Raw genomic sequence first — 576,716 nt, 5'->3', positions numbered from 1 at the left:
ATTCTGAATAAAATGGGTATAGAAGGAAAATATCTCAACATAATAAAGTCCATGTATAAGAAACCTACAGCTAATATCATTCTCAATGGAGAAATACTGAAAGCTATCCCTCTAAGAACAGGAACCAGACAAGGATGCCCACTGTCACCACTCTTATTTAACATAGTACTGGAAGTCCTAGCCAGAGCATTCAGGCAAGAGAAAGAAATAAAATGATCCAAATTGGAAAGGAAGAAGTGAAACTGTCACTATTTGCAGATGACATGATTTTATATATATAAAACCCTAAAGAATCCACCAAAAATCTTTTAGAAATAATAAATGAATACAGTAAAGTTGCAGGATACAAAATCAACATACAAAAATCAGTTGTGTTTCTATACACTAACAATGAAGTAGCAGAAAGAGAAATTAAGAATACAATCCCATTTACAATCGCAACAAAAAGAATAAAATACTTAGGAATAAACTTAACCAAAGAGGTGAAAGACCTGTACACTGAAAACTATAAAATATTGTTGAAAGAAATAGAAGAAGACACAGAGAAATGGCAAGATATTCCACGCTCTTGGATTAGAATTAACATAGTTAAAACATCCATACTTCCTAAACCAATCTACAGATTCAGTGCCATCCCTATCAAAGTTCCAATGACTTTTTCACAGAAATAGAACAAAGAATCCTAAAATGGATATGGAACAACAGAAGACCCCAAATAGCCAAAGGAATCCTGAGAAAAAAGAACAAAGCTGGAGGTATCACACTCCCTAATTTCAAACTATACTACAAAGCTATAGTAACCAAAACAGCATGGTACTGGCACAAAAACAGACACACAAATCTATGGAACAGAATCAAGAGGCCAGAAATAAACCCACACATCTATGGATAGCTAATTTTAGACAAGGGAGCCAAGAACATACAATGGAGAAAGGAAAGTCTCTTTAATAAATGGTGTTGGGAAAACTGGACAGCCACATGCAAAAGAATGAAAGTAGACCATTATCTTAGACCATACACAAAAATTAACTCAAAATGGATTAAAGACTTGAATGTAAGACCTGAAACCATGAAATTTCTAAAAGAAAACACAGGCACTAGGCTCTTCAACATCTGTGTTAGCAGCATATTTTCAAGTACTATGTCTGACTGGACAAGGGAAACAATAGAAAAAGTAAACAAATGGGACTACATCAAACTGAAATGCTTCTGCACAGAAAGAAAACCGTCAATGAAACAAAAAGAAAACCTAACAATTAGGAGAAGATATTTGCAAACCATATATCTGATAAGGGGTTAATATCCAAAATATATGAAGAACACATACATCTCAACAACAAAAAGTCTAACAACCCAATTAAAAAATGGGCAAAAGATCTGAACAGACATTTCTCCAAAGAAGATATACAGATGGCCAACAAGCACATGGAAAGATGTTCAACATCATTAACTATCAGGGAAATGCAAATCAAAACTACAATGAGATATCACCCCATGCCCATCAGAATGGCTATAATTAACAACACAGTAAATAACAAATGTTGGAGAGGGTGTGGAGAAAAGGGAACTCTCATACACTGCTGGTGGGAGTGTAAACTGGTGCAGCCACTATGGAAAATAGTATGCAGATTCCTCGAAAAACTAAGAATACAACTACCATTCGATCCAGCTATTCTACTGCTGGGTATTTACCCAAAGAACATGAAAACACCAATGTGTAAAGATACATGCACCCCTATGTTCATTGCAGCATTATTCACAATAGCCAAGACTTGGAAGCAACCAAGCTGCCCATCAAGGGGCGGATGGATAAAGAAGATGTTGTATATGTATACACAATGGAATGCTATTCAGCCATAAAAAGGGTGAAATCTGGCCATTTTTGACAACATGGATGGACCTTGAGGGTATTATGCTAAGCTAAATAAGTCAGAGGGAGAAAGTCAAATACCATACGATCTCACTCATAAATAAAAGATAAAAACAACAACAAACAAACATATAAAGACAGAGATTGGATTGGTGCTTACCAGAGGGGAAGGAGGGCAGGAGGAGGGTGAAAGGGGTGATTAGGCACCTGTGTATGGTGATGGATTATAATTAGTCTTTGGGTGGTGAACATGATGTAATCTACACAGAAATGGAAATATAATGATGTACACCTGAAATTTATGTAATGTTATAAAACAATGTTACCACAATGAAAAAAACACATAAAGTAGTTTCATAATTGCTAAGCCATACCTCTGTTTATTGAGAAGAGTGTGTTCCAAAATTACTTAGATTCATTCTTCTATCCTCACCTCTTCCGTATGTTTATGTTATTCATTGGGAAAACATTAACCTCATTCATTTCATTCTGTTGTATTCCTTTCGGGTTTTTTTTCCTTCTTCTTCCATACTTGTCTATTTTTTTTTTTTTTTTTTTTTAGAATTGGAAACATTAAGATTGTCCTCAACTTCAGAACTATAAAAAGGCACCATCAGGGAAGTGTCACCCTGCTCCCCCTTCTATGCACAACCCCCTCGAGGAAACCAGTCTCAGTTGCTCCTGGTTTATCGTTCCTGTGTTTCCTTTTGTAAAAATGAACAGACACATGTACAGTTTTTGTTTCCCTTTCTTACACAAAAATTATAGATGATCTTTCTTTATTTGCTTTTTCAAGTAACAGTATCACTTGGAAATAACTTCGTATCAGTTTATAGAGATCTTCAAGGCTAAGGCTTGCCATATTGCACTCCCAGAAGACTCCATCGTGGCAAGCAGCTTTGAGACCACAGTGCTGTAGGACCCCACGCTGGCCCAGTGGAGTGCCGGAGAGAGGAGAACAAAGCAGGCAGCCAGCAGCCTCCGCTGACCCACCCGCTGAATGTACCTACACGGATGTCCCACGCAAACCAGCAGAATGACCACTCAGAACAGGAGTAGTAATGAATCTTTTTTCTCCAAAAAGAAAAAAAAGGCTCTGTATCTATTACACTGAGCTATGTCTCTGCATGACACCCTTTCTATTTTGCAACTGAATGAATCTCTTTGCATTTCCATGTTCTGATAATATTTTTTTCTTCTATTCCTTTATCATTTATTCCAGACTGCTTAGCGGTTTAATTATTTGTTAACATATTAGAATTCCTCATAAAATTTGTATATCTCCTACTCATATTTGTATGCATCATCACAGAGTCGTATATTTTCGTATGTCTCAAACGCACTTCCCCTAAGGGAACTACCCATCTTTGCCTCCACTACAGGAAGAATCTTTCTAATATCCAAGCCTGGTTAGGTTATTCTGATTTAAAACATATCCATGATTTCCTGTTGAGTACGAGATAGAACTCAAATTACTTAGCAGGGCATATAAATCCTTTTGTAATATGATCCCCGACTGGCTCTTATTCTCATCCCCCATAGCTTTCCCATGGATCCTGGTTCCAGCCTCACCACTATACTTATACTCCCTGAATTTACCATGCTGTTTCATGTCTCCCCGTAGAAAATGTTCCTCTGCTTATGCTCCTTCCCCTCCCTTTACAAATGTGAAAACTTATCCATCCCTTTATTAGTCATACCAAGCAAATCACTGCTAGGACACCAAGAACACTCAATATCAGGGTGCCTGTCCTAAAATCTGTCTTGACTTCTCTTCAAATAAGCACCTACCTGAGTTGTAACATTACTAGACTACTCTAAATTTACTACATTCTCTCTCTCTCTCTTGTTATTTACCCTTCCTTTAGATCAGGGAAGCAATGTTATGTTTGTATCTCCAGAGCCAAGCACCCAGTGGATAAATAAAAAAATGACTCAATCAATTAACGATTCAAGGGCAGAGATTAGTGTGTTTTCTTTAATTGAATTGAGCTGAAGTAAAATGAACAGACAGATGTTCTTCCAGGAAGTTAAACTTCATTCCTCTGTGTCAATTATCAAAATTATCCTGGAGTTTTTCTCTATAGTTTATTTGGTAATCCAATTTAAAATTTAGAGTCAAATATTTTAAAATTTAAAAGTTTATCAGAAAAATATGCTTGGAATGACAAAGTCAAATCCAGGGTAGACTGAAAACCCTCAGTTAAATCTACTGTTGGATTGTTTTAGAGGTTATATCATCAAATCAGAATATTTTATTAAGACAAGCAAAGCTTCTCTTATTATTTCTAAGGTCATAATCTCATAAACTCAAGTTTAAAGACTAACTTCAAAATCAAAATTGGATTTATCTTTTGGAAAAATTGAGAACATTTCCCATTCCTTTTATGAGGCTAGTATAATCCTAAAAGCAAAACCTAAATATGACTTAAAAAAAATTCTGGGGGCCGGCCCCAGTGGCCTAGTGGTTAAGTTCAGTGCACTCTGCTTTGGGGGCCCAGGTGTGGTTCCCAGGCATGGACCTACACCACTTGTTGGTGGCCATGCTGTGGTGTCGAGCCACGTATAAAATAGAGGAAGATTGGCACAGATGTTAGCTCAGGGCAAATGTTCCTCAGCAAAAAAAAAAAAAAAAAAAAAAACAAGAGAGAATTCTGAAGCTCTGCATGTCAACAGCTTGTAAGTCATCACTCCCATCCCTACAATGAGAAAAAACTGGACCAGCTGAAAACCAAGGTCAGGAACAATCACACCCAGGAATCTGCAGAGACGATTCCATCTAGAGTCACAGCTGGGATGTGCTGGCCTGGAGCCGAAGCCACTGGAGCATCAACTGGTGGGAACATAAAGTGGTCATTTTGATGAATTGCTGGAGGTGACAGTGGGCTGGGATGAGAATAAGAAATCCCTAGGGTCTGCAGACATAGGGGCCCCACACTGTCGTGGTTTTGTACCCAGAACGCCACTAGCTTTTCACAGTAAATATCTCCTCCTGGCTCCAGCAGTGGGAGGGAAGAGGAATCATGCTGAAATATACCCAGAACTTCCCCACAGCCAGAGCCCACCCCACAGGGGAAACACAGTCAGAGCCTTGTACCAGCAGGGGTAGGGCAATGCTCCCACTGCAGAGTCCTCTAGTCTGCCCATCTCGCCTACTGGAGAGAATAAGTTTCCTATATCACAGTCAACATGCTGAGGGATGCAAGGAAATAGACCAGGAAGACTGCAGCCAGGGAAGCGCACGGGGCACAGGAGGAGAAAAAGCTGTGCCACTGTAGAAACCTTGTGAAAGACACACACCCAGAAACAGGCCTGTGGCATGAGATGTGAGTGGGAGACCACAGAATACCCTCCCACACCCTCCCTCCCACCAGCAGGGCTTCCATGTCCCAACAGTGGATTCCAGCTGAAAGACCGCCAGGACACTGACCCTCTCTGTGGGAGAGGGCTTGGGGAAGCCAAAGTCGAGAGGGCAGGCAAAGAGGGACCCCAGGGGAATCTGAGGTGCCTGGAGCGACAGCAAACGTTAAATGCACAGAACTCGAAGCCAGATTAACATACCTCCTCACACTACGGCCTATTTACCTCGGTTCTTATTACGTGACACAACACGTTTGCCTTTTAGCAAAAAATACATTCAAGAGATGAGTAATCATCTGAACCAGACTCAGACATGCCACAGATGTTGGAATTATCATACAGGGGAATTGATAGAACTGTAGATAAGGTGTCAAGGGCTGTACTGGAAAAGGTAGACAGCACACAGGAGCAGACGGGTACTGTCAGCAGCGAGGGGGAGTTCCGAGGGAATCAAAATAAATGTGAGAAACCGAACAGCGAGAGAAAGGAAGAGAGCTCTTGGGGGCTCATGAGTAGACTGGACACAGTGGAGCTCAAGTCAGTGGGATCGCAGGTAGGTCAGCAGACACTTCCCACACTGAATCACAGAGAAAAAAGAATGAAAACCACAGGACAGCACATCCAAGCCCCTGGGACACAGTCCAAGGTGTAAGATGCATGTAGTTGGAAATCCAGAAGGACACGAAAGAGAACCAAGCACAGAAGCATTTGAATTAATAATGGCCAAGATCTTTCCAAAATTAATAGCAGACACCAAGCCACAGATCCAGGAAGCTCAGAGAATACAAGGTAAGAAAAAAAAATCACATACAGGCCTATTGTATTCAAACTGTAGAAAACCAAAGACAATGAGAAAATCCAGACACAATCAGAGAGAAAACATCTTAACTATAGAGGAAGTAAGGTAAGAATCACACAGGACTTCTCATTAGAAACCATGTAAGTCAAGAGAAAGCGTGGTGAACTACGTAAAGCACTGAAAGAAAAAAAGAAACACAAACTTACAATTCTACATGGACTAAAATTATCCCTCAAAATGAAGGGAAAAAAAAGACTTTCTCTGTCCAGAAACACAAAAAATAAGGAAATTATCACCTGCAGACCTGCCCCCCAAGAAGTGAGAGTTCTTGAGACAGGAGAAAAATATTTTCAGTGAGAAACGTGCATCCGCATAAAGGAAAGAGCAGCAGAGAAGAAACAGAAAAAACAAGACTAGACTTGCTGTTTACGAGAAGACACGTTAAACAGAAAGACTCAAACTAGTGCAAAGTAACACAGCAGCTTGGTCCTGTGGAAAGAACAGGACTGTGTCACAAATGTATGAAACAGCCTCCCTGAAGGCGGTCAGGGAAAGGCGCTGACCTCAGTAATTCTGGAAACGAGTGGAGTCTGTGAGACTGCAGACCAGTGTCCGGCACCCAGGCGCTGCACTCTGGTGGACCGCTGGTTCCCATGGGGATGCACGTCAGCAACGGAACAATGAAGTAAATGGATGGCAGGTGCTGGGAGCCAGGCTTCTCACAGCTGGAGGGGAAAGTCACAGACAAGCAAGGGGGCGAGGCTGGAATGATCCATGGGTGATGGGTTAGAGCTGGAGACATTAATAAGCACTCACATTGACCTTAATATAGACTCAGATGTGTGCCAACAGAAATATAGATATGTGTGTACACTGGTTAGTGTGCTTACAAATATCCCCCTGGTCTGCCAGCTGAGAAGGACTAGAAGCAACAGCTCCTCTGTACCAATGAGCACCCCTGGCACCCAGATCTTGGTTTCTAATACCATTGTTCAACAAAAGGAACCAGAGTTTCTGGGAGAAATGACAGACTTTGGACTGGGGCAGGAAATATAACTAGATAAGCCACTAGTGTCTCATAGTGCCAGGAAGTAGGGACGAGCTAAAACAAAACGAACAAACAAAACCAAAAAACCCCACATACAATGAAGATGTGTCAAAGGCACACAGGACATAACGGAAGGAGCTCCCGGTGGCCAGAGCAGGAACAACTTGAGCAATAAATATATAAAATAGTGCCGGCATATAACCAACTGGAATATAAATCAAAGGGTAACATAATATCCATGTGTCCATAGTGATATAAACAAACTATCAAATAAATAGAGACACGGGAGAGAACAGGCAAGTTGTGTGTGCAGAAGATTTACGTAGGTTCTCCTCCCTCGAGGAGTTGGAGCATAGCTGTCCATTCTGCACACAGTGACTCCCTCTCAAAGAGCACCACATGGAATAGCTTTATGCAGGTGACCAACCATATCTGCTACAGAGAACCTGAATTGGTACAGTTCATCAGACTTTGCAATCACAATTAGAAAGAGTTGAGAATGGTGAACATGGGCCCTGACAGAAATGGGTCTTCCTCACTGAAGCGTTGACTTAGGCAGGACTACACATTTTATAATAGATGTAGACACAGTGAGAGAGAATCATTTGCAAAGTGTTTCAGACATTTCCCCTTTTGACCAGACAATCAGACAGCCCCTAAGCTGGTCAGCAGAACGGTCTGGGCCTTTGACCTGTCTGGACTGCCCTGGGCCTTCCTTCATCATCTTGCAAGCCCCCGGGTCCTGTGCCAGCCTACAATGGAAGAGAATGTTCCTTCTGTCAGGATCCAGAGACAAGTGGCAGAACATTTCAGTCTCTGTCTGAATTCAAAGTTTGGAGTCTTGGTCATCGTCACATATTCCTTTATGGGTCTCTTCTTAATGTTTCTTAAGTTTATGCCTTATTTCCCTGAATATACTACAAGATCCTCGAGTAAAAGACCCCCTTCTTGGGTTCCTGTACGTGCCTGCAGTGTGGGGCCTTAAAATCAGCCCCAGATAGAAGCTATCGAACAGAGTGGATATTCAGGAAATTAACTTAACTTCTCCACTTCATAGAATTTAAAGGATTTAGAACCTTGTGACACCAGGACTTCTGCAAAAACAGTGTAAACTATGATCGTCTGAATCTTTGGAATAAATTCATATTCAGAGACACTTAGAACCTCTACTGACCTTGAAGATGATTTTTCTAACATCAGTCAGGAGCCGAGGCTGGCCATAGCTGTTAAACATACGCTGTAAGTGAGCACACTTTACTCTTCTTTACACGCTGATTAGAGACGTTACAGACATGCAATTATTCAAACACATCAGGACAAGTGGTTTCCCGGGGTGCTGGCAGTCTGACGAGAAGGTGACCTTCTTCTGGCAGTGAGCGAGTCTTTTCAGGGCTGTGCCTCCGCCTGCTGTTCTCGTTTACGTGTTCACTGCAAAGACATGTCAGAATCTCGTGCCTAAAAATATATGGACACGTGGAAAGTAATGAAATACAGAAAGTAAACATCAATTTTCTGTTGTTCCCATAGCAGGAACAAAAAGTGATGATAATTTGAAAATCAAGTCATGCATATTTTCATGCAGCAATACCCATACTAGAAGTGGACTCAGTTACAAGAAGTCAGGTTAGAACCAAACATGTCAGTCAGTATTAGTATGTACAGGCATCACTATGACTTAAGGGTCCAGAAGTCGTCCTCACCATGCTGGGCTGCTGGCCATCCACATTCCACTGTGAGAATCTCTGTGGATTTAAGGTGTTGTCCCCAAAGTTCCCCATTTGTCTGCAGATATACGTCCTAGGGCCTTGAATCATGAAGCCCATTTTCCTATTAGCAAGGGCTGAAGCCTTGGAGGAGTGAGGCCAGCCACCCTGCAGTGTGGTGTGAGAGCACCAGAAGGTGGAAGAAAGCAGGAAACAGGAGCCATCAAAACACTACACTTTGTTGTCAAAATTGTGCCTAAAGCAAACTCTGCACGAAGACCAGTTATTCATAAATGTAACTATTATCAACATAAACACGTTAACCTTACGTGAGCCTCCTAAGGGAAGGTAGACATTGCTAAATATTTTTCATTTGCTTTCAAACCTGGATCAACCCTAATTTTCTTGGATCCTGAAAACAGATTAAAAACCCAATTAAAACAGATTAAAAATAAGAGTATTGTTCTTAAAGATGACAATATTATACAAAATGCATACACATGTTAGTTTGCAAACGTAAGTAATAGGGCAAGTTATTCTCTCTCTCTCAATAAGTGTGAGATAGTCATGCACGTAGACGTGTATGTACTGACATATAGAGAGAGCCCCGTGAACTTCCCCAGGAGGATGCAAAATGCTTCAGCCAGCTTGCATTACTGCTATAACTTACATCTTAAAACTTGCATTATTTTTTATTAGGTTGTAAAAGTCACCTCTTTATCGTTTTAAGACAACTATTAAAAAACATTGATTATCTTAACTTTTTTAGTGTGTTCTTTGATTCTTCATGTTTGAAAAGTTTGGATTAGTCGAAAGCATTACAATTACAAAATGACTACAATCCTATGAGTCCAAAAAAAGTTTGTATTTTTTTACAATTTTATTAAAAAACATTTTAATTTTAGAGTCATTCAATCAAAAGTTTTGTTTTTTTTTTCATTAACAATATTATTTAATTTACATTGGAGTTTGTGAACTCTATTTACTAATTTTTCATCAAAAAGAGAAGGCAAACCGTGGGATACATTCCATTAAAGGTTCAGACTCTTCATTACCCCTACTGCCCATAGAGATTTGAGTGTTTTTTTTAATCGTAATTTCAGACTTTTTAAAAGTTCCAAGAATAGTACAAAGAAGTCCCAAGACCCTTTACCCATATTTCCCAGTGTTAATATTTCACCACACTAGCTTTATCACTTTCTCTTTCTCTCTGAATACTCAACTGTTCAATGGGTATATCTGACAAACAATTGTTCATAATCACAGTGCCATCATAAAAATTACGAAATTAACAGTGAAACAGTTTTACAGGCTTTTTTCAGATTTTCTCAACTGTCCCCAAACGTCCTTCATGGCAAAATAAACTCCAAGGTCATGAGTTGCATCCAGCTGTCATGTCTCTAGTCTCCTTTAATTTAGGACAGTTTTTTCGTCTTTGTGTTCACGACATGACATCCTCAGAGCACGGGTGGTCGTGTCCGATGCCTCCTTGAAGTTCCATCCAAGTCAGTGCCATCATGTCGTCTCCTTCTCAGTGTAGCTTTCAAGAGGCACATGATCCATCATGGGTAGCATTAACTTGGATCGTCTCCTTAAGATGCTGTCTTCCAGGTCTCTCTACTGCAAAGTTCCATTTTTTCCCCATTGTAATTTATCAGTATCTTATAGGAGATAGTTTGAGACGATGTTTATATCCTATTACTCTTCAAATGCTCCCCCACTAGTTTGGTATCCATTGATGATTCTTGTCTGAAACACTCATTACTATGATGACTGCGGAGTGTTACCTTAAGCTTTTCTGTTGTTACATATTGTCTTTTTCTCAAGCACCTTATCATGCAGCTGTTGTTAAGGTACTTTAGTGGCAGTAGCAAAATATGAATTTCGTCAGGGAACAGCCCTTACCTGAATCTTGCTGTATTGCACAAGGGTGTATAGATTCTCGTAAACCTCAGAGTCATCCCAGCGTTCATGGCAGCTTGCCAACTGCTCGACCTGGGAGGTGCAGGTCACCCGCTCCGGCTTTTCTTATCTCCATCCACAATAGCTGCTAGGGGGTCCTGCTTCCATGTGTGCTGCTACAGCATTAAAATCACATAAAGTCGAGGTGAAAATCAGACAAAACAGTCAAACACCAGGTTATATGGTCAAAGGGAAGGTCTGAAAGGATACACAGTAAAATGTAGTGAAAAGCACAAGAATGTGGGCCAATTGTTTCCTCTCTGACTTTCAAATTCATCCTCTATTAAATGACGATATGAGTTACCTCATTGGCTCACTCTGAGGATTAAATGAGATTATATATATGGGCTCAATTAGGAAACAGAAACTACATTTTCTGGGTCTCTAGTCATTGCCAGGCATAGCTATCATCACTTAACCGACATAATCCCAATTAATCCTCAGGACAGCCTTATCCATTATGTTTTATTTGTCTCATTTACAGACGCAGAAACTGAAACACAAAGTAAGACGAAACTGCTCAGAGATAGACAATAGCAGATTTGGGTCTGAGCCTCGTCCACTTGACTCGAGTGAAGGATGGCATTCTCCAGTGCCTGCTGAAGGAGACAGAGCCTCGGTCTTCCTGAAGATGGAAATTCCAATCGAGACAGCGGGAGTTATGTAATCAGTTGCCAAATTAATCCTTCCAGAATCTCTTATGGAATTTATCCTCAGATCGTTCGCACTGTTTAAATTGGTGCACGAACAACAATGATAAATATGTTTCTCCAGCCATTGATATAATTGAGTATTTGTTAATGAAGAAAGTAAGCTGAGCATCTTTCCGTACCTCAAATATGGATACTGGTTTTAGAATAGCCCAGATTTCGGTAGTCAGTAAACTGAAGACTTAGAAATTTGAAAAAAAAAATGAGTTTTTACTTTTCATCTGGTTGTTCTGATCTCCTCTACTCCTACCAGGAAATGGGGAAATTCTCAATATATTTCCTAGCATTTGGGTCTTGACCTCTAAAATGGAAATAACACTCTAGTTTTTGTCTGTCTCAGAGATATATCAGAGAAGCTGATGCTTGCAATGTGCTCTTTGGTTTCCAGAGCAAGTTGGCATGTAAAAGCTGTCTATTAGCATTAACAGGGTCTTTCTTAGAAGTACTAGCACAAGTGGAAACATAAGAAACTATGCGATGGAGAAAAGTTGCCATTAAGACGTTTAAGGTTTGGGGCCAGCCGGATGGCGCAAGTGGTTGGGTGCGCGCGCTCCGCTGCAGCGGCCTGGGGTTCGCAGGTTTGGATCCGGGTGCACCCCGACGCACCGCTTGTCAAGCCATGCTGTGGCGGTGTCCTATATAAAGTGGAGGAAGATGGGCATGGCTGTTAGCCCACGGCCAGTCTTCCTCAGCAAAAAAGAGGAGGATTGGCAGATGTTAGCTCAGGGCCGATCTTCCTCACAAAAAAAAAAAAAGACATTTAGGGTATAATAGTCACAGCAAGACCACACACCCATCACAGCATTCAACATTTCAAATTGCTGTGAAAGTTTCTAAACTTGTTTGACCAAATAGCCTTCCTAAGTTTAAGAATTATTATTTTTCCACCTAATTATCTAATTACAATAATTTGCATGAGCCAAAGTGTTTATGTAGAAGTCTAATTTATTAAAATGAGTCTTACTATTTATTTTATATTTTAATTGAAGAAAACAGTGGATATGTACATTCTAGTATTTTATCCTTATTTTACTTTAAGGCAATATACGTGTACTTCAGTTAGACAATTTTTTTTTTTTTTGTGAGGAAGATCAGCCCTGAGCTAACATCCACGCTAATCCTCCTCCTCTTTTTGCTGAGGAAGACTGGCCCTGGGCTAATATCCATACCCATCTTCCTCCACTTTATATGGGATGCTGCCACAGCATGGCTCGACAAGCGGTGCGTCAGCAAGTGCCTGGGATCCGAACCGGCAAACCCTGGGCCACCACAGTGGAGCACGTGCACCCAACTGCCTGTGCCACCAAGCCGGCCCCTAGACAAATTTAATTAATACATGAAAAAAAATTAAACTCTATAGTTGGTTGGCACAAGGGATTGTGAAGCCTATAATAGAAATCTGAGCAGGTATTGTCTAGAAACAGATAAAATCTTCAAAGGAGAAGTTCTCATCTTTATCATCATCATCATCATCAACAACATCATCAAAGCAAATATTTACATAGGGCTTACCAGGTGCCAGCCATTATTTTAAGCACTTTCGTATATTAACTTATTTAATGATGCCATGACATGGGTACTATTAATATCTCCATTTTACAGATGGGGAAACTGAGGCACAGAAAGATTAAATTACTTGCCCCTGGACACACAGTTGATAATTGGAAAAATCTGGATTCAAACCCAGGTACTCTGGCTCTAGTCAGGGACTCTCAATCCCCATATGATATTTTCCCTCAACCATGAAAATAAATCATCATTTTTAAATATTATTGTTACATAATTTTGCAGCTCAGTATATTAAATGTAAAGGAAGGAAATACACACTTAATTTACTAGGTGGCCGTCATGATGTCCACACTTTGATTGGGAATACCATGAATCAAATATGCAATTTTAACCTTTAACATTTGTCAAAGGCACCATTGGATATTATCATGAAAACAATTCTGTAGAACATCTGCTCTTTGATATGAGGATTTATCAAAAAGAATTTCACACTGACTTTTTTTAAGGAAGTGTTTGTTCTTCTAATAAAATATTTCTTCAAGCTGAGGAAAGACAACTTCCTCCACAGCACAGTATTTTTAAAACATAAAAATATGATGTTTAGTAATTTAAAATCGCATGCTTGCAATGATTTGGTAAATAAATAGCTTTATTTTCGTTTTATTTTTTAAATTATATCCCTAAATGCTGCTTGAATTAGTGTCCTATAGGGAAAGCATATTTTAAAATTATATAAATAGAACTAAAATCTTTTAAGAAAGAAATGTCTTAGTTAAATACTTCCCCCAAATACATTTTTTTCCATTAGACAGTAGTTATTTAAACATTTGCCACAGATTTATGAACGTAATATATGTAACTGTCATATCAAATGTCAGAAGTAGAGGTAACTATCTGGAAAAGACTAATATATTTCATCAAGATCATTAACCAACATATTAACTCATTTTCGTTATCCCACAATATATATAGAAAACTCGCAGAAGAACAATACCATTACTTACAGCAACAATATGATTGATGAACATATTTGAGAAGTTTTTGTTCTTGAGGCATATCCTACTAACCTACAATCTAGTTACTGTGACTTATAGCTCCTTGAAATAATGTCTATCTAATTTATGCCACCAAGATACACCATTAGATTGAATTGTTTCACTTTCCTTTTGATTTTTAGGGTTTTATTATTTAAAATTAATTTTTTCAAAACATTGTAATCTTTTTTTAAGTGTCTTTTGCAATATGTATATGTACGTGATGCCAAGACAAAGCCACACAGCGCCTCTCCAGGGAACTCTTCACATTACTGCTGTCCCCTGCCCCTTCCCCTCCTCACTCTGCAAGTGATGGATTCCAGGTTCAGGTTTCCTCTCAGTTCTTTAAGGTAAATGATAGTGGTAGTACTATACTGCACATGCCTTTCTCCACATTGCTTTTTTCAGTTACCAGTATATCCTGAACCACGCAGAGACAGATATGTGTCCCTGCAGAGTAGAAGCCATGCTGCAACTAACAGTCTCCTGCACGTGCACAGGAGGGTGAAAGAGGAAACACACGTGAACTTTGTGAGAGGATGTCAGATTCCCTCGGGGTTGAGCCATTTTGCATTCCATAAGCAATATCTGAGAGTGCTTGTACACAGTTTTGCCAAAAAAGTAGACTGAATGTTTTGCAATCAGATAGGTGAAGTTTTATTTGCATTTCTCTAATTGTAAGCAAGATTCAGCAGCTTTTCATATATTTAAGAGTAGTTCTGACTTTTTTCCTGTGAATTCTTCACATCTCTGGCCATTTCAATAAGATTGTTGTTCATAGACTGTAACCATTACTCACAATACTGTCTTAATCCCTTCACTGTGTCTTAATTCTACAGACAAGTAAATGTAAAGATACGTATTTAATGATCACCTTCAGTCCTATGCCAACGTTTCTCCAGTTACTTTGGGTGTCTGAAGCTGGTTATCAGGTAGAATCCTCAGTAGGGATTCATGGGAACAAGATTCTACAGGTTCTTTCATACTCAGATTTATTTCCATGTTGCCTTTATACCTGAAAGCCAATTCAGCTGAACATAGAATTGTTATCTCACATTTTCTTTCCTCCAGGAACTTAAGTATGTTACTCCATTGTCTTTTGACAGAAAGCATTACTGTCGAAAGTCTGATGTCAATCTGATGGGGGTTTTTCCGCCGTTTTGCCTAGATGTCCATTGGATTCTTGTTTTCTTTTTATTTAAAGTCCAATCATTTTATGAGATTGTATGTTAGTGTTGTTGATTTTGTGTTGATTTTCCTAAGTACGTGGCATGCCCTTTTACTATGTAGGTTCCAGTCTTCTTTTATTCCAAGACAGTTTTCATAAAATACATTTGCTCTTGCCCACTGCTTGGGTATTGTTTTCAGAGATTCCTATTATATATATATATATCTGATATTCCTTGCCTATATTCTATATCTCATTAAATCCTCCCAATAACCTTGCCAGATGATTCCTATCATGACAGAGGAGGAAGCCAAGGCCTAGGGAAGGTACATAATTTAGTTGTGTCAAAAGATAAGAGAATGATATGCATAACATAGTACAATTATGTGAGCTTAAAACATATGCCCGTGAGATGACAACATGAGTTCTCCGCACAGCTCTTGCACATGTACAGCTCGGTAGTTGCCACTGAGGCTGGTGGGAGTCATAATCCACATGAAGAAGCACCAGCAACGCTCATGATGCAACACCCTCCACTCATAACAAATCTATCAACAGCAGAAGAATCCTTCAGGATCTTATTCTGCCAGTTTGGGTGGAGCATTTGGTAATATCCCTAAATCTACTTTCAAAATTAGCTTTTAAAACATCCCCAGTGTCTTTTCAGTGTCTTTTGATAATTTCACCAGTCTCTAAACTCCTCACTATTATGATAATTCAGTATAAATCCTCTCTGCTCGTCTTTTAATAGCAGTGCATGGAGGGAGAATGACAATTCCCAGGGATGTGTTTAGAGTCCAGTGAAGCTCTGTTAGAGAATAAATATTATCTCATGTGTTGCTGAGTTCCAGCTGCTCCGCAGATGTTCTTTGTAAAGCAGAACCTTCAGATCAGTGCTGCGAATGGGCCACAGGTGTGAAGGAGGCATCTAGCCCTCCTTGGCCTCCTGCAGGCAGCTGGGGCCTGGAGCCACCAGAGCCCCTGGACAAGCTGCTTCTGACTCTAGGAAGACTTTCCATGCCTCACTGGAGATGACCAGCACAGAGCAGGGTCTGATGGCTTGCCTGGTGGGTCATGCCGGTGGCAAGCAGAATGAGCACTGAAGAGCACTTGGCTTTGCTCTGACATGCTCACAAGGCAAGGAGTTATTCTACCAGAAGTCACGTTGCCTTCAGCATCCATCTGCTGAGCAGACCACACTCATCATGAAAGGAATTTCTGTCCCGGATTTCCAAATCTGGAGGGAGAGCTAGGAGAGACCAGGCACGCATCCTTGGCAGGGGCCATCCAAGTGGTGACACTAAATCCATCCTCATATTTGTCAGGTACTTCTGTCTATTAGCTAATGCAGATCTCAGTGCAGCTGCTATCATTATAGATAATGATAATATGTTCTGAAAATTAGAGCTTCATCATTAGGTTGAGATACTTTATACACAAAAGTTCCATTGGACTTGAAATCTATCCTCATTATCACAAAACTGTCAACATGACATTTTCCAGTGAGAGATTTTTTAAATATCACGTCAATTTTGTAAATTTTGTAAATCCTTTCATGGTTGTAAATGTGTCTCAAACATAGTTTTACTGTTGAGAAGAAACTTTGATTCTCCTTCTCCTTCACTCACAGAGTCCATTTACTGCCCAAGCTCACAGATGCTTCCCTTAACTGTCTCTGAAATTCAGTGACTTCTCTACATCCTCAAAGGATTATTATCACCACGTAGCATTGCCATCTATTTGGGATTCCTGCACAATAATTGTTACTCCTGAAAGATATCTTAATTGTTATTTTTCTTTCTCGTCTTGTGTATTAGTTTCCCAGGGCCGTACAACAAATCGAGTGGCTTAAAAGAACAGAAATTTATTCTCTCGCAGTTCTGAAGGCTATAAGTCTGAGATCAAGGTGTTGGCAGGGCCTCAATCCCTCCATGGACTCTGGAGGAGGGTCCTTCCTGCCTCTTCCTAACTTCAGGTCATGGCCAGCCATCCCTGGTGTTCCTTGTCTTGCAGATGCATCACTCCAATCTCTGTCTCCGTCATCACAGGACAGTCCTCTCTATGTGACTGTGTTTCTAACTCTCCCTCTCTCTCTTTAGAGGGACAACAGTCGTTAGGTTAGGACCCACCCTAATGACTTCATCTCAACTTGATTACATCTGCAAGACCCCTTTTCCGAATAAGGCCACATTCACAGGTACCAGAGAGTAGGACATGGACATATCTTTTTGGGACACATAATTCAACCTAGAACCTGTGCTTTGTCGTAATCTTAAATGCATCAAATCCATGGATAAAGAAAAATCTAGCAAGAAAGCCGAAATATTTGTTAAATGAGAAAGAGCTTAGTAGGCTTAAAACATGATTCAAACCTCATAAAATACGATTTTTCAGAATTAAATATGAAATTTATATCCGAAAAGTTTGCATTCAAACTTAAGTTGCACAAACTCTTAGAGGAGTTAGCCTGGGAGTACTCTACATTATCGCCGCGTCGTAATAAGTGAAAATTGGTGCGCATTTTGATGAAGGCAAATAAAACATGTCATGGTCAGAACATATCTGGAAGCCTGTGTTTAGTTCTAGCACTACACTTCAAAATTAAAGTTCAAAACTTTGGTTCATCATGCTAGAAGGTGTCTGAAAAGTGGGTCCATAACAAATAACTGGAGAAGCAGAGGGAAGACTAGGGCCTCATAGAGGTAGCTCATCTCAACTACTTGAAGATTTAACCAACAGAAGTGGGTTTAGAAGTACTGTGATGTAACAGATGCAGTAACAAGGAAAGATGAGTGAAAGCTTCAGGAAGACAGGTTTAGGATCAGCATATGTAATAACTGTCTAAACCTTAGAGCAGTCCAGTAGAATTAGCTGCCTTTGACAGCAGTGAACTCTCCATCACTGGAAATCTTCTATCAGAGAATAGATGAGTTCTCAGGAATGTTGGAGATGATGCTCCTTTATCAGCTGGACTCTTGTGCTAGAGGACCTCTTAGGTCCCTTTCAGAAATATCAGATTATTAGATCATTTAATGTCAGACGAGCATACGAGTGCATGATTCCAATTTCACAGCTATGTCACAGTTAAGTATTATTTCAAGGTTACTGAGAAGTGTTTTATTATTATGAAGCATTAATTAAGTTTGACCTTTCATTTCAAATTATTGCACCTGTTTTAATACAAAATGTATATCTTATTATATAAATGGTATTTCTTCAAAAACAAAAAGTTTTAAAATACTTTGTATGAATAAAAGTCATATCATCTAAAAGGTCAACATGTAGTACTCTACAAATGATGACTCTTTATGCTTATATATATTCAGGTCTTTTGTCCACTTTCTCTTATTTATCAAATTTGTTGTCTAGGGCAGCTTCAGCACTCAGGAGAAATGAGCATTCATTCTTTCCACCACCCCTTATAACATGGAGCATGACTTACAATAGAAAGGCTTCCTCATAGTATTGAATATAGACTGAAATAAAACTAATATAATGTGAGTAGCCAAAATAAAGAAATCGGTAAATTTTCTGGAAAAATAAATAAAGCTATCTTGATTTTGTTAGAAACACTGGAATTTGCCAAATATGCACATTGTGGACCTTTTTTGTCCTATTACTAGGACTACCATGTTATAAAGTTAGGAAAGTGACAATGAATGAAAATTTTCCTTCACATTTTATATAATTACTTTTTTGTACTGCCAAAAAAAAAGAAGAAAAAGAAAAGAATAAGAAATACCACCTTCTCTTGTTCATCTCTGCCATCCTAAGTTCTATTCATAACACAGTTTGAATCTTGATGAATCTAACACAAAAACTGTACAGATAAACAACTCCAATTGAGTAGCATGGAGATGAAAATGTTCCCTTCCCTTCTAATGAGACCGGTTATGAGGACAATATTCTGAGTCCTGTTGAATGACATATTGGTAATGACAGATCCGCTTGACAATGGTTCCCTACATGTACAGCCAGGAATCGATAACGAGAGGGGGTCATTACAGCTTTGATGGGGATTACTAAGCTTGTATTTAAATTTAGCCTACACTGCACATTGCCACTTAGCGTGTGCGATGTGTACGCAGCACTGCACTATCCATGGGAACTGTAGAATTACAGGACCTCAATTCTTAGTCATTTGTAAGAAAAATACAGCTTACGTGTTTACATAGCCAAGAGAAATGCCAAACCTCTTTCAAATTATACAAAAGTAGATATTTGAGCCATGAATACTTGAGAAGTTATTTCTTTAAAAAAAAATCAGAGTAGGAAATTGGTGGGTTTCATGAAATGGCATGAGCTAGGAAAGGAGAGTCTAGGAAAAGTGTCGGGGGAGGCAGAGGGTGAGCAGATTTGATATGGGAGCGTGGCTGATGAAGAAGAGTAAGCACAAGTTCTCTAATTTTAATCCAGAAGAGAGCTGAGCACATGAGGGAGACCTGTTTGTGGATCTATCTGATCAGAAAAGGAGCCAGACACACCTTGTGCCCCTCTGCCTGCAGCGGCCCAGACCCAGCCCCTCTGATTGACTGGTGGGGAAGGAAGAAGCCCCCTAGCCTCTCCCGCGGGTTCACAGAGCTCAGACAGCATCCTTGAAGCCCTCCCGCCAGCCTCCACTCACCCTGTGACAGCAGCGCTCAACACAGACATCCCAGAGTGGTCTCCCTGGAAACGCTGTCTCAGTGGCACGTTTCCACTGGAAACATGCGGGAGGCATCATTCGGAAGGTGCTCACTTCTCCAACCACACAGACAGCAAGGAGAGCAAGAAGGGAAAAAACCCACCAACCCAATTTTCATGAAACTTAAAAGACATAAAATCTGTAAACTCTAAATTATGGGAAAGTGCTGCCAAAAACAGAGCCCAGCACGTGCTCTTGAGTTCCCAAGGGAGGCCGTGACAGTCTAACTCTAATGGGGGGAAAAGGGAGCAGGGATTTCAGAAATGGTCAAGGCCAGGTGCGCCCAGGAGAGCCACAGGCAAGGGAGCCTCTAAGGACAGAATCTCTCAATGCGGTAAGATCCACAGAGAAGAGGGGACGGAAGGTATCAGACAGCAGCAGTAAAATGCACCTTCTGAAAATTAGGGCCTCCTCAGGGAGGGCAGAGGCCACTGGAACTGGGTTGGGTCCCAAAGACACATGAGACTGGCTGCACCCTATTCTGAGGCAACAGGGAAAGGAGCCCTCAAAGCTGAAGCTGTGGTGCTGCCTGGCCCACTTCCATGTCTTCAGGAACCTCCTGTCCTATCAGCCAGCAGAATCCATGCCACTAAAGAAACTATGTCATGATCAGAGAAAGTCTATGCTAGAGATGCAGGAGAGTTCCACAAAACCTGCAGTATCATTCATACTAGACCTAAGAACAAAAACTATAGGATTATCTCCACAGAGGTTGAAAAGGCTTTGGACAAAACACAACCCTTCTTGAGTAAAAAAATTAAACATCACAGAAACTATTGAATTTCACTTTTATATGTATACCACAACCTAAAAGCCAGATACTTCCTGTGAAATCAAAAGAAAATATTTCCACTCAACCCAGGAAAAAGGCGATGACAGCTACAGTCACCATTACCGTGCACTGCAAGTATTCACTAAAGCACTTAGGCAAAGAAAGAACCTGGATGTACAAAAATCAGAAAAGAAGAGCAAATATGTCCCTATTTGCAGATGATAATTATATAGATATGATCCAAAAGAATCCACTGAAAAACAACTACAAAGACTAAGAGAATCAATAGGCAGCAGGACAGAAGGAAAAGGCTGAAATCGATACCCTTCATTTACCCGTTGGAACATAACCAATTAGAGCCAGAACAGCCAGTTAGAAGGTATAATGGCAGAGAAGATGCTTCTAACAAAAATAGCAAGAAGGAAGATGGAAAAAATACCCTGGAGTAATCCTAACAAAAAATTAGGAGAAAAAAACACATAAATAGAAGTTTAGAAAAACCTCAAAGACATGAAAGTAAATTTAAACTCAAAGAAGGACAAATCCTGTCCTCAAATGTGAAGACTCTATGTCATCTAAACGTTGTCTTCTTGAGTGAACTGACAAATTTAACAAGATCCTAATAAATGCACCTGGAGGTTTTTATCTTAATCTCTGATTCTAAGATTTATGTGGAAAAATGAACAAGCAAACATTGGAGTACTCTGGGGGCACAAAGGTGGGGCTGCTCCTACTAGACCTTAAAATACAGTATAAAAAGCCTTGACAATGAAAACGTGATGGCGCAGGTACACAAACAGCTGACTGAAGGACCAGAGTAGAAAACCTGAAATAGACCAGACATTGGGAAACACATTCACAAATGTAGTGTATGAGAAAGGTTGTGTCTGGGGTTGCCAGATAAAATATAAGGTACCGAGTTAAATTTGAATTCCAGGAAAATCACCAGTAATTTTTAGTAAAATTTTTTAGAATGCTATTCTGACCTAGGAGACACATAAATGTGTTACTAATGTATTATCTATTTAAAAAAATTAATAAATATTTTCAAACTCATTTTGCCACTCAAAAGATTGGTAGCAATGAAAATGGGGAGAAATGTGGAGAAACCAGAGCTCATTTCTGGTGGGGATGCAAATTTGTAAAACCAGTGTGGATGTTAATGGGTTATTGCAGCAAAGTTGCAGTCTGTGACATGGGCACTCTACCACCAGGGACAAAACACAGATACTCTTGCTCATGTGCACTGGAGGCGGCATGGCCAAATCCACAAGGGCAGAACGTGGGGACCATAGGTACAAGGGCAAGATGGAACGGTGGTAAATCCACAGGATGGAATACTACACAGAAAATGGACAAACCACAGTCACATTAACAATTAGCTTTTTCTTTTCTCTTGTTGAAAAAATTACATACATATACCATAAAAAAAGCCGAAGAAAGATAAGTTAGGATTTTGGTTGTATAGGAATGGGGAGTGTAAGAGGACTTCAAAATTAACGATAATCTCCTTAAAATGAGTGATGTATGCGTGTGCCTGATGTATTTTTATTCTTATTTCTTACTCACAGTCTGTAAATGTTCTATTCATTCAACACTTTCGAGTTTAAAATAAGTAAATAATAACTTTGAAAACATGCTTTCTTAATCGTCTCTCGAACTCCCGGTGTCACGCCTGTTGAGGGTGAAACATTACGAATCGTCTACGAGGTCCTCAGCCACCCGGTTTTGTTCAGCCTGCAGGGTGGTGGTTTAGACTTTCTCTCCAAGTCTCCTTGGTGTCTGGCACCTCTTATTTCAGGGTCTCAACCAAAACCTCCATTTATAATCTTTTCAAAATATTCTGAGCCTTGGAAATTATGGCTGTGTTTGAGAGATACTTTTAATATCAGTCTCTCCAGTGACGGAAGAGGAACAATCTGAAAGTCTCCCTTTCTCACTGGAGCTCCTGAGAAACCAGGTGGTCCTTCTCCCTGACACTTTCGCGCTTAAATACACACTTAGCATCAGTAAGTGTTGTTGCTTTCTAAACAATAAAGGTCCAAAATTTCTGAAGTTCACCTCAGAACTTCTAATCAGTGGTTTGGTACATTTTATATAATTTAAACTCATTCTGAAAAATTAAATATATCATTGATTAGTCTGTATTTAAATGGCTGAAAATTAAAGACTGAGTATTCTTATTAGGATATATGCTGTCCTAGTAACTCCGTTATTAAATACCAAGCATACCTAAAAGGATGAGTGGCTTTCAAATAAATTAAAAACAGTTTATGAAGACAGCACATTTCTGAATTAATCCATGTATAGTCCCTATTCTGTCCTAATGCTACTATTCCACTTTGTCACTCAAATTCATCAAGTTAGTCCTTTCCAGTAAGCAGAAATCTTACTAAATCAAATTGAAAGAAAGGGAGCTGGTTTCAAGATGTTCAATAAAGGGATTGGTGTTTAATGTGAGGGACACTACTTGTTATACCAAAGCTTAAAACAATGCAAACTAGGACTAGAACTCTTGCCAGCAAACCATGATGTGGGGTCACCACTAAGACTGAAGACACTTTGCACGCACTCCCTGCACATCTCCCTTGGCCAGGCGGGTGACAGGAGGAAGCGGGGGAGCAAAGATCCCCAGCCCCCTCCTTGCTCCTTTGCGGATGGTTGGGCTTCCTGACCCAAGGCAGATGCATAAGGAACTTGTGGAAATCGCCTGAGAAATTTAGAAGCAGAGGACTTCGGAACTTCCCCTTTCTCTCTGTGTCCCCACAAACCCAATCTTGGTCCTTTCCTCCCAGGCTGAGCCATGACATCCCAGGGTGCCTCTGGGTGGCTTTTGGGGGGTAGAGAACAAAACATGAAAGCTAGAGAGAGTGCAGGAAACCAGATCCTTCACTGGGAATCTGGAAACTCAGCCAACAACAAAGCTAAGAAGCCATTAAGGTTCTCACTAGACTTTTTTAAATGTCAGGAAGAAAAATAACAAATAAATATATTCACAGGAGGGTAAGAACTATGAGATCACAGAAATGATGAAGCGACGTGAGGACTTCAGAACAGGAAAGCCGCCAGAAGAACAGTGCTCTGGAAGGAAGGAAGAGGAGAAAAGAGAACTAAAGGAATCTGATTTTTAAATATTTGTGGGAAATTGGTTGGTGATTCATTTCAAGCCTGTAGGATTTGGTGTGGGAGTGGTGAATCGCAAGCCACGAAGGAGACAGCATGATGTTAAAGAAAACAAGGTAATCGGGACTCAAACCTTTTAGAAAAAATGGGAGATCATCACTTCTCTGTTTTTCCCCCGAGCAGCAATTTGGTTTCTGTGCACTCACGGTGAGCGTTTCACGATGGGGTCTGTGGGTTGCATTACTGACTTTGCGGCTGTGGGTCCACTTTGCCGCTCGGACCTGCTCTGGTTGCGCCCTCCGCTCTGGTCTGCCCCACGCTGCCCGCCCAGCGCCCCGGTGACAGAACCACAGCGGCATCTCTCCAGCAGCCTCCTGTCAGAAACAGGGCCCCTCTTACTGATCTCTAAACCTCTTTCCCACCAAAGGAAAATTATGGGCCATTTCAATCTTAACATTTCCTCCAGAGTTAGATTAAACTTAAAACACTCACCCAGCACAGTTTTTACAAAGGGAGTCAGGGAGAAGTTTGGGGTACAGTTGACTTGGTAATTCCCGCCAACATCGTCGTCTTTCAGTTTGAAGCCTGTGGCTCAGAGAAAAACCGCTCTGCACAGTCATGGATCAGCAACCCGAAAGACCCCATCTGCACTTTCCATTCAAGTGCCCTATCGTTGGTCTGATGTTGACGGATTTTTCCATTCTAACTGATGTCTAGAGAATATTCTCTGAAAAATAGGACCCCATATGCTACCTGTTAGCTTAGACTGGAAAAAGAATGACTGAATTTGGCGTTATCAGGCAGAGTTGCAAATCAGGAAGAGAACTTCACAAGGTTGTCAGGTCAGAGGCCTCGGCCCTCGGGAACCCGAGGTTATAAGTAACCTCATCGTCTTATCATCGGGAAATCATCATGATGTACTGACAGTCCCAGAATAAGTCTTCTTTCAAATAAATATTTTCCGAAATGTAAACTACCTTTCTGGGGAAAAAAGGAAAATTATTTCCTCATTGCTTGGAATTCACACTTTTCTCCTTGTGCCCTGTCATTGTTATCATCCTATCATTTATTCATTTTCACTTTTGCCCCAGGGTGAAGGGGGGTCTCTCCTCTTGTGGAGCTCCTCTGTGGCCCAATGCCTGTTTCAAATCCCAGCTCTGCTGCTCACCAGCAACATGACCTTCCTCGACTTACCGGACTTCCCTATTCTCGGAGCTTTTCTCAGTAAAATCAGGATTGTGATACAGCACATAGCACGTAGAAATGTTACAAGGATGAAATAAGGGATGTAAACCCCTTTCAAAAAGTGTCTGGCACCAGCAAACCTCACCGGCTACAAGTATGTTATAACTAACTGGTTTGAGTCCTTCTGCTGTCCCCAAGCTGTGGAAATTGCTTGTCACCTCCATGTTCAGTCTCCTCCAGCAGAAACCTCGACTAGAAACAGGGCTTCCCAAGCCTCTCCATCTTCACATGTGGAACCGGGCAAGCTCTCCCCTTGGAGAAGCTGCTTAGACAGTGCCCCAGGCCTGTAGTGGCCAAGGTGTCCCCACCCGGTTTGCAAGGAGGGCTCCGCTCGCTGCCCACGGTTGTGCACATTGCCTATTTGGGATTCCTAGCCACCATCCTCAGTTTAACTCTTGGTACATCTGGTCACCTTCTTTTGCACCCCTTGTTGCCTGCTATCGCCAGTCTCCGCAGAACATCAAGTTTTATCCGGCAGGGTGGACCATCCATGCTAGAATCTCTGTCCACAGCAATAGCTCCTCTGGAACCCCGCCTGACTCAGAACGTCTGATTCCTGACCATGGTGCTTTCGTACACATTTTGTCCCATTGAAAATAGCTAGTCAAGTCCAGCCCCGTCGCAGTGTGTGATGCTGCAGAGCCGAGAGCCCCATGAGGCCACTACAGGAAGATGGCAGAAAGCTCCAGCTGTTCCGGGATTCCAGCGAGGTCACTGACACCAACCTCAGTGATACTTCTGAACGTGAGTCAGATTTCCACATATCACCAAAGATGTACAGTGCCTTCTTCTGAAGATGTGAATAGCAACCAGAAACACTTAATTCTAATGAGCAATAGAATTATTTTCTGAGGAAAAACTGTCTTTTTTTGATGCTGGAAAAACTCTTCCAGTTCAGTGAAATAGACCCAGCTCCAGCCTTCCCTAACTCAGGACCCGACACTGCGGTGCTGGAAGACATACTCTAATCCTTCCCAATTCTCTCTTAACCCCAACGAGGCCTTGACCCAAAGCTGCTCACTGAGCGCCCTCTCTACATGCCGTACCCTTGAGCGCTCAGAATCTATTAGAAGAAACAAACACATACAATGAACATTTCCAGATAATTTAGTAAGAGAAAAGAAAGGTATGCACAAGGTTGTCAGAGAATCACAGAGTAGGGCGCAATCTCAACACAAAAGAGCCAAGTCATCAAGGACAACCCGGAAACTAAAGGCTTCCGGAGATGAAATGGAATGAACCCAGACATAGACGAATGAAGAGAATGTGCACACACAGCTAAGTGGGGACACAGAGAGGAGATGTTGACAGGGACCAGGCTTCTCAGAGAGAAAGTCTTTATTTCTCAGGCAACAGAGAAGGCCTGAGGGATTCAAGCAAGGGAAGCACATGGACAGACCTGAATTTTGAGTCGATCCTCTGGCCGTGATACAGAGGATGATTCTATTGTGGGCAGGGTCGGAAGGAGGGAATCAAATTGAAAGACTCTTTATCCGTTCATTAGACAGATAATTATTGATTGTCTAGTTTGTGATAGGAGCGACAGAGGGTGCTTCGGATGGAGCAGGAAGCAGCACAGACTCTCTCCCATGGGCCCTGTTTCCATGGATTGTCATAAATTTCACAAAGGAGAAGGGCAAGTTTACATGACTGTAAAACAGAGGGACGCTGCTTAGGAAACATCAGGAAAGCATGCCCTGCAGAAATTATATTTGACCTGCGACCCGCAGCTGTGTGGTCAGTCCATGGGTGAGGGCGGGTGGGGTGGGGTCAGTCCAAGGAGAAGAAGAAGGGGACAGGATTCTAGGCAGAATGAATAGTGTGTGCAAAGACACCAGGGCACATGCTGGTGCAAAGGATGAAGGAGTGGGAGTCAGGGAATAATAAAGCAGCAAAGGAACAAAGACAGTCCAGGGAGTGCTGTTGAGCTGATCGCCTCTGCAAGGAACAAGGCTCCATCATGTAGGGAGCCTCTGAGGAGCCGTGAGCATGCGTCTCAGGCTGGCCCCCCAGGCAGTTCTCCACAGGCTTCTGGTCTCCACTGGTCCAAGGCTGCCGCAGGAGTTGGTTCCCTAGCAGTTCCAGATTTATGCACCCACCAGAAGGACTGTGAGGACCCTAAGGCGTCCCAGCACTGACATACCTGGGTGGAAAGCAGGAACCGAGGGTGCAGCTGAGATAAGGCGCTGTCAGGTGACACCTCTGAGCATGTGATGGTCCCAGCAGCTGGAGCAAAGAGATGGGTGAAGGGAGTCCATGAGCTGTCTGATTTAGCAATCTGACAAAAGTGTGCAGTATGCAGATACATTAATGTTTCAGCTTGGGAGGGAAGCATGACATCCAACTATTCTTTTCTCATTTATTTTGCCTTTTTACCTTACTCTGGTCCACAAAGTGGCAGTGTTCCTCAGAAACAGGCAGAGCATGGGCTCCATGAAATCAGAAAGCGCTAAAACGAGTGTTTCTGTTTCAAAGGCTTTGGATTGACCTTTTCAAAACACCAACTTCAACAACATAAAAAATTAAAAGGTACGACCTAATTGAGTTTCCTCGGTTACACTGGAAATCTCCAATAATGCTTTTTATGTTCAAACAGATGGAGAACTTTACAATGGAAAATATAACACTATTATTTTATCATTACAATTCAAAATCAGGAGGAATCACGTATACCCTAACAATAACCCACCTCCATAAAGATTAAAAACAATAAGCACATTTAAACCATTAGGTTGAGAATACAGAAGATCACCATTCTAGGATGTCCTTATTAATGCTGGAAACTACAAATCTATAGAAGGTACTGTACATTGGTTGGCTCTGCTAGTTTTCAAGTTTTTAATATTTTTTGCAAAGAATTTGATATAAGATACCTTGATGATTAAAAGGTAAAGAATACCTTCAGTTTCACAGACTAAGTTTGACTTTATGTCAAATTATAACTTCCACAAATGTATGATGTACTACTATACATCACTTAATCTAACATTGACGATTATTCTTATTTCAAAAACAGCAGCATTTTGTTATATTTTAAAACAAACATTTTTTAAAAAGATTTCAGTTTTCAATGAGTTATTATATTTATAACTTTGCTTTGGATACTTATATACATTTGCTTTTTGAGCACCTGAAATTGTCTCACAGTTTGTTTCTGTGAAGCACCTTAACAACTTGTGAATCCAGAAGAATAACAGCTCAGCATCACTAGTCATTGAGGGAACCTCCCTCCATCTCAGGAACCCGGGCTCTTTGCTGCCAGGTTTGAGCAGGAGGTAAGATGCTATGTCATTGGTTTTTGGAAGGTCTGGAATTACTTCATTTTAAAGTTTATTTTTGAATACACACCATTAAACTTAATTTAACCCACCACGGTGTAAAAAAGCTTTTAGTAGCACTATCTATTGTGTGTATAGTAAATGAAAGAATATATGTAATGGCCTGAAAATTCTCCATCCCAAAGTACTGTTTTAGAATTGGCCTTAGATTGAAAACATTAAAGTCCAGATCCAAGATCACTGGTTTATCTCTCCATCATTATATATTACTATATTATATTATATTATATTATATTATATGAAACACACAGTACCACTTTTGGGTAATGCATTTCCACAAGATATATTTGTTTTTTTTGTTCTAATATTTTGTTCTACTGGATTACGCTACTTAATATTTCTTTTGTGATATGTTAGAATACAAAGAAAATACTAGATGTAAAGTGAGCATCTTCAATGTCTGTGCTAACAGTAGCCACACACTCAATAGGTTCTTCCCACTAGAGTAGCTCCTTCTTGCCCATTCCTCTACGTGCGTTAACTACTTGGATCCACATGACTTACCCATCTTTTTTTTTGTAATCATAGATAAAACTCCAAATGTCAATAAAAATTATGTTTTTGTTCATTTTTTTGTTTGTTTTCTGGTAAATTATTGCACTGATGATGTCACTATAAAAACTAAAAACAAAATTTCCTCTCTTCTTACACTTAATACATTTCATAAGTTTTCCTTAGAAGTGAGGCAGCATTAAAGATTCAGAAACAATATTCAATGTTTCATTGATTTAGATTTGTGAAATAATCCTAACTTGCTAAACAATATTTTTAAAATAAAGGATTCAGGTTTCTGGTCCCACCCAAGACAGAGGAAGCCCAGTACAGACCATCACTACCACAAACTACAACTAAAAACCATGGACAAAATACAGGAAGCGACTGTATTTTTATGAAAAAACGACAGCAAGCAGACTCAGGACATAGGCAACTTGCGAAGGATGACCAGTGCAGCAGGGCTGTGGGTCTCGGTTCTCGTGTTTTTGTCTTTTTCTCTTTCATCTCCAGTTTTGACCCAAGTGTAGGCTGCCTGAAGCAGGGAGCTGCATGGCAAGGATTGATGACAAAAACTCCAAGAAAGGCCCAGACAAATCAGGAACAGAGTTCTGAAAACTAAAGATTAAAAAAAAAAACCTAGAAACCATCCAGAGAGGAACAGTATATTACGTACACGGGAACAACAGGTCCAAAGGCTGCAGATTCCCTATCATACAGTCAGAAGACAGCACAGAGAGAACGGAACAGCTAACCCAGAATCCCACCTCCAGAACACACACCCTCCAGAAATGAAGGCTAAATAAAGACATTCTGGGATGAAGAAAACTGAGAGGAGCTGTCACTGGCAGACCTGCCCTAAAGTAACGCTGAAGGAGATTCTTCGATCAGTTGTGAAATGGTCCTTAAGGGAAATTGAGAACTTTGGGAATAAAGGAAGAACACTAGAAATGATAAATATCTGGGTAAATGTAACAGATGATATTTTTCTTAAATATTCTTTAAAATAGATTTGAAAGTTGAAATAAAAAATAGAACATTGGCTAGAGTGGGAGTTTTTGTGGATGTATATGTAATGCACGTGACAACTCTAGATTATGGGGAGAATGAAAATGACACTAATGTGGCTGTAAGGCTTCTATGTGTTATATGAAATGGGAAAGTATTAACACTAAGCATACTTAACAAAAGTTAGATATGTGTAAGTATAATCCATAAAGCAACCATAAAAAATACAAAGAGATACAACAAAAAATCCAGTAGATAAACAAAAATGAATTTTTAAAAATATTCAAAAAAGAAAGCATGAAAGTAGGTCATATAGATTACCTCTAAGGCTCTCAAATAACTGATACAGAAAAACACCATATAAATAAAAAGTTATATTTAGTAAAAAATTTTTTAGGAAACTGGACCAAATAAAATGTACCCTCAAAAGATTTTTTCTAATCAAAATTGGTTAAGTAAGTGTGTGATGTTTAAAAGGATAACATATGCAAAACTGATTTTGCATGTGTGTGTGCGCATGAGTGTAAGAGAAAGATGCTTCCAGGTCTACAAGTAGCTTACATTGGTGTATTTTTTCTTTTTAATATAACTTACATAAAACTCATCATTATCATGCTTTGAAACACTGAAAGATTTGAATAAGCAGTTGTAAAAATGTAACAATGATAAACGTGTATGCAGCAATATACATTAAGCTAATATTAGAATCATAGGAGAAATTTGACAGGGATACGAATTTTGTAGGGGACTTTAATTTTCTTGTTTTAACATCTAATACTTCCAAAGATGCAAAATAATGGAAAGAATTTGTGCACATTTATTAAGGAGGAATAAATAGTAAGGCTGGAGTGGAAGTGTTACCCAGGACATGCATGGTCACATCGTTCAACATCTGCTAATTTAACAAGGATTGACTGGATGTCTGTACAGAGTGGCAGGAACATGAGGAATGCACACGATCTAAAGATAACACAGAACAGCAAACAAAACAGAGAACAGAAAACTGTGAGCAGACACCCTTGTCATGCGTTAATTTATTTCTAATTTATTTCACTTATATTTCTAGAGTCAGAACCAGGTGGCAAATCAAAGATACTTTTATGTAACAACAAGAGCAAGAGATCAAACAGGGAACACCAGGGATGACCCTCAGAGACAGCACCCTACCCTCCCATCCCCATCACCTCCCCTGGGTCACGGTCAGCCTCTGAACAACATGATGTATAGTCAAAGGTTAATTAGAAACAATCTAATCATTAAGGATCATAAAATATAAAATTAATTTAAAAGAATCGAATCTCTTGAATTATAAAATATAAAAATAAACAAATTGAAAATGTAGAGTAATAGCATAGCAAGAAATCGAGAAAATTATGAAAAAGTTACCAAAAGCTATAAAAGATCAGACCCAATGTAGTCATTCATGAACTGAATCATACTTTTAAATAATTCTGGTGTTACATAAACTATTATTCAGTATCCAAAAAAAAAAGTCAGTCATATTGCACATTTTATGAGTTAAATAATGGCCATTATCAAAAACTCAATACAGAGAAAAGTCAATAAATGGCAACAATTATGAGTCATTACAAATTATTATAATAGAGAGAATGTATCATCTAGATACTTTCCTGCAAACTTAATTCAAAGCAGTGTTAGGATCTCCTGGTTTAGTTTCCAGAGTCACTTTCCCTGTCAGTATCATAGGATTTATTATTTGAAGATTAAACATTACAAATTCAAGTAATTACTATTATTGAATGTATTTCAAGAGATTTTTCAAAATGAATACCACGTACCAAATGTTCTAGAATCCCTGCGCAAACATGAATATAAAATTATATTTATTAGTAATGGTGAAATCAAAGATTTATATTGTAATCTAAAGACAAGAAAGGAAACACTGAGAATCAGGACTGTAGGCTCTCTTGAAAATTGTCATTTTCTACTCAGTCGTTGCTTTGTATTATCCAGTTGGCATGACTTAGTACAAATCCTGCTGAACCCTTGTTTCCCGACCCTTTGTTATTTATCCTGTGACTGGCATTCTGCCTTGCTCATGATGCATATAATGGGCAACAGACACTCAGATTCAGGCTCTGATTCCTAAGTGGTTCTGACGGTCAGCGTCCTGAAGAAGACGATGATGGTGGGGAAATAAGCTTGTGCCCACTCTGTACTCAGCTCTGTGGTTCAGACGTGCAAGCTTGGGGGATTCTACAGGATAATTCAAGTGGCCGCCACAACAGAGCTTGGACATACATGGCTGAATAAAGTGAGTCAATAGGCTAGCCCAACAGAAGTTGCCTTGAGAAAGGCTGGTGAGCTTCCTGAGGGAGGCGATAGTTTGTAGGGGAGGGAGGATCAGCTGAGGCACGTAACGGATCAGTGGCCGTGGCAGCTCTCAGCAAGAGAGGTCCTGCTTCTGAGCCCAAAGTCCTGCATGGTGGGGTGTGCGGCTGGAGGTTCTAGAGTGCCAGATGCTCTAAGAGATGACAGCGTGGTAGACATTCCTATGGCTCTGGCCTCATCTCCCCTAAGGCTGGTGAACTCCAAGGAAACTCAGGTTATACTTCTGGACGTTCTTCTGGGAGTGTTTCAAGTCATGGAGCAGCACACAGTAAAAGAGCTACTCCTGGAATAGTGCCAAGACGGCATCCTTGACGTACCTTTAACTCTGTATCACCTCACAGATGTCAATGTATTTCTCTATACTTCTTCTCAAGAAAATTATGCGTCCAGAGTTTTCTGTGCTCATTCTCTCCAGTTCTCTTCCCATCCCCTCTCAACTGTATGGATGTCATAGAGTTTACAAACAATCTTTCTAAATCCAGCGACACATTCTACCTCGGGTCTCTTTGTCATTCTGTGGCCTTTATAGAGTGGATCACCTCCTGCTTCTGGAAACGCTTCTTCACTTAGTTTCCGGGATGTGACAGTCTCCTTGTTTTTCTCTTACCTCACTGATTCCTAGTTCTCAATTATTTTTGCTAGTTTTTCTTTATATCTCCAAATTCTAAAGGTCACAGTGCCCCAGGGCACATATTTTGAATGTATCATTTTCTCTCAATACACTCACTCTCTTGCAGAAAGCATCCAGTTCCTCAGCTTAAAATATATCCATAGACTACCAACTCACAACCTCGCCAGGCCTCTGTCTGGACTCCAGTCTAACACATCCATCTACCTACTCAAAATATTTCATTAGATATCTAATAGGCATCTCTAAATGAACACTTTCAAATCCAAACTTATTTTTCCTATAATTTCCCCCATATAAGTAAATGACAACTATATCTTCAGGCCAATAATCTCAGACTCCATCTTGATTTCTCTTTTCTCAAGTTCTGTATCCTAACTTTCATGAAGTCCTATGTTAGGTCTCCCTTCAAAATACATGTTTAACTAATTTATTTGTTATCGCCTGTCTCCAGCTGCTGCAAAGTGAGCTCCGTGGAGGGCGGAAATTTTTGTCTATTTTGTTCATTGAGTATATGCAGCTGTAGCTTTTCAATAAATATTTGCTGAATTAACAGATGAATGAATTAATGAATGAAAGTTCAGTTGACTTCCTGTGGGCCACTGCTGCTACTTGTTTCAAAACTGAAAGGCATCATGTCAAGGACCTACTCTCAAGAATGACTGCAGGCATAATTCTTCCTTCTTCGGGGAAACAGGAGGGATAATATTGTTAGTGTCTCAGAGGATGAAGATGAGACAGGTGGTACATGATCCTTACATGCTGGTCTTTAATTTGTCTTGTACGCATTTTCAGTCCTCAAGTACCCATTGCCACGAAGGGAAGGGATTAATAGAATAGAAGATTCTCATCCCAGGAAGAACATATTGGTAATGCAATAATTCCTACAGCTATTCTATAAGCTGTATACATTACTTAGAGAAATTCTATATGCATATGCCTTATGTCTAACATTCTCACACTTCTGTATACACCTCGGAATAAATCTTGCTCAATTTTATAAAAGAGATGTCAAGACTTATTATAAAGCTCTGGTAATTAAAAGACAGTGATGTTGGTAAAAATTTAGACAATGTTTCCAGTTAAACAAAAAAGAGAGTTCAGAAATAGTACTACATATATGTCATAACAAAGATGCTACTTCAATTCATGAGAAACATACCATTTCAATAACTTATGATGAATCAATTGGGTACCCAAATGAAAATAAAATTGTATCTTGACCCCTACCTAACACCATACACAAAAATTCATTTCAGGTAGATTAAAGATCTAAATGTAAAAAGTGAAGAAGAAACTCTTTCAAGAGAAAAGGTAGGAGAATGTCTTCTTTGCCTTCATGTAGTAAGTAAAGTTTTCTTAAACAAGTTAGAAAAAGTGCTACTTTATCAGGAATTTGATAAATTAGACTCTATTAATATTGAGAACCTGTATTCAATAACAACAAAAACATGAAAAAGTGAGTGGAAATGCAACCAAGAGCAGGAAACTATAATTGCAATGCATATATCCATAAAAGGACTCCTACCACAAATGTGAAAGTCAGCCCCAACTGAGTAAGAAAAAATAGATGACTCATAAAAATGACCAAAAGACTGAACTGACTTCAAAAAACACTACCAAGATGGTCAATAAAAATATGAAAAGGTATTCAGCTTTATTAGTCATCAGGGAAATGTAAATTAAATCCATAAAGTGACACTACTATTCACCCACAAGAATGGCCACAATGAAAAAGATAAATAACTTCAAGTGCTGGTGAGCATATGGAGAAAGTGAAACTCTCATGCACTGCTGGTGAGAGTTTAAGTTGATACAAAACTGTCTGACCACAGAGACTAAAGTTGAACATACGCATACTCTATGACCCAGCATTACACTCCACATCCAATACGTATCCAATGGGCATGCCTACATTTGTTAACCATAAGTCATGTACAAAAATGTTCATAGTAGTGCTCTTTTGTGATAGCCCAAAATTGGAACTAGAACTACCTAAATGCCCATCACCCATAGAGTAAATAAATAAATTATGGTTATTTGATAGTAAAATTCTACACAGCAGTTTAAAAAGAAAAAATAATAAGCGTATACACAAGAACACAGATGAAACTCACAGAAATAATGTTGAATGAAAAAAGCCAGACACTAAGGAGCACATACTGCATGATTCCATTTATATGACAAATAAAAGCCCAGAAACCTCATCTGTGCAGTGAGCACAGCAGTTACCCTTGAGCTGGGAGAATTCTAGACGGGCCTGTGAAGAGGGCATCTGTTCTGTGAATAATGTTAGTTTCCTTGATCTGGGTTCTGATTACACAGGTATGGTCCATTTTTGAAAATTCATTGAGCTGTACGCTTATGATATGTACTTTTTGGTGATATATAATGTATCAGTAAAAAGTAAAAATGAAATGTGTTTAAGTATCCATGCTCATTTCTTCTACACACATGAAATTTTATTAAAATGCCATGGAATCTCAACATTTATTTTAAAATAAAACATAGAAGTTTCTGACATTAAGAAAACAGCTCGTGAAGCATGCAGAAACAGTGTGAAAGAACATTTTCAAATAGATTTTTTAATTACTCATCAGTATAGTACGTTCTTCTCTAATGCTAGTGTTCTCTAAGATACTCACTGCTCTCAAATCAGTTATAAAAGTGTGTTACAGTGGGTGTTTTTTCATCCAAAATATTTCTGTCACAATAATAAATTTCTTTTTTCCTGCAAGAATGTCAGCAGTAAAGGGGCTTTCTATTTTCTTAGGTAGGGTACCAAATATGCCCCCAAATTCAAAACTTTCCATAATAAAAAGGTTAAAAATAAAAGCTAATAATGCTAGAGAAATTCTTAATAGTTATGCTAAAAAGAGAACATAGCAGGCCTGATAACTATCTATCCCTAGAAAGGCCTGCTTTCAAGGTTGACATCCAGGAATGTCGATAAATGGTTTCCTACACTGATGTAAGAATTTCCTAAGTGATAAGAGTGGTTCGCTGTGTCTAAACTGTTTATGAAACAACAGGATGAGGCCATTCTTACTGTAGTCCTTGGTCTAGGGAACTTACCCAACGAGTGTTCAGGTCCTAGAATCTAGAACCTGCAAGATGGGCCGTGTTGTAACACATAAGTATCCGGCTCTGGTACCTGAACCCAAAGTCAAGGAAATTGTGCCCTTTCACAGACAGGATATATTAAGTGGTGGGGGTGAGAGTACTGTTCGGAGGAGCTAGGACAGAACTAAAATATTCTGAAAAAGAGAGTGGAGATGTAGACAGGTCACAGAGAAGATCTGGAAGTAGGAAAACAGAGTCAAAGAGATCTGGAAGCTTCATGAGGGGACGTTAAGAGACAGAGTAGCTGGTGGCCGCCCAGCTTTTAGGAGTGGGGAAGGGCATGTCTAACCGGGATTTCTGTGAGTGAAATGCTCTCAATTATGTCCTGTCTTTCCCACAGCACCCCTGATAAGATTTAATCATAGTGCATTTGTGCAAGTAACCTTGTACTCTGGGGAAACCCAAAGAGGATAGGGACAACTACATTTGAGTAAACACGTTAGACATTCAGTTAAATTAATTCTCTTCTTTGTTTTTTTCCTGTTTCGGAGCTCATCAAGAAGTTTTCTGAATAGGATTTGAATCCCTGACAGGGTTTTCCTGCAACAAACGAATGCACTAATCTGTGGACTCTGAGGGCTCCTCGTCACTGTGGCAGTGAATCTTCACTCTGAGAAACTGAAGTGGCTTCAAATTAGGATGAGAAGTGGCTTTCCTTTTAGGTCGATGATATTGAAAGACTGGCTGATCGTGTGAGCTCGTGGCAAACAAATATATTAAATTTTGGGTTTCTGTCAGTATTGCTAGCCTGATTAAATTGTGTCTACCACTGAGAAGTGGATATGCTCTTGTGTGTTAACCAAGCCAGAGCCCAGATAAGGGTGAATTCGGGAAGATAATGAACGCCACCCCATGAGCCCTTTTGAAAGGCACCCTAAAAGCTTTTCCCTGACTTGCCATTAAGCTGCATACCTAGCTCCCTGATTGCCTACATTTATGATTCTCTTTCTATAGACTTAGGGTGTGTTCTAAAGAGGCCACTTAGCGCTTCCCAGGAGTATTTTCCTTCCTGCTACATGCTAAGCTCCTGTTGCCTTGCAGCATACCCCAGTGTTAATAGCATAGCGAGGAACAGCTTGATCACATTAGCCTTTACACAGGAAAAATAAGACCCTTTGCAAATTACACTCATCAGTGATTTTAAAAATAGTGATATTTGTATATTGGCAACCAGGTATTGAGCCGGTTCCCTTTACCCACCAAAGAGCAATTATAGAAAATATCAGAACTCTGCTCAGCGGTCTTTAAGTTACTGAATTTATCATGATCACACGGCTGAAATACAAAAAATAGCACTTTGTTACTTATTAAATAGGAAATGATGCCATAGAAGAAGGGGGTTTACTAGTCAGAATCTGATTCTACAACTTACTGGCAAAATGACTTTAGCAAGTTGTCCGCTAGGACTGAGCTTAGCTTGCTCATCCATTAAATGTGACACTAATGTTTCTTGCGCAAGGTCGCTGTGAGGCCTGGTATACCGTTGTTGTCTCCTTGCCCCTCTGCCAAAAGCAGCGATGACAGATTCAGCTCTGTTGATCTCATTTATCCTTTCCTCTTTCCCACTCCCACCTGGGGCAACCAAGTCATCCTGTTGGAGTCTCCATTTCAAAACAGTTTTGCTTTCTAGTTTTTGCAGAAAAATCCGGTTTTCCCCAATTCCTCTGAGAATCAATAGAAGCCTGTGTCGCAAGTTGGCCCGTTGGAAGCTGCCCCTAAGGTGAAGATCAGCATGCAGGGGTTAACTGGCCAGCACGCTGGGTAGTCCCCCTCACGGGAAGGAAGGGCATAAAGCAGTGTTGGGCAACTGGAGTGAGAGGCGGCCTCTTGAAAGACCTTCCCCATCCCCGCAGGGAGCGGAATGGTGTTCAGAGTCTGAAGAGGGTGAGGAGGTTATACAGCCCCGCCGGTGGGTGGAGGCTGCCCCAGAAAGGGGCATGACCTTGGGCAAGGCAGCTCTCTTCAGCGAGGAAATGTGGAAGCTGAGGTCCGTGGCGAATGCCTGTGTGATGGATTCCCTTACCTGTCCACTTGACCCGCCACAGGAGCCCAGATAGACCGCGGTTTCTGGCTGTGTCTGTGGGGAGGTTCCCGAATGAGATCAACATTTGAATAGGTGGACTGAGTAAGCAGATGGCCCTCCCCAATGTGGGGGGGCATCATCCAATCCATTGAGAGCCTGAATAGAACAAAAAGCAGAGAAAAGAGGGATTCATACCTTTTTTCCAGCCTCACTGCTACACTGGGACATCTCATCTCATCTCATCTTCGCTTACATCACCAGCTCCCCTGGTTCTTAAACTTTCAGACTGGGACTGGAATTACAGCACCAGGTTTCCTGGGTCTCCAGATTGCAGATGGCAAATTGCGGGACTTCTCAGTCTCCATAATCATGTGAGCCAATTCTTACAATAAATCTCTCTGTCTCTCTATCATCTATCTATCTATCTATCATCTATCTACCTACCTATCTATCTATCTATCTATCTATCTATCTATCTATCAATCTATCTATCTGTCTGTCTATCATCTATATATCATCTACCTATCCTGTTGGTCTGTTTCTCTAGAGAACCTGACTAATACAGCATCCTTCAGTCTTGCAGGGGGAGCTGCTGACCCTTCACAGTGCCCACTGGAGCCCATGATGCCGGGTGTCAGCCCACACTGTGTTTAATTCATGAGCAGTAGTCTAGGGTAGGAGTCAAGGCCCAAAGGCTGGAACTGGCGTGAATTAAAACTCCAACACTTAGCAGTTGTCGAGTCTCAATTTCTCCACTGACAAAATGAGAAAAATAATAGCACTTCTCTCACATGGATTGTTGTGAGGATTCAATGCGTTAATATACCTAAAACGTTTGGAACTGTATTTGGCATGCATAAACGGTTGTTATTATTTTTTACTTATGTAGCAAACAGTTCTTCCATGCCTATTTTATGCCAAGCTTTCTTATGAGGATAGAACCATAAGGAATGTGACTGGCTTATTTCACTCAGCATAATGTCCCCCAGGTTCATCCAAATACTGCATGATTCCACTTGTATGAAGTGTCTAAAATAACCAAATTCGTAGAAACAGAGAGTAAAATGGTGGTTGCAGGGGCTGGAGGGAGAGGGAAAATGGGAGTTGTTGTTCAAGTGGATATAAAGGTTTAGTCATTCAAGAAGAATAAGTTCTAGAGATCTGTTGTACAACATAGTAACTATAGTTAACTAATATTATATTGTGCACTGAAAAAATGCTGAGTGTTCTTACTACAAAAGAGGAAATTTTTGGAGGTGATTGATACGTTTGTTACCTTGATCATGGTGATGGTTTCACAAGTATATGCATATGTCCAAATTCATCAGATTGTACATTAAATATGTGAAGTTTTTGTATATGAATCATATGTCAATAAAGCTGCTAAAAAAGAACGAATGGCTTATTAAAGCTCATAATGCAGAGGAAAGACAAGTATGTTTACTACATAAACGTTTATTGATCCTGAAATATGAGCTAAGATCTGTTCTAGGTGCTGAAGATAAAGCATTAAAAGTTGCAATGGGCGTAGGCGGACAAATAAACTAATTATGTAGTATATCAGAAGGTAATAAGTGCTTTACAGAAAGGAGGAAAGGGGATAGATAGCTTAGGCATACATATTTAAAGGGACTAGTAAGTCCATGTTGAAAGGGTAATATTTGAGCAAGGCACATGGAAGCTGAGGGAGCAGTTCCCATGGGGCTCAGGGGAAGGAAGATTCCAGCTGGAGTGTACCCCAAGTGGTGCTCATGGATTAGCAAGGAGGCCAGTGGGGCTGGAGCAGCAGGAGCCGGGAGGACCACAGAGTTTGCCGTAGGGAGGCTGAAGTGAAGCCCCAGGGAAGGACGCTGGATTAAGCAGACCCTTACAGCTCATGGCAAGGACATTTGTTTTTACCCAGAGTGAGATTAGAGACCAATGGAAGGTTTGAGCAGAAGATACTCTGGCTGCTGTGTTAAAAATAGATCATTGTGAGCTTAGGGGCAAGGTGGAAGTAGGACGACAGGAGACTACGGCAATAACCCAGGTGAGAAGCATTCATAACCAGCTCAGGGGTCAGGGGGGCAGTGGTGACCGTGGAGAGAAGTCATCAGGTTCTGGAACACGTTGGAGCTGAAGTTACTGGATTGGCTGTGATGTGATGTGGATGCTGCAGTGTGAGTCATGAGAAAATGAGGGATCCAGGATGAGTCCACATCATCAGTGCAACGTCTGGTGATGAATGAGATCATAAAGTGCTTAAATGTCAAGGAGCAGGGAGGGCTGCTGCTAACTTATCGGGGTTGATGCAAATGGATTCACTGAGGTGATGGCATTTAGTTTGGTTTTGAAAGATTGACTTGGACTCCCCGGGTAGAAAAGGGAGAACAATTCATGCTGGGCAGAAGAAAGGATACCACAAAACATAAAGGTCTGACATTGCCTGCCTGGTTAAGGGAATTTGAACAGGTTTTTATTGTATTGTAAAGTGTGGGTCCTTGAGTGATGGGGGTAGGATTTTTCGGATTGGTTATTGATGAATCATGGAAAGCACTTCATGTCAAACTACAGAGTTTGAACTGTAGCTAAAGTTAATATAACAGGCTTTATACAGGGAATGGCTGGGAGCATATTTCCCCTTTAGAAAGATAACTCCACTGGCGTATAAAAGATGAATCGAAGGAAGAAGAGTTGCATCCAGAGGACTAGTTAGAGCCCTATCGTAACCATCAAGGTGAGTTATGACAAGAATCAGAGTTTCAGCACCAACAATGGGAAAAGCAAATACAAAACACAATGCTGAGTAAGAAAAATGTAGAATTAGTATAAATCTAACAAAATATGTTCATGACTTGTATAAGGAAAATTATAAAATGCTAACAAAAGAAATAAAAGAGTATTCAAATAAATGAAGAGACATTTCATGATCATGGAGAGGAAAATTCAATAGTGTTAAGATATCACATGTAACACAGTGGATCTATAGATTGAACTCATCCTAATCAACAAATTATTTTGTAGATATCAACAAATGGATCTAAAATTTATATGTAGAAGCAAAAGACCCAGAATAGCCAACACAACATTGCAGGAGAAGAACAAAGTTGGAGGACTCAAACTACTTGACTTTAAGACTTACGATAATGCTACTTGGCAGTGATGACAACAGTGTAGTATTGGCGAAAGAACAAATAGCTCAATAGAACAGAATAGAGAGCCCAGAAATATACCCAAATGAATATAGTGAACTGATCTTTGACGAAGGAGAAAGGACAGTCTTTTCAACGAAAGGGTCTGGAATGACTGGACATGTATATGCAAATACAAAAAAAAAAGAATCTAGACACAGACCTTACATCCTTCACAAAGTTAACTCAAAATGGATCATAGATCTAAACATAAAAATCAAAACTATAAAATTCCTAGAAGACAACATAAGAGAAAATCCAGGTGACCTTGGGTTTGGCAATGACTTTTTAGATATAAAACCAAAAGCACCATCAATGAAAGAAGAAATTGGTGAGTTGAACTTTATTGAAATTAAAAACATCTGCTCTGCAAAAGACATTGTTAAGAGAATGAAAAGAGAAGACATAGACTAGGTGAAAATCTTTGCAAAATATACATCCGATAAAGGAATGGTATCAAAAATATACAAGGAATTCTTAAAACTCAACAATAGGAAATCATACAACCCAATTAAAAATTGAGCCAAAGATCTTAACAGATGCAGTCACCTCACCAAAGAAGATATACAGAAGGCAAATAAGCATGTGAAAGAATGCTCTTCATCATATATCATCAGGAAAATGCAAATTAAAACAATAATGAGATTCCATTACAAATTTATTAAAATGGCTAAAATCCAGAACACTGATAACAGCAAATGCTGGTGAGGATGTGGAGCAACAGAAATGCACATTCATTGCTGTTGGGAATGCAAAATAGTGCAGCCCTTCTGGAAGACATTTTGACAGTTTCTTACAAAACTAAACATACTCTTACCATATGATCCAGCAATCACACTCCTTGGTATCTATCCAAATGAGTTGAAAACTTATGTTCACACAAAAACTTTCACACAGATGTTTATATTAGTTTTATTCATAATTGCAAAAAATTGAAAGCAACCAAGATGCCCTTCAGTAGGTGAATGGATAAATTGGTAAATCCAGGTGATGTAATATTGTGCAGCAATAAAAAAAAAAAGAGCTATCAAGCCACAGAAAGACATAGAGCAAACTTGAATGCATATTACTAAGAGAAAGATGCCAATCTGAAAAGGCTACATACTGTATGGTTCCAATTATATGACATCCTGGAAAAGGTAAAACTATGGAGACGGTAAGAAAATCAGGGGTTGCCAGGAGTTGCGGAGAAGGGAGTATAAACAGATGGAGCACAGGGCATTTTTAGAGCAGTGAAACTGTCCTTTAATGATACTGCAATGGTAGATACATGTTATTATATATTTGCCAAAACCCATAGAACTGTACACACCAAGAGTGAACCCTAATATGCACCATGCACTTTAATCAATAATGACCTATCATCATTGTAACAAATGTACCACGCTAATGCAAAACAGTAATAAGAAGGAAACCGTGGGAAGGAGGAAAGGAAGCATATGGGAACTCGCTGTACTTTCTGCATAATTTTCCTGTGAACCTAAAACTGCTCTAAAAAATAAAGTCTATTAAATTTGTTTAAATTTTAAAATGTAGAGTTAAAGATAAGAGAAAAAAGACAAAATTTTTGAGAGTGCATGTCAGCTTCTAGCCTGGGAATTTTGACTTGTATTTTGATACCTCCCATCTGAATCAGGACACAGTGGAGGAAACAGTTGGGATGTGAGAATGAGAGAAAATAAATTTTGTTTGGGGCACGTGAAGTTTAGTTTCTATCAGCCCATGCAAAGCCAGCTACAATAATGCTTTAATTACCATTTGCCTGTCACACTTCCAGCAATGTTCTCTGATCAAGGCCCCAGTGTGACTCAGCAAAACGATATGTTGTAGCAGAACCACACTATTTCATTATATGGAAAAAGCCAATAAATTCTAAACAAAGTTAATATTTTTATCACTAAATTATAAATTACATAGGAACCAGATTTCATGGTATGTGTTATAACTGAGATAGATAACTTACAAAAGCCCCTGGATATTTTTAAAATAAGATCTACTGGACTGGCATTTAAAATTGTCCTAGAGTCACTGAACTATTATGCAAACATCACTTCACCTTGGCAATGCGGATAGCCAGATTTATGGATTAATCCTTGCAGAGTTTTGAATTTTCACCGAATAATTGGATGAAGCTGAACCATTACCAAAATTGAATCAGCATATTTAAGGAAATATTTAAACATAGAATGCCTATAAAAGAGGAAAAGTGGTTCTTTTTTTAAGAGCTATGCTATTCTGCATAGATGGCACAGTTGACTCTAGCAGAAATGAAAAAACGTTGTGTGCCTGTCTCCATTGTCCGCATGCACAGAAACACACTATCTAGTTAGTGCAGGTACAAATTAAGACTCAATGACTTTTCTGGTCATAAATATTGTTTAGATGATTTACAGTATTTGGGTATTATAGAATTCCACGAAGACTCAATACACACTAAATTACCAACCCATCTTGCTGCCGCTGTTACAACTCACTGCTCATTTTGATTAATTTTAGTTGGAGACATCCTAATCAATTGGTCTGTAAAGGCAATTATTTCTCAGATTAATTATTTTTTCAGTGAAAAGCTAAACCTAATAAAATAGAACATTTTATGAAATAAGACTTTGCTTGGATATGAGTAAAACCTGATTGGCTACGAGTTGCAACTTTTCTTATACTCCCTCTCTTTTGCCAGTTCATGGTGCCTGACCTGGCATTTGGTGTTTTCAAAGATAGGTGGTGATTTGAGAAGCTGGTTATTGAAATAGTGACCACACCACTGTCCTGGGGGTGCTTTTCTCCTAGGACCCTTGTCTGGATTTTGAAGTCACATGTGATGCTGCAGGAAATGTGTCTTCTGCTTTTGTCAGTTGTTCAAGGGATTAATCGGTGCTGTGGGTTGAGTAATGGATAGCGTAGTGAGTTAAAATGATATGCCCATGTCCTAACTCCCAAAACTCATGAATGTGACTTTATGTGGAAAAAGGGTCTTTGCTGATATAATTAAGGATCTCAAGGTGAGATGATCTTGGATTATCTAGGGGGACCTGAAATCCAATGACAAGTGTCTTACTATAAGAGACACACATGGATAAGAGGAGAACACCATGTGAAGACCAAGACGGAGATGGGAGTGATGTGGTCACACGCCAAGGAACATCTGGGATCATTGGAAGCTGAAAGAGGCAGGAAGGATCCTCCCCTGGAGCCTTTGGAGGGAAAGCAGCCCTGCTGATCCCTTGCTTTCAGACTCCAGGCCTCCATAACTACGAGAGAATAAATTGGTGTTGTTTTAAGGCCCCAGTTTGTGGTACTCGGTTACAGCAGCCATAGAAAACTAACACACCCTGAAACCATGTGTTATAGTAACCAAACCTCAGACCAACATGAAGAGAAGAAAGTCAACTGGCAGATGAGGTCTGGATAAATGAATTCTTAATTTTATAATAGGTTGTCACTGCCCCATTTATAGGAGTAGAATTCTTAGCAAAGTCTAAAAGAGAAAAACACATACTCCGTGAAGTTCTCATATTTACTGTAAGATCCAACCCTCCATGATGCCTAACAGCATTTTTACCTTGACCACAATCCACTCATCTACCATTTTTTGTAATATTTTTGGAGCCCCTGAATATTATTTATTACATTATGTGCTTCCCTTGTCCACAAGAAATCTTTTCATACTACTTAATTTTCATAGGTTATGACCATACAAACATCAGTGAGATCAACCAAGAATATGTTTTGCAGAGATTGTCCCATTTAGAGGAAGGTATCTTTGTCCCTTACAGAAAGCTGCACGACTTTATCTTCGGCATGCATTTATCACCACAAACACAAGTTAACCCGTATAGATTCGTGGTATCCTTGGCCCCACTGGAGTCTTCCGTGATGGAGGCACATGAATGCATTGCTGGCTATCTCAACTAACAGTGGTGCTTAGCCATATACCAATGCTGCCGTGAGACAATTGTGGTTGGTGGGTTAACATAGTGGCCACACTAAGGGAAATTTGACCTGCCTTGTAAATTGTCTATTCTCATTCTGATATTAATGATAATTACCCTCACTCCTGTCACAATTGTAATTTCTTACTCCAAAGAAATTTGTAGTTGCAAAATATAAGGGCTCTATTATTTTGTCCTTTTCTAATGTGCAGAATTATTTTAAATTTAATCTGTGAAAATTAAAAATTTGTTTCTGTAATTACCACAAATAAAGTATTATTGTATGACAAAAGGAAAAATTAAGAAGAAAAATGCTGAAAATTTCAGACACTAGTCACTAGATCAACCTTTCTAGCCCAGTTGGATCACAAAGAAACAAAAGAAGAATAAATAAAGTATTCTAAATGGCCACGGTAACTTGAACTTGTAAAACATGACCAAATATTGCCAAAAATATTTTTCTAATTTGTTCACTTTTTCAGTAAGTATTTCTATAACTCAGGATGAAACGTGTATCTAGAGCCAAAAGAATGGCATAGTAAAAAGAACAAAAAACTAGAACCACAGAATTTATCTATACCTAATTCCTAAACTCTGTCTTGTTTTGAGTTTTGATGTTTCAATCACAACTACGAGTATTCGTTTTTTACATACCTAAAAGTTCCAGCGAGTCTTATGACAAGGAAATCCTACACACTTACTCCATTTGGTCCACAGATTTACCTTTTAGGTTTCTCAATGTCTATGTATTTCACAGAACCCATAACATAAAACAAACCATTTGCTCAGAGGAGTCCAGCTATTCCCAGCACCAAAACCACAGAGAGCAGGTGCCTGGAATGGAGTCAGGCGAGGAACCTACCACGGTGGGAGGAACCAGATGCCAGACCACTGTGTACGCCGTGAGTGTGGACGATTGTCGTTAAAGCAGTTCTGAGAGGTGAAGAAAGGACAGGACACAGCCATGAAATCTGCCTCTGTCAACAGTGTAAAGAAAGGACTGGGAGGTTTGAGAAGGAAGCGGGGGAGAGCAATTGCAATATTACCCCACGCCGTTATTTAAATCACCTCCGTTCCTCTGTCAGTCCATAGTGAATCATTCATCTCTCAGGGTGTATCTGTGCCTAGAGAATAGTGAGATTTTAGAAAATTTTGTAAGATATGTCATAACTCAAAATGTTTTCAGAAACTGTCATCATATCACCATTATCATAAATGATAATAATATTTATTCATCATCTATCATGTGTAGGGTGCTAAATTATGAAGGGCTGAACAAGAGAAGATTTAATATCAATTATTAGTTCAAAAGATCAATAAGTATATTCACTGATTAACTCAGAGTTTATTAGACAAGCATATATTCAGTGCTATCATTTCCAAAATATGTGATTTTTGTTACAAGTGTTTCTCATTCTTAACCACTTGTAGGAGGCAAATTTTATAGTCTCTTTTATCTATTGCCTTTATCTCTGTTTTGACTCTGCCAGTTGATCATGAGACAGTGACCTTTGATGCAATTCCAATCCTTTTTACTAAAATGCCTCCGTGGAACACATCGGATTCCTGCAAGGCAAGTGACATCAACTTGGTGCCTTTACTAAATAAGAATATAGTGCATTGTCTTTAAAATAATAATAATAGAGTGAGCATTGATAACACTTCAGGTGGGTCAGAATATATCAATTCATCTAGGGCTTTATTGTTTATATAATAATTGACATACCAATTATAAAATAAAAATTAGAGTGATTATAGAAATTTTATAATAAATGGTAATAAAGTAATAAGCATTTAAAATATAATTCTAAAGATGGGAAGTATTTATTTTTAATAAATTCATAAAATAAATACTTATGCAAGAGGATAGCAGTTATTTAAACTGTACCAATCCTCAAGGTGTTTTATAGAATTTCAGCGTCGTTATGGAATTTTACATTACCCTAGTGTGTCAAGCTGATTCTACCAATAGACCAACCAGTGTTGCCCTTTCCCAGTAAACACATATTAAATCCCTAATCATGGACAATCATCTTTAAAATGGATGATGTGCACTACAGAGAATGGGAGAAGAGTTTCAGTGGATCAAAACTTATCTGTCCCCTTGGAAAATCAACTAAAAATCTCATGCTTAACCAAACACACTTTGAGTGTTTAGATGAAGAAATCTGCACTAATTATTATCTCCAAAGAGTAGGTCTTAGTTCATCTTGACTGAGCAAAAGCTGTTCAATTTTATTTTTAAGATCAAAGAACACAGGGACTGGAGAGAAAGAAAACACAATATCTAGACTTGGCAGAAAACCATCCCCGACAAATCTGTTTTGCTAAGAGAAGAAAATTGATTTTCAACTTCTTGCTAAACAAAATTTAGTCCTTAATCTACTAAATCTCAAGACCTAGGGCAAGTGACCCATGAAGGCCTGTTGATACACTGAGTCCAGAAAGACCAGGAAGAAGCTTTACTTGGGACCAAAATCATGCCCAGATTTTGCAAGTAGGAGAGGGCTACGACATGAAGGCTTAGAGAAAACCATCCCAAATGCACAAGAGGAGAGAAACTAGTGGGAGGCTTGATCAGCTCTAGGCCACAAGAACAAACAGTTAAGTCCTCCATCCCTTCCCGGTTCTCTCTGGCCTAGGAAAATGTCCCCTTGCCCCTGAGCTGTGTGGTTATGAGTAAACTTACATAATGAGAACTAATGGAGGTGGCAGAAGTGAAAATGGTGGATTAAGAACCTCTGGAAAGTGCTTTCCTTTATAAAAGAAAAATGGCAAAAATAGTAAGAATCAACCTTTTCAAAACTCTGGAAATTAGCCAAAGGCTTACAGAAAACTGGGTAGAGTTTATTCAAGAAAAACAGCTGACGGCATGTGTGTGTGGTGATGGGTTTTAATGAGTATTTGGGTGGTGAACATGATATAATCTATGCAGAAATAGAAGTATAATGATGTACACCTGAAATTTATACAATGTTATAAACCAATGTTACTGCAATAAACAAAAATTAAAAAAAAAAAAGAAAAGAAAAACAGCTGAGTCTCTGCAAAATAGCAAGCTCTATGGCATTTTAACTTTCCCATTTCCCAAACCCCCTCAAACTCCAAGAAAAACCAATGGCCCACAATCATGGAGAAACCAGCATCCTAGCCACCAGTGGACAGGACAGAATAGAGTAAGAGCTACTTCAAAGCCTCAGTCAGAGAACTGTCATTATTTGGTCTGGTGTTTCCCTGGAAGATCCATTTACAAAGTTGTCTTTGTTTAAGTTCCTGACTTGGAACTCACCCATACAAAAGCCTTTTCCCCAGGGGCATTTGTCAAAAGCAATCAGATAATTGTGGATACATGTCATTATACATTTGTCAAAACCCATAGATTGTGCAACACCAAGAGCAAACCCTAATGCAAACTGTGGACTTTAGGTAATGATGATGCGGGTTCATCAATGGTGGGGACGGCTGTGCACATGGAGGGGAGGGGATACATGGGAACTCTCTGTCCTCTCAATAAAACTGCTCTAAAAAATAAAATCTAAAAAAAACCCATAAACAATTAGAGACAGTTGATTAATTTCATGGTTGCCTAAGGTGATGCATAAGAGTTGAGGCAAACAATAAGCTAACCTAAAAGCTCAAAAGGAAAAGCTGGAGAATATTATGTCCATAAGGGCTTTGAAAAGCTCTGACAGATTCTGAGAATCTAGAAGGCCGTGTGCGTGCATAGGACAGTGCACATACTTAGAAAATACATTGGAGGCCTTATGTCCTCACTTCTGGCTGAACTGGTTGGACAACATGTAAGACGCAAAATTTGTATCGTTGAAGTCTCATAAAGAGAGAAGATAATGGGACTAAAAGAGTATTTGAAGAAACAATGGCTGTAACTTCCCAAGTTTGGAAAAAGATATAAACCTGTAGATTCAAAGAGCTGAGCGAACCCCAACCTGATAAAACCTAAATAAAGCCATGCCAGGGCACAGGTGATAGTCAAAATTCTGAAAAGTAAAGTCAAAGAAAAAAACCTTGAAAACAGCCACAGAGAAAACACCATTGACCAACAGGAAAACACCAACTCAAATGGCAGCAGATTTCTCATCTCAAACAATGGAGACCAGAAGGAAGAGACACACCTTTTTTAATGGCTGAAAATAAACTATCAGTTGTGAATCCTACATCAAGTGAATCTATATTTCAAGAATGAAGGAAAATTAAAGACATTTTCAGAAAAGGGAAAACTAAAAGAATTTGTGGCTAGGATAATGATAAAGGGATCAATACATCAGGAAGTCATGTGATCCTGAATGGAAACACAATAAACAACAGAGCCTCGAAACAGGTGAGGAAGGAACCTGATGGAGCCAAAAGGAAATAAACAAATCCACAATTATAGTCGGGGCTTCAACACTATAGAACTACCAGACAAAAATTCAACAAGAGTCTAAAAAGTGTGAACAATGCAATCAACCAACAGGACCTAATTGACATGCACAGACACTCCTGCCAACAACAGCAGAAGTGCCCCTGAAGCGTTCGCAAAGACAGAGCACATCCTAGGACATAAAACAAACTCAAACAAGAAGAAAAGAATTTAAATTCTGCAGAGTACGTTCTCTAACCATAATGGAATCAAACTAGAAAGTAGAAGGACAACAAGAAATTCTCCAAGCCCTGGAAATTAAACACGACACTTCTGAATAAGCCATGTGTCAAAGAAGAATTCTCCAAGGAAATAAAAAATGAAGATACCTGAAAGAAGACGAAAATACAACATGTATTTTCATGTTTCAAATACAAAATATGTGGCAGACACCTAACCCAGTGATGAGGGTGTATTTATAGCACTACGCGGTTACATTAGAAAAGAGAAAGGTCTCAAGTCAACAAAGTTCTTATGTCAGGAAACTGGAAAAAATGAGCAAAATGAATGAGAGCAAGCATAAAGAAGGAAATAATAGATGTATATAATTAATGAAATAATAGATAATAAATATTAAAGATCAGAAATCTATGAAACTGCAAAAAGGAAAATAATAGAGAAAACCAATGAATTAAAAAGCTTGTCTTCAAAAAAATTGATAAACCTCTACCAAGAGTGATAAAAACAAAGAGAAGAAAGAAATTATCAACCTCAGGAAGGAAGTGGGATATTACTACAGATCTTGTAGTTACTAAAAGCATAATAAGGGAATACTAGGATCAAATTCATGCTAATAAATTCAACAATTTAGAAGAAATGAACCAATTCTTCAAAATGTATTTCTTTGTTTTGTATGGCTGCTGCGACAAATAGCCATAAACTTAGTGGCATAAAGCAAACAAGTTTATTATCTTACAGTTCTCGGAGTCAGAAGTATGAAATGGTTCTCGCTGGGTTAGAATCAAGTGTCGACAGGCTGGGTTCCTTCTGGAGCTTCTAGGAGAGAATCCAATTGCTTGCCTTTTCCAGCTTCTGGAGGCCCCACCTCCAGGTAATCTGCCTATTTTAAGATCTATTAACATCTGAATTCCATCTGTCACCTTAATTTCGCTTTGACTTATAACCTGGAGATAACTTTGTGGGACTATAATTCTGTGTACCATACCCACAAATAACCAAAAGTCACCAAGATTAAGTAGATAATCTGCGTAGTCCTATAACCATTAAAGAAATTAAATTTATAGATATTGAACTCTCAAAAGAAAATCTCCAGGCTTAGATGGTTTCTCAGGGGAACCTGACCAAATCTTTAAAGAATTAACACCAATTTTACACAATATATTCCAGAAAATAGAACAAAAGCGAATACTTTCCAACACATTTGATGAGGCCAGTATTATCCTAACTTCAAAGCCAGACGAACACGTCACACAATGAAGAAAACTACAGACAAATATTTCTCACGAACTTAGACACAATTATTCTCGGATTATTAGCAAATTGAATCAAACAATGAATAAAAGAATTATACAATGACTAAGTGCAATGCTAGTTCAACATTCACAAATCAATCAATGAAATTGACCATATCAACAATCTGAAAAAGAAAAATTATATGATCATGACAATTGATGCAGAAAAAGCATTTGACAAATCTAACACCCATTCATGATAAAAACTCGCAATAAACTAGGAATACAGGGGAATTACATCAACTTCATAAAGATTATCTACAAAGAACCTACAGCTAACATACTTAAGTGTGAAATCTTTCCACGAAAACTAAGAAAAAATAAATATGTCTCCTCTCACCACTTTTATTCAAAAAGGCACTGGGAGTTCTAGCCAGTGTAAAAAGCAAAAAAAAAGAAAGAAAAGACATACAGATAGGAAAGGGGGAAATAAAACTGTGACTATTTGTAGATGACATGATTGTGTATGTAGAAAACTCCAAGGAATCTACAAAAATCTCCTATAACTAAAAGTGGGGTCAGCAAAGCCAGAGGATACAAGATAACACACAAAAATTACTTGCATTTCTATTACTAACAATGAACAGGTAGGAAATGATTTCTTTTTTTTTTTTTTTTTTTGGTAAGGAAGCTTGGTCCTGAGCGAACATCTGTTGCCAATCTTCCTCTTTTTGCTTGACGAAGATTGTCCCTGAGCTAACATCTGTTCCAATCTTCCTCTATTTTTTATGTCGGACTCTGCCATAGCATGGCTTGGTGGGAGTTGTCTACGTCTGCACCCGGGATCTGAACCCGTGAACCCTGGGCTGCCAAAGCAGAGCGTGCAGACTTAATAACTACACCATCAGGCCTGCCCGAGAAATGATTTTAAAAGCACAATGTCGTCTGTATCTACGTGTTTGTTTATCCTCCACATATATGTGGAATCATACGGTATTTGTCTTTCTCAGTCTGACTTATTTTGCTTAGCATAATATCCTCAAGCTCCACCCATATTGTCGCAAATGCACAATTTCATTCTTTTAATGGCTGAGTAGTATTCCATTGTACATATATACCACGTCTTCTTCATCTATTCGTTCACTGATGGGCTCTGAGGTTGCTTCCAAGTCTTGACTATTGTGAATAATGCTGCACTGAACATAGGAGTGCATAGATGCATAAATGTAGTGTATATTCACTCCAAAGAACATGAAGTCCTTAGGTAAACACTTCACAAAACAGATAGAGGATTACATACTGAAATTACAAAATGCTAATACTGATAATTTTGGAGAAAGGATAATTCAGCCCTTGTCTAGATTTGACCAAAATGGCATGGACTCTTCAACATGCTTCCTGATGCATAACATTGGAAAACACATCTTACACTTCAGAATGTTAATGGAAGAAATTTAACTTCACATAGATTTTTAAAAAATTATCTCTGAGAAGCCAGCTGGGCGGTGTAGTGCTTAAGTTCGTGCGCTGCACTTTGGCAACACAGGATTAGCGGGTTCAGATCCCAGGTATGGACCTACACACTGCTCATCAAGCCATGCTATGGCGGCATCCCACATACAAAATAGAGGAGGATTGGCACAGGTGTTAGCTCAGGGCCAATCTTCCCCAGCAAAAAAAAAAAAAAATACCCCTGAGTAAATTTTCTTCATTTTTTCCCCAATTATTTTATTGAGGTCATAATCGTTTATAATATTGTGTAATTTCAGGTGTACATTATTATTTATCAGTTTCTGTATAGACTGCAGCATGCTCACCACCAATAGTCTAATTTTTATCTGGCAGCATACATATGTGCCCCTTTACCCCTTTCGTTCCCCCCCTCCCCCTCTGGTAAAAAACTAATCTGTTCTCTTACGGCTAGGATATACAACTATGTACTGGGGGATTTGGGGAGAAAAAAGAAAAAAAAATGAGAAAGATTGGCCACAGATGTTAGTTCAGGGGCAATCTTCCTCAAAATAAAAAAACTAATCTATTCTCTTTATCCATGTGTTTGTTTATCTCCCACATGTAAGTGAAATCATGCAGTGTTTGTCTTTCTCTGTCTGACTCATTTTGCCTAACATCACACCCTCAAGGTCCATCCATGTTGTTGCAAATGGGACGATTTTGTCTTTTTTTATGGCTGAGTAGTATTCCATTGTACATATAGACCACATCTTCTTTATCCAGTCATCTGTCGATGGACACTTGGGTTGCTTCCACGTCTTGGCTATAGTGAAGAATGCTGCAATGAACATAGGGGTGCCTATGCCTCTTTGGGTTGTTGATTTCAAGTTCTTTGGATAAATACCCAGAAGTGGGATAGCTGGATCATAAGATATTTTTATTTTTAATTTTTTGAGGAACCTCTGTACTGTTTTCCCTAAAGGCTGCACCAGTCTGCATTCCCACCAGCAGTGAATAAGTGTTCCCTTTTCTCTACATCCTCTCCAACATTTGTTATTTTTTGTCTTGGTGATTATAGCCATTCTCACTGGTGTGAGGTGATATCTTAGTGTAGTCTTAATTTGCATTATCCTTATGATTAGTGATGTTGAACATCTTTTCATGTGCCTATTGGCCATCTGTATATCTTCCTGGAAAAATGTCTGTTCATATCCTCTGCCCATTTTTTGATCAGGTTATTTGTTTTTTTTGTTGTTCAGTTCTGTGAGTTCTTTATATATTATGGAGATTAACCACTTGTCGGATGTATGATTTGCAAATATTTTCTCGCAGCTGGTGGGTTGTCTTTTCATTTTGATCCTTGTTTCATTTCCCTTGCAGAAGCTCTTTAGTCTGACGAAGTCCCACTTGTTTATCTTTTCTTTTGTTTCCCTTGTAGACATGGAATTCCGAGGAGACATGGGATTCGAAAAGATCCCTCTAAGACCAATGTCAAAGAGTGTTCTGCCTATATTTTCTTCTAGGAGTTTTATAGTTTCAGGTCTTATCTTCAAGTGATTGATCCATTTAGAGTTAATTTTTGTGTATGGCAAAAGATAATGGTCTACTGTCATTCTTTTGCATGTGGCTGTCCAGTTTTCCCAGCACCGTGTATTGAAGAGACTTTCCTTTCTCCATTGTATGTTCTTAGCTCCTTTGTCGATGATTAGCTGTCCATAGATGTGTGGTTTTATTTCTGGGCTTTCAATTCTGTTCCATTGATCTGTGTGTCTGTTTTTTGTACCAGTACCATGCTGTTTTTATTATTGTAGTTTTGCAGTATATTTTGAAGTCAGGTATTGTGATGCCTCCAGCTTTGTTCTTTTTTCTCAGGATTGCTTTAGCTATTTGGGGTCTTTTGTTGTCCCATATGAATTTTAGGATTCTTTGTTCTAGTTCTGTGAAGAATGTCACTGGGATTCTGATTGGGATTGCACTGAATCTGTATATTGCTTTAGGTAGTATGGACATTTTAACTATGTTTATTCTTCCAATCCATGTTCATGGGATATCTTTCCATTTCTTTATGTCATCATAGATTTCCTTCAATAATCTCTTATAGTTTTCATTGTATAGGTCTTTCACTTCCTTGGTTAAAGTTATTCCTAGATATTTTATTCTTTTTGTTGTGATTGTAAATGGGATTGTATTCTTGAGTTCTCTTTCCATTAGTTCATTATTAGAGTGCAGAAATGCAACTGATTTTTGTAAGTTGATTTTGTACCCTGCAACTTTGCTGTAGTTGTTGATTATTTCTAACAGTTTTCTGATGGATTCTTTAGGGTTTTCTATGTATGGAATCATGTCATCCACAAACGGCAGGAGTTTCACTTCTTCCTTTCCAATTTGAATACCTTTTATTCCTTTTTCTTGCCTAATTGCTCTCGCCAAAACCTCCAGTAGTATGTTGAATAGGAATGGCAAGAGTGGGCATCCTTGTCTTGTTCCTGTTCTCAGAGGGATGGCTTTCAGTTTTTCCCCATTGAATACGATGTTGGCTGTGGGTTTGTCATATATGACTTTTATTATGTTGAGGTATTTTCCTTCTATACCCATTTTATTGAGAGTTTTTATCATAAATGCATGTTGGATCTTGTCAAATGCTTTCTCTGTATCTATTGAGATGGTCATATGGGTTTTATTCCTCATTTTGTTAATGTGGCGTATCACATTGATTGATTTGCAGATGTTGACCCATTCCTGTTTGCTGGTATAAATCCCACTTGATCATGGTGTGTGATCCTTTTAATGTATTGCTGTATTTGATTTTCCAACATTTTTTTGAGGACTTTTGCATCTATGTTCATCAGCTATATTGGCCTGTAATTTTCCTTCTTTGTGTTGTCCTTGTCTGGTTTTGGTATCAGGGTAATGTTGGCCTCATAGAAAGAGTTAGGAAGCATTCCATTTCTTCAATTTTTTGGAATAGTATGAGAAGGATAGGTATTAAATCTTCTTTGAATGCTTGGTAGAATTCTCCAGAGAAACCACCTGGTCCTGGACTTTTGTTTTTGGGGAGGTTTTCGATTGCTGTTTCAATCCCTTTACTTGTTATTGGTCTATTCAGAGTTTCTACTTCTTCTTGATTCAGCTTGGGGAGGTTGTATGAGTCTAAGAATGTATCCATTCCTTCTAGGTTATCCAGTTTGTTGGCATATAGTTTTTCATAGTATTCTCTCATAATCCTTTGTATTTCCATGATATCTGTTGTAATTTCTCCTCTTTCATTTCTAAGTTTATTTATTTGAGCCTTCTCTCTTTTTTTCTTAGTGAGTCTAAGGGTTTGTCTATTTTGTTTGTCTTCTCAAAGAACCAGCTCTTTGTTTCATTGATCCTTTCTACTGTTTTTTTTAGGCTCTATTTCATTTATTTCTGCTCTAATTTTTATTATTTCCCTCCTTCTGATGACATTGGGCTTTGTTTGTTCTTCTTTTTCTAGTTCTGTTAGGTGTAGTTTAAGATTACTTATTTGAGATTTTTCTTGTTTGTCGAAGCAGGCCTGTATTGCTATGAATTTCCCTCCTAGAACCTCTTTTGCTGTATCCCATAAGAGTTGGTATGTCATATTTTCATTTTCATTTGTCTCCAGATATTTTTTAATTTTTCCTTTGATTTCTTCGTTGATCCAATGGTTGTTCGTAGCATGTTGTTTAGTCTCCACATATTTGTGACTCTCCCAGCTTTTTTCTTGTAGTTGATTCTTAGTTTCATAGCATTATGGTTGGAAAAGATGCTTGATATAATTTCAGTCTTCTTAAATTTATTGAGGCTTTCCTTGTTTACCAACATATGGTCTGTCTTTGATAATGTTTCATGTGCACTACAGAAGAATGTGTATTCTGCTCTTTGGGGATGGAATGCTCTCTCTATATATATTAAGTTTATCTGATCAAGTTTTTTATTTAAATCCACTGTTTCCTTGTTGACTTTCTGTCTGGTTGATCTATCCATTGATGTAAGTGGGGTATTGAGGTCCCCTACTATTATTGTGCTGCTGTTAATTTCTCCCCTTAGGTCTGTTAAAAGTTGCTTTATATACTTTGGTGCTCCTGTGTTAGGTTGTTATCTATTCATAAGTGTTATGTCCTCTTGGTGGAAAGTCCCTTTTATCATTATATACTGCCCCTCTTTGTCTCTCATTATCTTTTTTATCTTGAAGTCTGCTTTGTCTGATATAAGTATTGCAACATCTTATTTCTTTTGTTTGCCATTTGCTTGGAGTATCATCTTCCATCTCTTCACTCTGAGTCTATGATTGTCTTTAGAGCTGAGATATGTTTCCTGGAGGCAGCATATTGTTGGGTCTTGTTTTTAATCCATCCAGCTACCCTGTATCTTTTCATTGGAGAATTCAATCCATTTACATTTAGAGTGATTATTGATATATGAAGGCTTAATATTGCCATTTTATCTCTTGTTTTCCAGTTGTTTTATATTCCCATTGTTTCTCTTCCCTTGTATTTCTGACTGCCATTTCAGTTTGGTGGTTTTCTGTGGTGGTTTACTCAGTTTTCTCTTTATTTATGAATTGTGGCTTTGCTATGATATTTTGTTTAGTGGTTACCATGAGGTTTGTATAAAAGATCTCAGAGATGAGGTAGTCCATTTTCTGATAGCCTTTTATCTTCATTAGCCTAAGCAGGTTCCATCCCTCTCCTCTTCCCCTTATGAGTTATTGTCATCAAAAATTATTCTATTTTGTATTGTGAGTTTGTGACTAAATTGAAGTGTTTATAGTCCTTTTTGATGCTTTCCTTCTGTTTATCTTTTATGTTGTAATTAAGTGTTTGCTAACCTGTTCTGATAGAGAGCTGCAGTTTTCTAAGTTTGTCTGTCTGTTTATCTCCTTGCTCAAAACTTTGTAGACCTTTGCTTTATTGTTTCAGGTGTGAGGGCTTTGTTTATCATTTCTTGTAGGGGAGGTCTAGTGACAATAAACTCCCTCAGCTTTTGTTTATCTTGGAAAGGATTTGTTTCTCCATCGTATCTGAAGGATAGTTTTGCTGGATAGAGTATTCTTGGATGAAAGTTTTGTCTTTCAGTATTTTTAATGTACCATTTCATTATCTCCTAGCCTGTAAGTTTTCTGCCAAGTAATCCACAGAAAGCCTGATAGGGGTTCCTTTGTAGATTATTTTCTTCTGCCTTGCTGCCCTTAATATTTTTTCTTTGTCATTGACTTTTGCCAGTTTTATTACTTTATGCCTTAGAGAAGGTCTTTTTTCATGATGTAATTAGGAGTTCTATTGGCTTCATGTATTTGTAAGTCCAGTTCCTTCCCAAATTTGGGAAGTTCTCAGCTACAATTTCTTTGAACATCTCTCTGCTCCTTTGTCCTACTCTTCTCCCTCTGTAATACCTATAATCCTTATGTTGATTTTCCTAATTGAGTCGGATATTTCTCAAAGAATCCCTTCATTTTTTTTAAATCTTAGTTCTCGTTCCTCCTCCACCTGAAGCATTTCTATATTCCTCTAAATCACAAATTCTGTCCTCTATAACATCAGCTCTATTTTTTAAGGATTCTAGATTTTTTTATCTCATTAATTGTGTGCTTCATGTTCAATTTTTCTGTTTGGTTTTTTTTTTATAGTTTCAATCTCTTTGGTGAAGTATTCCTTCTGCTCATTAATTTTCTTCCTAAGCTCATTGAACTGTCTTTCTGAGTTTTCTTATAACTTATTGAGTTTCTTTATGACAGCTAGTTTGAATTCTCTGTCATTTAGAGTGTAAATTTCTATCACTTCAAGATTGGTTTCTGGAGACTTGTCATTTTCATTCAGCTCTGAATAGTTACTGTAGTTTTTCATGGTGTTTGATGGACTAACCCTTTGCCAGTGCATTTGTGGTAGTATCAGGTCACAGATTCCACCTGCTACCACTGGGGGGAAGCAGGAGCTGTGTTTCTGATCCCAGCCCACCTGCTGGAAGTTTTGCAGGTACAGTGGGTGCTTCTGAAGGCTGAGATAGCATTCACGTGTGTGCGGGGCTGCAGCCATCTCCACTTATAGTCACACCAGCTACTGTGCTTTGTGGGCAGCGCTTCCTAGCAAGGTCCAAGCCAGAACACTCATTCGGGCCACAGCAGCTTGGTGGGTGTTCCTGCAAGCTGGGATAGCATTCGCTCACATTGCCTCCTCTTACAGTCATGCCGGGGTAAGTTCCCACTGGTGGGGCTGCAGCAGCATGGTGGTTGCCCCCATAGGCCAGAAAAGCATTTGCCTTCAGCCTGGGCTATCCCCACCTCCTCTTAGAGTAGCACCAGCTGCTATGAGAGGACTTGAGACTTGGCTCACTGCTGCTGGGGGTGGAGTAGGGGAGTACTCACCTGTCTCCACTGCTTCCTAGGGTCCCAATCCATCCACCTTCAGATGTATAGCTGCGTGAGTCTCTCAGGCACCCTGCTGTGCTGTGTGGGTATCCTCTGTTGGTCAATGAATGTCCATTTAGTTGTAATTCAGAGGAGGAGAGACAAAGGGAACAGCTCACCCTGCCATGTTTCTGACAACCTAAGGTTTTCTTTATATAGAAAATTCATTCATTTACTCATTTTTGTATTCAATCTATATTTATTCAATATTGGTCATACAATATGTGCTATGGGAAAATGGCAAAGATGAATAAAGAAGCTCATTCTTTGAACAAGCTTCACAACTGAATATGATACACAGATATTAACAAAACTAGCCATAAGCAAACTGTCCTTCCCTAAGAGTTTACTTGTACATTCAGAAGGTTGATCTGCATATGAATAGATATCATCCCAAGGTACTTTAATGTAAGCAGAAGTGGTGAATATTATATGTTTGTAATCTATTTTGTCATTATCAATCAAAACCGTAATAATTGACTAAGTTACCGTCACATAGATATGTGTATATATATTAATGTAATTATCTTTGATCACTGTTTTCCAATATCCTGATAAAGAGACAAATTCTTTCTTTTATTCACTAAACATTTTTTGGAATGAATACCGTGTACAATAGGCACCAAGGATAGAAATAAATAACTCCTTGTCTGTGTAGGAGCGTCTGGTTATGCTGTCCTCTTCTCTCAGATATCTTTATAGAATATTTAAAAATACTCTAGATAAATCTAAAATAATTTATTAAACATGAATTTACACCCAATGTGATCTGATTAGACTTGAATTAGTAAGTGTCCAGTTTGGGGCATTTGTAGTCTAACACTAATGATGATTTCATGGAAAAACATAAAGAACTGAGAAAACCTGAAAAAATAATGAATAGGAAACATAATTAAGGAATAATTTCAGTTCATAAATAAGCAAATGCATATCATGGAACTAGAGAAAAAGCATGTAAATTCAAAGTTTACGCAGAAAAAAGGTATTATCTTTCATCAGAAGGCCTTGCAGAGGAGACAAGGTATCAGAAGCTGCCCGGATGGAAGAAATCTAAAAGTCTTGTGAAACTGATGATACTCAGTTCCCTTCTGAAGTACCCAAAGATTACAACTGTAATAAAGCACAGTATGGATGATTAATTACTGAACATCTCTCTTCCCTTCCTTCTATACGTAAGCTTAATGAATGCAATGATCTTATTCCTCTCATTTTTTTCTGAATCCCCAGAAGGCAACCCAACATGAAGTGCAGAGTGTGCATTCGGGAAGAAATGGAAAGGATGGAACACGCAATAGATGCAACATAGAGGGCTTCAGGTGTGATGAGCTGGGGTCCACCTTGGAGAAAGTTTGCACAGCTTCTCTGCAACGTCACGGCACATATTCTTTCCCTCCCATCAAACCGGGGCTCTGGCTGGCACCTACTGAACTGACTCTTTTCGTTCATTTATTCAGCAAACGTGTCCAGCTCCAGCCATGTTCCAGGCAGTGCTTGCCAACACTCTGCATGCCAATGTCCTCATATCCACTGGACCAGAGCCATGCTGCCATCCCCAAAACATCCTGACTGCTTCCTCCACCAGGACCCTCCCGTCCCTTTGCTAATTTGGGGAGAAGTCCTCACACCCTCACTGAAATCACACTTCCTGGCACTTTCCATTTGATTGTACCCACGCAACCCCTCTGCCAAATGTAAGAGATTGGGAGCTCTTTGTATCTAACCGTACCTCATGCCTCTACTTCTGTGTCAGTGAATATTGGGAACCCTCTACCCTTAAATTGTCCCTCAGCCTCATATCCATCTCTGGATCTCTGCTTTCTCATCCCTGGTCCTTCTAAATACCAACACACACACACCCCAGTTATACCTCCCAGGATCATCATTACATTGTAAACAAATTCCACTTCACCCTATAATTTTTTCAGAAAAAGCTCTCCATTTTCTTGCCTTGACTGAAACTTGGTACTTCTCTGTGGCTTTGCTTCCTTACAGCCCTCAGAGATGGAAGCTCCTAATCCTCCCACACCCTGCAACCCCTGAGATTAGAGAGGGCTATGGGACAGGGAGTGGAGCCCCGGTTTCATGAATCATTGCCCTGCTCCCATCTCAGGCTTGATTCATTCACCTCGAGTGTCCTCTAACGTGGCCAACTGATCACCTCTTGACCTCACAGTCAGTCTCCCCCAGCCACTAGAGACAGAAACCGTCTTCTGTACCCAAACCCTGTAATGATCTGGGGCACGTCAGTGGTCGTGTGGAGCCTCACTATTCCCAGATCACATTAACTTTAAAGACCTTCAACGCTAGCTAACTTTACTCAGTCACAATGCCAAACCCTAGATCACCCATCCCCTGGAGATACTCTCAAGAAATGCTAAGCCCCAATACTTACCTCAGAGACAACTCTGCTTTCTCATAACCCTCTCTAATCCTCATTACTTACCAAGTCCCAGCACCTTGATCCTTGTTTTTCTTCCCAAGCTATCAGCCCATGGCTCTCACTCAACCTCCCCTACTCAGCCTCTGTAGTCATCTGAACTACTCTTAAACGTGCTAGAATAACACCATTTCTCCTGCCACATCTGCTCAAGAAAAAAACAATCCCAGATTAATACTAAAATTTACCTTTTATGGATTCTACAACTAGATATTTAATAAAAAACACACACAACTGCATCAAAATGTTGTCCATAAACACAGAGAGAGAGAACCCACAGCATTCCAGGCACTGTTGGGTAGCATGAAAAAGGTAGTGACAAAAGACATAACTTATAGTTCCATGTGGAAGATATATAAAGCAAACAATTATAAAATACTAATTCAGTGATTATAAGTCAAAGTGCTACAAAAGAGAACTTCATAGTATGTTGGAATTACACAACCTTGTTTCAAACAACTTCAGGGTCAGGGAAGGTTTTCTTTACAAGTAACTCTTTTTTAACTTGAGACCTGAAGATGTATTAAAAGTTAACAAGGCAAAAAGTAGACAGAATAGCTTTTTAGACAGAAAGAAGAGCCTGCATGAAGATCCAGGGTGGTAAGAAGCAGGAACTGAGGGCAGAGGGATGCGGGGAAGGTGGGACAAGGTGAGCCCAGCAGGGTACACAGGTGGTCAGGCCAGGGTAGGTCCAACAATGCTCACACGAGGGGCGGGGTGAATGGTGGAGTTAGTGACTGAGATTGGGCCCTCTACAGAGGCTTGGGTGTGGGAGAGATTACAAGAGAAGCAATGATCATGTCCATTTTCAGAAGCCAATGAACTACCCCAATATAGACGTCAAGAAGGCAGGTGGAGTAAGGGGCTCAGAGAGACGTGGGATTCATGGACACATGGACACTAACTAAAGCGAAATGAATGGATAGGAAACTGCAGAGTGAGCAGAGAAGTGGACCTACCTGGGGAGGAGATCCCACAAAGATGAGGAGTAACAAAGGAGACGAAGCAGCTGGAGAGACAGAGAACAACCCACAGTGGTCTCCTGCTGTCTGAAGCCATGGAGGAGAAGGATGTAAAGGAAGTGGGAGAAGAGAACATTTCAGGAAGCCAAGGGAATTGCTGAAGTGATAACTCAAGCACATTTCTACTTAAAATATTAGAACTACTGAACATCCGGATGTTTCCGTAAAGGGATGAAGGAAAAAGAGATTGGAGCAAGTGGAGTAGTGACGGAGAGAAAGAGAGAGAGGGAGGAGGGAGAGGAAGAGAAAGGGAGAGAGACAGAGGAGGAAATGAGATAGATTACAGACAGTATTTTGGTTTGAAGAGATGGAAAAAGATGGAAGATAACAAGAATGATGGCCAAGGAGATGAGAAAGGAAAAAGGAGGATTTTGTTTTGGAAGGAAGCACTTCAATGCAGATGAGGAGCTAATACAAAAGGAAAGGAGACACAAGGGGGCAATTGAAGGTGAAGTGCCCTGAGTGGAGGAGAGATCACTCCCCACCATGAAAAAAACAGAAGAGATGCAGGTACTCTCATAGACTTGCTGGAAAGAGGCTGAGGTTGTCTAATACTTTTAATTTATTCAGTGAAATAGGAGATGAAGTCCTCTGCTGAGAGTGAGGGGAAGAGAGAAGAGCAGGGAAGGTTTGAGTAATGATTTTGGAGCCTGGAGACTGGACCCAGGAGAGATACAAGTCTAGGTCTGTAAGAAAAGCCAAGCTTCCCTTGGCTCTGGGTGAATTCAATTACAGAAACAGACAATCTGGAGGATATGAGGAGAAAAGAACTCTTTAACTCTGGAAACTGCATGTACGTGGGAAAACAGAGAGCATCTTGGCCTTGTAGGAATGCCCTCGGTTTGCATTATTCATAGGAAATGACATGCTTCTAAGAAACTTTCGTCTCTCTCCGAGAGCGCTATCATGTTAAATTGGCCCATTTGTGTCAGAACACTGGATATCCACGTTCTTGTTCACCTGTCTCGGGCCCTCAGCTGCGCTGTCTAGAGATGTCATCTGTCATCTTAGCATAGCTTTTCAAACAATGTGAGTCACTTTTATGGCATGCTCAAGACCATCACAAAGGAAGAGAATTTGATCTCAAAACTCCCTTGCTTCGCCTCTCAATAAGAGGAGAAATGGAATTTCTTTTACAGACAAGGGGACTTTGTGTTCCGTTAATAATGTGCTGGAGTGACTGTGGAAAACGTTGTGCTCCATTGAGTGTTTGAGGTTGACATCCAAGAACATTAATCACAAACCTCTTTGATCCACACTCATGGCGCCCACTAATTGTCATTTATCAGATGAGAGCCACTCGTTCTTTTAACCAATTCTGAGAAATGTGGCACCACATGAGGTCTGTTGCCGGGCGCCATCTGCTCATGTGCTCCTCCTGGAGCTATGATTTCCTAGACCTTGACAGCACCTCAGTGCACCCACCCTAATGAGGAGAATCAGGCTTCTAATCCATCCTGATTGTGCCTGGAGGCTGTCCTTACCTGGCATCTCACCGTGAAAGCTGTGTTAAGTCATTAGGGTTCTAAATGGTCATGTTATCGTGGTGGTATTTGCAACTGTCAGGGGGGTAACAGGAGACACGCCAAATATGTCACAGATCACAACACAAAATCTATGAATGAATAAAAGTCTCTCTCTTTTTTTTTGTTAAGAGGAAGACAAGAGAAGTAAATTTTCTGCACCTGTTTAGATTTTGCTCCTGCAAACAAGGGTCTGGTCCGTTCACTTGGAGGTGTGGCTTATGCATACCTGCATAACAGGCTGCCTGCAACAGCCTCACTTTTGCTCATGGTGTGTATGAGCTTACAGCCAAAGCCGTTTATTGAGCTAGGCTCTGTGCTGAGAGGAATTCTATATACTTTGTTATTTAGTCCTCAGAATATTGCTATAAAGTTGTGATCCTTAGCCCAAATTTACAGACGAAGAATGGAGGCTTTCAGAGTTGAGGTATCTTGTGGAGATCAAAATGCTCGTATGCGGTACGCCAGAGATTTGAGCGTGTACCACTATTTCTGACATCTCTGACTTCTAACTGCAATATGTTACTGCCCCCGCCCCATTTTCCAAAAAAGCTTTAATGTGTAAGAAAATGTGTGCTTAGAGCATACAGCAGAGTTTCTCAGCCTCAGCTCTCTAGACATTGGACTGGATTACTGTGCGTTGTTGGGAACCGTTCTGATCATTGTGGGATGTTGACCAGCATCTGTAGTCTCCACCCACTCCACGTCAGTAGCACCCCTTTCCCAGTCACAACAACCAAAATAGTCTCCAGATCTTGCCAGACATCTCCTCTGTGGTAAAATCCTCCATGGTTGAGAACCACGGCTGGGAGGGAATTCAGAGGTCGTGTTTGCTCCAAGGTTTTCTTATATCTAAATATTATGAGCATGTGGCTATTAGTAAGAGGATATTTGCATAGTTAAATGTTATAGGATAATGAGAAACGTAAATTTTATATTAATAATATTTTACTATTTTATTTCTATTATAAATTTTTATTATATAGCAAACTCTAAGGAGATTGGTTGAATAAAATAGCTGAGCATAATTTGAAATTCAAAATATAACAGTGGTTCACTTATTAGCTTGGTATACAATAACATTTCAGAATACAAATTAAAGTGATGTCCTAAGATATTTCAGAGACTTCTTGAGATAAAACCAAATATACATTTATGTTTTTGTGTCCTGTAATGTTGGAGTCACTTTTATAGAACTACCCTCTTGCTGATAACAATTATAAACTCTGGGAAATATTTTTAAAACACAATTGCTTGAAGATACTGGAGAGTTACAAAATGCAGGGATGAAGTAAGGATGCTCCACGCATGAAATTGGGAGACCACGCTACATGCAACCCACATGCACGCCCTCAGGCTGTGCAGAACAGGGCACACAAAGTCAGAAATGTGGGAGGGATTTGTTAGAAAGGGGACCAATAAAACCTTCTAAGGTGATGGAAATGTTTTATATATTTGGGGGTGGTAGTTACCCATATTTGTAAATTTGTCAAAATTTTTTAAAATGTAATGATTAAAATCACTAATTTTATTGTTTTTTAATTTTACCCCAATAAGAAAATAAAAGCACATAAGTGCCTTGTGAGAGAGAGCAGTAGCTCTAGAAAAGGCAAGTCATAAAAGCCTGAGAAGTTTAACAGCCAATGGCTTGTGTTCTGCCACAGAAGGATGCACGGTGGGGCTTGGAAAAACAGCCTCACAAAGGTCAAGACAGAACCTGGGTTTTTAAAACAGCTTTATTGGGATATAATTCACACAGTAACAATTTACCCATTTAAAGTGTACAATTCAGTGGTTTCTAGTATATTCACAGATATGTACAACCAGCACCACAATTTTAGAATATTTTATCACCTCCAAAAGAGACCCCATACTCCTTCATGCTCTATTGGTATCCTCCTCAGAGAATGACAGGGACACCGCTCAGCTCATTCCTGCATGTTCACCGTGAGAATGGATAACACGAGACAGAACACTGGGCTCTAAGAGAAACTGAACTTTGTATCCTCTCTCCCTCGGGCTCTCCCTCGCTCTCAGGAGGCTGATGTGGATGAGACGAATGATGTCGTCTGGCCCAGGCAGTAAGAAGCTGACCATCACACCAGTCCAGGGAAAACGATGAAGCTTTAGCGTCTGCGTTGCATGTCGTGTTTTTTAATTTTCTCTTTTTCCACTAAGTTTTTCTTAGTACATTCTAAGTATGATCAACAGGTGTGATGAGCTAGCATTCAGAGGACCCCCTCCTGCTTAGAGGGCAGTGTTGACTTCCTCTTCCTAGAAAGCCCAGTAATAGCCATGTGCATGTGACGGGGACAGGAGTTCTAGTGAAAACGGCATTAGTCTCACTGCTTTAGGTCTTAGGGAGAAATAGTCTACCTTTCCCAGGGCAACCTTTCCACGGGATCTAAAGGTGTTTCAATATAAAAAGAATTAAAAGTACCTTCTATTAAATAAAATGCGTGCTCTCTAATAATGTGCCATATTTTTCCTGTGGAACACTGCTGACTTCCCCCAGAAGAACTCATTCTCACATTTGAGAAGCAACTGTCTTCTCAGGAAAAGGTCCAAAACATCCACACGTAACGCTCTTAGGCGCTAAAAGAAGGCTTAACATTGCCATGATCCAACCAGCCCACCAGTGCTAAGAATTGAACCAAACTTACAGATCAAAAGGGCCAACCAGCAAAGAAAAATACAGCATTTTATCTGTGTCTTGTCTTTGGCGCATAGATCTCATTCAAGAATCAATGGTAGTGACAGTTGTGAAGATGGTAAACAATTCATTGAAAATTTAGAGGTTTTGTGGTCCAGCCATTTCTCTAAGAAGCTCTATTCTAGATATGATTAACAAATATCCAAATACACTTTTAACTTAAACACCACAGTATACGAATGATTAAATTCTGGAGTACAAGTTTATAATCATGCCACACATCAGACGCATAATGAGTATAAAAGGATGTTATTGGCATAGATTAACCATCATATGATATTGTTTCTATAAGAGAATACAGCCAAACTCACACAACTCACTCACTTAGAGACTTTTGGAGCCCAACTCACTTGTAGATCACATGCTGCCAGTAATTATCTGGAAATTGTAAACTAAAAAGTGCTTCAGATTTGGCCCAAATTATGTGCAGATAATTGTAATAATTGGAAAGATAATGCAGCTTAGAAAATATGCATGTAAAAGTGCAATAAAATAATCTAAGTATTGAGTGACAAGGGCATAGACACAGTTCAAATATAATTCTAGTTTTCAAAAGCTGTTTGGAAAGAGGGGAACATCATTAAATTCACTATCTGCTTTACTCTGATAGCAAGACTTTGTGTGTGTGTATATATATATATATGCATATATACTGTGTGAAGGCAAAGTGTTATTTCTGGAAAGACAATTTGGGATAACAGTTAAGTCATTTTACCCATTTATGACAAATTTATTGAACCCATGTGGCTGTTTTTCCTTTAAACTACTCTATCAAACCATTATTAAGAACTACTCTATCATTTACTTACTGAATAACCACAAAGTGAGCTGACATTTTCATTAAAGGAGCAAGAGCAGATTATTGTGCCTGTGACTTTCATCTGATAAATCTATTTTACTGACCTTTCATATGTGAAAGTCCATGACATTTTTTTATTTTTGCTCATTTGGGAATCTCAGAAAAGGAAAGATAATGAAAAGAGAATTTTAAGCTCCAAAATTAAAACTACTTACTGAGAAATTGGGGTGTCAGAGACCTAGGATATAAAGTGCTCGAGTACTTTTAAATACCGTATGCATACACACAATTTCCAAATCTTGAAATACAGTTCTTTTACACTCCTAATCCTGGTGCTAATGATTCGCTTAGGAGACATGTTATACTGTAGGAGTTTTGCTTCTGCTTAGGATGTGGAAAGCCAGTGGGCTGATGTTACCTTTGCTTAGAGTGGGGCTGAATCCTGGAGAGTTTTCCACAGTGTTCCTCCTCCCCCTACAGCTTGCAGCAGGCCCCAGACACCTGCAGCACAGATGAGATCTCTCTCCAGGGTCCTGTTCCTCCCGTCAGCAGCAGGCTACAGTTACACGTCCCCCGGTGCTAAGACCATGGTGAAGGCAGGATCAGGGAGTTCTTCCGTTCTTCTGGATCAGCCTCAGTAACAGGCAAGCAGTGCGCCTGAGCTGTGGGGCCGGGCTGTCTCAGTGTTCCTGTCGTCTTCCCCAAGGCGGACTAATTGTCTTATAATTCTGGTGGGTGGAGGAGGAAAAAGGTTTCCTGTTCCCCTTCCAACTGGAGGAAAATAATGAACGAGTTTGAAGCTAGGTTAATAAAAGTTATATGAACTAAAATACAAAGATAAACAAGAGTGGGAAAGGGAAAAAAAATCCAAACCAAGGGGATATTACAAAATATCTAACATGTGTGTAATAGGTATCATAAAGGGAAAAGTAATAACAAACAGGACAGAAGAAATATTTTCCAAAATTAAAAAAAACACAGATCCAAGAAGTTCAGAATATACTAAGAAAGATAAAAAAACAAACAAAAATACTCTCTGTCAAATGCTGGGAAAGAAAAAAAAAATAAAGAGAATATCTTGAAAGCAGCTGAAAAAAGAAACATTACGTATTGCATACAGAAGAATAAAGATAAGAACTTTAACTGACTTCTCCTCAGAAGTGAGGTAAACCAGAAGACAACAGAGGGATATATTTAAAATAATGAAAGAGGAAATAATTGTCAGAGAGAATTCTAAACTCAGAGAAAATTTCTTTCAAAGAAAAGGTGAAATAAATTACCAGAGAGAGCAGAGGCTATTCTCACAGCCACCCAAGCAAGGGCCATATCCAGTGCAGCTGAGAAGAAACAGAAAAGATATCAGAACTGACTGTATGTAACATATAATTCAATTTATGTGAGCATATAGAACTAAGGTTACAGGGTTCTTATTGCAGAATATAGATTCACCTTTCTCAGCAAATTATTTTCTCATTGATATAAGGTCCCAATTGAATTAGCCCTCCCAGTTATTCACATGCATGCCTGTGGTGGGTGCACCCTCGCTGACCTTCCTCACGATGATTCTGCAGCCTAGAAGATGAGGTATTCTTTTGTGATGGCCTCCAAGCGGATCACTGGTTACAAGCTCATCCCACCCTGGAAGATGACTTTGATGGTGCACACACAACTGCTCCCACGTAAAGGGAGAGTTTGTACTTTACAAGTTGTCTCTACAACAATACCTTAATCATTCCATTGATATTGTTCACATTTGGTAATCAGCCACCTTTGAAATCTAGCCACTAGGCAGTCACGAAGGGCAGCCACATAAGTCAGCCTATTGGGAACATTCTTTCACAAGGGGAAAAATACCTTTCAACTATGCATACTTTGTACTCAAAATATTAAATTAATCTCTTGTGGAATATGTGTAAATATAACCTAAGTTTTAACCAGTGTGTTTTGCAGAATTAAAATTTAAATAAACGCGTAATAGTTTGGTCTTCCACCTCGACCTCTGAATGGGTGTATAAATACCATTGCCATTCAATTTCAATAACTTTGACACAGTTAAACTCAATTTAATGTAAATCATGCTGAAATGCATTAACGAGAAATAAAAGTTTTTAAGGGAAAAAGTTGACCAAAAATTTAGCAAAAAATTTTTTTTTCTTGTCTTTGTTTTTCTTTATTAAACATATTTAAAGTGTTTTTCTATAGAACTGTCTTCGGAATTTAATATTGCTTACTTATTGTTTAGAGAGACTCTAAAATCCACTATTATAGGATTTCTAAATATAATAAAATCATAGGGCTTGAAAGAAATCCAAACTAGTTAATCTAAATATCTCCCAGGAGATATTGCTCAGAGAAATGAATGTCCAATTTCTTTAGAAAATGAAACTCTTCTTTAATCCAGTCACAGTGATTAGGAACTATAGCAAACTCATAGGATCAGCCCAGGATATAAAATTTTAGCAGTCCACAACCATCAGGTCCAAGAGAGAGGGCAGTTGTGGATGGGGATAGCACCAACCTTAAACGGAGACAAAGTAAAGGGCAGCCGTGGTGATATTTTAGGGATTCTGGGATGGGCCAGAAGCTTCCATATCTTCTCTACTCTCCCACCCCAGTGTCCAAGAGTCCATCATTAAATAGTAATTTTCTTTTTGATTAAAGCATTACTTTCTCCTGGAGTGTTATTTAAAATGCAAAATTCACTAAATATTCTGACATTAACACAGAGACTGAATTATTTAATTTTTGGTCACTTTCTTCCATAAATGAAAGGGGACTGCCTAAGGAATTCCTTGGAATTAGCAGCCTTGAAGGAAACTGAAAGTTGGAATAAAATACGTAGGTGCTAGGGTCATGGGAGTGGGGCATCCACCAGGTACTCACGATGCAAAGAACAAAGCATGGTCCTTGTCATCGGAGGCCTTACAGTCTAGCTGAGAATACCAGACATGCACATAAGGATAACTAAACCCAAAAACTTATCATGCATTTGTCCATGATTGGCATGAACAAGACAATCCATAGATGTTTAGAGAAGGGAAAAATAAAGTAGCAACAAGAAAATCTGCAAGGAATTTGGGTGATTCAGAAGAGCACAAAGGGGAGTCTTTCAACTGTCACAGAGGTGTGGCACGGCCGCTCTGCAATCATAGATTCGCAGAGTCTGAAAGGACCTTTAAGGGGAATGTATTACAGCTGCCTATCCTGGAAGGCAGCAACCCTACCTGGACTCATCCATGTGTCTGCGCACCTCCAGTCAGGAGACTTACTTCTTGAAACAGCTGATTCCATCTCCACGGTTAGAAAGGTCTTGTTACATTGATTCAGAATTTACCTCCTTTTACATTTCACCCACAGGTCTCAGGTACCCTGGGGAGCTACAAAGATTTCAACAGTCTTGCTCCCACTTGATACCTTACAAACAAAGAAAAGTGTATTGTCCTTTAGAATCTTCCCTTTCCAAGCTAAACTTACTGAATGTCTTCCACCATTTTTTTTTCCCCTTGGGATGATTCTGAGACTTATCATCCCAAAGGTGATCCAAAACATGGTACAAAAAAATGTGGGACCTGGTCTTCTGTTTAGAGGATATGACTTATGCAGGGCAGGGTTTGGAGAAAGTTTGCAAAGGGTAGTAAAAACAGAGCATGGAGGCTCTTGAATGGTTGGCTAAGAAGTTTGTACTTTATCCCTGGGCAAAGGAAAGCACTAAATCCTTCCTACTGGAGGATGGACAGGTGGAAAGGGACTTTTCAAATGTGTGCCAGAGGTCGACCTAGATATCCCACTTTTTGAGTTTGAAATGAGACTGGCTTCAATGCTATTCCTCATATGAAGACTAATCTCCAGTTACTAAGAAGAAGCAGGGGTTGGCTGGCATCCTTCCTCAGTGTCTCTGAGCTGAGTTCACTTAATTCGTGCATCTCACTGTTTAACATTTTCTTTCCTTGCTCTGCAGCACTTCACGTCCGATGGGAATAAGGATCTCTTTCCACGCCTTCCTCACAAAGCTCCTATCACGCCAGGCATTGTGGGCATAGGCAACTTTATTGAATGTTTGTGACAACAAAGGGCTCTTCACCACTATGTTGCACTGTCCGCTCAACCGCTTCCCAAACTCTCTGTTTCCAATATGATCTCCCTCTCCTTTAGGCTTTCTCAACAAACTAATTACCCCCAATTTATGATCCAAAGGATTTAAGGTTCCCACCTCCTACAGGGCTCTGGACTTTCCCCTGAGTATTCAACCTCTAATCACGGTGCCCTGCCACACAGAGGGGCATACACTCCAGACCACACCCATTAGCTGTCAGATGCTTTAAAACATTCTTATTTCCCTTCTCCCTCCCCAGTTAGCTGCTGGGAGGGGAAGGGAACAGTACAAGAACTTACTTCCCTACTGATAGATTTCCTCCACTCAAAAGGAAACAGCTATAACTAGTTTTGATTTACACATGACATTTTTCTCTATCTCTTTTACAGAAAGATTAATTCCGTAGTGTTTTATAAGAAGAATCAGTAGAAAGACAAGCTGAAAAATTCAGGGCACTTTGTGGGGTATTAAACAGTCCAGCTGTAAGTGACAGAGAATTATACCAGGGATACTTCAGCAGAAGAGGTGAATGATTCAAGATAGTTTAGAAAAGGAAAGACAAATGAATAAATCTAAATGAAAAGAAAATGTGAGTCAAGGTTGACTCAGGGTTTTTCTACCTGGGTAACCGGGAGCACGCCTTACTTATCTGATAGACAGTGCATGCTGACCAGGACTCCAGGCGGGCCCTGGGACATAGGATGAGCAGAATACAAGCCCCCACTTACCTTCTCATGGGAGAAACAGATGATCAGAACGCAAATAAATGGACAAAATAACTTCAGACAGTAACATGTTCTGTGAGGACTGTAGAACAGGGTGAGGGGCCACGGCTGAGGTGGGGGAGGCAGGCACTGCTGTATTAGGCAATGAAGTTAGGCCTCCTCCTGGAGGGGAGAATGAAACAGAAATGCAGATAGTAGGAAGGAGGGGGCTGTGCAGATGCTGACGGCAGATGATTCCAGGGAGAGGACCGAAAAGAAAACGACTTAAGAACAGACTGAGCATAACTGAGGGGGACTCACGTGTATAGTGTGAGGATACGCGTGGAAGACGCAGGTGAGACTGGACAGTTTGCCTGGCAGAGGTCACGTAGGGATGAGGTGACCGTGGCGATCGCTGGATACAATGCTTGCTCCCTTGTAAATACTCAATGAGTGACAACTGTCATCACTCATCTTATTATCCTTGCTGTTGCCCCATAGCTCCTCAGGGAGGGCTTTCTGGAGGCTGTGGGCCTTCCTCTGGCTCACAGCATACCGCTATACTGCTGGGGAAATACAGCACAGACAGTAAGAATCAAAAAATAATGAAGCCTCATGGGTAGTCAGACAAATGCAAAGTAAAAAAAAATTAAAATTGTTGATATGATTGGACAAAGATGGAGAAAAACTCTTTATTATGGAGATGAAAAAAATCAGTACTTGCACATCTTGCTGGTGAGAATGTAAATTTGCATAATATTCTAGAAGGTAAGTTGACAAAATCTATCAAAAGCATTAAACATGTGTATGCCTTTTGACTGAAATTCCATTTTTTGAAAATATTTAAGCATGTTAATGGTTAATTCAATGTATATGCAAATATTTTATTAAAAAGATATTCACATGATATTGATTGTCTTAAAGGAAATTGAAAATGCTCTAAATGTCCATCAATAAGGAATGGTTAAATTGTTAAACATCCACACATCTGACTACAGTTCAGTCATTAAGACTGGTTTTGCTTAAACTATATTTATTTACATGGAAAAATGTTCCTGATGTCTTGTTGATGAGAGAAGCAGTGTAAAAAATATTCTATGGCATGATTGCTGAGCTGGACCTTTTTTTTGGTCTGCCCAGCATTTCTTTGGGGAATATTCCTCCCTCTTTTCTTGGTTTATGGGGTTGGTTGGGATTGAGGAAGGCACATGACCTTATGGGGTATCCCCCAGCCATAGTGACTGTGTCATGAGTGGGTTTGGGATCCTGCTGGACCAATGAGATTCATCTGCATTCTTCTTCTTGGAGAGCACAGAAAAGCAGCACTCACTCTGTGCAGGAACAGCCTCAACTGGCCATCTTTGCCCCCCAACATACATGTCGTGTGTCTACCTGATTTGAGTCCCTGGATTTGGCAGCATCACCCACCAGCTTTTCAGTTGTATGAGCTGGCAAATTCATTTTTGGCTCAGACTAGTGTTAATTGATTTGCTATTTCTTGAAATTGAAAGAAGCATAACTAACAAAATCCCATTTGTGCAAAAGGGCATGGAAAAGCATCTGAAAGGACCTATACCAAGGTGTTGATCTGGGTGGTCTGTGGATTTGTGTCTTGTTTTGTTCTTTCTTGTTTATGTTTTCCATATTAAGTATATAATGTTTTTAAATTTTATTTTAGTGAATACAACTCACACAACATCAAACAAAAAGGTGGAAAGATAGGGATGACAAAAAGAGAAAGTTTGGGTCAAAGATTTAGAGAAATTAAGAGTTCTGTTTTGATCATATTAGTTTTGAAATGAACGTTACACTTCCAAGTGGAGACGCTGAGTTAGATGTTGTACATGAATTCACAGCTCCATGAGAGAAGTTGGAGTTGAAGATGAAAAATGGGGTTAATCATTCTGTAGATTGTGTTTAAGTAAGTAGAGTGTAGACAAGTGTCCATATGTCATCACCGTAGGCTATAAAAACCAGCAGTTTGGACTGAAAAGAAAGTAGTGGTGCTCCGACTGCACAGTGTTGTTTATCTACTTTTGAAGTAGGGGGAAGCTTCACTGCAGTGGAATTGTCCTGACTACAGACCGGTGAAACTATGTGGAGAGTCGTCAAGGGGACAGTTAGGGAAGCTGTAAATGGAGGCTCCATAAGCCACTTAGAGCCAAGAAATAATGAGGAACTGCAAAAAAGTGAAACAAGCTGGTCTCTGAAGACAGCTAAGGGATTATTAAAGCAGACAGCTTCTGGCTCTGGAATCCTTTCTCCTTTGCTTTATAAACATCAGCATTGTGCCTCATATTATGTTAGATATCGCCACCGTACTCTATGACAGGTAATGGAAAATTCCTACAAATGTAAATTGGAATATTAGCAAACATCAAGGAAAAGCCAGACAGTGCAAGGATTCTAGGTTGAGGTGTTTTTATACAAAAAGAAATACAAGAGAAGAAACTCATGTTCTTTACATTCAATATTCAAAATAGGTATATTTAGAGAAAAGCGTGCTTCATAGTGTATCTAATTATAATAAGCTGAGTCAGTATGACTACTGAAGCTCTAAGAGTTGACCTTTGGACTCAAGGCCTATAAGTACACAGTTTATTATTCCTTAAGCAATTATCTGTCCTTGACTGGATAGAGACATAGCTGGCCTACTGTAAAATTATCCCTAACCGTGAGTTCTAATGTAATGTATATTGCAGACCAATTTCTTATCATTGAAGTTAAATATATTCACAATGAAGTCACATTTTCTGGAGTTTTTCCAATTTGGTCTATAAACACATCCATTTGAACAACATGCAGGAACAAAATGGATATTTTTTTTTTATCTAAAAAGAAAAAATAAAAACAAAAAATTACCCAGCTGCCTGGATTTCTTGGAATGAATTTAAAATCCTCAAAGGAAAATACCGGAAATCCTCAATGGAACTATAACAAGGAGGATATATAACTAGTTATAGCTATTGATTAAGTAAAAAGAAATGCAGTGAAGGTCGGAGACCAATTCACAAAATGAACAGGTAGTTTTGCTTGCAGGCTGGGGCCAGAGCAGAACTGTAGCTCTAGGGAGTCAGGTCATCTGAGAGAAGGTGAGTTGGGCCCATCACACCTTCAGAACAGGAACCTGAAGGGGGATACAAGCAAACAGACAGAGAGGAAGCACGTGCTGCCTCAGTTTTCACAGACAGAGGCAGTGAATGAATTGAAAGGACAGAAGCAAATCAAAGCAGGTTCATCTTTGAGCTCTCTCTCTTTCTTTGCTTCCTCTTCTCTACCTCCTTCCCCCACCACACCCAACCCAGTGGATACTAATTCACCAAGCCTCATAATATATTGGGATGGCTCCCACAGATTTGAGGGACTTATTAACACCCAAGCCACACAAAATTTAACAATACCTTCCCCAACTGACACCCATGAGTCAACAGTGGAGATTCAGAGAACTCAATTTAGAGTTTCTCCTTGGTTATACAATTTTAATTTCAAGGAAGCTTGAAAAGCCCATGTTCGTGTTACATGAGGCAATGATGTCAAAGATTATCTGTTCCTCTTGAAACCTTAGGATCAAGGAAACAATGGCAAGATTCAGTCAAAAACTTTTTCAAAAGAGTCACTGAATCCATAAAATGGCTATTAAACAAAAGTGTCAAAATGCTTTCAAATCAGTACTTCTAGTATGCAAAAAAGAGATTGAAATCTTCTCAATAATTTGGACTAGCTTATTCCAGAGGACAAGTTAACTTGTGTTAGGATATCAGATTCCAAAACTTTTATTATATTGACTTCTTGGTAAATCCCAATGCTAGCTTCCACTCTCCCCAACATCAGGCCATGAGTGGGAACATCAAAGAACATGAAAGTTTTTCATTTTCACTCAAGGAAAAGGTGTAAGAGCCATAAAACCATAGAATGTTAGAGCCTTAAAAAAATTACTGACCCACAGTAACCAACTGGCTAATTTTTCCCTAGAATCTACTAAATCCTAGGGCAGAGAAGCGGCTAGTCTAAAGCACCCAGCAAGTTAAACACCAAATTTGAACAAGAGCCTAAGGCCCAAGATTCCAATTTCTTATTTTCCATCCAGACATTTCTTGTATAATAAAAAATATCTCACCACTAATTTCAAGGTGTTTAGATTCAAACTACCCTTATTCTCATTGCCTAAATTTAACAGAAATATTTATGGTGATAGTTCACAGATAGGACAGTCTCTTTTCAAATATCTCTTTTAGGCTATTTTTATAACATTAAAATCTTGGATAATTACAACAGAGAAACAATCGATACATCTGGGTTCACTGATTGAGCTTTTCTGGCACAAACATGGTAGAAATTTGAATCCCTCTGCCTTTAGTGCATCGAGAGTATTTCTCACCTGGGCGTTTCCTCATTTTTGAAAAACCGGCAAGAAGAAATGCATAATGCACTAGAACTATGGTCAGAAGCTGAGGGTTCCCTCTCGCAGTGGATAGTAAGGGGTGCAGGCGCCCCGTTCACTGTCCATCTCCCTCTGCAGAGCAGCTGCAGTCCCAGCGGGTCACACCTGTGCCCTGGGGTACAGCATCCTGGCCAACACAGCTGATAATCCAAACGGGGTCAATCAGATTTCCTCTTCCAGCAAATTAGAATTTAGGATAGGGTGACTCAGAGACTGAGAATCATTGGGGGTGTGTTACATTAGTGGCCACATCTTAGAGATCAGTTATAAATGGATTAAAGAATTCAATGAAACAGAAGCAAAACAAACTATAAAAGCACTGGGGGAAAATTACGCGGAAAAGACTGACAGATTCACCTATGTGAAAATGTAAAACTTCCATGCTACAAAGTAGCACTAAAAAATCACAATGTAAGTGACAGAATGGGTGGAAATAGTTACTATATGCATATCAGATAACAGATCAACATATAAACATAAAAAGACAACCCACAAATCACACCAAAATATATGCTGAAAATGGTCAAAAGATGTGACTGGTCATTTTCACAACATGAATTACAAATGGGCAGAAATAGATGGAGGCGGGCCGTAGTCTAGACTAGAGGGCACGGACCAGGCAGAGAACGAGGGAGGTAGAATGAATGGACGGTTGGAGAAATGTGTTGGAGGATGAGCAACAGGAGTTGAGGGCAGACTATCTCAGGGTGGGGAGGAAAGAGGCCTTACCAAGGACAACACCCAGGTGAAGGCAGCAATTCCTGAGAAGACCGCGGGCAGGAAGGCAATAGGGGAGGGGCTGTATTGCTGGGTTTATTGTTAATACTCAAAAAGAGACGATATGATAAATACATGTGTGAGGCTTCACTTTAGTCTGCATACTCTAGAAGTGTTAGTAAATATTCGAATTATTCTAATCCAGAATACACATTCCAAAAACCACACAGGAGAGCCTGCCAACTCTAGTTTGTTTTACCTAGGATCAGCACCAGGCTTTGTTCATGAGCATAATAAACGTCAGAAGTAATGAGGGGTGTTCAAGATCTCAGAACTGGACAGACATACCGCGTGAACACTCTGCCCTCTCAGGAACAGGGCAAGACAATCTGGCAGCTGCGGGAGGCTGTATACTGGGAACTGCTCCCTGGGCTCAGCACTCCTTGCAGTCGATATTTGCCACTATGGGGGATGAGAATTTACCACCAAAATGTGTCTCTTTGGCTTGATTACTTTTAAAAACAAAAGAAAGACTCAGAAAGAAACTTTGACCTTTCCCCTAACTGCCTAAAAGAATTTAAGATAGAAGGCCTGTCCCAGGAAGGAGCTATCACCATAGATAACTCTAGGTGTGGAAGAGAGGAAGGCACCTAGCAAGGCCCATTTTATCAAAATTCTCTCTCTCTGGGTCCCTTTGTCTTTAGATAGTCCAGCAAACGTTTGTTTACCAAACATTTGCATTTCCATTTCTATGTGGATTGCCTTCCTCTCCTTTGAAACTACAAACCACTACCCCTAACATCCTCCTTTGTCTTTAACTGAAGATGGTATTTAAGGTGGTGGCTTCTGCCATGTTAGTGAGTTATTCAGTTCTCCTGGGTTTCTCTCACGTATACATATTATTAAATTTCTTTGATTTTCTCCTGTTATTGTCGCATGTCAATTTAATTCTTAGACCAGTCAGGAGAACCTAGAGGGTAAAGGAATAGTTCTCCCTCCCCTAAACGACTCACAGAAAATTTATTCATCTAGCCCTGATTAGAAGATTCACTAAATTCTGTCCCTAATATTGCTACATCTATCTCAAGCAAACCTTTCATGTAAGGCCCTGTCAAAGAGAAAAAAAGATGGCAGAAAATCTGGATTTCGTCAGTGCAGGTTGGATAACACTTTGTGACTTGCTGTAATAATATATTTCTACATGTGGCAGAACTGGGTTTGATTCTTACTTCCATGATAACATGCCACGTGGTACTAGGTTGTGGAGAAGAAATTTATAGCCTCCATCTACTTCTGTCAGAAGCTACCAACTTTTGTGATAGAAAGGTAATAAAAGTGAGCAAAAGACACATTAAGTTTGAGATGCTCTTAAGACATCCCTGTGGCAGTTACAAATAGGCAATTGGATACTAGGATCTCAAGTTCAGGAAGGAACACATAAGTTAAGGTCCTAAGAACACAGTTGATATGTAAAACCATAGCATTGGTGAGTTCACAAAAGGAACAAGCGAAGAGAGAGGAGGGTCAACAGAGCCAAGTCCTGAGGAGTGCAAATATTTAAAGATGTTACAGAAGGAAGAATCAGAGGAACAATGGAAGGTGTCACCAGAGAATTAGTAAAAACTCAGGAAAACCTAACATTCTGGAAGCCAAAGGAAGAGAAAATTTCCAAAAGAAAAGCAGTGGTCAACCAGCCCCCACTAGCTTTTGGTTTTGTATAAGGTCTGACTCAGGAGACAGAACATTTTCTGCAATCCATAGTGTTCTTGACACCATATCTTATCCTTTATTCCATCAGCTACCTTATTGTCTGTTGCATAGTAGTGATCAGTAAATTGTAATTGAACTGTAGCAACATTTTACAATCATAGAAATCGACTTTCAAATAAATATCCTTAGTTTTACGTATGAAAATATCCTGACATATTTGTTATTAGCTGAGTGAAGGAATAAAAGTTTTCACAATTAAAGACCAAGCTTCCCATGTCGAAAAGAAAAGATAAAATAAACTGAGCTACATGTCATGGCATGAAAATATCTCCAAGATATTTGTAAAAACTAGATGTAAGATATAGTATGACACCAATCACGTTAAAAAATAACCAAAACTATGGTTGTTTCTTTTTGTTTTTAATGTGCGTAGTTCACAGAAAAATATCAAGAGTGAGTATACACACTTAGCTGCAAAAGTAATGACTTCTGGGAAGAAGATGGGATTTGAAGGTTACGTGATTAAAGAATATGTGTAATTTTTTAATATAAGCTTTATGTATATTCATTGAAGAAAATGTGTAAATAAGTATAAATAAGAGATTAAATTCATCCATAATCTCACAACCTAGAGATGACTGTTTGTGACATTTCTACATGTTTTACTTCAGCCTTTTTAAAATGAATATTTGTTTCTACACATAATTGAATCATACTATATGTGCAAGTATTTTTCCTTTTTGAACTTAATTTTTTCACAAGATTTTTTTTTTATTCTTTTTGCTGGTTATAGATATTCCTTTGTAAGAATTTCCCAAAATGGATTTAACTAGTCCCTACTATGAGCTATGTTGTTTACAATTTTTCAATATAATTAATATCATTGGAATAAAAATCTTCATGCATAAATTATCTGCATCTCAAATCATTTCCTTAAGATATTTTTTTGCAGTGCAATTATTGAATTAAAAGATATGAATATCTCTATGTGTCTTGGCAATATTGTAAAATAGCTTTCCAAAACAATTGCACCAATTTCTTCTTCCACCAGCAATGAAAGGAATAATTGTACCTCTGCACCCAGATTAATACTGAATATTATCTTGGTTTTTCATCTCTGTCAATTTAGAGTTGACCAATATTTTTCGTGGTACTATCAAAAAAAAAATCTTGTTCATTATTACACATTTCCATTTCCTATGAGGCTTTGATGTAGAGGCTTTCCTGCCAAGTTATACAGCCTCTTGTAGTTTAGGGGTGCAAACCCCACAGCTTACATTTCTGGCAATTTTCTCTAGTTTGTTTGGCTTTTAGTTTTGTTTGTAAAACATTTTTACAAAATTGTTTTTTTTATGTCATCAAAGAAGCAAAAGAAGCAATGAAAAATATCACAACCAATGCCTATGCCAGGCATGGTCCTTGACCCGTTTGCTCATAAGCTACTGAGGGGAGGCAGTCCATTGGGAAGGGGGAGGCAGTCCATGGCGATGGGGGAGGCAGTCCATGGCGATGCAGAGGCAGTCCATGGTGAAGGGGGAGGCAGTCCATGGTGATAGGGAGGCAGTCCGTGGTGATGGGGAGGGCAGTCCACGGCGATGGAGGAGACAGGCCACTGTGACGGGGGAGGCAGTCCATGGTGATGGGGAGACAGTCCACTGTGATGGGGAGGCAGTCCATGGTGATGGGGAGACAGTCCACTGTGATGGGGAGGCAGTCCATGGTGATGGGGAGGCAGTCCACAGCGATGGGGGAGGCAGTCCACTGTGATGGGGGAGGCAGTCCATGGCAATGGGGAAGGCAGTCCACTGTGATGGGGAGGCAGTCCATGGCGATAAGGGAGGCAGTCTACTGTGATGGGGGAGGCAGTCCATGGTGATGGGGAGGCAGTCCACTGTGATGGGGAGGCAGTCCATGGCGATAGGGAGACAGTCCACGGTGATGGGGGAGACAGTCTTAAGAGAGGCCAGAGAAGTAAGCACCAGCCAGGCAAGAAGATAATTTCTTGAGATACGAATTTATCTTGTTTCTCTCCTTTTGCCTCTTTCTCAACTCAAATAATTTGTGGGTCCTGTGCTTCCTTGCCTGGGGAAATTATTTTCTAAAACCTTACAACACTCAGGAAGAAGAACTTACATCTGGAATAGATACCAGAGAAACTCGTCAAGAGACTTCCTGGATAAAGCGTTGAGAACCCTCTGCTGGTCCCGGGAGTACTGGGAACTGAATCAGCTTCTTCGATGGTCCTGCACAGATGACAGAACTTGGAGAGTAAAGCAACGCAGCATCTCAGGAAGGCTAGACCCAGGCTCTAAACTACAGTGTCTCTAGTTAACCAGCTCACACCTCAAGGGAGAGGATCACAAGGCTGGGAACACTGGCACATTCTCAGTGGGCATCCGTGTCATCAGACGACCAAGGACATATTGACACTGCATGACACTTGGCACTCAACCTCTTTCAGCGAGAGCCCTGACAACCAGCAAGTGGCTCTTTCTGCCTGCTTCCAGGGGTCAGATGGGAGAAGGGAGGGAGTTGGCATCAGTTAAGTTGACATTAAAAAATAGGTCTTACATATCTTGGGCTCTTAACTCTGTAGACCAGAGTTTATCTCTCCTACAGCCAGACCACAAGGAGCCATTGAAAACCATATTAAGGCATCAGTACTTTATCACCATCCAGAGCAATCAGGCAGCGCTAGTCTCTTGGAAGCTCAAACTGGGGCCAGGTGGCATGATAGGAGTAAGGCTGGCTTTGCAGAGTTTGTGTCAAAATCATCTAGACAATATCCAGGGGAAAAAACTGAAGTCAACATCAGTCAGATTGTGCAACTAATAATCAATTCAAAGGGGCTAAGCAGAATTCAGCTTCCAGCACAATTTAGTAAACCAAGGATTCCAGACCAGAGGAAAGAGTCTGAAGTGGAGGAGGACGCAGAGCTCAGAGACTTGCTAAGGGAAGCAGGGCAGATACAGCTGTCTGTATACACATGTGTGCCTGCACAGACACCTGCACAGGCAGGTATGCGCAGTGTGCTGCTTCTTTCACCAAATTGATCCTCTAGGGCAGAGAAAGGGAGTGACTTTCCAGTTTCCCATTGAAAGGTCTGACCCACTGGATCATGTTCCAACCTAGGAGGCAGGTTTCCCTCATGGCTCAGAGTTCTGACCTTTCTGAAGGTCAGCAGTGCTGCAGGGGGCCTGGCTCTTCCTTCGCTATTTATTGGAACTGAAGCACCCAGGGAGGAAAATCGACTGGAAATGACAAAAATGGGCTGCAGAAGAAGTGAAGAATGTGCTATGAAGCAGAAAAATGACTAAGCAAGTCATTTGAAAGAGCTCAGGGTGTGCTCCTTCCGTCACCAAGGGGCATATGCTCCAAAGTGAGGCAAACCGCCTGGCCTCCTCTGGAACCTGGCCCAGGTAAGTGTCCATCTCCACTGGCTGGAGGCCATACCTGAAGCTCCTCTGTGGCCCAACCACCAGAATCAGGGGGCCCCTTGGAGCAGCCATGCCACCTGAAAGCAGGTATTCATAGCAGAATGGTGCCCCACTTTGCTGTCTGAGCATCAGACTTTACCAGCATCAGAATCCCCTGGAGGGCTTGTTGAAACCCAGGTCCCCAGAGTCTCTGAATCAGCATCTCTGGGGTGAGGCCCAAGAATGTGCATTTCTATCAGGTTCCCTGGTGAAGTTGATCCTGCTGGCTCAGGGACCTCCCTTTGAGAACCTCCGGGTGGGGGAAGCTGAGCAGCTTGCCTCACAAGGAGGACCGGGATGTGCAGGCATAACAGGAGCGCACAGCGAGGAAGGACACGTTCTCTAGCTCCTCGGCACCGCAGAATGCGCATCACTGGAGCTTTTGCGGCAGACCCTCAGCCCCACCTCAGATCTGCCAAAACGAATCCATAAGCTCACGAGATCCCAGGGGCCCGCGGGAACACTGGAGTGTGCTGTGTGCTGTTGTGGGGTGGAGAGTATTGTAAAGAGGGTCCTTTGCTGGGTCTTGCCCGTTGTAAATGCTTCCCTGCAGAATGGGGTGGCTGGCTGAGGATGCGAATTGGGTATCATCGAATTCCTTGGCCAATACCACCCCCACTCTCCCACCACTTGGGCAAGGAGGTGTCCAGCCGATGAGGAGAAACGGGTCTTCCCTGAGCCTCCCTGCACACCCCAGCCGCGTTTGTGCCTGGTGGAGGAGCGACACCCTTGATGACCGTGAGCCATAGTGTGTCCTGTGCCCCATCCCTCGTCACTGGGCTTCCTCACCCACAGGACTCCACCACCAGCTTCAGGCAGAGGGCAGATGAGGAGGGCTGGGCAGTGTCACATCAACAGATTCAGTGGCGTCCGGTGCACACCCACCGCCCCCTGACAGCCGGCTGGCCTCCACTCTGGCTACAGTACCTGGACCCCCACCCCGCCGGCATTGGTTCTGTGTGAGGCCTCCAGGGATGGACTGCAGCACCTTCGCCACGAGCTCCCTGAGCACCCACAAGGCACCACACGGCTTTCCTCGGGCTGTTGCCCCCCTCCTGTGCCTGCCTGGGTTTTGGTGCCAGAGCTCACTGACCTGTTCCCCACAAGACACCTGTCTAGGACCAAGGCTTGCCTGGAACCTGCTGGACATCAATGGAGTCCCCACCACTAAGGACTCCCCTGGGTGTCCGCTCCAGGGAGTCCATCCAGTCTATGGCAAACAATCAGAGGGCTGGTCCCCTGACTACCCGTCAGCCTCCTGTTCTGTAGAAACACGTCCCAGAGAGCTAAAATGATGTCAGCTTATAAAACACGTGATGGCATGAGCACCAGGATATAAGCCCTCACCACAAACTAAATGCCACCACCACATGTATTGTCTAATATAATATAGGAATTCAGGCACTGAAAAAAAATATTCTATTGAAGAAAATTTTGTAAGAACCGCTTTTCTTGAAATGGTTTTATAGGGCCCTGCCAAGAACCGTGCAGCTCTCAGCAGTCACTTAGTCTGTGAAGCGCCTCCACCATCACACAAGCAGTCTTCAGTGTGTGCTCTGCATCTCCTTCAGGCTGACTTGCAAATAGACCGTTTGGTTCCATTACCTCAATTAGGAACGCCTGCAAAGTCAACACTAGGCTTTTCCTTTTTCTGCAAGGAAACATTACTATGATTAATAAATGAACTTCCAAAACCCCTTCATATTAAACCTTATTCGACCTGTTTTCCTTCTTCCAACTAACACAATACAGCTTCTCAGTAGATAAAACTTCAGGTGCTGCCGGTGTATTTTTCATCTTGAGACACTTTCATTTGCTCTTTATTACCACTTCCAAACCACTTGGTGTGTAGGCTACATCCAAGAAAGAATATATTTTGAAAACTTTGGTTTTTCATTATGTGCTTTACCTGAGGGCCCAGCAACAAATAAGAGTTCAACAGGAAGAATTTCTCAAAATTAGTTGGCTCGTTTTTCTTCATATCGCTATATACCAAAAGCTTTTAGCTCCACTACCTCTGCCATACTTAAAACGTTGCCCCTAGACAAACAATATGTCTAATAAAAGTTTGATCTTTAAACTTACCTTTTACCAAAATGAAATCCTTTCCCTATGCATGTTTTGTGACATGACCAATATGTGTTTACAATTTCATATGAATTTTTCTGATCTTATTTTACTGTAAAGTCATCAGAGATTAAAAAAACATTCCTACTCGGCTGCTTGTCCCTGGAGAGGTCGAGTGAAAATTGCATAGTCTTGGGGAAGGCAGACCTGTATTTAAATCTCAGCTCTGTAATTTACCTGCTAGGAGACTTAGGGCAAATTATCGTACAAAGGGGCTCAAAATGCCTGCCTTGTAGAAATGTCGTCAAATGATACAAGGTTTGTCAAGTGCTCATCCTGCACTCAGCAAGCACGGGATAAATTACTGTCTTGGATATAGCCCCACTCCCAGGCCATATGTGAAAGGTTTGTCCTCACTCATCGCCCAGAGGCCTTCAGAAGATATCCGTGGCCCCTGTGCCAGGTCCTCCCCAGTCACAGCGTTTTAGGGCTTTGGGCTCATGTAGAGCAGAGACATCTCTGGCTGATGAGATCGGAGGAATTGTCTTAATCCTCACAATGAAGAGGGAGCAATGGAACAATGTGATGACTCAGAACAATGAGATGACTCAGTTTTCAACAAGAGCGTGAGTCAGTCTCCTCCCCATTCCACCCAGTGCCATCACCAAAGCAAGGCACATCCCAGCCGTATCTACACAGCAGGCCCAGAGACAGTCTTCTGGGAGGCATCTTTTGGGGAAATTTAGCTCTTTTTCTGACATCATAGTCCATATCAAACCCAATCAATGAGAGGTCTCCGGTAATGGCAGGCTTTTCTGCATGCACCTGTAATAATGTAAGTGGTGGTCAGTCCTCTTAATGTCCAGAATATACTTAGAAAAAACTAAGTACAGTGCAATGAGAAGGATTTTCCAGACCAACCCTGGAAGCATACTCTAATTAATGGGTACACAGCCCTCGCTCCCCAGCAGGAGCCGGTTAGCTTCCCACAGCCAAGGCTCCCTCCCCACCACGTGAGGGGCTGTCAGAGCCACAGAACCCAAGATCTGCAAAGACTGACCTTCCAAACACCTGTCAGCAGCTGGTGCCCCAAATCCAGACAGCCTGGCGCCACAGCCTGTAGGTTCCCCCCAAACAAGTCTGCTTTCTCACCTAGATGGGTGGTCCTTCTCCTAGAATCAGACTCTCCCTTGTTGCCTGCCCATCCTTGCAAGTCTCCCTGAAGGGGATGGAGGACAGGGACCCGAGCCCTCTCTCGATGGCTCTTGGCCTAATTAAACTTCCCCCAGAAGACCTATTCCTCAACCCTCACCATGTGATTTTGGAGAATTCATCCCACAGCCTGTGCAGTTTAGGGGCAACCCTATAGCTGACCATGGCAGAGGAGTGTCGACCAAAAGGGTCTCACCTGACATGATTGTTACAGGACCAAAGAGACACAGACCCTTTGCCAGATGCCCTGCAAATGCAGAATGTGGCAGGGGACATGTGGAAAACCATCCCTGGACACGTGTGGAGTGCTGCTGGGCACAGAGCAAGGTAGAGAAGGAAAAGCCACTGTGGGTCCCGTTCTCGTTAACCCTCTGAATTTCTTTCTGCTCTAAACACTGTCCTTTCTAAGCCCCTAACTATATTGACCAGGGAAACAACACAATCATTCACTCCTGATTTCCTGAGGGGCCATGGAACTGAAGCCCCCAGTGGTTAAGGATGAGGCTTAGAACAACATCTCTCCAGGTAACTGGAGTTGCATACAGGGAAAGAGCTAGAAGGGACCAAGAGCTAGAAGACACGTTTCAGGGATTTTTTTTCTTTTTTGCTTTGTTTTGTTTTCATGGTTAAGTCATTTAATCTCTCTGAATCTCAGCCACCTGATCTAAAAGACAAATATAATATCCTATCTTTTCCCACTACAGTGTATCGAGAAATTCAAATTCCATCAAAACCAGTAATGCAGAGGGGATCAGAGGACTCAGGAAATCCTAAAGCGGGTACGTATGGGAAGGCTGGATGGGGTGTCACCTGATGCCTCTGCTGGACCTGGCCAAGGCCCACCCTACTGGGCCCTGGATGCCGGATATGCAAAACACAGCCTTGGGAATAGGTGTCTCTTTGAGTCCTGTCCAGCTCCATAATTCATTTAACTCTGTTCCATCAAAATTAAGTATCTGAGAGGCAATAAAAGATTTAGATTGTTATTATTGCTGTTACGGCTGACGAGCCAGCCACTGAGCAGGCGATCTAAACTTCGGAGGTGTGATACAGATTTTCCCCGCACGGTCCCCCGGCAGTATCCTGCGATGAGCTGGAGATGCGAACACTGTTAGCACTTTAATAGGAAACCTGTGAAATCCCGAGACCTGAGGACCCAGGCAGGGGTCTTCCGCACTGTTCTCAGGGCGCGTGGGAGGTTGTCCGGGGGGGGGGGGGGGGCTCCGGACCGACCCCACCTGTTCCCAGGGGGTGCTGTAACTGAGGTCAAGGTGGGCCAGACCAGGGTGCCCCTCCCCTGTGGAGGCAGCGGTTACTCTGTGCCCTGGGGTGGCCGGCTGCCCCTCGCTGGCGACCTGGGGTCCCCCACCTCAGCTCCTCACTCCGTCTGAGCCCTCTGGCTTCCTGCAGGCCCTGCTCCCCTCCAGCAGGAGTCTGCCCAGGGCTTCCGCTCAGGGAAGGGCATGGGCGCCCTGGGTGGAGGAAACCTCGGAGCGCTCCGATGCAGCGTGGGCGCGGCAGGCCGAGCGTTCTGTCTGGGCAATTTTTAAAGTTCAAGCTGTGAAGTCAGATGACGTTGACTTGACGTCAAATCCTGACTTAGGCTCTTGTCTGCACGCGGGCAGGGCGGAGCAGTGGGTAGAACCCGGCGTGCTGGACAGGACAGACTCCAGGCTCGAAGACTGATCAACCGGCTCTTCCCTGCCGCCGCCCACATGCGTCTGCCCTCCACGACCTGTGCCCCTCTCAGCGCATTGCCCCGCTGCTTCCAGAAGCTTCCTCTACGGCTGTGCCCTAGGAAGAATCCCTCACCCTCTCTGCCCAGGTCCCACCCGCCCCTGCACCCTGAGAGCACTCAGCCGTGGGAAGAGCTGGCAGGTGTCCCCGCCGGCCTCGCAGCCTCCACAAGGCCCGCCTGGTGACGCTGAAGTCTCTGTGAGTCGGTTTCCTCATTGAGAAACTGGGGAAAATCAACCTCCTCTGCGCTGTGAGTCTGAGTGTGAGAATTCAGTTAGGGCAGATGTGAGAAGGGTCCGGAGCACATCTTGCCCTCTGCCTGCTCGTCCTCAGGCTTGGCCTTCTGGCGAGTCCATGACCTTGAGCCAGAGTGCAGACTGGCTGGGGGGACCCCGCCATCCGCTGCCCTGCAGCTGCAGCTTTCCCATCCCCCCTCCCTGCCCCCCACCCCAGATCCGCCCCCCCCCCCACTCCAGCAGTCTCCGTCCTCCCCACCCTGCGGGGTCGCCCGCCCTGCCGGCGTCTGCAGGACCCGAGCCTCCACTGCACACCTGCCCTCCCACTCTCCGCCGGTTCTCCGGGAACCCCTGCAGCCGCCGTCACTTCCCGGGACCCGGCCACGTGGCCAGGCAGTTCTCTGTTTCTGAGCAAATCAAGGTGCAAAAGCCCTAAGCGTCTGAGTTACCTCATTCTCACACGGAGGGCACTGCTCATTAGGTGGAACGCCAGTCTCTTATTTCCTTCAAGAGTGGAAACTGAAAATGCAGAGTAATGTTACATGCATGGCATTCTGTTACGTCCCTGGCATTATTTAAAAATAAACAAGACCTTGTTTCTAAGTTTCTAAGCATTTCGCATACTTTCCACAGTCTGTGGCTTATTTCCTCTTGTTCTTCCTCTGCCTCTTTCATGAGAATAAAGCTCCCATCCCAGCCTTTCACAGGGATTTTGTGTGTGCGCTGGGACGCACTTACAGCCGGCCAGCGAGTCTGTGGTCAGCCAGAGTGTTTACCAACGGGTTTACTTCAACACATTTGTTGGTGAAGGATAGACACTCCCACTGAGCAGGTAAAACTGTTTAATCACGTCTTGTCAAACACTCAGACTTCACCCAATACATGACCGTGTTGGAGCTATGCTGTCTCACATGGTTAAGGGACCCGGGTGCCAGCACAGAGTAATGGATGGCCTATTGTTTAAAGTCGGTGAAATACCTGTACGTTTCCTCTTCAGAAATCAGAATGTAGCATAAAGGAGGCAGGCAGCATTGTGCTGGGCTTAGTAGTGTAACAAATATGTGTTGGTTGATAGAGTCAAGCTGGAGGAAATTCAGGATTTCTTAAGCATTAAGTGCTGAATAGTCCTACGCACCTTCCAGCGGAGCACCTTGTGAATAAAGGCTGTGGCCTTTCCTTCCGAGGCTTTATCTACGCCCCGCAGAAAGACGCGATGTGCCACAGGCACCCTCTGGAAACACAAAGGACTGTGCATTTCAGTGATCACAGAGGAAGTCAGAGCCACCTTTTCTAGGTTGAGCATTTAGTCTGTCGGTAACTCACTGACGAGGTCACTCTGTTCTGTGATGAACAGTCACCTCCAAACCAATAAAGAGAAGAAGAATCCACCCTGCGCAGCTCACGAGATGAGGACGCAAGTGCCTGCCTGTCTGTGCTGTCGGTCAGAGAACAGGAGAGACACAAGGGCCAAGCGTCGTTCTGCTGTCGTGTGGCCTGTTTCAAAGTGAACACCTTCCTCAGAACGCACGGCATCTTATGAGGATCGATTACTGTCCACTCAGAGTGATTAAGAAGGTTTCCTTGCCTAGTGATGTTGTCAAGTTCCTTTTACAGAAAACTCTGCTAGTCTTTTCTCCGAATTTGTGGCCATGTTTACTCCACAGTGCAGGAGTGTTGTGATTGTGTGGTCGAGTTTACCTCCCCCAAATTTTATATCTCCAGCCTCCGGAAAATCTTCAGAAGAAAGCTACCTCAGATTAACTGACACACAAAGGCACTCAAGAAATGGTAATGATGATGGCATGTGGCATTAATTCCCTAATTAGTGAACGTGGCAGTGTCCTTGATATTGTTCACACTGCACAAAGAACTGCTTTGCTACAGGATGGTTTCCTTAAAGATGTCAGGGGCTTGGAGCTCAGGGACAGATGACATCTAAGCTTATATGAAGCCAGTGGCCCAAAGGAGCATGTATGAGTCATCTATGGCTGTGGTAACGAATTACCCGAAGCATGATGCTTTAAACAGCACAAGTTTACTCGCTTACAGTGGTGAAGGCCTGAAGTCTAAAATCAGTTTCACTGAGCTGAAGCCAAGGTGTCAGCACTCCGGTTCCTTTTGGAGGCTCCAGAATAGACTCTGTTTCCTGGCCTTTCCAGTGTCCAGCGGTGGCCTGCATCTGTGGTCTGTGGCCTCTTCCTCCGTCTTCAGAGCCAGCAGTGTCGCATCTTCATGACTCTTTTCTTTCTCTTTATCTGCTTACATCATCACATCTCCTTCTCCGACTCTGACCCTCCTGTATCCCTCTTATAAAGGCCACCTTATAAGAGGGCACACCACAATTATCTGGGATAATACGCCTATTTTCAGATATTTAATGTAATCACAAATACAAGAAACTTTTGCCAGATAAAGAATCATATTCACAGGCTCCAGAGATCAGGACATGGATGTATTTGGGGGACATTGTTTTGTCTCTCTCAGACCATTGAGGCAGAGAGTAAAATGACTGAAATTGGCAAAAAATAGTAGTTCAGGCAGAGAGAGGGTAAGAGAGGTTCAAGGAATGGTTGCCTGGAAAGAAATCTTGACACCCAGAGTAGACATAAGAGGGAGGAAGGCACCAGAGGAAGATGGGAATGCTGGTCCAGCGGGAATGACAATGAGTCCAGTGATGGGAAGTTAGGAATAGGTGTGAAGTCGTTGACCTAAGGAGGCTTCTTAAAGTCTTGATCCAAATGTTGGGCCTTAAGGCCTAGAGCCTTATTGGTCAATGAGTCACAGGAATGTAAGCAGTTGTGGAGTGACAAGGAGCACAAGGGACAATCCAGGAAGCTGTTGACTTGGCATCCCATTGGGGGTGTAACAATTCTTGAAGAGCTCATGGCATCCAGCCCCACTTGAGATCGTTCAAAGCATCCTGTAGATATCTTGGCAATGACGTTGAGTGGCCAGATTTGAGCAGAGAGCAATAGCGTGAAGGGCATTTGCTCAGCATGTGGGCCGCGCCTTGGGTCGGGTGACTCCCTTATGAATTAAATTGCCAACAAGGGCTGCTCCAGGCATTGCACGGAATTTTTCCCCCTGGTGCGTTATGGTTTGATACTCCCAGAGATGTCAAGATGTCGAGATGGCCAAATTGTTGAAGAGCCCAAGGAAATGTGAGTGACACTGTAGGCAAAAAAATAGCCCAACAGATGTCACATTGCACAGTGGGCTCTGCCCCAGTGGACACAGTGTCCCAGGCCCAGACTCTTCCCCAGAGTAGACAGAACCAGGCTACGAAGAGCCAGAGGCCAAGGTGACATGTGTACAGTGTGGTTGCTGGGGAACACCACCAGCACAGGCACAGTGTGGATGGTCGATGTCCTGTCCCAGGTTTGGGTGGTTGAGGAGCTCGTGCTACAACCTGGGAACTGGGGAACACCATCAGTATGGGCACAGTGTTCCAGGTCTGTGTGGTTGGGGAAGGCTGGTTCTATGGGGCAGGTGCTTTTGAAGGAAACCAATTTTAACTCTTGGCCTCTTTCTGCTATCTGCACAGTTGTGGATATGAGTCCTGAAACCACGCTGTCTACTTTCTGAGTAAGATCAGTATTGGTATTGTTAATTAAAGAGCCTCTGCAACTGGGAATTTGGTAAAGCTTACAGCTTAGACAGAGGGCCATCCCCAGGGGGTCAGAAAGGCTCCAGTGGGCAACCTGAAGAACATTCAGTAGTGAGGGCATCACAACCAAGCACCCTGCTCTGCAATGTGGTGGCCCCCTTACGGGACATCTACACGGCTGCCAAAACTCACATCTGCGTCGATTCCTCTCCCTCAGCACCACTGCACACGTTTCCTCCATGTCAGAATGTCTTCTACCCCCTTCAGCATCAAAGCAGGGGCCTGAGTACATTTTTCTAATCTGGAACCCAAATCATAACATGCTGATTGAAGTATGGCCTCAAGTTTTCCTTTTGTTTTCATTTTAGTTGTACTTTTTTTAGTTACAAAATTTACATATTCTTGTAGTTCAAAAAAAAAAGTACAAGCACTTTAGAATAATAATAAAAGCCTCCATTTACCTCCTTTTCATTTCCATGACTCTACCCTGGAAATAATCACTGTTTTCTGTTTGATAATCTATCTTTCTATATCTTTTCTACAAATTTCCAACTCGAATATGGTTCCAACATGCATTTCCAAATATGTCACTATGTTTATATGTGTGTAGATTTATATACAGAAAATCTGATATTCAGAGTTTTCCGTTCAAGCTGTTTCCAATGCTTTGCTATCACAAATAATGTTGCGGTGAAGGTCAGCTTGCACGCATCTCGCTGGGCACGTGGCTACTTCTGCAGGAGAGCTTCCTGAAAGTACAGCTGATGGGTTGAAGGATGTAGATGTTGCAGATTTTATAGATATGGTTAAATTAGTCTTCCAAGAGACCGTACCAATCTCTACTCCCACCAATTATGTGAGTGTGTGTATTTTCTTACAGGCTTACCCATCTGATGGAAGAAAAATGCCTTCCCTCTGTGTGTAAAATTTGCTTGATTGCTGGAGAGGTTGTGCATCTTTTCATATGTTTAATGTCCAGAAGATTTCATCTTCTACAAGAGAGCAAGTGGTGAAGGAAGGCTGGAAAGCGATATTATTAGGTACCGAGGACCAGCCACTATGATATGTGCTCTATACGTGGATGGTTGGTGCCAGTTTGATTCCTTTAAACAGTGGTGCTCAGCTTAAGCTGCATCAGCACCACCTGGAGGGCAGGTTAAAGCACAGATGGCTAGACCCACCCCAGAGATTCTGACTCAGCTAGCGGGGTGAGGTCTGGCCAGGGCCCAGGTGACGCTGACAACCTTGCTCCCGGGACTACATTTTGAGAACAGTTGATCTAAAACATATGAGATTCAAAATAACTCCCATATCCAGCGTGTGTGTTTTTTCTGGGTACCTCTTTGACAATAAAACCCAGTGATACCTAACTCAGAAAGAAATCACGTTTGGAAGGTGAGAAGACCCGTGGTGTGTAAGACGAAGCAAGTGACTTGTCTCACAGCACATTCACTTGGGCATTTTCCACACACAATAAGTACTGTGCAAGAAAGTAAGAAAACTCATTGTCATTTATGTGTAAATCATGGGAAGAAATGCAACGTAAAGTCAGCTCTGAAGAGAGGGTTGGGATGCCAGCGATCTTTCCAGATCTTTTGGGGAGAAGTCATATTTGGCTCGGAGTTACCCAGATCAGTTGCAGGTGTGCTGTACAGTTCTCTGATATTTCCTCTCCTTTACAGTCCTAAAGCAACCAAGGATTAGATCATAGTTTTTGCCTCTCTATAGTGTGTGTGTGTTTCTGTCTTTTCCACATAGCCATCCAGCATATAGTTGGAAAGGCTAATTAATTGTTTCTGAAAAAATCATTTCTGCTTTTAAAAATCATCTGAATGATTTTCAGTTTCTCTTTAAAATACTTAAAGTCTTAATAATAAGAATCCTTTACTGAGAATATAAGACATGATGACCTAAAAGTTTATGAAAGGGGGATTCTTTTCCCAAAATCGTGCAGTGTACAGAATTAGGAGGGAGGTTTGTTTTATTTTTACCAATTAATAACCAGCATTTACTGAGATTATGTAAAATGAACAATGTACTGAGTCCTATAAAGAAACACAAAAAAATATATAAATACTAAAATATTTAAAAGAGGTGTAGAAACAAATAAGAGCATAACTTTTGATGGCTAGATTTTCTTTTTTCTGTTTCATTCTATTTCATAGTAACAAAAACAAATGGTGATTTGACACTGGTAACCAAATCAAATTACCTTTAGCATATGTGCCTATAAATCACATTTTTTCAAGAACTTTGACCTGTTTGATTTCCAAAACACTGCTTGGCTGTCTATTAAAAAGCTAGGTTTTCCAATAATGAACGAAACCGTATCTCAGAAAAGACTCTGCCTCCAGTCTTTCTGTTTTAGACTCAGTCTTGATGAGAATAAGAGACATAGGCGTTTATATCTATAAAACGGGATCACACAATTTAGTGAGTTAACCACTGTGGTCCTTTCTCGATCCTTGATTACAAAGGGTAGAGTCTGTCAGTTATATCATGAATTTTAAATCCCACCCAAAGGGAACAAAATTCTGCTATTCTCTTGAGATTCCTAATTGTGAATCTGTATATGAGAGTTTGAAATATTTACTTCCCTGTACATATTTACGGCTGTCAGATCTTATTACAGCTGTAATAAGTCACCATTTTTGTTTTGTTTTTAACAGGGAGATACGTCTGTCAGATACAATGCCAAAGCTTATTTCTTTTGTAGCTGTGACATTTTTCATCTCATAATTTAAAGCATTTCACATAATAATAATTTACTTTCTAGAGCTCCACTGACTGCAAAAGATATGTGGGTGTCTGTCACATGCTGGGGATTCTGTGGGTATATTGTGTCCACATCAAGTCACAGGTCGACGGGCAGGGCTGTAACTAAGCCCCCTCTGCTGGATACCCATGTTAGTGCTGTTTTGCATGACAATCCACTCTCCACACTGTGGGCACTGCACTGCCGCCTGAGGTCTGGGATCCATCATGGTGGAGTGTATGCTAGTGTCCATTGTTCCTGGGTTGTTTGGGTTCACTTACATTTCCGTATTCTCCTATAAGAGGAAATCACAGGGAAGGTAGCTTGAAATGAGAGTTTCCTCACATATTTGATGAATCTGCATTTTAATATTTCATATCTCATCTCCTCAAAATCTCTCACTCATAAGATAATCGGTGACTGAGTTGACTCCATGTTAGTAAGGCAATTGTTGTCTCAGCAATAAGCTTTAATCTCAAGAAATCTAAAGTGAAGGAGTCACACGGAAAGAATACATTTTCATTATTCCCTGAGGAATTTAAGTAAAATACAGCAGCTTCTGTTGGAGTGGAAGCTATCTCCCCTCCCCCTTTTAGCCATTTGTACTTTGTCTGGGAAGTCTCCTATGATGGACAAGGGTTGGTTGTATCCTACAAAGAACGGGATGTTGTCTTCTCCACATGGAAGGTTCCGGTGTGAGATGGCAGCAGTCAGACTGACTTTCCACTGACATGCTTAATCAATAACTCCGTGAGCTGTGTCACCTGAAACACTGCCAGCCCTCAAAAATCTGGAATACCAAATACTTGTGAATTTTGAAGTCTGTTCACGTTCAGGTTTTCTTTTGAGTCTCACAACCACCTTTAAAGATAAGGCGCACATTGTTCACTTCCGTTGGACTAATGAGAAAATGAAGTCTTTAAAGGTTCAGTGACCCGTGTCATCGCCAAAACGATAACCCATGTCTCCAACTCCAAACGCAAAAGTCTTTCCACTATCACATCATTGAGAAACTAAAGGAAACTGACATACGGGTATGTAATAATATTTAAGCAAATTGAATTGCTACTGACCTATAGAAATGACCCAGGCAAAATATAAATGCATTGGTGGGTGTGAGCTTAGAGCAAAATAATTATTGCTAAGAATCCATGAGTTTCATGGTTTAGAAATTGTTATATCTTCTTTATTTAGAAATGAGTAATATTCTCCCTTGCATGTTCTCAAAATCTTCATTTTTTCACTAGAATTTTTCAGAACTTGCAATGAGTGGTTAGAGTATACTCTTTAGAAGTTAGCATTCCAGAGTCACATTTCACAAGAAAACTTACCTTGGAACACGATTCCACCAAAAAAATTAATAAATGTTATATAAAAAAAGAAGCTTCTACAAACAAATATGGTTGGAAATTGCCGAGTTAATCAACTTGAAATGAGATTCTTAATGATAAGATTATTCAGGATTATTGATATTCTAAGTGACATTACAAATTGTTAAGTAGAAAATATAATTGGCACTATTTTCAAAATTTATTGAACACCGAATACTTCTTTGTTAAATGTGTTAGGGTTTAGGGTTCAAGTAAACACCTGAGAAGCAAGAACTTAGATGACAAGAAAAATTAACACCCCAGAAAGGAGGGGCCCAGACGGAAAAGAGTCTCCGGCCTGCAGACCAGCGGAGACTTCTGAGGTGAAGTGAAAACTCTAAATCTCAACACATGGACTTGTTGGTTTCTCTGTTCTGTGGGTATCTGAGATGGAGATGTGCATGTGGGAGTCCTGCTGGGCAGTGCTCGGAACAAACTTGAAGGGAGCAGGTCAGGTGGGATTGGGCATCGCAGCAGGGTCTTGACTGATCCCACAGGCAGCTCTGCAGCTGGTGGCCTGCGGAGCTGCTCCGAGTCAGGCAAGGAGGGGCAGCCATGGGAGAGGCAGCCTCCTTCAGCTGTGAGTCACCAGGAGCCACACTCCAGGAAGTGGAGGATGAAGGCCCAGTCCCTAAAAGGAAAGTATGAATGTCACAGCCTAGGATCCGCTGCAGTGGGGCTTCTCAATGAGCTATGCTGACAAACACTCACCCAAATGGGGAGATACCCAAAACTGAGGAAGATGTGCCGCTCCCCCGACACACACACACACACACACACACACAGCAAAAACATATGGGAACTTGATTAAAGAAGGTTCTGAAACATGCCCAAAGAAAGCTCCCTGCTACACAGCTCATAACCCATGCCTCCTTACTTAAGCAAATCGCGATTTCAAGTAGAACAAGGCCCATTCAAATATGAAAATAGATAGAAAAATCAGTCATGGAACAAACACATACACGTCACCAGCAACAGCAAGCACACCAACCCACACACACAGGAAAGGAACTGGCCCAAGAAAAAATAAACAGCAACAACAAAATTAATCCAGAAAACAAAACAAATGTTCAAGCAAATACTTCTCAATATCTTCAAAGAAATTAAAGGTAACATGCACTCCAAGGAAATGTGCCCAGGGAACAGAGATGAAGACCAAGAAAGAAATATAAACAAAAGCACACGCTTGTGCAAACCACATTAGAAGTATGACTCAAAATAACAACTTAAAGACTGCTTCTGGAGATAGAGGGGAAAGTGTCACAAAGTCACACAAAACAAAAGAGAAAAGAAGAACACCCTAAAAGGGATTAGAGAAAGAATTATTCATAGTGAAGAGTCAGCAGAGATTCAACATAGGCATGATCAGTGTCCCTAAGTAAGAGAATAAGTAAATGAGGCCAAAAGAAATACTCAAAATTATTAAGGGGAAATTCCTTTCTGAAATAAGAGCAGATCTGAATATCTAAATCAAAGGGCATACAGCATGTCAGGAAAACAAGGAGACTGATCAACCCCTGAATTTGTCCTTGTGCAGTTGATGAACTTCAGGGATAAAGAAAGTTTTCATGAGCAAGTTAACTAAAAGGATGGAACACGAAGGCTGGCCTCAGACTCCAGAGACGGCTGTGCTGGGCCGTAAATGGATGTCTGCGGTGTTCTCAGAGAAAGAAAACACACACCTGACAGACTGATATGGAAACAGAAGGTCACACACACAGAAGACATCTTCAAATATAGAAAGATTAGACAACAGAGCACCCATGAACGGTCCCTGTTACATCTTGTTCTAGGAGATGAAGTTACAGTAAAGACTCGGGAATGGAGAAGCTACAGGAAGACAGGACAACCAACAGGCATTGAATCCATTTCATAAAAAGAACCAAGGCCAAAAACCTGTAGGAATCCTTATTTCAGACAAAATATAAATGTTAACAATGTAAAAACTGTAACTTTGTAATAATTACCTGGTGGGAAGGGGGAGAAATCCCTATTTTAATAATGGGCAGTCAAAAGATACTCTCTAAAGATGATAAAGAGAAAAATAGAGAGAAAATATTATTGGAAGTTATAAAGAAAAATATTATAACTAAAAATAAATTAAAATCCTTCAAGTGTATATAATCTCTAAAGCAAAGACATACACACACAACGCATACATACAAATATCAAAAGATTGAAAACAAAACAAGCAATAAAAATCAGATAATAGCAAATATGTTTAAATTATAGAGTTAAAAATAACTCACCCAGAATACTTTTAAAATCTCAAATTTTACTTTTTTTATAAAAGAGTAAGCTTTGTTTAGGTAACAAATTTATAGCACAGTGACTCTGAGTGTTTGAAAGTACAATTTCACATAAAATCACACTTTGAAATTGAAAAAAAATAAGCAATGCCAGAAATACCAATAATAAGATCAGTCAAGGCAGAATAAATGGCATTTAATTAGACATAGAAGAACATTTTCTTATACAATATGACAAACAACACAGATCAAACTGCCATCAGTCTTCTGGTACAAATAATGATCCAAAACCAAATACTTCAGTGATGGGAAAAAATAGAAATGCAATTAACCAACTTCTTCCAGAACAAGAATTATCAAGTAGACAAAAATAAATAGAGACATAAAGAGCTAAATAATATAATTAATAAGATACATCTAAGTTACATGTGTGATGTAAATATATATATATATATATATATATATATATATATATATATATGTCTCCTACATCCTGAAAATTAGAATTATACATTTTCTTCAGGTAACCATGGAAAATTCATAAATGAAGCTAAAAGATGACTGGATGTTTTTGGTCCAGAGGGAAAAAAATTTTAACCCAAAATTATACTGTAATACTATCATGAAAAGGCACAAGAGATAATAGTCTATATTTAAAGTGAATAATTATGTACCAAGGCCAAGCTCAATAAAATGAGATCATAAATGGGTCTTCAAAATTAAAACGTATTGCTCTTCTAAAGACACTCTTAAGAAAATGAAATGATAAGAGCCAGCTGAGATAAAATCTTTACAAATCAAATATCTGAAAAGAACCTGTTTCCAGAATATATACAGAACTCTGAAAATCAACAATATGATAAAAGCAATCCAATATTTAAAAATGGGCAAAAGATTAGAACAGACATTTCACCAAAGAGTATATATGAATGACAAAAAAGATAAAATGAAAAGATGCCAACATCATTAATTCATAGGAAAATGTGGATTAAAACCACAAGACATCACTATACAGCTGCTATGATAGAAAAATAAAGACCTGACAATAGCAAGTTCTGGAGAGGATGCTGAGCACCTAGACCTCTCATATATTGCTGGGGAGAAGGTAAAGTGGTCCAGCCTCTATAATACACAGCTGGCGATTCCTTAAATGTTAAACACACACTCACTATACACTGTAGCAATCCCTTTTTCAGGTATTTACCCAAGTGAAATAAAAACCTGTGCTCATACAAACACCTAGACATCAATGTTTATAATTTCATAATTTCCCAAAACTGGAAAGATCCAAACGTTCCTCAACTGTAGAATAGATAAACAAATTGGGATGTGGTTTGTCCAAGCAATGGAACCCTCCTCATGAATAGGAATAACCCCCCACAACATGGATAAGCCTCACTCCCATCACACCAGGTGACAGGAGCCTTGAAAGGCTGCCTGTTCTATGATCCCATTTCTGCGACATTCCAAAAGAGGCCAACTGTGGGACAAAGAAGGATCAGTGGTTACCAAGGTTCAAGGGAGAAGGTAAGAGTTTATGCCCCGTGTTTCCTCACCCCCAACTGTGTCTGATAAGGTTGCAACTGCTTCCAAGTTTCTTAGTTAAAATTCCTAATACAAGTACATGAAAGGGAAAGTCTGCTTTGCTCGGCCGATCTTTCAGGCCACCAGGGTCAGCCCCACTGGGGTAACTGGCCAGCCTAGTTAACACAGAGGATCCACTACCCTAAAACTTGCCAGACAGCAGACACGAGCAGAGCAGGCACCCTACTTACTCTGAGATATCCAGAATATGTGTCTTTCAAATTGCTGAAGAAAAATAATTTTAAAAAAACACAATTCACGCTGCAAAAGAAATAGAAAAATAAAGCCAAAGAAACTATCATTAGATATAAGCAAAACAAAACAAAAAGAGCATGATCTATCAATTATGAATCAATGCAAATTAGTTTATTACATTCTGAACTGAAAAAAAAATGTTATATTGAGAAAAACTATCTCCATGCAAAGCAAGCACACAAAAATTCCACAACATCCACTCACCCAAGGCCCACAAAACACAAAACTAAAATAAAAGTTACAGGGAGTTTAAAACTTAAAGAATAGGCAAGTTAAACCAATAAATGCGAATCAATAGGAAGGAAGTTTGCAATATTAATATCAGAAAAAGTAGAATTCAAGATTCAATGCATTCATCAATATTTTAAAAGGTCATTGTTTTATGGATAAAATATGCTATGTCCAAGTTAAAATATAACTAAAGACATGAGTCATGATTTACTCTCTCAATCTCTCCGATTGAAGAAAAAAAAAAAGAAACCCAATAGCAGTAAAACACATTAACACATCTCTCAATCAAGTAGACCAAATGAAAATGAGGATTTAGAACAGATATCAGTACCCTCCAGCCCACAGGCCAAACCCACCTGCCCATGTTGGTGTGAGGGGAGAGCAGAAGCCAAACCCGCCTGCCCATGCTGATGTGAGGGGAGAGCAGAGGCACATGGTCGTGTGTGGCCGTCTCTGGCTGCTCTCTCACTACAACAGCAGAGTTGAGTAGCTGAGGTCTGGCCCCGTACATAAACAGTTCAATGACCCTGATTTATGGTTAATGTCTGATTCAATAGATGTACAGAAAGCATTTCACCTCCCTTACCAGAAACTACCTATCAGGCCACATGGAAAATCTCAACAAATTACAAAAAAGAGAAATTATACAGGATATGTTTTCTTAGCCACATAGAACAAGACTATAAATTTGTAAGAAAAGCATAAAGGGAAAATTCTCAACAATTGGAAATTCTAAAAACTTTTCTGAAAACACCAGTTAAAAATATAGTTAGATTGCTGTCCTGATATTATCATAATTAACATCAACAAATAAAGAAGTAAACATAAAAATAAAAAGAGAACAAGAAAAAATGCATTAAAATTTTAAATATGCATAAATACGGGCCCATTACTTCTATATGTATCATAAGGAAAAGAATAAAAATTTGATCAAAGATTCAGTTTTCGTGCACCTCATGAAACAATGACAGTGTGATCACAGGTAGTTTTTAATTTTTCTATTTAAGTGTCCCTACCTATAATCATCTTCTATAATTACATGAAAGCCATCCATATATTTTACTAAGTCACCAGAAATAATCACAGGAGAAAATAATATAATTCTCAGCACAAAGAATAGAATGAACTCTATTTGAATAGCATATTTTCTTATTAGTAGTACAAATTGAACACTGTTTTAATGTAATATGACTTACATTCCCAAATATAGTCTCAGTGCTAAAAATAGTCCCAGCTACAAAGAAAGCAATGTTGCATCTGATAGGAACATGATGCTTTTCTTTAGACGTTGAAGAATCGTTTACTCTCAGGGATAAGCTGAGCTCAGTCCAAAGCATCGGTTACCAAAGGCCTCGCTAGGGGCTAGTTCCCCCAAATGGTAAGACCTGTGTGTGGTGGGGGTGTGGGTGGGAGGAGAGTTCTGTGGTGAAATCTTGCTGGGAGATGCTGAGTCTAACTCGGTTTCTTTGCTGCAGTGTCTCAGATAAAACAGACTAATAACATACCCTGTGCGTCTCCAGGAGAGACCATAGATTTCAGGTGTACTCAAAGCTTTTGGGTTTTGCTTGACTTTTGTTTCTGCTTTTGTTTTTAATCCCGGAATTGGTTTTTATGAAGCGACTCTCATAATTAGTATCCTGGCAGACCTACTTTGGCAAACCCAGCACCGAAAAAACACTTCAGGCTTCTAAAAATGCACAAGGATGCCTGGCAAGTCAACAGCAAAAAATGCCTCTCTGGGTTTCATAAGCCCCAGGTCCCCAGCCTGCGCCGTTACAGCTATGGGCCTGATGTGAGTGACAGAAGAGCACCCAGAGCAACCCAGGGCTGTGGAACGTCCTCACAGGGACCAGAGCTGAGGAGCTCTGTGAGGACGCCAGAGTGACGCCTCCACGCACACCTGGACAGGTCACTTCACATCTGCATCCAGACCTTTCCTTAGTGAAGACCCGGCACTTAAGCTTTTGTGGAGAACAATGCACACCAGGGGTCAGCAAACTTTTTCTGTAAAGAGCCAAATAGTAAATATTTTCAGCTTTGCAGGCCCTATGCTCTTTGTCACAGCTGCTCGACTCCGCCTCGTAGCACCTAGGAACCAACAAACGGGTGTGGCTGTGCTCTAGTGACATTTATTTAGGGACAGTAAAATTCGAGTTTCATAGCCTTTTCATGTGTCACAAAATAGTCTTCTTTTGGCTAAGTGTTTTTGGCAGGAGATTAGAAAAAAGACATCTCTCCTGAGTGCCGTGGACGTAGCAAAATTCTTTCTGAGATCACAGCCGTTGCCCACCAATTGATCTTAACTTCGAGTGAGACGTGAGCCATTACCTGCTCTATGTAATTAGTGGAACTCCAAACACATAAGACATTCCCAGCTGAATCCAGAGTAGATATGTTTTTCACTTTACTTCACATACGCGTGCTCAGTTGTGGACACAGCCCGCGAATTCGCCTGTTGGCAAGCACTGCAGCAACGCACTCCACTATGAGGACACACTTCTTGAAATGTGCCCTTTGGCTGGGTATCTGGGGAAGTTTCCAAGCTCTGCCTCTTACAGTGTTACCATGAATATATTTGATCAACTTCATAAGGAGTTATTTCCTTGAGATTTATTCCCTGAAGTTGAGCTTCAAATCAGAAAGTACTAGCAGTGTTATTTCTTATATATTGCCACATATTTTTAAAAAGTGGATCCAGTGGATAGCTCATGTGATAGTACAAAGTGTTTCAAAACAGTCTCGACAATCTTGGGTTTAACCTCTGAATTTACTCCTGCTCCATGGATGGGTATGGCACATCAACATGCTCTTACTCTGCACTTTGTAATTTAGCTGTACTTTTCTTCTGGTGATGACTTTCTGTTTATTTACTTAAATTGTCTGTGATATTTTCAAAGTCCCCTCAGCAATTGGCAGAATTGCAGAAAATACATGGAAACACTTCTGACAGAGTTTTTGTTGGGAAAATTTAACTTCCAGTGCCCAGGATTTGGGAACTGATGTGCTCCTTTCCTGCTGCCGGAGATAAACTCAATTCCAGATTTGAGATTTCCATTTAAATAGCCCATTGCTCGACCTCCACCCAACCTGCCTCGGATGCCAGCTGTCCTTGTGCTCAGCCAGCTTTGTCTTTCTGCCCTGATCACACACTGTTCTCCGTCTCTAACAGTGCACCAAACAAGACATAGCTTATCTACTGGTGACACCCTGTGCCTGTCCCCTCAGCGAGCGTTTGCTAAGTGCCCACTGCCAGCTCTTGTGTTGTCTGGGGTGTAACAAAGGAGGCCTGGTTCCCGCTCCCCTGAAGCTTCTCTTCTACTGGGGCAGGGTCTTAATAGGCAAATACTACACATGTAAACGTTTTAGTCACCTTAGCAGACACGGCAGTGGCGGAGTACAGAATGCTCGCACACTCTGCGAAGTTGAGGTTTGACCTGGCTGTGAGGGACCCTGGTCGCCTTTTGGCCCTGGCCCCCTCGGCCTCCTGCCAGCTCTGGCCAGTGAACCACAGCTCTCTTCTTGCAGCGCCTTCTTTTTTTATTTATTTATTTTTTTGTGAGGAAGATCGGCCCTGAGCTAACATCCATGCCCATCTTCCTCCACTTTATATGGGACGCCACCACAGCATGGCTTGACCAGCGGTGTGTAGGTGCGCGCCGGGGATCTGCACCTGCGAACCCGGGATGGCGGAAGCGGAGTGTGCGGACTCAACCGATGCGCCACCGGGCTGGCCCCTGGCGGCACTTTCTTCACTTGGCTCTGGGGCTCCACACTCTCCTGGTTTAAATCCCACAACAGGGCTGTGCACGGCCAGTCTCCCCGTTCAACCCTGCAACACTGGAGTGTCCTGGGGCTCAGTCTTCAGCCCTCGAATGCGTCTACACTCACTTCCTGGATGACCCGTGATTTTAAATGCATTTACTGCTGACTTGATGACACTGCATTTGCAGCTCCAGTCCCAACTCTTCCTCTGAACTTCAGATGCATTTATTTCAGCTGTCTACTTGTCTAGCAAGTACCTCAAATTTATTTATTTATTTTTTTTTGTGAAGAAGATCAGCCCTGAGCTAACATCTGTGCTAATCCTCCTCTTTTTGCTGAGGAAGACCAGCTCTGAGCTAACATCTATTGCCAATCCTCCTCCTTCTCCCCCCACAAAGCCCCAGTAGATAGTTGTATGTCATAGTTGCACATCCTTCTAGTTGCTGTATGTGGGACCCGGCCTCAGCATGGTCCGTCAAGCGGTGCGTCAGTGCACGCGCCCCGGGATCTAAACCCGGGCCTCCAGCAGTGGAGTGCGCGCACTTAACCGATAAGCCACGGGGCTAGCCTGTACCTCAAATTTAAAAACGTCCAAATTGTAGCCTTGGGTCCCCACCTCCAGCCTCCACCTGCATAACTCTATCCCCTACAGTGCCTCAGATAAAAATGCAGGGGCCATCGTGTGTTCCTCTTCCTCCTACCTCCCACAGCCAATCCTGCTGGCTCTAACTTCAACTCACATCCCAAATAAACCACTTCTCCCTGCACCAATCTCCACCACCAACGTCCACGCCATATCCCTTTAAATTTGCCTAAAACAAAAGTTTTCTAACAGGGTTCTATTCTCTACACAGCACATAGAGCCATCTTCTGAGAGTTCAAATCTGATTACCACCCCGCTGCTCCCAGCCCTCCCATGGCAGACCCTCAGAGCACGCCCTCGGGGTAAAATCAGATTCCATGGGACAGCCTGCGCCTGTGAGCCCTGCCCCACTCCACTGGACCCATTGGCCCTCCCGCAGCATCCAGACTGGTCACGTCATTCCTGCCTGCAGTGTCTGCCCCATCCCCCCTCCGCCGGTCAATGAGGGAGACACTGCAGGTTTGCTTCAGGAAGAGCCGGGTCCCATCCACCAGCCCTTTCCTGGACATCTCTAGGTGTTTGCACGCCGCTCTCTTTTCTCTGTACTAAAGGCAGCTCTCCTCTGCAGATAAAGGCTGTGTCGCTTTGCAGGACTAACCCTTCTGCAGACTACATTTATGAACTCAGAATGAAACAGGATACTACTATTTGAAGGCACTGGAGTGATGAAAGGCAGATAGAAACTGGAGGTGAGTCACCCCTGAAAAATGAGTTCTACAGGGTAGGGTTACATTTATGTGGCTTTTCATCTTCAGGCACTCCCGGAGCAGGTGTGGGGGGCAGCCAGGACTCAATGCAGACTTTATACACAGGTGTATATCTTTGTGCATGTGTATACATCTACTTATACATCTACATATACATCCATATAATTTATGCATGTATAGAAATATATGTGCATATGCACATTAAATATATTCAATAGATTTGTTATTAAGTGTTAATAATTGATAATATTTAATACATTGGATCATTCATATACCAAATACATTTAATATCTTATATTAATATATAATAACTTGATATCTTAGATAATTAATGCTTATGTTTTAGACATTAAATATATGTTTAAACATTAAAATATACATTAAATATACATTATTAATAATGTATATTTGATATGTAAAACATACTTAATATATTAAATATATCTGTAAACATGTACTAAATATAAATACATTGTTTTTAATGTTCAGAATTGGACAATTGCGTTTTCATAAGGTTCTCTTCAAGATCACTCCCCTATCATTCTACGGAAGTTGAAGACATTTCTGCTGAAATGATGTCGTGCTGTGCCAGTCTTTGTAAGTTTCCTTCAGCACCACCTTGTTCACAGATTATAGTTTCTTCTAGGACTTTCTAGAGGTGAGTTAACAGCGATGGAAACATAAGTGTATGTGTGTTTTGTGGAGTCTTAGAAACCAGGCAGCCAAAGTGGAGCGGAGTTCCAGCCCTGGAGCTGCAGACACCAGGCGTCCTGGGGGTAGCAGGGCCCATCAGCCCCTTCAGTAGTGCAAGAGTCCTGCGGCAGTCACAGGCACTCTGACTGTGCTCTGAGCTGCACAGGGCCCCCAACGCTCATTTTCTGGCTGATGGTTGAATCTATCCAGTCAGGCTGCTGCACATATTACTCTCGTATTGACCAGAATCTCTGTGGTTTAGTACTCTGCAGTGCACGGGAGGCAAAATGTTCCAAAACACAAGTTCATTGTCTTGTTTGTGTTAGCGTATTTGAGGTGGCGGCTGGGACTAGCAGAAAGAGGCATCTTCCAACAGGAGTCTCCTTTTCCCATCTTCCCAGAAATTCACAACCCTGATGCCTTTGGAAGTTTAAATTGGCTTTTTAACTAAATACTCTCTGAATAAGCATGTATATCCTCACCTTTCTCTATCTCATACTGAGAAATGAAATTCCTTACACGACTAAGTGACAGACACACATTTAAGGAAACACATTTTTGGTTAAATTCACTACAATAATACAAAGGAGGAGGAAGACAAGGAGGGGGAGAAACAGAAAGAAGAGAAGTGAATAAACATACTCCTAATCTTTCGTTTTACTTCTTTTCTTTTCTAGAGGGCCACAAATTTCCACAACTAGAAAACACGGTCCTGGCTCTGCTGGGAAGACAGCAGCTCCCTCCCAAACAGGGGAAACCTGAGAGGGTCCCAACAGACAAGGAGAGTCATGGAGGAAAAGACTTAAAGTAATGATACCAATGATGAAAAAAAAAAAAGAACACAGAAAATTGAAACATTCTAGAAATCTGCTGGGCACAAGTTGATACTTTATTCACAAATACTTTTGTAATTGAGTTTCACCTGGTTTATTGTATTACTGTCCACAAATAGAGCTAATGTGTTACAATATGCAAAATCCCAAGGAATATTAGACCCAGACCAGTAATATTCACCCAAGCAACTGTGAAAACTTAAAATGTGAAAAAGAATTGGTAAAATATATTAGAACTTCACAGTTATGCAGAGTAACATATCCAAGGGGGGGTGGCCACAGTTTATTTGCATTTTAACTTAGCTTTTATTCATAAAGTAATCAGGGAGGTATATGCCTTATGGGTACAGGGAAGAAGTTCTTAGATGAATAAGGATATCATAAAAAATATAGATACTCCACAGGGTTGCTATCAAATTTTTTAGAAGTCTAATAATGCTGAGTGCCACCGGAAGGCAACGTAGAAACTCAGCTCTGGCTCGTGGTCCTGGTAGAAACCAAGTCTTTGTGTCTTGGGCCATCAAGTAGTGATGACACATTACTAAAGCAAAGCGAAATGTTAAAGTGCATTTGTAAAAAAATGAGCAACATAATAAAGCAATATTTAGGGTACCTCTCTTCTGAGAATTGTATTTTTATTCCAGTAAATAAACCATAAAGCCTCCGAACATCAAAGCTGGAGAGAATCTTCGGAATATCCTCCTTATTTTTCAAGTGATGTGAAGCCCAGAGATGCTGTGTGACTGGCCCATGCCACATGGGAGTTGATGGCATGGAGGGACTGCACTGCACTCCTGTCTCCAGACACGCTCCTTCCCAACACGCCTGCCTTGTCACCCAGATCCCCAGGAAGGGCCCAGCAGAGTATGGTGAAGAGGGCGTGACTTTCCTGGTCCTCCCTGACAGAGCAGGATCTCTGGACTTCCCGGAACTCCATCGCAGGGCAATTGTGTATTGCCCATTATGAGGCTTCAAACACGGGCAGTTCTTACGGAAACGTCCATCCTTCTGTCCATGTCACAGCAGCGCGCATTGCTAAAGGAAAAGAATCCTATTAAATTCGCCTTGGAAATAAACCTAAGGTAGAAGCTGCTTTGTTAAATTGGTGGAATTGAAACTATATTTTAAAGGATGGCCCTAAAATAATTCTCGGCTTCTCAATACTCTATGTTCCCATTCTCCACCCAGCAGCCTACATTTTGGAATCTGCCTGACACTAGACATGCCTGGTGCCTGAGGTGAGCTAGAAAACTGAGCTAGGTTCCAGGTCCCTGTCCCGAGGAACCATTCATTCCACCTCTGGGCGTTATGAGCAGGACTCTCCGTGCACACACTCTGGGTGAGTCATGGACTGGAGAGAAGGAGCCGAGGGCCTGGCTGGGTGGGTGGTCTGGTTAAAGACAGAAGAAGACATCCGGTGTCCATCAGCTGCCTGAGATGATGCACTGTAAGAGGAGCAGACCTGTGGAGCATTTAAGATTATCTTCAGAAAATTCCAGAACTAGTTGGCAGAGGAAATTTAGTTAGAAAGAGAGAAAAAGAGGGAAGATAGGGAGAAGGAAGGGAAGAAAGAAGCAAGGAAGCAAGGAAGGAAGGAAGGAAGGAAGGAAGGGGAGAAGGAAGGACGGACCAGCGCATCCTAGGATCTGGCAGGAAAGAGTTCAATCTATTATTATTTGCACATTAAAGGGTCGCATAATATCTTTATGCTGAAGAAGCCTGGTGCATCTAGGTTACACATCAATGTATATTATTTTTCCGCTTTTTTCTATTTCAGTTGTAGGCAAAGTATTTGCAGATAAATAAATAGAAATGTAAACTAACACCATGCAGCAACGTGAAATTCTGCTTCCAAATTAGCTTTCTGTTTTTAAAAAGGAACAGATATGATACTTTGCTGATTATAAAATTGTTACTTATTAACATAATTAATTTGGAAAATGCATTAAAACACAAAGAGGAACATAAAAATAATCCATAATTCTTTGCCAACTGATCTTTTAAAAATATGTATATATGATAGATGTATAATAAATGTGTTTCTAGTAAGTGTTTGTGTGCATATTCATGCACACACAATGAAAGAGATGTACATTTTTTTTAACTTTCTATTTTGTTTTTGTTTTTTTGTTTTTTTTGGTTTTTTGGTAAGGAAGGTTGGCCCTGAGCTAACATCTGTTGCCAATCTTCCTCTTCTTGCTTGAAGAAGATTGGACTTAAGCTAATGTCTGTGCCCATCTTCCTCCATGTTGTATGTTGGAGGCTGCCATAGCATGGCTTGATGAGTGGTGCATAAGTCTACGCCCAGAATCCAAACCTGCGAACCCCAGGCTGCAGAAGCGGAGCGTGCAAACTTAACCACTATGCCACCGGGCCAGCCCCTTAACTTTGTAATTTTTTTGTGTGTGTGTGAGGAGGACTAGCTCTGAGCTAACATCCGATGCCAATCCTCCCCTTTTTTTTTGAGGAAGGCTGGCCCTGGGCTAACATCCGTGCCCATCTTCCTCTACTTTATATGAGACACCGCCACAACATGGCTTAACAAGCAGTGCGCCGGTGCGAGCCTGGGATCCGAACCCACGAACCCCAGGCCGCTGCAGCAGAGCTCGCGCACCCAACCGTCACGGGGAGGCCCCTTAACTTTGTATTTTGTGTAAATAGCTGTTATTGTCTGTGCAACCCCTACAAGCTAGGGTCCATGAGGGCTGTGCCCTGTCTGCCCTCTTCACAGGCCTGTGCACAACACTTAAGGGCAGCAGGACGTAAGTACTATTGTAGTCAGCAATTTTCTATGACTAAATATACTTTTGCAACAGAATATTTGAAAAGCATTTCATCTTATAGTTGTATCATAATTAATGTTCTTATTCCCACGATGCGGGATGCTTCAGTGGTTTCCAAGTTTTGCTCTAAATAGATACACAAGAGCTGGAGGGCTTGTCCACGTCCATGGTTCTACCCTTACGGGAAAGGATGAGTCAAAAAGTGAGCATGAATGACACTTCTGATGCACACATTACATTGCTTTCTAGAAAGGTTGCTCCCTGTTAATACAGCTCTCTTTATGGTAATGTACATTTCACTGAACCAACTAAACAATTTATAATGTTTTCCATTTGACAGATGAAAAAACTTATTTTAATTTTATTTTGAAAGTCTTAGATTATAAGTGAAATTAAACATTTTTCTATATTTACTGATCACTTTCATCCCCTTTCTTGTATATCCACCTTGCTCCGAAATCTTTTAGTGTCACTTTTCTCTTATTGATTGACGTGAGCTTGTCACATATAAAGACACGGAGACATTGTCAGATGGTTTTTGGTTTTTCAAGGTCACCACCTGACTTTTCATGTGTGGTTTTGTGGTCCCAGATGTCTTTAATTTTCATGTGATCAAATCCATTACTCTTTTTCCTTATGTATTCTGATGTTCGTATGCTTTCTTTAAAAAGTTCCTTTATCTTAGCGTCAGATACTTCTCCATATTGTGCTTCTACCTCGTCATGTAAGTCTTGCCTCCGTCCAGGATTAATTTTGTTTTATGATGTGAACTAGGGATTTATCGTTGTCTGATGTCTCAAATGTTAAGCCAGTTTTACCAGTAACAGTTACTGAGACATGGATCATTTTTCTAACTAATTTGAAATTCTCCTTTATCTAGTACTAAATTATTAGCAAAATCACAGTGTTATTTGTAGTATTCTTATTTCGTCATTTTCTTAATCAGCTGTTATTTCTTCAGGGAGCACAGAGTTTGTTTATAACCAAGTTTTATATATAGATTTTTATGAATTTTTGAAAATTATCTTAGATTTAAAAGAAAAAGATGAACAACCCAATTTAAAAATGAGCAAAGGACTTAAATAGACCTTTCTGCAAAGAAGATATACAAATGGTCAGTAAGCACATGAAAATATGCTGAATATCATTAGTCATTAGGGAAATGAAATAAAAACCTCAGTGAGATACCACTTGATAGATAGATAAATAGATAGATAGAGAGATAGAGAGATAGATAGATAGATGATAAAGAGATAGAGAGATAGATAGATGATAGAAAATATCAAGTGTTTTAGTGAAGATGTGGAGAGCCTTGATGCATTGTTAGTGGAAATGTAAAATGGTTCAGCCTCTATGGAAAACATTTTGGTGGTTCCTCAAAAAGTTAAGCAGAGAATAATCAAATGACTGAGCAATTCCTCTCCAAAGTATACACTCAAAAGAATTGAAACAGGGATTCAAAAAAATATTTATACACAAATGTTCATAGCAGATCTGTTCACCAGAGCCAACAGAAACACCCATACAGCCAACAACTGATGCATGGATAAACACACAATGGAATACTATTCAGTCATAAAAAGGAATGAAGTACTGATACATGCTATAACATGGATGAACTTTTTTTTCTTTTTTTGTGAGAATGATTAGCCCTGAGCTAACATCTGTTGCCAATCCTCCACTTTTTGCTGAGGAAGATTGGCCCTGGGCTAATATCCATGCCCATCTTCCTCCACTTTATACGTGGGATGCCTGCCACAGCATGGCTTGATAAGTGGTGTGTAAGTCCATGCCCGGGATCCGAACCCGCGAACGCCAGGCCGCTGAAGCAGAGCACATGAACTCACCCATTACATCACCAGGCCAGCCCCTGGATGAACTTTGAAAATAATATGCTAAATGAAAGAAGCTGGTCACAGAGGTCACATATTCTATAATTCCATTTATATGAAATATCTGAAAGAGGTAAATGTATCCAGACAGAAAGCAGATGGTGGGGGCTTGCGGAGAGCGAGGAATAGGAGTGACCACTTAATGGGTTCATGGATACAAAGTTTCCTCTTGGAGACTGAAAATAGCTTGGAACTAGATAAAGGTGATAGTTGCGTAACACTGTCAGCTCACTGAATACCACTGGATTGTGCGCTCTTAAATGATTAATGGTTGATTTTATGTTGCGTGGATTTTACCGCAACAAAAATATAATAATAATCTTCCATCTATGCTACTTACAACAATTATTTAGACTTGCTGAAACTGAGGCTCACTGCCAGTCTGTTTCTATCATGACTTCCTCATTCCTGACTTCTGTCTCTTTTGCGGGCAGCTGAAGCAAATTTTCAAGCAACTTTTTTCAGGAAAAGTGTATGTGTGTAGTGTTTTCGAGCTCATGTACATTTCAAAAATGCCCTTATGCAGGCCTCATGCACACTCAGAATAACGTGGACAGGTGCAAAGACAATGGCCCGCTGACTCTCCCTGGCATGGGCCTGTCAGATGCTCTACTCCATCCCGGGAGTCAGTGTCAAAGAGGTAATAGGCTGAAGCTGGATGATTTTTGTTCCTTGGAGAGGAACCCATTTTCTAACCTTGAAGTTTATATAAATTCTCCTTATTTTGTAATTCAAAAACATTTGCAGTTTGTCTAGATGTCAGTTTCTTTGTATTGATATTTCCTGGAATATACAAAACCCATTTAATTCCTAGGGGGTTTTTGGTCAGAAGACTTTTCTTCTATTATTTCTCAGATAATAGTTTCTATTTGTTCTAGTTTCTCCTGGGAGAGCACTCTGTTAGATTTCTACACTCTGATTTCCACTTCTATCATCTTGTTCTCGTGGTTTTTAACCCTTTCTTATGTTGTGTGTTTCTCAAATTTCTTTTCCACATTCAATTTCCAGAGCATTCCATACATGTAATAACATTTTTATTCCCATAACAATATTTTAGTTTTCTTCCAGTCCTTCATCATATCTATCTCCCTCTTTAGCTTATAGTACTGTCTTTTGAGTTCACCTATTTCTGATGCTTTTCTCCTATAGTTGAGATCTTCTTACACACTATTAAGGATTCTAGTTACTCAAAATTCTTGAGAAAAAGACTTGAGATTTCCTCCTTTTGTCCTGTCCAATTGTTTTCTTGGATTTATTATCTCTGAAAGAGTATAGATGATTGCATAATTTAGGGTGAGGAGAGAAGAACATCCTGCTAACTAAGTTTATTCATCTTCCCAGTTGATGAAAATGCTGGGTCTCTATAGCAATCATGGCAGAGGGGTGAAATATCTTCATCCCTTTTATTTGACAGTCTCTGCTTCACGGGGCAAAGTCAGGACAATGCAATGCATGAAAACCTCTGTGCATTTCCTATCAATCTAGCTGTTTTTAGGTAGTAGTGGTTACTCCTGGATCTGGACACTAGGATACCTATTAGCTTTTAGTTGCATTTCAATTTTCCAGTTTTTCCTCTGAAGCAATAGTTATTTTACAGGGAAAATGATAGAAATCACAATCAGAATCGACTCTCAAACCTGTAATTCCACTTTCTAAGTTGTCCAGTTTACCTGATTTAGTGCAATATGTGATACTGCAGAAAATTTAAAATATTTAAATAATTCATCTAAAAATTAAGAATACTCAGGTGAAGAAGGATTTAACAACCCTCTAATTCTATTAATGTTTTTGGTCACATTAGAGAAGCCAATGTTGTAATAATGAATAAATTAATCGAGGGTGAATCTGACATCAATTAAGAATGTAATTTTTCCTCCCACTAGTAGACTTTGGTAAGCTGACTTTTACCCAAAGAATTCTGTGGAGAAACAGTGTAGAACAGAGCAATCCAGCTCTGTGAATGAGCTATGAGCCTGTGTGGCCCTAGACAGCTTTCTCAACCTCTGTGAGTCCTATTTCCTTCATCTAAAAACATGAAAAGCTTTAACTGTGTGATCTCTAAAGTCTTACTTGGCTAACTTTCCTTGATTTTTCCCCACATTTTTCTCATTATTTTATTTCTTCAAATGAATTAAATATCTGTAACGAGCAGCATCTGCTGTAAAAATTGGAAATGGTCTTATTTCTATTCTGTTTTAATGCAAAACCACAGAAGAGAACATTTTTATTTTTCAGGAAAACAGCTTTTGATTGAAAGGTTTTGATGGCACCTTTCAGTTTTATCAGAAGCAATGCTGTTTGGATATAGCTGGAGCAATTTCAAAGGAAATTGCTTCCTGGTGCCAGCTATCTCTCCAGGCTCCTTCCCCGGGTTGGGGACCTGAAGAGCCTCTGCTCGGGGTCCCTGATGCTGATGCGCCGGCTCACCACATCCACGAGCCTGGACCGCGGGGCTATTACCACATGCGGCTGATGCTGAAGGAAGAGTGGTGACAATTTTTCCTTATTTTCCTGGAAATATATCTAATACTCAACCTTCCTCACATTGCATAATTAATGAGATGACATTAGTGCTGTACATGGCATTGAATGAGTCCTACAACACTTTAGAGTCTTCAAAAACTTTTTTTCCATTTCACTCTGGAGGAGAGAAATTCACACGAGAGAAATAGCAAAAATTTGCCAATATAATAAAAAATATCTTTCCAAACATTCCACTTGAAATGATAAAATTTAATTCTAACCTCATGAAAAACCACCCTTGAGATCCAAAGTAGAGTATACAAGAAGCAAAAGACCTCATTTCAACCAATTCTTAACAACCTACAGGGAACATCGTCAGATTGCGCTAATGCTTCTGGTCCCACAGCACCGAGTACCTATGTCTCAAAAGAGCTGGGTATCTTTTTGTTCACATATCTGTCTCTTTATTGAGGGCGTAAATCCTGGAGTCCTACTGACCCTCATCCCTTCAATGCCCATCACTGCTCCTGGCACACAGTAAGTGTCAAAAAAAACTGTTGAATAGATAAAAGAACGCAAAGTATTGGAAAAGGCTACTTAGAAAATAACGTGGAGCTTGCGCCAAGACTATTTCTCATATTTCCAAAGGAACAGGGTTACAGCTGCAATATTTTCTTGAGTGCCCAATTACACCAGAGGAGTCCCGTGAACATAACAGTGAAAAAGATATTAGCCAACTTAAGAGGTGCATGTTAGACTGGAATTTTCCAATTATGTTAAAGTTACAGCAAATTGACGAAGTTCCAGTGACTGTAGTCTTGTTCCTGCACATTTCTGTCTGTTCTTGATGATTCCTTCTATAAGACTCCTTAACTACAGGAGGCCTACGAGAGGAAAGATACAAATGATTAAATATTTGGAAAGTCGGTGAAGTGGAACAAACACATAGGAAAAGTTAACTAGAAATTCATAATGATTTACAAATGCCAAACGTGTGATCCAGACAATGAGGAAAGTTCCAAAGGGAGGTGATGGAAGAGACAGGAGCTGAGTAACTAGGCTTATCTCGCACTCTGACTAACTGGAGCTATATAATATTTTTGTCTTAATTTAAAGCTCTCGTCCAAATGTCCTTTCTCCAAATAGTATGATCTGACTATATATGCAGAATATGTCTATCTTTTTAAGCGAGCTCCTTAAATTGCAGAAAACTAGGAAATTTTAAGTGAAGGTTTCACTACAAATCGCTAGAGGTAGATTGTTCAATAAACAATGTTAGGACAATAATTCAAAAAAAATATTGTTATATTACTATATCTTATTATAAGCAAAATGAATTTAAGAATGCTAAAATTGTAAATGTAAATCAACTAAAAATATACAAGTACTGGAGCAGAACGCAGGTGAATTTTGGTTAAGCTTTAGTGGGGAAAGGCCTTTTGAAGCATCATATTAAAGACAGCAGACCCTAAAGGAAAATATTAATAAATTCAACTGCATAAAAATAACAACTTTTTATCAAAATAGCCTGCAATCAAATTAAAAGCCATGCAATAAACCATTCAATAACAATAATAGGAAAAACAGGAAGAAGGGAAGGAGACAGAAGAGCTCTCTCTCCCCACAAGCACTCCAGGGAAAGTCCACCACGTGAGGACACATCTGCAAGCCAAGGAGGGAGGCCTCACCAGAAACCAAGCCTGCTGACACCTGGATCTTGGACTTCCAGTCTCCAGACCTGTGAAAGAATACATCTCTGTTGTTTAAGCCACGGGGTATTTTGTTATAGCAGTCGAGCTAATACACCAAATGGCTCTCTGAAATATGTCTGTTTCAGTTGTGCAATCAGCAGAGTAGGTACAGAAAAATTTCGTGACTGATAGAGACCCCTTTTGGCAGTGATGGCCCACATACTTCAGTTAGAGAGCTTCTGGGTTAAATCTGGGCCAGAGCACAGCTGGATGCTGCAAGGGAGGACTGGAGAGCGTTGGCGTCCCCAGACCCTCGCCATGTGTCTCCACAACACAGGGATTACCTGTTTCCTTGAAATTCTTGAGTGATAATCCTACATTCCTAAGGGGTCCACTTATCTGATTTGTCATGTGTCCATTAGGCACCTGAACTCTGTCCCAGGCATCTCTGGTTATTTAAACATGGCTTAAATGACAGCAACTAACCCAGATTGAGCCTGTGGTATGCGCCAAGCACTGCGTTAGGAACTATATAAAAATTATAACAACCTTCCACTAGCTTTAATATGGTCATCTGGCTGTTACATAGGAGGAAAATGACATGCAGAGAGGTCAAGGAACAAAGCCACACAATTGTAAGTGGCAAAGCCACAAGTGAGACCCAGGAAGTGGGACTTAGAGCCACGCCTTAGCCACTTCACAATACCAGAAAAGAACCAAGGATGTGCTCCAAGTGCTCACGTCCTCTCATTCTGTGTTCTCCACTTTCATCTCCATGGGATCTGTGTCGTCTCTGGGAGCTCCATGAGATTCGCCTCTTACAGTGTAGACTGGAGAAACCTCTCTGCAGTGCCCAGAGTGTGCTCACCGTGAGGTTCTCCTGTGCAGCACGACTAGACATCCTTACCCAACAGGGACCCAGGATCATCACTTTGTAGTCACCATAATGTTAATTTCATATAGGACACACACACATACACACACACACGCACACACACAATTTGAGGGAAAAAAAATCCAGTGCAAGTTTCCATTAGTTTCTTTGGTATCATTCCTAAATGGTTTATTAAAAAGAAACACTTTTTTTCCAGAAATTAATTTAGGCTCATCCACACGGGTACCTAAGTCTTCCCTTTGTGGTTCTCATGTGGCACGGAGTAGCTCATCCTTCTAAACCTCACCCGAGCCCAGAGTCGGTCTGTACGTGCCTTTTGCTCGTAATCCACGTGCTCAGGGAACCGATTTTTTAAAATATTATGTAATGTAGATAATTATAATCACTTAATATGTGGAGAACACCTGCTAAAGAAGCTGGAGAAATATACTTCCCTTCAGATCTTTTAAAAAGGGCATATATCAACTTTACTCTCTCAAGGTCCCTTTAAATCTTACAATTTTAATGATGATCCATGGTAGTTTCAATTTTTGGTGCATATTCACGCAATTAGACTTCTAAGGAGTATTTTTTTTAATGCAATGTAGTGAAAGATACTATCAAGTGCCCACTGCAGGAGCACAGGAGGGGATTCACGCTAGAAGGAAAATTCCGAAAGCCAGGGACATTCTTTCCTTATTGTTCTCTGCAAGACATCCAGCTCCCAGCACAGGGCTGCACACAGAGCCACTCCCTCCGTGTAGATAGAAAGGGAAGGAGTGCTACTTTTGAGCAAAAGAAATTTAAACAGCATGAGATAGTTTTGTTTTGGGTTGTTTTTATTTTTTTGAAGAAATGCAAAATTAATTAAGGTTTGAATAAAACAAAAAATAACGTACAAAGGAACTCCCATCAGGCTCTCAGCGGATTTCTCAACAGAAACTTTTCAGGCTAGAAGAGACTGGAATGATATATTCAAAATACTAAAAGACAAAAACTTTCAGCCAAGAATACTCTATCCAGCAAAAATATCCTTCAAATATGATGGAGAAATAGTAACTCTCCCAGATAAACAAAAGCTAAGGGAGTTCATGGCCACGAGACCGCCACTACAAGAAATACTCAAGAAGGCCCTCAGGCCTGAAAACAAGAAGAGAAAGGGAACACAAAGCTTGGAGTAAGGAGAAAAGTAGGTAGACAAAATCAGAGAAAAAGTAGATCTTTACCGGAATTGGTTAGCAACCACTTAAATACTAAACTCAAAGATCAAAGGAAGAAATGCACCAAAAATAAATTTAACCTCATCACTGTAAACACACAGCCACAACACAAGATAGAATAAGGTATAACAAGAGCAACTTAGAAGGGGAAGAGGAAAGTGACTGAATTGACTTAGTATAAGGAAATAGGAGGCTATCAGATAATGGACTATCTCATACAGAAGATTTTTCGCCCAAACCTCAAGGTAACCACTAAACAAATAATCAAATTAAAACCACATATGATAAACAAAGAGAAAACTAGAAGAATCATAAGACAGAACAACCAAACTGAATTGGCAGTCCAAAACAAATGGGACAAGAAACAAAGGAAATGCAAAAGAACCAGAAAATAAGTGACAAAACAGCAACATTCAACCCTCATATTTCAATAATTACCCTAAATGTAAATGGATTGAACTCTCCAATCAAAAGATACAGAGTGGCAGGATGGATTAAAAAGCAAGACCCAACAATATGCTGCCTTCAGGAAACACATCTTAGCACTAAAGACAAGCACAGGCTCAGAGTGAAAGGATGGAAGACAATACTCCAAGCTAATGGCAAACAAAAGAAAGCAGGTGTTGCCATACTCATATCAGACAAAGTAGACTTCAAGATAAAACAGGTTAAGAAAGACAAAGAAGGGAAATATATAATGATAAAAGGGACACTCCATCAAGAAGACATATCACTTATAAATATATATGCACCCAACATAGGAGCACCAATGTACATAAAACAACTATTAACAAACCTAAAAGGAGAAATCAACAACAACACAATAATAGTAGGGGATCTTAACACCCCACTTACAGCAATGGATAGATCATCCAGACAAAAAGTTAATAAAGAAATATTAGACTTAAATGAAAAACTGGACGAGATGGACCTAGTAGACATATACAGAGCACTCCACCCAAAAACAGCTGACTACACATTCTTCTCAAGCGCGCATGGAACATTCTCTAGGATAGACCATATGTTGGGAAACAAAGCAAGCCTCAATAAATTTAAGAAGATTGAAATCATAACAAGCATCTTTTCAGACCATAAGGCTATGAAACTGGAAATGAACCAGGAAAAAAAAAATGGGAAAGTGACAAAAATGTGGAGATTAAACAACATGCTACTGAACAACCAATGGATCATTGATGAAATTAAAGGAGAAATCAAAAACTATCTGGAAACAAACGAAAATGATAACATGCCATATCAAACCATATGGGACGCAGCAAAAGCGGTCCTGAGAGGGAAACTCATAGCGATACAAGCCCACCTTAACAAACAAGAAAAAGCCCTAATAGGCAGCCTTAAATTACACCTAACAGAACTAGAAAAAGAAGAACAAACAAAGCCCAAAGCCAGCAGAAGGAGAGAAATAATAAAAATCAGAGCAGAAATAAATGATATTGAGACCAAAAAAACAGTAGAAAGGATTAATGAAACAAAGAGTTGATTCTTCGAGAAGATAAACAAAATAGACAAACCCTTAGCCAGGCTAACTAAGAAAAAAAGAGAAAAGGCTCAAGTAAATAAAATTAGAAATGAAAGAGGAGAAATTACAACGGATACCATGGAAATACAGAGGATTATAAGAGAATACTATGAGAAATTATATGCCAACAAATTGGACAATCTAGAAGAAATGGATAAATTCTTAGACTTATACAACCTCCCAAAATTGAACCAAGAAGAAATGGAGAATCTGAATAGACCAATCACGAGTAAAGAGATTGAAATAGTAATCAAAAACCTCCCAAAAAATAAAAGTCCAGGACCAGATGGCTTCTCCAGTGAATTTTACCAAACATTCAAAGAAGATTTAATACCCATCCTCCTCAAACTATTCCAAAAAATAGAGGAAGATGGAACACTTCCTGAATCATTCTATGAGGCCAACATCACCCTGATACCAAAACCAGACAAAGACAATACAAAGAAAGAAAATTACAGGCCAATATCGCTGATGAACATTGATGCAAAAATCCTCAACAAAATATTGGCAAACCGAATACAACAATATATTAAAAAGATCATACACCATGATCAAGTGGGATTTATACCAGAGACGCAGGGATGGTTCAACATCCACAAATCAATCAACGTGATACATCACATCAACAAAACAAAGAATAAAAACCAGATGATCGTCTCAATACACGCAGAGAAGGCATTTGACAAGATACAACATCCATTTATGATAAAAACTCTCAATAAAATGGGAATAGAAGGAAAGTACCTCAACATAATAAAGGCCATATATGACAAACCCACAGCTAACATCATACTCAACGGGGAAAGACTGAAAGCCATTCCTCTGAGAACAGGAACGAGGCAGGGCTGCCCACTCTCACCACTCCTGTTCAACATAGTACTGGAGGTTTTGGCCAGAGCAATTAGGCAAGAAAAAGGAATAAAAGGAATCCAAATAGGTAACGAAGAAGTGAAACTCTCACTATTTGCAGATGACATGATTGTATATATAGAAAACCCTAAAGAATCTGTTGGAAAACTGTTAGAAACAATCAACAACTACAGCAAAGTTGCAGGGTACAAAATCAATCTACAAAAATCAGTTGCATTTCTGGGGCCGGCCCGGTGGCGCAAGCGGTTAAGTGCGCGCGCTCCGCTGCGGCGGCCCGGGGTTCGCTGGTTCGGATCCCGGGCGCGCATGGACGCACTGCTTGGTAAGCCATGCTGTGGCGGCGTCCCATATAAAGTGGAGGAAGATGGGCACCGATGTTAGCCCAGGGCTGTCTTCCTCAGCAAAAAAAAAAGAGGAGGATTGGCGGATGTTAGCTCAGGGCTGATCTCCTCACAAAAAAAAAAAAAAAAATCAGTTGCATTTCTATATGCTAATAATGAACTAACAGAAAGAGAGCTCAAAAAGATAATACCATTTACAATTGCATCAAAAAGAATAAAATACCTAGGAATAAATCTTACCAAGGAGGTGAAGGACCTATACAATGAGAACTACAAGACATTATTGAGGGAAATCTACGATGACATAAAGAAATGGAAAGATATCGCATGCACGTGGATTGGAAGAATAAACATAGTTAAAATGTCTATATTACCTAAAGCAATCTACAGATTCAATGCAATCCCAATCAGAATCCCAATGACATTCTTCACAGAAATAGAAAAAAGAATACTAAAATTTATATGGGGCAACAAAAGACCCCGAATAGCTAAAGAAATCCTAAAGAAAAAGAACAAAGCAGGAGGCATCACAATTCCTGACTTCAAAACATACTACAAAGCAATAGTAATCAAAACAGCATGGTACTGGTACAAAAACAGACACACAGATCAATGGAACAGAATTGAAAGCCCAGAAATAAAACCACACATATACGGACAGCTAATTTTCGACAAAGGTGCTAAGGACATGCAATGGAGAAAGGAAAGTCTCTTCAATAAATGGTGTTGGGAAAACTGGACATCCACATGCAAAAGAATGAAAGTGGACCATGTGCTATCGCCATTCACAAAAATTAACTCAAAATGGATCAAAGACCTGAAGGTGAGACCTGAAACTATAAAACTCATAGAAGAAAATATAGGCAACACACTATTTGACATTGGGTTTAAAGGAATCTTTTCGGATGACATGCCTACCCAGACTAGGGAAACTAAAGAAAAAATAAACAAGTGGGACTTTATCAGACTAAAGAGCTTTTATAAGACAAATGAAACCAGAATCAAGATGAACAAACAACCAACCAGCTGGGAGAGAATATTTGCAAAACATACATCTGACAAGGGGTTGATCTCCATAATATATAAAGAACTCACACAATTGAACAACAAAAAAACAAACAACCCGATCAAAAAATGGGCAGAGGAAATGAACAGACACTTCTCCAAGGAAGATATACAGATGGCCAATAGGCACATGAAAAGATGCTCAACATCACTAATCATCAGGGAAATGCAAATCAAAACAACACTAAGATACCACCTCACGCCCGTTAGAATGGCTATAATCACCAAGACAAAAAACAACAAATGTTGGAGAGGATGTGGAGAAACAGGAACCCTCATACACAGCTGGTGGGAATGCAAATTGGTGCAGCCTCTATGGAAAACGGTATGGAGATTCCTCAAAGAATTAAAAATAGAGATGCCCTATGATCCAGCCATCCCACTACTGGGAATCTATCCAACGCACCTGAAATCAACACTCCAAAGAGGCTTATGCACCCCTATGTTCATTGCAGCATTATTCACCATAGCCAAGAAGTGGAAGCAACCTAAGTGTCCCTCGACTGACGATTGGATTAAGAAAATGTGGTATATATATACAATGGAATACTACTCAGCCATAAAAAAAGACAAAATCGTCCCATTTGCAACAACATGGATGGGCCTGGAGCGTATTATGTTAAGTGAAATAAGCCAGAAAGAGAAAGACAAACACTGTATGATCTCACTCATATGTGGAATATAAACCAACACATGGACAGAGAAAACTGGACTGTGGTTACCTGGGAAGTGGGGGGGGGGGGTGGGCACAAGGGGTGAAGGGAGTCATATATGGGGTGATGGACAAACAAAAATGTACAACCCAAAATTTCACAATGTTAGAAACCATTAAAATATCAATAAAAATCAAAAAAAAAAATTTCAAAATTTTTTTAAAATTGTGCTTAATGTTCTAGCAATCTGAAAACATATTTTATTGTCATTTTAAAATTCCAACAGTGTCAAGCATATTTTAAAATATAATTTATTTCCCTCAAACCAATGAAAATCACCAAAAAACAGTAAATTTCCACAAGTCAGTGTAAAGTGAGACTGGGGAGGATATCCATATTAAACGTTTACTTTGAATCCATTTCCTAATGTGTATTCTCCTGCCTGCTGTAATGCCTTTCGCAGAAATACTTTTCATGAAAATAAACATGAAAACGCAGAGCAATTCATTCTTGACCTTCTTACTGGGAACACTAGAATTGTGAAAATAACAATCTATCCTTTCATGTACTTCCTAGTAGATGGAAACAAAAATAGCAAGACAGTGTTTGTGAGTGACCGTAAATACATGTTACCAAATGTCCATCAACAGTGCAGTGGACAAGCAAATAGTGATGTGTTCATACAGTGCAATTTTAGAGCAATAAAGAAAGGAACTCCCGATGCACATTTTAACAGCTTCCAGAAGAAATCTAGTCACACAGACCATATTGGAATTTTTGAAGTTTTAGTGAATACTTTGTCATTTGCTCGGTGTGCTCCAAATCACTGGAAATGTCCGCATTACATAAATCATGTCTCCATGTCACTCCTGCCACCTCCCACTGGATATCCTCTCGTCCAGTCCTCCCTGGTTAAGCTTTTGTGGGGAACGGCCTTTTGAAGCATCATCTCTGCTCTTCCTCTCTATCATCTTCATTAAGCAGAGAGTCTTCCTTTCTGTGCATAAAACTCGGGCACATCCAAAGATTTCTTCTGCTCTGCAGTAGATTTAACGGCAACATCTTCTCAATAAGGCATTTTTCCTTCAGATAATTCCAATACCATTGTGCATCAGCCGGGAGAAGCCGCAGCAAACCCCCCAGCGTTTCGGTGACGTGACACATCGAACCCTCATTCTTCCTCCTGCTCCATGCCCCTTCTTTTAGGCAATGCTGTCGTTTCAGATTTTGAACACACAAATATTCCAGTTCTGGCTTGTGCTGTCTTAGGCAGTGCAGCCACTTACAAACTTTGTAGATTTCTCATTAATTTTATTCAAGTCAATTCCATATGCCAGTAACCACATCACAGTTCTCAGATCTGCTGTATAGACTTCCTTGCTTTTAGCCTTTATAGCTCTCCTCTTTGGACTAGAAGGAGACAAGGCTCTCCGGCTTCTGTAGGAAGCCTTATTCTGACCCTTTGAGTCATTTTATTTAGTTAACAGATTTCCTGGGTATGACATCCTTAGCCTCATCTTTGCCCTGAGACAACTTAAACAGTTGGGAGATTTTCTTGGATGTATCCCTCAAAATCTTTCTCAATCTAATCTATATCCTTTGGGAACCAGAAGCAGCTGGTTCTCCCAAACTTGAAAGGCACAGAATTACCAGAGTTTCTCTATATCCTTTTCTTTCTGCTTGCAAACTGGAAAATGCTTTCTCTTTCACCTAATGTCTTCACAAACAGCCAAAAACAAGAGATTTCTTGCCTGGAGCCATATGTTTGCCCGATGCACAAGCTTCCTCTCACGTTATCCTCGGCCTCAGTCCACAGAGGCTTTGGGTAGCACGCATGGCTGTCCTTCCAGCCACTGAGGACAGTTTATCAGCTCTGCCACTAGAGCTCAACCAGTGCCCTGTGTGTTAGGTTTCTGTTAAAATTGCTCTGTCCATCAAGTTTCAGGATGAGTGGGAGTAAAGCTTACTGGCAAACAATCTCTGCATCTCAGTGGTTTACCACAATCAAGCTTCTTCTCATTCAACAGACACATCCCACAGGGGTCAGGAGGGGTCTCTGCCCTACCGTCCTCAGGGGAATCCAGTCACCCAGGCCAGGAAAGACTCCAGGTTCTCGCAGCCACACCACCTGGGCACACGGCCTCCTCGCAGAAGGCCACCTGCTGGCCCTTCTAAGCTGCAGCCACAGCCCAGTGACAAGGTTCGTCATGTGGCCCACCCATCAGCAAGGGGACATGTGCCCCACCACCTCTGCCAGCATGAGAAGATGAAGTGGTCTGTTACCTCCGCATCTACTGCAGCCATTTCCTCACCTCCCACCCCCTCCTCAATCCGCTCCTTTCTGGACTCTTCCCACCCCATCCCACCTCTACCAGCTCTCATTTAGTTTTGTGTGCATGTGTGTGTGTGGCATCCAGCAGTGCCAGTGCCTGCCTGGCTCTCCTGAGTCACACTCCTGGTTCTGTATGAGAAGGGTATGGAAAGCGAAGTGAGACATTATCTCTCATTTTGTTTTAAATTGCACACTAATGTTAATTGTTCCCAGACATGGACTTTTTCTTCAAAATTAACACAGTTTTTTCCTTTTGGATTCAATGAAGTGTTGGCTGCTGAAGCCAATCTGATGTGGTGAGACAGAGGTCAGTCTGATGAGAGCTGTGCAGCATGATTTAAAACCCAGCTTTAACTCTGAAAGAACAAACACACACATTTTACATGCCAAAAAAACTCCAGAAAGCAAAAACAGAGAAAGATAAAGTCCAAAGCGCTCATCCTGGCGGACAAATCCTGCCCGAGCTGGTCTGCGTCCTCAGCTGGTCCACTTCTCGCCGTGCCGCCTCTTGTTGTCAGTGTTCTAGCCACACTGTCCTGACCCGGCGATCGTGTGCTGCTTCAGGAAGCATCGGTTGACCACCTGCTGGTCTCTGCACAAGCCTTTCTCTCACCTGTGAAGGCTCTTCTCACCTTCCCACACTGGGCGCCTGCTCCCTCTCAGTAGGAAGGGCTCCCTGTCTCTCCAGACCAGGCTGCATCACACTATCCCTGACCCTGCAGGCCCCCACATCCTCCATGAGATGCTCGCTGCACTGCACCTGCTTGATCCAGATGTGGCGTTCCTGCCGGGCTGTTAGCTCAGGAGGGCGGAAATCATGCACGTTCATTCCTCACTCCAACCATAGCAACCAGCATTTTGCCTGATCCTTCACAAACAGCCAGAAGGAATTAGCTGAATGTCTTTGAGCAAAATAGTTGATACTTCAGGGTTTCAATATCCTAACTCTAAGACGTAAGGAAACCTGACCAGATGATCCTAATGTCCAACCCTGAGGTTTTGCAGTTGGTTATTGGAGTTTATATTGAGATAAAATTGTATCTGCCTTACACTGTCTATATATGCAAGTAGGAACTAGAATAAAATATTTCCCAAGGCTTCTCTCAGCCACTTACTTTCGTTTAGCAAGACAGCATATGTCTGCTAATAGACTGGGGCCTATTTGGGTTCCAAATCTGCTTTATTGGTTTCAAGAACATATCTCAGTGGGACGTTGAAAAAGATGGTGCTACTGCTATTTTTAAGGCCATTTATTCAGTAAGGGGGGAAAACACCGTAGCAAAACGCCTTAAATCAGAATCTTCCTAATTCTCTTCTTATACTACCATCCGATTTTCCCCTGGGGCAGTGCCCTCCCCCTTCCTGTGGTTCCAATGGGGAAACCGATCCTGTTGTCCCTGGGCTGCAGGGTCCTTGGAGTAACCCATCCCTCCAAACACGTGTTGAAACAGAGCCACTGTGTGTCCCCTCTGGGGCGTCTCTGACATGGCTGTTAGAAAACACAAGTCTAGGACTGACGGCAACCGTCTTGCTCATCACAGAGACAAAGACTTATCTTGAGAAGGAAGCAAAGCAGAGATACGTAGCGTGAAGAAAGAGGGACAGAGCCAGACGACATCATTCTTAATCCTCTACATACAGCCACTCTCACCCCCCACTTCCAGGCGCCTGATGGTGAAAATGCTGCGTTTTAGTATTTTATTTTATTACTATCATCATCATCATCCTCTACTTAAGGAAGTTGAGTTTCTACGGCTTGAAACCTAAACAATTCTCTAATATAATGTTGTGGGTTTGGCCGTGTGGCAATCACTTTTTTCTCTCTCTCATTTGCCTTCGATTCCTCCTGTTGCCCCGTGGGCATCCCCTCTGTCGATGCACACACAGTGCGTCAGCATTGCTTGTTAAAAAGTGGCCTTGTGCCATAATTCAGAGACCTGCACTACTGCTCTGGGCCTCCAGTATCTTCACACGTCCTTCATTGAATCATTTACATTTTGATCTCTAAAATAAAGGAGGAGCCCACAGGGCAGCCCAGACCGTGCAAACGACCATCCTTACAGAACTAAGTCCTACGTGATCCTCTATGTCAACCCACTCCCTAACACTTACGCGTCAACATTCCAAATATTCCACCTGATCTCCAAAGGGCGAAGGAAACTGCTTTGAGGTGGGGATGTTGAAGAGGGGACGGGTGGGGTCTGGGTGAGGGAAAGTGTTACAGTAAGCTTCTGTTGCTCATGACGTGGCTAGCAGGATTCAGAGATCTCTACCTCTCAGACAGGCTCGCTCACACCTGACACTGTGGAATAGCTCTGCTTGGGCCTTTCATGAAGTCCCCACAACAGCCCTATAACACAGGAATCAATATCCCCACATTATCCCCACATTACAAACAAGGAAAGCTAAGCTCACCGAGGCCACTGGGCAGGGGAAGAAGAGGAGGATCTGAGTCCCCATCCTGCCCTCCAGCCGAGCACTCCAGGGCTCCGGTTCTCACTTGTGGACCAAGCACGACCTCGGCTCCACAGAGCAGTTGTGAGTGAAATAACGCTCTGGGCACCACACCCTCCACTGAGGAGCCACCAGTTCACACGCCTGCCACGCCAGATAAAACACAGCTTAAGACGGAGAGAGCTGCCTGCCACAGGCTTGAAGAACGACCCCGGGAGTTTGCACCTAGAAACAAATTCCTGGAATTTCAACCATTCTCTCCCAACTTCTCTGAATGATGTAATTTCTTAAGAGACACTCATCAGAAATTATGTCTAGACAAGAGTCTATAATACACATCCTGTAATTGTGTTAGACTTTGGAGGGTAGAATGGCATTTATATGTATCAATACCTTTATTTCAAGTGTCTACAAGCATTTTCTCCTCCCACAGTTAGCCCCGTAAAGACAAACATGCTCAAATCGCATTTTACATAATAGCATAAAAGACAATGAACAGCTTTAAGTGCACCAATTTAAGTTTTTTAAATGAGAACTTTAAAACTTAATAATATACTCCTCAGCAGAGCTTTATGCATCAAAAAAGATAATCACCTACACAAGATTATCTTATGAACACGACATCTCTGGCCTGGCCCTCAAGAAGGTAGAGTCACAGAATTTTAGAGTTGGAAGTAACATCCCTGCTGGAGAAGAATGTCCCTGGACCAAAGATGCTTGCAGAGCAGAGGACTTACCACCCTCAGAAACAGCCCGTCTCCCTTCGCTGCCTTTGGGAGCCCCAGTGTCATAATTACTACTGGGTTAGGAACAAAGCAAGGAGCATTAGCTCCCTGCATCCATCCCAAATCTACCAATTCTATAAACGAGGCTGTAGATATCAAGTGTGGGGAGGTAGAGGAAAGATTCTCTTCTCTCTCGTCCCATCAGCATCTTAGATGAGCGTCTTAGATGAGCATAGTGAGGGTTATGAATTCACCCAGATGTTGTGCTGGGCCTCGAGCCTGGGGATGCAGGACAGAGGAGCAGGCAAATCGCATCTGGGCAACTTCAAGGGGGTGAGTGCAAAACCGTGATAGGACAGGCTCCATGATAAAGGAGGGTGCTACAGACTGCATATCTGTGTCCCCCCAGATTAATTTCTTGAAACCTAAGCCCCAATGTGATCGTATGTGGAGGTGAGGCCTTTGGGAAGTGAATAGATCATGAAGGCTGAGTCCTTATAAATGGGATTAGTGCCCTTACAAAAGAGGCCCCAGAGAGCTCCCTCATCCCTTCTATCATGTCACAACACAGCGAGAAGACCAGGAAGTTGTCCCTCATTAGACGCCGAATCTGTCAACACCTTGATCCAGCCTCCAGAACCAAGAGAAAAAAGCGTCTATTGTTTATAAGCCCCCGGTCTATGGTGTTCTGTTATGGCAGCCTGAATGGACTAAGACAGAGGACAACTGACCAAAAGAACCCAGTGAGGTCCTGGGAGACGCAGCTGACACAGGCCAGTGGGGTAAAAGGGTGCGATACCAGAAGAATAGAATAGAGAAGACACACCATGTTGGAACACCATCTCATCAACGAATGCTCCTAAATATACTATTTAACTCCTTATAGTCCCATGTTTAAGTATTTACAGGATTTCATTAGCACTGGAATTTTTTTTCTAGTTTTTTTATTGCGGTAATGTTGGTATATAATTTATATGTTTTAGATGTACAACATTATAATTCAGTTTTTGTATACACTACAAAGTGATCACCACCATAAGTCTACTCACCATCCATCACTATACAATTTACCCCCTTCATCCATTTCACCCTCCCCAAAACCCCCTTCCCCTCTGGTAACCATCAATCTGTTCTGTGTATCTATGAGTTTGCTTTTGTTTCGTTTTGTTTGGTTTATTTGTTTTGTTTTTTTTAGATTCCACATATGAGTGAAATCATACAGTATTTGTCTTTCTCAGTCTGACTGATTTCACTTACCATAATACCCTCCAGGTCCATCTACACTGTGGCAAATGTTGGCAATTTTCATCTTTTTTTATGGCTGAGTAGTATTCCATTGTGTGTGTGTGTGTGTGTGTGTGTGTGTGTGTGTATACCATACAACTTCTTTACCCATTTATCCATTGATGGACACTTAGGTTGCTTCCATATCTTAGGTATTGTGAATAATGCTGCAATGAACATAGGGGTGCAAATATCTTTTCAATTTAATGTTGCTGTGTTCTTTGGATAAATACTCAGAAGTGGAATAGCTGGATCATATAGTAGTTCTATTCTTAATTTTTTGAGGAATCTCCATACTGTTTTCCACAGTGGTTGTTCTAGCTTACATTCCCAGCAGCAGTGAATGAGTGTTCCCTTTTCTCCGAATTCTCTCCAACATTTGTTATTTCTTATCATTTTGATGTTAGCCATTCTAACAGGTATGAGGTGATATCTCATAGTGGTTTTGATTTGCATGTCCCTAATCATTAGTGATGTTGAACATCTTTTCATGTGCCTGTTGGCCATCTGTATATCTTCTTTGGAAAATTATCTATTCATATCTTCTGCCCATTTTTTAATCAAGTTGTTTGTATTTTTGTTGTTGAGTTGTATGAGTTCTTTATATATCTTGGACATTAACCTCTTGTCAGATACGTAATTTCAACTATCTTCTCTCATTCGGTAGGTTGCCTTTTCATTGTGATGATGGTTATGTTTTTTCCATTTTTAAATGATATTTTACTATGTCATTGAATAGTATCTGTACTAGAGAAAATGATATTAGAATATGCATTTTAAAATGGCTTTTTGTGTGTGTGTGTGAGGAAGATCAGCCCTGAGCTAACATCCATGCCAATCCTCCTCTTTTTGCTGAGGAAGACTGGCCCTGGGCTAACATCTGTGCCCATCTTCCTCTACTTTATGTGGGACGCCCCCACAGCATGGCCCTACAAGCCGTGCATTGGTGCGTGCCTGGGATCCAAACCCGGGCCTCCAGCAGTGGAGCGCGTGCACTTAACCGCTACAAAACTGGCTTTTATTAAAGATATAATTTTCTCTTAACTACCAAATCTATTAATTTTTTCGATATTTTTTGCTGAAAGGAAGTGTAATGAACTACTGTTATATACATCATACATCATCATTATAGTAATTTCTGTGTTTATTTTAAAAATTATCTTGACAATAAAATGACAACTCCTACAGATCAAGATCTTTTCTCTTATATGTATAAGGAAAATCATATCAAATGTGTGTATTTATACCAAAAGAAAGTATGGAGCTTCCTCTTACTAAATAAAATAATAAACAGGTCAGAAAGTGGAAAGGAATATTGAGGTATTGTGCAACCCTCTGCGGCACCTCAGATTTGGGCACAAGGATTTACTATACAGCAGACAATGTTAAAAAGCATTATTGGACTCGAGATAGATTTCACCTCAGTGTCCCTCAAAATTATGATCATGACAAGAAACTGAAAAAGAAACATGAAAGAAAGGGGAGACTAGACTGGATGAATCTGGGGTCCAGGCTCTGACATTCCAAAGTCCTGTCACCACGGCCAAGACTCTTATTTTAGGGGTATGGACAAGCCCCATAATTTGATGTGGGGTGCTCTGAAGCCTCTTCAATGATCAAGTTCAATTTGAAATAGCATTGTGTGTAGACTGAACAAATTACACGTCTCGCTTTGTGTATTACCAGTTTTAATGCATGTAAATTGTGCTGTGATTAATAAAATACAAATCATTTAAATGTGTAACTGATTCACTGTTACATTTTTTCATTTCATATTTTGTGTATTGATCTTGTTTGCTATGATCTTGCTAAAATCTCTTATTAGTTCAAGGAGTTTTTTGTAGATTCCTTGGGATTTTCTATATAGACAATCATATCAGCTGCATATATGGTTTTATCCTCCCTTTCTGATCTTATGCTTTTTATTTCTTTTTCTTGCTTTGTTGCAGTGGCTAGGACTTGCATACTGTGTTGAATAAGAGCAGACATCCTTGCCTTTTTCCTGATCTAAGGGGAAAAGCATTCCTCTTTCACTATTAAGCATGATGTTAGCTGTAGGGATTTTTGTAGATGCTATTTATCAAGTTGAGGAAGTTTCTTTTTATTCCTAGTTTGCTGCGAGTTTTTAATCATGAATGGGTTTTGGATTTTGCCAAATGATTCTTCTACGTCAATTATGATCCTATGATATCTTTTTACTAGCCTGTTAATATGGTAGATTACATTGATTGATTTTTGAATGCTGATCCAGTCATGTATTTTGGGAATAAACCCTACTTGGTCATGGTGCATAACTCTTTTTAAACATTGCTGTATGTTATTTGCCAGTATTGTATTCAGGATTTTTGTTTCTATGTTCATGAGAGATATTAGTTTCTGGTTTTCTCTTTTTCTCCTTTTGCATTTTCTCTGTCAATATAAAAGTACACTTACTCTCATATGAAAATCTAGTAATTATTTGTATTTATGTTTAGAAAGAATCCTGAAATAAATAAATAAATTATAAAAAAAAGAATCTTTATACTCCAAAAGGGTAGACATCGCCAGGCTAGATAGGTATGAATATCCTTTTCACTTTTGTAGAGTCACAATCGAATTTTTGAAGAATACTCTTGCATTAGAGAGCAATGAAAATACGCATCCTGGTGAAAACACCAGCATCAATAATTTTAAAAAGCAAGTGGGCATCCAACTGGGGGGGGTGGGGGAGGAAGCTCATTACCTAAAATGGGGGAAATCAGTTTACCCTCAGGCTCCTGTCCACTAACATTCAAAATTCTGAGCAGGGTCTAAAGATATATAATGAAAATAAAGTGCAATGAAATAATTTCACATTTGACATTTTTTTCAATTATAAAGGAATATATGAATCTTCTAAAACATGTAATAACTGAGGAATACAGCTCCTTTGTGAACTTCTGGGGAACAAAAAATAACTTGGTGAGATAAACCCAAATAAAGAGCTCATAAAAAAGGAGAAATGTTTTTTTAAAAAAAAAACCTATTGGCAAGCAATGTATCAGTTGAAATACAGAATTAAGATTTTTGAAAGATAGTTTTCCACGAGAAAGAAAAATAGATACTGTCTAAAGCTAAAATATGTTTATAGTTATCAACATAATGACTCCAATTCCTTTCAACCTCTCATAATCTTTGTTTTTAATTTATAATGATCAATGATTTAAAATTTAGCAATTTTTCTTATTTCACACTACTTTTGCTTTTTTGCCAATTAAATTCAAGTAATTTTAAAGTTAATAATTTTATCTGTACATAATACGCATAGTATGATCCAATTTTTCTAAAACTCCTTCCTCTCTCCACCCCTTCCTTCCATCCTTTGTTACTATTTACATTCACTGGAGAGATGTCTAGAATGATATTTAGAAGATGCTAGTGATGGCTATTCTTGATAACGAAATTTTGGAAGAATGTTTACTTTCTGCATTATAATTTCTTATAGTAGTTTTGTGTCACTTTTACAAAACAAGAAACATTTATTCTTTTTCAAAATAGAGAGAAGAAAAGAAAAAAGTAAGAAGAAGAAAAAGAAAAAGAGGAGGAGGAGGAGGAAGAGAAAATATTTACAAACATAGGTGTTAATTTTCCACCAACATGATTCAGCCCTGTTTTCCACGATGGCTCCCAGTAAGAGTGAAACTATTTTAACTCAACAACTTTATATTGTGTTCCTATACTTAGAGAAATACCTTACAAAACAGTGCAATTGGCTTTGTTTGAAAATAGCATTCTTGTAAATAAGCACACTTTGAGGAACAAATTTTATTTTCACTTCAAGAATATTGGTCCAAATCACAAATTCCAGCTAGATTTCATGCAGAACACAGAGGCAAGGTGATCTAGAATGACTACATTTGGTACTAAGTGGATTAATAAAAGCTTCTAATTTTTGGTTTTTGGCTTTGTAAGTTTACTGGTATTCATGCTAAATTTATACACAATATTCATGCTAAGTTTATACATGATGAGACAAATTTGGAGAAACAAACTTTAGAGAATAATTGTAACAGCATCTGGCTAAGGAAGATCCATGCTCAGCCTTATTTATACAGCAGTGCTTAAGCAATCACATTAGTAAAATAAAAATACAATACACATAGATTTTCTTCCTTATCCATACTACTATGTTATCAGGGATATCTGATTGAAAAACTTTAACCACAGAGTAAGTTACATTTATCTCTTAGAGATAGTAGTGTAGTTAAAAATTAGCAGCCACACAGAAAGACATGCAAATATTTAATTTAAGCATTGAGTCAAAAAAATCACATGTAACACTTTTGAATAATACTATATTTACCCCTCCATATTTGGGGGGAACAGAGTGAATGTATAGATGCTCTTTTCAACCAAGCTATTTTATTTTATTCTTTTGAAGGGAAAGTTATGATAATCTCTGAAATCCTTACATATAAGTTATCAAATTCTTTCACGCTCTTGAAAACTTACACATTTCTGTAGCTAGGGTAATGAAATAGCTGAACAGACATTTTATGAATCTGATCAATTAAACAATAAAAATCCGAATGATTTAGATCCCATATAAGCACATTTTTTTCACAGAACCATAGAAGTTCAGACTTAAAAAGGGCCATCTACTCGACTGGAGTGGTTCTCAGCTCTGGCAGTGCACCCGGAGGCCTTAAAGAAAATGCCTGGGCCCCACATTCAAACCAATTAAATCAAGTAGTATTTCTGAAAATGCAGTCCGTAGTTCTCAAAATGTGGTGCCTGGACCAGCATCAACATCACCAAAGAGTTGCTAGAAATGTAAATTTGGGGGCTCCACCCCAAATCTCCTGAATCAGAAATTCTGGAGGTGACGCCCAGCAATCTGAGTTTTAACAACCTATTCAGGTGATTCCGATGCTTGGTAGATTGACAACCACGGCTCTAAGGAGAGGCTAGAGCATCAGTGCCTTCTGTAAAACTCCCAGCTCCTGGTGTGCAGTCAGGTTTGAGACTCATCCATCCTTTCCAAACTCTTCCCTTACAAATGAGAAAACCAAAGACAGCATTTCCCACAGCAACGACCCACAGAATTAAACCACACCTCCAGTATCCTAATGTCCACCACTCTTTCTACAATGCATCACTACTCTCCTCCTTACTCAGGCAGATATAATTTGAGAAATTAAAAGATTTGTCCAATAATATTCAAGAAAACTTTGGATTTCTATACTTCATTGTCAAATCTTCAGTCTCTATGAAATATATGGCAGTAAAACCTGATTCTTAGAAAATCAACATATGGAAAGCAGCATTCACGTATCCATCTCTGGTTTGAAAATATTCCTAAATTATAATCTGATATAATTTCAAGAGAATTATTAAGTTTAATTCCTTGACCATTCTAGCCCTATTTTGCAAATACCACAAATCTGAGAATCTGTTCATTCACTCAGTAGGTATCTTCTATGTAAACTTCCTCTGTGGGGCCAGAGAGGCTATGGAAATAATGGGACACAAATGTCTGAACATACTCAGATCCTGAGCTGAGTCATTGAAATCTGTTTCCTTAGCTATATCTACATAGCCCTAACAGACTCTTTAGAAGGAAAAGGACATGCTTTCATTTTTAAACAATATATTCTCACAGTCAAAGCTAGGTGGCCTTGACAAAATGTGCCAAAATAGCATGCTTACTCTGATTTTTTTCTCTCTAACAACATGAGAAGATTTCCACTGAAAATCAACGTGATCTCCACCCACTTCTGCTTTCTTGGATCTTGGCTGTGTCTAAGTGGAGCCCTTGTCTAAGCGGCGATACCTACGACAGCAAGTTAAACGACAAGACACCTGTTTATCATTCTCATTTTGATTCTACCACTTACAGTGTTCTCTTCCCAAAGTCCCCACCTACATTTCATCCTCACTCCTGACGGTTGAGACAGAACCCTAGCCCAGGGATCATGGAAAGCCGGTTCCTCTGCTCAGATGGCAGTCGAGGAGGAGATGCAGTTAGCGGCGGGGGTAGGTCAGAGGAGGATCACTCCGCACAACCAGGTGGAGCATGCCCACGAGACCCGCTGCGGCTGCGTTCGGAGTCCAGCCTCGGGGTCCCTCTCGCCATCCACCCAGCCATAACTTTTCAGAAGCAGCGAGGCGGGCTGGCGGTTCACAGAAAAAAAGCTCTAGTAGGTGCAGCACCGTCAGAATCAGCACCCCGAAAAGGGTTCTCAGGATGAACGTGCTATGGACCTGCTCTACTGCCTTCCGATTCTATGAAGAAATTGGTCATCTGGGATCCCTTATAAGAGCAATTTGCTCTTAAAGCTTGCATTTCTGACACTTCGCTGTTAAAGGGAGAAGTATTGATAGGCTAACCAGTAAGACGTCATTAATCCAGCAGAAAAAACAGAGATGTGGGAGCTTTAGGGCTCAGGCCATTCATGAACCCCTCAACAATGACAAAATTTGGAAGATCTCAAGCATAGAAATATGATTGACATAGAAAGGAGCAAGGGAGAATGGAAAAGCACATGTATACGAGTAACAGAAACAGTGATCAGGAAAATTTAACATAAATAATGGATAATATATTCCCTAGATTAGTTGTTTTTAACTAATTTTGAATGAAATATTACATGGAAATCCAAAGGCAGATGGAAGCAGAAGGCCTCTGGTTGACTAGGAGAGGAGGAACCTGGAGCTGCTCCCCCATCAGCCCCCTTTTCCAACTCTCCCTCCTCTGTCAATGACCCTGAGGGAGATCCATGGAAGTCCTAGGGCTCCAAGGAGCAGGCTCTGTGAACCAGCACTTCAGTGATGCTCTGTGATTGTCTGAACAATTCAATGATGCTTTAGATACCTGACGTAGCCGATGACGTCCTGAAGGTCTTCCATCTCATCTCTGGTATCCCAATTCAGAAGCAGGGACACCACGTATTTTCTCCTAGGGACTGACACTTATTTCCAGTCATGACAAAACCTCTTACTTCATCTGCTACGTCAGCGATGCAGCCACGCGAGTGTGAACCTTGTACACAAATAAATCACACCCCTCAAATTTTGTGCTCACTACCTTGACAGTGCCCAGAGGTCTGCCCTGCACTTGCTCTGATGTTACCGCACTGTCAAGTGCTACCAGACACTTCCACGTTGGGTACAGTTCATTCTCCACCAGCACCAGACCCAGGACCATCACATGTCTGCCCACTGCATGGCATGTTAGCTTGATGGCCCAAAACAAGCTCATCAAAGGGAAAAAAAAGAGCTTAATGATTCACAACCGTCTTTAGAACGACACATAAATAGTTCCAGTTTAATTGTCAATATCTAATCTTTTGAAATAAGGTACTGTAGTGCATGGTGTCCCATAGAAAACCTACAGCCAACCACAAAACGCATCTCAGTTTATGGGTTACCTCATTGATCACCACTACCACAGAGTCTGATGGATCTGAATGGTGGATTCAGTTCCCATCTATCCCAGCAGCTGGTGAGCTTTCCTTTGACTTCTCTAACTGCTGAAAATATGGAGTCACACAATATACCTTGAGATGCCCAGAAACCTGTTCATCGGCAAAAAAGATGAGGCTTTCCACCCCAAAAGTGACATCTAAACCTTTAGCTACAGAATCAGCTCTTCATACAATTGTCTGAATATGGCAAATAGCCAATGTTAAAACAGACATAGACAGAAAGTCCAGCAGAGGTTATTTCTGAATATATACAAAAGTAAGAAGCTTACCACCATCTTCCCTTCCCACTCACTGCTCCCCGTGGTGACCTCTCCCACTCCTGCTGCACCCAGGACAGAAGCATGTCCATGAGGACTGCTGGAGAGGCGCAGCGAGCCAGTGCTCAGGAGGCGGCAGTGGTGAATGTGAGTGAAGCAGCCAAGCTAAGAAAGGAAACCACCATCTAGAGTCTGTGGCGCTTTCGCAAGTAAACGAAACATCCGACTGATGCATTACAATGTACGATCCACTCTCCTTAGATACACTCGCCTGATGTAGACATGGCTCACATCAACAACGGTTTAAGCATTTTAAATTGTTCTTCAGGCTCAACTTTTCCACTTCTAAAAGAGAAAATATTAAAATACTGTAGAGGGCCAGCCCTGATGGCTTAGTGGTTAAGTTCGGCAAGCTCTGCTTCAGCATCCCGGGTTCAGTTCCCAGGCGTGGACCTACGCCACTCATCTGTCAGTGGCCATGTCGTGACGGTGGCTCACATACAAAAAGAGGAAGATTGGCAAGGGATGTTAGCTCAGGGCAAGTCTTTCTCAGCAAAAAATAAAAATACAGTGCAAATTAAAATCAGGTATAATTACCATTTTGTAATTTACTCTTTCCAACACAATAAGTAACTATCAGCATTTTAAGCCACATATTCATACTATATATAGTTTTTTTAAATAAACAAGTCATTAAATAAACAAGTCATTAACATCACTTGACAAATAACCTAATACGCAACATTTTTTTTAGAGGCCAAAGAAGATGATTACCTTAGAAAGAAAGTCACTTACAAATTTAAAACCTGGGAGATATTTGTAACCAGACTTGATCAAAATTCATAAATTTTAGATGATAAGTTTCCAGAGAAAGTAGCCACATTGATATATTTACCCAGTTTACTTGACTATGTAGTTTATATACATGTATTTCATAAATCCTTTTACGCAAGAACATGGTGAAGCTATATGATACGTTATTTTACTTGATGTGCTGCTGCTTCGACACAAGCAGCTGGGAGTTCCAGGCGTCTAGGGCCATCTGTGGAAAGGAAACAGATGCTTGGATAAGTTATCCTCTCCTGCCCAGAAGAAGCTGGACCTTGGGTTTCAGTTAACATATTGAAATGATTACTGCGCTGTCTCAGTACATCTGGGACAACAAGCAAATGCAGTCATCTGCAAAGTCCCAATTTAAAGCTGAGTCACAGAAGCTCTTAGCCTTGCGTGACTCATGCAGTTCAGCCAGCATCCCTCCTCTCCACTCTAACTCATTACATCTGAGGGGAAGGAGGAATTCTACTCCGGTAAACAGGAGAGTGAGGACTTCTGGATACAAGCAAGTTACGATAGAAGCGCTAGAGGTTGGGGGCAGGGGAGAAGGAAATGAAGGTTTACTCCTGATGTGTGCAGTAGAACAATTTCATTAAAAGCAAAAATATTTACCTAAAATATTCAGAAAACGGCCTCAGGCCCCCAAACTGCTGAGCACATACGTGGTCAGTATAGCAGAGAGAGAATCGATTAAAGGTATCTTCTGGGAATACAGGACAAGAAAGTCTTTCCAACCACTCACTATACTCATCAGTAAGAAACTGAAATTGTCGCTTATCCCTATGAAGGAGCAAACATTTCGACTATTTAAACGTTCCAGAGCCTGTCTCCCTATCCGAAAGCAAAAAGCCCAGAAAAAGCGCACCTGCCTTGGAGCCCTGAGGCAGCCAAATCTGAGGAGAAGGCATCAATTTTCTTTGAAGTTCACTGAAACACATGGTTTTCAAGCAGCCCAACTTCAAAGGCACACACGGTATTTTCCGTTAGCCTGGCTGCTGGGAGAAAAAGCATGTGTTTGGGAGGCCTTCTTTATTTAATGAAGGAAGAGAAGGTGCTTCTGAATTCGTCACGTTAATTACGCACTAGGAAAAGCAGCCCCTAGGCAGCGGATGCTGGGCCAACGCACAGCACTCCTCTGGCACTTCTCGGGGCAACTAGAGTCTGTTACAAGTTCTGCTGGAACTCCTCATTCAGAAAACTGCATATAGGCTTCCATCTTGGCAGGACATAACTTATCATCAGTATCAAAATTGGTACAGAAGTGGATAATCTAAACTCTGAATGAGAGGAATTGATTAAAAGACAATGGGCTGGAGTCCCATCCTATGCAACTATACAACGTAGCAATTTGCATCTACACTCAGCACATTCGGGGCTTTGCAGGTTCCAGTTATTACTTTAGTGCTGTGCTTCCATCATGCCAACCGCATTTGGGGGGAACTGGAGGAATAACGTGGGTAATGCATCATGCTTTCGTTTTTGACACGCTTCTTAGAAAACAGCAGCATTAGCTACTGTATTTTTCTAATACAGTAATACAGTAATTTCCATGTATGTGCATGGGAATCAGAAGAGGAAAACAAGGGGTCATTTACGGTGCAGGAAATCGTTCTCATCCATGCAAGTCCAGGAGGCACCTCTTTGAACCCCCTTGTGAGTCCAGACACACAGAAGTTGTTCTGGCGTTGGCAATGGTGACTTCATGTTCCACAAAGCACACGAGGTATCATTGACAGGAGAAAACGTTCCTGCTGCTCTATTTGAATAAAGTGCAAAAAATTTTCTGTGCAAAGGACTTTTGCTGTTCTTTAAAATACTCACATATACATATACACCAATTCTTTCCTCAGCCATGAAACATGAAAGCTCATGACTTCCCATCCTCTCGAACAATTTTCTCCTATTCTGTCCAGAGAACTATTCATACCATTGCAAATGTAAACACTGTTTGCTAGGGGAATATAATTAGTGAAAATAAGTGATGAGCTAGAGAAGTTAACATGCAAAGACTTACATTGAGTTTGTTTTTGATCTAAAATCTGATATTTCATATGGAGTCCTGATTTGACACAGCTGTATGTTACACAAAATCCTTTTTTTCAAAATTTTCTTGCTTTTGTATCCTTCTAAAATGTATCAAAGTCTTGCAGTCTGAAAATTATTTCCCAATATAGGATAATTTAATCTTTTCACACCATTTTCTCATTGTAAACATGAATAAATATGAAATTATCATGAAAACTACATTTGAAACTCAAGTTGTGATGATTTCAACCCCAAATTAACATTTCCAGAGGGAATACTATCTGGGGTAAATGTGCATTACACATCATCACAGACTTGATGAAAAAGCGTTTGTTTGTACAAGATGAGATATCTCTAGGTACATCCATTCACAAGATTTGTTTTCTTCAAACCTTATCTGAACCAAAGGTTTAGTGCTGTCCTCATGTGGCATATGACTTACTGAATTCTGACTAGTCTTTGGCCCCATAGAAATTATCATCTACACGTTGACCATTTACACATCTACCTTCATTGACGTTTTTTTTTTTAATTCTCTCTTTTGGGTAGGTTCCATTCAAGGCATAGCCTTGAATACCTTGACCAAGTAGATATGTAATTTTAATGCCCAGTTTCATTCTCAAACCCTCACTCATAGCTTCTGCTATTAGAAGAGATGCACTTGGCACTGTTTGCTGATTTTTTTTAGTCAACTCTACGAAGCCTGAGTTCACGGGACAGTCTCTAATTGACAGAGCCAACAACCAATGCTGGGGGGTCACTGCAACATGGCACGGACCTCCTGAGATAAACTTGACGGACCTCACGCCCGCAGATGTACAGCACACCTGCAGAAGCCTGTACACTCTTCACAACCGGGAGCAGTGTGCCCTGTGCAAATAAACTAGCAAAGTCATATTTCCACTTAACAGATCTGTCTCTGTATAAATGGCCACAAAAATAAAATTCAGGGAAACTTTGTGGGTCCATGATCATATTCTAAAACACCTAGCTTATACTATTACTCCTTTTCTTAAAATTGAAGAACTAAAGCATAAATGCTTTTTGTAAATAAATTTGCTCCAAAATGTAGATCACAGGTATTTCTGACAGTATTTATAAATCGTTTTTTCTTATTGTATGAAGAATTGAACATACTTATGGAATTCTATGAAACTTTCATTTCCGTTGAGGTATAAAACTATAAAGTATTTTATTTTGTTTTTGAAATATAATTTAGAAATAAAATAAAATTTAGAAGTAATCTTCACTAGAGCTAGGGATTTCCTAAATGGATCAAAGCACTTTTAAACACAAGTGAAGTTTAATTAAAATAACATGAATTGTTGTTAGGCTAACATGTTGCAGCCTTGCTTACTACTTCTTTGTATTTGTTATGTGTCTGGTCCACATACATGGGAACTCCACAGTAAAGTGCTCTAATATATCTTTCTCACACGTGAGTACAGTTGGTTGATGGTGGGGTGTCTATTCGACTTTTATTTTCCTTAGTATCATTGAGAGATGATTCATGGCGAATGTGGCACTTGAACACCTGCTTATAGGCCTTCCTGAAATTTTCAGAGAGAAATGCGTATATGATAGGATTCACCGAGGAATTGCTGTACGCCAGGCAGTGGGCGGTGATTCTGAAGAAGAAGGAGGCAGGAGTCAGCGGGAAAACACCAAACTCAGCCCAGAGATGAATGACATGGTGTGGCAGCCAGGATATCCCAAAAACCACGACCACCACCAGAACCGTCTGCGCGGTCTAGAAGAAGCAAAGAAAGGAAAGGCATCAACTACCACTGAGAAAGAATACAGCATTTTAAAACAAGCCCTACCATAATTTTATGTATATTTTCATGGGACCAAATAGATACTAAATCTGCTTTACGTGTTAGCGTTCACTTTGTATAATAATTTTGTTCAAAACTACTTCAGGACCTGTCACCACCTTCTGTAGGAATAATTTTATCATGCACGTGTAATGCATGTGGATGACGGGAGTGTGCTTTGAATCATGGAAGTAGAAATGTACGGAGATTAAACACTGTAACTTCAACACCTACGAAGCTCTGAAGCACGGCGCACAGTGAGACTGTGTCACCCACGAGGCCATTCAGATGAGCACGAACCTGCTGCGAAGTGGCCTCAGCAGACAGGTGGGGAAGTTTATTTCTCCTTGTTAAACTTTGGCCAATTAGAGACCACCACGCATTGATTCACAAACGCACCGGAGAGCCATTTCAGTCTCTGTCGAAGGACCAATTAGTCCTGTTTGTTTGTCTGCATCTTAACCTTCCCTTGCTGTTCCTAAAGCAGAAACACTTGGAAATCAGACGCAGCATCCATGTGTTTCCTTTGAGATTTCTGCTGAGCAGATGATGGAAGAAAGTCTTCCCACAACACAACAGGAACCTTACCTCCTGTGTGCCACGCTGCATGCCCTGTGCGACCTCCTACTTCCCTGTCCGTACCCTGCTTTGCGTGCATGCAACTACCTTCTCAACGGGCTACAGACCCGAAGGGCTGGGATGAAGGGCCACTTGTCCTGTGTTTCATCGCCGCCGGTTCAGTACTTGTTGAAAGGCAACAACCAGGAAGCTAACGTTGTTATTAATTGAAAACTCTATCTCCATGGATTCAAACAAAAGACCATGGTCTATTTTATTAAAATCCTTAATTAAGGGAGTCTAATATTTTTTAAATAATAAAATACAAAGCAATCAGTGATTGCTTCCTTAAAAGGATGCCCTCCTCCAGTAAGTACAGCTCAGGAAGCCACGCAGGGCCTTGACTGCCTGAGGGCAACAGCAGAACCAGGGCAGCGGTGGTTGGCACTGAGCACCGACATTGATGACCGCTGGCTGTGTGCAGTTTTCATTCAGTCCTGCCAACAACCTCGTGAAGCAGGCCCTGTAATGACCCGTGGGTTGTGGATGAGGGAACCGAGACTTAGAACAGTTAAGACAAGTGCCTAGTGTCCCCCAGCTGAATGCAAAGTCAGAGCCGGGAGCCAAGTCTGTGTGATCCCAAACCCATGCTCTGCCCAGCTCACACATGGCTCAGGGAAAGAAGAGCTTACAAAATCCACCCAGTTACCATCAACTGCATCCCCCACTCTGCCACCCGCCCAGGGCTGCCTGTAAAGCACAGCGTCATGGTGCTTACGTGGGCAGTACAAGCCCCCAGAAGACGACAGTCATCCCAGTTCTCTAACCGAACCATACAAGGACGTTGCCCAGCCCCCGTCTACGACTGCCTCAGCTCCCCAGGTCACCCCACCAGGGAGTTTACTCCTGGGAAGAAAAAGGAATATTGAGAACACGAGAGGTACATGTTTCTAGCCCCTGGCCTGTAGGTTAGGAATCAAGTAACCTCTGTTTTTTCTCCGATTTAGTCCAAGTAGTAATGTTTTCAAAAAGTGCTTGAATTTACCGAGCAGAAACATGAAAGTTGGAACCACTGGGCATCACCGAACATCTCAGACCAGGAAAGAGCAAGGCACACGTCTTCCCCGATCTCCCAGTCACCACACTCAAGTGGAGGGTAAGCTCTACCTGGTGGCTGCCACGCTATTCTCCCTTCTACTAGGAAATAACCCCAACTAACATCGATGAATACGGAGAAGGAGACATGGGAGGAGAGAAGAGGAGGAAGAAGATGAAACAACACATTAAGTTTCTTATGACCTGACACTGATGGAGAATGACTAAGAAATCACTGTTGCACCAGTGAGTGGAAGTCTCTCGCAGAGGTGGGTTGGAAGCCAGGAAGTCTGTAACCAGGTGGAGGTAGAGATGGTAGAGACAGATTTCAGGGCAAAGCCAGGGCAAACACAGCGCTCAGGACGGGCAGGAGATGAGAGGTAAGCTCACCATCAAAAGGCACCGTGGATTGTGCAAAAGCCCAAGACTGACATTAGCCATAAACTGGTTGGACCGCCTTTGAAAATGAGGTAACCTCCCTGGGCCTGGACTCCCTCTCCTGCAAAGAGGATGACTCAACAAAATGATTCCCTGACTGCCTCGTCCATTTAAACCCTTAAAACAACTCAGGTATAAACCTGAGGACACATTTTTGTAGGGCCCAGGATTACACATTACAGCTGCTCCCACTGCACTACACGCAGAACAAACACGGGATTTGCTCACACATATTAAGGGATTGTCTGCTAGCAACCCAGTCATGCATTAGTGTACGAGAGATTCCATTCCCCGATGATCTAATCAGAACAATTGAGACATGATGACACCTACAAATAGAACAGAAAACATCATCTTTTCTTTCTAAGACAATAAGAACATCTCTCTTCTTCACACAATGAATGCCCTCTGGATATTCTGTGTCATTGCTCCGTTTAGGAGGTTTTTCTAAGTACCAAGCTCAGGGCAGAAAGAGGCCCCAGCAGCTTATTGCTAAGATCCAGACCGTATCAGCATCCATAGGGCCAATGACAGCGTGCATGAATATGGTATGTTTTCTATAGAGTTAGCTGTGTGTGTTTGCAGTTCATTCAAAATTTACCTTTTATTTTTAGTAATCCCACTGGTCTTTTCAGAACCATGAACAAGATTCTTTTTCTTGCTCTACCTGTGCCTTTGAAATGTGACTGGGTTACAATTTACGATATGACTATCAGGAAAGAATACTTAATGGGTACCTACATAAACTATATCATTTATCTAAGGCTGTTCCCAAGAGAGTTTAATAGAATGCTTGTCTGCCCTGACTGTGCTCCCAGCCAGTACCTTCAGGGATTCACAATTTTCTCCCTCTTTCATCCAGCATCTCAGCCCATCAGCCATCAGAGCTGAGGTTCTCTCAGCTGGTGCATGGTCAGCGCTCTGCACACAGGGCTCTGGCACCTGGTCCTGCCGTACTCGGGCTGACGCCAAGCCAGCCACAGTGACACCAAGTTAGATGAATGCGTCCACGTGCAGAGTTGGAAACAGTAGAGGATTTTCTTCTTCTGTCTCCCTTGCACAGATGCTTGTAGGCCTCCAGGCCCAGGGAACTGAGACGATGGGGGAGGTGAGGAAAGAAGTCCATATGGGCAGAACAGTGTCCTCCTTCATCCACCACTGCTTCCAACGCCCAACTCAGAAAACCATGTGCCCAGAATACACTGGCTAGAAGTTAAAGAGCTGGTCAAAATAACGCATTGCACTAATCCCAAACCTGGGATTTAAGCAGACCGTTGTGCTCATGATTACCATTACCCAGGGCGTGTCTTTTTTCAAATTTCAGATGTCTAGGCCTCACTCCCCCCATGGCTGCATTCAGCTGGCAATGGTTATTAGGTATGTACCCAGGAATCTGCCTTTCTAAAAATAAAAGGCTCAGTCAGGTGTTTGAAGAACCACTGATGAATTACATAAAACCTACAACAAAAGCAAATTATCTCAGCCATCTAACGTTAAAGGAAAAGGTGTCACCTCCGTATTGATGGACCCTAAGGCTGATCTACACCTTCTCCTCAGAAAGACTCAGAAAAGCTGCTTCCTCTCTTTCCCTTTGAAATGTCAGAATGTAAAACTCCCCTCTGTGGAGAGTGAGGCTGATTCTGCTTCATTTCTTACGGTATCATCTGCCTCAATTAGAGATGGAGTTATACCCAGTAGATCTACTCCTTACCTCCTTTGTCCATGTAGCCTACAGAATCACGATGTATCTTCTGACAGAGAAAAAGTCATCATCTAAAGTTATGTCCTAAACCTCTATACTAATTCTTATGATACTTGAGATTGGGTCCTTTATTAGCATGGTTTCTTTTTGCTCCTTATGCTGAAAGTGTCTGAAAAATATTAATGTCTCTTCTTCCTGTGAGATGCTCTTTTTCAAGTCATCTAAGACATCTGCTTTTTCTTCAAAATTTTTACTCACAATATGTCTAATGGAACTTGGCTGGGAAGAAAAAAGTGACTAAAAGATGAGAATGATGAAAAACATTTTGTAAATTGTATAAATGACAGCCGAAAAGCTTGCTGAATTACTTCAAGCCAGAGAGGGAGAAAAAAGAAGCAACTGTTAAAAGAACCCAGCAGTTGAGAGGGTATCCAGAGGTCCTGTAATCTAACTTCCTCCTGGAAGTGACCTCCAACACGGGCGTCTACTCCCTTCTCAAGTTTTCCCGAGATTATTTAAGAATCTTGTTTCAGTGTCCAATCAACCTTGTGCCAGAAAACACGTCTTTGTATCTAACAGAGCTCAAGCAAAGCATTTAATCAATCATAGAGCCTTATACTATTACTACTATTTTTCCACAGTGAAAATCACATTCTTCTTTTGCATTTTCCTCCAAGCATGCAGAGGAACTGTTCAGCATCTTTATCGTGAAAGGCCTCACTCTCTGCTCCAGGATTATTCTAAACCTTAACAAGAACTCCCTGTGTGGATGGATACAGCACAGAGAAAGGGAACTCTGCTTTGCCATTGAGAGGAGGAGCTGGAGACAAGTGAAATTTAAGTGAGCAAACTATCAGAATCTACATCACGTCAATCCATTATCCACCAGAAATGGAGTAGGACACCCAGCAGCCACACTTCCTGTGCCAAGACCTGGGGGACACCGCAATGAGCCGTCCATTCTCTGCCTTCAGGAATCTACAACGTGTTCTCACCCTCTGTTCTAGATTTCCCTCCTCTCTCTCCGCTAGCCCCCATCTCTTTGCCATCTTCTCTCCACTGTTTCTCCTCCCTCTTCCCACTCCCTCTTCTTACCCCCACCCCCTGCAACACTCTGCTCTCTCTTTCTCAGACACACACACACACACACACACACACACACACACACACAAACCACCAGCACCACACTCTCTTTGTTCCATGCAAACAAGGAGGCAATTAAATATATCAAAAGAGATCTGCCATCTGTTTCGTGGCTATTAAGCGTCAGAGGCTCTAAGAATGGAAGACGAAATCTTCTTCCCTCCTCCAAATGCTAAAACTTTCTCCCATGGTAAGAATTACATTTACACACACATACACACACATATATATATACACACACACATCATACATATATACACACATATCTATACATATACACACATGCTTATGTATATATACAGGTATGTACATACCTACACACACATAAAACTAAACAAAGTAATTGTTAAACTAATCACTAATCTTTGGATCTTTTTATTGTAAAATAAACCAGAAGCTTTTCTAATCGTTTCTTATAAGACCTATTTTCATTCTTTCAATCACTTTATTCTCTGGAACTTTCACAATTATTCTGCAACACCTTTCAAATATAGAGACTAAAATTAGCCATTGCATGCAAATAAAATCCAGCCAATGTTAAAGAAATGTTTTATTTTATTCCTTTTGGTTAACATAAAATCTTTTGCATCAATAAGCGTGTCTCGTATATCAAGGGCATCACCTCTGTGGATGTCCAGCAAGCTCTCTCCCTCCCCAAGGACATTACTCTCCTTCCTCCCCTGACTCCAAATGCTCGTCACAGTGAAGAACACTTATTTGTCTCTTCCACTGCAGTGTTGGCTCCTGTGAGGAGCCAGCTCCTCTTAGAATCCCCTGGGTCAGCCTGTCCTGTGCTGGGCAGGTGTTCTCTAAATAACCGTCCAGGGGAACATTATAAACAATCCTTAATTGTTTTTAATGAATCATTTTCTTAGAGATGAGAAGTGTGGCTCAAAAGACAAACTAAGTGTTAGACTAAAAAGTTGGAAAAACTCCAGCATAACAACACATCATGGAAAACAGGAGCTTTCCGGGCTTACTCCATTCATACAGCCTAACACTGTCAGCTGTTGTAAGGGAGGAGCCAGGAGCTGAAAATGAAATCGACATCATAAGTGCGCAGACGTGAGGACGATCAGTGAAAGGCAGCTGTGAGACAGTCTTGTTGCTTACGTTGCACCGTTTATTCCTAGGTGGTTGTCCTAAGAACTCAATGATTGTTTTATCTAATAAAAGCTAAATTTTGTGCTTTTTAACCAAGTGTCTACCGTTGCTTTTCATTGATTCTGGGAACAGATATGTTTTTCACCACATTATTGTTTATAAATAAGGAAAGTCAGGATGATCTGTGCTTTAAGTAGGATTTTTTAAATAAGCATGATTATCTAAACTATAACTTCTGCAAATTATGTCATTGATTACAATAAAATACTTAGAAGGAAAAACAAGGTATTTTAAGATGTTCTGACTAATACTTATGGTAAAATGTCTGGTTATAATCGCCTCCTCCCTAATCATATGGTCTAATCATCTCGGTTACTTCCACTCTGCTTTCTCTTTTTTTTTTTTTTTTTGTGAGGAACATCAGCCCTGAGCTAACATCTGCCAATCCTCCTCTTTTTGCTGAGGAAGACTGGACCTGGGCTAACATCCGTGCCCATCTTTCCTCCACTTTATATGGGACGCTGCCACAGCATGGCTCAACAAGCAGTGCGTCGGTGCGCGCCCAGGATCCGAATCGGCGAACCCCGGGCCGCCGCAGCGGAGCGCACGCACTTAACAGCTTGCGCCACCAGGCCGGCCCCCCACTCTGCTTTCTAAAATCATAAATTATATAGGTATTATCCAAGTAAGAGTTAAATTAATCCTGACTTGTAAAACAGTTTTTCCTCACAATGTGAAATGTAATATATAGCAGGAGGTTAGATGCTTTAATATTACTCAGGAGAAGCTTGTTTAAATCAGGAATCACGTGGCGAGAAAGAATTAAAAACGGGTAGAATTCCCCTAGAGGCTTCCTCCCATCTTTAGTTCTCTCCCCTCCAGGTGACGTGAGCACAAGTCCAGGTGGAGGGGGGACTGCCTGTCTGCTGCAGGGGCTTTAGGGAGAGATTACAACGATGTTCTCTAGAAGGAGAATTAAACCAGGCTTCTGGAGTCAAGTCACAGGTGATAAATATGCAATAAAATGACTATCATTTCATGCAAATTATGGATGTCAGCAACTCCACACTGTCCCAATCAACCTAGAACACACCTCCCAAGAGGCTCAGAATCCAAAAAACATGTTTCCTGGCCTCCCTAAACCCCAGCTACGCTTTCCTGCAGCATATAGTTGTTGGTGATGCTCTCACCAAGAGATGATCTCCACTCCCCCTACGCCTAGGGGAGAGGTTCATTCAAATATCTGCACCAAAGAACCTAAGGTTTACAGGCACAGGGTGAATGTGAGGATAATTAAGAATAAAAATAAACTAAGCTCTGCAAAGTGGCTTATATAATGTATATTTGTGCACATTACCTTTTTCTTCGATGCTTCTGACTTCTTTGACATGTTCTTCAACTTTTTATGCAAATGATTAAGGACCTGAAAAACACAGACTAATAAAATCAGTTTGTCTCATACCCACAATTCACTGTCTATTTTGCATTGACAATTCTTGACATCTTGAAATGGTAATACCATTATTTATAAAGTCACTCGAATTGAAATACACATAAGGTGATAAAGTAACAATGAACACGAAGTGCCAACTACATCTGTTTTTCTAACATTTAGGAGTACCGGCTGCAGTTGCTGGTCTCTGTGTGCTTCCGTGTGCAGAGAGTTCTGGTGCATGTAGCTCTGGGGTTTTGTCCAGAAAGCCTCACCGCTACCCATATTTGCATCGTGTCTGTCTACCTTCCATCTTGGTTTCCCCTAAGAGTCTACATTTTAACAATTACCAGGTCCCTCTGTATGTGGGACATGATCTTAATTCCTAGATATGTGGGAAAACTAGAGACTTCCCTGCACCATCCAATGGGGAAAGTGGGCAAGTGAGAAATAAAGATGATATAACCAGATGGTTCTCCTGTGTAGCCAGTGTTTGCACCAACATACTCCTGTGTTCTCTTCTAGGGTTGCCTTGCTGCAAGTCTCCTTCAAGCAAATCTCCACCGGTCAGGCCTCCTTCCATTCTTTATTCTAACCCTACCCACTGGGCTGCACTTTAAGATGACTTACATTTGGGGATTCCGCATCACTGATGATTTACAGACCATTTAGCAAGGTTTTACAATTAATGTCCCTGTCAGGGAGTCTCCTTGACAGACAGTGGCTTCGTTCATCAGAAAAACTGTTTTTGTCTTCTCTTGCCAGTGTCCTACTCAAAAGAAATGATGTGAAACATCTGGGTTACACATAGATATTTACAACGCAAGCTTGGTCTCATACCACAGGGCCAACCCTACAGACTGGCACCTGAGTTCACTTTTATATCCCATCTGAGGATGAGAAAGGATAAGGAATATTGGCCTCTGGATGACTAAGGGCTTTGAGTAGTCTATAGCTTGCCCAGCGAGTATCTCCGAAAACTGGAAGCCACGCTGCAGACACTTCCTTGTTTCCCACTAGCACTGCAGCATGGAAATAATGTAATCGAATTGGACTTTGCAAAAGCCTGCTCCATTCAGCTAGACACAGCCCTTCTGGAGCAATCAGTCACACCCTAATGGAGAAACCACAGGATTTATTTATCGACCTTACAGGATCTATGCAGCTTAAGCAGCCATCATTGGGGTATGAATTTCTGGCTCCTAATTCCCAGCCCTACTAAAATACTTCTCACTTCCTACAGAGGCTTAGCATCATCTACAAGACAAGACTTACACTCACTACAGTGAATTTAGGATCACTCTCAATACATTGACAATGGGTTAGTTTACTGTTACCAACAGAAATTGGGGTACCAAAAATGGAATCTAAGGCAAAGATAGAAGAGGAGCTTTTGCAGGAGCAAATGAGAAATTCTTTCAAGGGGGAAGGAAAGAGCTGGAAGCAGGACCCTGCCTGGAGAGGACAGGCCTGGCGAGGTTCCTTTGTGGCAGCCTTCCTAGCAGGAGACCACTCAGGTCACTGAGGACAAGGGACAAGAGGAGAGAACAGAAGAGAGGCTGCAAAACAAAATCAGAGAGGGACACCTGGCAAGGAGGTCAGAACAGAAAAGTCAAACGTTAACTGTTTCATAATGCTGCCCAGGGGTCTATTCATTCCTTCAACAAACCCTGATTTGTCACAGCTCAGAAACTTCAAAATGCCTAAGGGACATTGTTGAGTTGTCAGTGGAGGAAATAGCCCAATATGCTTTTCTTAGCTCTGTTTCGCTTCAACAGCCTATACTATGAGCACATATTGACGTATTATGATGCATCTCCGTGAAGATCTTGTCATCAAAGGAGAAAGAATGTGGGTATCATGAAGAATTATAATTACATTTCTTTAGAAGATGATGATGGCATGGTGGCATTTCTCCATCCTTCTGGGCTTTTAGGATTGGGCGTAGGAAGGCACACATTCAAACCTGAGCCAAGGTCATCCTAGGCATCAGATATCTCTGGCAATGTGGAGGAACTTGGTGGGTGGGCAGGTCAAGAGTGGTGGTAGTTCTGAACCTCACATTCAAGTAGCAAAATCCTTAACTGGATAGCATACACTTAATGACTGAACCAAAGGAAAGCAACTTGAAACAACTTGTTATCTTCACCTATTCAAGCCTGGAATGAATTTACAAATATTACCTTGAATTCAAAGGAAATTTCCAATTATGCTTAGAAGCAAACTATTTCCATATAAAAAAAATCCCAGTGATCATATATTTATTGAATTTTAAAAAACATTTTTAGGGGCCACCCTGGTGGCGTAGTGGTTAAGTTTGCTCTCTCCCTTTCGGTGGCCCGGGATTCGCAGGTTTAGATCCCAGGTGTATACCTACACACTGCCTATCAAGCCATGCTGTGGCAGCACCCCACATACAAAATACAGGAAGACTGGCACAGATGTTAGCTCACGGACCATCTTCCTCAAGCAAAAAGAGGAAGATTGGCAACAGATATTACCTCAGGGCCAGTCTTTCTCACCAAAAAAAAAGAAAACATTGTCTTTAAACTTTGCCTTATGTGTGACTTTTATAAACTCTTAAATGACAGAAATGTTGCCTAATTTATTCTTTTCTTTTTTGTGTGTGTGAGGAAGATCAGCCCTGAGCTAACATTTGATGCCAATCCTCCTCTTTTCTTTTACTGAGGAAGATTGGCCCTGGGCTAACATCTGTGCTCATCTTCCTCTACTTTATATAGGACACTGCCACAGCATGGCTTGACAAGTGGTGCATGGGTCATGCTGGGATGAGAAACTGCGAACCCCAGGCGCAGTTAACCGCTGTGCCACTGGCCAGCCCCGCCTAATTTATCCTTAAAAGTTTATCTTGTCTTTTTCATTAAAACCTAAATTATTTTCTCTAAGATTTGGGGGAAATGAAGGAAGAGTACGCTTCAGTTCTAATTCAACTAATTATGAATTGAGCCAAATATTTTAAGAATCCCTCCAGCCCCATGCTTCATGTCCTCAAGGCCTTCACCAACCGTCCCTTCCCTCAGGGGACTGGGAATTCCTGCATTAAATTCCTTCCTGAACCACTTGCCAGCTTCACACTCTGGGTCAGCTGCTTCACTCCTCTAAAACCCTTTTTCCTTATCAATAAAATAGGGACAATAGCCCCAAGCACAGGTTGTTTGAAGATTAAACGAGATGGTACACACAAGAGATCCCCGTGCTGCACAGAACCAGACTTTTTTTGCATTTGCAGAAAACAAAGTGGATAAACCAGCCATTTACCAAAGAGCTAAGGCAGAGTTCTTTTCCAAATTCCCTGTCTCTATCTCTTTATCTATAACCCTTTGACGCAGGCCATTCTTTCAGTTAATCTCCAAAACTGTCGCCATTCAAAACAGACATGACTCTACACAGATGATATGGGGGAGGGGAAAAACAAAACCCAGGTGGCTTATATGAAACATTTTTGCTGGGAAAAGTATTTTATGAATTGAATATAGGAAATTGTTCTGTCTCATCTGGTTATTCATGGTCCAATAGCCACAGCTTTATGACAAATAGAAGGAGAGACAGAGCGAGACACGAAGATAGAACGCTGGGAATTTCAGAATTCGGTTACAGAGGTGTTTTTCTAATGAAGTTACTCTGAGGAGTGTTGGGGACAGTGGACTTGATCCCCTGAGTCACTATCCCATGATTATTAAGTATATACTCTTACCCAAACATACGAATTGTTTCAAAAGGTTTAAGACTTTGATCAGTATAAAAATCGTCAAAACCTTGCATTATTAATAAAAGAGAGTGTGAGTTTACTGAGCTCTGTTGGGCTACCCAAAGGAGGATAAGAACAATTTCCCCATAAGCAGGTGCGGAGTAGCTGGACCAGCTGTGTGTCAACACTGCCTCTCTCTAGAGTCAGAGGCGTAGACCCAACATCTGAAGCCCTCAACTTTGTTCACACAACCTCTCCGTGTAACGTTGTTTACATAATCCTTTCTTAAAAGGATTGAACCTTGAACGGGGGAAAAATAACGGCTGAAAACCCAGCCATCCAAAATTCTCTGGAGACTCAGGTCAAGACTGAAGAAATACTGTTTTACCACTTGGGTTTATACAGTCAAACTTGTGTATGAAATAAAATTCGAAGCTCTGTCGCCAAGAGCAGCGTCCTCACAGATCCAGGTCCCCACAGAGCCGCCCCATGCGCCCCGCGGGAAGGAGCCGCACGGGAGTCACCCCCTTACGACCCAGGTGAGCGCTGGGCAGTGGGGACCCGACCGCCACCCCCGCAAAAGGCCGGCGCGCTCGGACTGCCCAGGCGCTCCTGCGATTCACGCCAAGCCCGCCGGGGGCTGAGTTGCTAAAACGGAGCGAGTTTTCCTCCACTGAGAAGTGGGCATTGAGCGCGGGCCCCACTGCCGGGACAACCACAGAGCTATTGGCTGCGGGAGCCAGGAAGGAGAGGGGAGGTGGGACGTCCGTGAAGTGAACTGCAAACTTTCCCAAGCGTCTACCAAACTCCAAGTAACTTTCTCGCTAAACATCCGACGGACAAGCCCACGCAGAGGCGAGGGCAAACTGCAGTGGAGACGGTGCCCCACACCAATCCGCCCAGAAAACTGCAGGGGTGAGGGCAAAAGGGCGCGGGCACGCAAGGGGCCACCACAGGGCTCTCGGGGCCCGCCGCCCTCCCCCGTGCGTCCCAGCCCCGCGCCCCGCCGCGCCCCACCTTGGCATAGCAGAAGCAAATGAGCAGGAGCGGCAGCAGGTAGCCAAAGACGAAGGTGCACACCACGTAGGCCTTCTTGTGGCGCTGGTTGGGCCACTGCTCCCAGCAGAAGGTCTGGTTGCTGATGTCCCGGTGGAAGAGGCGCTGGTGGTACGCCACGGGCGAGGCCATGGCGATGGACAGCGCCCAGATGAAGCCCAGGCCCAGCAGCGCGTTGCGGGACACCCGCAGGGAAGAGGAGCGCCGCGAGTGCACGATGGCCACGTAGCGGTCCACCGACATCGCGGCCAGGGTGAAGATGCTGACCAGCATGGAGACGGTGAAGAAGTAGTGGATGAACTTGCAGATGAAGGCGCCCAGCACCCAGGTGGGCAGTGCGTACACGGTGGCCTGGAAGGGGATGCAGAAGAGCAGGTAGGCCAGGTCGGCGATGCTCAGGTTGAGAATGAACAGGTTGGTGGTGCTGCGCGGCTTGCCCGGCCTGCTGCGCGCCAGCACGGTGATCACCAGGCTGTTGCCCAGCACGCCGAGCGCGAAGATCAGGCCGAACACCACCAGCGTGATGAAGTTCTCGACGCCGATGCCGAAGAGGGGCCTCGGCTCTGGGGTGGGGGACTCGGGCTCGCTCGCGTTCCCCTCGCTGAGGTTCGCGGCCGCCAGCTCCATCGCAAGGGGTGCTTGCCAGGGAAAGAGGGCGCGGTGAGGAGGTGGAGAGTGCCAGGGATCCCAGTGCCGAGCACGCAGAGCGCGAGTTTCCGAGCCTGAGCCTCCCCGATGGGCACGCGCCCCCGGGCGGCCTTGCCTAGTGGCACCGTCTGTGTGCGGGGCCGTCTGAGAACGGACACGGGCGGGAGCCCGGAGCTGGACCTTCCCGGGCGGGGACGGCAGTCCTGAGGGGCTCCCCCTGCCCGGGCGCCCCTGCCCACCGCGTGGCCACCGAGCCGGGGAGGAGGGAGCCGGCGGTGCAGCCGTGGAGGCGGAGAGAGCCCTCGCTGCGCCTTACCGTCTCCAGATCCTTGCTGGCCGTTTGCCTCGCTCCAGGAGTGGCTTTGGGCTGCACCTGTTGCTCTGAGCCGCTCCCTTCCCGCGGCGCTCACCCGGCTCTGCCCGGCGCAGCAGCGCACGAAGCGGTTCGTGGAGAGGGCTCCCCGCGCCTCCCAACCGGCAGGCGCCTCCGTCTCCTCTCCCAGTTTTTGCAGGGATTCCAAGTCGTCAACAGGGCGAGCGCTCTTTCTGTGTTTTCCCGTGGTTGGCAGGGGGGTGCTCGGGGCCTCTCTGTTAAAACTGAGACGTAGGGAGGACTAAGCTTGGCTAAAATCTGCGTCCCCTGGGAGCCCCTCCTTGTCCCCCCGGAAGTCACAGCGTGCGCAGAGACTGGACGAATCCTAATGGGATGGGTCGCCGCCCACCTCCTTGCTAGAATCAGCCGCGCTCTCTGCAAGGTGCGGATCTGCCTGCGTCCAGCGAAGGCGGCAGCTACCGGATGCAGCAGCGGCCCAGCGGGCGAGGGAAGCTGAGCGCACCAGTGCGCGCTGGGCGGGGAGGCGAGGGGTGCGCAGGCCTCCTTAGCCGTCAGACCGTTAATCTTGCTGCCTCCTGCAGTGGCTGTCAGTGAGAGTGCTCCCTGCCCCAAGAATAAACTCCAGGAAATCAGTGACTGGCACTACCACCTGGAGTTTTGTAAAATCGCTAATCGCCACCCCCAAGCTGCCCACCTCTAGGGAGGAAATGAGCAGGAAAGAAAAATGAATAGCGTGTCTGAGTTTTCTTTATAAACGTGTATAAAATTAAAAGAGAAGGCTTCATGTTTACATCACCCAACTTTAGATCAGTTTTGTGTTACATTACTCATCTGAGTGACGTGAACAGAAGTACTGACATGAAATATTTGTAAAGTGAAAAGAACATGTTTAATATATTATCATTGTTGTAAAATGTGGATACGCCAACAAGAAATTGAGCTAAGTATAGTAGTATTAGTAAATCTTATCCTTTATAGACTTGCTAGTTCCCAACTAGAGAGCCGAAATGGATTCATTTATTTGCAATGTGTCTATGACTTGTCTATATTCACTTTCAAAAACAGCAGTATGTTTCCAGCATTCTCCAGATGATGACTGAGGGTCCATTTTGCACCAGACACAGTGCTTGAGGGGACGCATAATGCAAAGATGAATAGGGTACAGCATTCCCTGTGTGTGGGAGACAGGAATTTATGTATAGAACAGAGCAAGTGCTGTAATAACAGTATGCACAAGGATGAGGCAGAGCCCTCCTTGCTCTGGGGAGTTTGGGAAGTAAATCGTATCTCATTTCTCTTTCATTCTATCTCCCTAGTTCTATTCTGCCTCATTTCCAGAAAGATTTTGATGCAGTTCATGGAACACCTACTATGTAGCAAGTACTTTACCCAGACTCATTGTTTCATTTAATACTCACAATACCCTTGCAAGAAACTCGCAACTCCCTTGCAACGGAGTTGTTACATCCACACACGTTTCCAAGAGGATGAAATGGAGTTTAAGAAACTTGCTTATCTGAATGTCTTGCTAAATCAAGAATGCTCTTACCTTCCCTGTGCCTCAAAACCACATTAAATTGTCCTGCCGATCACTATTGCTTTTCTTCCCAAGGGGCTCTCTGACCAACACCTTCATGATATCCTGTCTTGGGCAGCTCTGTTGCTTTGAAAGTTATTTGTAATAAGATTTGGGAGAGAGTTTTTTTTTTTATTGATATGAACTATTTTCAACATGGAACATATATGATGAAATTATATCAAGTAACCATGTACCCACTACCCAGCTTAGAATAATAAAAAAATTATCAAAGAAGTAAAGCCACTTTTATCTACTTCCCCAATCACAACCTCCACCCCCACCACCACTATCTCCAGATAATCTAAAGATGTTGTCTATTAGTGATTTTTCATACATTTATGGCATATGCATATGTTCTTAAATAATAAACTGTGGGGGTTTTGCTTTATTTTAATATGAAATTGTTGGTCTTATAATACTTTTTTTTTCCTTAGAGTATAATTTGTCTGGTATTACTATAGATATACCAATATTCTTTGCTTTTTATTGGCCTGCTGTGTCACTTGCAATCTTCCTATGCCCTGTGATTTAAGGGTATCTCTTGGAAACAGCACATACCTGAACTACAGGCATACCTCATTTTATTGCACTTCGCTTTATTGTGCTTTGCAGATATTGCATTTTTTACAAGACCCTCCACCAGGGAAAAGATTACAACTTCCTGAAGGCTCAGATGATGGTTAGCATTTTTTAGCAATAAAGTTTTTTTTTTAATTTTTTGTTTATTTATTTATTTTTCCCCCAAAGCCCCAGTAGATAGTTGTATGTCATAGGTGCACATCCTTCTAGTTGCTATATGTGGGACGCGGCCTCAGCATGGCCGGAGAAGCGGCGCATCGGTGCGTGCCCGGGATCCGAACCTGGACCACCAGCAGCGGAGTGCGCGCACCTAACCGCTAAGCCACGGGGCCGGCCCCAATAAGGTATTTTTTAATTAAGGTATGTACATTGTTTTCTTAGACATAATGCTATTGCACACTTAATAGACTACAGTATAGTGCAAACATAACTTTAATATGCACCAGGAAACCAAAAACTTGTGTGAATCACTTTATTGCGGTGATCTGGAACCAAACCTGCAATATTTCTGAGGTATACCTGTTTTTTAAAATCCAATTTCACGATCTCTAATTTTTTAACTGGTAAATTTAGTCTGTTTACATTTATTGTTGTTACTGATCTATGTGGGCTTAATTGTAACATTTCATTTTATACTTTCTATTTGTTTTCTATTTCCTTGTTTCTTTTTTGTCCTCTTGTTTTGACATCCTTTGGATTGCTTTTTTTTTTTTTTCGTGAGGAAGATCAACCCTGAGCTAACCTCTGATGCCAATCCTCCTCTTTTTGCTGAGGAAGACTGGCCCTGAGCTAACATCCATGTCCATCTTCCTCTACTTTATATGGGACGCCACCACAGCATGGCTTGACAAGCAGTGCGTCGGTGCACGCCCAGGATCCGAACATGCAAACCCCGGGCCGTCACAGCGGAGCGCACACACCTAACTGCTTACGCCACTGGGCCGGCCCCTGGATTGCTTTTTAAGGTGGTTTTTTCCCACCTTAAAATGAGAGAAAGAAATGTGGTCCATTTTTATTTTTTGCTGGTTACTCTTGAGTGTCTGCTATGTGCCAGGAACTATGTAGGTTCTGGAGATAAAGCAATGAACAAAACAATGTCTCCTCTTTCATAGATCTTATGTTTTATTATGGAGACAATGCTAAAATAGAGATAAAACTATAATATGCCATACGGTAAATACTATGAAGGAGAAGACAGCAGGATAAGAGATAAAGAGTAGTTGGGGAGTGCAACTATATAGAAAGTAATCAGAAAATAAGTCTGTGAGAAGTTAATATTTCGACTAGAACCTGAAGGAAGGGAAGCAGAAAGCCTTTTATCTTAGTCCATTTGGGCTGCTATAACAAAACACTAAAGACTCGTGGCTTATAAACAACAGAAATTTGTTTCTCACAGTTCTGGTGGCTGGAAGTTCAAGATCAAGGCGCCAGCAGATTCAGCATCTGGCAAGGGCTTGCTTTCTGGTTCATGGATGGTACCTTCTCACTGTTTCCTCACGTAGCGGAAGGGATGAGGGTGCTCTCTGGGGTCTCTTTTATAAGGGCACTAATCCCATTCATGAGGGCTCCATCCTCAAGACCTAATCACCTCCCAAGGGCCCCATCTCCTAATATCATCACCTTGGGGATTAGGCTTCAACATGTGAATTTTGAGGGGACACAAACATTCAGACAGCACCACCTTTTGAATATTGAGTGTAGACCATCCCAGTGAGAGAGAATAGCCTCCAGGCAGGGACCTGCATTTTATAATGATTACTGTGCTGTCTAGAACAGACCATAAGAAGAACAAAGGAAAAAGAAGGAAGACCAGCAAGGAAGTTTGAAGTAATCTAGACAACAGAGAATACCAGGCGGGCGGGAAGAGTTCACATTTAGGAGATTTGCAAGGTTGAGCCAGTGAGGTTTGTTGGTGGGTAGATCTAAGGTGGAGGAGAAAAAGCGAGTGAAGGATGACTCCCAGGGTTGCAGCCTGGCAGCCTGGATGGGGGAGTCACCTTTTACTGACAGGCAAAGAGTGGGAGGAGTGGGTTTGGAGGTGGAGGGAGATCATGTTAAATTTAGATGTTTATTAGGCATGGGATTGTTTAGTCTTGAGTTAATGAAGAGATCAGAGCTGGAACGTGGGTTTAGAAGTTACTGAAACATTAATAATTAATAGAATTTAAAAGCAATTGCTATTCTTACCAAACAATACGAAGTCCTAGGTTATCTTTTTAACCCTGGTCACCCCTTCTCATTCTACCTGGTTTTGTTGTCCAGGATTTTAGTTATTTTCATTCTCTCTAATTAGGCATCATTATCACCATTGCATTTTACCACTGTGTTCATGTCACTAATCCACGTGCTTACCGATTGCTTTGTTCACCCTCCTTTGTGCATCTTACTCCTTTTTTGGGAGATCATTTTCCTTCTCCTTAAAGAATATATGGAAAATTTTCCTTTAGTGAGAGGCAATGATAAAAATTGCCCATTTGTTTCCTAAAACTGTGTTTAGTTGGCCTTAGTCACTGACTGGTAGTTAGCTAGATGGACAGTTCTTTTCTCTCAGCGCATTGAAGATATTACTCCACCTCTGTCTGGCTTTTATTTTTGCTCTTGAGAAGTCAGCTGCCATGCTATTTGTCATTCCTTTGTAGATAATTTGACTTTTACCTCAATACTTAATATCTCTTCTTTATCACTGGTATTTTATAATTTCACTTCACTATTTGTGATAGTTTTCATTTTCTGTCCTTCTTTGGATTTGTTGAGCTTCTGAGGCTGACGATTAATATTTTTCATCAATTTTGGAAAATTCTCAGCCATTATTTCTTTAAATATTGACTCTCCCAATTCTGGGCATTCTCTTCTCCTGGAATTCTGAGGTATATCTGTTAGGCCTTTTCCGTCTCTTCCTCTATATCTCTTAATCGCTTCTTCATAATTTTTACCTCTTAATCTGTGCCAATTTATTAGTGTTTCTTCAGCTATGCACTCTCCATTTCACTATTCTCTCTTGAGTTCTAATAATTTTTTTTTCAAATTCACAAGGACTGTTTTTTTTTATTTTCTTTCTCCATGCTGATGTTTCTAATTACCTCTCTTATTTATTCAAATATTTCAAATGTGCTTATTTTCTATTCTGACAGCTCTACCATCTGAACTCCTTGCAGCCTGATTATGCGGTTGACTGTCTCCACTGAGCTCTCTTCTTCTTTCCAGTTGTTGTTGCTGTTGTTTACTTTCGTCCTTTAGATTTCTATTTGGCCAGAATGTCTCTAGGGGAATTTTACGAGTCGAGTCCTGAGTTGAGTCCATTCTTACAGTAGTATTTTCATTTGCTTCTGCCATTTGCCCCCAGGGCTCCATCAACTCAGGAACTTTTAAAGTCAATTTTCACCTTGATATGTCTCAGAACACACAAATGCAAATTCAACTCTATGTGAGGGAGGCGATATGGGCACAAATTCTCAGAGAAGCCTTTTCCTTCTGCCTGGTTCTGAGGCTGGAACAGTGTTTTCTAGATGTTTTCTTTTGGCAGATCATTTTATTGCTTCCAGTTGTTTGCTGTGCCCCCTGTGGGTGATGGCACCTCCCACCTTTACTGTCTGACTGTTATGCTTCTCTCAGCACAGAAATGAGTCCCACCCATTTCCCTCAGGCCTTGGTCAATGAAATATGAGTGCACTTGCCATGAGGTCATGCACAGCTAAGGGTTTCAGAGACACCACGGGATTCCATTACTTCAGCACAAGGACTGCACGGCCCAGACGGTTGTCTTCTTCAGGTTGTGCTCTGGATGAACTCACATGGAGCAGAATTTCAGCTGACTCCAGCCAAACGTAACATAAGAAAGAAATAAACCTTTGTGCCTGTAAGCTACTTGTTACAGCAGCTTAACCTAGCAAAAGCTGACGGATGCATTCCTTTGGCAGGAGAGTATATAGTGGACTCACTGATGGTGTAGCCCTTCAAGGATCCTGGCATTTTACAAGGGTCTCAGTTCCGTTTCTTCATCTTGTTTGAATCCAAGACCTTGTCTCTCCTACTGGAAGTTAAATAATAAGTAGCAGATATTATGAGTAGTCACCAAATATTCAGTTCTCCTTTCAGGCTCATGTAAGACTGCACTTCTCAGCCCCACCACTCTGAGGCAAGACTATGTGATTAGTTATGTCCAATTAAATAGGAAAGGAAGAGACGTGTCACTTCCAGGCCCCTACAGTGAGAAGTCCACTCATCATGGGACAGTGTTTTCTAGAAGTTCTAGGTTCTCCCTCTCTGAGGTGATGAAGCCATGGGGGAAAATGGCAGAAGCAAATGAAAATACTAATGTAAGAGTGTACTCAACTCAGGCCTCGTAAAATTCCCACAGATACATTCTGGTCAAATCACCATTCTGGGTGATTGTGGAGTATTCCTGTTGCTTGATGTGCAGCCACTGATGGAAGCAGGCTGCATCCCCAGTCACTGATGGGAAAAGCCACCCAGAGCAGCAATGCCATTTATGGAACTGAAAAATCAACCTTCCATGTGTCAAGCCCCTATGATTTTTGAAATTGCTTTTTTTTAATTGAGGTATAATTGACATATAACATTATATTAATTTTAGGTGTACAACATAATGATTAAATATTTGTAATGGAATTGCTTTTTTATTGCAGCAAAGTGTAGCCTTATCCTTAGCAGTTCCGCAAAGATTTTGGTTATGAATTTGAAAAGTCCTCCTGGCTCCCATGGCTTCAGTATCTGTTTGCCATTACGATATTTTGCTTCTTTTTTATTTTTCAATCCTAGAAATGTCCCTGTTTCCTTGAAAGCTGATTTATGGACTCAAGTTGCTTTTTTTTTTTAAACGTAAGAAAGCTTTTCAGGATAGGGTCCATAACATTTGATAGAAAATTATATGTGAAAAGTGATTTTTAAGAGCAGACTTTCATGCTATATAATAAACGTATTGGGGGAGAGAACATTAGAAAAACGCCCCTAAAGAAAGCGTGTGAAAAGCTTCATGGGAACACGAAGAAAAAAATTAAAAAAAAAAAAAAAGATCCCATATCCAGATACTTATTGTTATATATTCCCTTATTACAGGGCACCTTAGAATTCAGTGTTTATTTCCATGGGTTTTCACTGTGTTTGTCCCATGTAATCAAGGGCCACTCTGAAAAGTATAGGAGGCTTGGATTTATGAGAAATTGACAGAATTATTATCCTGGGTTTTTAAAGCAGGACAGGAAGGTAGGCATGCAAATTTGGTTCTCTGTTCTGCATAGTGCCTAAAATAGAGCTCCACCACGCCAGCCCCTGCTCTCAGACCTCCTTGGTTCCCTACCCTAACTCTGCCTCGTGGCACAGGGCCCTCCACGTGGAGCCCCCTTGCTCTCAGCACTCCCTGTCCACCCATCAGCACTCTGCTCCAGCCCCGGTAACTGACTTGCCCCAGCACCCCGAGTTCTGTCAGAATTGTTTGCCTTTGTACATGGCATTCCACCTGTCTGAATGGCATTTCTCCTTTTGTCGCACTGTGAAACGTTTGCTCATTGTTCACGCCCAGCTCCCACGCTCCCTCCTTTCTGGAGTCTCTCTGGCTTTCCCCCTTAGGGCAAGTCGCTCCTTCCTCCATAACTGCATAAACTCTGTTCTCTCTTCTCAAGGCACTCATCACCATGCCTCAGAATTTTGTGTGTCAAGGGCATGCACTTCCCGGTCTTAAAACTCCAGAGTCTCTTCTGGATAAATATTCAGGGCAGTTCCAGATTATTCCCTCTCTCTTCTCCGTGGAGTTACTTTCAGCTTCTGGAGTGGTTCCTATTTCAGCTCTGCATCTGGTGAGGGAAGGACTTCCCCTCCCTCTGCTGAGAGGCGGCTGCTGCCCCCCCGCAGTCACTGCTGAAGCCCCCGTGGGCCTCCTCAGGGTGGCTGGCTGTTCACTTCCATCATCTCCGTGGGCAGGGGTGCAAGTGGCCTGGGAAACCTCCTGCTCTCCTCTCACCTCCTGCAGCCCGGAGGCCGTGCACTGCTCTCCCTGCACTGCAGCTGCCTCTCCGGGCTGCAAGAGGCAGCAAGACTCTCCTCTCGGGTTTTGAGATGACAGTGGCTGGACGCCAGTCCCCTCTGCTCCTGAGCCCCAGATCCAGCCACCTGGGGCTCTCAGTTGGACCTATTCACCCCACATGTGGTATTCTTAATTTTTATACTATTACCCCATATTTGGGATGTGCCTGTTCTAGTAGAGGTAGAGTGGGGGCAGTATCCTCTGGAGTAAATGCACTGGGTTCCCATCAGGTGGAAAACCCCCGTGTGAGTACGTGTTTCATCTGCCCAGCATCCCTGGCAGGTGCTGGGAACGCTGCCCTCACCATTCTGTAGTAATCCTGATCAATCTTTCAACCTCCTCACCCTGCTCCAGAACGAGCATCTGTCCACATTGGGCCGGTCAGAAGACTCCAGAGGCTGTGCTTCTGTGGCATTCCAGGCTGTGCGCTCTATATAAGGTGAGAACTGCCTTTCTTTCCGTGCAAAGTGAGCCCCTGGAGACCACAGAAAATACGGAGGAAAGCAAAGTGCAGTGATAGAGAGAGAGGAGCTTGGACCACATCTCTATAGCTGCTGGATCCAGCCACATCTGAAGAATTACCAGTCACATCAGACAATAAACTCCTGTTTTTTCCCAAGTGAATTTTGGTTCAGTTTCTACAAATGAAAAGGGCGTGATAGAGCACTGCTTCATGGAAAATGTATATAACACATCCCAGCTATTTAGATATTTATGCTCAATTTGAGAAATAAGATACATATGAAAGAGAAGAGAATGTAAAAGATGATGTAAATTAAATGGATATGTACTTGAAACCAGTTATTTTTGGTCTGTTCTGCAGATTAAAAATTTCCAAAATTTAAATTTTTTATCTTTTTATTTCTCTTTATTAAAATTTAAGGTAATCATTATGTTTACCCTTAACATCTCTAAGAAAATAAGATTCAAAGAATGGTGAGGGGCCACACAACATTCAATTTAAAAAATCATCTCTTTGTAAAGAATTTTTCTTCTTCTAATGCATTTATTCATTCCATTCCATTCATTCATTCACTGAAGGAAATCATTTAAATCATCACATAATTCCTTTCTCTAGGAATGAAATGTAATAAATTTACATCAAGAAAGGATTACTCTCTGGGCACGTTTTTCTAAAGAAAGATTTCTTACTGAATTACAATAAATACACAAAAAAGTGTGCAAATCCTAAGTTTACTGATAGACAAATTTTTAAAAGTCTTTTAATGCTTAATTAAAGCTGCATTTTTATGTCTCCTGTAAAATGCAAGTCTCTGTGCCAGATGCTGCAGGAAAATCACAGATGAGAAGAGCATGAGCCTTGAAATTAAAGTCATTTGTGCTCGTAGAAAGAAGATGGTGTCCTGTGCCGTGAAAACGCCCTGTGGGGCAGAAAACACAACATCCTTGAGTCATGACGACCTCGGCCCTGATCCTCCCCACCAATCTCGTCAGAACTAAGCAAATACTCTCGCGAGAACTCTGACAACTGTGAGGGTCCTTAGGGAGCTGGGTGCAACTCCTGACTGGGAACAGATCCAAGGGGCGAGGGCCATGAGATCTTCCCAGCATCACCCACACGCTGCGCGGCCCGTCGCCTGCCGTAACTCAGAGGGGTTGTCTGGCTAGTTACGCAGGCGACATGGCTCATCTTCACTGACATGATGGATATTTTATCTTTATAATATTTGACCTTGTTCTTTCTGAACTACGTGTTTGACTTTTCCTTTTTCAAAGTCAACTTGAATCCCATTTTTAAAAGGTGTTAGTGATGTCGTCTATCCAATTTTATTCATAAATGTACTTCCTATCCCCTCTACTCCATTCTAAGCTTTGCATTAAAACAATCGGGGGGAAATGCTGTCCTCCATATCAGGAAAAGTGTGACACCCAAGCCCTGAGGAGAAACACCCTCTCCTGGCCTGGGTTTTCCTCCATTTCTCAGTCTGACAGCCGGACACTTACTTATCCCTGGCGTCTGTGATACCAGGCCCTCCTCTCCGTGCAATCACTGCCGACTGACACACCACAGGCGACGCACTGCTTGTCTGTTTGGGACTGTGTACAAGAGTATAGTATAGTGTAGTACAGCATAGTGTATCATTATATAGTATTGTGCAGTAGAGTATAGTGGAGTGGAGTGTTATATAGTATAGTGTAGCATAGTATAGTGTAGTGTAGTGTAGCATTATGTAGTATAGTGTAGTGTAGTGTAGCATAGCATTATATAGCACAGTGTAGTGTAGGATAGAATACTGTAGCATAACATTATACAGTATAGTGTAGTGTAGTGCAGTATATGTAGTGTAGCATCATATAGTATATTATAGTTTACTGTAGTGTAGAGTAATATAACGTAGTATAGTATAGCATAACATAGTACATCAGAGAAGAGAAGAGCATAGGAAAGTATAATGTAGTGCAGTATAGTGTATTATAGTGTAGTATAGCATATCATTGTATAGTATAGTATAGCATAGTATAGCATTATATAGTATAGTGTAGTGTAGTGCAGTATAGTGTAGTATAGTACAGTGCAGTGTACCATAGCATTATATAGCATAGTGTAGTACAGTATAGTATAGCATAGTGTAGTATAGTATAGTGTAGTGTAGTGCAGTACAGTGTAGTGAAGTATAGTATAGCATAGCATTATATAGTATAGTGTAGTGTAGGATAGAATACTGTAGCATAACATTATACAGTATAGTGTAGTGTAGTGCAGTATATGTAGTGTAGCATCATATAGTATATTATAGTTTACTGTAGTGTAGAGTAATATAACGTAGTATAGTATAGCATAACATAGTATATCAGAGAAGAGAAGAGCATAGTACAGTATTGTGCCTGAACTAGACATGGTGGAGAGAACGGAGTGAGAAGACAGCTGTAAACTGAGGCACAAGGTCACCCCCACCACTAACTGTGCCATCCTGGGTAAATTATTTACCATGAGCCATGATTTCCTCACCCGAGTAACAAGAATGATGATTTTAGGGGTGAGTTTCCTTGAAATTGCCTTTTTGTCTCTAATCACATTACCTAACCTACCTGAATATTTAATGCATGTTTAAAATGATGTATAAATAGTAAAATGTATGGACTCCATGACAGTGTCCATATTTTCACATTTGTTTTCCATGAGGAGAAACAAATGTTATTTATAGAAAGTAATATGTAATATGAAATAAATAGGAAAATAAAATAAATAGCAAAACTATTTTTGAATTTTAGAACATGACAGAGTAAGAGCTGGCAAATCTAATCCATTTCTCCTTCCGTGCTCTCTCTCGCCTGCCCTCCTGCTCACTCAATGCACACACGTGTGCACACTCACTGTTGGGTGAGTGAGGAAATGGTCCAGAGCAGGCTGTTATCTGCTCATGTCCGAATGTGCAGGGAGAAGGCTGGTCATCCTGCATCAGTGTCAAAGTAACGAAGTTCTACCATTTCACCATATTTTATTTCCTATTTTTGTCTGCAATTTGAAATAAGAACAGCTGTCTAACTTATCAAGGTTGCTTCTAAATGGGCTTTGGAGAGTCAGGACGCTTTTTCCATCTCGTATTCTGCAACTGGGAAAAGCAGTTCCAGACTAAAAGTCTCATAAACCCTTTTAGGAAAGTTTAAGCCCTAAAGTAAATCAACCCACTTCTGTAATAAAATGAAAATCACTGAAAATTGTGGGTAATAATATAAAGGCTGACTTGTCCTCAATGTAAAGTCATAAATGTTGGGGCTTTTCCCCATTTGGTGACTAAGTAGATGAGGCACGAGGGCAGCTCTGTGCAGAAAGAGGTCAGAGGTCAGGGGTCAGAGACCGTCCATGCCTCAGGAGGTGGCTCTGCTGAGAACAGTCATGACACTCCGACTGAGGCGGATTCCGCCCCCCATGAGACAGCACAGGGCAATGATTTCTGGAAGCACTAAGCTTCAGTACTTCACCAAATGCATAAAGCATAGTTGTTGCCATTGGCAACTCCAAAGTGTAAAGAGGCGAAGAGTCTGCAAAGGCTTAATATTCTTTTAATCATAATCGGGTAATATTTCACGTACGAAAGCACTTGCTTATTTGTGTTCTCATTGTCTGTTGAGTGGAGAAGAAAATTTTCACTCAGCCCAGGTTGGATCCATATGTCATGATTTTATTTTCTTAAAGGACAGAATGGTGTAAAGAATTCTGAGTTACAGGGATTACCATGAAATGGTTTTCTGGCAAGAAGTTTTAGTTGAGAACTTTATGGACAGCCATCTGCTTAGTTAAGGAAAATTGTTCCCATCTGTTGTTCTGCTGTATAAACATCTACTTACCACAGGTTAGTATTGCTAATAAAACCAACTTGGGCCTCACAGAATGTTTATGTGCGGTACGTGAGACCCAGCGACCCTTTTCACAGGTGAAGGCCAGCGAGGTGCAGAGGGTGGCCCAGAAATCCTGGGGGTGCTAGCTGACAGGAGCGAGGAGGTGGGGGCCCCAGCGTGGAGGGGCAAAGACAGAGGATGTGCAAGTCCCTCTTGCGTCCAGACCTACAGAGCAAGAAGGCTGCCACAGGCTTCCTCCTCACTGCTTCCTGCATCCTTGGTCAGGCCCTTGCCCAGGCCCGGGGCAGTGGGGAGAGGGTTACGAGGGAAGGCTGGTGCACTGAGGCCTGGTTTAAGCCCCAGCTCAGCTAACTCACTGGTTCCATAGCCTCCACTAGCTGCCTCCTTTCTCAGTAAAACAGAAAGGGTAATAGGCCATCTCATGGAGTTGCTCTGAAGATTGAATAAACTAATACATGCAGAGTACCAAGAACAGGGCTAGCATGTCGTAAGTATGGAATAAATGCTAGTTTTAAGTTATCCATCAATTCATTCTGTAAATGTTTCCATTTTAAGCTACTTGCATCCATCATCAGACTATTTATTGCATCTCATCATATTTATGATAAAATCAACTTTCTATTGATGTAATAGGCCAATAGTAGATATAATGCCAAATCACAGATAATTCTTAATTCTTAAAAAATAATAATTCTTAAAAAATTCTCACACAGTTGTCTCCAGAATGCATGAATTTTTACCTTAATGTCAGTCCAAATTTATTTACCTAAATTTACATTAAAGTGGATTTCTATTCTCTAAACTTGTACCATCTTAATAGGAGAAATAGCCTAGGAATACACAAGGCTGCCAGGAGAAGGTGGCCTGTGTTAAAAAAAACACAAAAATAGGCCCAGTTAGTCCATAAAATCTGTGTCCAAGCGAAGAACACTCACAGTGGTTGGGGGTTGGCTGACTTTCATAGAGGTGGCAGGTGGCGTAGCCAGGTCACAGTCCCCTCAGTTCTGTTAGAGGAAGCTCATGGTTGTAAAGGGACACAGCTGCAAAAATGGCCCAGACCATTGATGGAAATGCTTCAGAACTCGATTGAGGAGGTGGCTCACAACGTTCTGGAGGTACTAAATGCCACTGAATTGTGCATGTTAAAATGGTTGATTTTCTGAGCTGGCCCCATGGTGTAGTAGTTGAGTTCATCACACTCTGCTTCAGCAGCCCAGGTTTGCAGGTTCAGATCCTGGGCATAGATCTACACCATTCGTCAGCCATGCTGTGGCGGTGACCCAGATACAAAATAGAGGAATACGGACAAAGATGTTAGCTCAAGGCAAATCTTCCTCAGCACAAAAAAAAAAAAAAGGTTGATTTTATCTTATGTGAACTTCAGCTCAATTATTTTAAAAAGGCAATGAATCCACAGTAAAAATAAATAAATAAATACAAGATCACCTGTCTCTGTCTTTAACCCAGCCTGGGTTATTGCGACACACCTCAGTTTCTTCTCACTGAGAAGAAAGCAGCCTGATTTGGAGACTATGGCTAGAATCTGTGCACATCAATGTATCCTCTGTTCTGCTCTGGGGGTATGTTACTTCTCAAGTCACATTTTTTCTTTGAATGTGTTTTATCTGTTTATCTGAATGGGGTAGTTTTGTGTTAAATACTTGATGGTGACATCTGAGGACAGTAGCTCTCTATTGATATGCTTCACTCTCTTCATTGTCCAGGAGCATCCCCTGGGGGGAGGAAGTGGGGGAGGGCCTGTGCTGGGGCTGCCCCCGCTGCCACGAGGTGTCCTCAGGAGCACGGTTACGCTTCATGTACACGTGTGGCTGTACACCCGGCTTTCCCTCAAGGTATTTTGAACTTGTCTCATCTTTCCTGCCCAATTCCGTTGTCAATGTGGTTTATAAACTCACAGCCCTATTGTTCTCATGAGTTTCAACACCATCATCTAACACATGGAGACAAGCTTGTGTGAGTGGACCCCCATCACTGCTCTCCCTGTGCCTCATGAAAGCACCTGGCCTCAGATGGGGCTGGGAGCATCCCAGAGGGACCACACCAGGCGGGAGTCCCCACCTCTGGCTGCTTTCCAATATAAGAAAAATGAAGATCCACCATGTTCATGCCAGTATTCACACTCAACCTCACACATACGTGTGACTAGCTCTGTCACGGCCTATCCATCCAGCATGAAATACCTTTTATTTTATTTTTGTGTGTGTGTGTGTGAGGAAGATTTGCCCTGAGCTAACATCTGCCAATCCTCCTCTTTTTGCTGAGGAAGACTGGCCCTGGGCTAACATCTATGCCCATCTTCCTCCACTTTATATGGGACGCCGCCATAGCATGGCTCGACAAGCGATGCATCTGTGCAGGCCCAGGTTCCGAACCAGCAAACCCTGCGCGCCGCAGCGGAGCGCGCGCACTTAACTGCTTGGGCCACCGGGCCGGCCCCTGAAATACCTTTTAAAACACATTGTCAAGCTTTCTTATCTTTTACAATTAATTTTTGCAGTTTCATTCCTTAATATACTGTTACAAGTTTTAGGTCTGTGGTTTATTTAAGTTCCAGTCTCGATAAAAAATCTAATGGCAGTTAGTGAGCCCTAAATATTCACATCTTAATGAGAGTGTTATTTGAAGGAAGTTTGTTGAATAATAAATTTCTACTGGGTAAAATATATGCTAAGGACCTATTACAAGGTTGAATATTTATTTCACTGAAAGGATGCCTTCTTGAGTCTAATTGAACCATAATTAAGAATTCATGGAAATTCAAAATCACATATTTAGGAGTTTCATAAAACACTGTAGCTTAGTAAAAAAATTATGAATTATGGATCAGAAAAGTCTGGTTTAGAATTGATTTGGTCACATTGTAGACCTATAACTGAGCAAGTACATTTATAGAAACAGTAAATGATAGGTACTATAAATGGTAGATTTGAATCCTTACATACGTTACCTACATTATCCTATTAATCTTCAAAACTATTTTATGAGGTCATTTGAACCCCCATTTTAGATGGTGGAAATCTCCCTCAGCCTTATTTCTCCATCTGTAAAGGAGATAGTGACACTAGAAATTACAAACCTATAACTAGGAGACTTACCATAGGTGTGGCTAGAGCACATATGTAATAATACATAAAATAATTTAGCAGGGAATTTTTCTGATGAAATGTGGGTAGATCAGCTGTGAATGCGGTGATGTCGTCGACATAAGAACATCAAGCCACTGCATGGAACTTGGTGCCAATACGCTCATTTACTTCACGCCCATCCATAAGAGATTCAAAACCCAAAACTTAGCAATAGTTACTGATTCATTATCAACAAATGTTCAGGATGTCAAGTTTAGACCTACGGTCTTTAACTTTCTTGATGCTTTTTCCAAAACGTCATCTTTCTGTAAATCCCACCAAGTAATTCACACAGTGTAGACCTGGATCTTTCAGGGGAGAGTGACAGCAGCACCATTCAGGTCTGAAGTGGCCAAAGTTTCCTTAACAATGGACACTTATGCCCATGACCCTGAAACCAGAACTATCCAACAGCCAACATGAATTCTGGGCTGATGTTATCATCAAGGGTGCTAAGTAGGAGCTGCCAGCCTGTGAAGACGGGCTTTGTGCATCTTGAGAAAGGACTAGTCATTACATGTTTTCCACCTAGGAGAACTTAGGTGCAATGTCTGGCAACGAAAAAACATCTGCATGGGTGGTAAGTGTTGGGATTGATGGTGACAAAAGAGCTGCCAAGTGATCCCTTCTCGTTTTGTCTTAAATCGTGGAAGTTCAGCCAATATTCCAGCCCTGCCCGTGCATCCTTTAGGCAGCTCCAGTGATGAGGGTCAAAATATAAATGTTTCCGAAACCCATCAATCTTTGAAAGACCCATGACCCGCTCCATAATGTCAGCAGCTGTTAGCACCTCACTCCTTTTCTGCTGGAAAGTCAGAACTCTGACCTTCAGCATCTTCCTGCTCTCAGACCTGCCTGTCCAGTTCAGGGCTCTCAGTAACGAGAAAGCAGTTCCTCCCCGCTCCCCCAACAGAAGATTACGACCCCCGACCCAAACCCAACACTCCCACAGTCTGGTTAGGATTGAAACCCACCCTGGCTCACAACGGGCTTCCAGGAGCTATTATTTCTCCTCCTAGCCACTGACCAACTGGGACTTAAAGCAGCAAATGCAGGAAGAGGAGAAGCGGGCGCTCCGAGTCCACTGATGCCGTGCCTTCTCCTTCTCGCCTCTTTACTCGTGAGTGCTGAGGATGGCAGCCCAACAGCTCCCCAGCTGCAGACAACTTGCCAGCCTTGCTTGCAAGGTGTGTTGATTTCTTTGTGTGCAGTATTTTGTCAGCACTATTGACCTCGTCCCCAGCCAGCTTTTCGCGGCAGTGATACTATATAACACAAAATACCAAAACTCAGAGGCTTTCCACAAGAAGCGCACATCTCTCTCTCACAAGCTGGCTTGCTCCCATGGGCCTGGCTCTCCACGTCCTCAGCCTAGGACCCAGCTGAGAACACTCAGGGCCTGCTGTCCTCAGCGGGGGAGGAGAGGAAGAGGCCAACCCCAAAAGCACAGGTAACTCATGCGGATGTGATGTGTATTCGTCCTGCTCACAGCCCATTGGCTGAAGCAGTCACATCAACAAGCCACAGGGAGGAGAGCTCCGCAGGAAGGATGAGGGTGCGAGGGTGGGCCAAGGACAGCGAGTGCCTGCTGTACAGCTGTGCAATCCCCCACAGGCCTTGCTAGCTGTGAAATGTGGAGCCTGGAAACGACAGACAACAAAATAAAGGCATCTGGGTGAGAATTACTGTTTTCCTGAATATATTGTCAATGAATATGACAAGCCCCATGAGACAGAATTCTAACTCCGTCACTTGACATCACGACTTATCGTCTCAGTGGGGATTCACTCTTTCTCTGGTTCGGGGTATCATTAAGCTCCTGTGGTACCCGTGGCAGCGTGCTTAGGGGTGGGAGAGGCAGGATACAAAGACCAAAGCCACGTGCACACCACCCTCCTGGAACATCGTGGAATCTGCTCATGCCTGTGTAACCCACTGTCTTTTGTAAGCAACCCACGCTTGCTTACGCAAACGACTGTTACCATTGTGTGTACATAGTACATTAACCTACAAGAGCAATTGTGCAGACATTAATAGCATAATGACAGCACAAAAGCATGCAAGTAAAGAGTGTGAACTTTGCGCTGGGCAGACCTAGCTTACTTGCTGTGTGGCCTCGGGCAACCTACTCAATTTTTCTAGGCCTCAGTTCATTAATCTGTAAAATAAGTTTGTTTTAATTATTATAATACCTATAAAACTCTTTGCCCGTGTCACATAGTAATACTCAGAAATTAATCAGAAGCAAGAGCCACGGGAGCAACTGCTGCAACATTCCTCCAGAAGGTAGCTGCATCCCAGACCGTGCTGACAGGACAGGTGAGTGTTGGTGCCAGCCCTGGGGGGGCACCAAGGGAGCTCCGGGGCCAATGGAGTGAGCAGGACACAGAACTTGCCTCTCACGTGTCTCCTAGTAGAGGATGCGCACGTGGAAACACCAGTTCAATATCCTGACTTGTAAATGTAAGATCTTGTTTCCAAAGAGAGGGACTAAAACCAGAATCTGCAAGTAAATTAAAAAGTCATAATTTTGTATAAGATTCCAGGATAGCAGAATTAATAGGCACACCCCGCTTATTAAGATCAGACAGATCCTGGCCTGCCAGAGGTCACTTGATGAAATTAATTACCCAGAAAATAAGTATACACGGACCTCTGGGCCAGTTCTTGGACCTCTGTGCACAGGATTTGCAGAAAGTTGACTTCACCAAGGTAATCCTTAAACCTTAAATTTAAATCCTTAAATCAGATATGTCCTGTTTTTTTGTTCTCAGCTGGTCACTCAGAATAAAACCTGGTAAATATTAAACAGAAAGAGAGTCTGTTTACTGTTACTAAAACTTTTGGCAATAAACCTGTTGGAAACTAAACTTCAGCCCAACAAAGCGTGCCTTATGCACGAACACATAGTAACCACCAGGGTGGCACAAATTTCTGTCAAACCAGATAGGTTTTTTCACCCGTAAAACTTGCCCACCATTCAATGTTGCTTGAAACGTAACTAGCCACTTCATTCTTTTGATCTCAGGTTTTGATCCATTTTATAACACAGCTTTTCTGGGAGAGGGAGAGAGAGAAGAAGGAGGAGGAGGAGGAGATAATTTCTTGAGAGTAAACATTGATAGGTAAAGAGCATGAAGACTGCCTCTGACTGAGAAACAGGGGCAGGAGGAGGGAGCAGGTAGAGAAGCAGCATCAGTGAAGGTAACACCAAAGAGAGAAGCTGAAAAGTCAGGGAGGGAGTGATTTCAGCAGAAATGACGGAGTGAGGAACTCCAAAACCGTGTTCATCCACAGAAACTGTGAATAAGCTGGCAAAAAAACTGTCAGAATCAACTTATTCAGAACTCTGGACTCTAATCAAAATTTAAAACAACCAGGATATGCTTAATGACAGAAGAACTGCTGAGTTTCGGTAAGAGAGCTCTGCGGTGTTTTAACTGCCCTGTTACCATCCCACTCCCCAGTTTGGGGGTGGGCCTTAAGACGACAGGTCACAGCTCACAGCCCACCAGGCGCAGGGCGCTGGTACCAGACAAAGCAATCTCCACCTTATTCTCAAAGACCGTGGTTGTGCGTCTTGAACTGTCACTGGCTCCCTGAAGTATCCACTCCAGGGCTTGACTTTGTCTCACCTGCCTTGGAGTCCTCATGGCAAAGGTGGCCTCCTGGGTGGTGTTTGTGGGAAGCCTTTAAAGGTAAATACATTAGCCAATGCCTCATGAGGAAGGGAGAACAATTGGGACAAGCAATAGACATACTGAAAACTCTGAAAAAGAAGAGCTGGGGAAGGAGACCTGGGAAGGAATAGGGGCTTTGAAAAGTTCCCCTGTATACCAGGGCGTCCAGAAGGCCATCTAGAAGGCATGCCCAGGGTGGACATATGCTCAGAGAAGAGCTGAGAAGACCGAGTTCTACTCCTGGCTGACCTCAGGCCCTGTGCTGCAGGGGGGAAGACTAAAGCAAAGTCATAGACGGCCCGGCTGGGCGCTGAAGGAGTGCGCAACACAGAGCTACTGCAAGGCCTGGGAGTGTTTGGGTTTTGGTGCCAAGTGTTTAAGGAAGTCACCATCAAATCACTAACCATCCACTAATAACGGAACAGAGACTTCGGTGACCAGACACAACCAAGAACACAGAGTTTACTAAGTAGTTCAGAAGTCACTAAACAAACAAAAAACACAACAAGCAGCAACAATAAACCCTGTGTGTGGGGGTGGGGGGAGACTCTTACTTCCACACTTGCTTCCTTATAATAGTCAAAATGTCCACTTTTCAACAAAAAATTTCAAGACATGCGAAGAAACAAGGAAGTATGGTTCATTCACAGGAAAAAAAGAATTAATAGGAATTACCCTTAAGAAAGCCCAGACATTAGAATTACTAGAAAAAGACTTTAAATCACTTCTTAAATATACTCAGATATACTTAAATCAACTCTTAAATATACAGGCCGGCCCGGTGGCATAGTGGTTAAGTTCATGCACTCTGCTTCGGTGGCCCAGGGTTCAAGGGTTCGGATCACATGCACGAACCTACACACCTCTTATCAAGCCATGCTGTGGCAGCATGCCACATAAAATAGAGGAAGATGGGCACAGATGTTAGCTCAGGGCCAATCTTCTTCAACAAAAAGAGGAAGATTGGCAACAGATGTTAGCTGAGGGCTAATTTTCCTCACCAAAAAAAAAAAAATATATATATATATATATACTCAAAGAGCTACAGGAAACCAAGAGGACAACATCTCCTCAAATATCAATAATGAGATAGAAATTATAAAAAGGAACCAACTAGAAAATATAGAGTTGAAAAGTACAATAACTGGAATGAAAAATTCATTAGAGGTATACAAAGATATGCAGATTGGAAAGGAAAAAATAAAACTAATTTTATTCACAGACGACATGATTATCTATGTAGAAACAGCCCCTCCCAAGGACTCCACAGAAAAACTCCAGAGATAACAGTGTGTTTAGCAAAGCCATAAGATACAAGGTAAATATACAAAAGGTACAAGGTAAATATACAAAAGCCAATCACTTTCCTATATATCAGAAATGAACAATTAAGATGTTAAATTGAAAAAATAAATTAACAACACCATTTTTATCCACACCCAAAAAGCGAAGTTCTTCAGTATAAAACTAACAAAATATGTAAAGGATCTATAATCTGAAAACTGTAAATATTGAGAGAAATCAAAGAAGATTCAAGTAAATGGAAAGATATTTCATGTTCATGCATACAAGACTCAATATTGTTAAGATGTTAAATCTTACCAATTTGAACCATAGATTCAATGCAATCCCAATGAAAATCTCAGCAAGCTTTTTTGTAGATATCAACAGACTAATTTAAAAATTTATATGGAAAGGCACAGGTATTAGACTAGCCATCACAGTTTTGGAGGGAGAGAAGCCAAAAAATTTGGAGGACTCTCATTACCAGGTATCATGACTTACTATAAAACGACAGTAATCAGAACAGTGTGGTATTGATGAAAGAATACACAGGTAGATCAATAGAACAGAACAGAGAGCTCAGAAATAGACACACACAAGTATATGCAACCTTTATTTGACAAGGTGCAAGGACAATTTGAAGGTGAAAGGATAATCTTTTCAACAAAAAGTGCTGGGGGGGCCGCCCTGGTGGTGTAGTGGTTAAGTTTGCACGCTCCACTTCAGCAGCGCGGGATGCTCAGGTTTGCATCCTGGGTGCAGACCTACACACTGCTCATCAAGCCATGCTGTGGCAGTGTCCCATATACAAAAGAATAGAGGAAGATTGGCACAGATGTTAGCTCAGGGCCAATATTCCTCACCCCCCCCACACAAAAAAAGTGCTGGGGAAATTAGATGTCCATATTCAAAAAAATGAATGTCAACACAAACATGACTCCTTACACAAATATTAACTCAAAATGGATCATAGACCTAAATATAAAAGACAAACTATAAAACTTCCAGAAGAAAATCTGTATGAGATTAGGATTAGAACAAAAGCATGATCCATGAAAGAAAAAGCTTGATAAATTAGACTTTATTAAAATTGAAAATCTTAACTCTGCAAAACATGCTGTTACGAGAATAAAGAACAAGACACAACTCCTAGAACATAACATGGAGAAAAACGTAGGTGACCTTGGGTATGGTGATGCCTTTTTAAATATCACATCACAGACATAATCCATGTAAGAAATAACTGATAAACTGGACTTCATTAAAATTAAAAACTTCTGCTCTGCACAAAAACAATATCAAGAGAATGAGAAGACAAGCCATAGACTGGGAGAAAATATTTGTAAAAGACACATCTGATTAAGGACTGTTATCCAAAATATACAAAGAACCCTTCAAACTCAACAATAAGAAAACAAACAACCTGATTAAAAAATGGGCCAAAGACCTCAGCAGACACCTCACCAAAGAAGATATACAGATGGCAAATAAGCACATGAAAAGATGCTCCGAGTCATATGTTATAAGGGAAATGCAAATTAAAACAATGAGATACCACTAGACTCCTATTAGAGTGTCCAAAATCCAGAGCACTGACAACACCACATGCTGGTGAGGATGTGCAGCAATGGGAACTCTCATTTATTGCTGGTGGGAATGCAAAATGGTGCAGCCACTTTGGAAGACAGCTTGGCGATTTCTTACAAAACTAAACATACTCTTATGTACAACCCAGCAATCGTGCTCCTTTGTAGTTACCCAAAGTTGTTGAAAACTTATGTGCACATAAAACTTGCACAGGGGTGGTTATAGCAACTTGATTCATAATTGCCAAAACTTGGAAGTAGCCAAGACGTCCTCTGGTAGGTGAATGGATAAATAAACTGTGGTATATCCAGACAATGGAATATTATTAAACACTAAAAAGAAATGAGCTATCAAGCCATGAAAAGACATGGAGGAACCTTAAGTGCATGTTACTAAGTGAAAGAAGCCAATCTGAGGACACTACGTGCCCTATGATTCCAACCACATGACATTCTTGAAAAGGCAGAACTATGGAGATGGAAACTGATCAGTGGCTACCAGGGTTAGAGCTGGCTAGGTAAAGCACAGGGGAATTTTTAGGACTGTGAAACTGTCCTACATGGCGTTATAGTAGTGGATGCATAATACCATGCATTTGTGGGAGCGAGAGTTCTTACTGTTGAGAAGATTCATATGTAGAAGGGAGGAAGGCCAAAATGAACCTTGCGGAATTGGAACAGAGTCAGAAACATCAGTATAAACTCATTTTTGCTTAACATAGGTCTGATGGATAGAATTAGAAATAATTATAGATATATGTGTATGCACAGATAAGTTTACATGCGTCTATTTCCTAGCTCTGTCTGCTGAGAGAGCCTAGAAGCAATTACACCCCAGTAGCAATCCAGATCTGAGTCTCTAATACCATCTCCAATAGAAGGAAACAAGGTTCCTTAAAGAAGTGGCTGATTCTAGGGCTGAGGCAAAGAATAGAGAGGAGCCTGGAGGAGCTTGTAGTGCCAGAATGTGAGGAAGTGCTTACAAGCCCAAATGTGGGGCAACGTAAAAGGGAGCAGAACTCAACTGAATGAGCTACCAGTGGCCAAAGCTAGAACAATTTGAGCAACAAAATAAATGGCACCATGGTATTGGATTGCAACCCAAAGTATAAAATAAATATCCATGAGTCCATACTGATATAAATAAACGGGGAAGAAGAGAGAAATTTCCCATACAGAAGATTCCAATTTAAGTAGATTATCCCCCTAAGGAGACAGAGTATAACTCCTCTCCCCTTAAATGTGGGTCTGACTTCCTTCCTCCTTCCAATGACTACAGCAAGGAAAGGGGGGAAGAGGGGAAACCTGAAAGACACACCCCAGCCAGGCGATCAAGGCCAACACCCACAGTGATAGGTCACACTGACAGCATGTGCCCTTAGCTGCATATGATGAAAATGGCTCTTCACCTCTCTGCGGTCCTCCCAAAAACCCGTAACCCCAGTCTAACCAGGAAAAAAATCAGACAAACTCAAACTGAGGGACGTTTTTTAAAATGTCTGTCCAGTATTCCTCAAAACTCCCAAGGTCATCAAAAACAAGGAAAGTCTAAGAAACTGACACTGTCCAGAGAAGCCTAAAATGAGGATTTAATGTGATTGGTGTCCTGGATGGAGTCCTGGACAGAAAAAAGACACAAGGGGAGAACTAATGAAATCTAAATTAAATATAGAATAGAGTTACTGATAACCTCTCGATACTAGTTCATTAGATGTGATAAGTATACACGGCAACGTAAGAAATTAGCATGCAGGGAAACCGGGTGTAAGATACACAGGAGCTCGCTGTACCATCTGTGCAATCGTTTTGTAAACCAAAAACTTCTCTGAAATAAAATTCTTATTTTTTAAACTGTGGGGAAGTTGTATGGCTCAGGAAGCAGATCTGACCACTTCTACTCAGTCCTCAAGCTCTGAGCAGCGAGCACATGCCCATCCAGGGCTGAGGGCTGCAGGAGACGAAACGATTGATAACGTGTGTGATGCTAAGGAACACACAGTCTCATGAAAAAAAAAACATAAAATCCATTATTTACAATATGACAAATTCCATTATGGAGGTAGAGGCTCCAACGGAGAGCAGATTGAGGAGAGATTTACGTTTGTACTGACATTTGATGCCGTGGGTGTTTTCATTTTTCCTATATTCATCACTTCAAACCCAGACTCTCAAATATTCATAAGAGAAGTAAGCATATACTTTCTAGTCTAAAAGAAATTTTCCAGGGATCTTTCTCGGAAAAGTGTCATTGTTTCGTCTTATAGGGCTCATAAAGTGAGTAGAGGTGGACGTTCCTCTTTTACAAGAACATCAGTCAAAATCATCCAAGTGAAAAGTCGTTTAAAATGTCATCAAACCGAAACTCCAGGTTCAGCACTAAAGAGTGGAACCCTGCTTATGGGCAAGGTGGGCTTGGAAGCTGCCGTGAGCCGCTGACCCCCAATACACACACCTCTCCTTTACCCCCAGCTCAGGACACAAAAAACAGAAATTTGGGGCAAAAACTTGACTCAAGCTTGGGGACAAATGATGCTTTCATCTGCCCTCCGCTTCACTTCTAAGTGCACGTCCCTGTCCTCTGTCAGAGAGATCAGCTATCACCCTCCTGCAGGCTAACCTGATGCATTGGTTCCTGGACGCTGCTACCTCCTCCAGAAGCAGCTATGTCATCAGTTACGCCAACTCGTCTTGGAGTTTTCAGCCTCTACCATAGCTCCTTTTCCTTAGTCTACAAATATGCTAAGACCAACTCTTCCTAAAACAAACTCCTTTAATTCTGCCTCCTTCGAGCTACTATCCTCCTTCTCTTTCTCTCTCTTGTCTGACTTCTCAGAGTAATGTGAGCTACACACCCTGTTTTATTCAACTGTTACCCAATAGAATTGTCTTGCTCCTCCACGGAAATGGACATCTGGGTCCCTGATGACCCCAAGGAGAAAACCGCCCCACTGCCTCAAACAAAGACTCAGAATACTGTATAAGCAATCAACAAAGCTTTATCTTATAGAGCCATTGAAATATCAGGGTCTATTTATGACTGCAGCCAGCCCTCCCTAATTAACACCCCCTGGGAGAGTATAGACCACACAGCGTGTGTAGAGTGACAAGAAATGATGATTAATGAGACAACCTTGAGCAATACTAAGATTTAAGGAATAAAAATATAAGAAACCAAAAAGTGACTCTAGAAGGGATAGTCCTAGATGAGAAAGGAAGGAGAGAGAAGCCACAGACCCTGAGAGAGGAGAGAACTTCAACATGCATACAGTTGACAATATTGTTAATGTTTTCAACAGGCACCAAAGATGAGGGTTGAAATTAGATTATTGAAGCAGGCAATTAAGTAACTGTCTATTAAGTAAATGTCACTTTCAGTGGATTTTTTTTGAATAATTACAACATAGCATCCATAAAATTATACGCCCTGCTTCTATTTGCTCTATCCTAAAGAATTTCTGACATTGCTATATGTTCTTGTTAGCTATCATTTTTAATCCATTGATTAATTATCCATTGATCCATTAATCCATTTAAATCTATTTAATTCAATTAATCCATTGAGTGGATATACAATAATTTACTTAATCATCTTCCTATTGTTAAATATTTAGATTTCTTATAATAATGAAGTATTGAAAGCAAGGTCACAATGAACATTTGTGCTTACAGAAATTATTTCCTGTGATGCCTTATCTCCTTAGGATAAATACCAGGAAGAACGGTAATTTTATACATGGTGCTTAGAACGAGTAGCAATTATGCCATCAACATTAAACTAGATCTATTATTTTCTGCTAATTTAATATATCAAATTCTTTTATTTATTAAGGTAATTTAACAATTTCATCAAAAGCTGTGAAATAAGTCTCTCATGTTTCATGACCTAATGTTCTAATCAGTTCGTTACAATGAAGTTCACCTTAATTAATCATTGCATATTAATGCAATAATAACCCTTGCCATGATGTGGCCAGTAAACTGCCTAATAAAGTAACAGTATCATTGGGAATCAGACAAAAATGAGTGTCTTCCTGTACTTTGAAAGAAATGGTACATCGCTTCGTTCTCTGACCCAGGTATACTCAATCACCTTGTTCTCCATGAGATCATGTAAAAGAACATTTATCGGGATGATTTTAAAACAAAAAAGGGTAAGGAGGTAATGAAAATGCCCCATAATCCTTTTGCCCTGATACCCCTGTTAGCATTTTGTAACAAATGAAAGTAACTCATGCCCATGGTTAAAAAATTCAAGCAATAATGAAAAGGCACAAGATTGCACGTACCTGGAACGCACAAGTCTGTAGAGACAGAAAGTAGGTTAGAGGTTACCAGGGGCTGTGGAGAGAGGGCTGGGAGGTATTCTTTGATGGGGCCAGACTTCCCGTGTGGGATGGTGAAAAAGTTCTGGAAATGGATACTGGTGACGGCTGCACAGCATTGCCAATGTGCTGAATGCCACTAAACTGTACACTTAAAAATGGTTAGAACAGTAAATTGTATATGTATATTTAACCAAAATACAATAAATTCAAAAAATTGGCAACACATAAAAAAAAACCAAAAAGATGAATGTAAGAGACTCCTTCCTCTTAGTCTTTGCCTTTCCCCCAAAAAACAATCACTGAAATGATTTAACATGTATCCTTTGAGAAAAAAATTATATGCATATAGCCCTTTATATATAAATATATATAAATAAATAAATATAAAATCTAAATATATAACATAAACTTCATGTAAATATTTTTATTTACATGAATGGGGAGACAGCATATACAAAGATCTGGATTTTGCTTCTCTTTCATTCAATATTTTTTGGGAATCTTTCACCTTCCCCAAATGAAGATCTACCTTACTCTTTGTATTGCCTGTGTCATTGCCCATTATATGAATTACAATTTATTTAACTAGGCTACACTAGTCTACTGCTGATGGATATTTAGTTCGGTTCCTTGTGCAGATATCCATAGGATCTAGGACAAATGACAGATATTTCCAAGTTGCACTTTTCAGGATTTGTAAATAATAACAATGCCAAGATAGAGGTACCATTTCCATCTTAACAATGTTGACAGTCAATTGCTGCTGTTTATGACGGTGAAGATGTTATCTCAATAAGTGGCTATTTAGTTTCTCATATAGCCTTGTACTGAGAAGCAATTAGCACATTCAAGGCTCCCTCTGGTTCTGTCTCAGTTGATCAAACAAGAAACATTTATTGAGTGTTCCAATTATTGGAACTACAGTATTTAAAATGATAAAGCCCCTGCCCGGAAGGGTCTGTATTCTGAAGGGAGAAGACAGACAATAAGCATATAAACAGTGATCACAGATGGTGATAAGTGGGTTGAGAAGATTCTATTTCTGGTAGGAAACTGGGAAAGCCTCTCTGAGGAGATGATGGGTAAGCTGAGACCTGCATGAGGAGAAGACAACAGCCATACAAAGATCTGGGAAGAACGTGTCCAGCGCAAGACAGCTGGGCAGAGGCCATGACCCACAGCTGGCATATCCAAGACTCAGCATGTCTGTCCTGGAAGTGAACCAAAGCAAGGGCGCGTGAAGGGAGATAGAGCTGGTGAGGTGAGCCCGGGACAGTTCTTGTGGGGCTCTGAGGCCGTGGTGAGGCTTCAGACGTTACTCTAGTTGCAAAGGGATGCCTTTGTCAATTTTTAAGTAAGGGAGTAATGGGAAGTGATTTATACTTTTAAAAGCATATTCTAGTGATTCTCTGGACAATGGGCTGTAGGGGACAGGAGCGGGGCGGGGTCGCCAGGTAGGATATTATGTTCTGTGGACCAGGAGACAGGTCTGGGAATCGGTGTTGGGGTCGTCATCACAGAGACGGTCAAGATCACCTTGGAGAAGGTGTAGGAGATGAGGGCTGGAATGGAGGAATCAGCAAAGGACACAGAGGAGAAGAGGTTGATGAGATGGGAGGAGAGGTCGGCGAGGTTTCACAGAATCTAGAGAAGAGGGTGATTCAGCAGGAGGGCTGGTCAACTGCCCCACTTCCTCAGATTCTTCTTACTCTGTTTTTCACTCACATGATGATTGTGGCTATTCTCTTAATTAAATTAGACCAACCTTATCTAATTTATTGTTCTATTCTGCCTAAATCATCATAGCTGAGTTATTCAAGATGATTCTACCGTGTTACAAAAGATAACAGCCAAGTTCACTGGGTCAGATAACTTGTGCTTTTCTGACGAAGTCTTTTAAAAAGTGCTGTTGAAATCTCCGTCTTGGTTAACATGTGGCTTTCGTCCTTGTGCTGGGACGCCTTCGAGTATAGCTTGTTTTTTGCACGCCCTGCCACAATTCTGCCTCCTTAATCTGAATGACATCCTGTCTGCCATTCTTATTCCCTCAGAGTCATTGAGAAGCACATCTAGTCCCATCAGAAACTTGAGCCCTTTGTGTTTCTACAAGGACAGTATCTGCAGGGTCATAATGAACAAGGCAGGTAACAGCAATAATGGGGACTGATCAAACCTTCAGATTCACATTGTTAAAATTACTTACATCAGAATTGGTTAGATGTGAACTGACAAGAAGATTAATTTTGGATGCTTGCTGAAACTGTTTGGTAAAATCATTGATCAATCATTAAATGTTTACTTAATTCTTACTGTTTATTAACAATGTGATACATGTTTTATGTAATCTATTCTGCCTTAAGTTAGATATACGGATCTACTCTAAGAGAATCTACCCATTTTGGTTTTTTGTGTGTGTGTGTGAGGAAGACTGGCTCTGAGCTAACATCTAATGCCAATCCTCCTCTTTTTCCTGAGGAAGATTGGCCCTGAGCTAACATCTGTGCCCATCTTCGTCTATTTTGTATGTGGGTCGCCACCACAACACGGCTTGATGAGTGGTGCATAGGTCTGCGCTGGAGATCAGAACCTGTGAACCCCGGGCTGCTGAAGCGGAGCACTCGAACTTAATCACTACGCCACCAGGACGGCCCCTATACATTTTGTTTTTAATGTTCTTCATAATAGTTATATTTAACCATTTAATATCTTGACCTTTATTTTTATCAATCAAAAAGATAAGACACTTTGCTTCTTTCTATTGGCCTTTGTTTTTCAGTTTGAATTCTTTTTATTTATTTCTAGAAAAATTTCTAAGATCTATTTAGATGCTAACTACTGTTTTGTGGCTTTCTTGTTTTTATGAAATTATTATTCAAGTTGATATTTTTAAAAATACTGATATATTTATTGATAAGCACAGACATAAAAACCTAACTACATTTAAAAATTTTTTAATTAGGATGTTAAAAATATATATGTAAATATAAAAATGTTACCCAGAAGATAGTAAAAGTTATATATACTTACATGATTTTTTAATAAACAAATATTGCACACTCATATAATATCCTAAATTTTAAATCGTATAGTACTGAAAATTACCAGATAGGATTGAACTTGATAACTACAAAAGGAGTGGTTCTTTTAATGAATGCTAGCCTTTTCCTTTTATTTAATTGAATCAAAGTGGGGATAGAGGAAGTTCAATGCAATTCAAATGGGAAGAAGAATTCAGGAAGTCAGGAGACAGGAGAGATGAGTGCCAGTAATTCAACATCTATTTATAGAAAAAATAAAATGCTAGCTATAAATAATCATTACAGAAAGATTTGAGAACGAGAGAGATTAGTCTGAAATAAAGGATGTTTTAGTGAAGAGAGGACCACTTGCATCTTCTCAGGTAGCTCAGATAGAGATGCATGCAATGGAGAGAATGACAACAGAGAGAAAGTCCTCAGGAAAGCCATCAAGTCAGAAATGCGCCGGGCGGTGGAGAGACAGGCTGAGGGAGCGGTGATGTAAAACACAGGGCGAGCCTTAGTCGATGAGAACAAAGGGCTTGTGTTGGGAAAACAATTTGACTAAGTAGTTCAAGGTGAGTATAGATTCTCAAGAAGTAAAATAACACGAAAATAGTGGTATACTAAGAAATGATCCCTGCTGTAATCTGTGGGGGGCACTAAAGAAGACTAGAGGCAGAGTGACCCACTGTTGGGGTCTCAAACCACCTCTGGAGTTAGGGTTCCACCCACTACCTCGCTCCTGTTCTCTCACAGGGCAATGACATAAAGTCATTCATGGGTAACGACGTCAGTTCAGAACCTCCGTCCAACTGTCCCTGAAATATGTGGGGACTCCCCTTTCCCTGGTGTACAGTTACTGAGGAGACGGCAGTTGGTGCTTTCAGGAAGCCCTGGGAGAACGGTTACCCCATGTTCTTGCCATGGGCGCAAATTGCTGCCCCTGGGCCCCAGGCCATCTCTCCAGGTAGGGGTTCCCAGTTGGAAACTGGTCAGGGTTCCTAAGCTCTCATTGGGTGTCGCCCCCAGCCTCCCAGTCATCCATCCTTGAATTTTTCTTGTGGCACAAGCTGAGTGGTACCTCTGTCAGCTGTCTAACTCTGTTTTGCACTAGAGATGCTGTGTTTTTGTCATCAGCTCCATAACTCCCTGAGGGCCCCTGGCTGCCATTCCAGCTTTGCTGGTCATTAGGAAAATCATTCCCTTTAGCGTCTGATGGGAAACTGCTATTGTCCGGCCTCTTCTCTGGTGGGGTTCTGTTGTCCCTCTGCCATCGCCCAGCCAAGTTCTATAACAGCCTTTCATACCTTCATCCCAGGCCTACAGGGGAGGCCACCACTCATGTCCTTGACTCTCTCACCAGCGCATTTTTTTTGGCTTAATAACTGGTGTGTCCTCTGGATCTTCTCGGGAAAACAACCGCCTGATGGGTCTTTTGGCTACACAGAGGTATCCATTCAGCACGCCCCCTTCCCTGAGTATGTTCATCTCTTCTTCTACCATGCTAATTCTGCCATTTCAGCTTTGCAGAGGGGGCCACTGCTTCCTCCATGCCTCGGATCCTTTCCATGGTATTAAATCCTGTATCTTGGGATAGTGCTCCCAAGTCAATTTCTTCCCTATCCAGTCTTATGTTCTGGCCCTCTTGGTCAGGCAGCTTCAGAATCCCATCCCACATGTACATCCCCAGCTCTCCCCAGGACATTCTGTGCGGGTCATGCAGCTCCTTTGGGCTGTAATGTCTTTCCTTCCGTATCAGGACCAGCGTGTCCTCAGATGGGTTAGCCCCTAGCACTTAGCCCCTAGCAGGAGGAGAGCTGGGGTGAGTCCCCAGGGTGTTGCCTATGGCATAAAGACCTCTGCGTTTTCCTCCAGAAATGCAGGGGGTGCGGTGGGGCTCTAGCACTTACTAGGGTCTCCACACTTGCAGGCTCAGAAGGGGGTCAAAGACTTCTGGGAACATCCACTCAGATATTCCCATCCCATATGTCAGCATCCCAGGACTTCCCAGCCAGGGCCCTGATCTTGGCATAACAGACCTGCCTTGGGCAGGCATTTAACCATCTTCGAAGGTCATCCACTCTGACTTTTACGTCTTGGGCTTCATCCCTGGTTTTCTCTCCCCTCCAGCTGCTAGAGATGAGAGCTCCTTTTGATGCAACCAAAGAGGCCTTCTGAATTCCACACTTGGCCTTCAATTGCTTATTACTCACCCTCAGCTGTTCTCTCTGAAGCCTAGCAATGGTGCTGAGCAGTAGCCATCCAATACCATTATCGTTATAACTAGTACTCTCTCATACACTCAAATGCTGAAACACCGAACCACCGGTGCATTCCTTTCCACAGCACAACATCCCAATCTATCTCCAGGAAAGGTTTTGACATCTGGACCACCGTGCTCCTGGAGCTGTCTGTGCTCCATCTGCCATCTGAGATGCTTCCTTATTACTAGCCAGATAGTGAGCGACCCTGTTCCAGCACCCATCTTATTTCCCACTCTCTGAACACTCTTAGTACCCATTAATTGTCTGGAACCAGGTGCTGAGACAGAGTTTGGGGTGCAAAGGGTTACTTAGGACCAACATGTCTGACAGGTAGGGAATGAGGCAGAACTGGCAGAGGCAGAAGTAAACTACAAGCCTGGCAAAGCCCCGGCCAACCTGGCAAGAGCCCTGGGGTGGGTGTTGGCTGTCAGAGGCCTCCTAGGGGCCACAGCAGCCTCCTTGCTCGGTTCCCAGGAGTGGACTGCCTCAGGAAGGCTGGTATCTGGGGCAAGATGGCCATAGGCAGTGGAGGCCAACCAGGAAGAAGCTGTCTGCTGACCACACTCTCAGCCATTGGGCAGTACCTGCTCCCTTGAGAGGATTCAGAGGTGCTTCTCCACCAGCCACGTCCTCACTACTAGGGTTCTGAGTACAAATCGAGTTGTGCCAATTAGATGCCCTCGCAGGTGTTTTGGAAAGCAGGAGGGAGGCAGAGGATACTCTTGCTCCTCTCTTGGCTCTCTGGGCTGGCAAACCCAGGAGTGGAAGCACAAGGTGTCCTTGCACAGTGATGCAGCATCCAGCCTGCAGCATTTTGATCATGCGGGTTGGATATGGCGGCAGCATGCGGTGACATCCTGATCTGCATCAGTAATCCTGGATCTCAGCTGTGGGCTTGCTTCCACTTGCTTCCTGGTGCCCAGAGGCAGGTGCAGCACCAGCAGCAGTGGGAGGTGACAGACTCCTGCATAGCCAAGACCGGTGTTGGCCTCGAAGGAGGGCCAGGTCTGCACCTTAGGAAATCTGCTAGACTCAGTGGTTCTTAAACTTCCTAGTCATTGACATCTTTGAGAATCTGTTGAGCGCTGGGACTGTCACTGGCACATGAATTTTGAATAAGATTTCAGGAAGTTCATGGATACAAGATGCCCATCCATGGATCCTTCCCAGAACCCACAGAACAAGTTGTCTCAGCAAGGTGGTATTCACACTTTTCTGTACAGTGTATAGGCAAAAGAGTGAAAACAAGTAGGACTTAATTAAGACAGGACTTACGCAACTCTAGGCTCTCTTTGGGTCAATCAAAAATGAAATTCTCTGCGTTTTTAATCTTGTTAATTTTATAAATGAATGCATTTATTATATTTATAATTTTATAAATGAATATATTATTGACTTTAAATATTGGCTTGGAGTTTAGATAAGCAAAACAAAAAAAAGTTTGGATAGACTTTATCAAAGTTTTATGATGCATCACTTATATCTATATCTATCTATATATCTGTAGTGTTAACTTTTCATTCCTTTAGGAATAATTAAGACCTCCAACACTCATGTCCACTCTATATTTATGACTTTAACAGCAAAAAGTTCCGATATTTGTTTGAATGGTTCCTATTCAGTTGCAGATGTTCAGAAATACATTCCATGAGTCTTACTCTATGATCAAGAATTGCTTCATGATCAAGAATGATGATAAGAACAATTTTCACCAATCTGTTCTCTGTGTCTATGTGTTTTGTTTGTTGTTGTTGTTGTTTTTGTCTTCCACATTTTAGTGAAGTCGTGAAGTAATTGTCTTTCTCTGCCTGACTTTTTTCACTTAGCATAACACCCTGAAGGTCCAATCACATTGTCGCAAACGGCAAGATTTTGTCTTTTTTACGGCTGAGTCATATTCCATTGTGTATATATACCACATCTTCTTTTTTTTTTGTGAGGAAGATCAGCCCTGAGCTAACATCCATGCTAATCCTCCTCTTTTTGCTGAGGAAGACCGGCTCTGAGCTAACATCTATTGCCAATCCTCCTCCTTTTTTTCCCCAAAGCCCCGGTAGATAGTTGTATGTCATAGTTGCACATCTTCTGGTTGCTGTATGAGGGACGTGGCCTCAGCATGGCCGGAGAAGCGGTGCGTCGGTGCTAAGCCGCTGAGCCACGGGGCCGGCCCCACCACATCTTCTTTACCCATTAATTTTTCGATGCACATACAGAAGTTGAAATATAATGATGTACATCTGAAATCTATCTAATGTTATAAACCAATATTACCTCAATAAAAAAAGAACCATTTTTCTAAAAAATATCCTAAATTTCTAACATCTGAATAAAGAACAGCTTTTACATATGTGGGAAATAAATTTACTTCAATTATCATTGTAAATTTTTCACTATCAAAACCTTATTTGAAGGTTTTAAGGTATTTAATACAAGAAAATACTGCTGTTGTATAATTTTCCCAAGTTCTCATTTCCTAAGGGAAGAAAGCAGGCAGATTAAGTAAATCATGTCTTTGTCTCATTTCCATTTTATGAGCATCTTCATCTAAGATGTAGTATCCATGCCACAGTAATTTCATTTTGATGCAGTAAAAATTCCATTTTAAATGCATTGTGAGAATTTGTACTAACGCAACTTTACAAGATGAGTTAAAAACTAAGTCTCAAAGCTGGAATCTTTCTAATGCATATGCTGAGTCCAATTTTAAGTTAACAAAGCTGAGGGAGTGGCAGAGAAAGGGGACAGCCATCAGCAGGCCTGACCTGAAATCCTGTTTCCGATATTTTGTATGCTCTGAGGTCTTGGGCAGAACTTCCAGGTTCAAAATGCTCTCATCTGTAAAATGTCTCCAATTTTTTGTCTTGAGAACTTTTTTTTTTTTACTTTGAATAAAACAAAAACCTGCCACTTTGCAATACTCCATAATTTTTAGCAAATAATGCTGTAAAAAAACCACCACACAGCCCCTGTAATAAATCCTACAGCAGCAATCTCCACAGTGTGAAACAGGTGAGCATTCACAAACGTTTATAAAAATGCTTACAAACATTTATAAGTATTCAAGTCTTCGATTGCCCTCTTTCCCACTGCCAATCCTGTCAGCCAAGCCACCACCATCTGTCACCCAGACCCTGTGACAGCCTCCAAACTAGTCTGCCTGCTCTGGCTTGGTCCCTAACGCCCGTTCTTCCTAGAGCAGCCAGAGTGCCTTTATCAAAATATGTCAGATCCCGTCACTCGCCTCTCAGAGCACTAAGAACATGCCCCCATCTCCCTTCCACCCAGTTCGCAGACCTCAAGCACAAGCTCAGCTCTTCCAACCACGTGACCTTTGCTCTGGCCACACCGGCCTTCTTCCTACCCTTCAAACCAAACCCGCTTATTCCTGCCTCATCCACCTTCCCACTGAGTGTCTCATCTTCTGGAAAAGATCCACCCAGCCCTTGACCTGGGGAGATACTCCTTGTCACTCAAGTCTCAGCTCACCTGTCCTCAGACACCTGCCAGGACTGTCACATCCCTTACTCTTCACCTCTCTTCATCATGTTCACTAACACACACTCAGTGTAGATTGGCACCTGACACAACTAGAGCTCACAGTTCTCAGCAGGCACAGGTGAAAGGGACAAAGGAGAGCCTTTGTGTGTGAGATGGATGTAGCCTTTTTTAGATACAGTGTTTTTTTGTGTGTGTGTGAGGAAGATCAGCCCTGAGCTAACGTCCAATGCCACTCCTCCTCTTTTTGCCAAGGAAGATTGGCCCTGGGCTAATATCCATGCTCATCTTCCTCTACTTTATATGCCACCACAGCATGGCTTGACAGGCGGTGCGTCAATGCGCGCCCGAGATCTGAACCTGCAAACCCCAGGCCGCCGCAGCAGAGCACGTGCACTTAAGCGCCATGCCACTGGGCTGGCCCTAGATACAGTGTTTTCTAACCATTCATGCCCAAAATATTGATTGAGTGCTTATTTTACAATTGTGCGAGGCACAGTTGTAAGTGCTAAAAATGTAGAAGTTAACAAACAAACTTCTTATAGGACTTGCATGCTAAGTAAGTGCACACTATAATTGATGGTTGGAAGGGCTGTGCAGAAAAGGAAAGTGTACTAGAGGTGCTGAGGGAGGAGAGGGTTGCCATTCTATCCAGTGGTCAGGGAAAGTCTCCCTGGGGGGCGGCGTTTGAGCGGAGCCCTGAAGACGGCGAGGGCGTGACCCCCTGGCTGCGGCAGGCGGCCCACCAAGGGCGCAGCTGGACGTGCTTGAGCCCTAAAGACAATGACTCCAGACTGCGTTAGATTCTCACCCTTCCGTTTGTCTGATCTGCTCCCTAAATCTGCCTCCTTCATTCCTCCTTCACAGGTTTTAACTAGCCATGGTGGATAGCAGCAACAGGGGCATCTTTATTTCAGAACAAATTCTCGTGTAACAATTTAAATAAAGAACGTGATTAATCTTGACATTCAAGATTTCGTGCTTTTGGCAAAGAGCTAATGTTTTCTAAAGTATTAAGGAATATGCACCTCACTTGCAGCCTCTAATCAAGTCTCTCCCAGACTGCTACAGAATGGGAAACTTTGAACACCAAAAATGAAGATTGGCAGTCTAATTAATATCAAAATCTTGACAGTAATGAAAATAAACAAAGATGAGCCTAAGCATTTCATGAAACACCCTCAAAAAATTGAAACTACCTGAAAAATTAAGTTGAGTTGGCAGAGTCCGTATAAATCTCAACCCTCTGCTCCAGACATAAAGACGTAGAGGTGACACAAACTGGAAATTTGCACGGGCATCCCCTGTCCCTTAAGTACTGAGCAGTACCTTACCCAAAATACCCACTCTGGCCACTGTTTCCACCCTTTAAACTCCATCTTTCTATATTCAGATACAGCAGATCCCAGACTTTAAAAATCTGGAGAAGAAATGGGGTAAAAAGTGAGGAAGACAGAGAATGATGTGGTGTGTGGCAAGGGGACACGTGCCGCCTTCAGAGGAGAGGTGGTAGGTAGGCACCAGGCTCTGAAATAAATTGTAGACAAGCAACTTGGGGTTTTTAATTGTCACAATCTTCATACACTCAGAGTACGAAAGACACAGAAATTAGGGTTTGAAAATAGTGCATCTCACAGAGGGAGGAACTAAGATAAATTCAGAACCGGATCGGCAGCTATGGGGCTATACCCAGAAGGAGATTTTATCACACGGGGATGGAGAGCACGAACACAAAGCCTTCCCATACGCCGGCTGAGCCTGTCTCAACCTGTCTGAGTAAAGGAAAAAGGTACAATGAGACTGAGACGTGGGCACTTCTCCACAATGTCAGAGGGAAATAATCTAGAATAATCAGTCCAGTATAAATGGGTCATCAAAGATCATCAGACGGGAAAGAAAAGGGGCAACCTGGAAGAGAGACTCAGTACAAACTCAGGGAGCGGAAAAAATTAACTAATTAACATTCCAAGAGAGTCAAGAAGATACTACATCCACAAAATAAGTCAGAGTGCTATTACATGGAACATCAGAGAACAAAAAGGCTTTGAGAGATAAAATATGCGTATCACTCTTTAAAAATATAGCAGGATTGCAAAATAGAGTCAGGGAGATATTCCAGAATGAAAAAGAAGAAGAAGGAGGAGGAGGAGGAGGAGAAGGGAAATGTGAGAGCAAAGCTAAAATGTGTGTCATGCAATGTCTGATTAACGGCTGTCCTCAGAAGAGAAAATAGAAGCGAAGTTGACAAAGAAATAACACAAGACTTTTCCAGCATATCTGAAGAAGAGCACAGACTCTCAGATTGAAAGGATCCCCTTAAAGACAAGACGAACCTTTAAAGACTCGTCTTTGGAAACATCCTAGAGAATTTTGAGACAACAAGAGAAAATGGCAGCTTCTAAAGAGGAAAAAAAGGCCAAGAAAGGGGCTGGCGTCGACCGTTTCATCAGCGCACACTGGGTTGGTTTGAACCTACCCTGTGCCCAGCTAAATTTCCATCACAGGTAAGGCGAAAATAAAGACAAATTTGATATGGAATAATTCAGAAATTGCAGCCTTTTTTACAAAACTACTTGGAGATGTTATAAAGGGATGTTATTCAGGAATAAAAGATACAGTGCAATGCATGGTATAAATAAGATACTGGATACATTTGAGGGGATGTTGAAGGCTCATATTTCTCTTATCAATGAGAAAGAAAAAGGCAACTAGAAATTCACAGGAAAAAATTAAAATTCTACCATGGCGTAATTTTAAGTAATCGATGGAAAAAAATTTCTTAAGGGAAAGAATCCATGTGATGTTGCCACTTTGCACATCATCTTTTAGTAGCACAGTTGTCCTAACCGTAGCCTACAGAGCGAGGAATGTCCTCTCCACGGACTGTGTGAGCTGTGGTGACACTGCCCAGGAGAAAGCATAGAATCTGGGATCCACCCCTTCAGCTTCAAACCCAGCTCTGCCCTTGACTATCTGAGAGACCCTGAGGAAATTACTTAAACTTTTTTTTTAACATTCAAAAATAAAATTTTACTTCAAATATACAGTTTTAATATTTTTAAAAAAGACTTTTCTTTCTTGGAATAAAAATCTTGTTTTTTTTAAAGGATGGATTTGTCCACATTATTTTTTAATTCCTTATTGTAATTTTTAAAAATTAAAGGATATAATTTTCTCTCTCCCTCTCTTATCGTCTTTCATATTTTCTAGACTTTTGCCCATTTTCCTTAACTAGATTATATAGGACTAAAATAATTTATGAAACACTGTACTTACTGATACTTAAATGTTAATTTTAAAAGGATATTGAGTAGAAATTTATATGCCATTCTATGTTAATTTAATAAATTCAATAAATTGGCACAGGCCAGTGATGAGGAGGAGAAAACCAAATAGTCTAAGTCCATGTGCCATACAACATGGAGGCATTAGGTGCAGTCTATCAAGATCCCAAGGACCTCATCTCTATTTCTTTTCCTTTTTTTTTTTGTAATTTAAACCTTTCAGAACAAAGAGAAAAACAAAACTTTCTGAACTATTTCTACTGGACAAAGTTAGGGAAAAATGGTATCTGGACAAAAAAAAATATAAAACAATCTCATTGTCATTAATGGAATATGCCACTAACGGAATATGGCAAGAAAGTAAATAAAAATCTAAAAAGCATTGGAAAGGAGAACAAAACTGTCATTTTTTGCTTAAGGGTGTTTGTCTAAATATCTAGAGGAAACAACTAAAAATTTATTAAAACCAAAGTGGTCAATAAAGTAGCTCAACATAAGATTAACATAGAAAAGCAATAGTTTTCCTATGAAGTAATCAAAGAAGATACATTTCTTCGTATATACAAAGTATACAGACACATGTGTAACTAAACAATGGATAACAATGGAGTCTCAATATTTTAAATAATCTGTAGTAATTCTCCCAAACTAGTCCACAACCTCAATGCACTTTCCATCAAAACTTCATTGCAATCAGGGGAGGGTGGTGGGGAACTTGACAAAAACAATTCTAAACTCCATCTGGAGGAATAAATTGTAAGGAAGGCTGTGACGTTTTCTGAAATAAACCACATGAGTAATCAGTGACTGCAAAGATTAAAGTGGGCTGCCCCTTAAGGAACCATTCCTCACAGAAATAAGTAAATTCATATAAGTAAATTCTAATGGCTCACTGCTGTATTTTATAACAGTAAGAAAATTGGAGATTATCTAAATGCCTATCCACACTGCACTAGATAAATTAATTATGATACATACGTTCTATGGCCTTCCGTCCATCCACTGAAAAGACTAACATCTGTGAGGTGCCTGAAAAATACCCAGATGGCAGATCTAAGGCAATGCTAACAGGGAAGAACAGCCAGAGACATACTTAGGAGTGAAAAAAATCCAGCTACAAGAAAATGTATAGCCTGACCACATTTTAAAAAACATTTTATCTGTGAACATAAGTATTTCTATTTGTATATAGTTATGTTTGCAATGTGAATAGCATAACGGATAAGAACCCACACCAACCTCCGGGGAGTGAAACAGAGTGAGAAGGGGGATCTTTCCCTTTTAACTAAATACATTTTGCATTGTTTGATTTTACTAATTCAGTGAGTGTTTTGTAACTTTTGAATAATAAAAAAGGAAATTTTGATTATTCAATAATTTTTAAATATTTTTCTACGTGCAGATATAATCACTTGCTGTTCATGGGAGCATTTGTAACTGGGTGACTTCTGCCTGGTCTGACAAGCAACTCAACAACTCAGCAGATAAAATCCCTGCGTCTGTAGTTGGTCATAGCAAAGCCAGCAGAGGATAATTCTGATTTTCCTAACTACGCCTCTGTTACACACACACAAGCACACAAACCAGCCCAGAGCTTGCAGTTTTGGATCGTGGTTCTATAACGCCCCCTGGAGTCCTTTCTGAAGGAATCTCTAGAGATACCCAAACAACTCACAGAAACAGCTCCATTAGTGATGGCGTGGACATTTCCAAAAGCCAAAGTCGACAGGAAGAACTCTGTCTGTCAAAAATATTCTTTGAATAATCAAGAAACAGTTGTTCAAATAATATTAAAATTACTTGAGAAGTTTATCTTGTGACAAAAAATTGGACTTATTTGACTTATTAATGTAATAGTAGAAATTAAACCACAACTGACTGTTCATCTACCAGGAAATTATATTATATTTGAGCTCTTCTGATTACAAAGAGAGATTTCCTATAAATTTATTTTCCGTGATCGCTAAACGAGATCACAAAGACTGAGGAACACCGTCACCCTCCTGGGAGAAAGTGTTGAGAACGAATAAATAAAAGTATTTTTACTTTACTCTTTTAGGTCATCCTTGGTTTTTAACTGTTAAAAATCCTTTTGTTTGTTTTCGGGAACAGAAGAAAGACTAGGACGCTGGAGAAAGATGGCAGATATTGAATAAATATAAACTAAAGATTATTGTTTACTAAAATATTTCTTGTTAAATATTATAAACACTTTGAAGGTGGGTGATCTGGTAATGCCGTTTTGCCAGCCATCAAAAAGACATTAAGGGAAATAATAAGTTGTTTGCTTGCTCCCTAAAGCTATGACAGTGATGCCAGATTCTCCTGGAAGTAGCTCTTTCTGATAGTCCCACTCCACAGCCTCATTTCCTCAGGCTTGCGTTTTTCCTACAGTATCCTGCTGTGTTGACACGAGTCATCTTTCTGCCAGAAGACCCAGAATGTTTCTACCTGTATCTGGCGGGTAGCACCATGGTAAGTTTCCATGTATTTATTTTCTAAAATTCCAGTGATCTATTAGCCTTCGTCTCAGATCCTGGTCCCTCAAAACACTCAAACCCCATGAATGACCCACATCAGTGAAACAGGTCTCAGATTTTGCAATTCTGTCATTTTGGGCCTAATCCTACTGGAATCCACTTCTATACATATCCGAGTTCCTGTTGATAAAGATTGGTGAGGCATGCCTTAGGTGGATAAGTTACCTTCTCCGTGAGCAAGACTCTCACTTCTCCAAGTAAATCACGTTTGTGTGTCCAGAGGAAGTAAAGATTGTTGGGAGGTAGGCCCTGCGAATCAGAATCAGTGATGGGAAACCACTGCAGGTACAGTCATGGAAAGCTTTCATGCAGGGAAGATGGGTCCTCCAGATGGGAGAGGGGGCTGCCTCCGAATGCAGGAGGAGGGTCAGGGGCTTTGGGAGGTTCACAGATCTCGGTATCACCAAAGTCTGTGCAAATGTCACCACCCCATAACTCAGCGTCCCCCTCCATGACCACTGGTTCCTCACCTGAGCATGGGAAACCCAGCAAGGTGGAGCACCGTGCTGCAATCGCACAACTTATGCTCAGGCAGTGGGCTCCAGCCCTAGTGCTTAGTCCCCTGTAACTGGAGGCAAGGGACTCCTTCAGAGCTGCCAGTGAGGTTTCCCGATTGTCTTCCATTCTCACTTGGTCATTCCTAGCTTTGAATTTCCTCCATCTGTGCCCTGAGAGCAATCATGAAAAGCCATTGCTCCACAATCTGTGTGATCACTGCTGTCATCATAGCAATTGCTGTTGTCACAGCAATCTACCCAAGACTTGGCTAGTGATAGGTTGCCATAGGGGCAAGCCGTAGCACGAAGCAGCTTACAGATTTCTCTATGGGTCAGGCCCCCAATAGCTGCCATCCCAGTCTCGCTTCTCCTTAAGATAATTGTGCTCACCTGGCTTCTGATGCATACGCACACCACCTGGCTTCTAGTATGTCAGGATCCTCATCACAACCAGAGAACCAGGTCTACATCGGGGTTGACAGTGAGCACCACTGTGCTTTATAGTGATGCTTGTGCCCTCTCAGCGGTGCATTCCTCACTGGTATGTGGAGCGTCCTCTGGGTCCTTCCACAAAAGGCAGAGGCCTACATAAGTTCCTTTATGTGTGGGATCAGAGCTTCAGAGTGGGATGGCCAAGTGGAAACCTCTGAAACACTTCCCTCGATATGGAAGGATATGGAAAATCAAAGACAATACAGGAAGTCCTTGCTATGCATGGTTCTGATGTGCACAAGTTTCAGGTACCACATTTTAGTTAAACATACCAGTGTCCTAATGTATTAATCAGGGTTCTCCAGAGAAACAGAACCCACAGGATGTGAACATATATGTGTGTGTGGATAGATATAAAGATAGATAGAGATAGAGATGAGAGATGAGAGAGAGAGAGAGCATGCTTTATTTTAAGGAATTGGCTCATGTGATTGTGGGGGCTGACAAATCCGAAATCTGCAGGGCAGACTGGCAGGCTGGAGACTCAGGGAAGAGCTGATGTTGCAGCTCAAGTCCGAGGACATCTTGAGGCAGAATTTCTTCTTCTCCAGGAAATCACAGTCTTTGCTTTTAAAGCCTTCAACTGGTTGGATGAGGCCCACCCACATTATGGAGGGCAATCTGCTTTACTCAAAAGTCTACTGATTTAAAGTTAATCTCATCTAAAAAATACATTCACAACAATGTATAGACTGGTGTTTGACCAAATACCTGGGTACCATGGCCTAACCAAATTAACAGATAAAATCAACCATCAAACCCAACAACACAGCTCAATTCTCAGTTACCACAGAATATTAACTGTGAGTAATTGTTCAAAGGGCAAACACTGCTACTAGCTCTTTAGTCCACAAATCACAACACAGATAAGAGATGTGCATCATGGTCAGTGATCAATCACATCACTTCTTTCAAACCCTTTTGGTGAATGGTCACCGTGCATCTGTTACGCAGTTCGTGCACAGACAGCAAAGTGTGCAGGAAAAGCATTTGACAAAATTCAACATCCCTTAATGACTAAAAATAACACTCATCAAACTAGGAGTAGAAGGGAACTTCCTCCACCTGGTAAAGGACATCGAGGAAAAGCCCACAGCTGCATCACAGGTAATGGTGGAAGACCAAAGGATTTCCCTCCAAGATCAGGAATGAGGTAAGGATTCTATGCCCACCACTTCTATTCAACATTGTACTGGAGGTTCCAGCCAGGGCAACTAGGCAAGAAAAAGAAATTAAAATCTTTCCTATCAGAAAGGATCTGGATAGACATTTCTCCAAAGAAGAGATACATGTGGCCAATAAGCACATGAAAAGAGGCTCAACATCATTAGCCGCCACAGAAAGCAAACCCAAACCACAATGAGATACCACTTCACACCAGCTAGAGTGGCTAGAATCAAAAAGACATAGAGCAACAAGTGCTGGTGAGGATGTGGAAGGATCTGAATCCTCATACACTGCTGATGGAAATGTAATACGGTGCGGCTGCTTTGGGAAACAGCCTAGTGGTTCCTCAAAAGATTAAACATAAAGTTCCCATATGACTCTGTAATTCTACTCCTGGGTATGTACCCAATTAAAATAAAACCCCCACACAAAAGCTCGTACACAAATGTTCATAACAGCATTATTCATCACAGCCAAAAAGTGGAAAAACCCAATGCCGATCAATGGATGAATGGATAAACAAAATGTATTCTGTCCATACAGTGGAATATTATCCAGCCATAAAAACAAGGAAGTACTGATACGTGCTACAAAATTGATGATCCTTGAAAACACTATGCTAAGTAAAAGAAGCCAGACACAAAATGCCATATATTGTATGATCTCATTTTACATGAAACACCCAAAATATGAAAATCATAAAGGCAGAAAGTAGATTGGTGGTTGCCTAGGGCTGGGGGCAGGAGGGTGGGGAGAAGTGAGCAGTGGCTACTAATGGGCACATGAGTTCTTTTGAGAGTGATGAAAATATTCTCAAGTTAGCTTATGGTGATGGTTGCACAACTCGTGAATGTACTAAAGACCATTGAACTGTATACTTTAAAATGATGAATTCTGTGGTTTGTGAAATATATCTCAATAAGGCTGTTATTTAAAAAAAGATTCAGGAACCCACTACATCAGTGAAGTTTGTGGTCCAATAGACTGAGCATCCCAGGACATCCCTGTACCCATCACCAAACCTGGCAGGAAGCTAAGAGCAAACGCACCCACTATGTAGTCCACACAGGTGAGCCTGGCGTACAGGGCACAGAGCAGTGGGGAGAAGGATGAGGGTCGGACCTGGAAAGGCAAATGGAAGTATCTAGCACAATAATCCATTTGAGGTTTTGAAACCAATTTAATGCGTTGTGATCAATAGCTGTTAAGTGACAGAACAGCCTAGAATTGATTACAATGGAGTAGACTGAATCACAAGTTGTAAGGTTAAGTATTATGCCATGAAATTCTGTTTAGTTGCGGTGGTGTGTGTGTGTGCACGTGTGTGTGTGTTGCAATGCAAAACATATTTCTTATTGTGGGTCATGGTCAAACAACTCTTGGAACTACTGTTCTATACATTTTTTGAAGATATTTATTTATGGACATACCTAGCTGTCTAAGCACCAAAAAAGATCTAACAAATCAGTGAATATCCACAGAAAGTTATTATTAAGATTACATTTAAAGAGTCACTTTTTTATTAATTTCAATCACAAATAGGCTGGAATAAGTTGAAATGTGAAAACAATTACTTTATAAAGTTTTTAAGGCCCTTTTAAATGACCGTTCTAGTGTAAGCGAGTACACGAATCGTTCCTGGATCATGTTTTTATCAATCTAACGAAGCTTCCGTGAGATCCTGTGGCCTATCTTACAAACGATACTGACTTAGACATCAGATCACCACTTTCTTTTCTGGGAATCATTCTCTAGCAAAATAAAGCTGAAGCAATGAGCTCAGGTGAATACAAGGTCATCTTGAATGTACTCTTAATAAATAATAGATTTTCTGCAATTCTACTTACTAATGACCTAAGCCTCTACTCTAGGTCATTCAGATTTAACTAACACACAATCTTTGCTTTAAGTAGCTCGCAGTCCTCCATTAACAGTGAACAAGGACCTTTGGTTCTTAGTGGCCTTGGGAAAATAATTGTTGGCAATTGAAAGATCAAGTTTGCCAAAGAACGTGAAATTGCGAAACACAGAGCGATGCTTCCCAAACTTGAGTGTGCACCAGAATTTCCCGGAGGGCTTGTGCTCGCGCAGACTGCTGGGCCCACCCCAGAGGTCCTGATTCAGCAGCTTGCAGGTGGGGCCAAGATCTGCGTTTCTATCCTGTTTCTAAGCAGACAGGACAGACGCTGCTGGTCCAGGGACCATACTTAGAGATCCGCTGATCTAGTGGACTATTCTGTCTCATTACTTTTTTAAGAAAGTTAGTCTCTTGTCATCCCTTTCTACTTTACACTGTCTGACCACAACTTACACAATTGAACAGGTTTGTTAAACTTAACTACCACAAAAGAATTCTTAAGGATCACTGACCTATTAATTATTGATTCTAAGTTATAAATATGTAAGTATGACTCTGAGACGCTAAGATTTCCTCAAGTGTGATATTTTTAAGACAAAATTTCAACTGTTGCACTGGGATAAGTCAAAATGTATAATACGATTAAATTTTTAATTTTAAGGACCTTCTAAATCTATTTCCACTATGAAATACATTTGATTCCTGACTCAAGTTCCTCCGGTGTCACAATGCCGCTGCTCATGCCAGGTGAGGGGCTCGTGGCTACATCTAGACGCTGCCATCCATCCACTGTGCTTGTGACACGCCTGCTAATTAAAGAACCAAGCTTCTGCAGTAGCTCTGAGAAAAACTGCCACTGAACGGGAATTTTCAATCTTTTCTCTTCCAAGGTGAGTATACAAATAATCTGAAGTTAGTTCTACCTCTGACAAATTGAGATTTGTCTCTTCAGATTTTGCTCGTGATTAATTTTTGTCTAAAATTAGAAAATTGTGGTGTTGGCCTTATCTACAGATAATTGCAAGGTGATGCAGAATTTCCAGCCGAGAAGTAGCTCTCAACAACACGGATCATCATGGGGTGACTGAAAATCCAGCTTCACAGTTGGGTCCAGTAAGATCTTCCCATTTGGCTTCACCAATACACAGATTGAAATTTCATCTAAGATTCCATTATCAATTATATAGATATAAGATTTTGTGTGGTCCATGGTAAATTTTCACAATTGATGAATACAGTGTGAATTAGTGAAAATATGACATGAAATTCATTTTCAAGGAAATTCAGTTTCATTACTTCCAAATATGCTTTAAGCTTCTCTTGCTTCAAGCTTTATCCCTTTTCTTATCTAATTGCTCCCCTGAAGTAAGAGTGATTTTCCTGAAAGAAAATATAAAACATTCTTTTGCATTTAACCATCTGGTCCTCAGAATTAAGTTCAAACTCCCTAACAAGGGTCACTTGTCTCTATAATCTTCATCTTGTCTCTCAACTTGTCTCCATCAGCTTTAACCCCAGCACAGCACTGAGGCAGCATCCTTAATATTATTCCTCCAGTGTTTCCATCTCTCTAACTTTCAATTGCTTGCTCACTGATAGTGATCCTTCAAATCCAGTTTATAAAACATGGCTCCAGAGCCGGCCCTGATGGCCTAGTGGTTCAAGTTCAGCACTCTCATGGCTTTGGCAGCCCAGGTTCGTGTCCCGGTCACAGAACCACACCACCTGTCTGTCAGTTGCCATGCTGTCGCATTGGCTCACATAGGAGAACTAGGAGGACTTACAATTAGGATATACAACCGTGCACTGGGGCTTTGGGGAGGGAACGAAAAAAAGAGGAAGATTGGCAACAGATGATAGCTCAGGGCAAATCCTTTCCAACAACAACAACAAAAAAAAACATGACTCCAGGGTGCACTCTCCTAGCCTGGTCTGGGATAAGTGCTCAAATCATATTCTCCTGAGCCATTGGAGGGGAGGAAGAAGTTTCCCTAAATCTTCTTAGGGTTCCTGGCTGCTTTTGAAAATTAAACTCACAAAGACAGATTAACAGAAGAGCATACACATTTATTTAAGAAGTTTTACGTGACACTGGAGCCTTCACAAAGATGTGAAGACCTGAAGAAACAGTGAGACCTGAGTATTTTCTGCTAGGTTTGATGAAGAGTGGGCAGTTGTGGAGGAACAGAACAGGTAGGGAGTCTGAGGGAATGTGGTGAACCAAGGGAGCTTAGCCAGGCCTGTGTGTTAGGATTCTTCTTCTAGTGTCCCTTTGTCTTCAGGGACAAGGATGCTCCTGTCATCTGGGTGTAGGGAGGGCACCTCTCACATGAGGGTTCTATGACCTGCTTCAGGGAAGAAGGTTGATAGGGGGAGGTGGTCAGAGTAACCTTCCTACTTCTGCCGTTTTTCCCAAACTCCTTCAGCTTAAAATATTCAGTATGCTAAGGCACCTCATTTTGAGGTAGCGGGTCCAGAGCCCTGTATCCCTCCCCACTTCTTCTATCAAAGAACCTGTCACACTGGATTTCCTACATGTTTGTTAGAATGTTTCTCCAGAATCGGAAGGGATCATTTCTAACTTATTTACCACTGTACCTCCAGTGCCTAACAGAGTGTCTGGCCCTCGTTAAGTATATGCTGAATGAATGAATTCAAGTACATGAAGACTCTCTAAATGTTAACAGTAACCCACAAAGGTCATACTAGGTCTATTAAATGACTATGAAAAGTTCTTTTCTTTTTTTAATTTACTGAATTCTTTTGTTTTTTTGAATGGGAAAGAGTTGCCCTGAGCTAACATCTGTTGCCAATCTTCCTCTTTTTTTTTTTCTTTCCTCCCCAAAGCCCAGTACATAGTTGTAATTCTAGTTGTAAGTCCTTCTAGTTCTTCTGTGTGAGCCCCGCCACAGCACGGCTACTAACAGACGAGTGGTGTGGTTCCTCACCCAGGAACTGAACCTGGGCCACTGAAGCAGAGCACGCCAAACTTTAACCACTAGGCCATCAGTGCTGGCTCGAAAAGTTCACTTTTTAATCACTATCTTGACTGCCAATGAATATCTTTCTGAAAATTTGTTGCTTATCTGGAAAACCTATATGTTCCCCTTCGTGGTCATATTATTTTGAGTAGACTCCTCAGTATCAGAGAAGGAGGAGATAAAACTTCAATGCTCTCTGAGTTAAATTTTGCAGAGTTTCTGAAATTTCTAAAGTAGTGGGATCTCGAACGAGAAAGAATTGAGTGTATCTATTTATGTACTTAGTTTTAGCAAGAGAAATTATCAACAATTTCTGAGACAGAGCCAATCACCTTGAAACCAATCTTTGTTTCATGGGCAGTGCTTCCTAACCTCCTTCGTGTCCTGGCTCACACAAAATTGCGATCACCTTTGTAAGACACCTGGGAAAAGACCGCACTGCTCTGGGCTGGAGGGAACTGACCTGTGGCCCTGAACGGTCCCTTGGGTGCCAGACTGCCCCAAGTGCTTCAGTTATTACTCGTGCACAGGCTCTGTGGTTGGGAAGCTGTGCTCTGGGAAACACTTAATGGTTCCTCTGACTCCTACGAATATAAAAAGAGGCGAGTCAGTAACCACTGGCTTGAGGGAAGGGAATAACAGGTCTCCTGGGGCCCTCCCAACATCACTTACTGTGCAAAGCCAACAGCTGGGGAAAGGTGGGTGAGTTTGTTTAGAAGAGAAGAAAGAAATCAAGAAATAGATCCTTTCCCTTTTTTCTAACTGTTTCTGTTTTTTAAATATCAGTTTTAATGAGAATAATTACATATAGTAAAATTCACCCTTTTTAAGTGTACAGTTCTAGGAGATTTGATAAAAGAAATACAGCTGTGAAACCACTACCATAATAAAGATATAGACAATGTCCATCACCCTAAAACATTCCCTTCTATCTCAGTATAGTCAATCACTCCTGCCACGTGCAGCTCCTGACAAGCACTGATCTGATTCCCCGTGTGTAGTTTTGTCTTTTCAGACTGTCATATAAATGGAATCACTCATCACACAGTCTTTGAGTCTAGCTTTTTTCACCTTTCATTATGACTCTGAGATTCATCATGTTGTTGAGTGTATCAGTAGTTCATTCATTTTATTGCTGGGGAGTATCCCATTGTGTAAATGAACCACACTTTGTTTATCTATTCACAGGTTGATGGTCAGTTGGGGTATTCCAGTCCAGGTCTATTGTGAATAAAGCTACTATAGACCTTTACATATGGGTCTTGGTGTGGACCCATTTGTAAATGTACATTTTCAATTATCTTAGGTAAATACCTAGGAGCTGTGTTGTTGGTTGAATGGTGAGCATATGTTTAACTTTACAAGAAACTGCCAGAATGCGTTCCACAGTGGCTGCACAATTTTGCACCCCCACCAGCAGTGGTCGAGGGTTCCAGTTGCTCCACATCCTCACCAGCACTTTGTACTACTAGTTTATGTTTTTTAAATGTTTAAGCCATTCTAATTTATGTGTCACATTATCTCCTTTTGGTTTTAATTTTAATTTCTCTTATGACTAATGACTTTGAGCATCTTTTCATGTGCTTATTTGCCATCCATATTTTCTCTTTGATCAAGTGTCCAAATATATCCCCCTGCTCTGCTTTTTGTCTGTTTTCATATTATTGAGTTTCAAGAGTTCTTTATATATTCTGATTACTAGATTGTTGTGTTTTTTTATTGTGTATGTTTTTTACAAATGTTTCCCTCCAGTCTATTGCTTGTCTTTTTATAGTAACAGTGTCTTTTGAAGAGCAGAAGTTTTTAATTTTGATGAAGTTTATTCAATTTATCAATTTTCTTCTATTATGCTTTGTGTTTATTGCATCTTATCTAAGAATTATTTGCTTGTCAAAAGGTCACAAAGATTTTCTCCTATGTTTTCTTCTAGAACTTTTTTTAGTTTTAGGTTTCACATTAGGTTTATGATCCACCTCAAGTTAATTTTTGTATATGGTGCAAGATATATGCTAAGGTTCGTTGTTTTATATATGGATGCCCAATTGATCCAGCACCACTTGTTGAAAAGTCTATCTTTGCTTTATTGAATTACTTCCATACCATTGTCAAAAATCCACTGACAATATATGGTCTCCTTCCGAACTTGGTTCTGTTCCACAGATCTGCATGACTGTCCTTCACCAACATCCAAGGGTCTTGATTACTATCTTGAGACTGGGTATTATGAGTCCTCCTATCCCTTCATGTTTGAAATTCAGCATTCACAGATCTTCTTAACGAGACCTGTTAATAGGAATGTACAGCAAGGGCTGCAAATAGGACCTCATCGCAATGACCAGGACACCACTCAGAAGGAAGGCGTCATGGGGGAGGGTTAGTAGTGGCAGACATGTGGCCGAGAACAGAAGGATCTCCAGATGGGCACAGGACAGGGCTGGTGTGTGGTGGGAAGATGGTTAAGCGTCCATGTAAACTAAAGAGCTTTAGCCGTGGAAGTCCAGCAGGGAGCACCACTGTGGCCTGTGCAGGTGTCAGAGCAGCAATGTACAGATGACCACACCGCAGTACCTGTGGTCACCACACAGGCACGGCTGTCCACACCAGGGCCACCACTGGGCAGATCGTACAACTTCTGACTTTGGAAGAAGCCTTTGGAAGCATAACTGACTCCTTTGGACAGTGGAGCACTTGGGCTTCAGATTTCAGAGTTAAACCAAGCTTCAAGTCCAAAAATACTTTGACATTATGATCATCTGGGTTGTAGGTGTTCAACAAACTACTATTTTTAATGTGGCTATTTTTGTACCAGACTCTAATGAAGTGTTAGATCAAAGCATATAAAATTGCAATTTTTAAGTTAAAAATATGGTTGAATATTGGCAATTTCATATATTCTGACTTAATAGATTATATCAGTTTCATTCATACACTTTCAAATTATCGATTTTGCCATAAATCTGGAGTATGTTATCATACACAATTCCTGCCTTGGAAGATTTCTCTCTCTTCTTTCCCAAGTAATGTTGCTGTCTGTTTCCTTCACACTGCTTTAAGAAGGCTATATTAATATTTCAGAAACTTTGTACATTAAATTTTCAAACAAATTCTTTACTAATTCCGTTTTTGATAGCAGCATCTCATTTTCTTCTGATCAGATCCACTCCTGCTCCCCCAGCTCGTTGTTCTGTTCTGTGCAGTGACTTGAGCCATATTGTTCCTTTTGGTATCTTTATCAAAAGGGTCCTTTGAAAACATCACTACATGATTCCTAACATTTGTATCCCTAAGAAAGAAATTTTTTTTAGCTTTCTTTAATCCCTTTAAAAACTTTACCACATTTGAGCAAGAGCTAAGAAGACACTAAGATTTATTAGAGTTGACTTCTCTTCCTTTATGAGAGCAAATTGCTGGGGTAGGCTTTAAGCTATTGAACTAAAACAATGAGCAAGAGGAAGGAAAACTGCACCAAGCATGCAGCTAATTCACACACTGCAGAAAGAGCTGCCTGTACCTCCGTGAACTTACAGATTTCACTGAGCAGCTCTTGCAAATACGTTTGAGCTGACCTGAATTTTTTATATCTATCTCAAGAGAAATTGATTTAATTTGCAAAATTGCCATAACTTCTACTTTAATCAGGGAAAAGAGAAACGTAAGTGAATTGAGCTATGGAGGCAGCACATTGAATGGCCCGGAGCAGGGGTGACCTGGGCTGACCTGATCCCTGGGAGTCCAAAACCAGAAGAGCAGATGCAGAGCAGCTGTAAGCCTGGCATTAGAGCAGTAAAACATTTGCACTCTGGAATCAGACAAACCAGATCTGCTTGTTTACTTTTTCGACACATATTGAACCTCACCAAGCTTTGGTTTCCTCATCTGTATACTGGCGATGAGAATAGCACCCAAATCGTAGGATGGTTATGAGAACTAAATAAGAAAAACATGTCAAATGCTCAGCATATTGGGAGGAGAGAGGAAAAATGGTGACAGTAGATGGTCAATTGCAAGGAGCGGGCACCAATGAGAACTTGCAGGTGAAGAGTTAAACCCTGGAGGAGAATGCTGGGAGTTGCAATCTGTCTGTTACTCCACTAATTCATTTGTGGGGAAAGAAAGAAAATTATATTACTAGAAAAGGACTTATTTCAGTCCATAACAGAAGCCCAATGTAAAAGTCCAACATCAACTTGGAACTGGACAGATCACTGTAATACAACCTCCTCCACTGTGGGAAAGGTGAATAGGGACAGAAGAAAATCTTATTTACTTTCTGAAAAGGTCTCACTTTGTTTGAGCATGAGTAAGGGAAAAAACGTATTTTATTCATCTGCTCATTTGGAGACTAATTCACACAATGGCATATGGGTCCATCTCAGCTCTCTAGAAAACTCAACCAAATCCATTTTGTTCACTTAGTTGGATAAGCAAGTCTACTTAAGAGAATTTTATCTTAGAGATATATGGGCAGTTAAAAGGTTCATGTCACCAAAAAATAATAATTGTAAACAATTCATTGTCAATGAAAAATGAACTGAGTTAAAATTACAAACATTCAATAAAGTTCAATTCATGCTGTGCAGCAACAGAAGAGAATGAAGAAGCTCTTTATGTCCTGATACATGAATGTCTCCAATATATATTGTTAAGTGGAAATAGCATAAAAATAGACATATAGATCAATGGAATAGAATTGAGATCTGGAAATAAACCCTTACACTTATGGTCCATTGATTTTCAACAGGGGTGCCAGGACAATTCAGTGGGCTAAGAATGATCTTTTCAACAAATGGTGCTGGGACAACTACAAAAGAACAAAGTTGGACCCTTACCTCACACCATATACAAAAGTTAACTCAAATGGAGCTAAGACCTAAATGTAACAGCCAAAACTATACAACTCTTAGAAGAAAGCATAGGCATAAATCTGCATGACCTTATATTAGTCAGTGGTTTCTTAGATATAATAGCAAAAGCACAAGCAATCAAAAAAAATAGATAAATTAGACTTCATCAAAATTAAAAACTCTGTTCTTTAAAAGACACCACCAGGAAAGTTAGAAGACAACTCATAGAATGGGAGAAAATATTTGCAAATCATATATCTGATGAAGGCCACATATCTGTAATATATAAAGAACACTTACAACTCAACAGTGAAAAGACAACTCAATTAAAAAGTGGGCAAAGGATCTAAATAGATATTTCTCCAAAGAAAATATACTCATCGCCAATAATGACATGAAAAGAAACTCATGTCATTAGCTATCAGAGAAAGGCCAATCAAAACCACAATGAGATACCACTTCACACACTAGGATGGCTACAACCAAAGACAGACAATAACAAGTGCTAATGGGGATGTGGAAGAACTGGGACCCTCGTACATGGCTGGTGGGAATGAAAACGATGCAGCCAATTTGCAAAAGTCTAGCACTTTTCCAAATTGTTTTCACAATTTCAGTTTAACTCAAAAAGTTAAATATACTGTTTTCGTTACTATAGCTTTGTAGTATATTTTGAAATCAGGGAGTGTGATACCTCCAGCTTTGTTCTTTTTTCTCAGGATTCCTTTACCTATTCGGGGTCTTTTGTTGTTCCATATAAATTTTAGGATTCTTTGTTCTATTTCTGTGAAAAATGTTGTTGGAACTTTGATAGGGATTGCATTGAATCTATAGAAGGCTTTAGGAAGTATGGACATCTTAACTATGTTAATTCTTCCAATCCAAGAGCACGGAATATCTTTCCAACAATAAACAAACACATAGAGACAGAGATTGGATTGGTGGTTACCAGAGGGGAAGAGGGGAGGGAGGAGGGCGAAAGGGATAATTCGGCACATGTGCGTGGTGATGGGTTGTAATTAGTATTTGGGTGGTGAACATGATGTAATCTATGCAGAAATAGAAGTATAATGATGTACACCTGAAATTTATACAATGTTATAAACCAATGTTACTGCAATAAACAAAAAATTTAAGTTAAAAAAAAAAGTTAAATATAGAGTTTCCATATGAGCCAGCACTTCTCCTTCTAGGTAAACACCCAAAGATTTGAAAACATACGTTCTCAAAAAAACTTGTCCATGAACATTCACACCAGCCTTATTCAAAATACCCAAAGTGGAAGAAAAAAAAAAAAAGTGTCACCTGATGAATGCATAAACAAAATGGAATATTATTTGGCCACAAGAAAGAATGGAGTGCTGATTCAGGCTACAACATGGACGAACCTTGAAAGCATTATGCTGTGCAAGCAGCCAGTCACAAAGACCACACATTATGTGATTTAATTTATATAAAATGTGCAGAATAAGCAAATCCATAGAGACAGACAGCAGATGAGTGGTTGCCAGAGGTAGGGTGAGGGGGTACAGAGCTTCTTTCTGGAGTAACGAAAAGGTTCTGGAACCGGATAGCGGTGATGGTTACACAATTCTGTTAATAAACTACTGAACTGTAATCTCTAAATGGTGATTTTATGGTATGTCAGTTACACCTCAGTACAGCTGTTGTTAAGACAATGATGGGACATGAAATAACAGTTTTTAAATATTTTACGTTAAAATCTTAATTAATGAAGAAACGTAATCAAATATCAGGATACAAAGCGTGTAAGTGAGCCAAATATTCATCTTTCATATCAGGGAGTTAATAAAAATTGTCTGATGCTGCAAAGAAAAAATAGAATTAACATGTTGTCTAGGGTTATGGCAGTGCCTTCCAATGGAAGTAAAAATGGGAATAGTTCAAAGCAGTGGCCTTGGATAAGAGCAGGGTCCTGGGAGGTATGTGGTAGGACTGTGGCTCGTTGCCTTAAGCCTTTTTGTACTATTTTATTTGGTACCAAGTACATATTTATTTTAACCAAATATTTTTAATTATGATAGAGTGAAGTAGAATTATAGTAAGAGCTTGCAAAGTTTTCCAAGAAATATGTTAAGAAACCAAATTGCAGAAGAGAACACATAATATGATGCCTTGGATTAAGGGGAAGAAAGGAGGAAGAATAAATTACTGCGTGAATATCTCTGTGTATGACTGGGACACGTCTAGCAATATACACAGAACCACTGCCAGTGAGGAACCCGCAGCGGTCCTCCCAGGAGAGGGGTCTCACCGAGGCACAGAACTTGCACTTCCACTTTGAAGCTTCTGGACTTTTCTCCACAATGACTGCGCTTACTTTTATACTCAAATATTTAAGTAGACAATGGAAACAGTTCAAGTATATTTTAAAATTCAGTCTGCTTTTCTCTTGACTTCCTAATACTAGTCTTCCAATTGGTTTGAAGGTCAACTTGAAAATAACTAGAAGGCAGATAACTGAGTCTTTAAGGTAAGTCGGACATGAGGAGAGAAAGGAAGGCGACAGGATTGTTTTTTCAAGAAGAAGGAAGAAACAGAACCACCTCCTTGTCTTTAACCTAAATTAAACTTGAGATTTTGGAAACTTTCCTCATGGTTTTCCCTCCAAAAAAAATGTACCAAGAAGTTGAGTAAAACAAGCACTGAAGACAGGGCACGTCTCCTCCAAGCTGGAGAAAATACTTAGCCAGAGGGTTACCGAACTGGGTTCAACCAAACAGCCAGAGTAGAGGAAAATACAGTCCTGAGGGAAACAACGCAGACCAAGCAAATCCGCCATAAAATGAAGTCAAAGAAAGATTCACCTTTTGCTAGATTTCCATACAGATTTTAGAGGCTTGAAAAAGGGACCATTTATCTTCACATTTTATTTCTGATACATGAAAGATGTGACACACCCAGTTAGAGTTCAAATTTTAAATAAACACGAATTGCTTAACAAAGAGCTTCAAAATTTATAACAATTTCTAGTGCCCAACTCAACTAAGTAGTTCAGATCGATTAACTATGTCTTTTTGTCGCCACTTGACAGCAACATAGCTAACCTGCAGGGGCAGTTACAAAACAGGCAGCATCGAAACTGTTGTACAGACGTTACAGAGGTGACGACTTCACGGATCAAGATGGATCCACAGGAGTTCACAAAAACAGGAAAGTTATTTCAGACTCTCCAAAATGATTACATGTAACAGCCTTTGCTTTCTAAAAGATCAAGCAGCATTCTTTGGCATTCTCAGGAAGGAAGGAGAAAAGATTGCTGTATCCAGAAAAATTTTAATTTGTCTCGCTCCAGTAATTGGATTTTTATTCACAAGCAGTATGTAGAGAATCACAATAGAATGCACTTAAATTAGGTTAAGAAGATATCTTTGAAATGTCATTCGCAAAATTAGCTTGTAATACACAATATTCCCCTGGCCTAATGTTAAGTAGATTTGGGATGATATGTTTCAAAGCAATTTTCCATTCGAAGTTTTTAACTCTTGTCTTCCCTTTAGGTTCTCCATCTGGGCGTGTTGTCCAGGACATTTACCTCTTCTCTTTAGATTTAATGTGGAGTCTTCAACAAAGAACAGAACCTAGGAGGTACAGCTATGGCAAAGCAAACAGCGATTCCTGACCACAACGTGCAGACTGGAGGTTCACCTTTAATGAAGAGGCCTCCATTCCGAGGATAAAACTTTTTTTTTTAACCATTGTATTAGGGTTTTCCAAAGAAACAACAAATAGGAGATAAATGTGTGTGTGTGTGTATTTATAAAGAGATTTATTATAAGATTAATTATATAAGATTTATTATAATTTTATAATATAATGTTATTAATTTTTAAATTTATAAAAAAATATAAATTTAAGATTATAAGATTTATTATATTGGTCCACACCATCCATTACAGAAGCTGAGATCTGCCATCTGTAAGCTGGAAGCCCAGGAAGCTGGTGGCAGAGTCTGACGGCCTGAGAGCCAGAGACGCGAGGGAGCAAGATTGACGTCCAGCTCAACCAGTCAGGCAGAGTGAGTTCAACATTCCTCTGCCTTTTTGTTCTATTTCAATCTGTTGGATGAAGCCTGCCTACATTGGGGAGGGCCATCTGCTTTACCCAGCCCACTATTTTGAATGTTAACCTTTTCCAGAAACACCCTCACAGACACACCCAGAAATAATGTTTAAGCAGATGTCTGGGCATCCCTCGGCCCAGCCAAGGTGACATGTAAAATTAATCATCACACCCATTTTCTACTCCTTAGATTGTAAGACAAAGTACAAGCAAGGAAATTGCGCAGCATTGTTCAAAATTACCCAAATGAGTACTTTCGTGTGTTATTTGAGGATTGAAACTGATGGAGTTTGCAAGAGTGATTATTAAATGTATTTCACAGTAACCCACACGTACAGCAAAGGGAGACCAACTTCCAACTAATACCACAGGCAGGGACAGACTAGGGCAACCCTAAGCTCAGAATAGTTTTAAGTGCTCTTTTGTACTAATGTAAATAGTTATGGAGCCAGACACCAAGGACCGCAAGCCTCAGAAGTAGAGACAGGACAAGCTACGGAATGACAAGGCCCCCAGCGAGTAAGGGAGCACACTTTCTCGTCAACTCGGTGACGAGGAATGCTGAGAAGTCCTGCTACCTGGGAGAGCGTCTCCTCATTGCCTTAGAGAGACACCGCTGCTGGAACAGAGGTCACTCCAGGGGCCAGTGAATGCAGATTCAAATTACCCCCACCATATTCAAAACAAACTCGGGGAGAGGCTGAGTAGGGAGCCCCCACCCCTCAGGGCATCAACAGGGCAGAGGAGGTGGTGGGCACCCTGCTTCCCTCCTCTCATGTCAGCAGGGCCCCGGGGAGCTGAGCTTACGCTCTGGCTCAGAGGCAAGGAGGGGTCAAAGCCCTTACTGGGAAGGCATCAGAAGGGTCAAGGGAAGACGAACATCCTCCCCACTGGTCTGCAGCCCATCTGTGTGAGGCCGTGCTCCCCACTGCAGCCGGGCAGTGCTAACAGGCCAGCAGGAAGCCCCAGCTCATGCTGCACCCCAATAGGGGACTACCTGCTTAAAAGGAGATTAAATAGGACCCAAAGTCTCCTAATATAGTACCCAAAATGTCCAAGCTTCACTCCACAATCACTCATCATACAAAGAGCCAGAGTAATCACAATTTGCATGATAAAAGACAATCAATGGATAACAATACCAAGAGGAACCAGAGGCTGGGCTTATCTGGGAAGGATTTTAATGTAACTACCATAAACATGTTTCAGCAAGTGTAGAGTTTCTTCCACTTAGCGCTTGGAGCAAGTGTCAGGAGTTCACACTGACTCCACTTTCCTGAGAAAGCCCTTGGTTCTGGAGAGGTGAGGAGGAGTCCAGGCTCTTAACCCCGTGCGCAGGAGAACAGGAGTGACCCACGCAGAACTGTGTCCCACCCCTAGGCCACGGGGCTGAAAGGAAGAGGAGGGTCAACTGCTGTCCACATAGAACCCGATCAAATTATCTGCTCCAGAGGAAATCCCCATCTGTCTCCACACCTTAGGTTCAAGGACGCTACCACCTACTGCCCCTACTTCTTCACCCCAAGGAAGCAACAGGGAACACGAAGAAAAGAACAGGAATGCTGGCTGCAATACTCTTTTAAAACATTAAATTTTCCCTGAAAGAAACGATAAATTTGCAAAGACAAAAAAAAAACCATTGTCAAACAAGAAGCAAAGGCCACTGCTTCCTTTTTCTACACATATTTTCAGTTCTCATCTTTACCTTTCCTCAGAGGTTTTATAGTATTTATTTAAGCTTGAAATGAACCCTCACTTATAGAAATGGCAAAAAGGAGACCTTCTCTGAGGATCAGTCAGCTTGGAGAGGCTGCTGAATCATCTCTAATTACTGCTGTTTATTTTTCTACTTAGCACACCAGGGAAACAGGGTGTGTGGTAAATAATCATTGAGACAGGCTTGTTGAATATGCGTATGTCATTCACACGCACATGAAGTACTAGGATGAATTCTCTATATATGTTTGTGCTTGACAACATGCTAGTGTCGACCTTATAGGAAAATCGTTTATTAATTAAGTTCTTCCACGAATACTTGGGGAGGGTCTACCCCAGGCAGGCCCTATCAGACATGACACCTAGTGGACCATCTACCAGAGAGGACACTCCGTGGAGGCCAGACTTTGTGTTGTTCCTATGGGTTCATCAGAATCTAGACCAACGTTATCTAACAGAACTTTCCGCAGGGACAGAAACGTTCCATAACTCAGCATTATCCGATATGGTAACAACCAGCCCCAGATGGCTGTGGGCACTTGAACTGTGGCTAGTGTGAGAACTGGACTTTTAGTTTTATTTAATTTTCATTGAATTTAAATAACCAACTATGGCTGGTGGCTACCCTACTGAACAATGCAGACAAGCCTGATACACAACAGAAGCTCAATAAATATTTGTTGTTAGAACAAAAGAGGGAGGTTCCCCTGACCTATGGAGCTTATAATATGGGAGAGATAGATGTTAGTCCAATGATGACAAAAAATATCTGTAATTTCACATTATAATCCTGCCTTTGAAAAGCACAGGGTGCCATGAAGGACTGTGATGGAGGGACTTGAAGCCCGGGGAGGCTGTCTCTGAGGAAGTGATGTTTGGGCCAAACATCAGGGCAGCAGTGAGCTAAGCAAAGGGACAGAGAGAAGGACAGAGGGACAGGGAGGTGGTAAGAATCAGCACAAGGCAGGAGGCAGCATGGGCCTTCAGGAAGGACACGCATCATACAAAGGGGAACAAAATGGGGTTGGAGAGGGAGGGATGGGCAGGCCAGGCAGGACTCACAGGCCTCGGTGGGGTTGTACTCCTTATCCTAAGAGTAACAGGAACCCACTGGAGGATGCTGAATGGAGGAGGGGCCTACAAGGTGTGCATTTATAAAAATCTTCTGTCTGCCTTATAGAAAATCAGTTAGAAAAAAAGAGTGGATTGGAGAGAAAAGTTAGGAGGCCAGTGCAGTTGTCCAGCCACAGATAACGGTGGCTTACAGCAGGGTAAGGATGGAAAGAAGTGTCATCACTGATGACGTGTGAGGCCATGCCCAGGACTGGAATAACAAGCATTCTGTTTCTCCTGGCTCCATGAAGCTATTGAGATGTTACTGCACGAGGCATGCCCTGATTCATCCAAGAATCAGCTCACAAAATCAATGTCTGTGTCACAGACGGGTGATACTCTGTGTCACTTCCATCATTCGTTCGTTCATTCACCCATGTTGACTGAGTGCATAGCAGAAGCCAGGCACTGCATCCATCACCAGGCAGAGCCGTGAGCTGGGTGGACGCAGGCTCGCCCTGTTTGCACATGTGCGTGAGTGAGTGAGTTCTATGAAGCAGAAGGGAAAGAAAATTGTAGGCTCAGGGACACGCATGTTAACATACCAGCTCTTGTGGTCACAGCATCTTCCCACCTATTGATTTGCTTCTTTTTCATTTCAAAACAGGTCACAGGTATGATTCGGCTTCAGAAGTATAAACTGCAGTCCCAGTACACCACTGTGCTCATATTTTTCTTAAAGAGCAGAGAAGTACCGGTGTTACAAAATGCACTTTACGTGTGTCGCCTCTCTTTCCAGTTGGAGAGGCGGTGTGTGTCAGCTGCAGGTGGTTCCCACCACTTGGCAGGGTAAGCTCTTTAGGGACAAGAGACCTCCGAGCGGCTGGGGGAACACTGCTGTGAACGGCCAGTGGGATCACTGCCACCCCCACCCAGGGAAGCAACATGAGCAGTCTTGTTACCCGCCCATCTTCCCTTCCAAATGAGGCAGGTCAAGAATTAACGGGAAAATTACAGATCAGAAGATCTGGTTAATAGTCACCCACTAAGTAAATGTCACATTTGATGAAGCTGACGTGTAATAAATGTCAGAGCGTGACCCAACGTTCCCTCTGTGTCTCCACTCCTGGTCATCACAGCTTTATGGCCGGCCCGCAGTGTGATGGGCAGGCAGAGCCAGTCTGTACCACGAGGGCCTTGCCAAAGCCAAGAAGTTCCCAGGCTCCTGGACGCTGAAAGGTTTTATTCTGCGATTTCCCCTCTGATAAGATACAGAAAGTAGAACAAATCATTAGTGAGAACTCAATCCAGACTCCTGCCAGGTCTCAGGGTGAACAAGGGAGGGATGGGGTTTGCTGGAGAAAGCAGGCCTTCCTGGTGGCCTCTGCAGCTTGACTAACCAAGCAGTGCACTAACCCTGGCTCCAGACCCTGAGGACTGAGGACTGGGCACGCTCGGTCCCACTGCGCAAGCTGAGCAGCAGCTTCCCCGCGGCATCCACAGCCAGCTGCAGCCAGACAGAGGCCCTGCTCCAGAAACTCCCCGTGTCAGCCCCGTGCTGTAGACTGAGCTCTGCGGAGGGCTCCCTCGAGGGCAGCCGCTCTTGGGAAGGATCTCTACCGTGTTTCTTCCAGAATCAGTCGCTCACTGTATTCTGAGGAAGACATTATACAGGTGCCCACGTTCAAGACACCTCACTGGGCTGAGAGCACGTCATTCACCGCAGAAGGGGTAGACCACAGGGAGAGGAGGGGTCCTGGTGAACAGGTCCTCCTAAAAGGCAGGAGACTTTTACTGGGAGAACAGGAATGAGAGGAAGAGGTCCAGGAAAGAGAAGGAGGCCAGAAGCATCCAGAAGGGTCTGTTTTCCTCAGGACAAAATCAGCCCTGGAGTGGCAGGTGGCAGGCCTGTGGTGAGGCCTCTGCACATGGAGGGCTCTGTGCCCAGTGGGCCGCCCCCTGCCCCTGCCCCATCCCGGCAGGAGAGGAGAGAGAAAGGAGGTTCCCTTGAGGTCAGCTCTGCAGCCACACCTGCTGCTGCTTCTCCTCACTGGAGACACTCACCTCCGGTTCATTTCTGAGGTGACAGTCAGGGACGAGGCCCAGTTATAGATAGAAGTTTGTCCTGACTCATTTGAGACTCAGCAAGGCGGGTCCTCTGTCTCAGACAGACATCACAATATAGCAAGCCCGAGAAAATCCTGACTTTGTTGTGATGGAATCTGTGGAACCTCACACTTTCCTCCCAAACTTTGTCCTGAGAGACTTCCCAAACCTGGGCTCCTCCTTCTCCCAGCGTTGGTTCATCATCTCCATCTTTTCTCCAATGAAGGACTGTCACATCCAATAAGGCAAGATGGTCATAAAGCCCCTCCCACGAGGAGGAGGGGAAGGTGGGAAAGGAAGCAGTTCCAGGGCCTGCTTTAGGAAGAGAGAAAGAGACCCATGCCTTTGAGCAACGCCTTACAGCTGTGGGTAATTGGTACCCATGATGAATACACCTCCATGTTGAATAGCACTGCTTCAAAGCATGGGCAATCAACTTGCCTCACTCGCAGGTGTAAATAAAAAACTCATCAACCAGCCACTAAATCATTTCTTCGAGATTTAATAAACTCTGACTTTGTGATTCTGTGATTCAAACAGTATTAAGAAACAATATTTACAGGTTTAAGAGTTTCAATAAATGATGTCCATTTGGGAAAGACACTTTCTGAACAAGTAAACAAAAATTAAGTTTAACTCATTAAAAACAGAGATTTCCATTTAGAAATTATAAGCAATTCCTCTGGAAGCGTGCACGCATGTACCTCGCTGAGAGGAGCTCTGGGTTTGAGTGATCATGACTCGTGATGCTCGCTGTTTCTCCTTTCATACGTGTTGGCTCTCTGAGTTCATCAGTGGAAATGGACCAGGCCCTTCCAGGATTTGCTTGGCAGAATAACCACATTTCTGCCTTTTCTTTTCAGGAATTATTCCAATATAATAAAAGCAAGAAAATAAACCCTAACTCCACCTTTAACAAAAGTAAAGACATCTGTACTTGCAAATCACAAAATATGAAGACAGAAAATGGTGCAGAAATGGTAAAAGACTTGGGAGACAGAGAAGGAGAAGATGCAAGTGTCCGCAGAGAGGTGAACATGGGAGGCTCAGAATTTGGAGTGCGGTTGGTTGCTGGGTAGGGTTGACAGAGGTCCCCACCCACTCCCAACATACCCACATAACTATCCCTCTCCCACTTCCCAAATGATGGAAAGTGGATGCTCAGATTAACAAGAGAAGAGATTTCACCAGGGCAGAAATGGCACCAACAGTAAGGTAACACACAAAACAGGTTCACGTTACAGGGACTCTCTGCGCCATGTTTCAGGATCTCAGGAAACACCTGGTTGGGAAGAGTTGATGGTTATTTTTTCTTTTCAAACATCTGGGAAGATCATTTAGACCAGTGTTCTCAACTGGGGGTGATTTTGTCCTCTTGGGGGACATTTGGGCGGGAAGTGTCGCTCCTGGCATCTAGTGTGTAGAGGCCAAGGGTGCTGCTAAACACCCCACACTGCACAACAGCCCCCTGCCCAACAAGAAGTGTCCAGCCCAAAATATCAACAATGCTGCTGTTGAGAAGCGCTGGTTTAAACCCATAAGATTTCCAACCAATTCTATGATACACAGGCTAAAAAGCAAGAAGTAGAAAAGGAACAAAAAGAAAAAAGAAGCCTCAGTACCCTGTTCCCATGGACACTCTGTATTTTTGTCTGTTTCTGAGTCATATTGAAGACAAAGGTGAAATAGCATGATAATCACCAAGAACTCCTTTCTTTTATGCATGAGTAATATCTAAACCCCTGAACAACCTCATGAGCTGAACACATGGTTTGACGTGCCAATATACACGTAGAGCTTAAAAACACTCAATTTGGTAGAACGTGCCAAGAGAGAGGAAGGATTGGAGAATCTGTGATATTGAAACATGCATGTGAGGGGGGACCGTCAACCTAAGCTGATGACTCTGAGAGGCGCCGTCATTCTGTAGCCACGCAGTTCCAGCATCCGCTGAGGTCCCCATGTCCCCAGCCTGTCCATGCAAAGCCTGCACCATTCATCAGTAAACCAGGAAGGGAGGCCCTCTCAGGTCACACGGGGCTTGCAGAATCTCATTAGGTCAAATTTTTGAATTCTATTGTTAATTTCTTTAAAAGTTAAAAGCTAATAGCTCTAACACTGCCTTTAGAATGAAATAAAATTTACTCTAGAAAAAATTCTAGAAACTTTAGTTCTAGGAACTAGAAAGATTCTAGAATGTATAATTTAAAATGAAAACAATGACCAGATATTGATTCAAAGAGATAGTATAAAAATACAGAAAGTTATTCTTGTGAATTAATTGTGCTGCTTAGAGTTAGTAATATCTCAATTCTGTAAGGGGTGCTATTTCTGCCTATTAATTATTCATGTGTACATAACCCTACTCCAAAATTTTGTTTTATATTTTTATAATTTCCTTTTGGGAATTGGAAGACTTGGTTTAGTCCAAGTTTCACCCATTGCTCTCTATATTCTTGGAAGAAAGTTCCATTATTTGGCTGAACCTTAATTCCTTCAAGTGTAAACTTGAAAGTAACTGCTAAGGCAATCAGAATGAGAGTCCTCTGTAAATTGCTATATAAGTGGGTATTTACAGCACCTTCATCCATACTATCCAGAACTGGGAAGCAACCAAGATGTCCCTCTGTAGGTGAATGGATACATCCATACAATGGGACTTTATTCAGGGCTAAGAAGAAGTGAGCCATCAAGCCACGACTAGATGTGGAGAAATCTTAAGTGCATATTTCTAAGTGAAAGAAGCCAATCTGAAAGGCTACATACTGTATGATTTCAACTGTATGACATTCTAGAAAAGACAAAATATGGAGACAGTAAGATGATCAGTGGTTGTCAGGGGTTGGGAAGGAGGAATGAATAAGCAGAGCACAGAGAATTTTTAGGGCAATGAAAATACTCTATATGACACTACAATGGTGGATATATGTCGTTCTACATTTGCCCAAACCCTTAGAATGTACAACACTGAGAGAGACCCCTAATGGATACTATGGACTCTGGGTGACAATGATGTGTCAATGTAGCTTCATCGATTGTAACAAATGTACTGCTCTGGTGGAGATGTTGTTAATGGGGGAGGATATGCATGTGTGGGGGCAGGGGGAAGAAGGGAAATCTCTGTACCATCCCCTCAATTTTGTTGTAAACTTAAAACTGCTCTAAAAAAATGTCTTAATAACAACAACCAAAAAAAAACATTTTTTACACACTCAGAGCATCCGCCTCAACAAAGGCACACTCTCCAGGGGAAAGACCTTACCAGAGCCTCGTCCACCCTGGGAAGAACACCTGCCCCACTCCAGCCCCTCTGCCCTTCCTGTCTTACCTCAAGTGGGGCCGGGGAAGCTGAGAATCCCTGGTGAAGGCCACAGCCCAGGGCTCAAGCCCCTAAATACTGAGACTGAATCATGAGATTACAGAACACTCCCCTCCCCACATCTTACCTCCACAGCAGCCGGGCTCCAGGGTAACCACAGTGGGCTCCAGCTGAAAGAGCTGCAAGGTCTTCCTTCCTCTCTGAGGAGGAGGAAGCTGGAAGTCAGAGGATGCAGAAACACAAGACCCTACAGGATTGAGTCTCTGGCACCTATAGCTGCAGGAAACACGAACACCACCAAGCTCCTGCCAGATCAGCACAAGACCTCACACTAAAGCTTACTGACCTCAGTTCCCACGACCCAGCACATCATGTTCAGCTTTAACAAAAAACTGCAAGGCCTCCTGAAGGGAAGAAAACACAGTCTGAAGAGACAGGGAAGCATCAGAACCAGACACAGACATGGCAGAGATGTTGGAATTTTCATACAGGAAATTTAAAATCACTATGACTAATACGTTAAGGGCTCTAAAGGAAAAAGTCCACAATGTGTAAGAACATGTGGGTAATGCAAATGGAGAAATGGAAATTCTAAGAAGAATTAAAAGGGAATGCTAGGGATCAAAGACACTGTAACAGACATAACGAACATCTTCCACGGGTTCATCGTAGACTGGACACAGCCAAGAAAAGAAGCAGAGCTTGAAAATAGGTCAACAGGAATGTCCCAAACTGAAATACAAAGAGAAAAAAGGAATGAAGAAACATAGAAGAACGTCCAAGAACTGCTGCACGATTTTAAAAGGTGCAAATACATGTAATTACAAACGGGAAAGACAAGTAAGAGAGAACAGAGTAGAAGAAATATTTGAAGTAATATTTTTCGTGTCCTTAGACTAGACTTTCTGATCCTGATGGAAGGCATATTTTAAGCTCTTTGATATTTATTTCTAGAAAAGTTCAGGGTGTGCTGCAGCCAGCTTGAGCCAGCTCATGAGCCAGGATTTTCTGTATGTCTTACCAACTCCACGTTCATGAACTTTCAAAATTAATTACAGACACCAAATCACAGATCCAGGAAGCAAAAGAACACCAAGCAGGACAGACACAAAAACTAAACACATAAAATGAAATAAAAACTACACTTAGGCATATCACATTCAAGCAAGAAAATCGTGAAAAAAAAACAGAGAAAAAAAGGTCTTACTTATAAAGGAACAAAGATAAGAATTACAGCAAAATTTTTGTCAGAAACAAGTAAGCAGAGGATAGTGGAATGAAGTACTTAAAGTGTTGAAAGAAAAAACCTAACAACCTAGAATTCCATACCCGGAAAAACTGACCTCCAAAAATGAAGGAGAAATAAAGGTTTTCTCAGACAAATAAAAACTGAAGGAATTCATTTCTATCAGACCTGCCCTGCAAAAAATATTAAAAGATCTTCAGGCAGAAGGAAAACGATAGAGGTCAGAATTCAGATCCACAGAAAAACACACGGTAGAGCATCAGAGGAAGAATAAATAAAGACAAAATCTTTTATTTTTCTTATTCTTAATTGATTTAAAAGACAAATACTATTTAAAGTAATAAAAGCAACACTGTGTTGGGTGATTAACAATGTAGATTAGTGAAATAAATGACAGCAGTGTCACAGGGAAGGGAAGGAGGAACCAAGAATACTCTGTGACGAGGCGCCTGCACTACACATGTTATTTGAAAGTGGACTTAGATCAGTTAAAAATGTATATTGGAAATTTTAGGACAGTAACTGAAAAAGAAAAATTCTTAGAGGAATATATTTGATATGCTAAGAAAGAAGAGAAAATGGACTCATATAATATGCTCACTTAAAACAAGAGAAGGCAGGGGCCAGCCCGGTGGCATAGCGGTTAAGTTCACACGTTCTGCCTCAGTGGCCTGGGGTTCGCCGGTTCAGATCCTGGGCGTGGACCTACTCACCACTCATCAAGCCATGCTGATGCAGCATCCCACATAGAAGAGCTACAACTCTACAACTATAATACACAACTATGTACTGGGGCTTTGGGGAGAAAAAAGAAAAAAAGAGGAAGATTGGCAACAGATGTTAGCGCAGGGTCAATCTTCCTTAAAAAAAAAAAAGATTTTTTAAAATTTATAACGAGAGAAGGCAGAAAAATAGACTGGGAAAAAGAAACAAAGAATAAATGCAATGAATAAAAAAACAGTTACAGACATGGTAGATATTAATCCAATTTATGTCAACAATCACTTTCAATGTGGATTATCTGAATGTACCAATTAAAAGATGGAGATTGTCAAAGTGGATTAAAAAAACAAGACCTAATTATATGTTGTCTATAAAAGAAAATAAATTATGCTGTCAAAGAAATTCATAGATTTCTAAGGAACTCAAAAACATACCACAAGTTCATCCAAAATGGGATTCGGGAAGTAGTGTGTTAATTTACTTAACATGTACTCATTGCTCACTATGTGTTACTCTTTGCTAAGGACACAAAGCGAGCAAAGAAAAGGTCGTTACCCTCAGTTCAGTAGAAGGAGACGGATGTGTCAATGGATGTGTGTATTTAAGGTTTACAGGTTTTACAGCAGGAGGGCACAGGACACAGGACTCAGAAGGAATGCAAAGACAACCTAGGCCACTTGGGGGCCACGGAGCTGTGATCTTGCACGTCCCAAACCCCCTTCCTCTGCAAGCACAGGGCCAGCTACACCAGATAAGAAACCCTGACAGTTCCCTTTCCTGCAGCCTCCTCACCTGGTTTCTCATTTTGCTTTGTCCATTCTCCTCCATTCCCATTTCTCAAATTTTCCCGCTCCCCTCTACCTTCATGGCTGTGCCATTGTTGGGGCTCACATCAGCTCTTTAATACACCCACATGTTATAATAAAATTCAGCACGTTATAATAATCTCCTAACTTCGTCACCCTGCCTCCAGTCCCACCCAGCTATATGTAGCAGCCAAAGAGATTTTTCTAGAACCTCAAATCTATTTCATGGCTTAAACCCTCCATCAGTTCCCCGGTGCCTAGGTGTACATTTCCAGTCCCCTCAAGGCGTATAATCACCATCTTTCCTGACATAATCACAGTGATGTCTCTGACCAGGGTTTCTCCCACACACATCCCATCTAGACGGTGATGTCAGAGCTTGCATATACTTTTGCTGCCCCTGTTGCATCCCCAGCATTTAACAGAGGTTTTTGCACAGGCAGGCCGTCAGTAACTATCTGTTGACTGAGTAAATGAAGGGGCAGATGAGTGAATGCACTCTTCTCCAGGATTTATCTGCTGCCAGGCTCTGCAGGTTCTCTCGCCCACTGCGCACCAGCCTGACCAAGTAACTCACAGTTCCCCGGCCCTGCACTTCCTCCCCAGGAGCGCTTGGTTAAGCTGTTGTCGGTCTAGAATGCCTCACACCCAAGCCCCCTTCTCTGGACAGACCCACACTGGCTCTGCTTCAAACAGAACTTTTCTCTGGAACTTTTCCTCACCCATCCTAGGATATAAAATAGCTAAGATTCAGAGGTTTTTATTCAATTGTTTGTTCAATCCTTTATGGCCATTGATCCCTTTAAAGACATTTTGTTGTGTTTTCCCTTTAATATCAGGCTTTGTTTTTCAAAGACAGAGTGAATCAAGCTTTTCAGATTCTCTGGCTTATTTCATCTGTAATTTCACAGAGAGAGGTTGACACCATCCACAGAATGCAAAATCTGTTCTTCCTGATTTTGGATTGCTGTTATGGCAGAGAACTCAAGTAGATTTTTCTTTTATTTACTTTCAAATCTTGAAGGTCACTTTAGAAATGGCCATCTAAAATAATTGCAAAAACTTTGACCCAAGATGACAGTAAATGGCAGAAGTGAGAGCCACAGTACATTTTTCATTTCTAAAGTCTAAAAAAGCAGAATCAGACTGCGTTGCCTGACTTCTCTGCTTCACAGGAACCGAGCTTCACAAATGAGTATGAAACTTTTATAAGTCAGTTGAAATTAATGCTTTGTGACGGAGGCTGAAAGGTCAGATCATGCATTTACTTCCTTAGCTCTGCCAACATGAAACAAAGCTGATTAGCACCCACAGCTAGTCTATTCCCAGGCTCCAGAGGAAAGAAGGATTAAGAGATCAAACAAAAGCAAGATGAGAGAGACATGTTTTTGCCATCAGAGAAGGAACTTTGTGTTCTCGCTGGGCCGTCCCATACCTGGGTAGTCCTGAGGATTCTCAATGCAGCAAACAAAGGCATTTTTGCTAAGGTCAGAAGGAGGAAAATTAGCAAGGGAGAGGTCAGCAAAACGTTTCAGATTCTGATTTCAGAAAACTCCTATTTTGGAAAAGGTTACTCTCAGATATGGTAGTGATGCTTAAAAATCACCGTTTAATAAAATGACCAAATATTTATATTCACACCAGACCGTGAGCAGGGCCTGGAGTCCATGTGGTTGAAGATGTGAGTGGAACTGAATATGCCACCTGCCTTGGGAGGACACAGAGGTCACCATGAGGGTCCACTTGGACAGGAGGGAAGATAACACAAGGCCCTCAGGGAACCTGAGTTGGTCCCACTTACCTGGGTGGCACAGGGTGAACTCCCCACATCCAAAGGGAAGGTGAGCTGGCATCTTCCCTGTTTCCCACCGCAGAGACCCAGTACGGAGAGAGCCCTTGTGTGGAAGTGAGAGTTACAGGCTCCCCTGTCACACGCACGGTCAATGTCCTCAGGGGAGCCAGTCTGTTTCGGGGTGGCTCAGTGAGAGATAAGTAACCACTGGGACAAGGACCCCTGTCCGCTCTTGCAGGCTTCCCTGCATCATCACATACAACCTCACGTCTAGGTGCACAGACGTGTTCACAATCCACAGGCCCAGTCCTGAACCCATCCAGACCCAGAAGGAAATAGAACCGCAGCACCAGCACCAGCATCTCACCAGCCTGGCCCCAGTCAGGTGGCCCAGACATTTTTCCCCCAAGTTTCCAAATCCAACTCCCATGCTAACTGGCTTTGAGACTGAGGGGGAATTTACCATCCTCCTCCTCCTGGGTAAAACGGGTTGGTTGTGAAGATTAAACGAAACCTCATATCATCTCTGACACAGAGACAAGCACCTGGATATTAGCTTTGCCAAAACTTGTCTTAAAACAACCAGATGGCATGAACTGTTCTTCCTTAGCATAGAAAACTGAAAATTGGCTGTATCTTGTATCAAGATGGAACTCACATGGCCATGTCTGTAAAGGGATTAATAATACATTTTTTAGGTTTGCAGATGGTTAGAGTGGTGATCTGTGGGAGTTATTGTCCATTTACTGGTTTCTGAAACACACAGCAGACCCTGAATGAGACTGACATTCTTTGGAAAATTATGTGTAATATATCTGTTAAATATATTGAGCATGAAGATAATTTAATTTTTAAACTAAGCACCACACATTAAAAATATATATTTTCTGATTTCTATTAAGGTGAAATGTAACCCATCACCATTTTTACATTTGCTCACATCTTACCTTCTTTTTCACTCTATTAAATGTAATAATGGAATGATAATTAGAAAACACCAAGAACTCTGGAGTTTTTCCTCCTTTTGTTGTCTCTACTGCCAAGTTTCACCTCAGTGAGGTCTTGGTAGAAAAAAATTGAATGTAGTAAGCCAAAATGTGGACAGAGTTTATGACAATTATTTACATGTTTGCTTTGAATTTTAAGCTCTTTCCTTAAATCTGAAGAGACTGCCCAAGTGCCGTCACTGCTCTGGGGTGACGTGTGTTTATTGCCCAATGAGCTTGACCACTTTATGAAAATGACCCTGCAGCGTTTCCTACACGGTGCTCAGTTGGTGAACGGCGGTTCACAGTTGAAGAAAAAGCATCGTTGTCTTCTTTCTTTGGTAATTGGCTATTTGGAGAAAGGATGGATTTGGATGCTTATGATTGTAGAACATTTAATTCTATTTTTAACTGTCTTTCATTGCCAGATGAGATTTGCAGGGGTGGGGAGCAAAATTATTGAGGTCTTCTAGAAAAACGTGGACTTAGAGCTGCTTACCTTCTGCTTAGTAAGATGCTCCGTCCATGAAAAGTGGTTCTCAAGATAAGGGAAGCAGGAACTACGGCTTCTCTGGAGACTTGTCCTCATCTGCACACGAGGCAGAAGCTAAAGCATAGAATTCTATTGCCTCCGTTTGTCATTTGACATCCCAGTTGGTAATGGAATTAATAAGAGAAGTCGAGAAAGCAGAAAAGTAACTGCCTTGTCCAGACAGCAGGCTGGATGTGAGTAACAACCTACATGAGGGCAGCATGCGTGGAGCCAGTGTCCGCTGAGGCATTTCAAGGCTGTTTTAACACTCTCATGCTACAAAGTCATGATTTAAATGCTCTCCTGAAAGACTCAGCTTCCCAAAAGACCTGACGTCATGAAAGAAACTTCCACATTGGTGCTTGTGATATGTTGTTCACTATTATCTCAGGGAAAATTCTCACCTGTCCTATAGAAAGAAAGGAGACAATGGATTATACATTGAAAAATACACATGTACTTTAGGAAAGAAGTCATGATTTGATTTTCAATAATCATAGTTATTTCTAGTACTAATTTTTCTTTTATGAATAAGAACTATTGGTTCCTTGCTATTGCCGCAAGTTATAATCCAGTCAATAATAAAATGTGCCAAAATATTCAGCAGAAAGTGATTATTTCAACACAGATTTTTTTCAAACTTAATATAATTGCAGACCCGCTGCCAATCATTATGAGGAATTTCAAGTGACACCAATGAATGACACTAGTAGCTACAAATGTGCGTCCCCTAAGCAATTAATTTACAAAAATTACTAAAATTAAGGTTGCAAAAAGTGAGATATCCTCCATTCCAGACTTTCTTGGCGTGAAGCTGCACCAGTCCAAGCTTCTTCCTGTGGAGGCGTGAGTTCTGGATGCCTGCCTCTCAGGTCACATTGAATGGAGCGGGGGAGCTCTGTTCTGTCCAGACTGAGAGTTTAATGTTGAGCCAAGATGCTTGGAGGCCCCCCCAGGTTTGAGCTGCAGGTTTTCATTACATGGGAGAGCTCATGTCTCTGCCCACATCACCATGGGGAGAGGAAAAAACTCGTTTCCATTACTAGGGTTTAAGTAGTTAAAATGAAAATGTTACTAAATCATAATCCTGTACCATTCCCAGCATAAAGCAGCTCAATTAATGTAACAATTTCTACTCTGAATGAGAAATAGACCACTCATCTAGGGGACATGCAAATTAAGGAAAACGCTGTGATATCATTATCTTTTTAATGTCACAGAGCTTTTAAAAGTGAGATTGATTGTCAATATAATGTTGGCAAAGCTCAGCAATCTCAAGATATCTGGGTTTAATTTGTTAAATGATGAGAGTAAAAACTTCAGACTTTCTAATTAAGAAGTATTTACATTAGATTCCTGACTTTTAGTTTCAAGGGATACTCTTTAAGACTCTTGAATTCCCCAATTCATAAATATGAATTGTTGATCTAAGAGCAAAGGTGCATTGGGATACAGATGCCAAGTGATGGGCAAGGTTCTGTCATTAGTTTAGGGACTTGCTTCTGTGCACATTCATGGTATATGGCATTTAAACACTTATCTAAGCAAAATTCAAATTACTATGTGTCTTGAACCTTTAGAATGTTCACAAATAATTAAAACTACGAATAATAAACGTGAATGCCAAGGGCATATTGAAACTTGACACTCAATAGTCAAAATAATTTATCTGGTCTCTTTTGATGAGAAAGAAATAAGTAAACAGGCTTATAGCTCAAAATTTTTAACACTCCGTAATGCTATCAATGTAGACAAACCTCCTATGTCTACGGCTACAGCCAATGTTCATATAGAATATCCTGAGGCACCGATTAAATCTAAAGATTCAACTTTTTTCCCATTTACTTAACATGAATATCCTGGCAGTAAAAAGGATTTGAAGTTTCTAAGATTTTGTGTCAATTCAGATATATAGGTAGTCCCAAATGTGGAAACGTTTTATCTTTTTGTGTGTGTGTGAGGAAGATCAGCCCTGAGCTAACATCTGATGCCGATCCTCCTCTTTTTCTGAGGAAGACTGGCCCTGGACTAACATTCGTGCCCATCCTCCTCCACTTTATATGGGACGCCGCCACAGCATGGCTTGACAAGCAGTGCGTCGGTGCACACCCGGGATCTGAACCGGCGAACCCCGGGCCACCGCAGCAGAGCGTGCGCACTTAACTGCTTGCGCCACTGGGCCGGCCCCCGTTTTATCTTTTTTTAATAAGTTGGCAACGTGACTGCTTGGATTTTGGAATATTTTTCCTAAGCAAATTCATCAAGGTTCCCCAGCTTGTTTCATCTTGCAGGACCCACTCACCCACTAGCTGTGGGCCCTTAGTTCTGAGGTGGCCTAAGAGAGCCCAGGAGGGGCAAAGACCAATTTGATGGCAAAATTTTCAGAAATTAAGACATCCTGACAATACAATTCTCAATAAGCCATGGGAGTAGGATGAAGTCCCAGTTATATATAAGCTCCCAAAATACGATAACTTCCCCAAACCGTTGGCATGCCCTTGGGAGCCTGTCGCCACGGCGATCCACTTAGCACAAAGGAAGAAGCATTGCTGGTCCAGGGGCCTCGTGTTTGAAAAGTTCAGCCTCCGTGGCAGACAGAGGACTCCTCCACTTTCTTACCCTTTCTAGATTTATACATTTGTTCACAGATGCTAGAATTGGCCTGAAGCAGAGATGAGAAGCCTCCAGAAACTCACAGTAGCTGCAGTGACCGTGGTGGGGAACACACCTTCAGATCTAGTCCCTGGAGCTGTTCTGACTTAAGAGAATATCAAATAATGCAGGAAGGGGCACCTGGGAGTTTTCTGCTTATTCTCTGTGAATGCCAGACCACTGCTTGATTACTAGTATTATTTCTCTGGAAGCCCACCTGATAAAGTCCCAACTGACAAATACCATAGCTGATCTCTTATTCTGGTTGCACTGTAGAACTAACAACTGTGTATGTTACAGCTTTGATGGAAAATTATGCACCAGGGTCCGACGGGAGTGCCAGGTACAAACCTTCCTTGCCCATCTACAGTGTGAATTCTTCCTTTGTCTCCCTCTCACCTGATGGGGCTCCACAGGGGTGTCAAGGGTGTGAGATTTGGGGTGCTGGGGAAAGGCAGGTCCTTGTTTGCCATTCTCAGAGTGGTGCACTCAGCTGTCAATTCATCCCAATAATCTAACCTCTGAGAATTCCAGGTTAATTAGTAAACATTGACGGTGTGGCTCCTTTCCAGGGAACTTGGATTTTACTGAAAACTCCCAAAGAATCCCAAGGGAAGACTCTGAGGATGAGATGATAAACTATGAGGGTTTATATTTTTATACAGGAGCTTCAGCCACCATCTCCCCAAGTCATGCATTCAGGTGACTGCCCATGCAGACGACTCAAATTTTCATTCTACCAGATTTTCAAGATAATTCAGAGTACACTACATTATTGTATATTCTATCATACACTGTCATTCTACTGCATATTATTTACTAAAATATTATATATTTTATGGTTGGTAATTTCGTAAGCCATTGTTTATTATTTATTGCCCTGACTATTGTACATCATGGCTCAGAAAAAACAAGCCTTAATACAACTGGGTAGATTGAGCAGCATCACAGCAGCAAGAGATGGGGGTCTTCATTGAATCTTAGAAGCTAAGCTGAAGCGTGGTCAACACAAATTAAAAAGCTAGCACCAAAAAAAAAAACACTCAAAACTTATTCAAGGGGTAAAAAGATACTTTGAGGGTAGAGATAAAAGAATGTCTACAAGGCACAGTTTCACTTCATTTTTACAGTCGTAGACTAAGGTACTGTGGTCATGAAGGGTGCATGGAAAGCAACCATTCAGAAAATAAGAGCAGCGCATGTGAACCAATATCCCAGCCCTGTGTTCCCTCAGCCCTCCCCTCCTCTGGTCCTGGGAGTGTGACCTCTGAACCAATGGGGGAAGTGCCCTGCTGGAGGGAGCTGGCAGTGGCTCTCCCCTGCTCTCTTTGCCTGTTCTACCCATTGGAGCTGGGGTTCTGAGCCTCTTGCCAACCTCATTTCACATAGACATGTGGGTCTACGGAATCAGGCAAATTTCTTAACTAAATTAGTGCAATACAATCAAATCTCAGTCAAAACAGGAGAGGCACATTCTTTATCATCAAACTACTGTCTTTTACTAGATGTAATTAGGTTGATGAATTAACGTCTATAGAGTGCTTGGACTTCTCCAGAAGTATTTGAAAAATAGCACTAGAGCAAATAGTTTCTAAGACCTCTCTCAATAATCTTTTATGATTAGAAGTCAAGTAGAGAATTATAATTCTAAAAGAGCAATCACATCTTATATTCCAAAGAAGAAAATGTTAAGGATTCAAAAGAGATTGGAAACAGGGAACATTAGATGGTAATTTCGTATAAGTAGCATTAATGTCACTAATTGAACAATGCAACTAACAAGTGTTTTCCTTGAACCCGATTGATCAGCTAATCAATCAGCAAGTACATGGAAGTATCATATGCTCACAGTGTTAGAGCTGGAGGGGGCCTTAGTGAGCACCTGATTTGACCTCCTGCTCTTTCAAATGAGGAAACTGAGTCACAGAGGACCTGTGTCATTTGCCCACGATCATGAGAATTCCACTCAGTGCTGAAGGATAAGAAAGAGAGGTCACCACCTCCAGACAGAATGTTGACTATACTTTTTAAAGAAAATACTCATTGATCACGATTATTTTTAGCTTGTAAAAGTCTATTCATTTAGATGAAGCATTTAATGCCACAGATTATTATAAGAAATATTTTTAATAGGAGTTGCAACAATATATATACTTATATATATTATACATAATATGCAATAATACATATATTTTATATATATTTATTGTGTATATATATTTAAGAGCTCTCCTCCAAAGAGTTTATACAGGAGTCAAAAAACCACTATCAAATAATATATAACAACTTCAAAAAATATATGCAATATTGTCTTCACAAGATAGTCTTTTATCAGTGAGACACTATTAGTTCCTCTAGCTTCAAAACAAATTTTATAGGAAGCACTTGTAGAAACTCAAAACAATGGAAAGAAGATTAATATTAAGCTATCGTCCCCACCCTTCAACTCACAGAGCACCCAGACTTCTCTAGTGCCTCTCAGGGTTAAAATATTCCCTTCGTTATGCTATGATGGCGCCAAACCAGGTGACTCCACTCCAGCAGGCACACAGGCCAGAACAGAATGATTATCTTCCTCGCTGTGAGATCTTTCCAGGGTTCCACGAAATGTCGAGGGGCCTTGGAGGAAAGCTGCTAAAAGCATCATCGTTCTTCGCAAATATGTGTGTCTATGATATAAATGAGCCAAGATGGGACATAAAAAGAGAAACATCTGAAATTCATTTAGTTTGCCTCATAAATCATCCTTTGGTCTTGATTGAGACAATGGAATATTATCTCATTAATGGAACCTTATCTTATTAATAGAACAACAAGACTAGATTTTAATATTGGGCATGAAATGACATATTGAGAAATGAAAAACTTGTTGGTGGTCTTTTATAATAATAATTATTGTTGTTTAATTATTAATGGTGCTGTTATTTTATTTCTATCACTATTATTTTCTGGAACTATCTATTTCAGGTTACCCTAATAGCCTTCAAGTTCAGCTTAATGACTTTTTGCAATTAATGAGATTTGATCATGACTGCATAATGGCTGTAGGGGGAAGAGGGAGAATCTCCCTCTGCCCTTTTCCTTAAGGTTCTTATGGCTGGCCAAATAATCAACAAGACAGGTTAGCAAGAGAAAATAATACCAAGTTTAATAACATGTATACATGGGAGAAAGCAGGGACACTGCGTTTCTCAACACAATAGCAGAAATTCTCGTCTTAAATACCATGTTCAGCCAATGACAAAGGAGGATTTTGGGGGTTGGGGGAGTCAGCTACAGGAGATTACCACTAAAGCACAGTAAACAAGAGTAAGGTTTATTATGCAGCCCCAAGGCCTCACCTTCCACATTGATAAGTCTCTAGAAATGAGCTCATCCCTCCTCTTCCCAATACAGAGAGGGAGATACCTTTACAAATGGAGACTTCCCTTGTAAATGATTGTCTGGCAACTCCTCACAGGGCCATCCAAAGAATGTGGCCAGAGAGACAGAACTCCCGATGAGATGGGCTTGTTGGTGCCTTTTCTATTGTAACCTCTATCCTACATTATCTTTATAGCAGTCATGATAATAACTCCTTCCTGAAACAGATCTTTTGTTTTAAATTCTTTAGGCAGTTTGTGGGGGAGGTCAAATGTCCCTCAGAGAAAACAATCAAGGTAAAGAGATATATTTCAGGGTGGCCAAATCTTGATCTCCCACAGGCTTTGCTTATAGATTTCTCAAATTAACTTAGAGTAATTTAGTCCCATGTCAGACACAATACCATATAAGGATTTATCTTTTGCAGATAATTGAAAAAGAACCAGTGATGGCTAAGTTTGTGATGGAATTAGATGAACTAAGAACTATTTTGATGTATACTCTATTATCAAGAAGTTTGGAATGGATTTCTGTCCCTGCCAATGAGAAGAGGGCCTTGGTGTGTTATACCAAGCAGCTTGGTGTGTAAGATACTCTTTGTAATCTTTTTAACGCTGCAACGGATTCCATGTTACTAGAGATAATCGATTACTAGTCTAGGCCTTTAAGACAATAATTTCCAGATGTGCTTTCTATACGTGGGCAGGATAAATGATGATTACCTTCTGGACTTTTACATGCACATAGTTATTGTTCTCTAGTTACAAATGTAACTGTGAATGATTAATGTAACGCTTGAATTCTCTCGCATTTTTTCTACTGGCTACCTTTATCCACACTAATACGATGGGCCGACTAGAATCCTGTGTAGTTCATTGAGCAAGTGAGATATCACAATATTCTGCAGAAGTAATTCATCATAATTTGGTATCTGTGGTGAGAGACAGTTCAGAGTACTAAGACTTTCATTTTCACGCTGGTGGACATACAGACATGAACAATGAGGTAAAGATTCTAAATTTATACACAATGGCACCATTAAGGAGGTAGGATTTTTAATAGAAAAATGTCCCCCAAAAAACTTATCATCAATAGTCTACATGTTGTAAAGTTATGACCACAGGTGTAGTTGAAGAATATCTAGATTCCTGGGAAATCAGAAGAGATTACTATTTGCATACACCTTGTTTTGTAGATGGCATCATTCTTGTAATTGATACCTGAGTGTCATACGACATTTTATCATGTGCAGAGCTCGGATGGTGTTTGTTCAATCCTAATATATTCATACAGATTCAAAAGCCAGGAATTTCCTAACATGGCCATCTGTTAAGCATCTCCCTTTTGGTACATTTAGCTCCAAATAGACAATGAATTACCTTAGCAATTATTGCCTTTTGTGCAAGTAATTAATGACAAACAATAACTAGACTCATACCAGATTTTTTTTTACTTTGAAAGTATTTAGCTTGGATTTCCAGTCTTAGCACTTTACCTTAGGATGATTTGAGTATCTCTAGGTCCCTCATGGACCAGGCTTCACCGAGGCCAAGCCCGGGGCCAAGCCCCATCATCCCTGCTCTGGTTTATTGTAATAACTTCCTAGCTGGCCCATCAGCTTGCATGTTTAGCTCCCTACAGATGACTCAGGAGCGTTTTGCAAATTTTGAATTTCATTTAACGGAGCCCTCCTCTATGGTGTCTAGCCAAACCTGGAACTGATAGTAGACATTAGGATGATCACTGGCTGACGCCTGCTAGTGAAGGAAGCGAAGCTGGAAGCCTTGTCAGAGGCTGAAAAGCTTGTTGTTCCTTTTATGTCCCATTGCTTTAATGCTGAAAACACGGATTTTTTTTAAAACCACACATAGGACACTACAATTAAAATAAATAGACTAATAAATGATAGACTGCATAGATTTAGTGTAATTAATTCCTGTTGCTGATTTCCACTGTAAATGCAACCAGCAGAGATTTTAAGTGAACTAAAGTACTTTAGCAATCAAGAGTGCAATCACTTAGCTGTGATACTTGTGCAAAGTACCCTCGGCCTAAGCAGTTGTCATGGTTTCATAGAAACCAGCTGTCACAGGAAGAGATATTACAAGAATCTAATATGTTGCCCAGAGACAATGGCCTATTCAAAGATGGCTTAAATGAAAGATAATTAGACAATTATACCCAAAATCCTTAACAAGGGGCTTCTTCAAAGTGGGCTTGAAGCTAACATCTTCATGCTTCATAGTTGGAGTACTCTACTGAAAGCTCGCATCTTGGGATTCCTATTATGAAGATATGCAAAACTTGAAGAGAATTAGAGAAATATTCTGTTTTAATTAGATCAAAAATTATTTGGAAATATATGCAATTATCTCTTTCCCTCACCTCCACATCCATCAGCAAGTCCTATGGATTCCTAAACACATCCAGAATCATCTAAAAATTCCACTCCAGAGTCAAGTAATTGGGAAAGGCAAATTGTTGACAAGCAGAAGATATAAAAATGAGAAGAAGTAGAGAGAAAAGCCCCGGTAGGAAGGACGGTGGGCATCTGTGCCCTATCGAGTGGGGTGGAGTAGAGGGCTTGGTTCCACATTTCAAACGCCAGTCTGAGACACCAGGCTGCTGCATAAGAATCATGGCGGGCAGGCGGGGAGTGCTGACAACACAGAAGCCAGGTCACATCCCCGGAGGCTCTCACACCAGGTCTGGAGGGGGCTGAGAAACGTCAATTCTTAACAAGCATCCGGGATTCCCCAGTTAGGGAACCACTGTTCTGATTTGCTGGTACGAGCATTCCTTTGTCTCAAGTTCAGAGTGGTGCTGCAGAAAGAACCTTGAGCTTAGAATCAGAAGACATGGGTTCAAATCCACACGGTGACTATTCAGGTGAACTTGAGCAAAACATTTTACTCTCTGAGTCTCAGTTTCCCCATTGTAAACAGACATACTTTTACACACCTGCCTAATTTATAGGAGGATATCATTACTGATACTATTATTAATAATATAGTATTAATCATTAATTATATCCATTATTGATATTAATTATATTAATAAAGTTGGTATTTATTGAGAGTTTACCATGTGTATTATCTCATTAAATCCTCATCACAACCATATGAACTAAATACAATTATGTCCAATTCACAGGCTAAAAGAGGTTAAGTGGACCATTTTCAATGTAATTATGGTGAATTTACCACTAAAGTTGAACATGTTGACTCTAAAGATAAAAGCTGACCTGATTTGATAATATTTTCCCTTAAAACCTCTGACTGCCTTGGTTCTGGTTGACCATTCAACAAGCAACTTTCTCTTCTAATTAGAACCAGGCTTCCTCTGGGAGCAGCCAGCCCTCACCAACTGGCACAAGAACGTTGTTCCCTCAGTAGCAAGAGTTCTCACTTTCTGTCCAAAAGACTCTTGAGCAGAACTGCTATGGCAACAACACATAGCTACGCTTGGAAGATCCGAATCGAGACGTCTGATCCTAATGCCACAGATGGCAGCTTTGTCCTCTTTGGTTTCTGGGCTTTGCACTTGGTGAAGCAATAGACTGAGTTTCTCAGTGACAGACCAATCCCTTGTGAGTTACAGGTCATTCACCAGGACTGGGTCACTTCTTTCTCAATCTAGAAAGTCCCTTCCTCAAAGCTACGAGACTGAGAAGAAAGCTCCAGATTCTGCAGGAAACAATGACATAGCACAGCAACATGTCCAGGGTTGTTTTCAGACAGGAGTACTCAACTGGGGGCAACTTGGCCCCCAAGGGACATTTTGCAATGTCTGGAGACATTTGTGGTTGTCACAACCGGTGTGTGTGCCACTGACATCTAGCAGGTGGAGGCCAGGGATGCTGCTAAACATCCTGCAATGTACAGGACAGCCCCACAACAGAGAATGACCGGCCCCGAATGTCAACAGAGGGGGGTGAGACACCCTGTTTTAGGGTCACCCTGTATCCACACACACCCTCTGTCTGCAGCCATCCCTCTGAGGTGTGACATCCACCTCAGGTGTCCACTCACTGGGTCCCAAGGGGTCTTTGGGGTACACATCTTTGCCTTTTTGGAACCCTATGTAATTTCTGGTCCATGCTAATCCAGCATATAGCACAGTACCTTGTCCAGAATAGGGGTTCAATATAAACGTAAAGTATGTTAATAAATACTGTTACAGTATGTGTACCTCTAATGCCAATAATACTGTATTATTAAGAAATTGATCCAATGATAAGTTAACATGCTCATTCCAGGTATAAATCAGAAGTAGTACTAGGATAAAGATGTCAATATTCCTACCCCAAATATAAGAGTTTGAACACCTATGAGAGGCATTTGTTTTTTAATTTTAAGAAAAAAAGTAACCTAAAGGATTATCACTAAAATGATAAAAATGAACCTTAGAAAAAGGAAACAGAATGAACACTGCCAAGGATTTGATCAATTGCGTTAAAGGAAAACTTTGCATTTACCTCTACAGAGAGCATAGGAACTGGTGGTCCTCATTTGCCTCTATACATCCTACAGTGACTGTTCGTGAATTCACCCACACACAACTATGCTCTCCACACCTGCTGAAGCCAGGGACTTAAACATGAAACACAGTCCCTGCTGCCCTCAGGGAGCGCACAGTCAGACAGGGAAATATGGAGATGATCATCAGACGACAGATACGTGCCACAGCAGAGGTGGTAAGGGGGCTGCAAAGCACGCAGATGACGCGTCCGACCCCAGCGTGGGGTCACCTGACCTGACCTCATTTCCTTTTTAAGGAGGAGGCAAGGCAGAAGCAGGAGGCCGGGTAGGAGACTGCTGCCACAATCCAGGCAGGAAGGGCCGGTGCTGGACCAGATGGTGGCAGAGGTGGGCCTGGTGAGAAGGGCTCAGAGCCTGGCCCTATTTTGAAGTCACAGTTGTCATGGGTTTAGCTAGTCTGATACAGAACCCTTGAGAGGGGGCCTCCCTCCTGGTGAAACCAGGTCCTCCCTGGGGTGTGAGGCCAAACCCCAGGGCAACGACTGTCCACTCTGGCATCACAGAAGAAGGCCAGCTGCCTACCTCAGGACTCACAACTTCTCACCACTCACCTTCCCAAGGACAACAAGAAGCAAATGCAACCCTCATCAGCCCCCACTGTGGCCCTGACACCTGCCGTCTGGTTTGGGGTGAGAATAAGTAGCACAGCCTCAGGCTCCAAGCCCCTGTCGTTAGTGGTGGGAACGTGGGCCAGAGGCTGAACTTCTTGGAGCCTCAGTTTCCTCATCTGTGGGACAGTCTGACACATAAGCAACATATAAATACAGAGTGTGTGATAAGTGCTCAAAAACAGTAGCTTATTTCCCTTCCCCAGTGTTAGCACCATGGCAAGAAAACACAGCTTCAGCTGAAACAGGCAGAGTCCAGCGCTCTGCCACCTACAACCATTTAACTTTGGTCTCCAGAGCCTCGGGTGTCCTATAACCATCCCCAAATGGACACCATGCTGGCCTCCGTCACAGGAACTAAATGAGGCATGTGTACAGCCCTGGCACATAATATAGGATTCAGCAGTAACGGCTATTAATACCTTAGGGACAGGACAGGTCTACTCACATTGTCACCAAGCAAGCTCACATACATGCGTCCAATCAATACTTATCACCCTCAAGGCCGTGGGGTCACGTGGTGATGTAAATAAGGGTGAATGAGAAGAGTAAGCACTGATTGAAGGGGACGCATCAGAGGAGAAAAAAACTCAGGATTGGACGTCACACTGGGCCTTGGGGCCATCTGCTTGTTTGGGCTGTGGTCTTGGGTAGCTTATCTGACGCCATTTTTCTCATCTGCAAAGCTCATTTTGAAAATTAAATGAAACCACACTTGCAAACCACCAAGCACAGTGCCTGGTACGCAGCGAGCCCTCCATACCATCAGCTGCTGCTACAGCATCCCCACAGTTATTACTATCATCATAATTATTATTGTTGTTGTTGAGAAATAAAGCTACTGTACTAGTTAGGATCCTTCCAACTGTGAATTATGAACATCGATCTGGTAGATTAACCCATAGAGGGAATGTTCTGGCTTCACGTAAGCCCGTGGTAGGGTGGACTCGGTACAGCTGAATCCAGGCACCAAAACGATGCCTCGGGATTCTCACTCTCGTTCTATTCTTGCCTTTGTCTCTGGGTCTCCGCGTGAAGCAATGCTTTTATGCTTAGATATCCTCTCTCTATTTTAAAAGGAAAATGGCTTCTAAGAACCTCAAAATTTTGCCTTTCAATTACCATGACACACACACAAAAGTAAGGCTTCTCCCTTCTTCTAAAGCCCCAAATAGAAAGGCCCAGAAAGCACCCTGCCAGGCCTGGGCTGGGTTCCACACCCACGCTAGGCTAATCCCTGGGCTCAGGGAAATGGTACATCACCTGCTCCGAGGCCTCCAGGGGACAGAATGCCACTATTGACAGCCCCTTTAGAACCAACGGACTGGGGGAAGAATTGACCCCAAAGGGCTGGGGTTGACAGAGCAGTGATAGTCAGAAAAAGAGCCCATATTAGTGAAGGAGGCAAATAAGCATAAAAATGGAAAATTGTACAGTGAGGAGCCAAAGCAGAGGGTGCCACAGTCCCTGGGGGTCTCCTGGAAGAATGATGAAACATTCACCTCATTACCACCCATCAGAGCATCTGCCTCCTGACGTTCACAGTTTAATTTGAAAATGACTAGAGCTCTGGTGCATTGCTAATTCTATTCCCAAGAAGCTTACGAAGCCCTGAAATCGTAGACATCTGAGCGGCAAGCTTCTGTGGTCCGTCTCCTGCAGGACGCTTCATAAACGCTTGGCCAAAACAGTCAATTGAATTCTTCATATTTGAGTTAAAGTCGTTTTCTGTTTCTTCAGTTTAAAATATTCTACTAAATACTATGCGAATTTGGGAACTGTCTGTATTTTTACTTAAGTAGTCTTCCCAACTGCCTGCCAGTTGATCTGATTCTGCAATCAAATACATCCATCCAACACTTCACCTTTTTATCATCACTAGACGAGTTAGATAAGCAGGGAAGATCAATAAAAATACATTTTTATGTAGTCTCTTGTCTTCCAATCTCTTCCCAACATGGATTTTAAGGCTTTTGCCAATAAATATGAAACATACTGCACCAACTTTCTATGAAAGCACAAAAGTCCCCAATGCAACTTAATGATTGCAATAAAATTTGGCACCCTATTTAGTGTCACGGGGCTAGTGGTTGAGGATTTTATACTTTGGAGTGGAAATAGGAGTTTATTTTCAAAATAGATCTCCCCATTACGCCAGTTAACAGACTGCTGAGCGCAGAGGCTTGCTCTGATACAGAGATCTAGCAACAAAGTCCCAAATCTCTCGTTGATTCCCGACTGTGGTGCCCAGCACAGTGCTGGGCTGTCTCTATCCGTGGATCCCGGGGCACCCCAAACTTGGCATGTCTGAACACCTACGGACTCAGGGGCAGGGGAGGAGAGGCCACCATCTTCATCGTCTGAACGAGATCGGGGGAGCCAGCGCCATCCGTTTCCCAGGGCAGAGCTCTGACATGGCCCCACCACCTCTGGAACGCTGACCCCAACCCTCCACCACTAGGTGCTCTAAACTCCACCCCCTCGGTCACCCCTTTAGCTGAAAACCTCATGATTTCTACCTGGATTACAACGTTTTACTCTTTATCCTTAGGGCTGGTCACACAAGTCTCATTCCTGTGGCAAGACGGCCTCCACGCTGGCTCACCTTGACTAACCCTCAGACAGCCTCTTCCCAACTCCAGGCCCTGACCTTCGCCTAGAGCGTTTACTTCAGAAGAACTGTCACTGCACTTTCTTTCTCCGCCCCTTTGAGATGTAAATCTTTCTGAAAGCCTCTTGCCAGTCGTACAACCCAGGGAACATCTCTCTCAAGGACCCCGGAGCCATCCCTGTGACACGTCATCTTCAAGGAATGGAGACCCCCATCTCCCAGGCTCTGTGGGAGGGAAGGAGCCTGAATGTGGGGGCACCTTGCTCCAAGTTGTAAAACTACCTCCTGTAATGAAGATACAAGAAAATTTACCTTTCCTCTGGGGAAGGCCAGGTGGTAAATGCAGATGGCCTACAACCCCCAGCCCTGCCACCCTTGGATTCCGCAGAGTTGAGCTCAGACTGCATTCTGGCCTCCCTCCTCTGTTGCAGTAGCCTTGGAGAAAGTCTTCCTTGCCTGTTGAACTTTGTCTGGTACACTTTTTGCTTTGACACCTGGATGAACTCATGAATCTCCTGGGGAGCTGTAGACCGTGGGATGCCCTGGCCCAATCTGGAACTTTCAGTGAGACTCCCAGAGGTTGGGGCTCAGGCATCCTGACTTTCAAGGCTCCCTCGTGATTGCGTGAGGCAATGAAGGTTCAGAAACATGGCCCTCATCTCGCTTCTCTGCAGTCTATCCTTTCGGGCCTTCTGTCTGCAGACTCTGGAGTAAGCGGGGTATGGGGGAAAGGGAGTTGCCCAAGATCCTTTCTCAGGAAAAAGAGAGCTAGGCACGCCCACCTGAAGCATCTTTTTATAAATTGTGACCTGTGCCTTCCTGTGGCATTATGTTTCCATCCTGCTGAGACACTGGATACAAGGTAGCTTTTTGTCCCTTAAATCCTGTTAAAAAAACATCATGCTGACAACTCAGGCCGCGCCCAGAACTATGCCCTCGTGGACACAGGGAACCTTTGCTGCACACTCCTACTCCGGCTCTAGTGCTTTTCCTCGGCACCAAGACAGCCGTGTTCACTGGTGGACTGCTGGAAGGATGCGCTGTGTGCGCAGGCCCGCACGGAAGTCCTCCTTCAACACAGCGGGTCGTACCACGTGTGAGGGAGCATAATCAGCCAGCACAGGAACATAGCCTCATTGCACGTGGCGCTCGATGGTGTGCTGGCATGTGAGCTGAGGCTGTCGGTGAATGCACTGAGACATCCCCAGCCCTCCCCACCAGTCTGCCCGTCCCCCCCGGGGGTGTGCTTCCTCTGATGGGCTGGATGAGGGCACCTCAGTTCCCCAGCCGGCAAGAACACTTTTTTTGTATAAAAGCCAACTTGACAAGCGTGTTTGACCAGAGAGACCAGGCTCTCCAGGCACAAGCAGCCCAGGTGAACAGGGAATGGACGAAGAGGGACTTTCAAGGCCCAGCCAGGGGCTCACTGGTGGGGAATGGGGTGGGAGCTGCCAGAGAGCATGGAGGTGGGGCAACTAGAGAAAGACAGACAGCCAAGTGACAGTGCTGGTGTCCCTAAGAAGGAAAGCCCGTGAGAGAAAAACCTCCTCTGCAAGGGACTTCGAATATTCCACTCTCCTATGTGGGGATTCATGCATTCTTTTTCTAGCATTGGTTAAAATTATGCAGGGGCACATCATCCCATTCTCTCTGTACCATGACTGTCCAGGGTGCCAGGAGCTGGTGCCCATGGCGGGAGAGGTGACTCACCCCATCTCTCACCTGTCTCCACAGCCAGTGACCCACTGACTTTCATCATTTTCCCCCTGGCATTCTGTAAAAGTGCCCCAAGTCATTTTTCTGCCTCTAGTCTCAGCCCCCTCAAATCTACCCTCAACAATATTTCCTTTTTTCAAACACAAACTCCTTTGTGTCACTTCCCTAGGGCTTCCCAAGGCTCCATCACCACCTGCAGGCTAAAGTGTCGCCTCCTTAGCCTGGTGGAGGATGACCACAGTCTGGCCCAGGCAACCTCCTCATCTGCACCTATTCCCAGAGCCCTCCAGTGAGCCCCCATCACCACCACCCCTCCCCCGCCCAGACACACTCGGGTAGCTCACTCCAGACTGGGGCATGTGAACGTCTCCCCGACTTGAGTGCTCAAGATGCATCTGAGTTTCCAAAGCCCTGCTCAGGTCTGTCGTTCCCTCAGAAGCCGTTCTTGATGCCCCAGGCAAATTTAACCAGGCTCCCATTTCTGCTGCCTGAACCACTTGCGCACACTTTAGGTGGATATTTCCAAAATGGCACCTCTAACAACCACTATTCAGAAATAGGATCCATTTTGACAAGGAAATGGCAGAAAGCATAGACTTTCTCATTTCTCTGTGGTTAAATTAGATGTTTGATTTTCTCTTCTTATTATTAGAACCTTCCATAAAATTAATGAATAGAACGGCACATGCGTCATCGTATTTGAAATCAATTACAAAGGTGGGTGGATTTTGACCCGAGCATCCAGGCACGGTCTGACTATGAGAAAAGGCAGGGCTGGTGGTGACTGGGGAAGACAGAGGTCTGTGCTCCACACTTCCCAAATCCCACCCCAGAGCCCTCTGTCCCATATCCAGGCAAAAGCCCTCATCTTTGCCTTAATCAAGAGCCCCCAAAGATGCCCTCATTCCAATCCCCAAAACCTGGGATTGTGCTACATTATACAGCAAAAGAGACTTTGCAGATGTGATGAAGTTAAGGGTCTGGATGGGGGAAGATTATCCTAGGTTGCCAGGCACCCTCACTCCTGGGTGATGGCAGCAAAAACAAACAAGCAGCAAGGGAGGATGGCATGCCCGGTCCTGTGCCACCATCCAAGTTCCCGACATGCTTTGTAAGCATCCATTATATTCTCTAGTGGATGCAAAGGGGACATGTGCACAAATCTTGCCCCAAGAAATTTACAATCTAGTAACAACAATAATGCCTACCTCGAGGTACACTACATTTTACAGAGTTCTTTTTCATATTTTCTCATATTTGTTTCTTAGAGGAACCCGGGGAACAAGGGGGCAGCTGGGATTAGTATCACCCCTATTTAGACATGAAATTTGCTACTAAATAGTAAAGCTACACATTAAACCCAACCCTCCTATGGCAGGTCCCGTGCACTTGCCATTATCACAGCTGCCTAAGTGACTATAAGACGAGATTGGGGAGTGCGGATGTTTGATGAGAAGTGGTAGGTCACGGTTATAATGATGTTGGCCTTAGATAAGATATACAATGACCTAGTTGTGAGAGTAGGCTTTTTGATAGATCTGGGTTCTCTTTGGCTCAGGGATTGGCGGGGCCAGAACCTAAGAAGTTGTCAGTGCTTGCAAGTCAGGATACTAAAGTAAATGTGTGATGTTCTACAGAATGCAACATGGACTCCAACGGAGGCTAATACAATATGGAAATTAATAAAAGAAACCTCGACCAAATTGGAGTCAGGAGGGCCTGCAGGGGGAGCTCTCATGCCCTACCACACATTGTCAATTACACCAAACAGGAAGAGATGTACCCTTGCATCTCTGGCAGGAAGTACAGGCACTTTACTACTGAAGGAAGATTTCTCTCCCTACCCAGCGATAGCCCAGCCAATCAGAAACGCCGCAGCTCAGCCAATGAGAAGCTGTTGCCACCCTGAACTGTTACTCTCCCCCAATGGACTTTCATTTAGAACAGCCCCATCCTCTCCCCATTTTTCCTCTATAAAAGAAAGCCCCTTCCTTTTTCTCTCTGGATTTGCCTATGGTTTGCCATAGCATGCACTTCTCAAATTGCAATTCTTCTGGTTATTCCTAAATAAACTTGTTTTTCAAGTAAAATAACTGACCAATTTATTTTTTAAGTTGACAACAACAATCCCAAGCAGAAGTCAAGGCCCTTCTGAAATGACATGACATAAGTTTGTAGCAGGTGCATCAGTATGGTTTGTGACATTCTCTGGAAATGCTGAACCCCTGAAGCAGGAGTGAAAAGAGGTGATTGGGGGGGATCTAGGGACAAGGGCTGGTGGGAGATGAAAGGAGTAGAGGCTTTAAAACAGAAGCCAGCAAATGTCTTTGAAGTTTCTTGCTGAGGGTCCAGACAGGAGAGAGAGATGAGCAAATCCTGAATTGGAGACATTAAAAGAAATGGGTGAGATTGAAGGACTGAGCGATGGTTGGGCAAAGGGCAGAGTCAGGGAGCAATGAAAGGAGAGACAGTTAAAAGCAACCTCAATCAGAAGAGGAACCTTCACAGTTCAAGGTCCCAGAGACAAGTAACATTTTTATTTTATACTATGTTAAGAACACTTAGGTGAGATCTACCCTCATAACAGACTTTTAAGTGTACAATATACTACTGACTATAGGCACAATGTTGTACAGTAGATCTCTGAACTTATTCATCCTGATTAACTAAGACTTTATGCCCTATGATAAGTAACCCCCCATTTCCCTCTCCCTCAGCCCCAGAAAACCACCAGTCCACTCTTTGATTCTATGAATTTGACTATTTTAGATAACTCATATAAGTGGAATCACACAGTATTTGTCTTTCTGTGACTGGCTTTTTTCACTTAGCATAGTGTCCTCAAGGTTCATCCGTGCTGTTGCATATTGTAGAATTTCCTTATTTTCAAGGCTGAATAATATTCCGTTGTATATATATATCACATTTTCTTTATCCATTCATCTGTTGGTGGACACTTAGGTTGTTTCCATATCTTAGCTATTGTGTAATGCTTCAATGAACATGGGAGTGCAGATATCTCTTCAAGATCCTGTTTTCAACTTTTTTGGATAAATATACAGACACGGGATTGCTGGATCATATGGTAGTTCTATTTTTAATTTATTGAAGAACCTCCATACTGTTTTCCATGATGGTTGCATCATTTTACATTTCTACTGTGTGCAAGGGTTCCAATTTCTCTACATCCTCGATCTGACCCTAAGGTAAAGCTTACAGGGATGATGAAATCTCAGGTACAACTAAATGGAAAGGAGACCGTCACTAGAACTGAGACAGGTAACATTGTGGATGAAGGCAGACCTGGGAGACCCAGCTGGGCTGTTTATCAGTGCATAAACTTAGGGGAATAGATAGAGCTCTCTGCACATTTCCCTTCATTTGTAAAATGCTCATAACAACATCTAGCTCATAAAGTTTTCCTGAGGAACTAAATGAGATGACGTGTCCAGATCCAGGATGAATTCTGCTGTCACAGACTTAGGTTTGCAAAAATGAAAGCTTTTTCTCTGAAATTGAATTTAGGTCTCAAAGCCCTTTGAAGCTGAAATGTGACCTTCCCCATTAAAGGGCCTCATTCATTCTTAAGCTGAAAAGCTTTTTTGAGTACTTAGGCAAGTCAAGATTCCCCTCCCACCTTCCTCTTCTCCTCCAAGTTTGGGGGAGACACGGCCCTCCAGGGGAGGAATGTGTCTAGTCCACGGTTACCCACATGTGTCCGTGTCAGCTGCACAAATGCATGGTCACAAGACTCCTTAGACACCCGCTGTCATCATCAGGCACCGCCCCTGGCCATGTCCCACCGCTGCCACAGGCCTGGAGAGGCACCCCTGGACTGCGAAGCCCCTCAGGGTCCAGAGGAATCGCGTTGCTTCTCCCCCTGCTCTGTGGCACAGAAGAGTCTGGGAGGCCCCTGGGGTCCCTCCTCCAGACACCCCAACACACGAGGCCTTTCACCCTGACACCAGGCACCACCTGCACTCAGTGCTTCACCGTGGGGCTTGTGGTCTCCCTGGGGCTTTCCCTGAGAAGCCGGGGAATCACCATCTGTGTCTTGGGTTGCCCCTCAAAATGGGGGGGTTTCCGCTGAGGTTTCTACCATCACCCACTCCAGGACTTTGCCTGAAAAGGCAGCAAACAATCAGACCTTGCTTTCCCCCCTCCACATGGACCATAGGCGGCATCTGAATGGTCCCCCCGCTCTGCTCATTCTCCTGCCAGCCGGCCAAAGAAACATTTACTTCCTTCCCGGTGACAGGAACCCTGCTCTGCGGTCACCATGCCTTCATCCCATTGTTATTGATGGTAGAAACTCGTGCTCTGAATCCTCACCACTCACAGCCTCTTAATGCTCAAAAAGTCCATCTCCTCTCTCAGAAGGCCTGCAGGGGCACATCAAAAGCTCTTTAGCTCTCAAGTCGATTGTTTCCACTATCAATTTCAGGAGTCTATTTTTGGACTCAAATCCACGTTTGCCTCTTTGTTCTGAGCTGTAGTTAAGCCGAGGCAGGAAGGGGAGTGAGCACAGAACATGGCCACATGGCCTGAATGGTGAGGGAGGCCGGGGGTAGGAAGGCATCTGGGGAAGAAGCCCATGACCCTGGCAGAGAATTCCCCACCATGCTCAGAGGTGGGCTGGGGGCTGAGTGAGGGGGTGCTGGCCTCCAGCCCCGCCAGGCTGGCTGAGCCCAGGCTAGTGTAGACACCGGTTGTGTGGTTGGGGCAGACCCACAGACTGTGAGACCTGAAGCTTAAAAAGTGGGACCTTTTTGAGAAAAAGAATACAACATTATGAATAATACCAAATCAGGTACAAGGCCTAGGAATGGGTTCATAAATGGACAGGCCCTAAAACTTCATGTGCTTTCCAGTAAATCCACCTAGGCCCATGATGTTGGGGAAAAGTCACACGAGCCTCAGTGTTTCATCTGTAAAGTGGGGATGATAACATCTTCTTCACAGGTGTTCAAATTATTAAATGTGGTAACACCCAGTGTTTGACAGAGTAAGTACTGAAAAGGGAAAGTTCCCATTGCAAGTACCAAGGAAATGTAAGCTAGGTTATCCCAACTTAACATGGGCTCACATGGAGAAGAAAAACATGAAATGGGGGTTGGATAAGTGTTGGAGAAAACAAAACAACAATAGCAAGAAAAACGAGCATCTAAGCCCATAATGGAAGACCAAGGATTGGGGAGTAGAGTCAGTTGAAAATTCTCTATAGTTTCAGATATTGGATGACCAAAAAGGTGATTAGTGAGTCGGCCAAAACAATGACAGGACAATTTATTCTACCACTTGTGACTCAAGTTTCCAAGATTTCACCAAACATGGATGTGATTAGTTCCCACAGGAAGCAACGAACTGAAATGACATCATTGAAAGGCCATCAGTAAACCTTGGATATAGAACCAAACTACGGACAAAGATTCAAAACAGCACGTGGAAGAGGTTGCACACTGGTTAGGAAGTTAAGCTGAAGAGAGAGTAGTTGATGGTCCAGCGGAGAGAGCACTAATACCTACTGGGCAGATGCCTGGTGATGAGAACAGCGTGAGACAGTCCCAGCACCTCCCCTCCCCAGGGGCCCAGGCTCTGTAAACTCAAGGAGAGACTCTTTTGTGTTCAGGTGAGGGACTAGCGCCCAAATTTGGTTCTTTGCCACCGCTAATATACATCTATAATCGGATAGAATTGGGAAAGAGAAGTCTTGGGATCTTCAAAGTGTCACGGAGGTTATGATTATTTAGGATACACATGGGGAGGAAGTAACTGTGTAAAAAAATTAAACTTTCATTAAAAATGGAAATTTGAACTATGAAATCATGATATATAAAATTATAATTTCCTATCCTATAATTTCCCATTGCCTTAGCAATATGAAAATTCAACACTTTTAATATCATTTTTAAAATTTCTCTTGCATTTAAAACTTCTATTCACATTCACAGTCTTATAAAAGTTAAATGAACAGTGCAGGAGGAAAATAAATTTTAAATAGCGTAATTACTATAGATTCCCAATCATAACATCACAAGGACCTCATGTTTCTGGAGAATGTTTTTATTTGTTCTTACTATGCATGAAAAATATAGATAGACACTACTTTGGAAATTCTATTAGTAGGCTTCAGCTAAGCAAAAATATTAGATGTAACTACATATATTTGAGAAAATTCTTCTTTATAAAGATATTGCTTGTTAAGGTCCTTGAATGGCCCAAGAAAATACATAACAATCTTATTACTATGCACAGAATGAGAAATTGTAAATGGGCATTCCTGCATAAACGCCCATTTGTGCCTCTGCCTCTCCATGTAACGAAGTTAAGGGAAAACTGTGTGGAAGCAATTAAGTCAGCATATTTTAAAATTATTTCTCCCAGACATTTACAGGGAGAATCTACATTCTGTCTGAGAAAAATTATTACACAACCCTAGCAATTAGCCCACAGATGAATGAAGTTCATAGAAAAGCATTAAATTGTATAAGTTTGCTTTAGAAATGCAAACATTTTTTACAAACACATCTAAAGTTTTGATGCTTATATATTGGCACAAAACACGCTTGAAGCAAAATCTATTCTATTCTCTAAACCAGGGCACAGCACAGAAAAGGTGACTCCCCATTTAAAAAATGCTTTACTTATTTACGTACCTCCTCTTTCAAGAGAGAGATGTTGAGATGACTCACAATAAAACAAATAGATAATAAGATAGCAACATAAAAATTTTAAAGCAGAAACAATGATAAAATAAAATCATCACATTTTCCCTCTTCTCTCTGAGTTTATTGTTAGTGCTCCAGAGGCGAGATAACATTAAAAGAAAACTTAACAGAATGCTTTTGAAGGTAAATCTAAATTAGGTCAAACTGTAAAACAACTCTCCACTAAGAAAGCAGTAACTTGTTTTGAGATAAATGCCATTTTATTAAAAAATAAAACTAATTAATCAATTCAAAAAAGGCAGTTAAACTAATAACCCAGAGGTCCATCAACTGATGGGTGTACGAACAAAGGTGATGTATCCATGCAAGGGAATCCTACCGGGCAATAAAAAAGAACGCAGTACCGATCTACCGGGCAATAAAAAAGAACGCAGTACCGATTCACGCTACACCATGAGTGAGCCTCAGGCTACACCATGAGTGAGCCTCAAAAACATCACGCTCAGTGAAGGAAACCAGTCACAAAAGACCACATATTGGATAGTTCCATTTATATGAGATGTCCAGAATAAGCAAAGCTGTAGAGACAGAAAGTAGATCAGCAGTTGCCTGGGGCTGAGAGTGGGGAGGGGACCCAGGGAGTCACTGCTATTGGGTATGCTTTTATTTTCCTCGTCCTAGGATGATGGAAATGTTCTAAAATTAGATTACAGTGATGGTAAATAAACTGCAAATAATTGAACTGTACACTTCAAACAAGAGAATTTTATGGCATGTAAATTATGACTCAATAAAACTTTTTTTAAATATAGTTAAGCTATAAAGGTAGGTCAAAGGGGTATCTGCAAGCACAGATAGGTTTCCCTCAGGCTCCACCCAGATGCTTGAACAAAGGCTTGTTGAGTCCCCTATGCTGTCATCTGCCCACAGAACATGGCGGGATGCGTTTGGGCTAGAAAGACTTTCCAACCAGCTGTCACCCATGTCTCATCCAGAGGAGGAAAAACCCAGTAGAGTTCCCAAAGCACATCCTGTTCTGGGCAACGTGATTTCTCCTTGTGCCCACCAAGAAGAGTACTCCCTGATTTCTAAAGAAGAGAGTGCCTCGTGAAATTATCTCCCCTTTTCCGGTAGCATCTTTGGGAAGACTTCCCTGTGATTTACATGCATTGTGTTGTCTTCCCAGCACCCCGAGTTCTGGGAACAGCACCCTTATTTCCAGGAAACTATGTCCAGTCACACTCTATCCATATGACTCCTATGAAAGCCGTTGCTCTGCTGCTTAACTTTGCCCCCAGGACTGCTGGGCGAGGAGAACGGGGACCTGACTCTAGACCAGGTAATTATAGTGCTTAGCCGGGTTGGTAAAAGTGGACTCCCTTCCCTGGAATGTCTAGACTTGAGGCTGTGAAGTAAGAGGAGCCTGCTTTTTTTGTTGACTGTAGGTATACAGTACAAATCTAGGGAGCTCAGAAGCCAGGGAAGGGGGAGCCAGTATGGCAGAGAAGAGGGAGAGAGATTCCAAGAGCGCTCAAATTCCTGATCCGGGTGAGCCAGAGGCCCATCTGCAGCCCTGTCCTTCTTACAGCTGCATTGGGTTCCACAGCAAAGACAAATCCTTGTATTATTTCATTAAATTTCACTATTTCCTTAAATCTCCTTTTTATTTATCTTGTTCCAATTAGGTTTTTCCACTTGCTAATAAAAACCCCAGCAGACAGACTATCAAAAATGATTATTTTTTAAGTTGTTCTGACGTTAATTCATTCCATTATTTGCTAAGTGACTGCTATGTGCTAGATGCTGTTCCAGGTACAGGTACATAATCCAGAAACAAGCCAGAAGAAGCCCTTGCCCCGTGGAGTTTAAGGCATTACTGGCTTGTGTCATCAGCCACAGAAGTTGTTCATTCTACCATTCATTCACAGACACTGAGCTCCTAATAAACAAAATCCTCATTCATTCCACAGCACTCAGTGAGTCTCTTGACACTAGAATTTCGATGCTTTTGGTGGTGTTGTCCAAGTCTTGGTCACCTCTCGTATTGAGGGCATTCATGACCTGAGCATCTCACCGAACTACCTTAGTGACAGACAGCAGCTTGTCCAGGGAGAATTCTGGCCTGTGATGGTCAGCAGTGGAGATGAGTCCCTTGAAGTTTATGTCAACACCCAGGGCCTCTTAGCATCCTGGGGAGACAGGCCAGCTGAAAGGCGACATAGAAACCCGACCCGGCAGGGAGCTGGCAGTCAAGTTTTAGTCCTCAGTGACCTCAAATCAGGAGAAAGTGAGAAAAAATGGAAAAGATATTTGGGGATTGTAAAAACGGTTCAAAGGCAATGAACAAGGGTAGAATCCAATAACTCAGAAGGGTGTGCCATAGATGATGCACAATTTTCCACGGAAACACAAAATTTCTCCCTACAGCCTTTTGATCAAAAGTAATCTCAAAGATGGGCTGGCCCCGTGGCTTAGCAGTTGAGTGCGCGCGCTCCACTGCTGGCGGCACGGGTTCGGATCCTGGGCGCACACTGATGCACCGCTTCTCTGGCCATGCTGCAGCTGCGTCCCACATACAGCAACTAGAAGGATGTGCAGCTATGACAGACAACTATCTACTGGGGCTTTGGGGGAAAAAAATAAAATAAATTTAAAAAATTTTAAAAAAAGTAATCTCAAAGAAAGTTTATGCTTGTTTGTAAAATAAGACTGATCTCATTAGACTTGGCTTAATGTTTTACATAGGTGCTACAAGAATGGTAATTTACGTTCTCAAGTTTGCTTTGCTGGAAGGTTTCATAAGGAATCTCAGATTGGATTAGAAAATTCTTGAGGCTAGGAAGCTAAGCCAAGAACTTGGCATCAGATTCCACCTGCAGGACCTGTAGATTGAGATGAATTCCTCTCTTTCTGTATCTATATACATCCCTTAAGGTAAAATTTTTCAAAATGGCAAAATGAACACATTTACTAACACGCCCAAATATGTAGCCTCTCTGTAGCATATAAAAATAAGAAGTAAAAGTATATAGATTTAAATTATGGTTAATAACCAACATTTCAGTATTCTATTTTACTTATAAATAATCTATGTATCTAAAGATTATCTGTTAATTAACTCAATTTAATATCAGTCCAAGGTTTTTAAGTTACCTAAAAATCTAGGAAATTATCTTCAAGTTGACATAATTACTGTTGAAATAAAGTTTGTCAGAATAATGATTCAATTTTGGTTGAATGCAATTTTGCATTTTTAATAATCTTAACCATTTAGTAGAAGTAATGCTAGCTTATTCAATAAGTCCTATATAGGTATAGGAAGAATACACTCAAGTAGAATCAAAATGTACACTTGAATTATACTTAACACTGGTAATTCATAAAATACTTAGTTTGTTTTTATTAAAACAATATTAAACTAGTCTTGTTTGCCAGAGATTTGTCTAAATTGTGTAAACTTGAACTCTTAAAACATTTTCGAGTTGATTTCTAAAAAAATAACTTATTTCACATTGGAAGTATTACAGGTTCAATTTCTCAAATTTCTAGGAATTCTAGGAATTGAACTGAATTTATATAAGCACTTATTTATCTGTAAACCCATGAGAATAGAGCTTCATTAAGAGACTATCGTCTAATTTGGTAACACCATCAGGAGGAAGGAAAATACTAACACTACAAAGTGAGAAATAAAGGCCTTTCTGAATTAGAGGCATACATCTATAAACACAGAGGGAAAGCTGAGAGCTTTAATTCTAAAATTTCAGCCATGGGTCAGGCATCAACACAGAAACACGGAACTTACCACTTCCCAGTGGGCATGAAATTTTTAACTGATTTGAGCACAAAATAGACAAAGACAAAAGAGGAACAAAGCAGATTCTCTGGCTTCACTTAACAGAGACAAGCTCTCCATACCACTAATCTGTTCACAGAGATGACCAAATAGTCAGACCATGAAAACAAAAGAATTCAGGATCTGTAATCAGGCGGGTATGCAAAAGACTCAAACTCACATCCATGCCAGGCTACCAGTGGACAAGGTTTGGAGCACAAGACCAGGAGTAAAACTCACCATTGCGTGCTGGGACCACCCGTCAGGAACAGAGCGCAGAGGCCCCGAGGGCCTCGCCCATCACCTGGGTGGAGAAAACGGGGATCTGAAGGCAAGGTTCAACCCACGCAGTCACCACGCCAACTGTGAAAGGCAGAATCTGCACCAGACAATTAAGGAGATGATTCTATTCAGGCTCTTGCAGTAGAGACAAGTGCCTTAAGGAGGAACGTCTCAACCAAGAGGGAGAAAACCTGGAGTTTCCCGAAAGGAGAGAATTGTTGAGGAAGGTGGAGGTTGGTCTTATCAGAATATGTCCTTCACCATTTCCCAGAATGCAAAAAGTAGGGAGATTTCTTAACCATCACTACCACCTGGGAGAACAGGGCTCGGGTAAAGTTCTACATTGTCAAGGTGAATGAAACATGCAGTAAGGGCACAGCAATTAAATCTGTCAACTGCTAATGACAGTTCAGGGAAGATGAAGACTGAGAACTGAATGCCAGACATAGAACCGGGGAGGTCTTGGCTGATTTCAACAAGCACAGTGCTGGTGCAGAGGTGGGAATGAAATCCCCTGTAGTTATCAACAGTACCTGATTCTTGCTGAATCAGCTTTTCCCTCAGCCTTTTCAATTCTGGAATCTGAGATGCTATACCATCCTTAGGTATTTCCAATATTCACAATGCTAAGGAATTTAACATGTTTTTAACCAATAACCAATATTTATAAATAAAATTCACATTCAGTCTAATCTCATATAAATAAAAATTAGTGGGGCCAGCCCGGTGGCGCAGCGGTTAAGTGCCCGCACTCTGCTTCAACCATCCAGGGTTCGCAGGTTCGGATCCCGGGCACTCACCGACGCACCACTCATCCAGCCATGCTGCGGCGACGTCCCATATAAAATAGAGGAAGATGGGCATGGATGTTAGCCCAGGGCCAATCTTCCTCAGCAAAAAAGAGGAGGATTGGCATCTGATGTTAGCTCAGGGCTAGTCCTCCTCCCGAAAAAAAAAATTAGACTTGTGTCATGAGTTTCATAATTGTTCAAGTTTGTTCCATATAAATTTCTCAAGTTTTAATCACTTCTTCTGGCCAAAATGCTGAGGAACGGGCAACAATCCACACAATGTATTATTTGGATGCATTATTTTCTCTCCTGTTTGGATGGGCCTTACTTCCTATTATTAGTCTATTATTTCTAAGTGACGAACATACTAAAAATGCACTCAAAAATCCACAACGTGATTTAGAATCCTCTTGGTTTCTTAATTTATAAGAAGTCATAGGATTAAAGAAATATTACCTTGTAAGATTTAAATTTGCATTTTAGAAAGGCCTGTCTGAAAAGAGGAAGCAGTTTTCTCACACAACCATAATTACACAACAAAAAAAGAAAGTGGTAATCACAATGCCTTGCATCTAAACACTGCCTTCTTCAGAATCGTCAAGTCAGGGGAATGTGGAGCTGAAAAGGACCTTGCAGAGAGAAAATCAAGTTCAAACATCATTTAAATGCTAAAAAGGTAAAAAGAAAAAATAAATGAGTAAATATGGTGCATTACTGAGCAACAACAATAAATAAAAAATAAATGATGAGAAATTGAGGCCTAGAAAAAAATTAAGTGACTTACAGGTTAACTTTCCGGATAATGACTGCAAATGCCTAAAATAAGTGAACTTCCAAAAGTCTTTGCATGAGGATTGATAAAATTGTGTTGTGCATATTAACTTAATTCTGGGTGACAGGGGACATAAGCTAGAAATAGGTGAATAATGTACCAAGTTAAATTTTAGCAAAATCAGAGCTCAGAACTCTCTCGTCTTGTCTACTTGCTGTGGCTCATCCCAGCCTGCATGGCTGAGTTGCATTTATTAGTCTCATTCAAATTCACCATTAAATTTTTTAAAGCCCCACTCTTAAAATCATTCTTCTAGTCACCTCAGCATGTGAACGTGTGAGACTAAGACAGTTAGTATGTCTTTATTACTCACAGTTTGGGAGTGTATAAATACAGAATAAAAGAGTACCCACAGATATCTCAATGTCACAGGATTCCTTAAAAAATTCAGAACTCCTTGGAGCACATTAGTAAACCCAGCTTCCAGAGAATGCTTGTTCAATATAGGGCGAACCTGCAGAAGCATCATCTATCGATCTATATTTTCAAACTCCTTGCCCTCTAATTCCATTTTGAGAGCCTTGGACAGCAGATAATAACCATGTGATGTGTGTTTCCCAGGTAGCCTTAGCTTTAGTAATTTCAAAAATCAGAAAGAAGGTCATTATGGAGGTTATTCTGCAGGAGCAAACACTATAGATACGCCTGAGCATTCAGGAAGCAAACTTACAAAAAGGCCTGAGTTCTGACTATACAGGAGTCCTGCTGAGCCTCAAATGTTACTAAATTTAGAAAGGAGATGGGGAAATTAGGAAATTAGTTTCTAGACTATATAGAGAACTCTCAAAACTCAACAATAAAAAGCAAACAATCCAAGGAGAATATGAGCAGAGGACGTGAGCAGACATTTTATCCAAGAAGATGTGGAGCTGACAAAGAAGCACGTGGAAAGTTCAACGTCAGTAGCCATTAGGGAAGTGCAATTAAAACCACAATGAGAAATCAATTCACACCAACAGAACTGCTAAAATAAAAATAGTGACAACAGCAAATGCTGACGAGAGTGCAGAGGAACTGATCTCTCATCATTGCTGGTGGGAACGTAAATGGTGCAGCCACTCTGGAAAACAGTTTGGCAGGTTCTTAAAACACTAAACAAGCAACTACTATATAGTATATACTATATACTATATAACGTAGTAACTGAACTCTTAGGCATTTAACCCAGAGAAATGAAGAATTATGTTCACTCAAAACCTGTACACAAGTGTTAATAGCAGTTTTATTAATAATAATAATAATTAAAACCAACCCTAAGGTCCTTCAATGGTTGAATAGTTAAACAAACTGTGGTGCATCGACACTGTGGAACAGTACACATCAATAGAAAGGAACAAACTATTCATGCACACAACAACTGGACAGACCTCCAGAGAATTATACTGAGTGAAAAAAACCAGTCCCAAAAGGTTACATACCATATGATTTCATCTGTATAACATTCCAGAAATGACAAAATTATAGAGATGGAGCACAGAGGAGTGGTTCCCAAGGGTTAGGCAGGGGTGGGAGGGCGGGAAGTAGGCGTGGCTACAAAAGGACAATGTGAGGGGTCCTTGGGGTGACAGACATGTTCTGCATCTGGACTGTATCAATGACAATTCCTGGTTGTGGTCTTGTACTGTAGTTTTGCAAGATATTACCATTGGGGGAAACTGGGTGAAGGGTTTCTCTGTATTATTTCTTATAACTGCATTTCAAAATGGAAAGTTTCATTTTAAAAAACTGTTATGGGGCCATCCCTTGTGGCACAGTGTTTAAGTTATATGAGCTGCTATTATGTTATTATTATTAATAGCAATAAATTAAAGATTAGGAGGGTTGCTGCCTAATAATAAAGGGCATAATTCATCATAAAGATGTAACAATTCTCAAGATAGATAAAATTATAAATATTATATATTAAATAAATCATAACCTAAGATATACAACATAAATACTGACAAATTTTTGGGAAACGTTTACCATCATAATACATTTTTAACCACTTCTGTCATAGAATAGATCAATCAATGAAAAACATTAGTATATTCTTATAAAAAGTAAATAATCTCAATATAATCATGAGAAAACATAATATAAACCCAAATTTAGGGACTGTATTAATTTCTAAGGGCTATTGTAATAAAGTATCACAAAGTCATGTCTTAAAACAACAGAAATTTATTCTTTCATAGCTTTGGATGCCAGAAGAGGCCAAAATCAAGGTGTTGGCAGGACCATGCTCCCTCTGAAGGCTCTAGGGAAAAGCCCCTCCTTGCTTCCTCCAGCTCCTGGTGGTTCCCAGCAGTCCTTGACGTCTCCAGTCTCTGCCTCTGTCAGCACATGGTCTTCTGCCCTCTGTGTCTGTCTGTGTCTGTGTCCAAATTTCCCGCTTCTTATAAGGACACCAGTCATTCCATTAAGGCCCATTCTAACCCAGGATGACCTCATCTTAACTAATTACATCTGCAAAGACCCTATTTCCAAATAAAATGATATTCGGAAGTTCTGGGTGGGTGTAAATTTTTGGAAAACACTATTTAACAAGTACAATGACAACCTACAAAATCACTGGCCAGTACTCTTCAAATGCCTCAAGATCACAAATGAAAAAGAAAAACTCTGGCTCTCCCACAGGTTAGAGAAGAGAAAGGAGACATGGCAACTAATTCAATGTGGAATCCCCGGCTGGATATCGGCCCACTAAAGGACATCAGTGGACAACTGGGGAAATCTGAACAAGGTCTGTAGAGTACCTAATGACATGAGTCTCTTGGTTTCCATCTTTGTACTCTGGTCATGTGAGGCCTCACACCAGGGGGAGCTGGACAATGGGTATACAAGAACTCTCTGAATGTTTTTACAACTTTCCTGTAGAGCTAAATGTATTTCAAATAAAAAGTTTAAAAAAATGGTATGGTTGTAGAAGATTGAAATAGCATGACTAAGAAGCTTTAATATAATAGACATATAAAGAACCCTGCACCCAACAATTAGGAAATGAACAATCTTTTCATGTGCACTAAAAACAGGCAGATCACCCACGTACCAGATCACAAAGCAATTCCCAACAAATACCCAAGACTTGGTATCAAACTGAGCATATCTACCACAAGTCTATAGAACTGGAAATCAATGACAGCACAGTGAGCACAACCCACCCCATACATTTGGAAAATAAACACATACTTTCACATACACACACAGAATACAGGTTAGAGAACAAATCATAAAGGAAATTTTAGAATATTTTAAATGAACAAAAATGAAAGCCCTTGTGGGATAATACTAGGCAGAAAGAGACCTACAATCTCCATACGTATATTAGAAGAAAAGACCAGGAAGGATGAAGCTGTGTCCAGTCAAGAAGACAGGTAAAGAAGAAAGAAAAATCAAAGAACAAAGAAGGTATCTGAGAATGTTGGCTGCAGCACACTCTTTAACATTAAAGAGCAGAAACAACCCTCCAACCCTCAGCAAGGGAAGAGAGAGCCTGGGATTTGTTCCCAAAGTAGCATACATGGTAGTGGTTAAAATGGATGAACTGGAGTGACACGTACATTGCAGATAAATCTCAGAAACGAAGTGTGAAATGGAAAAGCAAGCTGCATAAAGATGCATATAGTTTCATACTATTTATGTGTTTTAAACACACAAAATATCTGACAAATGTAAAATATATGATATTCATATACATGTGTCATAAAAGCACAAAAGCTTGCATGGGAACGATATACATGAACCTCAGGAGACTGATTATTCCTGAGAGGAAAGAATGGGAGAAGAAATGAAGGGACTTGAACTTTACCTATGTTGTTACATTTTTCAAAAAAGAATAGAGAGACTTGAAGCAAATACACAAAACTGCTCACATCTGTTTCATCTTCGTGGGGGACACATAGATATATATTATATTATTTTGTCTCCTTTTCTGTAGGCTCAAAATCTTTCATGATTAAGACAAAGTAAACTACTGGTCAATATTTGTGGTTATCATTTTAAATCTCTTTCAATCACCAGAGCACTATTTTATACTTCTGAAAATGGAACATATATCTTTATACGTTAGCTTTGAGTCAAGTTCCTAGAATCAAACTGATCTTCAAAGTGACTTATTTGGACAATGGTTAGGTTTTCGAAAGCTCCCTCACCTCGTCTGACATAGGTGGGTAGGCTGGGATTACACCAATCAACCATCACTTCCCATTGAATTCATCTTCTCAAAATAGACCTGAAGTCCAACCCCTCCTCTTCATGCCCACTGCTATTGTCCTCAGTGGCACATCCCCACTTCAAGTGAGTGACACTTAAAAAAACATCTCCTTCTAGTCCTGCTTCTAACTTGCCTCTAGCCAGTCCCCAAGGGGCAGCCAGAGAATCTTTACAAAACACAAGATTCCTCTTGGAGTGGATGCTGAAGCTCTGGCCACTTCAGGCTACCTTCCCTTCTATCACTTGCAATAAATTCCCTCTCTAATTTTTTTATTTTGTGTTGCTCTTTTTGGCTTGAGCTAACTAGAATCCATTTTTGTTGCTTGTTGCACCTATTACTTTCCTACTGTTGCCGTAACAAAGTACCACAACCTGGGTGACTTAAAACAACGGAAATTTATCGTCTCACAGTCCTGGAGGCCAGGAGTCTCAAATCAAAGAGTCAGCACTGTGGTTCCTTCTTAGAGGTTCTGAAGGAGAACCTGGTACCTCTCCATCTCCCAGTTTTTGGTGATTCCCAGCAATCTTTGGCATTCCTTGGCTTGTGAGGCTGTATCACTCCAATCTCTGCCTCCGCCTTCACATGGCCCTCTCTCTGTATCTCTATGTCCAAAGTCCCTCCTCTTATAAGAACACCAGTCATTGGATTAGCACCCACCCTAATCCAGCATGACCTCATCTTAACTGGATTACATCTGCAAAGACCCTATTTCCAAATAAGGTCACATTCACAGAGATACAGGTTGGGACTTGAACATATCTTTTCGGAGGGGACACTATTCAACCCACAACATTGCCAAAATGATCTCAACTAATAAAAAATAAAATTTAGTATTTAATAAATAAATAAAATTAAAAACGGATCCTGTCACTCCCAGGTTAAGTTATTCAGAGGCTCCATGGCCCTGGGGTGGAATTAACACCTCTCAGTATGGCGTGTGGGGCTTTGTGTGACTTGACCCCAGTTATTCCTCCTGCCACCTGGCTCTTCCCAGAGCTCACTCCCCCAACCTAAGATTCTCATCCTCCTTTCCATCCCCTGTCCTCTGAGGTGAACCACTCCTACTCATCTTTTGGGTGACACTAAAATCAGGAGAATATTTTTTTAACAGATATGATGGAGTTTACCCCTACAAAAATGTGTCATCACCGCTCACCTTGTCACCTTGAGAAGTTACACACATGAACCTTTTGAAGTTACATGCTTAAAACATTGCTCAAAACATTTTTGAGCTCTTCTTTTAGAATCGTCTTCAAAAACAGCTAAAGATGAAGTCACATCATTTTTAACTCAAAATAGCATCAATGCTTTCTCAGTCTTACCTGTCCCTCAAGAGACAAAGATCTGCCAAGAACCATCAAAAGATTCGATATCACAACTAATAATGTTATTAAAAAGAATAAAATCCCCCACAAACCAAGTAAAAAGACAAACAGAACCATTTTTTCCAACTCATATCACATGTGGCTGATTTCCCAAATGTAGAATCTTTACAAAGCATTAAGAAAAAGGCCAATAAACTCAGAAGAAAAAAAAATAGTTAAAGGCCATGAACAGATAATTCATGTAAAAGGAACAGTGTGAGAGAAGCTCAACTCACAACAGTAAAACTACACTAAGAGAACTCGTCTTTACCTCCCAGATCAGCATGTCAGAAAAGTTTAACACACTGCGGGACAGATTAAGAAGGCAATATGGCAATATTTGTCAATATAATGTACACGCTATTGGTTCACAAACTGGCCCCCATACACGGAAGACAAGGAGACACTGAAGGAAGAGGCAGACCACTCCAGGTTGGTGGGGGCAGTTTAATGAGCAAGGGAGCTTACACGTAAGGCTTGCCTTGGGTGCCACAAGACGAACAGATCTGTGCAGTCACCCACCAGAATCTTCAAAGTTTATATAGAGGCCTTAACGGGGTTCAATCACATATACTGTCCGGGTGGTCTCACCACCATTGATTGCTCTCTCATGGCTGCGTCCTCAAAACGTCTCCCGGTGTGGGAACTGTGGGCAGGATGTACACCCCAAGGACGGGGAGAGTGTGGGGAGCCTCCAATTGCCTGAATCAAGCTCAAGGGTCAACCAGCGGTCATGTCCTCTCAATGATCTCCTCCAAAACAAACATTTGACCCAGCAACTACCCTTAAAAATGTATTTATGTGTGAGTAAAATGACATAGGTGCAAGATATTTCTTTGCTGCATTATTTGTTGTAAAAGATTGGAAATAACCTAAATGCCTCTCACTATGAGACTGGGTAAATTAACTATGCCACACTCATAAAATAAAATTCTGTTTAGACATTGAGAAATGAATATATTCCTCAAGTTCTAATATCTTGCTAAGTGTAAAAATACAATGTGTGGAACAGCTTATAAACTATATTACATATATAAACTTTGTGTAACGTAATGCCACAAGAGTTAAGAAGGGGGAGAGAATGTATACACACACACATACATATATATATGTATGTATATATGTATATATATATGTATATATATATATATACACACACACACACATACATACATACATATATATGTATGTATGGCAATGGCATGGCAATGGGTTTGCTTCTGTATGCATAATATGTCTCTGGAAGGATACACCAGAAACTGATAATATGGTTGTCCTGGGGGGACTTAAGTCTAGGAATGGATAATGAGGGATTGTGCTTCAGGATCTAGGGGCCCACGGACGCTAAGCTACCACTACTGGCAGACACACTCTTTGCCAGTGTCATATTCGGAGCCTTACATTCTATGACTCAGACCATATTTTAGGCAGGCTTCTCAAATGATGAGTTACAAAAACATTTTAAACAATTTCACAACTTTTTGAATATTTAAATAATCTTGCTGAGTGACTATAAAGATGATATCTATAATTTTTACATTAATTTTTTAAAAAATTACTCATGTTACTTGAATCTCCCCCTGTATAAATATACAAATCGTTGACGTGAAGGAAGTCTTAGCTCTCCCATTGTTTATTTGACTTCCAATTGTCAATAACACAAAATGGATGTGGTAATATCTTTCAGTTTACTTCCCACAATGATAGAATAAATCTTAAAAAGATTAAAAAATATAACCACTAAGCACGACATCATGCTTTTAAATTTATATCCAAAGATTCAGAAATATTTTACAATATGCTATTTTTTTGTGTGATTCCAACTTTCCATGATTTTCTGTTTATATTCTAAATTCAGTACTGTAGGAAACACATTCTTACAAGTCATTTTCCAAATCATTAACTCAAATACACTCTATTATTTCATTCAACAAATATTTATGGGATGTTTGCAACATGCTACACAAAATGAACACTCTCTTAGACCTGCTCTCTTAAAAATCACAACAAACAAAGAGACATATAAACAAAGAAATAAGACTAACAAAAAAATTCTAAATAGGAGCTGGCCTGGTGGCATGGTGGTTAAGTTCGTGTGCTCTGCTTTGGTGGCCCAGGGTTCACAGGCTCAGATCCTGGATGTGGAACTATTCACCGCTCATCGGGCCACGCTGTGGTGGCATCCCATATATATAAAAAATAGAGGAAAATTGGCACAGATGTTGGCTCAGGGACAATCTTCCTCAAGCAAAAAGAGGCAGATTGCCAATAGATGTTAGGTTAGGGCCAGTCTTCCTTGTCAAAAAAAAAAAAAGAATAAAAATAAGAATAAATAAAAATTCTAAGTAATAATGCAACCTCACAGTGGTCCTGGTTATGGAAAACACTTTCTCATTCTTCATTTTTTTAAAAATTGCTCTATTTCATGTGTGATGGGTCTCCAGGGATTTTCCAACTGATTAAGGATTACCAGGGTGCAAGAATTAGAAAGCCACTCAAATTAAACTAGGTTTTCTGAACAGACACAGAGAAATTACCTAGAAGCAAAATCTGTAGTACAGCTGGACCCCACAGGAAGTGGACATTTCTTGATTGTGTGTCTCTCTTTTCTTTCAGTCTGCATCAGGAAGCCACTCCTGTCCTTTCCAAGACTTTTTGTATGTGTGTGTGTGTGAAAACACTAGTTTATAACATTATATAAATATCAGGCGTACATCATTATATTTCGATTTCTGTATAGATTACATCATGTTCACCACCCAAAGACTAATTACAATCCATCACCACACGCATATGCCTAATCATCCCTTTCACCCTCCTCCCTACCCCCTTTCCCTCTAGGAACCACCAATCAATCTCTGTCTTTATGTGTTTTTTTGTTGTTGTTATTATCTACTACTTAATAAGTGAGATCATAGGGTATTTGACCTTCTCCCTCTGACTTATTTCACTTAGCATAATACCCTCAAGGTACATGCATGTTGTCACAAATGGCTGGATTTCATCGTTTCTTATGGCTGAGTAGTATTCCATTGTGTATATATACCACAGCTTCTTTATCCATTCGCCACTTCATGGGCATCTAGGTTGCTTCCAAGTCTTGGCTATTGTGCATAATGCTACAAGGAACATAGGGGTGCATGTATCTTTATGCACTGGTGTTTTCATGTTCTTTGGATAAATACCCAGCAGTGGAATAGCTGGATCATATGGTAGTTCTATCCTTGATTTTTTGAGGAATCTCCATACTATTTTCCATAGTGGCTGCAACAGTTTGCACTCCCACCAGCAGTGTATGAGAGTTCCCTTTTCTCCACATCCTCTCCAACACATGTTGTTTCCTGTCTTGTTAATTATAGCCATTCCGACGGGCGTGAGGTGATATCTCATTGTAGTTTTGATTTGCATTTCCCTGATAGTTAATGATTTTGAACATCTTTTCACGTGCCTGTGGCCCATCTGTATATCTTCTTTGGAGAAATGTCTGTTCAGATCTTTCACCCATTTTTTAATTGGGTTGTTAGTATTTTTGTTGTTGAGATGTATGAGCTCTTTATATATTTGGGTTATTAACCCCTTATCAGATGTATGGTTTGCAAATATCTTCTCCCAATTGTTAGGTTGTCTTTTCATTTTGTCATTGGTTTCCTTTGCTTTGCAGAAGCGTTTTAGTTTGATGTAGTCCCATTTGTTTATTTTTTCTATTGTTTCCCTTGCCCGGTCAGACATAGTACTTGAAAATATGCTGCTAAGACCGATGTCGAAGAGCATACTACCTATGTTTTCTTCTGGAGGTTTCATGGTTTCAGGTCTAACATTCAAGTCTTTAATCCATTTTGAGTTAATTTTTGTGTATGGTGTAAGGTTAAGGGTCTACTTTCATTCTTTTTCATATGGCTGTCCAGTTTCCCAACACCGTTTATTGAAGAGACTTTTTTTTCTCCATTGTATGTTCTTGACTCCTTTGTCGAAAATTAGCTGTCTGTAGATGTGTGGGTTTATTTCTGGGCTCTCGATTCTGTTCCATCGACTTGTGTGTCTGTTTTTGTGCCCGTACCATGCTGTTTTGATTACTATAGCTTGGAAGTATATTTTGAAATCAGGGAGGGTGATACCTCCAGCTTTGTTCTTTTTTCTCAGGATTCCTTTGGCTATTTGGAGTCTTTTGTTGTTCCATATAAATTTTAAGATTCTTTGTTCTCTTTCTGTGAAAAATGTTGTTGGAACTTTGATAGATATTGCATTGAATCTGTAGATTGCCTTTGGAAATATGGACATTTTAACTATGATCATTCTTCCAATCCAAGAGCATGGAATATCTTTCCATTTCTTTGTGTCTTCAATTTCTTTCAACAATGTTTTATAGTTTTCAGTGTAGAGATCTTTCACCTCTTTGGTTAAGTTTGTTTCTAGGTATTTTATTCTTTTTGTTGCTATTGTAAATGAGATTGTATTCTTAATTTCTCTTTCTGCTACTTCATTGTTAGTGTATAGAAAGGCAACTGATTTTTGTATGTTGATTTTGTAACCTGCAACTTTACAGTATTCATTTATTATTTCTAAAAGTTTTTTAGTGGATTCTTTAGGGTTTTCTATATATAAAATCATGTCATTTGCAAGTAGTGACAGTTTTCACTTCTTCCTTTCCAATTTGGATCCCTTTTATTTCTTTTTCTTGCCTGATTGCTCTGGCTAGGACTTCCAATACTATGTTAAATAAGAGCAGTGAAAATGGGTATCCTTGTCTGGTGCCTGTTCTTAGAGGGATAGCTTTCAGTTTTTCACCTGAGAATGATATTAGCTGTGGGTTTGTCATATATGGCCTTTATTATGTTGAGGTACTTTCCTTCTATCCCCATTTTATTCAGAGTTTTTATCATAAATGGATGCTGTATCTTGTCAAATGCTTTCTTTGCATCTATTGAGATTATCTTATGATTTTTATTCTTCATTTTGTCAATGTGGTGTATCACGTTGATAGATTTGCGGATGTTGAACTATCCCTCCATGCCTGGAATAAATCCCACTTGACCATGATGTATGATCTTTTTAATGTATTGTTGTATTTTGATTTGCTAGTGTCTTGTTGAGGATTTTTGCATCGATGTTCATCTGTGATATTGGCCTGTAATTTACTTTTTTGTGTTGTCCTTGTCTGGTTTTGGTATCAGGGTAATGTTGGCTTTGTAGAATGAGTTAGGAAGCTTCCCCTCCTATTCAGTTTTTTGGAAGAGTTTGAGAAGGATAGGTATTAAGTCTTCTTTGAATGATTGGTAGAATTCACCAGGGAAGCTGTCTGGTCCTGGACTTTTATTTTTGGGGAGGTTTTTGATTACTGTTTCACTCTCCTTATTGGTGATTGCTAGATTCAAATTCTCGATTTCTTCTTGATTCACTTTTGGAAGGTTGTATGATTCTAAGAATTTATCCATTTCTTTAGATTATCCAATTTGTTGGTGTATAGCTTTTCGTAGTATTCTTATAATCTAATATATTCTCTTATAATACTGAGGTGTCTGTTGTAATTTCTCATCTTTCATTTCTGATTTTATTTATTTGAGCTTTCTCTCTTTTTTTCTTGGTGAGTTTAGCCTTTAGCTAAAGGTTTGTCAATTTTGTTTATCTTTTCAAAGAACCAGCCCTTGGTTTCATTGATTTTTTTTATATTGTTTTTTTAGTCTTTATTTCATTTATTTCTGCTCTGATTTTTATTATTTCCTTCATTCTACTGATTTGGGGCTTTGTTTGTTCTTCTTTTTCCAGTTCCTTTAGGTGCACTGTTAGATTGTTTATTTGTGATTTTTCTTGTTTGTTGAGGTAGGCCTGTATTGCTATAAACTTCCCTCTTAGAACCGCTTTTGCTGTATCCCATAAATTCTGGCATGTTGTATTTTCATTTTAATTTGTCTCCATGTATTTTTTGATTTCTTCATTGACCCAGTCGTTGTTCAGTAGCATTTTGTTTAATCTCCACATATCTGTGGCTTTTCTGATTTTCTTCCTGTAGTTGATTTCTAGTTTCATGCTGTTGTACTCAGACAAGATGCTTGGTATTATTTCAATCTTCTTAAATTTATTGAGACTTGTTTTTTGGCCTTATATGTGATCAATCCTGGAGAATGTTCCATGTGCATTTGAAAAGAATGTGTATTCTGTGATTTTTGGATGGAATGTTCTGTATATATCTACTAAGTTCATCTGGTCTAATGTGTCATTTAAGGCCAATGTTTCCATATTGATCTTCTGTTTGGATGATCTATCCATTGGTGTAAATGGAGTGTTAAAGTCCTCTACTGTTATTGTGTTGCTGTCTATTTCTCTTTTTATGTCTGTTGATAATTGCTTGATATATTTAGATGCTCCTAAGTTGGGTGCATAGATATTTACAAGTGTTATATCCTCTTGTTGGACTGTTACCTTGATCATTATGTAGTGCCCTTCTTTGTCTCTTGTTACAGTTTTTGTTTTAAAGCCTATTTTGTCTGATATAAATATTGCTAGTACAGCTTTGTTTTCATTGCTCTTTGCATGGAGTATCTTTTTTTCCATCCCTTCACTTTTAGTTGGTGAGGATCTTTAGGTCTGAAGTGTGTCTGCTGTATGCAGCATATATATGGGTCCTGTTTTTTAATCCAATCAGCCACCCTATGCCTTTTGATTGGAAGATTTAGTACATTGACATTTAAAGTAGCTATTGATAAGTATGTACTTATTGTCAATTTGTTACTTTTTTTCTGGGTGTTTTAGTAGTTCTTCTCTGTTTCTTTCTTCTCTTGCTCTCTTCCCTTGTGGTTTTATGGCTTTCTTTACTATTATGTTTGGGTTCCTTTCTCTTAGTTTTTTGTGTATTTATTATAGGTTTCTGGTTTGTGATTACCACAAGGTTCATATAGAATAGCCTACATATACAGCAATCTATATTAAGTTGATGGTCACTTTAGTTTGACCTCTTTCTAAAAACTCTACTCTTTTTCTCCCTCCAAGACTTCTTAGTCTCTCATCTCTACTCCTCTTCTCTGTGAAGACTGGCTTTCTCTACCAGTTCTTAATTTCGTCATTTGCCATCTCTTCACTATGGTGCCATCTCTATATAGCACCTCTCCTCACCAGCGTCCTTCATCATATCACTACAGTCAAATGAGATAGACCAAGAGGGAATTTGGCTCCGCCTAGGCCAGGGATGAGCTACACCTGGGAGAAGTGCCCCTCCTACCCCCACGCTCTCAGACAAGGTCAGTGAGCTGAGGAACCTGGTGTATTTCAGGTGCTATGAATGGTGAGGCAATTGAGAAGGGAAATTGGGCATAGCATACAAATCAATGGATATATCTTCTACAAAACTCAAGGTATCCAGAAGGATTATTCCAGAAACTGATATTTGCTTCAATAGTTTATGTAGATATTTAAGATATTACATACTTCCCTCAAATATGATCTCATATTGCCCCACTTATAACTTTTTAATGGCTAGCAGTATAGTCAGTGTAAGTCTCAGAGTTCTAAACTTTGATGATCTTCCTTTCCAATCTATCCATCCTAAGAATACCCCTCTCCCCCTCCATACTATCCCTCACTTCCGGACCTTTCTACATCCTGTAGTCATTCTTTGAATCATTGGCACTTTATGTTATATAAATAACACCAAAACATTTATTTCTGATTTTATATTTTTAAAAACATTTTAAGTTAGGTTTATTTTGGATAAAACTTGGAGGTAGAAAAAAAGATGGCAGCAGTGCGCTGGCTCTCACATTAAGCCTGCCTCCACGCCAACATGCCCACCAGAGCTTGGTTCACTCATGGTCTTTCCTCCATCCTCATGAAATTGGATCAGGGAAGATCTGAAATGCATTCATCCAAAATGAAAACGGTTAATAGCTTCCATTCCAGTTACCTCTCCAGTGGCATTTGCGTTTCATCATGAATCAAAGCTTTAAAATAGAATGATAATGTTATAATGTTAAAATTTCCTTCATCAACCAGTAGAAAATTGATATTAATGGGAAGGCAGGAAAGGACCCTAGTTCAAACCATATTCTGCCTTTGTGTAAGGCTGACCTTGGCTGCACTCTCGTTGTCATGAAAGTATATATTGCATAGGAGGACAAACTGAATTTTTCATAAAACTGGATATTATTGCATCTGCCAAGGCAGGACCGCAGAGCTACACATCAACACACATCTCATATGAATTCCCACAATGGGCCAGAGATGATTAAATAACTTTTGTAGAACAGCATTTGAAATTTTGCTTTTGTCTATATTTTTTATAATAGTCAGCAGAGAACTGATTGCAGCCTTCCAAGAAAAGAATAATTTGGCATTTTAAAGACATTCAGAGGCACACATTAGCACAAAAAAACCATCTCACTCCAGTGTGCCGGGCATCCACATCTTAGAAGACTTTTCAAGTACTTTATCTTTCAGCTCTTCCAAATGCTATTTTTTAAAAGCATCCAGATGTCTATCCTAAAGGCAATTATTTCTTTAAAATTCATAAAGAGTTGCATAAAAATGAAAACTACATTTTAATGTTTGTCTGCTTGTCCCCGGGGAAATATAACTTAAACATTAAATTGCACTACGACTCTAAAAGTTGTAAGGAAAAAAGGACTATATATAATTTTAGCCAGTAACATTAGGAAATTCATGTCAGTCAAGGAAGTCTGCACAAATTCCAAAATTTTCTTATGAAACATAGTCAATGCCTTCTGTGGTGGGTAAATTTTATGTCTGCTTGGCTAGGCTAGAGTAGCCAGTTGTTCAATCAAATACTAATCTAGATGTTGCTGTAAAGGTATTTTGTAGATATGGTTAATATCTTCAATGAGTTGACTTTAAGGAGATTACTCTTGATAATATGGGAAGACCTCATCCAATCAGTTGGAGGCCTTTGGAGCAAAAATTGATGTTTCTTGGAGAAGAAAGAATTCTGCCTCAAGACTGAACACCAGCTCCTGCCTGAATTTCCAGCCTGCTGGCCTGCCCTACAAATTTCAGACTCATCAGCCCCCACAATCACGTGATCCAATTCCTTGAAATAAATCTCTTTATAGACGACAGGTAGCTAGATGTATAGATAGGTAGATATCTCCATCTCCTATTGGTTCTGTTTCTCTAGAGAACTCTGACCGACACACCTTCCCATACTATAACAGCAATGAATTTACATGCCACATCTGATAGTTTTTGAAAGGATAAAAGCCCTATAGATACATTTAGATGTATTGTCTTAGTGAATAGATTTTTTGTGGCATTAAATCGGCTTTTTCAAGCCATAATCCTAATGCCCTAAATAAATTGTCTGAGTGACTCAAGCAGCCAGAAGAACCAGGACAGCTTCCAAATTGTCCTTTTTTATTTCTAGAATATAAATTTAAAGATCTGATTTGTTGTTGTTATTGGCACTATGTGCTTTAATTGGAAAAGTTAGAACCATGCAAATGGAATTTACACATTACAAATGCAACATGAAGGCACAAGATTCATCTTTAGATGCTTTCCTGGATGTTCCTGAGGTGCAGCAGGAGAACGCACCTAATGCTTAAGCAGCTTTAACTGCACTTTTCTGCCAACTTGATTGTTGCATATTTGTCTCATTTCCCAATTTAGATCATTGCAAAGTCAGAGGCACCAATGAAAGAGCCTCATTTACTCTTCAGAAGAGCTCTGCTTAAAAGCTCCCAAGAGTTTCTCTCCAGCTAATCCCTATAAACGTTCTAAATGAAGGTGGAAATTGTGGATCATCTCCAAGGGGATTAACCATCCATTTCCTAGAAGATGGAGGCACCAGATATTCTCACCTAAAGGTAAACTGACACATGTGACAAGGGGCTTCTCCATCAACCCCTACTTCTGGAGCTCTCACATCCATTACTTCATACAGTGCACGTTACAAGATACGGTGACTTCTGGGTCTAAATCCATGGAACCCATGATTTTATAAAGGCAGGTTGGAATTATGGAAGGAATTATAAATAATTCACTTAAAATGAATAAGGGGACCTTTCATTTCTAAAGCATCTTATTGTTTTTTTAATTCTCTTTGTAAATCTGGACTTCTGTTGGCTTTGCTCAAAGCAGGGGGAATGTCTATCCTAATAGAATATGAACATAAGCTTACTCTATGAGACCACTGATATCCAATTCAGGTTAACTGATCATTCTAGTAATATTTATTCCATAATTATTGCTAAAATTACCATGAGTGCATTTACCTATTTTTAGAGTATGCGTTTCATCTTGGACTCTTGGAAAGGTAAGAGGCACAACTACAGACTTTTCATTATTATTATGTAACAATAACAATGCCATAGTTCTATTTGGTTCTTCCAATTTTTCATTGTGCTTTCACATTTTCTTATTTAATACCGGCAACAGTCTATAATTTTACTTTATAGATGGGGAAATTGTGCCACAGGATATGGGACTCCTGTGTAAGGATGTCTCATGTTCTGAGAACTCTTTCTTCCCCACGGACAGCAGAGAATGGGTCTGCACGTACGTGTCTTTATTCTGTTGTCTTTTAAGGTGTAATTCTAGTAACCAGCTCTGCTCTAGTCTACTCTAGCAACATCTTGAAAACCAGACAGAAGAAAGAAGGATTGATCATGTGAAAGACTAGGGGACTTTCGATCATAGACTCACTATAAGAAATTGACTCCACAGCAAGGCCACCAGCCAGGCCACAAGTAACCCAGGAGGCAGTGAGGATATCTATTCATTGGCATGGAAAGACAAGCTGTTATACTCTCCTAAGTGGAAAAAGGAGGTTACAAAATAATAATTATAGCACAGTGACAGTTCTATAAATAGAGAGAAGGTGAAAATTATTAATCAGTAGTATGATCTGGAGCTTTTTATTTAAAAAAAAATGGCCTTTTGCATTTTCTAACTTTCAACAATAAATAGGTCGTGCTTGAGTAACATAATGTTTAAGAGACAGTCCAAAATTAATTTATAGTCAATTGTGGGTAGATGCTCACTTTACCAACCACTCTCACCCCAAAGGCCTCCTCCCTCCCACCTGCCAGCACTTTCTGCCCACTCCTCCAGGGGTCAGGGCAGTTTGGGGGCGGGTCCGCAGAGGACACCTCAGCATGAGCACAGATGAGGGTGTGCCTGGGATTCTCTCTTGGAGGCTATCAAGCTTCTTCTCTTCTCCACTTATAAAGCTGCTCCTAATTTGAAAGGTAATCATCTTATGAACACTTCAGGACCCAGAGTGCACCTTCGACTAAGCTGAGGAACTACATGTTACCGACAATCAGCAGCCTAGAGTGACATTGCCACTGCCAAAGAACGGGCCAACAATTCCTACTCCGTGAGCACAGCACGCAGGCCATTTGTAAGACGGCATTTATCAATACATAGGTAGGTAGATAGACATAAAACAGGACCAGAAAGTATTTGGAAAGGGAGGATTGAGCCAGCTAAATTCCCCCATTAAGTGTTAAAAATGTAGCCCTTTTTTAACAACAAAAAAATGAACAACCCGTTCGAAAAATGGGCAGAGGATATGAACAGACATTTTTCCAAAGAAGATATACAGATGGCCAATAGGCACATGAAAGGATGTTCAACATCACTAATTATTAGGGAAATGCAAATCAAAACTACAATGAGATATCACCTCACACCCATCAGAATGTCTATAATTAACAAGACAAGAAATAAAAAATGTTGGAGAGGATGTGGAGAAAAGGGAACCCTCATGCACTGCTGGTGGAAGTGTAAACTGGTGCAGCCTCTATGGAAAACCATATGGAGATTCCTCAAAAAACTAAAAATAGAAATTCTACATGATCCAGCTATCCAAGGTATAGCTACTGGGTATTGATCCAAAGAACATGAAATCACTAATTCAAAAAGATATATGCACCTTTATGTTCATCGAAGCATTATTTACAGTAGCTAAGATGTGAAAGCAACCCAAGTGCCCATCAAAGGGTGAGTGGATAAAGAAGATGTGGTATATATATATACACACACACACACAATGGAACACTACTCAGCCATAAAAAAGACAAAATCATGCCATTTGTGACAACACGGATAGACCTTGAGGGTAATATGCTAAGCGAAACAAGTCAGACAGAGAAAGACAAATACTGTATGATTCCACTCATATGTGGAAGATAAACAAATGCATAGATAAGGAGAACAGATCAGTGGTTACTAGAGGAAAAGGGGGTGGGGGAGAGCGAAAGAGATAAAGGGGCACATATATATGGTGACAGATAAAACTAGACTGTCAGTGGTGAACAGTCTACACAGAAACTGAAATATAATCATGTACCCCTGAAATTTACACGATGTTAAAAGCCAATAGGACCTCAATAAAATAAATTTTTTAAAAAAATAATTAGCTTCTTTTCAACCAGTGAGTGGCCTTGTCCAATCGGCCTTCGATGTTGTACAACCTCGGAGCAAGTCTGTGCAGGAAAAGGGAAGAAGTGCTGGGCGCTCCTTCTCTTGCTCCATCTGGAGTTAACGTTGATCCACTGGCCCTGGCCCCGCTAAGGTGCCGTCAGCGCAGCAGAGGCTGGGCTCAGCTAGGGAGGAATTTGTCCTCACTGAGTGGCTCTGCCTTAGAGAGCAAGTTCCTGGCTCCCTGGAGACAGCGTCTGCTTTTCTCCTTCCCTTGAAAACCATGTAATTTCAAACGTCATCAACTCTGAATTCATGAGCAAATAGTATGCAATGCTTCAGGGAGACCGTTCAACCTTCTTAAAAAAATAAACTTTTTAAACAGCGTCCAGTGCTCATTTAACATGTACACTAGGTAATAAGAAGTCGGCATTGTCTTCATTACTCATGTTTAATGGTAATGAGGCCTTTCTATTAAGGCCTCTATTCCACCCTCATTTGCTAGCCTGGTTGTGATTATTCTATGCTTTTTAAACTAATAGTCTACTTTCTTTTACACATAAAGAATACCTGGACACATAGCACTCTGTACCAGGCCCTGTTGAGCATCCGATGCACTCTCTCATTCAATCCTCAGGACAGCCCTAGGGATAAGGACCAAACTATCACTGTCACCGCTTTACAAGGGAAGACACCGAGGCAGGTAGAGCTTAAATAACTCGCCCAAGGTCGCAGAGCCAGTAAGTTGCAGAGCAAAGGTTGACCCCAGGCTGTCTGGCTCCCACGTGCATGTTTCTATCCACCATGATAAACCTCGACTCTCTATGTCACAGTGACAACATCACTCCACATACATGAGTGTCTGCTGTAAACGTGGGCCCCACCTTCCCAGGACGCCGCCACTGCTCCTGGTGGGCTCACAGCTCCGTTCCAAACTGATCAGAGTAATTCGATCCCTTCTGATCCTGTCATTGTCTCAGAGATGATCGCACAACCTCAGCTGGCCCCACCAGACTGAAGCCCCAGGCTCTTTTTTGAAGACTGAATCTAGGACCGGCACGTGGCTTAGCGGTTAAGTGCGCAAGCTCCGCTACTGGCGGCCCGGGTTCGGATCCCAGGCGCGCACCGATGCACCGCTTCTCTGGCCATGCTGAGGCCGCGTCCCACATGCAGCAACTAGAAGGATGTGCAGCTATGACATACAACTATCTACTGGGGCTTTGGGGAAAAAAATAAAAGGAGGAGGATTGGCAATAGATGTTAGCTCAGAGCCAGTCGTCCTCAGCAAAAAGAGGAGGATTAGCACGGATGTTAGCTCAGGGCTGATCTTCCCCACAAAAAAAAAAAAAAAGATTGAATCTAAATGAGGGAGAGTGAGCTGCCAGCAGAGACACCTGCCAAGAACGAAACTGCCCTGAGGGAGCAGGGCTGCAAAGCGAGAGTGACGGTGACCCACCTCTTGTCATTTGAGCTGCCAAATCAAGCCACACCTGAAGGCAGCTTGCTTCTGAAGTTCCAAGTGACATGAGGCAATGCAGTCCTTTTATTGCTTAAGTCGCTGTTTATGTTGGTTTTCTTCTACTTGCATCCAGTAAATAATTTGGTCCGGGAGCGGGGTGTTACTATGAATTAACATAGTAACTTTTAAAAATGGAGTGGCTGGGTTACAGACGGAGCAGTGACTGGCCATTCTTGACATTTTAAAGATAAACATGTGGCTAAATTGTATGCTGGCACTTGGATGATGTTTGGCTGCAGGACCAGCGGATGGCAGGAAAATTCCAAATGTGGGAGAGTGGGAAGCACTTCAGGAAAGAGATAAGCTTACTTGGAAACCGGCCTCCTTCTGGGGGCAGAGAAGAAATAAACTATGGCTTGGTGAACAGAAGACCTTTCTCCCTACAGCATGCGATCAAGTTTATGGGACAGCCTGGGGACTAGGAGCCTTGCAGGAGTCTCCCCCAGGCTCAGCCCATTATCAGTGGGTGCAGGGAAGCAGGGGTTTAGTACAAGGGAAGATGGAGGCAGAGACAGGCTGACCTTCAAGCCATTTCCAGGCAGCTCCTCTCCTACAAGTCCTTCTCTTCTGTGGAGGTCCAGCTGTGTCACCCCAGGCGGCTCAGGACAAGCTCCTCCGCAGTTCACCAGAGCCGCCCTGAGGCAAAGCTGTTAAATGGAAAGGACCAGGGGGAGAAGGCCTGTGGGTAGGAGATGGAAAACTCCCGTCTGGGTTCCTGAACAACAGAAAGGAAACAGGTGGGCAGAAGCCGGACTATCAAGGACACTGTATTACCAGACTTTAAAACTGACCGTAAGGGCCCCCTCACCCCAAGCAAGCACCCAGGCCCTCCAAGCTCTCCCACCAGCAGTGCTTCACGTCGTGGTGCCGGGAAGGCATCCCCAGTGCCAACTCCGCGGTGGCGGCATGGGCCTAGCCTGTGGGACGTCCTCCCGGACAGACGACCGGTCAGGAGCCCAGGCCGTTCTGTCCACCAGCGACAGACCAGTGCTGTGGACCACGGAGCCTCACATGGCTTTCCTTCTCCTCTTTTCCACGGGAGTTTTCATTACAATTATTCCATGCTTCCATGTGCCATGGGGACCCAAACCCCGAGGAGCTACACCCCGATGTCACTGAGGCACGGAGATGCAGGGAGGTGGAAAGTCTGGGGAGAGATAAGACCTGAGGACGAGTTAGATCCAAAGGACATAAAGATTCCAGGGTGCCCCCGAGGTCGTGCGTGGGCCCCGGCTCATCAGTGAAATCGCCCATGAGGTTGGGAGCTCCCCGCGGGCAGTGAGAGAGGCAGGGCGGGACAGGCAGATCTCTGTTCTGCCTCTGGCTCCGAGGGCTAACTAGTCATGTCAGACCTGAGGACACAGGATCTGAGGGACATTTAACGTTTTTCCAAATCTGGAGTAGAATAGACTGCTTTTCTTTATGCAAACCTGACCATGTCTCTTGCTACCATAGAGATCAAGTCCCTGGCGGTACCCTGTAACCCATGCCCATTCCCATTCATTTTAAGAGCCTGTGGTCTGTATCCTTCTGCAAACACAGAGGCAAATTCTATCTTCCCTACGAAATTGAACCTCTGAAACTGTTGTTTTTGGTTGCCATAAGAACAGTTACATATAAATGTTCAATCTCAGAAGCAGTAATACAGATATGCAGATTAATTGAACGACAGTCTGGCTACCCCACTTTCACTAGTTCGTACCAGAGACTTGCAGAGGCAGCGTCGTCAAAGCCAGACAGAGCACCACTTCAGGAACAACTCCTGGGTTCCATTTACCTTGCATGACGTAGCGAGAAGCTTCAAATACAAAATAATTTTCCATAACTGCTGGTGGTGAGTGTATTATAAACATACTCGGAGGTGGTGGTGTACACTGAAGGCTAATGGGATTTGTAGAGTGTCAGATAATCCCGAGGCCCATTTCACTCGGACCGTGAAGAAATGAAGTCTCAGAAACACTGAACACTTGGTCCCAGAAGAGACTCATAAACCTGTGGCAGAGAGAGACCAGCAGGAGGGGCTCAGGTCCTCATTTTTTAATGAGGCTTTTCCCTGCTGAGACCACGGAGCCATGCAGAGGTGGGTTGCCGGGAGCTGACAGAGTGTAAGCATCAAGGCCCCTTCCCATATCCTGTACCTCACTGCACACTCATACTCTTGGGTTCTGTGTCTTAAGAAGGGCTCCCAAATTTTATGAGCTTTGGGCCCCCCAAACTTGTGCCCTTAAGTATAAAAGAAGGTGAAAGGAGGGAAGTTAATTTTAGACATTTACAGTCCTTCCGGAAGCCCTTTCAAAATGTGAAACACAGGACCCTTCTGTCTAGAAGATTCCCATCAGTGTTCAGATATTCTGTCCTTTCTCTCATCCTAAGAAATAACCATTCCTTGACTCCTCTAGCTGCTCCCCTGTGTCTTCATTGCCTTTACTGTCTCCCATCGCTCCCCCGAATCCACTCCAGCCAGGCTGTCGCCCGCCCGCGGTACTGGTGAGGGTGACCAGGACCTCCGTGCCACCAAGCCCAGTCGCCCACTCTCAGCCCCCAGGCGTCTCTCCCCCCGAGTCCCCTCCCAACCTCTTTCTCAGCCTCGTCTTCAGTCTGGGGTTGATCATGGGGGCTCTTCTGTTCTCTACCTGTATTCACTCCCTGACGATCACCCAGGCTCAAGGCTCAGATACCAGCTGTAGAGCAGACCACTCCCCCAAACTGTATCTCCCACCCAGACCTCCCCTCTGAATGAAACGCACGACCCCATCTCCACTTGGACACCTAACAGGCACATCCAATAGCGCTCCTGACCTGCCCCTTGTGGGCGGCAAGGTCATCCTTCCAGTTGCTCAGACCAAACCCCTGCAGGCCTCCTGGCCCTCCTCCTCTGCCCTCACCCCGCCTGTAACCTGTCAGCCTTCCCAGCTCTACCTGTATGAACATCTGCACCTGGCATCGCTCACATGCACACCACCAGCACCACTCACCCTGGACCACAGCAGTTGCTCCTAACTGGTTTCCTGTTTCTACTTCTCCTGACTCCAGTCTATTCCCAAATTCATCAAAGCCAGAACCAAAGTGGCCACGGTGGATACAAGGCCTCTGCAGTCCCCCTGCCCTGAATCTCTCTACAGTGCACACAAGGCCTTTGTGGTCCCCTGGGCCCGAATCTCTCCTCTCTTTTCCTGACACACTCCCTGTAGTTCTCTCTCCTCCAGCCACAGGGGGCTCCTAGGATTCTTTGAATATCCAGGCGTGCCCACCACCCCAGGACCTTTGCACTCACCATTCACATTTTCTGGAATGCACTCCCCCATCCCCACCGAGATACCCATGGGCCTGCTCCCACCCTTCCTTCTACGTTAAACTGCAAGCCTTCCTCCCCCTGTCAGCATGGCTATCCTTCTCCCTATTTTATTTTTCTTATTTTTCATGTCCCACTGGGTGTCACTAATCGACATAGGGCCAGGTCCTTATTTTCAGGCAGCCTCCACCTGTGATCTTTCTGTTTGGTGTGCTCCTGGTGAGCAGAGCCCCCGGTTACCCACCCCGGGACAATGGGGATGCCAAAGACACGTGTCCTTGCCCATCAGGGACCCACCATTGTGGAGGGAATCCTTGGTGCTCAGCACAGAGTCACCCCAGCAGCTCCCAACTCTTGGGAGGGAAGGATGCAAGAAGGAGGAAGCTGCCCCGGCAGAAGCTGTTGATAATGTAACACCCCTCGTGCCCGAGGAACACGACTGCCACTGTGCACGTGTTTCTGAGCGGTCCAGATCCTGCATCCAGCCTGCAGTAAAGACCCATCCTCTCTCCCTCCCTCCATCAGACGTGCGCCTCACCCCATGTTCTCTATCTCAGCTAACATCCACCAGCTCTCCTGGCGGAAGCCTGGGAGTCAGTGAGGCTCCATCCTCTTCCTCCAGCCCCTTCCTTGTCCTCCCTGGTCCTCCCTGTCCCAGGGGGCCCTGCCTTCCACTGCCCTCAGCAAAAAGGGAAGAGTGTGGGGTCTGCAGCCAGCCTGCCTGCCACCGAACTCTGACTCTCGCCCTTTCAACAAACACAGCAAGTACGTGTCACGGGCCTGCTATGCCGGGCGCCCTCCGAGAGCTTGAAAGGCAGTAGTGGTAGCAGATGCCGGGCCCTGAGGAGGCGCTCCAGCTGGTGCCCTTGGGCAGCCCTGGACCCTGGAAACATGGGAACGAGATGACCTCAGGGCTGCCGTGAGGATCCAGGGCTAATGCACAAGGTAGTGCTGGCACGAGGTGAAGGCTCCAGATAATTATTGTTATCACTGTTTTCTCCCAACGGTCCTTCCTGCTATAACCTCCTGTTAATCCCTTTCCTCAGGGCTGGGGAAATGACCACCCTAAAGCTTCCTCTGCCTCAGCCCCTCTGTTCGCTCTGTGGAGGGCTCGCAGCCCCTCGGCAGGAGTGCCATCTGCGGGGTCCGCAATCCTCACTGCCCCTCTGTGCCCCTCTGCCATGATGTCACACTCCAGGAACCCCATCTTTCCTCAGCATCTCCTCCTCCGAGCCCGCTTGGGCCGGTGCCCCCGGCCCCTTCCCCCTTTGGCCGTGCACCCCGAGGAGCACATGGGGGGACACTTGGATCTCTGAGACCTCAGGAGGGCTCACTGCCCACCCGCCCACTGGGTTTTCCAGGCACCCAGATGGACGTGACCGGACCAGCCTAGCAGTGGGGGCCTGCGACTGCACATGGGGCTGTGGGACCCGGGAGGGCTCTGGGGACACAGGTGCCTGGAACCACCGGGACGGCCGAGGGGACACCGCAGTTGTGGATGGAGGCCAGGGTGTTGGCAGGGCTGTCAGGCCCTGGTGGCTGGGGGCACGGATGTGCACAGGTCTGAGACGCTGGCCTGCTCCCCCCATCAGGCCCCGCAGGGTCCCCTCTGGTCCTTCTCTGTCTTTCCTCTTCCCTCCTTCGTCCCAGCCCTACATGTCTTCTGTCACTGAATTGTCAATTTCCTCCTCATGTTAAAGGTTTTGTCGGTGACTAGATGGTCCTCTGTCTTTCTTTCTGTGACTGCATTGGTTTGTTTCCTGGGGTTGCAATGACAAAGAGCCTCAAACTGAGTGGCTCAAAACAATGGAAATATTCTCTCACAGCCCTGGAGGTTAGCGCCTGGAATCGAGGTGTCGGCAGGGCCATGCTCCCTCCTAAGTCTCCAGGGGAGAGTCCTTCCCGTCTCTCCCAGCTGCTGGTGGCCCAGCTGCTCCTTGGCCTGTGACTGCATCTCTCCTGTCCCTGCCTCCACCCTCGCACAGCCTCCTCTTCTTCTTATGGGAAGACCAGTGATATTGGATCAGGGCCCCCCAGTGACCTCAGCTTAATGTGGTCTCATCTGCAAAGACCCTATTTCCAAACGAGGCCCCACTCACAGGGACCTGGCAGGACGAGGACGTAGCTTTCTGGGGACACAACTCAACCCATAACAGTGAGTTGTTCTCAACAGAAACGAAGTTTCTTCACCACTTCAGGTAAACTGCAGAAAACGTACGCCTGGTGGAGGAAGGCAGATCGGGTGTGTGGGCAGGAAGGAGAGAGGACCATGTAGAGAACAGAGGTGCAGACACACAAGCCGCCTCGCCTCACAACAGGCGCCCCGTGGTGGGCAAACCTTGGATTTGATGGTCACTTTGTGTTTTCCCTCCATAGGACTTGGCGGTGGCTCTCACCTGCGGCCCCACCTGTCTCCTCTCACACAAGCACCTCCTTCGCACGTGTCGTCCTGTTTGCTGGCTACTCTTCCCTTACCCCCTTCATCTGGCTAACTCCTACCCATCCATCAAAACCCTCCCTTCAGAAAGCCTTCCCAGACCCATGTCTCACCACCGCCCCCTCACGTGGCTGCCCTTCCACGGTGCTCAGCTGGCTCACCACTCTCCTTCTTCATCTGGCTCTAAGGATGCACCTTATTTAATTGCTGAATAAATAGTTCTGAATAAATAAATGAGTGAATGAATGAACGAAATGCTTGATACATGAAATCGTCAGTTAATAAAATACTTTCTTCTCTGGAAGTGGAATCATGGTTATTTACAAAGAGTGTAATAAATTGGGGCCTGGGCTGTGGCGTCCACACTCTCGACATTTCCTGATCCCCATCCTTCCATTTATCATTCTAACCGACCTTCCAGCTACCACTGAGGCATAACAAAGCATCCCAAACCTAGTGGAGTAAAGCAACAGCCATTTTGTTATGCTCCTGGATTCTGGGGATCAGGAATTTGGAAAGTGCACGGAGCGGATGCGCCTTCCTGCTCCGTGAGGCTGGGAGCTCAGCTGGGAAGACTCAGGGGCCGAGGGGGACGGGGACAGAAGTGTGTCTGAAGATTTGTCAGCGTGCGCCTCCCCTGGGCTGTCAGCAAGAGCACACGCAGGTGGTCGCTCCAGGTGGCTGCCTGGGCTTCCTCAAAGGACGGTGGCTGGGTTCCAAGAGCGAAAGGCTCAAGAGAGAAAAGGGGAACTCCAGGGCATTGTCATGATCCAGCCTCAGAAGTCCAGAGCCTGACTCTGTTAGTGGAGGCAGTCACAAGGTTCACCCAGGCTCACAGGGAGGGGACACGGACCCCACTTCTCCATGCCATGAGTCACAGTCACAAAGGAAGGAGAATATGTGGGACTGGAGTTGGTGTCAGGCCATCTCTGGAAAATACAATTGCCAACTAACTCCATCTTATGGTATCTACTCGCCAGTGCAGTGAGCCCTAAGAAATTAACAGGTATATTGAAAAGTAACCCATACGTAGTTAGGGATCTTACTGAAAAATACAGAAATTCTAGAAGCAATTAGAATGGTAGTTAACTACCAAGTATGATATCTATTGAAATACATAGATTTCCTTCTCAAATACAGAGAATCGCTAATATATATCTGTAGCTCACTAAGAACAACTTTAATCTCTATGGATAGCAGTTTGCTTTTATTTTTATTAACAAAACTATAGAACTATGGTTAAAGAAAAATATATATACAGTATATACACACACACTTTATAAAACAGTTTAAAAATACAAGAAGTTGATGGTAGAAAAATGTATGAAAGATTTTTTTGTTTTTTCCCACATAACCAGAGACCTACAAATTTCCTTTTCTTTCTTTTTGTCCTGATGTTTCACCAGAGGTGAAGTAACAAATGGCTTTTTGTGAGTGTGTTTCTTGTTGTGTGCATGTGTGTATGTGAACGTGTGTGTGGTTGTGGTTGTGTGTGAATGTGTGTGCGGTTGTGTGTATATGTGAATGGACACATAGTTGTGTGTGTTTGTGGGTGTCTGGTTGTGCAGGCGTGTGTGGCTGAGCCCTCAAGTGTTTTCCTTGTTCATATAACGGCTTTTTTTTCTATGTTGCATTTTCTGGAGTTCGTGCACCTAATTTTCTTCCACTGACCACAGCAGAGGCCATCCAGTTATTAACTGGAATTTATGGTGAAGTAGTCAGCCCTCAACCCTGTACAGGTAGATTATCTGCTTTACGAACATCACCAGCAAATTGTTAATTACAGACCAGGATGAAAATGAAGTTCAGGTCTTTTCTAAGCAAAAATATAATTACAAAGGTAAATCTGTTGATGGGGAAAGTAAAGAAAACTCAAAACGCATGCAATCTGGTCTACTGGAAATTATTTACATTAATTTACTTACTTCCTTTAGTTTGGGTAATTTGGAGTTTAATTCGACTTAATAAAAATTTACTGAGTGTATATCATGCACAAAACATTGTGTTATTTGCTGCAGTATGAAAGACTGAAGGTTCCTTCCCTCAATATCTGAAGTGAATGAGAGGTAGAGGGAATTTGCAATATGATTTTCCTAAAAATATCGAAGAGACGATGAGGCCTGGATCATTCATCCTTTACTTGTCAAAAGACTCCCTTCAGTTTCATTCAGCAAAATGAATCTGTCATTTTGCTAAAAGACACAGGGCCATCTTTATGCAAAGTGCAACTCCCCATGGTGATGTGCCGGCCTATGTATGCCTCCTCCACCTAGGCTCCTCTCCCTGGTGGGCCAGAGGGGAAGGTGCTAAGACTGGACCTCCCAAATGCCCATCCATCGCTCTATTAAGCAGTGGTCCTTCCTCCCTCACAGACATTTTCCTTGAAGTACCCATGAATGTGGGGGCATTATATCCCCACAAAATATGCATGGTGGAATTTTACAAATACTTAAAAGAGTTTTAACTGGAGCTGGCAAGCCTGACATTTGCAGAGATGACTGTTGGTATGTGTAAAGTCTCTATAAACCACAGAGAAATCAGCAGAAGCAGCATGAAGCAGAAGAACAAAGGATGCTGTTTCAGAGTGGTCTGTGCGCCTCTCCAGCCTCAGCCTTCACCGACATCTGCAAGTCAGGAACCCCAGTCTCCTCGGCATCCCCATCTCCCCAGGAAGAAGCAAAGACACATCTGGGGAGAGGACAAGCTGTCTGTGATGCCCAAACTGGAATCCAAATGGAACCCAGGTCCTGGGTCCCCTGGCCTGAGCTTTAAGGAGTTGGGGGCGGGGCTTAAGAATGACTTGAGCCAGGGACCTAGGAGCTTCCCCAGTTAGACTCACTGCCCTGTGCGCCCTCAGTGTCTGTCAGGCTCCCTCACTCCCCCGGTTATCCATTCCTGAACGTCAGTGTGAAGGCACGGGGCAGAAACATTGGGAAGGAGACAAACTCGATGTTCCGCACAGCCAACACCCCTTTTTCCCTGCCCCTCCTGACCTCCCACCTCAAACTCCGGGAACGCCCACGGTTTCTCCTCTGGCCACTTCTCTCAGGAAACGATCAGATTACGCGTTCATATTACTGTGGACATATTTCTCACAGAATCACCAGCATCTGAACATAGTTGATAAATCCCCGGGGCTGTGAGGGCGGCTGGTCTGGGCAGGCAGCCCTGAAACCACACTAGGAGTCGGCTCTACTGTCCCCCGCAGAGCTGGCCCAAGGGACAGGGGCTCCCTGAGTCTTGCCAAGCTCCAGACTTCCCCTCTCCGTCATAAACACCGTGTGGGGCCCCGAGGGCTTCTAGGAAGTATCGTTCAATTCCCTAACCCAGAATCTAAGTCAGGAGGGAGCTAGGGTCTCAGGCGGCGTCTCTCCCCCTTCCTCCTACTTTCTCACCATCAGGAGGAAGCCAAGAATCCAGGGGAAAGGGCCCTCTGACTCCACCAGATCTGTGTGTCCAAGTGACAAACGGACCAAGAGGATGACACCGACCACAAGCCAATAGATGCCTCGGCGCCTCAGGACCCAGGTTCGCCCCTCCGACTGTGCCTGTTTTGGTCTGTTTTACCAGCGCTCTTCTCCCGCCTTCTTCGTGGAAACCTGTGCTCTCCGGCGCAGCACTTGTCAGGGTGCTGGGACCCTGCAAGGCGAATGCCCGGGTGCTCTCCAGGGCCCGGCCTGGCACAGGGCGAGCACTAGAGACGCGGCACTGACCGGGCAGTCGGAGCCCGCGCTCTGGCCCTCGGGCGCCTGCCTATGGAATGGGGCGTGGAGGAGATGCTATCTCCCGTCCCTCCCGGCCAGGTCGGGCGGGGGTAGTTTCAGAGGCTAAGCCACGAGAAAAGGTTCAAAGAGCAGTTCAGCGGCGGCCCCACTCCGGCCCCGCCCTCCCAGGGCTGACCCTGCGCCCCGGTCCCCGCGTGTCCCCGGAGCTCCGCGTGGCAAGGCCGTCCCGCAAGTGGTCCCCAGCCCGCAGGCAGCGCCGGCCGGGGGCGGCAGGTGGGCCGGGCTCCGCTCGAGTCCGCGGTGTTTACCTGGCTGGCTGGAGCCCGGGAGGCGGGGGAGGGGCGGAGACGGGGCGGGGTGCACGCCCGGCCCGGGAGCAGCAGCAGTCAGTCACCGCCGCCGCGCGCAGCGAGGACGAGCCTCCGGCCCTGGCGGCCCGCGTCTCCTACCCCGGAAGGCAGTGCCGGCGGCCCCGGGACCCCGCGCTGCCCGCGCTTGGGGCCTGGGCGGCGGAGAGGCGGCCTGGGACCCCGAGGCGCCCATCGGCCTGGAAGCAGCGAGCGCAGTGCGGTGGGTTATCCTCGCCGGGGGCGGGGGGCGGCGCGGCGCTTTGTCTCCGCGTCCTCAGAGCGGGGGACCGCGGGGACCCGGAGCCCGGGACGCGGGGCTAGAGGGGGCGGACGCCGGGGGCTCTTTCCCTGCGCCGGACTCGGGGCTTTCCCGGGCCAGGGCGCGCGGGGCTCCCCCGGGCAGCGGCGCAGGTGGAGAGGCAGGTGGCAGCCCCATGGCCTCCCTGCGAGGGAGTGGGCGCGGGTGTAGACGCCAGTCTATGGCGGCGGGGCTGGAACCCGACGGATTTCCAGGTGTGGTCTCTGGCCGGGCCGGGCGACCGGGGTGGCGGGAAGAGCGGGCGGCCTAGAGGTGGGGTTTCGGGGTGGGAGGTGACACAGGTCAAAGAGGCCGCTCTGGGCGGTGCGGAGACGGGGCTAGGGGCGAGCCGACGGGTGGGCCGGGGTGCCCACCAGCGTGAAGTGCTTCCTAATTCCCCGCCTGGAGCCCAGCGGACGACCCCGCCTCCCCAGCCCCAGACGAAGCACAATTTCCCTTTGAGCGACGAGGGCGGCGACAGGCGACTCGCCTGGCTTCCGCCTTGGCAGGGCCTGTCCCGCTCGGGCCGCACCGCTGGCAGCCACCTGCGCCTCCTGTAACCCACCTGGGCCCACCTGCAGCCATCTGCGCGCCTGGCGCCGTGACCCCTCCTGCGCCCCACGCGCCGGGTTCGTTGTTCCAGAGGGTGTCGTGTGTTCCGCTGTCACTCCGCTGACGCCCGGCTGGCTTTGGTCTTGTGGGATGCTGGTGGTCAGCGCCTCATTTCTTTTAGGGTCTACTCGCGTCCCCTGTTTCGGAAGGCGGAATGGGGTTTGGAAAAGTATTTCGGTTTCTTTGGGGATCTCCGTCAGACTGGCAGGAAACAAGCGCGTTCTGGTTCCTGGTTCTCTGTTTTCCAATTGCGACAACGTGAGAATCAACAACATGTGTTCAGTTTATCTCTGCGTCAGTGGAAGGCACGTGAGAGAGTTGGGATGTGTTGGGAGGGCTGTAAACGTGGTCCGGGGGGCCTCTGGCTGTTCTGGCAACGGACACGGACAACCGGCTAGGAAGAGAGTTTTTCAGAGGAAGGGAACTGTAGGGTGCTGCCTATTTAAGACCTGTGGGTTTGGAGAAGATTGTAGCCCGCCAAGCCCTTTACACTTTACAGACTGTCACCCACGAGTCAGGGACCACCCTGAATCCGGCTCAATCCTGCACCACAGGCCGGCTGGCAGGCCCCCCCTGCGTGACGTGGGGGCCTTTTTAGACCTTGGGGCCCCGTGTGCAGAGCTGGCGAGAGCCTGGAACAGAGCAGCCCTCAGTGAACAATGACCTGCAGGGAGGCCAGTAGCCTAATAGCTAAGGAAAAGTGCCCATCGGCGGTTTTATTTTTTTAAGTGGGATAAACGAAAACCTGAAGGGAGAGAAGGCAGTTAAAGATTACTGTAAAATGTTGGTTAATAGTAACTCGCAAGGGTTTAACTGTTCTGAAATGACTACTTTTATTAAGTAGAGGTTAAACAAAAGTTATTTGGTTCAAATCCGGTTTGAAAATCTTTCTAAAGTATCACATCTCTGCCCAAAGATAAGAAAATTTAAGAAATGTTCCGTGTTGCATGTTTAGGTGTTGGGTTGCTCCTCCGTGGTTTTGAAGGTCAGGGCTTGTGTGTCGTCCATGCTGGCAATGACTGTGCTGAGTGAAGGTGTCTACTAAAAGCTGAAAAGGAGTAGAGACCAAGCTTTCTTATGACTTCTATTTCTGCTTGAATTTTTAAACATTAATTGAAAGTTATTCTGTTTGATTTTTAGTTTCTCTCTAGATTCTTTAAAAATTAGACACAAGATTAGCAACTGCCTCTGTGCCTTTTCTATCCAAGTATCCAGGTAGCATTTATTGACCCCTTATGAATTGCGGAACTCTCTTCTGAGAGCTGTACCACGTTATTAAGAGTCAAGACGGGACTGGCCTGGTGGCATAGTGGTTAAGTTCATGCACTCCCCTTCAGCAGCCCCGGGGTCAGTGGTTCTGATTCTGGGGTGTGGACCTACACACCGCTCGTCAAGCCACGCTGTGGCGGTGTTCCACATACAAAATAGAGGAAGATGGGCACAGATGTTAGCTCAGGGCCAGTTTTCCTCAGCAAAACAAAACAAAATGTCATGACTACCTTAGGATACCCTCATCTGATAAAACTACCCTATAAATACCCTCGTTTTTACTGACGAGAAAGCCAAGGCACAGAGACACCCCAGGAGTTCAGTTCAGTTCCAGGAGTCTCCCACCAGCCCCTAGTTGCAGCCCTGCCCAGCCTCGGTGAATAGGACACCTTGCAGACTTGCAGAGCTGCCTTCCATTTCTTTTTCTTTTTAAAATCCCACCTCTAATGAGAGACCACACCCAACACAATATGCTTCCTCTTCAGAATGATTTGACTCTACGGTGCTGTCGTGTGTCTGTTAGTCATCCTCTCCTTAACTTCCTTAGCTATCAGTAAAGGAGGAAAGAAAATATTCTAATTACTTAGCATAATTTTTATTAAGTGGTTGTTAAGCAGTAAGACACTTCTATTGGTCCATTAGAGCTACTGAAGGAAGTTTAAATGGGCCTGAGTTTGGGGGCTTTGGGAGCTGGGTTTAACACAACAGTAAGCATAGAGGGAGACCCTCATGCTCCCGCTAAGCAGAGATGCTGGATGAGCAGCTAGTGCATTCTCCTGAGCAGATTTCAAATCTCCATCTAAACGTGTAGCAGTCAGGCTTCAACCAGAGAAACAGAACAAGAGGAGATAGGTGTTAGCGACTTACTGCAAGGGATCGGGGGTGGCGAGGCAAGTCTGACATCTGCAGGACGGGACGGCAAGCAGAGAGGCTGGAAGTCTTAGGCATGAGCTGAAGCTGCCATCCAGAGGCGGCCTCTCCCTCACGTTGCAACCAGGGATAACTAACAATGCATATTCTGAAGCTGTTAGGAATGTCTCAGACTCAATAATTGTTAAAAATGCAAAATGTGGCTCTGAATGTTGTTTTATCCCAGAATCTGAACACACTCAGTTAGGTGTAAGGCTCTATTATAAAAAATAAGTGGATGCCTAGAGGATGAGGATAAACAGACTTAGGTGAGGTAGCTGGAATATATAAAAAATTCTGAAATTCAGTAATATAAAACAAACCACCCAGCAGAAAACGATGTGAGTGAACAGGCAGGTCTAGAAGAGAAAACCCAGACGGGCTAATACAATATGAAAATCAGGGAACTGAAAATCACAACATCAATGGGGTAAGTTTTCATATCCATTATACTGGTAGAAATTTTTAAATTCTGACTCTACCAAGTATTGGGGAAGATGTAGAGAAGTGAGCACTTGCATTATTGTGAGTAGGGGTGTAAATAGGAACAGACAGTTTAGAGAAAAATCTAGAAAAGCTGAAGATGGATATACCCTATGACCTAGCAGTTTCACTCCTAAGCATATCCTCTAGGGAGAATCTGGTCTGTGGGCATAAGGCATATACAAAGGATGCTCCCGGAAGCAATTTTTTTAAACTTTATTTTGAGATAATTGTAGCTTCACGTGCAGTTTGTAAAATACGGAGAGATCCATATACTCTTCATAACGTCTTGCAAAACTATAGTACAATATCACAACCAGGAAATTAACATTGATACAATCCATCAACCTGACTGAGATTTCAGATTTCACCAGTTTACATGCTTTCATGTGTGGGTGTGGGGGTGTGTGGGGGTATGTGTATGTAGTTCTATGTAATTTTATCTCATGTGTAGAATCATGTGACCACCAACAATCAGGTAGGACAGACAGTTCCTTCACATGATCCTTCATGCTGCCCTTTACAGCCACAGCCAACTTCCCCCTTTCCTACCCAGTGCCCTTGCCAACCACTCATCTGTTCCCCATTTTCTATAATTTCGTCATTTCACGAATGCTATATAAATGGGATCATACAGTATGCAACCTTTTTGTGTGTGTGTGTGAGGAAGATCAGCCCTGAGCTAACGTCCATGCCAATCCTCCTCTTTTTGCTGAGGACGACTGGCCCTGGACTAACATCCATGCCTATCTTTCTCCACTTTATGTGGGACGCCGCCACAGCATGGCCTGACAAGCGGTGCCTTGGTGCGTGCCCGGGATCCGAACCCGAGCCGCCAGCAGCGGAGCGCGCGCACTTAACCGCTACACCACGGGGCTGGCCCCTATGCGACCTTTTTTGATTGGCTTTTGTCACTAAGCACAATTCTCTGGAGATCCATCCCAGTTGTTAAGTATATCTATAGCTCATTCTTTTTTTTTTTTTTTTTTTTTTTTTTGTGAGGAGATCAGCCCTGTGCTAACATCCGCCAATCCTCCTCTTTTTTTGCCGAGGAAGACGGCCCTGGGCTAACATCCGTGCCCATCCTCCTCCACTTTATATGGGACGCCGCCACAGCATGGCTTGCCAAAGCAGTGCGTCGGTGCGCGCCCAGGATCCGAACCAGCGAACCCCGGGCCGCTGCAGCGGAGCGCGCGCACCCAACCGCTTGCGCCACCGGGCCGGCCCTATAGCTCATTCTTTTTTATCCCTGAGTAATATTCCACGGGATGGATGGACCACTGTGGTTATTTGGTTCTAACCATTCCCTCTTTGAGGGGCACTTGGATCGTTTCCAGTTTTTGGTTATTGTGAGTGAAGCTGCTATGAACATCCATGTACAGGTTTTTGTGTGGACACACTTTTCATTTCTCGGGGATAAAGGTCCAAGAGTGCAATTGCTAGGTCATATGGTGAGCACATGTTTAATTTTATAGAAAATACCGTACTCTTCCAGAATGGCTGCTCCATTTTACATCCCACCAGCAAGGTCTGAGTGACCCAGGATCTCCACAGGGTGACAGCAATTGGCATTGTTACTGCTTTTAGTTTAGCTGTTGGAATAGGTGTGCCATGATATCTCATCATGATTTTAATTTACATTTCTCTCTTGGATAATGATGTCAAAGATCTTTCCATGTGTACCTCTCAGTGAACAATCTGTTCGTGTCTTTCACTCCTTCTCCAATTGGATTGCTTGGTCTTGGTAGTTCTTTGTATGTCCTGGATACTAGCCCTCGTGGTTTGCAGTTATCTTCTGGCAGTTTAGCTTGTCTTTTCATCCTCTCCACAGGGTCTTGGGTAGAGAAAAAGTTTCTCATTTTGATGAGATCCAGTTTATTAATTTTTCCTTTTATGGATTGTGATTTTGGTGTGAAGTGTAAGAACTCTTAGCCTAGCCTGAGGTGCTGAAGATTTTCTCCTGTTTTTTCCCACAAGTTTTATCGTTTTACATTTTACTCTTAAGTCTGTTATCCATTTTGAATTAATTTCTGTGTAAGGTGTGATGTTCAGGTTGAGGGTTTTTTTGTTTTGTTCTGTTTTTGTTCTTGCCTAGGATTGACCGGTTGCTCCAGGACTGTTGAGAAGATGATCCTTCCTCCATCGAATTGCTTTTGTGCCTTTGTCAAAAATCATTTCCACATATTTGGGTGTGTCCATTTCTAGGTTGTCTGTTCTGTTCCGTGATCTGGGTTTCTGTCCCTCCACCAAGACCACTGTCTTGATTACTGTAGCTACAGGGTAAACCTTCACTTCAGGTTGAATGAGTCCTCCCACTTTGTGCTTCCTTATCAAAAGTGGATTAGCCATTCTAGGTCCTGCACCATTCCGTATAAATGGTAGAATAAGCTTGTTGATGTCTACAAAACCTCTGGTGGGATTTTGGTAGGAATTTATAGATCAGTTTGGGGAGAATGAACAGTTTTACTGTGTGGAGTCTTCCACTCCATGATAACAGGTTGTCTCTCTATTTATTTATATCTTCTTTTATTTCTTTCATCAGTGTTTTATAATTTTCAGCATACATATTCTGAATCTGTGTTTTCTAAGAGTATACCTAAGTATTTCATTTTCTTTGGAGCAATTTTAAATGGTGTTGTGTTTTTAAATTCAATTTCTACATGTTTGTTGTTAGTATATGGAAACGTGGACAATTGCACTGGCTTATTGCACTGGCTAGAACTTCCAGTGCTATGTTGAATAAGAGTTGCAGGAGTGGACATCATTGCCTTGTTCTTGATCTAAGGGTAGAGCATTCCCTTTCTTACCCTTAAGGATGATGAGCTATAGGTTTTTTGTAGATGTTCTTTATCAAGTTGTGGTAGTTCCCCTCTATTCCTAACTTGCTGAGAGGTTTTATCATGAATGGGTGTTGGATTTTATCAGATGTTTTTTCTGTGTCAATTGATATGCTCCTGTGATTTTTCTTCTGTAACTTGTTAGTATGAAGGGTAATATTAATTAATTATCAAATGTTGAACCACCCTTGCATATCTGGAATAAATTCCACTTGAGCATATATATAATTTTTTTATATGTTGCTGGATTGGCTTTGCTAATGTTTTGTTGACAATTTTTGCTTCTAAGCTCATGAGAGATAGTGGGCTGTGGTTTTCATCCTTTGTACAGTCTTTGCTAGCTTTGGTAGTACTAGTCTCACAAAATGAGTTGGGAAGCATTCCCTCCTGTTCTAATTTGTGGAAGAGATTGTGTAAAATTTGCAATAATTCTTCTTTAAATATTTGGTAGAAGTGAAACCATCTGGACCTGGAGATTTCTTTTTCTTAAATTTTTAAATTACAATTTCATTAGTAGTTATGGGATTATTCAGTTCATCTATTTTATCTTGGATGAATTTTGGTGGTTTGTGGTTTTTGAGGAATTGGTCCATTTATTGTCAGTTGTAGAATTTATGAGTGTAATGTTGTTCATAGAGTCCCTTATAATCCTTTTAATAGCTTCAGTATCTATAGTGATGCCCCTTGTTTCATGCCTGATAGTAGTGATTTATGTCTTCTCTCTTTTTAGGTGTCAGTCTTGCTAGAGAATGGTCAATTATATTAATTTTTTCCAAAGAACCAGCTGTGTTTCAGTGATTTTTCTTTGTTGTTTTCCTGTTTTCTATTTCATTGCTTTCTGCTCTTATCTATACTATTTCCTTCCTTCTACTTTTGATATATTTAGCTCTTCTTTTTTAGTTTCTCAAGTTAGAACTTAGATTATTGATTTGAGACCTCTCCTCTTTTCTGATGTAAGCATTTAGTGCTATAAATTTCCCTCTTGGCACTACTTTAGCTATGCCCACATATTTTGATGAGTAAATGTTTTGATACAAAAAAAGAAACAGACTAGTGGCCCATGAGTAGGGTTATGGGTATATACTATGGTGTATTCACAGAAGTTAAAGTAAATTACTTAGAACTACAGTACCAACATAGGCAAGATTCAAAGTAACAGTCTTGAATGGAAAACAGAAAGTTGCAAATGAATAAATAAAGTATCATTCTATTTATTGAAAATCTTGAAATACACAATAAAACACTACATGTTGTGATTACAGGCATACATAATACATATAGAAATCATGCAAAGTAGGGATACCTACCAACCTCGGGAAGCTGCTTACCTGTGGCAAGGGAAGGAGGGATTTGTATAGGAGGGAGGGAATTTGCTATAGCTATAATGCTTTATATCTTAAAAATATTTTGAGATTTTTGACAAATATGAGAATGTGTTCCTTTTGTTGAGGGAAAAGATAAACCAGTTGTGTATTATTGTCTGTACTTTTTTGTTTGAAATAATTAATAACTCATATTAACAATAAATAAACCCATGTAAAGTTTGGAGGGAATGACACTAAGGATAGTGAAATGATAGAAAAGCTGGGAAGATTAATAGCCTCAAAGAAGAACCTGAACATAGGTGTCGACTTGAAGTTACTAAAATGAGATAAGGGCAAGACAAAGACCGGAGGTAGGAACCCCTCTCCTCCCGATTATCGCGTGTAAAAGTAGTGTCAGTAAGAAAAACTAAGCGATAAATCAATGGAGTGATCCTAAAAGGAAAGCTGTGCCTTGCCGACTATGCGAAGGCTCAGATTTCAGAGGGGTGGGGCTCCACACAGCCTATGAGTTCAGCTGGGATCTGGGCTCTCCTTTCTTTTAAGAACCGGGCAAGTCTGCCTAAACTTGAAGAGATTTGAGGGGACCTAAGGCTTTGGGGATCCAGCTGCTTCTCCTTCTTTGCTGCCTGGAGTTTTCGTGAGTCCCTCGTGAGCATAAGCTTGGCCTGCAAGTACAGTGCAGTGTTTCCAATGGTGGGCAGCACCCTGGGGCCTCCTTCCCTGTCCACTGCACGGCATGGAGAACCGCCCGTGGGACCACGTCCTTGAAAGTCCACAGTTCCTTCTGCGGGCACCGCACTCCCATCCCGGCCTAAGGAGGCTCCTTCCATTCCTTCCACGGCCTCCAGACTCATCTGAGATGGGCTTGCTCACTCTGTCTACAGCAGACAACCAGCGCCCAGCGGGACGCAGGCAGTGACTTACCTACAGGAGCACTGGCCACAGGAAGGGGCATGGACATTGAGGTGACCAGAACAAGGGAGGTTTTCATTGATTTCCTTTTAAATTAATTCACTGCCTTCTAGAGTGAAGGGCTTAACATGCAGCTCATCGATTATTCAAGATAAAAGAAGAAAAATGAAATTTTATTCATGATAAGTGATTAACTAAATTACATATTTAGTTTTATATTAGAGAATAATATATAAAATATATCAAAAGGCAAGTAACAAAGGAGAGAGGGAGCCTGGAGGGACAGGGCCAGGAAGCAGAGAGGGGGAAAAGCGGGAGAGAGGATTTCTCAGCAGCTGAGGGCCTGGGAGACAGCCGCCCCCAACACACATCCACACACACACACACACACCCGACACACACGCACACGCACCCTGACACACACACACACACACACACACACCCCCATCTGCTCACACCTGGAGTCTTGTGACAGCTGGCACGGGTGCAGGGGGCACTGCCCCCATCATCTTGGCCCTCAGGACCTGAGAGCAGCACTTTGCACAACAGGAGCCACCACTTGTTTCCTCAAATGTGATTTTGAATAAGGTTTAATCCTCTGACCTTCTCAACATAAGAGATTATTTTCATGTGACGTCTGCTCTTTCATATATACGTATCATATTTTCATGACATATATAAAACCCATTAAAAGGCCTAACTAATCTCCTCCCTCCCCCAAATAGATTTATTTTCTAAACAGACACAGAAAAATGAAATGGTGGTGTCCCCACAGGACCCCGTAGGTGTCCCCGAGTAGGACTGCCCTCCTGTGAGGTCAAGGCGGCTCTCACACCCCTATGGGAAGCCCAGGGAAGGTTCTCCCTCGACCCCTCCACCCCTCAGTGACCCCTGGAACCAAGCAGGATCTGCGGCCCTGTTTTCCCAGCGAGGAAGCTGGAATTCTGGGCGGTTAGCAGACCTGCTGTGGGCTGTGTCAAACCCTTTGCTTCCTCTGCCCTGTCGAGTGGCAGGTGTGACAGCCAGTGACGCTCACCCTGTACTCCTGGGGTCTCAGAATGCCTTTCCAAAGTCCAGTCACTCCTGCACCTGTCTCAGACTTCACCTTCTCAAATCAGGGTCCCTGGGTCAGAGGGACAGCGGGCGCCCTCCCGGCCCCCAGCCAGCCCCCCACGCAGTGGTGCCACCAGGCCCAGGAGCGCGCTCCCGCCTTGTCCCCACGGCACGCCACATGAGTGCTGGGGACCGCTCAAGCCGGAGCCTCTGCAAAACAGCTCATTTTTAAAGGAAAGGAATAGATACGAAAATATTCAGATTTTTAAAATACAGAAACGTAAGAAGCGTTCCTCTTAATGGCACTATGACACATCACATGAGAACCGACACTGACTTTGAAAAGGGGTCAGTGGCTGGTCAGTGGTGACAAGGCGGTGACGCCCTCCAGGGTGTGAGGGAGTTTCTCTGAGGCCCGAAGCCACAGCTTTCTCACAGGAAATTCGCGTCTACTCAGAGCCCCCTGGCTATTTTTCTTGAGGGTGTAATGCTTCTCCTTGGTGTGTATTATAAATTTTAAAACAAAAAAATAGTTGCTAGAGCTATTCATTCCGTTTTATTAAATGCAGTGGTTTTTAACAGCATGCTGATTCTGACTGGGTAGTAATTAAGGCCTGGATTTGGTTTATATCTCCCAGATTTAAGACCATGTAGAAAATAATGACTGGTGTTGACATGTCTGTTGAAAGGAGAGTTGACTTGATTGTAATTTTATGTTGGGTTTCCTTTTGGTCCATGGTCAGCATTCAGTGCGGAGCATCTTGACTCTTTGATGACCGTGTCGCAGCTCATGGCGCTGTTGGCAGACCCTCGAAGAGCACCTTGAGTGCCCCGAACCGTGCAGGCGCTGCAGACGCTGGGGCTGAGGCTGCCGGAGGCCCTCGCTGGTGAAGGCTGGAGTCCTGGGGGACTCAGGGGTTCTGCTTGTCTCCACGACCAAGCACCTTCCCAGCTGAAGCCACGGTGGGCGTGGGCCTTTCTGTAAGTCGTGCTTGGAAAGATGGGGTGCCTCGCCGTAATTCAGTTCTCTGAAATTTATATTTCAGAGAAGGACTCCTCTATATTGCAGTTAAATTGTGATTTGTTTCACAGGAGACGAGGGTGGGAGGGCGGAAGTGGGCGAGGGTTGGATTTTTGTCAGAGGGCGGTGAGCGTGGTGGCCCACCCAGCTGAGTGTGCATCCTTGCTGTTGAAGTAAGCAGAGGGCTCCTGATGGCCGTGTGCACCACTTGACAGCAGCCCTGCACGAGTGGCGGCCCTGCCCTTTTTCGACATAGGATTTCCCCAGACAGGCTGGCCCCAGGCCACATCCTGCCCTCCCCTCCACTGAGGACTGTCTGTCAGTGTCACCCTGCAGAGGCCGAGGACAAGGACAGCTCCTCCAGCAGACACACGAGGCTGCCCCCATGTCAACCGCCAACCTAAAGAGAGAGAGAGAAAAACTCACTCCATCTGACTTCACTTCATCTGTGTCTGATGTGGAAACCTAAAGCTATGCAAGGTCACCACAGGCACAGATCACGCCTCCCCGAGTCAGGTTAGATTGCTGGCAGGCAGAACTGGCTTGGTGGCAGGACACCAGCTCCCAGCCAAAGTGTCTGCCGTGGCCGGCCCCGGCTCCCCGTCTTCTCCTGAGGCTGTGGGACAAGGCTGATGCCTGATGTTTCCTCTGAGTAGCCTGCCAACCACCCGCCTACATTTCATCCAGAATTCTTATCACATGCAGAGTCCTAGGCCCCATCTCTGGCGCCGCACAGCACAGTCTTAGGCATCAGGCCCAGGACTGTGTTAGGAGCTGCAGGTAGACTCTGAGGACCACTGCTCTAAGGGGAGGATAGAGATGGATAATGAGTACTGATGTCTGTCCAGGTCGACACAAGTTTATCTGAATGTAACGTCCGTGTGCCCACAAACATATGCTTTAATACGATCAAGAAATTCTTTGTTTCACTGATAAACTGACTTCCTGTCAGAAAGAATGACTTTGGAAAATACAGTTCTATATTGACAATATGTTTTTATTTGTATCATTTATTCTTGACACTTTCTCTGCATTTGGAGAATAACATTTTGTCTCCTGCCTTGTGAGTGCTAGCATATCTGACCAGGAATATTTCCGGATACTCGTATTCTTCATCCAGTTTCTTGTATAGCTGAAACCTAACGTTTTTGCTAAACTTGCTATGAAAGCAAAAAATAGAGAGCTATGTTACAGGCGTCCCAAATAGAGCAAATGAATGATTAATTTAAAAAAATGCATTGACTGGCTGTGATGTGCAAAATGCTATGTGTGCATTTCCAGGTTCTTGCCCAGAAAGTGCTTTAAATTATTATTGGGGAACTTGAAAGCCCACAGATAAGTTTCCCAAGGAAGACCTTTACTAAATGCCCTGAAGCGTGTACAGATGTACAGACCAGGTGCCCCAGGATTTCTGACCGGGGCACTGCACCTGGTAGAGGGAAGGAGACTTGACGGCTGTTTCTACTCGACACTGTGCTGTGACGTTTATTCTCCCTGAACCCCCTTCACTCGCAAGGTCTCCTGCCTCTTTCAGCAGCCCTGCATCTCTCCCGGATGGCCTCTCTGGATGTTCTCAGGGCTCCTCCCAGAGTTCCCGGTTTGCTCCGGCCTGGGCTGTTCCTTCCTGGGGCTGTTCCCTCACCTTGTTTCCAGGACATCTGCCTTCCCTGCACGGCTGTTAGCAGCAGAGGCTCTCTCCACGGTTTTGGCAGCATTTTGCTTATAAGGAGCTTAAATGTCCCATTACACACTTGCATTCTGGGAAACTTAAAATAGGTTTTCCTCGTGTTGGTATCCCCTGCAGAGTGCGTGGTGCCGGTGTTTCTTGCATCTGCAGCTGGGTAGGGTCCTCGAATCCCAGTCACCATCATCCAGCTGACGCACAGCAGAGTCTGAATTTTGCAGAAGTGGTGTGCCCAAATCCATCCTCACCAGGCAGAGGAGCGTGGGGCATGATTTATGCAGCTGTGTTGCCTCAAAAGTCCAGATAAATTAAAGCAGAATTTAATAAAATAAAAATGCTTCTCATATTTTACGAGCAGGTTTCCCTTAGTGTTGTGTGGTGGGGAGTGCTTTGGTTGCTTTTATTCTGGTTCTTTCAGACGTCTGAAGATGTAATAACCTTGGAGTAGCTAAGACCAGGGAGTTACGAAGTGTGAACACCAGCACAGTTGTCTTCCTAGAAATATAAAGAGGATAAATTGTAGTTCAGAGACAAGCATAATGCATTTATAGCTTCCATACGTCATTTTATATTGCTGTTTGAAAGGTGGTGCGGTTTTAAAAGGGAGATGATGATTCTTTTATTTCGTCATTATTTTCGTATGTCAAGACTTATTTTTGAAGAGAGAAGGATTTAAACCAGATAGTAAAAGCTAACCTTATTCATTTCCGACCGATGGTTTGAAATTGTTATGTGAAGGGGAGATAGGACGTAGAAGTGTGTAGACCTGGCAAACAACCTTTCTGAAAATTCAGTGAAATGTGTTTAAAGCCATAGTAGGCTAGGGGCTGGCCTGGTGGCGCAGCGGTTAAGTGCGCGCACTCAGCTTCAGCAGCCCAGGGTTCCCAGGTTCGGAACCCAGGCGCGCACTGACACACTGCTTGTGAAGCCGTGCTGTGGCGGCGTCCCAGATAAAGTAGAGGAAGACGGGTGTGGATGTTAGCCCAGGGCCAATCTTCCTCAGCAAAAACGAGGAGGATTGGCATCGGATGTTAGCTCAGGGCTGATCTTCCTCAAAAAAAGAAAAAGCCATATTAGGCTATATATATATTTACACAGGGTTAGAAACACCAAAGTAAAGTGTGCTATAGGAACTTAAAGTAAATTTTAATGTGAAGGTAGATTGAAACCTGGACAGAATTTCACATCATTTAAAACAAAACATATTTGCTGATGAAGATGGGAAAGGTCCCAGGTGGTGTTTTGTGGGGGCCAATAGGATACCGTCGTCTCATGAGTCCTCAGTCTCTGAGACGTACCTTCATTTGCTTTCATTACATGCGTCGAAGAGGAGTTTGAAAAATGTCCCGTGGACTCAGCCCACAGAGTTTATTCCCGACCTCATTCGGTCGAATTATGCTTAATTACCATGATACCTGTGACCAGAGGCAGCTCTGAAGGGTGATGATTCTGGTCTTTCAAATCCCAATATTTCCCCCTTCCTTTTCTTAGATTAATGCTCCTAGTCACTTCCTCTGGAGTTGTCTGCACGGAGCTGATGTGGTGGGTTTTGTGGCTAATTACAGACATTCTGGTCGTATATTATGGAGACACAGGGAAGGCAGAGATGACAGCGGACAGAGAGGAAAGGGGCAGTGTTCGTTCATTCTTCAGGGTGGCTGAAACCTGTGGGGCTTCATGAAAGAGAGAAGACAGACCCCCCCGATGAGGTCCTGGCAGAGCGTCAGCCACGGGCCTGACTCTGTTGAGGCCCCTGCGAGTGTAGCCCGACTGCACAGGTAACCCGGCTGGTAACCAGGTAACCGGCTGCTCTCCTCCCAGAGGCCAGTGGCTGCACAGACACTGCGTGCGTTGACCTGGTTTCAGATGTTTCTATTTTTAACAACATTTGGATGAAGCTTACATTGAGTGTAATCTCTAAATGAGCACTTTGAAAAAGATAATTAATTCACATAAGATAAAATGAGCACTTTGAAAAAGATAATTAATTCACTCCCCGAAAGTCCGGGAGTGAGTGTGCCTCCATATTGTAACAGTAATTGATGTGCTGAGCACAGATGCCTGCTTACTCAACCACAAATCCTCCTTGCCTCCTGAAGGACAGAGTCCCCGTCTCTCTCTGTCTCCACGCTGGATCCCCTTGCCGGCCCTGTTGAGGGTCTGCATTTGCCCGTGACCATGGGTGCCCTTGGGTGTAGCTGCAGTGGGCAGTGGGAAGGGCAACTGGTCCAGGGCTCCCTTGTCCCCTGCTGCATGTTCCTGTCTCGTGTGCCGGCCTCCAGGCCCCTTGCAGAGCCTGCTCTTCCCGGGCCACTGGTGGCAGGGCCTTGGAGGTTTCAGTCTCGAGCTGAGGGCGGGCAGATCTGTCTGCAGGGCTGGGCACCATGACTCTGCCTGCGCCTCCCACGCTGGCACCCCGACCATCTGAGCCGACCCGTTTCCTCAGGAACGCCCATGTACCGCGGCAGGTGCCCACCCCCACTTCCTTTTTGCGGTGTCCTATGTTCCTTTTGAACAAGGCCTTCCGTTTTCAGGGGGACCCTGCCCCTAGATAGGCCTCAGCCCTCCTGGCTCCTAAGCTCTCCTCTTAGTGTTCGAGGCTGGGGGACCTCGGCTGCTCTTCCGCCCTGCTGGTCCTCGTGGCCACGTCAGCCCCTCTAGCCTCCCCCCCCCCCGTTCACACATTGCTCTGGTCAGGTGTGATACTACTGTCCAAGGATGGGTCTGGTGGTCTGAAAACACGCATGTGCTACTGTGTGTGCGTGTGTGTGCGTGTGGGCACACGTGTGGTTTGGGGTAGAGGGAATAGCTTCAGTGTTTCATCTCTGCATTCTCTCACTTGCTTAACAGGTATTCACTGAGCGCCTGTGATGTATGGAGCGTCGTTGTTTGGACTGTTACATCCACTGTCCCGGAGGGCAGACCTCTGGGGACCCCGCCCTGACAGTCTGTTGGGTTTTGCCTTCCTGTGTATACTCTGCCTCACCCTAAAAAGGGTTTGAGGCGAAAGTATGTTAGATGAGGCATGAGGATTCTCTCCTCGAAGCGACAGCCTAGAGAACGTGTGTTTAGTTGTTCTTCCAGTGCCCTGAGAACACAGAAGAGGAGCAGAGCCTGCATGAGCGTGCGTGTGTGTGCATGCATGTGCGTGTGTGTGCACATGGGTGCCTGTTGGAGCCCAGCTCCTTCTGCGCTGCCCCTTCACTGCTTGCTCTCACCCTGAGACCTGGTAGACCCTCAGGTAATGAGTTTTCTTTGTATCTCATCTGGGACTCAGCCTCCGGCTTCAGGAATCTGCCATCAGCGGTCTGACACAACACAGGCAGCTTTGCCTAAACCTTGTCAGGAGACGCGTCGTTTGTGATGATCCTGGGGTTGCAGAGCAGGCGTGGCAAGTCCAGGCCCGTCGCTGTGGGAGTCAGAGTGTGGTTACTGACTGCTGGTCCCCAAGCCCCCCCAGTCCAGCCACTCCCTTCCCCAAAAGGACAGCACATGGGGCGCGGAGAGGCCGGGTGACCCGTCCAAGGCTGCACAGCTGCCTAGGGCCAATGGAACTAGAATTCCTGTCCCAAATCCCTTTTCTCCCTTTTCCTCACACTCCTTTGCTCTTTTAAGTCGGTTCTGCGCTGTCTTTAGATGTTACCACCCCTGGTTTGAATTCTGTGATTGGGTCAAATAAGAAATATTGTAATTTAGAGAGAGTATAAGCGATTAAGCCACTTTATTATAATTTCGGCATGGTCACAGTTTATCAGGTAATGCACCTTATTGTGAATATACTCTGCCGAGATGTTTGCATTTTTCAAACCATATTCTTTATTTCCCATAAAAGGCATTCCTGGATAATCCTGATTTTGATGGAGCAATAAAATTATAAGGCCTCAACCTAGTGGTAATAAATTATTGCCTTCTGAAGGATATTGATCTTTTTAGGCCTTAAAGATACCACTTAGAAACTAAATGGTGTGCCAAAACTACTTGAAAAGGTCAAGTTCAAAATGCAAGCTTATTGGCAGAGTCTTATGTTTATAATATATGTTATACGCTCTAGATATTTGTCATTTGATTACTCATTTAAATGCCATTTTTCCAATAAGAGAGTTTTAAAAGAGTCTTAATTTCGTGCTGTATTCCTGTTAATGCTTCGTTATTTACTGTTGCTCTGCGGTAGTTTTCTCTTGAGGGAAAGAGGTATGAGGGCTTTGTCCAGGTTGTGGTTAATGTATTTTGAGTCATCAGAACAAACGTTAAAAGGTGTGAAATGGAGAAGGTGCCCCTCTAACCTTTCCATGGAGCTCTTTTCCTTAATAAATCCAAGACTTAATGCACTGAGAAATCCTTTTTTTTTGAGGAAATTAAATGCCTTGCCCCAGTCATCTGGTCAGTTCATGGCCAAGCTTGAGCTAGGACTCTGGAGATGGAGGACTGTGAAGCCGCTGCAGGTCAGCTCAGATCAGGCCAAACCAAGGCTCTGTCTGGCCCTGCCAGTAACTGCTGTGTGGACCCAGGTTACCCAAGCATTCTAAACCTCATGGGTTTCATCATCTGTAAAAGGAGGAGCATGATAATAGCACCTACCTCAACGTACGGTGGAGAGGATGAGGAAGATACACTCCTGAAATGTTCACATAGCACCCATTGCCTGGTAAACTTGCCATGATGGCTGCCATCAAAGGTTTCTTGACTCCAAAGCCACAGTCCTTTTCACTGCATCATACTCTCTTGGAACCTCTCTCCTCCCTTTGTTTTAAACATAGTTGTCACTTGACAGCACCCTTTGTCTTTCTAGTGTGTCTTAAGAAGTAAGCACTCACCCAGTAAAACCTTGCACACCCATGTGAAAATGTGGCACCCAATAGGTGGGCTCTGAGCCAAGTCTCCTGTGGGACCATGGTGGAGTTGACCACACATAGCATTCTTTTCCCTAATTAGAATCTGGAAGGTTACAGAAGGCTCTGGAAGGAAGTCATCCAGTAAAATGTTGCATTCCTGTGTGATGATGAGGTGCCAACTAGGAAATCAGCTCTCTCCTGTGGGACCACTTTGGGGTTGGTGATTAGAATCTGGAAATTGTAGATCAATAATTCCAGTATTCAGACGTCTCCTGTGTTTTCAGAAAGATTGGGTTCATCTTAGTCAAGACTCAGACTATAGCTCTTTTGGCCCCAGGCCACGTGTAAACCTATGGCCTGAGCTGACACATTTCTTCCCTACACACAGCCATCAGGAGCCATCATGCCTCATGTCAAGGAATTTATGAGTTGTTCTGGAGGTGGATTAAAATACACTGAGTTAAACAAACATTGTTCTGTCCTTTGATCACTGGCTCTGGCCATGATTAATGCCCATAGTGTTCATGCTCCTCTTTCACCAAGGTCAGTGTCCTGGGTCATGTGGCACACAGGCCTGTAGTAATGACACTTGAGTGATGCCCTGCCATGGCTAAAGAGGGAGATGCCATTGGAGACGGGGCCTGGGGGCAGGTCACAGAAGGCAAAGCCCCTGCTGAGTTTATTATTCCTCTGACTAATGGCTTGTACCCTCAGGTGCCTGTAAAATATTAATCAGTTATTTCCACAACACCTCCAGGAAGTAGCAGTTACCATCCAAGTTTACAGATAAGGAGGAACATGGCCAAAACCCATCAGAGCTGGTGGGAGAGCGCCCACAAGAAGGGACACGCCCCAGGCTCCTCTGTCGCTCAAGCCCCAGGTAGGGTCTTTCTCCTGAAAGCCCCTGCTGCCTTGTCCCCGCTGCTGGGCCTCTGGGTCAGCAGCTGTGCAGGGCATGCCTGCTATGGAGACCCACCGAAGCCAGCAGGGCCCCACGTTCATTCACTGTGACTAAGTTAGGCCTCCAGGATTGCGAGGTCTCCAGACTCCCTGCCTGCCCTGCAGGCACCTGGGAGATTCCCGCCCCTCAAGTCAGAAAGGCCAGTCTCAACATGACTGTGGGGGCATGCCAGGTGTTACTACGGAGCAGGACCGGTTTCCTGAGGCCTTCTAGTTTTACACGGAGAGTTTCATCTCTCCCCGTAACAGCTACAAGAAGCTAAACAGCTTACTAATCGTAGACTTGTGAATGTATTAACAAGAGATTCTAGAAGTTAATCCCTCTTAAACATTAACGAACCGCTGTTTGATCTGCTGCTCTTCTCCTTCAAGGAAATGCTTTGTTGTAGTTGACACAGGTCGTGTTATAGTGATACCACAAGCTGGGAACGCCAGAGAGTGGTTTGCTGCCCTGTTCTGATAAGGGCTTTATCTGCAAAGTCAGGTGACGCCATGAATGGAAACTCAAGGGACCACAATCAGATTTCCAACAAACTCCATTTTTCTGCAATTCTATAATTTTCTTTTAAAATAACTTTTGATAACTTTAAGGCAGTGTTCTTCTGTGCTGTAAACTTACTTAAGTCTGACCAGCCTGGAGAAAACAAAGAATGGCGGTAAGTTAGCTTATAGGTAGCATCTGATACCCCAAAGCAAAAATTCCCACCCCAGAAAATCTAGAAGCTGGTTTCTTCTCAGATACGTCTGACATGAGTGAGTCCACGTGGGGTTTTGAAACTTTTTCTGTTTTTAAGTCCCATCAGAACAGTAGCCTAGTGCTGGGTCCTGAAGATTGTTGAGAGGCCAGATCCCAACTCCTTGTCTTGGAGAACCTTATTCGAGGACAGATGTGGGCTTCTCAGGTGACTTTTACCTTGTCCTTGGAGAATTATAGGCTAAGTCCTTTTGGGCTGCTATAACAGAAGACCATAGACTCGGGGGTCTTCAACAACAGATGTTTATTTCTCACAGTTCTGGAGGCTGGAAGTCTGGCAGTTTCTGTGTCTGGTGAGGGCCCCCTTCCTGGTCTGCAGATGGCTGCCTTCTCTGTGTCCTCATGGTGAAACGGGTGAGGGAGCTCTGTGGGGTGGGGTCTCTTTTATAAGGGCACTATCCCATTCATGAGGGCTCCCCTCTCATGACCTAATCACCTCCCAAAGCCCCCATCTCCTAATACCATCACCTTAGGGGTTATGATTTCAACATAGGAATTTTTGGAGGATAAAAGCCTTCAGACCATAGCACAAGCTTTCAGGGAATTCTTAGTCTAGGCAAACTCAGCACCCTGGAGAGCTTGCTCATCACAGTAGAATTGAAGTGCCATCTGAAAATGAAGTAGCATCATTTGTCTCCTACAGTGTAGTCGTCTCACCTGAGCCTCCATTGGTGACACCAGGAGGACCCTGTTCTTTAGCAGATTCACAGCATTCAGTCAATTCCATGTCATGGTCAGACTGCACTCATGACCTCGCTTACCGCAGGGCCTTTGCACAAGACATGCCCTCAGCCTGGAGCACTCTTTCCCCTTCTAAGAGCCCCCTCCCCAGTTTCTACCTGCACCTTCCACTCATCCTGTATGTCTTCATTTATTTGCCATTTTCCCTGTGTATTAGTGTCCTGTGGCTGCTGTAACAAAGGGCCACAGACTGACTGGCTTAAAACAACAGAAAGGTATTCACTCACAGTTCTGGAGGCCACAAGTCCAAAATCGGGGTATTGGCAGGGCGCTGCTCCCTCAGAAGGCCCTGGAGAAGGATCTGTCCTTGCCTCTTCCAGCTTCTGGTGGCTGCCGACGATCCTTGGCATCCCTTTACTTGTAGGCGCATCACTCGAGTCTCTGCCACCGTTGTCGCCTAATGTTTCTCCCCATGCTCCTCTCTGTGCGTCTCTGTCCAAATCACCCTCTCCTTTCTCTGATAAGGACACCGGTCATTGGATCCGGGGCCCATCCTAACCCAGCAGGACCGCATCTTAACTTGATGACATCTGCAAAGACCCTATTTCCTAATAAGGAAATACATTTGCAGGTACCAGGAGTTAGAACTTGAACATATCTTTCAGGGGAAACAACAGAACCCACAACATCCTGGGAAGGTTCCTTGACCTCCATGGTCGGGGTCACGTGCCCCCCACCACATAGCTATTAAATTTGTGTTACATGTTTGTTCTGGTTGATCTCAAATATTAGACACTGAATGCAGTGAAGACAGAGAGCATATTTGTTTGGACAAGGAGTAAGCAGTCAATAAGGAATTTACATGGTCCATGTTGGTGAAAGGCAGATAGAAAGGCTTCTTAAAACTGTCACCATTGTGCTATTGTGTCTTTTAGTTGCTTCTAAGCTAGTGAAAGAAAGAATTTTAAAAAATGACCTTCTAAGTGACAAAAGTGTTTGCTGTTATTTGACTGTAACTGCCCCCAAACCTGAACTTCATGAGATATGACACTTGGGTGCTCCTCCCCGGGGAGGCAGCGTGTGGGTGTCTGTGCTGGGCTAGGGGCCCCATGGGAAGGTCAGAGGTTTCCTGTGTGGCTGCCTCTCATGGAACAGGGGTGAGGTCATCAGCCAGGAGAGGAAGTGGAGGGGTCTGGACCATCGGGGCGTTTCCCCCGAGTGAGGAGAAATGTGACATCTGAAAAGGAGAAAATGCAGGGAGACCGCTTGGACCATCCTGAGCCCACTGCAGTTGAGTCAGAAATTCAAAGTGAGCCTGTCAGCCTCTCCTCTCCCTCATTCCTTCCTTCTTGGGCGGTGTGTTCACCGGCACGCCACTGTCAGTCACGCTTCATCCACAGCTCTGTTATGCTACTTCTTGAATTGCTTAAAATTAAAATTGCCTGAACTTCATTCTCCTCACGTGGCTTTTGCCAGCTTTCCCGTGGGTGAAGAGCGCACTATCTGTTCTCATTCTTGGATCCCCGGTACCTGCCTGAAGGTCTAGCAGGAGAGTGAATAGTTGAATGCTCTTCCTTTCCCTCATTCCCTCATTTTTCACTTTTCCTAGAAGAAATCCCCCACTTCTGGGTGCCCTCCACAGTCAGGGCCAGCTCTGGAGCTCTTCACGTGGTTCATCAGCCAGGGAGTTTGAGTGCCCACTCCCAGCACGGACCTCAGCCCTGACCTCAGCCCTGACCTTGGGGAGCTGGAGTTGCAACACCAGGTATCAGGAGATGGAGCTCGCCCGCCAGGCTGCACGGTTTGGAGGAGGGTGTCGCTGCTGCGAGCCTAGCAGCACGTGTCTCAGGCAGTGGGAACCGTTTCCAAATGATATGTTGTCTGCCTTCAGAGCTGTACACCGAATTGTTTCAGCGCCAGTTTATGGATAGTCTGTGAGAAGGAGAGGCCGCATCTGTGGGTGACAGATGTGGAGTGAGAGAGCCTGGCGTGTGCATGCACGGAGCCCGCATGGCCCGGCCCAGCCGCACACCTGTGTCTTCAGGATCAGACAGCCTCACCCAGAAAACACGCTGTTTGATGGAGGCCATGCCCCCAGCCTACTGGAGGAGCCGGCACGGTGCTGGCCTTTAAGCTTCTGACCATGTTTGTGACTTGGGATCTACGGGTTTTTGTGAGTGGCGTTGTTTCAAAGACATGGACTCACGAATCTTTTTGAGATCCTTCGTCTAGTGCCATCTGGGCACTATGGACGAACTGGAATGACATGTCAGGCTTTTCCCCATTTCTTACACGTTTTCACGGTTGTACTGTCTGAATCTCACAACCTCTTGAGCGGGTAGATCTGGTAGGTGTGGTTACCCCACTTGACCAGTGGGGACCGAGGCTGAGTTTAAGGAACTTCCCTAAGGTCAGATAGGCAGCATGTGACCTGACTGAGGCCCAGACTCAAAGTCTATGATCCAAGGATACTATTTTCTGCCTACCGAGTAAGCTTCTGAACCTGAGAAAGACCTCCTTCCTTCCCTCCTCTATTCTTGTGAGATGGCTCAGAATCCTTAAGATACTCGGTCTCTCCTGGCTGTGAAGCTTGTCGTCCTCTCATCTGAAAGACTCACACTAGGCCTTGGTTGCTGCCAGTGAATTTTAATAAGGGGGGTGAGGTTTATTGGGTGGGACAGGAAAACAGACCTTCTCTTCATGTTCAGTTTGTCGTATAACATGTGATTTGTGATTTGACATATTTCAAGCATCCCCACGGGTGGTCTGTGTGAGGTGTAAAGTGATGAGAGGAAGGAGTTTGGGAGAAGCTCGTGCAGCTTAGAGGTTAGCCATCAGAGGCCTGCGTGAAACTGAATGTGACTTCTTAGCTTCCTGCCCCTTGTTCCAGTCTGTAAAATGGTCTGTTTCTTTTGTCACGTGTGCATGAATGTGTGTGAGTGTGTTTGGTTGTTGTCTTAGTGGTGTTGGTAGCTGTTTACTGTGTTCTGAGCACAGGGTGTTACAAGAATGTTTTTGACGTGAGAAATAAAAATGATTGTGTACAGAAGGCAGGCATTGTGCTTGGGTGCTAATAGAGACAGAAAGAGGAGGGAGCGAGGGAGCGAGAAGCAGAACAGGGATTTTGCAGGAAAGAAGCCCGTCCTTTAGTTTCGTTTTTGTTCTTTCAGATATCTTTTGTTTTATTTTACACATGAGTTCCTTGATCTTTTAAATTTGCTCCCCGGGTTTTCTTCTCAAGATCAAAGAAGCAGAGTCATGTTGTCTGCCCTTCCAGCCACATGCTGTCACGCCCACGGTGTAGGGGTGGCGGGGTCCACTTTATCTCTGCAGGGAGGACGCAGGCTCCACACCTCTTGGCAAACCACACCCACTGCTGAAGGGCAGCTCAGAGGAAGCACTGCCTGCTAAGTCCCAGGCGCAATATCGGGGCTCTGCGGGCCCAGGGGAATCCGGCCCTCCATCTGGAGAAGAGGTGCTCTCCCGGGGCGGTCAGCCCACAGCTCTCCAGGGAGTTCATTCTGTGGTGCATTTAGCATTCCCAAAAAGGAAATGAGGTGCCCCTTTGGAATTCTCACTGTTTCCTCTTTTATTACCCTTATTCAGGTTCTCCCACCCCTGGGGCACCCTGTCTACACTCTCTCATCAATCTAAATCCTACACAGTTTCTCCCTCATATTCAACACGTATTTCAGAGGTCAAAGAAGCCCCTTCTGGTGTGTGCAAATCACAATCGTCTTTCTTTCGCTTTTCATTCTTCGAGAATGTACAGTGAGGCCACCTCCAAAATACAAAAACACACCCCTAAGCCCTTGGTGGCTCCTCAGCCAATTCTGGGTGATTGATGTATTTAATCCGAAGGACCACCATATCCCCACTTTCAGCCTGTGCTTACTGAGCATTTCCTAGGTGCCCAGCACTGCTGGCTTCTAGTAACAAGATGCTGAGAGCCCCTGGGATCCAGGGAAGAGGTTAAGAAGCAATTATAACAGTAGTTATAACAGTGACATTTACTTTTCAAGTCTAGTAAAAAGCAAAGAATCCAGTAATGGTTAAAGCAAAAGTACAAGGAATTTTGAAAACATTGCTTTAGTGACTTTTAGAGAGCAGAGAAAGTGAAAGTACGACGCTGGTGGGATTTTTCAATTCTGCCATAAGTAGGTGTTAATACTCCTCTTTGTTGGGAATGACTATAAATGGGTTCCAGTGGGTAGATTTTAAAATATTAATTGTAATTTATACATTTTATAAGAGATTATCATGTGCCTGTTTGGGTATAGGTGTTATAGTTCCAGATACGGAAAAGAAATCTTATCTTGAATTTATGTTGAACACCCCTTGGTGCCTAGTGAAGTGGGTCATTGAACAAATGTTTCATAACACTTGTCTCTGAAGAAAGACCCATTGCCAGAGATGGTCACATGGCCACGTGTGGCTGCCAGGGAGCCTGGGAAACATGGTCCCTGACTGGGCAGCCATGTTGCCAGCCACAGCTCGAGGTGGCGTGGGCGCAGCGGAGGGGCTCTCACCAGCAGGAGAGGGTGGATGCTGGGGAGAATGTCTCTGCCACCCAGCATGGGAAATCTCCATCCTTAAAACTAAGCAAATAAAAGTTCACAATCTTATTTGTCGGGTAATTTTAAAAGATTGCTGTTTTCTGTCTCAGAGGTCAGCAGACCTTCTTGTAAGGGGCCAGAGAGTCACTCTTTCGGCCCTTTCTGGAACTTTTGGGCTAGTGAGGACGCACACCTTAGCCAGTTACATGCGAGTTCCAGCAGGGAGGGACAAGTCCTTTAAAGGCAAGAAAGAGGTCCCAGGAGAGCATGTAATTGATGGATATCATTTAAATTAGGGTATTAGAGGAGGTCGCTTTGGGAAATTTAAAAATGTACACTTTAAGGAGCAGACAAGTGTATGTTTTTCTGATTCACTAATCCATAATTAAAAGTAGAACCCGTAAAGCATAAACTGTGGGGTGGAGGATTGTTGTACTGGTTTTGCAGACAAAGGGAACAACATTTATGCTCGTGTCTAGGCCGATGATTCCTAAATCTGCTTGATTCTTTTCACCTTGTGCCGTCTCTGCAGGCGTCTCAGTATGAAGGTTCCAGGTGATCCATCTCACCCTCCTATTACTCTCCACTTGCCTCCCTGTAAGTCAGAAAGAGTAGGGTCTTCTTAAGGCCCTTGGTTCTCAAACTGGAATGCTCCGCAGAGCTTGTGAAATCCGAGTCCCAGGTTTCACCACAGAGACTGGGATTCCGAAGGTTGGGGGTGGGGCCCTGGAATGTGCATTCCTAAAGAGCTCCAGGTGACACTCTGGCTGGCCGCCACACCTGCGTAGCGCTGCCTGGGTGGCTGGCTGTAACTCAGGGCCTCACTTCCTTCCCAGGCAACCAGACCTCCCGTCTGTCCTTCCTGGAAACTTGTGACTGTGTGGGCTCAGTACTTGCATGGCTTCTCGCTTGACCCCCCTCTGTGGCCACGGGAGACCTCAGCCCCTGTGTCCTTCCTCTCAGCCCCTCCCCATAAATGACACCCTACTGGTGTTTTTACTGTCAGTATTCACACTTAGACAAGTGCATACAGAACAGAGAAGAAATTACTCTGAAGTGCTCTACGTAAATAATTGTGCGGGAGACTGATGAATGGACACATCCGCCCCCTGGCTCTCTACTGAGTATAAAGCAATATATTTCTTGAAATTTTTTTACCGCAAGAAAGTTGAACTTTTACAGTTAAGATATATTTGGAAGGTTAGCCTTTTGGGGTCATAATTAACTCCCTATTAACTGCCTGTTTGTCTCATTCTGCATTCGGCACCTTATGGAACATGAAAGCCATTCTCTAAGGAAGGGATGAGAAGGCAGTGATGTTATCCATACGTCATGCATATGGGGCCCATGCTTTCCAGTCTATTACCTTCCTTAGTCCTCCATGACACCGCCCTGTAGGTATGATGGTCTCCATTCTCACAGAGCTAGAGCTCACCAGCCCTAGAGCTCACCTTCACCAGATGAGAAATCTGAAGCTGCGAGAAATTGTTTGCTAACTCTACAGTAAATAGTTATTGGCAGGCATGGGATCAAAACCCAAATCATTCTTTGAATGCACTTTTCAGCAGCTGCTGTTGCAAGATATTAGGCAAGGAATTTAGAAAGTCTCTGCTGTTTTCATTATAAAACTTATGTATCCAGGTACAGGAGTTTATAAGAACAGGTTCTTGTAATCCACATAATTTCTCAAGGCTACTTGTCAGAGTAAGGTCTTACTTCTCTTTATTGTATTAATTAGTAATTTAGGAATGTATGGTATCCTAGACCTGCTGTAACACTTTTTTCCACATAAGACATATTCATGATGTAAATAACATCCAGCTAATCCCTATTTTTTTAAAATTTTTTGTTTATTGCAATAACATTGGTTTATAACATTGTATAAACTTCAGGTGTACATCATTATACTTCTATTTCTGCATGGATTACGTCATGTTCTCATGTTCACCATCCAAATACTAATTAATCCCTATTTTTAACTAAACTATATTCCTAGAGGCTTTGATGCACTCATAGCTAGTTTTGGTCATCTAAACTTTACTTTCTCAACTATAAAATGGGAATAAAGTTTACAGGGTTATTCCTGTAATTACATAACTTGGCTTATAGAAATGTGAGGATAAAGCAAATCCCTGTAAAATTAACCCTGTATCTCCATAGAAACATTAATTTTAGGTTTGCTTTCTTGAACATGGACTCCAAAAAAAAAAAAATCTTTTGTACAGTCAACAGCATTTTATGAAACCAAAACCAAAGACTCTTAAGTCTGTAAAAATAATACAGCCATGATCTGTTTGCTGTGACATGGGCATAAATACAACTAGACAAGTGGATTACTAAAGAGCCCAAACACACAATGAAGTGCAGGTAACAGACGATTAATTACACACCGTCAGGAATTCCATCTCACTTCACTGCACCCAATGGGCCTGTTCATCTCCTCGCCTTTAGAAGGTTGCGGAGGCACATCAGATGATTCGGGTCACCTCGTCTATTAGGCCGGCTGTCTAGGAAGACTTGAATTGAAGCCTTCTCGTTCTCACGATCGAGATTTAGTGAAACAAAAGATTTCACAATAACCCCATTGACTGTAAAAATGCACTCAAAGGTACTTCAGAAATAGCCAATTTAGCATTTTAATACCAGAGGCTTCTCTGAAGTTTGGGGACAGCTCTCTTGAGTCTCCTATTCACTTTTTCTCTTTTCTGCCTTCCCCCCACCCCAGTACAGTCTTGAACCAGCAGGAGCTGCATCCTTCCTGGGCTGGGTCATCTGTGACAGAGCAGGAGCATTCGTTACAGGCTCGTTGTACACTGTCACTTCTGTGCTTCTCCCGGGCCTCTGGGATTTTTACCACTCTGCCTCCCTTGGCCTTGGGATTGAGAGTGGATGTCCACATATCTGGGAACCCACATAAAGGTCTCTTTGGTATGCACGCAATTGTAGGTGGCTGGATGCTGTTTCCTCAGCTGCTCCCCACCCACCCTGGGATCATGCACCTGGGGCAAGGGAAGAGAAAGGCAGAAACCAGCCCGCCCCTAGAGCTCACCTTCACCCTAACCCTCGCCTTAACCCAACCCTCACCCTAACTCAACTCTAACCCTGACTGGTGTATTTCACCCTCACCAGCACAGTGAGGCAGCTTTCCTTACTTCCATTTTATAGGAAACTGAGGCTCAGAGAGGTGAAGTAACTTGCCCTTGGTTACGCAGCAGGAATCTGAATTGGGCCCTAGTTCTCAACTGCCTCGTTTGTACTTTTTTTTTTTTTTCCATTTATTTTTTGTGTGTGTGAGGAGGACTAGCCCTGAGCTAACATCTGATGCCAATCCTCCCCTTTTTTTCTTGGGGAAGATTGGCCCTGTGCTTACATCTGTGCCCATCTTCCTCCACTTTATATGTGACACCGCCACAGCATGGCTTAACAAGCCGTGAGTTGGTGCTCGCCCGGGATCCGAACCGGCGAACCCCGGGCCTCCACAGCAGAGTGCGCGCACTTAACTGCTTGCGCCACCCGCAAGTGGGGGCCGGCCCCCACTTTTGTACTTTAAAGAGTTAGAGCTACCTGTAGAATGCAACTGGTTACAATACTTAGAAGCAGGGTTTTCACTTCCATGCCCCCAAGCATGTCAGCGTCATGTTCACGGGCACTTGTATCCATCCACTGTGGATTTTGTCTGTGCTCATTCCTTCAGGATCTCCATCGTAGTGACAGTTAGTCATCTCAGCTGCATTAGAAGCAGATTATTAAAAATGAAAGCCAAACAGTAAAGATTGGATTGCGTTCTAGTAAATCTGGATTACTAACTTGTACTGCATGTGCTCGATTTTAGCTCTGTGGCTAACGCAAAGTGTTGATAATCATGTAAACATGACGGAAATTTTCAGTCATCCAGGGGCTGTTTGGAAATCTCATCTAGAACTGAATTTCAGCCTGAGTATGTGGCCGTCCTGATATAACCTAACAGTCTTTCCCTTTCACAGCTGTAGCCCTCAACTCCCGCTGCCCCCACGTTCCTTTTTTATTATTTCACAAAAAGCCTCTTAACTTACCCAGAGATGCTCAGAGGCAGCCTGGCTTTCATGCAGCATTCCACACGTTTACCAAATTTTTCTCTTGCTGTCTCACTTTGAGTAATTGCAAAAATGAAATGAAATGAAATAAAGATGACCTCGGGTCGTCCAGCTCTTTTGCCTGCAGATGATTCTCTTCAGCATGTTACAGGGACCAGCTGCTGGTGCTGAGTTCTTACAGTTATAGCAAGGAACGCAGCCTTCTGAAGCCCACCCTCCCATCTCTCAAGGTGGGTAAACAGAGTGAAGCCAACTGCCAATCATTCACTTACACACCACCATTTTCACTGAGGTACTACGGGATGCGTGTCAGGTATTGATGATGCTCAGAAAACATTTCCCCATGGATGGAGGGCCCTGACCTGAGAAGACGATTGTACATCAGTGTTACTTTGCTTTTCTTGTCTATCTTTCCTGCCAGTATGTACATTGTGCATATAAGGCTAGACTCTGCCTATTCTAAATGACATCTGTAAAATAAATTCTCTTTCCATTAATCTGGCCAGTCAAATCTAACTGGTTTTGTACACACTCAGAAGTCTGACCTGGACTTCTGTTACTTCAGTCTATTCTGTGCCCAGTAGTCCCAAGTTTTCTAAGTATTGATTAAAGTATTTCACAAACAGTCCACCAAACATAACCTAAAGTTTTGCTTTGAAGCGTGGTAAAGGTTTGGATGAGAACAGACTGGTGTAGAGACAGCATCTCCTTTCTCCAAGGAGCAGTGGAGATGTCTGGGGTAGATTTCAGCAGGCTTCTAAGCCCTTTGTCCAAAACTAGCTCTCCCTTTGTCCGCAAGCAACCCCCAAATAGTTACACTTCCCACACTATTCTGATTTAGGTTAAATGGTCAGAGATTTGTTTTCTGGGTAGAGAGAACATCACACTTGGATTTGCCTAATACCAGCTGGGGAGATGGACCGAGGAGGGCGAGGAAAAGATGGAGACAGTGGGAGGTAGGGGACTGGGGATTCTTCGAGGCTGATGAGTTTGAGATGTTGCCCAGCTGAGAACATAGATGGGGTCTTTATGCCGAGATGGAAAACCCCCAAAAGTCCAAGTTGTCAGCCTAAACGAAAAGAAGTTAACTATTCTTGCCTATGCTTAGTTTTGAATAGACCAATTCTTACTTCTTAAACAGGGAGGTAGATCCACAGACGTTCCATGCATTGTTACTGTATGTGTTAGACACATATTGCAAGTTCTCAATGTTTAGTTAAAACAACACTGCAGGGAATTAAAGAGAGGTCACACTTCAGAATGACAGCCACTGCACACCCAGCGTCCAGACCGACGTCTCTGACGAGTTTACCCGTTCATGGTCTCTGATCACTGTTTAGACCCCAAGAGGACAAAAACAAATTCTCTCTTTCCCTTTTGTACCCATTCTTATCAAATAAAGCACCGGATGTGTTCCAAACCTCCATTTTCCCCCTGGGATTACCCCATAAAGGTTTTTTTGGTTGTCTAATTTAAATAAATTGGGAAGGTGGATGATAGAATCTCACTGGATACCGAAATTATCTGCAAAGGTAGACTTGCATTTTTAAAAGCATACAGCTTTATTTTATTTTATTTCCTTTTGAAAAATATTTATTGAAAAAGCATACAGCTTTAAATATTGGTTTTTTTCACTCTCCGTGTCATGAAACCTGAAGAAGTCACGTGACTCTTCAAAGCTGGTAGTGTTTTTATCACCACCGGAACCCATCTTTGATTTACCAGAGCGCGTTATCTCCACTTGCATCTGAGTTATCTGAAGTATAGTACTTTTTTAAACTCTCTCTTGCGTGCAGATCACTGGAAATGTTCTCGTCTGCCCCAGTTTCCATTTACATAACATGAAGGTGGTTGGCTGTTTACAGTCTCCATCGTGTAATAACCCACCGTACACCCACACTGGGAGGTGACACTGAAAGATGTCATTTTTCCTTGCTCCCCAATCCCCTCAACCCTCCACACAGCCACTGTCGATGGGGGTCCTTCTGGAGAAGAGCATCCTCATCCTTCATAGTTAGTGAAGAGGCACCCAGTGATCTGGGAGACTTTGGAAAAATTCAGATATCAGGCAAATTCCCTCTTGCCTTTTGGCGAACAAAACTTGCCTTTCTTTCGAACATATATAATATTTTACAAATCCCCCAGTCCCGTTTTTAGGAGACGATTCGTTTTATTACCTTTCAGGGAAAGCTGTTCCTGTTCAGCAGGCAGTCGGCACTCACATGTTCTTTAAAAAGAGTACATCATGGAAAATTACATTTTATAATTGTTGGTAAAGCCTGGTCACCTGTGGCCAGGTGACCCATCTCAGGTGATGGTACAAGTGGTTCTTGTGGTTAGTGCAGGGACAGGGATGTGGTGGGATGAGCAATGTGTTTGGAATTGGTTTGGTTAAATTCTTCAGTTTTGTGCCTTTTTGGGGAAAAAAATCATGAATTTGCTGCTAAAGTTTGAGTTAGAAAATACAAATGAGGAACACACGCTTTTTTTTTAATCCAACTTTATCTTCCCTAGAAATTCTGCAGATTCTTGGGATACTTGTCTGATAAGCAGTCCTTGGCCTGACCTTGCTGTTTCTGTGCTCACACGATTCCCTGTGCAGTGAGCACCCACTTATGACCTTTTATTTTCGGAGAGCATCAGCACTTTTCTGCATCTCAGTTTGTCTCATGATATTATACCTGAGTGAGGTGTGACTTCCTCTGTATGTATGTATTTGTATAGAAACAATCCACGAGATTTCTTGAGATGGGTTGATTTTTTAATAGATGAGGAAACAGGCCGAAGGGTGTTTGTTACTGAACAGAATTTGGGTATTGGCAGCTCTCCTATTTTCTAGTTTTCTTCATGGGATCTAAAGACGATGGCATTCCCTAGTAAGACTTTCAGCGTGTCTCCTGAGTTTGGGGGGCTTTAGTTTTCTCTTCTCAGAAATGGGCGTAGCATATTTCACAGGATTGTTGTTCTGATGGGAAAACAACGTAGAAAACTCTGAAAGCACTAGTTTTAAGACTAACACCTCCTCTTCGTCTTTTAGCTTCTGAAGAGCTCATCGGTTCAAGATGGGAAACCACGCTGGAAAGCGAGACTTAAGTGCTGAGAAGGGCAATAAGGTAAGAAGTGAGCGTGGCTCAAAAATCCTTAAAACACACATTTTGTTTTTGTTATTAAACACAAATCCTCTTGATTTGTAATAGATTTAGATACCACAGCTCTTCCCTGACAGCTGGGGGAAGCTGGGGCCTCCACGTTCATTTATTCAGGAAATTGCATGTCCATAGGCAGACCTGGACCTGGAAAGGAAAGAAGGGAGGGAAGGAGGGCGAGAGGAAAAAGAGACAGGGAGAGGAGGAATGGAGAAGGAAAGGAAAAGAGGCTGCAGAGGCCCTTGCCCGTGTTCTGTATGATTTGTTGTGGAGGTACAGGAAGGTTTTCATGGAAAAGAGATTATAAAATTTCTTTGCTCTCATGCAAAACTACTTTTGTTATTTCAACATTTCCTATTTTGGGGGCAGGAGTATTCCCAGATTTCACTGTATCTAATTAGCTGCTGCTTTGAATGACCATGAAAATTTAAACCAATTCATTACCAGCGAAACCGATCAGCTTTCTGTCAGCTCCAGAACCTAACTGCAGTATTAGTTTCCCAGCGCCCTCCCCCGCCGTGCTCCTCTCCCTCTGCGGAGAGTGCTCCTCTCACCCCTCAGGGTCAACTTTGACTTCTCCTCTCCGAGGAGGCAGTCCCCGTCACCTGCCGGAAGAGCTCATTCTGAACCCCAGGTGTTTGGCTAAAGGGCAGAAAGTACTTGGGTTTTCCTCAGAGCTCCACTGAATCTGTAGCCTGCACCCGGCTGCCGGGGGCTCTGGGGTTCAGCCCTGAGGACGCCTCCGTCCAGGGGAGCAGCGCAGCCTCTCCCTGTTTTCCTCCGCCCTTCGAGGCTGCTCACCCCTGACTTCACATTTGCATCACTCACAGTTTTCCAACCCACTGGGGTCCTCCCCCACCCTCAGAGTTTGGGATCCAGGTGCCGACATGGGGACTTTTCAGAGCTCCCCAGGTCCACCTGGGTTCTTGTTCTTCCCATTCCCGTGCGTCCTGCGCTGCAACTGCCAGGGTTTCCTGCTAAAACTCTTGATTACTAGCCTCCCACCCTTAGAAACTTCTAGGGCAGTCCTTAGCACACAGACTAAGACCGGAACTCCTCGGCCTGGACTCCAGACCCACTGTAGTCTCACTGAGCCTGACCCCCCAGTGGTATCTGCCTCCACATCCTTATTCTGGAGTGTTTGGACAATACAGATGGGAAATGGGAAAAACGCGAATAAAAATCATCCGAATCCTTCCAGCTACTCAGAGTTAATCTTCTCTGTATTTCTAGCATGGCGTGCGCCAACGTCCACCCTATTTCACAGGCATCAGCTTCTTCCACTGGATTATGACTCTCAGCCTTGCCTTTGAGTCCCCTGGAGTGTCTCGGAATAATGGTTCTCAGCCTTTTTCCTCCTTCCTCCTAAGCCGCTCACAAGGGGTGATACTCACAGGCCACCAATCGCAGGGTTCCCGGTAGCTCCTCCTCTGTCCGCTCCTTTCTCTACCACTCAAGAATCATCTCAGATGATGAGGAAATAGACCTGACATTGTGTGCAAAACTTGGTATCCACCCTCATTTGTAGAAGGGAAAAGGAAATTATTAGATTTCTTTGGTGCTTTAACTCAACATAAAATTGTGCATGTTACAACTCAAGACAAATGACAGGTCACCAGAACGTCATAAGCTAAGGGGGGACTCCTGCCCCTCACTTGCACACAAAGGGCCTTAGAAACGTCCACTGGATTGAGCTGAACTGCAACTTCAAGGCCCCTTTGCTATGGTCTCGAGCACAGCTTTTATCTGATAATAATGAACTCTGCAACAAGGAGTCCTTCTCCGAGCAGTACTTGGACTCAATTTCTGTATCAGCCAAGTGGGTAATTTTCCATAATTTGCTTTCAAATCATCCATGTAAAGCAAATGAGTGATTGCATGCTGCTCCCGGTCATATTTTATCTTAACGTTACGAACAGTGTTGTCTGGTTTCTTGCCTAGTGATTTCAGGCCCAAGGTGAACTAGAAGGGATTTACATTTTTATAATATTATTATGGACTCGGAATCCTCCTCTCCTCATTGAAAGGAGCACCAACTTTATAAATATGTAAATGGTTCTAGTAAATATTGAATGGGCACTGCCTCGTTATTTTCTATAACTTGCACTCCGACAGTGTAACTGATATCTCCTTGTTACGATCAACAGTAACACTGAGCCCTGAATGTGCTCAGTTACTATAAAGACCGTGGATTTGGGCAGTGTCTGCATGGGAGGACACAGTCTCAGCTAAAAGTGAAAGTGGAAACCAGCTCCTATCAGAGAGCGCTGGCCTGTTCACCCTGTGTGGTATTTTAAGTCTCAGAATGACTGATTTGCAACTCCAGGTTCCAAAACCCTCTCTCTGGCTTGCAGCTTCTTTCCTGTTGTTTGACATTGTAAAACACGGAAACATTTTTAATTTGTTTGTTTCTACCAAAGTAAGATTGTTGAGCAGTAGTAAAGCTTATACTTGGCTTTCGTTTTCGGAAATCTAATTTTTAACATTCTGATGATTTAAAAACAAATAAAAAATTGGGAATTTAAAAACAATGGTGCCTGTAGATAGTTGTTACATGTAGGAGCGCTTTTCTTTTTGTAACTTGGTAGAAAATACCTGATGCTTTTCAGAGGGAGTGCTCTGTGATGTTACATGGCGTGGGCGAGCATTTAAACATGAACCAGATGAGAAAAAAATCACATGAGTTCCTGCCCTGTTGTTACCATTCTGTATGTTTCTGCATGTAATTCTGGGAGGCTTTCTTTTTCTACTTTGGAGAGAGTAGAAAGAATGCTTTTGTCTGTTTCAGGCACTGGTTGTTGAGCTGTTAACAGGGAGGGTAGCTGCAGGTGGAAGTCACCCCCATTCATCCCCCACGGCCCGCTCCGTTCCTCCCAGCTCCCATCTTCTCCAGCACTAGGGCAACAGGCATCCCTCCCCTCCCTCATCCTGGTGCCCCGCTGCCTTCCTAGAGCCTGCAGCCCTCTGGTGGGGTGAGAATGGATTGGTTGGTTGTCATGACTTCCTGCTCTGGGCCAGGCCCGCCGTCCAGGTCTGGGGAAGGAGACAAGGGGACGTGGTCACTTCCTGCCAGGACCTGGCAGCCTCCAGTTCTCGGGTTTCTCCCCCGTGATTCACCACCTTGAAATTTTCTCCCTGGTGTCTCTCTCCACCTGAAGAAGACACGTCAGGAGGCGAGAGGGAGAGGGACGTGACTGAGGGGGTAACTCTGGAACTTCTGATTGGTGAAAAAGAGGACTCCCTTTTCCGATCTTGCGGTGCTGGTAACAGGTCGTGTGGGACACGGCCAGGTAGTCGAGTAGCTGGGGCCCCGTTGCTGTGGCCCCATCAGAGCAGAGGATCCGAGGGCGGATGTCAGGGAGGGAGACTCCATCCACCAGAGGAGCCACTGGCACCTGAACTCCCGGCGCGTGGCTCGTTCACGTGGATGAGTTAAGGAATTCCTTGAGGCAAGAGCAGTTTCAGTGAATCGTTCTTGTTCTCAGAAATGAGGAAAACCCTGTTTTGCTTTTGATCCCATGTTGTTTTAAGAGTCATGATGGCATTTGGTTTCCCAATAGGCCTGGCTCGCTCATTTACCGGCTCTTTATCAGTCGTCCACTTTCACAGAAGTATGTGGCAGAACCGGAGAGGGCTGTGTCCCAGGTGCCCTGGAGAACCCGGGGAGAGAGCCGTGCTTGCTGCTGAAGCCCCCTCGCTTGGGGGTGAGACCCACAGCCTCTCAGTGGCCCCACCCGAAGAGGCTCCGAGAAGAAAACTGGTTCCACAAGCTAAAAATAGACTCCTTGCCATAGGACAGGCTGTGCCTGGAGGATTGCCCTTGGGACTCAGGGAGGACCCTGCACAGGTGGATAAGACGTTTGGCTCAACTGGCTGCTAGAGGAATTCCTTACCTTTGTCAGCATGGATGAAAGGTGTTAGACCTGTCGTTACCGAAGGACCAGGGGGCACTTCGGATGGTGTCTGCATCCGTCACTTAGGCTGCTCGGGGCTTTCCTCTCGTTCAGCCTTGCTCTGAATGTTGTGGATCTTCCACTCTTGAGTTTGCCCTCGGAATTTTTCTGGGGACGGCTCTGCCCCCAGCTGGTGCTCAGTAAGTGCTAGACACACGGAAGGCTGTCAGAGCCAGAGCTGACATTAGTGCCTGTGACACCCCGGTGCTTTCCAGACGTCTGCATCAGATGTTGTATTAGTCAGCTACCCTACCATAACAAAGCACCCCTGACTGGTGGCATAAACCACAGACATTTACTCTCTTGGTTCTGGAGGCTGGAAGGCCGAGATCCAGGTGTCGGCAAGTGGGTTTCTCCTGAGGCCTCTCTCCTCGGCATGTAGACACCGTCTTCTCCCTGTGTCCTCACATGGTCATCGCTCTGTGCATGTCTGTGTCCTCATCTCCTCCTCTTACGGGGACACCAGTCGCATTGGAGTAGGGCCCCCCACATGACTTCATTTCACCTGAATTAACTCTTTGAAGGCCCTGTCTCCAAATATAGTCACATTCTGAGGTCTTGCGGGTTAGGACTTCAGTATATGGGTATTTGGGGAACACGACTCAGTTTATAACATCTGTATTATTTGGTAAACCCTAGCCATGAGGGGGAAGTCTAGAGACTAGAGAAAGAAGTATCTCTGCCCTGTACTGGTATTCGCCTCCAGTGTCTGACCCCTCCCCTAAGAAGGACGCTTCTGTTACTGCCAGGGCGTGGACTCCACACCAATGGCCGGCTCTTCTACAGCCTCCGGCTTCTCTCCTGTTAACCGGCCGGGGTGCGTCCTGTTGAAAGGCCCCTTTGTCCAGCCTCCCTCACAGCCCCTCACCCTCAGCAGGCCCCCTCCACGGCCAGCACCCCCTGGCTACCCTGTGACAGACCTTGTCTCTTAGGAGGTGGGGCCGGTGGTCCAGAACCTTCCGTGTCTGCGCTCTCACTGTGACCTTCTGTCCACACTGCAGCGGCCTGGGGAGTGTGTGCTCCACATGCTGCACTCATGATTGTTTGTCCTTCTCCACACTTCCGACCCTTCAAGTATCGTCTTCACTCTACCAGTGACCGAGTGTCCGAGCTGGCCGGTTGATTTGCCCAAGGCCAGGAGCTGACGAAAGGAGAAGCCCGGGCTGGGAACCTCTAGGTCACCACTGACCAGCAGAATAGAAGGCAAGCCACACACGGAAATTTGAATCTCCCAGTAGCCACATAAAAGAGTAAAAAGACAGGAGAAATTAATTTTAATATAATATGTTTCCTTTAACTTAATAAACCCAAAATATCATGTCAGCATATAACAACTATAAATGAACTATTTTACAATTCTTTTTTTTTGCAATGTCTTCAAACTCGGGGGTATATTTTAACTTACATCATGACACGAGCTAGCCACGTTTCAGGCTCTCTGTGACCAGGTATGGCTGGCGGCTGCAGGACTGGACTGCAGGCTCCAAAGCTGGGCCTATTCCTGTGTCCCCGCTGCCTTCCCAGGCAGAGCGTCCTGAAGAAACTGCATGGTATTCATGATTCCTTCATAGTCCCATTTGTGCATCTCATCCATTGCCTGACACATGAAGACTTTCTAAAGAAGAAATCAGAAAGAGAAATTGTAAATTACCAATACTGTTTATTGAGGTGATTGTGGTTCTGATTTTTCATGCACAACCCCAGAGAACTGGGATTGATGAGGAGGAGGAGGAGGAGGAGGAGGAAGAGGCGGGAGGGAGAGGAGAGGGACACTGATGAGTGGCAGCCAGCTGCACATCTGTCCCATGGTTGGACCAGTAAACACAGTGTAAGGCAGTGGTGAATAAAACTTTGGTGCACAGGAGGACACAGGGATGGCCTCTACATCTGCCCGATTCCAGAGACTTCTTCAGGGCACTGAGAGCAACGTTGCCCAAGTGCATCCTGGTCTCCTGTCTTCCTCTACCCTTTGCTCTCATCACCTCCCAAGCCTGTGGGGAAGCCTCAAGGCCTAGACCCGGGAATCTGGCACAGACTAAACCAGGCGATGCCGTGGATCCCTGCATGTGCCTCATAGCACCTGTCAGGCTGTGTTGCCCTGAGTTTTCTCCAACAAGAGACATAGCAAGTGTGTGTTGTTGCTATTACTCTTACTGATGTTCTTATTATTATTATTTTAAAAGAAAAGTAAGATCCTGTATCTGCCCTTAGAATAGCTCACAGTCTAATTGGAGAGACCAACAAAATTCTAACACTGCATCTAGTGCAGTAAAGGGTACAGAAGGGACGCTGTGGGGGCCAGGTGCCCAGGATTCCCTGGATAGGCAGGTTACCAGCGTGGGGTGTGGCCGCAGGGCCAGGAGAATGAGCTACGAGGAGCACAAGCAGCCTAGAAAAAGACCAAGAGCAGTTCTTCCCCTATCCCTTAGGATTAGGGCAACGTGGGCAAAATGTTAAAATACCATAAAAAAGATTTGACTTGGGGCACCCATCGAAAATCCCTTCCTGTGGATCCCTCCCACTTTTAGCCTCGCTGGAGGCTGTGGGTTCTGAGTATCCCACTAATTTTGGCCCCACCTAGACCAGCTTACCCCACAAACAGCCGTGTGTTCTACAGCTGCCCAGCCCTGCCCGACTCTGCCCATCAATCAAAACATGCCTCTCAGATCGATTGCTGGGAAGAGTAGTCTTTCTTGATAAATTCACATCACCATGGGAGTGGCTGGTGGCACCTTAAACATTCCATTGGCATTTCCATTTTTGAGAGGGTGCTAGGTGGAGTTGCAATTTACTGACACAAGTTGGCGTATTTTCAGGCTACGTACGCAGAGATGACATTTGGCTCAGCAGGACGGCCCTGGCCGAGGGTCTGTCTTTTGTGGTCAGCTGCTCTATGCTGCTTCCCTCTTGAACCCATGGATGCCCTACACTCCATAGTTTCTCACAGGATCTCCCAGAGTGGCAGCAGCCTGGGAAAAAGAGCTTTGGTGCCATTTTTTTCTTGTGCAGAGGAAAAGGAATCATTGGCAGCCACTGAGAGCAGAGAGGTAGGAGGAAAATCAGGGGAGCTGAGGAGGGAGAGTTAGAGGAGAGAGAGTGGTCTGAGGCAGGAAGAGCCAATGCCTGCTTTGCCCAGACCCTCCAGCCCCAGCCCAGTGGCGAGTGTGGGGAACTGGGGCTCCCAACCCCTACCGTCCATGACCTTCCAGAATTCACCTCCACAGCTGTCACTGGGGGCTCTGGGGTTGCCCCCGCCTGGAGCTGGCACACCGTGGAACTCACTAGTGTTGCCCAGTGGGGTATCACTGGAAGGTTCTGGAACAGGCCTGGTCTCTGGGGGACTGCATCCTTCTGCTTCCCAATTTCCTACCTCCCTTGAAGGAGTGGGATTTCCAGGGCCCTGGAGCTCTTTCTTGACATTTGAGTTCTTAAGCTTTGTGTTTTGAACACTGACCTCAGTTCACATGGGAATGAACTTGAAGAAGGGAGCTCTTAAAATCTCACTATTTCTTTTTCTCCTGTGAAACCAGTGAGGCTGCTGCTAGTTAGAAGCATTTCTACTAGGAAACGTGGAAAATAAAGGCAACCAGTAGTCTATCTTGACGGACTTCCACACTTCCCAAAATGAGTGAAATCAAGTGATGAGCTATTAAAAATTTTGAAAACCCAACAAATAATAATAATTTTGAAAACCTGCTTTCCACCTGTGGGTGGGACAGTTCATCTCTGTACTTTTCCGGTAGCGGTATCTGGCTCATGAAGTTCTCCAAAGGTCGTCGTATGTTTCTGGATTTTTTGATTTAGTCAGCTTAAGAAAAAAGATACCACGCTGAAAAACAAGGTCTGAGAGCTTGCCAAGTTTAGATTCACATCTAAATTTTACAGTGGGGAATGACTTATTAGTCTTTTTGGTATTTCAAATCAAACAGATTAGTTATTTAAGCTGTTCTTCAAAGCCAGGTGCGTCCAGGCGGGAACAGTAGGCGCTCTCGCGTCTCTTCCCCAGGGATGATCACGCCCTTGGAGAAGCGGCGCGCATACTTGATCATCATTAAACCCGCCTCTCTGGAGGAGCTCTCCAGACAGTTAGAATGACTCTCTGAGAAATGAGACATTTAGTTTGAAAATATACATAAAGGCATTGAGGCAACTCAGTTCTTCCCATCAGCATGCAGATGCTCTCTCACTTTGATGGGAAGATACGTTTCCTTTAAAACTACTGCATCCCAGCAGTGGGCTGACTTTTTCCATTTGGGGGTTAATTCCTTGTGGCCATTCCTCTACAGAATCATAAATCCTGCAACATCTCAACCCAAATGTAGAGTGTTGTTAGATTATCTCACTTTTCCCATAAGTTCTCTTCTTGTCATACCGTCCTCAGGAGTGAGAGGATTCTATTTTAAACCATCATTAACTCACACTGCTCCATACAGCCGTCTCTCCTCTCCACGGGGGTATTAAGCCCAGTGAGGGCCTGACTTTTCTCGGCTCTGCTCATGGATGTGTCCTCAGCCCCTACCAGTGCTGCTATTGAGCGGGTCCCAACTGCACAGCCTGTCTGTGGAGTGTGTCCAGCGTGCTCCCTCCCCACTGCCAGGTCCAAGCCTGGTGACTGGTAGCAGGGGGTGACCTGAGGATGCTGGCCAGAGAGCCCAGGGCAGGGGCTTGTCCGTGCTTGCCACCTGGAGCACAGCGCAGCTGGGACTGAAACACCAGCCTGCAACACTCCAGTCCAACATGGTTGTTTCCCCATGTCACACTTCCTACTGTAGTTCCTGCTAAAACTGACTGCTGTCACTGTAACTCTTTCACAGAGCGGGAAGCGGAATTACTAAGACACTCACTACCGTCCAGTATCCCAGACTCCAGCTGGGAGCATCGAGGGGTAGGTCTGCGGTGCCCTGAGCACTGAACTCGCCCAGAAGTTTCACCTGTATGATTCAACTGCAGGGTGTCGGCAACTGTTAGACCCGTGAACGTATAATTTCCATTTTCTTAGGAAAGTCAGGTTAACAAAATTTTTTTGAGAACTGAGGTAATTCTTAGGTTAATCATATAATATGTGTTTAAAAGCTTAGGGGACTGAAAAGTAGACGGCATTTCCTTAGAGACACTTAGCAATCTAATGGCTAGATACACGGAGACATCCAGACGTTGTCTAGTAAATTCTCAGATTGCCAGTTTCGGGCAGACTTTTCCTTGCACCTTGTCTTCAGCCGAGTTTCAGAGTTCCTTCTCTTTCTCTCCTGATACCTTCTCTCCCTCCCTCTCTGTCTCCCTCTGTCTCTCCCTCCCTCTCTGTCTCTCACACACACACCTAACGGATTCCTCTCGACCTAGGTTGCAGAACATGAGACTGTCTTTCAGCAGGTGGATTCTGCATTAAGTGGCAGCACGACGTGCCAACAGCTGCCGTGTGTTGTGACTCCCTCAGCAGAGACTCTGCTGCAGCTCCGTCCGTGGAATCTTCCGCAGTGATGGAAACGCTCTGTGTCGGAGCGGTCTTGTAGGGTGGCTGTTAGACACCTGTGGCTAAGAAGCACCTGACACGTGGCCAGCACAACTGAAGAACCAAATTTTTAGTGTTATTTATCTTCAGAAAACTTAGAGTTAAATAGCCACATGTTCCGAACGGCTGCCTGTTGTGCAGTGCAGGCCTACTGGATGCTCGATAGATGTCACCCTGGTTCCTAGGGCACACAGAACCCTAACAGATAGGTATGGGCTCCTTTTTGTCAATGAAAAAAAATGGGGCCTTTCCCAAAGTCATACAGTTTCGTGCAAAAGTTAATGTTGAGTTCAGAAGGTAAAATCCTCTGAAAAACACAAAGACGCTTATAAGCATGGGAAGCCGCAAGGCCAGCGCTGATGTGCTGCGCGCTGGGTGAATAGAAGCGTGTGCTCGTGCCCGCCCACCGCTACAGTGAGGAGCCTTGCAGCACGTTGTTTTTACTACTCCTCTGAAGGAGACCGCCCACTGCAGGACGCGGAAACGTGTGTGTAGAACAGCAGACGTGTATACAGACTGCTGCTGGGTTCAGTACACACTCACAAGTCCGCCCTCCTGACTTCGTCACGCCTTCAAAAGAACTTCAGTGAGCTCCTAAAGAGAGAAATCATAATGTGGAAAACGCATCCTTTTAAAGAAATCTTCCCAAATCTGTGAATAATCAATAACCTTCCGATTACAGTTCTGGAAAATTCAAAATGGATCTGTGTCTGACTTGAGAGTGAGCCAAAAGAATACAGTGTGAAACATCTCGGTTTTGTGAAGTCGTGTTTGTACTTAAGAACCTGGAGCCATCTCTGAAGACAGAGGAGCACGCTTCCCCCCGCTGGGCTGGCTTTTGTGTCCCATGTGAAGGAGCCACCGTGTCCACGGGGGAATGTGGATGAATATTGTCTTCGAGATGCAGAATTTCTTACTGACATTAGAGAACAGTCTCATTGAGCCTACATTTTATAGCAGAGGCTCGAACGTGTTAGTAGTGCTTGTGCTTTTGGAACGGACTCAAAGTGAAAGTCTCTCATCATAGATTCCACGTGTGTGGAAAACACGACCCTCAGGTTGATTCTGATTTTTAAGGAATGTAGGTGAGTATTTTGTCTCATCTGATAAACTGAGAACGCTCATATCGCTGTAAATTCGGGGTGGCAACTGGGCCCACAAAAACAAATGTAATTATTAAGACATACCGTGTAATTAGCAAACAGAGCCAACACCCTTAATAATAATAATAATAGCAAACACCCTTACTAATGATAATGTCGGGCGATTATGAAGTGGTGCCCCAGGCAGCATAAAGCCAGCCTGCCGCCAACATACCAGCACGTGATTTCTGCGCTCAGCAGCAGCTCCCGGTCCCAGGTCCCCTTGTCTCTGAGTTGACCACCCACGAGCCCTGTACAGAGCCCCTTCCGTACTCGCTCCTGTTCCCTCAACGCTCAGGGAGAGCCAAGCCAAGGCCTCAGGATCTTGGGGCTCAGGCTGAGGTTGGGAAGGGCCACCACAGTCTCGGGGCTCCAGACCTTGAGAACTCCAGCTTAGGGTTTAGGGCTAGAAAACCCTGGGGCCTCCGACACCTGTGAGATGCACATGTTCTGTGTTCTTTTATCCTATCATGGAGTTCATTAGGTTTAGGAGTTAATTTGCAAACTTAGTTTTTATCAAATACTGTGATCCAATTTGCAAGCAGCTAACTTTGGACCACAAACATTGTTACATATAAGTGATATATTTAACACTGGTGGTTAAATATCAATGATACGACAATAAAATAGTTCTTTGTGGAAAACTATAGAAACAGCAGAATGTGTACCCAAGTGTTACTTGTCTTCAGTATTCACCCGGCCCACAAACCTGTCTTCCCTCTGTCTTCCCAGATTATGTTCTGGGCCTCGAGGCAGCTGCTTGCAAGAAATAAGGAGCCTGGTGCTTCTATGAATCAGATCTGTTTATCACCTTGTTTTTAGCTGGGCTCATAAAGCTTTCTTTCCTTATTTCTTACTTTACTATACAATATTCCCTAATTACTCTGTCCCTCCATCTGTAATGCTAAGTCATTTTATGAGGGCTGACAGGAGGGAGGGAAGGGAAATCAGAGATCTTGGCCTCTTATCAAAAATACAGCACAGAATGAGCAGAAGGGCTTATTTCATTATGATTTTTTAAGGTGGGAAAGTATTTGAGCTTGTGATGGATCTGTTTTATGTGAATGGATTTTCAAGTTTGATTTTGGATTTACATTTGATTGAGAACATGATATCGAGGATGATGGCACAGCAGATATTTATTCATGAATTCGTGGTGACTTAGATAAAAGTGTTAAGATGGTAGCACCCCTTTCCAGAAGGGTGGGTGAAAGTATATGAAACACCCTCCTGTAGACGGTACATATGATGGGGGGGATAGGGTTGAATGGTCAATTGTTTTCGTCACCAAGCAGTCTTTTTAGTTGCTGACGACTTGCATGTACTTAAGCAAGGCTCGTTGCACAGCCATTTCCGTCCCATGCCAGGTAACTTCAGAAATGTCATCTTGTAATTTTATCTTTGAAGACAAGTTATTTTCAGACTCTGAAAGTGGAAAGTATGTCCTTTCGTATGAAATCTCTGTGCTTCTTTTGTTGTTAAGGAAGAACTTTTTTTATATTTAATAAAACCCTCCTACAGTGAAATGAAACCTAAAAAATCCAGTTTTCAAAATATTTCCTGTTTTTTCTCAGTCATTACCTTGGCAATCTGGTTTTGAAAATTTAATTTGAGAAGCAAGAGATTTTATATGCAGGAATACATTTGTGAAAAATTATCTTTCTGTGTTTGTGTGACTGTGTGTGCGTGTATTTGTGAGTGTGTGTGTATCTGTGTTTGTGTCTGTGTGTGTGCGTGTATCTGTGAGTGTGTCTGTGTGCGTGTCTGTGTGAGGGTGTCTGTGTATGTGGGCTCTTTCTTGCCCACCAGAGCAAATAAAATGCTGGTTGGCAGCTGCATGGACACCTTCTTATGCTGAGCCGGGCTCTGCACTTGGCTGACTCTAACACACCATTTTCCGAATTGTGATTTGGTGCCAGCATTAATTTAATTATCATAGAGTTAAACAAAAGCCTAGATAAAATTATTATGTTTCTGCAGCTTTTGATACTAGCAAAACAGACTGTGTTGTTTAATGCATCCTAAATTATGCTTTAGCACAAGTCGTATGTAACCAAACACAAGTCCTAAGTAAATAGATAAGGCGAGTTGGTAATTACATTAATTACACATGGTGATTTAGGGTTACTGCAACAGATGATTCGGAGATGTGTGTGCATTCGTACTGTACTGTCTTGTAATTGCATTAAGGCACTTAACAAAATACAGCGTCTTGAAATTTAAAAGTAAAAGGCTAGCTTCAGTGTTGTTTTTGAATGTGTCAGTAGGAATTTACCTGGCATGTTGGTAGGACATCAGTTTGAGGACTGTCCTTGCTAGCCCAGCCCACAGCTCTCTCCCCCCTCGTCCTGGAGGGCCCAGCCTTTAGCCACGCCATCCTCTTCCTGCTCCCAGCACAGCTCCTGCCTCCTGCACCTGCCCTCTTTCTCTCCGAACTGGTGGCTCCTTCCTTCCCTCTGCCCTGGCCCCTTCTCCTCCCAGGCCCTCTCTTCCAGCTACTCTGCCTGGTCTTTCTGCGCCATCCTCTGCCCTTCTGGCGCTGTATCAGACAGTGCTCTGCTGCTATTCATGGTTTTCATGGCCAATTTTTTTGAAAGTGGGTGGCCAGGTCCTTCTTCCTAGTCTGTCTAGTCTGGAAGCTCTGCTGAAACCTGTCCACCCTTGGTGACCCTTCTGGTATTTGAAATACTGGTGGTGACATAGAGTGAGGCTGGGAAAGTAGAGACAGGAGCCATGTGGCTCTCTGGGGACACAGCATTCCAGGTTGAGGACATTGTAAGTGCAGAAGCTCTGAGACAGCGACTTCCTTGGCACATCAGAAGATAGCCGGGAGGCCAAATGTAGGGCTGCAGAGGGTAAGGTAGGAGGCCAGATTGGTGGGAAAAACCTAGATCATGTATGGCCTGACAGGCCAACATCAGGACCTGGGCCTTCTGTCTGAGTGCCATGGGAAGCCCCTGGAGGCTGGCTGCCACATGGAGGATAGATGAGGGAGGGGTGGGGCCGAAACAGTGGGGCCAGTTAGGAAGCCCCAGGAGTTATCCTCATGAAAGAAGATGGTACTCTGGGCAGGGGAATGGTGGATGTGTTGAGAAATGGTCGGGTTCCGGTTACCTTTGACCTGAGAGCCAGTAGGATTTGCCGATGGATTGGATGTAAGAAAAAGAAGGGAGTCAAGGGTAACTCAGAGGCTTTAGGCCTAGGCATCCAGGATGATGCCCTGGACTTCAACATTTGGAAACCAGGAAGGTGAGGAGCCATCTGCAAGGGAAACCAAGATGGGACAGCCAAGAAGTAGGACCATTGACATAAGGGAATAAGGTAGTGGCGTGTTAGAAGCATTTCACAGAAGAGAGAGCCATCAACAGATCAAATACCACTGAGTCCAAGTCCGAAGAAGATGGAGGACCGGCCATTGTATGGAGCAGCGTGGAGGTCATCACTGCCCTGGGCAAGAGATGGCATGGTGGCATGGTGGCAGCAGAAACCTGATTACTACAAGCTCCAGAGAAAAAATTCGAGGAGACTGGAATTCTAGATGGCTTGTCTAGACACCTACTTGAGAAGTTCTGCCACAAAGAAGAGCAGAGACGTGGAGTGGTGGCCGGCAGGAACCAGTGTTGTGTTGCTTTTGACACTGAGTTTTAATGGCATGTTTGTCAGCTGATGTAAATGGCACAACAGAGAGGGGCAGTCACTGAGGGGACAGAGGGGACCCTGCTGGAGGGGTGTCTCAGAACTGTACTTAGTGATGTTCAGTTTCACTCTTACCAAAGTTGTGGTTTTGTTTGGAAGAGGAGGAAAACATGTTTGTGTCAACCTCAGCAAACTCAGGGTGAGGCTTTAGGATCTGACCCCACGACTCTCCTGGAGGCCCCTCAACACCCTCATTTTCAATGGCCAAGGCCCCTCTGGCAAGCTGACACGGCCACGTCCGTCCTGTGGACTGGGGATGGGAGAGCAAGACCAAACTGCACAGAAGGCCTCTCCTCTGTCTTTAGCTGCAACAAGAAAGTACAGCTCCTGTTCCAGGTAGATCCTAGTAAAGTTTGGAGGTGTGTTGGCAGAGTGTCTTTATCCAGAAGTAAATACCAGACTGTAGGGGGGATGTCAAAGAGGCCCAGTGGAGCAGCCCTTCTGGGTGGTGCTGAGCCACAGGCCTAGGAATGCCTATGTGTCCATGTGTTAGGCACAAAGGGACCAGGGCCTGGTCTGGTCTAATGGTCACCTGCTTCAGCCAAAAATCTCTGAGCTGTGAGGCCACAGGAAAATATTCCTGAGAGAGGTGGTGGGTGGTACCTTCCAGCCTGAAGAATGATGTAGCTTCCAAGAGCACTGTCTTAGCTTCTTGTGGCTGCCATAACAGATTAATACACCCTGGGAGGCTTAAAACAACAGAAATTTATTTTCTCACAGTGCTGCAGACCAGAGCTCTGAGATCACGGGGTCAGCTGGGCTGTGCTCCCTCCAAAGGCGCTAGGGGAGGGTCATTCCTGCCTCTTCCAGTTTCTAGTGGCTCCAGGCGTCCCTTGGCTTGTGGCTGAATCACTCCAGTCCCTGCTCTGTTGTTACCTGCCCTCTCCCTGTGTGCATTTCTGTGTCTTCTTTTAGAGGACAGGACACTAGTCATTGGATTTGGGGCCCACCTGGATAACCCAGCCATTTATCTGCCCCATCCACCCTGTCGGTGAGGGAGGGAGGGAGTCTACCAGGGTCGTGGGGATGACCCAGCACGTGACATTGGACAGCAGACACATCAGATGGACAGCAGTACACTAGTTGCTTATACTCAACAGGCCCGGAGGACATCACTTCACAGGGCCGCACGGGGGTTGCACTCGGGAGTAGAGTGAGCTGCAGGGGCTGTGGGAGGCAGGCTGAACTCTGCGCGCCTGTGGCCCAGGGGCACCCCAGAGCCCCTCGTGGCGTGTGAGCTGGCCCCTGTCCAGTGTGTGAGTGCTCTGCTGGGACATTTCACCAGTGAGACCACTTCAAGCTCTTCTCCGTCTTCCTTGGGGGCGGCCACCCACCCCCTCACCCTCTTCTCCCTTTCTTCACGTCCCTCTCACCGCCCCTGCATCTTCACCCAGACCTCAGAGAGGCCAGACTATTCTGCTTGAATGGGATTTGAGCACAACGGAGTTAAGGAGGGAAGGCGGGGCCTCTGCCCTCGCGCTGGCCCCTCACCTCCTCTGCCAGGTCGGGTCTGGGCTTTCGGGCGCTGCGGGAACCCTTCCTGGAAGAGGGCGCCGTTGTACCCGCTGGCCAGGGTGGCCCTCAAACCCCTCCGGGCCGTCCCGCAGAGCACAGCTGCTGGCAGCGCTTGGGTTAGGGAATGCGGTGCCCCACCCCAGGTCGGCTTAGGGAAGGAAAAACTGGAAGAAAAATTGGAGGAGCAAACATAAATGCGTAATTTTCTTCCAGATTAAGGCCAGCGTAAACGGGAGTCCAGCGCACGCGGTGAAGACTGGGGCAACCTTCTCAAGTCCTCAGTCCCCGACGCATCGTCCTGTGGCCAATTTTCATAAGACCCAGAGTATTATGGTTTGGTGTTATCTTAGCCTTTTGGATGATACATGAGATGTTGGATGATACATGAGACGTTCCCGGTTTTCATTTGCGATGGCTGTGGTTCTGGGTATGGTTTGCGTCCAAAATCATGTGTCTTAGGGTTTTTTTGTGTTGAATTAATAAAAGTGCTGTAGGGATTGATGAAACATTTATTTTTATACTTTTCAATAAAATAAACTGAATCTAAAATCTTTTCTTTTCCTGCCGTTCTACTCTGACAATTTAGTGTTTTTTTAAGTAATTTATTGCAATATATTTCAAATTTGACATGGCATTTAGAGAGTATTCCAGGAGCATATAATACTTCCTTTTGATAAGCCATTCTTAATACATAGACTCTTCTCATTTCAGTCTTAGAATGAAAATATTTAGTTAACTCTGTTTAGGAACATTATATCTCATACCTTTCTTGCAAACTCTTCAATGTTTAAAAGAAAATCAGTCTTTTATTTTATGTTTTTGTTCTTGAGTATATAATAATGCTCTAAAGACTAGTGTGATTTTTTAAAGTCACAATTTCTTTAGTGCTTAAAATAAAAGGATTCTTTTACGAATAATGCAGAGCAACCATTTGATCTGCGTGTTTCCTGTATAACTTAGTCGCTGCGTGACCTATTAGAATGAGCTGCATTATTCCATAAAGAGGTTTCCAAAATGTTCTTGTAACTTGTATCTTCTTGTACAACTGTACTCTGACTTGATTTAATTGTCAATTATGAAACAAGAGAAGGTCTGTGGACTCAAAAACAACATTTTTCGTGAATGTGCATTTGCAGAGAGTATCATGTTCAGACTCTTGATGAAGTGAGGAATTGATCTTACTGATCTCGATGATTGGCACCTGTCAGCACTTGTACGTATGAAATTCGTGAAGAAATTATTATTAAAAACTCATTTAGTTTTGTGATAAAGTTCAGGTGACTCATTTTGGTGTTGAATGGCTGGAGACAAGCTTTAGCCTGATTTGTTTCTTCAGCTCTCAGAGAACAAGTTGGAGCAGGTTGGCTGTTCTGGCAGTTCATCCCTCTGAGCACAGGGAGAGCAGAACCCAGCTTTGAAGCATCTGCAGAGACAAGTGACAGTTCCATTTCGCAACGCAAGCTTTTTACTTTAGAGAAGGGAACCAGAATGCAGTATAATTTGAGTTATATGTGAAATTTTTCTCTCTTTTTTTCTTTTACTTCTTAATCTTATTGCATTGGTGTGCACATTAAAACCTGTTTTTACTTAAGAAGATTTTATTTCCACCTTATCTAAACTATGGAAAATAGTCAGAAGGTGAATAATAGTAAAATAAATGATGATGGTATCTGGCATTGACTCTGCTAGCTGATGGCCAGACACTGTTAAAGCTTTACACGTATGGACTCATTTACCATTCACGATAACCCTATGATACAGATGGCATCACTGTGCCCATTTTACAGTGAAAGAGGAAACGAAGGAGGGTAGGAAGTTTGGTAGGGCTGAGGTCTATATTTAGAAAAAATGTTTATACTCTGATACATCAACGTGTTTGTCTTTTGAGCAAAGATGTATCTTTCTTCAAATATTAGACCTTGTATTTCTCCCATATCTGCATTATAGGAAGCAATTAAATAAACATGTGCAGGCATAGGGTAATATGTTTAGGGAAATTAAGTAGAACAGGTTTTTATTATATAAATAAACTAAAGGAAATGTATTCACCTTCAGATCAAGAAAATCAGAGTTTTCCATTGCCTTATTCTGTTTTCAGTAATGTAGAATATTCTTTTGAACTGAATGAATGCCCTTATATGAATTATTTTTAAGTGCATTTTAATTAAACCTGCAATTCACTCGAGTATCAAACTTAAGTAAAAGAGCTACACTGAACAGAAGCAATCTCCTCCCCTCCCCCGTCTCTCTATCTCTCTCTCCCTCCTCTCCTCCCTCTCTCTCCCTTGCTTATGTGACCATCCTTCTTCTTCTACTTAACCAGCTGATAAAGCAGTGGCTTCCAGGAATAAATGGCAGGACATTTGTGTTCCTAAAATAGAAGTCAGTGTGTCCAGTTACACAACAGGCCTCGATAAACAGTTTTACTATGACACTGGTTAATATTTATTTTGCTGGGACTTCTAAAAGTCAATGTTTAAATAAAATCCTGAGTACATTTCTTTGCGTTCATGATTTAAAGAACACTGCAGTCTTAATGACACTACAGAATGATCTTGCAAAGAGTGTGGCTTTAAAACTAAGTAGTTGAAAAGACCATTTCCTAATCTAAGATAACGCCTTCATAAGCTACCTGGAACATGTACTTCCAAACTCCCTGTTAGTAATTCTACGAGGTTTCGTTTTTAACTACCTGCAAACTGAGTGTTTATGTTTTTTTAAACATCTTTATTGCGATGTGATTCACATACCATACCATTCAGCCCCTTAAAGTATGCAGTGCGGTGGTTTTTTGGTGTATTCATAGATAGGTGGGACTGTCCCGCCAGTCAGTTTCAGAACAAAGACGTCACCTCAGACAGAAGCTTGTGCTCTTCAGCTGTCACCCCTCAGCCTCCCTGCCGCAACCACCCATCTGCTTTCTGTGTCTACGTTTCCCTATTCCAGACTTTTCATAGGAATATAATCATATCATACGTGTCTCTTCAGTCCAGCTTCTTTCACGGAGCATAATGTTTTCAGTGTTCATCCACGTTGTAACGTGTCTCAGTGCTTCCTTCTTTTTTAAGGCCAAATAATACTCCATTGTGTGGATAGACTACATTTTGCATATCCCTTCATGCATCGATAGACACATCTAGGTTGTTTCCACCTTTTGGCTGTCGTGAACAATGCTGCTATGAACAAAAGCTCATATACAAGCTTTTGTGTGGACATAGGTTTTCATTTCTCTTGTTAGTTTCTCAATTAAAAAAAAATCCTAGTTTTTCATATACTCCTGTTATCAAAAATGCTTCCTATGTTTTTCTTATGATACTATTAAAACAGATATGTCTAGGAAAGGAGTCCTAGATTCGAAATCTCACCTCATTGAGATTATAACATCGTTGTGCTTTATTTCTGGGGCCCGAAGTGTTGAGTGGGAAGCATTTTCTGTGTGTTCATTCATAAATCCATTCAGTTAATCACTCGAGCCAGAAGGAGAATTAACCAGTCTAACAATCAGAATAATCAAAGTCTTCTAAAATTTTAATTCCTCACATTTCAAAAGCCAGTCCTGGGTCTTGGCACTGAGTCGTATGCAGTCCCCCAGCAGTTTAGTGGGCTACTGTGAGGAGGAATAAGTCCTCATCCTGAGCTACGTGCCCAGACAAATTTCACGGGCAGCTGGCTATTGGATGCATATTGGCTTTTTTCTTTTAATAGCTTTATTGAGATATAATTCACATGCGATAAAACTACTCATTTAAAGTGTACAACTCAGTGTTTTTTAGTATATTCACAGGATTATACAACCATCACCACAATTTAATTTTGTAACATTTTTTCACCCCTAAAAGAAACCCCATACCCATTGGCAGTCACTACCCATCCCCCGACCCAACCCTACTCCCCAGCCCTAGGCAACCACTGATGTACTTCCAGTCTCTATAGCTTTGCCTATTCTGGACATTTCATGTATTTGTAATCACACAACGTGGGTGTTTTGTGACTGGTTTCTTTCACTTGGCATAATGTTTTCAATGTTCATCCATGTTGCAGCAAGCATCGGTACTTCCTTCTTATTGCTGAATAATATTCCGCAGTAGGAATATTCCACATTTTATTTTTTCATTCATTACTTGGTGGACATTTGGGTTGTTTCCACCTGTTGGTATTATGAATCACGCTGCTATGAACATTTGTATACGAGTTTTTGTGTGGACATATGTTTTCATTTCTCTTGGGCACATACCTAGGAGTGGATTTGATGAGTCATATGGCAACCCTTATGATTAACTTTTTGAGGCACCACCAGACTGTTTGCCATGGCGGCTGCACTGTTTTACCAGCAATGTATGAGGGTTTTGACTTCTCCACATCCTCACCAACAATTATTGCTATCAATCTTTTTGATTATATCCATCCTAGTGGGTGTGAAATGGTATCTCATTGTAGTTTTAAGTTGTATTTCCTTAATGTACAATGATGTTGAGCATCTTTTCATGTGCTTGTTGTCTGTCCATTATCTTCTTTGGAGAAATGTCTATTCAAGTCCTTTGCCCATTTTTTTTTTTAATTGGGTGGTTTGTCTTTTTATTGTTGAGTCGGAGTAGCTCTTTGTGTTTTCAGGACACTAGACCCTTATCAGATATATGGTTTGCAAATATATTCTCCCATTCTCTGGGTTATATTTTTACTTACTTGATGGTATCATTTGCAACACAAAAGTTTTAAATTTTGAAGTCCAGTTTATCCATTATTTCTTTTGTTGCTTGTTTCTTTTGTTGCTAAGAAACCATTGCTTAGCTAGCACTTGTTTCCATGACTAAATTAAATCTGATTCTCACCTTCAGTCAGTGTCTAATCCTTGTTGTGTTGTCCTTGCTCTCAAATTAAAACTTAAATTAAGAGTAGAGTTTTGATGACTTAAAAAGCATCTTTATGAAAACGTATTACCATCAAGTGCATCAGTAAATGGATTCATAGTTTTCACTCCCTCTCTAATCCTTCTCTGTCTAGACCACTGGCTCTCAGCCAGGGATGATTCCCCACGTCCATCCCCTGGGATATGTGCCAGTGTCTAGTTGTCACAGCTGCAGGGTACTCCTAGCCTCTCCTAGCCTAGAGGCCAAAGACGCTGCTGCACATCGCACAGTGCACAGCACAGCCTACGCCCCGCAGCAAAGACCTACCCAGCCCAAATGTCAGCAATGCCAAGGTTTAGAAACCCTGGTCTAGACTGTCCAAGGCCTGCTCTTTGCATGAATATTCCCATCCTTTTCTGATCCTGCATAAAAAAGCAGATGCCTTCGAGATGAGCCAGATTATATGATTCTGGTTTGCATTTTTCTTCATATTCTTTATTTGATCCTAAAAGCTTTCAATGTTTTGCTAATATCTTTTGTTACTTATCCAAATCCAGCCTAGAGCAAGAGTAAGACTATGATCTTTTTTTTTAAGAAACAACCAAAAATGATGAGTAACAGACACAAAGTTAAAAGAACTATTTATATTACCCCACACACGCGCGCACACACACAGACACACACGACTTTTTTCCTGTGCTGATACTTCAGCACTTTAATGGTTTCAAACAAAGTTTATCACGAGATTTAAATAACCAGAACTATAGGATTATTTTTCCATCCACATAAGTAGCAGTAGATTTGAGCCTCCCTCCCGGCACACCAGTCCATGAAGAGCCGGGCAGCCATGGACCGAGTTGGCCCTTTGAGTCCCTTCTTCTCCGCTATTGAGATCTCGGGGATTTAGTTGAAGAGTAGCACTATAGGGATTTAAACTAAACACGTATACAGCCAGCCCTTACAGGGCCTGAATTTATTCTGATGTGAAAGGAATGTTTTGCTTCTAAAAAAAATTAAAAGAGATTGAGAGTGTCCTTAGAGGGATGCCACAGCTCCTTGCACACACAGAGTGCTCCTGGAAGTGAGTAGTTGACTTGTCAGCATCCTGGTCTCCAAACCCTACCGCCCAAGCTGCAGCCTAAGCCGTGGAGGTGGACATGGTCGCACTGCTCCTCACCTGCCCAGGCGTGTCTCCCAGCGGCCGGCCGCCTTCCTGAGGCCCTCCATCCTTTCCCGTTGAGGATCCAGGGATGGCTGCTGGTTGATGACATTCTCTTCTCGGCTGAACAGTCCTAGATTCTTTGACCTTTGTCCGTAAGACCTTTATCACCTGCTCTGATCACAGTCCACACGGTGGAACTATGTGCGTCTTTTTGCTGACTCTGAGTCGTTGGAGCTGGGAACCTCAAGACAGGGAGAGGAGGGTGGCCACTGCTCTGTGACTTTCCTCTGTTCAGGTCTCCATCTCCTGCCGGCCCTTTCTGCAGGGTTGACTCGTCTCTTGGCTCACAGAGCCGCCTTCCTGGGAGGGTGCTGGGCTGTGCGTGTCCTGGGCAGCTCCGGCAGCTGAGCACACGCCGGCTCCCAGCAAGTCACAGGCAGGGCCAGGAGCAAAGGGGCTGCCGCCTTCCCCACACCGGGGTGCATGAGATTCGGGCATTCTGGATGACAGAGCCATTCCAGTTCCAGGCGCAGCCCCTGGCTAGCCAAGGCCAGGACTGAGGCAGTGGAGGTCACCCACCCCAAGTGTGGAGGGCGATATTCCAGCGCTGTGGATGCGTGAACTTCCCATCGGGAATGCTCTTCCTTCTCCGTGACAAATCTGCCTTCAGACTCCGGAGTTGCTATTGATCCTCATAACAATAGTAGGTTCTATTATTTTCATTGTTTTATAAGTGAGGACACAGGCACAGAGAGGTTAATCCAGTGAGGGTGGGGGTGGGATTTGAACCCAGGCAGCCTGGCTCCAGAATGCTCTCACCAGTATGTGATGTGGCTAAAGCATGTGATGTTCTTCTCTTAGTTTATATGCTTGCTCGGTTAGAAAAAAGTTTCCTTTGATGTATTTAATATACTATTTAAATTAATATTTTGGGTGATTGTTCCCCATCTCATGAATTAGTAAATTTTTTTTAACTTGAAGGGTCACTAGTATTTGGAGTAACTGCTCCATGAAACGTGAGGAGGGTTGAAAGCTCGTGAAAAGGCAGGTTGCTCCTGTTGTCTGTCGCTGCAAAACAAATGATTCCAAAACTTAGTGGCTTGAACAGCAGCAGTTTTATGATGTCTCACTATTTTGTAGATCAGGATTAGAGCAGGTCAGCGAGGCGATTGGTGTTGTCTCGTAGGTGCTGTCAGATGGCAGCTAAAGAGATCTGATGGTCCGAGAAGCTTCGGGTACAGGCCAGGCCCCTCGGGGTTGCTGCTAGAAGCTGCTCGGAGGGGCCCCTCTCTCCCCGTGGTCCCGAGGTCTTCCAAGTGGGCTCTCCAGCAGGGAAACTGAACATCCTACCTGGTGACTCAGGATGCCAAGGGCCCCGGTAGAGGTGGCTAGTCCCCTTCCACCTGCCACACTCTTGCTCAAAGCATTTGAGGCCAGCCCATATTCCAGGGAAGGGACACAGGCTGCACAGCTCCGTGGCACAGTGTCAAATCTGGGCAGCCTCTGTAATCATCACAACTGTGAGATGCGAGTGGGAGAACTGAATCCAATGTTATCAGCTAAATTGTATAAATTGTCATTGCATTTCTGGTAAAACACATATTCACAGCACTCTTTGTCTTGCTAAATCAAAGGTCTTCCACCTCCTATACTTGGAAGCATTTCAGACGATGACTAAGATTAATTATAAATTTAATTGAGCCTCTCAAAATGCGTGATGGTATGACAGCATTTTATGCCTGTTGCCTCTGGAGGCCAGCAATCCCCTAAAACCAACAGGCCCTAATGATAGCCAGCACCACCAACGTGCTAATATAATGTCTGATGTTATCTCCACGGCTAGTCTCAGCTCCTCCATCAGACTTTACTCTCCTTTTGTGTAGGAACCACCCATTAGTGCTGTGACTGTTTTCCTGGATAACTGGTTTCTGTCCACTTAGAAACTCCAGTTTTAATGGCCTTCAACATGAGCTCTTCTGTGTGGCTATCGAAGATTATTTCATGCAGCTCTTCATAGTGGCAGAACCACTTTATCCCTGAGCAAATCACTGTGTCTTTTAGCAGTTTCCTTCTGTCTGCCACAGTGGAGGAGGAGCTCGCATGTCAGAATCACCTGGCAGCCCCCTCAATCCCACACCTCAAGGGCTGATATCATCACCCCCACACAGACCCTACTTCACTATCATCCTCACTGTAAGAGTCTATCTTGCTTTGTCTCCTTTAAACACATCTAAAGCAACAGATGTCATGGTGGACTTTTAGCTTGAGAATAAAGTGTGTCCCGTTCGGTTTGACTGTAAACTGGCAGGTGGCAGGAGAATACACCATGGAGCTGGCTGGAGAGCAATTCTGTAGGTCAGTTTCAGTAGGTCGCCTATTAGACAACTGATTGTTAGGAGATAATTCTCCAGGGGTCTCCTGCATTTCTGCGCATCTTGCGTGCATTGTTCTTTGTTCAGGATGTTTGTGATAATGAACAGCTTGGGAAGACAGAGATAGTGTCTCCCTCTGGAGCAGACAGCTGGCAAACTTACTGCGTATTATGAAAGATTCAGGTTCCCTAAGCTGAGGTTCCTCGTTTACAGCACAACCCACTCCATGTGTAGACGCCTGTCTGAGCCCATTCATATTGCAAATTGGGGATTGAGGAACCAATGCCAAAATGATGAGATTTTGAGACTGCTGTAAATAATAAACCATCCTTTATCTCTGACCCAGGAGTCTCATATCTTCTGTCAGCATCCATGAAACTGTGGCCAGCCCGTAGGTTAGCTTGCACATAGGTAACAGATTCTTCATTGTTCTTAACACCAGCTTTGTGTCAAGCCTCTTTATAAAAGTAGATACTGCTAAAATTTCTGTTGTATGAACTGTTCTTATTCACTTACCTTGCTAAACATGCTAGGCATTATAAAAATGGTGAATCACTGTGTGATTTCTCCTCTGGGGAAATTTATACATTTCATATCATCCTCATAATGATGCTGTGAGATGGGGATCATTATCCTAATGAGGAAACTGAGGCAAAGGGAGGTCACCTTGCTTAATATCCCCCCTTGAATACATGTGCTGGGGACTGAACTACGTGGCCTGGCCCACAATGACCTGTTTTTTCTGCTTTCACACCAGGAGGTCTTTGACCAGGGCCTCTGAGAGTTGGCTTAGATGATTCTGAGAAAAAATAAGAGCTTATTCTGATAGCAGTGCAAAGCTGATATGCTGTTGATCTGTGTTTTCAATAGTTTTGTGTATTTCTGCAAAAAGTAGCTTACATTTATTGATGGCTCCTCACAACGACCTGAGATGAGTATGTCATGATGTTCATTATACAGTTAAGCAAACAGAAATAGAGGGAACTTAAATTCTTTTCTGAAAGTTACGCAGCTGAGAAGTGGGGGAGCTGGATTCAAGTCCAGCAAATATGCTTCAGAGATGGAATCTTAGTTTTTCTGCACATAACAGTTGGATACAACATACAACATACGTCACTGATCCTACGCCTCCAGAATATTTTCAGCAAATTTCTGGGTGGGTTAAATCTATCAGCTACAGTGAATATGGCAGAAGGTAATGGAAAACATAGACTATTATTTGTCTTTTAGTAGCATCCCCTCCAAAATGATCTGAGGCTCTATGTGTGGTGCTCTGAGAAACAGCAGGCTGCAGTAGACTTACACGAGGCACTTCGGTGAGGGTTATAAGGCCGGGTGGTGACTGGGAGACCAAGCTTCCCATCTAACCAGCCTGTGTTCCGTAAGGCAAGGCCGTGAGGCTCAAATGTGGATGATGAATGTGATGAGTGAATGTGTCACTGGAGGAGGTACAATGATATTTCTGCTGGGTTTCATTTTTCCTTTTTAAGATAAGTTCAGTGGAGTATAATAAGATTCAGAAGGAAGACACTGCTGTGAGGAAGGAGGACTCACTGTTCAACTTATCTTGCTAAACATCCTTGGAATTATAAAAATAGTGGATCACTGTGCACTTTTTCTTCTAGGGTCTCTCAGAAAGAGTAAGCATGATGCATTTCCTCCATCATTTACACACTACCATGTGGCAGAGTGGCTTTCCCCAAACTCTGTCAAACTGAACACTGATCTGCTGTTGGTTGGCTGGATGGTTTTCTGATTGCCTTTTTGAAGCCCCCATTTTGTTTCCTGCACTATAAGATCCTCAAGACAGGCCCCTACTTCGTTTATCTTTACATCCTCAGCTCCTGCTACAATGTTTGGGTGGGAATGAAGGAGTGAGTGGGAACAGAATGGAGGAAACAGAACCAGATAAGACTTTCCCTGCATCTGAACCCGAGATTCCCAACTCAAATTTTATGATGTCTCACGAAATGTAGTCTTTTTCTTAAGGTATTGCAAACTTCTCAAAATCAATTCTCATTTCTCTTTTTTTTTTTTTTTTTAAAAAGCAGCCTGTGGTGGAGTGTGTCTCAAAGTCTAACATGTAACTGATTTTGCAGTTTAAAATGTCCCTTTTTAACATGTTTCAACACCTTTCCTCTCCTGATATGTATTTTCTAGTTTGAATCAGAACTTTGTAAACTTTATAACTTTTTGAAAATGTGACTACAGGGTTTTTTCCTCTACCATAGCTTTTTTGTTATTTTTCAGAAGTTTCTACAATGATTAGAAACTTATCCTCTGGGCCCTCCTACTAAAATTGCCACCTCCAGACTAGCAGTCTTTTAAAAATGCAAGGCTGATTAAAAGCATATTTTCACCTACCTGTGTGTGTGTGTGTGTGTGTGTGTGTGTGTGTATGTGTGTGTGTGTGTGAATGGCTGTACCAAGTAGAAGAAAATCTCTTAAAATGGCAGTGATGCCCCTGAAGGGTGGGGTCTGTCGCCAGGAGATGATTGGACAAAGTACCTCTTAGCTGAGCAGCCCAGTGGTGCCTTTCACCATTGTTTGGCTTATAAGTGGTTTGCGTAGGTTGTACTCACTCTTCTCCTTTGCTTCTCCACCTGGTTCCAATGAAGGCCTCACTGAATTGCACTCTTGGTGGTTGGAGAAGGTTAACCTTGTCAATTCCTGGGGTCCCTCCTCCCCTCACACAGATCCTAGCGCAGGACCCACACTAACCCCCAAGGAAAACTTGGCTACTTAAAGTTTAGAGTCAAGGCCACGTGAGGTTTTTTTTATTTTCGTGTTTTATTCACAGTATAAATGATACTGATTAGTGGTTTATAATAGATTAGGAGACTAGAAATTCCTTAGTACCAAACAATGCATTTTTTTTCTTTTTGTATCTTTCATTATACGTATTAGCATTCAAAGCTGTTTATGCTATGTATAGGGGGGCGTGTATTCATTTCCTGTGGCTTCGGCAACACACTGCCACAAAGAGATCTAAAAACAACAGGAATTTGTTCTCTCACAGTTCTGGAGGCCAGAAGTCCAGAATCAAGGTGTCAGCAGGGTTGGGTCCTTCTGCAGGTTGTGAGAGAGCCTCTGGTCCAGGCCGCTCTGCTAGAATCTGGTGGCTTCCACCAATCCTTGGCATTCCTCACTTGTGGACACATCACTCCAATCTCTGTCTCTGTATTCACATGGCCTTCTTGTATGTGTTTGTGCCTCTGTGTCTAAATGTCCCCTTCTCATAAGGACACCCGTGATTGCCCCCTCTTCTCTAGTACGACCATATATGAACTAATTACATCTGCAGTGACCCTATTTCTAAATAAGGTCAACAGTCCCATGTTACTGAACCAAGTGGGCTTGCCTCCTGGTGAGTTAAATAAAACTCTACACCACTGGAAGTTGTCTCACAAAGTAAAGTGTATTTGCAGCAAGTAGGAGGCTGTCGGTGAAGAGGGAGAATCCCACTCTGCCCTTTCCCTTAAGGTTCTTATGGCTGGCCGAATAATTAAAAGACAGGTTAGCAGGAGAAAATAATACCAAGTTTAATAACATGTATACATGGGAGAAACCAGGGACACTGAGTTTCTCAACACGATAGCGGCAATTCTTATCTTAAACACCATCTTCAGCTAAAGACAAAGGAGGATGTTGGGGGTGGGGAGGGAGACAGAAGGGAGACAGAAATTACAGTAATCAAGGGTATGCAGATTTAAATCCTCTCCTTCCATACTGAAAAGAGTTTCCAGAGATAAGATCATCTTCCCCCCTCTTCCCAGTACAGAGAGGGAGATACCTTTACAAGTGGAGATTTCCCTTATAAATGTAAATGTTTGTCTGGCAACTCCTTACAGGGCCACCTAGAGAACGTGGCCTGGGAGAGAGAGAATTTTTGATAAGATGGGCTTATTGGTGCCTTTCCTATTGTAACATCTATTTTACATTGGATTACAGCCATCATATGGTAGTAACTCCTTCCTGAAACAGGCCTTCTATGTTAAATTCGTTAGGCAGTTTGGGGGAGGTCAAATGTCTGTGAGAGAAAATAATCAAGGTAAAGAGACATAATTCAGGCTGGCCAATTTTGATCTCCCACAAGGCCATGAGGAATCATTTCCAAAGTCATGGTATCCCTAAACAAAGGGAAGCAGGAACTTTTATTTCAGTTGGGGAATGAATATTCAAAAGGGAGAGGCAGGTATTAGCTTGCACAGGCTCAGTTGGAGAACATGCTTCCATGTAATGAGGCCTAAGCTCCTCCTGGAGAGATCTTCGCATTAAAAATAAGGCAAAGGTCATGGGTGTAGTTCTGGTGGTGAGGCTTGGTCAGTTTCAGGATGGCTGGTGGTTACATCTCCCTTGAGTTTCCCACTTGGTCAGTTTCAGGATGGTTGGTGGTTACATCTCCTTAACATACAAAAGGAAAAGAAACAACTTGGAAAAACGGTTAATTGCTTCCAAACCCACCTTTGCGTTTCTTGAGGCACGTAGTTGGTGACACCCAGATACCACAGGTTAGGGTACGGACATACCATTTTAAGGGACACAGTTTAACTCAGAACAAGGAGTGAAGTTTGGTAGCTACTTGTGGAATTTGATGGATTGGGGAGCGTGGAGGTCTTGATCCACACTCTGCTTAGCCACAGTGACAAGGCAGCATACGGTCACCCCACCACCTGTCAAAGGCCCTAGGAATAAATGAATTTTGTTTAAAAAACAAAAACTCTCCCTAGGCTATTTTAAGTCCAGTTTGGGAATCCTTGGTTTGACCTAATTAATTTCCTTCTGAATCCTAATAGAATTTAGTAGAACCGACTTCTCACTCAGAACCAGAACCACAGCCTTTCTGATACTGAGCAGACGCTTCCTCTGGCTCTGATGGACCCTCCAGCTACGCAGTGACTGGCCACCCTGCATGCTGTTCAGAGGGGACTCTGCACACCCCTTTTTTCTGTAGATAATGTATATAATAACTGATCTTTTCAAGAGGAGGCATGTGAAAGTTATTTCCTTAGGAAATGCAAGAAATATCCACTCTTGCATTTAAAAAGAATTTAAAAGCCCTTCCGACACTAAAGACCAACAAATTCCATCTCGTGGTTTCCCGTTCAAGTTGCCCACTTGGAACCAGTGAAGACGAGCAAATGCTGTCTGCTCAGCTTGCTCCCAAGACCCGGGCAGGAGATGAGAGACCCTCAGCTCATAAAAGAGCAGAGGGACAGAGTGGGACAGGCTTCACTGCACTTCTGGACGTGGCAACAGGGGACAAGAGACACTTAGAGGGGGTTGAACAGATGTGTCACTTAAGGGTTTCATCCATTAAGCTGAGAACGCAGTGGCTAAAAGAGACGTTTTAATCACACACGAATGAAAACTTTAAGTAAAAAAATTAAATATTGGGTGGAGAAGATTTGCTTGGGGTAAATTGCTTAGTTTATAATGAATACTGTGGCAATGTTGTTGAATAATGAATCTCATTTATACTTAGAAATATTTTAAAATCTACATTTATAATTATGAGAGTTTTGCTTGTATTTGCCCCTAAAATTAACATGGAAAAGTAAGTGAGTTCTTACACAGGTCAGCTCTCACGTATTTAGGTCAATGGAAATGGAAATTGGTACAACTATTATGAAGAAACCATAATGGCTCCAAATGCATTTAGATACTTGTAGTCACAGGCACAATTTGGAAATTAGGACACATGGGGACAGTGACACTTTGGGAGGTCCCAGGTAATGGGAACCGACCCCCTTTTTTGTATATCTGAGCATTTTATCACGTTTTATTACTTACAGGAAGCTCTTATTTCTGTATCATGAAAATTCCATTATGTTTGATACACATCATCTTGATTTTGTTTGTGTTGCTGGTAGACATTTTGCATATTGAAAATGTGTCATTCATAAGGACATTTTTTATATTTGTGGATTAGCAACAGTATCAGGTCTCAGAAACAGGCTTTTTATTTGGGCAGAAATTAGTCAGGAAATTTCCCAGGTACTTTCCACACTGTGGGGCACCACTGTCTGAACTCATTGCTCCTTAGAGGGTTGATGTTGAGAAGGGAGAGAAGATTGGAGGGGCTGAGTGAAGTGTGTTTGAGGCCCTCTCTGTCATCACTACCCCAGGTTCCACCTGTGGCCACTGTAACGTAAGGAGTAAACATTGGACGTTCTGTTGCTGCAGTGAGGAAGTCTGCACGAGGCCTGGGCATAGATGCAGAATATCTCTTCACCATTATTCCCTAGCAATAACGGAATTCCATTCCAGCCCTAGCAATGGAATTGGGAAGTTGTGTTATCATGTTATCAACCTCCACTCACTGAAAGCAAGTGATTTGCTTTAAATATCAAGCTTTTCCCCTGAGCCTGAGATGCCGTCATCTCTGAGACTCAACATCATTTTACATCCCCTAAGAGGGAAAACACTGCTAACTCTGATGGAAGACACTATTGGTTGTAAGGAGCGTCCTGATTTTAGAAATGATAAAGCATGAAAATTATATCTACTGTGAATAAAATGGTAGCTAAATTATATTTAATTAATTACTTCTCAATATTTATTATTTTGTAGTTAGTGAAGAATATGATATTGTTATTAGCAGAGAAGCAAGATGTGAAACATAACATGGATTTATAGCTGACCAAAAGAATCTATCAAGAAATTCTTTGTTCCTAGTTTTCTTCTCTTCTAAAATTAAATAGGTAGATATGAAAAAATATATATATATGTATATATATTAAGCTACTGTTGTCCCCTTCTGCTGAAACAAATTATTCACTTTAAACTATTCTTAAGCAGCATAAAATTGAAAAGCTTTCTCTCTAGCACTTGCTGGGTACCAGGCACTGTGCTAGGTTTGGAGGATAGAAAGATTTATAAGGCAAGGTCCTCACTCCCAGCAAGTTCACAGTGTTGTAGGGAGAGAGAGAGAAATAAACAAACATGGAGACTGGGAGCAGGGAAGCCATTGAGAGGGGCCTGTGAGGGCGGTCAGAGTTCCCAGAGGCTCTGACCTTGGCCTGGACCCTGAGGTCAGACAACGGGGGCGGGGATGCTCCAGGCAGAGGGCCAGCACGGTTTTTGTTGTTACATGTCCTCCAAAAAAGGCTGCGAATGTTTATTCCAGCTCCCAGAAGAGTCCCTGTTTCACCACATTCCCAACAACACCGGAAGTTATTTTTTTCCAACTTTGTCAATATGTTAGAAAATAGTATCTCATTCTTGTTTTGCTTTGTATTTCTTCAACCACTAGGGGGTTTGCACACTGTTACATTGTATTATTGACTATTAATAATTACTGGTATGAGACTGTGGATCTCAGTCTGGAAAACACCAATTTAGTTTATGACCAACTGGCAGCGTTAGCTTTGTTGGTGAAAATGGAGGCAGCCTCTCCCCTCCTCAATTTTATGAGTTAAATAATCAGGGTCTTATTTCCGTGTGACAGTGGACACCATTTAATTGTGGGGAAAGGTTAAAAGCGTTAGTCGGTGGGATCCCCCCATTCATCCACTCCCGCCTGCCTGGCGGTGGACCGGAAACCCCAAGCCCATTTGGAGTGGAGGGCTTCCAGAGGGGGCCCTGGTGACCGGGATGGGGGTGCCGGTGTGAACTCGGGAGGGCGGGTCCCGCCACCTCTTTTCTTCCCAAGGCCGCAGAGGTCAGCTCCGGCCTGGGCCCCCACCCTCTCTACCCTCTGGCTGCCCCCCACCCCCGGAACAGACACGTGCAGACTTGTCTGTGACCGTGAGTGTCTCCAGGGCTGACTCAGACCTCACGTCGACGGGAGAATAATTTTTGGCTTCCTCAGGAAAAGACACACGTTAGTCAAGACAGTTTTTGTTGCAAGCGGCAAACCCAAATCAAAGTCCTGAAACCTGGAGGGAGGGGGAAATCCAGAGACAGAATTTCCTGGCTCAGTAACTTCGAGGCATCGGCTTCAGAGACAGCCCGTCTCAGGGGCCCGCAGCTCTCTCCCTGTCTCCCGCCCGAGTTCCTGCACACCTGAGCTCTGCTTCTCGGGGTGGCAGCCCCTCCACTCCTGCAGTGGGTGGAAGGCACTGCTGGGAACAGCCCTAGGGTCACACTGTTCTAGCCTGTCCCCAGAAGCCCCCGGAGGCTGTTACTGGACCTTGGAGCCACGTGCCTGCGTTGTCTCCAGAGATTCACTAGAGCAAGGGAAGGGGGTCCCCGAGAAGGGGGGGAGAAGGCTGGGCAGGTCAACCATGCCTGCGGTAACTTGGGAACAAGACTGGGAGAGGAGGCAGCAAGATGCCAGTAGCTAACATAGAGGGGATTTCTTTTTTCAGAGTTTCCATTACATTTACTAAATACTCATGTAGCAATTTCTATGTGCCAGGCATGTTCTGAGCACTTTATAAATATTATCTTTATTAATCCTTATTAAAACCATAACAAGCAATATCAGTATTTCCTCTCTTTTATAGGAAAAGAAACTGAGGCACAGAGAGGTTAAGTGACTTGTCCAAGGTCACACAGCTAATAAATAAAAGCCAAGCCAAACTGCACACACAAAAGGTCTAGCTCTGGAGATTATGGTCTTAATTACTGTGCCTGTTCCCTCTCCTCTTTAGAAGGAAAAGAATGTAAAATTGAGACTATACATATCTTATGGTCCTAGGTTAAAACTTTTGGGAAGTGAGAGATTGGTCTGGAAAAAACTGATACAAAATAAGTATGGAGGACAAAGTAAGAGGCTCCGGTATCTCAGAGAAGCAGGCGCCCCCGTGCTGTCTGGCGGGAGGCCAACTCGGGCACTGTCTTTAGAAGATTGTGGTTTGACTTATTCAACTTCCAGAAATGTATCCTTGTACATGTGCAGTGTGAGTAAGTGAACGAGAATTCATGCACCGTTGGTGGTAATTGAAGAAGAATGCAAACATGTTAGTGGTCATCAGTGGGAGCCCGTCAGATTTGTGCGAGTATCTGACGTGCTGGAATGCTCTGTGGACCCACGGCCCGTGAGGCCGGAGACAGCCTCCTGGCTGCCTGTTTAGTGACGAAAGCAGGAAGCAGAGTGGCATCCAGAGTGGCCGCCGTTTACGTGAAGACAGAAGGGAGGGGAGAGCACGTGCTTCTGCAGGTGCTCGAATGTGCGAGTGATACCGAACCAAGTGGGCTGCCTCCTGGTGAGTTACCTAAGACTCTACAGCAGTGGAAGTTGTCTCACAAAGTAAATTGTATTTGCAGCAAATAGGAGGCCATGAGGAATCATTTCCAAAGTCAAGGTGTCCCTGAACGAAGGGAAGCAGGAACCTTTATTTCAGTTTGGGAATGAATATTCAAAAGGGAGAGGCGGGGGCATTTGCTTGCACAGGCTCAGTTGGAGAACATGCAAATAAGGCAAAGGTCGGGGGCCCCGTGGCTTAGTGGTTAAGTGCTCGAGCTCCGCTACTGGCGGCCTGGGTTCGGATCCCGGGCGTGCACCAACACACCACTTCTCCGGCCATGCTGAGGCGGCATCCCACATACAGCAACTAGAAGGATGTGCAACTATGACATACAACTATGTACTGGGGCTTTGGGGAGAAAAAAAAAAAAAGGAGGATTGGCAATAGAGGAGGATTGGCAGTAGATGTTAGCTCAGAGCCGGTCTTCCTCAGCAAAAAGAGGAGGATTAGCATGGATGTTAGCTCAGGGCTGATCTTCCTCACACACACAAAAAATAATAATAAATAAATAAAATAAATAAATAAAAATAAGGCAAAGGTCATGAGCATAGCTCTGTGGTGAGGCTTGGTGAATTTCAGGATGGCTGGTGGTTATATCTCCTTAACATACAAAAGGAAAAGAAACGACTTGGAAAAACAGTTCATTGCTTCCACCTTTGAGTTTCTCCAGGCCCCTAGTCGGTGACACTCAGACCATCGTGAAAGAACAGGAGAAGCTGGGAGCACCGGGGGCCTCCTGCAGGGGCATGGGTGGCGGGAGATGGGGGACAGGGGCCATTCTCACTGTGATCCTCTCAGGGCCTTTTGAATTTGATGTCAAATGCAAGCATTCCATATTAATTTAATAAAATAGCTTCAAAAAATAGAAAGAAACTGAACCGCATCTACTCTATGCACTTAGAATTTTAAATTCAAAAAGAATGTGCACACTGGTGTGCTGTTAGTGTTCCACAAAGGAGCAGAAGGGGGACCCGGGGAGAGGGAAGAAACTCCATGTCTTGAGGGTGCAAATGCCCAGGGGAGCGCCAGGGCGGCAGTTGGTGCCCAGGCCCAGGGCAGAAGCCCCCTCACATCGTGCCTGCCCCCCATCCTCAGTGCACGCAGGGGCACCACGTGGATGTTAACGTCGATTTCTGCCCTGAAAGGGCCTGTTCTCCCACCAAGCCTTCCAGTCAAAGGCAGAATTCAGGGAGGTCAGGCTCATTGTCAATTCCGACCCACGCGTTCGCTCACCCAGGATGGCCACTGAGTGGACACACTCCTGGAGTACGTGGGATGGTGACTAGCTAATTTATTTTATCCAGATGATGTTCAGTTTCTTTTGTATGAAGACATACCCACTGGAACAAGAGAATGCTTGTGTGCTCAGACAGAGAAGACAAGCCAGAGTCAGAATCCTCTGCAGAAAACCACCCTGAACCAAGACTATTTCTTACCTTTCAGATATATATGAGAATGTGATTATCTGCTACAAAACTCATAAGGAGAGAAACGCATTAAATTATTTTGTTGATAAAGCATAGTATCTTAAGAAAGGGTCATGTTTTGTTTTGTTTTTTTTCAGGACGGCGAAACGAACAGAGGAGAGTCTGAGAAAAAGAGAAACCTGCGAGACCTTTCCCAGGAGACCTCAGGAGACAATGATGTGTTTGGTACGTAACATAAAAATGGGAAGACACAATTTCCTACGATAATTGTGTGCATATTCTCATTTGGGGGAGGTTTTAACTTTTTAATTACATGAGTCATCTATGAATCTGTTTTCCTTGTTAAAAATGCAGACTCTGTAGAAATATGGAAAGTGAGGCCCCCTCACCAGCCTCTTGCAATCCCCTTCTCCCCCGACAAGACTGCCCTGTGAACCGTGCTGTCTGACCCATCTGGGTTTGTTTGCATGCCTTTTTCAGATGCTCGAGACTTCCCAGATTTTCCCTTACTGTAGGGTATTTCTGCAATCATCTATTTGATCCTTTGTGTGTGGGCGTTAGAAACCCTAATGGTGCCAGTAAAATGCAACTAATGAGGAAGTGAAATTGTCCCAAAGCCTAGATACAGTGGTATTTATTTCAACTACAAAGAATGACTTGAGGTGTTGGGAAATAACTGTTTTCTATAAAAGTTTATTTTTCATAGTACCCTAGTAACATAAGTTGCCTTTACATATTGTCATCCATCTAGTTTCTGCTCCCCCGGGGGAGAGTGGACAGGTTCTCGTTGGTTGTTACCGTCACGCTGTTGGGTCCACCTGTGCCCCTGTGACGGGGATGCTCAGTGACTTGCCCAAGCTCAGTGGCTTGAGAGACGTGGAGCAGAGCTGTCTGCTGAGAACTGAAGGGCAGCATGCAACCTGCTCAGACCCTGAGATCTCACTGCTCCTTCAAAGGAAAGGGAGCGATTTTCTGGCTCCTAAAATAAGCATTCCTTTAACCAGGTCAGCCCCGCTGGCAGGTGATGATGCTCAAGGCAAACAGGCCTCCTGCCCTGTTCCCTGGCTGGGTCACCACTCATCTGTGGAAAGAGTTTCTTTGTATCTCACTTGTCAGGCAGGAAAATCCATCCCAAGTTTTTGTTCCTCAAATACTTGTTTTTTTCAAAAATCCCTTCCTTTTCTCTAATTCCATCCTTGAACAAGCACACATAATTGCAGGAGTTCTGCTGCCCTCTTTCTCGATATCTTAAGCTTCCATGAAAATCAACACAACTCAGAGGCCCAGAGACCGAAAACAATGAGGAAATCAGGCGAGTGTGAAAGGATGTCGATATGCTCTCCTAGTTTCTACGTGCCTTAAATTGATTTTCGTAGGAATTTTCTTGAGGGCTTGCCTGAGCACAATCCACTCCTTTCGGTAGTAGCGTTCCCATTTCTTAGGGGCAGAGGGAGAGGAGGGAGTGGAAGACGCAACCCAGGTGGTGAGGTGCAGCCTGCCCTCTTGAGAATGTAGAGGGAAGACAGTCTGCGAATTTGAATGGAATGTCTGAGTGTCGATGATTTTAAGAATAAATCCATCTGTAAACCTCTAAAGTAAAGGTCTCTTTAAATTATCTTTTTGGGGCCGGCCTGGTGGTGCAAGCGGTTGAGTGCTCGGGCTCTGCTGCGGCCGCCCCGGGTTCGCCGGTTTGGATCCCAGGCGCGCACAGATGCACCGCTTGTCAGGCCATGCTGTGGCGGCATCCCGTATAAAGTGGAGGAAGATGGGCACAGATGTTAGCCCACGGCCAGTCTTCCTCAGCAAAAAGAGGAGGATTGGCAGATGTTAGCTCAGGGCCGATCTTCCTCAAAAAAAAAAAAATTGTCTTTTTACTCCTATATTCCAGCTACACATATATAAACACATAAAAGAAAATGACAAAATGGATATGTCCAATTTTAGGTTTTATATATGAATAAGAGTAAGTTTTAGAATTATTTTGGCTAAGCTTACTTATTTTTAAAGCAAACATCATCTTTATCTTATTCCCCTGGCTAATTGCTTTTAGGACTATTCATAATAATGTTAGAAATTCTCTTACTCTCGGATACACACACACCACACATATACATATACATGTATATAATGTATATTCAATATAACATGAAAAAGATCTTCTGTAATAGCCTTTTCCTTAAATTATGACATAGTATCATTCCTGAAGCACCCTCAGAGGCAGCCGTCTTTAACCTTTTCAAATAGATATTCAAGTTGAAGAGTTATTATCTAGAGTTGAATGTGAAAACCAATGGAAATGCAAATATTTCAATCATCACAAACTCAGACTCGTCTTTTTTTATTATTGAGGTGTAATTGACATACCTTATATCAGTTTCAGGTGTACAACATGTTCAATGTTTGTGTTAGATTGGTCTTTTAATGGGAAGAACACTTCCTCAAGCAAACTTCCGCCTGTTTTGTTGACTGGGATGTCCCAGTGCGAGAGACACTAAGGGAGGCTCACATATCTGCTGCGTGAGTGTAGCTCCCACCTGCCGAGCTCTCGGCCATTAGTCATTAGGAACCCTTCCTTCACCACCACCTTCCCACGTGTACAGCTGCCGCTGGATTCAGGCTGAGTCATGGCAGAGGGAAGTGTGAGGAGTTTGCTGTCTGGAGGCGTCCTCCCTTCCTCTGACCACGAGTAGGGGTAGCCTGGGATGCCCCCTGGGTTCCTGTTGTTGTGTGCCCAGAAATCCTGAGTAATATAGACTCGAGAGGCTCCCAGGAGCGGGCGGGTGTCTGCTTAATAATCTTGCATTCTTAACACTTTCCTGGAATCCACAGAAAGGTGCAGTCTAAAGGAGCCGAGTGACGGGGGAAAAAGAAGCTAAAAGAATCTTGGCTCTCAACCTTGACTACATAATCCTGGAGAATATATATAAGAATTCTTTTTAAATTATGGGGTGTTGTACAAATGTCACTCCAGATGAAATCAGCAGCTCCCTCCCACTTTACGAAAAGGTCTTATCTTGACTAGATGGAAATTCCTGAGTGTGATAGGAATCCGTGCCTTCATGATGTTCTGTGAGCCCTGAGTCATCAGCAACCATTTATCAAGAATCTTCCAGCTCCTGGTGATCATTCTGTCTCCGTTTTAGAGGAACTGGGGGAGTGTGAGGAATATTGAGAAGGCCATTATTCTTTACCTAACACATTTCTATAGGACACAGACTCAAGTTCCCTGTGGATGCCAGAGAAAGTAGTGTGGTACTTCAGCTGGTAAGAGTCCCGATGGAGGCCTGAATTGGAGAGTCTAAGAGAAGTCTGCAGCCGGGGACTGACTGTGGCACAGGTGCCCTATGTTGCCGGCTTACCCACTGCAGACTCGAAACCACAGTTTGCACAACTAAACCCAGACAAACTTCCTCCATATTTTTGTGATGGCCAGAGATGGTCATTTACTTAGCAATGCACTTAAAAGTTTTATTTACATTTTCATTTCATGGGGGAAATCCCACTGAAGGATTGCTTTAGATCTAAGCAAATAGCTTGTTTTTACATCTCTTCCTGTCATTTTTTCAGACAGTGTGTTGCTATACTTCAGGACTGTTTTGCCTGGTTACCCAAAGAGGAAGAAAACATTTTAAGGCACAGTAGCCTAGAGAACCGTGTGTTGTCTGAGCTTTGGGGAACCAGGGTATTTTGCAGTGGGCCAGTTACTGAGCTGTTTTTGAACCGCACACCCACACACATGGCACCCACTGTCCTCGTCATTTGAAAACCAGGCAGGGAGGAAAGCGGAACGTCCACCCTCACCCCTCTCCTCCTCTCTCCTTCCCTCCAGAGTTCACTAGTCCCCAGGCGAAAACAAGGGCAGGTAGCTCAGTGGAGGTGAGGGGAGCCTTAGGTCTCCCTAATTATACTGACGAAGGAGAGAAGTCTCCAGAAGAGGGCACCCTGCTCCTTCCGGAAGGACTGAGGTTCCTTCCAGACGTGATCAGGTCTCAGAATCAGAGCCAACCGATGAGTACCTGTCGAATTAGATGAACTCCAGTGCAGCTCTGCAGTCATAGGGTCACGAGGCCGTCGCCCTCCTGCTGCCGTTGTTGCACTTTACCTGGCTCAGTCACGTACATCGTGCACGTGAGGACAAAATCCTATTGAAAATCACTGGGAAAACGGGCACTAGTTCATTGCTCAAATAATGGACATAGAATCATCTGTGTTTAATGTTTAGGAAAAAAGTATTTGTATTAGAAACATTTAATATGTAGGTATTATATAATAATAATATATAATATGTTATGTATTAATATATTGTGTATAATATAATACTAACATATTAATATATATTATATATATACTATTATATATAATACACCCTTATATTAGGGTATATTATATATAATAGTATATATATAATATACCCTATATTAGGGTGTATTATATATAATAAGTATATATCTATATATATGCATGTATATGTGTGTGTCTATTTCACAAAGCTTGAGCTAGTTTACAGTAAGAAAACACACAAGGAAACAGTGAAATATAAAAAATCATGCAGTCAAGATCAAGTAAGTAAGAGCGCACATATGTCAACAAGCAGCAATTGCGATGGTTGAACTTCACATCTAACTGGGAACTTCCCAGCTGCCCACATGGGAAGTGAGACCTAGTGAGTTTAAATGTCTCGTTTTCTCCAGGAAGTAGTATAGCTCCACCACCTTCTAGCTGTGTGAGTCCGGGCAGCGTACTCCTTTTTGGGTCTTGGTTTCCTCACGTGTGAGTAGGGCTGATAGTAGAACTGCCTGTGAGTAATAGGTGAGTTAACACGTGTCCTGTCTCCTACAGTGAGCATCACCTGTTACAGTCAGAAAGAAGTCTGTGTGCATTCCTCAAAGGAAGCAGAGCTGTGTTTAATAAATTGCAAGAATGTTTTCCTGTTTTGGGCCGGCTCTGTGGCTTAGCGGTTGGGTGCGCGCGCTCTGATGCTGGCGGCCCGGGTTCGGATCCCGGGCACGCCCCAGGGCACCACTTCTCCGTCCAACCCGAGGCCGAGTCCCACGTACAGCGACTAGAAGGATGTGAACCTATGACATACAACTATCTACTGGGGCTTTGGGGGGAAAAAATGAATAAATAAAATCTTAAAAAAAAATTAAAAAAAAAAAAAAGAATGTTTTCCTGTTTAAATTTTTATCACAGATAATCACTTGGTAGTCAACGACCTCAAGGGGTATTTATGCCAAATGTAATGATTAGTTTTATATGCTATTTATTGTAACAAACTGGATAATAAGCTTCCTCGCACCTTGGGGTTTGGTTCAAGGCACGGGACCCCACTTGTGACCTAGTGCACCCCTCAAGGCAGCATGGTGTCTTGCTGGGTTCCAGGGGAGGGTAGGTGGGTACCCCTCTTGATGGGGAGGATGTAAGAACATGTGACCAGAGAAAATGCTCAGCCATATTTGGAAGATACTGTCTGTCACACACATATTTATAAACCCTAAGAATTTTCATGTAGCATTGAAAAAAGTCATTGCATTTTTGTTTAAACTTTGTTTCCAAGAATCTTCCATGAGGAAATCTTTTTGAGATGCAATTTTCAAGCAATATTTGTACTTAATGTATCCTGATCACTAAACTAAGATATAAAGCTAGTAATTAGTGGTCCTTCCCGACGTAAAACTCCATCTCAAGTCAGTAATAACCGAAGACTCGGGATGCACATTGTCCTTCCCGTGGACTTCCAACTGTCCTTCCACAAATATAATCAGTGTCCTCTAGAAGTTATTACTGCACGACCTTCTCTTGAGAGTATTTGATGCTGGCTTTAATTTAGTGCCAATTATGATTCAGTTGCCACCTGAGTGCTTTTATTCCTGTCTGGTGTAAACAAGCGATAGAATCAGTGTTGTGGGGCCGGCCCGGTGGCTTAGCGGTTAAGTGCACACATTCCGATACTGGCGGCCCGTGTTCAGATCCCGGGCGCGCCCCGACGTACTGCTTCTCTGGCCATGCTGAGGCCACAGCCCACATACAGCAACTAGAAGGATGTGCAACTATGACATACAACTATCTACTGAGGCTTTGGCGGGGGAAAGAAAGGAGCAGGATTGGCAATAGATGTTAGCTCAGAGCCGGTCTTCCTCAGCAAAAAGAGGAGGATTAGCACGGATGTTAGCTCAGGGCTGATCTTCCTCACAAAAAAAAAAAAGAATCAGTGTTGTGTACGTGCACCTGTGGGGTGGATATAAATCATAGACTCAAAATCACAGGTTGAGAACTTGAAGGAATGTTAGAAATCATCTTGTCCGACCCCTCGTTGTGTGGAGGAGGGTCTGACTGCCAGGATAGTTAAGACAGCTGCCCGAAGGCTTCAAAGGTGAGATTGCAGCCTAGTGCTCCTGGGCCCCGCTCCGTGCCCCACGGGAAAGCAATGGCTTCTCCCTAATGGCCCTTGGGGAACAGAGTCAGTTCCTATTTCTGTGTTTGTCAGAGATTAAACCAGTCAAACACTTTAACACATATTACTTCTCTGTGTATTCGAGTGACTATTAATGATACTTTATATCTTTAAAAACCAAAATGTATATTTGAATCGTTACACTGCCTCATTGTAGTACCCAGGCAGCCCTTCAGGGGCGCACTCCCTCCGATTCTCAGAGTATTTATTTCTAGCAGAGACCTCCTGCCTCCCAGAGGGTGGCGGATGCAGGCTTCCACAGTGAGTGTGGGCTTGTCTAGTGCCAGGGGAAAGTCTGGTTGAACTTGGCAGCCTCCACCACGGGCTGTTGGACAAGTGTCTTGGCTTCTAGGAATTATTTTGTTATTTTAGTGAGGCCGTGTCATCTAGCAGCGAGGAGTGTGGCCTCCAGGCATCTGGGCTGGGGACTCAGCCTTTCTGTGCCCCAGGTTCCCCTGTGTAAAGGGGGATCCTGACAGCACTGAGCTCTAGTTGTCGTGATGATTAGGTGATATCGAAGAAGAGTTGCAGGGACGGAGTCAAGCAATGAGGGAAGAGGCCGTGCCAGGGCGCTGGGTGCCGAGCCGAGGGAGGGGCACAGCCTCTCTGCCTCCCTGCAGGCGTGCCTTGTCCCAGGTGTCGGGCCTCTCAGACGGGACCCGCCGTGACTTTTAATAGTCTGCATACATATACGGTGTTTCATCCTATGTGTAGTATTTAAATTTGGATGTGTGTATGTAGGTGTTGTTTTCCTCTCTCTCTGCGTTTTCTGCTCAGAGGCTCGTTTTCCTCCAGATGAACTAAACAGATCGTCTGAGGGAGGTAGCGGAAGAGCGGGGGGAAGAAGGGCCGCCTGCTTAGTGGTAACTTCCCGATGCCTAACCAAAATCGATTTGGTCTCCTTTCTTCTCTTCCCTGTGGACACCGAGAGGGAATGTGGTTGGGCCTGTTTCTCTGCTGAGGGCGCCGGTGTCTCGTGTTTCCTGGGACGTGAAGAAGCTGCTCTGACTCATTGAGTAGGCACTTACCCAGCTCCCAGCACATCACCTCGGTCCATCAGTGCTCACCGGATTATGTCAGGAGCCCCAGCGGGCTCTCTGCTTCCATCCTGACCCCCTGCTCAGAGCCCTACCATCAATCCCACAGCCTGTAGGGCCCTGTGGGCCCTGGGCACCTCTCTGATGGAACCTCCTATACTCCCTGCCTCCCTCACCCGCCTGCTCACTGTTCCTGGAGCGCAGGCCCTTTCCACCGGCTGTGCCCTCCTTCTGGGATGCTCTTTCCCAGACATTTGCATGGTGAGCTCCCACACCCCTTCAGTCTGCCCCCAAATGTCCCCTCTCACTGAGGTCCCCTCTGGCCAGCCTACTTAGAAGAGAACTGCATTAAGAGAGATGTGCTGTACCAACCTGCCAAGCGGACTCCAGAATCTCAGAGCTCGATGTCATAACTTCTACCAGTGTCACAGCCCAGCGAGGTCAGGCGGCTCTCCCCTCAGCAGTGACTTAGAGCCCCAGGCTGCTTCCCCTGGGGGTGGTGGGAGGAGCCCGAGGGTGGTGCATCCCACAAGGGAGACAGCATTCATCACGTCCGCTGAGGTTCCATGGGCCAGAAGTAGTCACATGTCCCTGTCACACACCCCATCACATGACCCAGTCTGGCTGCGAGGGGCAGGGAGGAGGGGAGCAGAGACAGGGCCAGCGCCACCACCCCTGTCTGGCTCTCGGCTCACTCTGTATTTTGTGTAATGTCTGCCTCCCCCACCGCCCTGACGGAAGGTGAGCTCCATGAGGCGGGGGTGTGTCTCTCTCCTCACTGAGGGCCTGGCCCATGTAGGACTTCCTCAGCATCCGCCGATGACAGACTGACTGGGGGGACACCACCTCACTCTGCAGCTCTGTCCCCTCCTCTCACTAAGACAACCTTTGCAAATTGCTCTGTTCCATGAAAACTGGCCCCCAGACAGCCTGTCCAGAGGCCTGAGCTCTTTACTTGTGAGAGGTTCTGCCTCTGGGCTACTGCTGAGCAAGTGATGTGCCAAAGTGCTCCTGCTTGTGCATCAGAACGTGTGCATGTGTGTGTGCAAATGTGCACTGTGAGTGTGTGCCCATGCATGGGTGTTTACATGCACGCACATGTATAAATGTTCTTCCAACTGACAAAAGATCTCTGAAATTCGGAGAGTTGCTTTTGTTCTTTGCAATTAGGAGGTGCCAAGACCACTTTCATTCCAGTATTTTCATAAAAACGGTTGTCCATAGATATGGTTTGTGGTTGTTGGTCTCGTTGGTCTAACCTGTTTAGTATCAACTCCTCACAATGGTGGATCCCTGGACCACACCGGCCCCCGTGGGAGAGCACAGCAGGCTGACGTAGCCTCTCAGAGGCTGCTCCCGACAGAGGAGTCCCGTCCCGCCTGAGTCCTCAAGCATCCAAAGTCTGCTCTTCTGGTGTACCATGCGGAGAGCGCCGCCCTGCAGGATGCCCTGCAGTGACTGCGAGGACAGGAGGCATCACTGTAGGCACAGATGCAAGCCCCCAGGTCCTTGCAGACACGAGGGACCGTGCTGTCCTCCTCCTGCTCCCTGAGGCCACACGAACCTGTCACCAGGGAAGCTAGTGCTGGTGGCTTCTTCAGGGCCTTCTAGCTTTAGTTCCCCTTCCACATTCTAAGGAGAGAGTTGAGGGAGGCTTCTCTAAGGTGGGCGGGGGCGGGGGGCGGGGGCGGGGGGCGGGGCCCTCCCACGTTCCCAGCACCTCCCTCCATATCTGCACAGGTGAGATCAGAAAAAGAGGCTGGAGGCAGCCGCCCAGCTGTGTACTGGCAGAGAGGGGCCTGTGCGGGGAGGGAGGAGGCCGGTGGTCCGGGGCTCGCTGCCTGGTTTTCCTGGGTTGACGGCACGTCCCAGGGGGAGCCGCAAGTTCCATGACAGAGAAGACTTGTGGTCCAGCGGAGGCTCATTCCCGGAGCGACTGATGCTCACAGTGCTCCGGGCTGGTGGGCACCACAGGGCCCCCACCCTGGGACAGCAGATCACAGGGGCCTAAGCTGGCCTTGCTGTACACTCACCCCCCTGGTCCTGGCCTTCAAAATAAGATGTGCAGCTGAGGGTCACTTGAGGTCAGCAGAGCCACAATAGGTCAACAGAACGATTCCCAGAACAAAGAGGGAATAGACTCACAAGGGCACAGATGGCAGCTGTGATGGGCCTGGCCAGTGGACACAGCGTGTCCCAGCCTGAGACCCGGGCCCCTCTCCGTGCACCCCTTCTCCTTACTCACTGACATGCTCACGATGAATGAGCCTGCTGGGTCTTGGGTCCCCAAATTGAAAGTACCCACATTAAGTTTCCATCAGTAAAAGTTGCTACTTCCAATTTCCACCTCACACCCGCCTGACTTTGTTGTGTGGACTTGTGAGCTGTGGTGTGGGGCTGTGGGACTGTGGCCTCCGGATTTCCCAGCCACCAAGAACTCATCCGGAGACTGGGGCCAACGGAAGGACACTCCCTCCTGGAGGGGACAGTCCCTCCTGGAGGGGACACTGCCCAGGAGAGCAGAGTGTGCGCTCACCTCTCCCAGCTAATTCCTCTCCTCGCAATCCAGGAGTTGGCCAGAACCTGGTTTTTCCTCTTATTCCAAAGAGGTAAGGGCTGCCCTGCATTTCTCCACTGAATCCTGCGGGGGTGAGCCGCATGTCTCCTCACTCTCACCACGAACAGTAGGATCAACGCTTTTTAAACTGAAGAAACAGTCTCTCTGTGGTAGGTGGGTTTTTTAAATAGACGATGGATGTGACACCATGTTAGCAGATTGAATTTGATCCTTGGAGAGGTAAAAGGCAATTCAGAGACTTTCCTGTCACTCCCCAGCAGGTGGAATCTAGGTAAACGGATGCCATTGCGGCACATTGCTATTGGGATGTTCCTTTAGGTAGAAGGTTTGCATCCAGGCTACAACACAGCCATGTCCCAAATGATATGAAATGCACAGAAGAAGGCACTCTTCCAATTTCCACCTAACTTCTCCCTGTCTCTCCAACAGCGAGGACCCTACTGGGATAGTTGAGTTTTATACGTTATGTCATTTGAAAATTTACCTCTACCTGAAACTTTTTATTTTAATTGCTTCAAAAAATTGAAGCTATTTAATGTTCCATTTCTTTTTCCTGAAATCTTTGTTAAGAACCAAAGACCCTGTGGGCAAATATTGTAACCAGTGGTCCCCGTAACTGGAAGGTGACACCATATTAAAATGTGATTGGCCACAGGTGGAGGGACAAGGGTGATGGGAGATGTCCCTGGCGGTAATAAGACAGCGCGCCACAGTGTTAGCGCAGCAGCTGCTCCTGCAGCGCTGTGTGATCGCTGGGGGAGTCTGGGCGAGTGTTTTCTCTCCTTCTGAGAGCAAATGCAGCTCCAACCACGGAGACACGGAGTTGGACACACATACACTCACACACTCACTCATACACGCTTTCCAACACTCACGGATTCACACACACACATGCTCGTGCACACACATTCGTTCACACACATATACACTTTCTCACACACCCGCACACACATACATACTTTCAAACATATATTTACACTCACACATGCTCGTACATGCACACTCATACATATACGCTTTCTCACATGCTTGTGCATACACACTCATTCACGCACATATACACACTTTCTCACCCTCGCACATACACGCATTCACATACAGGAAGGGAGGGAGGAAGGAAGGGGCTGGACCACCCTTGCCCCTTGGTGGGTCTCCTCCGGTCACCGAGCACTGCAGGCACGGATGCTGTGGGTGGCGTCGCTGCTTGTGGGAACAGCGGTGGAAACCGTGTGGAGGACTCGTCTTTGTCTGCAGGCGAGGAAGGCCAATCACAGCTACGCCCAGCTGAGTGTCGCTGGCAGGTCTTCCTCGTGGTGTCCCTGTGGGCAGTAGTTTGCCGTAACTAAAGATAAAGGGCTTTAATAATTTCTGTAAGATCACAAGGATGGATATCTTCTAAGGGTTTGCTTAGCAGAGCATAACATTGTTGTTGTTTTGTGTAGAAATGACTGGAAGGGACATTTGCCCGCAGCACTCGGGGGTTCCCCTGAGCGTTTCCCTCTAGAGCAGCAGGTTGTAGAACAGGAGTCTGCCTCACTGTTTCCAGTCCTCAGAGTCATTCTTACTCACTTTCGTTAACACTGAATTAAAGAAATACATACCTGAGATCACCTAGGGGTGGGAATCCAGACTGGGGGCAAGCGAGAGAGAGAACAAAAAGAGAAAGTTGCCAAATCCTGTGAGCTTAGCAGGTCCAGGGAGGGGGGAGCCGGGTCTGACTCTGTGAGCCCTGGGATTAGACAGTGAGGAGTGTCGGTCATGTCTACGGCGAGCATCTGCGTCACCTCAGAAACTTGTGGGAGTAAAAGGTGGGAGATGATTCTAGAAGCCGGCAGCTACGCTCATGGTCCTCAGGTTTCAAAAGTGTTCTTTTAAAGGTTTAGATGGCAAGCATGATCAACTGCACTCTGACTCACTCATAAAGATATCCCTTTGAAATGCTATACAAAACTGTCATAAATTCTTCACACGTTGGCATTTCTAAGCCTTTCAAATAGAGCCTTTTATTCAGTACAACCATGAGGTGTGTATACAGCTCGGTTCCAGTCAGCAAGAAAGAACGGCTTGTGTAAACTGAGAACTAAGGCTGCGGGCTTCAACACAGCTTAGATAGGGGAGAAAGTATGTAATTGGACATTTAAAATATAAATAGAATGATATTGTTGTGTTTCAGAACTCTAGTTTGTCTTCAAAATTATAAAAAATCATTTACAGTTTTCAAATCTTTTTTATTTTTGCAACTGCTTTTCTCTTCAGGGAGAAACTCGAGCCGGGAGAGGAGTTTTCTTTGCCAGGTGTGTCTCACTGAATCAGTAACTTACAAGTTTGGAAATGTTTCCGTGGAACAATAATGATTTTTAGACATGTAACTTCTTGAAGTCAAGATGATCAAGAATATGGGAATAGTATTGCTCAAGGAAAACCTGTAATTTTTGTTTTTTCTGTTTGTTATTCTACCAAGAACATCAACAATGACAAACTGCGTACTTAGCAAAAATTAAAGCAGTACTTGTTTCCATAGCTACAGAAGCAGGCGTTGTTGGGGGAGTTTAAAATGGCCGTTAGTTACTCAATGATGAGTACTTCTAATACGTCTCCATAAGACCCAAAATACTGCCTGTACAGCAGGATTGTGTAACGGCAGTTAATCCTTTCCTAATAGTGAACGGATCGGAGCGCTGACATCCTCGAATGGGCAAAATAGTCCTTTCACGCCAGTTAGCATAACTTCCACGCCCATCTTAGCCACCTCAGAGAGCTTTTGACTCTAAACTTGCAGGAACATTTTGACAGAGAGTGTCTTACTATTCTGAAATAAGAATTACTCGTTCCACGAATGTTCATGGAGCATTTTCCATGCACCAGGCGTCATCTTGGTGCAGTGGTCCAGCAGTGCACAGAGCAGATGAAAAACCCTGCCCTCATGGAGATTACTTCTGGTCTGAGTTCAAATCCTGACTCTACTGCTTAATAAATGTGTGTTTTGTTTATTGTTTTGACCTCTTTGAGTCTGTAAAATGGACATTATGATGCCTACAATGCAGCCGCTTGGGGAGATAAAGTCGGATGCCAGTAAAAGCCTAACACAGTAGTCTTATAACGATAAAATTTCCTCTCCTTTCCTTCTTTTCATGGTCAGCATTTTTTGTTCCACCCCCACCTCCTTAGCCATAAAGGGTTTGCTAAGGTATGTTGCTGTCTTTTCTTTACCACGCTGTAATCCCCAGGACTCTGCTAAGGCAGGAAGCACGAGGCAGTCTTCCAGGTGAACGATGTTATGAAACCAGGGAGCAAGTACTGCAACTTCTCATCAGCTTCTTGCCGACAAGGGGAGTCTGCGTAGAGGGAGTAGCTTCCACGTGGAGATTCACAGGGCTCCAAAGAAGAGAAGCCACAGGAGGCACTTGCTACACTTAAATCTGTAATTCTAAAATTGTAATTGGCGTATTTCTTTGTGGCATTGCTCAATGGTCACAATTTAGAAAACTATTAGATTTCTAGCTTTCGGTTAATTGTTTTCAGCAGTACTATAATTTTTGCACAGACTTTTCCCCTGAAGAGTAATAGATCTAATTCCTTTCTTGCATAATACCTACATTATTCATTGATATGTTCGGATAGACACATGAGCATCGGTTAACTCTCTGGCGTTTGGAATCAAGTATTAAATAAAGCAGCTCTGGTTCTCCCAACTGTTTTAAAAATTGGACTGAGCCTGTCCCTGTCCATCTTCTGTTTTGTTGAAAAGTTCTTTTGAAGCAACAGAACAGTAAAATGAAGACTTCCTTAATTGCTTTTATTTTCTTAACAGTTTTATTGAGATATAACTTACCATAAAGTTCACCAGGTTTTAGTGCACAAATGAATGGGTTTTAGTGCATTCACAGAGTTGTGCTACCCTCAGTGTAATCTAATTTTAGATCATTTTTGTTACCCCAGTAAGAAGACTTGTACCACTGGCAGTCCTTCTCCTTCTCCAGCCCTCGGTGACTGCTGGTCTACTGTCTGTCTGTGGATGTGCTGACTCGACACTTCACACATAGCCTCTTGTAACTGGCTTCTTTCACTTAACACGATGTTTTCAAGGTTCATCTGTGTGGTAGGAGGTGTCAGTACTTCATTCCTTTTTTTCCTTCAGGGAAAGATTTGCCCTAAGCTAACATGTGTTACCAATCTTCCTCTTTTTTTTTTTCTCCCCAAAGCCCCAGTGCATGGTTGTATATCCTAGTTATGAGTTGTTCTAGTTCTTCTATATGAGCTGCCGCCACAGCACGGCAACTGGCAGACAGGTGGTGTGGTTCGAAGACCAGGAAACAAACTCGGGCCACCGAAGTGGTGAGAGCGCCGAACTTGAACCACTAGGCCATCAGGGCTGGCTCAGTACTTCATTCCTTTTTAAGGATAGTCCACGTTTGTTTATCCACACCAGTTGATGCATGGTGGGTTGCTTCCGTGTCCTGGCTGTTGTGAATCGTGCTGCCAGGAGCCTTGGTGTTCAGGGTTTCGGTGACCACAGGTGTTCAATTCTCTTGGGCAGACGCCTACCAGTGGTGGCTTTATTTTGTCTGTATGTTGGGCTCCAGAGGGCAGAGCTGTTTGTTTCGACTTTCATTTTTAGGTCTGTCATTTGCATTTCGGTGTTTATTAAACACCATTCCCCAGAGGTAGAATCCATCTTAGTGTCTGGTTCACTTCATCCATGACAACGTCAGACTTGTCGGCAGCTAAGGAATGGGGAGACTCTCGATGTTTCATTGCAGCCGAGGTTTCTTTCCCTGCCTCTGCAAATTACTGTAGTCATTGGATGATCAGTGAAACCTGAGAGTCTGCTTATCTGCCTGTAAATTTAATTTCTCTAAGCCAGTCCTTACCTACCCTAAAAGAAACCTTTCCCTCCCATCTTCCAGAAGCCACCTCTCCCTGTACTGAAGGAAAGGTGGGAAGAGTAGAGAGAGGACTTGAACTTGGGAGATACTATGGAACAAGACTCCGTGGTCATTGAAAGTCTCAGGGGGCTGTGATCTGTCATGGCCCCACCCCAAGCCCCCCGGAAGCACATTTGAGAGGGTGGCCTGTCAGGCCCAGCAACTCTGCCCAGACTCGTGCAGGGAGGACAGCGGGTTTTAGGGAGGACTCAGAGGCAATGCGGTGATCCTCACCAGTCTCTAACCACTGCTTGGGCAACCAGGCCCAATACATGCTCGTCTGCACCTCACCCCCAGTCTTTTCCTTCCCACGAGTCAACAATGCTGAGAATTTACTGTTTCATGGAGGCAAGTTGTTTGCCTCTCACGATGTAAAGTGGGGGAGGAAGGTGGGCCACTGATCTCAAGCATTCTAACAGATTTGTTATTTTGCTTATGTAGAAGTGTCTATCTCTGTGAATGTTCTGAAATAGCCACGATGACAGCCTCGCTAGCAGACATCTCTGACTCTCCTAGTGCATGAGGTGACTGTGGGTTTTCACGTTACCACTAAATAAAACAGTTTAATATTTAAGAGATACACACATACAAAAACTGATATCTTTAATCAACTTGCAATTTGGTGCAACAGTTTGAATGTATAGATTATTAAGTATTTTCTTACATTCACTTGATGATTTACGTCATTGAAATGCTCTCCCTCCTGATGTTTCCATAGCACAGATGTCAGAGCTGTTCACAGGCTCGCCACTGACCCCTGCTGAGTTTTGCAGCCAGCACGTTAATGCCCCCAGCGTGCCCTTAACAACTTGGGCCGAGGAATGCTCCCTCAGCACAGAGCGTGAGACCACTTTATTCCTTACGACTGTGTGCCATGCTTCTCCTCCTCTCTCCTGCGAGCTGCCTGCTGCTATCACTTAAGCAATTTCACTGTTAATTAGCACTTTTTCTAATAGAGAGATCAAATTCATGATAGTAATTTTTTAACTTTGGAAATGGCTTTGCTACAGAAGATGGAAATTACTGAATAATGTGGGATTTTGTGATTGTCCATTTATTTCAATGATGCCAGCCCTCCTGGCCGACATCTAACCTGGAGTGGTTTTCAGAATTGACTTTGGAGGTTAGTGGATGTGGTGCAGGCCTTTCTGTGAGGAACTCCATCACATAAATGCCCCTGCTGGGCAGTGGTCCTCAGGAGTCACTGACTCGCTTTATTTAGACACTGCTGTGACCGATCAATTAATTCAGTAGTCAGTTCTGCGTCGTCAGTGGGCTGTGATGTTTACATGGAGACTGGGGAGGCCAGGTAGGGCCCTCTGTCCTTTTGCTGTTGTTGGAGGCATCTTGTAATCTATTTTCTCCAGCCAATGTAATGTTCCTGTTCTAATGGGAAAGAATAAGCAGATTAACTCTGGACACATGAGCTGATTAGCTAGAAAAGCAAGCTTCAGTCATAATATATCAAGATCATTGCCATTCGTTTATCAATATGTCTGCATGTATATTGTTGCAAAGGGCCATCTTTAATCACACACACACACACACACACACACACAAAAACCTACCACCATCCTAACGAATGTTGCTAAGGGAGCAGACATTTCTATTTCCTAGAAGTAAATTTATTTAAACAGAAAAAAAAATGACTCTTTTTTAACAAAAAAGTCTTTTATAAGAGTCTTCTCCTAAGTGGAGTTTAATTTGATTTAAACGTTCCAGATCTGATTTTGTCTATCGCACAGCACACGATGCCTGGGTGCCCTAAGATGTAACACGGGCACCTCCGTCAGGGTGCTAAAGGCAGAGTGAGGGTGGACGGCAGGCCAGCGACTGGGAGGCCGAGTGTGGTGAGGCCACTGGAGAGGCACCCTCCAAGGGCGGGTTCTGAGCAGGGGCACAGCCTCTGTGAGAAGCATCCGGAAGGCCTCGGGGAAAGCAGCCTCTGAGCTGACCTTCTAATGCCGGGACAGTGTGTCAGTTAACCGTGAGCCGGCAGAGGAGCCTAGTGCAGGGTAGACGGCGGCGGTCTGGCTGGGTTGGACGCCGTGCTCGCTGCGGCACGGTGGTAGGAGGGCAGGTGGCTCTGCCACTTAGAGAGTAGTCGAAAGAGGAGAGTGAACGCAATTCTGGGAGTTTGGTCTTTGACCCGTCAGCGGTGGGCGAGCGCCAAGGGTCCTGAGCACAGTGCCGTCTGTGCATCTGTACCAGCAGGTTTGGACCTCAGGGGTAGGCAGTATGGTGGCCACACATCCAAGAGGAGGCTGCAGAGCTGCTGGCCAAGGCTGTGGCCACAGGCTGGACAGGGAAGGTGCTGGACCTGCTGGGACGTCAGGGTCCTCGGTTCTTCACATTTGCCTTCCCAAATGTTTGCCCATGTCTCAGCCAAGGCCACGATGCTCTTGGGCTGCACAGAACCCCCTCCCGGGCCTCCTCCCTCACAGTGCTGCATTCACCAGCCACCCTCCCTGTCCGTCTGCGTGGCATCGGCCTGGCTCAGCATGCCGCTGGCTCCTGCTGCATCCGCAGGGGCACAGAGGGTAGGCTCCTGATCCCGAGGCCGTCAGGAGCAGGTCATCAAGGTTAGCAGGCGAAGCAGGAAACGCTTCAGTCACCTCAACATGAAACTGGGTGGTATAGCAAGTATAGTTGCCATTTAAAGATCAGCCCAGGCTGCCAGCATCCAGGGCACAGATTCACATCCTGCAGGAGGGTAGGATTGGCATGGCCGTAAGGGTGGCAGTGAAGAGCAGCAGAGTTAGAGATGCAGAACCAGGGATGCGCGTGATGTGAGCAGTAGGGAAAGACTGTAGCAGGAGTCGGGGTAAGAGAAGGTCAGGGAGCGTTGCCCGGACGAGATCCAGGAGGCCCTGACAGCTGAGCGAGGTGCAGCGGGAGGTTCCTGCCCTGAGTGTTTAAACGTTTGGGTGGCCCGCATTAAAACGGCATTTTAGACAGATTTGGCTCGATCAGCTTTCCTGTGTTCTCCATCCCCGCTCACTCGACTCTGGGTCCACGTGGAAAGCAGGAGGAGAAACTAATACCCCTCACATCACAATACCAGGCGATCGCTCAGGACATTACAACGCACAGAGTATTTGTGGAGATGGAAAGTGTTATCCCCAATAAACCACTTTCTAAGGATGCCATTTCATGCCCTGCGTTTGGACATTTGTAGAGATTCAGACCAGGAGAACTTTGCAGCCCACTCCAGCCCTGCTGTGAGCGATGCTGGCCCTGATGACCACGACCGCCCCAGGCAGCGAGCCAGCCCGGAGCCCAGGGAGCCTGCGACAGGACCACACAGGTTATATCACACAGTGGTGTCCTTTAGATGCTCAGTCACCAGCACCCGCCAGGAGATTACCCAACACTTGTAGGAATGACACCAAATTGTCTCTGATAAAAATTAAAAATGTTACAGTGAGATTCAAGGAGATCCATTTTTCTTCAATTTTGGAGAACTTTATCATACACACGCCTACATATGACTATACAATGAACTTATTTTTGTGTCGTGGAATTGTTGACTTTCTACTTAAGATAATTTCCTTATGAAATTATCAATTTATTTAAGGTTCATGCAACAAAACATAAAAATAGGTTATTATAGTGCCCATTGTGATTGTTAGAATTTTCAGAAGTAAATCTTTAATAGTATCTACCTCCACTAGAAAAGTAGAGAATATTTTCAATTTCTTCAGTCGGATACCCTAAAAATGTAAACGGTATCTGATTATATGATCATGATAAATTGTCTCGAAGTGATTTACAAAAAGAAAATAAACCAAAAAAACTTATGATATTAATATGCACTTTATTAAAACCATATATATCTAGAAATAGTTAAAACAGAAGATAGATTAAAGCGAGTTTACCTGAGACCATTTTTATAAATGATATCTTGGAATGTCTTCTTTATTCCTATTTATCTAATTGTTACATCACTTCTTCTTAATCTGAAAAACTAAATTTTGTTGCCTGAGTTATTGAAAGTGTTTCACTGAATGTTTCTTAACCTGAAGAGTTTTCAAGTTATTTTTATCCTTAAAAAAATAACGGTAGCTAACACTGGCTGGTACCCGGCTGGCACTGCGTAGGCACTTCCTCAGTGCTGGAACGCCAGCTCTGAAAAGCAGACATTGTGTGAAGAGCCCCCATCTCTGCTACGCCAGACATTTGACACCATTGTTTCTGTGGCTTGAAGGGACAGAAAGTGCTGTAGTACAGATCTGCAACTGTCCCCAAGAAAAGATCTAAAAATAACTCGCTCGTTTACTGAACTGCCCAACAGTAAATATATCGATTATTTTTTACATTGTAAACCGTGGATTAGGCCTGTCCTGCAAAATAGATTAAATATAAAAGGTTACCATTTCTGACTAGGTTTTCCAGGTAACAAATGATGGAAGTGTTCTCTGAATACTTACAAAAGAGCATAAATGTTTTTAGCAGTGTGATAATTAAACTGGATATTATGTTTTAGCATAGAGAAGGGATGCCAATCAAAACGAGTTAAACAGTGGACTCACCCTCCCTCTTCATTTGATGACAGCAAAAGCCACAGCAAAGTGATCCGATGCCAAATGTCAGATCTTTCCGGAAGACCAAGGGCACGGTTTCTAGAACATGTGCCTTTGGCTGAGAGGATAAGAAAGCATACCACTTTCTGCACACCTACCTCCCTGTCCTTTCTTTCATTTGAAACAATTGTGGGTAAATGTTGGATATTCATGCATTCAATAAGCAAAAATTCCAGAAAGGTCATAGAAAGTGATAATCATTTCCATTTTATTGTGAACTAGTTCCAGTTTATCTCTACCGTGAATAGCTCCAGATTTGACTTTTTATAGTGCCGTGATTACTAGAAATTTCATTTCCTTTTCCTGGTTGCAAATAGTTAATATAAGATCTGTTGTACCAATCTCTTTGGTTTTTTCTGCAAGTCTTTTATTGGTAATTCTTCCAAAATAAACAATCTTACATCATCTGATTATTTAGCAGACTTCAGAAGTGAAAAGGAAGACAAAAGAAAGATAATATGAGAAAATTCTAACATTCAGTCCTTAAAGATGTCCAGGACATATGTGGAGGGTGGGGTAAGTGCATATTCATATCTGTAACTGGGGTTTTATCATTTATATGTGATTTCATAGAAATAAATAAGTTCCTCAATGACCAGAGCAATTTACCTATTCTGAGAACAGTGAAAGCAAAGTGCAAGAGCAGTTTGTACAAACGCAGACAAGTGATGCAAGCATTACTGTGGATTACGGAGCCTTACATTCTCTTAACTGAGACCTTCTGTTTATGGAAGTGTCACATAGAAGACGTTTATTCTCACGACAGTAAAGGTACTGCAGAGCCACTTCCCAGTTAGTTTCCTTCTGGTCCTTTCCCCTCTAGCTTCTCAGTGATAATCACTAATCCTTTTCTTCCTTACCACTATTTATTCACAGCTCCTGCCCAATTTGCGCATTTCTTTATCTAAGAAACAGCTTTCATCTGACACCTCGTCCAATTAGGTTAGGTCATGCAGTTCACTTTATTTACATTGACCTTCTGAGTTTGGGTTATTGTTCTCCATCCGCTGGGTTCCTGCGGAGGTTCTTGAGTGGCCCTGGGGTATGTATTAACTATAAATTATCCCAGAGGGCTGACTTCCTTTTGGCAAGCATACACATTCGTCTTCTCATTTTAAAATAATTGTCGTTAATTTCATTCATGAAATTAAAACCAAATATTTTTAAAAACTGCCTTACATGTCAAGCCACAAAGCTTCAACAGTGCAAATAATATCTTACCATAGCTTCTTGCACTCTAGGTGCAAAAAATGAGTTCAGTAAATTCTTGCACTCTAGGCTCACAAAAATCAGATTTCTCCTGAAGGTGCATTGCATTAACTATCAGTTGTATCCTGTGAAGGCTGCACTGACTGATTACTCCTGCTCTTAGAGCTTAAAATTACAAATAATCACAGAGGTCCACAAGCTTTTTCTGTAAAGGGAAGATAGTAAATATTTTAGGCTTTGTAGTCTCTGTCATGCATACTCAACTCTGCCTTTGGAGCGTGGAAGCAGACATAGATAATTTGTCAGCAAGTGAGTGTGGCTGTGTTCCAATAAACCTTTACTTATGGACACTGGAAATTTGAATTTCGTATACTTTCCATATGTCATGAAATACTATTTTCTTCTCTCTTCATTATTTAAGAAGGTAAAAAACATTCTTAGCTTTCGGGCTGTACGAAAACGAGACGAGCCAGATTTGGTTGCAGGCATAGTTTGCTGACATCTTTTGCATCATTGATGATGCAAATGCCCTGCTAACCAGTGAAAGCAGGTTGATTTCTGCTCAGTAGAGAATATAAAGGAAAAACTCTGCCTATAAGCTAGTTGTACAATTTCTTGTACTTTAAAAATGTAACATGAAAAGCTAACAGCAGCGCCCATCATATGAATTCAGTGATGAATAGTTCCTTCATTAAGCAAGTAGTAGACGTATGTGTGCATGTGTGTCTTTCATACCTGCTCATATGTACATAAACACACATGCTCACATACACCTATGTGTACGTCCATGCACAGCAACCACTCTGTGCCAAGCCCCGGGGAGGTTCTGGGAATGGAGGAGAGAGTGGAACAGACATAGTCACAGACCTGGGGGCTTTCGTTTGTCCAATTCCCAGGACCAGTTGTAGATGGTAGGGAAAAATACACAACATGGTATCAAAAAGCTTAGGTTCACGTCTCTGCTTCCTGTGTGCTGTGGAGTAAGTCCCTCTGAGCCTGACCCTCTCATGTGTGAAATCGGGTTGGTGATGTGTGCTCTTTGTGCATCATGAGACCAAATATGAAGACGCATCACAAAGTTCTTTGTAGACTTCAGACCCCCAGTCATGTCAGTTCTTGGAGTGGCTGCCTCTCTTATGCTTCTCAACTGTTATTTCGGAACTTGGCCCCGTGTTCTGTTGTTTGCCAACATGTTTCTTTTCCTTTCAACTGAGCTAGTGTTCCCAGTTCCTTTAAACTAAGATTTCAGGCACAAACTCTTAATTTCTGTGTAGATAGCGTGCAGATTTGATTAATCCTTCAATATAGTGATCCTTGGGTGATTCACTGAACAGCCTTCTAAGGAGTCGTAACTGGGTTAAATTATGGCGCCCCGGTGCTAACTGAAGCATTTACTTCGCCTGCCCTCTCAGTGGGGGGTGGTGTTGATTACCTTATTACTCCCTACTGTGACTTCACCTTTGTATAGAAATCACCTGCAAATGCAGCAGTGTGGTTTATTGCAAAGTCATGTATTTCTGTATAATTGGTTAACAGGCCTCGATTCGAGGCCAGTTTGGAGGCCTGTCACCCGCCCGTCTCTGTGTGCGGTCACTTCCCATCTGTCACCAGCGCCAGCTCCCGCTGAGCATCAGGGTGTCCCCGGGTACCTCAGACGCGTGGGGCAGCCGCATCAGAGAGGCTGAGCGCGCTTCATTCTCCTCGGAGAGAACAGACATTCTTCCAGTGAAAAGATGAGGTTTGATCACTTGCTCACAGTCATAAAAAACCAATCAGCGTGGGTGCTAGAACTTCCCTTGAGGGTCTGTTCTTGATTAATTTCTGTTGTCTCCCCAGGAGAACCCACAGAATCAGCTCCTCCATCCTGCTCAGTGGGCCTCAACTAGAGAGTCAGGATCGGTGTTTGGGAATTTTGTAGAAAACAGCCCCTCCAGTGATCTCTCTCTCTCTGCCTCTGGCCGGTCTCCGTCCTGAAACCTGGACACACCCCTGGAAACGGTGTCCTTGGGAACGATACCCGAGTGCTCTCTAAGCTTAGCCCCCTTAGGATGCCTGTCAAGAAGCATCCTTATCTCCTCCTCGCCTCCTCTGCCTTTCTCTCGTCCTTCAGTTTGTCCCAAGAGCTGATGTTCCTGTTTGCTCTACTGGGTAAATGCTTTGAGGCTTAATGAGAGCCTGTCTAGCAAGTTCTCAGGGCAGAACATTCTTAGGGTGCATTTTCTTGCACAGAAAAGCAGCAGAGTCCATCCCATTTTGACAGAATTCTTAAGCAGTGATGCTTGTGGTGTAGTGCTTTCATCACAGCGTGTTTATTCTGGAACATTCCTCTCAATACTAGGACGATTATTTTTCTGTAAAGTATTCTTTCTCAAATATATCTTATTTTAGATTTAGCTCTAATTTCTTTAACTCACGTCAAAATAAGTGGAAGTTTCACAAAATAAAGGTGCAGGGCCTGATCTTTTTAAATCTTAACTTTACTTTAGGGTTTAGTGTTTGTTTCTATTGCTCTAAGGATCTCTCCTGATGAACTCACTCCCCCAGAGTGTTTAGAATTTGCAGTGATCTTCTTCAGTGACAAAGTTCACAGTGTTTCCTTCTCCTGTTTGCTCTCTTGAGTCAGCCTCAGCTTTCCTTGCCTCACCTGCAGCATGATGAACCGTCAGCAGGCGGTGTCTGCATCGCCTGCAGTGACTCTTGTTGCTGTTGGGACAAATCGAGAGACAGGTGCAGCTCTTCATGGACCACACACATTTCACATTCTAGTAGCGAGAGGGCACGTGCCTTCATAAGGCTGGTTTCTATTGGAGGTATTGAATGGATGGTTCATATCATTGACAGAAGCACATTTTGAACCAAGAAACAGGAAAACAGTATGAACAGATTAGTGAAAATGTAATTGTCTTATATACTCAGAGCTGTTTATTGACCATCTGCTATGTGCCTGGCGTTCCAGTATGTCTTAGTCCATTCGGGCTACTATCACAAAATACCACAGACTGGATGGCTTATAAACAGCAGAAATTTATTTCTCACAGTTCTGGAGGCTGGAAGTCCAAGATCAGGGTGCCAGCATGGTGGTGAGGGCCTCTTCTGGGTCACAGACGTCTCGCTGTGCCCTCACATGGTGGAAGGAACGACTACCTCTGTGCCCTTTTATAAGGCACGAATCCCACTCATGAGGGCTCCACCCTCATGCCCTTCTGATACCATCACTTAGGGGGTTAGCATTTCAGCCTAGGAATTTGGGGGAGACAGACATTCAGACCATAGCACAGAAAGATAAAGATGATCCTAAAGGGCTCTGGGGAGTGATGTTTGGGTGAATAGACACTTAGAATGCCAGGCATGAGTTCCAGGGCATCAGCAGGGTCAGTCACTGTGGAAGCCCACGGGATTGATAGCCAACTTAGTCTGAGGACAAGGAAAGAATCAGTAAGAATTTGTCCCTGAGAACGCAAAAGAAACCTGGGCAAAGATTTAGAATAGCATTTCACAGACTGCTCATTAGAACCTATTCTTAGAGTGTTGGTAAGTATCCAGTGAAAATATGCTTCCATGGTGGATAAACTTGGAGATGCTGCGTCCTAGACTGTGCGTGGTAAAGCCTCTGAAATGTCTTAAAATACAGAAATACTTCCCTAGTGATTTAACCACAGAGCAATATTTTTTTGAAGGGCAGCTTTAAGATCATGCAATGTTTTAGGAAACAATTTGGAAAGAGCTGACAGAGAGGCCTGAAAACATAACATCCTGGGGTCCTTGGAGCAAATGGCAGAGAAGAGGAGCTGAAGACCCCAGGAGCCTACGCTGGAGATGAAGGAGGACCAGCCAGGAGAAGGAGCTGTAGCAGACCAGCACGTGGTCACAGCACGGCGCTTCTTTAAAGGAGTCCAGACTGGGGTGGGGGAAGGGCGGGGGTGGGGTGCGGTGTAGAATGCTGACTAAGCGAGTCCCTTGGGTGTGGCTGTCATTGGAGGAGACCTCCCGTTGTCTCTTACTGTTGTCATTGTCTCGGCATCGTCGGTGAACGGGGGTCAGGTTGCAGAGATTGATGGCCATGAGTAAGGGGTGAGGATGTTGAGACAGCAAGTACCGGATATTCTTAGAACTGTGAATGGAGGGTGGGGTTGAGAAGGCACTGCATGCGCTTCCTGTGGCTGCTGTAACACATTAACGCAAACTGGGTGGCTGAAAACAGCAGAGGTTTATTGTCTCACAGTTCTGGAGCTTGACGTACCAAAATCAAGGTGTGAACCGGGCTGTGCTCTCTCTGGAGGCTCTAGGGAAGAATCCTTCCTTGATTCTTCCAGCTTCTGGTGGTTGCCGGCAATCCTTGGCATTCCTTGGCTTGTGGCGGCGTCTCTCATCTGCCTGCGTCATCACGAGCCATTCTCCCTGTGTGTCGGTGTCCAAATTTCTCTCTTCTTATAAGGACAACATTTATTGGGTTGCGGCCCACCCTAATCCAGTGTGGCCTCCTCTTAACTTGATAACGTCTACAAAGACCCTAGTTCCAAATAATGTCATAGTCACAGGTTCTGGGTGGATATGAATGGGGGGGACACCATCCAACTCAGGACAGGTGCCTTTGTGTGTTTATGTGCTCAGAGGAAGGCAGTGGCAGAGATGAGTGACCCATCAGTTTCCTTGAAGAAGGAGAGCGATGTCCTACGTCATAGGTGGGACACAGAGCATTAAAAATGAGAAGTAGCCTCAGTTTAGGACAAAAGGAGTGTGAGAGAAAGTGTGTGGACACAGATGAGTGTGTCCATTGGGGAATCCTGCCTTCATGTGTGACAGGAGTTGTGGGGCGTGGAGTTGGGTCTTGAGGAAAGTGATGAGGCTTAAAGGGCTTTCTGTGGGGGATGGAGGAGGGGACTGGGGCCCGGGCAGGATCGAGGGACCATCTGCGATGGGTGCTGTCTGTGTGGCATGGCACCTGCCTGCCCAGCTGTGATTCCTTGCTCTCTGCAGGAGCTGGAGAAGAGTGTCGTGAGCCAGGTTCTGGGCTCGGGAGGGAGCACGTTAGCAAGAAAATGCACCAGAGGTTGGAGCTGGTGGTGGAGGACGTGTGGGGAAGAGCAGGGGCAGTGGGGGCGCTCGCTCAGGAGAAAGGCCCACGGCTGGAAGACCCAGGATGGAAGTGACACATGAGGAGTCAGAGCCAGACAACCTGGAGGCTGTGGTCAGCGCCGGGGACGCTGGGATTCCAGGGCTTCCAGGGGAGCAGTTCCAAACGAGGCCGAGGTCAAGCAGAGGAGGGGCGGGTCCCGGGCTGCAGCAGGTCTGGGAGTTACATGGCTGAGTGAGCAGTTGATGGACAGTCAGGACGGACGGAGGGTGCAGGGTGCTGGAGCCTTAGGGCAGGCGGTGTGGAGGGCAAGGGATGGCGGCCGTGACTGGATGGCAGGAGCCTCAGAGAAGAGATCCAGGGAAGAAGAGTCTGGAAGGCGGGAAAGCAGGCTGGGAAGAGGGTGGCCCCCAAGTAGCCCCAAGGTCAATGAGGCCGGGAGGACGAACAGCTTCCACCAGACAGACTCAGGATGTCGGGGAGATGGGCTCCCGTGGGCTCCTGAGGGCACAAGAGAACCCATGGAGGGCAGTCCCAGTGGGAGGTTAGTCCATGGTGGCCTGAGCCTCGTGGCGGGTGGGGGAGTGGCCTGGGAAGACCAGAAGGAGGTGGGGGGTGCTTGGGAGACAGGAAGGACAGGAACCATAGAGCTAGTGTTTCCCCAGATCTTTCTCTGCTGTCTCCAAACTAGTAAAAGAAAACAAACCTCTGTTCCAGTGTTAATTTCCCGGCAGGGCTGACTCCTCTAGCAGTGTGGAAGCACAAACGTGATCCTGGCACGCCCAGTCCCCTTCCTGCCCCGTCCTCCAGCACACGTGTGCCCACACACACGCACACATACGTGTACGCACATATACGTGTACACACACGTGCCCATGCACACACGCACACACCCACAGGAGGAGCAGAGCAGAGTACAAGAATGGGGAGCAGGAGAATCCGCACACGTTGTCACACATGTTACTTACTCCTCACTGCCCACCACCTCCCCGCAGGGGGTCGTCTTTCCCAAAACCCCACAGCGAGGAACCCCGGGCAGCACCCAGGGAGTACCTTTCTCTGAAGCCTCCTTGCAGCGCACCGCCGCTTTCTCTCCCACCTTTTGTGACCCTTGTCTCTGCCAACACCGGGAGCACCAGCGGCTGCAGGCCTGCCTGCCCTTTCTGCAGCATTCCAGTCCGTGGGCCACCACTCCACACTGCCTCCAAGAAAAGACGTCACTTTTGCTTTTGCAATATTTTCCTCCTTTCTTAAAAATGACTTTAGCAGGGCTGGTTGGGAGCCCGACAGGGCTGAGTCTCTCTCAGCCTTGCTTCTGGCTCACGCCCACCTTAGTCAGCACCAGCTCGGCGCTTGGATCTCCCGCTTTGGCCTGATCTTCGCCCACACCCCCCGAGGCCGCCCCCTTGGGCACCACTCACACACGTTTGCTGTAAGTGTGTGAGTATGCATACCTCCAAAGAGGTCAGGCTGTCTGGGGCACGTGTTTGAGCTTTTATTTGTGGCATTTCTTTTTTTTTTTTTTAATTTTTTTAATTTTTATTTTTTTTTCCCCCTTCTGCCTTTTGTTTTTTTTTGTGAGGAAGATCAGCCCTGAGCTAACATCCATGCTAATCCTCCTCTTTTTGCTGAGGAAGACCAGCTCTGAGCTAACATCTATTGCCAATCCTCCTCCTTTTTTCCCCCCAAAGCCCCAGTAGATAGTTGTATGTCATAGCTGCACATCCTTCTAGTTGCTGTACGTGGGATGCGGCCTCAGCATGGCGGGACAGGCGGTGTGTCGGTGCGCGCCCGGGATCCGAACCTGGGCCGCCTGCAGCGGAGCGTGCGCACCCAACCACTAAGGCACGGGGCCGGCCCCAATTTGTGGCATTTCTATCCCATGAAAGGAAAAACCGGGTGGACATCTCCTAGGTCCCCAGGGAGGACAGCGGGAGCTGTGCCCGGGGTGGGGGTGGACTGAGACAGCCCAGAGCCAGGCAAGGCTGCCCCGCCTGGTGAAGTGCCCCGGCTGAGGCCCCTTGCTGGAGAGCGACTCTGGGCACGCCCGGACCTCGAGTCCTGGCTGAACTGGCCTTTCTGAGCTGCGCTGGGCGGCTCGGCGGAGGCTCAAGGGCTGGTGGGAGGGTGACAGCCCGAGCTCTTACCGAGGAATGGGGTTCTTCCCAACTGTTCCCAGCCCGGCCTCCTGTGCCGAATCTCAGGGAGTGAACACACAGATCTGATGACATGGATTTTCTCAGACGTCAGAAATTCAGCCGCAGCTTCTGCCTCTCACATCACAAACACTGCCGCAGATCACACGACAGCTGGAGGACCTCAGGCCCGTTAGGATCACAACAGGACGAAGGGCTGAAATGAGTCAGAATGATGAAGGTGAGGGAAGGCACGTCGGGCTGGGGTGGCCGTTGAAAGTCACGAACCAGGAGACAGACGGCTCCTCTCAGGAGAGGATGACCCAGCTGAAGGCATCGCCAGGAGCTTGGACATAATGTCCGCTCACCCTGGAAAGCTGGTCCTGAAGTTGTGGTCCGGGTGAAGGCGGGTTTAAAGGTGATGCCCGTGGTGCATTGGGCTACTCCTTTGTTCTGAGGATCTTTCCATTTCTCTTTAAGGTTTTCTAGAATGATTGCAGCCCCTCGTGACACCTTAAGCTTTACCTTCGTGGTTATTTTCTGACGTCACTAAAGTTTTGGGAGAAAGGGAAATGGGGAAAATTCAAAGGGATCAGCCCAGTATTTCCTCCACCATTCCTTTAAATCTTTTTACGTATTGAAGTGTTCACACTTTGACTCAGCTCGGGAACCTAAAGTGAAGCCTGGGCCAGCTCCATTTAAGTCAGAGTCACCAGCTGAAGCCTGGGCTTCAACACATGCCAGTTATAAAAGCTTCTGGGTGGTTCTGATGTCCACTGGGCTCTGATGTCCACTGGGGTGGAGGATGGACAGGTTTTCATTCAGTGAAATCCGTCCTGTCCATGAAGGTGATGAATCAGGAATGATACGAAGTCCCTGGATGAATCAGGAAACCGTGGGGGAGGTGACCACAACTCCTGCCGCTCTATGGCTGTGAAGCCTGGTGACACTTCTCGAAACACTTTCTCTCTGGGCTTCCTTTCCCACCACCTCACCCTGCTCTGAGACTTCTGTGTAATTGTTCTGGGGGCCAGGGCACTGAGAGCCTGTGAGAGAGCCCCGATTATCATCACGGGCAGCCAAGCCTGTCACAGCCTCCCGTGGGCTTTCTTTCCCCGCAAACACTCATTGAGCACACACCACATACGGGAGCAGTGAGTCTCAAACGGAGGTGCTCCTGGTCAGAATCCCCTGAGGGCTTGTACCACACAGACCGCTGGGCCCACCCAAGTCCCTAGTCGGTGGGTTTGTCACCACACGTTCAGCAGCTTAAAGCAAAACCCATCTGTGAGCTACCGGTTCTGTGGTCAGAAGGCCATGCGGGCTCAGCGGGGGTCTCTGCCTAGGGTCACGGGGCTGACGTCAGTCTGTCAGCCAGGTCCGGCACATACCTGGAGGCTCGGGGGGAAATCCACTTCCAGGCTCATGCAGGCTGTTGGCAGAATTCAGTTCTGTGCAGTTGTAGAGGTGAGGCCCCTGTTTCCTTGCTGGCTGTCAGCCGGGGTCACTCTCAGTGACGAGAGGCCACTCTCTGCACCCTGCATGCCGTCCCTTCATCTCTAAAGCCAACAATGGTACTTCCCATCCTTCTCATGCTCAGATGAGAGTCTCTCTGACCCCCACTGCTGCTACTAGCTGGAGAAAACTCTCTGCCTTCAAAAGGTTCCCGGGGTTGGAATAACAGTGCCTGATAATCTCCCTTTTGCCATATGACATAGCATAATCACAAGTGATACCTCATCATATTCACAGGTTCCGCACACTCAGGGGGAGGGGATTGTACAAGGGTGAGGATTATTTGGGGCCATTCTTAGAATTCTAGCTAACACAAGACACAAAATGAATATTGGATGGATAAGTAGAAGGATGCATGGACGGATGGATGGGTGGGTGGATGGAGGGATGCATGTATGCATGGATGAATTGATGGATGGGTGGGTGCATGGACAGATAGAAAAGGTATAGAATCTTACTCCTGTGTATAAAGTTTTCCCAGCCTATTTTTAGAAATATAATAATAGCCACAATGACAAAAGCCCTCCCTGAGCATTCTCTGTGCACCAGTGCTGAGAACACTTTATTACGTACACCCCGGTACTCGTCAGAACCATACTTCGAAGGAGCTCCAACTCTTCACCCAGTTTTGCACATGAGGACCCAAGGCTTAAAGAGATTAAATCGCTTGGTCAGGGTCACATAGTAGGTGGTAGAACCAAGAATCAGAGTCAGCTGGGTGTGACTCCAGCAGACCTCTGGTCTTGCAGTCCAAAGTCAGTTTAATTCTAGTAGCATTATTGAGCGCCCACTGTGTAAAACTGACGCAGAGGTAGGAGTACATTTTTTCACTTATGCACTCCCCTCTGTACAGCACTTCATAGTGGAATCCGTGATGCCCTTTCTTGGGGGAATCTTGCAGCCTCTGGGTCTGTTCGTTGTCGGTACAAAGTTACTGTGAGAATCGCCCGAGGTTGCACATGGAGCAAAATCTATGTGAATACTGGGCTTTTTTATTTTACATCTCATTATCTTTACACCAACTGTGTTTGGGAAGCTGGGCGTTTGGACCGTCATCCCCATCATATGATGAAAAAACTCAGGCCCCATGAGGTACAGACTTCCCATGGAGCCCCCCGGCCCCGACCCTCCTCGCCACTCCCTCCAAACAGGGGCTGCCTCTCCCATGACCCCATCCCTGCTGTGGGAGGGTTCAGGAGTGAGCTATTTCGAGCAAATAAACACTATATGTTCTGAGTACACAAAGGAGGCATTCATGTGAGATGGGTGGGTTGATAAGATTCGTTTGTGGAAAAGTTTTAAAGTAATGTCTGCGGGTAGCTTGGCGGGTGGCCGCATGCCTCTCATAGATGCAGAATTTCTGCCATAGCACATCCACGGGCCACACCATGGGCCTTTTTGTTTCCTTCGCCCTCCCTGGTGACCCTAAGCACAGCGTGCCAGGGACAGAAGTGTTCCACAAACAAGGAGGGTGCTCTTTGGCCCTGGCCTACACTGGCAAATTCTGTGGCTCATAGGGCCCAAGGCCACTGTGGGCTCCTCTGCAGAGAGCAGCCAGCCCAGCCTGGTCGGAGACACGCAGGGACCACCAGAGCCCCTTCTTCTCAAACCAGCATGGCCAGCCAAGCACAACTGTGGGCTGTTAGCACACAGCTCCCTCTCGCCCTTACCCCTCTGGACAACACGCTTGTCTCCATCGTTTTAGCATGAGGTTCTGTCCAGGGCACTGAGCCTCGCGGCCGGGTTTGTGCAGGTGGATTTCAGGCTGTCCCCTTGCAGGATGGGGGCCCCACCTGTCTTCATTTGCTGCACAGGAGTTGAGTGCGTGGGCCGAGCCCAGGTTCCCACGTACAGGCTGTCCCTGGTGCAGAGGCTGCAGGCCTGCTCTCTGCAGCCAGTGCCTGGTTTTCCCATGGAAGCTGAGTCAGGGAGACGCTTGATCCGTGTTTAATCAGAGCTCAGCAGAACCACACACTTGGCTGCACGTGCGGTGCCTGCAGTGCCTACCGGGGTGGACAGGGGCTGATGGCCGACAGAACTGGTGCCCAGCTTTCTTCTGCAGCTTATCATGTCAAATGGGACAAGACATCCTTCTATCAGATAACATATGTCAGCACCTCACTGATAGAAAAGTAACCTGCACATTTTGTTTGGATAGTAAATGACCAATTTCATACCGTCGACAAACATGAGAATCTGGCCAGGCCTCAGGTCTAAGCAAATGCAACAATCTCCCGGCTTTTTCTTTAGCTTTCCTGGAACGTCTGCTGGTGGGGAATTGGAGCATTTTCCTGCAGCAGGAAGCTGATGTTCTGAGCATCATTGATGGGCAGGCTCGGAGGGGACGGGCACGGGAGGCCCTGAAGGTGCAGGAAGGGCATCAGAGGATCGGCAGGCAGGCGGCCATGTTCGTAGGCTCTAGGGAGTTATTTGCTTATCTGCAGGGCTGCCTTAGGTAAAAATCCAAGCAGCAGATCCAACCACCTTCCCAGCAACAGAAGCCAATTGAGAATCAGAATTTAGAAAGACCACTTGAGGAAAGTTAGTGTCTATTTCAGTTTAGAGTTCTGAGTTTTTGTATGGTTTTTCTGGGCTATAGGAAACAATAACACCTTCTCTTGGTGTTTTGGAAATAGGATCTCCTCCACAATGGGCTGAAGTATTGGATAACTTTCTTCAGCTCTCTACAGCCATCTCTGTATCCCTTAAGATGTTCTTGACTATGAAGAATGGGGTGTGATTTCAGGTTCCCTCTCTTCTCCTGATACCAGGTCGCCTGCTCTGACGGACTTGAACTTAGGTGTACATAGTCTTACTCTGCTGTGTCAACTTGTCCCAGCAAGAGAGGGCTTGAAATAGGGTCAGTTGTGGAAATCTAGATTGTACAACGGCTTTGATAGTCTCAATAATCTTTAGTGTACCATTCCGTGAAAAAAAGTGGAAGAAAAATATAAGTTAAAAAAGCATGAGTTTAAAAACACCGAATTGAAGACCAAATGATTAAAGATTTCCTCTGTTTTGTGCATTCCACAATGATAGTTTCTTTAATTTAGTCCATGCTGCTGCTTTGAGTTAGAAACTAAGGATTAATCTGAACAATTATGAAAAATAGCACATTTTGGTGCATTTGGATATATGGATTTACTTTTGGATAATACTTCCTAAAGGGATTGTAAGCTAGGAAACCAGATCGCGAATCACTTGAGGAGAAAACCTTTCAGTGTAGCAGGACAACAGGGCATACAGCTCCTCTGAATTCTGCCGTTGTGTACTTAGACGAAAGTCACCCGAGTGTCCGGCGCCCGCATCCCCATCACTGTGTGGATGCCCTCTCTAGCCCAGGAAGAACTTTTTCCATGCAGGGTCCCTGCGTTCTCGGTGTCCTTCCAGTAATTTATGCCTCAGGTACCATATGACACAACAGCAGGGTTGCCAAAAGTGGAGAATAAAGGTTGAGACAACAGAGTGCCTGCTAACCGTTCATGAGCCTTCTGACTATCTCCTGGGCTGCTATGAACGCTAGCTTCTAGCTGCTTGAATGCTACCTTTATGAATCTCAACATTTCCTTAGACAGTCGTCTGTACTCCAGGCCCTATGAAAGGTACTGGGGAAGCGATGTGGGGTGGGCTTCTGTGGGGCTTCTGAGATTGTGTCCGGGCATACTGTGTATGTCAGACCCACTGGGAGGAAGCGTCAAGGACAATAAGCTGGGAATCCATGTCTTTGAGCCAGGAAACGTCCTAGTTCCTGGGTGAAAAGTCCCTGTGATGGAGGACAGACTTGGTGACTATGGGGTTTTTTGTTGTTGTTTTCTTTTTGGTAATTTTATAGGAACTTAAAATACTCAACAGAACTAAAATTGTAGGTCTGGTCTGTAGACCTAACTAGATCTGCCCCCCAAAACAATTGTTTTAAAATCAAGGTTAAAATGTGGGTGAAACCAGTGCATCTGATCCCTCAAAATGAATAAACAAATTTTATTTTCTGTCAGAATATCCGATGGATGAGTGGTTGGTGGCAAAAGGAGAACCGTGAGTTGAAGGAGAGGCGGGGCCATCTGCGGGGTTTGGGATCTTTGCAGGGTGGGGGGTTCCATCGAATTTCAGGTCTGTTGGAGACCTGGGGCTTCCTAATGTTTCCCAGCCCTGCCCCCACCAGGAGGTCACTCGCCAGGATGGACACCACAGGAGGGAGGTGTGGACAGATGCAGCCTCTTGGCAGGAGGGTCTGAAAGCGACCTAAGTGCGTCCCACAGCTCTTTATTCTGAGACGGTGCCTGTCCCGTTCTGACACCAGCATCCTCCTTCTCTCTTTAGTGAAATTCTGGGCTACTACCTGGTAGTTATGTGCTGTCTCTGGATGTCTTAGCTGGCAAAATAAAGTCTTCTTGGAGTCCTGAGATGGCAGTATGAACACCCATCATCCTTACCCCTAATTTTTACCATTTTCCTAGTCCGTGAAGTCTGAGAACCCCCTATTAAGATGGGAATGATGCTTATAAATAAAATAAGCCAACAATGATGATTCATGGTGGGCTAAGCCTCTACTGCACATGTTTAAAGTTCACTGTTGGGAAAACCTCTAATTAGCTGAACGATGATCATTTTTCATTGTTTCCAGTCTCATCGAAGATCTGATCAGCCATGAATATGAAATTTTATTAAACTTTCCTAATGAAATTAGAGTTGGATGACCCATTAGGTCCAATGTTTCAATCTCTCATCATAGGAGAAAGCATATATTAATTGTAGTGAAAAGAAGAACACTTACATCTGGAAGTTTTTTATTTTATACTTAAATTTAACAGAGTGACTTGTGTTCACAGAGATGATTTCTGTATTAAGTTTTATTCTGGTTTGTGAGCAATATGGTCATGCTCTGAGTAACTAAATAGTTGCTACTCACGATGACCTGAAAACCTCTGGCATTCAGAGAAAGGTGCAAACCCAGAAGAGAAAGCTGTGCCCGAGCTCATGCTGATCTCCCTCCTGGAGACAGACCCTGCGTGTGAGTGTTGCACATAGTAGAGCCATCCCCACGGGTCGTCCCGCAGGTGTTAAAGCACCGAGTTCCAGCCCCGACAGTGGCAGGAAGTGCTGTCCCCAGGAGGAGGCAGGTGGCAGCCTCTGACAAGGGGCATTCTCGGCACACAGCAGGATCGAGGGTGGGAAACACCCAGCCCTGAGCAGCCAGCAGCCCCATGTGACGGGTTCCAGATCGTTCGCGTCTTTGAAATTAAACTTTCCTTGCAGTACCGTGAGCTGTGAGCGTAGGTAAGTGGGAAGTGGCTGAGCACGTGCAGTGCTGTGGTGAAAAGGCTGAGGCTCGGCTCTTTGGAGAATGAATAACTGTCACCCACTCCACTCGGCCTATTAAAAAAAAGGCAAAATCAGGCACCATCCTAGGCATTCTGATTTATTGGGTCTGGGGTGTGCCGAGGCATCTGTATTTTTCCTCATGTATACACACACACACACACACACACACACACACGGAGGCATTTTTTTTTTGTTTTGTTTTGTTTTTTGTGAGGAAGATCAGCCCTGAGCTAACATCCATGCTAGTCCTCCTCTTTTTTTGCTGAGGAAGACTGGCTCTGAGCTAACATCTATTGCCAATCCTCCTCCTTTTTTTTTTCCCCCAAAGCCCCAGTAGATAGTTGTATGTCGTAGCTGCACATCCTTCTAGTGCTGTATGTGGGACGCGGCCTCAGCATGGCCGGAGAAGCGGTGCGTCAGTGCTTGCCCGGGATCCGAACCTGGGCCGCCAGTAGCAGAGCGTGCGCTCTTAACCGCTAAGGCACGGGGTCGGCCCCACGGAGGCAGTTTTGATGAAAGTTATTCACGGACTAGAACTTCCATGGATGCAATGAAATAAAGCATATAAGATATATGCTCTGGGTAAAAAGAATATAGCAATATTTAAATATAGGACTTAAATTTTATTAGTGTCATTTTCTGATTATAGCAAGATGATGGGTGACTGGCAATTTCTAAACAAGCGTGGAGTTATTGCCCTCAGAGCTCCTAAATTGTTACAGGGTGACACCTCAACTGTCAGAGTGGCAATATAATTTTGCAGAATTCCTGAACTCAGCCTTTTTTGGTGTTTAACAGTCATTAATATGTTCTGCCAACGACAGCCGATGTTGTAAGTTGTGAATAGACGGTTATGCGTGGGGGTGAGCAGGGGGACAGGAGGGCGTGTGGTGACACAGCCACCTCCCATGCCTGCAGAGTGCCCGGGGGCCTGGAGAAGCACTGAGTCTGCTGGGTGCCTCCAGGTCTCTGTTGCTAACACGTGGAGGCCCTGGCTGAGCTCTTATCTCAGGATGGGTGGCTTTCTAGAGAGTCTCTCCATCTCTCCTGGTCAGTCCCTCTTTGTTAAGCAGCTGTGATCCAGAAATGTTTTACTCATCACATCTCTGCAGTTAAATTTTAACCTGAGAGGCAAAATCTAGTTGCAGTTAAAGCCAGCTGGGGGTGGAGAAGGCCCGGTGAGCAGCGCCCAGGGCTTGGGAAACAGTCTGCAGTTTGCAGAACATAGAGGCAGCTTTGGACCTGGAATTAGCGTCAGTTCCTCCATCAAACTCTTCTGTCTCAGTTTCCTCATGTGAATAAAAGGGCTTGTAGGGGCCAGCCCAATGGCGTAGTGGTTAAGTTCACATGCTCTGCTTCGGTGGCCCAGGGTTTGCAGGTTCGGATCCTGGGCACGGACCTACGCACCACCTATCAAGCCATGCTGTGGTGGCGTCCCATATATAAAATAGAGGAAGTTGGGCACAGATGTAGCTCAGGGCCATTCTTCCTAAAGAAAAAAGAGGAAAATTGGCAACAGGTGTTAGCTCAGGGCCAGTCTTCCTCAGCAAAAAGAGGAAGATTGGCAGCAGATGTTAGCGCTAATCTTCCTCACAAAAAGAAAAAAAGGCTTGTAAAACTCCCTGCTTCCTAGGGTTGTTGATAGTGCATATAAAATGCCCAGTGAGCAATCAGCAAAGACTTTTCCTTGCTGGAGCTCTCCACAGACAGCTGCATTTACGGGAAGGGGGGTCACCGGGTGAAAACTCAGAGCCTCCAGATCAGAGCGTGGGTTGCTGAAAGGGGCCTTGAGGTGTTTCAGCCGGGAACGTAGCTGCACCTTCCCGTGTCATAACTACGCACACCGGTGGGCAGCTCAGCTCAGCCGCCTGCTCGAGGCCAGCAGCCAGTTACGGGAGTGAGGCCACCTCCAGGGTCCCTCTCTGTTATGCCCTGCAGACCTCCAGCCCTCCTTGGCCCTGACCCTGGACTCTGCCGTCCACAGCTTTGTTTCTCTGCCCTCTGCGTGCTCTGGTTTACTCCAGACAGACCTGAGGGCTCGAGTGGATGAAACGTCCTGTCAGGTCAGTCCCGCTCACGATCCGTGTTCAGCATGAGCAGGCAGCCCCAATGTGTGAACTTGGACTCGGAGTTCATGAAAGAATAGAGCAGGAAAGCTAAATTCTTCATTCTGGCACCTGAGAGTCATGCTGACTGGTTAAATTCAGAATATTACAAAACCGCTGCATAGCCAGGAAGAATGAGATTATACAACTGAAATTGACTTCCAAGCCAGAGCCCCTTAGACCATTGGTGTAAGCCTTTTAGGATTGAAGGGAAATCCTCACTTAAAAATAAGTCTATAAAGTCAGTTTAACAGCTGCAGTGCCAATGGCTAAGTTTTTCTGGCAAAGACGACTGTGGGATTTGGATTCTGTTGTTTCCTTTTGGGTTCACAGCCCAGTGAACACCGGCCCTTCTGTGATCACACACTGAGCCCTGCCGAGCACCCGTCGAGGCCCCCGGTCCTGTGCAGTCCCTGCCTTCAGAGACGGCATCGCCCAGCTAGCGAGAACAGAAGAGCACATAGGGGACAATCAGGAGAACTGCGGCCGACGGTCGCTCTCTGGTGCTGACCACCCTAGAGCCTGCATCCACAGAGGCAGAAGCTGGTCCAGCTGCCCCAAGCAGGCCTCCCGGGAAGGGTCAGGACGGGACGGGGAGGCAGGCCGCAGCAGCCTTGTCAAGACGGCAGAGGCCCAAGGAAGCGGAGTAGAGCTCGAGTGCTGGGGCGTGTTGGGAGGCAAGGGGAAAAGCCGGAGGAGGGGCTTGTCCTTGGGGGTGTGAGAGTGAGGGGTCATTAAGGGCACGAATCGGGGGCCTCGTACCGGGAACGTTTTATGGCCGCCGTGTGCCGTGGAATCTCACGACAGAGACTAAAGAGGAGGTTAGCAATGACGACGTAGCACACCCTGGCACAAGGGGGCAAAAGAGAGGAAAAGAAAAAGGAAGAGGTGGTCGTAGGCAGTCTCGTGAGAAGTAATCCAAAGGGAGAAGCCACGGGACCTGGGACGCCCTGCCTGCCGGGGTGAGGTCGGTGGGGAGCACAGATGCACTGGCCCAAATGGTGCTGCCGCGACGTTCCGCCGGAGCCTCCCTCGGGCCGCGACAGCTGTGAGTCTCGTCAAATAGTAAACACGTCCCCCAGTATCACCATGCCGCTTGGTGGGCGTTTCTGCTCCAGGAGCCACTCTCGAGTGAATGACAGCTCCTCTGTTTCTCAGAGAAGTCCCAGGGGGCCATTCTGTCATTTTAGCATCACTACCTTCAAAGGCCCAGGACATTTCCCATCTCAGTTTTCTGGGGCTCCTTCTACAAATTAGATTGAGGTGGGGTTTTTTTAAAGAAGTTTTCTTGCAAATTCCTGTAGAATTTGAACAGTAATAGAGAGAGTATTGTAAGTGCATGTTCTGGTTGAAGCAGATCCATGCCTCACAAATTGTGTACTGAATGCTCTGCTCCATAATTATAGTCTAGATAAAAACTCGACATGGGGCTTAAATTTGATCAAAGCTGGTATTAATTGGCAAATTAAAACAGCACTTGTCCCCACCAAAAATGCTGCACATCCACGGATCCAACTTCTCCCCGTACTCCTTATGTGCTGGGAGAAGCTACTTTCGGGGCACAAATGCCCTTCTGTGCCTCACAAATAACAGTATTCAGGGACACAAGGCCCAACTGTTGTAAAAATATTAGTATTCAGATGCGCCTGTGTTTTGTTAATGCATTTAATCATGTACAATGTCGCCATTGTTTTCCTTTCACATTTGCATTAATTTATATTAGCCACAGAATATAAAGCATAGCTAGAAAATCAGGCTCTATTTCTGTTGCAACCTATAAATTAGCATTGCATTCCTGCAAAAATCTACAGCCTTCTGCTGCCCTGATATTCTTCATGTTGCATTTTTATGTTGCTGCGATACAGTGAGCCATTTAATAGATACATTATAAATGCTGTGTTCTAATGTGGTTGAATTAATCAGTGGTCGTATAAGATGTGCCATATTCTAAGTGACAGATTTCTAAGGCATGTAGAGTGGCTGGCATTAGGCACACCTGAGCACCTGACAGCCATATGCAGTCTCAGGAGTGTGAATAACGTTACTGTGTTCCTGGTTCCCGCTGTTTGCCTTGCACTCTGTCACAGGCAAACTTTTATGATATGTGTTGGGAGTAAGTTACTCTGCTTTGGCAATATAGGTCAGTATATTGACTGCATGATGTGTCATTCATGGGACAGTCTTTTGACTCCTATGATTTTGTCGAAAGTGTAGAATCATTTGTTTTTGTTGTTTATGTATTTGTGGAAGTATGTGTTGTAGATATACAAACTTCCACAAATATGTATAACAAGAGGAAATGACCCTGCCTCACCCCTATGTGCAATCAACCCTCAGATCCTTCCCCTTCCCAGCCCCCAGAGCACAACCCTGGCCACCCTCCAATCTCTCCCATGGACAGCAGTCCCTCCCACCTGTGCTCGCCTGCACCTGTGCTCGCCTGCAGGCCCAGCCATCTTCTACCTTGAAGTCCAGGCCCGCCTACACCCCCCTAGTGGTCTCTGGTTGCTCTTCAGAGAAAAGGCCAGCTCCTTGCCTTGACTCTCAAAGCCCTGTGCCGTCCGGCCCAGGGCCCTGTGCACCTCCTCCTCCTCACCTCCTCCCCTGCACCATCCTCCACCTCACCTCCTCCCCCCCACCATCCTCCATCTTACCTCCTCCCCTGCACCATCCTCCACCTCACCTCCTCCCCTGCACCGTCCTCCACCTCACCTCCTCCCCTGCACCATCCTCCACCTCATCTTCTCCCCTCCACCATCCTCCACCTCACCTTCTCCCCTCCACCATCCTCCACCTCACCTTCTCCCTCCACCATCCTCCATCTCACCTTCTCCCTCCCACCATCCTCCACCTCACCTTCTCCCTCCCACCATCCTCCACCTCATCTTCTCCCTCCACCATCCTCCATCTCACCTTCTCCCTCCACCATCCTCCCACTCGCCCACTCCCTCCCACCATCCTCCACCTCACCTTCTCCCTCCACCATCCTCCATCTCACCTTCTCCCTCCCACCATCCTCCACCTCATCTTCTCCCTCCACCATCCTCCATCTCACCTTCTCCCTCCACCATCCTCCCACTCGCCCACTCCCTCCCACCATCCTCCACCTCACCTTCTCCCTCCACCATCCTCCATCTCACCTTCTCCCCCCCACCATCCTCCACCTCATCTTCTCCCTCCACCATCCTCCATCTCACCTTCTCCCCCCCACCATCCTCCACCTCACCTTCTCCCCCCCACCATCCTCCACCTCACCTTCTCCCCCCCACCATCCTCCACCTCACCTTCTCCCCCCCACCATCCTCCACCTCACCTTCTCCCCCCCACCATCCTCCACCTCACCTTCTCCCCCCCACCATCCTCCACCTCACCTTTTCCCCCCCACCATCCTCCATCTCACCTTCTCCCCCCCACCATCCTCCACCTCACCTTCTCCCTCCACCATCCTCCACCTCACCTTCTCCCCCCTACCATGCTCCACCTCACCTTCTCCCCCCCACCATCCTCCATCTCACCTTCTCCCTCCACCATGCTCCACCTCACCTTTTCCCCCCTACCATCCTCCACCTCACCTTCTCCCCGCCACTATCCTCCACCTCACCTTCTCCCCCCTACCATCCTATCTTACCTTCTCCCCCCCACCATCCTCCACCTCACCTTCTCCCTCCACCATCCTCCACCTCACCTTCTCCCTCCACCATCCTCCATCTCACCTTCTCCCCCCCACCATCCTCCACCTCACCTTCTCCATCCACCATCCTCCACCTCACCTTCTCCCCCCCACCATCCTCCACCTCACCTTCTCCATCCACCATCCTCCATCTCACCTTCTCCCCTCCACCATCCTCCCGCTTGCCCACTCCCTCTCACCTCAGGCCTTGCACCAGCTCGCTCAGGCTCTCGACCTTTCTGCCTCTCCCGTGTGAACATGCCAAGCTTATTCCTGCCCAGACCTCCTGTTGGGTGTCCTTCTCCTCTGCAGAAACACCCCAACCCCTAGTCCTCACATGGCCGCTCTCTCATTTCATCCGATGTTCCCTCAAGGGGCCTTCCTGATGCCCCTCACCTGCTCTGTTTTCTTTCATATCATACTTGATATGAAATTGTACATTGTGTCCATTTCCTGTGGCTACCTCAACGAAGTACCACAAACTATGTGACTAGGTGAACAGCAGGAATTTCTTATCTCACGGTTCTGGGGGCTGGAAATCTGAAATCAAAGTGTCGGCAGGGCCGTGCCAGCTCTGAAGGCTCTAGAGGAGACTCTGTTCCATGTCTCCTACCTCCTGGTGTTCCTGGAAACCCTTGGTGTCCCTTGTCTTGTAGACACATCACTCCAGTCCCTGTTTCCATCATCAGATGGCCTCTTCCCTGAGTGTCTGTGTCTGTGTCCTAATCCTTTTCTTCTTATCAAGACACTGGTCACTGGATCAGGCCCACCCTACCCCAGTACAACCTCATCTTAACTTGATTATACCTACAAAACACCTTATTTCCAAATAAGGTCACATTCATAGGTACCAGGGGTTAGGACTTGGACATGCCATTTTGGGGGACAGTATTCCTCTCATAACATTCATTTACATCTATGTTCATGAGACAAGGACCACATCTCGTCCATCTAGAACAGTACATCACACTATTAGATACTCAGTAAGTAATGGGTGGATAGATGAATGGGTGGATGGGTGGGTGGATGGATGGGTGGGTAGATGGATGGGTGGATGGGTGGGTGCTGGATGGGTGAGTAGATGGATGGGTGGGTGGATGGATGAATGGATGGGTGGGTGGTTGCATGGGTGCATAGATGGGTGGGTGGCTGGATGGGTGGATGGATGGATGGGTGGGTGGGTGGATGGGTAGATGGATGGGTGGGTGGATGGATGGATGGGTGGATGGATGGATGGGTGGGTGGGTGGATGGATGGGTGGATGGATGGATGGGTGGGTGGCTGGATAGGTGGATGGGTGGCTGGATGGCTGGGTGGGTAGATAGATGGGTGGCTAGATAGATGAATGGATGGATGGATGCTATTGGGTAAATATCAGTGAACAGATTGGTTAGATGGATGGGTGGGACTACAGGAAATGTAAGTAAACCCACATTTTCTGTAGATAAATAATAAAGTTTGGAGAGGAGACTAACTAAATGATGTTCGTTTAAACCTAACTTGTAACTTGAGAGCAAAATGGATGTATTGCCATTCTTGAGAGAAATACTGTTATCTTTTTGTAGAAAGCTATGAGATGGTGGTATATAATATGAAATACCCCATTCCCCCTTTAAACTTTCTAATCGTTGCTGCTTACAGAGGAGAAGCCAAATCAAAATATCCTGAATAAACAATTCTCCAATGCAAGAGGCCTCTTGTGGGATCTGGAAACTAAAGAATTCTAAATGCCCTGTTTCTTTAAGGCATGAATTGCAAAAAGATGTGGGAAGTTCCATTTTTACCAAGAACACTAAAAATACCTTTTGTCAAATAAATGCTCCCAAGAGGTTTAGCTTATGCGCCAGAGGCTCTTTAGATGAGAAATGCCCCAAGAGGTGCCCGCAATCCTGGACTCCCCAGGCGCAGTAGCAGCAGCCCCCAAGGGGAAATGTGGACGGGTTTGCGCTCGCTCAGCAGGCCGCTTCTGCAGGAAGCCCTGGCGCGCGTTCTGTAGTGCCAAATCTTGAGTAACTGAGGCAGTTCCCAGGGCCTCGGAAACACAGAGCCGCAAGGAGGGTGCTCAGTCCAGGTTGGTTTCTGCCAAAGGCGGTCTGGAGCTGCCATGTAGCTTTAGGGCCCCACGCACATTCTGTGAATTTTGTAGGAGACAACCAGTTCACTGGCCCTGGAAGAAAGCAGCATTGTCCTGCGCTCTGCTTTGCACAGCCCGTATTCATATCTCACTGTTGTTTGCAGGAGAGGCAGATGTGGACCAGAACAATGGGACCCCCTCTCAGGACACAGCGGTGACAGACTCCAAGCGCACAGTGGACCCAAAGAATGCCTGGCAGGACGCCAACCCAGCTGACCCAGGGGGCCGCCCCCACTTGATCCGCCTCTTTTCCCGAGATGCCCCGGGGAGGGAGGACAACACCTTCAAAGACAGACCCTCGGAGTCAGACGAGCTCCAGACCATCCAAGAGGACAGTGCAGCCGCTCCGGAGGGCCTGGATGTGATGGCGTCACAGAAGAGACCCTCCCAGAGGCACGGATCAAAGTACCTGGCCTCAGCCAGCACCATGGATCACGCCAGGCATGGCTTCCTCCCGAGGCACAGAGACACGGGCATCCTCGACTCCCTGGGGCGCTTCTTTGGCGGTGACAGGGGTGTGCCCAAGCGGGGCTCAGGCAAGGTGAGCTCTGAGGAGTAGAGGAGCACGCAAATGTGTGTCTGCTTTAGTTTAGATGGAAAAGGAAGGAAAATCAGCAGGTGAACTAAGCCATTAGAGGAGATGCTGACGCGGCCTCTTAGCTGTCTAGGGCGTTGTCCTTGCCAGAAATGTTTATAGGCCACTGGAGGGGGCCTGGGTTGCTGCTTACAATATTTCCACTTAACTCACCCTCATCCTCCTCCTCACAAGGGATTGCAATCAGGATGTGGCTCAGGAATGCAAGAACATTCTGAATTCTGCATCTCTAGGGTGGTGTGGATGTGGGCATTGCAGAAAGAGCACTGTCTTCTGGGGTCTTGTATGTCTTATGCTTGGGGGCTTTATGGCTGATTTTGCTTCTGCTGCCCACGCTTTGGGGTTCAACATTGGGTTATGCTAATTTTTTCTCGGACTCAGTGCTGCTAGCTTCTAGTTGCTTTGTAACAATACTGCAATTGAGGACTTTTGAACAAACTCGAAATTTCCATTTGCCTTGAGTGAAGTTTCTCTTTTGTCTGAGTTGTTTTGAGGCAGAGGGTGGAGGGATAAATGAGTGTGTCTGTGAATCAAAACTGTATTATTTTGTTATTCCCTTAATTTGAATATAGAATCTGTGAAGTTTCATTATTTAAATGTTCTGTAGATAAAAATACATCGCAAGAAAAAGCGCTCCTATTGTGGTTCTGTTTCCCACAGCAGCTTCTGGAGTTGATTGTGAATAGAGCATCTGTGGCTGATGTTTCGTTAAAGAGCCAATCTCCACGTGACGTTCCCATAGCAAATACATAACATGTCACATGACTTAGAGTGTTGGATAGCTGGGTAATTTTGGAAGGAGAGAGCTTTTTCAGAAAAGCCCCAGTTTTATTGGACGTGCTCACAGAACGCGTAAGATGCAGCTGTTTTCTGGCTGATATGGGGCTTATTCTGAGAGGCCTCCAGGAACGTAAGCGGCTCTGCAGTGAAGTGTGGAGCAGTCATGTAACATATCACAAGAACTCTGGGCAACTTGGAGTTAAGGAGTATCTACAGTTTGCTTTGGTCTCTAACTATAATTCTTAAAATTATTGAAGATCATGAAATTGTTGAAGATAAATGTCGGGTTTGCCTTTTGTACGAGTGTGCAGCTCCTTGAGGCTTCAGGCATTGGTAATGTCTCCAGCATCTACTCCGAGTTGAGATCTCTCATGTGACAATTGTCGTGACTTTTTGTGAATAACCTGTGATACATATTAAGCGATTATGGAATTCATTTCCTGGTTGGTTCTGTATTTGTAGAGATTTTCTTTCACTCTGGGGCAGTCTTCCCTCACCCTGAAATGTTGGTCATCTGACCTATTTCTAATGCTAGTTTCAATCTGAGGTGCCTTTTCAAGCATAGCTATCAAACCTCACCAGGTTCTGGCTTCTTAATGAAGTCTTTCTATTATGCTAAGCACCCCATCTGCATGTGGTGTCTCCAGTTTTGAAACTTAAACTATTCTGCTTAACTCAAGGAGCAAGAAAAATATAATTAAACTGTGCAGAAAAAGTTAAATAGCTGGATAGCACATTATAAAACAAGCTTCATTTTGGTGGTAATGGTTTAAATACCACCAAAAATGGTTTAAATAAAATAAAATTGTGAAAGCATTTATATCAATCGTGACTTTATTTCAAAATGGATATATATATACATATGCATGTTTTTCTTTATGTAGAAAATTACAACCTTTATTGCTTTAAGTCTCTTATACTCTTCAATATTTTCAAAGAAAATATTCTAGTCTGAGAAGTAGGCATCCACTTTGCAAAATAGTGTTGCTAGATTAAGGATCCAGAGAGATGAAAACATTTTCACAGGTTTTTGAAAAATAAAAACAATGTTTAAATAATTGTTTTAGAATTTTCGAAGTATCAATTCTGTTCACTTCTGAATGTTGAATAAAGAAGATTTAAAAATGAACAGCCTTGCCCTGTTGATGCCCAAGAAATGGAGGGGAGTTGGCGTGTACAATGATACAGTTGCTTATTACAAACACAGGCCAGAGACCATTCCTGTGGAGGGTCTTTGCTGAGAGGTGCAGTGGGATTACTGGCAATATTTGTTCAGTCCACCTGTTGTATTGTGGATTCTTTGTTTGTTTGCTTTTAAACACTTGGGATGTGAGCTTAACACATTCTCCGCCCAGCGACACACCCGCCATGGCCCTAGAAGTCTGGGGTGTTTATTGGTGTGCACTACTGAGGGGTTATTTGTTGTTTTTGTTTTTATTTTTGCTTTGCTCTGTTTATAAATCCAGAGAGCCCTCATTTTATATACTAGAAAGGTCCTTTGGATTGAAGCTAGAGAAAAGAAGAGAATTGAAAGGCCTGATTATTGTCCATAAAAGCCCATCTCACCATTTTCCATTTCTGAGATAATTGTCTAAGGTAGTAGGATGATAAAGGGCGCCCACAGGCCTGAGTGGCAGGTGCTCTAACTGGCGAGTGTTTTGGGGAAGCGGGTTTTTCTGCTTATCTGTCTAGAGTAGGTTTTTCACGGTAGAATCCTGCAAGGCTGAATGGAGCCTATGGCTCCTGGAACAGCGGCCCTGTGTCCACTGGCGCCCCCTGCTGCCCCTCCCTCCCCTGAGAGCTGGTGGGGCCCTGGGGCCCTGGGTGGAGCTGCCGCCCCCAGTCCCCAGAATGCACCGACAGCGCCCACCCTTGGTATGGCTGGGGAGTTGACCTTCAGGGAAAGTGCGTCATAAATTGCTTGAGGAGGCATATTTTTTGAGAGCTGTAAATGTAAAGCACATTCACAGAAAACGTGCTTCTTTGTTGTGAGAGGAAAGAACGAAAGAAGGCCTGTGTTGTTGCCTGTAAGGAACAGGTTTTTCAGTTCCCTGGAATGTGAGGCCTTGTGAGGAATGGGCAGGCATTTAGGGCGAGGATTAAAATGCATTGGGTCGGGTTAAAAAGGGTGGCTCTCCTACACTGCCATCCTTCCCCGCCACTCCTTGCCAAACCTGCGCCACGGGCTTCCCTCCCGCGCCATTGCTGGTGCCGTCGGCTACGCAGGCCTAACAGGCCAAAGCCCGGGAATGCCAGCTGCAGAAACTGTTCTTGTTCCTTTTCATCTCAAAGAAATAAGGTTTTATGAAATAACTAAGCTAGGCACCGTGATGTAACACCTGGGCAATTCCCAAGTAAGAGGGCAACGAGAACATACCAATCTCACATTGCTCCGTATCTGTATAAAGAGTTTTTTAAAGCTAGTTTCTATACTGATGATTTTACTGATTTTTCTCCATTTACTTTACATTCAAAGCTCCATTTATTACCTGCTATTCTCAGCGTTCCATTATTCAGCATTCAGTAGTACTTCTGTGCCTCTCATTTTGGTTGTATGGGAAAAGAACCAGTTCTGTCATTTAATGCTAAAGGGTATAATGGGTCCTGTAAATTAATCACAATGTTCTGTTTCCTGAATCACAATGTTCTGTTTCCTGATGTTTTTCATCGCATTTTAATTTCGCTTAACACATTTTAGTTCTACAGTAACTTAACCTGATGTCCTAATCTTGTAGCCATATTCTGTAATCCTCGGGGAGTGTAACATTTGGAGATGACATGAAGGACACAGTAAGAAGCGTCTGAGTGGGGCCTCCACTCTGTGTGGGGGTCCAACCCAAAGTCAAGGGCCAGTGGAAGTGCACTCACTCATTTCTGCTTGGAGTGTGTCCCCCCACAGGAGTGTGTTCACCACAGGAGTGCAGCAACGCACCCAGAGCCAGGGGACTCTCAACAGGAGTCCATGTGGCAACGACCCGGTCACTCAGTGCATCATTTTACCAAGAGATCTGGCCAGAGAACATTCAGATGTGGTGGGCATATTTGTTTCTGCACCCAAACAAAAACTTTTTGAGATTTCCTACAGGCATTCCTTTTGAAGTATCATTCCCCTGACCAGTTATTGATCAGTGATCTCCCTAGCTCAGCTACCAGCTGGTTCCTGTGTCCTCCTGTCAACTCCACAGCCTCAGTTGCCCACTGTCATTTAACGAGGCTATGGTTGAATTAGAGCGTTATGTCCCTGTGTTGGCGGGGATTTGGCTGCGTCCTCTGTATGAGTGATATGTTGTAAATTATGTTGATGTATTTAATGATGATTGCCTTCAGTGATTGTATTCCAGTTTATTTTGTGATAAACTTTCGCCTTATATATGTTTCTTCCTTTTTATGCATTTATTAAACATTTTAACAGACTGAGGATGGTGTACTAATTGCACGTGAATTTTTTAAGTTGTCTTTTGCAATGTCCCTCCCTTACTAAGTGCATTTGTTACTGGCATTTTTGAGGCCTCCTGATGGAACACCCAACAGGTGAGTCTGAGGCCTGAGCACCAGCCACTCCTGCACGCGGAGGTCAGTTCTCACTCTTTGCTTTTACACATGGATGTTTGCTCTCCCCTGACAGTTCAGGGTCCTGGTCTTTCCATTATGGCTGTTCTAGTTCCGCTTGATGTTGCTGATGTTTCTCTCAAAGCCCCGTCCTGCAGATGTTTGGGGAAGTGTGTGGGACACGGTGTGCTCAACAGTGTTTGCTGACGAGTGAGCTCACATGAGACCCGTCCCTCCAGTGCTCCCCCCGGAAGGGTGTCAAAGAAACACTCGAGAAAGGAAGGGAGAGGTGGGCTGGCTCTCCTTAAGGATGCCAGTGCGTGCGTAAGATGAAGGGCAAGCTTGAGGTCCTTGGTAAACTAGAAATAAAAGCAACGCTGTGTAATTACTTTCGATTTGTCTTCCCTGCCTCTGTACAACACCTCCTCCCAGCACACCCTCGTCCTAACTCGTCTCCTCTTCAGCTCATTTCCCCTGTACGGCGTTGCTTTCCATCATCGTCAATTTTCCTTGGGTAAGAGGATCAGCCGTGTGGTAACAGGCAGTTCTGATGGGCTGATGGAGAGCTCAGCTTGACATCTGAAGGAAACGTCTTTATTAGGGAGAGGACCACTCACCAGAGCTCACGTGGACATCACTAAGGAATTGATATAGCCTTTAAGAACATAGAAATCTCTTATCAAACTCTAGTTTAATATGTTATCTTAGAGTTTTTCCGTTATGTCTGTCACCACACCCTTAAATGCTCTGAAATCATCCTGCTTCATAAAAAATAGTAAAAAAGAAGAAAAAAGTTAAAGAAAAATGCACTCTTCTGAGGGAGCCCCACACATGATTTCTATAAGAGGCTCTTCCTGCCTCTGTCTCCTCCAGCTCCTGTTGGGGCACCTCCCTCCTGTTGCCTTGCTCGCGTTCCTGCTTCTTCTACTGAAGAAATTCTGCCCTTCTGATCAGGCGAGCAGGCCTCCACAGGAGGTGGGGAACCTTCCTCTGTCACTCACGCAGGTGGAAAGAAAGCCTGTCCTCACTCTTCCTGCCACTGCTGGGGAGGGTGGGCTGCGGGTGAGGCCAGGGTGAAGGCTGTGTTTGGTGTAGGCCAGTCAGTTCCGTGGGGGCCGGCCCCCGTCTCAGAGCTGTCGGCTCCTTTCCGCCCCAGCCCCTGCCTGCCCCATGCGGCATGGCCAGCACCCAAGAAGTTGGGGTGTGATAGGAGAAAGGGCTTAACACCTGCTCCCCAGAGCTGCCTGCACATGTGTCAAAGAGATGGTCCTCTTCATTAAGAAGGGACAGTCTCTTAAGTAGAGGGAAAATAAATTAGAAAATTCTTCTTTGCCTTTTGGCCAAGTATATAACGTGGACTTGCCCGTACATCCCTCGTGAGAGCCTCCCTCCCTGTGGGGACATCCAGGCCTTATCAGGAGAGAGACCACTGCAGGCTCACCACTGAGACATACTTAAACACTCAGTTGTCTTACTCTTTCGAGTGCCCGCTACCATGGATTAAAGTCACCAGCCCTTCTTGCTGGTACAGCAACTGCCTCTGGTGCAGGGAGAATCGACTGCAAAATGTGCAGTAAGCATGCACTCGCCACAGAATTGCCTCTGGACACCCTGGTGTGTTCACGTTGCAGTTATGTTTCTAGAATGCAATGACAGTTTTCTGTGTCCTACTACTGTTTATTTCCATTCATAACCAGCTGTTAACCGGTTTTTTAAAAAATCCATTTCATCTGTAGCCAATACAAAACATCTCTTGAAACCTATTGCCTTGATTTTATCTCTTGACCACTAGAAAGCTTTGTGTGTGTCTCGCTCTCCCTCTGTCTTTGTCTCTTTCTCCCTCTCTTTCTCTCTCCCCCTCTCTGGCGCCATTTTGCTGTGGAAGGTCAAAAGGAAGGAACTCTCTGCAGACCATTGACCTTGGTCCTGCAATACTCTTCTCTCGACCACACTGATTACAGCTAAGAGAATAGGGAAAACACACTAAATTAGGAGCAAATTCTATTGAGGAAGATTTATAACAATAGAGTTAAGGTCAGTGCATAGCTCATGTCAAGGCATATTAAGTTCCTGTTACTATTAAGCTCCTAAACATCACCAACAACAAGGAAGGATGTCAGCGACAAAGTGTGACTCCCGGTGTTGCCGGTGATTTTGAGCACTCTAGTGCCCTTAAAATGATGTCCTTATGCCCATAAAAAACTGAGAACGCCCACAGTGATAGCCACAGTCACCTCGAGAGCAGGAAGATTCCCACTTGTAAATCCAGTGCAGAAGCTGACACACTTGCTACAAAAGAAAAAGCATAAAGCTCCACAAATAAAACTGAGTGTAAAAATGGGTCTATTCCATGGTAATCTTCAGAAAGCCCTCAGCGCCTCACATCGGTCTGGAAGATGCTTCTTTACCTGCTCTCAGAAATCTTACATCTGGTGCCTGCTACGGTTGTAGGAAAATTTGGTCACATAATCAGCTTTAGGGTCCCAGAGTAGACTCTAAAGGAAAGAATTTTTCCTAAATCCTTCCTCTTCTTCCTTTTTTTCTGACGTCCATCCATCTCTCCTGGGAGATCATGCCACTATCTTCTCCTTCCTGGTGTCCCTAACCTCTGGCCTCTTACTGGTCCATCATCCATCCATCTTCACACACCCCTTGACCTCTAATCTTCCTTCCCACTTCCCCCTCCTCACTGCCCGGGTCCTGCCAAGCCTGGTCAGGACAGGACGTTGCTGGAGGACTTGGGGCTCTGCCAGCGTGCCCACATGGACTCAAACGGCCACTCTGTGTCCCTCTGGCAGGTACCCTGGCTCAAGCAGAGCAGGAGCCCTCTGCCCTCTCATGCCCACAGCCGGCCCGGGCTGTGCAACATGCACAAGGTAAGATGCCAAGATGCCGCCCGGTCCGCCCCTCCTCGGGGCCACACTTCGAGCCGAGGGCCCCCGCTGTCCTCGGTCCGTACAGGTGGTGTCCAGGGCACGCTCCTGGCTGAGGGGCATTTGTAAGTCATGTTTGGCGAAGTGAATGGGCAGCTCTAAGGGGAAGCAAACAAAGGAAAATGTGTGAAGTCAGGAAAATCCTCAAGAGAGACGTGGGCGCTGCCTTTGATTCCGGGTGCGGGATCCTGCGTGGACGAGCCGGGAAGGGCGGGCCCTGGGGCCGGGCAGTGACACGCCCACGGGAGCCCGCTGGGCCACAGGTGATTCCACAGACGCCAGGGCAGCGGGCAGCGCTGGCCTCGGAGAGGGGGCCTGCGACCGTGGCCTTGACCTGCCTGTGTGCGTGTCTTCTTTGAAAACCAGTGCCTAACAGATATTGTGCGCTCACTACATACTAGCTGAATTAAACCCTTACCTGCTGCGGCCACGAGTAACGTCCTCACCTGAGCTTGGCTGAGCCTCCCTTGGGCGGAGGACAAGCGCTGTTTTCTGTCCTCCATCTCCCTGCAGAGGCTGTTTCTCAGAGCGCTAGGGACCTCGCGGCGACTGTGCGGACAGCAGGGAGGGAACAGGAAGGGAAGACCCCAGAGGAGGCTCTGAGTCATCCCTGAGTCACCCTGCTGCTTCCGAGGGGCAGGCGGCCACCACTCGGGCTCCCATCTGTGGATCTGCGCTTCTAGATGACAGCAGGCTCTGGGCCCGGGTGCCTGGCTTATTTAACCTGGGAAAATGCAAAAGGTTGAAAGCATGTGCTTGAACGTGGAAACAGCGAGAGCATTGCTCTGACATGCTTGACTGAGTGTGGGGGCGGGGGAGCCCAAGCACCGTGACTGTGGGCAGCTGGCTCACAGAAGGGCTTGTCCGTGAGGCCGCGGTGGGTGTGAGCCTCCATCCCGGAGAACCTCAGTGGGGCGGGCTGGACACTGCTCCCAGAGCTGGTGTTTCACCCAAATCGTGTCCAGTTGGAGGCACTGTGCTTGCTTCTCAGAGGGCTCTCTCGGTGGCTCTTTGTTTCAAGCAGACTCCTCTGCCCCCAGGAAGTTAGTGAGGGCCCCGTCCACCTGGGAGGGGCATGTTCCCTGGGACACTCAGACCTGGTTGGGACTCCAGCGCGGTGAAGCCGGGGCCAGAGCGCCGATGCCTTCCTGGGTGGGCCCCTGCGGTCCCCAGGCTGCGGAGAGGCAGTGCTGGGCCTGAAGGCACGCTGTCATCCTGCAGCAGCGAACGTGTGGTGTGTGTGAGGGGACAGCAGAGGATGGACAGACCTTTTGAAGCCCCAAAAGGGGGCGACTTGCTCCCGTCACCCTGAAATCAATGGACGCCCCCCTGCCCTATTCTCTCCTCCACCAGAGACACATTGCCATCAGAAAGCAGACCACGGAGAGGCAGAGACCTTGCCAGAAATCCCCAGACGCAAAGAAGGGTAGGATTGGGCTTTGGTGCTCAGATGATAATAAGAAACTTTCGACAGAATGTTCCATCTTTCTCTTTTAAAAAAATCATTTGGCAAAGGAAAAGCAGCACGCTTGTCCTCCACATCTTCATCCAGACCGACTTTCCTGCACATGTTTAAACACCTGGCCAAAAGTAACCAAATATTCTGCACAGCACCGTCTATGTGTGGCCGCTGGGGTTTTGACCTCCAGTGGAAACGTCGCAGGTACACAGGACACACTGCAGGTCTCCAATAATAGGTTCTTTGCGTTTATTAGTTGTTCATTTACGGACACCCCATTCCAGTCCAGACAGGATGTGGACTGGCTTGCCAGAACATGCTCCTGAAGACTGTTAAAACATGTAAGGAAGCACTGGAGGGTTGTGTGCATGTGTGTGCATGGTATTTACGTGTCCATTGAGTGAAGGGAAATCGAAGACAGAGTATGACGTGAAACCAGAGGCAAAGTTGCCACACAGAGACGCACCCCAACAGGCTCCCCAAGATTGTTACTGATGGCAAAGAACTCTTCAAGGGCCATATTCCAAACATCAAGGCCTCTCAGTCGTCGATTGGACAGGGCCCAATCATGCATAATGCTTTCCAGGAGGTGCTTCTGCATCAGGTGAGCACAGAGCAGGCAGGGGCCCTGGTCTGAGGCCCCCCAGCTCCTCCCTCTGCTGATGGAGCACCTCCAGGCTGCACAGCTGCGTGTTCTCATTCTGAGCAAGAGAACAAGCCCTGGATCGTCTCTCTCCTCTCTGAGAAAGAGCTTTTGATTATTTTGAATGTCTTCCTCCAGCACTTTGGGATTCTTTATGAGTTCAAGAAGGTGGTTATGTTTATTAGAGAGTAGATTTAATGGCACCGGCCACGGAAAAAGATTGCAAGGGCCTGGTTGCACTGAGTGGCTTCAAAATACACTTGTGGTCTGAGATCCTACAACAAAGCACACTTGAAATAGGCCTGCAGAGGAGATAAAAGCCGATGGGTGAAGCCACAAGCTGAACAGCTGACTCACAATGCTGGGAACTAATGGTGTGGGGCCGTGTGACTTGGAACCGAAAACTTCCTTCCTTCTCCTGTGGTTCAGAAACTCCAAAGGTGTCGATGAACATTGCCAAGCTGACGTTCTGCACCCTGACCTTCCAGAACACTTCTCTTTCTCTCTGTCTCTCTCTGTCTCTGTCTGTCTCTCCCTCCCTGCAAATATACCATGAAGGGTAAGAAAGACCCACCTACTATGAAATCGAAGACAACACATCAAAGAACAAATTGGTTCCAGTGCCGTTGATGGTTTTCCAGGAACCCGACTCCTCCCTAGGAATTCTTTGATTCCCGGAGACTGAACATTTTCCTTAGGATGAAAGTGGTTTGGGCTCTCCAAGGGACGTACCATGACTGTGGAAGGTGGGGAGAGGGGAGCACGAGTAGACGAATGAAATAATATTTGAGAACCCAAAAGCAAGTTGGAAAAGCAAGAATTCCAAGGAAGAAACAAAGAGCAAAATATACAATGGAGGAAGACAACTCCACGGGAAAACAGGCAAATCCCTTTTTCTTCTGTTTCCTCGTCAGTCTGTCCTGCCATCTCGCCCTCCACGTCAGCCCCATCGCAGCCTCTGAGCCCCAGGTAGGCACGGCATAAACCTGCTGGACCACTGAGCACAGAGCACATGGTGCTGGGGATGGAAGGAGCTGGAAAGGTGGGCCCAGAGCACGGTGCAGGGCGCTGTCAGGCCGTGCAAAGCCTCGCACAGGGTCCCCTCGGTCCCGCCTTCACCCCTCATGTTCTTGCCTCCATCTGGGCCCCTGGAGAGGAACAGGAAGGGGAAAGCCTCTGGTCTTGATTTCCAGCAAACTCCTCTTACTGCTTTCCTTTGAAAGTCCACCTGCTTCCGTGGCTGCAGACCACTGACCCTTCCTGCCTGGAGAGGACACTGTCTGGCCACCCGGCCGCGGGGAGCACCTACAGAGGTGCCCAAAGACACTCTCCCTGCTTCTGAACCCCCGACCACCCCACGGCACACTGGGGTTCAGGGAGTCAGAGACACTTGGTATGTGGAAAAGCGCCTGGTGAGAATCAAAACCCCATGCCATGGGTCTAATTCTACCGCTCAGCCGCCGCTCATCTTCTCTGAGCTTCCTGTCCTCACCTATAATGCAGCAGAAACAGCAAAAACAATCACTGTCCCTCCAGCACCCTGGGGATCCCGTGCTAAATGAGAGAACTATGAGAGGCACACACTCTGTGCCCCTGGTCCTGTGCAAACATGGGTCTAATCAGACCCCACCTCTCCACGCAGACTCCGACCTGTTCTGGAAAAACCTTCAGGGACCCTGTGGAGCCGCCAAGAAGCACAGCCTTGGCCCTGGGAGGCCCAGGTTTCCCTCTGCCACTCACCAGCCCCAGCCTTTGGACCACTGTTTTCCTGTTCTCGGGCCTCAGTTTCGGCAACCATAAAGTGCAGGTGTCAGATTCACTGATTGCAAATATTTCTTTGAACAACTAGTACCCACCAGTCTTTAAGTCGTCAGGGGAAATTCGTAACCGCCTGTCCTAATGCAGCTCTCGCCATCCAGAAGTGATGGGGAAGATGACATGGTGTGCGTTCAGCTTGTTGGATCCTGTTCTGCTTGTGAGAAACACAGCCACTAGTCTCCCAGGTGTGCTCACGCTGGAAGACCTTCCAGAGAGGTCCCTCGTACTTCGTCTTCAGGTTTTCTGAATCAGATTCCTATTTGCCAAATAAATGGCTCTGACCAGAGTTGAGTGATTTTGATGGCTGCAAGTTTTGCTCGGCCCTGTAGGTCCAGCCGCGGGGACCCAGAGCAGACCGAGTTCCTCGGGGAACATGCCAACACAGACAGGAGGCTGGCTGACCTTGGGCCTCGCCTTGCCCGGAGCGGGCCCAGCGGTCTGTTCCGTCCACTGAGGGGCCGCTTCCCTCTGCAGCAGCGCCCGGGACACGGCCTTCACCCACTCGAGAGCCTGTTGCAACTTGGCTCTTCCTTCCAAAGAAAATTTTCCAGATCCTGCATCCCTTAAACTGCTTGACCATGTTCTGTGCAAGGAGATAACTGAATTGCAAGCCAAGAAAAGGCATCCCGGGTAATTGTTTTGGTTTATGCCTCTATTGTGACGTTAGCTTGACGTTTATGCTAAAAAGAGTCTTCTACACACTTTGACACTTTGAGGTCTTTAAAAATGGAGCTGGACTTGAGTTTCGCGCTCACCACCAGCCCCAGCTGTCCTCAATTCGGGAAACAGACAGCAACGAGCCCTTCTCGTAGGGGAGATAACCCGGCTCCTTTTGCCGTGAGCTCTCAGAGGTCTCCTGAGACGAGGAAGGAGACGCTGCTTCATCTGACAAGTAACGGTGGCGTGCTTCCCCGCGCTCTGGTCATTGCAGATGTCTCCTAAATGGCGGCTCCTCCGCAAAATGGCCCGTAAGAGCAAGCTGCCCATCAGGTTGCTAATCTAAGACAGAGACAAGATGGCATAGCTGCCAGGTGGAAAATACACAACCATGTCTATGACTTTCTCACCAATTCGAGAGCAGCTTCCCGCTCCAACAGGTGCTACCTGCCCACCTCCATTGCCTTCTCCTCCATCACGTCCACTCACCAGGATGAGAGAGTTGGAAATGAGGCATCAGAAGCTCTTCCCTTTGAGATGAAATCCCAGGTCAGAAAAACATGGTCATGGAAGGGTTAACTTATTGTGCAGGAGCACGGGGCTGTGACAATTGACGTTTTGTGTCTTTCTGTGCCCGGAGTGAGAGCCTCGTGCTCACATTCCGTGAGATGTCGTTTTGTCATTGCCAAGAGTTCTCTGATTCCAGTCATTGCATTGCCGTCGCGTGGAGGCAAAGCTGTCCCTCCAGAGGAGGCCGGAGGAGCTGGAATGCCCTCCTTTCCAGTGAAACAGCATCGGGGAGGAAAACAGAGCAGATGTGCCCCCCACACACACTGTGTCTCAGACAGCAGCATTCAGATCGCTGCCTTCAGCCTCACAGTCTGCTAACAGTAGACACTCTCACACTTGGAGTCACTGGGAAAAGCGACAGTCCACCTGAGCAGACCACCAGGAATAATACCAAACCCACAAACCTCTATCACCAGCCATCCACACCCGCCACTGGCGTGCTCGTTCTCCAGTATCTGGGGAAAACCTGTTATCAGAACAGTTGCAGGTCTCCTACAATTTCCGTCTAAATGAAGGTTCACCTGTGAATTTCTCCTGCACACCTTTCTCTAAAGAAAGAAACAGCCCATGGCTTTAAGTAAACTCATTTGAGTCAATGATTTGGGAACAAACATATTCTCAAACTTGCAAAGGGCAAAAACACAGGGCCAACTGCCTATATCACTTGGACAGAAAAGAATTCTCTACAGATTGCAAAATCTAAAATGCCGTGACCTTGCCAGAAAAATCTAACACCCTCTCCTGAGTCATAGTGGGAACTGTTTGACCAGAAATGGCGTAATTGTTTCCTCCGAAAAACATATATAAAAAAAGCCGGAGCACAGCCGGAGGGCAGCGAGGGAACGGGCGTCACCCGTGATTTCTGAGAATGGCCAGAGGGTCCTGGGCTCAGGGACGTGGGAGTAAACACTCGCCCTCGAGATTTACGCCGCGAACATGTGGACCTCCCCTGAAACGGAGAAAGGCCAGGCTCAGACAGGTTACAGTCAGATGTGTCACTTCGTCCCCAAACTTGTGACCTTTGTACACCCGCTCTGTTCGATAATATTTATTGTATTGGCACCTAGTTCAGCACCTGGGCCAGTCACCATGGGGCCATAAAGTTGCCACAACCCTCCCTTCCAAGGGTTCACAAAGAGGTGGGGCGGTTTCGTGGCGGAAACAGGTATGGCTGGCAAGGAAAAGAGTCACCTGACAGAAGGAGGAAACTGCTCAGGCGACTGCCTCCTTCAGGAAGTCTTTAAGGAGGATCGATCATTTTAAACAAGATTTATGAGGAATTGAAGGATTTTATAAACCATGAAAGAAATGTGAAGCAAGAAAAAAGTAGATCCGTTTCCAGGTGAACTATGTTTCCTAGTTCTTAAATATCGAGAAGACAATGTGGAAGAAGCGTAGTTGGTTTTATTAGCACTTTCACAAGAAAACATCATTTTATTGATTCCAGATCATACTGTGTTGTCCCACCTGTTGTCGGCAGTTCAGGAAAACGATGACCCCGTTGTAATCTGGTTCCACCGTCATAATCTGCAGGTTAAACAGATTAACCGCTTAGCTGCCTGGATCTTCGATTCTTGAGAGTGCCACAAATGAGAGATCTCTCTCAGGGAAACAAAAAAGCAAAATGCAAGTTCCTTTACTCTCTCCCTCTCCAGACCACTGGTGAAACCGTCCAAATGAACCGCAGGTGTCCTTAATGCTGCTTTGTAGATATACACAAAATTCTGCAGTGTTCAACCTGTTAATTAAAGGAATAAGTATCAAAGACATGTTTGTTTGTTGAGGGCTGGTTTGAACCACGTGAACCACATGAACAAAATAGAAGGATGCAGACAATACAATCCACGTGTCTCCAGGCATAACTTTTCCATCGAAAGTGGGAGCTGATCAGCCCCTGGTTTGAATTACATAGAACTGCATCCTTTAAAATGATAACGAAATGGAAAAACCTCATCTCATTAACTAGACTTGCATTGGTTGTATCTAACTATCAGTACTTGCCAAAATCAGTAAAAACTAGTTTTCTAGTGAAAAGCAGCCATTACACCTTCCCTGATTCTCTGGATATTAACTGACATCTCTAATTGACTCCATCCACAGAGTCATTTCTTTTTCTTATATATGAGCACATTTTTATTTCCAGCTCATGTATCTTCACAACTTAACGTAAGGTAAGTCTACAAACTCGGAAACACATAAACAAAATCAATTTTTTAAAACCCACTCTTCTCCCTCCCCTCCCCCTCTGCCCTACGGCTAGCCCGTGACTCTCTCCTCCTGCTGCCGGGTTTTAGGTTCGGAACGTCAGCCTCTCATCCCACACGGATCCACAGGAATCTCGAGTGGCGTTGCCGTCTAAAGCTCGAGCCCTGGCCTGAAAGTAAGGAGACCGGCAAACACATCTCTTAGCTAACCGTTTGAGTATCAATGTCCACGTCTGTAGAGTGAAGTGGTCACTTCAGGACAGGCTAGGCAGCAGTTTTGGTCTGTGAGCAGTGGGGGTGAAAATAATAATGTGAACACCCTGTGTTTTCAAAGCAAATAGAATCACTTTCTTTGCTCTTTTTGACATTGGATCCTTTGGAGGAAATAAGGAGAAATGTGCATTTCTAGAACCTAGCTTACTTACTTGATTAAGAAAGCGCCAATAAGAAAATTGTCACTGCTCTTAGCTGCTGGATGTTACTCTCTGGACATTTCTGAGATAATAGACAGAGAGGCAACTTTCTAACGTGTCCTTCTGAAATGGCAGCAGGGACCATCTCCCAGACTAAGGCATGCTGCATGCGCCTCTGGCCATCTCAGGTTTCTCTTCACAGAGTTAGATGTTTGCTCAAGTCCCGGGACCAATGCTGAGGGCCAGACTGGGAGCACCTTGGAGGTCTCTGTAGTAATAGACCCAAGGCCAGCGGTGGATTGAGGTGGAGAAAGCTGGTGTGAGGGACACCTACACTGGTCACCTCTGTGACTGCACTCAATTTCAAGTTTATAAAAGGGCAAAGGTTTCCAAATAGCGACTCCACACAGAGCTCATTGCTGTTCTCCATCATGCAGGAAAGATGGAGCAGATATTACCCATTAGATACTACTGTGTTTGAAGGACCAATTGCCCCAAAACTAGCACACAATAAAATAGAGTACAAGTGGAGGAACAGAATGTGCTTTTAATTGATACATGTATCTGGAGGAAGCCAAAGCATACTTAATGATATTTAAAAGACATTCTAATATTGCAATGTACCTCAAGTCATCACATCATTATCAACGCTCATCATCATTAGGGGCAGAGTGTAGATGCACAAGATTTGAGAATTTGGGTTTTAAAATACCAGAAAGAGAGTCGTTCTTATAACAAACTTGTAGTCTACTATGTAACCACTATAAGCTATCAGTCCACACCTGGGCAGTCTTCTGGGTCACTTATTTATGTTTATGTATCTAATGATTCATTGTTATTCTCTTGGCTCCTCTTTTGCACCCATCCAGCATCATTCATGCAGTAGAGAAAAACAAGCAGACTAAAGCCTGGGCAGTGAGAGGAGGGAACTCGAGTCCCGTTGGGCTGGGCCTGGTCCCACGGGGAGCACACAGGTGCACCTCAGGGTCCAGACCCCACGGGTGTAAACACACAGAGGCGGGAACACGCCCCAGAACCGTGAATTCACTATGATTTTATTCACTGACATTCTGATGGCGGATTCAGGAAAGACTTTAAATTGCTCTCTCAGACAAGAAATAAAGTAAGAACTAGAACTCCTTTTTTTTCCCCTAAACACAAAACCCCAGACACAGAGAATATTAACTTTTTCAAGATACAGCATTTCCTTCTGCGAGGGAATGACTCCATCAGTTTGTCTCTAATCAAATCCAAATGCAAATAATGGTGCAGACAAATGCCTCTTCCCTATTTTCATAAAACAGCCACGATATTCAAAGGAATGAATCTTCATCCTGATGACCATTGATCTTCAGCCGTGTCAGGCGAAAACTAATCTCCTGTTATTACTCGAAAGTTTAAGAACTCTCAGCTCTCCAGCAAATTGGAAAATAGTTAAAAATCCCTTAATGTCTGGAGAGGGAACCGGGAAGCGACTCGGAAGCCAAGTGCACGCGCTCCCCCTGCTGGTGAAGGACATTATCACACATGGAGGGAAAGGAATCAATTTTTCAAAAACAGTTCAATGAAACAGGCTAATGGAAAAAGTCCTTTACTTTAAAAATTAATGAAATGGTTGTCCTTTATCCCATGGCCTTCCTCCTAAGGTGCTTAAAACTGTTCAGCACAATGTTGTTTTATTTGCCGTCAAGAAGTTTGTTGTGTTATTAATCAGGATGCAAAAAAAGAGAAGCATGACGGTGCCGCGTAATACTGTGCAGAGTACTGTGGTCGCATTCCCAGGTGCCCGCACATTTCTCTGAACACGGGATCATCAGAGTGTAAGCAAAGCTCATCCTTAGGTGGTAGAATTTCTTCTACACACTTTTTAATTTGATTTGACATCTTTATGTAACAAGTATGTATTATTTTTCCAAACAATCAAAAAGCTTTCATTTAAAAAAAAAGTTAGGCTATTTTTTCAAATTTTTCTTGTCCCTAATACTCACCTCCTCCTGTATTGGAGATACTGTGCTGAGCTGTCTTCACCTCATCTATGGACCAGTGGACGTGGGGTGGGTTCCAGTATCTCCAGCCTCTTCCTTTTCTGATGGCTCATGGTGGGACAAGTGACTGCTGTCCCTCTGTGCAGTTCTTACTTTATAGTGCAGCTGACATTGGAATTCCCCCTCTGCCTTTTAATACCTACCGAGTAAGTGAGTGATGTGGAACAGGACAGCGTGGACACAGAGATGCCAATCTCAGCAAATAACTGGGAAACATTAACAATGTTGGCTTTTTTTCTTTTTTTGCTGAGGAATATTTGCCTTGAGCTAACAGCTGTTGCCAATCTTCCTCTTTTTTGTATGCAAGCTGCTGCCACAACATGCCCACTGACAGACAAGTGGAGTAGGTCCACGCCCAGGAACCCAACCCAGGCCACTGAAGCAGAGCCTGTGGCTTTTTTTTTTCAAACCTTAGTGAACACAGTTAAAAAGTGCTGCAGGGCCAGCTGCAGAGGCCTACTGGTTAAGTTCGGCGCATTCGGCTTCAGCGGCCCAGGTTCATTTTCCGGGCACAGACCTACAACACTCATCAGCGGCTGTGCTGTGGTGGCGGCTCGCATACAAAAAGAGAAAGATTGGCAACAGATGTTAGCTCAGGGCGAATCTTCCTCAGCAAAAAAAAACGTTGATTAAAAGAAAAGTGCTTCATTAGGTAATTACTAAATGTGTGTCTTAAAAACAAACTAAGCAACAGAACTCCTTCCTCTGCTGGGAAGCCCGCGTCCGGTGGGCCTCCTTAAAGGGACCTTACGTGTCACAAGCATTCCTGGGGCAGAGGCTGAGGACTGGAGAGGGACTGAAGGGAAGAAACTGAGTCAAGTGGCGGGCCCCAAGCTCCGAGGGTCTCAGCAAGGGACATTCCCGAGCCACCGTCCTGCTCCTGCCCCCTTAGGCCCCTCCAACTGGGCCTGGCCCCAGCTGGACTGAGAGGCCCACAAGGTCACCGTCGTGCCCTGAGAGCCTCACCCAGTCTTCCGTCTTCCCTTCACCTCCCCTTTTCCTCCTCCCACTGTTTCCTCCAGGCACAGGGTCCTCCTGCTCTCCCCCATGCTAGGAAACGCATCGCCTTGTTTACTGTGTAGTATGAGAAAATGACAAGTACCCACTCCTCATCAATTGGAAAATATAACAAATAAACCAAAACCCACTCGTTGTAAAGTATCTCACCAGGCCTGCCCTGGCTCCCACCGCTGCCTGGGCGAATGCTGGCCCTGCTCTGACCGTGAGCTGACCATCAGCCCCAGAGATGGATTGCCTGAGCCGGGCCTCTCCCATGGAGGGCTGCACACCCCAGCCGTCCCTGAGGCTGCGTGTGGACCGTTCATCTTATCAGTGTGGGCTGGCCTTCAGAATGGCATCAGCGTCCTGCCAGCCAGATAGTTTCATTTCAGGCTATTGAGGGAAGGAGAGTTGGGAGTCTTGGTGTCTCTTCTGCCAGTTGTCGGAGGCCAGATCAGATCAGCATCCCAGGGTCTGGGTCAGACCAGGTGACCCAGCACAATAGCCAAAAGGTGGAAACAACCCAAGTGTCCGTCAACGGATGAATGGGTAAGCAAGTGTGGCATATACATGCAATGGAACATTATTCAGCCTTAAAGAGGAAGGAAATTCTGACACCTGCTACACCATGGATGAACCTTGTAAACGTCATGCTGAGTGAAAGAAGCCAGTCATGACGAGACAAATACTGTCTGATTCCACTGTATGGGGGACGCAGAGTAGTCAAGGCCACAGAGATAGCAGAATGGGATGTGCCAGGGCCTGGGGTGGGAGGAATGAGGAGTTAGTGTTTAATGTCTGCAGAGTTTCAGTTTGGGAAGATGAGAAAGTTCTAGAAATGGATGGTGGTAATGGCTGCACATCAATGTGAATTTACTTAATGTCGCTGAACTGTACTCTTAAAAATGGTTGAAATGGTCAAGTTTATGCTATGTATGCTTTACTACAACAATAACAACATTTTGTAAGGGTGACTCAGCTATGCACCCCTCCCGGCCACTGTGTGAGGGCATCATCGCCAAGACAACCGAGGTGGGTTTCTTAGCTCTTCTCCCTGTGCTCACCACAAAAGCTCCTTGGTGACGCGTAAGTAAAGAGATTAAACACCAGGCCTGGTCTTAGGAGACATCCTGAGATACAAACCTCCTGGAGAATCGCCTTTCTCTCCTTGGCTCCTATTGAGAGGTGGCCTCTTAGTAAGATTTTAGAGCTGAAAATCTCTCAGCAAGTCTCCATTTCAACCCGGTCGTTTCACACGTGAGGACACAGAAGCCCCGACATACACACCGCGGCGGCTCAAGTCACACAGGCTCTGGCATCAGGACCGGAGCCTTCGGCTTCCAGCGGGGCGCTCTGTCCACGAGGCCACAGCAGAAAGAGGTTTCTTTGTTCCTCCATCTGTTTATATTTACGGAGCTCCATGTGTAGGTTAGACTGCAGAAGCTTTGGGGACCACAGAGAAATTTTCATTTTTTCCTTCAAAAGATTAATATGTAACTGGAGAGGTAAGATGCTTATAGAAAACTAAAAAGGACAATCGGATGCCAAATGAGATATTACAGCCTAAAGGTGCCGTATTGTTCAGAAAACAGAGATGTTTGGAGGGCGAAGACATTCTAAGCGAGGGTACGCATGCAAGTAAGAGCTCAGAGATGGAAATGAGATGCTCATATTAGAGAGAAGACCAGTCATACCCATGCAGAGACCTCCAACTGGGAAATCCATGAAAAGATATAATGTTTCCATCAACTTTTGGCTACATAGTGGTAGACTATGTTAAATGGCCTTATTTTGTGTTATTTTGTAGATTAACGTACAGTAACAGTCGCTTTTTTGTGGTGTAGTTCTGTGGATTTTAACACGTGTTGTTTTGTGTAGCTGCCACTCCAATAAGGACATATCCCCCCAAAACCTCCCTCCCACTTTCCTTTTGTCGTCTCCACACCCTTCTGCTCTCCCCACCCCTAACCCCTGGCAACCACTGCCCAGGTCGCCCTCACTATAGTTTAGTCTTTTGAAGAATGTCACATAAATGAGATCATACAGTATGAAATCTTTTCAGAATGGCTTCTTTCACTCAGCACAATGCCTTGGAGATGCCTTGAGTTGTTGCATGTATCAAAAGTCTGTTCCTGTTTGTTGCTAAGTAGTATTCCATTGTATGAATGTACCACAGTCTGTTTATCCTTTCACTTGTTGATGAGCATGTCAGCTTGTCTGTCTCATTGTGAATTGAGCTGCTATAAACATTCATGGACAGGTTTTAGTGTGATCATAAGTTTTCATTTAAGATTTAAATTACTTTTCCCTCAAAAGATTGGTGACTGATACATTTATTACAGAAATCACTTCCAAAAATATATAATTTTTCTTTTATCATTCAAAGCAGGAAGTGGGGTTACTGGGTCATATGGTAAGTATATGGTTAACTTTATAAGAAACTGCCAAGTTGTTTTACAGAGTGACTGTACCGTTTTGCATTCCTACCAGCAATGCATGAGAGTTCCAGTTGTGTCACATCCTAGCCGGCACTTAGTATTGTCAGTATTTTCTATTTTAGCCATTCTGAAAGGTGTGTAGGGGTAGCTCCTTGTGGTTTTGATTTGCATCTTCTTCATGGCTGATGATGCTCCGCATCTTCCCACGTGCTTATTTGCCTTCTGCTCATCCTCTTTGATGAAGTGTTTATTCAGTGTTTTGTCCATTTTTTAACTAGGTTGTTTGTTTCTTTACCATTGAGTTTTGAGAGTTCTTTATATGTTCTAGTTTCAAGTCCTTTGTCACATATGTGATTTGCAAATATCTTCTTGGTCTATCTTGTCTTTTAATTCTCTTAACAGTGTCTTTTGCAAAACAAAATTTTAGGTATTGATCGAGTCCAATGTATCCATTTTTTCTGTATGGATCATGCTTTTGGTGTCAGGTCTATGAACGTGTTGCTTACCCCCAAGTTGTGAAGATTTTCTCCTATGTTTTCTTCTAAAATTTCTTAGTTTTACCTTGTAGATAGAGAGCTATGATCCATTTTGAGTTGATTTTTGTATAAGGTGTGACTTTGGATTGAGGTTCATTTTTTTTGGATATGGATGTCCAGTAGTTGTAATATCATTTGTTGAAAAGACTATCCTTTCTCCATTGAATTGTCTTTGCACCTTTGTCAAAAATCAGTTGATCCTGTTTGAGTGGGTCTGTTTCTGGACTCTATAGCGTTCCATTGACCTGTGGGTCTGCCGCTTTGCTAGCACCACACTGCCTGGATTACCATAGCAATGCAGGAACCTTAAATCAAGTGATGTGACTTCTCTAACTTTATTCTTCTTTTCCACAGTTGTTTAGCTATTTTGGTTCTTTTGCATTTCCATATAGTTTTAGAATCACTTTGTCTATATCTAAACAAAACTCTGCAGGGATTTTGATCAGAAGTGCATTAACTCTGTAGATCAATTTGGGGACAATTGACATCTTCACCATATTGAGTCTTCCGTCGTGAATGCAGTATATCTCTCCATTATTTAAGTCGTCTTTGATTTCTTCTACCAGCAATTTCTAATTTTTAGCATAAAGTTCCTATACATGTTTTATTAGATTTAGACCTAATATTTTGTTTCTTTGATGCTGTTGTATATGGTGGTGTTTTTAAATTGGGGTTTTTTTAACTGTTCATTTCTAGTATATAGAAATATGATTGACTAAATGCCGTTTTAGTAACAGACTATTACAACTATAATATAACAATACAATCATAACTCTGTGACCACATCGAATTATCTGTGCAACTGACGATTTAGACCCAAAAGTCTAAATCCTCGTTCAGTCTCTCTCCAAAGCACATATAACAAAAGAATTGTGTGATTCTGTGGTAATTGCTCTATTTACTAAAGATCTATTCTGTGTGTGTTAGGTTAGGTTCTGTCTTAAAAGTGATCTAAACAGTCTCCACGTTAATTCAGCAACAGTTACCGCTTAATGCCTGCCTGGTTCTGTGCTGAGGGCCGTAACTGCACCCACTGCCTTGCTCATAAACAGTTCTGACCCCTTAGCGCCACGAGCTAAAATGCAACTTACCAAGTTAAGTGTTCTTTAAAAGATTTAAATTACTTTTCTCTCAAAAGATTAGTGACCAATATATTTGTTATAAAAATCACAAACATATATAATTTTTCTTTAGCGTTTAAAGCAGGTATGCATAATTCACATGTGAAACATTATCTACATAATATTTCATTAACTATCTCACAACATGATAAGTTTTAACAATATGAGATCTGCATGAAATGACTGAATGTTCATTTCTTTTAAAACGTCTATGTAAAGTTTAAGACATTTTTCTAGTTTAATCACAGGATGGGTGAGTTAAACGTGCATGATGTTTCTATGACTCAAATCCAACAACCCACAGCAGAAACATGGTGTCAAACACCAAGGGAAGAGGAAGTTGTACTAAATTTTGAGCTGTTTTAATTATTTCAGGCCACTAGGCTGTTATCTGACAAATAACTTCACCTGGTAGACCTATTAGACACCTAAAGATATATGTCTTAAAGTAAGCAATTTGAACAGTTTCCTGGCTCATGTGTTCTGTTTTTCACTTCTTAGTTTTACACTCACTCTTCCATTGGAGAAGAAAAATGTATAAGGTTGGCTCTTGGTGACTGAAGCTAATTGGTCAGTGAATGCAGAAAGGCATAGGTGAAAGACAAGATAATAGGAGAAGAGCCAGCTGACTTAGGTTCCTGCAACATCAGCAGAAAGAATAAGAATACGAAGGATCAGGAGTCTCAACAGTCAGTGAATCTCTCCAGCTCGTTCCCTTGCCGCTGACATCTTTCAGTTCAGATGCATCTGCTTCTGCCCGCACTCTCACGCCCACAGCATAGTTCAACTCCCCGTGCCCCTCTGTGAGTGGGGAATTAGAGTCCTGAGATGCTCCAACGCAGTGGAGACGAGGGACGCACAACACATAGTCATACCATCCATGCTCCACACTGTGAGGGAGCTTCTGAATGAGCAGGCAGAAAACAGAACACTGTCCCGAGCCTGCCCAGGCCAGCTGGAGAAAGCTATGCACAGGGGATGCCTTGAAGAGGGGCTAAGCCAGAGGGCAAGGGAGGGCATTGCAGGAAGCCCTGTACAAAGGCCTGGGACAGTGAAACCATCGAGAGCCTTGTACCAGGCACGGTCGAGGGAGGGGGGCAGATGCCCAGCAGAGAGGGTGGCGGGGTGAGTGTGGGGGGAGGGCATCAGGCTCTGGATAGAGGCTGAAGGCAGCACGAGGGCACCTGTTCAGAAGTGCTCTCTGTGGGCGGGCACTGGGGGGCCACTGGACGGTCATTAAGAAGGAGCGGGGACACCGGCCCTGATCTGTGCTTCAGAAGCCTTCCTCTGACCACAGCGTGGAGAACGGCTGGGAGGGGCAGAGAGGACTGCAGGGAAGTCAGGAAGCCTTGGCTCTAGTCAGGACCAGAGAAGGAGGACCTTGGACTTGAAGGTTGAGCAGGGCACAAAAGTCACAGGGAAGCAGGAGACAAGGGCACGCGTGACACCTTGTTCAAAGGAGAGGGAGGTGGCTGGTCCACTCAGGGCTGAGATCAGGTCTCAGGAAGAGGAGAAAACCTGGATGCTCAGGAGGCAGCGGATCTCGCAGAAGAGGGAGTGGTTGTCGAGGGGAAGGAGAGGGGTGTCTGGGCTGGAGAGGTAAGAATCAGCGAGGCAGATGACCCAGCTTTTGTTTTAATGTCAGTAGTGGGGGAGGGGAAGGAATGCAAGGAGTAGTCTAAAGAAGACCTACACAACTTGTTAGCTGAGTGAACAGGGGAAGTAGAGCAGAGGAAAGTCGGGGGTGACGGGGGGTCTCAGGCCTGCTGGTTTGAGGTAGGAGGACAGACAGCGGGGGAGTGTCATAAATATTAACAATAACCCAGTCACCCACTAAATTATGCCCATTAAATGCTTTAAATTCTGGAGAAGCACATTTTAGACTTTTTGGTGGCAAAAGTGTCCTCCAAACGAGACGGGGTCCCCCCAAACAATGCGCCCAAAGCTGACAACGGAGGGAAGTGCTTCACGCCATGTCAGCACATTTAACTGATTGCTAACAGAATTCCCGTTAGCCGCTGCAACGCCAGGCTGCCCGTGAGGCCCTCCTCCGGACTTCGAAAGCTTCCCTGCGTTAGTTCATTCACATCCTTCACCATACTCATGCCCGAGTGGGTGGTGGGAACAGCAGAGAGAGAGCAGGGAAAGACACAAAGTCAGTTCCTCAACCAGCTCCCCCAGAGGGGCTTCCCTCTGCTCTTCTGAGAGCTGTCTTGCTTGGAAGGCTCTCATTAAGAGCTCCTGCAGATGGATCCCCTTCTCCACGGAAAGCGGTGGATGTGGCCCTCCCTGTGTGGTTGGCCTTCCTTGCATTGTGCATGTCTCCTGCTGGTGGGCATCCACAGTCGATGGTCAGCCAAGGAGGGACAGGTGGGGGCTGCAAGGACAGAGAGTCCCTTGCTGCCCCTTGCTCTCCATCAGCACTCACCATTTGGTGACTTCCAGGCAACCCTTACTGACCTAGAAAGTTCTGGTTCCGTTGATTATGAACAGCCCCAGGCACTCACAGGCAGCAGTCCTAACCTCTTTACTCAAGATGTGGAAGGGGTGGTACCACGCTGGGCAGACTGCAGCGCCACTGTGACCTGAGACATGGACTTTGAGAAACAGGCTAGTTCACGTTATGCAACCACCGCAAAGCCAAGGAGCGGGCTTGAATTCTGTGACTACGGTTGCTTTGTGTGTAATTCCGGAGTCTTTTCCTTTATCAGAACCAGAAGCTTGGGGGAAAGGATATCTTTCTCTCAATGCTTTGCTTGCCCCGCCCAGATCTTGGCTGGAATCACCCATAAATCACCTTCACTTCCCCTCCACCACACTTCTGTGATTTCGGGGGCTGGGGGGACACTGACTCAGTGATGGAAATACCTCCCCGGCACCGTGCAGACATCCTGCTCTGAGCCCCCTCCTGTCTCAGGAGTGTCTTGTGGGGCCTCAGCAACCTCCTAGCATGAGGTCCTGATTCAGAATGGACCCAGATCCACAGCGGAGAGAAGAGGCGGCCTCCTGAGGAGGACAGAGCAGAGGGTAGGGACCTGTCCTGAGGTTGCTGTGCCCCTGTCTTTCAGGACGGACATCACGCGGCAAGAACCACCCACTACGGCTCCCTGCCCCAGAAGTCTCGGGACGGCCGGCCCCAAGACGAGAACCCCGTAGTGCACTTCTTCAAGAACATTGTAAGTGCTCCCTTCCGGCCGTGAGCAGGGGGCTGAGGGAGAAGCAGAGGTTGTGGGGTGAGGCGCTTGGCCACTGTTGCAGTCCGTGAAGGGCACGAGTACCTCCCCAGACAACACTGAGCTCTGATTCACGAGGCGCCTGACCGTGTGCCCAGACAATGCCTCCTTCCTCCTCAGGGTGGCGTTGGGCTCTGAGCTCAGCCCAGCACCTGATCCCAAAGTCCAAACTGCACGTGCCACTTACTGAACTTCGTGTTCCACCAGAGAACTCACTCCTTTGGAGACTAAACCATTATGAGACCCTTAGTTTAGAAACACAGGCTTTGCACAACTGTGGAGACGGTGAAAAGATCAGTGGTTGCCAGGGGTTCGGGGAAGGGAGGGGTGAGTAGGGGGAGCACGGGGCATTTTTAGGGCAATGAAACCCCTCTGAGTGATACTGTGACAGTGGATACACGTCATACATTTGTCAAAACCATAGAATGTACATCACAGAGAGTGAAACCTACTGTCAGCTATGGACTTCAGCTAATAATGATGTATCAACATTGGTTCACCAGTTGTAACAAATGGACCACACTGATGCCAGGTGGTAACAAGAGGAGAACCGTGTGCAAGACCAGAGAGAGTATAGGGGATCTCTCTGTAATTTCTGTGCATTTTTTCTAGAAACCTAAAACTGCTCTAAAAAATAGTCTTAAAAGCAAAAGCAAAACCACAGACTTCTAATTATAAACTTTCTGTGCTGCAGACATTTCAAGATGATAGTTTACAGGTGGATGAGTTTTAGGAGCCTCAGGCTTGAGGGCGTTCCTTCTGAAGCTCTGAACATCAGGGGACGCTTTACTTCCAACCCTGAAAGAGGATGGTGGTGAAGAGAAGTTCATGGTCTCCATCAGTGTGCAATGGCTGTGTCACAGGGACACACGCCAGGAAGAATCAACTCTCTAGCTGTAGAGCCTTTTGGTGCATTTCCCATTCTCTTAAACTCTGTCTGAATGTTCCCGAAGGTCTGCGTAGCATTGGGTATTTTCCAATTCTCAAATGCTGTATTTTTCACTCAACTAGGACAGAAATGGGGAAACTGGGGAGATACTAGACCTAACAGATAGTAGATCTTAATATCTAATCCTGATAGATCCTAGACCCTCTCAGCAAACAGGAGCTGGTCAGGACCTAGAAGCTGACAACACCAGACTCAGGAAGAGGGTCAGGCTGCTCTGAAGGCAGGAGGCCCCCCTGTCACAGTCTCTGTGTGTCTTTGCAGGTGACACCTCGCACACCTCCTCCATCGCAAGGAAAGGTAAGACCTCTGAATGTTTTGATCAATCATCACTTCATACAGAACTTTCCTAAAGTCCCTAAATGTACCAAAAAGAGGGTTGGACTCGTAGATACCTGACTTTGTCCCAGAATGTTTGCCACGTGGATCCCGAGTAGAACAGGCTGGGAAATGCACGGTGTTCCCTCCTCCTCCTGCCGTGCAGACGGTGCCCGTGGCTCCCAGCTCCCTCCCTCTAATTACTGATCTAAATTCTCCCCGGGAAGCTCCAGGCGGCCACTGCCAACCCCCTGGATATGGCACCTGTGTGATGAAACCTATTTGCCATCTCAGCACCATATTGTTTTGTATTTCTTGTTTATTAAAAGAACTTTTTTCCTGCACTGATCACAATGTCATTTCTTTGTCTTCCTCACACAGGGGCGAGGACTGTCCCTCAGCAGATTTAGCTGGGTAGGTGACAAACGCATGTGCCTTCAGCTCCCTCTCCTGTGTGGTCCTCACCGCCACTCGCCGTTTATGTTCTGCTCTGTTTCGGTTGCTTACCGGTCCCACCTCTCTCTCCTCTCAAGCCCAGCTTGCCCGCAGCTGTCTGGGGGTTGCTTTCTCCTCCGGAGGGAAAATGACCCCCCAACACACACCCCCACACACACACAGCCTAGCTCTCTGCCTGGCTTCCACGCCCGGGGCAGGCACCGCCAGACCAAATGCCACTCCTCCCGAAAGGTTCCTGGAATTCCAGTGGGCTCCTCCTGTGTTTGAGAAAATTCCTGATTTCCTTCCAACACAACGGATGAGAAAAGCAAGTCCCAGCAGCCTGAACGTGGATCTGCGGCCCACCGACCTGTCTCTTAACCAGCTCTGCCCACAGACGCTGAAATTCTGTTGAGGAAAAAGGACGCCGCTAAAGAGACAAAAAGATGCTAAATTCAGTTACTCAGGTCACAGTCACCTAATTAACCCAAAAGATTTTGCTTTTGATCGTGTTTCAGTCATAACCAAAGCTAAGATATCAAGCCATCCAGGAAAGCCTTCTTAGGAATTTTAGGCTTTTTAATACTGAGAACACAGTTTCAACGAAGATTTCAAGTGAGCAATTTGTTCACTTTCTAGGTATTAGAGAAATTTGGTGTCTGGACCAACTTAAAATGCCTACCAGTATATTCTAACCAAACTTAGAGACCATAGTTACTAATAAATACAGATACGGTTCTTACTTTAAAAAAATTATAATTTTCAGAATAAAATGGAAGGATAACCCTAATCTATAGGCCGGGAATTGAGTCTGTCTTGGGAACACAATATCTTTATTCTCTAGTACAATGCTCAATTAATAAACATCATATACATGAAATAATGAATTTTAAAAGAAAGGAAGAAAGAGAAAAGAAAGAAAAAAGAACAGGAAGAAAAAACAGAAAGGGAGGGAGAGAAAGCAGGAAGGAAGGAGGGAAAGGAGGACGGGCGGGGCAGGGAAGAGGCCCTCAGGTAAAAGATAGAGTTAAAATCCCATCAAGCTCCTGAATTGCTCCAACACTTGTTACACTGACTTATGAACTAATGTATTTGCTGGAACATTTTATGTAAACACAGTTGAGCCTTTTTCCGACCTAATGAATCTGCAAAGAGGTGACCATAATATAGGAAATCTCCGTGGGCCAGGACCCACAGCCAATTAACTTTTGACTTTCTGTGCCAGCAGGAGACGAAGATGATATTGAAGAATGAAATCCATGTCTGATCCAGAAATCTTATTTTAGTAACCGCTTGGCCTGCCTCTCAGCTTTCTAGGCATGGGCTAAGCCATCATGCAAAGTCGTCCCCACATGTGGAGTGACGGGGGGCTAAAGAGACCTTCTTTCTTCCAGTCCCACAGAGGCCTCTTCCACCCTGCAGCTCACAGGAGAGACCTTTGCCCTCCTCTCCACTTCTCCGTTTCTGGTCCTACTAATGTTTGTTAAATTTCTCTTTTTTCCGAAGCAAAGCCCTTCCTGATTCCGTTTGTGTGTTTGTCCGTTTTCTAGAGCTCCAGGACTGTCTTCCTGTTTGGAGTTACTGAAAGTCCTAACCTTCTCTTTCTAAACTATTGTTGTATGTTTTCTGATAAATTCTAGGTGGTCCAAAGATATAAGTGACCAAGATTTTGAAAAGAGGAAAAATCAAGCAGATTATTAATCTGAAAACCAATCCTTGAGTTTAGTTCTCAGTAGCTCTTTACTTTTGGGGAGAAACAAGAAAGTGAGACAGGATGGTGCAGATCCGCATGGGGAGGTGTGGTTTTTCACATTCACGTGCGTCTGTCCTTTGGCGCAGCACTCTTTAACTGTCACCGTCCCTCTGTGTGCCCGTGGAGAGAGCATGTCCGTGGAAACCCCCAGGATTCAGGGGCAGGACTGGCGTTCCTCTCAAATGCTGTCTCAGACCTTCTCTGCCACACACCCCAGCACTTGGGCCACTTGATAATCCTTGAAACCAATCTTCATGTGAAAGTAGCCTCCTCGGTGCAGAGTGACCAATGTCTGTCCCCAAGCCCAGGCTGAGGGAGAAGGGAACCGTAGAAGTAGCCTGTGTGGTGGGGGTGCCTGGACAGACGGCCCCGGTCCAGCTTCAGTCCTGCCCAAAACGAGAACCTTGAACCTTCTAGATCCCATCTTCAACATCCCTAAAATAAAGGGTGGATTCGATGGTTTCCCAAGTTCCCTCCATCCTAAAACACTGTCATGAAATTTAAAAGGACTGTAGGCTGATGGAAAGGGGTCTGGGGGCTCAATCAGGAGATGGCCGCCCATCGCTTGGTGGCAAAATATAAAGCAACATCTCAGACCCTGTCCTTTGAATGGAGACCTGTGGGGCAAACAGATCCCAGGCCGAGACGCTGAGCAGCCTGGTTTGCCCTCCAACTGAGGTCGCCCCTAAGGCTGGAAGACCCTTTACCTGAATGTTAACACTCATCGTGTCTAAACACCCAGTGTTTCTCCCATTCCTTTCTCATCTTTACAGCGAAAGTTCCCATTTGAAACAAAAGCATATTAGAAAATAAACTGGTCCAAGGGACACAAATATTCTTGTATTTCAAAACTCATTTGCCATTACTACCTCCCACCAAGGAAGCTGTCTTCATCTTCCCTGAAGTGAGAGAGGGCTGCTGGGGCAGTTGGAGGCTGGAGTAGGGGCCACCTGTTCTGCCTGCCCAGACGGCCATCTCCTGTAATGACAGCCAGCTTGCAAGATCAGGGCTTCCAGCCTCCGTTCTCAGAGCGGTGCCTCCATTCACTCGTGATGTCTTCACAACAACCCCATGAGGAAGGGACTGTTATTATTCCCATTTTACAGAAGAGGAAACTGAAGCTCAGAGAGGTTCCGACACTTACCCAAGGTCACACAGCTAGGGAGTGTGGGAGCTGAGACCCGTCCGGGCTGCCAGGGGCTGTGCCCTAGTGCACAGTGGCAAGGACATGGCTTGCCAACCCGACCTGCCTCCTTCCCTCTGTGGTGACCAGCTCAGGAGCCAGGGCCCCTGGGAAAAACCCTGGTTCCCCAGTTCTGCACATTCACGCTCAGGGCACCCACACCATGGCCAGAGGAGCTGGTTCCTGCTCACCCTCGGGAGAGGCTCCGCTAGGCTGGAAATGTAGAATGTCATCTTTATGCTTTGGGAAGCTGTGAGCCTCGAAGTTTCACTAAGTCCAAAGGCTCCTGACCCTCCCGGAAGTCTGGAGAGCAGAGCAGATGAGAAAGAATCCCCGGGACATGGGCTTCGTCCTCCTCTAGGCTCCTCCCTCTTGGGGAAATGGCCATCTCTGGTGCCCCCTCCTCCAGACACGTGTGGCAAAGGTCCTCTTCCTTGTCTTGCTTGATGTCTGCTAATCTTCTCTAGAAAACCACCCAGCCTGAAGAAGGGACGCAGCTCTGTAGAGGAGGTTTTGATCTTTAACCTCAGAGCACTTGGGCACTGGGCTCGTAGCAGAGGCTCGGCCGAGGCCGCGGCACACGGATGGCTGGGGGCAGGCGCGCTGGCCCCCGGTCTCCCCGCGGCCACTTGGGGCGGTGGGCCCTTCCCGGGAGCCTGGGGCGCTCCGGGCGGCCGCAGGGAGGGGCTGAGGGCTCTGTGGTCTCTTGCAGGGAGCCGAGGGGCAGAAGCCGGGATTTGGCTACGGAGGCCGAGCTTCTGACTACAAATCGACTCACAAGGGACTCAAGGGGGTCCACGACGCCCAGGGCACACTTTCCAGAATCTTCAAACTGGTAAAGTAAACCGCCGTGCCGTCAGGGGATGCGCGAGGAGGTGGCCGGGGGCCTTCCAGCCTCTCACACTGCTTTTCTCAGGAGTTCGTTTCACACGTGTGTGAGTTCAGCAAGCATTTCCCGTGGGCGCTGTGCTGGGGCCAGGCTCCTCGGGGGCTTGAGGACAAGTGTGGGGACACCAGGCCACAGCTGTGTCCTGGGGGGGCGGGAGCGGCTGTGGGGCGCTGGCTTCTTCTGGGAGGTCAGGTGGCTTCCCAGGGCTGAGGCCGCAGCATCATGCCCCCCGAGGAAACAAGCGGGAACCGAGGTGACAAGAGGGCCATAGTTGTACCAGGCGAGAGACCCCAGGAAACCACAGGCGGTCAGTCCTGTCAGTTGTGACGCTGGGGTCACGGGGACCAGGTCCACTGTGTGTTGGCCGTGCGACCTGGCCCCGGGAGCCCTCTGAGCCTGGATTTCCGCCTCTGTGAGCAGAGGTGACGTATGGACAAACACGCTGTGAAGGTGAAGGAGGTGACGACGGTGTGGTCAGCACGGTGCCCGCAGGGCACTCACAGAACGGGCAGGCGTGTTACTGCTGATAAGAGTCACGGCCTCACTCAGAAACCCCGACATCTCAGAACGTCCCCTCCCACCAGTGGAGGCAGCAGCGCCGGATCCCCAGCGCGAGCTGAAGGAGGGGTGAGGACAGAGGGTCTGGGCGAGCAGGGAGCCGGCAGTGCGCCCTTGCTCACGCCTGGGCCTCCCTGGGGCTGCTTGCCATCACTCTTGATCTCAGAGAGGACAGGCAGTGACCAGCCCACCAGGGAGCCACGAGGGTGCGGGTCTCTCACGGGGAGAAGGGGGAGAAGCATGGGCGAGGTGGGTGGGCACCCACCCTCCAGGGTTTACTCTGAGCCAGCCCCAAGTTTACCTGTAAGGAGAACTGACCCCAGAGACAGAGGGTGCCCGGAGCCAGGGCGCCTGTGTGCTTGGCCGGTGACCCTGCCTTCCTCTGGCAGCGAGGAGACCTGGACCCTGCGTCGGGCAGGGCCCGGGCACCAGAACAGACCAAGGAGATGGGGTGGGGCAGCAGCAGGGCAGGTGCTGTGCTCCGGGCTCCCACCTCCCTCCCTGGACACCGAGGGGTCTCAGTGGTGCAAGTCTCCCCCACATGCCAGCAGAGCACCCACTTCCGTCCCTTCCAGGCCATAACCTAACTCTCACTCAACTCTCAGAAGCCCGTGTGGCCTCTGTTCACCTCCAGACCCTGCATGACCTGACCTGCGGAGGTCACAGTAGTGTCCTGGGCTCGCTGGCAGCTCCTGGGGCCTGAGGCACATCGTTGTAAACAGGCTCCAACTGCCTGAGAGCCTTGGGAAGGGACCAGCTTGCTGGTGGCGGCCGTCTGCATTGGCAGCTTCCTCAGGAGGACACAGTGACAGGCTTACTCCCCGTGGGTGAGGGGCAAGCTGGCCTCGAGGGGTCCCCCAGCACGGGGCCGAGTCCAGGCTGGCCGGGCGCCCACCACCTGCGATGCTGCAGTTCTGCTTGGCCACTGGCCGGAGCTCACCAGCTGCTGTGTGCTGCTTCAGGTGCTGGGGATGCCCCCCACACAGAGACCCACAGCCTCCTAAAGGAGCTTATACTCTAGTGGGGAGTGACAGGAAGTGAAGAGAATACATGCTCTAGCAGAAGAGGCAGACGGGCCGAGAGTGACAGGAGCCTCTGTGTGCCGGGAGGTGGTTACGGCTCCTGGGAGGGTGGCCAGTGGAGGCCTGGTGGAGCAGGTGGCGCTTGGCAAAGACGGGAAGGAGGTGAGAAGCTGGCCACACCCCCGGGGACAGTGTTCCAGGCTGAAGGAACAGAGTGGAAAGGCCTGGGCAGGTTCCAGGAGGAGGGGGGTGGGGACAGCCAATGGCACGGAGTGACGAGCAGGGGCCAGGAGGAGACGGAGTGGGAAGGGTGAGCCCCCCACACACCCACAGAGGGCCCTGTGACCCTCTTGAGGGCTCTGACATTGATTCTGAATGGGGGCGTCGTCAGGTTCCAGGGAGAGTGACACAATGTGACTCAGGTTTTAATGTTGACAGACTTGTCGTGTGTCTCTGGCAGAGACTAGCAAAAATGGGGACTGGACTGGGAATTCCCCTGGACTGGGTAATAAGGAAGAGGCCTGGATTTCTCTAGCCGCCCGTCCAGGGATTTGGCAACAGAGCTGAGGGTCCAGCAACGCGTCAACGTTTCAGGGCTGAAAGCCAGAGCTGGGGTGATCCCTCCGGGCGGAGACACACTGTGCCTTCCCCGTTGCGTTGGAGGCGGTGTCCCACGCTGATTTAAGGCTCGAGGAGAGTGCGTTTCATCCCTGAATACAAAACCGATGTTGGTGGTGGCAGACTGTGATGGAACAAACGTTGTCTAAATGGATGTCCCCACCTACTTTCTCATTAGAATACCAACCCACCCGCCATTCTCCTCACTCTTAACCCGAGCAAGGCCATCCACCTCCCTGCCCGATGCCACAAGAGCTGGGATCAACCAACAGCCACAGTTGTAACTATTCACGGTGCTCCAGTCAGCTCCTTTCCCACCTAAAGGAACGTGGTAAGGAAGACGGATGCCAGTGAATAAAAGACAGGTTCGTCTGTTAGGACAGAGGTCATCATAAAAGGCATGAAGCCCCGATGCCCCAGCACCCTGTGGAGAGAGAAACAAATCATGAAAGATTTTGTTTTCATCTTTCTTGGGTGAAAAACTAGTATTCCTGTAGAATATTCGCTGCAGATAAGGGAAAGACGTGATGGTGCAAATAAGAGGAGGCGTTAGTCTGTGCTTAGTTCCCAGACACCGTCAGAGCGTCCTGCTCCATCTGGTTCGTTGGCTGGTGTACAGGCGTTGTAGACAAATGCACCCTGGGTTCTTATGCCATGTAATAGCGTCTTCAGGCCAGCGGTCACATGTGAGGGAGGCATGAGTGTCCGTGGACTCCATGTTCTAGGGGTTCTTGGTTGTTGATGAGGACACGAGCGTCTCCTTCATTCAACCCATTCTCAGAACGTCCATTGGGATCACAGTAGACAACTTAATTTAACATTAAAAGGTTCTGTTGTACGTGGGTTGGTTATATCACCCATGGGATCTGACAGGTGGAAGGCAGGACTCGTGCCTCCTGCGAGCCCCAGGTCCCCCGTGACAAGGCTCAGTCTCTGCCAGCAAAGCACAGGGCTCCCAACCAGCCATCGCTGATGGGAGAGCTCTGACCTGAGTCTGCTTTATACCTGGCTTATTGAAACATCAAAATTTTACAATTTACGGGGGAATAATTTGGTCTGTAACACAAATCCTCGTTGATTTGGTTACCTAATCTTTAATTCAATGCTGAGTCACGTATGTGTGTGTCTGGGGGTCAGGAAACACGGCTCAGGCAGACTCAGCAAGCACGTGTGTGTGTGGAATCCCCACCCACGAGTCTAGATTCTGGTAGGTGCTGGGGCCACACATGGGTGATTTGAAGTGAGACTCTGCTTTTGAGGAAAGTCAGTCCTATGAGGAAAAGCCTTAAATATGTGAAGTGAATGGTAAGTCACCGAGTCGCTAACTCATTTCATATCAGGTAAAACATAGGCAGGATCAATATAAATTCTAGGCAAATTTGAGTAAGGAAATAAATTCTACCCCAGACATTCAAGTAACAGAGACCATCATGACGTATTTGCCTCCATTCTGAAATGTGGCAACAAGACGGTGAGGATGAGGGTCCTGTAGGAGTCCTGGGTCTTAACCCAGACCTGCATTCAGAATAGCAGTGTTTCCACTAGTGACCCCAAACCCTGGCCAGGAGGTCATCTGCGTCTGAATCGCTTGCGATGCCCAGACTGTTTCTGGGTTCCCCCCAAGACTTCCTGCTCCAGCCTGTCCCAGGAGGGAATGCCCACATCTGCTGTTGTAGTGATTTCCTCTTGTCTGAGAAATACAGATGTATCCTGTTCTGGGTAACTGATTACTATGCTGTCCAGTTTTCTGACCGCTCATCACTCTGAATGAATGATGACTGCTGAGTGATGGGAGGGGCCGGCTGATGTGGGGGCTCCGGGTAGGAAATGTGGTTCTAGTCCTCGGTAGTGTGTGCAGAGTTGTACCCAGTTGCTGTAAGATTCCAGGAGGCCGGAGCGTGTCAGGGCTGCCTGGATGACTAGAGAAGCCCCACTGCTATCAAGCACACCTACTGTGTGCAAAGGCCACAGGTGTGTGAAACCCAGTTGTGTGTTAAATAGGGCCAACATTTTCCAGAAGTTCTTTTTGTAAGCAGTAGTTTAGAAATTTTAAAATTTCTATGTATTTCAAGAGAAGCTTCAATTTATCAAATTGAAACAAATTTCCCTTAACATGGTTTGAATTAGATTTTATTACATAAAAAGTTCACCAGCTGGCCTACTGTGGTCATATGGCTAAATGAGTTGACATGGAGCAGTTGCAATAGGTTACAAAAAGTCCCCCAGAGATTAGAAGCGCTTGAAGGCAGGAGGGTGGAGATGGTGGGGATTTCATAGCTTTTAAGGTCGTGTCATTTTAGCTGTGTTTTCTTCCTGCTCTTTGTACACTTGTTGAAAATCGAGGAAAGGGCTCAGATTTGGCACTCTGGTGTTGTTGGTTAGAAACCGAGTAGAGAAAACTGCATTTCTCCCAATCATTTGGGAGCTACATCAAAATATAATAGGAGTTTCTTATTTTCAAATACGTCAACTGGCACACGTTCCTACTTGTAGTAGTGTCTGCAGGGTTGTGAGGTGTAAAAGTGGAGAGAGAATGTAGGACTTTGCTATAGATTCTGTTCTTTCCCAGCCCTGAGACAGAAGTTCAGTCCAGACTTCTCGTGAGTCCAGGCTCATCGATTCACCTGCCCAGGGCAGACCACGCTTTCTATCAGATGATTCAAAAGTGGTAAAAACCATGAAACAGAGGCATCAGAGGTGCTAATTCTGCCTCCCTTTTACCAGCTGACTGACTCTGGGAAAATTACTCAACCTCTCTGAGCTCAGGCTCCTCAACTTAAAATGAGGATGGTAATACCTACCTCCGGGGTTGGCTTTCTCTTTCATAAGAGAAAACAGATGTAACAGATTTTGCTCACGGTAGCTACTCAGTAAATTGTAGGTACAATAATAGAAAATAAAACCAACATTCCGCCATTTTTTATTTCAAAAGGAACCATCGGGAAGTTAAAATGGTATCTCACCTAAGTTGTCTCGCAAGGGATGTCAGGAACTTAATCCATTTCAGCACAATGTACTTTGTCTCATGGAGCAGTGGTTCTGCTACTTTTCAGGAATACATCACACTTTAAAGGCAGCCCTAAAGGTTAATCTCTCGGAAATTCAGAAAAAGGTGAGGCTAGTGCTGCCTCACTCTGGGCTACTCCAGAGGCAGCTCTGAGGGCCCATTATATCAGTTAAGCCAGGCTCCAACACGAAAAGACTAGGCTTCCCCAGCATTGGGGTGGCCCGGAGGCAGAGCTCCGGCCCCTGCTGCCTGCAGTCATATGAGAAAGCCACTTTCCCAGGAGGGAAACTTCAGTCATGATTCCTAAGGTAATTTCAGGGCCAGAATTCCGTAAACGTTTTCACTTGGGAATATAAAATTCCTTCAATGAGTTGTTCAACAACATAGAGGTCTTTTTGGAAAAAGTAAAACTCTAAGAAATGACATCTGTCAGCTCACTCTGGATGCCTTACTTGTAAGGCATTTTTGGCTTGAGTGCTTCAGTTAGTTACGCTACTGTGTAATGAAAACGCAGAGCGAGCCTCGGCCAGAGTTAGGTCCGCGCGCATCTGTTGTCTGGCAAATAGCAGGTTCCATATACATCCTGCTTTCTGGGGGCTCACAGTCCAAAGGAAATCCTTGAGAGATCAATTTTTCATTCATGACCTAAGATAAAAAAGGCAAACTCAAGGAGAGAGAGAATTTGAATGTAAAAAAAGTGCATTTCTCCCGTGTCGGTCTAAATGACATCTGGAGTGATAAACTGTCTTCTCAGAGAGCAGTGCCCACACCCAGGCCACCTTCGCACTGCTGGCCACTGCACAACTGTGTCCAGCTCAATGATCGCTAGCTCTTTTTTTTTAAATTTCAAATTGTATTTGTCCAGAAAACATGTCAGTTCCTGGTTCTAACCCCTTGAAGTCAGTTTGCTGACACCCGCCGCCCCCACCGTGAGGTTGATTTGTCCTGATGAGACAGCAGAGAGGTGAACAAGGAGAGAGGACCACCCCCCCCATCGAGTCGTGCAGTTGCTTCTTCCTGGTGGACACACCTATTGGCATGCTTGTCAACACTGAGATCTCGCCAAAGATGAGGTTGTACCCGTCCCTGACAGACAATGTCCCTCGGTTACCCTGGAATCTCTAACCAAAGAAATGAAGTGCTCATTCAAAGCATGATAATACAGCAACTGAGCTTTTCACCCCCAGAAATGCAGTGTTATATTAGCCACCAGCTCTCTGTATCCTGGGAATTGAATTTATTATGGTGCTTGAAAATCCAATCAGCACTTGCTAAAGCATGTTGCGAGAAATGGAACAAAAAGATCAGCTTTCTGTGGCAGCATTTCTAGCAACACACCCAAATGAGAGAGAGCCCCAAATCGTTTGTGACCAGATCACCGCAAAAACGGGATCCTGGCGGGGAAGGTATGCCAACAGCTGCTCGCGCGAATGGCCGATGAGGCTCACCTAATTCTCTGTTTCCTTTTCTCAGGGAGGAAGAGATAGTCGTTCTGGATCACCCATGGCTAGACGCTGAAGCCCTGCCTTCTTGTTACAGAATCCCATCCTCCGCTTCTTAATATAACCTTTAAGAATTTAATACCGTTCGCATAGATTACCTAGTTGTAGCAAATGACCTCTCGCCTAATGCCTCTTGAGTTGTGCACACAGTAGGGTCAGGCACACTGCATCCTACTGGCAATTTCTGGCCAAGAGCTAAATGGAGACAACGCAAATAGAAAATGGGTAAACCGTTCCTTTATGTTTGAAGACCAAGTGTCCTCAGAGTCTCATTCCACTGTATCGTGCCCGGACACCGCGGAGCTTGTGTGTCCAGGGGCACGGCCGGCCCTCCAAGTTCTTTCACCCCTCCATCTTTGGACTTGCTTTGCGCTGCTGACCTGGCATCCCCTGGCTTTTTGGGCACTGCCGTGGAGACACACTGCCGTGGAGACGGGACATGTGCAGGGTGGTGAGGGCTGTGTTGATCCGTGCTTCCTTTGGTTTCTTTTCCCCCCCTTCTCTCACCTCCTCAAGTTCGCTTTATTTTCCTAACAGGATTGGGCAGTCAGGAGTGGCTTCACACCCGTGGGAGCGTTTGGTACGTGAAAGGCGGGCGGGCAGCTGTGAGGAGTCCATGTGGTGGGTGCAGAGAGGGGCGCCTCCAGGCAGGTGCCTACCACACCCAGATTAGCTGAATTTGTGCGTGGCAGAGAGGGGGCAAGGGGGCAAGGCAGGCTGAGCGACGGCCTCCAATGGGAAACAGGATCTTCTTGGAAATTAGGTGATGACACTGTGGAACCAGAGCGGCCTCTACAAACAACCTGTTTCCTAAGCAGAGCCCCAGTGAGAGTTCAGGGAGACGCACATCTCAGAGCAGGATTAGGGAGTTTTCTGGGCAGCCCAGCAGTGTCCCACTGGTCACTGTGGAAAGGGAAGGTGACCAGTGGTAGGCTCATCACGGCAGTGCACATCAGCAAATACTAACCCTCAGTGGAAAGATAACCGTCCCTTGCTTGCCTCCCAGAGGCGAACATGCTTAGTGACTAGGCTTAGGAATGTACCTGTCCCTAATGGCCACCCTAGCATATGGCTGGGCCTGGCCAACCCCCCGAGGAGGACGGAGAGAGCTCCTCAGAATCACACTCTCTCCTAACATGAGCTGACATTCCCGTGCTCCCCTCCTAACCTACTGATTCCCGCCTTTTGATTTTAGCCGATCTCTCCCAGGCCTTCCAAAGAGCCCCACACTGGTATCATTCTCCCTTAGACCCAAGACGAGGAATAGTCAACATAAGGCCCAAAGCACCTCTTTAATCCCGTCCTAATTCTGGATGTTTAGTGTGGGTTTCATATAATGTCTATTAATATCTAGCCTCAATGATGAGAGGGTAAAAAAAAAAAAAAAAGAACACAATTTCGGAAACAAACCCTCCACGTTCCTCGACACATGCACTCTGCTCCTGCGAGCTGCTTGTTGACTGAGTGATCTCTATTCGTGGCTACCCTCAAACAGCAAGTGCTGTGATGATGTGTCTCGTGGAAAGTATACACTGTTCTTGAATATTGAAATAAAATAATAAACTTTTACTGGTATTTGCATGGGTGTCTTATTTTATTTTTCTTCTGGTCTGCAGAATGTGAGCCCATAGAAAGCAAATATCATGTCTCAGAGCTCACGTGAGCACAGACGGTATCGTCCCAGCACAGGGCCGCCTGTCAGCGCCCGCAGAGGAGCTGCAGGATCCTCAGATGATTTACATGTTAACAGGAGAAAGGGCAACAGGGGTCATTGTCAGGGCACGGATACTCTCACAAGAAAGAGAAATGTGAATTAATCTTTAAACAATCTTTTAAAATATATTTACATTTTGTTATCTTACCAGTGTAAACACCCTGTTACTGAGCATTAAAGATCATTGAGAAACTACTTTCTGCCATGCAGAGACATTGACAACAATAAGTGACTCTGGAAATTTTGTGTATAGTTGTTTTTGGTTACAAGAATTCTCTTTCAAAAAGATAAACTGAAATCATTTGTTTTGCTTTTAACAAAACCACTGGTTCCCTTCTGTCTCGATAGCAGGTGTGAGAAACTGCCTGCCTTGGTGAGACGTAGCAAGGAAAGCCCACTCTGGGGCAGTTGCAGAACGGCATAAGCCACTTCTCCTGGGCTCCCGGACGCAAGTGTGTTGTTGACCCATCTCAACGACAGGCAGCCCGAGGCTCCACCAGGGGGGCTGACAGACCCCAAGCCGATGCCAACCCCTCCCTTGCTCTTCACTTCTCTCCTCAAACCCCCTTGGACTGAGGAATTTGGAAAATCATGCAAAGATAATCACATTTTAAAAATTGTCTTCTTTTAGTTGGCAAGTCTGTTTTAATGTTACATATATACAAAATGCATTAAATGGTAAACCAAGCATAGATCCTGGAGTAACACAGCATTTACCCTAATCATACACTATTCAGATAAATATTTTAAAATAAAACAATACAAAACAGGAACTGAACCATAGGACATGTGTTCTCACTGAGTGCTTATCTAGAGAGCTCTGCATCTTTCCCCCTGAAGTCGAATGACGATTAATTTACCAGGCTGAGCTCCCAGAGAAGGGGCTGCTGGAACCCCAGCCTCGTAAGCAAGGATGCTCCCCATCGCAGCGTGCTTACCTTAAGGATTATGGCTAGCAGCCTAGAGGTGTCACGAGGGTCTATGGAACTGAAGGAAGGTGTTTCCCCATCAGAACAGAAAACCACAATGAGCGTGCTTTCCAATACACCGTGTCAATCTGCACAGCTGCCCACATGCCATTCCATCCAGACTGAGAACGTGGAGTTGGTAAAGAAGCCTGCCAGCTTGGAGATTGGGGTGCCAGCACAGAGGAAAGGAACTCTGGATAGAGGGTTGAGATCAGCAGCCAGTTCAGAGGTTAGTGGAGAGGATGTTAGATCAGGAGATAAGGCGCTATAGGGAAGAATGGCTTTGTAAACTGGAAGCGGGATTTTGTGAGGAGAAAGAACTGGAGACAGAGAAAAACAGTGAATGAAAAGTTTTCTTGTAGCAATTAAAAATGAGAGAGCTATGCCATTCATAATTTCTGGTGCTGTATTAGCCTGCCAGGGCTGTCCTAACACAATACCACAGACTGGGCAGCTTAAAGCACAGAAATTGTATTTCCTCACAGTTCTGGAGGGTGGAAGTCCAAGATCAAGGAGCTGGCACACTTGGTTTCTGGGGAGGCCTCTGCTTGGCTTCAGACAGCCGCCTTCTCGCTGTGTCCTCACATGGTCTTTTCTCTGTGTGCACCCACTCCTGGTGCCCCTTCTTCTTACAAGCACACCAGTCCTATCAGATTAAGACCCCACCCTTATGACCTCATTTGAACCATAATTACCTCCTAAAAGTCCCACCTCCAAATACAGTCACATTGGGAGTTAAGGCTTCAACATATGAGTTTGTGGGAGGAGGCACACAATTCAGTCCGTACCAGGTGCATATTTTTCTCATGTAACAACAAATATTTCCTAAATCCCCATTTGGCAAGATGTTATAATTAAATACCAGGACTTTGTAGTAGAGTACTGTTCCCTCTTTTCCCAAAAAGGTAACAGGAAGTGAAGCATTTTGTACATTTTCTATTATGATTTCTCCATTATAAATAGTGGATAGTCACTGAAATTCTAAGCAATGTGATATTAAGGGAGAGTTGGCCAAGTTCAGTTCAGTAAAAGCTGTGTGACTTGTTATCCATCATGGTTTACTCCAGTGTAGATGCTGCAACAACTTTCTTTGACAGCATTTGTACTGGAAGTCAAATCAATTGTCTAATTTTTGAGAAACATGTTGATTTCGATCGGCACTGTCATTTGCCCCCCAGACAAAGTCAACCTTGTCTCGACTAGGCAGGGTGAAGGCCCCTCCTCTTGTAGTCTCTTCTCAACTCTCCACCACTGTGAAATATATGTGTCTATCTAGCTACGAAATCTTGCAAACTGCTGGATTCATTAATAGGTCAGGACCCAAGAGCATCCATGAAATAACTAATCCTTCAGCTCTATCCTGCACTATCCAGGGCCTTTTCTGTTCTAAGCCCAGTTCCCTCCTCTGATTTAGAATTAATGAGAGAAGATACGGAAGAGAGAGTACACAAAGTGACAGAGTGCAGACGAGTCAGCAAGGAGTTGGTGACCACCTGGGGGAGAGAGACACTGAAGAGGTGCGCTGTGCTGATAGGACATGAATATCTCATCGTACGTCCACAGGGCCCGGGTCCGTGCTCCTCACAGCGTGTCCGTGGACAGGCAGCAGCAGCATCCCGTGGAGCTGGTTAGCCAGCAGAGTCTCAGGTCCTGCCCACACCTCCTGGATCAGAATCTGCTTTCTAAGAGGGTCCCCTGGGGGTACGTTTCTACATGGAAGACTCCCACTAGACTCCAGAGGCCAGCAGCCTGCCTGCCTTTCTTACCACGAGTTGTGGCAAAACCACTTAAGGTAACACCATTGCTGCACTGTTGTGCATCAACCTGGTCTCTTTGGAGACACTTTTATCTATAACTTGGCAAGCAAACTCAGAGCAATGAGCAATAGAAGGCTATGCCAGAATGCCTGTCAGTAAACATGGCTTTTAAAATGGGTAGCTCTTTGCTTCCCTCCTTGAGGAGAACGATGATGGCCAGGGTCTACTGTATGAGGAGGGGTCGGGTGACTGGAGACAGACAGAGGAATGGAGCAAGGCAGCAGACATGTTGTGAGTGGCAGGACAAGGCCTCTCGCTGTTGGAGGGGAGGCACATGCAGGAAGGAGGAGAGCCGGAATAAACCTGTGGTGTTGGCCAGCACTGGGAGCATCTGTGTGAACCTGTGGTTCCACGTATAGACATAGTGACGGAGAGATACAGGCGTGGATGTGTGAGCACACACACACTTGCATGCACACATGCCCCCAGGTTTTCCTAGCTCCATCCACTTGTTAGATGGTGAGCACACCCACCACTCAGCTCTTGGTTTCTAAATCTGCTCTCCACTAAAGGGAACCAGGGATCCTTGGAGAAATGGCTGATTCCAGGGAAAGAGAACAATGTCTTGTGGCCAGAAAGTAAGAAAGCGTTCAAAGAATAATGTGGCTATATAAAAGGACTCAAAAGCTACCTTGAAGAAACCCCTACTGGCACTATTTGAGCATCAAAATAAATAAGGATCCTAATGCATTGTAGCCTGGTAAATAAAATAGGAATCCACAAACTGAAATCAATATAAATACAAGAATAAATCAAGGAGGGAGAAAAGGAAGCTCTTCCTTAATATAGAATGCCAACTAATAAATGTAGGAGAAATGATCCAACTAGAGAATCACCACTTGGCAGCCATCGAACCATCGGGTAGGGGTCACAACTGGATGCTACACTAGCAGGTGCAAGTGGAATGAGGAACGTGATTGCACGGTTTCAAAGTATCTCACAAGTACTTATTGGTTACAGAGGGTAAAATGATTACAGGTTAACATTAACACCATCAATAATGGGACAAATGTACATTATGTGTCATCTTGATAAGACGCAACAAGAACACAGCATCGCTTCTGTGATGTTCTGACCAAAGATGCATGGTCTGGCCCACTCAGGAAGAAACACTGGAGGAACAAATTGGGGGACCACATGCCGAATAACTGGCCTGTGGTCTTCAGAAATGTCAAGGTAATGAGAGCCAAGGCAGAGGGGAGCTGTTCCAGTGTGAAGAGGATCAAGGGACATGAGAGCTGCGTGCCATGTGTGGTCCTGCATAAAGACGTTATGATCTGTCTGCATAAAGACATCATGATTTGCACTTTTGGCAATACTTGCATGGGGTCTTTGATGAAGAGTATGTGAAGGCTTCTTTGTACTATTCTTGCAAGTTGTGTTTGAAACTGCTTCAAAAATAAAAGGTTACACAAAAAGGATAAAGACTTTGGATTCTTAAATTTGAGAAAGATAAAGAGGACCCAGAAAAATTGCATGGTAAACAGTATCTTGGGGCAGATGGCCAGCTGTTGTCCATCTTTACCTAGGACTACTAAAAAGTTGGCTGAGATAATATCAAGATGAGTTTTTTTGTGTTAATTATTAAGAATTTCTTCCCGTAGGGCTTGGTTACCAGGGTGACCAATGATTACCTTGTTCTGATACTAAAATAATGGCATAGAACTCTCTCTCTTGGTTGGCTCAGAATAATAAAATCAGGGAAACATCTGTTTACTGGTAGAAAGGAGAGTGTGAGGCAGTGTGTGTGGGTACACAGGCTACCATTTTTCACTTTTTCCTTAGGGACTAAAGAGATTTAATACTTTAAAGGTATAGGTAACAATAAAAGCTCCTCTGTGATAGGAATAGCATTATGGATGGTGTGGAACAAATTCATCATTGACGTTTGTAAAAAATTCCCATTCATATAGTAAGCTGAGCCAGGGATATTTCAAGGCCTCCAGAAAGAATTGACAACACATTGTCCACAAGTGCGAAGGCTCTGAGGTTTTACCCTACTGGCCAGCTTATGGGAAGGCCTGCTGGTTTCCAGGGTGCTGGCAGAAGACATGAGGCCCATGGGTCAGAGACAAAGGGGTTTATTACTCACAGTAGGAAGAGCCAGAGCAGCAGCATTTGTGTTGTTACCCAAGCCCCAGTCCCCACAGGGTGACCCAAAGTGGGCCAGGTGGTGCCTGCAAGCACAGTGGGTTGTATTGTAGGAGAGAGTCCAGGGCTTAGGGAACCTGAATCTTTTATAGTAGACTGCAACTGGCCTGACCTTTGCCTCAGAGTGAGACATATCTTGATTATACTGGTGAGTAAACAAGCATTGCTTTGCTCTGGAGGAAGAAGCTCTCTCTATCTCCTAAGGCTGCGTTCTATACAAACAGCCTTGAAAAGATCATGGAGCAAAGGCAGACAGTGCTTTGCTGGTAAGACTTGCAGAAATGAGAGATCTATAGAGAATAGTTTCTGAAAACATCATAGCTCCTTAACTGAAAATAGAAGTAGAAGGTTGTAGAGCTGGGAAGGAATACATTTAATCAACTAATTTTGTAGACAAAGGGACAGGCCTAGAGAAGTTAACAGAGAGCCCTACAGACAGACAGCCAGGCAGTGCCTTGGCTAATCTGACCTGAGGTCCCAAGTCACCCTACTTCTTGGCTTTGCCAGTGCACAAGATGCTCTGTAAACTCGAGTACGCCTTTAATTGTGTTTAAATAAGAACACTCTTTCATCATAAGAGAGCCAAGCATTCTGGAAAAACTCATCTGGTGAAGCATTTTATACAGTTGAGGCAATCCACTGTAGAGGCAACAAATTTTCCATAACCTGATAATTTAAAAAAATCCCCTTCCTCCACTCACCATATTTTTAAAACTATTAAAGCAATATTCCTCTATAAACAAATAAGCAAGAAGAATGGTAAAACAATTTCTTACCATTCCCTCTGAGCAAAGTCCAGGAAAAAAATCAATATCGCTTTAGCTATTTCAGTCCGAAAAATGTATGGAGTTCCTACTCTGTGCTAGGAAAAAGGTGAACTAAGAAAAAAGATATCTTTCATTTGTTATTTCAACAGGATAATGACTCTATAAACTATGAACTTCTAAAAGTTTGGAAACATATCTTTAAAAAGGATTAGATGCTACAATATAAACCAACTCCATTGCTATTTCCAGGAAAGCCCAATAGCCCACATGTCTTGTGAATGGATAAACTGATATTACAATTGATTTTCATTTCATTTCAAGTCACTCTCCAACACCCGACAAACGAGAGAAAGAAGAAAATATCCTCAAGCATAGAAAGTTAGACACCCTCACACTATTCAAACCCCATAGATCTGAATTTACTGCAAATTCAGCACTGTTGTATTGTGTTAACCCATGCTGAAAATGTACCTAGAGAAAATGTCCATCTTTAAATGGGTATAACTCACCCAAGACCCAAATAAGTAAATATACAGGAGTTTAAAAATAATACAAAAACTATTTTTATTATTCTTAAAGCCAGCACAGTGGCTTTTGGCATAACTATCCATTTCTAATACAAAATTGGATTAAGTAAATATCATCCAATGTATAAATAGACCATGAAATAATTTTGAAGATAAAAAAAGGTTTCTTCTGTAAATAAAAAAAAAATTAAAAATTTTCTTTAGTGGTGAATCCAGAATGAATCATTATGTCATTTTAGAATTTGTCAGATTACAAATCTTGATTTAATACAAAGTCTTCATGCTGTAAAGCATTAAACATAAAAAGATTAAATAGCAAAATCTTTTATGATTACTGCCTTTTGCTCCTGCCACTTAATCTTTATTTTTTAGTTCTTTACAATATTTTATTAGTCATCCATATAAAAAACTGGCACAGTGCCTCTGTGTAAAATGTGGGTGGGTGTGACAGGGAATGAGTGTGTGTGTGCTCATTTGTGCATGAGTGTGACTGAGAAGGGGATCAACTCAGACTGGACAATGAAGACCAAACGTGACACTTGGTGTAGGAACCTTACCGAGACCAAGACAATGTCTTTACTAGGGACATGCAGGGCTTCTAACCTTCCAAAAAGTCTGTTTGCTCCTACTTTTTTTTTTTTTTTTTTTTTTTTTTGTGAGGAGATCAGCCCTGTGCTAACATCCGCCAATCCTCCTCTTTTTTTGCTGAGGAAGAGGGCCCTGGGCTAACATCTGTGCCCATCTTCCTCCACTTTATATGGGACGCCGCCACAGCACGGCCTGCCAAGAAGTGCGTCGGTGCGCGCCCGGGATCCGAACCAGCGAACCCCGGGCCGCCGCAGCGGAGCGCGCGCACCCAACCGCTTGCGCCACCGGGCCGGCCCCTGCTCCCACTTTTTAAACAATGAAGAACTTGATTTCTAAAATGCTAATTTTCGCTAGAAGAAGGTAAAGATATAGAGGCCCCAAACATGTATGTCAGCATTTTTGAAATTCTAAAAATTCCAAAACACCTACATTACATAAATAGAGATTAAGTGGCAAAAAGAGAAGAAATCTAGATCCAGAAGTATCAATTTTATAATTTCATCTTGCCTCACTTTATACAATAAATTGTAGAAAAAGGATAAATTAGCAATGATCAACTCCTGGATTAACTTTTTTTTGGTGGGGGGAGCACAGTATTGTCTTTGAAATAAACTTCTGGAAAAAAATATGCAAAAAACAGGCATGAGATATCTCTAAAAATAATAACCAGAAAGCAGATCTATATATCTTACATATTTTCTTTAAAAGATGTTACATAAAGCTGATCATTTGTTAAAAATGTGTCTTCATGAGTTGTGAATATTCTTCTGCAGAGGAAAGTCCGTGGAAGAACAGGAGTCCACTGCACTTGCTACAGTCTGTGCCTGTACTAACGCATGCGCCTCTTGCACATCAGCAACATGTAAGAGTTTAGATGAAGTCAGAGAACACCAGGTTTAACTGTAAAGCTCAAATTCACATTTCCTTAAAAATGACAATGGGCAGGGGAGTACAAAATACTGTACTAGAAACATTCCCTAGTTAAATGCTGAAACCGGATGGAACGGAAATTTGACGGAACAATGGCAGTTACTCATTAGGACAGATTGTTCACGTTCCATCAGTAACACATCGTCAGAGGATGGAGAACAGTTGGATGAGCTTCCTACGGAACTCACAGGCAGCAGGCTCATCTCCGTTCCTTGTGGGATGCCCCTACTTAATACCTGCCAAAGCACCGAAGTATTTAACAGGGGCAAAAGGAGAGCTCGGGGATGGGGGCATTTGAGTTCACATTTTTGAAAAGATGTTTTAATTGAATCTATGAAAATAGGACCACTTCTGCATGACCTAACGGGTTGGATTCTACGCACACTAGACTCCTCCTGCTCCCTCAGCATCACACAAACGCAGTTTTGAGTTTAGTATCTGTGGCAAGGCAATTCTTCCTTTCAGCTTATCTAGCTGCTTTACATTTTACCACAAAAGTGGTTTAGACAGTTATGAACTTTCAAAAGGTACCTAAAGGACCAGGATACTATTTAATATGGCCAATGATGAAAATAACTGGGAACAGTAATGATACTTGTAGCTAATACAGATGGCGTGCCTGTCACTGAGCCTTATCCTGATTTTTAAGGTGTGAAGCTCTTCAAGTAGACCTTATAAGGGTGAGCTTGCATTGTCTGGACTTCACAGGGGTAAAGGAAAATATCATTACACTTCTTTTCTGTTAAAAATTACCTGAACTTGAAATTAATTCAAGTGCCAAACTATTTTATATTAAGTATTTTAAAAAGAAAAAAAATTAATCACATTTCCTAACTTCATTTTTTATTGTTCTTCCAAAGCAGATATGCTGAGATATTTCTAAAAATACAGTTATCAATCCTCAAAACCCTGGTTATGCAGGAAGCTAGAAATCTCGTCAGAAGACTTTTTATCAACCAGTAACAATAAAGATCACTCTGTACTCCACCAAAGGTTCAAGTGAAATTATGTCTTTACAAAACCTTATATTTTCAAGAAAAGTTTTGCAAAGCAGCAGCTTTTACAATCGGGAAGGAAATCAAAACAATGCATTAATGTCTTGTGTTTGCCTGCTAATAAATTGGGAAAACTCACAAAATGGATTGTTGATAGACTTTTTCTTTTTCTTTAACCAAAACAAGAGCAGGCTTCAGATTCCCCCGGTAAGGACTGACTTAAGCAGGCAGTTCACCAATACAGTTCACTGAACTAAGCTTTCCGCACAATTAGGAATTAAACAAACCCCTTTTAGAGACTGTCCTGAGATGACATTTAATGCTAAAACCAAAATAAATAAGCTAGCAAGAACAAAATTTTAAAAATTCCAATAATTTCAATTTTGGGGATATTTGTTCACCAAAATTAATCAACATTTCTAAAATATTTTAATACAAAATTATAAAAGAAAGTGCATTAAAAGCAGAACTTTTAAAACTCTGGCACAATTACAATTATTCTGAATATACTGACTACAGCCAGGTATACACACTGACATTCAAGGAAAACCTCAGGGTATATAATAAGTCCAGCATCACAAGAATAAGTCAAATAAGGCTTTTTTTCCTTAAAAAAATATACAATACACAAAGCAGTTTGAAAAAAAAGAGTAATATTATTTAACAGCTTTCTGACTTAAATATTTTCACATAACAAAAGCTTTTATATCACCATCAGTATTACTTATATACATATGCCAAAAGTGAACAACAAAAAATCAAAAGATGCCCTTTCAAAAAATAACAGTGAAATGTCTCTTTCGTCAGGAATCGAAATGAGCTCCTCTCTTAATATACAAAGTCCATACAATATTTATAATAAAACTGCTCTCTTCTGAAACCAGGGAGACAATGAGAGAAAATAAAGGCAATTATTTCTCAGGAAAAACAAAAAACCACCCCAGCTTTATATTACAATGAAAAAGATATCCATTTATTAATAAAATGAATACAATACTGATCTGAAGTGCTCGTAGGGAGGTAAAAACTTTGATGCTCTCTTTGTAATTGGAACTAGTGCTTATATTTACAAAATATACTGTTCAGCCACACAGAGGCCCATATATCTGTATATGTACATATGTATTTATATATAGAACATATAAATAATTTCAAAGGAGAAATTCACATGAAGTAAAGAACTTTCCGTCTTTGGAATGCTGTAGGAACGCCGTGCACTCTGCCCCGGCACGGGCGGGGATTTGGTTTGGGACATGTACAATGTGGCACCATTGATGACACTAAAGAATTCCCTGAAATAAAAAACACACCTGCTTATGCATGAAGAGGAAATCCGGGGCTTGTATGGGTTCTTATCCTCAAACTACAAACGCACTTCTTAATTATCAAGGAAGACAGGGCCGAGCTTACTTGGTTCCTAGGAAACAATTCTGTGATTTCCTGTTGGCGATGTATGGCTTGTGCTTTCTGCAATAATCTAACCCATGTACCTGAACATCGATTTGGGGAGACGTGTGGCGTCCCCCCGTGCAGACAGGTAACCCTCATTTGTGTGTCAGGTTTACTCTGCTCCCCATGTTTAGGCCCCAGACACTGCATTCTTGTAACTAATGATTAGACATTTGTAATGGAGAGAGAATTGGTCCAGCCATCTCTCAAGGTATTAGTTATATTAACTTATGGTGGACTAAAAAGAGTCAATTTCTACTAATTTCAAAATGCACAGAGAAAAAAGTGGACAAAACTTCCCTGTGTTCTAACAATTTTTCTGAACTTCATGCACCTATCTTATGTGTGTTTTATAATCTATGCTTCTTATAACAGAGAGCACGGAGGAAAATCTATCTTACTTTTTCCATGTTAACTTTTGTCTTTGCTAATACAAAGAAATCACACGACAATGATAGTAAGATCCAGTTAACTTCTTTTTTAACTAGATACACTGGCCACGGAATGGAAGGTGAGACTGCTATTGTAGTACCTGAGTTCAGCGATCTGTAGACAAATGAGAACAACGCGTCTACATTTTCCCCAGTTTTTTTCTAAGTCTCTGAAAGACAATGATTCTTTAGATAATTTTATAGCTAAAAAACTATTGTGGTAACATTGTTAACACTTGAAGCTTCAAAACCGAAATTCCAAGTGCTTTGTTCTTCACAACATTTAACTTCAGAAACGCTCTTAAGAGACGTCAGGCTGTGTCAGAACACATTGGCCAGGGCCTGCCACTCGCTTGCGGCCTCTTGCACCACTTCTTCCAGGTGGAGGGTCCGGCTCAGCTCCTCCCCGCCATGCTCCTGGTGGCCAGCGGATTCCTGCAAAGTTCCTGCAGTGTAGACAAGGCAACAACAGGCAGAGTCTCAGACATTCAGCACAATTATTCACGTTAAATAAAGACAATTTAAACACAGACAAGAAATTTCTAAATTGATTTGCTTTCCATCCCAGTGGAAAAAAATAATTTGAGCTGCAGGTTAAATAATTCTGTCGGTGGTGACAATCACTTTATTTGAATATGAATACACATACACTTGTTTCGTATGCTCACTCCCATAAAGGTTTATTAATACAATTATCAGTGATGAGTGATTAATAATTAATAAAATAACATGCATGATTTTCCTAACAGAAAGTAAAGTAGGAAGCGTAGACATTAGAGCGTAGACATGAGAATAAATGTTCTCCTCCTCAAAAACTCCCACAACAAGAAGTGTTCTATTCCCTGTGGTTCTCCATACACCGCTGCACACTACACCACTCACCATGGAGGGCCCGGCTAACGTCACTCATGGACCACACCATCCCAAACCACTAACATGAACCTGAGATACGTGCCTCTGAAACTCGCTGATTCTGTCAGAGACACATGACGGCTCTATTCACACTACATTTCTAGCTCCCCCCTCCCTGTATAGCGACTATGTCCACTGCAGCCTTGTCTAGGCTATTCAGTGTCATTCCCAGATTCTGTGTGGAGACAGAGATGATCAGGAGGGAGACAAGCAGTCCACAAGGAGGACGGAGGCCCATCGGTGCGCCTGCTCTGAGTCACAGGATGCACACAGAGGGCACGCAGCGCAGATGCGGCCTGACTCTGACCCCAGCGCTCGGCAACACGCACACTGAGACAGAGCCTTGGACTGCACGCTGCAGGCAAAGCGGCCTTCCTGAAACCCTGCGGAGACGACGTGGCACGGACCCCTCGGGCACTGACCACTCACTACAGAGAGTTCTGTCTGTCACAGGTCACTTACAAACACGGCTTCTCAGGCAGACAGTGCGTCCCTTACCAGTGTAGCTATGGGCCCTCTTCATGTGGAGCTTCATGTTGCTCTTCTGGGTGAAGCCCATGACACAGTAGTCGCACTTGTAGGGCCTCTCCCCGGTGTGCTTCTTCATGTGCACCTGTAGAGCACTCTTCTGATTAAAGGCCTTCTCACAGAGACTGCAACGGAATGGCCGCTCCCCTGAGGGAAAGGACAGTCACACCTCAGTGTCTCTTAGGAGACCTCATTTGACAAGCATGTATAGACAAAAATAATTCTGAAGAAGCTATGCAAGTTCTAAAAAGATCATAATGATGTTCTTTCTGCCACATCACTCAGATTGCTAATTCACAGGATTCCAGCAAATCAACTCCATGGTGAGGCACAAAATAAAACTATTTAATCAAAAGCTATTAAAAGCCCTGGAAACATCTAGAAATAAAAGTAGAGCACATATGGTTTAAACAAAATGTTTCTAATACATCGTGGGCAGTAAAGCAAAAAAGACATTAAGGACACAAGAATATCAAATCCATTTAATTAAAAGCATGATTTTATACTATATTTTTTACAATGTTATTTAATAGCTTTCAATACAGCTTTTAAGAGCTGTATTTATAGCTTCAATAGCTTTTAACACAGACACCGAGAAAGGGAAGGAAAAGCTGCCAAGTCTGACTTCTGCTGGGAGCCGCCTAGATGAGCACTCCTCCAGGATCTGGTGCCGTCCCTACTCAGCACCCTCCTCTGCGTCACCCGCCCCGGGCCTGGCAGTCCTGTGTCCCCTGCTGCCACTCACTCATCCCCGCACACTCACCCACTTCCAAGCTCCCAGGGGCTGAGTCCTTTCCTGTGCCAGGGCTGGCACAAACCTTTCCCCTTGGTCTAGAAGGTTCTTGCCCATGCACTCTGCTTGGCTGCCTCCTGGTCAGGCATCTGGTCCCTTTCCCACGAGGCCCTCCTGGATCATGTGTCAGCACGAGGCCCCGCAAGGCTGCTCTTCATCCTCCCAGGGTGTCACCTATGCCATGCCTAAGTCTGTTCCTCCTTCTGTCCAGTGGCCTCCACAAAGGAGGTCTCACCACAGCTCACCTGTGGGAGGCAGAGTCCTAAAAATGGCCCCCAAGATCTCCTGCCCTAATCCCTGGGACTGTGAATATGAGGATGTCACCCCTGCTATTATGTTCTGCTACATGGAAAAAGAGGACTGTCACAGAGGTAATTAAGGTCACTAGTTAGATGATTTTGGGTGAGTCAAAAAGGCGGTTATCCTGGCAGGTCCACTCTAATCACATGCGCCCTTTAAAAGCAGAGGGTTCTCTGGCTGGAGGCAGATGGGGAAGTTGGAGAGATAAGAAGCCGGAAAAGCACCTTTGCTGGTTTGAAGGTGGAGCGTCCACGATGCGGTCCCCAGCCAGCAAGTACACAGACACATGTGTTAAGTGGGTCTCTCCAAACCCTTCAGATGCATCTATTTTATTGTAAAAGGCAACTAGTAGTTTCTTTCTCTTAAACAAAAGCTATTTGCTGAACACCTGGTTGGCGCTGGAATCTGTGCTGATAAACAAGGACAACACTGAGAAGGCACGAACCCGCGGGCCAGGTAAGGACCTCAATGCAGAGTGTGGCTTGGGGCACCGCTAGGTACAGCAGCCTCTTGGGGAGGGGTATCCACACTGACACCTGAGGGTCAGTCAGAGATGGGCAGGCAAAGGGGGAGAAGGGCCGGGAAGACAATAACCAGCCAGAGAGAACACTCTTCGCAAGTGTCGGGGCACCAGACAGCAAGGTGAATTCAAGAACCTGAGACTTCCCACGGCCGGGGTGCTGGAGGGACAAGGATGTGGATTATGAAGGCTTCACAGGTCGCAGGGTTCCACTGTGAGGTGCTCAGAAGGGAAACGAGACTGCATATTTGCCTCTTAGGGTTTCAGTCTGGCTGCTGTGTGAACACAGGGCTGGAGGAGCGGCGGGGAGACCAGACCAGGTGGGAGGCCGATTCCGTAGTCCTGAGGACACTGTCAGCCAAAGCAGAGTAGGGCCATGGCAACAGAGAGCAAAGGGAGGCTCTGAGGGAGAGGCAGCCCGCAGGATCCACAGAACTGGGGACTGGAGATGGGCTGACGGTGCAGAAGTGAGTCAGGGATGATGTCCAGTTTGTGTGTGAGCAGCAGAGGCCAGTAAGACCTTGGCAAGAGTGTCAGTGGGGTGGGACAGAGGGTTGAGGTGGGTCATCACAAGAGGCAGAGAGAGACGGGAGTCTCTTTCTTTGTTTTGTTGTTTTTTTCTCTAAGACACAAGACTTGAGTAGATTTAGGTGGTGACAGGAAAAGCCAGTAAAGAAAAGTTTGAAGATATAAGAGAAAGACAAGGAATGAAGTCCTCCAAGGCACGAGGAGACGGGACCTGGAGGACGGGGGGTGGGCAGGGTGCCAATGCAGTCCAGGTTCCAGGACGGCAAGGGAGTTCTTGCCTGATGGCTTCTATTTTCTATGGTCACAGTGTAAATAGCAAAAACTTTTACTTGAAAAAGTTAGCGTGATAAATTGATCAAAAATTAGGAGAAAACTGAATATATGGACTTTGCTTTATAAATAATGCATTATATCGTAAATGAACATTTACTTGCTGTTTGCCCCTAAACCAGCACCACGCTGTGTGTCGTTACCTGTGTGGATGCGGCTGTGTCGTTCCAGCTGGCTGGGTTTGGCAAAAGCCTTTTCACAAGTGTCACATTTAAACACTCTCGGCTTCTGAGAGCTTAAAGAAGGACCGGCTTGATGTGTCTGCATATGCTCCTAGCAAAGGCAAGACACAGAAATGAAGAGATATTTAAGATCACGGCAGAACCTTACAGACTTGAAACAGTAAAGGAAAAACAACCAATCACAGAAATTCAGGTCAGTGGCAAGGATAACAATTGGCCATCTCTGCTCAGCATTCTCCCGATTCTCACGGGTCACATCAGAGGCTGGTGGTGTGTGGTGGACCCAGGATCCACTCCAAGTCCCTTGTCTACCAGCTGTGTGCCTTTGCAGCTTCTCAGACCTCCCTTGTTGTAGAGGGCCGGGACAGTTTTTAGGAGGACTGGTCAGGTATTTTGTAGGATGTCTCTCAACTGAGGTTTGCCTGATGTTTTCCCCGTGATTAGACCAGGGTTATGGGTTTGGGGAGGGAGAGTCCCATTTCCATCCCAGGACATCAATGATATATACAACATGCTTCATGACTGCCGACATTGACCTCGACTACCTGGCTGAAGTAATGCTGTCAGGTTTCTCCACTGCAGTTAGTCTGTTTATCAACCCCTCCCATCGTGTACACTCTGGAGGGAAATAGGAAGTGACTACGCAGCTCACGCCTCAGGAGCGGGGAGGCATCCTCCTGAGAGTGGAGTGTCTACATCCATTATTTGGAATTCTTCTGCACGGGAGGTTTGTCTCTTCTTCCTCATCTATTCATCTACTCAATCAATCATATTCATAGCAGTAAGGACTCACAGATATTTGTTTTGTACTGTGGGTTATAATCCAATATTACTTCACTTTTGTTCTTGCTCCAATTGTTTCAGCTCTGGCCACCAGGAGCTCTTTCCGTTGGCTCCCATGTCCCTTTGACATGTTCCCATTATTGTGCACGTGTGTGTGTGCGCGTGTGCGCGTGATGGGCACGTCCTTATTTTCTGACACAATGTAGGTTTTTTAAAATCTCCAATTTTTGAAGATCATCCAGAGAAAGTAACTTATACGTATTAAAAAAGCCACATTTAGTCTTTCAAATTGTATAACATCGTTTCAGAATGTTTATGGAAAAGTTATGCCTTATATATAGCAATATATATTATTTAAAACATCTTAAGAAGTTTTTTTTAACCATTTTTATTCTGTTGCCTCTTTAAAAGGATTTATTCTTTTAGACAATATTACTGTGGCTATAATTTCTGTACTCGCTACTATGAGCTAAGTATTGTGCTAAGCACTTATACAGTCCTCAAAATAACCATAAAATGTAATTATTAATATCCTTATTTTACAAATTAGGAAACCGAAGCTGTGGATGGTACGTGACCTGACCAATATCACAGAGATTCTAAGTGGTGGAGTCAAATTCAAACAGAGGTCAGATACGGTGGGAATTCCTCGGTAGTAAGTAGCACACACCAATCCCACTGTTGCAGCCCTTTGAAGAGTTCATTTATACTCGGTGTTTTAAAACTGAACATAGAGTCTTCTTTTCAAAATATATTAACATTGGGGTCCCTCAACTCAGAAAACACAGTAGAAAAAGAGGTGAGAAGCACTAGCTACTTGTATGTCTGGAGAACAGAAATCTAGGTTTACTAACTGAATGACTCATTTAAAGGCCTTGCAAAAGGAAGTCTGGGATCCATTATGTATTAATTAGTTACCGCACTATGATGCTTTTGGTAACTAAGAAGTGGTGGTGGAGGAGCACTGGCCTAAAAGCCACAGGACCCAGTCACACATCCCCACCTGGACACCTCACCTGACGGACGGTCCTGGAAATCACTTTAGAGAGCTCTTCCTCACACTTTTCTCTACTGTGTGGACATTCCCTAGTTTACCCAACCACTCTCCCACGTGTGGGCACTCAGGTGGCTTCCAATTATTTGCAGTTACAGACGATGCTACAATGGATAATCTTGGGCATATATATTTTGTGCTGATTCCCAAGGTGGGTGCAGATACAGTTTGGTTGGGTACCGCCTCATTCCCCTACAGGAAGTCATACCAACTTTCAGTCTCACCAGCAATTACGGGAGTTCTTGTTTCCCCACGGCCCCGCCAATAGGTGCTGAGAGGTTTTTTAAATATTTGCCACTCTGATAAGGTAAGAAATGGTATTGCAATGTTATTTTCATTTGCATTAGACACTGATCTTGAATTGCACGTGAATATGCAATCTGTTAAACTGTACAGCCAACAGATCTATTAAACCTAAAACAACCTGGTAAATACATTTACCTCCATTGACCTTTTCCTCAAAAAAGTGGGAAAATTTGTTTCTCAGGTCTTTTCACTAGCAAGTTCCACGACATTCACTGACTCGTACAATCTGTTGAGCACCTCTAATCTGAAGTGAATAGCAGCAGCACCGGCGGGATGAGAGCCGCACCGCAGAGCGTACCTTGAGGTGAGTGGCGCGCTTAAAGGCCTTCCTGCACACGGGGCAGACGTGGATGCGCTCCCTGCCATGCACCTCCTTGCTGTGATGCAGCAGCATCGCGGCCGATGCGCAGGTGCGGCCACACTCCAAGCACTGGTGCAGCCGGCCCTCCTTCGCGGGCTGGCCGCCCTGGGCCAGGTTGGCAGAGACGTCAGTTACCTGGAGCGGGTCAGAAATCCCGCGACGTTACTGGATTGGTGCAGTTTTCAAACTGACAGATGGCAAAATAATACAAGATACACACTAATACAGGGATACCCAGCCCACTGGGGACCCTCAGCATTGCATTAGACCAGCGCCGCACCCCCCTGCCATCCCCCACTTTGGAATGCTTGAAGTGCGCTGACTGCGCAGGGGTTAGAGAAGAGAACAGTGTTACGTGTGTGCAATCACTTGGGTGCAAATCCAGCTCCAACATTCCTGTCTTGGCCCTGAGAAATGATAACTAAGAACAGTACCTCCCTATCAGGGGTTGGTGACAGTAAAATGAGGTAATAATATAAGAAAGGTGCTGAGGACAGAACCTGGCACATAACAAGCATTCAGTAAATGTTACTAGTGGTAGTGGTTTTAGCTTAGCCAAGTAGTAAAGATATTGCTAAAAAAATGCTACTGCTTTAGTTGAAGATCTTCCTCAGCAAACTGCATTATAAATAATACTTAGTTTAGTAGCAAAAGGTGTTTTTAGCTTTTGATGGGATTAAAGCGTTTTTCCAAACTTTGGATCACAACCAATTAGTAGGTTTTCAAATCATTTTAATGGGATGCCACCAACATCCTAAAAAGAAAGAAATAAAGCAGGAGGAGTTTATCACTCAGCTCTTAGAAACAACAGAGTTCAGTTTTGCAGATGAAAATTTGTATGTGATGACTTAGTGAAAGAAAATTATAAACAATTATAAAGAAAATTGATGATATTTGTCAACATTTTTATTATTTAATAAATAGTTTATCAAATACTTTTTCATAATACTAGAATATACAGAAATGGATGAAGTTTAAAGAAAAATACTTAACAACAACAAAATATTTCTACAAGGTGCTCTAATATTATTAATCTGTACTTTAAATTTAAAAAGTGGAATAAAAAAAGAATAAAATAGAAAAGATCAGAAGAGCAAACGAAATGCAAATATGTCACACGCCATAAGGGTAGGTATTATTTTGTGACACCTATGTCAGGTGTGCATGTGTCCACACATGAGTGTCTGTGTGTGTAAAGAAAAGAAACAACAAAAACACACGTTTTTGAAATTGTGTTTTCAGGTCATTGCATAAAATACATTTCTTGTGAGTGAAAAGAAGTTTGAAAACCACTGGGATAAATGATATTCAAGGCTGTTCTGTACCGCAGATAAAAAACCACATGATTAAAATAAATGATACACAGCGAAGTACACTAACTAAAACACAACCCTGGAGTTAGTGGTGCTATTATTATCCATTGACTCTTACAAATATTTATCAGTAGCTAGAGTAACTAAAATACGAGCAGAACTGTTTCTGAATCAAATATTTCATTCATGAGAAGCGAGCGTTCAGTGTCTGCGTCCCTTCACTGTAACCACGAGTAGAACAGATTTCTGAGTCCTGTGAGTCCTTCTCGTGCATCACTGACCTTGAGCGTGGTCTTGGGGACCCCCAAGACAAATGTGCTCAAGTTACACAAACTGAAACTCAGCTAGATAAGCTCTAGTTACTCAGGCCAGATTGGGGGAAATCCCCAGTGCTGGGTATGTCCCATTTCTTTATGAAAATAGTCCTTGTCCCACTGAAAGACCAATGAATAATTATCTTGAAACTCATTTGCTAAAACTGCTTAAGCACAAAATTTAATGCTTCTTAAATTCAAAGATTATGTATTAACTGTACTTCTAACTCTGAAAAGTTTTAAAGAAAGAGTTTTTAGACTCTTCTGTATTTAGAACTATCATTTGCTAAATGTTTTGGCCCCCCAAAACATGCATTTTAAGAAAAGAGACTAGTCAAATGACAAATAGGTCATGCACACACACATGTATGTGTCCAAAAAAGGTACAATAAGACTTAAAAGAATCAGCAAAGGTAATACAAGAAAACCTACAAAAAGAACTAAATGCAAGTCAACGGCCATGTGAAGTCTGATCAGTAGGCAAATACAGGAAGATACTAATAAATTTAAAACTAGATTTACAAATTATTACTTGCTACATCTCATTTTGTGGTGCTAAAACCCCACCCCACTAAACACCAAATCCCGGAATGAATGAGGTCTAGTATCAGTCGTTCAACACACGCTGTCCCCTGGAGCCTCCCCAGCTCAGCACACTCTTCACTCAGGACTCGGCTGGAGACACATCCCCTCAGAAGCGGGCCCCAACCACCCGAGCCACACAGCACTCCCCACAACCCTCCATCCCGTCCCTTCTGAATCTATGCTTTTTAGAAAACTAGAAACAACTGTGAGTAGAAGTGCATACTGCACCTGGTAGGTGATTTCCTCACAAGCAGCAGAGGAGGGCTGTGGGGTGTGGCTCACCAGGATGACCTGCGGAGAGCCTGCTCCTGCTGGGCCCGAGAGGGAGGGGTCCGTGAGTAAGGCAGGGAACTGCTGGCCCTGGCAAAGATGACCACTGTGTTAGAAGTTATAACGTTATCACATCCAGTAATCATTTAAAAGATCTTTTATGGTGCAGTCACTTTGGAAAACAAGTTGGCAGGTACTCAAAAAGTTAACCGCAGAATCACCACGTGACTCAGCAATTCCACTCGTAGGCACCTACACAAGAGAAATGAAAACCTACATCCACTTGAAACCTTGTACATGAATGTTCACAGCAGCACAATTCACAGTAGCCAAACAGGGGCAACAACCCAAATATCCCTTAACTGATGAATAGACAAACAAAATGTGGTATATCTATACAATGGAATATTATTTGGTGATAAAAAGGAATAAGTATGACACATGCTCCAACATGGATGAACCTAGAAGACAATATGCTGAGTGAAAGAGGCTAGTCACAAAAGACCACATGTTGTATGATTCCATTTATGTGAAATATCCACAATAAGCAACTCAATAGAGACAGAATGGAGATGAGAGGTTGCCAGGAGCTGGGGACAACAGTAAGGGGTGGGGTGGGCCTTGGGTTGGGGGCACATGAGGAGTGACTGCTTACTGCTAATGGTACAAGGTTTCTTTTCGGGCCGGTGAAATGTCCTGACATTAGATATGGTGATGGTTGCACAACTCTGTAAATATATTAAAGACCATTAAATTGTACACTTTAAATAAATGGGTGAACTTTATGGTATAAAAATAAATTATATCTCAATAAAGTTGTAAAAAAAATTTATATATATATATATAAAGAATGTTTATTTGTTTAACAATACACATACAAGTTTGCTATACTGTACAAACTACTTTGGGTCTTATTATCATTCCAGCATACCTTTATTTACTGACTGTGAATCTGAGACAAAAAGAGAATGAATGTGGTGGGGTGGGATGGGGGTGTGACAGCCAAGAGGCAGGTTAGCTTAAATGAACCAACAACGTACTGCAAATGTTAAATATATATAAATAACTTAGTATGCAACTTGAACTGCTGAAATCAAAGCTGATTCTACACATATTTTACACATAATCAAAACACTTGAAACATTACTTTGAAAAATCAACATCAATGCATAACATTAAAGGGGTAAGGAGTCACCAGTACCCTGCAGCTGAAGGTGAGGGCTGTTTCTCAATGTCTTCGGGAGAGCCACAAAGCTGAGCTCCAACAGGGGAGACAAAGAATTGAGGTGGGGGAGGGGAGATGAAAAACAAGACAGATGGCATTTAAAGAAACTTCATCAGAGAATTTTAGGTCTACTTCTTGCAGGGAAGACACTACCTAAGGCAGACAGGGAAATAGAGGAAATGTGGTAAAATATGGGGTATGTGGGGTAGAAGATAAATTTACAAAGTCATCATCACAGACTCTAAAGAGAGCCTCTTCAATTGTTTTAGATTCTTTACTTCCCATAGGCACTTTTAAAAAAAGTAAATGGTGATATTTTAGGTATGTCCACATATCAAATTTTTTTACACAAACATGGAAAGATTGAAAAGTTCCCATTTATACTAATAAAGGTTCACGTGCCTATCCCCCTTACAAAGGGAAGTTCGTTGAATATTGCTACTTTCAAATACCAGTTACTTCTGTGCTTTTCGTTAGGTGTCTATTGCTGGCTTCTGCCACCACTTTTATCAGACTACTCAACTTTGAAAAACGGTGTCCATCAAAATTAATAAATTCACATTACCTTATTTTATTAATCAAAGACAAACACAACTGCTAGCCAGAAATTCTGATACACATAAGAACCAATGTTGGCTCAATAAATTCACATATTCTCAACCAAAAGCTAAGATATTTGAGACTCTTAGCTTATGTAGGTTTATCAAGGGGAAATGACAATTCCCTTTTGTTTTGAAATGACAAAATTATAGAAGAACAGGTTAGCAGTTGTCAGGGGGAAGGGAGAGTGGACGTGGCTATAAAAGGGCAACCTGAGGGATCCCTGTGGGGATGATGGACGTGTTCTGTGTCTTGACTGTGTCAATGACAACACCTGGTTGATACTGTGCTATAGTTTTGCAAGATGCTACCACTGGGGGAAACTGGGTAAATGGTACACAAGATCTCTCTGTATTATTTCTTAAAATTGCCTGTTAATCTACAATTATCTCAAAATAAAAGGTTTAACTTAAAGAAGCCAGGACACAATGTAATTTACTAGCTTATTATTGGTGTTTCAATTGCTAATATTAAGTATTCTTAACGCAAACACTCTGATTCAAAAATCAAGTGTTTAATAAAATAAATGCTCAACAACTAGCTGCACTCAAGGAAGTGGTGACCTGAATCCACTAAAATGATATCATCTGAAAGTCATTTATTTTTATTTTTTGTATTATTACTTGCAGTCTATTTATTTCTTTGCTCTATTTGGTTTACATTGAGGTGGAAACTACAATAATTCTCATTATTCCCCAAGTGCACATGAATTTTGCAAGCTTCCAAGCATTGGCACAGGGGAGCAGGGCTTCACCTCAACAGTTCAATCAGCCCAGGCAGCTGCATCAGAATCACATGGGAAAGAGGCGTGGACAATAACACAGATGCCAGCCCTACCCACAACTACTGAATCAACCTTGGATGGTGAGACCCCAAAATTCTGATGTGCAACCAAGTTTGGGAAATACTGGTAAAAAATGACCAACAGTTGGCCATATTGATGGATGAGACTTGGTATGACAACGAATTTGACTCACTATCAAGTTCCTGTAAATCAACCTAATTTACTATTCACATGTACTATAATTTCACCAGAAATATTTTTCTTAGCAGTTCATTATTTCACTGCCCTATACAACTCTTAATAAACTAAAATAAACACTGTGCCTCAATGAAAATGTCAAGATATTTAGAACCAGTAAGGATCAACATGAGAAACTTGTAGGAAGATGAAGGCTAAGTAGGGCATGGAATTAAGAAAGCTTTAAACAACTTGGGCTAAGACAATTCTAGTCATTATACTTGCAAGTATCTCTGCTACTTTAGAATTGGCCTCTTTTCACATTAACAGTCTTTAATGATTAGACTTGCCAATTTCCGGTTCACCCCACAGTCAAATTTTAACTTGTTATGAAGACCCAAAAAACCACATTTACACATCTAAATAGCAAGTTTTAAATGTTTTGTACCAGGCCAATTATCTGTACTAACAGAGTTTAAAAAGAAACCTACAAGAACGCATATAAAATAGAATTCCCTCTAAGAATAAGTTGATTATTTCTTTTTGTTTTCAAAACAAGAACTGAAAAATCACTTAGCTTTCTTGAGTAGATTTTTTAAGTGCATGTTTGCATTTCCTTATAAAATGGTCAGATTAAGTGGCCAAGCAGTGGCACATAATCAGCAGCAGCCTGGTGCCCACCCCACCACTACCAGTCCAAAGTTTGAAAAGAAAAACTCATCTCAAGTTTGCAATTGAAAAAGAAATCTTTATAACTAATTTTTTAATAATTTCCCTACAAATATACTTGCAGTACTTTTTAATTAAACAATTAAAAAATTGATTTAATTAAAAAAATTAAAATACATCACTGTATTTTAACTTTTACTTCAACAGATTATATTTTTAAATAAACTAATTTTTCTCTGCATCAGAATGATCATTTATCCCACATAATATTCTTCTATAGTTAGGCTATTTTCAAATTTTAAATTATGATTAATTATGGACTTACAAAAGTGTATTCTTTCTGAACATTTTGCTATTATGGACTCAACTTTGACCCTTGGACATAAACTATTTACAAAACTATTTAAGTAAACTATTTAAGACCACCTTTGTTTTTAGAACCATTTTCTTTCATGGACTTTATAAAGAAACAAAAATCAAAAAGTAATATATATAATAAATATATATCCTTTTCATGTCTTTTTAAAATTTATAATTTAAATGTTTACATTATTGTTTCCTTTGAGCACCTTTAAGGAGATTCTGCTTTTCCGTGTGCTGTGGATGACTTTTAACTATCGCCATACGTAAGTATAGTATAATATGAACCAGGTATGCTGGAGAGGGACGACCCTAGCAAGGCCCCTTTGATCCAAGTTCTCTCCATGTCCCATCGTCTCTGCAGGCACGGCACACATTTGCTTACCAAACATTTGCTTTTCCATCTCCACGTGAACTGCTTTCCTCCCCTGTGAAGTCCCAAACCACCACCCCTACATCATCCTTTGTCTTTAGCTGAAGATGGTATTTAAGGTGGCAGCTCTGGCCGTTTTGGCGAGTTACTCAGTTTTCCTGGGTTTCTCCCATGTATACGTGTTATTAAATTTATTTGGTTTTCTCCTGTTATTCTGTCTCATGTCCATTTAACTCTTAGACCAGCCAGAAGCTAGAAGGTAGAGGCGTAGAGGGATAGTTCTTCCTCCCCTACACTTTCGTCCAGGCTCCCTTTCCCTTACCCAGTGTGCCTGACCCAGATCACAGGTGATCTGAGCTTGGCCCTGCGATGCAGTGACTAGAATCATGGATAGAAAATAACAAAACTTCGCAATCCACCATAAAATAATTAAGCTTCCTGCATCCTTCTCTAGAAAAAAAATACACTGTCATTTACATCTTAAGATGGCTACTTTTGTCCCAACTATAGTTTTAAAATATAATACTAATCTTTAATATTTAGAAAGTTAACAATAATGTCATGACAAGCAGGTGTTGAATAATGTATAAGAACAAGCAAATGTTACGGTTGTAAACAATTATTCACTGTACAAAGCTCAGGAAGACACTTCCTTTAGTGGCAGAAAATGCTGCTAAGCCTCAGGGAAGGAATGCAGTCGAGTGCAACACAACAGCCTCCGGCTTCTTGGTCCCAGACACAGCCTGTCACTCCCACAGGGTCCCTGGAGGCAACGAGAGGAGGGCCCAAGGCAAGACTTATGGAGGGCTACTTAGCACTGACACTGCTCAGCCAGAATGGAAGCCACTCTTTCCAAGGGAGCGCCAGGCCCTCACCTGACATGTGCCACGCATTACCTCGGGAGAGGGCCCTGCTGTGCTGGCAGACCTCCGTGAGGGGCCCTGAAAGGGCTATTTCCAACGCTGTGTGAGCATTTCACAACTGCAACCATTTCTGCTTGTACTGATGGAAACTAGCTAAACACCGGCCTTGGAGCGAGGCAGAGGAAATGTGACTATTTTACAAATGAAAAGAACTAGAACTTAGAAGGGGTTAGTCACTTCTCCAGAGTCAAAGTAGCCCACCCGGGGCTGTGACAGGATTGGAACCAATCTTGCTCTAGATGCCACAGCCTTAACTGTTTTTCTTACACAGTGAGCCTAAAAAGCGGAGATGAGGATAATACAAGCACGTGTGCTGCAGACAGAAGAACAAATGAGCTTTCTAATTCTGCTGCACACTCTGCTCTTCTTATAGTCAGGGACAGTATACAGAAACGGGAACTATCCGACAGGTCAACCAACAAAATTCTGACATAGCTTTAGTATAATAAATCCTCATTATAATTAATCATAATTATTTTTTAAATTAAACTCTGAAAGGTTTTTCAGCGTCTTAGCTCAATGCATTATGCAAAATGTACACCCTTTGATCCAGCATATCTACTTGCAGGAATTCACCTAAGAACGTAAGTGATTAAGGGCATAAAAATTTCTACTCTATTTATTGAAACCTTGAATGCAATATATGGCCCTCAATAAACTCATCCATAAAACGAAATGCTATACAGCCATTAAACTTTTGTACTGCTAAAATCATTGATAGGGGAAGATATTCACAATATAATAATGATACCAGCTCAAGACAAGGTTGACATAAGGGAAGCCATACTGTAGAAAAGAAACCCTATTGTAACTTTAAATGACCTCTGACAAAGTAACGCAGCTGGATATGCACCCTCCAGGAGATCTAACGGCTCTGTAGATTTTACAACTCCTGCTTATGCATGTATTTCCCAGCTGTGATAAGATGATAACTTTGTTCTTTTGAGTTCCTTAGGAATGTGATGACCCCCAAACAGAGAGTCTATGCTGATAGCCATCATCAATGACAACTGAAAGATCTGGTGTGGCAATTTCCAGTCTCTAACACCAGAGGGTCAACATTCCTGACCCCCTCCCCTATAACCCACCAGCCTAGATAACTGCTGTAAGATTTTGTGCCCCCTTAAGATGGTTTTTTCGGACATTAGTCAGCCATCTTCCCTCTTGCTAGCAAGCTGTAATAAAGAGTCCTTTCTCTTCTATTACCTTGCCTCTTGACTACTGGCATGTCTTGAGGTGGGCAGACGAACTCCCCTTTGGGTGGTAACAGTAAGAGTGGGAAAAGTTGACACTAGATGATAATACACACAAATTCATTTCTGTAAAAATTTTAAGGTAGGTTATCTGCATGGATGCACATAAAGGTTTAGAAGGATATATAGACTAAAATGTTAACAGTATTTCTGTTTGGGTAGTGGATTTTTTTTAAATATTTTTCTGTATTGTCTGAATTTTCTTGCTTTTCCCTTTTTGCATTTAACATATTACTTTTTTTTTTACGTGAGGCAGATTAGCCCTGAGCTAACTCTGTGCCAATCTTTCCCTATTTTGTACGTGGGTCGCCACCACAGCATGGCTGACAAATGGTGTAGGTCCGTGCCCGAGATCCAGACCCTCGAACCTGGGCTGCCAAAGTACAGCACACCGAACTTAACCACTACGCCATGGAGCCGGCCCCTCATATTACTAGTTTTCTAATCAGAAAAAAAACACTTTAATTTTGAAAGAAAAGTTCAGAATATATATTTAGGAAAGAATAAATTAATAAAGTTTCCCAAGATTATTCTTTGAAAGGGTAACAATTCTACTATGAAGGGAAAGGCAGTGCACCTACCTGAGAAGCGATGTTGAGTGTGACCGTGTCCAGTCCTCCGGACAGCAAACCCTGAGTATCAGCCAGAGTCAGTGTGACACTGGCATCTCCTCCCACTCCTGATGAAGACATGACCAGGTTCTGAGCAGATATGCCAGATGGAGACATTGGTGTTGTTGAAGGAAGGCTTCCAGTTGTAGTATTAAGTTCTACAAAAAAGGCAAAATAAGTAGATCAATGGAAAAGCTAGATACATCCAATTTTAATGACATGGGAAGAGTGGTTTTCATAAAGGAACTAATCTGCCATAATCAGCATTTACATTGCCTAAGATTATGAAACTGCATCAAGGAAACATAGAATCTTTGATTCCAATTTTATGGCAAGGCTTTTGTAGTTTCTAAATATCTTTATACATAAATATTCTCTGCTTCTTAAGTATAAATAGAGGAAAAAACAGTAGAAGAGTAAAAATGTGACCCTACAGTCCCATTCACAGCTGCCAACGCAGAAGGAAACTCAGACAAGAATTTCCAGGCCATTGTCCCCATCCAGGAGCAGAGACCAGCCTGAAGAGAGGAATCAAATGTGATCCACTGAGCAACGAACAGTTCCAAAGCTTACAATGTGACCATCTCTGCTTATGTTCACACTTCCACCACCCTTTATGTCTACTTACTCTGAAATACAGGCAATCAAAATAAACCTCATGCAATCCTGTAAATATTAATTTATCCTGCATGACATCTTAATTTTCTTTGGATAAGACAACAAAACTTTTTAATATTTTCCCCTTGTAGCCAATGATAAGAGAAAGGAAGATATGTGGGACAGAATCAGGCAAAGAAAGGCCTTTTCTTCTACAAAACAGAAACTCATGCACCCTACTGGCAAATGAGATGGGCTTAGCATGGGATTTTCAAAGTCCTGTGGTGGGCACCAACTAAAAACAGGTTTTTAAGTTTTTCCTTGTAAGTATAACACACATGCACATGCAAGTACACAGACACAAAACAAACTCTCACACCCTATCCTTTCACTCATTTAACAAACATGATTTATCATCCACTTGTTTAGCCACTGTGCTGGGTGCTAGAGATACCAAGATGATGACTAAAGCAGAAGGTCAAAACCCTATTTCCTAATTAGGTTTAGAAACAAATCAAAATGAGACTCCCATAAAGACTTCGCTGCAACTTGGGTCACATCCGTCCAGACCCTCTGCTCTGAGTCAGGGGCCAACGGGAAACCAGGTTACTTACTTGTAACTGGAGTCCTCCACACACAATGCCTCCACAGATCCACACTCTTGGAGTCCCACACTGTGCTGCACAGACCTGGAACCTTCAAAAGCAGTATAACCATTAGGAGGCTAGGAGTCTCTGCTCTGAAGCAGCCGCCAGGGCTCCAAAGACAACTTCACCAGATCCCTCCCACCTGCCTCGCATCTGCACAGAGGGGACTCCTAAAACACGCCAGGACAGGAGGAGGAGTGTGGATTTGTGGAGGGTGTATGCTCTAAGCACTCCAGTTACCAGTACATTGCTCAGCCTCGTATTCATTCTTCTGACGTCACCTCCACACATCCTTACTCTTGCAGACTAGCATGCAGGTATGATTTTAACGTGAGTGGACAGAGATTAAAAAGAAGAATCCTGTAGAACATGGAGATGACCAGCTACGTGAATCTCTGTTCAATCAAAATCACTAAGGAGAAGACTGGGCTGGGCCATCAAAGCACCCAGTTGAGAGCAGCATGTGGGTGTGAGGCTCACCGGGATCATATTTAGAAGGAGCAAAACCAAAAGCTAACGGGGTCCATGACTACTTAGATGGCCAAGACTTCACACCTCACCCGAAATCCAGAAACAAGGAACCAAGGATCTTCTCCCTCTTCCCACCAGTAAAACATTTCTCACTCTCTGATGATTATTAATGGAAAAGGTTCCAGGACTGTGCAGCACAAGAAATCTAAAGAAATCAGAAGCCTGCGTATTCATTTAACTAAAGTGAATCCTGACACAAAGTTCAGTGAAAAGACTAAACAACTTCAGATAATGCCAGAGTTCCTTTTTCAACTCAAACAGCGTGGTGAATGAACCTTTAATAATGTTCTTCATTCAAGATATTTTCCAGAAAGAGGATTGATACCAGTTCAAGTAGAACTACCTTCAATATGGTTGAAAAGAACATGTGATTAAAGTAGGAAAAAACTGAAATTTTCTTAAACATGTAATTAAACAACTAATTAAAAGCTATAATTACATTTGCTCGACATATAGCTCTTAATTATATAAAAATATTTGTTTAAAGCTCTAGAAGCCACAAATTTAAAATCAAATTAAATACTCTTAACATGAAAATTAAGATTCAATACTTAAGCAAGATTATAGACTCTCACCTGCAGTTCCCATTTATTTTTTCTGTAACCACTATTCCTCAAGGACATAGCACAGCAATCTAAGTCTTACTTCATTTTATGATTCTAACTCAAAAAGTAATCTTTAAAGGTAATAAATTCTATATGTTCATCAAATGCAGTACTGTCTTAAATCTTTGTTGGGATAAGTTTTCATAGCTTCCAAGAAAACTTAATAATTTTGGAAGGTTTCATAAGTAATTTAAAAGATGTGAGATCAGTTTTTTCTTGAGATTAACAAAAATGTTAGAGATGGAAGTGGGAGGCGGCAGGAACAGGAAATATGTGTTAGTCTGGCCATCGATTCCCAAGGTGAAAGTGGGGAGAATGTCCTCAATTTTAAAATGCAACCACAAATAGGAAATGTCAAAATTTCTCAGCTAATGGAAAATAAATAATAGTTTGTACTTAAATCTAGAAGAAACAAAGGCTAAAATAACCTTACAACAAACTAGTAAACAAAGAATTGGTCTTTTCTTTCACTGAAAGCAGAACTCAATTTATTCATCAAAATTATCTTAAAAGTGGGCTAAGGTAAGAACAAAAAGACAATACCAATTTGAGATAAATTCCTTACAAAGCTGTGCTAAATTTAAAGCCTCTATTAATAACACTTTCTGCCTCTGAAAAAATACTTATATCATATTTGACCATTTTCTAGGAAAACTACTTGTGTCAGATTTTGTCATGGATGTTATCAGGATCTGACTTCGAAATGGCCTTCAACTCCCAAATCACATACCTGAACTTTTGTCTTGCATGTGAAATTTTGGCTAATTTATTTGTAAATCCCTAAAAGGTAACACACTTACTCGTTCAATGCCTTCAACTAAAAGGCAAATAGCCAGAGTTGCCCCAGAAGCTGATAAGCCTTAACCAAATCTTGTCGACACAGAGAATTAAAAAATAACAGTAACCACATGCATATTCATTATGCTCGGATATAAAGGACTGGCAACATACATTTGCTGAGGGTTTGTATTTTAGTACTTATCCTACAAGAGACATGCTTAATCTCAAAGTCATTTTAATTTCAACTCTTACTGGTGTTACCTGAAGCTTGGTCTGGGACTGACTGACTCTAAGATAAATATTGTCCATTAAGATGTAATCTCTCGACCAATACTATACAGATGGGATCAGCTACTTAATTATGACTAGTACTAATGGAATATGCAAACCTCTCTAAACATATCTGCTGAATATCAAAGATTGATTGGTTCAACATAGGAAAATCTCTTCCTGTATCCAGGATTATTCAAAGATGCCAAAGGTATTTGAGAATATAATACAACTGACCTGCTCATATAAAATTAATCCTGTATTTATAATAGCCAATATTACATTATTAAACAAATGATCTTTAACTACATCTTTTATTGTACAATATCACCAAATCCCTTGAAAACAATTTTTTTTAAATAAGGCACCACATTAAGCTAAGGCAGCATCAAAAAGAGAAATGTTCTCAGTTCTGTCATAAGCTACACTGCGCTGAAAGACCCTTCACCTGCATGTATCTGTGAAGGCAGATTTATAAGATAGAACACTTGATGTCTAACTAACCAGACACACTGGTTTAAAGAAATACTGGTGGCCAAATAGAGCCCTCAGAGTTCATGTGTTCTCATTCCACCACTTTCTCCATTCTAATCAGAACATCCCAATTTTTAATTAAATAACCTGCTGCACCAGCAAACATCTACAATCACCAAGTAGCACAAAAACCTACTCCGTTTAAATTAAAACATTTAATACACTACTTGTCTTTCCATCGATTTGCCAAGGACTCACTAAAGACGGCAAGCAGAGCTTCCAGGAAGACACAAGATTCCACCACTGGTGGCTGGTTTATTCCTCAGTGAAGCCGGCTGGGGAGAGCTCGAATTCCCAACATTCCAGAACAGAGACCCACACCAGAGCATGACAACCACTCACTCTGGCCCACGTACAAGAAACACATCTTCATGTCACAACACACACCACGCAGAGTGGGAAGGATGACAAACTCACAGCCTATGATCAGAATTCTAGAAATGATAAGCAAGAATACACTGCCTGGTCCTTCAAAAAAGAAAAGACACAAACTATGACTTTCAGAAAGTTAGTAGAAAAAGTTTGCTACGTAACTTTAATAACACAAGATATGCTTTAGATGTCTTACTGATTATAGACTAAATTATAACCTGAAAGTTGCAGCTTGTAGCCAATTAGAATATAAAACAAAATTCTGTTATTGAAAAACAAAACACACAAGAAGCCTCTCTTATTTCCAACTAATAACTAAAGAATTAAGTTCTATGATAGTTTTTTAGAGCCCCAAAATTAATCAAGCAAACTGATAAGGAGGAACAGAGTAAGACCAAAGTAGACACAGTAAGATGCGAGAGCAGAGGTCCAATGGAAACGATCATTGGTCAGAGTTCGGATTCCAGGTCTGCCTAGATCTGCCAACATGTGATTCAGACAAAGTTCTTAATCACTGGGGCAAATGAGAGGGGTGGACAGAAAGTTCCTCTAAGGTCCTGACTGGCCATGCCCTCCTTAGATTTCCAGCCAAATCTCACCCCGTGCCACCTTGCTCAGCTCACAGACTTCTTCAGTTCAGTAAGTCAGCTCAGGCCCAGCAGCACCGAGCCGCTCACTTGGGGTAAATGTCCCACACTCCCAGAGCTCCACTCTCGGCTCAGCCAGCCATCTCCAGGGACGTCGTCCCCCACTGGGTCAAATCCCCTGTGACCTGCTCTCTCAGCCTTGTTCTCTCTCCTTTATATGTCGTTACCACTGTAATTTTACATTGATCTACAGATTCTTCAATAAATGTCTGCACTCTATTAGTTTCTAGGCTGCAAAAACAAGGGGACAGTTCTGCCTTGCTCAGTAGTACATTTCCAGATTTAGCACAATTCCTACCACACAGTATACACTACTATCTTTTATTGAATAAATGAATTACTGGATAAGAAAGCATTTCAATCAAGCATGAAAAAAAGTCTAGCTGTGGGTTCAAATATATCTAAAGACTAATTTTTTTTCCTCAAAAAATGATATACATAGTTGGAATATAAGAGGGCTAAGAAATTAATGAAATCTCTACAAGGCAAAAAAGACTAGCTAGATATGTCATCTTAAACTGTTAACAGTTACCTATGAAGCTGTATTTTACTGGAGTTCACTTAGTTTTATTTTAATTGAGCTTATTTACTTTTATTTTTTATACAAGTCTATACCTCAAAACTTTAGAAAGATGCCTTCTTTTAATTTTGTTAGCCTACTGTCAGCTGGTGCCAGAAAATTCACACTGCAGGGCACAAAGTAATAAAAGCTAGAGAAACTTCCAGCATAAGAAGAAGGGGACAGCTTTGTAATGGAGTCATCAAAATGCTAACCTGCAAAAATACATAATGCCTTGTATATTTGAATAAGATTATTTACTTTTATTCCTTAAAAGGTAGTATTATTAATTGGTTGATAACTTGAGAAACAATTCTGTATCCCAGAATTACACATAAGCCACTTATCCTCATGGAATTATCTTACACGGGGTAGAACATGCAGTTGATGCATCTGTCATGCTAAAGATGGCTTTCTTCCTTCCAATGACCAGGGGCACAGCCCTTTACCTACGATATCTTATCATGTCTTTTGTGGCTAAATCATGAGCTGCGTACCTGAAGAGTTTAATGTTGCACTCTGTGAGAGAAGTTGATCACTGCTTATTGTTAGGGTGGCACCTGTAGACTGATTATTGATCGCAGGTGCTGACAATCTTATGCTTCCATTTAGTTCACTACTTCCATTAGAATTGTGCTGAATAAGGTCTTGACCTAAAGGGAAATTAATATTGTGATATCTGAAAGTAACATGGTAATTCACATTCTGGCAAAAGTGTTAAACATATGATAACATCCTATTAAAAATGACAGCTATTTTTAAATAATATTTTTAGAAAAAATGAAAATAAGACCATGAAACACATTTCTGCAAATGAGAGTATTTGTTCACACTTTTTTAAGCTGTGAAGTATTTTTAAGTGCTTCTTAAGAGCTCTACTTAACTCAGTATTTGGGCACTTAAAATTATAGACTTCACTGAATAAAACTTTAACTGAATTGAAACTATTTCTAAGTGTGGTGGACCACCAGCTGTGGATCAAAGGGACATCACAAAACGAGACTAGACCTGCCTTAACTGGCCTCCACTGAGGTAGTTCGCTGAAGCGCAGCTTTCCTGGAGGAAGGCTTACCGCATCATGCACTCTGGACGCTTACAATGTGCTCAAACATGTCTGTGATGTATCCCTTCCAAGAGACACTGGATTTTGGGTCTACACCTGCTTATGCCAGTGTCATTAACTACCATAATTATACAAGGTAATCAGATAGTATGGAAATGGATGAATATGAGAATTAAAAAAATTGGTGATGTTTCAGTGAAAAACAAATTGAATGCTTTGGACAGACTTGACAAAGACAAGTTGCTTTTAAAAACTCTGCTGTCAAGTCAGGTGTAACAAGACAATTATATGAAATTGGAGGGAAAAAAGCATCAAAAGACAAAAGGATGCTGCACTCTGCTGTATAATTATTGACTTCCTCATGCCTCTCTAAAGAAACAGAAATAGGAAATGAAGCTATGCACTGTGGGTGTGAATGTGGGCAAAATAAAAAACACACAACTCTTAGCAGAGCGGACCCATGTCCAAAAGATCTGAGGATGAAGCTCAGGGTATGTAGGTATCATTTTTTTTCTGTTTGACATAGCTTTTTATTAATAACTGGATGGGAAACATCAGGTAAGAGGACTTTCACTGTATATGTATAAGACAACTTGGGGAGGCTGAGGACTATCCTTGCCTTTTACTCATGTTTAATTCTTTTCTCAAACGACTTATGAATTGCTAAAAGTTTGCAAAACTTTACTGAAATAATATTTGCATTCTAGCATTCACAAGCATTTATAATTTTATGCATTAATGGAAAAAAAAACATTCTACAAAATAACTGAAAATTTCTATGGAATATCTTGAGGCTTTCAACAGGTGACCATAAATTAAAAGTTTTTCTACAGCCTTTTCGGAATGGGAGAAGGAAATGCTGACTTAGGAATAATGAGAATGAAGAAAATAAGAAATCTAAAGCCCAAAGTTTGGGCAAACCTTATTTCATCAATTAATTTAAAGATTTCTCCTCAGATAAACCTTTTAATCTAAATTTTTTTTTAAATTACAGTTATATTCATCTACTCTTTCGAATACACTAATAAGCAATAAAATAACTAAATGACAGGAAAACATAGGAGAAACAGAAGCAAAATCCACAAACTAACACATTTTCTGAACTCTAAGCAAGAATCCTGCATTATGTGTTTTTTGTACAGGATTAGCAACGTCTTATATATTGAAGGTACTCAAAAAAAGTTAATTTGATCAACAAAATAGCTTTCTTAAAATAACTCTTCTATATTTCCAACATTAAAATTTAGTTACATATAATGAAAGGAGGAAGGTTATTGAATTATATAAAATTCCAAGTTAATTTTTGCTGCCTAATAGCATCTAAAAATCACTGCAAGTCATTCAAAAGCAAAGTTCCCCCTAAGGATAGTTCCTCAAAGTTCTCACATTTCCACCATTATTTCTAGTGTTTTAAGGGAAAATGCGGATGCTTCCACCATCACACTGTATCTCCAGGGAGGTTATTTTGACTTCCAGCAAAATGTTTTTCTCATATTTAACAACAACCTCATGAAGTTGATATGAGGCTTAAATGAATTAATACTAAATGAATTAATAATATTTGTAAGTTACTAGATATTTGTAAGTTACTAGATATTACAAATAATATTTGTAAGTTATGCTTGGTGCATAATAAGTGTCATAAAAATTGTTTCTAAATGTAAAAATGACTCTCAGTTAACATGAAGAGTTCATAGCTAAGAACCATGTTGGCAAAGCACACCTCTAAAATATGTTCCAAGCTAACTTAGATCAGAACATGCTGTGAGAATTTATGATATATAAGAAGAACCTGATTGTGAATATTATAGCCCTGAAACAGGGAATGCGTTAGCTTGGTGAATGACACGCAGGATTAGTTTGCCAATTTCAAGTGCTGTACACTGCCAAACGGTGTTTTCTACCCTTTTATCTACTTTTCAATGTTCTACCATATTTAACATTTCTCTACAAAATCTGAGTAGAATTCTGAAAAGATCAGGAGAGCAGGTATCTATAATGTCCTAGTGTACACAGTTTATACCAATTGCATTCCTTTAGTTTAATGGAGCATGAGGAAGAATTATGAAGCTATGGTTTTCTGCTCTTTGCTAAAAAAAAATATGTGACAAAAATAACTGACTCAAACTGGAAGTGACATGGGGAACTATCATTTTCAATTTCTGGTGTTATATTTGAATTGTAACATTATTTTCACTAAACGTGAATTTCTCACATAAATTACAAACACTTATTGAGCACTGGCTTTATGCAAAGCTCAGTGTTGCAGGAAAAAAATACAAATAAGATACACTTAAACTACAGGTGAAAGGATGTTTAAAATTTTAAATGACTAACCAGAGATAGTCAGGGTGATTTCCTGTGGAGACCCCGAGGATGACGCGGCAGTGGGTCCAGCAGCCTGCGCCAAGACCTGGCTCAGACTTGAGTTGTTAATGGTCAGGGTGATCTCGTGGGGGCCACTGGAGGTGGACACCAGGCCTTGAGATGTCATCACCTGAGAGAGGTCTGGAGTCCCTGGTCATCATTACAAAACAAAACAGAGCTGGGCTTAAAAAATAATAATTTTCTCCTTTTTTATATTAAAAATATTTTAGTGAAACTGTTACTTCAAAAAGAGAAAGATTCGAAATAAAATATCAGTCATCTTTAACTCCTTCCTCTGAAAAGACAAGAAAATCTTAGGATGAAATAGGAAGCCAACAGGACAAAAGTAATTATATGAATGTAGTGATCTATGTGCCTATATTAAATAAACATCATTTATCACAAGAAAATGTTACTTCACTCTTAGGACATTTGATTTATTTGGTGAGCTTTATAAGGAGAAGGGAATGGCAGCACAGTGTCCTAAAATCAAATATGTGACTGGAAGCAAGAAGCTGAAACGCCAGCTGTGAAAATGGACAAAAGTGAATGGCTCCTACCACTGCTGTTAGTGGTCAACACGGAATCCTGCTCGGACAGCGGGCCTATGGTCAGATTGGCAGATGTCACCGTGGGCTGTAAGGACAGGCCTGAGATGGGCTGGATGACCACACTGGCTGGGACTGTACTGTCCGGTGTCTGAAGAGAGCTACTTTGTGGGGCGAGGCCAGGCTCCCCTGTCAGCTGCTGAGCAAGCAAGTTGCTCTGCTGTAATGTTTGCTGCAAAATGCTTGGATCAATCTGAAAAGCAACACAGATACTTGTAATGAAAATTTCATGCTTACGTGTGATTTAGACCATGTTTAAGCACAGAAAACCATGGCAGGTGTCATACCTGTAATGTGATATTATTAATGCTGGAGGCATCAATTCCAGAAATTTGAACATTTGGCCCAACCAGGTTAGCAGCCAGCTGTAACTGTATTCCTTCTAGGGTGGCCAAGCTCCCGTCCGTCAAAGACACTGTCCAGTCACCACCAGCTGCAGAGAAAGAGAATGGGAATGAATGGACATCAGACAAGCTTCTTAAATTAAAAAAAACTCATTTAAATGAGTTTTTACATAGAGATTTTTAAACAAGTTTTAATCAATATGATCTAATTAATGAGTACTAATATTTACTTCACACCATACACACACACTGTCTAATTTAATCATCACAAAACAAACTCTGTGAAATAGATAATCATATTATCCATTTCAAGCATAACAGGAAACTAGGCTCAAAGAGATTACGCTGATTAGACCAAGATTTAAAAAAACAACTAATAATTGTGTTTTGTTAGGCTTTAATCTCACCATGGGACACAGAAACAGAAAGAAAGCCACGTAAGATGCTAATAGCTATTAACATTTGTTATATTTATTTGTAAGTACACAAAAAATTCAACTGGCTAAAATTCAATACTTCTCAAGCACTATGTAACCCAATAGCAACTATGTAATTCTAATATATTAAAAACAATGTTAATGAGTAGTTATAAATTACACATCTCATTATTAAATTTGTGAGAATGCTAACTGAGAAAGAAACAAGTTTAAACCCAGTAAAAACAAAAGCTAAACACAGTGCTAAAGTATTAAAAAGGAGATGTGATGGAAGAAAGAATGGCAAATGGGAGGGTAACTGGCTAAAGATGAAATTTCCATTTTTCTGACTGCCATATCCAGGAAATTCAAGGAGGGGCAGGGTTCTGTTGCTGACAGTAACGTTTCTTCACTACTGGCACAGGCAAAAGTGACATCTGTTAGTTTGCTTACTGTGCCATCCTCCATTCACCAGACTCGATATTTACCTGACATAGAGGCTGGAAGGACCGCCTGACCCACTAGTCCTTGCTGAAGTAAATTCTGATCAAACTGTCCTGTTAGAACAGAGTTGTTCATGATAAACACATTAGGATCAGAGGACGGATTGAGGAGGTTGATGGGCTGGAGTCCTTCTGATGAACTTCGGGTCACAGGTTTTCTGGCTTTCTTTGGGTCTGGTTTATAATGAAACTGCATGTGAGTCTTCCTTCGCCCAGATGTACGGAAACGTAACTCACAATGGGGACATTTGAAAGGCTTTGCTCCTGTGTGCAAACGCATGTGGACTTTCAGACTTCCCTTTGTAGAAAAAGCGTTGCTGCAGACGTGACAACTGAAGAGTTTCTGACCTGCAGAAAGGCCAGCCAAGAATCAAGAGGAGTCGATGACCGCGTTACATTCACAGGCACCCAGTCAACCAGTCGGCATGGATGCGAACGTGCTGAATCCACGCACTCCAGGGCTTCAAAGAGAATCCTTTTCTCCCACAGGATGTTATGGATGTGAAACAGAGCTGCTATAGAAACTTAAAAGTTAACTAAGTACATTGTTTACAACTTGAATTTAGTATTTTCCCAACACTTTGCTGCTACGGTGTCTCTAACCCACTGCATCATGAACCCGGACAGAAGCTAAGGGGAGGATGCCTTAACCGCTAAGCCAGGCATCACTGTCACCTCTCTCTGATTTTACAAAGGCCATGTTAATAAATATGTCTCATTACTTCATTTTCTTTTCTGCAAAGGGGGCACCCGAGACGCCAGCACAGATAGAAACCACCTTGGAGAATGAGCTCTGGGCTCACAGCACCATGGATCCAGCACCATGTGCCCTGCTCCTGGACACTAGCTCTTCTAATGCACACAGGGTGTAACACTGGCCACGAAGGCAGACCTGAGTGCCCTATCATGAGCATCGACCCTGCTCTGGAGAGTCCCTGAGAGGAGAAAAACGTTGTCCTGGTTTTCTGTTTCCCTCTCCTGCTCTCAGAAACCAATACTGATTCGTACCAGAGATGGGCACCCGGGACTCACCCTAGGACCCGTGAGGCCTGTTATCCTAACACTGCTCGGGGGCCTCAGAAATCACCTGATGATGTCAGAATGGAGAAAAAGGCCCTGACAGATATCTTTCACAGAGACTTTTCTTTCTACCCCTTAAGCATGGGAGCTGACCCTGAATCCCAGTGTGCACGCGTCATGGACATGGCCAGCACCTGCCATGTGCGAGCTGGCGCACTAGACCTGAGGACACAAAGACAGGTGAGTTGGTCCCTCCTGATCCTCAGAGTTCACAGCGCTACACAAGAGGGACAAACACACAGAACCTAGTGAAACAACGGAAACACTGTCCAGAGAAAAGGCATATTGAATGAGTTCATTATCTGTTTATTTAATTCCAAATATTAACCATGAGAAAAGAATCATAAATGTGTGAAATTCCATTTATACTCTTTTGGTTAATTCCACTTATAATCAAAAATTAAGAATATAAATTAGTCTGATAATCATAATCCTATGAATCACGACAACAACTCTAACATTCCCTGAGAGTTACTGTGTGCCACTTTCCTAAGCCCATTTTCCACATGAGGACACAGAGGCTCAGAGAAGTGGCTTACAGGAGGAGCACAGAGTTCAAACCACGCAGTGGGGCAGAGCCTGCCCTCTTGACCACTGGGATACACAGTACAGAATCAGGAAGCAAAGGCTTAATATATTTTAATTAGGACAATTAACCTTCAGTTCCTCAAATTAGATGAAGAAAAGAAAATGGCCATGGAAATTGTATATTAATTTTTTTCCTATCTAAGGTTTCCCCCCACATAAAAGGAATTTACTACCTGATAACTGTAATCAGATTTGCTAAGCCCCCAGTTCTTACAAAACCTCAGCAAACTGAATCTCTCTGGCATGAATAAGACTGAGAGGTAATCTTTTTACCAAAGGTATTTAAGTCTCAGTAAGAATACAAGGTGACATAACTTGACATTTGAGATCTAGCTCCTTCTCCTTAGTGTTACAGAGACCATTTTCCCCATGTCAGGGACCAAAAGTCTTTTATATCCATTTCTTCATGGTTCCTGATTTTTAAGCTTTCTATAATTTTGAAAGTATTTATGTGTACAAAATATATAGGAGCAAACAAAAATAAAAGGCTATGGTAAGGCATCTACCAATAATGCAGGTTTTTGTTCTCACCTGTGTGAGTCTTCACATGGCAATCTAAAGTAGATTTAACAGTAAAACTCTTCCCACATTCATCACATTTATATGGCTTTTCTCCAGTATGGATTCGAACATGCCTAAACAGAAAGCATTTGCAATTAAGTGTTTTTCTTTTTAATTTTAGATACATTTATAAAAACGTTCATGATTTTAAATTTATAACTATCCATATAAATAAAAATGATGTGTTACTATGTACTGAATAAATTTGACCAAATAAAACTTTAAGACTCACTCTATACAAAGAAAACACCATAAATAAATCCAAAAGACAACAAAAAATCTGCAAGACCAATGAAAACAGGGCTAACTTTCTTAAAAACCAAAGGGCTCTTACAAATCAGCAATAAGGCAAGAAATATCACAGTAGAAAAACGGGCAGTGCATGGGCAGCTTAGAGAAGAAATGCACACAGCCAAATGCCATATGAAAAGGAATTCACTCATACTTAGAATTTAAAAAGATCAAACTAAAATGACCAGACATCATCTTCCCCATCTGTCTGATGAGGGCCTGCTGTTGGCTGGGTGGTCTGGGAACAGGCTGCAGAGGCTGACAGACGTCAATGGCACTGCCAGTCTGGAGGCCAGTGGGTGGTGTCTGTCAGCACTGACCCCTGACACTCACCCAGATGCACACAGGAGCACACCACTGTGGTGTAGTCTAGTAACCAAACACTGAAAACTGAATGTTCATAGAGGAGTCTGGTGAAATGAATTCTGGTACGCCCATGCAGCAGGACACCGTGTCGCCATTTAAAAGAATGAAATAGGTTTGCCGGTGCTGACAAAGAAAGATGTTTAAGACTCAATGATATGTAAAAACTAAACAAAAAACAAAATTTCAGAATTTAATGTAGATATGTATGTGGAGATTTCTGAAAAATGTCCATAAGGAACTGCCAATAGTGGTGATCTCTGGGGAGCAAGACTATTTGTCACTTGACAGCCTCCTGTGCTGTTTTTGTTTTGTTTTGCTTCACCATGATTTTTGCCCAGTTTATAACAGCAGAGGCTGGGCCCTGAACGATTTTTAAATGAAGGCCAGAACAAGAAGATAAATCAGCTGTTAGGCTGCACCACACTCCTTCATTTTAGGTATAGCTGCTGCCTCTCTTTTTCATTTCGTGATGCCGACGTCATTAGTACACACTGACGACATTAAGCCTTCTCCATCTCCTGTCCTTATCGGCTGCTCCTCAGCAGCACCCACAGGACCACAGCCTTGTAGGCATCTAAACTGGCGTGTGGATCCCCATGGGGCTGTCTCAACACCTCCACACCGGCACCCTTGCCCGGCACGCGTTCTCATCTATGATTCCCACGTCTGCCTCCCACCACTGACCCTGACTCTCCCAATCGGCCAGCTCATCAGTTCCTCTTGGCCACATATGGCCACTTGCAGCCTGGACCCCACTTACAAAGCATCCGAGCTCTTTCCTCAGAACTCCCTGAACCTCTCCTCAGTTTAACCCTCTACTGTCTTACTCCCCACGTCACATCACACCGCTGACCTCTGAGACTCCTCCACCTGGCCTGCCGAGAGTGCTGGGGACACATTCAGGCCCAAGCAATCCAGCTCCATCTGGGCTTTCTCTAATCCGCCCTCATCCACCTCACCACCACTCTCTCACTGACGCCCTTCCCCTTCCCACTGGGGTAGAAATAGAAGGCCTGCAGTCACCTTCCATGGTCACTAGATGAGCACTTCCAACTTACAGCTACTCAACAACCAGCCACTCTCTTCTCCATTGCCTTCTACCTCACGTGGAGTGTTACGTGGAGTAAAGAGGAACTGCTTGGTTTCCGGAAGCAGCCTGCTCTATTATTACCCATCTGAACATCCTAACAGTTCTTCCTTTTAAGTTGCCCTATACCTGTCACTCATTAGTTCCATCTCCTAAAGCAAAGAATAAGTGTCCCCTTATTGTATATAGCAACCCTTCAGCTATATTAAGAGAATGTTATACTTCGGTCTTCTTTTCCCCAGTCTGAACGTTCCTAGAGCCGTTCTATCATTTGCCATGTGTCTTGGTTTCTATCTTCACCATTCTGTCGACTGGATCTCATGTCAATCACTGCTATTCGCCTGACCTGCCCTCATCCCACGCTGCCTCGAGACCTCTCCCCTTACTCTCTAACTTGGTACATGCTTGTGCCCTCGTTCCTCACGCAGACCAGCAGTCCCACTGCTGTTCTGCATCCCTATAAAGCCTGGCACCATGTCTTTCTCAATGAATAATTAATCTTCAATTTTTTTCACTACTACCACAATTATACAGAAATAAGCAGAAGCAATCTACAGAGAAAAAACAAATTTCTACTTAACATTCTGAATGAGCTTAAAAGGAAGCCTCAAAATTTATACCGGTTTAAAAGCACAACTCAAGAAAGTAATCAGCTACATGTGGCCATATGTGGCCAGTGGCACCAGGTTCAGAAACTGACCTGGCCTTCTCCAGGAAAAGTGATCCAAGGAACACACAGAGCACATTTCCCAATCCTCAGAACAGTGTTGGCCCCGGATCTTACCTTACTAAATCACTGGGCTTTTTAAAGCTCTTGGGGCAGTAAGAACAGCAGTTGGCGTACTTGGGCTCGGCCTCGAGCTCCGCCTGCCTGTCTTTCATCTCGCTGATGCGGTCCTTCTCTGCGGCCGACTGCACGAGGACCTGCTCGGAGACAGTGGCGCTTTCCTGAGGCCGAATTTTGGCTAATTGTGCTGTCTCCTCCTCTGTGAAAGTGATGACCTCGGGACGAGCCTTTCTAGACGTATTTCTTTCAGAATTGTCTTCCTCTTCCTCCATACACATATCTAAACAAAATATAGGAAAAAGGATCAAATCCTAATAAAAAATTAAGTTTTAACAGAACAAGTAAATTAAAACTAAACAAGTGTGTAAGGTTAAGATTAATAACTCGCTGAAGCTATATTTGAGATGGTAAAGAGTTTTTTCCCCACCACAATTCTATTGAGAAAGGAAGCAGGATCCCCAGAAAGAAAACAGCACAGCGAAGAGTGTGCTGTAGGGAAGCAAATACTGACACCAGAAATGCTATGATTAAAGACTGCCTTCCACCCTTTGCTGTCAACCCAGCAGTGGTCTTTGAAACTGTCAGTGTCCACACAAGCCACCAATATTCATAAATATAGATATTCGTTTATTAATATGGGCAAAAAATGAATTATCATCAGATAAAGAAAATCAACAGCCCAAAAGAGGAAACCAAATCGACAAATTAGCAAATAGCCCCCAATTAAAAAGACTAAATGAAAGACAAAAATTTTTTTAAATATATATGTTTAGATATTCTCTCACTGAAATATAAAGATATATTTACATTGAATAAAAACAAGAATAAGCTGCTATTTAAATGTCACAGAGAAAGAAAAAACATTTGGGGCCGGCTGCGTGGCTTAGGGGTTAAGTGCGCGCACTCTGCTGCTGGCAGCCTGGGTTCGGATCCCGGGTGCGCACCGACGCACTGCTTCTCCGGCCATGCTGAGGCCGCGTCCCACATACAGCAACTAGAAGGATGTGCAGCTATGACATACAACTATCTACTGGGGCTTTGGGGGGAAAAATAAATAAAATTGAAAAAAAAAAAAGAAAAAACATTTGGCTGGGAGTAGGTCATTATTGCACAAATGACTAAAAAAATTTAAAAAAAACCTCAACAGAAACATAAAATAGCAAAATGAACAGTGCCTAAAACTAAAATAGGGAATTAAAAAATCAGATGATTCTCTTAGAATAAAGGGGGAAAAAGATGAGTGAGGTGTGAGAGAGAGGGAAAGGAGGAAAGCGAGGGCTGGGAGGGAGGTGAGAGAAGGTGAACCACGGAGGATACGGCCATTTAGTAGGACTTCCAGAACAAGAACATACAATGATCTAAAATTCCACATTACGTCAGTAAAATCTGGAAAGATTTGAGGGCAGCATGTTATAGATCGTGGTCCCACCAAAGATGATAAAGAAACATGGAGTTACTTATGTTAATTTTAAAGCAGTCAAGAACACAATCAATACAGCAAAAGTCATTGAAAGAAGAAAAAGCAGTAAAATGTGGCACAATAAGTAGAAGATGTAAAATAAGGTGGCAGTGTTAGGCCAAACAGGTTTACTGTCACAATAAATGTGAAGGAATTAAATCTCTATTACAAGACTCTAGATTTGGGTAAAAGGAAACAATTTAACAAGTGACTTTTCATTTATGGACAAAGGAGTTCTTTTCCTTTGATGACCCGAAATAGGAAAACAAAAATTTATAAAGGTGTATCTAAATATATACATAGCAGTGCGGCAAAGCTGCAATAGAAGCCCCCAAATCAATCCTAACAGCACTGATTTAATGGTATTAGATGCTCTACTAATTGATGGGAAGGAATATGTAATTAGACTGAGATTATTTGTATTAGCTGATTAGTTAACACTTTCCAAACTATCGAGTTCTAGAAATAGTACTTGGATGCCCTATATTTTTTAATTCATTGTAAGGAAAAGAGTTATTTTCTTTTTATACTTTACTAAATCATGACAATAAAAAAATGGAAATAAAGGCTTTACTAGTTACTATGAGATTGAAAAATGTGAGCTATTTCACTAGGTATAACAGGCCAGAAACGTCAATAATCTGAATGATCTACTGAAGAAATGAGAGGAACAGCTGCCCTGCAGCGGAGAAGTCAGAGTTTTCGTTATCTTAAGGTAGGTTAGGCACACTTTAAACACTAATTCCCCAAAATATAAGAGAAAGCTACACTGCTATCATTTCAGCACAGCACATTGGGGACAATTGTGACCTTGAGGTAAGGTGAACACAAAGCAGATGGGGGAACAGCAATTAGGGAGAGAAGCCAATGAATCGTTGTCACATCTGACCACTGTGAAGACATCAACCTCACGATCACACCCGTCTTGTCACACTTACTCCAGAGATCCTGAGCACCAACGGTGTGCAGTGCTGGTCACGGCACAGGCAGCAGTCCAGGCCCCACAACACACACATTCAAACTAGCATAACCCACGCTGTGTACTGAATAACGTCAGTGAAAAAAATTAAAATGCTGTGTCCTGGCACCATGTGTCAAAATATACAATGTGCACATTCTTAACACTAATTTCACTTGTGGAATTTGCTACAAAGAAATCATCTGATAAGTACAAAAAGTATAAGCACAAGATAATACTCTTGGGATTACTATATTTACTTGGTATAAGACTTGGGAAAATCAGCTTATCTAATGTTTAGTTAGCTATACAGTGTTTCATGTCAATTAAATAAGATAATGTAGGTGGTAAGCACAGTTTGTCAAGGGTTAAATTACTACATAAACGCTAGCTATTCCTACTGCAGTGAAAGACTGGATAATAGCTACACGTCCATCAATAGGAAATTATGTAATAAAGTATAATGGAATTCCATGTAGTCATTTGAGTTGATGTAGATATTATGTCTACAATAAACATTGGTGGAGGGAAAATTAAGTGGACTGCAACACGATATATAGCATGACTTCCTACTTGTTAAGAAATTAAGATCTCTACCCATACATACGTACACGCAAGGAAGGAAGCCTGCATTGTTACAGTAGGTGCTGATTTTCTGCTGTGTGGTGATTGCTGAGATTATAAGTTTTCCTCGTGTCCCTCTGAATTTTTTTCAAAGAGCACATATTGCTTTCATAATTAGAAAATAAAATTAACTTTAAAGGTGATTTGTACGTTAACTTATCACAAAGTTAGCACCTGGTTAATAAACCTGGAATCAACAAACGAAGAATACCTCCTCCTTCTGCCTCTCCAGTTGCCGACACAGCAGAGGGGGCAGTCTGGTGCCTCTTCATGTGCTTTTTACAGTGAACTGTGGTTCGGAAGCCCTGCTCACAAAACGGACATTTGTAAGGCTTCATGCTCATGTGTGTGGCCATGTGCCTGGTGAGGCTGCCGTTGGTCGTGAACGAAGCATTGCAGACGCTGCAGCTGAACGCCTTTACTCCTATGACAGAGAAACAAGGTAGAAAACCGAATTTCATTACCTTAAAATCGTAAGTAGCCATCAGCAAACAAAGATATGTTCAATAGGCCAAAAATTAAAGACCACTTATTTGCTGTGGTCTCCTATTTTTAGGAGCTAAATTATTTTAAGATGGAAACTGACCTAGTGTGTCTGACTACACTCGCTAGTGAAATTAAAGCCTCCAGGAACGTTTCTCTAAACAAATGTCAAGTTCTCTCCGCCTGCAGCCTTTTACATTTAAAATGGCAACATGTTTGTGGATTCTACCCCGGAAATGTTTCTTTAAATCCATCTTTTTTCATCATTCCCACAGTAAATGACTTAGATTAGGCCCTAAGGAATAGCCTACAACATCTCTATACAGCTTTATTTTCAAATAAAGTCTGATCAGAAGACCTCTGTCCTCCGGACTAATGACATAAAAGCAAGCCTGGAAAGGTCCCCATCTTTTCTTCACAGAGTGGCTACCTTGACTTTCCAAACCACAAAGCTGACCAGCCGCTGCTCCTTGTAAAGGTCGTACTGGCTTCCCTCTGCTAGAGGTAATGCTGTCTCCTTCGTAGGACCTTCAAAGCACCACATAACCTGCTCTCAGCCCATCTGCCCAGCACCAGTTAAAACCACTCCCCAACCACCAACTTAAGGACTACTCCATAAAACCTTTGCTTGTTTTGTTTATATGTTTTTAAGCTGTACACCTTTATTTTCAAATAAAGCCTTATACAGAATATATGTTGATATTAAACAGAAATATTAATATAGTAAATAAATATATTCAATGTATTAAACATAAGTAATATATGTAAAATATATTTAACTGCAAATCCTGTATCTGATAAAGAACATATTAAAAAAACTCTTTTACAACTCAATAATAAGAATACAAATAATCTAATTTAAAAATGGCATAGGATTAGAATAGACATTTCTCAATAAGCACATGAAAAGATGCTCCACATTATTAGCCACTGGAGAAATGCAAATCAAACCCACGATTAGATACCACTTCACACTCATAAGGATGGTCATAACACAAAAGACAGACAACAAGTGTTGAGAAGAATGTGAAATTGGAACGCTCGCACATTGCTGGTGGACAAGTAAAATGGTGCAGCCACTTTGGAAAACAGTTTGGTAAACTCAAAGGTTTAAACAGTTATCATATGACCAAGCAATCCCACTCCTAAATAGAGAAATGAAAACATACATTTGCACAAAAACTTACAGACAAATGTTCACAGCTGGATTATTCCTAATAGCCAAAAAATGGAAACAACTCAAATGTCTAACAACTGATGAATGGATAAATCAAATGTGGTCCATCCACACAGTGGAATATTACTCAGCTAGAAAAATGAATGGAGTACTGATACATGCTACAATGTGGATGAACCGTGAACAAATGCTAAGTGGAAGAAGCCAGTGACACAGATCATATGTTGTATGATCCCATTTATATGAAATATTGAGAACAGGCAAATCCATAGAGACAGAAAGTAGATCAGTGGTTGCCTGGGGCTGGGGGCATTGAGGGGACAGGGGGAGCGACTGCTAATGGCTACAGAGTTTCTTTTGGATGTGATGAAAATATCCTAGAATTAGAAGTGGTGATGGCTGCACAACTCCATGAACATACTGAAAACCACATAATCTCCAGTGCAAGGCAGACAATGACCTGTGTGCGTCTTCTCGTGGGACTTGAGGACCCCGGAGGAAACGAAGCCACGCCCACAGAGCTTGCACTTGTAGGGCTTCTCCCCAGTGTGGGATCGCACGTGCTGCTTCAAGTGGCTGGACTTCTTAAAGCCTTTGTTGCAGTAGTCACATCTGTAAACACAACACAAAGAGCACAGACCATGTTAATTCACAGTGTAATTACAAACATAACATCTGAGAATGGAAGAAAAGATGACAATCTTCACCAACAATCATTAAACAATCAGGCATAATTGTTCTAGAAACTAGATGTGCTCTCCAACATTTAAAAAATTATAAAATATTAGCAATAATACTTTGTTAGATCAAATTCTGCTCAGAGTATTTGTAGTCTTAAACGTATTTTATTATTTCAAAATTAGTAAATCCTACAGTAATTTCCCAGCAGGCATGATATTTGATTAATTAGAAACTCTTTCTTTAAACATGACAGGAAGAAAATTTAAGACATGCTATTTTCTTTACTAAATCATAAGACTCTGGGAAACCGTCCATTGCTTCAGGGTCAGAATCACTCCTGGACCTGGACACTTGGAAATGCTAACTCTCATATACTCTTTTGGTTTATAAAATACTTTACAAAACATATTTCACTGGAGCTATTTTGAATAATATATAAATATGCAGTATTACTGTCCCCTCAGTTATTACGGAATATATTAAAATTACTTTAAGGATGAAAATAATTATAAATGTCAAAATTCCTATTCACATATTATTAAAAACTAAAAAGAGAAGATTTAGAAAGCTTAATCCATTATATTTCCCTATTTTTTCCATTTCCAAGCTTTAATTTGTGGTAGGAAGCTAGTGACCTTCCAAACCATAGTCTAAGACCAAGTACCTATATAGATGTGACCAACATTCCTCTAAGGTCCAAACTAAACTAAAGGCTGACTAAATGTAAACACACTCAGAAATCTCACTCTAATATGCAAGTGTGGTTTAGTGAGGTTATCTATTAAAAATAAAAAAGCAAGCAAACAGCATTCATCAGCTGATTTTTGAAAGAATTCTGCAAATGAAATCAGGATTGATTCTGGTCTACAAGTCAGTAGAAGAAAATGATCTATTTCTAAAACCAAGTACCACTAAACCATTTGATATTTACTGAGAAAGGTTCTGTAATAAGGAGTCAACTTTTCAAAAGAGTCACATCTATTAACTAAAACCAACCACCACCAACAGAACATATTGGTAGTACTGTGGAGAAACAACCATCCTTCACAGACTGGTCTGAAAGCCAGACCTTCACCACCTGGCCCCAGACAACATTCTGGCCTCGCCTGCAGCCACTCTCCCACCTCAAGGACCATGCTCTGTCCACATGGAGATGGGACCCTTCGCTGCCTGTCAAACACCACTTCCTCTCTCTCCATGGACTACACCTGCCTGCTCTGCCAACCACATTTATTCCTCCAAAGTGTCCAATAACAACCTAAATTACAGGAGCTAACACTTAGGGCAAGCTCCTATAGACAACCATCACGCCAGGGAGTATGCACAGCATTTCAATTACTCCTCATCACAACTCTGGGAGGCGTATTCCTCAGAAGAGATTAGGTGATGTGTTGAGTTCTCAGTGACAGTACCCACAGAAACACCTCCTCTGAACTGAGACTTTGTCCAGGAATCACATCTCCAGGGAACTTTGCTACCCTCTACTTTTGTCATACTTATGGGACAAAAGATAATAAAATTATAGGCTCTAGGTTCCATGTTTCTTAATGTCTTAGGGGAGGATCCTTGACCTCCTTGAGGTTCCAATGAAAGCTACATATCCTCTCCTCAGAAAACCATACAAGCACACAAACCTCTCCCTTGTGGTTAGTCCATCCTCACCTTGCTCGCCCTAAGTGGAGGGTCCACGGGTGCAATCTTTGAGCCTCTTCTCTTTTTTATGGGCAAGTACCCCCACGGCTTTAAATATTAGTCTACATACTGATAACTTCCAAATGTGTACTTCCAGCCTGGACCTCTCTCCTTAATTCCAATCTGGTATAAGGAGCTACCTACATGACATTTCCCCTCGAATATCAATCCTAATGACCAAAATCAAGTCTTGGTCTTGATACCAAAACCTGCCCCGCCCAGGCTCTTCCCTTTCCCAGGGATAGTAATTTCATTCTTCTAGTTGCTCAGGTCAAAATCCTAGTAGTCATCCTTAACTCTTCTCTTTCTCTCACACCTTTATCTGTAATAAATCCTGTAGGTTCTACCTTCTAAATAGACCCAGAGGTTAAGACCACTCCCTATGACGGCAACAACTCTCTCTTCAGTCAGCTCCACACGGCACTTAGCACTCCCTTCCTGCTTTATCCTTCTCCAGGGCCCACAGCAACACATGATCTACTGTGTAGTTTACTTACTTACTTTGCTTATTATCTCTTTCCACTAGAATGTAAACTCCATGAGGACTGAGGGTTTTTTTTCTGTTGTGCTCACTAATATAGCCCTAGTGCTTGGCACATAGCAGGTTCTTAATAAATGCTGAATGATGAATGAATGATGCAAGACTAGAAGTGCAGAAAGGCCCAAGCATATGTCACAAAGGAATCATGAGAAAACACTAGATTAATCTCACTTAAAAATACCAATGCAAAATCCCAAATTAAACACTAGCAAAAAATTACTTGTTGAATAAACGGAAGTGTGAATAAAATACCAGGAGAGTCACAGAAATCCTGAAGCCCATCTATGTATATCCCCTAAAAATCCATGGACCCCCCAAATTAAGAACCACTGCTCTAATATATTTTTGATTTTGAAAATTCATGAAGATCTCAGGATAATATACTTCTGAAGGTATAGAATTTAATATATAAGAATACTGGTTCATGGTACTTAAGATCTTGTGTGAGAAACAAATCCTACAAAAATGAAACAAAGGAGTTACTTGGCCTCCCAAAAATTATGTGCTTAATAATATTAGCAAAACTTATCCATTTCAAAAATCTTAATTAAGACCATTCATTTGAGGTAAGGTAGCTCTTCATTTTTTAAGAGTGACTATCAAGTAATGAGGCACATCTTTTTGTTAAATAGCGCTGGAAAAAATTATTAGAATTTAAAAAGTATTTTAAGCAAATAATAAAATTATTAAAATATTATAAAGCCAAGACTATTTCTATTAAAAAAATACTCACTTTACTTTTTTTATTATATATACACTCATATTTAATTGTATAAGAATATATTTTATTCACTGTAAAGGTCTATGTCCCAGTATGAGCCAGGGCAGGGGTCTCTATTTTTCTCACCAGTGTATTCTAAGCATCCAGAACAGCACATGGCACTGAAGGTGCTTAGCACATACTGCTGAATGAATGCACAGATGAAGTGTGAAGTGATGAATTAATTTAAAAAGCTGTCTTTGCAATCATGTTGTACTCTGGCACATACGAAGAGCCTTGGACAAAAAGGTGCACTATAAATTTATTTCTGAAAACATAACAATGGCTTATGGTGGGGACAGGAAGCTAGAGCAGAGTCATTTAAATGCACAGGCCAAGGACGGGCTGCTGCATCCAAATCTCAGCCTGTCACTTATTAGCTGTAGAATTTCAGCAAGTTCATCTCTGTTGTCTCAGATGTTTTATTTATAAAATGGGCATGATAACGGAACCCAGTTCATAGAGTTTTTGATAAAGTTGAATTGCAAAGCCCTTGGAGTGGTGAAGGCACGCGCTTGGCATGCCATGGTGATGAGCCAGCAGTAAGTGAAGCGTCTGTGCCGATGTCTACCTGTAAGAGCGCCGGCTCTGGTCCTCGCTGTCCTCTAGGAACTGGGGACGTTGAGTCTGCAGGTCCAGCTCCTCTTGGGATGACTCTTGAATCAAACGAGTTGTCTAAAATTTAAGAGAAGTATCAAGCAGACTACTTGAATATCTACAAATAAATACAAACAACTCAAGAACAACTAACAACTAAGGGTAAGAACATTCATAAATGCAGATTTAAAAGGAGAAACCCCAAGCAGGTCACTGCAATCATTTGGACCAGATTAATAATAAAAATCATTTATACCAATTTTATTAAATAAAAAATTTTCTATTAACTGGCTTTAATAAAGTTCGATCGAGCATGAAACTGATCTTTCCACATTTTTTATATATCTTAGTAAGAGATTACTCCTTCATGTGCTCTACTCTTACCAAAATCGAATAAAAGCCTACTTTCTGAAAATATTGAGTCTCTTTGCTTGTCACAAAACCACGGGGGGGGGAAAGAGAGCCTGTCCTCCACCCCCAGGAGCAGCAGCATGACTCCGGAGCGCAGTCCATTAACCCCAGACCTTCCTGACACCAATGTTGAGACCCAGGCTCCCACAGCAAGAACCGAGCAAAGATCTGGTCATTGACTTCCGACCCCTCCAGAAAACACCTGTGCTCAACGGACAGAGGGTAAGCTGACCTTTAGGATGTATGAAATGGGCATAGGACAGACCACCAACAGTGGAGAACCTGCCTGTGCGCAGCCACATGTTCACCCGATTGCCATGACCAAACCAGATAAGCCCTATTCCACTAAAGTGAACTGCTGTGCAGTTTTACTCAGAGGGCTCTCGAGTGAAGGGTAAGCTACTAAGTGGCGTGTTCTCCACTACCAAGATTCAGCATCTGCTGCCAATTATGTAGTTTCTGATCCATGAAAAAAATGCTATGAAATGTTCTCTGGAGGGTCCAGGCCGACCACTTGGCAAAGCTACCAACAGTGGCTTTTAAAGAGAGAAAACAATTGATTGGCCAATCATTTTCATCACTATTAAAAAACTTCCAAAAATGTAAAAATCAAAACCAAAACAAAAACTTAAATGTCCCTAACTTGACTAAGAGATAAAAATTCTAAATGATGCATTTAAACATTTATTTTTCATATGTCAGCATTCATTATATTTTTGTTCTAACACATTTCTTTTAAGATTCCACAAATAAAAATGTTTAGGTTTTGTCACTGACGCAACATAATATCCTTCATATATTATTACACAACACTCTAGTGACTTTCCTGAATTTAAACCAAAAAGGTAAAGCCACATCATGGTAATGAAATCCTTAAGTAAAATGAAAGTGTTTTAAGGGAAAAGAAGGCCCTATTTGCTGAACATTTAAGTTTTCACAGGTGAAAGTTACAAGTTACAAGAAGTTAGCATGCCCTCTTAAGTAAGAAAATTTTAAATAATCACAGTGAATAAAACAGAATCTGCTAAATAATGACACATATCTCTTCTGTAAATACTCACTACATTAATCGTGTCAGAGCTAGGAACCTGAAGTAAGTTCTGCTGGTGGAAACTCGTGGAGAGGGCCTGAGATTCTAGTGTACTGGAATCTTGTAACTGCTGGACAGGTGGAAACTGAGTCTGCTGATTGTACGTATCAGTCACTGTAAAACCTGAAATAAATTAGGAAATATGAGTTCTAGAAACAGTATTAAAGTTGCACACAAAAAGGCAAAAACAAGTTGGTTTCATAAATAAAGATGTTTAAAGAAACATTTCTACTTTGTAAAGTAGAATCAGGATCAGTTTTTATCAGCAGGCTCTAAAATTATTTGCTAACAGGCAGGAGCCTGCACTGAGCACATATCCTTACAGTGCAGGCTTACAGACTAGCCACAAACACTCAGTTACCCCTAAGTCCCAATTTCTACTCAATTGTCTTTTCTCGGCTAGAAACCAAGTGTAGAATGGTTGTTAAACTCGCTTTCCAGAAAATATGAGCAGACCACAAAATAGCACATACACACACACACACATACACAAAATCCATGCAAAAAGTTATTTGGCTTGAAACCATAAATTTCAGAAGGGCCTTAAAAAAAACACCTAAGGTTGTTGTAAAATTAAACCCAACCCAGGTACAGCTCATTGTAAAATCCTACGTAAGACCCACCACTGACCCTGGGATAAGCCAGCCGGCTCGAAGGATTGCTGCGGAGGAGCCTGCTCTTCAAACTGGTCCATGGGCCCTTGCAGAGCGTGCTGCGGAGCCACAAACCTATCTGAAGATAAGAATACAAAAAGAAGGGGGCGAAATTCATAACTGTGGAAGTTATTTCAGATCTCCCAATCTGTCCAAAAGGACACTTAAGTGAGTTTTCAAAAACCAGCCTCCTTATTTTGAAACGACAGTAGGAAGCAATTTATATATATATGAGATATGGTTAAGGCATTATCCTCGTACTTCCAGAATATCACTTCACAGTTTATCCTAAAACTTAGACATTCTTCTAAAATGTAACATTCTAAATGCAATTACATTTAACAACTATTTAAAACTTTTTGGATATGCATTGTTCCAGGCAACACAGAGGATAAAAAGTACAAAATCCTGCTTACAGACTAAATACATTTTTGGGACATCCATAAAACAAAACAGTAAACTGGTCAGCAAATTGTTAGCAGGCCTGTACGAGACAAGAAGCCTGTGCCAGACGTAAGTCAACTACAGTAGTCCCCTTTTGTCCGTGGTTTCACTTTCTACAGTTTCAGTTACCCTCAGTCAACCATGGTCTGAAAATATTAAGTGGAAAATTTCAGAAATAAACAATTCATAAGTTTTAAACAGTGTGCCATTCTGAGCAGCACGATGAAATCTCGTGCTGTCCTGTTCCATCTCGCCCGGGGACGTGGGTCCCTTTCTCCGGTGGAACCACGTTGTCTACGCTACCTGCCCATTAGTCACTTAGGTGCAATCTCAGTTATCAGATCGACTGTTGCAGTATCGCAGTGCTTATATTCAAGTAACCATTATTTTACTTAATAATAGCCCCGAAGTGCAAGAGTAGTGATGCTGGCAATTCCGATATGCCAAAGAGAAGCCGTCAAGTGCTTCCTTTAAGTGAAAAGGTGAAAGTTCTCAACTTGATAAGGAAAAAAAAAAATCACATGCTGAGGTTGCTAAGATCTATGGTAACTTTTATTACAGTTTATTGTTAAAATTGTTCTATTTTATTGTTAGTTGTTGTTAATCTCTTACTGTGCCTAATTTATAAATTAAACTTTATCATAGGTATGTATGTGTAAGAAAAACATAGTATATATACGGTTTGGTATTATCTGCGGTTTTAGTCATCCACTGGGGGTCTTGGAATATATCTCCTGAGGATAAGGGGTGACTACTGTATGTGAGACAGTATGTCACTGTGCTCACTGTCTGCAGTTGGGCTGACATCTTTTTTTGGCAAGACTCTATTGATGAAGGAAGAAGTGTGTTGATCAGGAGCCTAATCTCGTTGCAGGCTGGTAACAAACAGTTTGCAGACCTGCACTAGTCTATGCATCAGACTTAAAGTACTGTAATAGAATACTAAAGATCATATAGAAGTATATAAATGTATACTCACTGAAAACGAAAGATATTCTCAATATATTAAGGAGTAAAAGTAGGTTACAAAAAAGTATGCATTGAAAGATCCTATGTCTATAATTCTATATGCATACCAAACTCTCTCTCTCACACACATAAATACATAGCACAACTCAGGATTTAAAATGTCAGAGATGAGATACCAACATGGACTGGAGTGAGCATGAAGAGCTGCAAAACTGTATGGATAATTCCAAAAGTTAAAACTCCTGAAATATTTACCTTCATCTGCTTCCAAAGGTTGATCTGTCAACTGCTGACCAAGTCCTGTTTCTTCTGCGCCTACCACATGCTGTGGCTCCAGGTCTAGCATGGCTTCGGGGTTTGCTGCGACCGCCTCAGCAGTCTGCTGCAGCTCATCGCTCTCAATCTCCACTTGCATCTGAGTGGAGACGTGGATGCTCTGCTGGTCCACGGTACTGTCATCTATTGAGGCGGCTTGTTGATGCTGTTGGAGCTGCTGGGCAAGTTCATATCTTCAAAAAATCAATGATAACTCATAAAGTTAGATGCTGTCAATAATTATTCGCATGGAATACAACTGTGCAAGTTGTAGTTTATTAAATTATTAGTAAATAATTAATAAATTATTAAATAACATTTTTATTTTAAATTATCTCATTTTGAAGTCATGATGGCAATTCAGTTGAAAATTAAATACTATTAATAATTCTGAAGAAAGATCACACTGCCTTATCTTCAGTGCTTTCACAGATTAGTGGCACACGAAGGCAGCAAAGGGAGGGTAAAGAACAACAAACACTGGAATCTTTTAAAAGTTTAAAAAAATTAAAAAGATGCTACACATTTCAAAGTAAAACTCTCCCAACTCAAATTCTGCAATGAGTTAAAGTATTCAGAAAAAGAATTGTACAAAATGAGACAGTGCCTTTACAGACTGATTTCAGTATTATAAACAAATGTGGTGTACGGGGGTGGTGGGCAAAGTCCTAGAACCTGCTGCCTCTCACAGCCGGGGCTGTAGAGGTTTTATCTGACCAAAGAGCCACTGTGTTACAGAACTGGGAGGCATATGACCACTCTGATTTTCTGCAAGATCATTATTCACATTAATACCGCTTTTATGTATACAAAATATATCCACTATATTTTCAGCAGGTCAACAATTTCTCTTTCAAAGAGAAAAACAAGGAATTCAGTGAATGAATCAAAGAACTTAAAAAAACAGCTCAAACAATTATCTGATTAATAGGCGATATAATATCTAAGATATGAATGACCTATTCCTCTTTCTAAGATACTATGGTCAGACCCATACAAGCTCCACCATGTTTGATTCCAGAACCTTATGAATCTGTCAACTCAGAATTCCATTCTTAGTTCCAAACAAAATTTTTCTTCTTCATTTTCTGATATCAAAAATAGTTACTTCTCAACTACTTTTACCGAAGAAGGGGGAACAAAAATGCAATAAAAATAGGAAAGAATTAGAACATACATTGTCACACCTTTACCCTAATGGTGACTGTACAGCAACGTCATGGGGTTCACATACGTCTTCTCCACTAAGCCCCTAAAGGGGAGAAAATGTCTCTTGCATGGTAACTGGTGGAGGCTTGTTTTCCGTTTGTTTGCTTGGGTTTTATTTTCACAACTTTTACTACAGTAACCTTTTACACCTATTTTGAATGTAAGTATGGTATTTTAGGAATTTCTAACACTTCAAACAAAGGGATGAAACACTGGAGCTACTCTGTTCGCAGGCAGGTTCAAAGTCCTCACTGTCTATGAGAAAGAAACACCCAGCTCTGCCATATGACAACCCTGCCAGTCTTTAGATTGTCACCTCAGTCAAACAGTCATCTCCTAACGCAACTGTGGCACGTGTCCCTCAGTGTAACCTATAACAAAGTAGTGGCCAATGCAACACTTCATCTAAAAACAGCTGACCTACTTCCCAGAAATTATACCACTGGCCATTGAGTCCATAAACAGGGCCTTGAACCTGTACTCCCAACACTACCACACAAAGTACACTGCAAAGGCCTGGCTTCTTGACAGAGACAAATATTATTTACCAGGCTGCTGAGCAAGGTTGTACCCAAGCTCTATTCCTCGAAGCGTGGCACAGTGCTCAGGCATCCTGCTACAGCAAGTGGGAACACAGCATCCTCAACATCTACACACCCACAAATGCTCCAGTTCCCGAATGCACATGAAGCATATCATTTCCTCCACAAAATGCAGTAAAGTATAACTGGATATATAATTGGAAGAGTCCCCCATGTTGACACCACCATATTCCCTAGATGGTCTCGAGAAGCAGTTAAACTTCTCAGCTAACTAATCAACTGTACAAAATCAAGGAAGTCACTCTGTCAAGTGTGCTCAGGCATCCAGATGGATAATACCAAAACAACTGTTTCTCATAGTTAATGTATTCTAACATTTGGAGTTTTGTTTTGTAGGTAATATCTGGGCAGAGACATCGGGGTTAAAATACTGTCCAAAGTAAATGTTGTAGGACACAAGGTTCAAAATTCTTTTATGGTAGGCCTAGTAACTGATTTTCAAAATATCCTAGGATGTGGTCCTTTTATCCAGGCTTCCCATTACAATACAGAATTCTGCGGCTTCACAGAAATACCCACTGAATAAGCTCCATGTAGTCAGAATGCATCTCTGCAGGGCTCTCTGGATCACCTCCATTTAGAGATGAGAGAGTCTTCTAATCAACTAAAAATCTAAGTTAGCTTTAATGATGGATTTTCGTGATGGCTAAAACACATGTTCTTTTTAAGTCAACAACATAGAATAATTACCATTCAGAAACCTAGTGATATGCCTAGAAATCACCGGGTTGACTAAGAATTTCTTTTTTTGAAATCTTCACTACCTAATTATACTAGGCATAGTCTATTTAGCATTTCATCTATTATCAACTATCAGTTTCAAAAGAGAGCTTACAAAGCACTTAGCCCAATATAGACTACTTCAATATTATATTAAAAATAATGTTAATACTTTAGTCTGTGGTTCTCATTAGATCCTTAGACACTAATACAGAAGTTTATGTAGCCCATACACCTCAAGCTACAAGTAATTATACAGGAATCAAAGACAATTATTTCTTAAAAACACTCTCCACCACCATCTGGGAATTATAAAGATTATTAAAAAGTGACCATCAGAATAATACCTACCTATGGGTTTTCATGTGCTTTTTGCAATTTAGTGAGGTCTTAAATGTTTTCTGGCAATAGGGACACATATAGGGACGAAGGTCATTGTGAATACCCATATGTCGCCGTAAGCTACCACCAGTAGTGAAAGCTCCGTTACATATCAGACACTTGAAAGACTTGAGTCCAGTGTGCGTTCGGACGTGTGCTTTGAGCACTCCTGCAGAAACAAAGCCTCTTCCACACTGAGAACACTTAAAAGGCTTTTCACCTGTATGTGATCTAAAAAGAATAAACATTTTAATGAATGAGTAAGCTTCTTACACTTTTATAACGCTTTGTAATTTAGAACGCACTCTCGTACATTATTTCACTTGATCGTCCCTGGTTTAAGCTAAGCAGCCAAGACGCAGCTGTCCGCTTTCTACCAACGAGAACACCTGAGACTCGGGGTGCTCAAGTGACCGCCTCAAGTCACAGAGCTAGTCTACAACTGTGAATGAACTGGACCCCACGTCCTCTTCTGAGTTCGTTGCTTTTTAAATGACATCTCACTGTCTCTTGTGATCAAGTTTCTATTTTCTTTCCATTGGTGCTAGCACCAAGAATTAATCTAAACTCTGATGAATACACCTGAAAAACTGTTAAAGAACATAATTCCAATTAAAAAAACCAAGTACTTAGGCCAGCCTCATGGCTTAGCGGTTAAGTGCGCATGCTCCGATGCTGGCGGCCCGGGTTCGGATCCCGGACGTGCACCGACGCACCGCTTCTCTGGCCATGCTGAGGCCACGTCCCACATACAGCAACTAGAAGGACGTGCAGCCATGACATACAACTATCTACTGGGGCTTTGGGGGAAAAATAAATAAATAAATAAAATTATAAAAAAATAAATAAAATAAAATTAAAAAAAATACCAGTTAAAAAAAAAAAAAACAAGTACTTCCTTGATGTGTCAAGGAAATTGCAGATACTGAATTATAATAGTATAATTATACACTGAAATAAAATTCAGTGACAATTTCTGGGTAAAATATTTTAGTCGAGACACTAAAGAATAAAAATATCAATTATCAATAAATATTTTGGGGTCAAACGTGACATTTTAAATACCAAAAGCTAACACTACCATCCTTAATATTTCTTTAAGTCACCATTTCACTAAATCACTGTAATTATACTCAATTTCCATCTCTGAATCTATGTTACCTTACCTGATGTGTTGTTTAAGGTGGCAAGATTTTTTATATGCACGATGACAATAAAAACACTTGTATGGTCTATCTGCTTCATTTACAAAATTATTATTAAAATAACTTTGAAAAAACTGGTTTCTTGGAATAGGCTGGATAAGACCTACAAACCAAAAGAAAATCAGGAATAATTCACTGTCAATGCTACTAAAAAAGTTTAATGTCAAAAGGCATCTGCTTTACCCAGAAAGTGAAAATTCTGAGGAGTTAAAGTATAGATTCCAATGTTGCAATTAAATGCTATTTTAATTGTGTTAGGAACTGACTATTTAAAGAACACCTATCAGGAGATGCTTACATAGTTAATATAAGATAGATATTTTTTCAACATAAGGACTATCTATAATGTCATAGTTACTTCCCTTGGTTCTAGAACCAATTTTTAATGGATTCCTACATTTACTTTTTATATGAGCATTTGTTGGCATGGAATTTACCTAACTATATCCAAAATTTAGGTTAATCAGGATTTTTAATCCCTTACTTGTTCAGTATGAAGACTGCATACTAGGTACTATAATAAACTCAAAGGAGAAATGATTCTAACATGATCTTTTGTTCTAAAAAAAGTCAGCGTTTCATAGAAAGCTTATTAAAGGGATATTTGCAAATAGCAAAATTACTAACAAATATTTCAGGTTTTACATACTTTCAATAAATAAACAATTCCCTTAGGTTGACCACGTAATAAACATTTCTTGATCAAGCTATTGAGTAGCAATTCAGGACAAATGTACTTTTGAATTATTTAATATTTTCCTGGAACATTAAGAGGAAGACTCATGCTGTCATTCTATCTTGGCTGTTACTCCTCCTCCAAGGCAATGCAGCTATCTGCCAAGATTCTGGACTCGGCCCACAATCTCTCTCCTCTCTTAGCTGTACCATTAACTCCGACACAATGATTATCAATAGGCACCTCCTAACACACTGCTTTCCTAATTCTCTACCAGTCCAGGATACAGCTCATTCTTTGCTCTAAAACCTACTTCTTCCTCCTAACTCTCCTACTTGTACCTATGGAACACCCTTCTCCTAGTCACACAGGGCCAGGTATTTAAGAATCTTTGACAGCTCTCTTCTCTGTCTCGTTAAGTTTGTCATTTGCCAGTCCTGGAGATCGTACTTGTCCAATGTCTCTTAAACTTGTTTCCTCATTTCTATTTCTCTGCTACCAATCTCAAACAAAGGAGAAAAAAAATAAAGCTGAAGAGAATTCGATACCTCAGCTAAATCATATTGCTCATATATTAGACCTAACTAAACTGACCTGTACTTCCTGATGCTTGCAACAGAAGCTCATTTATTTTTCAAAGAGAATTCAAAACCCTCCCTTATGATTTGTGTATAATCCACACAGCAAAACCCTAAGAGCTGCCAAGCCTTTTCCCATTTCGCCAGTTTTTTGAGCAGTAACAGTACCATACGAGGACATTCTCCCTCCCGGCAGCTCCAACATCACTCTGTGCTTCAAGGCATTGGCTTGATTTTACCCTAATGACTCTTCTCTCCTGCCCCCACAAAAAAACTTCATCATTCAGTCCACCCCCACTACCTTCTCCAGGCCACACATACTAAATCTGATGTAGACAAAATGACATGCCTGGTGCTCAAAGACACAATGGCCGTACAAGGGCTGATCCTTTAAACCCAGACTCGTGTTCTCTCCTCTACATGGCTCTGTGAAATACTCATCTAGACAATGCCAGCCTCCCAAATGATTGTTCTACTCTACCTTCTCACGTCACTGACAGAAAAACATTTTTACTAAAGTAAGCCATGATCCTAACAGCAGTTTGCTCAGATACCTTCAATGGCTTACTATCAAGAACTTATTATTACAACTGCCCAGCTTGGCATTCCAACGCTGGCTCGTTCTTTCTATCCATATCTCTCCATCCATCCACCCACTATCTATCCATATATGCAGCTTCATCTTGTCCCTCTATATCATTAAGCTCTCCCTATTTTCTCAACAAACCCACACCTTCCCACCTCTACACTTCGACATTTCTATTTCAGCATTTGTCACTGCTTGCTCTCTTGTCTCTTTTCCCCACTCCACTGGGTATAGCTTCTTGAGCCTAGGACTTGCCCCATGGTCACGAACATAGCCATGGGCCAACATAACACCTGCCAAGCAGGACACATAAATATGACTGAGTAAATTAATGATCCCATTCCCAGTGTCTAGAAATTAGAGACTGAAGGAAAGAAACGTGCACAAATTCAAACGAAGATTATTTATTCATGGTCTTACAGTCAACTTTTATTGGACATCTACTGTGTTTATGGAACCATGTTAAGTGCTACGAAGAGAACAGAAAACTAATGTGAATATTCTCCAAAGTGGTAACTAAAATGAGTGACACCTCTGGGCACTACTAAGCTTATGAAACTGTAAAATTCAAATGCTCACTGTAGAAGGTCCTCTGATAATGCACAACAGCATATTAGACACAGTTATTTGGAATTTTATACAAATAGGTTCAATAACTGTTAGCAAAAAAGTACCAGTTAATTAAAGTTGTAAACTCAATATCTGATAAGCCATTTTCTTGCTCCTTGTTGAACTTAATGGAATGAATGGTTTCTAAGAAAAACGTAAATAAAAAAATTTAAAAACTCTCCTCCCACAACTAAAATGAACTGTACAAATATACAAATGTGAGAAATTTTGCATGTTTCATTAGACAAGATATACATTAAAAAGCAACAAGAAAGAAAAACATAGGAAAGTGAAATAATTTTAAGCAATTAGTTACATAAATTACATAAATTCACGGAAGCAGGTAAAATTAATGAAATTTACAAGGTAATTTTTAAAAAGCCCTCCAATGGTTGTCTTCTATCTGTTTCACAGGGAAAAAAATAAGGTAATTAAATGAGAAAACAAATTATTGCTTTTACCATTTCCCAAACCAAAAAAGAATATGCCTTATGGGGGCTGGGGAAGGGCTGCTGTTCAAAATGTTACCAACAGTCAGACTTGAAGGCCACTGATAAAATTAGGATCTCGGGAGACTTTCTCCTAGAGCTCTGCAGTATAGACAGCAAGCTCTCTAGATGGCACAATTGTGTGGTTCCGCAGGAGCAGTCAGGCCTGGACTCCTCCAGGCTTTAGGCCACACCTGATTTAGCACCTTTCAACACACGACCAACCATCCGCCTTGTCAGCCCCTGACATCCAGCCTTTGCTGAAGCAACCTCACACCGGAAAATGATCTAGAGACTTAAGACTGCCTATCTGCCCACGGATCATCCCTCCACTCTGTGTCACCCCCACCCTGGGCCAGGGTCCCCCCTCCAGCCACCTCCCTCTGCAGCAAACACCCCACCCAGCCCCCCATGTTCTCCTCCCAACTCTTTCGCCTGTGGCTTCTGGAAACTACATTCCATGATAAACAAATTCTCCATCATAAACAACTTCACAGAAATGTTTAGTTCATTATTTCTTCTCCAGAAAAGTAAGTCTCTGGTCAAACTGCTTCCCTTGAAGCTCTCACTCCTGACGACCCACTCTTTGAGTCTGCTGGGCCCCAGCCTCATGTCCTGGCCTGTCCTCAGTCTCCCAGTCTTTCACTTCCTTCCCAATCCTGCCTGTACTCCATGAGCCGAATCCCCTTATCCAACCCCTTGCCAATCCATTCTTATGCAACCTGCAAGTGCTCTGGCCCCTTCTCAAACAATTCAGAAGATCATAAATAGAAAAACAAAAGAACTTGCACAGTTACATCTCTCAGAGAAAACCATAGTTGACAGTTTGGTGTATACTCTAAAAAAGGAATTTGTTATGTACAAACATCAATGGGATCGACCATACACACTGTTATTACCTGTTTATACTTCATATATACGTCTAATGTCTTTCCAAGTCATTACATATGACACCATCCCCAACATGTCTGCAAGGAATTTCACTGTACCAAGGTACCTAGTTCACTTCATACACTTTTGATGGATATTTCAATTTCTATTTCTAACTGTGTATACTGTCACAATGTTGCAATAAACAATCTAGTGTATACAACTGTTACCTTAGTGTTTTCCCCCTAGACGTGCAATTATAATTCCTGGGGGGTATCCAGGCATATGTATTTTGAAACACATCTCCAGATGGTTCTAAGCCCTTTGCAAGAAGAGTTTGTGGGGCTCTACTTTGAGCTATTAAAGAAGTAAAATAACAGGCCTCATTTTTTAGATGCCTTATTTTTCACCTCTAATAATTTTATAAACACAGAGTTCTGTTAAAAAGTTAGGCTAATTATAAGATCTCAATCTTTAGAGAAAAAAAACTAAGTGTGATTAAACACACATAAAAGTCCTAACGGCCTCGGCTATATTATGTCATTTCTACTGGACTATCAGTCCTTAATATTTTTTTAAGGAAATTACTAATCTCAAAGAAAGGCATGAATAAATTTCAGTTAATTAATATGCCTTAAAAACAAACTAGAAACATCCTTAAAACTTCCTAAAATCCCTTCTACAGTAACAGAAGAAAAAGCTTTATCTTGTTATGGGGCTTGAGGAAAATACAACTTAGTTTTACAAAAGCTTTCATATAGTGCAATCAGTAAGAGAATGCAAATACTGCAAAATGACAAAATGATGACAAACATAACATATATTATATATAAGATACATAAGATATATAAAATCCTACATAAGATATATAAAATAAATTTGATATACTAGGTTAGACAAATGTGTTAGAGAAAAGCAAGATAAATGCACTAATATCAATATGATTAAAACATGAATATGAACTTGGAAGATCAATTATTACAGCCCTGAAGTTTAAAATAATAGATAACCAAACCCTGTCTCACTTCAATGAAAAGATATTTCAAACATTTATGCTACACAAAATGGAAAAATGGTGATACTACATTTACACACACACAGAGTCATATATAGAGAAAAAGAGTGATTGTTTTAAAAATAGGCATATCATACATATATATATATATGATTTGATAATCCAGAAGCAGCTACAGGTCAGAATATTTTGACCACCTTGAGTCCAATACTTCCCACGTTATTTTATTTAACATTTAGTTCTTGAATTACAAGAAAAAAAATTTAGAGTAGAACAGACTCTAAACACTAGTGAAATACAATCCCTAAAATGCAATAAACTGCACAATATTCAAGTTCAGTAAAGACTACTGGTGCTTGATATCAAGATACAGTGACTCTGAAAATCATGGTGTACTCTTCCATACTTCTGTGCACAGAATGCAGTGGTAATGGATGTGGGAAGGAAGTAAGCTTTACTGAACACAGCCCTGGTCTAGAAGTCAGAATATCCAGGTTCTAGTTCTACCAGGAGCAAAAACTAGTTGTACAACCTAAAAGCAATTTTATAACTCTTTACACCCCAGTTTTTACATCTGTAAAAATGAGGAATGAGGATGTAGAGAAGCTTTGGAAAGACTATTTTTAAGTTCCCATGCAGCTCTAAAAGTTTTTAAAAATATATCACTACTTAGTACTATACCATCCCACAGTGCTGCCTTAATATGCAGAGATTAAATTACTCTAATACTTTCCTAAGTGACAGTCTCGGTGGACAGCATATTGTGTTTTAAGTAACTATACTGAACTGGAACATCTCATCTCCCAATTAAGTCAACTAATTGTAACTAATCTATGCTAAAACCTCTGTCGAGTTGGTATCAAAATCTGTCCTCCAAAGGTTATTACAGTCATATAGCCCCCAAGGAGCTCAGAGTCTGAGAGAAGAGACAGACACAAATATAAATATCAATGAAGTTAAGCACGAAAACAAGTATTTACAATATTTTACAGCTTACAGTGTGAAGCCAACTCTACGAATCACTTCCCTCATGTGTCTTGCTCAGCCTAGACCAAAAGAGAATTCCACTTCCACTAATTTGGTCTAAGACGCAGGCATCTGTGAAGCCAACAAGCAAAATGTATCCCGTTGTAACCTTGGAAAAAGTCTAGAGATTCAGGACTCTCATTTAACTCAACTAAGGATTCATAAATTTAAAGTCAAGAAACCCATAGGTGTTTAACTTGACTCATGGCAACCTGAAAAAATTGGTAATTTGAGGGTAACCCTCAAGCATGAAGCATAATTCTAGGAGCAATAAATAAATGTTTAATCTGTCCTGACTTTTAGAGATTTTTCTGCATTTCAGGAATAACACACTGAGAACCTATGGACTATGGTGAAGATTAAATACATATTAAGTGAAATTGGTCTGTTGTTTTGTCAGCTACCAAAACTGCACAAGAATATCAAAGCATTTTAACCTACCATAGAAATTTCGACCAGTTTCTATGCTCTAAAAAATTAAATACCCTAAGAATTATAGCTCCCAGAAACCTTAGTAGAACTCATACATAAAATCAGAGACTAGTATTTTGGAGAGGATGATCTTTAATTAGTTGTCTGTTTTTTTGGGGTTTCCATTTCTTCTAGAGTCAATTCTAATAAGTACATTATTCTAGAAAAGATCCATTTCAACTAAATTTTCAAAGGTAGTCGCAAAAAGTTGTAGAGTTTTTGCAAACAATTTTTATCTCATTTGTATCTGTGCTTATAGCTCATTTCTCATTCCTAATATTATAGATGTTTTCTCAGTTTTTAGTGTACTAGTGACATAGCAAGTTATCTGTTTTACTATTTACTTAAAACTATAAAATCATTTAAGGTCACTAGAATTTTGTCTTCTAGCTTAAATTCTTTTATACTTATTAATTCCCTTTCGCTATTTTCATTTTTCTAGCTTTTTTTTTAAATAAGTGGTTTTATTTATTTATTTGTTTATTTATTTATTTATTGTGAGGAAGATCAGCCCTGAGCTCACATCTATGCCAATCCTCCTCTTTTTGCTGAGGAAGACTGGCCCTGGACTAACATCTGTGCCCATCTTCCTCCACTTTATATGGGACGCCACCACAGCATGGCCTGACAGGCGGTGCATTGGTGCACGCCTGGGATCTGAACCCAGGCCACCAGCAGCGAGGCACGAGCACTTCCGCTATGCCACGGGGCCGGCCCCTTTCTAGCTTTTCGAGTTATATATTTTATTTATTTTCATGTTTTCTTATTTTTTAGTAAGAAATACTTCTTAAAAGTCTTAATTTTTCTGATGACAGCTTTGGTCCATCCAATCTGTTTATATAATGCTCCCATTTGTAGTATGTAATTGCAGTTTTGAGTCTTTCTTTTCCATATAATTAAATTTTAGATAACTATTTTCTATCAATGTTTTCATTGAACTGAAATCAAAGATTGTATCCTATACAATACCTACTTCTGAAAATTTGAAATTTCTCTATGCCCTAGAATGTGATCAACTTCTATTTCATGCATATTTTTAAAAGTGTGTATTTTAGAGTAAAAGATTCTATAAAGCTATTAAATCCCCCTTTTTATACATATGCTTCAAATCCTCTTCAGTTTCACTGTGTTCAGTTAAATTGGTCTAATGGAGGATTTCTCACTATACTTCAGAATTTGAACATTTCTCCTTTCTTCTAATTGCTTGGTTTATACATTTTGATGCTATATTCCTAGATACATAAAGGTTCGTGATTGTTGATCATCCTATTAGTGGACTATAATGTATATTAATCTACAATCTCTTTATACCATTTAAGCTTTATTTATATTAAATTATATTTCATTTGATGTTAGTTTTGTTCATAGACTGGATTATCTTGTCTAAGACAATGATGAAATATAGGAACTGCATAAAAATGTAAATTCTCACACAGAATTTAATGAGGTTTCCTTAATTTGTTCTAGCACTTACAAAAATCATTTTTATGAAGATTCTCATAAGCAGTGTTTTCTTTTTAGTTAAAAAAATCACAATTTACTTTGATTACAATAACATTGAGCCTAAAAAGAACTTAAAAGTGGGTAGTTTTTCTTTTTAATCCAAAGATTAAAGCGGCCCAAATAATAATCAATTACACATCATGTAGGGATTTAAGACGAAGCTAACCAAGTGGACTGTGAGTTTCACATACAGAACACTTGTCTATTTTTGGTGTCTCCAGTGAGGTAAGAATTTTTCTTCAGTGAAGACTTATATACTAATATCTTCACTTACACACTATTTCTCTCTTAACCAAGAACATAATTTGATCAGTAGTTTAGACAGAACTAGGATTTAATTTTGATTGTGGAACAAACTGGCCCATAACACAAAACAATGTTTAATGAAAACTTTATTAACACCATGCCCCAAACGATTTAATTACGGAGAACATAATACTTATATAGCCTTTGTAAGGTACCACAGGGAAGAAAATCTTACCTACGTCAGTTATGAGAATTGGCTCTTGCAAAGGAATATCAGGGACTGGAACGTTCGCCTTGCCGACACGAACCTTTGCAGGTTTTCGCTGGTGCCTCATCTTCCTTAGCTCCGTGTGTTTAAAGTGGGAAGCAATGTGAGTCTTCCTATGGCCTGAGGTTCGAAATTTTTTGTCACAGTGAGGACAAGCAAAAGGTCTGACTCCTAATAAAAATAAAAGTACACAGTAGACTTATTTCAAGGAAATGCATCTTAACAGTTAATGCCAACATAAAATTCTGGTATTTTAATACTGATTTGAATATTCAATTTATCATTTCATGCTTATAATTTCATGGATATTTTAGTTATTTTCCCTTGTTTGAATACAGTGTATATTAGAGATGTTAAGGCACATAATAAGAGCATTTTAGTAAAAAAAAACTTACTATTTTCAGGAGAAAGGCTTACATTATACAATACGGATATTCAGACAAGTAGTCCTCAAGAACACTGACGTGTGTAAGACTGCTCTCTCTCACGTCGCCATCTGCACAGTGGAGCAGCACTGCCTGCTTCCAGGCCGGCTGCAGGGACTGGACATGCTCACCCGTAAACAGCACTCGGCAGTGCCAAGGACTGAGTACACAGCACTGAGTGTAGTCGTTACTGATTATAAATAATGCTGCTGCTGCTGCTGCTGACAGTAATAATATCCTCTTAATCCTCTACTATTGCTTCTCTTTTCTGAAGGAAAGTCCCTCACTTACAATTTTATTGGAAAATGAAAATGCAGATTCCAAAGAAGGACACAGAATAAAACCGACTAATTTCAGCTTTTTCAAATACTCATCCATATGGCCAGCTCAGCCCAGGAGCCCTGAGGGGCTCGGGGAAGTTACTGTTAATGGGTAAGGGGTTTCTTTTGGGGATGATGATAAAAATGTTCAAAAAATCAGATAATGGCATGGGTTGCACAATTCTGAACTTAATACTTTCAAACTTGAATTTTATCTCAATTAAGCTGTGTAAACAAAACTGAAGCCTGAATATGAACATTTTCATGCCTTACTATTGATGACAAAATATCTGAAAGGTAGAGTAGTTATTAAGGTTTCCCTCCCTGCATAAGTCCTCAACACAAACGGTCCGGCTGAAGGATGTCCCGAAAACCCAGAGGTCTTCATACACTGCAGAAGTGTCTCTTCTGAAAAAGGCCCACCTAGTCTAACTCTACACCTGGTCGCCCACAGTAGGCTCTGTCTTCACTCTCTGCACGTCTGTGTGCGTTCATGAGTGGTACTGTTTAACGCCTCCCTCATTAAGCCATCAGCTCCATGAGGATCAAAGTCACCTCGACTTTCTTTACCAGTATATACCTCATGCCGAGCCTACAGAACGTAACCAAAAATACTTATTAAAGAAATAAAAACGGAGCGTTCGGAGCGTTCGGCTATTCTCTGCAGACCCTGCTGTCAGTCGGCCCGCGGAGCGAGGGAAGGGCCCGAGAAGCCCCTCGGCACCTGTGTGCAGGCGGATGTGCACTTTGAGGCTCCCGGAGGTGGAGAAGCTCTTCATGCAGTACTGGCACTTGAACGCCTTGATGCCCGTGTGCGTTTTGATGTGGGCGGTCAGCGTGCTCTTCACGGCAAAGGCCCGGAAACACTGCGGACACTTGAAGGGCTTCTCGTGGGTGTGGATGCGGATGTGGCGCACCAGATCGCTGGGCTTCCGGAACTCCTTGGTGCAGTAGGGACACACGTGCCACCGAACGCCATTCTCCTCGCGGATTGAACCTGGAGCAAAATTTAAACAGCAACAGTCCAGCTTGGCCTAGAAACTGTATTATGCCAAATATTAAGGTACTTTAATGTCTTTCTAGGGTTAAATTAAAACAGCACACCATACAGATGAAAAGCTATATACTTTTTGCCACAGCAGAAGATATATGATTATGGAAAAAGTTGAAATTTGCATAATCACTGAAATCATTGAGGACTATGATTTAATCTTGCAGAAAATCCTAACAGTCCCACAAGAACACAAATCATAGCCTGTGAGAGAGAAGAGCGCTAACTGACAAGCAATGAGACATAAATCAGGAGTCAGCCCACTGTGAATGTGAGTAAAAGCAGATGTGATCAAATGACTCCAAAAATAACTCTGAGAACATGAAGAGAGGGAATGAGGTTGGAATAAGCATTGTTTGAGCCCATCTGATATCACTAATAAAAAAACACTACAAATGCAAATAATTAGGAAATAGTAAGTCCTTATGCTATAAAAGGGAATTTACAAATAGTTAAGACAAAGAAATAGTATATATGACACAAACGAGTTCATGATCAAATATAAAAGATTCTGTTTTGTAACTTGAAATATTAGTATTTACCTTTGAATCAGGTTTAAAATTATTCCTATCAGAAGAAAAATCACAAGCAGAATTCATGAAAACATAGTAAGTACAATGATTTCTAAAATATAAAAGTTAAAAAAAATAATTCAGCAGAATAATTTTTTAGTTTTTTAAATGTTTTCTTAGATATATTCATCTAAAATTAAATAGGAACCTACAATAAGGTAAAGAATCCACTTGAAATCAAAAATATTTTGGCCATGTTAATGAAATTCATCAGAAAATTTTAACTATTTAGCTGTGTCTGTACAGACATAGTTTTATTACGGAAAAAGAAAATCTGTTTCCTTCTCTTTGTCATCAATAAATACAAGGAATTCTCCTTATGTGCAAGTGAATCTGTAAGAGAAAATGTATTTTCCTGAATATAATGCTCTTTGAAGACTAATTAACATGAGAAAGGAAGTCAGGAAAAAGAATGAAAAACAATGTTTTTCTAAAAAGTGATACAATGGAAACAAAGACAAAGAGAGGGAACATACACAAACCACGAGGGGAAAAAAGAGTAGAAACAAGGAAATGGTTTTCAAAGTGAGAGAAAGACATTTTATGGTGATATTGCTTATATTAAGGAAGTCTAAAACTTAAGAAAGCTTAAAACTAATAGGTAAAAATTCAGAGAAGTGCAATAATTACCTAAAGGTCTTATCATGACAAGTCAAAAAAGCAAGGTATAAAAAGATGAGAGAGAACTATAATATCTATTAGCTAAAATTATAAAATCATCCCCCAAAATCAGATTTTTCCAAACAAAAATGAAAATATATCTTTAATTACATAAGATGACATAATTTAAGACTGTCACTATGTTCTAATTATTTCTGGGAATAGACAGGAATAGAGACTACAAACCAGCAGCCCTGAAGCTGTCTCCAAATCTGGCCTGCATATGTTTGGTTCAGCCCACACGTGTGACAAGAAGAAAACTGAACCCAGATTTCCGACCCTTTGACAAACTGAAAGGTCTGGAAAACCAGATCTGCACTCCCACACGGCAACATACCCTGGTGCTGGGCAATAGCTTTGCTCTTCACATATATTAATACATTTAAAAAGAGAAACACATAATAATCTTCAATATGAAAAGGCATTTACTAGAATTCAACATCTAGTTTTAACTTTCAAAAAACTGTCTAAAAACAGGAGGAAGTGAATAAAACATATCTCAATATGACATTTGACTTAATAGGAAAACACTAAAAGAAATCCTGTTAAAGTCAGGGAAAGTCCACTATCACTGCCATTAGTTTATCGTGTTCTAGAGATACTAGCCAATGAAATTAGATAAGATAAAGAAAATACACAGTATAAACTATAAAGAAAAAGGTAAAATCATTATTTACAAATGATATAATTATATATCTAAAAAAACTAAAACTCAGAAAGAGGCCATTTTAATACATGAAAATCAACATCCTTCATATCTACAAATACAGTCCAGATGAAAATTTTAAAATACTACTAAAATATATGAAAAAAAAAGAAGATCTGAATAAATGGAAATGCATATCTTATTCTTTGGTACAAAGACTAATAGTTATAAAGCCATCAATTCTCCCTGGTTAAGTCACTAATATACAAATACCAATAAGACTCTTTTAGAACTAGAGTTTTGGAACTTTAGCAGATGATTCTTAAGTACATATGAAAAAATAAATATATGATAATAGTCAAAAATACACTTAAAAAAAAGTATAACGAGAGAGGACTAGGCTTCCTAATTATTAAACCACACTATTAAAGCAAAAACCACTTGGTACCAGAAAACATGAATAAAAAGACAGGTTAGTGGAGTAGAATAAAGTCCAGAAAAGACCCATATAGGTTTGAGAGTATAATATATGATAAAGGTGGCACTGTATTTCAGTGGGGAAAATATGACTTATTCAATAAATGAGATCTGGACAGCTGGGTGCCCATCTGGAAACAAAAAAATAAAACTGAGTCAGAAATTTAATTTCAAGTATGAAACTATAAAAGTTTTAGATAAAGAGGTTATTATTCTACAATGTCAGTGTTGAAGGCCAAGTATTACACAAGTCCAGAAGTAATGAAACATTGACAACTTAGGCTATATAAAAACAAAACATTTCTCCCCATTTGGCCATATAAAAACAAAATACCTCTCCCTTTTAACTCAAAAGGCTAACAAATTAGAAAAGAACATATGCCACAAATCTAGCTCCCCAAATACTATCACCCTTTATGTATCACAGCAAATAAAAATCCAGAGTCAGTTAATGGAAAAATGCTCTTTAACATGAAAGGCTGCTCAACCTTACTCCTTGTGAGAAAAATTAAATTAAAACTACACTAAGAAAGCATCTTTTAACCTACCAGATGGGTAAAAAGGATTCCACAATTTTGATAACAATCTCTTCAAAAAGCTGTGGTGAAGCTTCACATTGTTGTTTACAATACATGGTTTCTGGGAGTGTAAATCAATAAACTCCATGAAAGGAAATCAGCGATATTTACCAAAATGTTTAAAGTATGTACAAAATATTTTTTCTTTTGTTATCAAGCACATTAGTGACACAAATAATAAAATTTGAATAGGGTCTGTAGACTGGACCAATTTTAATAACTTGATGTTGCTGACTGCACTATGGTTATGTAAGACAGTGTCCTTGGTCTTAGGAAATACACACTGAAGTATTGAGAGTTACAGGGGTGTTATATCTGCAAGTCACACTCAGAACAGTCAAGGAAAATACAGTTAAAGAGAAAGCAAACGTAGGAAAATGTTACTATTTGGGGACACTAGATGAAAAGCATATGGGAATTTTTTGTATTGTTTTTGCAACATTTCTGTTAAGCCTGAAATTATTTCAACATTATAACCTTAAAACAATCTTTACAGAACTTTACAGAACTTCTCCTTCGAAACCTCTGACATTTCCAGAAATGAACCCTACAGATACACATGTGAAATGACAGAGCTACAGACTGATCTACCGCAGCATTGTTTGTATCAGCAAGATTACAAATAACCTAAATATTATTAAATTATCCATAAAATGGGATGCTATTCAGGAATTTTGTAAAATAAAATATCAGGTGGAAAAAAGTAAACCGTAAAATAATATATATAGTATGCCACTCATCCTGCTAAAAAAAAATAATATATATAACAATAGGCCTATGCTTGTTTAAAGGACACAGAAGACCGCAGTGACAGTGGCTGCTCTGGGTATGGGTGCGTAGAGAACAAGAATGAGCTGGGGACTTTTCACTGTATACCATTTTGTATCTTTTGAATTGTGTGGCATGAGCAACTTTCACCTATTTAAAAAATAATTTTAAAATATATGTATTCATTAAGAACTTATTGTGCATCAGGCACTGTTCTACCATGGATTTTCTCCCTCAGTTCTCTTCCATTTATTCTATCATTGCCTCATTTTACAGATGAAAAGGCTGACATTTTAAAGGTTAACTCACTTGCCCAAGGTCAGAGGCCAGTAAATGGAAGAGTCAAGGCGCATACTGAGGTCTGTGCGATTCTACAGCCTGAGCGCAATTTTCTCAGAAAGGTCTGTCCTCCCAGCTTTACTTTAAGGAGAACATTTACCACGCATTTACGAGGTGGCGAGTACCATTCAGGGCATGCCCCCACCCTTGAAGAGACTAAGGTGTGGCAACACAAGCATGCATGTACTGTAGAGCATGAGACATGCAAAGACAGCGCCGATTCATCCCACAGGGAGAAGAGCACTCAAAAATGCTGCCTACGTGACAGGAGCCTCTAGCTGAGCTTCAGAAGGCCCATCTTTGATTGCCAAGAAGGACGTGACTTGAGGTACATTTACCAGGCAAAGGAATAAGCAAAAGCCACGTATGAAGTTCCAGAAATTTAGAGTTCAATATGGCCAGAGTGTGAGACATCTAGTGGGAATCAGCAAAAGTTAGAGCTTGAGAGGCAGACAGGGTGAGATGAAGGAGAGCCTTACATGCTGCGGGAAGGTGTTCAGCAGGAGAGAAAAAGGCCTAGACGTGTCCTCCTCACTCTTCAATCAGTTTCCACACAAGAGAAGGTGCCAGGGGATGCAGCCAGCTCTGTCTGCAGCGTCAGCTATGGCCGCCGCAGAGGACGAGGGCAACAAGGTGACAAGGACCTGGCCAGTGCAGGTGGGAGGCAGACAGAGTGACAGGGAAGATACTTGTTTCTGGGGGATCAGAGGGGCACACCTATTATAGTTAGACAATTCCAAGTAGAACAAGAGGGATGGACGGACAGCCTTCTTTAGGGCTAAATCCAAATGCTGATTCAGACTTTAGACAAAGGGCTCAGGCAGTTAAAGATTTCCCCAGATGCCTGGCAGGTGTGTGCAGAAGTTCCATCCCAGAGGACATACAGTGTTAGTCACAGAAAGCTGTTCTGCTTTCAAGAACTAGAACATCGAGTTAAATACAAATATTTAGATCTAACTACTGTTCAACAACTAACTAGGGAGACATTCATATCCTGGGCTTCAAGTTCAGATGCTGAATCGCCAACCAGAGATGAGCTTTATATGAAATAAAGCAGCCCAAGTCTTCTCCTTGCTTTTTGTTACAGAATATCTCACTAACTGGCCCAAGTTTGGTTGGTTTTTTGTTGTTGTTGTTGTTGACATTCTCTCAGCAGTGGACCTGAGTCCTAGGGAGTAGATCTCTACCTCAGAATCCTCATTGCTACTGATTCAGTCTGTGGGTTGCGATGTGGTGCCTACATCTGAGGAAGCAGTAGGAATACTCTAATAAAAGATACCATGTGGGAACAGTGCATTCCAAACCTAGTGGAGTCATGGTACCAAATCCCACAAAATTATCAGTATACTAATTCAGAAGTGACATGTCAGTGCCTTAAAGTAGGTAGGCTTATGTCCCTTTATGGATTTATCCTTATAACCAACGATGGGTTTATAAATATGCTATTAGGTCATATGCCAATAGAACTTCTACAGTAAGAAGCATGTGATCATGTATTTGAAATTGTACATAAAGGAATAGACTCTGTTGATAAAATGAAACTAGTATAATTTTTGTGTCAAGCATAACAGTCTACTGGGTTTTCAGCATTGACCAGGGAGATGATGGTGACTTCCTGGCCAGATTTTCTAAGCTAGAAATGGAAGAGTCATCAATAGGTAGCTGGACTAAATTAATTAAGAATGGGGACATCAAGAATGCTCAAGAGGCACTGCCAGGTATTGAAACAAAAGTGGTGCTACTGTTGCAGCTACTAATTCATGAGGATGATGACATCTCCTCTAACATTATTGGGTTTTGTTATGATTATCTTCATGTTTTGAAACCACATACAGTGCTCTCAGATTAGCAAAAGCTAATGTAGAGGCAATTATGTTGGCCACTATGAAAAAACTGACTTATGATGAAGAACGTAATTTTGAAATTGAGGGTGAAGATGAAGGCATGTTTGTAGAAAATAGAAAGCAACTGAAATTATTGTTGGACACGCTTGCTCAAGTTTCACCAGTGTTCCTGCTGGATTCCGTTGGCAGTCTTCAGTTCCACATTGAAAATTGGTGGACTGCAAGGTTTATGGAAGTTGACGTGGCAATAAAATTGCTATATATGTTGGCAGAAGCTCTTCTCATGGTGCTCACTTCTCAGGTGATGATTCAAAAGCATGTTTTGCAGACTGTGAAGTGAACTTGGGTAACATCAGGAGTTAGTTCCTATCAGCACACATCCGTGACAGTAGAGTTGTTAGATGTGAAGTTTTCACAGTTGAATCACAACACATGCCATGTGTACCAATGGCTTTCTTGAATCACGGGAGTCTGCAGCATTCGAGTGCAAAAGTACAGAGCAGGACCACTTACCTGTTTTCTAGATTTGTCGAATCTCTCAACAAAGGAATCCTTTCATTGAGGATATTCTGAATAGAATACAAGATTTATTAGAGCATGCTCCAACTGAGAATGGTTACCAATCCTTGTTGAGCAACAATGATCAATTACTTAATTATGAGAGAGCTGGAGTGCTGGTTGTTAATGGTGAATAACCAGCAGACAGGAAGCAAGCAGTAATGAGGGATCTGTTGACTTCCACTAATGGAGAAACTTAGAGTTCTGTTAGAAAAATGGATGCTGGCACAAGACGAAGAAAGGCAGGCATCTCTAGCAGGCTGTCTCAACCATGCTGTGGGATGTGCCAGGGGAACCAGCAACACTTTCTGCAGCAAGCACCGTGAAACAATGTGGCTCTTCCAAAGTTTATCTGGACTGTTTACAGACATTCTTGCCAGCCCTCTATTGTCCCTTTATCCTTATAAAAGGATAGTCTCAGAAGTGGAGTTCACACTTTCCTTCATTGCGTGATTATTTGCCTAGAGAAGGAAGTTCTTCTGTTCATCCCATCCTCCTCAGAACACATGCTCAAAGACTGTGAAGCAAAAGGCCTCCAGAAGTGCATTCCTCTTATCAACCAGATAACAGCCAAATTTAAGATACAGGACTGTCTTTACAACAGATGTTCATGCCTCTGCTTTATGCAGTTTTTGAAGTGTTGCTCCAACAAGCAGAAGAAAATGACCAGTCTGCTGCTTTAGAGAGGAGTTACTTTGCTTCCCTGCAAATAGTCACAGACAGTGGAATGAGCGAAGTCAGAGCAGAGCAAGATGCAGAGGATGTCGAACAAGTGCTGGTCACTGTTACCCAAGGAGCAGTCAAAAATCCAGAGAAACCCAAGAATCTCACAGAAATCAAAGCTGACAGAACTCCGGGGAGGTGAAGATGGACCAGTGGGATATGCTGATTTTGTTTATAAGCCCAGTGCCTCCACGTATTTCCCAGCACCTTTACAACAAACCTCTGATCTGGCAGATGCACAGACAGTATAGGCTTTGCCTATGTGTGCAGAGACACTGGGAATAATCCATCTCAAACAGGGCCCAGAACGTGTTCAGTATCTTCAACAAGAACATCTGCCCTCCTTGCAAGTAGCTCCACAAATAATTCAGGAGTTTTGGCAAGCACTCCAATAGGCTGATACTAAAATTCTTAAAAATGATTTAAAGGTGTTCTTCTGGAGAGCAAAGCCCTAAGGACTGAATCTCCCTGTGCCTACTTCATTGTTAGGAACTCCAGTTAATTTATAAAGAAGCAGTTTTCCTGTGGCATTCACACTGGTCTTTTTAACAGCGCTTTGAGTTTATTGCAGTATATGTAATTGGGATTTTTCTGTAAAATGGGTGTAATTTTCCATAAATATAGGTATATGACAACAGGAGAAGTTGCTTCTATGCTGACTCAAACTGTTCTATATAAAAAGGCTGTTAAAACATACAGCCGAGTTATCCTAGTATTTTAATTTTTTTATTTGAAACTTTAAATCAAGTCCTTTATAAAGACCATAACTGTGGAAAACAGTGTATTTTTTAAAAAATTGCTAATTATAAAACATTTGAAAATTTTAATTTTCTTTCATGTGGGCAGACACATAAAGTATGGGGGGAATACAATAATCAAAACTAATATTTTGTAGATAGCAATTACATCTCTTTAAATTGTTTCTACACCAATTGTATCATAAGGATAGAGGAAGAAAAGGCATTTGATAACAATTAACATAAAGAAGGAAACAAAAAAATCTTAGAAAACTAATAATTGAAAGGAAATTCCTAAATCTGAAAGGTATCTATGTAAAACCTATAGTAAAAAGCCAAACTCAAATTACAAAACATTAAAATCATCTCCTTTGAAAATCAGGATGGAAGCAGACCACTAACACTTCTACACAACGCTGTATTAGAAGTCCAAGCCAACATAACAAGAAGAGAAAAACTATCATTATTCATATACAATTAATTATGTACATAGAAAACTTAAAATAATCTACAGACAAATTGCTACAATTAATAATAGAAGTTAACTGGTTGCTGGATTCACAATCAATATACAAAAGTCAATTATTTTTCTATGTACCTACAAAAAACAGAAGATGCAATTTAAAAATAGTTTGGAGGAACAACAAAATAAAGTAAAAGAATGAATCTAATAGAAGACTTGCAAGAGCTTTATATAATAAAAGACACCAATAGGAAGAGAAACATGTTCTTGAACATGAGACACTGTATTTTAAAGATACCAACTTTCTCAAAACACAAGACCAAGATAATCCTGAAGAGAATGAAAGATAAGATCCATCTTATGTATTTCAAGAGTTATTATAAAATAATGGAGACAGTGTGACATTGATATTAACACAGACAAACAGATAAATCTAACAGAACTGAGAGCCGAGGGCTAGACGTACACATAGAGGAAAAGTAGATCTATAACAAAACTGGCATTACATATTTGAGAAGAAGAAACAGATTGTCCAATAAATGGTGCCAGACAACTAGTCACCACACAGGAAAAATAAGATTTCAATGTTACCTCTCAGCATACATAAAAATAAAGTCCACATGAGTCAATAAATTAAATGTGAAAGGCTAATTTTTAATACTTTTGTTAGAACATATGGGAGAATTCAACATGGGTAAGGGAGAGATTTCTAAATGAAAGACAAAATGCACAAACTATAAATAAAAAGCTTGATCAATATAGCTGCATTAAAAGTAAGAATCTCTATTCATCTATTCATCAAAAGACACCTTAAAGAGAGTGAAAAGAGAAGATATTTCTGAAGAAGTTATTTGAAACACATATAAACAACAAAGAAATAAAATCCAGACTATATAAAGAACTCCAACAAATCAATAAGAAAAAGATAATCCAACAGAAAAAGAGGGATCTACGTGGAGAGAGAGTAAATGGATTTTCAGGTCCCTTCTAAAATTTAAATCTGGGTAACAGGATAGTTGAATTTTACTCTCGTGACCTGCACAGCAATTTTGTGTGTGTGTGACTACAACCAAACACACCCTTATCCAAATGTTTGATTTGCATAAAATGATAGTTATATACCAACAGAATTTAATGCTACAAAATTTTTTAGATAATTTTTAACATGGAAAGCACCTGAAATGAAATTGTTGAAATGATCCCTAGAGTAGGAAGTGCTCCTACGTCACATGAATCTAACTTAACACTCCTTTTGCTTCACCTCATTTAATTAATACTTGGTTCTCTTCCTTCCAGCTCAGTAAAGCCTTACCTGCTCACTGTGGCCCACTGACTTGTCTTATCTCTAAACTCAGAGTACTTCTTTAACTGACCAATCGTTTGACAATATGCCTCTGTAATCTTTAAACTGTTCCCCATTGCTATGCACTGTCCATGCAATGACCCTACAACTACACCATAAACTCCTAGTAGGCAGTTTCCTCTGTAATACTTGGATATTATACAGGGTGTTACATCATATTTATACATAATGAATATTCAGCTCAAAACCAGATTACCATTAAGAAAAGGTCAAAGGTTTTAAGTACAGATAATATTTATATTTAATTATACATGACAAATAATCCAAAAGAGAACATAAAGAAAATCTCATAAACTGTGACTATCTTACCATCAAAGAATTCTAGACAAATCAGATAAATCATGGAATGTTCAAACTAAATTCAACTACATCCAAATCAATAATAAGAATGTTTTAAAGTTTTTCTAAACTTAAAAGTTTACATAAAAAGTGTAAAATAATACAGAATAACAAGTAATTTATCTGAACCATGAATATAAAAATCTTTATTCACAACATAGACTCCCTAAAAGAGAAAGAAAAGCAGGAGTAAAAAAAAGGCTAGTCTCTTGAAGTATTCAAGGTAGATATAAAAATCCAAACATGTTCATGCAGGTTATTTTTAGAAAAATTACAAGCTTGCAAAGGTTCTCACCAAGAATAAGCTTATACTTAGTTTTTAGACAATTATAAAAGTCATAATTTATCAGAGCTCTGGGCACTTAGCAGATTACAAGGAACAAAATAAGAAAGTAGAAGTAGGGTTGTTACAGGGAAATAAAAACAGTATGCAGGGATAATAAATATATTTAAAAAGTAGATGAGGGGCTGGCCCACTGGCATAGCGGTTAAGTGCGCGCGCGCTCCGCTTCGGCGGCCCGGGATTCGCAGGTGTGGATCCCACGCGCGGACTGACGCATCGCTTGTCAAGCTATGCTGTGGCGGTGTCCCATATAAAGTAGAGGAAGATGGGCACGGATGTTAGCCCAGGGCTAGTCTTCCTCAGCAAAAAGAGGAGGATTGGCAACGGACATTAGCTCAGGGCTACTCTCCCTCACAAAAACGAAACAAAACAAAACAAAAGCAGATGAATGTAAAACCCACAGCATCCCAACACTCCATATTAAAATAATGTGTAATAAGGTTACCTGCAATTCCATTTTGAAATCTCTATCTAATGCTCAGTGCAAAACAGAAAGCTGTTTCTAACACCCGAAGATCTGGAAGGGGTGACCCAGGATGAAGTCCACCTTCCTCAGTTTAAGTAGCCACTGTACTTAGTAATTTCAGGAGTCAAGTCTGGCCTTTTATCTGGAGAAGAGTGTTGCTTAGAGCCATGTTAGAGCATCTTCAAAGGTTTTAGCACGGTAACTACAGACAACCGCAGGTGGTAACTCGTATGAAAGGTTTCACATAGGCTGTGGTTTTTCATCAGCTTATCAGGTTCACATAAAGTAGATACTCAAAAACTGCAAGGCTAACCTATCACGTAGCTAATCAAAATATTTGGAAATGGCCCTTTTTGCCTCTAGATATCAGGAGAACCTGGATGAAAAACTGCTTAGATTTTTCACTTGGGGAGGAGGCCAGATCAAGGGAAAAAGGAGAGTAGGACTACAATGGCATGTGGGTTGAGAAACAAGGATTTCACACCCACATGTTAACAATGAGAAAGTATATTCTCAGAAAGAAGTGCTAACAGAGACAAGAGCGTTATTCCATGTTTTGCAGCAAGAAAGTACTTGTTTCCTAAGAACCTGGGAGAGGTAGAATGGTTATATTCACTAAGAAAATATTTTTATAGGTACACTTTTGCCCAAAAGACAGGAATCTATTTTATTCAAGAAAGATTTAGTAATGCCTGTCCCTGTGCAAAGAGCCATACTGAGCATTGTGGGGTACTCAGAAATGAATGGAATGTACTCCAGCTGTCCAACAATTAACACAAGAGACTCAAGAGTCATAAAAATTCTAAGTACTGAGGGAGTTGAGAAGAGGAAGAGCACTCTTCAGAGAGCTTCTACAAGGAGGTGCATTTAAGCCGGCCTTAAACGACCGTCAGAGTTTTGACAGAGAACAGGAGAGAAGGGTGAGGAAGAAGACATTCTTGATGCAGAAAAGCCTGTGGACAGTGTGGCATTCAGAAAACATGTAACTGTATCGACTACAGCAGGAACCCACTTTACTGTGATATAGTCTGTATCCAGAAGGGCAGGGGAGAGATGACTGGAAATGCACGTTGGGCAGGTTATGGAGGGCTCAAAAGCCAAGAAACAGAGTTGGGTGGAATGGGAAACGGCTGAGGGTTTCAGGCAGAGGAGCTGTGCTTTAGAAGTCATCAGAGGGGCAGTACTGGGGTGGAATGAAGGGAGAGATTGGCCAGAAGGCTGCTACAGCAACATAGCCAAGAGGCAGGGAGCAGCCAAGACCAGAAGGACCACGAAAGGAGGGGTATGACAGCTGGCGGGAGAGAAGAGTCAAAGACAACTCAGGTTTCAAGCCCTAGGGACAAGTCAGGAAGAGACACTAATCATGGCGAAGAAGACACCCCCAGGAAGAGATAATTTAACAAATTTTACAACTTAGTTTTTAATTTTAAATATCAAACAATGCTGTTAGATAGATACTATCAAAACATTAAACAAGAAAGAAAAAAAGGAGGGCATGTTTCTTAAAAACAAGCAACACACCATCCAAAATGTCTAAATCTTAAAGCATATTAAAATTACCAGGGAGAAATGGTGATTTCTTCTTTATAATTTTCTTTTCTTTTTTATCCAACTTCTCTGAGCTTTCCTGTTCTTTTTCTTGCTCTGCATCTGTAGGGTCAGTCTGCTCACTTGAAACGTTGGGCACGTCTGGATTTTGAACATGTGCTGCGGAAGTCTTGGTGTGGCTGGAGTCGTTAGGATGTGCTGCAACTGGAATTGAAGACAGCCCACTGTTTTCTAAGGCTTGCTGAGACAGAACAAAACTAAAAGGTTAGGAGATACGATGGCCCAAACCTGCCTACCAAAATCAATTACAAAGATGTAATACAGCTTTACCTACAGAATTCTAATCCTACCCTACTAGAAATAAAAGTCTACATTTCCAAGTAGTCACTTATAAGTGAGACTTCCAAATTTTTGAGGCTGAAACCTCCCTTTTGATATCTGCCATCTCACTTCCACTCAAAATATGGTATGGCAAGCATTTATATTTCAGAATTAAAGTTAATAAATTTGACTTTTAGCAATTTTACCGCAGACAACTCTGGTTGTCTCTAAATAGGTTTGGGAATCACTGTTTTAAGTTACACTGGGTTTACCCTTAAGACTTTGGCTGTCATGACATCCTGAGATTCTCTATACTCTGGCGAACTTAACTTGTCACATAAAGGTATAGGAGAGAGGTTAGTTTTAAAATAAGTAAATAAATAGAAAGGAGAAGGAAGGCAATCTCTGTGTGGAAATGAAGAATGTGAATATAAAGCTGGACTAGGGTAGAAGAATCAGAAAAGAACTCTGCGTTCTATTTTCCTCCTCCTCCTCTCCCACACGTGCATGGAATGTTCACACACTGAGCAGAGAGGCAGTACTGCCTCTCAAAATAGTGACACCAGAATTTCAAGAACAAATACAACATTTCTTATGCCTCTGTCAACAAGGATAGATACAAGAAAGTTCTGAAAAGCCTATTCTTTTCAGGTAAAGTCACTTACAGATGCCTGTTCTTTTCAACTAAGTTTACTTATAGAGAAAAAAATCAGGGCTTTCAATTTTTTTTAATTTATGGATTAATAAATCATTTAGAATTCTGCACTGTCCATAAGTAATTAAATAAACATATTTTGTTTCAGCATAATTTTTCAATTCAAAAACACTTTAATGAAAATTCCTTTACTTTGCAAGCCCTGCATATTTATTTTTCAATAATGATATCGAGTCTCTGACAAACACAGACAAGAGCAGGTGAGGGTGCCTCACCTGTAAAATGTCCTGGTTGATCCCCACCGTGATGCTCAGTTGCTGGCCAGGCTGAGGGGGCTGGCTGGACTCCACCGGCCCCGGCTCTGAGAGCTCCAGGAGCTGCTGGATGACATCGGTCACTGCCTGCGAATTCTGCTGACTCGAAGCTGAGGTGACTTGGGCTTCTGTCTGTTGAAGAGGTAAAGTCTGAAACAGTGTGGCCTGAAACACAGCAACATTTTCATTAAAAATATGAACAATCACATTAATTTGTACTTCAATTCTTTTTAAAGTAAAGAAATAGGCATATCTTCCTCATGACTTTCAATTTTTTAAGTTTTTTATTTGGTAGTAGAAACTATCAATTCAAGACGGAGGACTGAACACACAAACCTCATCCTCCTATTAGCCCATTAAAATGAAGGAATTTGGGGCCGGCCCCGTGGCTTAGCGGTTAAGTGTGCGCACTCTGTTGCTGGCGACGCGGGTTCAGATCCCGGGCGTGCACCGACGCACCGCTTGTCTGGCCATGCTGAGGCCGCGTCCCACATACAGCAACTAGAAGGATGTGCAGCTATGACATACAACTATCTACTGGGGCTTTGGGGGATGGGAGAATTTAAATTAAAAAAATAAATAAAATAAAATGAAGGAATTTAAAAAGTTAAAAAATAAAGAAAATAAGAAAGAAAACAAACGGTCAAAAAAATTTCTGGAAAATAAAGGCATTGGAGGAATAAATGCTCTGTAAAGCTACAGCCAAGAATATCTAAGGAGAGAGCTGATCTGATTCCTCAGAAACTCAGGAATCTGAAATGCCGTATCAAAAAGACCATGCAGAGCAGAGAAACTATTCTGCAGAATACTGCAGTGGTGGATACAGAACATTATACATCTGTCAAAACCTACAGAATATACAACACAGAGTGAACCATGACATAAACTATGGACTTGAGTTAATAATAATGCACCAGTATTAATTCATCACCTGTGACCAATGCACCACGCTAATGCAAGGTGTTAATAAGGGCAACCATGGGAGCTGGTGGGGGGGAGTATAGGAGAGTTCTCTGTACTTTCTGCTCAATTTTTCTGTAAACATAAAACTTCTCTAAAAAATAAAGTCTATTAATTAAAGAAAATAAAGATGGTAGAAAAATACTTAGGACTGACAGTGAACCCCGTGTCTTCCTCCACAGATGGGAGTTAGGCATTTACCTTCAGGCAAAAAAATGGTGGAGCGCCTCTAAACGAGGTAAAAAGGAATGAACAATCGGGGGAGAACAAGGGCACCTTTTGCAGCTCTTAGTTCCCCAGACTAAACAAAAGTCTTCTACGTTCTGCCACCAGGGACCCCAAGTTTAAGGGCTAGTTCTCTGGCCAATCACACATCAAGTGACCCTGGAGATCAACCAGCTCCATTCATGTTCACCCACAGGTTTACTGTGCTTTGTTCTGAAATACCAACAGGCAACCAAGAATTACAAGACATCTGAAGCGGGGAGAATGGAGAGATGACCCAAGGCAGATAACTCAATGAGCAGAAGAGAACTTTTAAAAAGAAAATGCTAATTGGATTTCAGAGGAAAGTACATAAAACCAGAAAAGAATATCTTGAAAAAGAAACAGTTAGATCATGAAGAGCTCTCAGAAATTAAAAATCTTACAAGCTAAAAAAAATTCAATAAAGGAGTCATAAGATAAAATTGAAGAAAACTCTCAAAAGTAGAGCAAAAAGGTCAAGAGTTAGAAAATGTGAGAGGCAAAATAAGAGACATAAATAATCAATCCAGGAGGCTGAACATTGTCTTGAAAAACAATATGCATAACCTGACTTAGAATGCTTTTGCATACTCAAGCTAGGGTAAAAGGTAGGGTAGATTATAGGTTCCCAAACTCCTACAGTACATTTTCAATTTTTTATTGAGAATATAAATTTTAAAAATGATCTGGATTATCATTCCAGGTTATTCACTCCATGTACATATGTGATTTGCATAGTGCCAAAGGAAATGGTGAAAATTCTAATATTTGGTTGATTTACACCTTGAAAATTTTATTTAAAAAAACTCAGTCCAAAGTAGAATTTTTAAGACTTAATTATTAGACTCTAATTATTCTCCAGTTTTAGAATTTATTTACAACATTTTCCCTGATCAAGAGTAAGCTGAGGAACCATCCCAAGCTGCAAATATTGTGAGAAAAGAAAAGAAAAAAACAAACACTAAACATGAACCCAATGCTTTGGAACTAAATACTAAGTAGGCCTATTTTCCACATTGGTGGGAGGCAGGTATTGACTTAACACAAACCACCAACTAACTGCATTCATGAGCGCACACTAACACTTCTGAGACTTCTGTATCTAATGTCTATTGCTGTTAAGACGCCATACTCTATGCTCAGATTTTGCCATTTCTTATCAATTGAGAGGGTAGTAGAAGCAACAGACCAAGGCTGAGCTATAGAATCCTACAAAAAGAGAATAAAAATGTGTTTTGTTTTTTTTTTTGTGAGGAAGATCAGCCCTGAGCTCACATCTCATGCCAATCCTCCTCTTTTTGCTGAGGGAGATTGGCCCTGAGTTAACATCCGTGCCCATCTTCCTCCACTTTATATGGGACGCCACCACAGCATGGCTCGAAAAGCAGTGCGTCGGTGCACACCCGGGATCCAAACTGGCAAACCCCGGGCCGACACAGCGGAGCACGCGCACTTAACTGCTTGCGCCACCAGGCCAGCCCCTAAAAATGTGTGTGTTTTGACTCACATAATTTTAAATACATGTGCCGGAAAATACAATTTAGTTTCCCAAAAGTCCAAAGTCTCAGGAAACATTATCACTGTCACATTAGATATGGAGAAATATTACTTTAAAAGGATAACTGATTCTTCAATTACAACATAAGGATAAAGAATATTCAATAATAATCATCAATAACTGACTGTAGGAATTACAATTTCATAAATTAATAATTATATTTTGTCTTATTTTTACAGGTTCAGATGACAGTCCATAAATCAGGATCATCTGACATTATTCTAAAGTTAAAAAAAATTGATTTTCTTTCACTAATTTAAAAAAGAAACAAAGTAGCACCTTATCTCCATATAGAAAACTTTCATAGCACCTTTATGTTACTAAATAATATTCTAAATAATATTCAATTTTAAGGGTTATACTTAAGATAACAGATTTTGGTAAAAAAAAAAAAATCCATCTATTAACCAGCCTACTAAAACTTACCGTTAAAACATGAGCCGTCTCTGCAGAGCTTGCTGAATTCTGTGGCCCACCCATATGCATCTTGCTGATGTGAGTGTTTAAGCTACCTAAACTTTTAAATACACAACTACATTCTGTACAGTTATAGGTAGGGCCATTCTTGACCTTAAAGAATAAAGAAGCAAAAATGATTTTTTACAATTATTAGATAAAAATATTGAAATTATGCCAAAACATAATTTACCGTTCCACTAAAAATGACAGAAATAATCTAACCCTTTAATATTACTTTTTCTTTTAAATTAGGTAGCTCTAGATTCTTCAATCAATATTGCCAGTATGAGATTAATTGAAATTTCAGTCTCTTCTATAAGTTAAAAATGCTTCAAGAGTAAAAAAACATAGTTTTCAGTTATTGTAATTTAGCAAAAATAAAATGTCTGACATAAGTTCTCAATTTCTTAAACGGTTAAGCACAATGTTAACAATGAAGGCTAGACAGTTAGATATAAATATTACTTTGACTAAGCCTTTTGTGGGCTAAAACATACAAGTTAGGAAGGAGAGTCATACAATGTGTAAATTTTTTATCACCAATTCCAATATTCTGTATCAGCGACTACTTTTCAAAACTAAGATAAAGCTAACAGTGGACTACGGAGAGCAGTAAAATGAACAGGAACATCTAGGCACAGAGAAAGCATCTAAAACATTCTTCCACCATTACTCAAGCCCAGTGTTAGTTACTGCTATATTTATGAAGGCTGGCTTGAAAACTGATCGGCCATCTCTGAGCTTGGAGAAGACTTCCATTCTATTTCTAGCACCTTGTTAAGAACCAAATTTAAGGATTTAGATTCATCACAGGATTGGATAATATTTACCAACCAATCTTTAGAGGTCATTTCTGGAACATCTCAGTCTGTTCCACCACAGCTCCCAGGGTGCCTCAGGGCTAGGGGACAGGTGAACCCCTGGCTTCCCTGAAGGATTTTTCTAAATGCAGGAGCCCTAATGAGTACCACACAGGCTTATTCTAAAGTTCCAGTGAGATCTTTCTGGGTGCTACACAAATATACTATGATTTCTAAGCAATCGTCTTTACACAGAAGCAGCCCCACAAGAATAACTTATATAGCCCAAATTTACTCTTCTGAGATCTAAAGGTAACCTCACTTCACATTATCATTACCTCACCAATATTTATATGCTCTTCCTAATGCCTCTGAGTCTTAGGTAATAAAACTTAGTTTTTAAAAGTAACTCATTGCACATGGAATTCTGAATCTATTTACAAACTATGCGAACTATGTAGGTTTTTTAATTTTAGTGTTACTTAAGGATTTACTCCAAAGAAAAAATAAAAAGATATACATTTGCTTTTAAGAATATGATAGCTTTCATTCTGCAAAATAGTTACATAAAATAAAACGATCCATGATAAAAGTATTTGTGTTGTTTAAATATTTCTTTATATTCCACAATTAGACTATAAATAAGATACCAAATCATGACAATTAATGAAAGCAAAGGTTAACCTGCTTAAGAGAAACACTTCCAGACGCTTTACAAATCAGTATGATCTATAGACAACAAAAAATAGTGAACATCAGTTTCGCTGAAATAACACGTAGCATGGAGGAAAATAAACAGACCAGGACTCTTGTCTGACAGAAAATGGGAATGGGGCCATATGCAAGCTTAGCATTACTAGTAATAGGAAAAATACTTTTTTCCCAAATTTTATTTCTTGTCTTTCAATTTCTTACACTTGATAGTGTCTGTGTTTCGAGTTTGCTAAAGGGATGAAATACATTAACATTTAGATTGATGGATCGTAACTAACAAAGGTATTATGATTATTTTCAAACATTTATTCATCAAAGATACAATATTGGCAGGAAGAAGACAAAAAGACAGTATTTTATATTTCTCCCAGGTATAAAAAGCCAAACAGTTTCATATTAGAGTCTGCTCTGCACAAACTCGTAATCTGCATTTAAAAAATAGGAAAGTACTTCTCAGTTTTGCTCATTAACTCAGGAGCCATCTACTACAGCCCTGGGAAACACTGCACCCCTATGAATACCACACACACCCCAAGTGCGATGCTCACCTCTGAGTGAACTCTCTGCACATGTGACTGGAGATTCCCTTTTTGAGAGAAGGCAGCAGGACAAAAGGCACAGGCATGGGGTTTTTCACCTGTATGCTTAATCATGTGAGTTTGCAATGCCCCTTTCTGGTTAAAAGCTTTTCCACATTCACTACATTTAAATGGCCTTTCACCTAGAGAGGGAGAAAAATGATCAAAATATAATTCCATGTTGTGTGAGCATTTGATGGATTAAAAGAGAAATACTTAAGTTCCCCAAACCCAAGACCCCAAACCTATCCCTCCAGGCAGAACATCTCCCCATAACTGTAGACTCATATATCCAATTGCCTACTCAAAATCTCAAAATTAACACCAAGATTATACTGAAAACTATGGAAAAGCTAAGATCAACTTCCAGGTCTAGTTGGCTCTGAGGTACATTTTCTTTTCTTGAAGCCACACATCACAAATCATCCAAAAGTAAACATATTCATACCTGTGTGTATCCTAATATGCCGAGTTAACTGACTTGGCTTTTGAAACGTCTTTCCACAGTGTGGGCATGAATAAGTGAATCCACTCCTGTCGATGTTCCGATTATAAGACCTTGTACTTGATACCCTAGGGTAATAGAAGGGGGAATATTCATTAAATCGTCTCCCTTTTATCACAACTTCAAAATTAAAATCCTACCAGAAAGTTTAGCTGACTGGTCATCAGAACATGCTCTAACAAGAAATCAATCACATATAAGTGTGTGTGTGTGTCCTACACGTACAGACACACACACACAGACATGTATTAGTTTTGTGTATTTGATACTATAAAATTCATTTTTTCCATATCTAATGAAAAGAGAAACTTGGTTTGTTTTTTTTTTGGGGGGTGGGGTTCAGAATGGCTCTTCTAGACAAAGCTTTACCTGTGATGGTCAAATATAAAGACCGGTGCATGTGGGATTTCTACATCGACAGGCGTTTGTGCTACCTCCTCCAGTCTCCTTGCTTTCAATACCATCTGGATGCTGATGTCTCCAAAGTTCTTCCTCCACAACTCTAACACCTTCTCTCAGCACCAACCTTGGACATCTGACTCTCTGCTTGACATCTCTTTGTGATGGCTAATTGGTGGCTCAAATCTAGCATGTCCCAAACAGAACTCTTCACTTATTCCCAACCTGCTCCTTTCCCTGACAGGAAATGGCAACTCCCTGTAGTGCAAGTTTAAACCTTAGGAGTCACACTGGATTCTTCCCTCTCCCTCACCCCTGACTTCAAGTCCATCTCCACAAGCTGCTGGTTTCACTCCAAAACACCTCCAGATGCTTCTGTCTCTCCACTCTCCAGCCACCACCGCAGTTTTAGAACTGCATCATCTTGCCGCTGCCTTGATCCACCAGTTTCCCTGCTCAACCTCACCCACACAGCAGCCACAGCCACATCTGAAGTCTGGACAGGCCATTCCTTTGTATAAAACCCTCCAAGAGCTTCCCACTACACTTGGGATAAAATCTTCATTCCCAGGATGGCCTTGAAGGCCCTACAGCCCCTGGGCCCTGTCTCCTTCAAACACAGCCCTAATAAGCGTCCCTGCATAGTGGGCTGTCATCACACTGGACTCCTTTCTGTTTTCAAACACAGAAAGCTCACTGCTATTGAGATTGTGGCAACTGCTCCCCCTTTGCCCAGAATACCCTTCCCTGGACCTGCAGGCCCTCCTCCTCCTCCCCTAAATCTCGTTTCAAATGTCCAGAAAGGCCACCTCACCAACCTGCCCCACCTTCCTGGCATCACTCCAGATCAACACGACCACTATCTGGAACTGCTGCACTGACTGATCCACTCACTTTGCCACTGTCTGTCTTCCCTACTAAATGACAGCTCCATGAGAATGAGGCCATCTGTCTGGCTCGTCCCTGGATCCTGGAAAACCCAAAAGCCAGTGAGGTCCAGTGCGCAAGGACCACCTAAATAGCTTCAATGATCTCTCCAAAACCTTTGGAGATACATCAATAGTGCCTGTGTCAAAACTTCATCAAAACAAAAATCTAGTGTGATAGAGTTCTTGCATGAAATTTTGGGGTTTAAAAATCACTGAAATAATGTAGTACTAGGTGGGTACCACATTAGTTAACAACAGACAAAATGAAGGAAGTGGGAAATATAAGAGAATATTGAGCGTATGGAGATGTTCAGTCCACATTTCTAAAATGCAACGCCTGAGAGAATAAACAAACACCACAAACTCCTCGGACATTTTATGAACTTTATTAACTGATGTGGGGCTTTGTGTTGTTGTGGTTATGGTTGTTGTTAAAAAGTAAGGATATTTCCTAAATGTTGGGGCTTAGAATAGTGGCAAGCCACTGATAATACACTAGTTAAAAAGATCATTGATACTAGATTTACAGTTTATTGGAGAAATGAGCTCAAGCAGTGTGACAATTGATCATCACCAGTAGCTAACTTGAGCACAAAGGGCCAGGAAACACTTTCTATCCCATTTTATTAAGAAAAGGAAATATCAGTAAAAATATATAATCCGGAATAGATCAGATATGAAATTTTGAAAGACATGTTAAGTTTTACTAGGAATAAATGTATATCTGTATTTAAATACAGGCACAGTTGCTAAAATCATGAACTCTAAAACCTGGTCTCTCTAATCTAGGTTTTCTCATCTGCAAAACAGAGACATAAAAGTACCCTGACTGACAGGGTTGTTCGTAATGATTAAATGAAGTTGTATTTATATATGTTTATACACACGATAAGCACAGTGTTGGGCACATATCAGTTCTAAAAAGTTAGGTAGTATAAATAAACCAATTCATTAAAACGGCTGCTAACTTGGTCCTTGTGAATGCACTTCACATACGTTGTTACCCACCCGTCAAAACTTACGTTTTTATCTTATTCTACAGTTTTGTTCTACAGCTTTTAACATTCTAATACTAGCAAAAATTTTTACCCACACAGCCTGACACCTATTTTTAATTTTTGAGCTTATCTCTCCTACTGTAGACATGAACTACACATTAAATGACATCCTGACACCACACCAGATTAGTGGCTGTGTTCTTGTTTCTAAAGCATCCAATATTTTTAACCAATCATAGCAAAGTATGCCAATTTTTAATATAGTCTACAGATTTGTTTTTTTACCAATCCCAACTAAAGGCTCATACCTAATTTTATAATGAGTCTTCATGTGCTCCTTCAGCTGTGATGAGGTCTCAAACTCCTTCCTGCAAGCCTTACAGGCATGAATCCGGTTCCCAGCCAGCTCTTGGCGGTGTTCCTCCATGTGTATGGCCAACTGGCTCTGCAGAGTGAACTCATCCCCACACTCAGAGCAGATGAGGTTCTGCAAAAGAAAGACCATCCATGAACAGAGCAAACATTGCAAAACCATTACTTCTTAAAAGAATTAGTATTGTAAACGGTCGATACACAAATTAAACTATTCTCTAGAACGAACACTATTTTCATCTGTCGAAAAATATATCACTATATCCAAATATGAATATATACAAATCATTTCTTTACTGGAAGAAAAAGATGGAAACATAGGGGAAAAGATGAGAGGAAAACACAATTTTTGAGCAGAGGGATTTGTTTCAAATTGGCTGTTGGGTAACTGGCATTTTGTCTATCTATGCTGTGAAAACTATAGAGAAAGAGAATGACTTCAATACCACAAAAGGGTCAGGAAGAATTTAAATTAGGATTATAGTTTAATAGACTACCTTAAAACAAAATTACAGCTGATAAATTTTTAAATGGAAATACCTATCATTCTTTCAATTTGGTTTATAGGCAGTCGATTACAGAAAAGTCTGGGGTTCTGTTCAGATGTGGCTTGCTGAGCACCTGAAACAGGTGTAGTCTGAACAGAGCTGCGGAGTAAGTGTAAAATATACACAGGATTTCAAAGACTTACTGCAAAAAAGAAGAATGTAAAATAGCTCAATAACTTTTAATATTTGAATTATAATATCTTGGATATATTTTCATAAATAAAATATATTAAAATAAAATTTATTTCATCTGCTTTTCTTTTTACTTTTTTTAATATGGCTATTATAAATTTTAAATTACTCATATTTCAATTAGATAACACTGGTCCAGATGTTCTGGAGTTGGGTCTTGGCTCATCTTAAGGCTGCCAATTACTAGCTGTATGCGTTCGGGTGTTAACCACTTAAAGTCTGTGAAACAGGGATGTCAGTAACACCTGCCTTACAGGGTCGTCATAGGGTCAAATAAAATGATGCTTGTAAGATGCTGAAGAGTGCATGGTACAGAGGAAGTACTCAATAATGACCTTAATCAGCAAACTGTTGATTTAGTACAAAGTTCAATTACTTTACTCATTTGGAGCTCCATAGTACAATTATTTACTTAAATGATCCTCCAAATGAACTGTCCAACATGGGAAAAAAAAAAATGAGTGTAGGGGCCAGCCCGGTGGTGTAGTGGTTAAGTTCCTGTGCTCCGCTTCAACGGCGCAGGGTTTACCAGTTTGGACACTGGGCTCAGACCTAGGCACCACTCATCAAGCCATGCTGAGGCAGTGTTCCACACAGAAGAGCTACAACTCCACAACTATGATATACATCTATGTACTGGGGCTTTAGGGAGAAAAAAGAAAAAGAGGAAGATCGGCCTCAGATGTTAGTGCAGGGCCAATCTTCCTCAAAAAAAAAAAAAAGAGTATAATCTGTCAATGAGCATAAACTATTATTTCCAAATAACAAAATACATAGCTATTCCTTTCCATCAGACTTTCTTCTAATTACTGTATGTAACAGTTTTGTAAATGTATGAAACCCTCATTAAATGTTCTTTGATACTACTCAGAGCATCCTTTACAGAAAAAGATGAAGATGAATGGAATATTTTGAGCAAATAATGATTTCAAATTAAATTTAAATTAGTATTATTATATAATAGTTTAGGGAAATATTTAGCTACTAGATTGTTAGTATCTTGCTGATAATAAAATTCTTTCTAGGAAACTACCAGAAAGAAAAAAATATATAACATAATAGCCTGCATCTCTTAAAAAAAAAAAAAATGGCCTCTGCACTCCTGAATTTGTATGGCAAAATATTCATTTTTCACTAACTCCACCAAATCTCCTGCCTTATAATTATGAAATAAAACAACTTTTTATCCTCCCATTCCCACCCTTATTCTTTTATTGCTGTGGCTCAGATCCATCCTCTTTTTACTTACTTTTTTACCAAATGATCAGATTAGCATATTTTAGGAGATATCTACATGGATATTACTCAGAAATTTGTCAGAATCTTCTGAGTGAAAACTCTGGTTTATGTACAGTTTGCTTACATGGTGAAAGCAGGATCAAGTACACCCTGGGTCACAACCAAAACAGGCCACGTGACAGAACGTTTCATCACTGTTACCCTGCTTTACATCAGTGGGCCAAAAGGAGCCAGGATGCGCCTCCCTCCCTTTCTGTGACCTGGCAACACCTGAGGAAGTCTCAGGCAGGAGCACAAGACCTCCTGGATAGCTAAGACTTTCCACTTGATTGCATTCTCCACATTCAGATTAACGTCAAGTCCTCTAGGCTAGAAGTAGTTACTAGGTTCTCCCCTAGAAACAGAAGTTCTGGGGTAATTTCAATGATCACTAAGTGGCAACAGAAAGCACTGAGGAAAATGCGTTGCATTCTAATCAGCCTTTGTCTTGCTGAAGATGTAACACCTTTAAAAGTCAACCAGAATAGAAACTTCGATAAATACTAACTGCCCTAAGGTTACTCTCCCTGTAACCCTCCCCCTTCCCATCTCTCCTCACCCAGGGCCAAGGAGTTATCTTTCTTCACGCCCCCATTTGCTCTGACAGTCACACTTGCCCTTCTCTCGGCAGCCCTCTCACACTCCAGAGCCAAAATGCTGCCCTTTCTCGTGCCCCAGGCTTTTTCAGGAGCCAGTCTTCCTTTCCAACAGGAGTTTGTCTCTGTTGACCTCAAAATGGTGCTCAAAGCAAAGGATAAACCACAAGCCACTGCCCAGAAGGCTGCTCTTCTCTAGAAACCTAAGGCACCTGGTCTCTACTCACAGTCCATTTGTGCGAGCTACCAAGACGACCAACAACACGGACAACGCCTTCCGTGAGCAAGTGTGTTTGTGAGTGTGCGTGTATTCACTGCTTTTCCAACATGGTGTAACACCCCTTGAGGGGAGTGATTTACTCAAAAAAACATGTGAGCCTCAATAATCGTGTGAATCTTAAGGAAATATTTCTAAGTGATTTAAAAACTGCAGTAATTTTTCTGGTTTAGAGATTTATTTTGACAGAGTAGTGACCACTACAGATTTTAGACTATTACTCTCAATAGAGCAGTAAGGAAAAATTAGCTTACAGTGTTCTAAAAGTAAAAATTAAAAAATGGAACACCTTAAACTAAAAAGTTAATTATAGTTCATAAGTACACATAAGAAAATATGTTTATAGGTTATTTTTAAATCAATTTTATTGAAGTATACTTTATATACAACAAAATGTACCCATTTAAGTGTAACTTTTTACCTCTCCAATCCATTATGTGATGATTTCAGAGTTTAACTCCCTAAAGGCAACCCTCACCCTATTTCTCAGGTTTCGGGGGACACTGCACTGATGCCCCCAGGACGTTCTATACCCATCACATGGCTAAGCATTCTACCTACTTTTATCTTGTCTAATCCCCAACCTCACCCTGGAATCTGCGGCACCTCCCTCAGACTTCAAAGCTTGGCCCTTTCTACGAACCCAAGCTGCTTTCTAGGCATAGCTGCAGAAGGCCCTTCTTGAGTCCTCTGACAAAATAACAAATGGTGAATACTTGAGAAAGTAATACTTTCAACAACTGCCACTTGTTGAGTTCCACTATACCAGGAGCTATGGAGGGCATTTTACGTTTGGAGAAAGTGTCTCAGAGACAGCGTGTTGTTGGATCATGTTGTTTTGAATGCATTCTTCCCATTTGTCCTTTATTTAACATACTTAGACCATAAAGTAAAGTCATTATTGGTACTTTAAAGCCTAAGTATGCCATTTTATTCTTTGCTGGCTGCTTACCCTGTTTCTTGTTCCTCTGCTTCTCTTTTCTTGCCTTCCTGGATTAAAACTTTAGAATTTTTCAGAACTCACTTTGATTTATTTGTAGTACTCTTGAGTACATCGCTTTGTATGGTTTCCTTGGAGGCTGCTCTAGGTATTATAGTACACCTATGTAACTAGCACAGCCTGCTGGCTCTGACATCTTACCTCTTTCAGGGACATACAGAAACCTTATTTCCACTCAGGTCCCTTTACTCTCCCCTCTTTAAAATAAAATTGTCCTAAGTGTGTCCTCCATGTACATTGAGCACATCAGATGATAATTTTTGCTTCAACCATCAAGTATGACTTAAGAGTTCATTAGGAAGAATAATGTATTATATTCACCTCAGTTTTTATTTTTACTCATTCTGAAAGTTTGTATTAGTCAGGGTTCTCCAGAGAAACAGAACCAAAGATGTGTATGTATGGAGAAAGAGATTTATTATAAGAATTGGCTCACACGACTGTGGAGGATGACAGGTCCCACAATCTCCAGTGGGCTGGTGACTAGAGATCCAGGAGAGCCAATAATGCAGATGAAGTCTGAAGGCAGTCTGCTAGAGAATTCCCTCTTGCTCGAGGAGGCCAGCCATTTTGTTCTATTCAGGCCTCCAACTGATTGGATAAAATCCACCCACACTACAGGAGTTAAATTTGTTTACTTAAAATTCATCAATTTAGGGGCTGGCCCGGTGGCATAGCAGTTAAATTCATGTGCTCCACTTCAGCCGCCAGGGTTCACAGGTTCAGATCCCGGGCACAGATCGACGCACTGCTTGTCAAGCCATGCTGTGGCGGCGGCCCATATAAAGTAGAGGAAGATGGGCACGGATGTTACTCAGGGCTAATCTTCCTCACACACACACAAAAAAATTTCACCAATTTAAATGTTAATCTCACCAAGAACATCCTCCAAGTTGACCACAGAATTAATCATCATACTGCTCTTTGTGTTCTGAAGTTCCAAGCATCCTTCTCTTATTACTTCCTTTCAGTTTGGATAACTTCCTTTAGCCATTCTTTAAGAGTAGGTCAGCTGGCAACAAATTGTTTTCCTTTATCTGAAAATGTCTTTATTTCCCCTTCATTCCTGAAGGATATTTTCACCATATATAGAATTCACAATTGACATTTCTTTTCTTTCAGCAATTGAGAAATGTGTCTTCTGGCTTCCTTCCTTCTGGCCTCCAGGGCTTCAGATGAGAAGTTCACTGTCACTGGAATTGGGGTGCCCCAATTGGCAATACATCATTTCTCGCTAGCCTCTTTCAAGATATTTTCTTGTCTTCAGTTTTCAAATGTTTGATTATGATGTGTCTTAATGTGGATTTCTTTGGGCTTATCCTATTTTGGGTTCCTTCGGCTTCATGAATGTGTAAGTTATGCCTTATACCATATCTTGGTCAATTTTCTTCAACTATATTTTCAGCCCCACACTCTTTCTCCCATCCTTCTATAATTCCTATGATACAAATGTGGATCTTTTATCATTGTCCCAAAGTTCTCTGAGGTTGTTAATTTTTTTCAATCTATTTTTTCTCTGTTGTTCAGCTAAAGTATAGTCATACAGAGTATAACAACATTTTAGTCAATGATGGACCGCATATACGACGGTGGTCCCATAAGCCTAGTGTGTAGTAGACTGTATCATCTAGGCTTGTATAAGTACATTCTATGATGTTCGCACAAAGACTAAGTTGCCTACCAGTGCATCTCTCCTAACATATCCCCATCGGTAAGCAATGCATGACTGATTTCTATTGATGTCTTCAAGTTCATTGATTCTTTCCTCTGTGTTTTCCACTCCACTGTTGAGCCCTTCAATTGAGCTCTTTATTTTAATCACTGGATTTTTCAGTTCTATAATTTCTGTTTGGTTCTTCTATCTTCTATTTCTTATATTTATCATTTGTTTCAAGACAATTCATAAAGTATTTTTATGATGACCGCTTTAAAGTCTTTGCCCAATACTTCCAACCTCTGGGTCACCCCAGTGTCAGTAGCTGCTGTCTTTTTCTGTTGGAGTTGAGACTGCCCTGGTTCTTGGTCTGATGAGTGATTTTCAACTGCATCCTGGACATTTTGGGTGTTATGCTGTGAGACTCCAGATCTTAGCTTATCTTTTAGCAGGGAATTACCTTGTTGAGATGTGGTACAGGACCAGGTGGGGGTGTGGCTCACCTCGCAGGGCCTCACTGACACCAGGGGGTGGAAAGCACAGGCAGACTAGTCCATCTTGCATCACCTGGTTAAGTTTCATTGCCACCACATGGGATGAGGCTCAGCTCCTCACTGACCCACTGACACTACTCTGGTAGGGAATCAGAACACTACTTGCCTCTGCTGGGCAGAGGATGGAAGGTCAGCTTCCAGCTTGGCTCTGCTAACACTATCAGGTGGCGGAGTCTGGGTGCCACCTCCTTCTGCCAGGAGAGGGATGTAAGAATAGCTCCTTACTTAATCCCAGGCAGTCAGGGGATCAGAGGGCCATCTGCTTCCAAGGAACAGGGGGCAACACAGGGTGGAAGATCACTCTCCACTCAGCCTCACTGAGCAGTTTTTCACTTGATATTTGGCTGGAGTAGAGTGGGCATCACCAAAAAGATTCTATTTTAGATTACCCTTTTCCTGGTTTTGGGTAAGAGGAACCAACTTTTCTTGGGACATTTTTCATCTATGCCTGTTGGCAGAAGGCTATAGGCTTCTTCAGCACCCTGTCTAGGTGTACGGGAGGAAAAAAAGAAGCCCAGGGAACTCACTGCCACGTTGTTCCTCAAGTCCTTAAACCCCTCAGCCACCTTCCTTCTTCTTTCCACCTTTCAGAGTCTTTCTACATCTGCTGGTTGTGTTATCTCTAAGGTATTTTTAGTTGTAAAAGGGAGGACCTGGGATAAAGGGCCTATTCCATCTTAGCTGGATTCTTATTTTTAAATGCAACTAAAGGTCAGGAATTACTCCTGTAGTTATTACTAATATACCATACTCAAATCAATTAACTGAGAAATAAAAACATACAAAATAGACAAAGGTAGCCAGAAATGTACTATTTTAACATACATGGAAAAGGCTGATAATTGTGTTCCAGTATCTATTCTTCTTTCTTACACAGTAATAGATTTCTTAGCTGAGCATATGGCTGTCCAACCAAAAACTCTGTTTCCTATACTTCCTTACCACTAGATCACACTGTGTGATGTGTGTGCTCTACCCAATGGGATATCAGCAGAACTGATATTCAGCTTTTGGATCACGCCTTTAAAGAGCAGAAGTGTGCCCTCTTCCTCCCTCTTGTCATTGTAAACCATGTGATAGAAGTAACATTCAAAGAGAGAGCAGACAAGACAATCTCAGAGGGCAGAGCTGCCTTACCAGCTCTGTACTGCATAATGCCAGAGTGTTAGATGAGAGAGGAAAAACTCTGAACCTATACCCTAACACAACCATTTTAAAAAAGGAGCACCCCATTTTTCACATATTGCCAACATATTTTTCACATCTGAAATAAGCACAGCAAAGCTTTTTTGCTTCTGCTCACTGTAAAATCCCTAGTTCTGAATTCCTGTTCAGTGTAGGGTTACTCAGATCAGGTTACTGAATATCATTTCCCAACTTCCAGAACCCTTCTCCCTGGCAGCACAAACAGTGGTGCTAGAGCACGAAGATAAAGATTCTCACGGCTTCCATTACCAGTTTCAAACCACGGTTATGTAAAAGCCTCTTTTCTGACTATTCCACCCTTTTCTTCTCCTATGACTATTTACTATCTGAGAGAGAATCTGTTATATTCTAAGGGAGGAAAGAAAAGACAGGTTAGTGTAACAGAAATGTAGTCAACTGATTTCAGGAAACACACGTTTCTCAAAGGCCTTTTGGAAAAAAAATGAGTCAAAAACTATGGGATATTTATGTTCTTACGACCACAACAGTGCAAGACAAAGACAGCTGGAGTTTTGCCAGGGAAACAAAGGGTCCAGATGACACCAGGCCGCACAAGCTCCCACACAGCTGCCGGCACCACGACGGGGCTCCCAGCTCAGGAGAGTGTGTCACAACAGGCCTACCAACAGCAATAAAAAACCCACATAGCACATGAAGTAAAGAGGAGAGAGTTATCAGAGGTGGAAGGACTGTGAGTTCCATTTCGGGGAACAATCGGGAAAAGAACTTGGACAAAGTGTGTGGAAGAGAAAATATAATGAAGGGAAGATTTTGGAAATAATATATACAAACCTAAAAACTTCTGGAAATGATAAATCACTGTTATTTCCCTTTCTAGTTATCGAGGAAGTCAGAGTAAATATTAAAAGGTATATCTGAAGAAACGTTAGAATAAAACACAGTAAATCTCCCTGTCCTGGTGACCTGTGTAGATGAGTTTGAGGTTGCAGCAAATGTGGCAGCCTTGGCTTACAGAGCCACATCCGCCCTTTACTATCACCCTGAGGGCTAAGCCCAACCAGAATGAGTAGTGCAAGTGGACCTGCTTCAACCATCTTCACCCATCTGTGTAATCCCGCTGGAGGATTCACACCCCCTCCCCCCCCCAGGTTTCACTTCTTTGCTTATGCAGCGTAGGCCACATGTTATATCATTTCAACTCTGTTGCCAGTGTCCCCATTGTCCTGACTCCTTTCTTATTCCATAACACATGCTTCGTAAGTCCTAACCTTGATGCAGACAACCACCCCCACTCCTACTCAGGCTGACAGGCACTGTAAGGAAACCACACATTCTCACTCCCACTCCCAACCAACAAACACAGACCAATTCTCAGCAATGATCCATGTACTACATGTAATAAAATCCATGTACTACATGTAATACAATCCATGTGCTTGTCCCCGGTCAGGCTCTGCTCCCATTTCCCAAAATAGGTTTCCCATACCTATCTCCAATCACCTCATTTTTCTGTGAAGACAGAGCAATGTCTCTATTTCACAGAGCAAAAAAATAGGCTATACAGCCATAGTCCCATCCTGTGGGCGAGCCACTCCAGTGCACCATGACAAACTCATCAAGGAGCCAAGGGACAGCTGACATTCTCAAGGGAAATGTGATAGTCAACAACTGTCCAATATCACACAAACGACTAGCTCGAGACAGTTCAGCTGCAATAACATCGTATCTTTGTGGAGCTGAGTTTTGGTAGCTGCTGTGGTTAAAAAGCAGAGACTGAGTGAAAATCAATGTGGAACAGGAAATTCAGGGTTTAAAAGCTGTGCAGTACCCAATTTATGTATAGCAGTTTTTCAAATGACTATTAAGTTATTAAGACATAAATACTTATTAGACTATTTGGATCTAATTACTTAATAAAAAGAACTCTTAGATTTTGGCCTCGGTGAAAAACTGACTGAGACGCTAAGACTAAGGAGACTGAGAACTGAGAAAGACTGAGAGATCTGCTCTCATACAGCAGGAACCGCCTCCACCTCCACCACACATCTGCACTCTCATCTCCATCTGAACCCATCCTCACTTTTTTCTTTTAGAGTCAAAGGGAGACATATCTCTTCTGTTCAAAACTCACTTCTCTACCACACTCTTATAAGTCACTCCTTGCCCCTCTAGATGGGGACCTCTGAAGAAGGATTATCACAGCGATGTTAAACTCCGGAGTGTGATAATGAGGAACGGTGTCTGTTTTCACAGGATATATACTGAAGTATTTAGAGGTGAAGTAGTAACATGTCTCAACTTACTTTTACAATTGTTCAAAACGGTGGGTGGTGGGGGTGAGATCTGGCAAATTTTAACAATTGGTGAACCCAGGTAAAGGATTCACTGTACTCAAGTATTCATTGAACCCCTTTCAAGTGTGAAATTTTTCAAAATAAAAAGTTAGGAGGATATGCTATCACTACATATTGTGATGACAAATAATGATCAAAAGGTGATTTTATTTCAAACCCCATGTGCTAGGTGAAAACAAAACAAAAAATCTTATTACCCAATTATTATTTGTAGATTAAGTTATATGGCTGAAAACCAAAGAGAATCTGGTAGGATGGCAAACTATAAAATTAATATACAAAAATGCTTTGCTTTTTTGTAGACAAATAACAAACAATATATATAACTGAAAGATCCCCCTAAGTGATATTAATAAAAGTCTTAAAACATTTAAGAATAAATTTAAATAATGTACTGAATCCATATGAACAAAATATTACTGAGTGATGTTTTCACAATAAAGATTCAATATTGCAAACATGTTCAGTTCTCCCCGTAGCAATATAAAAATTTAATGCAATCAAAATAAAAATACCGACTGATTTTTAACTAGGCAAAATTTTAAAGTTTGGATTAATAATAAACCAGAAAAGGAAAGTAAGAAACATACAAACATTTGTTTATCATTATAAAGAGAAACACAGCAAAGACAAACCAGAAAAACAAGTAGGAAAGGCTGAGAGGAATGGGGCAGAGGGCACAGGAGGGAGCCATTCTTCTCTGAGTGCTCCTTGTTTGCATCATTTTGACTTCAAATGTAAATTAATATTCAAATATTCGAAACCTAAATCCCCAGCCCTCGATCCCTACTCTGCTTTGGGCTGTCTTTGTGGTCGCACTAACCTAACCCTAATTGAGGGCAGTTAACTGAGGGCTGTGGATCATAAGAATGGGAAAGGGATGGGCCTAAAATAGAAAGGAAACTGAATCAAATTACCCTGTACTTACCTTAAATCCTGACTGCTTTTTAGAAGGTTTACTTACAGTGGTATGGGCCAACCAAGTGTGAAACTATTTCAGACACGATGCAGGATTGAGCAAATGAGTGAATGAATGTGCTGCCCCTGTAGGGAGCCAGGGTCCTCACTGTGGAGGAAGGGACGCACAAATATGAACTAAGGGAGACAGGCAGGAGACCTACGAGGATGGACTGGATTGGAGGTATCAGTGTGAACTCACGACTCCTGAAATACGCATGTGTACTGCACTAGAAGACATGGTGGGATTTTAAAAAATAGTAATTTTAAACTTGGGAAGTATTTCTAAGCAAGTCACAAGAAGCAGAATGTGTAAATGAAGAGACTGCTCGTGTAGCTTTGCTTGTGTGGTGTATGTCTAGCAATAGTGGCCTACGGATTACGATGCTACTATGCGGCTGCTAAAAACAATGAGGCAGCTCTCTGATGAAACGACGTGTGACAATACCTGAGATGCAGTTAACCGAAGGAAAAAAGGCCAGAATAATATGGGTTGTATTAATAGGGGTGCAGAGGAGATTTACAAATGCACAGAATGCCCCAGAAGGATACAAAAGAAACTGCTAATGGAAGCTGCCTCTTGGGGAAGAACTGGAAGTCAGAGGTTGACAGAGACTTAACTTTTCACTCCAGGAACGCTTCTCGACTGTTTGATTTCTTACGATGTGCAAGGAGAATTTATTCCAAAATATTTTAATACATCATTATTTAATATAAACATTTTCTGCTTTTTAAAAATAAAATAATGGCCATTTTCAAATAGCACTATAGCTGAGTGAGACAGGCATGCCTACACTGTGCAGGAAAAGGTATAAGGCAGCACATGCTTTCTACAACATAATGTGGCATTCTGTAAAGAACTTAAAAGAGTCTTGTTAATTCATCCAACTGTAAATGCAATGTAGGAATCTATCCAAATGAAATAATTAAAGATACATACAAAGATGCATTATTTATAATACTGAAAAAGTATTAACAACTTAAATGTTAAATAATAAAGGAAATGATCAAATATCATTACGCTATGTCCAGATGCTGAAGACTTTAATAAAGTATTTAAAATATCAACATGGGGAAACACTCATGATACAGTAAGTGAAAAGGGGGAAAAATATATTTAGAACATATCAAGGAAAAAGGGCACGTTACAAACAGTAGCATAACTATTTTTGTAAAAAAAACTATTCTTAAATATATAAACTATTATGGAAAGCATGTATAGCAAAAAATAAGTCTGAAAGACTATACATGCATTTTCTCCAACCTGTGTGATTATTAGTTATTTTAATAATGTTACTTTTTTTAATCTGTAGTTTCTAACTTTTTTCAAAATAAACATGTATTACTTATACAATAAAATTTAAAAAGATAAAAAATAAACTATTTTATATTAAAAATTAAAGGCATATACAAAAAGATATATAAACCTATGTAGAAAGTATGAACTCAATTTTTAGGATGCAAATTTTATATATGCAATTTAAATACTGTATTTGTTTTTCTGTCTCAGGAGAAAAATATACCAAATAGTTACCTGTAATTATCCCTGGATGGTAGATTAGAGGTGATTTTATTTTCTCCTTTTTACTTTTTGCATTTTCCTAATTTTCTACAATAATAATTGCTGGGAGTGGGGGTAATGTTTTTAAAACAACAGCCATTTATACTTTAAATTAGGCCCACCCACTCCAGCCACGGGGAGGCCTCTTTTCTACACATCAGCAACACAGCCCGAGACCATGCCTGGGATCCTTTCAGGATTGTCCACTGTGGTGCATAAACTGCCTTGGGTCATCATGAATTTCTTTTCTTCTCCCAAATTCCCACAAATCAGGGGATCCAAGAGCCAACTGAGGAGATTCTACTAGCGTCAGAGGCAGAAAATTTACTTTTGGCCACTGTAGAATCCTACAAAAGTTAATTTCTGTTAAAAAAAAAAAAAAGGGGGGCGGGGCGGGAAGGGGGACCTCTTATAGCCAACGGGGACATATTTTGATCCTCCAAATACACTACACATTAAAACATCTCTGCCCTAATGTACCGCCCTAAGGTATGGCCAGAAAATAAAAGGTTTTATCAGTGAATTGAAGATTAGCCCAAGCAAATTTAACGATAATTAACTCCTTGAAATCTATACGGAAGGCTTTTTAAACTGGTTTATACCTAAAATCCTCCTGACTAAGGATTAGATGCATTTTAAAAATCAGTTAACAAAGTATAGGCCAAAATAATTAATTACCTCTTCCTTTTCATGCAGCATAATATGCGCTTTGAGACTAGCCACTCTGGAGAATTTCTTGTTACACACAGGACAGGTAGGATCTTCCCCATTGTGGGTGCATTTATGAAGTGTCAGGTTGAATTCAACATTAAATGTTTGGGGGCACTGGTCACAGCGATGTGGCTATGTGGAGAGAAAAGTCAAGAAGCCACTGAAACATAATCTTCCCACAATAAATATCACTCAAATATTAACAAGGACCATAATCTACAGGCAATCTTGCTAAGGAAATTCTGAAGTCAACAAATCCAAAATGGACACAGTAGAGCTCCTTACAGAATTTCTCAAAGAATTATAAGGACGACAACACGTCTATATAGAAAATGTTTCCAATGAGAAATGCTGCATATAAATGTATCAGGATGTAGTCTCTATGAAAGTAAACGTGAGAAACTTCAACTCATTGGGTGGGATTTTTCCCTTCTTTTCTGACCAACTCCATTGCTATAAACAAAACCACTTCAAGTAAAATAAGTAATCATAAAAATTTTTACTAGATTTTAACAGAGTTACTTATCCCAGTCTAAAATTTTCCCAAAATGCCATTTACTTGTAGAAAGATAAAGTAATCACTGGTATTTTTCTCTGAAATATCAAGACTCTAATGAGTCACTATTTTCACATTTTCAACTTGGGAGAATAATGCCAGTGGGTACTGGTGTTAGTATTATATTATTTTAGTTACTACATTATCATTCATGCTGAAAGCCAGAACTGGTCATATCCTGTTTCTAGAGAAGAGATCCCTGGTATTTTTCTGGTCTGAAATGGCTCACTAGCTGACATTCTCCAAACCTAGAGAAAAGTTGGCTACCACTTTTTCAATTGTAGTTGTTTTAACTGCCCCTTTCCATCTATCAGGCAGATCATTCCATTAAGACACTAAGATCCTTGACATATCCCACAAGGGGCGCTGCAAAAAGGGGTTCAAATCTCTATTTAAGATAGTGTTGCTCCTGCTGAAATATGATCTAAAATATCTCAAATACCATTTTAAAATGCAAGATCACTTAAGGGTAACACTCTCTGCTGGAGAAAAACACATCAAGATATACCAATTCTCTGCTCAGTCATATAGGAAATCGAAACTACTGAAAAAAGTCATATTTTAAGAGTATTTCTCTGTCCACTCATAAATAACTTCAATACACACATAGATTCACTACATAAGCTCTCACTTTCTCTCATTATCTAATAATGGCTAGGAATACAACTACAACTAAAAACAAAAGGTCAAAATATTCATATAATATAAAATGCTCTGCAATTTAGGAACCTAAATTATGAGAAAAATTTTTATTTTACATGTTGATTTTTACAATACCTCCAGTTTCAACGCTCACATTTCTGACATCCCTTTTGAAAATACATACCTTGTCATTTCGCTCGTGATCCCTCATGTGGCGTTGAAACTGGGACTCTTTTGGAAAAGATAGCAGACAGATTTCACATTTATGGAAGTTTGGAACTTGACAGGCATAATTAGTGTTCTCCGCATTCAATGTTAAAACTCCATCTATAAAATTGCATAAGTATAGACAATAAATACCAATTGTTATTCTCATCACACCAATAAAACTAAATTATTTGGTTATTGTTTAGAAACCAAATTATGTCAGAGATTTATGAGAGATTTTAGATGAAATTAATGATATCTTAAATTTTTTAAATGGACATGTTTTTAAGTTAGAAATGAGAAATGTTGAGATGACTGAGACAAAGGACAATAGAATTCTAAACACTTGTTAGTAGGATTTTTAGAAACCTGAAACTAAATTCCTGAAGCTTGATGCCTACGCAAAGACACGCAAAAGCTGTAATGTTTTTTAACCTTGCCTACCTGCTTAATATTGTTTCAAAGTCACTACAAATCGGGGAGGCATTTCACCTCTAAGCCACTTGGAGAGTTCATCAATAATCCACATTGCTGCTCAAATCACTCAGTAAACAAAACTCTAGTAGAAATATAAAAGCTAATTCACTAATTCAATCTACCTCTGAATGCAAAGCAGGATTAAGTCAAAAAGAAAAAAACTTTTGTTCTGTCATATAGCTATGGTTTAGGAAGATAAAGGATTGCAATGCTTTGGACAATCCTCAGGTTTCACGATGTGTGTCTATAAATCCATTTAGGTAAACAGCTATAAATTTAAAAGTACTTTCAAATAACAATAACTATGTAATAATCACAAAAATTTGTCAAGCATGTCATAAAATAAAGATGTCCCAAACCTCTACAATTCTTTAAAATAAGTAACTATACCTTAAGTCCTATAATCTGGGGACAAATATATAATACCTATTAACGATAGAAAGACTAGAAATATGTCCCATATGACTCTTTGTATCAAATTTGACCTCAAAATATTAGAATTTAGAAATTTGGAAGTAGAGTAGGGGTTAATTTTGGGACTCAAGTAAGCTCAAGAAACTCTTCTACTTCTCAAACACCCATGTGTTTAAACATAGGCATTCCAAATTTTCTACAGACCTGTAAAGCCCTCTTTTGAGAAAACAGCCTGCAGTTCCAACTTTGGCCAACAGCCCTCCTGGCCTACAGCAGAATCTGCGTTAAAACAAGAATTGCGAAATTCCAAAGGATGGGAGGTGGGGTGCAAACAGTGTAGGAGGTAGAGCAGAGACAGATGGAGAAAGCTAGCAACAGCTTCAAAAATTCGTCTGGCAGATCCTCGAATAAAGCAAATTCCAGTTTTGAGAAATACTAATGTCATTCAAAAAACTGCAACTTCATTCACAAACAAAATGGGTCTACTAAGGAAAAGATAAACAATTCTTATTCTATTTATTCTTAACTATATCCACATTCTATTCAAAGACCATACTTTCAAAATTTCGACACTAAACTAATAACAAAATGTTTTATGACTCCCCAAGTCCAAATGAAATGATTGTTGGGACCACATCAATTAGTATATTATTCCCTTTGGATAAGTTTGTACAATGGGAAGAAACAGTTTAGAGGTTAGGAATGTACAAATATCTGTTGAAAATTGTGTTTTAAGAACCCAGTAGCAAGTGTTCTAACTTAAAGGCTGAATACAGTAATGAAAGAGCTCCTAAACTTGATTTCTAAAATGCAAAATTAAAAAGCTATTTCAGGACATAGAATGAAACAATTTTCATAGCCTCTATGTTGAAACTACTTACTGTATTACCCAAAAATGAGAAGGAATTTAATTAACTGCAATTGACAGATAAAACCCTGAGAGACAAGAAACTATATATTTAAAACTGAAAAATGATGTCATTTTGCTTATGAACTAAAACTTTTCCAGAAAAGATTATGTTAATAAGCAAGACTTCTCTCCTTAACAAAGCTCAAAACATAATAAAATTACTTTTTCAGTAAGCCCTTTCCCCCAGTGATAATATAATATTAATTTGGTTCAAGACAAACTTGAAACAACAATAATTCAAATTAAACTGTAACTGGAGGGGGAAAAAAGAAAACATGTTTTACTTTCCATGTTGAGCATAATTTTAAAATCCACAGCATCTCTACACTTTCACTTTGCTTTAGGGGAACACACTTTGTAAACGTGGCTATTGCTCTTTGCACCGACAAAGTACGAAGCCTTTCTCCCAAGACTGGCGGGCCTCTATCATCCACACTTTGCTTTCTTCCTGCTCAGTCAGCCCTTTCTGGGCCCTTGCTTTCTTTCAGTGTCCTAGGCCTCAAAACAACCCTTTCGTCCACCACCTCTTCAAGTTCATTCAAATTTCTGTCCCCAGAGCATTTGTTGTTCAGAAAGAGGTCTATGAAATTAATGTATCCTTAGGATGGGCTTCAGGAGAGCCATGAACCCGGCGAAAAGTACATGCAAATACTATACATCTGTGCATATATCCATTGTTTGTGTTGGGGGGTGGGGGTGCGGTGTCTCCAAATACTATACATCTGTGCATATATCCATTGTTTGGGTTGGGGGGTGGGGGTGCGGTGTCTCCAAATACTATACATCTGTGCATATATCCATTGTTTGGGTTGGGGGGTGGGGGCACGGTGTCTCTGCAGCCACAGAGGCCATTGGATTTTTTTAAGAGGCTAGGGATCTAAGTAAGGTATGATCAAATGATTGGTGGCCTCTTAATGGTCAGCCCTCCTGAGGATAGCTGCATTTATAAGAGGCAGCTAGAACTTCACATGAGATTTTTGGCAATACATATTCCTAACGTCTCCCAAATCAGAATAGGTGTTCTCTGTAGCTCCCCTCTCCACACGTGCAAAGCACGCACAAAGGTACTGCATTTAGCAATGCTCAAATCTAAGAATTCACCCAGAATAATATTTTTCAGCTAGGTGTTTCTGCTCCCACCCACCCACCCAAAGGACAGGGGATGGACCACTGTAAGATTTCACAGGTGCAAGAGAGGCTCAGTAGGTAGAATTCCAGGCAGTTTTCCCAGATGGTCACCTTACACACAAAGACATGATCACCATTCTCTTTAACTGTTCACTTCCTTTTACCAAGAACTCAAATTCACTATCAAAATTAAAAACTGATTGCATGAAGATCAGAAATTGTTTGAGCAGCTTTGTTTTCCTTGACAAAAATTTGAAGACTAATTTCAAAATCAATTTAACTCTTTACATAGATTTTAAATAGTATACAATGATAGCTTCCTATCTACCACCCCAACTAAGCCTATCTCCGAGTTATGCAGATTAAATAAAATAATGCTTCCTGATGCATTATTTCCAGAGCCTACCCATAATTTAGAAGCACAGCCATCTCTTTAATGCTCATCCTTACTACTCAGGCCCTCCCCGTCATCCCATAACCATATTACTCCATGGCTAAATTCAGGCCTGGTTTGTAATGACTCGGGACTAGATGAGCTATCTTACAAATTGCTCTTCTCGGCCAGCCCCTTGGCTTAGCAGTTAAGTGCGCGCGCTCCGCTGCTGGCAGCCCGGGGTTCGCGTCCCGGGCGCACACCAACACACTGCTTCTCCGGCCATACTGAGGCCGCGTCCCACATACAGCAACTAGAAGGATGTGCAACTACAACATACAACTATCTACTGGGGCTTTGAGGGAAAAATAAATAAATAAATAAAATTACTAAAAACAAACAAAAAAATTGCTCTTCTCCCCAGACCAGGCTCAGCAAATCAGGCTAGTTAGCTAAATCTTAATGGCAAAAGTCTGTCCTCATCCCCAAGCTCAAGAACCTAAGTTGATCTCTTATACAAAATGCCTCTCTATGATATGACACCAAGTTCCAACAAAACCTATTGCATTTACAGCATTCCATGGATTTAACTGAAATTTGCATCTCCTGACTTCAACTCTCAAGCACTGTGCATTTAACAGCTTTCCATAAATCCTGATGAAGCATTTTTCATATTAAAATGAGAGATACATCAGTTTCAGCTTCTAAAGTAACTGAGCTAACCCCCAAACTTTTTATCTGCTTTTATTTTTAAATTTTGATTAAAAATCTTTCCAAAATAGAGCTGATCTCCCTATCCTCTGCTCTCAACAGGCACTAGCCTCATTCCCTTTTTCCATCATCCCCTACAATCCTCCAAGAACCTCTAAGCACATAACCATTTTGCTCCCAGTCTTTCATCCTCTGACACCATAATGCTCTCCGAAGTCACCAAATATGTCTTTGAGTCTGACAGTTCCCCCACTTCAAATTGGTACCACTTTGGCTAATCTCTACATTCTTTCTTCTCTTTTCTACTTGTTTCTTTTTTTTTTTTTTTTTGTGAGGAAGATCAGCCCTGACCCAACATCCATGCCAATCCTCCTCTCCTTGCCGAGGAAGACCGGCTCTGAGCCAACATCCACCGCCAATCCTCCTCCTCTTTTCCCCCCAAAGCCCCAGCAGATAGCTGCATGCCATAGTTGCACATCCTTCCAGTCACTCCACGTGGGATGCGGCCCCAGCATGCCCAGAGAAGCAGTGCGTGGGTGCGTGCCCGGGATCTGAACCTGGGCCGCCAGCAGCGGAGTGCGAGCACCCAACCGCCATGCCACGGGGCCGCCCCTCTACTTGCTTCTTACTCCTACCTTCTTTTCTCCCGTTTTCTACCGCTCCTCCCACATTTGTCAGCATTCAGGTTTAGCACAGCTGGACTTTTTCAGGTAAAACTCTGAAGGGTTTGGGCCCCTGAATCCTTCCTGCTTCATCACTTATCTCCAAAGCCTTACACAAAGCCAGGAACATAATGTGTGCCTAACACATTCGCTAAATATTTGGAGATGAGATAAAAGCTAATAACTTTTTTGGTTTCTTCCCAGTTGTGTGAAGCTCCAAAGACCAGTGTTTCTAATCTCTACTTTTAGCCTCATTGACTCATGCCCTCCACGTCAAAATTACCTAAATTAGATTTAATATTTTTCCAGCTTGTTATGTATCCACTAACTATTCTTATTTTATAAATATATACCTTAGCCATTTGGTTGTTACTAGGAGCTAGCTGAACTGTATGTACAGTATTTCCTTTGTAGAATCTCTCTCAGAAAACCAAATACTCTGACTGGGTTAGCAGCACCAGGCATAAGCACCTGCTCTCCTCCAGGAAGGAACATCTCTCAACTCAATAGTGCCTGCACCAAGGAGGTGGGCAGTATCAGGGAAGACTCTTGCACTTTTTGAATTTTACCTATCATCTGTTCAAATGTATTTACTATTAAGTAGATTCTCATTTGAAACAAATAGATTCTCATTTGAAACAAAACTATTCATCTGGAAAAGTAATCCTCAGAATGTATTCAATGGTAAAGTAGTATGTTCTAGAGGCAATCATTTCTTCAAAAAGGGAGGGAGGGGCAGAGACACACCATGAATTTGCTTGTATGTGCAGAAAATATCCCTGCAAAACTACAGAAAGAAATGATAGCACTGATTCCTGTACAAAATCTGACTGAGGAATAGGGCTGGGAAAGGGGACTTCCATATTTTTAAATTTTGAACCATTATAAAGTATTACCTACTCAAAAAGAATTAGATTAAAAAGTAAGAAATAAAATTTACTTGGAAGAAAAGGTGAGTCATACAGTTCACACCCTTGTTGTATAGCTAAGGAAACTGAGATCCCAAAGAAATTAAGCTACTTGGTCAAAGTCACACAATTAGCTGATGCCAGAACTAGGAGTAATTTTCAACTCACAATTCAAGGCTCTCTCCTAATTAATCATCCCTTCATGCCTCTTAAATTCATGGTCTCTGACATGAAACCCCAGTTTCTACCTTGTGCCTAATGTAAAAACAGCAGATGAACCAGAATTTTATCAACAGCATTTTATACCAATTGTAAGCCTAAGACTGTTTATGTTCTTTCAGTATAAAATATATTCAACTGAGAGCCAAGTACCCTAGTTGTCAAAAGCATGAGTAGTTTCAATGAGACAATCATAGTCCAAAGCATTGGTATTGGTATCATGATAAATGAAATATATCTGTGACAGAGTTAAAGATAAATACATGCCAGAAACTCATTAAATGGTCCCTAATAGGGTCAGGTCACTCACATTCTTACCACAATTATTTCCAGCAACAAGTTCACCTTTACCCAGGCGTGCTTTCATTTATTTTATTTTATTATTATTTTTTTGTGTGTGAGAAAGATCAGCCCTGAGCTAACATCCATGCCAATCCTCCTCTTTTTGCTGAGGAAGACTGGCCCTGGGCTAACATCTGTGCCTATCTTTCTCTACTTTTATATGGGACGCCGCCACAGCATGGCCTGACAAGTGGTGCCTCAGTGCGCACCCGGGATCTGAACCCGGGCTGCCAGCAGCGGAGCGTGCCCACTTAACCGCTAAGCCACGGGGCCGGCCCCCCAGGTGTGCTTTCAATGCCCATTTTGTCAGTATTTGTATTTGTGTGAAGTCTTCTTTTTATGCCTCATATTACTACATTTTCTCTCATTATTTTTAAAAGGATTATCTACCCTCTTTCAAATATTTGCTTTTATTACCTGTAAATTTTTATTTCTAAAGAAAGACTTTAAACTCAGGTAGATGTATATTTAGACATGACATACACATTATCCAAATTTAACAAGGCTACTGTATGTTAAAATTATAACAGAATAAAACCTCAAGTATCTATGGCCTCATCTTCTAGCTAAAATACAGAATTCTAGGCTCAAGGTCTGAAACTAACAGGGCCTTGTTGAGAATGATCCAGCAGTGTACTGCTAAGTATAATGCTTCCTTTGACAATGCAAAAAACTAATTTTCTATATATATAGCAGAATAATTTCTTGTTGTTCTGTTTGCTGCCATTATTCTGTTTTTCATCTCCACAGACATACAATTTATGTTAGCACTGCAACAATAAGCACGCACAGCTAAAGAGCGCTAGAGAATTGTGGACAGCCCAGCCCAAGATTCAGCCCCAATTTCCAATAAAATATGTATCCGAAGTAGATACTATTTTTAATGTATGTATCTTAAAAACTGGGTAATTTTTTAAGTTAAAATATGAGTTACAGGTCACAGACTAGAGAGACAGTGATGAATGCAGGACTGTGAGTCACAAGTCTTGAGAGTAGCCTCAGTCCTGCCCAGTGGTTAGTGAGGGTCTATGCAAACCAGATTATCACTGAGCTCCATTCTTCCCCCAAGGATGAGGATGATTTCCATCCTGCCTACTCACAAGGTTGTTGTGAAGATCCAAGTTACAGCAAATGTGCAACAAAAGATACCCACCAGGACTGCTAAAATCAAAGAGACAGACAAAACCAAGGACTGATGAGGATATGGAGCAACTGGAAATCTCACATACTGCTAGAAAGAGTGAAAATCGCTAGGACGACTCGAAAACTATTTGGCAGCATCAGCCAAAGCTGACCACATGCAAACCCTGTAACCCAGGTATATCCCCACATAAATGTGAACATATGTGCACCAGAAAGACATCTTTAAAATGTTCGCTGAAGCACTATTTTTAATAGCCAGCAACTAAAAACAACGCAAATGCCCTTCAACAATAGAATGGATAAATAAATTGGAGCAGTTCATGTAATGGAATACCATAAAACAATACAAATGAACAACCTACTGCTATATACAATAATGTAGTGAATCTCACATATTGATCAAAAGATGTCAGACGTCAGAAAACATTCCATATGACTTCATCTTATAAAGTTCAATAAAAGGGAAAAACTAATCTAGCTTGTTAGACATCAGGGATAGTGGTTAGTCTTATGAGGGCGGGTACTGATGGGACGGAGCACAATGAGAACTTGTAGGGTGCCACTAATGTCCCATTTCTTTCTTTTTTTTTTTTTTGTGAGGAAGATCTGCCCTGAGCTACCATCTGCCAATCCCCCTCTTTTTTTTTTTGCTGAGGAAGATTGGCCCTGGGGTAACATCCATGCCCATCTTCCTCCACTCTACATGGGACGCCGCCACAGCATGGCTTGCCAAGCGGAGCGTCGGTGCGCGCCTGGGATCCGAACCCGCGAACCCCAGGCCGCTGCAGCGGAGCACGCACACTTAACCGCTTGCGCCACTGGGCCCAAATGTCCCATTTCTTAACACGAGAAATTATGTGTGTGTGTGTGTGTGTGTGTGTGTGTGTGTGTATGGGTTATAATAATCATATATATGTTGTGTGTGGATATATATGATTATTATAACCCATATAATCTGGGTGCTGATTATATGAGAGAGTTGTGAAAAATCTCTGAGCTAAACATGATTTTTGCTCTTCACTGTTGTTCTGTATCAATATAAAGTTTACTTAAAAGAAAAGTGCTATAATATACAACTTTCTTTTGTATTCTCATCGTTTCCTCTAGATTGGGGTCAACTATGGCCCAGCCTTTTTGGTAAACAAAGTTTCACTGGAACACAGCCACACTCACTGGTTTATGTATTACCTAAGGCAGCTTATGGGCTACAGCATATCCAGGTAGTTACAGAGACCATATGACCCACAAAGCATAAACATTTACATCTGGCCCTTTACAGAAAAAGTTTGCCAACTCCTACCCTAGATAGCAAGACATGATTCTATACCAGCCAGCCATCACTATTGCAATCCCTGGAATTTCCATTACCTTTCATGCTCTACAGCACCACACTGAAGTCCTCGGAGTGACAAAGGAATTAAGGGTTTATATATACCATGTGTTATTCTCTACACTAAACAAGCTTTACTATTTACTTAAGCATAATCTCTTTATAAAGACGTTTGTCTTAGTCATGGGATAGAAAGATTCGATGCTCTCCTAAACAATAATCTTCAGAAAATTAATACGATAAAGGCAGTTGTCTATTTCACTCTTCTGCCTAATACCTGTATACTATGTAACTTTTTACCACTAAATGTTCTCTGTCAAGCATTTTCAAGTTGATAAATGCAATAATGAGCATTAAGGCCTTGGTTTGCTGCACGATGAGGAGCAATAATGTATTTCCTAAAAATGTGCAGTGTTTTCTAAGTAAGTCAAGTGTACCACCAGCAATTTGTGAGGTAATTTTAGGCAGCACAAGAATAACTTACAATTTTAATGGCTATGTATTTATTTCATTTTATTTATTTTTTTTGTGAGGAAGATCAGCCTGAGCTAACATCCATGCCAATCCTCCTCTTTTTGCTGAGGAAGACTAGCCCTGAGCTAACATCCACCACTTTATGTGGACGCCGCCACTGCATGGCCTGACAAGCGGTGAATGGGTGCACGCCTGGGATCGGAACCCAGGCCGCCAGCGTGGAGCGCACGCACTGAACAGCTGCGCCACGGGCCGGCCCTATATATTTATTTTAAAGTGTCTTACTTGTATAATGTAATGTATAATGTATACTTGCTACTAAGTATAAAGTATAACGTCAAAATAGTGAGGTACTGGCATAGGGACAGACATCTAGACCAATGGAATAGAACTGTGAGTCCAGAAATAAAACCCATACATCCATCGTCAATTCACGTTCAACAAGGGTGCCAAGACTATTCAATGGGAAAAGAACAGTCTCTTCAACAAATGGTTCTGGGACAAGTGGATATCCACATGTAAAGAATGAATGTGAACCCTCACCTCACACCATATACAAGTTAACTCAAAATGAATCCAAGACTTCAATTTAAGAACTAAAACTATAAAACTCTTAGAAGAAAACATAGGGAAAAAGCTTAATGACTATGAATTTGGCAATGGTTTATTAAATATGATACCAAAAGCACAAGCAACCAAAGAAAAAAATAAATTGGATTTCATCAAAATTTAAAACTTTGTGCATCAAAGGATGCTATCAAGAAAATGAAAAGACAAACTACAGGGGCCAGCCCCGTGGCTTAGCGGTTAAGTGCGTGCACTCCGCTACTGGCGGCAGGGTTCAGATCCCGGGCACGAACCGATGCACCAACGCACCGCTTCTCCGGCCATGTTGAGGCGGCATCCCACATACAGCAACTAGAAGGATGTGCAACTAGGACATGCAACTATCTACTGGGGCTTTGGGGGGGAAAAAAAAGGAGGAGGATTGGCAATAGATGTTAGCTCAGAGCTGGTCTTCCTCAGCAAAAAGAGAAGGATTGGCATGGATGTTAGCTCAGGGCTGATCTTCCTCACAAAAAATAAACAAACAAATAAATAAATAGTATTTTAAAAAAAAGACAAACTACAAAAAAGTAACAAATGGGACTAATCAGACTAAAAAGCTTCTGCAAGGCAAAGGAAACCACAAACAAAATGTAAAGACAACCCACCACCTGGGAGAAAATATTTGCAAATCATATATCCGACAAGGAGTTAATTTCCAAAATATATAAAGAACTCATACAACTCAACAACAAAAAAACAAACAACCCGATCAAAAAAACGGGCAGAGGATATGAACAGACATTTTTCCAAAGAAGACATACAGATGGCAAACAGACACATGAAAAGACATTCAACATCACTAATTCTTAGGGAAATGCAAATCAAAACTACAATGAGATATCACCTTACACCTGTCAGAATGGCTATAATCACCAAGACAAAAAACAACAAATGTTGGAGAGGATGTAGAGAAAAGGGAACCCTCGTGCACTGCTGGTGGGAATGCAAATTGGTGCAGTCACTATGGAAAACAGTATGGAGATTTCTTAAAATATTAAAAATAGAAATACCTTATGATCCAGCTATCCCACTACTGGGTATCTATCCAAAGAACTTGAAATCAATGATCCAAAGAGATTTATGCACCTCTGTGTTCACTGCAGCATTAGTCACAACAGCCAAGACGTGGAAGCAACCCAAGTGTCCATCAATTGATGAATGGATAAAAGAAGATGTGGTATATATATAAAATGGAATACTACTCAGTCATAAAAAAAGACAAAATAGTCCTATTTGCAACAACGTGGATGGTCCTTGAGGGTATGATGTTAAATGAAATAAGCCAGACAGAAAAAGACAAATACTTCATGATTTCACTCATATGTGGAAGACAAACAAATACATGGATAAAGAGAACAGATTAGTGGTTACCAGAGGGGAAGGGGGGGGCGTGAAAAGGGTAAAGGGACACATATGTACAGGGACAGACAAAAATTAGACTACTGGTGGTGAGCACAATGAAGTCTATTCAGAAATTCATAAATAATAATGTACACCCAAAATTACACAATGTTATAAACCGTTATGATCTCAATAAAATTACTGAAAAAAAAATGAAAAGACAAACTACAGAATGGAATAAAATATCTGCAAGTCATATAGCTGATGGGATCTAGTATCCAAAATATTTAAAGAATTCTTACAACAAAAAAAGCAAACAACCCAATTAAAAATGAGCAAAAGACTTGAATAGACATTTCTCCAAAGATATACAAACGGCCAACAAATACATGAAAAGATGCTCAATGTCATTAATAATTAGGGAAATATAAATCAAAACACAATGAGATACCATTTCACACCCACCAGGATAACCAAAATAAAAATAGTAACAGAAAATAACAAGTGTTGGTGAGGATGCAAAGAAATTGGAACCCACATCCATTGCTGGTGGGCAAGTAAAATGCCACAGCTGCTGTCAAAACAGTTTGGCAGTTTCTCAACAAGTTAATTACTATATGACCCAGCAATGCCACTCCTAGGTATACATCCAAAAGAACTGAAAACAGGTGTTCAAACAAAAACATGTACACAAATGTTCATAACAGCTTTATTCACAATAGCCAAAAAGTTGAAACAATGTAAATATCTATCAACAAATGAATGGATGAACAAACTGCGATATATCCATACAATGCAATACTATTCAGCTATAAAAAGGGATGTCATACTGATGCATGCTACAACATGGATGAACCTTGAAAACAGCACGCTGAGTGGAAGAAGCCAGGCACAAAAGGCCACATGTTGCCTGATTCCATTTACATGAAATATCCAGAATAGGCAAATCCAGAGACAGAAAACAGATTAGAAGTTGCCAGGGGCTGTGGGGAGCAGGGAACAGGAAGTGAATGATTTGTGGGTGCAGGGCTTCCATTTGGAGTTATGAAAACGTTCTGCAACTAGATAGTGGTGATGGCTGCAGAACTCTGTGAATGTACTTAATGCCAATGAATTATATACTTTTCAATGGTCACAATGGTAAATTTTATGTTATATGTATTTTACCACAATATATTGTCTTTGAGGTCTAAGAACTATATATAGTTAAAATACATGAAAACAATACTTACAAAAGACAGGGGGAGGGGGCAGCAAATAGAATTAAAGTGCTCTAACATCCTAGTATTTTCTGGGAAATGGTAAAAGTATTAATTTACATTAAATTGTAATATGTCAAGGATCATATCATATTCTCAAGGTAACCACTAAAAGAATAGTAAAAGAATGTATATGTAGCAGGCTAATGGGAGAGAGAACACCTTTTTAAAAATACTTTACTCAGCCAAAAGAAGGAAAGAAAGAAAAGGGAATACAAAATGGTGAATCAAGTAGAAAACAAACAGTGATATCAGATATAAACTCCAATATATCAAACACTGTCTAAAATGTAATTAGACTCAACAAGTTGATTAAAAGACAAAGATTATCAGGCTGTACTAAAAAGAAAAAGAAAAAGAAAAGCCAACTATAAGCTGCTTACAAGAGACACAACTTCCGTAAAAGAGTAGACAGACTGAAAATAGGACAGATAAAGAAATACCATTCAAACACTAATCAAAGCAGTGGTGGTAAAGCTGTACAGATATCAGAGGAGACTTTAAGGCAAAAGCCTTACTAGAGATAAAGCAAGATATTTCATAATGATAAAATCAGGAAGATATAGCATCTTTAAATTTGTATAGTTAGTAACATGGATTAGATAGAGATAAAGATTGACAGGACACAAGGAAAAATAGACAAATTCACGATCATAGCAGGAGACTTGAATACAGTTTTCTGAGTAATTAACAGAAAAAAACAGAGATACAACACACAGTCTTTTCAAGTGCACATAAAACATTTACCAAATATGATCATAAAACACAAACAAGCCTCAGCAAGTTTCAAATGATTAAAATAATTCAAGCTTTGTTCTCCAACAACAATTAAATTAAACTAGAAATCAATAAAGAAAGAAAGTAATTTAAAGAGTTCCAAATGTTTGGAAATGAAGCCACATCTTTTTGAGGAACTTATGAGTCAAAGTAGAAATCATGATAGAAATTAGAAAATATCTTATTTAACGGAGATAAAAATACACCTTATCAAAACTTTTAGGATATAGTTAAAACTGTGCTAGTAAATACAACCTTAATGCATACAACTGTAAATGCATACATTAAAAAATTAAAAAAGCTGAAAATTAATTATTAAAGTATCCATATCACAAAGTTAGAAAAAAAAACAGGAAATAAAACATAAAGTAGAAGGAAGGAAACAATAAAGAGAAGGAATTAATTGAATATAAAACAAACATCTATAAATTGAATTGAAAGCCAAAACTTGGTTCTTTGAAAAAATTAATAAAATTGATAAACCCTGGTAAGACTAAGAAAAGAAAAAGCACAATTTCCACTATCAGGAAAAAGAGGAAGACCATCACTAACTATAGCACTTACAGACATCAAAAATAAGTGAATAGTATGAAGAATTTGACGCTAATTTTAAATTTAGACAAATTTTTAGAAAAACAAAACTGACACAAGAAGAAACAGACAATTTGAGTTATCCTGTATCTATTAAAGAAATTGAATCTGTAACTTAAAAATTTCCCCCAAAGAAATCTCAAAATCCCTGATGACTTCAATTGGGAATTCTACCAAAGATTTAAGAACAACATAATGCCCATCTTAACTTACAGGTCAATGTGCTTCATAAACATAGATACAAAACTCATAAAGTATCTGCAAATCAAATCTAGATATATACAAAAAGGTCAACATCACAAGTTTGCTTTATTCCAAGGTGGTAAGTTTGGCTTAACATTAGAAAAAAATCAGCAAAATTCACCTCATTAACAGAATAAAAAAGAAAAATTACATATCACCACAATAAATGCAAAATAAACATGTGATAAAATTCAACACACATTCATGATTAAAAACACTTAGCACAGAAATGAAAACAAATTTATTGAATCTGATAAATAATATGTACCAAAACAAACAAAAAACAACCTACAACAAGCACCTTACTTAATAATACAAAATAACTGAATAATTCTGCTCTTGTAGTTGGGAACAAGTCAAAGATGTCTGTCATTCACTGCACTCCCTCATCATTAGAGTCCTAACCAGTCCAATGAGCAAGAAAAAAATGTAACAGAAGTGATAAGGACTGGAAATGAAGAAATAAATCTGTCAATATTAATAAATATGATCAAGTAGGAATCCAAAAGAATCTACACATAAAGTATTATAAATAATAAATGAATATGTAAAAGACACTGGAAACAAGATCAATTTTTAAAAATCGATTGTATTTCTATAAATTAGCAACATACAGAAACTGAATTTTTTTTTTTTTCCTCTGAGGAACGATGTTCGCCCTGAGCTAACATCCATTGCCAATCTTCCTCTTTTTGCTTGAGGAAGGTTCGCCCTGAGCTAAAATCTGTGCCAATCTTCTGCTATTTTGTATGTGGGCTGCTGCCATAGCAGGGCCACCGACAAGTGGTGTAGGTCCACACCCAGGAACTGAACATGGACCACTGAAGCGGAGCATGCCGAACTTAACCACTAGGCCACAGGGCTGGCCCCCCAGCAAGTTTTCTGATGAAAACTGACATGCTAATTCTAAATTCTATATGAAACTGAAAAGTACGAAAAATTATCAAGGTAATCATGAAAATGAAAATCAAAGTAGAGGACTTAGACTTACACTACCAGACACCAAAACTCAGAATAAAAGCAGAGTAAGACAGTATGAAACTGAGTAGCCAGAAACAAAAAACCCTTGGAAGAGAATTGAGTGCAGAAATAATTCTTCATCTATACACCAGAAATCATTCTTCACCTGATTTACAACAAAGGGGATACTGCAGTACAACAAAGAAAAGATGATCTTTTCAATAGAGGATGGTCTAATTCAACAGGATTAACTGGATAACCACACGTAAAAAAAAATCCTGACCTTGCCATCATAAACAAAAATCAATTTCAGATGGAATGTCAATCTAAAGGTGAGAAGTAAAACAATAAAGCTTTTAGTTGAAAACATAGGAAAATGTCTTCACGTCCTTACAATTGTCAAAAATTCCTTAAACAGGTCCCAAAAGTATTAAGCATAAAGCAAAGTACTGATAAATCAGGCAACATTAAGATTATGAACTTCTTTCATCAAAAGATATCCTTAAAAGAGCGAATAAGAAATCCTTAAAAGAACTCATATACAGTACATATATAGAACTCCTATAAATCAATAATAAAAAAGCCATACAACTCTTCACCAAACACATACAGATGGCAAATAAGCATATGAAAGGATGCTCAACATCCTATGTCATAAAGGAAATGCAAATTAAACCAATGAGATACCCACTCACATCTATTAGAATGTCTAAAATCCAAAAAAATCAATAATACCAAATACTGGATGTAGAGCAACAGGAACTCTCATTCATTGCTAGTGAGAATGCAAAACGGTACAGTCACTTTGGAAGTTGGGCAATTTCTTACAAAGCTAAACAGTCTTACCACACAATCCAGCAATCATGTTCCTCACTATTTACCCAAATGAGTTAAAAACGTATGTCCATTCAAAAACCTGCACATGAATGTTTATAGCAACTGTATGCATAATCACCAAAAACTGAAAGCAACCAAGATGTCCTTCAAAATGTAAATACATAAATAAACTGTGATAAACTGTGATCCATACAGTGGAATATTATTGAGCAATAAAAAGAAATGAGCTATCAAGTCATGAAATGACATGGAGGAATCTTAACTACATATTGTTTAATAAAAGAAGACAATCTGAAAAGGCTACAGATTATATGATGCAAACTATATGACATTCTGGAGCAGGCAAAACTATGGAGACTGTGAACTCTAATGTGAACTATGGACTTCAGTTAATAATGTATCAGAATTGCTTCATTAATTGTCACAAATGCACCACACTAATACAAGATGTTAAGAACAGAGGAGACTGTGAGTGGGGACACAAGGGGTATACAGGAACTTAGTACTATCTGCTCAATTTTGTGTAAGCCTAACACTACCCTAAAAAATAAAGTCTATTAACAACAACAACAAAAATTTCAACCCAGTAGAAAAATAGGAAAAGACTTTAACAAGAGCTTCACAAAAGAGAACAAATGGCTAATAAACATAAAAACCTTATTCGCACAGAACTGCAAATTAACAATCAAAATGAGGTAACACTGCACATACCAGAATGGCTACAATATTAAAAGGTCAGACAATGCTGAGTGCTGCTGAGACTACAGAGCAAACTGAACTCTCATGTACTACTGGTAGGAGAGTAAATTGGTACAATTAACTCTAGAATACTGTGGGGCAGTGTCCACTATGATCCAGAAATGCACAAAAGTTCATACACCACTTACTTGTAATAGCCGAAAAGTGGAAATAACCCAAATATCTACAGTAGAAAGCATAAATTAAATGACAGTATGTTTGTATAATAGAGTACTATACAACTATGAAAATCAACACATTTCTGCTATACAACAGGGATGACCTCATAAAAACAAATATTGAATGAAGCCAGAAACAAAAGGGTACATACTATGAATTCAACTTAGTTCAAGAACAGGTAAAACTGATCTATGGTATCAGAAGAGGATAGTGGTGGGGGAGGGGGAAGGCAGCAGGCAGTAGAAACTGGGAGGGAACAACAGGAACTTTTAAGGTACTGCTAATGTTCTAGGTGCTGGTTACATATGAAAACTCACGAAGCTTTTCACTTAAAATCTGTGCACTTTTCTATATAGATATTCTATTCAATTAAAATAATTACTCAAATACAATAATAAAGAGATTTGGAAAAAATACATTTCTGGTTGCTCTTAAAAAATCATAAGCTACGGCAATAATTAAACGGACAAAAGAGCTCTGCAATTCTCCACACTCCCCAGAGCTAGCTATTAACTGCTATTACCTGTTACCTTCAACTGCTTCACTAGTTTGCATTACCTGTGTGCCCCACAGACAACTGAGTTTCTCACTTCTGTATTAAGAGCACACAGTCTGTTCATGCAGTTTATAGGATTACATAAATTCATTTTAATACATGAAAAGCAACAGTTTTCAACTCTGCTCAGAGAAATTTTTGGGGAAGGCACCTCAGAGGTGGAGGCTGTCGCTGAATCCCTCGCCCCCCTCCCTTCAACCAGAACAGCTTTGCTGTGGGCCAGTGGTTCTCAGCCTTGACCACACAGTGAAATCACCTGGGAGCTTGAGAAGCGGTGATGCCTGGGTGCCACCTCAGAGGCTCCCAGGTAATTAGGGTCAGGCAAGGCCTTGTCACCAGGATCTTTAAAAGCTCCCCGGTGGGTTCCACAATGAGCTGCCAAGGGTGAAAACTATCACTGGAGGCCTTGCTGTAGTATTTCACCCACAGGAGTTCTACAATTAAAAAGTAGTTTGAAAAACACTGCTAATTCTTTGAGCACAGAGACATTGTCTTCGTATACAGAGACAATGTGAAGACCATGATAAATAATAAGCATTATCAAAAACTGCTGAATTGACTTTATCTAATGAAGAATTATGGCTTAGTATGGTTTTCCCAGGCTAGTTTCGTGTCGAAGCACGAGATTTTTGAACCCATGTTAACACACTACTTGATTCTAGGATCATAAAACCTTAAGATTTTGTGTTATCTAATCACACTTTCCTCAAAATATTAAATAGTCCAAGTTTCTGCCCACCTAAAAAGTTCAATTATGGATTTCATTATGAAGAAATCTTTTCACCTCTGCATACCTGATATTGTTAGGAAATTATTTTAGCAGAATCTGTCTCCCCTTAATTATTACCCACCAACAGTATCTAGTTTTGCCCACTGAAGCAGATGAGTCACCCTAAAAACTGAGAGGACATTTCCTGCTGCCTTGTGAAAAGTTAAAGTTCAACCACTTTTAGCTTATCCTAGTAGGCTCCTCCCCTTGGAGGGAAGAGTACAGAGTTCTTGAATTCACCCAAGAAAATCTAAAATGGCCCCAACAGATAATCTGAGCAAGAAAGCACTTGTTCATTCATCTGGCTCAAGGTTTACCTGTTTCAGGTCTCTGAAAGGAAGTATTACAAATATTCCTCCAATAGAAAACGGAAACCTAGCAGGAGGCCAAGTGCAGGTACAAGCTAGGGAGAAAAATTTTGCACCATTCTATTGGAAAAAACAGATGGGGTCCACGTAAGATCCCCAAATGTGGCTTCCCTCAAGGTCATACTGCTTACTGAAAATAAACTAACATAACTATGTAAGGAAAAACACCTCTCTCACTCATCTTTCTATCCCAGGATACTGCCAGGCACAAGGCAAGTGCCCAGTAAATGCTGCCCCATCAACTTCTTTACTCAGGTCCTAAGCTAACTGATGATCACTTGGAGAAATGTTTCCGAACAGGCCTACTCCTAATCATTTCTTGAGGTTTCAGTTTTGACATCATTTTCACTGGAAAGCCTAGAATTCCAGTGCCCCTTATCTGCTGCCATAAAGTGTTCCTGCCATCACAGGACATGCACTGTCCTGAAGAGCCAAGGCAGAGACCATGTCTCTCTATCGCTGAATTTCGTATCCTCAGCCCTCAGCACAGAGCCCACCTATCAAAGGAAGTGCTTTAACATATTTGTTGAATAAATGAATTAACCTATATGCAGAGCTTTATATTTATCAAGGCAGAATAAAATGCACACTTTGGACTCAAATGTAGATTCAAATCCCAACTCTGCCACTTACTAGCTGGGTGGACCTTCCAAATCACTTATCCTCTCTGAGCCTCGCTTCCCCTATCTGTAAAAATCTCCATCTACCTTCCAGGTTTTTCTTAGGAATAAAATTCATAATGAGTTGACACAGAAAACATAATTTCAGATTATGAGAAACATCATTAAGAAAGGAAACTGATAGAGCAACAGTCTTCAAACGTTTTGGTCTCAGGGTCCCTTTTCATTCCTAAATATTATTGAAGACTCCAAAGATCTTAAGTTTATATAGGTTATATCTATTGATACTTGCCCTATTAGAAATTAAAGCTGAGCAATTTTTAAAATATTTATTCATTTAAAAGTAAACCTATTACATGTTAACATAAATACATATTCTTATGAAAAATATATTCTCCAAAAAAATACTAAGAGTTTTCATTTTTACAAGTCTTTTTAATGTCTGACTTAATATAAAACAGGTGGATCCCCATAGCTGCTTCTGCATTTTCTGTTGCAATATGCTGTTTCTGAGTGAAACACATGAAAATAACGCAGCTCCCAGAATTTGGTGCCATCACCACCTTGATTCGTGCTGGAACATCAGCAGTTTTACCTCTAATTGCTTTTGTATGATTAGTGCAAATGTTAACCAAGTGAAAAAGCCCAATAGTTTTAGTATCACTATGACAGTATTTACCTTGCAGACCCTGAAAGTGTCTCCAGGAACTCCGAGGGGTCCACAAACCACACTTGGAGAACCACTGTGGCGGAGAACCACTGGAGTAGCGGGGAAAAGTTACTTTTGGACGGGTTTGAGGAAGGCCTCTCTCAGGAAGCTGGCGCGCTGAAATCTACAGAACGAGCGAGAGGAGATGGATTCTCCTCCTGAATAGAGAGCAGGGAATAGCAACAAATGCGGCATCATCAGGGAACACCAAGGACTGAAGGCTAGACCAGGGCTGGAGGGAAATGAGAGCCAGGCAAAGGCGAGCTCAGCTAGCGCCGTGTGAGTGAGGCTTTTACGTAGGGATGAAGCCACTGAAGAGCTTTCATCAGGGTGTGGCCTGGGATTTACGTTTTAGAGAGAGCCTTCAGGCTGCCGGGCGATGGATTTCTAGGACGCAACTAGCAGAGACCAGCCAGAAAGCGCCTCCAGAAGGCCACCTGAGAGGCGATATGGTGGCTGGGCCAGGTGTTGACAGGGGATGGAAACAGTAGGCAGGGCCAACGGAGAATACCTTTCTGAGGTAGACGTTACAAGACTTAGTTATGAAATGTCTTAGGGAATAAAGGAAAGAGAATTATTCTTAAGTTTGGGGCTTGACAAACCAAATGAACAGTGAGGCCACTGGGTAAGATGGGAAAGCCTGGCGAAGCGCGGGCGCCCTGCCTGCGTCGATGCAAACTCCACCTTCTTCCCCTGCCTTAAGCCTTCTTCCCGGGGAGTGAGTCACCGCACCTCTCATTGTTCTGCCAGAAGGCACGTCGACAAAAACACAGATAAGCACTGAACAAAACACGGCCAAGGTAAGTGCCAGAGGCCCTGAGGACCTCCTTCCAGACACCGTCGGCCGCAAATCAAAATGCTGCGGTTACTGTCCGACGACAGACGCTCTCCAGGCAGCATTTCCAGGCTCCCCATGGAGCGCGTCCACTCTTGCTCAATTCATCCGCCCTGTCACAGGTGTCATCACACGCCCTGATTCGCACGTGTGCTGACTTGCTCAACCACAGGAACGGGAACAACGTCTAGTGGGGCACGTCCTGGGAGCAGCTTTAGGCTGAGTCCTAGCCTTCCCCTCTTTCTTCCGAAACGCTTCAGACGGCAGGAGTCACGTGGCGGTCCGCGGCGTCCCCAAACGACCCTTTTCTGTGCGGAACACCAGTGCGCGGGCCGGGCCCGGTCTGCACCTTTGTTCTTCAGGGCGCAGCCCTGGGGGAGCCGGCCTCCTCGTCCTCAGGCGAGGGTCAGCCCGAGCCCCGGCTGCGCGAGCAGCCGCACACACACGGAACCTAGACGTCGCCCAGCGGCTCCTCCGCAGACCCGGCACGGGTCTCCGCGCTCAGGGGCACTCGAGACCTTCCCGGCACCGCAGCCGCCGCCGGGCACGGCTCGGGCGGCCTCCTCCTCGACGGGCTCCAGTCCCCGCGCCCGAGCGCCCCCGGCCGCCATCCCGTCAGCCAGCCCCGCCCCGGGGCCAGCCAGCCGCACGCCGGGGCGCGGGCGGGCGGGCGGACGCCCAGGGCGGGCCCGGCGACACACGCCTTCCAGTCAGCCCGGGCGGCCCCGCCATCCCTCGGGGACGAGGGGGAGGGCGCCTTCTCCTCAGAAGGCCTCCCACAGCCGGAGCGCGGCGGGGACGGCGGCGGCCGGGCGCGGAGGCGGGCGGGGGGACGGGGAGGACGGGCGAAGAGCAGCGGGAGGGGGAGGACGGCGAGGAGGGGAGGGGGAGGGCGGAGGGAGGGAGGCGGCGGCGCGCACCTCGCCCCCGGCCCCGCCGCCGCCCGCCCGGCCCAGGAAAGTAGGCCCAGCCGGCGGAGGGGCCGGCCGCGCCGCGCCGGTATCATTCCGCCCGCGCCCTGCGGCCCGGCAGTCGGGCGGCGGCGTGGCGGCGGCGGCGGGCGCGGCGGTGGCCCCCTGCCCCCTGGCCCTGGCCCCCGGCCCCGGCCCCGCTCCGCCGCCCCCGGCCCGGCCGCTCCCGGCGCCCCCCGCGCCGCATCCGGGGACTATATCGCGCGGAGCGGCACAGCGCGGACGGTGGGGCCGGGGCCGCTTACCGGTGTCGCCGCGCGCCTTGCTCTCCTTGGGCTTCGGGGGGCGGCCCCGCGGCATCGTCGGCGGCGGCGGCGGACCACCCCTCGGCCGCACACACACTCACACACATACACTCGGCGGAGCGCGCACGCGCGGGGACCAGCCGCGGGGGCGCGGCGCGCGCCCGGCCGAGCGGCGGAGGCGGGCGGAGCGGCCTGGGCGGGCGAGCCGCCGAGCCCCGGCCGAGCTCCCGCGGACCTCACTGGGGGAAGGTGCCCGAGCGAGCGGACGGGAGAGCTAAAACCGCGCCGACTTCGGCGGGTTCCATGGCCCGGCGGGCCGCGTTAGGGGCGTTGGGCGCGGGCGCGCGGTGGGGGCGGGGAGCGACGCCGTGCGCATGCGCGCTCCGCCATTCGGGCCTGGTGCGGACCGAGGGCGAGCTGGCCGGGGTCACCTGGCGGTCCGGGCCTCCCGATGCTGGCCTGAGGGGAGCGGGTGGGCCGCGGTCACCCGGCCGTCCGGGCCTCCCCAGTGCGGCCTGAGGGCCTGAAGAGGAGCGGACGGGCCCCGGTCAGCCGGCGGTCAGGGCCTCCCAGTGTGTGTCCCCCGAAGTGAGCGAGCTGGGCCGCTGTCGGGAAGTTAAGAGGAAAGGCGCCCATGTAGCAGGCGGGGTGGTGAGAGAGGGCTCCCAGGCGGAGGCGGCAGGGTGACGGGAAGAAACCGAGGGTCCCTGTGGGCCGGGGCTCCGTGTGCGTTCAGTGTGCTGAGATAGGTTCACTTGACTCGGGGGACACCCCGCGCGTGTCGTTTTCCCTCGGATGTCGGGAAGGCCTCGGAGCGTCCCTGCGCGGACTGGAGTGGCGAAGAGCCCGGGCACCTGAGGCTATCCGGAAGTCATGCATGTGCCATCGTGTGATGTGAGACGTTAAAACGGAGGAGTTCGGATGTGCTGGTCTGTGTGTTGGCCGCACTGTCTTCCACGGGGTTCCACACGGTAACGCGACAGCGACGCGTTAGGGGAGGCTATTACCAAAGGAGTGAACATTTGCTCAAGTGAGCCAAAAGGAGGTAGTCTGACGTCGTCTGAGTCTCCTCAGGAAAATCGGTTCCAAGCGACGAATAACCATCACCGACCACATGCAGGGCGTAGTCCGTCCGGCCCCCCAAAGAAGTTGGAACCATGGGGCAAGAAAGAAAACGAATCGGAGTATTGTAATAGAAGTTTAAAAAATCCACAGAGAACGTGAAGGACAGAGTTAATTACCGTTAGAAAATAAATAGGAGAGACCCTCTTTTACCTCTTAGTGAATGGTTGCATTCTAACAGGGATGGTAAGAAGGGGCTTTCCAGGTAGGGGGGACAGGGTAAAGAAGGAGAAAAACAAAATTAACAGTCTTTTTATCTATCAGGTGTTTTATATATGTTCACTTATGTTTGCATAGATTCATCCAATTCCTGAAAAAAAGTAGGCAGATGATCATATTTAAAAAGAAACGAGCTCAGAGGGGTTATGTAACCTCTGACATCAGTCAGCCAGTGAATGGCAAATGGTATTTAATAATTATTCTATTAACATCTGTATAACTGCTTAGGTTTTAGTGCTTTACATAAAATATTTCTAATCCTTACAAGAATCCTACAAGGTACCATTTTACAGATGATGGTACTGAGGGTCAGAGGGGTTAAGCAATTGGCTTAAGGCTACATAGCCTGTAAGAAAATCCAGGACTCAAACCAAATCTGGTTACCTGTTAATCTCCTGCACCTAGTTTCATCAAAGCAGAAATCTACATAATTTTAGAAAAATATGATAGTATTTCATATGCATATTAGGACTAGAGGAGGATATAAGGTTGAGAAAATAGGTTGGAGGCAGATCATAAGAATCCTTGGCCATTTATAAATCAATCTGGATGATGGTGATGTGTATATAAATGTATACCCTATTTTGTTCTGAAAAGAACTTGAAGTAATTTATATCACAGTAGAATAAATAGATGAGGAAATCAGGATGAAGGAAAAAAAGTCAAAGAGAGTAAGTACCTAAACTAATAAAGTCCTATGTAGTTGTGAAAGGCAAAGGGTTCTTAGCCCAAGTAAAGAAGTAGCACGATTAGTTACAAGAGTCTCACTCAACCATACACAAGGGCCATATCCCTATTACTGTATCCCTATGTAGTTTCACGGGATTCTTTTTTTTTTTTACCATGCGTACATGCATACACATAATATAATCTGCAAACAGAGACAGTTTTACTTCTGATTTGGATGCCTTTTATTTCTTTTTCTTGCCTTATTCCTCTGGCAGGGACTTCTAGTGCCATGTTGAATAGGAGTGGTGAGAGTGGGCACGCTTGTCCCCTTCCTGATCTTAGTGAGAAAGCTTTGAACATTTCATCATTGAGTATGATGTTAGCTATGGGTTTCTCATATACAGCCTGTATTATTATGTTGAGATACATTCTTGGTATACCCAATTTGTTGAGAGTTTTTGTCATGAAAGGGTGTCGAATTTTGGCAAATGCTTTTTCTGCATCTATTGAAATGAACATATGATTTCTATCTTTCATTCTATTAATGTGGTGTCTCAATTTATTGATTTGCATTGCTTTCCAGGGATAAATTCCACTTGATCATGGTGTATAATCCTTTTAATATGCTGTTGAGTTCAGTTTGCTAGTATTTTTTTTTTTTTTTTTTTTTTTAATTTGTGAGGAGATCAGCCCTGAGCTAACATCCGCCAATCCTCCTCTTTTTTTGCTGAGGAAGAAGGCCCTGGGCTAACATCGGTGCCTATCTTCCTCCACTTTATATGGGACGCTGCCACAGCATGGCTTACCAAGCAGTGCGTCGGTGCGCGCCCGGGATCCGAACCAGCGAACCCCGGGCCGCCGCAGCGGAGCGCGCGCACTTAACCACTTGCGCCACCGGGCCGGCCCCAGTTTGCTAGTATTTTGTTGAAAATTTTTGCATAGTTATTTATTAGGGACATTGGACTATAATTTTCTTGTAGTGTCTTTATTTCGCTTCAGTATCAGGGTAATTCTGACCTCATAAAATGAGTTTGGGAGTGTTCCCCCTCTTCAATTTCTGGAAGAGTGTGAAAAGGATTGGTGTTAATTCTTCTTCAAATGTTTGGCAGAATTCACTGGTGAAACCATCTGATCCTGGACTTTTCTTTGATGGGAAGTTTTTGATTGCTATCTCAGTCTCCTTACTCATTATTGATCAGTTCAAATGTTTCATTTTTTCATGATTCCGTCTTGGTAGGTTATATGTAGGTTGGTTTTCTAGACTCATCCTCCTGGATGTCTCAGAGGACCCCACAGAGGGCTGCTCTTCTCTTCCTTTCCCATTTTAAATTGATAACTATATCAGACATAAAAAAGGGGACATAAAACATACGCTCCCCAGAAGCACCACACAGGGCACAGCTAGAGAACAGGGCTAACACCCTGGAAGTCCCATGTGTGCTCCTCCCTGAGGATGTCCTTCCTCCTACCTGGATGGCCCGCCTGGTGGACCTAGAGATGCTCTCCCTTACGTATTCCTCCCTGAGGACATCCTCCTCCAGGAGGTACCTGCTTTCCTGATACTATGATAAGCATCCCCTTGCCTTTATGATTGTACAGTCTATTTAGATGTCTTTAAATAGATGAAGTATTGATCAGTTGGTCAAGCTTTTGAACTTTTTCTTCAAGTTCTTCCAAATTCTTCTGCGTCTAGCTTCTTTGTTCAATATTGTGCTTGTGAGCACATCATTGATGCTGATGCATAATAGCTGTAGTTCATTTATTTTCACTGTTGTATAGTATTGTAAGACTATGCCATAGTTTATTCATTCAATCCATTGTTGATGGACTTTTGGGTTATGTCGAGGGTTTTTTGGTTTGGTTTGGTTTTTAATGAACATGCTGCTATGAGTATTCTTGTACTTGTCTTGTGGTGTTGATTTTTTTAATACAGTATGAAAAATATTTGTCTCTATTATCTTATATTTTGCTTTCAATTTGTGCCAAGTCATCTAAGTTTACTTTCTCTACTTTCTTGCCTTCCTTTGGGTTAACACTTTTTTTCTCATTCTACTTTTCCCTTTTACTAATTTGAAAGTTATATACTCTATTCTGTTAAGGATACCCTAGAACTTTCAAGATGATACTTATGAAGGTAGCAGGTTAATCAATATATTTACCCTTCTCCTAATTTATATACTATTGTTGTTCTGTGTTTTAATTCTACTTTTCAACTGTGGAATATATTATTATATTATTTTATGTAGTCTAACTTATCTAGATATACCTACAAATGTTCCAAATTTTTTTGTCCTCTGCATTCCTTCTTGTGTCTCTGACCTTCATCTGCTATCTCTTTCTTTCTGTCTCATATACATACTTTACAATTTCACTTAGTGAGCATGACTAGTGGCAAATACTCTCATTTTTTGTTTACCTGAAAATGTCTTTATTTTGCTCTCATTCTTAAAAGATACTTTTTCTGGTTAAATAATTCTAGGTTGACGATTATTTTCTTTCAATCCACTGAAAATATTCCATTTTTAGATTGGCTTCTCTTGTGGGTGATGAAGAGTCAGTTATCAGTCTTTGTTCTTTTCGAGGTCGTCATCTTTTTCAGTGGAAGCTTTTAAGACCTTCTGTCAGCCGTCGGTGTATTGTAGATTCATCATGGTGTGACTAAGTGTGGATTTTTTTCATTTATACTTTCAGGGATTCATTAGGAATTCTCAGGAATTATTTCTTCAATTATGGCCTTGGCCCCCTCTGTCTCTTTCTCAGAATTCCAACCAGATTTATGATAGGGCTTCTCACTTTACTCTCCACGTTTCTTAACTTTTGCTTCATATTTTCTGTCTCTTTTTCTCTCTGTACTGCATTCTGGATAATTTTTTAGATTTATTTTGCAATTCACCAATTTTATCTTCTGTTATGTCTTCAGGTAAACCTATCCATTGAATTTAATAATTCAAGTATTTTTTGTTTACCTTTGTAATTTAGTTCTTTTTGAAATCTGTTTGGTAAATTTTTCCAACTTTTTAATGATAAAATTATCAAACGTACAAAAAAAAGTTGAAAGAATAGTATAATGAATGCCTGTGTAATGAACACCTAGATTCAACAATCAATATTTTTGCCATATTTGCTTTATTTATTTTTCTATTTTTTTAACCAAATTATTTGAAATAACCTGCAGACATCAAAACATTTTACCCCTATATACTTCAGCATGACTATCCTAAGAATACTGGCATTTTCTTACATATCCAAAATACCATTATTATACCTAAGAAAAGTACCAGTAATCTCCTAATATATTTAATACCCAGGCCATATTCAAATGCTCCCATTCTGCCTAAAATTTCTTATTTTCCTAATCAGAATCCAATAAGGATTCATGTCTTAAATTTTTATTGTGCCTCATTTTATTTTTAACAGCTTTACTGAGATATAATTGACATACAATAAAGTGCACATATTAAAAGGTGAGGTTTGATAAATTTTGGGCATTTCAAGATATGAAACCATCAGTACAATAAAGGTGGGAACATATCCTATCACCCCAAACACTTCCTTGTTCCCCTTTGTACTCCCTACCCCCTCTACTCCCTGCTCCCCAATTCCCAGACAACCACTGATCTTCTTTTGGTTACTATATATTAGATTGCATTTTCTAGAATTTTGTATAAATGGAATCATACAATATGTATTCGTTTTGTCTAACTTCTCTCAGAATAATAATTTTGAGATCTATCTGTGTTGTTGCATGAAGCAATAGTTCATTCCTTTCTATTGCTGAATAGTATTTCTTTTTTTCATTGAGATATAATTGACATGTAACATTATATTTATTTCAATTGTACAACATAATGATTTGATAATTGCATATATTGCCAAATTATCACCACAATAAGTCTAGTTAACATGCATCACCACACGTAGTTACAATTTTTTTCCCCTGGGATGAGAACTTCTAAGATTTACTGTCTCTTAGCAACTTTCAAATATACAATACAGTATTATCAACTATAGTCACCACACTTAATATTACATTCCCAGGACTTTATTTATTTCATAAAAATACGGAGCACTTCACAAATTTGCATGTCATCCTTGCACAGGGGCCATGCTAATCTCTGTATTTTTCCAGTTTTAGTATATGTGCTGCCAGAGGGATCACTGAATAGTATTTCATTGTGTGGGTACACCACTGTTTCTCTATCCACCTACCTGTTGTTGGACGTTTGGGTTGTTTTCAGGTTTTGACTGTCATAAGCAGGATTTGGACTAGGGTGAGAGAAACAAGGCTCCTTGTGCACAACACTTGAGGTGCTAATTCGCAGGTTTGTGCACATGTTCCACTTGCCTCACCCTTATACCAGACCTAATTACAGATAAAACTGCTGTGAATATTTTTGTCAAGTCTTGGCGTGGACATGTGCTTGCATTTCTTTTGGATAAACACTTGGGAGCAGAATGGCAGAGTCATATGATCGTTGTATCTTTAATTTTTTTAGAAGCTGCTAAACTGTTTTCCAAAGTGATTGTACCATCTTACATTTCTACCAGCAATAAATGCCATTGCAGTTGCTCTGCTTCCTCACCAACACTTGGTATGGTCAGCCTTTTGAATTTTAGCCTTTCTAGTCAGTGTGTAATGGTATCTCATTGTGGTTTTAATTCGCCTTTCTCTAATAACTAATGACGTTGAGCGTCTTTTTGTCTGCTTATTTGCTATCCATGTATTGTCTTTGGCGTAGTTATCTGTTCAAATCTTTTGCCCATTTTTAATTGGATTGTTTGTCATCTTATTATTGAGTTCTAGAGTTATTTATGTATCTCAAAGGTAATTTCTTTGTCAGATATATTTTTTGCAATATTTTCTCCTAGTATGTGGCCTGCCTTTTCAATTCCATAACAGTGTCTTTTGAATGGTATAAGTTTTTATTTTTTTGAAGTCCAAATTATCAATTGTTCCATCGTTTTGTGTCATTTTTAAGAAACTTTGCCAAACCCAAAGTCACTAAAATTTTCTGTATTTTCTTCTGTAAGTTTTAGCTCATATATTTAGATCTTTCTCCATTTTGAGTTAATTCTTATATATGCTATGAGGTAAGGGTTGAGTTTCATTTTTTCAATATGCTATCCAATTTTTCCAGCACCATTTGTTTAAAAGTTCATCATTTCTCCATTGAAATGCCTAGTTGACATTGTTTAGAATTAATTGATCATGTATGTATGGATCTATTTTGGACTCTATTCTATAGGAATAAATAAATATTCCTTTATTCATCTTTTCTCTAGTGCCACACTGTCTTTATTACTATAGCTTTATAAGTCTTGAAACCAAGTAGTGTTAAGTTCTCCAACTTTGTTTTTTTTCAAAATTGTTTTGGCTAAGTCCTTTTGGCATTTCCTGAATTTTAAAATCAGCTTGTCAATTGCTAAAAAAAAAAAAAAAAGCCAGCTGAGATTTTGAGTAGAATTACTTTGAATCCATAGGTTGATTTGGTGGAAATTCACACCTTAACAATATTCAATTATCCAGTCTATGACCACAGTATCTCTCTCCACATACTCAAGTCTCCTTTAATTTCTCTCAGCTATGTTTTGTAGTTTTTAGTGTTCAAGTCTTGCCCACCTTTGTCAAATATATCCCTCCTATTGCATATTTTTGATGTTAAGTTAAATATATCATTTATCTAGTTTCAAAATTGATTGTTTAATTGATTTTTCAATATTGATCTTCATCCTGAAACCTTGCTAAACTTATAGTAGCTTTTTCTTTAGATTACAAAAGAGTTTTTTAAATAGGTGATTATGATTTCCACAAGTAAAGTCTTTTACTTCTTTTCCAACATGGAGCCTTTTATTTCTTTTTCTGGCTTTATTGCACTGGCTAGAACCTTTACTACTAGGTCCAGTACTTATGGAGAGGTGTGGTAACAGCAAATCTTTTCCCCCTGATATTAGAGACAGAGAATTCAGAGTTTCACCATTAATTGTTATATTAGCTATAGGGCTTTTATAGTTGCCCTTTATCAAATTGAGGACATTCCCTTCTTTTCCTAGATTGTGAGAGTTTCTATCATGAGTGAATGTTGGATTTGCTAAAATTTTAAGAAATTTTGCATCTGTGTTCATGAGGGAGATTAGTCTGTAGTTCTTTTGTTGTTGTTATTTTCTTCTTGTACTGTGTTTTTCTGGTCTAACCATGAGAGTAATACTAGTCTCATAGAATGAATTGTGAAGTATTTCTTTCTCTTGAATTTTATGGAAGAGTTTAGCATTAGCTCATTTTTCGAGTCACAGAAATAATGTTTGGCCTTTTCGATTTGTTGTTATGAGTGTTGTTTGTTTCTCAGCTGTCACAGATTAAATTTATACCAGCAAGTAGGATTCAAGTTAAGGGTAATGAAGAAGAAAACAAAAACACTGGGCATCAGTCATTTGCACCAGGCACAGTTACATGTTGACTCTCTTTTAGTTATCCCAGGAATACAAGTGTGCATTATGACTCCCATTTTACAAAATTTTGTTGAAGGTGTTAAATAACTTGCTTAAGATAACACAGTAAGTCTTGGAGTGCAAATTGGAAAGCAGGTCGCCAGGGCTCCAGAGCCCTTGTACTCCTCCCTACCCTAGATGAGCAAGTTAAAGTAACTACCTAGTAGTTCTAGAAACTAAGATCTGGGAGTGTGAATTTGAGTTCACTCCAAAGTTGTTTAAATTCACAGATTCCAAATTGAACTAGACTCTGAAATCTGCCTGAAGTTGAAACTGCCTGGAGTAATTCCAAAAATAAACAGACTTAGTTTAGTACCTAAAAAAATGGAAATAATCGATACTAGAAATAATAATAGTCATTTATAATAAGTAGATGAATAAAATGATTGCTAAGTCCAAGCTAGAATTCATAGTGATACAGTCGGCCTCATCTCATGACTTCCTCAAGAAGCCTCAGTAGCCCAGGAAAATGGGCACAGTCCCACATGGAAGGAATGGTGTGAGGACCAGCAAGGAACGGACTGGAGGGTGAGGGGGAGAGGGGGTAGGCGGAATCGAGGGAACAACAAGACTGTGATTTCAAAAAGCACAATCAGCTGATGTGAAATAAGGATTGATGTTATTCAAACATGATTTGGATGAGGAAGCAAAGGATGTGTGAAGGGGAAAAGCGTCTTGGATAACAAGGAAAGAGGGAGGCTGGCTGGGGACATAGGGTGCCTCAGCAGCATGATGGAGGGGAGCAGGTGGGAAAAAGAAAGTCTGCCATCAGCAAGGGGACTCTGAGACACCAGAGAGGGGAACAACTGTAAACGATGGCAAGTTCTGGTGTGTGATCATGTAAGGGATTGCTTGGTTTTATCTGTCTGTCTATGTATCACCTATCTATCTATCATCTATCTATCTATCATCTATCTATCTATCATCATCATCTATCATCATCATCTATCATCTGTCTATCATCTATCATCATCTATCTATCTATCTATCTATCATTTATCTACCTCGTTACAATTCACTGAATACTTACTGTGCACCAGGCACTGTGGCACCCTCTTTAACAACAGTATCTCTGCCACTCCTGTAACTACTAACTCATTAGTTTAATGAGTGGAGAAACTGAGGAACATGAGGGTTAAATCTACCAGAAAGTTAAAATGGTGTTAAGGACAGAATGCAGATTTTAGGCTCTTTATTCCAAAGACTACTTATTAATTTACAGAGAAACCGTGTTCACTCTTCTAAAACTACATAAAATAACAGATTCAGCCCCGAGAAATGCTAAAGATGGAACAGGCAAAACATCAAAACTCTGAATAAAATTTTCATATTATCCTCATGACATAACAGGGACAAAGAGGCTTTTAAATTCAATTTGGGGGCATTCTGAAATTTCACAGTCTTTCAAAATAATACCTATTTATCCCTTTTGAGTAAAATGCTTCATCTGTGTTCTCTCTTGAGCCTTACGACACCATTTGAGGCAGACAAGGAGTGTTAGTCCACTTTTACATGAGACACTGAGGCCACAGGGGTGGAGTGACTTTCTTGCTCAAGGTTCATGGAAAGTAAACAGCAGGGCTGTTTTCCAGAGACCTTCAGATCTGCAGCCAGAGCTGCCCCCATGTGATCTTGACCCACACCTGCGCCATCTCCCTTGTCCTAGTTTATGCCCAGATCCCACACCAGCGCCTTCCAGCCCTCCTGCGTCTTTGACTCTGTTTTTCTCTTTATTCACCTGCACCAAGGATCGAGGCAGAAGCACCTATCTATTTCAACTGTGACTCCATTTTCTACCCCAGAATGCAGCGGAAGATGTAACATGCTCACTCCTCACAGGAGGCGCATTCATCGTGGACCAGCAATTCGACAATGTTCTTTTTTCATTGTACTGCTTAGGGCTTCACGTCGGTGGGAAGCTGTGTTGGGTCATGAGAGGAACTGCCCAGCATGTGTGTCCCGTGGCTGCAGACTCATCAACAGCCAGTCCTGGGGAAAGGTGATAAACCTTCTTGGAAGGGACAACTAAATATATCTCTTCCGACACAGCTACATAGACTCTTTTCCAAACTCTGCAGCCATCCTCCCTCTATAGTGAAATAAAGTACAGATTTATGTTATTTAATTGCACTCAACTTTTGAATTTCCATTTCCAGAAGATATCCCAAGGCAGTGTGCAGTACGAACTTCGGTGATATTAAGTTTCATTCCCAAAGTATGATCTATATGTGTACTTCCATTTAAATAAATAAAAATACACCACGTGTTCTGGTATTCCATGGGAGTGTCACCCTGTGGCAATTTTCCAGGCCCACTAGCCTTCAGCCTTGACTAATAGCTTCAGTTCATTCTTCCAGAAAATTAGAGAAGCTGTTTTCATTCTGTGGTGGGAGCAAGAGTCTGATCATTTTTCTCCTAAATGAGTAGATAAAACACAAAAATGTCCTTAATTGTGTCTCAGATTTGGAGGCAGGAAACCCTCACCCGTTCAATTCCTCCCTCAAAATGAGAGGTTTTCTGTAAACTGAGCCTTTCTGCCAGCCGATTAACCTCAAATAACCCCCAGCTGCACCTGCCCGGGTGGGATGGCGCGGACCCACCGTGAACTACACCCTTGTAGACACACTCAGCTTACAAGAAGGTTCTACTGTCAGCATATTGGGGAGGGACAGTTGCTCTGTGAAGCCTAAAAACTTTCAACACATTTTCTCCCCAAAATTCCTCAGAGTTGCTGCAGTCAGCTTTTCTTTTCACAGAAAATATAGGGTTAGGCTGTGTTACCCCAGGAAAATCAATTTACCTTCCTAGGTCTCAAACTGTAAAATGAGCAGTTGAACTGGCAGCTCCCTGAGGTCCCGTGCAGTTTTAATATTCTATGACTGCTTTAGGCTTCAATCATAAAACATCAAGCACTAATTTTTTTTTCCATGAAGAGTGTTGGATAACGGTTAAAAGGTGATGGCCCTTAAGCATGTGCACTTCCAGGGTTCTGGTGTTCCTGCTTGCCCGTTGAGCACAGGGGTGAGTGTTACACTTGGCTATAATGAAAGTGAAAATGTGCTGGTGATTCCCCAGCAAACCCAGCCCAGCCTCACTGTCGCCCGCTGCCACTCTCTGGGGAGGGTGAGTGCAGAGAGGCAGCCACACTTAAGGAGAGGACAGTACGCTATCCCATTCGTCTTGAATCCTAAACACAGCCAGCCCTGGTGTCTGTGCGTGTTAACGTGGGGCCCAGTGAAGAGGAAAGAGGCGCGGTCCGTCCCCCTCCCCTCCGCTGGCCTGCTCCTGTCCTCCTGGTCTCCTTGTGGACCTCAGTCCCACCTGCCACCCCCCCCCACCCCCACATTCAGAGTGTCGCTTCTCCAGTAACTTCTCGCCTCCAGTACAGGACGTACATGGGATCTTCAGTCTAGAAACGCTCACTCTAGAAGTGTGTCTTCACTTCTCTCCCGCTCCAGAACTCCTTAGATCACCCAGGTCTGTGTCCACACAACTCCTTTCTCATCACCTGCTGGCCCTGCTGCAGAGCGGTGTGCGGGTCTCCTCCACAGACTCACGTGTCTGTGTGTGTGGTTCACTCGGCCTACAGCCCAGCTCCTACACAGCTGTGCCCAACCCCGATCGTGCTCCTCAAACCCTCTGTTGTCTCACTGGCAGCCCTCCTGAAGCATGCTCTCTCCACTGCTCCTTCTCCTCAGGCTCCCCAGGCTGTGCCCCCTTCCCCGTTCTCTGTAGGTGGAGACCCTCCCCACAGACCCCAACTTCCCACCTCGCCTCCCCCTGGGAAGCTCGTGTTCTCCGTGGCATCAGTGAGTATGTGCCTGACTCTTGTGCATTTCTACTCCTGAGCCCTGGAGCTCCGGACCCACACTTCCAAACACCTGTCGGGTCCTAGCATCAAAGCCGTCTATTCAACCCAAACCTGCCTTCCTCCCCGTCAAAATTGCCTCTCCTTCCTAAGGATCTTGCTTCTTAAGACATAGGTAGCTTCCTTACCTACATCGGTCTGTGACGTCTCTGACAGTTAGCTCTTCTGCATCCCTTGCAGCCAGTCACCAGATTCAGTTAATTTTATCCCCATCTCCTCCTCTCTCTTCCTGCTGCCAGAGCCGATTCTTAACCTGCATCCTCTTGACTTACTAGTCTCCTAGTTAACGTCCCTGTTTTCAAACTCGCCACTCACTGCTCTGTCTTCATCCTGCCATCAGAACTATCTTTCTAAAATTTAAACCTGACCTTTTCATTCCTAAGCTAAAATATACTAAGTAATGCTTCCACTGCACAAAAGGTATAAATATTGCTCCTAACGCCTCCATACACATCACCTGACTTACTAGACATCACAGTTGGAGGCCCGTGTCCTCACAACTACTATTTTGCATAACTTCAGGGGGCATGCCCAGGGTTGTGCTCACAGCTGTGATAGCAGCCCTGCGTGTGCCACCTTCCCCCACAAGCTCCCCCCTGTAAGAAGTAACCCACAGAGACCGAGCTTGGGGTTGTCATTGACAGGCATGATAACCTGTATCTGCTCATTACCAGTGTATCTCTAAGCTATATGTAGTGCTGCTCTGCCTACTTTATATAAGTGGTATCATGCTGTATATATTTTATGCATCTGTTTTCTCTTTCAATATTGTGATGATATATGTATTTTGGTCATTTTCTCTGCTGTAAACAGTTCCATTGTATGACTGTATTACAATTTTCTTATCTCTTCTCCTGTTGATGAAATTTAGGCTATTTCTAATTGTTTTTGGTATTATAAGTAATATTGCTCTAAACAGTCTTATACATATCTCCCTGTGAATATAAATGTGCTAGGCTCTGGGGGTGGAATTGCTGGGGTTTAAGCTGGTTTTCCAATATGACTGCGATAATTTACATTCTTATCAGTAGTATCTGAAAATTCCTGGTGCTCTGTACCCTCATCACCCGCTGGTACTACCAGACTTAATTTTTGCTAACCTGTGGGGTCTTATTAGAGTTTTCCTAGTTTCTAGTGAGGTGGAACTTCTCTTCATTTGTTTTTCCTCTTTGCTGATCTACCTGTTCTTATTTTTTCCTATTTTAAAAATTAGGTTTATATATATTTATATTGATCTGTTGTAATTCTTTATATATTTTCAATACTCATATTTTATCAGATACATGTGTTATAAATGTCTTCTTCATCCTGTGACCTATTTTGGTTTGTTTTGTCATTTGAGAAATTCAAGTTTTAATTTTAATATAATTTCATGTATCAACCTTTTCCCCATCCCAAGGAGATTTCAAGTTTTTCCTCACAATCCTTTCTAGTTCACCTCAAGATCCTTCCACAGCTTTACTTCCCCTCCTTCTGCTGAGGCTCGGTCACTGGGAAGTGCTGTGCACGTCCATGCTTCCGTGCCTGGTTGGCCTTCTCCCTGTCTGACCCCGTTTGTCCTCGCTGACCCTGCCTGTACGAGGCGTCCGCTGTCGTGTAGCCAAATCTCTCATAGCAACCTAAAAGCATATCTAAAAGCAATCTAAAAAGCGTAGATATTTGACAAGATCTCATCTGTTTGTGATCTGAGCATCTGTTTTCCCGACTAGATTTTGGATTTTTTAATCCCTTGCTTCAGATGGGGAGATTTGTAAGGGGTGGCAAGGCCGGGCAGACTTAGGGCCAGCATGGGGTGGTGGTCTGGATGTGAATGTGCCCCCATCCAGGGCTGGGGAGCCAAGAGCAAAGCCTGTCTCAATGAGTGTGCTGCAGAGTCTGAAAGCACGTCAAATGAGTCATCACACAGAGAGGGGCCAAAGGGTGAGTGCAGAGGGGGATATCCAAACTGAATTGCAGAGAGAGACAGGGAAAGAAACCTGGGGCAGTGGGAGGGGAAGGAGGCACAGGGGCAGGTGCAGGTGGAAAAGGAGCCCTGGGGTGGTGGGGAGTCCTGGGCCAGCTGCTTCCACTCTAGAGCAGCCGCCCCCCTTTACCCAGTGCGCTGTGCTATTACCACCATTTTCTACCCGTGCCAAGACCAGGAAAGGCTGAGAAACGCTGCTCTGGGCAGATCCCAGAGTCATGCACCTGAGCCCTGGCCCAAGGTGGGGGGCACTTCTTGAAAGGAGCAAGCCTGGGTTACTGGATCCAGGGATGATGGTTTACACGCAGAAAGGAAAAAGGAAAACATAGGAACAGAATTGAGAAAAGGAAGGAGAGAGAGGGAGCGAGCATGAGAATGGAGCGCCACCTGGTGGCAAATCATACCACCAGCACTTTCTCGGGAGCGACGCAGACACCTGCTATTTATTACACAGGCCTGACCCCCCAGTGCTGAAACAGTGATTGGAACACACTGGCTGCTTATAGTAATAGGTAACACCTATTTATTGAGCAACAACTCTGAGATTTTTTTAACTAATAGATTTTTTAATAGTTTTAGGATACATTAATATTAACTAAATTCCACACTTTACATGAAGTTTCACTCCTGGTGTTGTAAGTTCTATGGGTTTTGACAAATGCATGTCATGTACCTGCCATTATGGAGTCATAGAGAATAGTTTCACTGCCCTCAGATTTCTCTGTGCTCCACCTAGTCACCCTGTCCCCTCCCCCCGCTCTTGAACCCTTGGCAACCACTGATGTTTTTACTGTCTCTATAATTTTGTCTTTTCTAGAATATAGTCAGAATCATACAGTACGTGGCCTTTTCAGATTGGTTTCCTTCACTTACAATGTGCATTTAAGGTTCCTCCACGTCTTTTCATGACTCAATAGCTCATTTCTTTTTAGCAGTGAATAATATTCCATTGTCTGGATGTAACGCAGTTTATTTATCCATTCACCTACCAAAGAACATCTTGGTGACTTCCAGTTTTGGGTGATTATAAATAAAGCTGCTATAAACAGCCATGTGGACATTAGTTTTCTGTGGACATTAGTTTTCAACTCTTTGAGTAAATACCAAGGAGCACAATTGCTGAATCATATGGTAAAACTACATTTATTTTTATAAGAAACCACCAAACTGTATTCCAAAGCGGCTGCACCATTTTGCATTCCCACCAGCAATGAATGAGAGTTCCTGTTGCTCCACATCCTCACCAGCATTTGGTGTTGTCAGTGTTCTGTGTTTTGGCCGTTCTAATGGTATGTAGTGGTATCTCAATGTTGTTTTAATTTGCATTCCTCTAATTACATATGATTTGAAGCATCTTTTCATATGCTTGTTTGCCAATCTGTGTATCTTCTTTGGTGAGGTGACTATTCAGATCTTTGCCCATTTTTTAAATCGGGTTGTTTGTTTTCTTGTTGTTGAGTTGTAACTTTGTATATTTTGGGTATCAGTTCTTTATCAAATATGTGTTTTGCAATATATTTTAATATATATGAAATAAATACACAGATAATTAAATAAAACACATTTGTTAGGGTGTTACCTAAAATAATTTCCTATACTATCCATGGTATTCATACAACATTTTGGGAAATATTATTTAAATCTCCCAATTAAAGTGAAATAGTGGCAATAACACAGATTCATTTCTGTGAGCATATAATTAAAGCAAAATAACCATAACAGCACCCACAGAAACTCACTTCTCATAGGCTGCAGCCTTGCTTAGACGTCTCTGTTCTAAAACAAATAGATTATTATGACCCATGGTGCGAGGCTTAGCACACACTGACATCCGTTAATCACTGTTTATCTTGGGAACTCACTTACATGCAGATTTAAATTATATGTACTTCATAATTTTCTTGATACCTGTCTTAGTCCATCTGGGCTGCTGTAACAAAGTACCACAGACTGGGTGGCTTATAAACAACAGACATTTATTTTTCACAGTTCTGGAGGCTGGAAGTCTGACATCAGAGTGCCAGCATGGCCGGGTTCTGGTGAGAGCTCTCCTCTGAGTTGCTGACAGTCTGATGGCTGTCTTCTTGCTGTGTCCTCACATGGTGGAAGGGGCGAGGGAGCTCTCTGGGGCCTCTTTTATAAGGGCACTAATCCCATTCATGAGGGCTCCATCCTCATGACCTAACCACCTCCCAAAGGCCCCACCTCCTAACACCATCACGTTGGGGGTTAGGCTATAACAATGAATTTTGGAGACATGCAGAAATTCAATCTACAACAATACCTTAATATAACCCCTGCTCTCAGAGGGGCCTCTTGCTAATAGCGTGGATTTAGACATGCTGCCTATACCAAAGGCGAGTTTTCATTTCAAATGATGTATAGCAAAGACTATGTAACTTTCTATTCTATTGCACACCAGACCTTTCCAAGAGATATTCTCTATAGTGACACCGCAGAAAGAGAACTAGATAGGAGACAGGAGGCCAGAGTTCTTATGATGATTTATTTCCTCATGTGTTAGTCGCTTAACTTCTCTGAGGCTCAGTTTATTAATCTAAAGTAAATGATGGCTAATGTTCTCTCTAGTCTGACACTTTTATGATTCAATGATTTTTGAAGCTTACCTTTAAGACACAGGAAATTGCTACATAAAAATTTCTGCAAAAGTAGCAAGATATGTCTGACATTAGCCACAAGAGGAAGGAAATTGAAGCTTTCACTTTATCCTCAGCTGAGAGCTGAAATAAACAACAAAGCAGGTGGAAAATCACAAGCCTGTATGAGATTATTGTGATAACCACGTGATGAACACATTGTGTGTTGATGTGTGAGGCTAAACACATTTAGCAACAGAAATGAATATGAATAAAGCACAGTGAAAAATCTTACAAGAAAACTTCAGTGTAAAATGAGACAATTGCCATCATTTTAGAACAATTAACATCAACAATCCGAAGTTAATCTGAGAGCCCAGGCTCAGGACCTGCCTGCTCTGGGCACTGGGAAAACCAACAGGCTGAAGGATCACCTTTGCCTTGTTTCTTGTCTGTGCCTCCCTCAGAGGTTGTTATGAATGGTAAGTGGTGTTTGTAAAACACTTCCAACAGCACCGAACATACAGGTGGCCTTCGGGAAAGGTTGGCCATTGTCATGCCCAATAGGCACACTTTCTAAGCATCGGAGTTCTGTGGTGCCATATTGGCTGCTGTCAGGGAGGGGGAAATTTCCCCCTTACCCCTCTTGAGTTCTTCTGGCTGGACTAATTAAAAAAAACAGGGGCAGGGGCCGGCCCGGTGGTGCAAGCAGTTGGGTGCCCGCGCTCCG

General features: G+C 42.6%; 3 protein-coding genes, 1 long non-coding RNA gene, 1 other non-coding gene and 1 pseudogene across 13 annotated transcripts; 2 read left to right on the top strand and 4 right to left on the bottom strand.

The window, feature by feature from the left end:
* Window positions 1–132,263: 132,263 nt before the first annotated feature.
* Window positions 132,264–154,576, bottom strand: GALR1 (galanin receptor 1). 2 transcript variants are annotated; one of them, XM_058557332.1, is made up of 4 exons: window positions 153,080–154,576; window positions 148,279–148,344; window positions 140,656–140,814; window positions 132,264–137,247 (listed from the first exon to the last, which is right to left on the bottom strand). In XM_058557332.1, exons 1-4 carry the CDS (start codon window positions 153,743–153,745, stop codon window positions 137,188–137,190), a joined length of 951 nt encoding a protein of 316 aa, XP_058413315.1. In that variant the 5' UTR covers window positions 153,746–154,576; the 3' UTR covers window positions 132,264–137,187. The 2 variants fall into 2 exon arrangements, with proteins under 2 accessions (XP_058413315.1, XP_058413314.1); XM_058557331.1 differs by lacking the exon at window positions 132,264–137,247 and having other exon boundaries at window positions 138,672–140,814.
* Window positions 154,577–163,244: 8,668 nt separating this feature from the next.
* Window positions 163,245–245,301, bottom strand: LOC131415493 (uncharacterized). The gene is made up of 3 exons (XR_009222472.1): window positions 245,179–245,301; window positions 225,414–225,855; window positions 163,245–163,680 (listed from the first exon to the last, which is right to left on the bottom strand). It is a non-coding gene; the product is annotated as an uncharacterized LOC131415493 (long non-coding RNA).
* Window positions 245,302–282,635: 37,334 nt separating this feature from the next.
* On the top strand, window positions 282,636–431,334 carry MBP (myelin basic protein). 3 transcript variants are annotated; one of them, XM_058557327.1, is made up of 10 exons: window positions 282,636–282,816; window positions 313,893–313,968; window positions 348,956–349,043; window positions 391,661–392,097; window positions 399,279–399,356; window positions 417,385–417,492; window positions 418,760–418,795; window positions 419,195–419,227; window positions 422,897–423,019; window positions 429,752–431,334. In XM_058557327.1, the coding sequence occupies exons 2-10, from the start codon at window positions 313,918–313,920 to the stop codon at window positions 429,794–429,796; spliced, it is 999 nt and encodes a 332-aa protein (XP_058413310.1). In that variant the 5' UTR covers window positions 282,636–282,816; window positions 313,893–313,917; the 3' UTR covers window positions 429,797–431,334. The 3 variants fall into 3 exon arrangements, with proteins under 3 accessions (XP_058413310.1, XP_058413312.1, XP_058413311.1); XM_058557328.1 differs by lacking the exon at window positions 282,636–282,816 and adding an exon at window positions 283,260–283,523; XM_058557329.1 differs by lacking the exon at window positions 399,279–399,356 and having other exon boundaries at window positions 282,643–282,816; window positions 429,752–431,333.
* A 9,316-nt stretch (window positions 431,335–440,650) lies between these two features.
* On the bottom strand, window positions 440,651–559,323 carry ZNF236 (zinc finger protein 236). Of its 6 annotated transcripts, XM_058557320.1 has the most exons (32): window positions 559,063–559,323; window positions 537,341–537,483; window positions 535,926–536,090; window positions 523,046–523,224; window positions 520,355–520,479; window positions 519,877–520,049; window positions 517,782–517,925; window positions 514,553–514,756; window positions 513,314–513,542; window positions 500,551–500,823; window positions 499,049–499,252; window positions 490,707–490,848; window positions 489,511–489,771; window positions 486,569–486,822; window positions 484,878–484,979; window positions 484,219–484,370; window positions 482,721–482,824; window positions 478,936–479,087; window positions 477,027–477,239; window positions 473,772–474,054; window positions 471,214–471,317; window positions 469,000–469,362; window positions 468,039–468,184; window positions 467,704–467,944; window positions 467,114–467,293; window positions 464,211–464,366; window positions 458,142–458,329; window positions 451,155–451,286; window positions 448,652–448,849; window positions 446,172–446,301; window positions 443,528–443,704; window positions 440,651–442,563 (listed from the first exon to the last, which is right to left on the bottom strand). In XM_058557320.1, the coding sequence occupies exons 1-32, from the start codon at window positions 559,115–559,117 to the stop codon at window positions 442,439–442,441; spliced, it is 5,697 nt and encodes a 1,898-aa protein (XP_058413303.1). In that variant the 5' UTR covers window positions 559,118–559,323; the 3' UTR covers window positions 440,651–442,438. The 6 variants fall into 6 exon arrangements, with proteins under 6 accessions (XP_058413303.1, XP_058413307.1, XP_058413304.1 ...); XM_058557324.1 differs by lacking the exon at window positions 464,211–464,366; XM_058557321.1 differs by lacking the exon at window positions 484,878–484,979.
* Window positions 505,672–508,519, top strand: LOC131415490 (exportin-T-like; annotated as a pseudogene).
* Window positions 559,324–565,127: 5,804 nt separating the features above from the next.
* Window positions 565,128–565,231, bottom strand: LOC131415513 (U6 spliceosomal RNA). The gene has a single exon (XR_009222478.1). It is a non-coding gene; the product is annotated as a U6 spliceosomal RNA (small nuclear RNA).
* Window positions 565,232–576,716: the final 11,485 nt, after the last annotated feature.

The sequence above is a fragment of the Diceros bicornis genome, chromosome 16 (assembly GCF_020826845.1).
Source record: "Diceros bicornis minor isolate mBicDic1 chromosome 16, mDicBic1.mat.cur, whole genome shotgun sequence".
NCBI classification, from domain to species: domain Eukaryota; kingdom Metazoa; phylum Chordata; class Mammalia; order Perissodactyla; family Rhinocerotidae; genus Diceros; species Diceros bicornis.
The sequence above is the reverse complement of the archived record's forward strand: the minus strand, read 5'-3'. Positions and strand labels throughout refer to the sequence as shown.

Excerpts from the sequence above, each read along its gene's own strand:
- GALR1 (XM_058557331.1), bottom strand. The coding sequence starts at position 153,745 with ATGGAGCTGGCGGCCGCGAACCTCAGCGAGGGGAACGCGAGCGAGCCC. Across the intron at positions 148,345-153,079 it reads TTTGCTTCTGCTATGCCAAG|GTCCTTAATCATTTGCATAA; the intron begins GTGGGGCGCGGC and ends TGTGTTTTTCAG. Across the intron at positions 140,815-148,278 it reads CAGAAGCATCGAAGAAAAAG|ACCGCGCAGACGGTTCTGGT; the intron begins GTAATGTGCACA and ends TGCTTCTTCTAG.
- MBP (XM_058557327.1), top strand. The coding sequence starts at position 313,918 with ATGGGAAACCACGCTGGAAAGCGAGACTTAAGTGCTGAGAAGGGCAAT. Across the intron at positions 313,969-348,955 it reads GTGCTGAGAAGGGCAATAAG|GACGGCGAAACGAACAGAGG; the intron begins GTAAGAAGTGAG and ends GTTTTTTTTCAG. Across the intron at positions 349,044-391,660 it reads AGGAGACAATGATGTGTTTG|GAGAGGCAGATGTGGACCAG; the intron begins GTACGTAACATA and ends TGTTGTTTGCAG.
- ZNF236 (XM_058557320.1), bottom strand. The coding sequence starts at position 559,117 with ATGCCGCGGGGCCGCCCCCCGAAGCCCAAGGAGAGCAAGGCGCGCGGC. Across the intron at positions 536,091-537,340 it reads ATCACGAGCGAAATGACAAG|CCACATCGCTGTGACCAGTG; the intron begins GTATGTATTTTC and ends CTCTCCACATAG. Across the intron at positions 489,772-490,706 it reads CACCTTAAACAACACATCAG|ATCACATACAGGTGAAAAGC; the intron begins GTAAGGTAACAT and ends TATTCTTTTTAG.